This window comes from Colletotrichum acutatum, assembly GCF_030867785.1.
Source record: "Colletotrichum acutatum strain CBS 112980 chromosome Unknown BDZ83scaffold_22, whole genome shotgun sequence".
Taxonomy (NCBI): domain Eukaryota; kingdom Fungi; phylum Ascomycota; class Sordariomycetes; order Glomerellales; family Glomerellaceae; genus Colletotrichum; species Colletotrichum acutatum.
The window spans coordinates 1-441,138 of NW_026849016.1; the positions used below are offsets into that span (position 1 = coordinate 1).

The following is a 441,138-nucleotide window of genomic DNA, read 5'->3' on the forward strand; positions in this document are numbered from 1 at the left end:
TGCGGGCGGCTTCCAATCTGGTCTGTCCCTCCCTCGTCAGGCCCAGCGCCCTTTCGATAACGGCTTGGGCTCCTCTGCCCTGTTTCCTTCCGACCGTCTTGGTTACAATCCCAGAGCCATGGATCAAATGTCTGCGAATGGAATGCCCGGGGGATATATGCTGGACAACAGCCAGGCCTGGAACTACAATGCAGGTGGTGTCGCGACCGTGAACGGTGCCATGAACGGCGCCAATAGACAGAGGAGCGTCAATCGCCGAGCCGCTCTCCCCACTGTAAGTTTTTTTTTTCCCCCTCTCTTTTCTTTCCCTCATCTTTTCGCTCTTTGTAAAGTATTCGTGATCTGACCGCCCCGAAGAACTGGACCGATCAAGGTCTCGGCATGCACGGCTCATATGGCTCCGGCCTCAACGGTGGAATGTCGAATGGCCTCCGCTATGATGGACAGAGTGATATGCGTCCCAGCTCGCAGACGGAAGAGCAGCTGATCCCTACCGCCATTGTCATCAAGAACATTCCCTTTGCCGTGCGAAAGGAGACGCTTGCCGCCGTCATGTTGGAAATGCACCTCCCCCAGCCCTACGCCTTCAACTACCACTTCGACAACGGCGTTTTCCGTGGTTTGGCCTTCGCCAACTTCCAGTCCCCCGAAGATACCAAGATCGTCATTGATGCCATGAACGGAATGGAGGTTCACGGCCGAAAGTTGAGGGTCGAGTACAAGAAGATGCTGCCAGAGGCCGAGCGAGAGCGTATCGAGCGCGAGAAGAGGGAACGACGTGGTCAACTCGAAGAACAGCACCGCGCCCCGATGCTGCACCAACAGCCGTCTCTGCAGACCCTGAACAGCGTCTCCAGCAACCCTCCTCGTGCTCCCCTCGGTACGTTATGACGAAGCCACGAGATGATTCTGGACACCCGATGACTGACCGTGCGTAGAGGGAGACATTGATCTCAACGACCCCGAGACGCTGGAGTTCTACACTGAGCTTACTCTTTTCAAGCGTGACACCAACCGTGAAATTCTCATCTTCCCCAACTCGGTCGCCCCCGAGCAGCGCCGTCGCATCCACATCCTCGCTCATCATATGGGTCTCGAGCATAACTCCGTGGGAGAGGCCGAGTCGCGCCAGATTCACGTTGTCAAGCGCCAGCTTCCTTCACCCACAGCCCAGATCCACTCTCCCGCTGTCGGCTTGGACTACCACAAGAAGGGCCTCAGCAGGGCAGCCACCTTCGACTTCGCCGCTGATAGGGAGGCCCGGAGCGCTAGCACCAACTACTCCCATGCCATGGGCCGCCAAGGTCCGACTCTGGAGCTTCCTGGAAGCCCTGACGGAAATGGCCTTGCCAACCTCCGCGCTGCCAAGAGCTTCGCCGACCTGCGATCCTTCAGCCCTAGCCCGTCCGCATCCTCTTCGAGCTACTTGACGGCCATGAACGGCATCGGGAACATTCCCCAGTCTGGCAATACGGGTGCTCGCTTCGGCGACTACAACGGAGGTGTTAACCAGTCCACCGCACTTGCCACTCCCAACCTGACGCCTACTTCCGGTACGGTCGGCACTCCCGGCACCGACAGCAGCCTTCTCAGCTCGCTTGGTGGACTTAACCTTGGTTCCTACGAGTCGACCGCCCATTCTCAGGCGCGAAGCACTCCTGGTGCCATTGGTAGCCAGCGCCCCGGTGCCAACAGCGGCAACCGCAACGCACCCGAGAGGCAGCCCAGAGGCCCCGAGTGGGAAACTTCGGCCGGCTTCAGCGGCCGCAACCGCTCCAACGGCCACATGCACCGTGGAAGCGGTAAGTATTCTACTTTCGTCTACGTAGACTGGGATATTGAGTCAAAGAAACTAACCCTGTGGCAGACTCTTCCGACAACGCACCTCGTGCTGGAAGTGCCGGCGCATCTCGATTCCACTAGACAAGAACAATAATTTACCTCGCCGAGACTGCCACGACAACCATTACAATGAAGAAACGATTCATGACTCGCGACGCATAGAGACTACAAACGACATTCGACGAGTTCACCGCAGCTCACCGCAGCTCGGTAATCGACCCCCCCCCCCCTGTGTTATACCTACCATTGCTTTTCATGATGGACACTCTCCCCCCACAACCACACCCATATTGCTTATAATGATGATTTGTTGGACACGAGCCTTTGGCAGCGTCATGATCTTTCGCTTGGCCGTCTCGGATTTGGTGGATAGAAGAATTCCCAGTGTCGCGGCGGCATCCAACTTTGGATTCACGGCACCCGCCCGGCAAGGAAACCTTGGCTCATGGCTGTTTCAACGACCAGAGAAGGATGAACGGAAAAGAAACTTGGATACAAGAAAATACCTGATATGGGCAACCATTTCGACATGGCAAAAAAAGGCCCATGGGCGGTCCCCCTATACCCTCCTGTTTCCCCGCCATACCTCCTTTCATGGCGCGCGGGAGCATATGAACCACCCTTGACGATGAATACGCTGTTACGACCTCTTTATGTCTAGATAGCTGTACCAGCATGCTCGACAAAAGCCGCTTCTTTTTGGATGACGAGACCATGCCCTTCGGCGACCATGACTATACCCACCTAATTACCACGGTTCGGCAAGTTTTGATCAAGACACGACCCAAGACTGATGTTGCCCTCGGACTCTCTTTGACGGCCAAGATTGGTTGTTTGTCGGCTTCAGAAAACAATGCCAGCTCTTTATTGGGCTTACCGACGAAAAAAAAAGTTTGATTTGATTTTGGGCGTACCCTACGCGCCGGCATTTCCTGATTTTTTTTCGTTTTGGTCTTCGTGTACCGCCCCCCCCCCGGGCCCTCAACCCTGCAAACTGCTGTCTGTGTCAATTTGCAGAGAGTCGCCCATAGAACGAACGCTCCTGTTCCATGGATGGGTGGTCTTCGGGGACGACTTTGGCGGGGACATTGGCGTTGAGGCTGCATTGGGGGCCGATTGGTCGTGTTTTCTGGTCTTCGACCTGCTAGAGTTTTCCCTGTTTTCATTTTCGTTGGATTTACATGCATTTGCGAGCATCTGAGGCGGGATGACAGGACGAGAGATCAGTGGACGATCCATTTGTCGATATTTTCCAGGAGTGAACAACACACGAGAGAGATGAGATGGCAGATGGGAGGGCTGGCCAAACTATTTGCGTGTAATGTGCGATGGGGCACAAAGATAATTTTCGATGAAGAGAGGATGATGATGTACCGAGAGAGAGCCGCACACACTGGGCAGCTATGCTATTTTGCGCCTTGTCAAATATACTGCGTTTGATTGATACCGATGCTCTTGCCAAGGTGCTTACCTACTGTGAGGACGACACGAATGGGACCACAAGCGAACAGGAGTCGAGGACTCTTTTTAAGCGTCTAGTTGTTCAGTTCTACCGCCCGTTCTTGCGAAGAGAAGCTCGGTATAAATCACATGAGTTGGGGAATCCTAGGTCAAGAATCTCTTACAAAGCCAGGCACAGTTCATGTTCTGTTTCACAACATCTCATGACATTTCAGTGGGTGGGTGAGCGGGCGGTAAACGTGTTTCTTTGTCGCATGAAACGGGTTGTGATGTGCATGACAGATAGCGGGTAAAGGTTGTAGGCAAGTACAACCAGGAGGACTCTGAAGACTGATTTCTTTATATATATAAAAAAAGAAAAAAAAAAGGTTGAGATCATTATTGATGATGGGGCACGGTCAGACGTCTACACCCGTTAACGTTTACCATCACACCGAGATATTGTTTCTTTATTCACAATGTGGCTGATTCTCCCGCTCGTAATCGTAAGAACCCCGGATATCATAGGTAGAGGTATACGCACACTTACCTGCACGCTTTCAACTCTAGATCAATTTTGCTGTGTGGTTTGCACATTCTCGAACTTGGATTAGCAACGAGGCCGGTCAGCCGGAATCAAAATCGGCAGACGTTCCGGGGGAGTCGAAGGGGGATGGGGCGTAGAATGGCCGACCATCTCCAAGACAATGAGTCTGACGATCTTGGGCCATCATTGATGACACCCCCCGATTCACCACTACCGCCACCACCAGAGCCAGACGCGACCATAGTGCAAATCAATACAACGTCTTCTACACCTACCTCATCACCGCCTCCATCTCCATCGTCTTCATCCAAATTGTTCCGGCCCTCGTCACCCTCTTCCTCCTCCTCCTCCTCAGAAACACCAACACCAGTAACAACACCACCACCGACACTGACACCAACATCATCATCAACACCACTCCCCAACCGCACCATCCCTCTCCCAAAATGGCGATGGCGCACCCACTGCGGCACCCGATACCTCATCTCCTGCACAAACCGCTGCGTCCACTGCGGCCGCTTCTTCTCCAACAAACCGGCCCCCAAAACCGGCCCACTCTCCATCTCGCGCTTGTACATGAGAGATAAAGCCTTGCTCAGCTTGCGTCCCGAAGACGCCGAGTTCGGCTACTTCGTGACAGAACATATGAAGCGGAGGAGGAATTGTGGTGGGCCCAGGGCGGCGACGGCGAGGGCGAGAGCAGAGCGGTCGGCAATGTTCATGGCGAGGGCCATGTTGGAGGATTCGGTGATGGCTTCGCCGCCGTGGCTCATGCTGTGGCCTTTTAAGTGGGAGTATGTCAAACAGTGGCAGATGGGAACGTACCCAGCACGAGGAACACAGGTCAAGCCAGCGTCTGGACGACGCGTACGCTTCAGCACTCCATTCATCAAATAATCAGGTCATCGTATATGTAAGCTGAATCAGAGATATATCATAAATGAAGGGCATTGCATCAGTATACGGAAATCAAATGTTGTACCCCCATTACAGTTTTATTCATCTACCTAAGCCCATCAGCTAGTGCCTAATCCGCGCGTGCCTTCTTGGGAACCGAAACAGGAACCTCGAAATGTTGTACATTGTGAGTGAGTGCCAGACTCGAGGCGAATCTGCGCGGGCTTTTGAGAGTGCGGGCACCCAGGTTGAGTACCCAGCAATCATCAAGATCAAGGCGCTCATGGCTCATGCGCCATTTTGGTTTCAGCACCGTACCCGTGAACGTCAAAGACGGAATTGCGTGCAACTCTGAACCGTTGCATGCTTCTTCCTTCCGTTGTTTCCAGATGTTGTGAAAAGATTATTCAACCTCTGGCACACCTGCATCATCGTCGTTTCTGACCAGTGTTGTAAGGAAAGCCGAAAAAAGCATCCCTTGTGACCGAACCACTCCCAAATAACCGTCCAGAGAAAAAAGCCAACCGGGAATATCAACGTTGTTGTCGTTGTTGTGCAAAACGCGGGATTTATGCCTCGAGCGCCTTGGCCTTCTTCTTCTGCTCGACCTTGAGGAGGAGCGCGCGGTTGATGTGTGGCAGAACACCACCAAAGGCGATGGTGGCACGAATCAGGGTGTCAAGTTCCTCGTCACCACGAATGGCAAGCTGGAGATGGCGGGGCGTGATACGCTTGACCTTGAGGTCCTTGGCGGCATTCTACGAGGCGCGCGTCAGCAAAAGATTTAGGCAGAGACCTCGATGAGTCAATGGAGTGCGCCGGGAGGGATGCAACTTACGCCTGCAAGCTCAAGGACTTCAGCAGTAAGGTACTCGAGAACGGCGGTGACATAGACGGCAGCCTTGGCACCGACGCGCATCTTGTTCTGGGTGTTGGCCTTGAGGAAACGCTTGACACGACCGCAGGGGAACTGGAAAGTCCGTGTTAGAAAGCTGCGACCACTAGCTTGAGAAATTTTCATTGCTGCGTGCGTTGCGGGAGTTGCGCCATCATTTTCGAGCCCAACTACATCGTGCACGCGACCGCATCCCGTCCATCATCCGGTGCTGCCTCGGCGGCGGAAAAGTGATCGCGCAGATCCACCGTTGCAGGTGGAAGATGCTGCGCGACACGAGATGATGGTTGGAGGGCGATTCTGACTTGTGTTGCGGTCGAACGCGTCGGAATCGGGTGGTCGTCGGCCGATGCTCGATATTGGGGCCCAAAAATCGACGTGCAAACCCGGCGCATCATCAGCAGAGCGCAACTTACCTGCAGACCAGCGCGAGCGGAGTGGCTCTGCTGCTTCTTGGGGACTTCGGCCGTAGCCTTGCCTCCGGACGTCTTTCCGCCAGACTTTCCCTTGCCGCCGGCCATTGTTGATGTTGATGCGAGGGCGCGAAAAAAAGGTTTAATAGATTCGAAAGTCGAGTTTGGGATCCGATGATTCGATCAAAGTGGGGATGCGCGTCTGTCGAGTAAAAGGTTTGGAAAAAAGGACTGGTATCGAAGAAGACTGTTTCGGTGTTGGGTTGAAGTTGGAGGGGTTGTCGAGGGAAGCTTTGGTGGAGGTGGATGGAGATGGCAGAAATTTAGTTCGAAGGCTGACAGTGATTGTTGTTGTTCGTCGGTGACGGCAGGAGAAGAGGACAGGGGGGCGAATGGGAGCGAGGGAGCTTCGGTGCGAGCAAGAAAATCGCGGTCGGTGTGGTGTGGGAGGTGCGAGGAGGGGGGGGGGGGGCCGTCGATGGGTGTGCCGGGTGCTGCTGCGTGCTGCGTGCTGGTGCTGCTTGTCTTTGCGGTGCTTTTCGTTTCTGAGCAAGTCCACGGCGCGGCCTGTGTCTGCGTGTCTGCGTGTCTGCTTCTGCTGCTGCTGCTGCTCTCAATATGACCACCTGCGCACCTCTGCTGCTCTGCTCTGTGCTGCACCTCTGTGCTGCCACGGCCCACGCTCCCTCCTTGCTCAGAGTTTTGCTGGTGAGCTGTGGTCCGTTCCTATTCGTCGGTTGGAGCTCTATTGTGGATGGCTGTGTTATGGCGCTAGCGTCGAGTGCCCAGAAATTGTTGACAAAATGTTATTGCCGGAATGTTGCGCCTGGAGAGCTTGCATACGGCTGCCGAAGATTACCCGAGCCGCATCGAAGGAGCCAGGAACCTTGAGGTGCTTGCTTGGCCCGGGCGGGCTGTGAGTGAGTCTGATGAGCGAGGCAAGAGAGCCTGCCGCCCAGGACGTAAGTACATGGCACTCGCCATGGTAGAACCGTCAAAATGCCAGAAAGAAGGCAGGAGTAAGGAGAAGGACCTGCTCAACTCGAGCAAATCACCTGGAACCCAGGAGACGCCGTGGCGGCAAAGAAGCACATACCTTGAGCTTACCTCCAAGTGAGGCTCTGCGACGGATGCCAGCAGCAGGCTTTGGCCAAGCTCGCTGTACTGCAGCGGGGTGGCCAAGTAAAGCTCAGAGAAGAATGAGAAGTGGCCTTCAGATCAGACTGGGCCCAAATGCAGCCTGTCTTGAGCCGTGGAGGTGAGTGTTGTCATCTTGACATGATCGTTGCTGATGTTGGCCTTTGATGTCGACGCAAAACGCAGACCGAGAAAGCGTCCCGCACGAGGCTAGTGACAACCTGTGGCGTTCTTGTTCACGTGATGTGGCTGGTGCTGCGTACGGCTTTGGAGTCTCACGTGCGAGCGACGGTTGGCTTTTTGAGCACCAGGCCTTGCCCTGCCTGGACTCGATCGGATGACCGGCCCCATAAAACACCGGGAAGATCTGACACTGGAGCTCGGGTCTTATCCGGTATCCACACCACCCTGTTCTCGTCTCTCGACTCTGGAGGAGTGAGCTCTCACCCCAGCCGGTACCAGCTGTTCAGGTAATCTCACAACATGGCACTGTTCTAAGATACTTGGGTAATTTCCATCATGATCTTCTCATACTTTCTACTCAAATCGTCAATAAATACATGATAGAGAGCGATGTCCTACTCACTGACGACCACACTATTAAAGAAACTTCTTGTTTGCTATCTCGGGCCCTGCCTCTTCGTACTCGGCCCTCGTGACACACATCCTTTCAAACGTCGAAAGTTCGCTCAACATGGAGCCCCCAACCCAAGCGGAATACGCCCTATTGGGAGGAGAGATGACGTTGATAGTAGTATCCTCTCTGAACAAACGGTCCAGTTCATACTTCAACCTTGCGCCGAACCCAGGGGACAAGGTGTTTCCACCAGCCTACACGGTCGTCAACAACACGACTCAGCGACAGCAAAACAGAGACAAGTACTCACCAGCAGGATGTTTTGGCAGAGTTCTTTCCGAAGACCTTGATCGCACTTCACGATAACGTTAAAGGCATCATGCTGCAGCCCACCAACATCAAGGCCCAACATGGAAGGGTTGAACGACACCTCACCCGCACGCAAACCCAACGGGGTGTCAAGCTTGACTTTTATCCCGTCAGGCAGATCCCAGCTCTCTTCTTCCCCTCCGTCAACCACCATATTCCTCCACCGCATCACACCCTCCTCAAAGTCCTTTGCGACGCGGCACCGTTCGGTCTTGGCCAACCACAGAACGTCATCCCAAGCCCCGTTTGACGGAAGCTCCAGACCGACTTCATTCGTGAGAGCTTGCTGCAACCAGTCGTCTATCGCTTGTCCCGCAACGTCGTGCCGACGGGCATGGATCCGGATAGGCGCGTGGTCGTATACTGGTAGAGTAGAAGTCCCCGCGTAGCCCGAGTCGATGACGAGAGCGATGGGTAGGTTGGCCGCGTAAGTTGACAGCAGAGCCGGCGAGGCTGTGTAGTACGCCGGCGCGGAGAGATACTCGAAGACGTGGGATACCATGGTCATTCTAGTTCATCGACAATTAGGCTTTTCGTAGCCCCGGAAAGACGTCTGGGACGTACCGCTGGCTTGGAGAGAGGTGAAGTGGTTCTGTCATAATGATCGGGTGACAGGAGAGCGGTATGGACGCTCCCAGCTCTGCCAACGCATAGTTCCAGATCCTGTCTGCGTCTTTCCAGTTCGTGACCACGCCACCTGATCTGATCGGGTATAGAGGTCGGTTGAGGCCTTCATAATTCGGGTTGACGGCATGACCGACGTTGTAAGTGGTCTGGAATATGGTTAATAAGACTTGCCCCTCGAAGAGCTTGTATGGGTCACGGAAATTTTATGCCGACTGACCATCCAAGTATCAGTATTTCTGTTCTCGTTTGTGCTAGTAGGATATTGGATTGCAGTTGCTAAATTAAAGTCAGACGGCTGAGAACAGTTGCAGTTGGGGTCTTTGTCTCTAGTCACGGAATACTCTGAGAGGCAGCCCGTCACCGCCGAATCCAGCCTTGGTGAACCCGGACCTGGTAAACGATCAGAGCCTGAATCACTCATCCAGAATTACGCCTTCATTGGCCAAGCAGCACTTACCCGCTATCAATGACAATGGCTCGCGGTGACATATTGGCACTGGGCGACATGATAGATCGAACGCCAGGTATCTCACATCATGAGACGTTTAGAGCAAGCTTATGAAAGAGCTCGGCTGTGAGTATTTGACGCTCAGGCATCTTGGGCTGTATACCATTGCTTTTCGAGGCTGATGTGAGCTGGTGCCGATCTGCATATGCAGGCAATACTCATTCAGGTAAGGTAAGCATGCATGCATGTTTGAGAATGCCGCTTATTGCTCGTTTTCATTCCACTTTCATGATTGAATGATTGGAAACGTGACGGCCCACATCACGGAAGTTCATTTGCCATGAATCGCGAGGTTGTTGTAGAGAAGGGTTCTTCCATCTGACTACTGCTCAAGCACCTCTCTCCTCTCTCCTCACGAATTCTTTCAAACATCTTCCAGGTTCAACTTGGTAAGCATCAAAACTGATTGCCATGATCATTCCCAGCGCCATGTCGTACTGTGAGACCCAACAGGCTTCTGGGCAGGTATTGCCTGCAATCATACACTCTGCACGCCATGGTATTCGCCGTGGCAAATCTGCCATAAATAAAAAGACCATGTGATCCCAGTCCACGCCAGTCGCATCCATTACGCTTTCAATCAATAAAACAGTCATCGCTTTCCACGGATCCTCATTCATTACCAAACTCCAGGTTTGCGGGTCGTTGCTTGACGCCTTTTGCGTCATACGTGTTTGTTGTTCTTGACGACGTTTAATACATCATCGTCATAATTTGCTGCTGCTGTTGTCGTTGCCGCTGTGCGTTTCTCTCAGCGAGGATTCTCTTGACCCGTCGTCGGCCGGTGTTGATGAAGTGATATTGCGGCGGATACTCCTGTTCCACGGCTTGAGGGTATGTCCAGTACACGAGCCCGGCGAGAATCATGTTGAAGAACCGGGCTGCGGGTGTGAGTCGGGGTTTCTTGCGGGCGAAATGTCGCCATTCCAGTGTTAAAACAATGTTCCCCAAAACATTGAGGAGGCGGAAGAACCTTTGCGACGGGTTAGCTCTTCAGAAAGTGATGGAGTTGTTATCCAAACTTACATGTTCAATACGATAAAGACCAAGGTTACCGTAACCCGTCTGTCAAACAATCCAGCTATGCCGTCTTCCACATCCTTGACGAGGACGTAAATCGGCAGACACCAAAGGCCTAGTATCGCCGTCTCGAGGATCAACGAAAAGTGATATGTGCGCTTGTGTTCGCCTCTGACAACGAGGAGAGCCAAACACCACCACAGCAGGACGAAAGCGACCTAATCAGGTTAGAAATCCCGCTCCCGAGAAAGACAACAGTGATTTCCATGAACTTACAATAGACGGCACCAAGACGAGAATCTCGTCTCTAAAATATCTCCAGCAAAGCGCACCAGCGACGATACCGAGACTCAGCTGGATCCAGCCCAAGACGAAGTACACCAGCAGGACATTATTGTAATGATTATAGCAGCCCTGGTGGAACTCGGGCTGATTGGGCGCCGAAGCAGTGGCGACGGGATACCCGCACCATCGACAGATCCATACACTCGCGTAATTACCCAGCGCCACCTTCTTGCCTACCGCCAGCTCATTCTTCTGGTACGCGCAGTCGACGCATTTACTGGCGAGAGGGTACCGCGGGTGGTTATAGTCCGCCCAGAGCAAGCTGCCACGTGTGGGATCGTACTTCAGGCAGATGTAGCAATGCGCCAGCAAGGCGAGGCGGAACTGCTCGCCAAAAAGGTCGCGAATGGTCTCCTTTGTGAGAAAGTTACGGTAAAAGCGGCACGTGCGGCGCAGGTTCTCAAGCTCGCCGAACTCGAGGTAGTCGATAATCATGAGATGCAGCTCGGGCGGGAGATCCATAAGACTATTACCTGTCTTGGGACCTAGAATACGGGAGCGTCGTCGGGGATCGAGCGATGCGACCTTTTCAATGACTGAGTCCCGGCGTGAGCGGGATGTGCGAGGCCGGGCGCTTCGGGCGCTGGTAGGTCGTATTGAGCCGCCATCTTTACAGGATAGCTGCTGCTCGAGTTCAAGAGGTAGAGGTGACTCGAGAGGTGAGGGCAGATACTGAGCTGGTGAGGCTGCGGCAGAGAGGTTGAGAGGTTGGGGCGCCGGTGAGTTTGGGTGGACCTGAGGTGCGAAGGATATAGCTGACGGAGTAAATATGGGGGAAGCCAAAGGTGCGCTGGGTGAGTGGACTATGGCGGGCGGAGGCGACAATGGCGATACGGGTTGAGACTGCGGGCCTGGAACGGTGAGTGTCTGAGTTGTGATGTTGTTCGTCAAGGTCTGGGCATTCGAGGACTCGGCGGGGTGAGCGCCTGTGAGAGCCTGGAGGGTTGCGTCATCCTGAGTGGGGGGTTGGGCTGATGGGCCCAGTGTCAGGGTCGGAAGCGTATGAGTGTGATGTTCATGAGCGGAGTGAGGGGGGGACGGTGAGTCCGACTCCGGTGAATTGATAGTCGGTGTGAAAGGCGGCAGTGGTGATGTGAGCGGCAGGGCCGTGTAGTGAGATTGAGAGGCCGTGTGAGCCGGAAGTTGAGCTTCAAGATCGGGTTCAATGGTCGGTGCGGGAACGTGAGCGGGTACGGCAGTGTCCTCGGCGCTGGTGGACGAAGCGGTTAAGGATGGGGCCGATGAAGCCGCGGATGACTGAGACGGTTGCTGATCATCTTGGGAACCTTGAACCTTTTTGCGGACGCCGCGGGCAGCGCGGGAGATGCCCCTCCCGAATGAGCTGACAACATTATCCATAGTGAGCCCAGGGCGGGAAATGGTCGAACGATGTTGTCGGTGGTCTTTTGGTGCACCGTCGACGGGATATGTGCCCGCTGTACAGCAGTGAGGAGTGTGTAAAAGAGACTGGCGGCGGGTCGGCTGGGCGACCGGGGATCCCCTCGTCACGGTGGGTTGAAACTGCTTGGAACCCGGGGTGCTACAGAGAGGCCGATGTGAAACGGGTCTGGAAGCCGCGCCGGGAATCCTGGGCGAATGTTGGGGGCGATGCCGAGGGACTGGGCGACCTGAGGTGACAAGAGTGTAAAGTGTGTGTGAGCGCCAGCGAGCGGTGTGATCGAATGAGAGCGGGGGCGTAAGTGAGTGAGAGCGTTCGCGTTGAAGTGAGATGTTGGCTCAAGTAAATCTTAGCCAACGTCTGCGATAGTAGCCTCGGTGGCCGTGAACCGGTAGGACATTGTTTTGGTTCAGGATGTGAGGGAGGGGGGAAAACTTGGTAAAATAAGAGAAGAAAGAGAGGGAGGAAGAGACGGGTGCGAGTGGAGGAGGTCGAGGTGGTGATGAGTGATTGATGATCGATCTGTGATGTGGTAGTCTGCCCGCTCGTGGGTTCGTTTCTTTTCTTCTTCGTTTGTTGTGTCCCTCCTCGTGGCCCTTGTGACCAACGGACCTGATTCGAGCTGGTCTGATGCAGGGTTACTTTCTAGACTCCTTGAATCCTTGAATCTGGGGTTCCGTTCGAGTTGGGATGCAGCAGGCCAGGCGCAAAGTTTACCAAGGCGTGCCAGGCAGAGAAAGGCAGAGAGTGGACGACAGGAGTCAGAGTCAGTCGGTCCTCTGCGCAAGACTGCGACTCTCAGTCTCACCTTTTTAGAGCGAGCTGCAACGAACGGGCTGGAATGGGCGACCGCCACGCGGCGATCGCAAGGGGGAGGGGGGGCGGTGGTTGGGTTGTCCGGTGCTTGTGCTTGTGCCTTTGCAGACTGCCCGCAGGCGGGTGCGCCAAACCGGCGTGGACGCGGTGGGAATAGTGCGCCCTGGGGCCAAAGAGAGGGGAAAAGAGAAGACGCCGGCCCCTCGACTTTCGACTTGATGGGTACACAAAGGTGGTGCTGTCGTCGGGTGACCAACAAAGTACCTCGGTTGTCAAGTGTCCCCCGGGAGTTGGCGGTGGGGTTCCGGTCTATGAGCACCCGTCGAATGTGTTCAGGCGTCAATAATCAGCTGTGGTAAGGGCGTTTGCTGGTCAAGCCAAGGGATAAGATATAGCGTAGTTCGTCTCTCCTGGTGGGAATAACAACAAGTATGAACAGTAAGGTGGACGAAGTATGTTGGCCAAGAGAGAATAGGTAGACAAGAGAGAATAGGTAGACAAGAAGCAAGACGGTGGCCCAAAAAGCTTGAAACCAAGGAAGCCAGCCAAGCGAAGAAGAAGAAGAAGATGAATCCCGAGACCTTGTCCTGGTGGCGCTGTTCATCCGCAAACCATGGAGGACTCTCCTTGTATTAAACCCGTCCGTGATGACTACGGATACACATAGATGATGGTTGACTTGTCCACGTACGAAGACAATAAGGAGGCAACGCCAAGCCAGGAGGCCTGCCTGCCCGGCACACCACCCTCGGCCGCTCAGATCAGCCTCAAGCTTCGTCAAAACGTGGCCAAGAAGTCCCCATATCCATCTTTAGCAACGCTCCGGGCTTGATGGTGTGTTGGGCTTTGGGTGTGTCGCATGTTTCGAATCCTAGGGGTTTTCGCGCCGCCCTAGCTTCCTAGCATACAGTAGCTCTTAGCAAGGCACGCATGCTTACCAGCATGATTTCTAGCATACCGCGCATAGCTTGCTTCCAGGATGTCTTTTCCTCAGTTCCTAGCTCCCGATGCAACTTTGAGAGTTGCTGGACCGGCAGCTAGGTCGGGCACGACTAGCGATTTCGTTCACTCTAAGATAGTTTAATTCTCGTCAGTTTAGATTCTTCAAGCATATTGCTACTTTATTTTGTGACGAGGGCGGTGACGATGTTGAGGCCGACAATACCTACTGGTCCACGAGGAGGAAAAGCCCAAGGGCATGGACGCACTTTATCAGTCACCTCATCAAGACATCAACTGACAACAGCACGGCTTCACACTCATGTGATAATCAGGGACGCTCCCAGTCAATTTGATTCAAATCCTCCGTGCTTGACCAGCCGATCTGAAGCGACAGGCGACACGGCATGCCTTCGCTGTCCAGTGTTCAACCAGCAACCCACATTCGTCTCCGGAACTGATCCGTACAGTCGCTTCAACCCTGCAAAACCCACGGCATCTTTGCTGGCTTGTTTCTTATGTGGACAACGCCTAGACCTTTTCCGCAGCCTTACGGACCTCCACTTGCTCATACGTAGCATCGCCGTCCATTCCCGCCTCCTTGGAAACTTTGGCATCCTTGCCGTCGAATAGGACGGCGATTTCCTCAAGAGTAGGTCCCTTGGTCTCCACAAAGAGGAACCAGATGCAGACCACCTCAATGACCAAGATGACGATGTAGACAAAGTAGAACTTCCAAGCCAGCGACGAGAGCCCGATGGGGTTGACGTATTGGTTCAAGACGCCAGAGAGCGCTGTCACTCCCAGGCAGATTGCCAGTCCCTTGGCTCGGATGCTGAAAGGGAGAATCTCGGAGCAGTAGGCGACTGTCAAGCCAGGCCATGCGAAACCAGCGACGCCGTAGAAGAGGAAGATCATCGCCAGAACCGCGGACCCGGCGTCTTTGTTTCCTGTTTGGGCATACACTGCAGAACATCTGAGAAGGTCAGCATAGGTCAAGCAACTGCTTGGACATTGCGGGGTTCATACCCAGTCCAGACGCTGAAAACAACGAGCATCCCGACAGCAGCGATGAGGAAGAGAATTCTTCGACCGAGTTTCTCGATAAAATAGACCGAGAAACAGATTGCAACGAGGAACGACCAGATTTGGAGACCACCATTGAACAGAGATTGAGAGTTAGGCTCGTCGATGCCAACGGAACTCAGAATGTCATGAAGGTAGTACGAGACCAAGCCGTTTCCTAACAGAGTCATGTGTCAGTCAAGTCGAGGCTTTCTGGGGGTATGACCATACCTGAACATTGGGAGAAGAACGATGTGAGCACAATGAGCAACAGCCTCTTGCGGTTTCCCGGTGTCTGGAAAAACACCATCCAACCCGTCTCCGCCGCGAGCTTCTCAAGCCTAATGGTCTCTTGGATCTCGGCGAACTCAGCTCGTACGAAGGGGTCATCGCGGTTTCCGCTAGCGTGATACTGCGCGACATTAAGCGTCAGCCTTCAACATATACCACTTGTACTGAACCTGTACGCTCGCTCACCTTGACCAAGATCTCAAAGGCTTCGTTAGATCGGTCCTTTGAACACAACCAACGTGGACTCTCAGGCAACGTAAATATGCCTATAAGCTGAAGCACCGGCATAAGGCATTGCAGAGCAACGGGAACCCGCCACGAGACCTGACCCGTGTACTTGATCGTTCCGTAGACGGTCCAGGCGGCGACGATACTTCCGACGTACCACAGGCTGTTATACATCACAGTGAGTCTGCCTCGATGCTGAGGATAAGCGAGTTCCATGATCAGCAGCGGACCGGCTCCGATGGAGATGTTGGATCTAAGATGATCAGTGATCAGTAGTCAGATCGGCAATTCTAGGCTTGAATGCCTGCTTACCCGAATCCCACGAGAAAACGACCACCGATAAACATGCCTTCGTTTACGCTTGGAACAGCTGCTCGACATTAGATTCGATCCTATTCATGCAGAGACAAAAGGAGCCTGGGTGCCTACATTGGATGATGACACCCACGACCAGGATGATGATGCCGATCGCAGTCGCGATGCGACGACCATAGAAGTCGGCAATGTACGGAGCTGTCGTCAATATGTTAGCATGGGCAATGGTCTTGCTGAACTGGCATCCACAACTGACAGAAGAATAGTGCACTGAAACCACCGATGTTGACAATAGCAGTGAACAGTCCAAGGGTAGAGCCGGAGGGATGGTTGAAGTCTGGAGATCTAGAAGTCAGTAGACTTTTCAACGAAGCAGTGTCGGATGATGTGGCATGTACAAGCTCGCCAGTTCTCAATAGTCTGAAGACCGTTCAAGAGACTTCCATCATAACCGTTGATGGTAGCGCAAAGCATCAGGATTGGCATCCTGATGTAGAGGCTCCGCAAGCCGGCGTGCTTATACCAAGTTACTCGTGGGACCTCGAGGTGTGGAGGCTCCTCAACATAATCCGGATGTTCCTTGGTTGAAGTCATTGTGCTTCTAGATGTACGGCGATAGAAAAAAGCCGAAGACAGGCTCCTCGAGTTCTTGGCGTTAGATCGCTGTGGTCCAGGGTCGCTATGTTGTGAACGATGATGGGATTCAGGGAACTGGAAACTCATAAGATCTACCCATGCCTTTTAAATAAAGACGAGGCAACATGAGAAAGATATTGACAACAAAAAGAGCCTGCGAGTACATACTGACATGTCCAAAAGTAGTTAGACATGATCACCATCTACCGTATTCCTGGGAGGAGACCCCAGGTTCGTGGGGTGATTCGGGAAGAACAGACTGGGGTAAACCAACCAGGCACATGTCTTTCACTTATTGCGAGCGAACTTGCGGCCTCTGGGCCAATCATTTGGCCGTTTTCCCGACATCCAGCAGAATGGAATTGTCGCTCGTCTAGGGATGCGGGATGAGTGCGCGCATGAGCTTGGCGGTGCATTCACCAACCTCTGCGATGAGGGTAACGGCATCCAGGCTAAGCAGGAGCTAGGTCTGGTACGATGTTAGCGCTTGTTTCGATGGGAAACAGGCACTGAAAACGACAAACCCGATCGATCGGAGAATGAGGAACATGATTGGCTTTTCCCCCGAAGCCTGTGAAAGTTTGCCCGCTCCAAAAAGAAGCCTTACTAAACTGCACATAGTATGGCTTTCTGCGTGAGCTCCGAACTTTGAAGGCGCTCTTAGTTCAGAATATCATCTGTGATTTCATATAGGTAGTGAAGCAATTTCGAGACTTATGTTAAGTAGCTTTGTATTGGCGTAGATATGTTTTCTGTCATGCTACATCTTACTATGCCAACTATCTTTCCCACTCGTGACGACATGTGTCCAAGGGCAGCATACAGATTCCAACACAGACGGGATTCTCCCCATTATTCAGGCTACAGGACTATTGATGACAACTAAATTAGGTAGTCGAACTCATGAAGCTGTAAGCTATAGGCATCAGAGGTATCAGTCTGAAACGAAGTATACCTCCCTTGCTGTGTGAGTGCTTGAGTTCGAGCTGAAAAGCTGTCAATGTCGTAGTCCATGCCCGATCTCACGTGTTGAATATCCTTTTCTTCCAGAGGCAGTGAGTATTCGGTCAGAAAGCGCACCATCCAGTCATCGAAATCATGCGTTCTGGAGTCGCATGACAGCAGGCAGAAGTTTTGAAAAGTAGCAAGGCGTTCGATCTGTCATCAAATTAGTTTTTGTATGCATGGGAGTCAGCCACGTGGGTGGGAACAAACCATTGGCGCAGTGTTTGGCCAGTACTGTCGCAGTTCGACAATGGCTGCAAAATTCGCATTCAAGGCATCTCTGGCGCTCTTCAGATCTGCTTCTTCACCGAATAAGAGTGTATGGAGGAGGACCGATGACGATACTACCGCCATGTGCCCGACAGTAGGATAGACGACTTCGCATCCCTGCCTACCACGGGCGAGTTTGACAAGATTGCTGTAAGCCGAGGCGTGGGCCTTGCACCTACTATGATACATGCTAGACGCGGGAGATCTTGGCTCTTGAGAGCTGAGAAACCTGAAGTAGAGCAGAACGGAGTAGTGATGATACCCAAGATGAAGGGCGACATATGGCCCTCCGGTTCCTCTGTTAATATGCCAGTCCAGCATTTCCTCTTTCCATTTGATGTTGTCGGGCAGGGACTCTTCCCAAGTCTCCAGCTGCTGAGACAAAGAGAGAATGCTGCTCTCGATGTCCTCCGCAGTCATACTTCTGTTGACACTATGACGATTGAGCTGCTGTATTGGGCCAAACAACTGTACCAGAGAGATCTTGAAAGCCCATATTCCTGGTTGCCACGGCTTCTCTAATTGCGTCGCTGTAGGATCTAGGGACTCAAATATGGCTTCGTCCATGGGCAGATCAACAGCAAGCTCTGTATCTCGAATCTGTGGCAACAAGCGCAGGCTTGAAGACGACCATCGATCTGCCATGAAGAGTGACCACCATATTCTCCTGTGAATCTCGAGATCAACTAGCCGGGACCCTACAGTGGAGGTGCCAAGCTGCATAATGTGAGAGAGACTGATGCCGGTGCCTTGTCCATTGTGAGCAAATAGATACAGAATAAAACACGATCCCGCTAATCCATTTATTCAAGTCCAATAACGGTCACTTACGGAAGAACAAAGCTTCTGAAGAAGGGTTCAGGTGAGCCGCGCAGAGGTTCGCGATGAGGATACACGCCTGAATGTTTTCGACGCACACGTTTTCCAAATTCGCCAGCAACGTCCGCTTGGATTCCTCCATCAACCCGGCCTCGAGAGCCCGCGTCTCTTCGTCAAGAGCGAATCTCGAGCCCATGCTGCAAATGGCCAACAAGAGAATCCTGCTGATAGACCCATCCTGAACCTCCTGCCGAAGCTTGGCTGGGTGAAACAGACTATGCGGTCGATTATGTAGCTTGTCCAGATAATAGTCGACAAGGAGGACAGCCGTGTGAAGCGGCAAGTCTGTGCCTTCGGTCTTTGACGAAGTAGGCGTGGAGGTGTTTGACAATGAAGGCGTCGGTTCAGGCCTTGGGAGCAACGGCAGCGGCGATGGAGGAACGCGCGAGAGGGAGCTTGCACACGGCAAGCTTCTAACTCGACAAGTATCGCAGGGCTCACCTACCGCGAGACTACGACGAAGGCATTTCCGTTTGCTCTCCCGACACTGTCGGCATGCTTTGGGGGGCTTCATCCGATTGCGGATCAGATGAACGTACGAGCGTATAGATGCCATTCACACTCTCCATAGTTAATGATAATGATGGCGGCAGGAGGACGCCCTCTATTTAGTTTCTCGGAAATGCACACCTTTCACTGGGCGTTGACCCGAAAACCCCACAAACCAACATGTGGAGGACGCTGCTATGCAGGAGGAGTCGACGCCACTGAGGGGAAGCAAGACAGGCATGTTAGCGGCAGTCTTTGCTCGTCAATCGACGCTTTGCTGTCCGGTGTGCCGGCATATTCCCCTCACTCCTCGCGTGTTTCGCAGATCCTTGGGAGCTAAGAACGAATGATCGGGATATGAGCCAATCATCTTTCACAGATTCCGACGTGTGTTCAGCGCCGCAGATCCATCCTCCTCCTCTTGAGTTGCTCTGCTGTCACTCCAAGTCCTGAAATAGCAACCAGCAACACTTTTGTTCTTTTCTCTACATTTCCTCTTTTCTCGTCCGATTCCTCTTCCACGCTTCTTGTCTCTAATCACAGTCGAAGTACTCATCGAAGAAGACCGAACCGAGACCCCGATACGATGACGTTTCTCGACGCAACGCCCCAAGCCGCCGCAAAGATGGCTAACGTTAGTGTGAATATCCCACATCTCGTCCAAACGGATGGGTCGAAACAACTTGTGGTGAAGGGCGAGCCTTTTCTCATGAGAGCTGGTGAACTTCAGAATTCTTCATTATCGTCTCCCGAATACATGGAGACTGTATGGAAGAAAATGGCCGACACCAACATCAACACCTTACTCGGCAGTGTGTCCTGGGAAATGATTGAGCCTGAAGAGGACAAGTTCGACTTCTCGGTGCTCGACCAAATCATTAACGACGCACGGAAACATTCCATGCACTTGGTTTTGCTTTGGTTTGGGTCATTCAAGAATGGTATGCTGTCCTGCTTCTCCCCTGTCCTCAAGTGACAGATTGGAAGGACGACTGAGACTAAGAAATACAGGGCTGTCTTCATATACACCGGCTTGGGTGAAGACAGATGACAAGAGGTTCCCGCGTGTCAAACTTCGCAAGGCCGGAGGTCGTCTCGAGACGGGCGACGTGCTGTCGATCTTCGGCGTCGAGAGTCGCAAAGCAGACGCCAAGGCCTTTGGCCAACTAATGGAGCACTTGAGAGAGGTGGACGAGTCACATTCTACTGTTCTGATGGTCCAAGTCGAGAACGAGTGCGGTGTGCTGGGAGATTCTCGGGACGGTTCAGAGTTCGCGGATAAAGCCTTCCGCGAACCCGTCCCAAGGGACCTTGTCCACTTCCTGTCCGTCGAGTGGGATCAGCTACACCAAGATGTTCGAGAACAGAACCTCACACTATTTGATCATCAAAATCCACAAATTGATGAAAACGGCGACTGGGAATCTGTATTTGGAAGCAGTCCTCGGACTGATGAGTTATTCATGGCATACAACTACGCCCTCTACCTTAATCAAGTTGCCGCGGCCGGGAAAGCGGCGTATCCTATCCCGCTCTACACCAACGTATGGATGAACTACGTCGGCGAAGACTCTGACAACGACTTTCCCGTGGTGGTAGGCGGCGGCGGCATGCCGGGAGACTATCCCTCTGGAGGACCCGTGAGCAATGTCTTGGACGTATGGATGCGCTTCGCGCCGAAGCTGGATTTTATCGGTCCCGATGTCTATCTCAACGACTACGCCAGCTCTTGCGCCAAGTACAGGCACCGGAACCAACCTCTCTTCATTCCGGAGCAACGACGAGACGATTACGGAGCGCGCCGCATCTGGATTGCGTACGGCACTTACGGTGCTATGGGGGTTGCCCCTTTCGGCGTGGATACTATCGAGCCAGAAGACAGTTCTTTCACCAAGCACTATGGTCTGTTGAAGTCTGTTTCGCCCATCGTCCTTGAAGCACAGCGACACCCGGACACGTCAGTGGGCTTCTGCTTCGACGAGTTGCCGGCGGATAGCACCGGAAAGGACCCAAGCCCTGTCATCCGTCGTACCTGGGGAGACTTTGAGATCACCATAGAACGGTGCTTCGTGTTTGGAAAGCCAGGGACAGGGGCTGGAATGGTGATACATCGAGGTGGAGGTAAATTCTTGCTCATCGGCTGGGGTTTCCAAGTCAAGGCAAAGGCATTGGGCCAGAATCGGAGCTTCACCGGCATACTGAAGTTTGAGGAGAAGATTGTAGAGGACGAAGGGTCCGGCCGCTTGAAAACGAGCAGGGTTTTGAACGGAGACGAAACGAGGAGCGGCAAGTTCGCGATGATGCCTAACGAGGACCCAGATTACGGCGGCTTTCCGATCTCCGTTACGATCCCGGCCAGGACAATGATTGCAGAAGTTACGTTTTACTCTTTGTCTTAACTAGATCTGGGTGATCCTATGGTACTGAGCCGAAGCCCATAGAGAGGAGATCACAGCAAAATTCTGAAGACTAGCATTTACCACTCAAGACCGATCCAATTCTCACGTACTTTGATATCACCATCGAAATGAAAGCTGCGAGCATGAACCCCCCCGCAAAGATCCAGGTACCCTGAAACTCCCTCTGCACATCTGCCGCTGTGTTTCCTTGCGGACGCTGCGCAGCACCTCCGATAGGATTCCCGATCAACGCGCCAAAGCTGGCGATGGTGTATCCCATGCCCATTCTCGTTCCATACTCTGATAAATCGTCCGTCAAATTCGCAATAGTAGCCGGAGGTAAAGACACCATACCGCCCGAGACGAAGCCGTACAAGATTGATATTGCGATCAAACCCGGCAGGTCGGTCGCAAAGCGGAAGAAGAAGAGGACGATAGCCGAGCAGAGGCAGCAAGGAAGCATGACGGTCATACCGCCGTACTTGTCAGCAAGCCAGTTGGGGGCTAGACGGCCGAGAAGACTTGCAGCGTTCATGGCGCTGAGGATGTAAAAGGACGTGTCTTGATCGACGCCCAAACGAATGGCGTAGGCATCCACGTAGAAGAAGGGGATGTAGACCGAGCCGATCATCAGGGCGAAGGCTGATTGTGTGTTAACTACTGCAGTGGATTGAAGACCTATTGAACAGAAGACTGACCGATGCAAAATGACACATAGGGGACATCGCGAAAGTGCTTCAGGCGGAAGAGAGCACCACGCCGCTTGAGATTGGGCCTAAGACGCATCATTGCAATGCAGATCAGGAGGCTGCCGGTGACGATGAATGCGAACACCCGAACAGCCCAAGGAAAGCCAATAGATGCAATCAGGCGTCTCTCCATGATGGGATACACGATCCCCGCTTGTGAATACATCAGTACCCGTGCTTGCGTACATCTTCATCTCGGAGTCTGTTCGGAGCTCACCTAGACTGCTTCCCGTAGCAGCAATGCCAGTCGCTATCATCCTCCTCCTGCGGAAGTAGAGAGGAATCACGGCCACACAAGTCAACCCCAGCAACCCACTGCCCATTCCGACACAGAGTGCCTGCGCGAGGAGAATCTGCCAGTACTTCGTGCACAAGCTCAGCATGAATAGACCGAGAGACGTCATGGTAGTGCCGCAAATGAGGATGAAGCGAAGATACCCCGCGTCGAGAAGCCAACCAGCGCAGACGCCGATGAGCATCATCAGAAAGATCTGGATGGAGCCGATCCAAGAGATAGCCGAAGGGTTCACGTCTGGTAAAAGGTTGTTGGAATAGTAAGCTTGGAAGACTCCGAATGAGTTTGTCAAACCCCTTGAAATATGTCAAATTCAGAACTGCGGTTTTTGTCTGGGCCGGCACAAACTAGTATGGGGTCATCGTACCAGGTATTGGCAAACAGAATCCAGCTTCCAAGAACTTGAAGCCATGCGAAAAGTCCTTGGTCCATCACTAGCTCTTCCTCGTCAACTCGTGCTGTCTCATCGTCGCTTGTCGGCGATGACGGGAAGTGATTTTTCTCCTCGTCATACGCCATCACGATCTGTGAGACTGTTTTGGAGGGAGTACTCTGAGTTTCAGTCATTGTCATTTTGGGTCACCAGAGGCAATGGTAAAGTCGGCCTGGGGAGATTGCTTGATACATTTTGCCAAAGATCGAGGTCGCGAAGCGCTGGACCGTTCTTAAAGCGAACGACAAGTAAGCGATTCCAGCCGTCCAGGTGGGTATTCTTAAGCCGCTCCGAGCATCTGTGTCGCATTCCGTCAGACAAGTGTCGGCTTGCAAAGTAAATTGGAGCAGCACCTTGGTGGATCAAACGGAAAACGGTCATAGGTGTCCATATTGTGTGAGCTTCCCTTCTACCTTGAGCCTCAGACCAATCAATAACGCCGGGATCTCGAATCCTCGAATCCAGTTGGAAGATACTTACGGCGCTCCTCGAAGCGACCATGCCGGGATAGTGTGTGGGTTGGGCCGAAGATGACGGAAACAGGGTATAAGATTCCTTTACTCCAACAGCTTCTCACTTTTGAGCCGAGACATCCTAGTCAATGAAAGCGAGTGCACCGTATGCTTATTCTACCTGATGGAGTAATACAGAAACGTTCGTCAAGTGTCTGTGGGTGCCCTGGGCACTCGCATGTTTTATGCTTGTTCGTTGAGGGGCCTTCGGCTTGACTTGACCTACTTCGGCTTCGGCTCCGGCTTCACCACAGCTCGGAGAAGACAGGCGAATGGTGGTGGCTGCAAGTAAACTTTCACTCAAGGAAGTACCTTGGACAAATGGTGGGTGCCAAAATAAGATTATGGCTTGCCACTTGGTTTCGAGCATCATCGTTGAGAGTCTAAAACTCCAGCGGTGCAAAAGCAAAAGATGAAAAACCCGAAGAATGGCTTTGCCAATCGCGGTGAGGATTTGAGCCTCACGCGGGGGTCGAACCCGCAACCTTGAGATTAAGAGTCTCACGCTCTACCGATTGAGCTAGCAAGGCGGGTCTTATTTGATGACTTTTCCAGTGGGTTTGAGCTCCTTGTTCTCTTACACGCGGACAGTGTTTCTCTTTTTTCCTCTCTTCTCGTGTGAAGCTGATTTCGACCCTTCTTTTTCCTTTTCTCTTCTCTCGCTCGGGCCGAAACAATTTTTCACTTGGGTGTTCGAGTCGCCAGTGTTCTGCGCATTTTCATTCCTCGAGGATGTCTCTAATCACCTCGCGCAGAGTCTCGCTTCCTCTCTGAAGCAAATGTCCCTCCCGCATATCCCCGGCTACAATCCCTCCAGGCAGGAGACTCCTCGTCATCTCTACCAAAAGCTCAGCCATCGGTGGCCGATATAAATGTGCGAAGAAGTCCTCCAGTTGACCATCTTCTACCAGAGTGACCTTAGTCTTGTTGTACTTGGATGTCAGATCTTCCACCGCTCTATGCACGTCTTTGGTTGAGTATGATTTTGGCCCGTATAAGTTGAAGATGTAGGGATTATGTCGCATCGGTGAACTTTTTGCGAGAGCTTCCCTTGCGCATGTCCGGCCAACATCTTTGACCGAGACCTTGATTACAGATTTTAGAAAGGTGTACCCTTGACTTAGAGTAAACTGTCTGGTAAAACGTACCATGGGTATTGCGTAGTCTATAGGACACAACACAGAAGAAAAATGTGGTGGATCTTCATGCGCTGTCTTGAGTACTGGTGCCCAATTCTCCATGAAGTAGGCGCATCGAATAAAGACTACCTCGGGGGCGGAACCGATAAGTGCTTGTTCTGCCTCGTAGTTCGTTTTAATCTCGCCCTACAGTATTCCCCTCAGCCATCTGTGTCCCATGAAGATTCTCTCTTCTCAACTTATCGTCCCATGCTCCAAATGAGCCCCTATGCTAGACACATATACCAAACGCTTCGCCGAGCACTTGACCCTACCAATAGCAAATTTGACATTCGCTGCCATCTCCCGTGCTCTAGTGATTGGCTTGGACTCGGAGTATTGCGGAGGCGTAATGGATACGATGGCGTCGGCATCGGCGAAGTTGAGACTGGAAACATCGGCAACGTCGCCCTTGATAGCCCTAAATCGAGGATGCTCCCTGAATTTAGCCGGTACCCTTCCCAAATCTCGATATACACCAGTTACGTGTGGTTGTGAAGGGTGATCAAGGAGGGACCGAACCGTCGCCTGCCCAGTCTTGGGGGACGCCGGAACGACAAAGACGTTCATTGTTGCTGGTGATGAAGAGAGAGGGAGAGCTAGAGCACATCGAACACGACTTCCGTCGGCCAAAACTGACTGTGGCCGGACTTGTAGCTCCGGGGAGTTCTTGATTACTATGTAAAGGCTCGCTGTTGTGTGACATCACACCACAACGGTCTAGACTTGGGTCCATCGGTCGCCTGCATCTCCTGCATCCCGCCATCACAGTCCTCCCGATGTGTCAGTGGCTGCAATGTTTCACAGCCGAAAGCTTCCAGAGAACACCATGAGTTTGACATGTCAGCTGGGCCTAGGACATGGAGTTTTCGGCCCTTCCAGACCACCCCGCCCTCGCAAAATGTCCTGACGCTTGAGCCAGGCGATGTCAGGTTGGATGGTTGGCTATCTGCCTTCAGCCATGCCAAAGGGTCATCCGAACTTGTTGGCCTATCACCTTAGAAACCTTGACGGCAACGGTCCAAGCTCCGATCCTGGCTACCCCTCGAGCTAGCTGGGACCATCCTCGGCTCTTCCCGGAGCGAGCTTCAGCGAGCTTGGTCGTATCAGCCAAACTATCCCGTAATTGGAGTCTGAGGGGAACATAGACGGCTCTCAGTCTGACTTACCGCATCGCAATATCCCTGCGGTAGAATATGCCTTCGAGATGAACACTGTCAACCCCCTTGTAAGCAGCCGATACTGCTTCCTCGAGGGTTTTGCCCGTCGCGGCAACGGACAGGACGCGACCGCCTGCTGTGACAAGTTTATCGTTGACCACTTCGGTCCGGCGTGGAAAACATGCACACCTAGGAATGTATGTTGTCAGCGATGGGCCATGGCACAATTCTGCCACGACTCACCTCCAGGGGTAGATCCCAAGCGGATGAGATCCCCCTTCCTGTATGATTCTGGATAGCCCTCTGCCGCAACAGTGATATTACAGGCAAACCCTGCAAGTGTAACCAGCTTAATGTCACCAAGCCTATCTTCTACGCAAGCTAGAATGATTTCAGGCAAGGCCTCGTCTGGAAGGAGAAGCACCATGCTCTGCGTCTCCGGGTCCCCGAAGCGCGCGTTATACTCGAGCACTTTGGGACATGAAGAGTCTTAAATTCTCGCGACCGCGACTTAATGGAACTCAAATGTCACCCGCGGAGGACCACCACGATTAAATCTCACTTTCTCTGTCACCTTTCCCCACATCAGCTCTTCGTCAACCAAGTAGCAGCTCCCAATCAGCAGTCGGTGGTCACCTCTCTGCCGTGCAATGAAAGGCATCCGGCCCCCGAAAAGAACAACGACCTCGTCTCCAGGCTGCATCATCTTGGGTCCGATGCCCACACGCCCATCACGGGTCGCAAACACCTTTCGGTTGTTCAAGTAGGTACGCGCCCCTGCTCCAAAGACCTGCAGCTTGTCCTCTCGATTCGGATTCCCGAATTCCATCGTCGTTGGCGGGAGTCCGAACTCGGCCATCTGGGCGAGGAACGTCTCCGCCAAGTCTTGAGCCTCTCGGTCGAGCTCTGCGTGAGGTTTATGGGTTCGATCGTCGAACAGCGGGTTCAATCCTCCTTGGTTCCTAGTAAGGAGATGACTATATCCAATGATGGAACCCAGAGCACCAGCCAAAACGGCTTTACAGAATGCCACGTCCAGTAGGATATTATCGCGATACTTCTTCCCGCATCTGGGGGCGATCGATGAGTCGAAAAGCTGCTCCCAAGCCTGCACGATAGCTTCCGCAGTAGCTCGAGCCCCAAATCCAAACGCAACTGTTTCACTCGTTTTCGATACCACATCAACGTGATATCCATCCAGAGAAAGAACCTTTGGTCGCACGGGATCGTTACGGACCGGTACATCGTGAAGCTCGGCAAAATAACGGAAATGCCCATCGCAAAACCCAGCGAGATAGGCTCCCTTGAAGACGATGCATGTCCTTGGATCAAACCACTTTGGAACCCAGGACGGATAGTCACCAATGCCTGGGTCCTCGTTGTGCTGTACGTGGTCAAGGATGTCCAGAATCCGAGGCTGTTTGCGCAAGAGGAACCTCGTAAGATCGCAATACACCAGCACGGTCTCCCTTTTGTAATCCGGACGCAGAGCTCTCGGCCGACCGAAGTTGAGATCCGGAGCAAGACCATTGACGAAGCTGTTGACTCGTGTCAAGCCTCGACGAATTAACCGAATGCGCCAACTGTCATTATTGTCCAAGACCTGCGTCAACGCCAGCACGGGGTTCAGCCCCTCGTCGCAGATACCAAGGAGGGAGAACACCTTGTCACGATCATCCGTCGCTTGCAACGTTCGCGTCAGCTCCAGAAGTGCGAGAAACGAGCCAATCGAGCCCTCGACCTCGGGCTGACCGAGGATACTGTTGGGTTGCCGTCGCATGAGGATCAAATTCCATAACTGGTAGGGTCGGTCGATGAGGATCTCGCTTTTCCAACCCGCGAGCACAATCAATGAGGCGATCAAGTCGAAAAAGGACATTTCCAGGTCCTCAATCTTGGCAATCGCCCTTGAAGATACCACCACCTCCTGCACGCACCAGCAACGGCAGAAGTACTGGCGTTCAAAGACTTCGTCCAGGTGGATCATGCATGTCTCCGGTAGGTCTTCAAGCATGCTGCTCATCAGGCCCTGGACTGTGCTGGGGTCGACTTGCCCGCCGTTAGGTCCAGTAGCCGCCGGATGAGTGAATTCTCTGATTCTTGCGAGCCGTTCTGCGGCCTGGAACGCTTCAGGAGTCCCGGAAGTCTTGAGACCGAGCCATACGATAACGCGGGCAGCGTGCTTGTAGACCAGCCTCATGTACTGGACCTGCCGAGCACGCTCGTCCAGGTCAGACTGATCGATGCAGAGCGCATCGACCCACAGCTTTCGCACCTGGTTCGGCAAGCGTAGAGAGCGCAGAGCGTCTTCTAGATTTGGCTTGATAAGCATAGGACAGCCTTGCATCCAGATGTAGTCTCTCGGCTGTTCCGTCGGGTTTCCCCACGTGTAAGACAAAGCCTCGTAGGGAGGCGCATGCTCGATGTCGACAACTTCTAGATGCGCTTCAAAGGGGTCCTCTCCCGAGCCTGGGTACAGGAAGAGGAGTCGGGTGAAGGACGGTGTGCGACCCTCTTCCGCAATCGGTGGCAGAGCTTGATATCGATACGTGCTGTTCCGTTGCATTGTGCTCTTCTCTTTAGGAACGGATGATGCCTCTGGCTCTCGGATTTGAGCATCAGCTCGCAATATCCTGCCACATTGTTAGCCAAGTTGTAGATGTCTTTCGAACCATGTCAAGTGTCATCACGTGCGGAATATCGTTTCGAAAGCCTTATTACCAGAATCGGATACAATTCGTCCGGTTCAGCAGGGGTCACGATGGAAATTGCCAATCAACTGAGGGCCAGACCTCAGCCGCTCGCGCTAGCTAGACGCATGACAGGCAGCCGTGGCTGCCAAGAAGACACGGAATGGTGTGAAGCTGGTTGCTAAATATGCGGTGGTACCTCAGTAGGGTTGTCAATACAGTATGCCATCCTTTCATGGCCGCGCGAATGCTGGGAAGTCTACCAGAATGGCCCTTTTGTTGGGCGTAACGTGCATCAAACTCCTAGCTCCGTGAGGGCCTTCTCCGCATCCGACTTTTGGGTATCATTACAGCAAAAAAAATAGTTGCAGTGTCATATGCAGCCCATGAACACGTTAACGCCCTCGCCCTATGAGTGGCACGCACAGCTTAGCTGCTCGAGGCTGGGGGTCACTCGAGTATCGAAATCGTGGGTTAAGAAGCAGATTCTACACCTGACTCATCGAATTTCAGGTTCCTTCATGAAGTCTGGAACGGACAAGCCAGCCTCGAGAACGGCGAGATCCCAGGGGTCTACAGGTTCCTCGTCTGGTTCCTCACTCACAGCTCGCTTTGGGTCTTTGTCAGTCACATACTTGTCGCATGTTTTAGAGGATCAACTCACCCGGTTCGACATGTCCGCGTCGATGCTGGGGGTGTCCGTGTCCGCGGCGTAGATCTTGATAGAACGAAGGTGCGTATCCTTGCCGTTCTGATGATTCTCAAGTATCTGCATTTGGAACACGTAGGAAACCAGCGTATTGCCGTCGGGGCCGCCGCCAGCGCCGTCGACTGGAACGATCTGCCAACCAGAGGGTGTCGAGAGCTCCATTGTGGCAAACTGAATGAGATTGTTCTCGCTGGTACCGGACTTGAAGATGATCTTGGTTGGTGTATAAGATTCGTCTTCATTGTAGTCTACGTAGAAGCGAATGTCCCTGATGCCGACTCGCTTGATGAAGTAGACTGTAAGCTTGTGCGGCTGAGGGCCATCGGATCTGTCTTATTGTCAGCAAAGGCGTGCATTTATTCTTGGAATGGGTCGTGGGATAAACCCACTGCCAATAGGTTTTCAAGCTATCGTCGCGAAGCTGGTCGACACCGTTCCCCTGCTTGTGGCTGCTGACGGTGAATTTCCCCAGATTTGAAATCTCCTTCAGACCGACAGCGAGGGGGTCGAACTCAGGCTCATCTTGTTGGTCCCCGACTTGGTCGCCGTTTTCTCCATCCTCAACACTAGTGTCGGTGCCAGATATCTCGCCAAGGTCATCGAGTGGCATGCTGATACCCTCCTCGTCAGAATACTCCGGGATGGGCTGGCTTCGTATATACTCCTCCATGTTGGCGCCAGCTCTCATGGCCTCCCAGTCAACGCGTTGCGGTGGGAATGCCTCGCCGTCATCAGAGTCCTCTTCGTCTTGATGTGAGCCGCCTAAGGGGTAAATGAGTCAGCAATGTTGTGATAATAAGCTAGAAGTGAAACGGTCGAGGTTCATGGCTGGGTTGCAACTTGTCAACCGTCCGAAGTCGATGGCCGGGGCCAGAACATGGACCAGGCGGATGTCATGCGGCCCCCTGGTCCAATCTCCCGCACTGGGCGTCTAATCGACTTCGAAAGACATAAAAGACTAATTTTTTCCGCATTCTATTAATACCTTTGTGCAAGAAGTGCAAAAAAGGGAGAAATTTGGAAGCCAGATAAAGCTTGCGCGAAAAGCTGCAATGAGGAGCTATCGATTCTCATCAATCAGTAGTCGAAATGATGCCCCTCCACAGAGAGACCACCACCCCTGTCGGACGCATGCAACCCGAGGCGACATCGAACTAATCACCATCACCTCTGAACTTGCAGGGCTGAATGATTGAACATTACAAGAGCGATGTCCCTCGCTTCGGCTTTGAGTGCGTTGACGCGCTGCTGGTGGTGGATTGTACACTGCGCAGCAGCCACAGAGGCGAAAAGCAGTAGGCGGCACTTGGGGAGATGACCACCAGGAATTGGGAGTTGGGCATTTAGATATGAGAGAATGAAAGAGCGACTTACCATTGGGACCGAGAGCTCGTGTCGCTCGGCGGTCGTAATAATCGCCCGACCACTGGCTTCTGGGTTCGGCATCGAGGTCGAACCCGTTCTGGGTGAGCTGCTCGGGGCTCCGCAGGTCAGACCGTGGGCGGCCGCCATGGATGTTGCCCCGCCGTCGGTCATCCATGTCAATTCACCAGCTCAGGAGCAACATTGGTGTCTGAGATTGGCGGCCACGGCGCTTTCGTCAGTGAGCATGCGTGGTGATGCTACTGCTGCGTTCACGGTTGAGAATCACGTGGATCCACCGAGATCTGTCACGTGTTCGCTTGTCGGTGTAGCTTTCTTCACCGGCTCACCGGCTCACCATCTTCACAAACGGTTGACTGGCGAATGGTTTTACAGAAATAGGATACATAGACATGGAAAATAATCCGCAATTTCTCTGAGAATAGTTTCCCTCATGGTTCCATGGTGGCTTGAAACACATGCAGAGTATGTTTGTTGGTGGTCAGAACCCCAGAGCTATGTGGCGACTCTATCCCGGATTGCAACATACTTGCCAAAGACGACTGTCTAAGTAGTTTCGTGAGGGGTTTCCAAGCCAGAAATGTAGTTATTTCATGGAAAAGTCCCAAGCGATTGGTTGCGGTTGTCTCGGTCCTGGATCTTGCATTTCAGCTGAACACCTCGTTTGCTTTTTGCATGGTCTAGACTCAACGTTACCCCGACTCCGTGTAAGCAATCTACTTGACAACCTCCTCGAGCAGTAAACCCTCCTTCCACATTGGAACTAAAGTATTGAAGAGACTAATGCATCGAAAAGCCTCATTGTGTCTTCGTCATGTTGTCCTATGTAAGCGCCCGTGGAACGACCTACTCGACTATTCTCGTCCCTCTCGGAGTTGTCGCCCAAATGACTAGCTACGGACTGGACCGACCAATGGTGAGGTTGTCGTCTCACTTGAGAAACATAGATGGAAGTCTGCACTGGCCCAGACTTCTGCGATGTAGCCATTTGATCCTGATTGCTGCAGTGGCAAGGCGCATGTTCCAAAAGACGGCCGGTGAGGAGGGGATCGTCTAACGCGGTGTTCCTAGCAAGCTACGGGGACTTTCACGTCCAAGGCTGGCGTTCAAGACCCCGATCAGTCCTCGCAGACCAGAAGATCAGATACCACAGTGGCTAATTATAATATCTCACATCGAGTTACCAGCCTTAAATCTGGTGTATAAAAGGCCAGAAGTATCCTGCCAGGAGGTGTATGTTGGATTCGAAGCAAGCAGCACAAGTTCAATCTCATCTTCTCATCGTTTTTATATCTCAACCCCCGAATAACAGCAACTATGAAGACTTCGGCCCTCATCTCAGCTCTGTTCGCTTCCAGTGCTCTGGCAGCCATCGGAAGCTATTGCCATGACAGCAAGGTCTATTTCATCCTCAAGAACACGTCGATGGCATCCACTAACGTCTATTCATTCTTTACAGGGAAACTACGGAACCTGCCAGAAGACCTCCAAGTGCAGCTCTCTCAATGGCTACACCAAGACCAACCTCTGCCCCAATGACCCGGCCGATGTGAAGTGTTGCTTCTACCCGGACTGCAACAGCAACGGATACTGCCAGAAGGATTCTCTTTCCTGCAGCGGCACATACTCCACGTAAGATTCATAATTCAACTCTTTATCTAACCGATATCGGAATGCATAGCTAAGTTTTCACAATGTAGTGGCGATTGCCCTGGTCCCTCTGGCTACCGTGTAAGTATTCATCTTCCTGTCGCTCGAGTTGATGCTGAGTTTGAACAGTGCTGCAACGTCAGAAAGCCGCCCATCTGCAGCAGAGGTGACAGGACCAAGCGTTGCATTCCCCTTTGAGTGTGAATTGGATTGGACCGGACTACGTATATACGTTAGTTAAAACGAATCGCATACGTGCTTTACCGTGGACGGTGACTTGCTTGAACGCAAGTGATAAATGCTTACTACCTGCGCTGGGTTTCTTCAATATCATCCGTGTTGTCATTTGAGAAGTATCGCTCTGTGAGGAGCAAAGTATAGATTGTCGAGGCACTGGATATATGGCAGATCACGTTCGACGGCGGAAGAGCAGTAGTCAAACTCAACAAGCAATTACATTGCACTTTTCCTGCCAGTAGTAAAAGAGAAACTATGCCCATCCAATGATCAGACCATGAAAACCCCCCAGGTCCATCCCAAAACGCCGGCCAGAGAGATCGAGGTATCATACAGCGCATTGAACACAATATGTTTATGCACATGAGGCCCAAGTGCCGTCTATGAATAAGAAATGCGACGCCGCTTGGCTTCCTAAGCAAGGGAGCTGCGCTTCTTCTTCAGCTTCTTCTCCTTCTTGGGCGTCTCATCATCTTCGTGCTTGCGCTTCTTCTTGGTGCTGTCGGTAGCCTTGACAGGCGTCTCTTCGACCTCGTCCTCGTCCTCGGCCTTCTTGAGCTTCTTCAACTCTTTCTTGCTGAAGACGACGGGCGTGCCGTCCTCGCCGAGCTGGACGTCACCACGCTCGAACTTGCGCTTGAACTTGGACACGCTGATGCCAGCGGCCTCGGCGAAACGCTCGTAGTCCTTTTCGCTCAGCTTTGCCGGTGTGCCCTTGACAGCCTTGCTCTCCTTGACGGGAGTCTCAACCGCGGCGATGGAGACGCGCTTCTTCTCCTTCTTTTCCTTCTTCTTGTCCTTTTTGCTCTTCTTCTCTTCTTCGCTAGCATCGTTCATCTCGGCGTCCTCGTCTTCGCTCTCAGCGTCCTTCATCTCCTCGTCAACGACCTGGATGAGCTTCTTGGACTTGCCGTTGACCTCGGTCTCAACACCATCGGCATCGGCGTTGTACTTGCGAGACTCCTTCAAGCTGAAGCCACCGGGTGCGGTAAGCTGGCCGTCAGGGCCGACACCAACACCCTTGGGAAGGAGAGGCTTGCCCTCCAACTTGCGGAGGAGGTTCTCAAGCTTGATGCGGCTGGTAAGACCGAGGATGCTGCGCTCCTCCTCATCGTCCTGGTTCTCGGTGTCGCCGAGAGCGTCAACACGCAGACCAAGCGCAGTCTTGGCGGCAAGGGAACGGGCGATCTTGCCCTTGTTCTTGCCAGTGGCCTGGCCAACGAGGGAGGAGTGGTAGATGATACCGTACTTGGGTGTGTCGTGCTTGGTCTTGAGAGCACGGAAGAGCGCCTTCTCGGCACCGTAGATCTGGATGGTGGAGGAGGGAGCCTTGGCGAGAGAAATGAGGGAGCCAGCGTGGGCGATCAAACGGGCACCGACGAGGTAGCCAACGAGAGCAGTCAAGTTGGGGGCGAGAGCGCGCATGCGGGTCTCGAGGTAAGTGGAGAGGGAAGTGCGGTACTCAGAGTAGGTGATGACTTGCTGGGCCAACAGTTGAATGTTCTCCAAATCTTCGGGGGTCATCTCAGTTCCCATGGAAATCTCGGCGGCAGTCTTGACGGGGCCCTCAAGCTCCTCGGGAAGGATGTCGGAGAGGTCGGTCTCGGCGAAGTCCTGGCGCATGCCAACGGCAACAACGAGACGGGCGTAGACCAGGTTGTCGTTGAGGATCTTGGCAAGCTCGGGAAAGTGCCAGCCGTACCATTCCTTGGTGCGCATGGCGTAGACGTTCAGCTCCTTGTCGAGATCGTCCACCAACTTGATGGCCTGGACAACCATGGCGTCGACCTTGTCGGCGGAGAACTTGAGCTTGTGTCGCGAGATGGAGTGCGACAGACCAAGGGCCATGCGGTCCATGGTCTCGGTGCTAAGACCAGGAATGAGGGAAGAGAGGTTCTCGCGGACAGCACGGAACAGGTCCTGGGAGGCGGCATCGGAGACGGCCTTGATATCCAAGTCGGGGAGCTTGCCAATGGCAGTACCGAGCTTCAGGTCGGCAACGGCAAGGGTAGCCTTCTTCTCGTCTTTGATCTCCTTGAGCAGGTTGGCGAGCATTGGCGGGACACGACCCTCCTTGAGACCGGCGGCTTCCTCGACGGCGACGGCGGAGCTATCGAACTTGACGAAAGACTTCAACTTGAGCCTTTGCAACAGTCAGTCTCAATTGTATTTTGGACACAGCGATCTAGTCACAGCCGAGAAAACGGGTTTGCTTGCACGCGTGTGCGCTGCTGCGTGACGCTCTTGAAGACTGGCTGCAATTGTCGATTGTGGGAGCGCGACTTACATCTCGTTGATCTGCTCCGAAGAGGTCGGTCCAGTGGTGAGCTCATCGCGCTTGAGAAGCTTCTTGTCGGCAGCCTTGAACAGACCGTAGCTATTTCTCGTGTTAGCTTTCCAATTGCTGCCACTTTTTTTTCCTCTTGTTCTTTTTTAAATGGAAAACTTACCCTGCCGGCGTTTCGGCGAGAACGAAGAGAGACATTGTGAAAACTGTCGATGCTCTTCAAACCTGGCCAAATTGGTCCCTCGGGTAAAATCCTCCGCGCGTGGGTGTAAATGTTGTTGTCGGCGGAGGCAGGTTTCCAGCGAGCGGATTGATGGTTTGGAAATATTTTTTTCTGAACCAAACCAAGCTCCACCAATTTTTTTTCGATGGCTGCAGAGCCTTTGGGCGGGTCCCACCCCACACACCAATTGGCAAGTGGGATGGCCCGGAGCGCGTAAAATCTGTTTCGCCGAGAAAAGCCGCCTCCGGTGGCCTGTGCGCTGCTGCAACTCGTAATGCCTAAGGAAGGTGGACTTGGTCGGCCTTGCTGGGACCTTGGAGCTGCCGTGCAGTGATTTGGTTTGGCAGAGAGTGAGAGCGAGCGTTCTAAAGTCAACGACTACAGCTGTCTCCGTTTGCGCCTCCACCAGACCGGCGTCACCACTCCCAGTCGCCTTCGATCCAAACAATCCACAACACAGACAAGATGGAGGGTCTTTTCTTCAACGTCAACAGCGGGTGAGTGTTGGGTTTATGATGGGTGACATAACACATGGGCTGTGGCTAACATGGTGCAGCTACATTGAGGGCATTGTTCGTGGATACAGGAACGGCCTTCTTACCGGCTCCAACTATGCCAACCTGACGCAGTGCGAGACCATCGATGGTGAGTGGTTTCAAGTGCTCCTATGCGGTACACCTCTAATAAGGTTCCAGATCTCAAGTTGCAACTCGGCCCTGCGTATGGCGACTTCCTCGGCAACCTCCCTCCCAACCCCTCGACGTCAGCTCTCGCCGCGAAGACGACCGACAAACTTGTCTCCGAGTTCCGCTATGTTCGCGCCAATGCCGTCGGCTCTCTTGCCCAGTTCATGGACTACCTCACCTACGGTTACATGATCGACAACGTTGCCCTGCTGATTACCGGCACCCTTCACGAACGAGACACCCGCGAGCTTCTTGAGAGATGCCATCCCCTCGGCTGGTTCGAGACGATGCCAGTCCTGTGCGTTGCGACGAATATCGAGGAGCTTTACAACAGTGTCTTGATCGAGACTCCGCTTGCCGCCTACTTCAAGGGCAGTCTTAGCCACCAGGATCTCGATGAGCTCAACATCGAGATTGTCCGAAACACGCTGTACAAGAACTACTTGGAGGACTTCCACAACTTTGTCAACACCCACCCCGACATGGCAGGCTCGCCGACAGCTGAGGTCATGTCAGAGATCCTGGAGTTCGAGGCCGACCGCCGTGCGATCAATATCACGCTCAACTCCTTCGGCACCGAGCTTAACAAGAATGACCGCAAGAAGTTGTACCCCAGCTTTGGTAAGCTATACCCGGAGGGTACCCTCATGCTCTCTAGAGCGGAAGACTTTGAGGGCGTCCGTCTTGCGGTTGACGGTGTTGGTGACTACAAGAGCTTCTTCGAGGCAGCTGGTCTCGGCGGTGGCCCGTCTGGCCCGGGTAACCAGGGCGGCGGCTCAAGCTCCGACGGCAAGAGCCTGGAGGATATGTTTTACCAAAAGGAGATGGAGATCTCCAAGAGCGCATTCACTCAGCAGTTCACTTTCGCGATTGTGTACGCGTGGGTGAGACTCCGTGAGCAGGTAAGAACCACCAGACCCCTGAGCATGAGCTGGACGAAGCTAATGACAAGCAGGAAATCCGTAACATCACCTGGATTGCAGAGTGCATAGCCCAGAACCAGAAAGACCGGATTGGCAACTACATCAGCGTGTTCTGAGTTTAATATTTGGCAGTCCTGTTCTGTTAGTTTTGTAGAATACCAGTTTCATCGTTTAATGGCAGGTCACAACGGCGCAAGGAGGGAGCTCAGGTTCATGACGTGGAGATCAGCATCTTTACCGATCGCTATAGTGTACATAGAGGACAATTACAAGTCTGAGTTTTACACGTGTCTACCGTTTCCCGCTACTAGCTCGCCCTAGAAGCTGATCTGCTCCTTGTAGGTCGCCGGTGACAGACCCAGCTTCTCGAGCAGATGCGTCCACCGCCCGCTACCCCTCTCACTGCGCTCCATGTACTTGAGAAGCTTTTGCCGCCTATGGCAAAGGACTCTCAAGTTCCTCTTGTTGTGCTTGTCCTTGTAACCACGGTTCTGTGACAGCTCGTGCGAGAGCTTCCTGATCTTGGCGGTCAGGATGGCAACCTGCACCTCCGAGCTGCCAGTGTCGGGGCCGCCCCGAATTGGCGGCTTGGGAGCCTTGGGATCCACGAGAGCAGACTTGGGCTTCTTCGTCAGAAGCTTGTCGGTGTTGTGCCGGCCAAACTCCTCGACACATCTCTTGATGTTGGTGTGGAGAAGGATCTTCGAGTTGGCATTGTCCATAGACAGGATACGCTTCAGAGCCTCTACTGCCTTGGCGTGAACCAGCTCATGCTTCTTGTCCGCCAGTGCCTCCATAGCAGGGTCTGCCAGCTCCCTGATTTCCGACTTTACAGGTTTCGTCAAAATGTAGGCCTTGTCTATCACTGCTTGGAGCTCCTTCTCGTCGACGAGGTGGTTGAGAAGCCCCGGCGAAGTTGGCAGAGGGCGAGGATCGGAGATGATGTTTCCATTATCGTCCTTGACGGGCTTCGTTGTGGGCGCCTGGCCGGCCGAGTCGAATGACTCCACGAAAGGAGTCGGAATGCCATGGATCGGGTCGCCCCAGCTCGCATCCTTTTCCGCCTGGATTTCGCTCTGTCTCTTCTGGTTGGCAGCCTTGCGTTGTAGCGCCTGTTGGTGCTTGTACGGGTCCTGCTTCGCTTTGCGCTTCTTCTCGCGCTGGGAAAGGTTCGCGGTCTGAATGACGGGGAGGAAGCTCGGGGTCGGTCTAATAGCTGGGCGTAGGCACACTATGACAGTCAATTAGTTTTCCAATTGCTTCTTTCATCCTTAAGGATAAGTCTGAAGCTTACAGCTAGCGGTGCCTAGCCGTTGCAGGCTCTGTAATCTGGGTGGCATGGCGGCAGCAGTTTCCCTTCAACGCGATCATCGACAATGGGAACCATAAAATTTCCTAGACTCTGGTCCCATATCTGGAGTGCAGCACTCCAATGGCGCCCGGCCCGTTCGTCCTCCGCTGCACATCTCCTTGGAGTGGAGACACCGCCCAAGGAAGACTAGCGGCATTTGATCCCATCACGTGAGCTTCGAGTCTCCCCAGGTACGTACTCTGGCGGGACCTCGAAGACGCTTGGACCACAAGGGCCTAGCGAGGGCTTTGCTAGAGGCAGGAGCTGCCCACTCACCCACGAATTCGAGACGCACAACTGGGCGAACTTTTTTTTGAGGATCGCGAAATCTTGACTTTCTTCCCTTTCCGCACCACCACCGTTCGACACCGTCTCCCCGTGGAAGAAAGACCGAAATCGCCCAAGATGGCTCCCGCTAACCTCCCCTCGATCTTCAATGCCACTTCCCAGGACATTGAGATGCTGCTCGCAGCTCAAGCCCACCTGGGAAGCAAGAACCTCCAGGTTCACATGGAGCCCTACCTGTGGAAGACCCGTGCCGACGGTGTCAACGTGATCAACGTTGGCAAGACCTGGTAAGCAAAGAAAGCGACGCGTTGTAGAGGTTTTTCTCTCGAAGAATTTCAAGAACAAGAAATCACCAAGGAAACCTCTGTTGCGCTCCTCAATTTGCGCCAGCGCAAAAATCGCTGACTTTTTGCGCCTCCAGGGAGAAGATTGTCCTCGCCGCCCGCATCATCGCCGCCGTCGACAACCCAGCTGACATTTGCGTCATCTCTGCCCGTCCCTACGGCCAGCGTGCCGTCCTCAAGTTCGCCGCCCACACCGGCGCCGTCGCCATTGCCGGTCGCTTCACCCCCGGTTCCTTCACCAACTACATCACCCGCTCTTTCAAGGAGCCCCGCCTCATCATCGTCACCGACCCCCGTACCGATGCCCAGGCCATCAAGGAGGCTTCCTACGTCAACATCCCCGTGATCGCCCTCTGCGATACCGACTCCCCCACTGAGTACGTCGACGTTGCCATTCCCACCAACAACAAGGGTCGTCACTCCATCGGTCTCGTCTGGTGGATGCTCGCCCGTGAGGTCCTCCGCCTCCGCGGCACCATCTACAACCGCGAGACCCCCTGGGACACCATGGTCGATCTGTACTTCTGTATGTGGAATCCCCCCCTCTCGGCAAAGCTCTAGAAGAGAGATGTGGAACAAGTGAGAACTAATACGCGCAACAGACCGCGACCCCGAGGCTGAGGCCGAGGAGAAGGTCGAGGAGGAGAAGCTCCCCGGCGTTGAGGAGGAGGGTGTTGCCGCCATTGAGTCCGGCTTCCCCGCCACCGGCGACTGGGACGCCCAGGCTCCCGGCTTCACCGGTGCCCAGGCTGGTGCCAACTGGGACGGTGCTGGTGACGAGTGGGCTGCCGCCGGCGCCGCTCCCACCGGTGACTGGGCTGCTGCCGGCGACGCTGCCGCTGCTGCCCCCAAGGAGTCTTCCTGGTAAACTCCCTTCCGTCATTCAGGTGTCGGCATGACACACAAAAACGAGAGGATTCCCCCCAACACAAACAACCTACAAACGCACCGGTCATCGAAGCACGGTGTGTGAAGATATCCACAAAACGGCGGAACAGCAAATGGTCATGGAATGGTAGACAAAAGACTCTGGTGGAGTTTTTTTTCTTTTTATGATCGCTGGTAGCAATCTTGGGGGCAAAAAAAGGAAAGGGTCAACTTGGTCTGCACTAATGAGGGAAAGATACTCGAACCAAAAAACATTGTGAAATAGTCGGCAAACCACCAATTGTTTGTGATGTCGTTTTGGGGAGAGGGAAAGCCCTGTGTGGCCAAAAGGGGTGGACTTAATCGTTATCCCGCCCTTCTTTTTTCTGCTTTCCATGGAAAGCTTCTGGTCGAAAAAATCATGAAATGTTTGAGGACTTGAAATACCACAACCCCGTTGGTCCCTCAACGTTTGATTCACCTTGCATCTTCGTGACTTGGCCCTACTCCTTGCCACCCCTATCTTCCCAACTCAGTGACATGCCGTAGCTATCGCCTATGCGATCTTCAGGGATTTTAGTCCTCCAAGAGTCTTACGCCTCTGCTGTCTTCCGCCATACCTAACTAGGGCATATGTCGTCGTAGCCTTCGTTGATATTTCCGATATTGCGGCCGTTCTCATTGTATTCGCTGGCCAAGATCCCTTCATCGTTCGGCCAGAGAAACAAGAACCTGAAGCAAGCATATCTACTGATCATATGTCGTTCAGATCCTTCGTAATCATGGATGATTGGCCAGTGTCCGTCTCTTCATGACTGAAGAATGTCCAAACCAAAAGTAAAAGGAAAGAGTGAGCAATACAACCCGCAACTGATTCCAAACAGCTGATCCACAAAAGCTGATGAGGTACAGAAAACTGCATCGCGGATGCCAGCCCATCAACGAATATCGTCCAAACAGTTGGTCTCTTGGGCAGGGAGAAACATAACGAGTATGCTTTCAGTATAAGTAATCTATTCATTTCACAGGCAGAAGCGCAGAGAAGGAGCCAGAGAAAGGAGAGAAGTATCGTACCGGGTTCTCACCTACTCACCTTGGACCTGGACTTTGGCAATCTAGCAAAGACTACCGCCCATGATGCTCGGCGTTACTTGACCACACAACTTTACTATAAAATTTCTAGATCCCGAACACCACTTGTTGGGAAGCCTCCTAAGTGCAAACGAAAGATCTCTAATCGCCTAGGTCAAGATGTCAGCCCAGACCCTAGTGCACCACCCTTCTGAAGCACTCAGGAGATGGGATAGTACTCAACCTACCGCGGCCGATCCCGCCGTAAAACTCGGGATATGTGCTGTACCCTATAGCACCCTATCAAACCTAGCAACTAGACACTTAGGCCGAAATCTCATTGATGGGCTCACTCATTTTCTTAACCAGTTCCTTCAAAGGGCAGATTGAGATGAACCAAGGAAAGATGCTAACAAGCAAACACCAAGAGGGCAGCGAAACTATCTCATCAAGATAGAAATGGGAGCAAGTGATGAGTGCCTGTCCAACCGGCCTCCCCCATTACCGGAGGTACATCACATGTCCACAGTACCTAGCTTGCAAAGCCTGCCTATCTTATCTGAGGCAAGGTTTCCAGAAGTGTTGTATCGGTCATGACAGTCACTAGAGTAATACCTTTCCAAGCCAGACAGGAAGTGCTCGGCATACTTCACGCTAACGGCTCCGTTCTCACGCATACATGCACAGTTATCATATCAGAGTCAAGGTCGGGTGCACAAAGTTTTGAAGAATCTCAATGTTTGTTTGATCGACTCGCCTCCTTGAGCCGAATTCCAACATGCAAAAGGGGTATTGAACGTTGCCCGAGAAAACCTCGAGCCCGAGACACCCAAAATGTCCTTTCCCTTCCGGTTTAAAAGATCCCCTTGTTCCTTCCCCTCAACTCCTTGTCCTAGTTGATATGGTCGCTCGCTCGCTCGCTTAAATGACGCAAAGGAAGGGGTATAGACCACCGCTATCTATGTGCAATGCTCGGCCATCCCTGGCCTATTCTTCTTTCCTCCCCCTCCCCCCCTCCAGTTGTTGAGCCTTGAATAAGGTTCTAGTGATATCATATTGTAATTATCAGTACAGGGTATATGGCCACTGCTTTGGAATCAAGGCAGGGCGACGTTCGAAATGACGATGGCTAAAATGAGCATCGAACGAGCGATTTGGTCTGCATACGCGTTCGTCGCATATGATGATGTAAGAGAAAGGAGACGTGGACGTGAGCGAAGGTCGCGTGTAGGCGCACGTACAATGCAGGGGTGTTTTCCGAATGTCCAAACCCACAGCGGTTGTACTGGCTTTCGTCGGGTTTGGTTGTTTGTAATCATGCATCTTGAGGGAAGCCGATAACTGGCCTACTCCAGACGATGAGAGTGCTTGCGAATCTCTTCGTCGCTTAGAGCGCTCATCCAGAGACACCTCTCTGTGATACCCTCAACCGGTTGGAATTCGTAGAGTGTGCTAGCCTCGAGCAGCCTCAACAGTGTCTTGACAATGGTCGCGGCGTACCTACACCTCTCAAAGTTGACCAGAGGTGCAGTGGTTGGGGAGCTAGCAATCTCCGAGGGTCGCTGAGCGTTGAAGAGAAGATCGTGGGTATAGATGCCTACGAATGGAATGCAGCCTGTGTCGGAGCCAACTTCCATCTCGGCACGCAAGTTGTAAAAGTTGCGGGTAGGGGAGATGAGAGTTTCCAAGTCCCGCAGAGTCTGCATATCGTAAGGCGGTACCATGGCCCAAGTGTTTGTGAGCCGAGATATCTCCATCGAAGTTAGGGCGATGGCGATCTGACTCATGGTCGCAAAGTTGCGGTATCGGCGGCAGTGAGCAGCAATGTGGATATACTTGATGATGCATCGTGCTCTTTCCTCAATATTTTGAGTCAGCACGATCTCGCTGCATGCCCACTTCACCATAATGTTGAAGCGCGCAATGACGACCTCAACACCATGAGCATCGGTGTTGCGAAGGAAATCAACCCAAGACCGAGAGTCGTTGTTGGTAGCATTCTTCCAGCCCATGTCGATGAGTTCCTTCCAGTCAATCTCATTGAGAGCATCCTTTTCGATCAGCGTGAACTGTTGAGCCAGAATCTCCGAGTCAAACGCAAGCGTGAACGGTAGGTGAACAGAGAATCTCAAGGACGATTCTCTTTCGCGTTCAGAGTACTTTGGTTGCCCGCGCAGTGCTTCTCTGGTGCCGGTGGGATCAAGTGGCGAGTTGGGCAGGTTCGCCCCCGGAGTGGTGTCGGGAGTCGGTGGTAGGGGCTTTTGCTGATACAATTGATGTTCGTGAAGCTCGGGAACCAGGACTGCCTCGGGTGACATCTGGAGAGCTTGGACAAGCGTCATTGGTGGCGACGGAGGTTCTCGGCTGTCTGAAGGGCCCATGGCCGACTCTCTCAAGGGACGAGGATCGAACTCCAAGATGGATGCACTGCGGTGCGCATTGCGGTCCGGAAGAGGCTGTGTTTGGTTCATGGCAAACTCTTCGGGCTCGACAATCTCGGCTGACAGCTCGGATGAAAGGTCGGAACCAAAGTCTTCTCCATCGCTGTCGTCGTCCAGAAATGACTGCTCGCTAGGCGGCGAATCGCCCAACTTGATCTTTTCCAGGCTTTCCGTCTTTCGGATGAACTCGTACGAAGATGTGTGAGATGATCCCTCGAGCGTTGGGCGAGGAGTCACAGCTGGTGATGTTTCTTCCTCGGGGTCTTGAAGAACAGACATGTTGGTCCATTCCCGCGCGGATGCTTTACTCTGGCCATCGTCTGCCAGGCCGCGTTCAAGAAGAGGAATGGAGCAATACGAGGCTGCCGAGTTATCTGACAGGAACGAACTCGCATCAGTTCGGGGTCCATTGGGAACGTCGAGAAAGCTGGAACGGGGTTCTGATCCCTCTTCTTGTTCGGCCAGGGCGGCGGCGTCCACAGGAAGAACATGCAAGTGACGATGTCCTCTCTTTTCTTGCTTTTGAGCCTCAGCGGGTTCACCTTCAAGATCCGTCGCGGAACCGACACCTTGGAGAGGAGCATTTGTGGGCTCCATGGACAATTTGAAAGATTTCTTCTCATACTTGCCTTCCAACTTGGCCAAGGCTGATTCTACACCACCATCGTCTTCATCGTCGGGAATTTGTGCGAGCTTCTGCGCCTCAGCTTCAAATGAAGGACGCATGATGGGCTTGGATGAGTGGGTACTGAAGAGCGAGAGTTGTCTTTTTGCCGATGGCTCGGCCATTGCGCCCAAGGAGAAGTTATCCGCGTCTCCTCGGTGGGAGAACTCGCTCGACACGACGTCAACGAACGCACTGGAATCATGCTTGGGGCTCTGCAAATAGGAACTCCGCATGGATTCAGAGTACGTTGTGAGGGAGCCAGCCGACCGCGACCTACGCAAGGGTAAGGCATCTCCGTCACCCCCGTTGTTGAATGCGCGCAAGTCTCCGCCCGGTCGTCTTCTCAAAATCCGAAGAGGCTGAGGTACGGGGCTCGGCTCATCCTCGTCGGCGACGGAGCCTTCAGTGTATGTGGTCGCGTCGAAACTCTTGACTGTTGAGCGCGGGTTGAAGGTACTTCCAAACGAGGTAGTGCGCCGATGGACGACGGCCGAGTCAAGGGATCTATTTGTTCTGCTTGACTTTTGCCGGATATGCTTCTTCGTTGACCTGATCAAAGTAGGACGGCTGGAACTAGGCCCGATGAACTCCGACAAAGGACGATCGGTATCTATAGACGGGCGAGTGCTTTGGTCATTGCCAAGAGTCGTCAAGTCAGGCACAAAGGGAGGCAGTGGGTCTACCGAGATGGACGGTCTGACAACATGTTGGTTAAGCAAGTAAGACGACCGTCGAGGTGTGCCCATGGCATGGCCTGGGGGTGTGTTTGGCGGCGTTGGGTCCGCACCGCCTGGCAGAAAGGTATCGGCAAAAGCCTCCACGGACTCAGTTGCGGGCAACGCTCCATGCATTGCTGGCAGAGAAAATTGGATCGTGTCATCTACAATGACGATAGACTTGCTGCCGGTAGTGATAGCCATGTCGCTGACCGGCCTCAGTACGTCATCCTCCGGAATGCTTCCGAAAGATGAAACTTTGGGAGCCGCCGAATAGTCGAAATCTTGTTCGGATACTGCCCGGTGTAAAGCGGCAGCGGTGGGATCCAGATGTCCGCGTCTTGCAGCCTCGTCCGCAGCCTCGCCGGCTGCGTCTTCTCGGACAGCCTTCTTGAAGTCCTCCACGACCTCCGCGCCCAGGAGGTCTATACGCACAGGAGGCCGAATTCCGTTCTGTTGCCGCCTAGCCTGGGGGACTATGGCGGTCCCGGGCAACCGGTTGGTCGTAGCCCCGCGCGGGCCTATGGGAGAGATGTTGATGAAGTTGCCCTGGGTGGGAGAAACGCCTTGTCCTCGGGTGCTCAGCGCGCGTCGGACACTGCCGATCAATTTCTTCATGCCTTGGCCAGACATGGCTGATGCGCTCCGCTGCTCTCCTGGCACCTGAAAGACCGTGGTGTGGCGCTGGAAATCACCGGCAAGGCTAGGCGACATAACTTCAACGTACGGCTGGCCTGGAGGCATCAGGTTTCCTCGAACCAGGCTGCCAGCGAAAGGCAGTGACATGAGGAAGTCGGTGTCCGGTAAACCCGACTTTTCGGTGCTATGCTCTCGTTCTCTGAGCGAGTCCGTCAGGCTGCCGTTTCTCTTATGCCCGTGCCCTGCCCGAACACGCTTTCCGACAAGTGCTCTTGGAGTCGTTGCCACTGGTCCTGCGCTGGAATAGACCGAGCTGGCGGGTGCCACTGGGTGAGCACCCAATGTGTAGTTGTTGCCATGTTGAGCCCCTTTCGAGTTCTTACCCGGGAACGAGCAGGAGATGATGTCCATGCTGGCGATGCTGGTAGGTGAAGCCGCCAGCCGTCTGTCGATCTCATGAACATGGCGGCCCTCTGGCGTAGCAGGTCTGTCGATGATGGGTTGAGAGTCGGCAATATGGCCGGCTCGGGAAACATCGGCGTAGAAGCTTGTCTGCTCCTTGTCCTCGGGAATGGGCGCAAATAAACCATCCAGCTGCGGGACAGCATCCGCTCTCTCCCAGAAGGAAGGATCTAGACCGGCGTTTCTGTGACCTGCGATTCCGCCTGGAGCTATCGGCACGTTGGCGCCAAGAGAAGGATCGAATTCCGGTCCGTCCCAAAATTGAGCACACACTCGCCGCCAACATTTCTTTAGTTCAGCCAAGATTTTGAGTTGAACCTTGCGACCACGGGGATCTGTTGATAGCTCGTCTACGATGTCGTTTAAGAGGTTGCAAAACGATACGCGAAGGCCGTATTCGATGACGAAGTCGTCCATGAAGTAGTTGAGGATCCAATGACGCATGGCGACGAAAGTTCGCACTCGTACCACCATTCCAATCTCATCATTCCGGCCCAGGGCCCATCGCAGGCGCGCCATTACCATCTTCAGCAAATCACCCGCCTCCAGGAAGGATCGATACGTGAGGAAGAAGTCGGAGATGAGTTCATAGTCAAGAAAGCTTGGAGAGGTGAACTCGGCCACGAGACGAGGCGGGGTAGCAGCTGTCACTGCACCCGTAGCCGGAGAGTATCGTACTATCGATCTGTCGTCGCATGTCGGTTTGAAGGTGAGGGCATCGAACATGGCTGGTTCGATGACCAGATGGGTCGACATGTAGGTTGAGCGGATTGCAGGCAGCCGAGGTGTTGTCATGGGAGCGGGACTGAGGGGGCCATTGTGTCTCGCTGGTTCCATGGGCGGCAGGCATATTTGAGGAATTGAGATGGGACTAGGCTTCTTAGACGCTATTGACGCAGGTATTCTTGGAGTGAGTTCGCCGGTCTGAGACCGATGGAGGAAAGAAACGTTACTGGAACGGGGAAACTCTTCTGTCGGGGCGTAACTCGATCCTCTGAAAAACGCAGTGCCTCTGGCGGTGAATCGTGGATTGCCTAATTTCCAGTTTGGAATTTCAATGTCTAGGAGGGGGATGTGAGGCGCATCCAGATCCTCCATAGTTTTGGCCCGTCGTTCATCGCCCGGTTTGGAGATGACAATTTTGAAGCCTTCAGCTTCGGAGTCCCTGCTCGTAGTAGCCCCGTCATGAGCGGTCGAGTCGGAGTGAGCACGCCTGTGTTGAGAGGGTCTCGGGGCGTGGCCAGCAAAATAGCGACTGTTTCTCGCCGTTGGGGGAGTGGCAGCCGTTGCAGGCGTTGCAGGAGTTGGTGGCGTGGCGGTCCATTGGCTCAAGTGAAGGTCGCTTGCGTCTTTTTGCCTCTGTTTTTCGGTCAAGGCATCCAGACCGGCCGTCCCAGGAGGCGTTATGGGAAAGACAAAGTTTGGCTGAGGGTATCTCTGGTTGGCAGGACGAACCGTCGGTCTGTTTATTGTCAGCACGTTTCCGGAAACCCGAGTAAGATTGTGGTGAGGTCTCAGCATTCCCGCCCATGTGGGAGGCCCTAATAACACAACAACACCGCATGCAGTCATGACAGTAACCTACCTCAGGTATATCCGACCGTTATTGCCCACGTTGGCAACGGTGAATTGACGTCCTTCACGTCCAGCAGAGCCTCCATCGGGGGCGATTTCGAACTTGTCGTCGGCAGAGCTGTCGGCTCTCATGCGGCGTATCGGGACCTGATTCCTTTCCTCCTCAGATATTCTTTCTGTGGCCGGCAGTAGTGGTTTTGTTGAGGGTCCTGGCTGGCGCATCTTGTTTATCCATTTCCCTCCTGGTCCAGCAGTAACGGCACTCTGAGGTTCCTTTCCTCCGATTGCGAGTTTCGGCGGCCTTCCTGACCTCGAGTCACGGGGGGCGACTGGGCTTCTGGGACTCAGCGGACTGCGCGGAGTCTGGTCGCGTTGCGGAGAGCGCACACTGAAGGCGAGTCCATCGTGCGAGGACCGCGATTCGGTGGCCTCCATGGCCGGTATCGCGCGTATTCGATTACAGCTGCGGGCAGCGGGTGTTGCTCGCTGGGGTGACTGGTCGCGAAGGCATTCGGTCAGCTTTCTGGCGAGACACAACAAGATGCAGTCGGGCTAAGATTGGTGTGCGACCCAGTGGAGGAAGGAGTGAGGCTCGGAGCGGGAAGTAGGGCGGTAGTAAAAGAGACAAGAGACGGGCTAAGAAGCGGCGCGTTTGTTTGTGTGTGTCAGAGCCCCGAGGTGAGGTAGGCAAAGTAGGTAGGCACCAAACTTGGGACGAGGTCATGGACACTCGAGTGGTGCTATACTGGATTCCGTAAAGGGCCCTCGCGGGTCCGTGAGATCCAGGGACCAACCAACTCAGCTCGCAGGGTGGCACGATGGGTCGGGTCTGACGCTCGGAGGAAAAAAAGGCAAAAAAGATGAGCTCAGGGTGCATGTGGGAGTGGAACGTACGTTTTGACGCCATAAAGAAGCAATGGCAAGCGGCGGCGGTGGTGGTGAGGGCGGCAGTGTTTTGCAACCAGACACCTCTCACAGGGTTCGTTCAATAGAGGCAGAGACGCAGAGGCAAGCACAAGCGTCCAACGGGCATAGTCCAAGACCAGGACCACAGATACCGAAAGTTGAGACCTTGTGCGAGAGTAGTAAAGTCGAATAGTAAAGTCGAAGGCAGGTCGCTGGCTACCTTGGAGAGACTCGAGGAAGAGAGGGTGGAATGCGAATGCGCTTCGACGCACAAACAGAAACAAAGAGCCGAGTTGGTGATTCGTGAATCGCAGGAGGCCGGAGACTCGGAGGATGCGCTCGTTCTCGTGCAGCGGCCGCTGGTTCGTGGTGGTACGATTGTTTGTTGCCTTGAGGTGTCGAACTATTCGTACAAAGTGAATTATTCGAGGTCTCGTGAACGGAAAGGAGGAATGAGGAATTTGAGATAGTATTTCCGTACTCCGTGGCCGTCTCGTAGGTAATTACACGCCAACAAGTGGTGGAGAGAAGGAGGAACGGACAACGATGACAATAGAGGAAGGAAAGACGAGAGAGAGTACCTCAGAGTGTATGTACCTTACACAATGGCCCAAGGTAGAGGAAGGAACGGTACAGATACGTAGGTAGGCACGTAGGGAAGGATACAAACACAAAAGAAAGCAAGGCGGAAGGAGACTTGGGAGAGAGGCCAGACCAGGCCCAGACCAGCAACCACCAGCAACCAGGAAGCGACCAGAGAAACGACGACAAGCCGCAAAAGACCAGGATGGTAGGCCGCAGGATCATGGATGGGGGAGCGAGGAACACAACCGGGAAATGGGCACTGGGCAGACAGTCACTCAACTCAGTCAGTCAAAGTGAGTTGGTGGCCCGTGAGACGGGAGTTGATTGAGTGCAGGTGAACCGCGAAGCAAGGTACCGGTACGTGCTCCCCTGTTCATGTTCCTTCCGTCTGTCTCTCTGTCAGGTGGAAGATCAGGGACAGGGGACGCCAGGAATAAGGACAGGGAACCCGGCTGGGCATGGTTGGTCAATTGCACCTTACCTTACCTCACCTCACCTCAGTCTATCTTAGTGACTATTTGTACAGAGAGACGTTTGCCAACTTGGTATTTTTCTGCTATTCTAGGCCTATCAATGGGTTGTAAGAGTATTACCTTCATACAGCAAGATGCCTGTACAGGTAGCGAGGATGAACTTGAGATAGGTATTGTGCGAGGTATCCGTACTGGAGAGGACAATGTTGGATGGACAATGCTGACTGACCACAACCTGGAAGATGCAGGAGTAGGTGGTGCGCGTGGTTGCTTGGGTGGCCCAGTGCGCTAATCTCCCTTAGCAGCTGCTAAGATACCTACCTACCTACGAGAGGTACGTATCCTATTGGGCTGATGTGTTTTTGGCAAGAACCATCCATTGTCACCCCACTTTATCCATTTTCCAGCGTTGTGGCTGGTCCGGCCCAGCCATCCAGCACTACCTAGGTACCTAAGCCAGTATCTGTACTGAGCTGATGGTACGTATCCAGGAGAGTACCTAGGTACACCACGGATGCTCAGAAGGTACCCGTAGGTAAACCAAGCAGGGGTCAATAACGAGGGCAACGGGGAGGGGCCAGCCACTGGAGACTGCCCGCCCGTTGCTGTGATTTTTTTTTTTCTCTCTTTCGCTTGCGACCTGGACGTACCGCGCGCACGGTTAGAGCCCCGTAGTTCCAGTCTTGTGTTTGCAAGGGGGGCCACCACAGTAGATACGTACCTCGGTGTACATCCTCGTTGTACCCGGCCGAGTGTCATGGAACTGCGAAAGTCCAGGTGCGCCGCCTTTGCCCTCTGGGGGTTACCTCGATGAACCTGCCGACTGAGGTGTTGCTGCTTGTTACTTTCTACTGGCTGTCTCGCCTTCCAATTGGCATTCACGATGGCCGATTTGTGCGCTCCAGTATCGATGCCCGTCTTGTTGCTTTAACCTTGATTTCTGTCATATTCTCCCATCGCGGGCTGCTTTCTATCGCGGGTCTTTTTGATCCCGGATCCGAATTACAGACAGCCGCTGCACGGCGGAGACGTGACTAGATTGACTTGAAATGAGACCAAGCCGACCCAATGACCAGCCGCGAGAGCCTCGTAGAGTTACCACAGACTCACCACAACCGCACCATGTGACGAAATATGAGTCGCCCTACTTTGGCTTCATAGCTTGCCTGCACCCTTCGGCCGCGGCCAACGCAGCATGACGAGACAAACAGAAACGGGACGATAGCTTTCACAGCCTACGCGCATCATTGCCTTCTCTTCCCTTGCCCCCAGCGTCCATGCAGGGAGCGTTTCCCCTCGACGTGAGCCTCGAGCTCCAGCCTCCAGAGTCCAACCTCGCAGTGTCCGGCCCCGAGGCCTGGTGCACCAAGCTTCTTGTCGGAATCCCGATGCCCTCTTTGCCGTCATCGCCATGTCACCGCTTTGCCTTGCTCAGCATGCGGTTCGCCCCGTTTGCCGTCCGTACTCCGTACTGCGTCCCCGACTCTGTGCTGAGTATCGACGCAATGGCCAACGGCCCATACTTCGGAATCTTCGTCCCCCGGTTGATGTCATTTCCTGCAACCAACCTCCTGGATCCCGCCCGATATCAGTCCCAGAAGCGAAAAGAGGCGACTTCACAAGCGAGGCGGCGACAGACAAGGCCAGGACGCCAAACCCTAGCACCATTTCCAACCCCAGCCGGCATACGGAGTACGGAGTCCTGGGATTCCACAACCCATCACTGATCTGAGACTCAGAGTTGCCTGCTTTGCACTCCATCTTCCCGCTTGTGCCCATTTATTCTCTCCTCTCTCACCGTTCGCCTAGCTTCAAAGGCTCAGCACCGCGGCAAAGGCACCGGGTATCTCCCTGGCCCCTCCTCGCTCGTCTCCGGTGCTTGCCGCGGGCCGTCAAGTTGACGTTCTGGGATTATGGGATTGAACCGGACTGAAATTGAAACGACGCATCCGAGCATCAAGGACCTTATCCCTCGAACAACGTGACCCGTTGCACGTCCGAGTCCCAATCAATTCTCTACATGGCACGGATGCCTCAGAAATCCAGAATTGCTTCTCTACCCCACGACAACGTGCTTGCACCTCTACGGAGTAAGGATGCAGCTTCGCAACTTGGCCCATCCCTTTGGCCAGGGCGTTCACAGCATCGTCAAAGACACAGATGGCTCCAACCGATAGGTTCTCCGTCCCGCGATGGCTCTCAGATCAGTCCAATACGCTCGTTGCTCTCGGTCTCAATCTCGTAGAGGAGGGTAACGGGACAGATACAGAAACGGAAGCCACCCGATCAGATTGCACAGGAGACTGGCGTACTGCGTACGTCTGACGGATACGCTGTAGTCGCAAGCCACCCATTGTTGCTCTGCACCTGCATCTGCACTTGTTTCTCTGCAGACTGCATCACCCGTCGTGAATCCATTCGGCCCAATCACCGCCTTGCCTGGCCCCTGTCAGTCATGGAAACCCGCTTTACCAGCTGCGATTGGCAGGTCACTTCTGGTTCCTGAGACCGAAGCCTTAGAAGAAGACTGCCAGAACACACCGATTGTCCTCTTTTGGGTTGTGTGCACATGGAAAACCAAGCCCTGCTTGAGGACAGAACATGGGAAGGTTGGCCCGCATCTCGCGTCTGCAAGAGATGCTCATAGATCACACCGTTGAGCTTGCTCTTCGTTGGACTCTGTCTGTTATCCTCTCAACAACCGAGGCAAGGACCAGAGTGGAGGATGCGACATATCTGAATAACCTAGGCATCGTGTCGTGACGTCTCAAGTTCTCAACAGTCCGATAACTAGGGCAAAAAGGGACGTTAATTACCCCTCCATACCCTGGACGGCTGGCTGGAGTTCAGAACACAGCACGAACCCTCGTCGGCCATCTAAAATACTCGTGGCACCCATCACGAAGGAAAGGCCGAAAGAAGGGACGGAAATACCCCGCAGACGCACAGCAACGGGGTCACTTAGCAAACCTTTTCCCTGGTTTTCGGTCAATGACAAGTGCAGTTCAGTTGGCAACTTGACGCACTTTTGCAGCAAAGTCCACACCTCCCAAAGGTTACCTCCTATTCCAACTGCATCTGAAGGAATAGTTCGTTCAAAATTACCAAGGCCATGACGAAAGACGAGTCTCAAATGTGGTCTGCTTTGTTTGCCAAAGTTACAAATCACTGCTGGCGGCACTAGCTGGATGTCTTCCATCTTCGCCAACACGCCTGACACTAGACAGACAGTTGCAGGGATGACCGACGACGGTGGGAGGTTAGCCACGACGCGCTTCAACGAAGACGCCTGGAAGGTTGATCCATGATGCTGGACAACCATCACGAAAGAAAAAAAAATGGTGTTCTCGAACCCAGGCAGAAGATTCCAAGTCAACAAGCAAACACGCGTTGCGGTCGCAGACTCGCAGTTCAAGGAGATGACACTGTCGCGACAATCAAAGACGCGGCGTCCCCGCCCGCCGGGGTTCCTTCAATATCACACTGTTAAATGACCAGCGACCAGGATCGGAAATTGGTGCAGGGGCCAACGGCGACAGCCACAGAGTCCCCGCCAGGGCATTTTGGCAACGTCTCTGTTGTGTACTCTATATCTGGCTGCAAAATGAAAGTCCCTCTTCTCTCCTTCTTCTGCGTAATAGTCCTGGCCGATAGAGGCTTGGGTCTGGCCCAGATCAAGTAAAGAAGACAGCTGCGAAACGCCATCAATGATTGAGCATCGAGCCAGTAGGATGAGACATGGGAGATAAAGTTGACTTTTCGCAAACGCCCGCCGCAAGGCACCAAAGGGGCGAAGGCAGCACGCCACTCGATGCTGGAAAGCATACGGATACGTCCGCCATCAACACCTACCTGACGACCGACAGTGTACTCATCGGGACTACCTACCCAGCGGACAGGCTTCAAACTTGTCGGCCCCGATGCGTCTTCCATGGCTTATTTTAGCAGTCTCCATAAGCCGTTTCGTGGCTCAGTCTAGACGTGCAAATTGAAGGGAGCTAACGGCGCCGCTCGCGGCACCAGAGGCTTGTGCCCTAGCAACAACAACGAGAAAACGAGGACGAAAAAGACAGCGGCCGTATTCTCAAGCGCGCTTTCGACTTCAGGGACGAGGCCAAGATGGGCCTTGTAGTCTACAACCCCTCATAGACCTCCATTTAGGAAATGTTCCGTTGCAAGCAAGTATCAGAACTCAATGGCATGATCGGATGCCGTGTTACAGTATCTTTCCGGTGTCAAACCCATTGGGCCTATCCCTCATCTCCAACAGGAGTGAGGAGAACAAGCAAACAACACCAAGATAGTCACCAAAAGTCAAACCAACGAGGCGATCCAACGAGAAGGCGGCTGGTCAGCTGATCACGCCGTCATGCTGAACATGTTACACCCGGTTTCCGGTGGATCGTAAAATGCAGTCTTCAGCTCTGTTTTTCTTCTTCTTCTTCTTCTTCTTCTTCTTCTTCTTCTTCTTCTTCTTCTTCTTCCTCCAGCTTCTGGTCTCGAGGGGAGGCTCGGACAAGCCGTGCTAGATCGTTTGTTAGTGACTCGCGGTAGAGCAGCTTTGTACTGCTGATCTCAATGCCCAACGCCCAACTTTGGGAACGAAACACTACGCCAGTGCGACTCCACGGGTTCGAAAAACGGAGTCCAGGCAATCGCACACGGCTATGCCTGTATGATCCTGAGTAGTGAGGATCTGTACTGATACATACCGGTATTCTACAGCATGCGGGCCCAGAGCGTTGGAACCCGCATTTCTAGTGATCCTATTTAGGTACTGTGGCTCCCGGGTTACTGGTCCGGATGTCTTCCAGCTGCGATTTTACGAGTCAAGCATCGACAGGCTACATACAGCACCGATGGAGAACAGTGACTTCTAGTTCGGCTGATCTTTGGGCTGCGTCTTTTCGGCAGTCATCTTTGCTCGGCCGAATCAGTTCACCACGCGTATCTGGCCCAGGTAGGCCTGATCCGGCAGTATTCAGACATGAAGATACGAGTTCATCGCCATGTCTGCGAAAAAAAAAGAATGGACCATTTGGCAAACTGTCTGTGATCTGCAACGGAGAAAGGCAGATAACCTCACTAATAACCTTAGTGACCCTCCCATCGCTCATACCATCTCTTGGCCGTCACATCTCAAGTGTGTCCTGGCCGCCGTGCCCGGCTTGCAGATCCGGAGTTCCGCGGCTTCCAACGCCATGCCTACTGCGTAGATGTCGTTGCCAGGCCAGAAAGAATCATGACTAACACCATTCACAAGCCACACTGTCCACGCCATGGGGAAGCAATGCATAGACAGTTCGGCACTCTCTCGCGTTTGCTTTCTCAACCCGCGTGGCCTGGATGAGGATGAAGGGTTCGGGCACCACCAGGACATGCCTTGGAGGCCTGTGAAAAGGCATAATCCATCATAATCAACCACCTTGTTACTTTGAGAACCGGCTGGTCTTCGAGGATGAACCCCCACTCCAGGGTCTCGGCATTGACCAATGACTCTCTTCCGGGGGCCTGACACCATCATGCCGTCCGCCCTCTGGATTTTTAGCATCACCATCATCGTACTATGCCGCCGCAAACCCCTTCAGTCATACAACTGGCACATATTGGCCCCCTTTCACCCTAGGAAATCGGGCCAAGGACCTGTTCGATTATCTGCACGTTGCAAACGAGTGTCACCCCATCTCGATTCTCCCGGCAAGCAATCGTCCGAGAGCAAATCATCCGGTCCTCGCCCTCCACGGTGGGAAACGTAACAAACCCTCTCCGAGGCCACCGAGTGCGCGATGCTTGTCATTGCTTGCTTGTCCAAAAATCAGCTATGACCAGCTTTAACCACCGGCACCGGGCGACCCTGTCAAGCCTCTTCGGATCTCGACGAGCTCGAGACTCCGCCAACCCAGCTTCTTGGGTTGGCCCCTGGTCTTTCCTGTGAACAGTGCCTCTCTCCATCAGCAATGCCAAAAACCTTTTCCAGGTCGGTGCCACACATGCTCCGTAGTAGTAGCAAAGAAATTGTTTTGCTCCACTGAACGCTATCAACAATTGCAGCACGCACCATCGCAGGTGCACAGCGTTGTGTCGGCGCGTCGGCGTGGCGACGCTGCGACCAGACCACAAACGATATCCTCACCGCGTTTGTCACCACTTCAGTTGTTCTCGAACACGAGTTATCCGTACAGACGTACCTCGGCCAGTGTCCGGTTCAACAAGCGCGGCAATATATTCTTCCAGTATCCTTTGGGCTTCAGCGACGTTGCTTGCGATGGCATATCAAGGACATATAGGACATATAGGGCCCCCCGCGAGTATCCCGCTGAGTGGTTGCAGTAGACGCAACACCCGCCCTCTCGTTCGCCATGGTTCTGGGGGGGTTTACCAAGTGTCAACGGGCCGCGGGGTAATAGCAGGTGTATGCGACGGTGCAACCTCGCCCGTCACACCGTCTTTCGTTATCTCGTCACTTTGTCAAACAGACGACGCGATTAAGCATTGTCAAGATCTTATTGAACATGTGCTGATAGACCTCATCGTACCTTGGAGGTTCGAGATCCACCAGCACGGCGAGTGTTGCAACCCATGGGCAGAAAAGTGGCGTGCAGTTCGCCCAGTTCTCCCTCTCCTCCCCTCCCCTGCCTGGGCTGGCTGGTCCTGGGGTTGCAGTGGCAGTGGACTGGCACACCAAGAATTGCCAAGACAAGGAAGTGAATAGAGGCCCAGCCGACCACGCGAGCTGAGGCATGGGGGATGCGTCAATCTGCCGCCGTGGGATTGATTGAGGGTATATGCTAATGCCCATGGCCCGCGGCTTTTTTTTCCCTGCCTTGCTGCCCATGAGTTAATAAGCTGGCTGGTTCTATACTATAGACCCGCCTCCATGAACTCAAAACAAGAATAACGGTCAAATAGCGGGCGACTGGTGATGCGAGAGACTGGAGTGGATGCGCTTTGAAGTTATGTTCGGCAGATCGTCCTATTAAGGCCATGGGCATCTACAGCCTGGCGAGTCTCCTTCGTAATACGCGAGAGACCAGGCCGCAAGCGATGTGATGTGATGGCGGGAGGTCACCAGTCTCAATCCACCCGCTTTCCCTCCCGCTTTGACAGCGGCCCTCTCTGTTCCCACCGTCCGTCCGCCTTGACTTGTCTCAACCGCCTGCTCATTGCAGGTATTTACCGGCATCACATATGCAAAGTAGATATTGCAGGCGTGTTCGACGGTGACCTGGAACCCGCCAGAGGCCCCACTAAGCACTATAATTACTTACCTTACTTTTGTCCTGGATTACATGCAAGTCTTTTCGAAAAGAGACAAGATGGATTGCTGGATGGAGACGTGCCAGAGAAAGAGGAGTTTTTAAAGAGGGTGAAAAAAATAAGAGGGGCGCGCTTCTGCAAACTGCACGAGTGGAATTAAGGTTGAGTCTATTGCGAAGAGGTATTAGGCGCGCCTCGCGGGCAGCCCCGTTGTCTTTCTGTCTTGCAGCTTCACCGCCATTGTCTCAGAGTCACGTTGGACAGAACCGATACAGTAGTGTAGCAAAGGAGGAAACATACTCCATCATCCCACTGCGGAGCTGTTTCCTTCCTCTCTTTTGTCATTCGCTGCGTCGTCTGAGCAAGTTTAAACGTCACAGGTATTACACAGCTCTTCTGCAGATCCCGATTGGGAAGGCCAGAGAGACAGCTTCCCCAAGGCGGAGTCACTACTATGTAGAGGTAAGTTGCAGACTGCATCTGGTCTGGATTGAGATGTGATCGGCGAGGAGATGCAGGTTAGGCCAGTCAAAGGTTTTGGTTCTACCTGGATAGTTAGAGCGAGTATTGATCACCTTGCCTTAGTTTATGGATGCGTGATGTGCAGAATTACTGTTTTGGGGGGGAAGGTTGTGGGGTTTAACTGCCGAAGTATTGGCGGGAGCCTCCGATGGGGAGCGGGATGTTGTCCGTGAGGTGGTTGAGTGAGGTCTAGACTTTTGAGGTGCGTTGGGTTTTGACGTCGCGGTGGTTGACATGTGTGTGAGTTGTCGAGATCGTCTGGTTGGTTTCCTCTTGTGAAGTGCGTGTTCCTGTCGTGTAGTTGATCGTCGGGATGTGTGCTCCGGTCTCGAGGCGGCTGTTCTTCAGAATGTTGTCGTCAACTTGTCGTGTCCAATGGCTATTAAACAGCTTCGTTGATATGCCTGGATCGCTCACAGCTAGGATGCATCTCTTCAGCGACCGATAGTTGGTCTCGACTGTAACATCTCTCCTATCCTAAATTTGCGTTATCGTTTTGGGACGTTCATGAGGTGAGGCTTGGTCCTCAGTCCTTCTCGAGCTGGCCTTCCATGGAGGTTCCGGTTCTTTTAAACTCGTAGTTACATGCTGTCTCGCACTTATCGTAATCCGTCAGGAAGGAAGTGATCTTCCAACGACTGCAGTAACAACACTTATGATGATAGATGTTAGGCTCGTCACCATTCTTGGAAGTTTGGCGAGGTCAGCCAGGACTGGAGGCTAACAGTACGGATGGGCTTCTTTATGGTAGTGACTTAAGTAAGTGTGTTCAGCACGAAAAAGGCACCGAAAAGCTCTTGATTGTCTTCAGGCAGGCCCCTGTGGAGATGCTGTTTCCTTAGATTACGAGTGAGTGTTAAGATGCTGCTCTTCAATGAATTCCAATTAAATCCTAATCAATAAGAAGCACATCAAATCAAAGGACTATTTTACACTTGACACCAACGCACCAAAACCAAGTCTCGAGCCTTGTAGTCCACTCCAGAGGATGGATCGTGACTGACCACTCTTCGCCAGTAACACTGCCCGTCTATCCCATCCGTAGACTCTGTTTCCGGATCCCTTGTTATAGCGTCTTCCAGGCTCGAACCACCCCTATAATGTTCCCGATGCCTTTAGTCTATCCTCAACTTCCAATTGTTCACCATAACCGAAGAAAAAGTCTTCCAGCTTTTCTTCCCAATTTCTCGGAAAGCCTTTCAACTTCATCCACAGGTCATCGTCAGCAGTCGTCCAGTCCCGATAGTCTCTCAGCATGTTCGACGCAACCACATGCCCTTCCTGCTCCGCAAATCTGATTGCCCGCATGTATTGTAAACGGCCTCTCCCGCCCGTGTCAGCTCCCTCACTCAAGAGTAGCTGAACCATATCTAACCTCCCATGTTCGGCCGCACCTTCTAAAGCGGTTCCACCGCCCTTTTCTGCACGTGGTGCGTTGACGTCGGCCCCCCTTTCGATTAACATCTTTGCAGTCCCGACCCTTCCTTTGATGGCTGCTAGCTGTAGAGCTGTTGCACCGCATTTCCTCGCTGCTGGTGCGTTGATCTCGGCGCCTGCTCTGAGGAGCAAATCGATCATGCTGAGGTTTTGGCTTTCTACAGCTTGCTGCAGGAAGCTTTTCCCAAACCATTCGCCTACATAAATTGAACTGTTGACGTCTATCCCTGCATCCAGAAGAGCCTTCACTACTTCCAAATTCCCCTCCCGCATGGCAATACGCAAAGATTTCAACGAATCATGTTGTTTTGCGGAAAGTCGAAGTTGAAGAATATCCTCGCTTTTGAGATTGATGGAGAGAGTTATTGCATCAGTTTGACCACAGTGTCCGATTGCCTGAAGTTCTGACTCCCATCTTGATGACTGAAGTATGACCGAGAGCGGTTGAGTGACCAAACAGTGATCGTCGTGCCAAAAAGGCAGTTCTCGCTCTCTGCTCTTCCACATACTCAAATATTTGTCTATCGAAGTGCGGTAGTATGATGAGTTGTCATTTCTCGTCAGGGGGAAAAGGGCTCCAAGTTCTGCTTTGAATTCACCGCAAACAACTCTCAGCACGTGCTTTTCGGCGCTCCAAGTAGCAAGATATACGGCCGTTCTCTCCAAATTCGACATACTTTCAGATTGATGACGATTTTTTAGAAGTCTCTGAAGCCATGTCGTGCTGTTGTGCTCTAGTGCGAAGATAATAGCGGCACAAAGGGCGCCGCCACTGTATGCTTCTGGATTGCTCTTGAACACGTACTGCACCATATTTTCAGATCCTGAGAGAAATGCCATTTCCAGTGGTGACATGGCGCCTTTCCACTGGAAGATGTCATGAGATCCAATTCGAAGAATTTCTTCGACAAGGCTCCAGTCGCCTAGTAGCATCGCCAATTGGACCTCGCCCCCCATCAGAATAGCACCAGCGCTCAAGAGTTCGAATGCCAAAGACACACGTCTGGGTTTGTAGTCGTCTGTATGCCCGCGCATAAAATGACTCTTGTAAGATAATGATAGCACGGCATGCAGCGTTGTCTTGTTGTCACAACTGAGCCAGTTGACGTTGGCCTTGTCTTTCAACACAACCTTGATAAGGTCTAAAGTGCTGTCGCTGAGTGCGCCGTAATATGCAGCCCATTCGGGCAATCTGGCCCCATTTTGAGCAAGGTATCTATATTCTGCGTTATTCCAGTCGTCTCTTAGGATCGCAGCCCCTGCAGGGTTTATAGAAAAATCTCCCAAATACTCAAGATACCTATAGAAAAGACCAAATTGCGAGTGCCCGCACTTCCGAGAGTTGCAATTGACATCGAAGGTCCTGTTGAGATCAGCCCCATGTCGATGTAGCAGCTTGACGATATCCACGTGGCCACGGGATGCTGCAACAATCATAGGAGACGGACACTCGTTCAATAGGTCTGGCCCGTCGACCAATGAGCCATGATTGAGAAGCCATCTGCAGACACTGTGAATCCCAGAAGCTGCTGCCATATGCAGTGCAGTAATTCCTTTGCTCTCAGCAACAACCACATTGTAGCCAATTTTGTAGAGAAAATAGAGAACCGCAAGGTGACCATTTGACGCAGCATTTAGGACCACATCAATCTCGATGAAGTCTGCCAGCGGCACGTGCGGGTATGCTGACTGCGCACGCTTGAGTAGATAGTCAATGATTACCAGTGCCTTTTTCTCTTCGTTGATGGTGGCTGCGAAACCGAGTACGCTGACTTTCCTGAAGAAACCAGTGGCATCAGGTGAAGTGTACAGAACATTGGCCCCACGTTGAATAAGTATGTCAACCAGACACACAGTACCATGACTCACGACTTCCATCAAAGCGGAAGGCCCAACGTCGTCCTTTTCCTCGTTCAGGGAAAGACCGGAAGCTACAAGGCGCTTGAAAACTTCAATCATCTTAGGGTCGAGGTTATCTTTGTCGTCGAGTAAGAAAAAATGCTCGAAGTCGCTTAGAACGTCTCTAAGTCCAAAGTACGGGATTTTTGGGTCGGCACCAGCATCAAGTATCTCAAGAGCGAGTTCCGAGTCACCCATATTCACTGCCAGCTCCAGTGGTGTGTATGTTCCGTCGCTCTCCCGGATTGGCGTATTTGGAGATTGGCCCAAGGACAACAGCCACGATATGACCTTCTTGGCTTTTGCCAGTTCGGAACTGTATTCAAAATCGTTGTAAATGCGATACATTGTCGCGAGTGTATTCTGGAAAACTTTCTCGACAAATGCGTTAATTGTTGGACATGATGTCTTCCCACTCGTCAGTTTCCAATTCATCATGTTGGAATTATTGAGCACATCCAGAATCCAAGACAATTGGGTAAGCTGGAAATCATTCCAGAAACCTTCCATATTGTTCGAGATCCGATAAATAAGGAGTTTACAGTATTCGGGTATTGTCGTTTGACTCTGGGCTTTGAGTAGAGAGTGTGCGAGACTCTCATTCTCCCGCTCTTTTGCCTCAGGCATTATCGAATCGAGTTGTTTGGCAAGGAGAGAGACGTTCGGATTGTCACTCAATTGCTGCAATTCCAGGATTCGCCACATGTGGAAATTTGTCTGAATATTCGATAGACTGGTGCCAGTCCCAGGTTTCAAGCACGCCTCGAAAGCTTGAAACATTATGAGAAGTCTTAGCGAGATGACCATAAAACATTTCTCATGTGACTTCTTACATTCTGGAAAGTCGGCCCGAAATCGTAGCCAAGGAAGGCTTTTCGGCCATGAGGACTGGACATGAAGTGGTGCTGGTGTACAGACCGAGATGTTGAACTCTTGAGGTGTTCGGGGACTCGCAGGCCCTACAAGTACAAGTAATGAGTAGGTATATGAGCAGCAAGTGGCACAAATTGTTACCTTGCTGATATTTCACCAGAGAAGTTGTCTGATATCGGCGTCTCTCCTTTCTGACCTTGGCTGGCGCAATGACTTTGCCATCATAGATGACCTCACTGAGTTTACCCTGCTTCTCCCGCTTTGAAAGGCGGCCATCGACGAATTGCCACAATATTTCGGTCTTATTCTTTGGAATTCTCCTACGGAGACCCCACATCTTCAGCTTGTACTCAAGCTGCGATTTCCTAAGACGTGCAATTAATGTGAGAAGCTGAAGATGGAGAGACCACTGTGTTGACTTACGTTACGGGGAAATCGTCTTCTTCGAGTTTTCGCATAATCTCGCTGAATGAAGCCGACTCGTCCAGGAACATGCGCTGGATTGTAGCTCGATGCTGGAGCCACTCTTCGTCCGAATGACGCTTCCGAGAGGATGCCATTATGGTAACAAGCTGAGATTTGTTGCTTAATTTGATATCGGCAAATACTGGTCTCTTGACTGTCAGTAAGTTCTGTTGGAAATCTCATCGCGGATGGAGCAGGTGATTTAAGGAAGGGAAGTAAGGCGTGGGAGACGGAGTCTTGTCATGCAGCTTGGGATGACTGCGCCATGGGGGTCTCATCATAATTGGTGGAAGCCGATATCTGAAAAGCGCTTGAAGCTGGCAGCCTCAACAGGGTGTCATTGGCCAGAGCCGAAGTCTGAAAGCCCATCATTGGTGTGTGTTCACCAACCGGTCCGCATTGTGCATATGCATCCGACGTGGACGTGGCCCCCGTAACAAGAATCTGAAGCAATTGGCTGGAGCCAATGTCTGAACACGGTCCCGCAGCTTCATGTTACACATGGAATAAATCGTGGCAGTGGAAAGCCTTACGTCTATTAAAGAGGATATCATTCAGATTAACTCATTGGCCCAAACCAAAGTCTGAAAACATGGTGCTTGTAGTTGGATACGCCTGGTATGCACAAGCTCTCCGACGACATACGAAAGTCTCAAAACTCCAAAGAACTATGGTATTCTATTCGTCGGCACCAGAGTCTGAAAGTCTAGCTCAGTCAAAGTGCCAGGGCTGCATTCTACCTTAAATGTAGATCAAGGAACGAAGATATCATGACCCATGATTTCGAACATAAGAAGACGCCGTAGGGAGAGCTCAACGACGTCCTTCACATACTGTCTGAGACTATTCTACCTCTATACATTTCGTACCCAGCCATTGATCTGGCACAAGCTTTTCTGTTACCTTGATCCGCACATTCTGAGACCAGAACTTTTTTACCACCATTTAAGCTATGCAGATGACCCTCGAAGCCATTGTTGGTATTGTAGCCCTGTTTGTAGGGCTACCACCTACATGTTTTATCCTCTGGAAAAATTGCATTCGCAAGGGACAAAAGCCGAGGCAGGGTAAGGACAGCAGGAACCCAATGCCCTGACTAGATTCATGCTAATATGAGACGAACCAGCTATAATCCCGTTACACCGACGACAAACGACCACTCCAAATCATTCTCCTCATTACGAGCAACCTCAATGGCCAGCACCTGGCTCCATCTGGAGATCTCGGACGATAATTGCCTTCGAAACGGAAATGAACAGGTCTCCCAGTGACGTGCCTCCCTCTCAACAGAGCTGGCCGACTGGAACCTATACCACATACCACTTGGGAGGCCATCATGCTTGAATTATGGGAAGCAAGGTGCAATATTCCTTTAGAGACGTGGAACATCTCCTCCGTAAGGTCCAGATGTGAAAGGCGCGGCCCACGTTCGTTCGCCGTTGTACTATTGCATGTGAACCATATACAAGCGGCGGTTCGATAGACCGCGCCGAAGATAGACGATAGTGGCAAAAGAGAAATATGTACATGTACCTGGAACAGAAGGAGTTCAAGACCTCGAAGAAGCAAAACTTGTGATAGCACAACCTGGTTTCGATCCAGGGACCTCTGGGTTATGAGCCCAGCGCTCTACCCCTGAGCTATTGTGCTTGTATTAGTGCTTGTTGATGACGGTATCCTCACTGTTTCCGTTCAAGAAGGGCCAGTGTGGAGAGTGAGTCATTCTTGAGTGAATTCTATTTGGCCTCGTCTCCGCTGTGGAAACGTGAAACCCAAAGCCGAAATGGTTGGCGACGAGGACGGAGGCGGGATGGGGCGGACGGGAGAGAGGGTCTCGTGATATTGCATCGTGTGAGGCCAAAAAAGCGTTTGCGGGGGGGTGTCGCCTCCACTTCCTCCACCCTTTAAGCCGCGAGCCGGAAATCCCCCGGACAGGAATTCAACGACATGGATAGATAGTATTACAACAGGCGCTTCTTAATCATCGAACCCCTCAAACTCATCGTCCTTCCCGCCAGCCGCCGCCTTGGCCTGGTTCTTTTTCCTAATCTCCGCAATCATCTCATTCAGCTCCATCGCCTTGATCTTCTCCTCCTCCGTCATGGTCGACATCCGCTCGGCCTCCCTCTTACGTCTCCTCTTGTCGCGACGCTCCACCCGCACGTCGTCCCTCTCCGTCTGCTTGCTCCACGCCTCGTTGGTCTTGCGCTTGCGCTTCACCTCATCCGCGGCAGCCGCCTTCTCGCCGTTGCGCTCTGCTTCCGCCGCTGCTAATCTCGCTGCCTCCCTCGTCTTGTCCTTGTACGTGAAGTTCTCCCAGTCAAAGTCCTCGTTGCCGAGCCACTTGTCTCCCTCCCAATTCTTCGTCTCAGGCATGCGCGGCAAGCGCAGCAGACCCCATGCCTTTCCGAGGTCGGCCCAGTCGAGGTCCTTGACGCGGAAGATGGAGGTTGTCAGGTGAGCGTTGTAGCTGCGTACCCAGCTCACGAAAGCCCTTTGCGCCTTGTCGTGGTAGGCGCGGTCGCTACGGAGGACGTCGCGGAACTTTCCTGACACCTCGTTTGCTTCCTCTTCGGTGATAGTGATCTCGGGTTTCGTCAGGGGGAAGATGGGTGTTTTGCGGACTTCGAGGAAGGGAATGTAGTCCTCCTCGTGGCCGGGCTGCAGGAAAACAACCGAGAGGCCCTTTCTGCCAGCTCTTCCGGCACGTCCACTTCTGTGGATGAAAACCTTGGGATCTGAAGGAGGATCAACCTGGCAGACAAAGTCTACCTGCGGGATGTCGAGACCTCTTGCTGCAATATCTGTGCACAGCAACACGGATGGTGATACCGAGTTGACAAACTTGTTGAAGCTCTTTTCTCTTGCCTTGGGAGGGAGCTTTCCGTGCAGGGGCACGAGTGTGAAGCCTTCCGGCATGATGGTGGGCAGAACGTGCTGGAAATAGTCGACGGCAGCGCAAGACGACAAGAAGACGATGCTGCGCTGTGGCCGTGGGTTGAGTTTCTCGAGGATCTTGCTCAATGCCGGAAGCTTCTGGCTTGCTGGCGTGACGAGGTAGGACATTTGCAGACTGATTGGCGTTTTCCGATCTTCAATGATTCCTCCATCCCTTAAGCTCTTCACGCGCACGGCAATCTTGACCGGGTTTCTCAGACCTACGGTGATAATCTGTGAAACTGCCTCCGAAACCGAAGCACTGAACAAGCCTGTTCTCCTCTGCTTCGGCAAGTATCCCAGAATCCTCTGAATGTCCTGCTTGAAACCCATATCCAGCAGACGGTCCGCCTCGTCGAGAACCAGCATTTCAAAGGTGGAAGATGTGCAGTGGACATGCGGGGACGCGAGAAGCTCAACAAGTCTACCCGGCGTCGAGACCAAGATGTTGGGCGCATGCCTGACGAAGTAGCTGAGGTCTTGCTGTGTGGTGGTCACTCCGCCGACGAGCAGCTGAGGGACGATGACCGGCACCGTCGTGTCGGGGCGCTTTTCGTCTTCTTTGAGATGGGGCAGGATCTCGGCGGACGGGGGATGGAAGCCGGCGAGGGACTGGAGGACGGTATGAATCTGAATGGCGAGTTCGCGGGTTGGGGAAACGATGATGGAGAAGACATGGCCGCGCTTCGTCGGTTCGGAGAGGCGCATGATCTTTTGGACGATCGGGAGGAGGAAGGCTAGCGTTTTACCACTGCCGGTGACAGCCTGGGATAGTCAGTATTCGCTTCTGCTGAAATCAATGGTGTCGTCTTTACCTCTACTACAACATCCTTGTTTCCAAGGAATTGCGGCAGACATGCTGCTTGTACGGGCGTCATGCGCTGGAAGCCTTGGCTGGACACGAAGTCGAGGATCCATCTGGGCGAATGTTAGTTGGATGCGCAAGCAGAGGCAGAATGTGAGGGGATCGTACTCAGCCAAGGGAGGCGTGAGGCCTCTCCAGGCCCTAGGGTCCTTCTTCTTCTCTTCGGGCGCCATGGTTCAATTGGTCTGGGACAAATATCAAAAGGATGTCAGGCACACCGAGGATTTGCGCCGCATGCGACTTCAATGAGGCCGTCCGAGCTGGAGGGGCTTGATTTCCAGAAACTTTTTTCGTTATCGTTATCTTTATCGATATGACATGTAGATTATCTTATCTTATCGGCTACCTACCTTAGGTAGACGGGCTGGGTGGGTGTGCTCACGTGGGGCAGTGACAGCATTCGAGGCCTCCTTGGCGCCATGTCTCTGTCCGACCGCCCACGGACAAAGACAGTGTGATATCATTCCGATTGACCCCCAACCGTCCTCAGCCACTCGCCTTGACATCCCGCCCAAAACTTTCAGCCCGTTTTCGCAGTTGAGTGGTCTGGAAAAATCAAGGAAGAAGCACACAGTCGCATGTCTCTTGTCACTTTGTGCACGTACCGAGTACAGGCTGCCTACATGAGGCAGCTCGGCAGCGGAGAGACGGGATGAAGTGCATCCACCGGTCGAACCCACCCGGGGCGCGCAGAGAAGAGGAGCCACGCCTGAGAAGGACATGGAACCGGCGGGACGGCCGGAGATGGCTTCACATGCTTGCAGCAGTAAATGGCGTAGCGCAACCCACTGAGGAGGGAACCAGAGAAAAAAAAATCACCGCAGATTGAATCGTGCCCTTGAGAAAACCCCCCCCTGCCAAATGGACTTGGAGTGCAGCGGTGCGCCCGACAGGCCGGCCATTCCTGGGTAGTCGCGTGCACCGGACATTTTGGAGTGGGATTCGGGGCGTTGGCCATTCGGCCCTCGGCACACTGTGCTGCGGTTTGTTCAGACTGTGGTTCACCCTGAGAGTTGTCTTTGGATGATCCTTGACTTTTGCTTGTGCTACTATTTCATGAGAACCGCAAAGGTTGATTGTTTAATTTCCATGTTGAAAATGGGTGAATGAGAAACGGGAATCACATTTCAACATCCCCAAGGGTACCTAGAAGATGTACTAAGGTACATACCTTGAGGATCTCAGGTATGGCAAGTACCTACCTACCTTAAGTGTAAGGTAACCTTGAGAGGCTCCTCCATACTAAGGTTCTTCGGTCCTTCCAAAGGTGCAAAGATAAGACGGCTTACCAAAGCAACAGTGCGGCCGGTTCCCAAACACCGTTTGGATACGTCGCTGCAAGTACTCGGTACCTTGGCCCGCGAAAAATCCTCTCTCCCAGTCCCCAGGAATCGGCAGACTCGCAGCACAACAAGACACCGACGATCCGGCCCAAACACCTCGTCCTTAAACACATGTCACGCTGTTTGCTGACCGACCGCATGTCTCCGTGGTCTTCTTCCCCCCCGTACCAACCCGGCTCAACATGCGGCGGAGTTGCTCTCTGCTGCATTCTCAAACATCACCCTGGATCCAATAGCCCAACCAGCCTCCAACCTCGAACCCCAGGCCCAGCAGCATAGCCATCAAAGGAATACCGGTAATCGCTGTTCACCGGCAGCACCCTTCGCCATCTACGACACCCACGCCCGCGCCGACTCCTCCTACGCCTCTCCCGCTTTGGACCCCCACGACTCCCGTTTATCTAGAAGAGACAGGCATCTCCACTCCTCACTCTGGCCGCTGAGACGACTCTTGTTCCCCTTCCAACGCCTCTTCACGGGAGCTGTCGTTTGTCCTGCCCTCCCGCCCTTCCCTTACAATATGTCGTCCGTCCGCGCCATACCCTCCACCCCGCGGGTTATCTCCCCGAGCCCAACACCTTCAGAGATTGATGCAGCGTCACAAGATAACTACTTTGGCCCGGTGACGAGGTCTGCGGCGAAGAAGAGGCGAACAACGCCTCAGCCGCTGGAGGAACGGGCAGAGGAGGATGACTACGAGCCATCGACAATGCGCAGATCGCGCACGAGAAGCCGGTCGCCCATCGAGTCCCGCCGAATCACGCCCATGACCACGGTCAAGTCGCAGAGCAAGAGAGGCAAATCGCCCATCATCCCGAGCGAACCGATCACGGAAGAGGTCACCGCCAACGGCGAAGCGAACGGCAAAGCCAAAGCTACGACGGCCAACGGCCACCTGGCTCCTCCCTCTGCCGCTCCTACAGGATGGAGCTGGCGCGATTTCAGTCGAAGCCCGAGTCCGCTGGGCTTGATACCAATTCACAGGAAGTGGCGGACCTTTGTACACAAGCACGAGGTGCCCAGGAAGATCTTGCACGTCTCGATCGGGTTCTTCACGCTGTGGCTGTACGTTTCGGGTATTCAGACAAGCTCAGTCGCGCCGTGGCTCTTTGCTGCACTGATGCCCATCACCACCGCCGACTACCTTCGTCACAACTACGCCTCCTTCAACCGATTCTACGTCTCAGTCCTCGGCGCGCTGATGCGTGAGAGCGAATACGCCGGATGGAACGGAGTCATCTTCTACCTGCTCGGCGCGTGGATCTCGATGCGCTTCATGCCCAAGGACGTCGGTGTGATGGCCATCCTCCTGCTCAGCTGGTGCGATACCGCCGCCAGCACCTTTGGACGCATGTACGGCGCTTACACCCCGCGGATCCGCCGCGGCAAGTCGCTCGCAGGCTCCACAGCCGCCTTCCTCGTCGGCATCGCCTCTTCATACTTCTTCTGGGGATGGCTCGCACCGAGAACGGGACCTTTCCCCGGCGACGAGAATTATCCCTTCATGTTCACGGGAGCGCTGCATCTACCCCGCACCATCGCAAGCGCCGTGGGGCTTTCGGACGCTCAGGCTACCATCACCGGACCGCTAGCGCTCGGAGTCATGGGTCTGTGGTCTGGATTTGTGGCGGCCGCCAGTGAGGTGGTGGACATTTTTGGCTGGGACGATAACTTGACGATCCCGGTCCTCAGCGGGGCTGGTATTTGGGGATTCCTCAAAATCTTTGGCTAGAAGGCGGAACTCATGGGCCGGCGGGGGAATCTAGACGGGCGGGAAAGAATTTTGACTAACTCACCGACGGCTGCTAGTACACCAAACGGCAATCAGGATCAAGAAGTGAGAGAGGGGAGTCGGTGGTTGGGGAAAAACGGCGCGTCCTCTGCCTCGTATAAACGGCTGGCAATGGCGTTCTACTTTGCATGATTAATCGGCGTTCATATCGTGTCCACTGGGATAAGAGGTAGGGGATGGGGGCGGGGCAAGGCATGGGATGGTATGGCAATGGCAATGGCATGCGAGGACGGCCGGAACGAGGAAACATACCATCATCACGACAACGACGGGGTATCTCGTCCACCAAGTTTGTACACTTTATTTCTTTTATTGTTTGATGCGAATACAGGAACGGAAACACCAGGTACGGAATCAAAGGAAACGTACAGAGAGGACCTGACGTCCCAAAGCCACGGGTATATCATAGTTAGCTGATATTGCAAGATAACGATAAAAAACATCAGAACTTTCCCCCTTCTTACACTGATTTTGGCCCTACTTTTGCTTTGCGCCCCCCTCCCTCTCGTCGTCTCCGTCTCCGTTCGACCCCTCACTTTTTCACCCATCTGACATGCATCTTTTCTCGCGCGATGACACCGAGTACAAGGACAAGGCCCCGAAGAAGGAGGTTTCTTGTCAAAAAGGATTGGGGAACCATCAGAGCGGTCAAACATCGTCACTGCCTTAGCGTCGTGGTAGGGAATGGCAGAGAAAAGGATCGACCTTCTTGGTGCAACTTGTGAGTTTGAGCTTTGCGTCTTGGCCTGCCGATTTGAAGTCGCAGAAGCCGTGAGTGAATGGTGGGTGGGCGTCTGTGTGCGTGAGATTAGCCCTATCTATGAAAGATGAGTATGATATGTGATTTTCTACGATCATCGTCACATCGCGCTTTCGTCACACTGCGGGCACAATTATCATCAGCAAAAGAGCAGATACATCATCATCATCGCCTTCGTCCCAGAGTGTTCCATTCCGGAATTGGGGCTGAGTGGAAACTGGGCTGACGGTCTGGCTTGTTTGATGCGGGCAGCTGCGTTGGCTGGGCGATGTCGTGCAGCTTTCGGATCTTTCGTTCAAGGGCTGCTTGTGCTTATGTTTTTGCCTTGCCTTGTCATCCTCACCGAGTGGCATCGTAGGTTCGGCCATTGGTATATTTTCCGAGGTAGGATGAGCACAGCATATAGGTAGCGTGGCCTTTGAAGTTTTACAAGAAGGAACATATACGAGGCGGGATTGACGGGCGACACGACACGAGAGCGAGCTCAGGCGTGTGTGAGAGGGAGATGCGTGAGACGTTGGGGATTGCGCGGATACAAGCGGCTTGGGAGGAAACATAAAACACATCACACACCAGACTTTTTTGAACCGTCGGCCTGATTATAGATTTGACCTTACACGACGGTCGATCCGTGCAGGATACAGAACACCATGCGGTACTGCAGTGCCGGCGCTGCGCTGTGCTTCCCCTTCTTCTCATCCTCGTTCTCATGCTACATGACACGACTTTACTTACATACAGAAGGCGTTTACGTGGCTGTAATTGGCATTCTCACACTTACGTTGTGCATTTGAGGCTCGAACACATTTTATGGCGCAGAAGAAATCTTGGCCTGGGCTGAGAATGAATGATTTGATTAGAGAATTCTGTTCACGACTGACAGGTGAGAAACGCGTGAGAGTTGGGAGATGCAGAGGGGCATGCGAGTGTATCTGCAGGATGGGCGATGGCTCTCGGATGGCGTCGATGGGAGGCGAGTGAGTAGTGACATGGGGCATTGGGGGATTGGGGAGATACAAACGACAATGTAACGTCGACTGGTCTCCAAAGAAATACGTGAAGGGCGATCGAGGAAAGGTGTTGATTGGGAGTTGACAGCTCGCCCTTTTCTCTTTCAAGTCATGGACCAACGGCTCGTTATCCAGTAAGGTGGTGCCCCATCATCAAGCAGCCCTGTTTGACTGCATCTGCATCTCCGCTCCTCACGTTTCCCGGTTCATGCCATGGCATGTTACCGCGCAGCATGAGAAGAAGGGCAGCAGGGCGCAAAAAAAAAAAGCCAGCGATGGTCTCGGGTAGGTGAGAGGCGGATGTGCGATGTTGCGTATGGCCTGTCCCTTCCACCACCACACCCCTCGTGTGTCTGTCTCTTTGAGATACGCCTTGTGCCCATGTGGCCGCCGCCCGACCCCCTGGAAGACATGACATATCCATACCTTGCCCCATTGGTGTAGGAGGGGAACAAAGGGGCACTGGCGATTGCGGTGTTGGTTCGGAGTCCCGTGTTCAACTTTTCGAATTTACAATGTCACCCCATTTTCCTTCGCAACTCGGGAGTTTGATAAGTCTCAAAAAAGTCCGAAGAAAAAGAATCTAGAAGCGCAATGGTTTAAGAAGAGTGAAAAAAAAAGAAGGTTTGGTGGGCACGTTTTCCGTGGCACAGACCGTTTTCTCGTTTCACCCGTCAGATCAGCGGTCGTCATCGCTCAGTCTCATCTCATGTAGCCTCTTAGTGAGATTCTGTCTCCTTCAGTCTCACATCAACTTCAACACTCCACGCCCGTTACCACCAAGCGCCCAACCCCGAACGGAAGCTCGGAATCGGTGACGGGCGAACACAGGAAATTCACCTCTCGGTGGTCAGTGCCTGCGGTCCCTCTTCCGATTCACTCACAAACCTTTTTGGTGGCGTACGCCGGATGGAGGATGGAGGGGGTTCGAGCCTCACAACCGAAGCATTGGCTCTCTTACACTCACTCTACCACTTACCCAGTCGTCCCCCATGCAAACCCCAAGGCCCCCGTGTCCATCACCAGATGAGATCTCGACCTATGGGCGATACCTCACATTTCCTGACCCTTGCTGGGACTGGGGTAGGTACACTACCTAGCCTGGCCTGGATAGCTCATACATCACCTTAACCTTTGGCGACTACCGCCCCAACGTGACTATTGGCGCCATGACTGTCATTCAAAGTCCCTACTGCAACACTAGCCGGCTAGTCGAGTTCGAGAATGGTCGTCTGCGAGGACGTGCCGGCTTCTCAAAGTCTCTAGGTATTTTGGCGAGCAAACTGTCCAAGGTGTGCCTGTCTGGATGGGACTCATGGGAGTGCCGTTGGAGTGAGTGTCTGCGTACAGATAGAGAGAGACGAGCCATTCATTGCCCCTCCCCCTCCTTTTCCCCCCATTGACACATTCCGCACCAAGAAAAATCCTGGACCTCCTGGACCGGCTCCGGCTCGAGACCCGGGCAAGCCATGGGCCTCCCTTCGTCCCTCTAGACCCGAAAATTTTCTGCTCGCGCGCCAGTATGCTACGATTTTCTTTCTATTTTTCTTCTTCTTCCTGCCATGCGGTAAGTTCAACCGTCAGATGGCTCCCGGGGTAATCCCCGGCAAAAGGGGGCATCTCTCTCATGCAAGCCCGTATCCCCCTCCATTCACAAACCACCGCTCGGGGTGTTCCAGAACGCCGTTCGTCATCCGGGGGACACCTTGCGTGAGGCATCTCGGGTCCTTGCCGGTGTCGAGGAGGGACGAAGAGGCAGCCCAGCGAACCGTGGGTTATAAAGATGAGGAGGGGGAGGGAAACAGTTGGCCATGCCATGGATCACGGCAGCCCGTTTGCGTTGAGCAGATTTATGGACCGGAACTGAATTGATCACTCAGTGAGCAGTGGCCGTTTTTGCCTGTCACGCCCGCATCAATCCCCATGCAGCACGCCGTATGGCATTGCATGTCTTCAACCTGACGATCCTACTCACACGGGAGACGAGTGAGAGCCGACTTTACGTTGGAGAGCTTGGATACTTGATACTTTGGAGACCAGTCGGTTGAAAACAGGTATCCTATGTATCATGTAGCCAGGTAAACAGGAATGCCTTGTTGGCTGCCTTGCCATGCTCATCATCATTGTTGCATTTGAGGTTCCACCCCCGGTACATGGAACCCAGTTTGCCGATTCCTAACAACTACCCGAAGAGTAAATCAACCGAAAAAAAAAAAAAGTCAATGTTCAGGTGCCCATCTAAGTTTACGGCGTATCGTATCGTAGCACACGGCGCACGGAATTTGCAGATCCACACGGGCAGCAGAAAAAAGAAGAGGAAGAGATGCCCACAGCAGCAGACGCATGCCTAGGCAATGGGGTGACGCGAAGCCAATGCGCCGCTAGATCAGATCGGAAAAGGGCACGCCGTCATTTGATTGTACTCTTTTCCCTTCTGCAACTCATGACATTAGGCAGACAGAAGTGCAGGTAGGCTTTTGTGAGGTCGTTGGGTTGATGATGATGATGATGAAGCGTCCCTTTCGATTGGGCTGTTTCGGGGTCTCTTTGGGTACCTTTGCGTATAAGGTCGACTTTGGGCTGCCTCTCAACTCACTCTCACTTCTCGGTGCTAGTCCGGATACTCTCTCGGCTCACTCAACTCTGCGGGTGCAAATTGGAACCAACTTTGTCAACCGTTACCGGCTGACGATGACGACGGAAAACTTGGGAGGGGGAGGGGGATCGGAGGCCACTCACTTACACCGCCGCTCTTGGAACTGCGGATGTAAGATCTGCCCAGGTTGCCCGCGTTCTTACACTTCCCAACGCAACGCGCAAGCAACGCAGAGCAACGCAAAGCAAAGCACAACATACATTTTCTCAAAAGAGCATGCCTGGTATTCTCAAGAACCGCAATTTCGTTTCCAGAGATCACATGCGATGCATCTCGTAGAGGAAGCTCCGCCTTTGCGCATACATACATGCCTCACATACATGCTGTTGCTCCTGCGTATGATGGGGGCCTCTCGTAGATGCACTCACACCCCCACCCTTGAGGGGCCTTGAGGAGAGGAAGACACGCAAAGAAACAGAGACAAAACCAGATAGATGGGAGAAGGGAAGAGGGAATCCTCGCATCGGTGATGGAAGTTCGGCGGGGGCGAATTTGCACTTGAGTCGGCGCCGCTTTTCAACATTCATCGCCAATGGAACATTGTGAAAATATGTCGATTTAAGCCGACCAGTTGCTGCCCGTCACACCCCCCCGTCAAAAACGTCTCTAGACTCTGCATCTTTGAGTGCATCTTGGACGGAGCCAGGCGTGCCAGGGTCATAGGGTGGGATTACAGGGGTTGATGATGAGCCCTGCCGGAGCCCTGGGGAGGTATCCAGTTCAGGTAGATTCTGGAAGTCGTCCGTCCTTTTGCACCAATCAAAACTCTGAAAAATGATAATGATTCGAGTCAATCAGAAGCGGCAAAAGTAGACGGTGTGAGAGAGAATGGGAGGGGAAGACTCGGGAGAGGGAGCAAAAGGACTCTGAGAAACCCAATGGGGGCGACGAGAAGTCCCGACCAATGATAAAAAGCCGGAATAAACTAAGTTGAAGTCGAAAAGGGGAAAAGGTACTTGCAGGGGAGCGAGGTAGGTACAACAAAATAAAATAAATAAAAATAACACTTAAATGGAATAAACCAAAAAAATATATTATATTCTGGGGGCTCCCATCTTGACAACGCATCACCACATAAAATGCCCGAATCTACTGCACTTCTGCCTGACCTGACGCCAGGGTTAAATCACAGAACGAATACCTTTCATTACTCTCCAGTCGCATTCGCACATTAGTAAACGGCAACATGACCGTTTCAAGAGGCTATAGTACCTACAGATACTTCTAACTGGGGGAACTCTTTTCCTGCCCAAGAAACGATCAACAGTTGGGGGGCACTTCTTTATCCCGCAGTCCACACCCGTCCCCGGTTCTATCAAGAAGGTGGCTCCCTCAGTCCAACGAGGCGACGACACGAGCTGCGTGGGAATGGACAATCCCACGCTGCTTTTGATTCAAAGTCTGTGAGGAGTTGCTTGGCTTGCATGCTCGGTACATGTATCGCATTGTCCATATCTTGTATTGTACCGTCGTGCCTGAGCATTGCCTCGTGGTGTCGTTGAAGACGTCCACATCAAAGACGATATACCTCGGGTTGGAAGATACCTCGAGGAACGCCAGGTTCGTTCGCAATTGCGAACGAACAGCAAAGGAAGAGGAGAAGTGTCCCCTCTTCCTGGCCCCCGGCCGGTCTTTGCCCCGTTACATTCCCATTCCATTCTGGTCTTGTTCTCCCAATCTCTTGCTGGCCTGTTCTCCATCCCGCCCTGCCCTGCCCTATCCAAACTTCTTAGCTCTCGATATTCACCCTATCCTGTCCTATCCCCTTTCATCCCAACCCATCCTCACCCTCGTTAGCCCGGCACGCTCGTTGGATCAGAGTTTCGATCAACGGCGGGCCCCGTCTCGTTTCCCCGTAGTCCCGGCTTTCCCTAATCGTCCTGACGTCTGCCCATCGTTCAACTTGCCCCAAGTTGCCTTCGTCTCCATCTCTGGCGTGTATCCGTTTGACCGCCCTCCTCTTCCTCTTCCTCCTCCTTCCCCTCGACACCGCATCCGTCACGAATCAGGACCATACTATGGCCCCTCTCCGGACGCTTGAAAGGCCGGTTCGGCTTGCGTCTGACTGGATCGATAGAACACATACGACCCGCATGGCCCTCCGTCATACGTCCTCTTTTACCTCCCATCTACGGCCATGGCGTGTGTGTCCTGTCCGCCAGAAGAAGACGTCGTCGTTGGATTCCCGGGGGGAGGGGTGTGTGACTGCCATCGACCAAATGAACGTACTGTTTGCCTTCCGGACTCTTCTGCGTACACTTCTAGATTCTACACACACCTCTTACACCCACACCTTCTTTCACACGCCTCGGCCCCTTTTGGAGCTAAAGCACCTTCTATCCTTCTTGACACCGCACGGGCGTGGACGGAAGGGAGGGAGGGATGGAGGAGGAGGAGGAGGGTGGGCCACCCCAAGCAACCACAAACCATACGGGCCAAGGTTGATGAAGGAACCCTCCACGCCATGGACGTGGACTGAAGGCGTCCGTCCCTGCCCACAGAGCCCCATGCCCCTGGCTTGCAGGTTGCAGCCATTCCATCCTTGCCTCTAATCGGTAAAAATGAGTAAGGTAGTGCGGAAATACTTTCGAGGTTGTACCTCCCTTGTCATCAGGTGGGTGGTTCGGCAATGTCTGGAACTGCATGTCTCTTGGTTCGCCGTTTTACACGACATGCATCATTTTTTTTTCCTTCTTCTGCCTTTGCTTGAACCCACATACCTACATTCTTCTCCGTGTGTCTGGTCTTGTCTTTGTCTCTTTTGCCCTCCCATCCCACTCTTTTGCAGCTTGCCAACCTGCGTCGGCCAAGTCCGTGCCCCCTTGAGTTTACTGTTCTCTCCTCTCGTTTCTCTGTCAGTATCGACCCTGGCTACCAAAGTATTTGGCATATTTCGTCTGGATATCCCGCAGACTCTCAGAGATATTAGATCCTTTACCCGTTCCGGTCTGCCCACCCCCATCCACCCCATCGTGGACTATCTCCACCAATCCCACTTGTGATAGTCGCCTCCCTCGGCATATGCAGACACCTCTTGCTCCCTTGCTCTCTCTCTCCGTCCACTTCTTTGCCTTTGATACTTGCCGCGTTTTTTCCATCATTTTTACTTTCCTCTTGAGAAATAGGAAACGCGGCATGCAGACATAGTAGCAATCTGCTTTCCCTCCTTCTCCTTGGTTGGCCAATGGCTCTGTCCATCACCCGCCCACCACCGTCCGGCTGCCACCCCTTCCAATGCCCACACCCTCAACATCCAAACGCCTCATCGTCGTTGGATCTCTCTCTCTCTTTTTCACTTTTGTCTCCTCTCTTTCTCCACGGCCCATATATCCACATCAACAAGCGTTGCGGGTGAAGACAGGGTTTAGTCTATGCCACTTCCCTGACACTAACGCACAGGCTAGACCAGGCCCAGACAGGTCGACCGGCTGCCGCTCATCATGGTCCTTGTCAATGTCAATGTCCATGGCCATGTCCATGGTGGACGTTGTTGTCTGCGACCCTTTTGGCCGCGCTCTCTCTCTCATCATCCCATCACATCATGCCCTTGGACCATTCCGTCTGTTCCCCCTTCCGCGGAAGGAGACCCGGTTAACGATGAAGCCACGGCTTGTCATCGGACGAATCGAGGCTTGATGTCTTATCCCCCTTCCAAACAGACGAAGAATATGGAGTCCGAGGAGGGTTTCGGAAAAGTATAAAAGGGCACAACTTGAGCGGCTTGATTTTATTCACTTCTTCTTCCTTTCTCATCATCAGATTCCTGGACTATCTTCAAGCTTCCCTATAGCTCTCTCCAAGTTCTCTTCTTTGCCCAACAAGCAACTTCCTTGCACACTTGACTCTGTCTCACAGAGTGCCGCCATCCCCAGTCAACACTTGGACTTAGTCATCCCTTGTTTGCTTCAAATAGGTTCCCACATCGTACACACAAAGTACACGTCACGCCTCTATCGTCAACTGCCGGCCTCCACCTCTTCCTCCGCCCATCATGTCTTCCCACTACAACTCCCACTACACCCTCCCTTTGCCCGTCCCCTCCCACAAGGGCCAACACTACCCAAGCTACAGCAGCACCTACTCTGTATCGCCTCCAGAGACAGATGAGTCCGTCAGCTCTGGCACCGGTCCATCATACAGCAACAGCGGCTACTCTGGCGGCTACTCGGTGGCCAACTCCAGCTACGCCGGAAGCAACAGCGGCGACTACGAGAGCACCCACCACTCGGCCAGCGGTGTCGACTTCAACGACTACATGCAGGACCGCTTCGCCCAGACCTTTGACCCCATTCCTCTCGACCGCAACATTGCGGTCCAGGCGCAAACGTAAGTTGATCCCTTCATGCGGCGGCGGCGGCGAAACAGAACAAAGAGGCTAACGAGAGGCAACGCAAAAAATAGATCCGGAAAGCTCAACGCAAAGCACCGTGAGCTGCTGGAGCTGCAAAAGAAGGCGCAAGCTCGTCTCGCAAAGACGCGCGAGCGCTTCAACGAGGGTTACCGCGACGCTCAGGACGTGCGCGCGGACCTCGAGTGGACGCAGAAGAAAGTCTCGTAAGTCGCACCCTTTTTTCACTCTCCATTGCCTCTTCCGGGACTCCGAAAAGTTGCAAGGGGAGAGACAAATCTGCGGTCCTGCAGTATGCAATCCCAGAAGATTTCCCCGCGAACCAGTGGGGAAATATCTGAACCGGATTGCTGGTCCCCGATTGAATTGCGCGACTACAACATTGGCGTCGGAAAAGGAAATCTTTCGGGGGGGGAAATCTGCGAGATCTGAGACATTGCGGCTAACACGCGGACCTCTTTTTGTGCAGATCACTCAAGAGCAAGACTTCTCGCAAGCACACCAAGGAGTACAGCAAGGCCCGCGCTCGCTACCCGTCGCCCGAGTATTAGAGAATTTCCTCTGGTTTTCTGGGTGTTTGCTGCGGATTTGAATTGCGAAAGCTTCTCAGCCGCGCGATACCGACGACGTTGAAAGCAAGCAGCGAGCTTCTCCTTTTTCAGCCTTGTGTTTTTTTTTTTTCCAGCGTGCCATTTTCAACTGCGACCAAAAGAAAAAAGTTCCAGCCTGCCGTCACCACCACCACCATTGCTACTACCACTACCACCACACCACACAAAAACGCACGACATACATACATCCCTGCCGACAAAACTGCAGGAACGAAGATACCAGATTCCCGGAGATTTACTTTGCATTTGATTTTCTTTGGATGAGCGCACGCCTCCCTCCATCTCCGCTTGTTTACTTACTACCATTTTTTTCTTGGGTACATATTGGGCTGGCAAGCAAGGGAGGGGAAGAGAGGAGACAGGGGCCCTAGGCGAACCTGACAGCCGGGACGGCTTGACGCGCAGCGGCACGGCGCGGGGCGAGCATGGGGGGGCCCGCCTAGCCGCCCATCTCACGCTGCTTTTGCGACGGGCAGGGCGGCGGACCTGCGAGCTGCGAGCTGGAGCAGGGTCGAGTGAGAGTGGGTTGGATGGGGAAACATCATTCCCAAGCGCCCGGTAAACCTCTCCACACACACGTACATGCCCTGGGCAGTTTTCCCCAGATTTGGCAGACGTAGGGCTGCTGTGGGGTTCCGACCGACCTTCTTTTGAGCTTTTGCCTTGAGAGTGAGAGGGGGATGTTTTTGTTGCACGAGACGATTATGAGACATGATTGGATGAATGGAAAAATGATTTGGGGCGGCTATGTTGTTAAAAGTACGCCTCACCCCCTCCTTCCGAGGACGACGGGGCCAAGGCCAAGTAGCCCGGGGGCTGCAGTAGTCGTTGGAAGGGTCTGTAGGCCGGTAGAACGGCTCGGTGGAGACAGACGGGGAGGGAGGGGACGGGAGACAGGGAGACCAGGCCCAAAGTGAGGGTACAAAATTGTTGGCAATCTGTTTGGAGGCGCTTGTCCTCTTCGGGGCGGTGGGATATTGCTCTTTCGGGAAGGATAGCGACGGGGAGCTGGACGTGGGTCATGTTCCTCTGACCCCTCGGTGGTTCTGTAGCGACGACAGGGTGTTTCTCCGTCTCGGGATCCATAGTCATATCATAATCTCTTCTTGTTCGGTCGTGGTGGCCCTTTGCCGGGCTGCTGGTCCACGATATGTCCACCGTAACAGTACCGTCGTGATCCCGGGGCCTCCGTAATGCCACCGTAACGATCCCCCAGGCCTTGGCCCAGCTGGGGGGGTTCCATATATCCAGTGATATATCAGGTGATGAATGGACCATGATGTTTCCCCCCCTAGCATGTGCTCAGCCAGCCAGTGATATCACGTGACGTGGTCGGTGAGGTCGTCGGTGTGTGGCATGTCGATATGCCAAGTCGCATGGTTGAGAAGGCATCCAGTCGGAGGTGAGGTAAGCATGTCGATATATGTTGACCTCACACTCGATGCCATGCTCCACGCGCCTCTCAGGTGTCAACCCATCCAATATCGAACATCGGTAGTCCCGTCGACGTTTTATCAAGCCGTCTGAGCTTGGGTACCCCTCGCTACCCAAGTCCCCTTGGACAGAACCCCAGCCTTCTTCTCAAGCTTTTCCCATGGGTTCTCATTGGACGCGGGGTCGTAGTAACCCTCCCACCAAGGCTTGCCATCATTCCTCTGTTGCTGCTGGTACCCCGCGCGACCACCACGCTGGTGTTGGTGCTGGTGCTGGTGCTGGTGCTGCTCGGGGCGTTCTCTCGTCGGCATCGTCGTCGGAGCGGATCCCATCTCCTTACCCCACGAGGCGTCAGGCCGCTGGGGCAGAGCCGATGGTGTTGGGAGGGAAGAGGAAGTCGTGCTCTGTGCTTGCGGCGCCGAGGTTCCGTCTTCTGGTGCCGCACCCCGGCTGGCGAGTTGGTCTATCAGACTCTGCGCGTGGGCGAGCGCGGGTGCGACGGTTGGGTCCGAGTAGAGACTTGCGCCGCCTTCCTCTGCGTCCAAGTCTTCTCCGGCGGCAGCACCAGCGGCGACCGCAGCAACGGTTCCGTCGTCTTCGTCGTCATGGTCGAGGGCTATCTCATCGGCGTTGGCGGCGGGCGCGGCAGCAATCTCGGTCGTCGTCGTCGTTGTCGTTGATGGAGCGGGGCGCGGAGCGCGAGGGGCGAGTGCAGTCTGGTTTGCGCCTGTCGCGGAGGAGACGGCGTCGGTGCGGTGGTTGTATTTGCGCTTCTTGGCGGCGGGCTGGGTCCCGAAGGAGGCGAAACCCATGAAGGCTGCCATTTCGGGGTCGATTGCGAGGGAGTCGTCTTCGTCCATTGTAGCGGTGAGGAGGTAGCCTTGGGGTCGGTTGGCAGCGTCGTTGCAAAAGGGTGCTCGCTGCGGGAGAAGTATGGGCGATGACGTTGAAAAAGAGATGTTGGTATGGATAAAGTAGGCCGACTTCCTGCAGGAAAGAAACAGCTCCGGGCGATGTGGGGAAGGGGAAAAGCAGTCAGGCCAAAGAGGAAGAGAAAAGGAGCTTTGGGCGCGGGAAGAGCCGTGGACTTTTCTCAGAGAAAGGGGAGAGAAAAAGAGAAAGAAAAAAAGGTCGAATTAAGAAGACCCTTGTCCGGCACTGGCCCGCTTAATTACAGCCTCGTGGGACCGGGGCCTACCTTTCTATGGGAAATAACTTGGGGGCTTCTAGATTTCCAGGGTCTTGAATGGCATGTCGTCGATAAAAGAATGACGGACGACATGTTCGGGTATCTGCGGCTGTAGGTACGGGCGAATGAGAGGCAATAAAATTATTCGTTTGCGAATCAAAAGCATTGTGAGAGGAAATCAATACCAGTACTCCCTCAGGTACCTACGGATTTCGAGAGCAAGGGGAAAATGCTCGAGTCTCAACCGTCGGGCCTCTGAGTCGCTGACATCATTTGAAACGCGACGTACTCCGTACCCCTGGCGCGGATCCCGGAGCTTGGGGCCATGGTTTGTGCTTGTCTTCAACTTCATTCCAATATTTAGACAACGACAGCCTCTTCCCTGGTAGAGACCCCGAATACAGCGGCACCACTTCGAACCACAGTCGCACGTAAATACCCGAGCTCTAAGACGCGAAATCGTACCGGAAACCTCCTCCTGATAGTGCTATCAACAGCGACACTCCCACGAAGCTCCACACAAGCTCCGAAGCACATCTTCAACCTACACGATATCCACCATATCATTATCTTCACAACATCAAAACACGCGTAGAGCATCATGGCGTCCCCACCAACAGCAGTCACTCTCCGCTCCCCCTCAAAATACACAACCGCTCCCTCTGCATCACCATCAACCTTCTCGGCCCCGCCCCTCGAATGGCTACTCCGCACCTGGTCCGTAACCCACTCCACCCTCGCAATGTGGCGTGACGCCCGCAACGTCCGCATCTCCTACGCCTCCATGGCCCCCAAACCAGACGGCACTGCCCGCATAGACGACCTTGTCGAGTACGAGTCCAACAAGACGCCCCACCCCTCCGCGGCCGTCAAATCCGTAAAGGGCGTCGACACCGCCTGCGCCGTCGGGGATACCTCCGTCTGGGACTGGCGGGGTAAGGGGTGGTTGTTCTTCGTGGGCAGTCACTGGGAGGTTCTCGGGTGGGGGGAGAGGCGGATTGAAGGCAGCGGGGAGGTGGAGAGGTGGGCTGTTACATGGTTTGCGCCGACGGTGTTTACCAAGGAGGGGATTGATATCTACTGCGACCGGAAGGAGGGATTGAGTGCTGCTGGGTATGATGAGGTTATGGGTGCACTGAAGGGGCTGGGGGCCAAGGAGTTGGTTGGCATGGTGGAGAAGGATATGTTGCCTGTTGAGATTGCGTTGCCCTGGAAGGAGGCGTGAGCAATGTTTGTTTGGATACTGCGTTGCCGAGTTCAGGTATGTCTTCGAATCGAGTTTTCTAGTAGTGATATAATACCTAGGCTGAGCATCTATTCTTTCATATAGAACCCATCACAACAGCAAACGAACAAGCTCGCAGCTGTCTAGTAGCGCAGCCTTGGATGTCTTGGTTCAAGACTCTTCGAGCACTTATCAATCTTTGTGTAAAAGTCTCTGGAAGTGAGTCTGACAAAGTTCTGATAGGTAACGACGGTTGTTCATTATCTCCCAAGGTCATCGTCCAAAGCAGATTGCCACCCATCTGTGACGAAAAGGCAAGACATGTCAACGTACTTCGATAACTTAGTCCAAGACTATCCAAGCAGTCGATCAGCATTTTCTCTTGGTTACTGGCCATTATATTACTCTGCCTTATTATTGAGAAACTCTTTAGGCTTTTCCTACTCAAGTTGCTGCCCCCCAGACCCCATTAGTGATAAAAGAAGAAAAGGTATATAAAAAGAATGCCGACGGCTTGTTCCGAGACTGCTTCAGCGTGCGTCTAGCATCTTGTAGAGGATGCTGCGAGAGGGGGTGAGGAGATGTGGATGTCCTCCTTATTGGTGTGTTGAATTCTGCAGAGTGAGTGGCTCTTACGTTCACGGATGCTATTCATAGCAAGCTACTAGCCTACCCATAACCGTTCCTCATCTCTCGTCACGCCGCCCCTCGCTCACGTTCGCCCACGAATACCCCGTCACCTCCCAGGTTCATCCCATCCACGTCACCTCGCCCCTTCCCATTCTCATAACTATCCCATCCCACTCCACCAGATCAATCCTCCAACTCAGTCCCTTCAGCCCGGTTCTATTTCACTCAAAATCACTCCCATTTCCCTCATCAGTCAAACCAAGTAGCCAGACAGCTCGAGGTTCGTGGTCCAACCCACTTTCGTTCTCCAAGCATCCGAAAAGACTCTGGATTCGATTCCACACTGGTGAGGATTGAGCGATTACTCCAGGTGGCAAAAGTTTCCTTTACCACCATTGTTGGCTGGTCCTGCTCAAGTGGTTGGATCAGCTAGCAATAACAGTCGTCCGAAACCTGATGGGCGGTGACTATCTATTATTGGGAACAATCTGTTGAATCTATAATAAACAGAGATCACAGGTGTATGTAGTCCCCTGATCTTGGTGATACTCACCCATGGCTGAGTGGGAGGCGAGGACGATTATCATCACTTCGTAAGTCGGGCGGCGTCAGACCACAATTTCTTTTGCCTAATATCGATGCCGACACGTTAGAAGGGCCTAGTCGTGTTCGCGCTCGCTTGGACCCGGCAAGGTAGTATGAAGCTGATGTTACGGGGGTCCATACATGCAATAGGATGGACAAGGAGACACTTTCAATAAACACAGTAAAGTAGATCAAGGTGGAAATTCGTATTCAATTTCAGTACCATTAGCATTATGTCATCCTCCGAGTCGAATTCCAAGCGAATGAAATGGGTATACTGCAAAGCCCGTCCAATGTGATCATGCCGATTTGAGGTATCATCTCCCGAGCAGGCTTCTGTCCTTCCTCACCCCACATCTCTCCCGCGTGCTACAAGTACATGTTTTTGATGTTTTTACTATTTCGTTGTATGAAATTATTCGTCGCAAAAGGGTATTTGAAAAATCATTCGTGTCGGAGTATCGTAAAGCGCAAGGGGGTATTGACGTCGCAGCAAGAGAATCAAAGCGTGATTGGTGACAGCCGTAAAGGGGTCGGCTTTAGTGTGACCAAGCTATTCCCCCACACGAGACCTCAAGTCAGCACTCGGTGCGAACTCAAATGTTTTCGATGACACGAGAGTTAATGGCTTGTTGGAAGCCGGAATCCTGACCTCCAAAATCGTTGAAGTCGCCAGTGCCGTGGTTGGCACCGCTCGACTCGCCCGTTTGGTTGTTGCCGCTGAGCGACTGCTGGATGTTGGGCATGGTCTGGCCAGGGCCAGGCAGGAAGATGACCTTGCTGTTAGAAGACTTGGCCATCGCCTGCATGGCTTCGAGGTAGCGGATCTGCATGGCAGGGGCAGACGACAGAATGTCGGCAGCCTGGCGCATGAGCTTGGCAGATTCGACCTGGGTCGTGTTAGTTATGAAATGCAATTATGTGATATTTAGAATGCGTACCTCAGCCTTGGCGGCAATGATCTTGCTCTCACCAATACGCTTGCTCTGGGCAGCCATGGATAGCGACTCCTGCAACTCTTGGCTGAAGATGATGTCCTTGATAAGCATGCTCTCGACCTGGACACCCCATCCGGCAGCAACATCCTCGATGATCTCGCCAATGGACTGGGCAATCTCCTCACGACGCTCGATAACGTCCTGGAGAATACGGGCACCGACGACATGGCGGAGAGTGGTCTGGGTTCGCTCCATCAGGGCCTGGCGGACGTTGGAAATACCGAAGGCGGCTCTGTGAGGTGCGACAATGTGATAGTAGATGACAGAGGTGAGGTGCAGGGTGACGTTGTCCTTGGTCATGCAAGTCTGCTGGGGAACCTCTGCCATCTGAATCTTGACGTCGACCTGGATAAGCTTCTCGCTGAGAGGGTTGACCTTGACAAGACCAGGGTCGACGGCCTTGTAGAATTTGCCAAACTTGGTGACCAGACCGACATTACCCTGATTCACGTTCTTGTAAGGGTTCGGGCAGACGATACAGCAGGGAATGGCACCGAGAGTACCAATGCAGGCACCAAAGGTGTTGACTGGTGATGTGGTGTTAGTGATTTGCGATTGGCTTGAAAGGAGAGGGAGTTGCAGGTATAAGACATACTCATGGTTCCGTACCAGCCCTTGGGGTTGGCATCTTCGGCAACAACTCTGGCGTAGCTGCGCTGGAGATCCTCCTTGGTGGGAGGCTGGACCGTCATCTCATTGTGAGGCTTGAAGCCGCCCTGTCCGAGACCGAGACCGCCACCGTTGGCCGTGGTCTCGCTACGCTCCTCATAGTCGGGGGCGCGGGCCTTGCCCGTGGAAGTGCTCTCGTGTTGCGGGGCGCTCATCGTGGGCGAATGCGATCGGGACGAGTTGGCTTGGAGAAGGTGTCGTGCAGATGTGTTGGAAGAAGAAGCTTGTCGAGTGCGGGTCTCTAGATGATCAGAAGCTTCGTTGGTGGATTCTGAGTGATGAACCATGTGTGCTGGCTACGGTATGAATCGAGATGGATGGGGGCACGAGGTTCTTAAGTAGACGACGTCTGGGGTAGGTAGGTACGAAATGGAGATGTGTCGAGGGGAGAATGAAGACCGGGGAGTGCACTAAGAGTTCTAAGACCAAGGGATCATAGACACCCGACGGATCTAAGAGCAAGGGTCGAATCATTTCGTGGGACAGGGTGGGCTGTGTTTGTGCCCAGGAGCTCTTTCCTTGGGGTCATCTTCTTGGGGCCTTCTTTCTGAGGTGGTGGTGGTGGCACTGAGCTATCGGCAAGCGCGATGATAGGCGGGAGAGGAGAGGAGGCAGTCGCAAACCGCGAAAAGGAAGCTACAGGAGCCGAAGGGTGGAGCAGGGGTCTCGCAGCACCTCCCCCAAGAGTTACCATTGTCACCTTCGTGCCTTCAACATCAACTACGAATATGCAAAAGTGCAGGAGCGACCTTAGGTGGAGCTAGAGGTACCTCCCCCATGTTCCAGTTGGTTGCCCCGTCTGTGTCCGTGGGCTGTTGAACGGGGTAGGGATGCGAGCACCAGGGAAGGAACGCTGGAGCCATGCGGGGCAGAAGTGCCCGACGGTGGAGAGCACTGCCCGCGAAACTCCAACATGCGGTGGCCCATGCTCAATTTGAGCTTCCTTCCCTTCATGGTCACGACGTTCTTTCTGCCTGCACTAAGGTAATCAATTATCTTGCTGACTGTTCTTCTCGGCACACATTCCGCATCATCACTTGCCCAGATACATACACCAGGGCATTCAACATGTTAAAAAGATCTCGTGGTCATGGACGGCCTCAAAAAAGCCGCAATGCTAGCAGAATCAACACCGATGCGACGGCTTGACTTTCCATATCGTACCCAATCGCGAAGCTGCCGGTCAGCCGTCTTACCTTCAAGGTCCTTACACCCCAACCAGAGTGGCATGGTTGTTTCTTCTCTTTTGCCCGGATAGACAGCGCGACTTTCACCCTCAACTGCGTGCGTCGACCAAGTGTGATCGCCCAACTGCTTCCAAACTTTACCATGAGGGCAATGTCGCTGCTCCGCCCTCTCCATTCTTCGCTGCCTAGGCAACAAGAAAAACCTCAAGATCCGATCCCAACGGTCCGTCCTTGGTGGCAGAGCGGTGGCGGAACCCAATCCGTCCTTCAATCAGCCTTGTCTACAGCCAAGACACGCCGCGCACGGGGTTGATTGCTGACTGCTGACCGCTCAGGACGGGCGGTCGGTCGTGGCACCTTTGCCCTTCTCCAACCTCTCCGAGAAAAATTGCACACCATCCCATTCAAACGCGCCGTCTGATCTTGACAAGCTCCGGGCGGCTGTCTGTCTGCCAGGGGCAATTGAATTGCTGCCACTATCGACTAAATGTCACACGCCAACGGAGAACGTTTCACACATCATTCATCTCTGTGTCATGATATTCGGGGCCCTGCCACCCCAACATGCTCAACAGCCAATCAACGCCCTCGCGCGTGCCGACTTCCGCCAAGGGAGGGCATGGCAGAGTGGCATGATATCATGGAACCCCAGCGCCGAGATTTGGAGAATCCTACACTACGAATACTATACCCTCAAGTCAGACATCGTGATTGTTCGCCGACTGCTTTCAGTTAACAATTGCATGGCATATCGAGTGGCTTACTCTACCTACCTAAGGTAAGGTATCTTTCCGTTACCTAACGGCTCCTGCGGCCAGTAAATCATCCACCAACGGATCCTTCATCGCAGAGCCTCTCTCAAAGTCCGAGGAATTTGGAGACCAAGGAATGACTTCATTGACTCCGCTCTTGGGAATGCGCCTCCAACCGCTCGTGCATATCCTTACAATGTACTCCGTAAGGTAAAGTGGTGTCTTCTCCACTCAATCTACCGTCGCCGCCCAGCTTCTGGGCAGAAAGCCATTCACAACTCTCAGCCTCCGGATCGGCCAATCCACGCCGGCCGCATGTCTCCACCTTTCCGAAAGTGGCCCTAGCGTCTCTCCGGCACGCGTGACCCGGCACTGCCCCGCCAATATTTGTCGCCCGGCGAACTTGAGCGACAGCTTACAATTTCTGCCTTTCCGCCCATCAAATATCTTTGCGTCTTTGAAAAAACTTGACATCATCCTCCGGATTGGCCAGAACTTCGGCCGATCCTCCGCCTTCGTCCCGACAACCCAACACCAATTTCCGGTGGCGACCCGCGGGCGGCTGCGATCTCTGCCCGACTCTCACCGAATCCAGCACCCGGCGAGACCGTCTCCACGTTGAACCCATAACCTTCGTCACATGCTTCCGCAGGGCGAATGCAGACCCCACAAGGCTTGAATGGTTGACTGATTTCATTCTACACTATCCTTGTCGTCTTACTGCGTGGTCTCGCTTGCTGTGCAAATGTGGGAAGCAGCTGAGTTCTCTTCGACAGAAATTGTAGATCTTACTGCTCCAAATATTCCCTGATAAGCTCAGCCACCGACGAATGCCCCGCCGGCGAATCCTTCCAGAAGCCTTCCTTTTCCGCCACCCCTGCGCCGTGGTGCATCCCTCGACCACGATCTTGCAATTCCATCGTCAATCCCATCTTGTACGAGGTTGACTACTTAGTACATAGTCACTAAGCTGACAATGCGCGGTGCCTAATCATCCGTGCCACTATGGTTTGGTAGATCACTGCCACGATCCCGTATAAGTCAATGTGGCAATGGCTGTGTTGTGGTCACGATACCTAGCCTAGATGTGGAGGAACTGTACAAGTTAGGCACGGCAAAATAACACATATGAAATAAGCTATCGAATTCTTCTAGAAGGTCCATCCTGCGGGGATCAATCACAGGATGATGACGGTCAAGATGAAGGTCTGGTTCCTGGTTCAAGCATGAGCCACACTAATCCCATGTCTACCGCAACGCCTTGCAAGACACATCCAAGTACGAAAAAGAAAACAGCTAGAGGTGCTGACAACTATTACGACCTCATTCCAACAAGATAAAATTAACTCATCACTATCCTCTAGTCCCCTTCATCCCCTCAAAATCCTCCACAATAGCAGCATGATCCATCTTCCACCCAGGGCTCATGGACACCATCCAATCCCCCTCCAACAACTTCTCATCCTCAATACTCCTCCTCGTATCCGCATACGACGCAGCCCATATACTCCTATAGATCCCCTGCGCCGGATAACTCACCAACCCAAACGTCGCAGCAGTACTCTTCGTCACAAGACTAACAACCCCCTTCCCAAGCCCCTTGGCCGCCCCCAGCGCGCCCTGCTCCTTTTTGCCCGTATATGTGTGAACAAAAATGTCCGTCAGCCCGCCCTTCATGTCCTGACAGAACGTCTTGCCCGCCACCGACACGCCGCTGCGGAACCCCTCGACGGCGTCGTGTTTGCGGACGGGCTCGCCGTAGAGGTTCGGCACCGCGCGGAGACCCTCCGTCACGGCGAGGGGTATGTCGACGAGTAGACCTTTCGTCGCGTTGCCCGCGAGTTTGCCTACGCCGTTGGCCGCTGCGGCTGCCATGGCGCCTGGTTTTGCGCCGTTGGAGGATGAGTCTTGGCTACCCCTGGATGGCGGCGGCTGGGCCGAGGAAGTTTTCTCGCCTACTGGTGATGCTGCCGCCACTGCCCCGTCCGGAACACCGACGCCGGGGAGGGGCAGCATGGCGAACGCGGGTGCTTGACTGTGTCGTTGCGTGTTCTCGGGTTGCTGCTCTTCGAGATTCTCGCCGGACTCACTGGTGCGCTTGTACTGTTCAAAGGGCTTTACAATGATGTCGGCTGTGGCACCTGCCATTTTGACGATTGTCGAGAGGGAGGCTGCTGATACTGCCGTCAGGGGATCCCATCTTTGGTTCTCAATGTTTGTCGGTTTCGATCGGTATCTGCAACAGAACAGTGTCAGTAACAAGCGGCATGGAGAAGGTCTTTGAATCGAGTGTATGAGTTAACCACGCACGACTTGAGCTGCTTCCGCTGCAATTTCCCATTCTTGACCAAGATGGACGCGACGGGCCTACACATCTTGACTTGCTTCTTGCCCCTGCCGTAGACCAGCGCCGCGGGCTGGTCGGAGAAGAAGTCGCAGCCCATTTTCGATTGCGGTAGGTTGGCGTGGAAGGCGTCGACGGCGGCCTGGACGCCGTTCTCCCTCTGCATCGCGTCGGCGAGCTTTCTGGCCGAGTGGACGGCGTCCGGGGAGAGGCAGAGCTGGATGGCCTGGATCAACTTTTGAGATGTGAGGGAGCGGTAGGGGATGGGGTCTGGTCCTGCGCCGGCTTCTGCTACGACGGCGCCCCAGAACGGTTGGCTATGGGGCAAGTGTCAGTAACAATGTGACCCAGGTGATGTGATGTTTCTACTCACTCTCCAAAGAAGGGAACAATGGTCGTAGGCTTTCCGTATCTCAGTCCGCAGGCTGTAGTACCGGCACCGCCGTGGTGGATGACGGCGGCGACTTGCTGGAATAGCCACTCGTGCGGGCAATCGCCCACGTAAAACACGTTGTCCGACTCCTCGCCGTTCAAGTTGCTCCAGCCTCTTGAAATAATAGCTCTGACTCCTGTCGCCTTGATTGCGCTGAGGACCATGGTCATGAGGCCCTCGATTCCGCCAACCACGATGCTCCCGAATCCGACGTATATGGGTGGTGGTCCGGCCTTGAGGAAGGCTTCGAGGTCGTGAGGTGGCGTATACGGTGCCGGATCGCGGAAGAAGAAGCCGCTGATATCTGTTGTTGATGCTTAGCTTGACTCTTCGTCAAGGAGATCTTGCGGTGAAAACTTACCGATGTGCGGACCCCAGTCGCTGGGCTTGGGCACGAGAGAGGGTGACCAACAGTATGTAAAAGGGACTTGCAGACTTTCCAGTATGCGATGTCCCTCCGTAGACGGAACTGGTTCTAAGCCAAGTGACTGGACTCTCCACGCATTGACTAGATCTCCCAAGCTATTTCGCCGTCAGCAACGCAGTCACTCGCATGTGAAGAGAAACAACTTCACCCCTGCCACGTCAAAAACTCAACAGCAGCATACGAAGCATGATTCGTACTCTTCTTATCCGCCTTTGAAAATCCAATATTCGCCAATGGGTGCGGGAACGCCTTGGTACTGCTCCACGGCATCGTAAACATGAGATGCACCGGGATCCCCAGCGCCTGGGCACAGTGCACGTGGGCGAAGCTCGGCGGATTGGCAATAATGGCGTCGGCGACAAATGGCACGTTGGAAAGGGGGTCCGGGTGGACGCAGGACCGCCAGAAGCCGTCGAGCATCTCGACGTACATGTCGCGCTTCCGCTGGATGATGCCTGCGCGGATCTGGGACATTTTGGGGATCAGGGAGGGGGACTCCACCATGTAGGCCATCAGATCGGCCGGGTCGCCGCCGACGGGGAAGAACTCGATTTTGTTTGGGGAGTTCGGGACGGAGTTGTTGGATTCGAGGACAAAGGAGGAGAACTGCGGGTGCGTTGCGATGCGGACGCGGTGGCCTGCTTTCTGGAGGGCGGAGGCGAGGGCGAGGAAGGGCTGGACGTCGCCTCGAGAGCCGACGACTTGGACTACGATGTTGAGAGGCATTGGCCATTGGCGTTGAGGCGTGTATTGGGGGGTGTACTCGGGCGGCGTTTGGTCTTCGGCTTGCGTTGAGCTGGATGGCTCGTCTTATGTTGAAGAGCGTGTTAAGTTGGTGCTTAAGGGCTACTACGTAGTCTTTGGGCTGCTTTACCTTCAAGGTAGAGATCCTCGAGCCCCAAGACCGAAGCCTTCGACTCTCTAGACGATCCAAACGTCTCTCTCTTTTCGCCTTCCATGTTTGTGTGCTTCACGTGCTGAATTGCTGTGTGGTGTTGGAAGTGGACAGTAAAAGAGGACGTGGGACTGAAGTAGGAGACAGGGAGGGGCAGGGTCAAGTACATATAAAGAGACTTAAGCATACCTTGATCTACCTTGTACCTTGCCGCATAGCCTCCTGGGTAGGGCCGCGTCAGGAAGTCGGCTACTCCCAGGTTAGCCAGTGGATCTACTTTTTACTATCAGCTAGGCATCCAACGCCATGAATACGAAATGAGCAGCCCGAAACTCAACTGGTCTCGCTGCTTCGGGGTGACCGTAGAGCGGAGGGAGGTGTTCCCTGCTGCTTAGAAAAGTCTGATTGTGGTCTCTGTCGTTTTTCTTGTAGTCACTTGAGCGATCTTGTTACTATTCTACGAGACTTTTCTGTCCAAAGATGCCGGATATTGCCAGAATTAAAATGTGCTTTGCTCAGTCTCACGAGCTGTCTTGCTTCCAAAACTCGATAAATCTCTATATGCCTTCCAGTGATCACCCGTTTTTCGCCAACAAATCCAACGCCGTGCCTGTGTGTGTTGCATATTAGTCCGAACCCCTCAGTCCATCTAAACGTTCTCTTCCCGACTATTCGGAAGACCCTCTAATTCAAGCTTATCCCCTTCCGCCTCCTGCTTCTTCACCGTCCTTTTCATCTTCCTCGACGCGCAACAGAATGCGCACCCGTGAACAGAGCTCAGTAGCCACAGCAACATACTAATTCCCGCGATCCAAGCACCCGCAGCAAGCCTGGACTTGACATCGCCCGTGACGTTGATACTCTTCTCGCCGCCCACAACAATGGCAGAAGACAGGCCGCACAGCGCGGCCCAGAGGACGGCCAGCCCAAAGTCCCATACGGACCAGGCGGCGTGTGTGACTGTCGCGAAGACGTGGTAGGCGCACGTCAGCGCCGAGAGGACGGCTGGGACGAGCGCGTAGATCCAGTTTGTCCTACTGAGGTTTTCTGTCGGGAGGGTATTCCAGGAGGCGAGAGTGGCGGCGTAGAGGCCTATCGTGACGATGGCGAAGACGAACTGGAGGATTCGGATGCAGGCGCGGACCCAGAGGCCGAAGGCGCCTGAGAGTTGCCAGTAGTCCGTGTTCATGGCTCGGCTTGTGGTATGTGGTTCGTGTTTACAAGCTGCAAGTACTTGTAGAGGATGGAAGTCCAAGTTTATCGATATGTTGGCTGGATGAGAAAAAAAGACGTTTGCATTCAGGGGAGAGAACAATTGGAGACTGATGAATGGTAGGGATTTGAGAGTAGAATGGAGAGGAGGGGGAGGAAGAGGAACGAATTTCGGTACTCCTTCCCGGGGGACAAAAAGTCAATGGATCTTTATCCTTGCTACGACTGGTTGAGACATCTGGGAATGAAGAGACGCAAATTTTCTACAGGCCGCTGCTCAATGTCATCTTGGTTGCTTTGGTCCTTTCGTGCGTGTAAGTCGTCAGCGGGGATGGCGATGAGCCAATCAAAACATTTCCGTATTTTTTGCGAAAATTCGCTCGTTTTGGATACGATTATTTTGGGGGTTACGATGTCCGGCCCCTGTTTTAGTATCCAGCCTTAATTCTTAGTTTTACCCAATCCATCCCTCCCTTGTCCTAGGATAACGACTGGGTGACGAGTCACAGTACACGTTATGACTGGGATTTAGATTCTATTTCTTCTGCACTAGTGTACAGGGCCACCGGCAAGTGGCCGATCGCAGGGAGCTATTCGGACTTGGCACCGCGTACGGCGGTCCTCACTTAGTCTGGGAGGTGGCTCCAGAGGCATATCGTCATTACAAACACCGAACCGCATGTGGATTTTTTCTCGATACTCCGTTTTCCCCAACCTTGTCACACTGGCAACGGCATGTTGTACGCGTCTCGGAGGCTCGACAATCAGGGGAGATACCCTCATGCCCTCCGCGCTGTTGACATAGCCTTGTGGAACCTTTCCGTCTGATGTAACTTGGACCGGTACAACTAGTATCGTGACGAAATGGCACTGAGAATCTGTAGCGATGGCAAATGAGGCGAAATTGAAATGTCGTTCAACGATACGAAAATGAGGAGATGGTGGAGTTCTCCATTCTGATACAAAAATGGCAATCGAGACTGCACCATGGCCTTTTTCCATTGGGAGTATCTCATAGGCACGCATACAAGCCCATCAACTTCTCTCGTTACCACAATGGCAGCCAAAACCGCCATCTCGTTCCTTGTCGCCATCTGCGCTCTAGGCGCTTCTGCGCAGCAGACGTGCAAAATCACCCCTGACGACGCCGCATGGCCGTCCGATGAGGACTGGTCGGCACTGAACGCAACAATCAACGGTGTTCTCATCAAGACTCGGCCCGCGGCATCCTCCTGCTACGCCGGAAACCCTTTCGGCTCCTCGCAGTCGTGTGAGGACGTTGAGAAGGGATGGGGGTACTCCGCCTACCACGCATCCCTTCCCGAGTCCATCGACTCCTCCATCTACGCCAATAACTCGTGTCTCCCTCCGAGCGAGTCTGCGGCCAAGGGCTGCGAGATTGGCGGCGCGCCGCAGTACGTTGTGAACGCCACGACGGAGGAGCAGGTTGCCACTGCCATGGGCTGGGCCAGCGCGCGGAACATTCGTATCGTTATCAAAGGAACTGGACACGACCTCAACGGCCGGTAAGATAAACTTCATTGTATCCCCAGAGCTTACAGTTTGCTAAGCCCGACTTTAGCTCTTCCGGCGCCTACTCGCTGTCCATCTGGACTCACAACTTCAAGCAATTCGAGTACCACCCCGAGTGGAGATCTCCCAGCGATAACAGAACCGAGGCGGCACTCACCTTGGGAAGCGGCCACAACTGGGGCTCCGCCTCTCGAGGAGCAGCCAAGTTCAACAAGGTCGTCGTCGGGGGCGTCGACGAGACAGTCGGAGTCGGCGGACATATGCAGGGAGGCGGCCACGGCCCTCTCTCAAGCACATACGGCCTCGCAGCAGACCAGATTTTGCAAGTGCGCGTCGTGACGACCGACGGCCACATCCTCGTCGCCAACGAGGCGCAGAACCAGGACCTTCTCTGGGCCGTCCGCGGTGGAGGCGCCGGCCAGTACGGCCTCGTCTCCGAGTACGTCATCAAGGCGAACCCCCCGCCGGGCAACGTGGTCTCCAGCGGCATCCAAGTGTCCGCCGTCGGTAACGACACCGTCTCCAGAGAGGCCGCTTGGAGAGGTGCCGCGGCCCTGCTCGCCAGTGTGCCTGACCTGATGGACGCGACCCTCACGGGGACCGGCATGGTCAGCGCGGGAGCTCTGCCGGCCAACTCGACCGAGACTGTCCGCAAGGTCACCGCCTCCATCGGCTTCTTCGCGTACAACACGACAGCAGAGAAGATGATCTCGCTCCTCGAGCCCGTTCGAGCACGCATCCTTGCCGAGGTGGGCAACAACTCCGTTACAGTCACCCTGAGCGAGCCGTCGTCGCAGCCTGACTTTATGAGCTTCTTTGAAAGCCTGAACACATCGCCCAGCGTAGCCGGGGCCGGGATGATGACCAGTCGCCTCCTCGGACGCAAGGAACTCGTGGAGACACCGATTTCGGCCGTGTCTGCATACCTCCAGCGTCTCAATGTGCCGCAGAACCCCACAGGTAGCGCTCTCATGGTCATCGGTCTTCAGGGCGGGCTGGGACCTCGCAACGTCCCCGAAGTAATGCGGGGTGCCCTCAACCCGATGTGGCGCTCAACCTACATCCACCTGATGAGCTACGGCGCATCGGCGGATCCCAACGCAGCGCCCCAGGAGGCTCTCGATGGTGTAGCGCAATGGCTGGAAGAGACCAAGGAGCCCGTCTGGCGCGAGTGGGCACCGGATGCTGGCTCGTACATGAACGAGGGCAACGCTTTTGACTCCATGTTCAAGGAAGACTTTTACGGTACTTCTTACGACCGTTTGGTGGAAATCAAGAGCAAGTATGACCCTACTGAGAGTTTGTTCGTCCTGTCGGGTGTCGGAAGCGATGCTTGGAACTACAACCTCAATAGTGGCAAATTGTGCAAGTCAGCCTAGTTTGCTAGGACTTATGGTGGTGTTTCGATGACCGCCCGTAATTGGCTTGGCTTTGGTATCATGAACAGCTATTTTCTGCCCTTCTCTCGTAGATAGATATACCATCCTCACTGCTGTAACTAAAACTCGCTTGATTTTCGAAGTTCTCCAGGCCGCCGGTGGTCATTTCGTTGTCGTGAATCAGAATCTCGTTTACTTCGTTCCTGCTCCGTCTCACCTCTTCTGTCGTGGCGGCTCTTTTCATCTCTTCTGGATCGCCTATCGCTTTCATCCCTTCTTTCATGTCTGTGGCTTCTCTTTTCATGATGACGGTCCCTGCTCCGGGGACGCTCCTCGTCTCGACTGGACCGAGGTTGGCGTTCACTGTCCCTTCTCGAACGGGTTCTGGCTTCACCATCATCCTTTTCACGAGACCTATCTCGAGGGTGGCGTTCTCCATCCCTCCGTTGCTCTCGTTTCCCCCGCTCGTGTCTCTCCTTGCGTCTCTCCTCCTTGCGCAGCTGCTCCAGCTCTCTCTGTCGCTCGGCTTCAAATCTTTGGCGCTCCTTCTTCACCTCTCTTACTCTCGATGCTCCCATCTTCATCATTGCAAGAGGATCGTTTGCAACTATCCTCTGTTCGTCTCTTTTCTTCCTCCCTGGGTCTTCGTTGCCGAATGCGTCTTTGCCGGCGGGCTCGAGCTCTGCTAGTTCAGCTCTTGATCCAGATGCTGCGTACCAAGGGCCAACCATGCCGTCCTTGCCGGCGGCATTTGATAATCGCATTGTGTACTGGTCCTCGATTTCCTTTTTCTTTTTTGCAGCCTCCTTCTCCGCCTCTTCATTCTTGAGGTGACGCCCTTGTTTTCGTTCTTCGCCAAAGAGGTCAATGTGCCCAGCTGCATCTACGATCGGCGCAGAACTGGTTGCCTTGCGCAAGGTCTCGTTGGCTGTTTGCACGACGCCTGAACGCTCTCTTGCGACACGTAACTCGAAGTCAGTGTCGTCCTCGCCAGCGCGCTTGCGCTTCTTCCTCTCCCTGCCGTATGAACCGGCATCTCGGACCCGGCGTCTTGGCTCATCGTCAGGGGTTTCCTCAGTTGGCAGCAGTGGTGGTGGCTCCTCGCCCCGTAGAATAGCTAGTCGACGCTCGGCATCAACCTCTTGCATGCGCTGCTCCTCGGCCTCCTCCTTGGCCTTTGCGGCAGCCTCATCGCGACGGACACGGGCGATGTTGTCCGCATTGTAGACGTTCCAGGATTTCTTGCCCAGCAGGTGTCTGTAGATCCTTTAGTCTCTGCCTCAACCGTAACAATTGAGATATGAACTCACAGCGGCATTCTGGTTATATGGGCTTTGAACCCAAAGAACTTACATCAAGGAAGCTAGCTATTGATGAGTTATGTGGTGAGGAGGATTGCCCGCCGTGAGAGCAAGCAGTTCCAGTGAAGAGTCCTAAAAGGGACTAGACTCCATCTCGAGCCAATCGACGTCATTAGTCAGGCGGCAGCTGGAGACCTGAAGTGGGTCAGGCCCGGCGACGGCAGCTGCGTGCCCCACATCACTTTGGCCTGCTTCCCGCCGTCAGTCACTGTAACTGCTGCACATGTCACATAGATACCTTATTGCTGAACAACTTCCCTTGTCAAACTTTGTTACCTACCTGAAGGTACAATAGGACTATACCGTAGTACTTCACGACGCAAATTCGACATCTGAAGATGATTGGACATCCTCTCGCACTAAAGTTGCACAGGCGGCAACGCTTCTGCAAAGAAGGCAAATATCTGGAGCATCCTCAAACTGGCCAGAGTTGAAACAGATTGAACACGGTTACAAACCACTGCTGAGATCCACATAAGCAGCAGCGCATCTTCCATGCCATTCGCTGCGGCAAGGGTAAGGTAAGGGTCCCCTCGATACGTACCTGCTTCGCCTTGTATCCATTTGGCCCAAACAAGGTTTAGCGCTCCCCGGGCCCAGGGGACTTGAAGCGAAGACGAAGCCGCGCAGCCCCTCCAACAATCACCATTCCACCTACCACCATTAGTGTACATAACCTCCCCTCGCCATCCTCACCGTCTTCCTCAACACATCTCCAGAGCAAGCCAGCTGTACGAATATATAACTGATCTCACAACTAAGCGACCCTTTTCTTTCTGCCACACCGACCGAGCGCCTCAGACATGAGCTTCCCCGAGAAGCCGCTCCCCCGCGGCCAGCCGCAGTCGCCGAGACAGCCCGGTGTGCGGCTGAGGATCGAGAAAGTCAGGGACAAGGCCCTGCAGACCCAGCTCATTTATGCCAACGTGTAAGCATCTCTCGGGAACGCAGTACCTCTTCTCTTCCGCTGCTAACACTTTTCCTCCCAGCGCTGGCGTCAGCTACCGAGACTTCGCCCCGAGCCGCGACGGCCAGGATATCAACGTCCTGATTCGAGCCAGAGACCCTGTCCGAGGAACAGTACGAGAGAATGTCGTCAGGGCGCGACCAACACCTGAACTTCCCGAGGGTACCATCAGTCTGTCCGACCCGCAGCGATCATGGCTCAAGATCGGAATGACCGACACCTTCGAGGGTGAGGTATACGATGCGAATAGACAAGGCGCCACTCACCTCGAGGCCATGGACCTAGAGTTGTCCTGGGCCTCGATGAAGAGAGATCCCAACTACGAGTTCAAGCACGAATACTTGGCCAAGGTCTTTGAGCGTTTCTTCCAGATGCACTTCTTCGCCCCCGGTCAGCGCACCCTGTTGGACATCGAAGGTCTGAAGATCTTCGCTACCGTCAAGACTATCACATTTGCGGGAGGCAAAGGCCCCGACGCTGTCGTCACATCATCAGATCCCTCTGCCCGAGGATTCTTCAGCACGAACACGCTCCTGTCCTTCTTCAAGGGTGCCGAGTCGGATATGAAGCTTCAAGTCGGTGAGCACCAGGGTAACGCCAACCCCATTATCTCGCCAGACTTCAAGTTTGAGGATATGGGCATCGGTGGTCTCCAGGACGAATTCGCCACCATTTTCCGCAGAGCCTTTGCTTCTCGTGTCTTCCCTCCCCAGCTGGTAGCAAAGCTGGGTATTCAGCACGTCAAGGGCATCCTGCTCTTCGGCCCCCCTGGAACCGGAAAGACGCTTATCGCCAGACAAATCGGAAAGATGCTTAACGCTCGTGAGCCCAAGATCATCAACGGTCCTGAGGTGCTCAACAAATTTGTCGGTCAATCTGAAGAGAACATTCGAAAGATGTTTGCGGATGCTGAGAAGGAGTACAAGGAGAAGGGCGACCAGAGTGGTCTTCACATTATCATCTTCGATGAGCTGGATGCCGTCTGCAAGCAAAGAGGCTCCGGTGCCGGTGGCGGCACTGGTGTCGGTGACAGTGTTGTCAACCAGCTTCTCACCAAGCTCGACGGTGTTGACCAGCTCAACAACATCCTGCTCATCGGTATGACCAACCGTAAGGACATGATCGATGAGGCGCTTCTGCGTCCCGGTCGTTTGGAGGTTCAGTTGGAGATTAGCTTGCCCAACGAAGAGGGACGCAAGGAAATCTTCATGATCCACACTGCCAAGATGCGAGACAACAACATTATGGACTCCAAGGTTGACCTCGCCTCACTGGCAGCTCGCACCAAGAACTACTCTGGTGCCGAGATCTCTGGTGTCGTCAAGGCTGCGACTTCATTCGCCTTCAACCGTCACACTGAGGTTGGCAACAGCGCCAAGATGAAGAACGATGTGTCCGCGATGAAGATCACCATGGATGATTTCGACAACGCACTGACTGAGGTTAAGCCTGCTTATGGTGTTTCTGAAGACGAGCTCGCGTTTGCACTTGGTATGGGCATCCTTCAGTTCAACAACAACATCCCCGCCATTATCCGCACGATGCAGGGCTACATCGACACAGTCAAGGAGTCAGATGTTCTCAACAGGATACCAGTCCTTCTTCACGGCCCCCCTGAGTCAGGCAAGACTGCTCTGGCCGCTCACACCGCCTCCCTCTCAGATTTCCCCTTTGTCAAGCTTATCTCGCCTCAGCACTTGACTGCTTTCCGAGATGAGTTTGGAAAGAAGGATTACCTCACCAAGGTTTTCACCGACGCTTATAAGTCGGAGCGTAGCATCGTGATTTTGGATAACTTTGAGCAACTGATTGAGTGGAATCCCATTGGACCACGCTTCTCCAACACGGTGCTCGACAGACTTATTTCCCTCATCCAGACCCAACCGCCAAAGGTCAGTATCAGTTGCTCTTGTTTCTTTATATTTTGACGACATTACTAACTCCATCTAGGGCCGTCGTATTCTCATCATGGTCACCACCTCAGAACGCTTCGTTCTCAGCAACTTGGGTGTTCTCAAGCACTTCCGCAGACAGATTCCAGTGCCCGCCATTTCCGATGTACGCGAACTCGCTCAAGTCCTGGACCAGTCAGGAATGTTTGGCGGCAACGACATTCAGACCGTCATCCAGTCCGTACGCAATGATACTCGGTCGGACAAGATCGGTCTTGGCATCAAGACGATTCTTGAGTCAATCGAGGAATCAAAGATTGAGGCATCATCACAAGGCACCGACATGCTGGAAAGTCTGTCAAACAGGCTTGTAACGGCTATTTCCTCCAATGCCCTAGACGAGTAAAGGGACTAGGTGGTTGCATTACAAACTATAGAATAGACTCTGAATAAAAGAAGTCGAAGTTCCCCAGTCATGAGCTTTCTCCCAATAGTGATATGGAGAAAGCAACATATATCAATTGTATTAATTTTCTCAACGATAATGGTGAAGCCTCGAGGAGGAATGCCTCTGGCTTACATAATCCTGTCATTGCCGCCGGGTGACCATGACCCGCACCGCGCCTGGTGGGGCCAGCGGTGAGGTCACAGTGCACGGCAGCAAGCTGAGCTCCCACTGCAGTTTCGCAGGCTCCATCTCCTACCATCAACCATCCACCAACCCACCTCGAGATGGCCGACAGAGCACGATCAAGATCGCGCTCGCCTCGGCGCGATCGAGACAGAGATAGACCACGGAAACAAGGTGGTTTCAGATGGAAAGACAAGAGTCGCAGAGACGACCGTGACGACGGTAACGAACGAAGAGGCCTCGAGCGAGGCTACCGCAACCGTTCCCGCTCCCCTCGTCGCGACTCGGACAGAGATCGCCGCAACGACCGCCGCGTCGGCGGCGACGATAACTACAGACCCCGCGACTCGGGCAGAGATCGAGACAGAGACAGAGACAACAAGCCCACCGCCAGCGCCTCGAGCTCAAAAGATGCGCCGACGAAGCCCAAAAAGGAAAAGTCTGCGCCCGCGCCGGCTGCAGGCGGTGGCGAGGAGATGATTATCGTGCACGTCAACGACCGTCTCGGTACCAAGGCCGCGATCCCTTGTCTGGCGTCGGACCCGGTCAAGATGTTCAAGATTATGGTGGCGCAACGCGTCGGACGGGAGCCGCACGAGATCTTGTTGAAGCGCCAGGGCGAACGGCCGTTCAAGGATAATCTTACCCTGGAGGATTATGGTGTCAGCAACGGTGTGCAGCTCGATCTTGAGGTTGACACTGGGGATTAAGAGGCCTGGGTTATGGATTCGGGGGGCTGTTGGATGGTCTCTTGCTTCGGAGGAGTCGTTGAAGCTTGCGGTCGTGTTACCGCAATGGCAGCATTGTCACGTCTGGGTACCTTATTCTGGCGTTATGGGGGAAAAGAGTACACTATGGAATCAGGTCTAGGAAGTCTAGATGTCACCGATACCCGTATAAATATGATGGTATGCAAAATCCACATAAGATCATTGCTGGAGAGCCCAATGTATCGCTCCCCACAACTCCACGAATACGCACCTAAATCTTCATCTGATCACCAGGAGAGTCTTTATATACCCCTCCAAGTCCATTCCTGTCACCAGCCAGGAGGCGCCCGTCTAGGTCGACGGGTCAGGTCAAACTGGCTGGGTGGTGGAATGGTTTATGGTGAATCAACAGTCAAATTCTACACCAACCAGCCTACTCGACGACAGGCTTAGCGCATACGAGTACCGAGTTCGAATCCCAGCATGAGCACTAAGAGATGTAGCCCCCAATTCAGCACCGGGGGGGTGAACTCTTTTTTGTGCTGTCACTTATACCTTTTGGTATTTCTATACTACCCCAAAATAAGTCACGTTGGACTTGAGAGTTCCTCTAAGTGTAAAGAATGAAGAAAAGCCCGCTACGAATATATGTTGTCTTACCTCACCTTTGGTTGTCTGACGTCCAATGTTGAAGTGGTGCTTCACCCTTGGTTAAGTGTCCAGTCACATGACCCCGCGAATTCGCGTCAAATGTCCCCGCTTGGACCGTCGCGCTTGTGACGCGCCCTTGTCTTGACATTTGACCCAACCTTCGCCGTTGACTCAGAAAGCCATTTTCACACGCGCCTTATTGCCTCGATTTCTCCCGTTTCTTACTTCGCGATAACATTTCTTTTCACTCAGTAATACTAGTCTACAAACCAAACAAATCTTAAAACCCCACGACGCCCTTCAGCAACACCCTCTCACTCATCTCACACTTATACCATCGCCATGACAACCACCACCACAACCACCTCCACCAAGAAGATGCCCGCGACGCGCGACATCATCTCAATATCCATTCCCGAAGGCGAAGGCATGAAGACACAACTAGACCGCATCGCCCGCTCAAATCGCACCGCGTACGAGAAGCGGGTATGGACCGCGCTGTGCCAGGTACCAAAGGGCCAGATCACGACGTACGGCATCCTGGCGGCGCATCTCAAGTCGTCGCCGAGGGCCGTCGGCAACGCGCTGCGTCGAAATCCCTTTGCGCCGCAGGTGCCGTGTCACCGAGTCGTTGCTACGGGCGGTGCGTTGGGCGGATTCAAGGGCAAGTGGCCGAAGAACGGGGAAGGGATTACGCTTGATGAGAAGAGGATGCTTTTGAGAAAGGAAGGCGTAAAGATTGATTCGAGTGGTCGTGTTCTTGGGTCGCCTTTTGTGGCTTTTACTTGAAGCCGTTAGTGAAGCCAATTTGGTAAACAAGCATGCAAGTCAAAATGTTTCTCTGTAACCTTTTATTCCACGGCGGTCTTTGATGAGTTGCTTCTTGCAGGAAAGACCATCAATATTCGGGTCCACGTCTCTACGTCTGCGGGCTCGAGCAGATGCAACGGCAGTTCAGTGGCATGGGAGCAAGTCTTTCCTAGATCGTTGGGAGCATCCAGTGTAGGACTGTGGCAAAGAGACTTGGCAATGAGCGGCACGGCACGCAAGCTGCACAAACACGTACCCGAATAGAAGCCCCTTGCACTCACAGGCAAGCGATCGGAAGGCATTCTCGGAAGCATCAAGTCTTCATGTCGATCTAAATCCGGGCGGGAAGGATCGGGAGGTACAGTAATGGATAGCCTGAGAAGGAGGAGTGAGGTACTGGGGTCAGTTCTCTTGCTCTCCTGTCACCAGAGGATCTAGAGGCATGTAGCTGAGGATTATTTGAAAGGAGTCGTATACTAATTCTAATAAGCCCTCGAGTCTCGCTCAACCTGACCTCACTTGAGCATCCATTAATGATTTCCCCCCTTTCATCGTGGAAGAATCTGAAGGAGCTACTTGGGACTACGAGAGCGGGGAATGCTGAGCGTTCAATGAGATGCGTTCAACCCCGCAAATGGCAAAGATGAGGTAGCGTTGCAGAGGCATCCGCCGCCAAGCGTGTCACGATCTTCAGAGTCCCTTTACCTTGCCTTGGGTAGCAATGGCCGTGCCGAGCACGACTGTGCCAAGCGAGTGCTACATGCAGCTAGCTCATGAAGTGATGAGTGACATTCAGCTCCTGATGAGCATCTGCCACATTACCTAGATACTTTATGCAACAGTGGAAGTTCAATTGGAAATATTGACTGGATTAAAGAGGCAAAAACAACAGGAGCCGACCGAGGTCTGAACACCGGAGCCCAGAAATAGGCCGGAGCATCACGGACTAGTCAAGACTTCACGACATTCACCCCTCGGTCACCAGGCCCGATACTTGTTGTTAGAATGCGATGGCCATAGACTCCTTATAAGATCTGCGGAGGCGGGCCGTTGGGTATTCAGTGAATCAGGCAACGAGTGCGTATTCACCACCAGTATTCCTCGTGCATTAGGAGGACCCCGACTACTTATCGTCCACTGTATCAAGTCGCAATGAATCAGAAGAAAAGAAAAGTATAAAACACGGCATATATAGACTCACTCAAACTCAGGCAGTACATGGGAATCACTGTATTTTCAATAGAACTCACGCCAAGTCTATCCCCAACCCCCAAACCACTCTGCGCCTCCTTTGTAGAAGTTTAATGCCGCAAGAAAACATAGAGACTGAGTCCAGAATTTGGCATACCGTTTCCATTCGGACATGGCAATTCACCGATGGCGAAGACGTACCTGAGACGTTCTCAGGGTTCATCCACCGGCAACCACATCTGAATTGGGGTCTCGTCGCCGAGGACAAAGTCCCTGCTGGCGGCCGACCCTGCCCAACTCGACAATGACAGCTGACAACCGGCAGCGGTATCGTGATAAGCCTCAGCCGTTATGTATCTCTCCGAGTCGGTGGCGAGCTAGCCTACTCGGTCGTGGACCGCGTATTTCTCAAAGTAGCATTCACTGAACACGACCTCGGAATCTGGAGATTCGTCCACGTGAGGATGATTGCCACCACCAGGCCTCTCCGAGATCTGTGGATTGTCCTGCAGTGTAACGCAGTCTAGAGACTTGGCAAACACCGATAGACCCGGGCCATGGCGACGGACAATAGCTGCAAGATACGGATTGAGGAGGACGACAATGGGCAGAGCCGCATATCTTCCTTCCCGAAGGAGACAGAAGAATAGGCAAAAGGAGGATAGGACGTATCCGTCGATAAAAACGGCCCCCACCATCGGAATATAGACACCTGTACGGATAGACATGGGAGGAAGTTGCGTCAGCCTCCTAGGCTCTCCTCGTACTAGTCTATACTAGTTCTCTCTTGTGTCTCAAAGACTCCATCAAACTAACGTTGAGCACGAGCTTCGAAAGAAGACTTGATCCCCGAGATGATCCCGGCGCAGACATCCCCATCCGAATCCACCGGTTCGCCTCCCGGCCCCTCATCCCGTTGGCACCAGCACGTGTTGGCGCCAAAAGGAAACCGCAGAACGTGTTGGCGCGATGGTAAGCAAGGTATTGGTATTCCGTAAGCAAACACAAACGCCAGAGAGAAAAAGAAGAGGAGAAGAGAAGGAGTAAAACTGGGCTCTGCTGGCATGCTGGCCGTTGCTCTTCTGCAACGCTTGGAGGCGCAGCGGGAAGATGCCAGGTTCGGCACTCTTCCGAAGCTAAGAGATTCGCTGCTTCGCATAGGGTTGCGGTTGGATCCCCCCCAACCGTCCCCTCTCTCAGAGTCTTTGCGGGGCTGTTGGATGTTGGACGTTGGACTCGACGGCCCACTCAACTTCACAGATCTTTTTGAATATATCGCCGAAGTTATATGGGCGCATGGTTCGATGTCGCCACATGCGACGTTGGCACAACGTGCCAGGCTGCCAAAATAGCCCCCTTACCTTTGCGTCTCTTCCGTCCTTTGCCTCCGAGGTTAGTGAGTGACATCGTGGGCCCCCTTGGAACGTTGGAACGGTCTAGCTAAAAAAATCTAAACTTTGGTCTTCGCGGGAGAGGACCGTTGAGAAGCTTGAACGGGCCACAAACGCCGCACCTAAATCCTGATGGGAAACACAACGGCGGCGCTAGTGGCTGATGCTATTGAGCGGACACCACGGAGAAACCGCGTTTAAGACAAAAAAGAATGGCTGCCGTAACGCCGTTTCTGTGTTTGCTACCTCATGCGGTTGCGTGGCGTGGTTCCTTACGGGAGAGGCGGCAAACTATTGTTTTCTGCTCCGGCAGATTCGATCTTGTTTAGTTTGTCGGAACTCGGTTGTTGTTGATTCTCGCAGAATGGTGTGTCTGCCTTTGCCCAAAGAGGGAACAAGTCCATCCAACCATTGGAAAAAGAAGAAAAGACGACAAGAGATTTACCTGATCGATGAATGCCGTCAGTCCCCCACACTGGCACACTCGGGGCGCGTGCTATGTATGCATGTCTTAGCTGACGCTTTGTTCTTTCAACTCAAAATAGACGGCGTTCTCAACCTAGCGAGTCAAGTCAACACAGACACCACCAGATTTTCATTCGTGTTACTGTTTATACGACTCAGCGGGCGTTCATCCGTACTTAATCAGCGTAGGGCAGAGAATAACAGGTCCCATTAGCCCTTCCCGTTGATCCCAACTTCCGCCCAACGTCAAGGTGTCAAGGACACGCGACGGCCCCCATCGTCCAGTTGTCCGCCAGTGATGTAGCAACGGAACCAGCATCAGGGCCTGTGCTGCAGGAACAGAGAGAGCGAGCACGCGCAAAAGGGAATGGAGACCCGGATTGCAGGCGCGAAGGATCCAGATCAAGGGGAAATACAGGGGCTTCTTGGGTTCTCCATCGGACCTCAACTGGTCCAGTAGGGGAACATTGATCATCGGGGCCGAGGCAAACTCCACGAGTTCACAGCAGCTAGCGCCAACAGGGGGGGGGGCCAGAGTCCATACGGATACGTTGACCCGTTGATTAGGTTCCTCGCACTTGCTCGCGTTCACTTCGCTTTCACATTGAGTTTCTATGTATGTAGAGTTGAGAAGTGCAGAGTAAGCGGTTTGTGGCTGTCATCCTGTTTGTTCATCCCATTCCAGCCGCTTTGACCAGCACCCCCGGTAGTTTGCGAGATTCGAATTTCATGCAAAAGTCAATACTTCGTCAACTTTCTTCCACATCCCCTTCCAGAAGCCTGCCGCAATCGAACGACAGGTTACGCACGTCTCATTTCCCTCTTCTGACATCTAAGCCCCCCGTCTCCTTCCTTCGGCTTCGGAGGGCTCCTGGACGGTTGCCAATTCTTCTTGTCCTACGCAACAGAACCTCGTGTCGATCTCCGTAGTCAAAGCAGAAGAGCGGATGAGAAGTAAGTGCAAGGTGTGGATGGCACACAACTGCCCTGGTCCATGCCTCGCTTCAAGCCCCATGGAATCAAGGAGAGTGTGTGTGAGAGAGAGACTCTGCGAGAGAGAGAGAGAGAGAGAGAGAGAGAGAGAGAGAGAGCAAAGGCTGAAGGGGGGCTCCGCATCTACCCCGTAGCCACCACACTATCCCGGAGCATGCTGCCCAAAGGGGGATAATCCCAGCAACGAGCCCTAGGCTTGTCGTGGGAGGAGAACTCTCGACTCTCGACACACTCACGCTGCTCCTCACACACAACCCAGTCGAGAAGGGAGATTGACATCCATTATCCGCCCCCATGCCTCAAGCACCATGTTCAAGCACCAGCAACACAGCCCGCCTAGCAGGGCCAGCAAAGCTCGCCGTCGCACCGCAAACAGATCCCTGGTCGTTCATGAACTGTCTCTCGATTCTCTAATGCAGTCTGCTTCTTCCTCAATATAAAGACTCTGCATCATGGCCCTCCCACTTGATGAACTCGTCAGGAGTCTACCCTGCAGCCTAGTCGTTCTTTAATATCCCCCCTCGGGTCGGTCATCCCCTCCCGTCCTCTTCCTCAAGGCTCCAAGACTTTCCTCCGTTCCGCTCCTTTCTCTCTTCAGCCCTGTCAAGATGAAGTCCTCCGCCGTCATCGCTACGGCGACCCTGGCCGCCGCGCCCTTCGCGACCGCGGGTCTCCTCCCCAAGCGCGTCGACAATGCTACGTGCCGCTCCCTCCCCGGCGATGCCAGCTGGCCCGCCACGACGGCTTGGGATACCCTCAACACCACCGTCAGCGGCAAGCTCATCGCCACCGTGCCCATTGGCTCCGTGTGCCATGACCCCAACTACGATGAGGCTGCCTGCACGGCGTTGCAGAACTCGTGGACTCTTCCCGAGACTCAGTAAGCTCATGCTTGATCTCTCAAGTAATGCGGAATATCGTCTAACAACCCGCCCAGTTTCCCCTCCTCCTCTTCCGTGATGCAGAGCTACTTCGCCAACCAGTCCTGCGACCCCTTCACGGACCGCACGCTTCCGTGTCTGCTTGGAAACTATGTCAACTACGCTGTTGAGGTGACATCTGCCCAAGATGTTGTCGAGACCATCAACTTTGCGCGAGAGAACAACATCCGATTCCTCGTCCGCAATACCGGTCACGAGTAAGTCTGCACCATTTGCTCTTCCTACTTGGAGGACCTTTCCGCGCCATAAAGCATTCCCGCTAACGAACGGCTCAGCCATCTTGGCCGCTCAACTGGTGCCGGAGCCCTCGCGGCATGGACCCACAAGCTCAAGGAGATCACCGTGACCACTTGGTCCGACGACCTCTGGTCCGGCCCCGCAATCAAGATGGGCGCCGGCGTTCTCGGCTACGAGCTCACCGAGGCCGGCAAGACCGCCGGCCTCGTCGTCGTCGGTGGTGAATGTCCCACCGTCGGTCCCGCCGGAGGCTACATCCAGGGTGGTGGCCACTCGGCCCTCACCACAAACTTCGGTATGGCCGCCGACCAGGCGCTCGAGTTCGAGGTCGTCACCGCCGACGGCAAGATCGTCACCGCCTCCCGCACGGAGAATGCCGACCTCTTCTGGGCCCTGAGCGGCGGCGGCCCCGGAACCTTCGGCGTCGTCACCGCCGTCACCGTCCGCGCATACCCCGACGCCACCATCGGCGGCGTTGGCCTCCAGACGGCGGCCTCGTACACCACCCAGGAAAAGTGGTGGCAGATGCTCGACGCCTTCCACTCCCTCCTCCCCGGCATGACTGACCAGGGCGCCATGGTCGTCTTCCTCTACAGCAGCAGCGTCTTCGCCATCAACCCGCTCACGGCCTACAACAAGACGGCCGAGGAGGCAAAGACCATTCTCCAGCCCTTCCTCGACGTCCTCGCCAACCTCTCCATCCCCTACTCCTCCGCCGCCACAAACTACTCGAGCTACCGCGACCACTACGACAAGTGGATGGGCCCTCTCCCCTACGGCCACGTCGAGGTCGAGTCCTACAACTTTGGCTCCCGCCTCGTGCCCCGCTCCGTCCTCACCGACACCGCCGCCCGCGCGACCTACGTCTCGGCCATCCGCTACGGCGCAGACAACCACGGCGTCCTCTCCGCCGGCGTGGCCCTCAACGCCACGGCGCCCGCGGGCGTCGACAACGCCGTGAACCCGCACTTCCGCAAGGCCGCCATCCACGTGCAGTACTCGACGGCCTGGAGCAACGACCCGGCCGACTGGGAGCAGATGAAGGCGGACCAGAAGACCATGACGGAAGAAATTATCCCGCCCATCGAGGCCGCGACGCCCGGGTCCGGAAACTACGTCAACGAGGCCGACTTCAACATCCCCGACTGGAAGGAGAAGTTCTTTGGCGGCAACTATGACAAGTTGCTCACCATCAAGACCAAGTGGGATCCCTCGGGCGTATTTTACGCGCTCAAGACGGTCGGTAGCGACAAGTGGAATGTTGCTGCTGATGGCCGCATGTGCCGTGCATGATTGTCTTTTTGATGATGAGGTTTTTTTTGGAAATCAAGCGTCTAGGAGTTTTGTGAGGGTTAATGAGTACATACATATCTAATACAGACAGGGGCACCGTATAAGTGACCTCTTTTTCTGGTTCAATACCGTCTGGCTTGAGTTACGTCCATGGTGATGCGTAATTAGTGATGCGTTGAAAAGTTGAGACTCAAGATGTTCACAATCTGATCTCAATATGGGGCTATCGCAGTCTTGAGCTCAGTCTCACTCACAGCACCGAGTCTCAACGTCCACTTCGCTTACCACGAATGCCCAAACTCTAGCCTCCACTCAAGCTTCCATTCATCATCGTTATTGAGGCTGATTCTTCCCACTTTGTGATTACGTGAGGGTCGCTCATCCCCTCCCCTGTCCCCCCGCCTGTCTCTGTCAGACCCGAGATGCATAAGCACCCCCCACAACGAATCCAATAAACCACTCTTCACCTTTAGTCCGCCTTGCAAGGTGTCAGTAAGATGCGTCTCGCAGGTCGGAATGGATGGGTACGACAAGGCAACGGACACTCCACCCCTCTCCATTTCTGCCTGGCGCCAGGTGAGAAAGTCGGTATGCTTAACAGTATCGCGGCCTCCACTCCGACCTCTCCAAACTCTCGGCACCGGCAGCCTTACCAGGCGTCGTGGGGAAAGTTGAGTTTTGCTGACATGGCGATCACAGACCACAGTTGGGTATGTATCATCGGCTGGAGCGGCTCTTCACAAGACATCACCATGCAAAGTTCGTTCCCAAAGGGATTCGAGAAGGAAATAAAAGAAGCCCGGGAATCCTTCCATAGTTTTCCTCCAATCTCGAGGATTGTTACCAGCGCACTGTATCTCGGCGAAGCAACAATATATGCATGTTAACACTATATGCACATCAAAATGAACTGCAACTCATCCGCCTCTCACAATTCAAACCTGTCTTCGTCTCTCACCCGACGCCTATGTACCCGCTGTCTCGAGCCGTACGAGTCCCAGCACGTCTGTCACCAGTCTCAGAAACCCCCTGTGCCGGGAACGGCTTGATGTACGGCCAGTGATGAAGTCGGACTGAAAGGTACGATGCCGACAAATTCCTTATCGTGGTCAAGGTTGGCTAACATGTGACTAGCTGCGAACTCCGATACGATGGGGGGGGGGGGTGGAGTCGATGGGAGCGTATTTGAGGTCATTCGACAGCTAAGGAGTTCTTACTATTTTCGAGTGCAATGCTATTGCTGGACAGGCATCCCGACTGTTTAGTGTCTTGTAATAGAGATATCGTCAAGGTCTCGAGTTTTTATTATTACTCAATTTTTCTTCCTTGCTCTTTCAACTGAGCAAGGCTCAGAGTTGGATTGAGCAATGTTGAACTTGGTTTCAGGCTTCAGAGAGGGGAAGTACGTCAAGGCGCTCAAGTCGTGAAAGCTCCCCCAAAGCGTGCAAGTACCCAGGGCCGCCTTCTCATCACTCTCCGTGATTTCACGTAGCTTCAAATAGTGAGCTGTCGGTTGAGGGAGACTTTGGATTGATACTGTAAAACTCTTGGCTTCACTGGCCGGCCGTGGTATATCAAGCCTCAATAGCAAACCAAAAAGGGCCTCGGAGATCTTTGAGCAGCTGCGCAGTTTTGAAACATTGCGTTTTGGTTCAGCAGGGCTACACTCCAACATCGGAGTCGTCAATGATGTCTGTTAGGCACTCATAGGGTCTCATCATTTGGGTATTAATGTCTCATTCCGTATGTTTTTTTGTATACCGGCCCCGAAAGTCATGCTGTGTATTGTACAAGCGTAAGCCACGCAACCCAACACCGCCAGCCATGCCAACCGCCCAGAAACCAGAATAGGGGAACCGAATGCCTTGATCGTTCATTAAACAACATCCCTTACCCATCCATTCCTTTACCAGCCTTGACACCTATCAAAGCCATTGCAGTAAATCACGTTGCGAAGGGCGTCGCCATGCCCCAGTCGTAATGCGCCGTCGCGTAACGCGCGACGGCGCGTAGGAATTGAGCCTACCCAATGACCGCTGAGAGGCCAGAGAACGCCGCTGGACAGAGCGTCTCTATGACTCTTCAGTCCGACGGGGTCCACGCTGAGAGATGGAGCCGCCGCGAGGGCCGCCACGTCCTCCTCGGCCACGGCCATCGCCACGGTGTCCACGACCGCCGCGCCACTCACCACGGCCACGTCCGCGGTAGCCTCCCTCGCGATCGCCACGGCCGCGGTTGCGGCCCTGGACCTGGTGGAAGCCGTCGTTAGGGTCGGCAGCAGCGGGAGCAGGGGTCTAAGTACAGTCAGTCTCTCATTCATTCATCACAGCTCACTCAGACGTACCTCGGGCTGGACCTCGTGGTGCTCAGGCTGGTCATCGGCCCAAGACTGGGTGTTGGAAACGGCAGCGGGGGTAGCCTCGACGCCAGTCTCGGTCTCTGTAGGATCGCGGGGAACAGAAACCCATTCCTGAGAAAGCGACATGCTGTTATCGGCCGACTGGTCCCACTTCTCACCGGCAGCGTTACCGGCGCCACTACCGATGTTGGCGTTAGTGGGGGTCTCGGTGGCCGCTTCCTCGGCCTGACCGTTGGTGATGGCAACATCGCCAGCCTCGATCTCGTTCACGGTAGCGTTGGCAATGGTCGGATCGGTAACGGCTTCGGTTGCAGCGGTCTCGGTCTCGACGGGGGCAAGCTCGTCGTAAGGAGACTTGTAGGCCTTGGCAGCTGCCTTGACTTGGCCGACTAGGTACAAAAGGTCAGTATGGGGTGTCATATCAAGGTGTGAGGAGAAAGCTCACAGGTCGTCTCGAGCAGCTCGCCATTGACGCTGTACGTCTGCTCTTCGGCGCCGTCAATCAGCTTGAGCATGGTGGCGACAGCACTGTCGTCACCCGTGTAGATGGCGAGAAGTACACCCTCCAGAGCCTTGTTCTCCTCGTTGCCTTGGTCGGCATCCTCGGAGCGGCGGGCGGCAGCGAGACGAAGGAATTGTGACAGGGTGAGGAGCTTGCTGTTGATACTCTTGCTAGAATCACCCTCCTGCTGGGCCTGCTGAGCCTTCACCTCGGCGACGGCAGCGGCCTTCTCCTTCTCCAGCTTCTCGGCAAAGGACTTTTCCAGCTCTGCCTTCTCAGCAGTAGCACGAGTGCGATACTCCTGGTCGATCTTCTTGTACTGGGCCATCTGCTCCTCGTACTGTGAGATCTGGGCCTGCAGGGCAGGTTTCTTGAGGTACTGCGCCTTCTGGTCGGCATTGATAATGCGAGCAGCGACGAGGTCGTCGAGGGACTTGCCAGCGTTCTCGGCAATCAGGTTGTCGATCTTTGAGGCATTGGTCTGGTGGGCGGGAAGTTAGCTGATGAACCTTGCCACAGAGAGGGGTAAAAAGTAAAGGTATGAGGTAGGCACGGACAAGCTTCTTGGTGGTGTTGCGAATGTTCCTACGGAGCGCGATTAGCATTCGAACAATGAGGGAAGCTCCAATCGTTGATTTCCACCCACTTCTGGATCTCGCGAATGTAGGCAGTCTCGCCGGACTCATCGGAGGCGTCAGCCTTCTCGGGGGCAGGAGAGGCAGTAGGAGCAGGGGACTCAGTGCGCTCGGCGGCCTTGGCCTTCTTCTTCTTGGCTGACTTGGATTCGGCTGAGACCGCGGGGTTCTGAACGGGAGAGGCGGCCATGTTGAAGCTTGTGAGAGGAGCGCAGTCAACAGGGTCGAGGTCGCGTGTGCGTGGGTGGGAATTTTCTAGAGGTGGTGGTGGCCAGCTACGGGCAGAGAGCGCGCAGGTGAGAGGCAAGTAAACAAACTTGTGTAAAGCGAGGTAAGGTGGGATGTACAATCGTAGGAGGAAGGTCCTAGGATCGAAGAAAGATACTCAGAGGAGAGGGCTTGTGATGGGAAAAGGTGAAGTTATTGTGAAGAGGTGGATGTGCAGGTTTTGGACGGGATCAAATTTGGAGGTTCACGGAAGATGACACTCCAGCTCGTAGACGGCAGGCACGTAGCTCGGGGCCAGAGTGCAGCTCACCTCAGTGGAGGGGACACTGTCGGCCGGGAGAAGCTGAGGTCCCGGGTCCAGTACCTTTTCGGTGGGGGGTTTTCAGGCGTTCAGGCGGTGATCCAACCTGGGAGTGGGCTCCCAGGAGCTGAGGAGCCGGAACGATCCCTGCCGCCAGGCTGCTTTTCCCCTTAGGTTCTCCTTACCTTCCCCTAAACACCCCTGCCTCCACTCCTCCCCGCCGCCGCCGGGGTTCTAGAACTGGTCAGAAGAAAAGGTACATTCACTTGTACTGAGATGGGTACGGTAGGCCCACGGAACATTTAGGTTGGAGGCGCCTCAGGTCTTCAAGACTACATGTTTCGGTTCCAATGGTTGGCATGTTTTATCTGTCATGTTTCTCGCCTACATACTGTCCTGGCAACCACAGTATAGCTAAGTACTCTGAGGCTTTGTTACAAAAGTAACCAATTCATCGTACTACACCGCGCGGCACCATCTTCTTCGGTGCTTTACTACTGGCCTTCCCTGTTCGGATGACGTATCAGACAGGGCATATCAGCCTTGTCTAGGACTAGCCGGCGCTCTTTCACGGGAATTACCGATGGATATAAGGTAATCTGTACGGAGTACTCATGCGCAAGACTCCCGTAGTGAGTAGGTCGCGAGCATCATCACCCGCACCCATCAATGGCAGGAATTCATCCATGGAAACACGCCACGTCGCCATTGATCAGGGTGTCGTGGTCATCCAAACGTTGACGAGGCTCAGCCCGATGCTGTTCAGATGAAGGAGCCACTGAACACCCGCGACCTGCTCCTCCAGCCATTGCGTGCCGACCCGATATTTGAGACGGTGGCTAGCATGAGGCGAGCCTCTGTTCTGTCGCAGACCAACGCCCAAGCCTCGGGCTCGATTCCATCTTTTGCATAGCCCTTCTACACCGGGTATGATATGTTGTTGCTGGTTGCCATGTAACAACATTGGGGTCGCGTTGAGGTGTATCCGACCATGATGATGGCATCGACGGCCTCGGGTCGCGAGGTAGCGTGTATTGTGTAAGTCTAGAATGATTTCTCGAGTTTCGATATCGATGAATCGGAACATCAACCTCGGAACTTGGTGAGAGTGTCCTGCAAAATCTACTGTTAGCCTCCCCATGCAATCAGAGTTGCTGTTAGTATGGTTGCGCGACGTACCGAGGTCACCTTCTTGACACTTCGGGCTGTGATGCCTCTTTCGCCAGACTTCTTCGACTCAATAGCGGCCTCTTTGACTAGTCTAGTAAGAAGTCAGTATCTAGATGTGCCAATGTTCGAGTCAACAACCTACGTCTGCATGAACAGGACGTAGTCGAGGTAGATCTGAAAACTAGTCAGCAGGGCGTGCAAAGCCGCGTCGGTAAGCGACTCACCATAACGTCCACATTCTTGCTCAAGTTGCAGTTCGAGTGCGCTTTGATGATTTTTTTGACAGTGCCGCGGGGGTATGCCTTCTGACCGGGTGCCATCGCGAATTGTTGTAGAATGTGTACCGCGGCGAGAACCAAATGTAGTTGAGATTGAAGTCGACGGAAGGATTGAGGTGTCGCGTGCAAGCTGTCGGGGCTCGGTGTGGTGTTCCGGTGTGGGGGAGCCTAGAGCTTTTGTTTTGTTTGGCACGACCTTGAATGAACGTCCCCGAGAGTCGAGAGTGGGGCAGTGCATGACCCCTCCGCACTGTGGCGCGTCACTGTGACCCTCCTTCTGAGCTTTTTGGGAGCTGCGGCGTTGAAGCTGTCACCGACACCATCGTCAAGCACCACACCACGTAACACGTTGCACCACACACCTCCACAATGTTGTCACGGCGCATGGTATGATGAACGCTGTATTGTATGGCTCACTGTCCGTACTAACGCCATATCTGCAGCTCACCAAGGCGGACGAGGAGTCCGTCGGCGACGAGGTCGAAGTTAGGAGAGAGGACCAAGACAAGATCAACAAGTTCAGTCGTCTGCACCAGCGCGAACTCATAATCGAGGAAGAACTCAAGAATAAGAGCGTTAGTTGCACCTTCATACAACCGCCTACGAGCAACACCATCTAATGCCTGCTTGTTGTTGCAGAAAGAAAAGGAAGAGCTCGAGGATCTCAGCACAGAATTGGAGCTTGCCGACGAAGACGAAACAGTACCGTACGCACCCACGAAGGACCCTCGATGATGCACCGAAAGACCATACTAACAATCGGCTACAGATACAAGATTGGCGACGCTTACTTCCACGTATCGCAGCCTCAAGCAATAGAGATGCTCGAGCAGGCGTCGACCAAGATCGAGGAGGATGTCGAGGGGCTAGAATCGAAGCTGGAAACGATCAAGGAGGATATGAACCAACTGAAGGTCGAGCTGTACGCCAGATTCGGAAAGAGTATCAACCTCGAGACATGAAGAAATACAATCGAGCACAAAATACAACATTCGTCACAAATCGCATCGCCGTTTCGGGTCGCGTACCCTGATAGGAACTCCGGTCAATACCTTAAGGTATCAAATCGTAGCCAATGGATTCTGAGGGGGAACGTTGTTCCGTCGTTGCGGAAGTTGGTGCGACTCGAAGGGATCTGATAAGAGTACCTCCCTTACCTAGACGCTTTCGGCCGACTCAAAGTCCCTCCCGCGGTGGGTGTGCACCTCAGTCTTTGGACAACGCACACCTAGGTCCATCCTGAGACGCAGCGGCGCATTCCACTAGCGGTGGCGTCTTTTACCGGTGACGGCATCGTTGTCGCTACCTGATGAGTCGTGACGAAGCGCGGCAGTCGATGGCGCTATCGCAAACTCAAATGACCTCTGTGGAGGGGGGGCAACAAGGGCAGCACCGGGGATGCGGCGGGAAAGCACATCGCCGCGCCGCGGCCGGTTAAGCGGCGTTCAAAAACCAAGTGGGTCTTGCGGTTCGGCTCCGATGAGTCCATGACAAACCAATGGCGAGACACGCCTTTTCTCTTCGTCTACCGGTACCTACCTAGGTAGCTTGCTGTTTCCCCCCTCCCCTCATCAGCCGTGAACGGGGATAAGGCCTCGTCTCTTGTCTCTTACACCCGGCCACTCAGGAATGCTTCTCGGTTGCTAAATTATGAAAAAAGATGGTGGGAACGACGACTAGACCGGCTCGGTCCACAAGGGTGATCGGCCACATGCAGCATGCAGTCACCGATTTTCGGGCATCTGTGGTTTTGGGGCCATTATTCTTTGGCCCATTATTCATCCATTTCCGTATTTGACGGCCACCCTCACCCACACCTCCCACACTTTGCTCTCTCCTCGTGTCTTCTGAGATGGAACCCAACGCAGAAACATAATAAGTGTGTGTGCTAGTACGCTGCTCACGGTTCGCCATGCCCGCCCACAGCGAATCCGCAGAAGATGCTACAGATAATCTGCCATATTTGCAGCGTGAGCATCCCCATGAACCATACGTTTTGTGACCAAAGTGTAACACTTCATAGGCAATCGATCCTCTCTATCAGAGACGGTGAGGCGGATCGATGAAGATGAGGCACGCCAAAGGTATGAAGCTCGTGCCGAAGAGCAGGGTCTGGACGAAAAGAAGATGGCCAGCCCCAACTCATCAAGCGACGAAGATGAGCCCACGATAATATCTTGGGATGACGGTGACCCAGAGAACCCGTACAACTGGTCACACGTATGTTGTTCCAACCTCATATCTACAAAACCGGTCACTAACCAGCTGTAGACCAAAAAGTTCTTGATCCTCTGCTTAACCATGATGCAAGTCATCAACAGCACAATGGGCTCGGCCCTCCCGTCCAACGCCATCCCCTTCATCACCGCCGAATGGGGCATTACAAACGAGCAACAACAGGTCTTGCCCATCTCCGTGTTTCTCATCGGCTACGTTTTTGGACCCGTAGTCTGGGCACCTCTCAGCGAGCATCTCGGTCGAAGGATGTTGACAATAATCACCTTTGTCATGTTCACCATCTGGACCATGGCTTGCGCCCTCGCACCCAACTGGCCTTCATTTCTATTCTTCCGCTTGTTCACTGGCGTCTTTGCCAGCTCACCTATCGCTATCGTGGCCGGTATCCTCGCAGATATATACGGTGACACCGAGACCCGCGGCCGTGCCATGACAGCCTTCATGGTCGTGAGTCCATCCAGACACATTTCCGGATTTTCGCTCCCTTGATGTGTTGCTAAAACCTCCTAGACAACCACCTTTGGCCCCCTCTTCGCCCCCATCGTTTCTGGTTTCTGCTCCACGACAATAGGTTGGCGCTGGTCCTTCTGGGTGGCCCTCATCTACGCCGGCATAACCCTCATCCCGATCCTCCTCCTCCCCGAGACCTACGCGCCCGTCCTGCTCCTTCGACGAGCACGAAAGATCCGCAAACTAGACCCCTCCGCCGCCGTCATCGCGCCCCGCGAGATGGAGAGCACAGACTTCAAGCACATCGCAACCGTCGTCCTCACCCGCCCCGTACGCATGATCATCTTCGAACCCATCGTCAGCTGCACGTGCGCCTATCTGGCCCTAGTCTATACAATCTTCTACATGTCCTTTCAGGCCTTCCCCATCATCTTCCAGAAGCTCTACGGTCTCTCACCGGGTGTGGCTGGCCTGGCCTATCTCCCTATAGGCGCCGGCGCCCTGCTGGTGGTGCCCATCTTCATCGGCTGGGAGCAAGGCCATCTCCGCGCGCAACGCAATGGTTACGCATGGGCCAAGCGCGAAGAGTTCCGCCGTCTCCCTTTCGCCTGCGTCGGTGGACCGCTGTTCTTCATCTCCTTGTTCTGGCTGGGCTGGTCTTCCAGAGAAGGCGTCAGCTTCGTCGCGCCCATGTTGGCGGGGATCCCGTTCGGGATGGGCTTCATGCTCATCTTCATCGCCCTGCTTAACTATCTCACCGACGCCTACGAGATTTTTGCTGCCAGCGCCAACGCGGCTGCCTCGACTAGTCGGTCTCTGCTCGCTGTCGTGCTGCCGCTGGCGACGACGCGCATGTTTAATAAGCTCGGCATTGCTGGTGCTTGTAGCTTGCTTGGCGGGTTCGGTGCTATTATGTGCATCATCCCCTTCATCTTTATCTGGAAGGGTGAGCAGATTCGGGCGGGATCGCGGTTTTGTATTGCGCTTAGGGAGAGGAAGGCGGAGATGCAGAGAAAGGTTGAGGAGCAGAAGCAAAGGGAAGAGGCGAGGAGGGTCAGGTTGAGGGATAGTCCTGGGGCCCGGAAAGAGGAGGTTTAAGTGGTGTTACGAATGAATGCCCGAGGACTGTCGATTCAGCGAATCCAGAGACCAATCATCTACCGAAAGAGAGACGGAAATGATGGCAATAACGAGTGGCTACAAGAGGAATGTCGATGGCATCGACTGAGTAGCAAAGAGGTACAACCTCTGGGCAAGAAGTTGAGTACGGCCATGTGATTACGAAGTCACCTGTTCTCAGAGCATAGATACGTATATCTTGCTTCTATGGTGTATAGGGAGAAAAGGCATGCCTGACGGAGCATAGGCACAACACGACCTGACCCTTTCCTGGGACAGGAGGCAAGTTGAACATAGCATTAATGCAGATCAACTAAAAGTATAATCTATAACACATAATACAAATTGCGTCATACCCTGAAGACGCCGCCTCTCGTTAGCTTTCTGCGGTGATCGGGAATTAGATGTTATATCCTGTGGAACACAAGATTACATCTTATGGAGGCATTTACCTCCTACCGACGGAGCTTCTCCGAGACTCAATGTTGTCTTCGTCATTGCCTTCCGATGTCCTTTTTTCTAGGGTTATCTCACTGAGATGCAGCGTGATGGCTGAACCTACGGGCTTTTATCCCATATATTGTACCAACTACAGAGCGTCACACAGCAAAATCGGTCTCTTTTCGGTGTTGCAAAATATTCCAGGGCGACCTTCTTGTATTAAAAATCAAATGGTCGATGCATTGACACCTCTCGATGGTGGATGAGTTCAGCGCACTCTACATAGGGGCTTCAAAACTGGACATGTTCAGAGGTCCCAGCCATAAGTCGCGGATGTGCAAATTTCGCAACAACTCTCTCTTCGGCTGATTCAAAAGTCTTGTAAGTACAGAGGCGGGCTTCGCATTTGGCCATGCCATTGACATCCGCTACCAGCGAGGAGTTTTCCTCTGTATCAAGAATCGGGCCCTTTCGGCCAAGTGCCATATACTTTGGGTAAGAGCTATAGGATTGCGCCTAACAACCCTTGAGGGGAAGATCTCCCACAAGATCACACTGCGACGATTTGCATGTATTGATCAACATAAAACTTCAATATTTGGCTGATTAGGTTACCATCAACAGGATTTGGCTCGCCATTTCATTGGGAACCATTGATCTGTCCGCCGGGAAGCTATAGAGAATAGGAGACACCTATGCAGACCGGGTAGACGCGCTTACAGCCCTCGTAACGATCAATGGGGACCCTCCAGCTGGGGCACCGGCTTATGAAAAGACCACCTCAGCAAATTAGTTCATCTTGCGGTTTGTGGCTTGGTTGAATAGGGACTCGTGTGCCCAGTGACGAGCCCCAGGGCTGTTTTCGCGCTACTAAAAAAGCCTTTATAAAGCGCCCCGGTCAACCCAATTATCTGTCTTCTGGTCAACGAAAGCGTGGGTGGAAGGCTGAGTGGTAGCTCGGATCGAAGCTAGATACTTGAGTCTGGCCAAAATCCGTGAACAGATGGGCATATGGCCATGTTGTACGTGGAAGGAAATGCAGAGAAGCTCGAAGCTGCCCTTCAGTCAAGTCAGCTACCATAGGGGCTGTCAGTAGATCCCAGCTATCCATATTGACATATTCTCAAGCGTATAAACGTCTGAGAGGGGGAAAGGCTGTGACTCAAAAGCGAGCATGTCAAATTAAGAGGTCACGTTTAGGGGAGCTCGGAAAACATGCCAACAGACGTCACCGAGCTGCTCTGTCACCCGATGAGAACAGGGGCCTTGGGAAGACTACCAGCGACCGCCTGACATTCTTCGCTCATTACACTGATGAATGTTTTTATCTAGTCTCTAATCAAGTCAGGGAATCATTTTGGCAACTCAACAGCAGGCAGAATGCCACTCCGCGAAGGGGAGGCACGCACTTGGGAGGCGTCCTTCGTCACATCAGCGCTTAGGACGTGCGCCTATTCGGGCCAGCCTTGACACTGTCAATAATGACCTAGCCAAGTGGTGATTATAGACTATCCAAATTGGAATGGAAGCTTAGAACCTGCTTCAGGGTCTCTCTTTACACTTATCGAGGTTGTGCTGCTGGTAAGAAAGTTGGTCTGCTAGGTCGCTTTCAAACATTCGACTTCTTCTCGCTAACAGGACTATAGGCTTAGCACTCTGTATAAAAACAGCTTTTCCTTTCTATCTCAGAGTGATTTACCAGTTGTGGTATACGGTGAGAAATTCCCCTGTTCCACTCCGAATTAGACGTTGCGCAGTCCACCAGAACAGCCATTATCATGGCGGATGGAGGTAAGCTTAGTAGCCCGGGGCCAGTCAACCGCTTCCAACTCTCACAGCACAGCTGTCCTAACCCCACCTCACCATCACCGGATGATTCCTCAGCAGTAATCGGCCGACGTGGCTGAAGTTTGCTTACCGACGCGCCGGTAGGATAGGAAATTGTCTTGAGAAGGGTATAGGGTAAGTAGAATTTCCGTGGCGAGAACTTCAGCGACAAGTATTTAATTTGGCGGCCGCGATCGAAACAAGACTGAATACGACAACAAATCATGTTGAAAGTCATCAATTGTATAACCGCTACAGCGAATCAAAAAGTCTGGCAAAGGGGTTGTTCCCAAACCCGACGACGAAGGATTCGTTTCAATATCATGAATAGCAGATCTTCCAAAGGAGACAATTCAGCCGTCCGTCCGGCACCGCGAACTCCCTCTCGGCGAATTCATCGACCGTATCATATGGAGACTTGATGTGACGGTCGCGAATACTGCAATCCTCGCCCCGCGAGCCACATTGTGCAGTCCATGTCGAAGCATACTACGCATCATAACCCAAGGAAGGAGACAGTCGTGGCATCGGCAGGTTTCCCGGAAGCGGATTCAGTCTTTGGTAGTATGCGCAGCTCAGGTCTTCGTCTCCGGAATCTTTAGACAGGACGTGTGACCAGTGGGTTTCACCTCTACGATACATCACCATCGGCCGTTGCCATGTGTCTGTTCCGCCGTAAGATAGAGAGCCACAGAAATCTGCGCCATGTTTAGAGCGAGACGTCGTATGGGCCGTTCTTGTCTCGTCTTGAAGAGCTTGGTACGCGGAGGTGAGTGGGCAAGAAATTTACCAAGACTCATAAATTACCAAGAGCTCTCTTAGGCATCAGAAACGCTTCACAACACTTAACCACGGCCCAGGATGCCAATAGGATGAAAAGAGCGATAGGAGGGCCCCTGAACAACTTGTTCCTTGAAATGATTGCTTACTCGGTGACGTTTATAGCTGATGTGCCATCTCAAAATCTCAATTGGCAAACTTGTGAGAGGAGGAGGAGGAGCTTGCTGCACAAGCCAGGTCTGGAAACGATTTAACGAAGTTGTGGAGAGCGGAGCGCCACGAGCGATGCAGTCCAAGTGCATAAACATCAAGGACACGGAATTTACAAGTCATCGAACAGCAATAAAGTCTCACAAACTCAAGTCGCACCCTACGTTCATCTCAAGTTTCACTCGAAGTCGAAAGAAAGTTGAGATAAACTTCCCGTCTCGTTTCAGCAGGCCGCAGCATAGGATGGCACAAGGAGTGGGTAAACGAAAACCGTCTCATCATTTTTCAGACCAGGGGGTAAGTGTGTGTCAGAGACCAAACAAAGTCGCACCAAACCTCATCCCCATTTGACTGTTCTCGTCGAGTATATATGTACAAAGTAGAAGTGAAGCGTTTTCTGGATTTTTCTTTGAGAAACAATAGAAAATAATCTTTGTTTGGTCCCCAACGACCCGCTACGCGAATGCAATGATGCCCGTGTTGATCTTTCCCATAAAAAAACATACAGAAATGCTTTGGACCACCAGACAAGCAAAAAGACAACCCTTCCCATGGACTCGCCATACTAAAAGGTTGTCCGCCCTTTTTCTTCCCCATCTAGACAAAAAGAACACCACACCAAAAAAGCAGGCAGGACCGAAGAATAAAGTGCGAGTTGTTTGTATTTTCCCACCCCGGCTTTGTGTTGTTTTGTACAAAAACTTCGCTTTATTTTCACCCCAAGAAGTGTATACAAGACAAAAAAGTGTAAGAAGGATAAGAATGTGTTTGTTCATGAATCATAGATTCTTCTCATAACCAAATATAGCTTGACATGCGGGGGGGAAATCAAATCTACATCAAACACTTAGAAGAGCTTGTTGGAGCGCTTGTAGTAGCCGGTAGGCTTAGCGGCGCCGGAGGCGGTGCCGTTGGTGGGGTAGGGGGCAACAGTGACGGTGGTGGAAAGGGTGACAACGTCCTCATCGGCGGGGCAGTCATCCTCCTCGTCGTCCTCGCCGTCAGCACCGACATCACCGGTGGTGACGGGGGCCTCGGCGGAAGCGGTCTTGCTGGCGCTGGCGGAGGGGGTGGCAGCGGGGGCAGAGCCACCGATGGTAACGTAGACGGTGGAGGCGGGGATGGTGACGGTCACAGCGGAGGGGCAAGCGCACTGGCCGTCAGCACCGAGGGTACCGCTGGGAGAAGCAGACTCGGCGGTCTGGCCGGGGCGCTTGATGGTAACGGTGCGGGTGCCGGTGGAGGTGGCAGTGGTGGTGGTAGTGGGCTCCTCGCCGGCGCCGGTAGCAGAGCCAGTGGGCTTGGTAACGACGATGGTGGACTCAATGGTGGTGGGGATGGCGGTGGTGACGACGGAAGCGGTGGAGCCCTTGCCGACGGTCATGGTAAGGGTCTTGGTAGAGATGATCTCGGTGACGGTGGTCTCGACATCGCCATCCTCAGCGGGGCAGTCATCATCCTCCTCCTCATCGTCGCCGCCAGCTGTAGGGGGGCTGGTGACGGTAGGGTCCTGAGCAGAGTTGGTGACACCAGCGGTGGACAGGGGGATGGAGGGAGCGGCGGTAGGGGTGGTGATGACGGGAGCGGTGCGGGTAGAGCCCTGGAGACCGCCGGTAGAGTGCTGCTGAACCAGAGACTTGGAAAGGCTGGCAGCCTCGGTGACGGGGCAGACAACCTCGGTCAAGACAACGGTGTTGGTGACAACGTAGGTAGAGAGGTCAGAGGCGGAGAGGGTAGCGCTGCGGGCAGGGCAGTTGGTGATGGTAGGGGCGCAAGAGGTGACGGTGGCAACCTCGGTGACCTCGACGGTGAGAGTGGTGTAGCCGGCGGGAGCGGTGGTGTTGTCGCGGCGCCAGTGGAAGTGGCGGGGCTGGTAAGCGGAAGCGCTGGCGAGGGAGGCCATGAGGCCAACGGCGGCGATGGAGGACTTCATTTTGATAGTTGTGTATGGATTGTTTCCAACGACTCTTTAGATATCTCCACGAGGGTAGACGGTTTTGCTTGTTCGGATCGGGGATCGTAAAAGGGGCGAAAGATCAATTTCGCGGGGATGTTTCTCAAAGGTGTTGGCTGCAAGACACAGTTTGCGCAAATGAACGAATGGTATACTCGATAGAGAGCGTGGGTGAGGCTGAATGAATGGAATGTGTCCGAAGACTGACAACGAAAGACTGTGCGGTGGAGAGAGAAAGGTAGGAAGAGTAGGTGGAAGAGAGGAAGGGCGAGATGATATTTAGAAGGGGAGAGGGAGGTCAGAGTCCTTTTAGGCCGTGGAGCCCATGGTGGATGTACATGGGCATGGGAGCATGGGGGGTGGAAGGGGAGGGGAGCCTGGAGGGAAGTGGACTTGTGGATGGGATCGAAATCCTCAAGGCTCGAGGAGGAGGGTGGACTTTGATGGAGGGGGGTGGCCCCGGGTGGGAGCCACATTAGAGCGTGGGCCCTTCATCTTGGAGGGTGATGGTCCATCATCCATGGAGTATGAGAGAGTCTAGTCTCTACTCCTTGGGTAGACCGTAGAGATGCCATGGACATTTGGGATTGCAGGTCCTGGGCCCGGCCGAGACCCGTTGCGCTTGCAAGGCAGGCCCAGGTTGCCAGCACAGCGAGGGAACTTTCCCACTTACACTACAAAGTACTCCATACACAGAGCAGAGACGAGAGAGTGAGAGAGCGAAAGAGGCAGCAAGGAACTTTGTCGCGGTTCGACGGCGTAGGCGCATCGCACCGCATTAGGGGTGGACCGACTGGGGCCAAACGCTTCCTTGGCCCGCATAGGATGACATGGATGCCAAGGAAGTGTACCTGACATGGTGAACCGTCTGTGAGGGTGAGAAGGAGATGGCAGGACGCGCGAGACTAGTCCGGCACCAAGCAAGAGAAGGGCACTCCGTAGAGTAAGGGTGAGAGAGACAAGATGGTGGGAGGCTGGTACCTCGGGCTGCTGTGAGTGAGTGAGTAAGGAAGCGCAAAGTGAGTGAGTGGGCGAGTAAAGGTGAGAGTCAGAGTGAGTGAGGGTGTGTGTGAGTGTGTGTCGTTGGGAGGAGGCACGGAGTGGAGTGGAGAACCACGGATGTGGTGGGAAAAAAAAAAAAAAAAGGATGACGGTGCCGGGGTGTTCCTCAAGGACCCTTGCTCGATGATCCAGGGGGTAAGAAGAACCGCTTCCCACCTTAGGAAGCTGGGCTAAGGCAGAGGCGAACCAGCGGCCACCGCACCGCTTGCCGCACAGCCCTCGACTTTTGCATGGGGGCAAGAGATGAAGTCGCCTTTATTTTTCGTCTTCCATCTCGAGGAGTCAAGCGTCAAACCCACAGACGGAGTCCTCTTCATTAAAAGACAGGAGTGAGATGACCCCACCTGCGCCGGTGACGACGGCAGTCCAGGTGGCATTCGACGACGACGACGGCGGCAATCATGGATATGTGAGGGAATATGAGCGGTAGCAGTGATGGATGACCTGGGTATTGAGTTGTAGTCGAGAAAGTCAGTGTTGAACAGTACAATGACGGGAACAGTAGTGATGCTCGACTGAAGTGTAAGTGAGGAAGTGTAAAAGTAAGGTGAGGTGAGGTAGGTAGAGAAGACAGACCGTTGATGTTGACTCCTTTTTCGACCTTGTTTTTTCAAAGAGGCTTGAGAGATACGTACCGCTGGACGTTGTGTTTCCCCTTTGCCCAAACAGGAAAAGTCCTGAAGTGGTGCCTCCTACCCTACCACCTGTCAGCGCGTCGTTGCTATGCTCTCGCCGTGCGCGCCTGCCTATTGTCTTGGAATTGCCAGTTGTCAGCGCACTTCTTGGTTAGCTTACCCCTGTCGGACCAACCCCTGCCATCCCGCTCCTCATATGCAGGTACCGCCAAACATGAGACACAAGCGTGGCCAATCGTTGGGATCCACACCATCCACATCAGCCAGAATCCCAGTCAAGATCGCGGCCACAGGCGCCCCGTCATCCCTGACTCCTTCCATGAGTCCCTGTCCAGGATGCGAGGGTCCCTGCGATAAGCTGCCTTGCTGATCAATTTAATGAAAGATGTGATTGTGGACTGTATGGTCCCATACCTACGGAGCTGGATCTGTCGGCTGTATGTATGGACAATTGGATATTACTCTGTATGCTGTGCTCCGTATTCCTACGTACCTATCAGCTGAGAAGAAGCATCAGGGAGCATACATTTACTCCCACTTGTTTGCTGCCCGGAGCTGTACTGAAGCTTCTGCCATTGCCATCTGTACAGCTTCTTTGCAGATGCCAGCAGACTACGGCAGTCTTCCGTACAAAAGTGGTCCAGCCCTCTCACCACTGTCACCAGTAACCAACTTCTAGATCTCTTGCGGACCCAGTCGATGGAGAGCGTACCCGTAGAGAGATTGATTGCTTCTTGATCATCGATCCCGCGCGCGGGCTGCTCCTTCTTCTTAACTTCTTGCATCATGCCGGCCCCCATTCTCAGACCTCAACGTCTATCCGTACACAGTATCCCGGAGGGCTAAATTTGCTTTTTATTGAGAGACCATAAAAACGGTGGAGATGGCCTGTTGGCTGTTGCCGCTGTCCCGTCCGTGGTGCCCAACCACAGACATTGTGCCCTCCTGCGCTACACAAGAACAACTCTTCATGCCATTTTTCGGGTACATCAATTGGCAATAAGGTCATGGACCACCGTATGCCGTACGACATTCAGACATACGAGTATCCGTCCGTATGCACGGCCGAGTCGTCCCTCCTATGCGTCCAACCCAATCTGTGCGCATATGCAAAGCTTCGGTCGACGGTGACAGGTGCAACAGACCGCTAGCAGACTGACCGACAGTTGGCTCAAGCCCGTATCTGTACGGCGTACCTACTACGTGTGTGGTCAAAAACACCATAATAAGGCATGTGTCGTATTTTTGGCCTTGCAGACACGGCGATGCAAGTCTCAAAAATATCTACCTTCCTCAGAGGCTCAGCCAGCCGACCGTTGCATCAATCTGTTAGATTCTGTTTCCAAATATTCGTAGCTTACCGTTCTTTCCCCTCACTTCAAACCCCAGCCATTTCTCACCCTCTGTCCACTCACCGTTCAGCTTTCATTGTGATCCAGTCTAGCGCCAACAGTCAGCCAACGGGTCTTTGACAAATGCAGCGGTTAAGTCTGGTCCGGCGGCGCCAAACCTGAGTGAGCCACAAAAGGGCTAAAAATGAAAACGCCATGAGAGACTGCCGCTTAGCCGGGGGGTCCGTCTGCTTGACGTATGGTTTCCTCTCTCTCTCTTCTCCCCGTAGGCCCGTAGCGTCCTGATCCGCTGCGAAACTAACCAACCTACCTCGATGGAGGCGTTTTAGCGACCGACCTTAAACTCACTTAACCTTAGGCTGACCGTTTTGACCCTGCCCATCTTGATGTGACGTGAAGAGACGTGAGACGAACTATCCATAGACGCGCTGAAAGAGAGAGAGTCGTGTTGCGGTGCTAAATACGTGATGAATGGCGAGCGCGCCGCACGCGCGCGTGCTGTGGCTGACTTTACACTGCCGCCGACCGGAAATATCTGCGACGAAGCGGTAGCCAGTCGATCCCTTTTGCGCCCCTATTCGCATGTGTTCTACACTCCGGCACGATTGCAACCTGGCGCCGGCCTGCCTCTCACGGCAGATTCTTATCGGGAGCACTGCCCTACGAAAAATCATAAGTATTGTTTGTTTGCAGTGAGTGACGTAACATAAGACTGCACATCTCGATATGCACCGCTTCCGTTGCAGTGCACGAGCATTAACCAACCCTCGTACAACCTGACCCCTTTTCTCCGCGGGATATATCATACTGCGTATGGAGTCTTCGTATGGTAGCTATAGATATGTCGGGAATAGTCCGATAAAGCCTGTCAATAGTGACATCTTTCAGTCGTGCTCAATCTTGTGTCAGGCTCCGTGGCTAGGGAATCGGGACGGAAACTTGGAAGCGGAGGAGAAAGTAATGAGTCGGAGCGGCAGTATGTCGGTCGGCTCAGTGGCCTCATCCCCCTCAATTCTTTCCCTATCATTATTAGGCGCTTTTAATCGCTTGGTCGACTCGGGTACCTTGCCTTAGACCAGATTTTAGCCAGGAACATGTCGAGGCACCGACCAACAGGGAGTCTGCGCTCAGCCCCTTGGTCCCCCCTTTGGTGGATGACCTAGATTTGCTGACAGCCTCTCTCCAGTCTCTGGTCTCTGTTGTGCATCCGCACTGCGGTAATCTGTACTCCGGAGAGCCAAATATCAGGGGGATCGGATCAATGTGGCGTCTCTTCGGGGGGAGAATGGGATCGACGCAGTAGCCCTGAAATGGTCCATTGTGTGCGACGTTGTCGCGCCATGCAGTTCCGGAGTTGTTGGAAGTTTTGGAAGTTGGTACTTGGTAGTCTGGCCCCCAAAGTGTCACTGACCGACTGCCTCTGCCGCCGTGCCATTTCCCAGTCCACATCGTCACGTTGTCTCGATGCAACTCTAGACGGGAGACAGAGGGCCACGATCCATCAACCATCTCCCATCTGCCGCTGTGGCCAGCTGTGCCAAGACATGCGGTACGTGTGCGCCGACGTGGAGCAGGAGAAAATTTCCGCCTTCTCCATGATCGTCCATCAGAATCGAAGATGGAGTTGGCAACGCCGGGTCCAAGCTTTGTGAGTTGTCGTCCCGGTTCGTGGCCCGTGGTTTGTTCTTCACTACTGCGGAATGTTCTCGTCTCAGATGCCACGAGGATTTCATCGTTCTGCATCCTCCGGGGCTTGTTGGAATGTAGAACAGAGACTCGGGTTTCCAAAGCTCAGCTCTCGGCCGCAGCTGGCTTCAGCTGGTGCAACACAAAGCTCAATGTCTCTGGTGCTTTCGTGTGACCGACGAGAAGGCGTGGATGACCCTGCCATAAGCACCAGGCCAGCCAACCCGGCCAGAAACATGAGATCGAAACGACGGGATGATCTGATGGAAATGAGCATCATCAGACGGAGCAAAGGTCAGACTCATCCAGGTACCATTGCCCATGACCAGCCGCCACCACAGTGAATGAAAGCCCAGTCCACTGCCTGAGTACAGTTGCAATCCTCGCCATTTGGCTCGTGGCCAAGCATTGAACCCCCGAAGAGAAAGGTTTCAGACCCCCGAGGCGATCCCCTCGGCCCTCTTCCCTCTGGCGCTCAAGTATTGCCGCTCGCGGTTGCATTTCGCACCGCACTGCTGGTCTGCCAATCCTCGTCAGTTCTCTTCCCCCCGATATTGGCGGCGGAGACCTTCATCTGGGAAAACCTGCGGGAAAACTGCGCAAAGTTGCACACAAGACTCCAGAAGTCCAGCCTCCAAGTCGTCAATCCACGGTGCCACGGACCATGGCCCCTCGCCCCCTCCTCGGCAGGGGTGGAAACAACCAAATCTCCCCCCTCAGGGTTCGCCCCGGAAGTCCCTGTCACAGACTGATTGTGTCGAGATTATGTCGAAATGTACTGTCTCCAGCGCAACCGACACTTCTGTATGTACGCAATATGCAGGCAGCGAGGTGGTGTTCTTTTTCCTTCCTTTCAGCTCTGCGGTAATAATAACCGTCAGATGAGCCGGCGAGTCGTTACCCGGCAGTTCCCAACTTTTCGGGGCGCCTGGACTGGCCGGGTCTGGGTTCTGGGTCTGGCCTGACCTTGACCAACGGCAATCTGCATATGATTGCGTAGCTTTGCGATGGCAGCGATCCTGCTGGGCCGTTGACTTGATTAATCTTGCAGAAAATTCGCGCTGGAAATTGCACACCTGGAGCTTACATTATCTTCACCTGAAGACCCTGGACAATGATGATGAATCTGGTCACTTCTGATGAGGCTTCGAGCCATTCGTACGCTGCCGCGTGCATCCTGCCGGTGGTTTCGGCACGGATGGTGGACTCTGCCACTCTGGAGTTTTGAGCCTGAAGCCTTTGTCAGAAGTGACTGGCCGATTGATAGTTTGATGGATTGTTCCAGCTTCAAGGTTGTCAAATTGCTTGTCGAGGGAAGTTGTTAACGTCAGCCTGCACTGGACATAAGGCCAGCCGCTGACGACGGCAACACGGCTCCCGCCCGGTCTAACTCCTGGGGCAAGGCGGGAAGGTGGTTCCGACCCGGTGATTTCAGCTCCTTCGGTTCCTATCGCCGTCCGGTGCCTTCCTCCTCCTCCTCCGCCCTTTCCTACCTTGCCTATGTTCCTCCCCGGGACGGGCCCTCATCGTGGACTTGATGCCTGGATCAGGCAATAAGGTACTCAGAATAAGGTACTGAGGTATTCATACCTACCTCGATAGGTAGGATGTCACGATATTATACCTAAGGTACGGATACTCAATGTCCCTCAGAGACTCAAAGATTCAGACAAATCGGCGTCGGCCCATTCCATTGCATTTCGCCCCGCCATTTTGTCTTACACTCATCCTAGAAACCAACACGGGATTGTCTTCTCCTTCACCTCACATTCTCAACGCCTGGGTGATCACTGACCTTGGACCAAGACACATCGACGCCACCCCGCTTTGCCTCCCGTTGTTGCTTCTTTCAACTTCCACCTGCTTCACACCATCGCATCGCCTTCCTTGATTTGCCTCATGTTGGTCGCAACCGCGCCGTGATTGCCTTTCCCATTCCCTGATACGAAGACTTGATGCTCTGTCAAATCCTGCTAATCAAAAAGGACCGACCAGGCGAACCAAGTCGGAACACTCGTCAGAAAACGTCAAACACGGTAGTTCCCTCCCTGGCTGGCTGGCACTGCCTCCTGGAGAGCTGGGACTCTTGGGAGGGGTTCCTCCTGTCTGACACCCACGTCCCTGTTTTGAGTTTGGTCGCTTGCAATTGTTTGCACAGCATCGGTCGCTCACCCGAATACCAACCCTGTCGCCAAGTATCATGCGGCAGCTCCGTCCCCATAATCAACCGGGTCGGGTCATCCTTTCAACTACAGATTAGATTGTTGCACGCTGAAGTCAGCGAAAGCCATTCTCGAGTCTGAGCAATTTTGACGAGTCTAGAACCTCGAGCAACAAGTCGGCATATTGAACGGATACTAGCTTCATCACTTCCATGTCTTGTGTGGGAAATTCCCACAAGCCAAGAAAGCCTGCTGCGCCACCCGTTCGTACTTGCGGCCTCATAGGGCACAACAGCGGATGTCTCATTGAACGGGCCGCTTTCGACCGGCTTCGACTGACCCACGTGTCCGGAGCCTCCATGGCCGACCCCGCGGCATCATCAGTCTTAACCGTCTTAAATCGATAAATCGATGGTTCGGTGCCAAAGACGCGTGATCAACGGGACAAGCTACCATATGACTAGGTTGTCAAGAGCTGGGTAGTCAGAGATTCAAGACAGAGTCCTCTTGAAAAGACCCATTTTGATTCCTTTTACACGAATGCTTGTAGATCTGGAATCGACTTGGTAATTCAGCAACCCACGTTCGCAGTTGCACATTCAAGCGGACGATTCGAGATGCAGTCACAAACGATGCCCAGAATGACGTCCCAAAACGATACTCCAAGACTTCGTTCCAACATGGTGCTTCGAGCGATGCTCAACGGCATACTCGAAAGTTTCAGATAGGGGCTCGGAAAGGCCAACCCTATTCAACATGTACAACTTAAACGGCTCATGTGGTAGAGTCTGGTTGAACAAGACCAAATCGAAGCATAGTGTCAATTTCAACAACCAACGTTTGAAAACACTCTAATATGTGCAATTACTTCAACAAAAGCCATGTCAGATGGGTTGAAGATGGGCGGCGGGTATCTGGAGATCTCGAAGCAAGTGCTCGCCCTCAGCTTCAAACACACGCAGTTCACACGTGCGGCGTTGCCTTTGTCGCATGCTCTCACGATCCGCATGCCATTGTCGAGGGAGGCAGCTGCTGGTCATCAAAGACCACTGCTTGACTTGATTGCCCGCGTTGCTTGATGATGTAGTCCCGGGTGACTGCCACCAGTGAAAGCAACAGACCCTCGAGAAGGAACCCTCAGGGGCACCCGCTATTTTCACTCAGCAGAAAGATGACATCGTCAGGTCAACCTCCCACAACTTGACTGGGCCTTCTGCTTTCCTTGTCTGCCCTCTACCCTCCACTAGAGAAGCTACTTGCCAAATTCTCCATCTTCTTCAACCTCTCTTTTTGGCCTTGGCCTGTTGCAAGACAACCTCGCTCATCAGACTTTCATTTGCATCATTCTCCTCTTGGGCAGGTCGAGCAGTTTCTTGGATTGGTACCGAGTATTTTTCGCCAGCCATCCGACTATCACCACCTCTTCGCTCGTTTGGAGACCAAAGCAAACACAGAGAAAATCGAGCATCCACAGTGAAAACCCATCAAGATGGTGCGCGTCTGCTGCATCGGCATCCCTTCCAAGAAAAAGGGGGAGGATGAAGACGCCAAGGCAAAAGAGGCGGACCCTCCCGAAGACACGCAGTCGAAGGGCACGAAATTGAAGAACACGAAGTCGAACGATGCGAAATCCAAGAACACGACCTCGAAGGAGAAAATTCCGGCCCAGGTTCCGAAGCAGCCCCTTGTCGAATTGATCAAGCTGCCTCCTCCGGCCAAGCTGCCCGGAAGCAACTACAATTTGGAGCTCATGCTCAGTGGAACCAACAAAGGAGGCTCCATTGCGTCCTCTCGCCGCTCATACATGCGCTCTCCTGAACTGGATTTCATTCCTGATCCCACCGAGGTCGAATATGTGTCGGACCACGAGGATCAAATCGAAGCACCCAGAAGAAATGGTCCCTGGAGCAGACTCAGCCGACGCCGCTCTAACAACAGCAGCAAGCGGTCTGACAGTCCCGACAGTGACAAGCGGGTATCGATTATCAGCATTCAGAGGCCCTCTTGCAATCCCGCTGCTACGGAGATAGATGGGTCCCCGCAGTACGACCAGGCTGCTTATACTTACTCTGTGAGGCAGAACAACATGAGACGCATTCAAGCCGACCTCGAGAGCGAGCACAGTTCGCGATCTGTCACGCCTGGAAGTAAGAGATTCCGTGGGTTGGAGACAGTAGTGGAGGTTTCTGGTGATCACCAAAGCGAGCGTCAGAGCGGACCGCGACCGCGGAGCGGAATAGAGGTGGAGATTCCCACCGATGTTTCTGTGGTTGATATCACGTCTTTGCCGCACCCGCCGCCGGCTGCCAAGCTTTCGAACGAAGGTGTTAAGGTTCATCCTATCGATATCACCACTGGAGACCGCCGGCGCAGCAGCTGCCCAAAGCCTGATACCTCCACGAAGGTCACGGCAACAAATCTTGTTCTTCGAGAGCGAGGGTCACTCCCTGAAATGCCTCCCCCCGCCCCAGTTCTCCCTGCTCGCCAGAGTCGCGCCGATCAGGATGACGAGTCTTTCAGAACTTGGAGACTTTCCCAGTGTATCCCCCAAGGCGAAAGTCAAACGGCCCCCTCTCTTCAACCTCAGGATATCCCCCTCCCACTGGACGACGAGAGCACAGCTGCCTTTGACGACAAGGAGGCTTCTGAGGCCCAGTCTCAAGATGATTCTTCCAGCAACAGCGCAACTCTTTGCAACACGGAGAAGCCCGACGGCAAGCTCGCAGCCGAGTCCGTCGGCACATCCCAGCTTCCCCGCACCTCGGAATCTGCACAGTTCCAGGATGGTAGTGGCTGGGAGACCTGGCTGCTCGCCGAGAAGCTCACGTCTCAGGAGGATTCCGTCACAGCTCAGGATTTGAATGGCAAGGAGAAATCTGCAACTACAGTGCTTATTCGCAGCTCTGCTACCGAAGCTGGCGATGAGAAAGGAACAAACCGTCAGCTCTCGAGCCTCATCGGCTTTCCCCTCCAACAGGTTTCTGGTCACAAGTCGTACGCTGACTTGCCTTTGAAAGACAACTTGGAGGTAAACACTACTTTGATTGGTAGAACGCCCTTGCTAGTGAATGAGCCATCGCACTATCCGTCATCTTCTGTATACTCGTCTATGCAGAACACACGCAACGCCTCGCCATCAGGCTTCAAGGATGTCAGTGGTGACGACGATCGCAACAGCCTTGCCGAGAGTCTTATTGATCTCGACCTCGCCAACTTTGACTGTAGGTTTACACCGATCGCGGAAGCCAGTGTCTCAACTAATCAAGCAACAGTGTACAACCTCAAGGAGCAGCGTTCTGATAAGAGTTATCGTACCGCCCTAGACAAGAACCCCGACTCTGACACGGCTGTACCTTCTATCATCCTATCAGGCCAGGAAGGATCTGGCGCAGATGAAATTCGATTCCAGACTGAGAACCATCACAACTACGGCACCATGCAGAACGTCTCTGCCCCGAAGAGCGAGAAGCCTGGTTCACTTGGTGGTATTGAAGGCATGTCTGGTGAATCCCAGATCGACATGCCTAGCGACGGCAATGCACCGTCGCGGAAGTCTTCATTCCTTCAATTTCTGGGCATTCGTAGAAGCTCGAGTACCAAGGATCGACAGCAGTTGCATAGTCAGTCTTCCACGGAGCCCGCACAGTTGAGCTCCTCGTCGGTAGCGAACCAGATGTTCAAGCCACGGGAGAACACTGAACGGCTTTCGAGTCACAGCATCACTTCTTCGACCCAGAATGTCCTGAGCGATGCCGCATTCACTGCACCCAAACTCACTGAAAGCGCCACCGTGGTCTGGCAGCGAGCTTTCAAAGTTGAGCACGCCCAACGCGAGACCAAGTCCACTACAGATTCCAAGAAGTCTGCCATGGATAAGGCCAGCATGGGAACGATCTCAGTCGATGCCAACCAACTCTCTCACCATACAGAGCGAGACGCAGCTGGATTCTGTTACGAAGAAGTCAAAGCGCAGGATTTCATCACAACACGAAACGCCAGCCAGTCAAGCACTTCTCAGCAGTCTTGCTCTGGCACCATTATTCCCAAGAAGTCGGAGAACAACGAAGACGTCACAGGCACCAAATAGAATTTGGGCTTCCAAAAGATTGCTACCCCTCCCTCTTCTTGGGCCAAGTGGCCCTCCCACGATAGAGCCAAGAGAACTAGTACTGCGGGCCCTGATGACGATATGACGCCGAAGGATTTTGCGGCAGTCCCCGGCACGGAGACAGCGCAGTATGTTGAGATCGCCGGCAAGACTTCCATGCCGAACGTCGTCGAGATCAAGAAGACTTCTCAGTCCATGTCGAAGAAGCTTGGGAAGGCCATGAAGATCAGCTTGGGGAAGATGATGCCGTCCAAGCCTGGTGTCAAGTCGAGTGCTCAACTCGATTACCCCGAGCTCGAAATTCTGCCCACCAAGGAAGGATACAAAGACCTAGAAGCGCTCCAAAAGAGCATTGAAACCTTGAAGGGCAGTGAGCATGCCAAGATGGCCACCAATCCAGTTCTTGCTATTGCTGAGTTGGAGGACCAGCCAGCGTCCTCCCTGGACACTCTGCCTGCGCGGCTCCACGAAGCCGAGCATGCGAGACACGAATCTGCCAATGATACCGCCAATATCGTCCATGATGATGTTGTTCTGGAGAGCAAGAACGCTCACATGGGTGGTACTGAAGCTCCGACTATCCGGCCCGTTACACCGGCCAACATGATCATGCTTCCTGCGGGAGATTCCACCACCGCCACGACTGAGCAATGGGCTACCCCGGCCAGTCGTCTGTCTTTCACCACAGCTCTTGATGAGAATGACACAGGTGAGCTTTTTGATCTTATATTCCACAGCCGTGGAGTCTTGACGCCTCACAAGTTGAGACTGCCTTGGTGTATGATTTGACCTTGGAGCTAACTCTGACTCTCAGGTGATGATCAGCGGATCAATACTTAATTCTCGCAACACGGTCGTTACCGTTGCTGAAGTAGAGAGGTCCGGTCATCGACAGTAGTACGGTATAATTCCGTGGCGAAGAAGGATGGAGTACGGCACCTCAACAGAATTTGGCACACTATGATGACGCTCAGGAAGGGCAAGGGATGTTATGAATAAAGGCGGTTTTTTGTGGCTTGGAGAGTCTCGGCAAGAACATTCAGATAGGCTACGAGACCAGCTTTTTGTATGGTATAGAAAGGGGACGAGGTTTGAATTTCCCCAAGTGTATAGTTCTTCCTAGGCAGAAGGTTTCAAGGCAATATCTTCAAGATGACCCGAACGCTGCGGTGACACTAGTTCTGGTGAGGGGCTGATGACTCCATGTCCACTTTGTGCCAAAGCTGTTCAACGAGCTGGTGAGACTTCAATGAAAACCACATGGCAATGTTACAATATGTAGCATATCACGATTATCTTTTTGATTGTTTCAATGGTTGTCACTGAAGGTCATGAATCATCAATTCCGTGGTATCCCCTAGACAGCCAGCCAACGCCTCCGTAGTCAATGTACAGTATCAATATCCCGCGATGTAAACACCAGCCCAACACCAAGTCCGTCCACAACTCCCCATGGCTTTCCCAAGCTCCCTCAATTCCCCTGAATTACACAACGCGGAATTCGCAATGTGTCTGCATGTCTTTCATCCAAACAAGACATTCTCAAAACTCTGCTGATCCAAGTGCTCAAACAGCACGTCCTGCAGCGCGGCCCTGGTCTTGACGATCTGCGGCACGACGCCATCAATTTGCTGCAGGTTGGCCCGCATGCTCTCCATGTGGCTGCCGACCTGTCCCGCCAGACCGCGCAATTCGTCGTCCTCGAGGTCTTTGAAGAGCGGCGTGCCGCTTGCGACGCCCTCTTCGGAAACGATGAAGTTGAAGTCTGGCTCGTCACGCTTGACGACGTTCTCGGAAGCAGCAGCGGCGGCGGAGGCGGAAGCTGTGCCAGGCTTCCTGGCCTCCGGTACGAGGACGTGCGTCTTGCGGAGACTATCTTTGAAGTTGCGTGCCTCGGAGCGCGCGTTCGCTTCGAGGGTGCGGAGGGTTTCGTAGTCCTCCTCCAGCGCCCTCTCCTCGCGCTCCTTTTCGGTCTTGAGGAGGTCTACTGCGTGCAGGAGGGGGTCGAGCTGCCTCTCGAGCGCCGCGACGCCCTCGATGACGCGCTCGAAATTGAGCTCTTCGACGCGCCCGCCGTCCGTGTCGAGCAGCTTCCTGCTACTGTTCTTGCCCCCCGTAGGTGGCGCCGAGGCCGGCGGGAAGGGCAGGCCGCGGGAGAGCTTCTTGACGAGGCGGTTCGTGATGAGGTGGAGGGCGGAGGCGGCCTGGTCGCGGCGCTTCTCGCTGCCTGGGATGCGCTGGAGGACGGGTCTCTCGGCGAGGCGGAGGAGTTCGGAGACGATGGAGAGGGAGGGGTTCGTGAGCGGGGACCATTTCTCTTCTATTACGGAGCGGGGGACTTGGCGGACGCGGGCGGCGATGTGGCGGTGTTTGGCGACCCGTCGGACCGTTTTTGGAGCTTCGTTTTGTGGTTGCTGCTGTTGCTGCTTCTGTTGCTGTTTCTCTTGTTGGATTTCATCAGACGTGCGACGACGGCGTTTTTTCGCGGGCGCTGATGCTTCTGCTACGTCGTCCTCCGTTGGACGTTTCTTGGATTTTCGCACTTGCGAGCCTTGGTCCTGCGGGGATGCTGTATCTGAGGTTCGAGGACGGCCGGGCCGGCGACGTTGGGTGTCTGGTGACGCTTCCTCCTCCTCCTCCTCCTCCTCCTCCTCCTCCTCGCCTTTCTTCCGCCGCTTCTTGGTCAGCTTTTCGGCAGTAATCTCCTCCGCCGGTTGGGGCTGTTTCCCCTTCCACCTCCGGCCTTCTTTCGGTTCTGATTGTGACGCCCCCTGCGCCTCTGGCTCGGCTTGCGCTGCAGGGCGACCGCGTCGCTTTTTTACGGCCGCCGATTCCTCTTCAGCTGGTGGTTCCTCCACCTCCTCTACTGTGATGTTTGCCTTACGTCCGCGTCTCTTCTTGGGAGCGGCCTCAGCCTCCGCTTCCTCCTCAGGTGCAGGCTCTTCGACCTCTGTAGCCTTTTTCTTGGGCTTTCTTCCCCGTTTCTTGGGCGCGACGTCCTCCTCGGTAGCTTGTGATGGTTCTTCGGCCGCTGGTTTCTTGTCTAGAGACGGTCGCCCGCGCTTTTTCTTGGGTGCCGGTTCTGGAGATACAGCCTCCTCGACCTCCTCCTCTTCCGTAGGCTTTGCTGGTTGCCGCCCACGCTTCTTCTTGACCGCATTGCTTGTGCCGGCCTCTTCTTCGTCCTGGGCCTCCTCGTTTGCCTCCTTTCTTGGCTTTCGGCCTGGTTTACCTTGTGGGGCGGCTTTCTCTCCTCGACTTGTTGGCCTATTTTCGTCTGCCGCTTCCTCGCTATCTTTCGAATTGCTCTTGTTGGTCTTTTTCGATTTCGCTTTCGCTTGCGCTGGTTCGGATTCCTCTTCATTCACCTCTTCCACTTCTGCTTCTACTGCTGCTTCGCGGGGTGGTCTGCCCCTCTTTTTGGTTTTCGGTTCCTCGGCGGGAGGTGACACTTCAACATCCTTTCGTTTGCTTGGGCGACCGCGTTTTCCTGGTGCCGGTGCTTCTTGCGTTTCTACAGCTTCGAGAGAATCTGGCGACGCGTCGGCTGATCTGGACGCGTTTGAGGGGCGCCCTCGTTTTCGCTTCTGGTCTGTGGCTTTGGGGGGCTACTATCGTGTCAGCTAGAATCCGACATAATCACGATTGACAGTCTTACCATTGTGATATTCTGCGCCCACAATGTTATGTCGCAAGGGTGAATGTCGTCTCCAAGCGCATGCGAGCTTCCACTCAGTAAGGTGCCTTTCAGCATGTGAGCTCTTGACGCGTCCAGGTCCCCTCCACTTGGTCAGTACGTATCGACCGCTCCAGCCTCATGTGGCTGATGAATACGAGACATCCAATCGTGGCTGCTGCAAGTACCCCGGACCGCCGTTCCACCTGGGCGACCCGAAATGACGCTGACCAGCAGCAAGCGCCAATCTCATTACGGTTAGGCTGTGTGGAGGAAGAACCTCTCTCTCGTTCTATGGTGCGTGCTTCCGAGCTTCTGGCAGCGGGCGGGTTTCAGTGCTCTTCTGGATCCCCCAGGCGACCAAAGCTCCTTTGTTCCAGCCGGATCACCAACGGGACAAGGTTCAGGAGAAGCCACACGCTCTCCCCGAGTCCCCAAAGGGTCCCTCTCCAAACTGCCTGATTTCGCACCCGTGTCAACATCCGTACTTGGGCTCCTCTTCCACTTTTTTTTCCTCACATCCAAACTCTGTGTCCTTTTTTTCGTGTGTCCAAACTTCGCGCCGGAATCAGGTTGCCTGTATACTTTATCCTCGCCAACCCGTACTTATCGTCCCTCCTTGGTCCCTTGTTGTAGCTGTCGGCATTTCCTCCCTACTTGCCCTGCTCGTTGTAATTACGCTTCCCCTCACCCACCATCTCTTGGCCGCTTGATCACGACATCCAAGCTACCACCTCCTTTCTCTCTACGCGAAGCGACTTTCCCATCTCACACACATACACAGCCATCATCAACATGCGCGTGTCCGCCACCACCCTTCTTGCGCTCCCGCTGCTTGCGACAGCGGCCGAGTCGCCGTTTGAGCAGTACAAGGCGCAGTTCCAGAACTTCCTGAGCTCCTTTGGCGCCTCCGCGCCCAGCGCTGAGAAGGCGGCCACCCCCGAGGCCGCCGTGCCTGATGCGACAGCCGTCGATAAGAAGATCTCTGTCTTGACCGTCGACAACTGGAAAGATGTTCTCTACGAGCCCGTCAAGGCTGATGCCACTACCCCTGAGGAGTGGTGGGTTCTGATCACTGGTCGTAATAAGACCTGTTTCGGTACGCTCCGCAAACCGCGCCTCACATTGCTCCATGTACGAAGAGATGCTAATCCCTATCTACAGGCCACTGCGATAAGATCGAGACTGCCTTTAACGAGTCTACCATCAAGTTCGCCAAGCTTCCCGAATCCCCTCACCTGGGTCTCCTTGACTGCGACGACCAGCCCGTCCTCTGCAACGCGTGGTCTGCCGGCACCGCCTCCATCTGGTCCATCGGCCTGTTGCCCCCTGGAGCCGACGTCGATGTCTACAGGAAGCGCCTGAACATCACCACCACCACCTCGGACGACATTGTCGACCTGTGGAAGGCCCAGTCCAAGGAGGAGTGGATCCTGACGGACAACATTTTCCACCCCTTCAACAGCTGGATCGCCAAGAACAACCTGTCTGTCCCCGTTGGCTACGTCTTCTGGGCCTTCAACCTGGTCCCCAACTGGCTCTTCATGATCCTCGTCTCCTTTGGCAGCCGTACCCTGATGAACCGCCGCATGGGTAACACCTTTGACAACCGCGCCGCTGCCGCTGCCGGTGGTGCTCCTCCCGCTGCTGCCGCCCCTGCTGGTGGTGTGGCGCGGTAAATGGGGTGAGCGGCTTTTGGATAGGCAGTTGAAGAGAAGCTGGAGGGCACAATGGGATGGTTTTGAATATCCAGGCAAACCCGGGCAGTTGCGAGGATGCAACTGAGATCCCTGGTCATTTGGATTATATAGGGCCAAATTAGTAATCTTTAGTTGATCAACTTTTTCCGTCGCATGCATCTTGCACACTCTTGAGACCTTGAATGACGTCCTCTCCGAGCTTGGGGTTGGCGAGGCGTCCGTAGCGTAGATCGCTCATGCTGCCGACTGTCTGTTTGACCGACTCCATAAGTTTTGCTTCCTGAGCCTCTAGCTCCTGAATTTCTGCTTCGAGATCCGCTATCGCCGTGTCCATCTCTGGGACGATGGAGTTAATTGTATGGTTGGGATCTTGCGCCCCAGCCACGCCAAATAGCTTTAACCTTCATATTAGAGACTCTGGTCTACAATGATAATATGCAGCACAATCACAAGAACGTACCGCTCTCTCAATCTCAAGCTCCTGATCGGCATCCTCAGCTTTCGCACGTTTCTGGGCACGCGCAATTTCGCGCTTGATGACCCGCCCGTTCATCTCCTCATTCTCAATGTTTTCCGTGACCGTGTCAACGAGCGCCCTCCTTTGGTGTTGCAGATCACGGTACAAGGAGCGAATTTGCGGGTTTGCGCGGTGCGGTTTAGGGAAAAGCTCGGTGAACTCTTCGAGAGTGATTGCTGAGGGCAGCTGCGCCGGGACAGTCAAGTAGTTGTGCAGGATGGCGGCTTCGGTGGGCGCCATGATGGGTTGCGCTTGTGAGATGAGCTGCTTGGAAGCCAATGAGTCTAGCAAGTGGCCGTTGAAGTGGCAACCACCCTCGATGATAAGATATTTTACAGAAGGTTACCGTGATCTCTATCAAAAAGCAGGGGAGGGGATAGGCATGGATGGAGAGTCAGATATGTGAGCCCGTGAGGTAAGGTAGTTGGGTAGACAGTAAGGTAAGTAGACATAGCAGGCGGGATAGGTGGCGCTTGGCTTGGGGCAGGCATGGGAAGACGCGGTAGTTCTTGCGGGACGCGTTAATGAGCCGCAGCGCGTTTCACTCCGTAGGAAGAATCGACACACCTTGCCATCTTCACCTCATCCATCACAGTTGCACCTCGCGAAGACCGTTCTACCCACGACAAAACCGACGTTGAGGTAGTTGCCGTTGGTTTGCAATACGAATTGCAGTAAGACTTCAATTCACATCCTTTCATACTCGCTGTCAATCTTGGCTAGAAACTAACCAGTCCTCCAGCGTAATACCGTGTTAGCGACTTGATCAACACTGTCATCCGGATTGAGCGAGGTGCCACGACTGCTCACGATTCGTACTGTGCCAGCAGCCTCGAACCTGCGCCAACTCGCCTTGAAAGTGACTGTGTCTCAATCTTCAGCGCACTGTCCGAGAATTTAACCTCACTGCCCCTTTGGCCCATCAATCCATCAACGACATCCAGGTCATCGTCAGGACCTTGCTGTCGATATCCTTTGCTGGAGCCTATCGAGTAGATTCGCCAACCTTCAGCCGCCTTATCCAATCATGGCGCCCGCACGCCAACCGCCCCAGCCCTTCTCCAAGGATGAGAAGGTTCTCTGCTTCCATGGTGAGATGCTATATGAGGCCAAGATTCTCGACATTCAGCCTGCCGAGAGTGGCGAAGGCTTTCAGTATCGCATTCACTACAAGGGCTGGAAGAACACTTGGGACGACTGGGTTTCTATCGATCGCATCCGCAAGTTCACAGAGGAAAATAAGGAGCTTGCCAGCCAGCTGCACGCCCAGATGAAGGACCTACGCCAGAAGAGCAGCGCCAAACCTCCCAAGAAGGGTAATCTTCGTGTCAATGGAACTGATTCAGCTCGCGGTAGTGAGGAGCGAACTGCAGGCGTCGCTGCCACTGGCCGTGGCCCTCGTCGGGCGAGAGATTTCGACCTCGAGCAGGTGAGTGCCAAAACCGAGTTTCTTTATGTCTTGCTTTTTGTTCTACGGCTGTTTCAATTTTTGGTTTCTTTCAATGTGCCATTGTGTTGGTCTTCAAGTAGAGGCTCATTATGGAGTGAGCTTGAAACAAAGTCGGAAAGACGGGAAGGAGGAAGGAAACGATAGGGGGGTGAATGCCCTCATCTATGTGGGGCCATCAGCAAAGCTGGTCACCGAATACTTCCCGGCCTCTTCACTGCCGGGCGGCTGGTATTTATCTGATTGAAGGAAGGAGCGTTGTGTGAATTGGCGTCCATCGGGGCACCTGCCGAAAAGCAACTTTCACCTTCCTGTCCCGAAAAGTCTTCGCTGGTCAAACTCTTCTTCAAAAGCACACCTTCCACCGATTCCTCACATTCCTCCCACATCCCACTCTTCTCCTCGAAAATCGCCGTTTTAACTCTCTATTCTTTCCCGAAACCACCCCCTTCTCGCATTCATTGCATTCATAACGACACAACGTTTCCTGTCTTGCCTCGAAAATTTCAGGATACACGATCACAAACTTCATCAACTATCATCACTACCCTACCCAAGCTACAAGATGAGCTCCCCGGCTTGGGATAGTTTTGCTCGGGTGTACAACTGGGTTCTGTCGCAGCAGGCTGCGCAGTACTCTGGTGTTCAACCCGATTACGCCTCTCCCCCCCAACGCGGATTCATGTCTCGACTAGACTACGCCCGTCAACTTGCCCATTACCGTCACGATAACCCTGTTGGTCGAGCAGAAGATGCCAACGAACACGAATATCGACAAGATGTGGAAGCATATCAAGGCGAAGTCATCGAGGTCAAGAGCGATTACGCCAGTGACTTCGACTATGACAATTACGAAAGACCGGCTCCGGCCTCAGACGACTATCTGTATGGCAACGCCGACGTGATCAATCATCGCCCAAATCAGCACCACCAGCAACGCGAAAGACGTCAACCGGAGCCAGACTACGATGAGGAAGACGAGGCTTTCGAACAGCATCACAAAAGGCGTCGGATGTATTCGGACGAGGACGAGGACGGGGATGATGACTCTTATATGCCCCGATACTACTCTAGAGAGGAGTATGACGAGTATGACGAAGAGGATGCGGGCATGAACCAGAACGGATTCCACTATGGAGAGGAGGACGACGAAGAGGAGATGGGCGTGAACCGATTCGACTTTGAGGAAGATGAAGGTTTGAGGGACTGCGACGACACTCTGAGCGAGAGGCAGTATCGGAACAACCTGTTCCGACAGCGACTCGAATCTGGCGAAGAAGATGACACTTCCCTACCCAACACACGTCGGAGATACATGTCTAACGATGATGACTTCGATGGCTACGACGAGACATCTTTTCGCCCACGCAAGAAGGTTCGCTGGGCTTCACCCGTGTACGAGGAAAATGACGACGGGTTCTACCAAGCCGACGACGAAGATGAGGAAGACGAAGATCAGACAGTCGGGCGAGCCTCAGAGTCCGACGGCGACGTGGACCCTGCCGGCATCATCGACCTAATCAGCATTTCTAGCGAAGAGAGCGTTGGCAGCGACGACGACGACGGGACCAGCATAACCAGCGACTCCAGTATAGAATTCCTTGGGGAGCGTCCCGCGAATGCCAATATTGAGAACCATCATGATCTGCGAAGCTTCCAAGATGGCGAGTCGGAAGATGCCAAGGATGTCGTCGAAGAGGTTTCGCAGAGGCCCTGCGGCAGAAACAAGAGAAAGCGTGAGAGCAGTGTGGAAGAACTCTTCGGGTTCCGCCGTAATGTTCTACGCAGGCTGCAGTAGGCCGCCGTTGGCCCAACACACCAGCATCAGGAACATCGTGCTGCTGGTTCCGCCTATCTGGCAGGAGCGATCCCAGGCTGCTCCTTCCCGCAGCAAAACAAAGAGGTCTCCGATCTTCTATCACCGGATTCCCGCCCTGTCTTTCTCGAACGATACATAAACTCCGGCTTCTCTTTCTCATCTTTCTTGCTCGCAAAAAACTGCAGTCTACTCGTCAAATGCTACCCTGACTCTTTACACACTCTTCTCATTCATCATGGCTTTCGCGTCTCGCAAATCTCGGCCGGCCGAATTATTGCGTCGGCGACCTCATCACGATCAAGCGGCGACTTGGAAGGAGCCGCGCTTGCTGAGGGCGGATAACCTGGTCCTCTCGCCTGCTCCCCGCGCCAGACCCTATGTCACAAAGGACGGCAAGCCCAACTATGACAATCGCTACGATACGAGCGTCACAACTCTCAAGCGAGAACAGCCTGCCCGGACGAAGTCGTCATCTGCTCGCTCTCCGGAATTGAGCGAGGAAGACCCTCCGACTGTGAGTTTACACAAACGCAATGCTTGCCCCAGTGGGAAGCTTCCGCATGCGCGGATTGAGGAGGTCTACCATCGAGAGAAACCATTATCAGTTCGACAGCCCAGCGGCCTTGAGGCTTTTTTTTTAATTCTTTTTTTCCTTTCTTTGTTGCGCCATGCCTACTAGTCGACATAAATACTAATATCACACACCAGGAGGATGGATTTCATGCACGCCCGTCCATCAAGCTTCCCATCCCTGATCACATCAAGGCGATGCTGGTTGACGACTGGGAGAACATCACCAAGAACAATCAGCTGGTCCCGCTTCCTCACCCTCACCCCGTTGACGACATTTTGAGCGACTACCTCAACTACGAGCGCCCGAACAGGGAAGATGGTTCTGCAAACATGGACATTCTTGAAGAAGTCGTTGCAGGGCTTCGCGAGTACTTTGAGAAGTCTTTGAGCCGTATCTTACTGTACCGGTAAGTTTTTTTCTCATTGGACTTGGTTTCTCGAACTTTACTGATCTCTCCATAGCTTTGAGCGCCCGCAGTACCATGAGATTCGCAAGGTGTGGGAGAAGGCTGGCGAGGAAGACAAGCACAAATCTGTCTGCGATACCTATGGACCTGAACACTTGTGCCGTCTGATGGGTAAGTCATGTCCATTCGAGACGTCTAGTCTGGCTTAGTACTGATTCAAGACAGTGTCTCTTCCCGAGCTCGTCGCTCAGACAAACATGGACCAGCAATCCGTGGCGCGTCTGCGTGAGGAACTCTCCAAGCTCACCGTCTGGCTCGGCAAGAACGCAAAGAACTACTTTGTCAGCGAATATGAGACCCCTTCTCAGGAGTATATCGACAAGGCTCGGAGCTTCTAGGCGGCCAGACCTCATCTTGCATCCTGAGTCAAATGGTTAGCCGACTGAACGGCAGACAGTTTGACGTTTCATCTTGACTTTTTCTTTGCATTATTGGAATCCCAGCACCTGGTCATGCAGGCTCGGTGAGAGGTTTAGTTGGAGGTGTGGAAAATGGACATCCAACATCTTTGTGTCGCCTGCTAGTATCAGGCATACTCAACCGGTATGAGAGTTGAGACAGATAGTAATCATTGTTTTCCATTCGCAAAACCATCCTTTCCTAGAACCTTTGTGTCTTGTGAGGCAATTATAAGAATTTGGTCCATGCTGTGCCTTGTTTGGCTCTTTGCTATGTTCAGCACCCGGGCAGGTCGTTGTCAGCGTGACAAGCTCTTCATGTGCCAATGAAATAGACATGCTCGAATTGAGTGAACTTTTGTTTGATTCCAAGTAACTTGATGCAGACATCCTTGTCTACGTATGTTTGTTGTACAGTCCGCCATAATTTTGTACAGTTTTCTCCGTAGTGATGATACACGATTTTGGCATCTGCCGCGCCCGAGCTGTTGCTGTCCAGCCTGATCATGCTCGAGGAACCTATCTCCTCTGGCAACCCCGAACACCTATCCTCTCTTCGCCCTCTCCGTCCCTTTGTTCTTTTCGTGGATTCCTTCAGAACCTCGACCCATCTCTCACTTCATCCCCTTCCTACAGTCCCTTTACCGCGCAACAGCCTTCTCGACATAGAAACCCGGATCCGGCCTCCGCAGGTCGCGCATCTCGGGCTGGGTCATGGCGCGGTCAACCTCCTGGACCTTGACGAGCTCCTTGACCTTCATGATCATACCGGCGAACTGGGGGCTGACGGGGTGGAAGACGGTCTGGGAGCGGCGGCGGAGGCCGAGGGCCTCGAGGACGCCGCGGGTGCTCTTTGGCAGGCCGATGGCGGAGCGGTGGAGGGTGATGCGGAAGAAGGTCATTGTGGCGGCGGGGGTTGTTTTGATTCAGGTAAAGTAGTGGACGAGTCGTGGGTATGGATTTGGCTTCGTCGTCGAGAGAAGAGTGCTTGCGACGTGGGTTGTCGTGTGCTCGTTGCTCGTTCGATTAGGGATGGGTGATGGCTTGCTTCTATCGAGGGATTGATGTTAGCGTCTATTCGTACAGCTCTTGAAATATACGTTAGAAGCTGAGGATCTACCGTACGATTGATCTTCTACTAAAGCAATCTTTCCGTCGCGACGTCGTGGGATTTCAGGGAACCGACCCGGTGCTCAATAGCCTGCCTGGCGATGCGATCGAGGGATCCAAAAATCATTAAGCTGGCGTTGGAATTTCGATGGTCCGTGCGTCAGTCACGGGCGGAAGTTGCCGGGGCGCGGTCGACTTGAGGTGGCCGTCAGTCCCACTTTTTGGGTTGTCTATCCCCTCAGAAGGAGTGAAGCCGCTCGATTGGTATGTCCCGCGCGAATGAATTATTGGCCAATTCGCAAGGCTACGGAATACAGACGTGTGACATCAACAAGGCCCAGCCGGCATCTGGACTGGCCGTGTTAGTTTGCTGCGGATTGTCCGAGACAAGGAGTCGTAGAACCTGTACAATCCTTCAATCATGCGTACGGCGTAAACAAGAGGGGAACTCTCTCACGAAATATCCTTCATGTCAAGTTTATGTCTTCAACGAGCTCGTTGTCTCTTGCAAGACCAAATGCTTTAGTAGCTATTCATAATTGAACTCGTGATGCTATTCTATGGTCGTTTCGACTGGGTAAATGCCATCCCATGCCGGGGGGGGGGGGCAATGGCCATGATCATTATACTCGCTAGCGTGGTCATTTTCTCCCAAGCTATTTGATCTTAACAAGTCGGACTTGTTATCTACAATTCAATTCAATCATAAGGTGTGAGAGGCAGGCCACAAAGTCCTTTCTCCCCCCAAGGCTTGTATAGGAACCCCTCTCTCGCAATGGACTACCCAAGTATGTATCTCATGAGAGCAAACTGAAGCGCTCTTGGTCTAAAGCGCCACCTGAGAAGATTTGGGTCAACTCTGACGACACAGAACTAGATAGTCTAGTACCGTCAAGCCCTCACTGTTCCTTCAGCAATTCGTACATCAAATCAAGAGATTGATAGAAGAACACTAGATTCTCCTAAGATGACACAAGTTAAGTCAAAGGTTGCCGACGAAAGCTGCCGGTTCTCACGCATCCCGAAAATTGCGTAATAAGTCCAAGCCAACACCTTTCCGGGCCGGGTCACCATTGCGGTCCGAACGGCCCAACCAGTTCGACATGTTCAATTTAAGCTTATCCAGAGCTCCATCCGAACGCTGGTATCGGCCCGCCATCCGATCCCTGAAGTGACTGCCACTGCCGCCGCGGGGGCACAAGCGCGCCTTTAGTGTCTCGGAAGTACCCGATGTCGCGGTCGACAAGGCTGGCAAGTAGTCACTATTCATGTCACGTCAAAGGCAATGCTTCAAAAGGTAATCGGGCAAAACCATTAGTATATCCCGGGGGACTGCGCAGCACTACACGTATATAGCTTGTCGTACAAGACGCCATTTAGCACACCATCATCCCTCGCATGACGTTAAAATCATAGACTCCATTTCTATAGCCACATCCCGTGGCAAACCGTAACCTTCCGCCGCTAATCGTTAAACCCTTACATCTGCACCTCCACTCTGCCCTCGGCGCCTGGTGCGCCGCCGCCGCCGAGCTGAGGAAGGATGTAGGTAATGTCGTCCCACGGGTGACGGTACAGACCAGTGCGGAGTCTCTTCTGGTCGAGGTAGTGGGCAATAAGACCGATGGAACGGCCGAGAACGAAGAGACCGTTGAGGACACCCATCTTGAGATAGTCCTCGGCCTCTTCGGAGGAGAAGGCACCGCAGTTGCGCATCAGGTCAACGAAGCAGACAGCAATGCAGCCATCGACGTTGAGAATGAGGTTGTCCTTCTTGGAGGTGGTGACGGTCTCGACAGCCAGGGCGTAGTCGAGAAGCTTGTGGGTGGGGAACTTGGCCTTGACGTACTCCTTAACAAGCTCGACACGGAGATCGGGGTTGTTGCGGGACTTGACACGGTGACCAATACCGGGGATGAGCTTGTTCGCCTTGCGCATGTTGTCGACGAACTCACGGGGGCTCAGGCCCTTGTCAAAGGCCTTGGTGAACTCCTCAGCGGCACCGTCAAGGGCACCACCGAAGCGGGAACCGATGGTCAGGAGACCAGCGACAAGGGAGGAGATAAGGTCCTTGCCGGCACGGGTGGTGATAATGGTGTTCATGGCACCGGACACGGCAGGGCCGTGGTCGGCAGTAAGCATGAGAACCATCTCGAGGAACTTGGAGGCGTAGGGGGGAAGGCGGCGACGGAACCACAGAAGGGACATGACACCACCAATGCCAATCTCTTCCTTGAAAACGTCGGAGATGGGCATGCCAGCGTACAGGAGCTCCTGACCACGGTCGTCGGAAATGGTGGAGATGAAGGCAGCGGGCTTACGGATGAGACCGAGCTCCTGGGCCCAGGAGTAGTCGATGGGGATCTTGGGAACGACGGGCTCAGGCTGGGGCTTGATGGTGCCGTTCTTGACAAGGGAGTCGTAGAGAGCCTTGAGGACCTGGGGCATCTCCTCGAAGGTCTCGGGGACGTAGAAGCCAGCCTCCTTCATCTTCTCGTTCTTGGTCTTGGCCGTTTCCAGGGTGGAGTTGGCGAAGGCACCGGCGTGACCGAACTGAACCTCAGTCTTGAACATGCTGGCGCAGGTACCAATGGCCCAGGCAACGATGGGCTTGGTAATGACACCGTCCTCAACGGCCTTGATGACCTTGTACTCCTCAACACCACCGACCTCACCGAGCAGGACGAGAATCTTGCAGTCTGGGTCGGCCTGGTATCTGAGCAAGTGGTCGATGAAGGTGGTTCCGGGGTATCTGTCACCACCAATGGCCACACCCTCGTAGACACCGTCGGTGTTGTTGGCGATAATGTTGTTGAGCTCGTTGGACATACCTCCAGACTTGGAGACGTAACCAACGGAACCCTTGCGGTACAGCTTGGAGGCAACAATGTTGTCCATCATGCCACCAGTGTTACCGATCTTGAAGCAGCCAGGCTTGATACCACCAACAGTGGCGGGGCCAATGATGGTGATGCCCTTCTGCTGAGCCTTGTGGGCGATCTCACGAGCGCGCTGATTGCTTGTTAGCGGGGTTCGAACCCAGAGGAGAAGAGGAGGGACTTACGCGCTCGGGGACACCCTCAGCAATGATGGCAATAGTCTTGATCTGGGGGAACTCCATCAACTCCATGGTGGAGGTGTAGACACTTCGGGAGGAGGCGAAGTTGACGACAACGTCAACGTCGGGATGCTTGGCAATGGCCTTGGGGACCTCCTGGTAGACGGGCAGGAGAGTCTCGCTGGTTCCCCAGTACATCTTGGAAACGAACTGACCACCGAAAGTGTAGATGATACCGGCGACGGAGGGGGTCTTGCGCTTGCAGATGAAGTCGAAGTCGAGCATACCCTGAACGGCGCGGGGCTGCAGACCGTAGACGAAGCATCTGGTCTTGTCGTTGAACAGAGCGTGTTCGGGGAGAGGGCTCAGAGGACGGCTGGGAGCCGAGAAGCGTGTGATGTTGTCGTTGGCAGACAGGCCGCTGGCTGCCTTGGCGCCATTGGCACCGTTAGCGGGGGTGGTGGCCGAAGGCATTGTGAAGAAAGTCGAGCTTCGTCGGGGAGGATGAGAGTCTCAACAAGGGAAGAAGAAAAAAGATTCTGGCGAGGGGTAACAAGGTCAGCAAGCTTGTTCGAAACAGACAATGGGCGCCAGAAACAAGTCTATGGATGTCTGCCCGCGAGAGAGATGAAGGAGAAAGATGTCCAAAGTAAGGATTGGAAAGGTTGAAGGTGGTGGAGGAGGAGGATGAGTAGTAAGAGGAAGTTTGGTGGAAAACAAACGAGTCGGAATTATGGTGGGGAGAAGGTGAGATTTCAGGAGGGACTCGGAGAGACGACAGTTCGCTCAGGGAAGCTGAAATCGTTGGATCTGCGAGGCTACATGCTCATCGGCAGCTGGGGACACCACCAGACATTAAGTGGACCTTTGTAGCTGGCGTAGCCCCAGCTCCTTGGTGGGAGAGACTTTTTTTTTTTGGTCCTGGTCGTGTCTGATGCGATGTGCGGCGGCGAGCGGGTGTGGAAGTGACATGAGGTGTGTGTGAAGCGTTCGGAGGTGGGAAAGAGGCGTCGGAGGGGCAGGATTGACATGACCGGGGTGGGTAGGATTCGGGGAGCGGTAACTGACCTGGCGGTGATGCTGTTGACTGTCTAACCTGGTATGGGTAGGTACTGATGGATCAAGCAGCGGCGCACAACGGCAAAGTCCAGCTTCTTTTTTTGTCGAGCTGACGGAGGAGAGATCCTTTGATGAGAAAAGGGATTGGCGTGGGGGTTAGAGAGAGAGAGAAAAGGAAGCTTCTCAAGAGCAGCAAGAGGGTGAGAAGAAGGAGGGAAGGAGAGGAAAAGCGAGAGAGAGTCGAGTGAGAGTGAGCGAGGGTCGGAGGAGAAGAAGGACGGAGGTCGGGTATCGTAAGTAGTTGAGGAGCACGGAGACGGGCCACCAGCAGGGTGTGTGAGTTTTTGGTGAGGTGGAATTAGTATTTTTTTTTCAAGTATTTTTTCCATAGACCATGGTTCTCTCTGTTCCTTCTTTTGCTTGTTGCTAGTGTACGTCGGATTCTCTCCAGCGGGAATCGGCAAGGGAGTGGGAGGAAGGAACGAACGGTGTGCTGTGCGTATGTAGTGCGCGGTGCGTGGTGCGTGGTGCGGACGAGGTACATGGCGGTGCGTGGGTGCGTCTTGCGTTTGTGTGAGGTGATGGTGAGCAGGGATTGTTTTGGCGGGCTTGCGTCCCAAGTATCCGAGGGAGCAACGCAATGAGCAACAAGAGGAAGGGGACAGGTCCGCGTTCGAGTCAAAGTCAGCCTTTGGAAAGAGGTACCTCTGATACTTGGCACTTGCCCAAGCACACACGACCACGTTGAGTACCTTACCTTCCATTACCCAAGGTGAGGTGAGGGAGGTATCCGTATCTGTCTGTACACGTCCTTATCGAGACGAGACCAGATTAGGTACCTTACCTTGGCTCTAGATCAGAAAGGAAAAGGTCGAATCCCAATCCCAATAATGGCTGGTCACCAACAATGCCAAACAATGCTTTGCAGCGGCAGGAACAGAACGGGCGGGCAGAAAGTGGTGAACCAGCAGCAACGGACGGGATGAAATGGTGGTGGTTGTGGACTCCCATTGTGGTGAAGGCTAAGGTACGGAGTAAGGCAAGGTACTTTGCGGAGGGGTCCTCGACACCGGCAAGTGCCTAGGGAAGGTACGGGCGATCAGTATGGCCGGCACTGCGTCGGGTCAGGTACAGGGCCCGGTGGATTTTTTGGGGACGGCTTGACGGCGCAGTGACACATAACTCTGCCAAAGTCGGGCCATTGGGACGCTGAGAGAGAGAGAGAGAAGCCTGAGACTTTTCTTCTTGGGTTTGTGTGGTGCGTGGTGCGCGGTGGTGCGTGGTGGTGCGTGGAATGGAGGGGTGATGGGGAATGGGAATTGAGAAAATGGAGACTTCCGTCATGCGACGGCCGAAAGAGTTGGGGAAGTTCCCGACCAATCCCCCTACATGATTGGTCCGTGGATTGTTGAAGTGTTGAATTGGCCAGCGGGCAGGGAAGGGAAAAGGCGAAAAAAGGGAGATGCGATGGGACCGCCCAAAGGCACATAGCTCACGCACCAACCAGGCAAACGGGCAAGGACCCTTGGCCCCCGCTTGTTTCTGGCGGACCCCACACAACATCACCTCACTGGGTAGGTACCTTACCTTACCTCACGGACTACGTATCGCAAGGTCCCAGAAAAAAGGTCCCGGTAGAAAACCTGAGCTAAGGTACTTGCACCTCATGGACAGGGCAAGAAAAATAACTTACACAGGGCAACAAGGCCGTACCTGGGGGACGCTAGACTGCTAGTGGCCAAGCTCCTTGCCAAAATTGGAGCTCACCTCACCTCACCTAAATGCTCTCTCTCTCTGCCCCAAGGAAGCTGCCCTGTCCCACGACTGCCTGACACTCACTTGCTGCCCCAGGCTGGACCTGACTGAGCTTGAGCCCAGACGGACGACGCTGCAACTGCGGATAGACCAGGTACCGGTACCAGCTCCATCCGCGGACGGGCTGACCTGCGTACCTGCACAAGCCCTGACTCTCACAGTCTTTTTTTTTTCGGCGCCCTTTCCTGCTAACATAGTTTCCAGGTTGGTGCAACTCGCACCTCTCAGAAACATTGGGCAGAAACAGATGGAACAGACTGAACAGACGCTACAACGATAAGATCTAGATCCGTCATCCGACAGACAGACACTCGACCTCAAAGGGAACTCAACCAGTGAGACGGGCGGTGTCCGCCCGCCGGTCACCGCAATGTCAGTGTTACTATCGAATGGCGGTTGTGTCTCTCTCTCTTGTCCCAATTGGAGGTTCCAACTTCCGGGAGCTCCCCCCCGCCCCGACCAGTCCAAGTTGAGACCAAGTCGGCTCGGCTGGCTTTGGCGCTTGACCGCCAACAATACCTCTTGTCGGGAGGCGCCCATAGCTCTCTCTCTCTCTCTCTTATCGTACCTTGACGCACAAGGGCTTTCGGGAATGCAGCAGCCTGCACTTTGGTTTGACCGCATCTCGAGTCTCGCCCAATGGCCTCGGACTGGATTGTCAGGGAGGATCGACATTCGCCAACTTGGCCGCCGGGATGGCTTCTGGGATTGTATGTAATCAATCTGAAGACGACTGGGTTACACGCACACGCCTATCCAGACACCGTTGATGCTATGCAACCACTGTACCAGCAACAGGGCTTACACCGTCAGGTAGAAAGAGGCGCTGGGAGGCTCGCCTGTCTGAGTGGGGGCGAGGCGGTCACTAAAACAGCCTCGCCTCCTTGCCCGTATTCCTTCCATCGCTGCATGCGACTGGAGGGTGGTTGTTGCTGCCAGCCAAAGGAATCGAGGTATTATTCCCAAGCCTGTGTGGGATTCTGTGTGCGTGAGAATGTGTGTACGCACTCAGAGAAACGGGGAAGAGACGATGTTGTGCATCCATCCAGATCCAGGTTTGTACGGGTACAAGGCCACTTGGGATGATGCACTACCTTACTCTATTCGACCAAAGAGGGAAGAGAAGCAGCAGCAAGATACCCGCTTGAGAGAAAATTCAGATTTCAAAAATCAAGGACACTGCAGATGCCAGACGGAACAATGCGGCGATAGTCGTAATTGCGAAGCGCCGCGAAGAAACCACGGCCGAAACAGACCGGCGACGGCGACGGAGATGAAAAAAAGAGAAGAAAAAAAAGCACTCAAAAGACTCGCGACTAGGACAAGCAGAGAAAGACTGAGAAAAAAAGACCCAAACGGGCATTTCAGTACCCATGCTCGCATTCCCCGAAACCCGGCATGCCGCATCCACCTCCGCCGGTTTTCGGTCCTCCCCATCATCACTCCGCCGACCACCGGGCATTGCGCACCTTCATCCTGAAGATACCCGAGTGTGTGTACGGATGCGCGAGTAATAGGAGCTGTTCTGTTTTATTCCCACTCACACTCGTACGGGAACACGAACGGTCATCGCCAATGGCTCCTTGTCGTGGCTTGGGGATCTGGTTTTCGAACATGACAGAGCCAGACAGGTCATGCTGAGCGAAGCTAACCCAAGCAATGGGAGCGAAGAACGAGTAGGGGTCGATGTGCCGTCTGACCAGGCAGTCCAACGTCTCACTCGAGGTTGATTTGATGACTGTGCTTGGTCGTCGTCCCAGGTGCCAATCCCAGCGCCATGGCTAATTACGGCGCCAATGCCCGGTTCCTGGACCAATTTGTGTATCCGTACTTTGACTGACACCGAATTTGGGGGGATCTGACCTGACATCCGGGCCACCGTCCGTTGTTCCACGCACGAGATGAGAAACGTCCGAAATCAAAAGTCATCCCGCGGCGCTCGAGTGCGCCCGAATCGGTAGCACTGGAAACGCAGCTCTCAGTCTCCCGCTGGCTACCGGTGGATAAGCAACGGCTTTTTTTTCTCCTTTCCTTCTCTCGGTTCGTTTTTGGCAAGGGCCTGATCCTGATCCTGATCTCGATCGGATACGGGGGACGGACAAGAACAGAAACAGACCACCCCCAATTTCCCAAGGTAAGGTAAAGTCCGGATAGGTAACCCCAACCCACGAGAATGGAGAATCGTCTGGAAGCATTGGAAGACCACAGCCGGTGTAAGCGACGAAGCGACGAGGATGATGCGCCGTACCGCTCCGCACCGGCAACGTCCTCAAGCTCCATATGATCCAGGAGCCAGCAGTCTGTCTTCTGCCCTTTCCCGTTCGGCTGTGGTGCACCTGCAGCATGTTGATGGACCATGTTGGAATCAGTGATGGTAAGGTTGCTGAGCACAACAATGCAGCACCTAGGTGTATGTACAAATGGCGGTCCCTGCGATTTTCGGCGGACATTCTGGCGCTGGGGTTGCATCGATCCATCATCCGGGAAAGGGCGGCAGAGGTGGTGGTCCAACGCTTGCTGTGTACTGCCATGATTGTGTACTGCGTGTAGCTGTAAAAATGCCGGCCTTGCGCCCCTGGGTGGGAGGGAAAATAGGTCGATCATTGTTGCCGTCCATTTCGTTAGGTTTCTTTTACCCATCTCCCGTCCTCCCCTAGAGATTCTCACTCGATCTTCCTTGGTCTTTAGAGCCTGCAATATTGTCAGTGAGTGAGCACCTCAGAGTGACTTTCGAAAAGGTACGAGACGAGATCCACTTAAACCTCTCAACAACCACTGCCTCTCTCTTTTTTTTCATCCACCTTTCCCAAATTCCCCCTCCCCAGACTTTTTTTTTCGTCAGGTTCCATCTTGGTCGAATTCCCCTGCCCTGCCAGCATTTTCCTTCTCAACCCCTCCATCCCTTTATTGCATACCTTGTTGCAATTCAACCTGCAAGGTTGTCGACAATTTCAAGGTGAGTCCCAAAAGAAGGGGAAGAATTGAAAAGGGTATGGCAGGTAGGACAGGTACAGAGACAGGTACAGGTTACAGGTACTTGCCTGTCTTGCCTGTCTTGCCCGTTGCCCCTTCCCTCCCATTACACTTGCACTTTCCCACCCGTTTTTCCTCGCAGTCGTTCTTGCTTTTTGCGGATATGTCGAGTGTGCCCCTGTAAGGTGTCGTGTGTTCTGCCACCGCCATCGAGGGGTAGCGTGCATGGACAGCTGGGCTGGAGCTTCCCACATTCCCACCCCCCTCCGAGAAATACACCCGGTCCCCAAAAATACTTTCCCCTCCCCCCAGTTTTCTTTTCCCTCTCCCGGAGCTTGCGAGAGATTCTCACAGGTCTCTGGGTTTCAATGCACCTCACTGCACCGCACAACCACAACACACGCACCACCCCAAAACTTTTTGGCGTGGTCCCTTAGCTCCCTCAAGGTGCAAGGTGAAAATCCACCGATTTTCGAAGCCACCAAAACACACGATCCCGGTCGGTACCTGGGCGCGCTTCGTTGCCCCAAGATGTACCTCCCGTCCCTCTCCCGTCACTTTCTCACCCCTCCCCCTCCCACCACACCACCGTCACACACACACACACACACCCACCCCCTCCTCCTTCGTCCGCTCTTCCTGCTCTTCCTCTCCCCGAAGTCCCAGCAACAAATAATCCCTGAGAGCTTCGACAGAATCCAAAATTTTGAAAGGCTGACGATCTTCTCCCTCTCTCTCTCTCCACGCACCAGCACAGCTTCTCTCCTTCCACTCCATTCCTCCCACTCCCCAATCCATACTTCTCCTTCAACCTCGCCGCTTCTTTCTTCCCTCACACACCGCTCTGCTTGACTCGACTCGACTTCGATTCGACCTCCGATTCCTGACATTCACTTGATTTCAGGTCTTCACCACAACTTCGTCCCCAGACTTCGACTCCGTCGCCTGGTTGCACTTGCTCTCTCTCTCTCTCTCTCTCGGTATGTCCTTGCCTCAGTCAAACCCCTCCAAAGCTCAATCTTGTCGTCTCGTCTTTCCCCATTCCAGCCGAGTCTCCAGTTGGGTCGTGAATGCCCCTCTTCCAGAGCTCGGCGCGAGCATCTTGAGTCTTGCGCTTGCTTGCCGTGGTGACACTTGCCGCCCAACGAAGCTCCTGCCAGAAGCTCAGCCAGCTGAAAGAAAGTCTACGCCTGGCTGACGGGCAGTGGAACTCCAGCGCCAACTCCGAACCACACAAATACACTTCGTTTTCCAAAAGCAATTGCTGACCAGTCCGCTCCCAATTCAGGCCAAATAAAGCAGGGAAAAGAACTCTCAAGAAAACTCACCTCTTTCTCACCTCACAACCGCCAGAATGTCCGCCAAGTCTATCCTCGAGGCCGACGGCAAGGCCATCCTCAACTACCACCTCACCCGCGCTCCCGTCATCAAGGCCTCTCCTCTTCCCGTCCCCACCAAGCACAACCCTCCCCCCAGGTTGTGCTCTCTGCACTTCCCCGAGGACGCCAACGTCGAGGATGTCCTCAACCAGGCCGAGGTCACCTACCCCTGGGTTCTCCAGCCCGGTGTCAAGTTCGTCGCCAAGCCCGATCAATTGATCAAGCGCCGTGGCAAGAGCGGTCTCCTGGCCCTCAACAAGACCTGGCCCGAGGCTCGCGCCTGGATCGCCGAGCGTGCTGGTAAGGAGCAGAAGGTCGAGACCGTCACTGGTGTCCTGCGCCAATTCCTCGTCGAGCCCTTCGTTCCCCACCCTCAAGACACCGAGTACTACATCAACATCATGTCCGTCAGAGATGTAAGTTTGTCGCCGATTTCCTCCCCTTTCGAGCTGGCGGATGCTTTGTGGCAGCAGCGGCAGCGGCAGATGATTCCTGGCGAGGCGTGGCGTGGCGGGCCGTCTTCTCCAATTCGTTGGCGGGGCCGGAGTGGGCAGTCCATCCATCAATGAGTCGCGCGGGTGTGAAAACACCAACGCATCGTCACACTGCAAAAGTGAAACTCATCGACGGTTGAAAGTGAGAATAACTGGAAGAAAACTTTGTTTGGCAACCATGGAAAGAAATTTGCATGCTTTATGGCATTTCCCATCCATGGGTCAAATAAGTGGATTCCGGCCGCTGGACTGCCCTTTCCGGTAATTTTTCTCCCGAACCGGACGAACGGATGCCACGAGACGAGGCCTGTGGCCCGTCCACCCCGTTCACCCATGCCTCTTGCAGAAGCTGCCATATGCACACGGCGGCCCTTATGCCTCATCTGTCAAAACCCTCACTTCAAATCTTCGATGCTAACCATGGACTCTTCGATAGGGCGACTGGATTCTCTTCACCCACGAGGGTGGCGTTGATGTCGGTGATGTTGACGCCAAGGCTGAGAAGCTCTTGATCCCCGTCGACCTTTCACAATACCCTTCCAACGACGAGATCGCCGCGTCTCTGTTGAAGAAGGTCCCCAAGGGTGTTCACAACGTGCTGGTCGACTTCATCACCCGGTTGTACGCCGTCTACGTCGAGTGCCAGTTCACCTACCTCGAGATCAACCCCCTCGTTGTCATCCCTAACGAGGATGCCACCTCCGCCTCTGTGCACTTCCTCGATCTTGCTGCCAAGCTCGACCAGACTGCCGACTTCGAGTGCGGTGTCAAGTGGGCTATTGCCCGCTCCCCTGCCGCTCTCGGTCTGACCAACGTCGCCGCCGCCAACGGCGAGAAGGTCAACATCGATGCCGGCCCGCCAATGGAGTTCCCCGCTCCCTTCGGTCGTGAGCTGACCAAGGAGGAGGCCTACATTGCCGACCTTGATGCCAAGACCGGTGCCTCCCTCAAGCTTACCGTCCTCAACCCCAACGGACGTATCTGGACTCTGGTCGCTGGTGGTGGTGCTTCCGTCGTCTACGCCGATGCCATTGCCTCTTCTGGTTTCGCCGACGAGCTCGCCAACTACGGTGAGTACTCTGGTGCTCCCACCGAGTCTCAGACCTACCACTACGCCCGCACCGTCCTCGACCTCATGCTCCGCGCTCCCCTGACCGACGAGGGCAAGGTCCTCTTCATTGGTGGTGGTATTGCCAACTTCACCAACGTCGCCAGCACATTCAAGGGTGTCATCCGCGCCCTTCGCGACTACGCCAAGCAGCTCAACGAGCACAAGGTCCAGATCTGGGTCCGTCGTGCCGGCCCCAACTACCAGGAGGGTCTCAAGAACATGAAGGCTGCCACCCAAGAACTTGGCCTGAACGCCAAGATCTTTGGCCCCGAGATGCACGTCTCCGGTATCGTGCCCCTGGCCCTCGTCCCCGGCAGATGGGAGGCCAGTGGCGCTGAGGAGTTCAGAGGTTAAACGGTATAAATGAAATGAAATATGTGTGTTTGGGGGGGTGGACTTGGAGAGCCATAGTTCTGGTATCACGGGTTTAGACGAAAGGAAAGTTTTTGCCTGGTATTTGGAATGGTATCTTGCCCACTTTCTTGTACGCTTGCAAGTTTACGGTGTTTATGACGGCTGGTGCAACAAATGCTCTTGACGGGAAGGTCGAGGGCCGGGTCCTTGTATCGTATGTATGGAGGGCATGGTCGACGATCAGATGAGCAAATAATTAGACGCTCTGTAATGTGATCTTGGCTGAAGGTTCAATGCTTGTTTCTCGTTTCAATGTTGTTGTGACTCAAGTGATTAAAGTGATGTTCATGTGTGTGTGTGTTCGGTTATCAACCTGAGATGTATAGACGAGTGTTGGATGTTTTTCCTCTCGTTGAGCTGGTCAAGTGATCATACCTATCAGATAAAGGGGGAGGGAGTCTAGTTTTGTCCCATGTATATCAGTAGAAGGACAGGAAACACGTTCTGAAGCTCTCCTAACAAAGTGACGTAGCATGTACGGTCTTCTGCATCTCAAGCTTTTTTTATTGCGTTTGTAGAATGGCTGGCGGTGGTGGTTTCTTTCAAGCACCCAGCTTATGCAGTCCTCTTCACAGACGTATGTGTATGGTCCTTGACGTACTCTATATGCCACGCGCGCTCTGTCCCTCACGTTTGTTTTCTAACTCGCTTTAAGTAAGGCAGTAAGGTATTCAGCTTTTGCACAATATCGAAGAATTCCCAGCTACATAACGGACATGATTAGTTCGGCTAAGACGACCATGAGCTGGTGAAGTTTGAGTACGTTCATGGTCGAGAACGACGTGGAGGAAAACTTTGGAACACGAAAAGAAAGGGGGAAACGTTGGGGTTTACGGTTCAGACATGAGATCACCACTTTTTAGCGCAACGATGGTGCTGGATAAGTTGGTTAATCATCGGCCCTCGTCACGTTAGAGAACCACGGCCGAGCTAAGGCCGTCTTGGTCTGGATTAAGTCCATGGCCAAGGAGGCAAGTGCTGTTTGGAGGCCATCTGTGTCTGCAGAGTCTCGTCGCTGCGAAGTGGTTCGATTCTTTGCTGTTACTTCTTTGGACGTTCAGCCTCAACCCATCCACTTGCTTTAGACGAACTTGTACACACTCTTTGAATGGCTGGGAACCGCACTCCGCCCTTGACTTTTCGTTATCCGCTTGTACATACGTTCCAGTGAAGCGTAATTAGGGACGACGGGGAAGAACTTAAATAGAGAAGTAGGGCAGAGGAGACGCAGGTGTCAAAAGGGCCCTCGTAAATAAACGGATTTCCTTTCTGCTCTCGAGCTTTAGGCTATCAAATTGCGAAGGCAAATTTAAAGACTTCTCTCTCGTATATCAAAGCAAAGTTCCAGAGCACTACAACTCACAAGTCAACATCTCGATACATGTTACTTGATCGTCGTGGAAGTTTGCGAACGTGAGAAACGTCCTGGTCTAGAATAGATGAACGTTATGTACTTGGAGCTTTATACGACCCCCGATAAAACAGAGAGGATCAGCAGCGACCCTTCTGGCAGAACAGGGTTAAGGGGCTCTATTATCCTAGAGCTACGGTAGGATATAAAAATGATACGCTCTCTGGTTTTTTATTGCATATTTAGCTTTTGTTCCTCTCACTTGGGGAGATTATTGTTATCGACAAGTCTCAGTATAGTCAGGCTGGGAGGAGGCTGCTTATTTGATATTATCCTAGAGCTATGGTAGACTACAAAAGTGAGATACGTTTTGACTAGTGGGGGGGCTTTCGTCACTCTTTCCAGGATGACTGAGAATGACACCTTTCAGTTGAACAAAGTCGAGATGATCTTCCCTTGGGGCGAAGGCCGTATATATAGCTAAACCGTTCCAGCGTAATGGAAGCTTTCGTCGTTCTTACTCAGTCAGCTTAACAACGGCACGGGCAGGTATCTTACAATAGAATCAATCGGGTCTTAATCCTGCACGCTATCTACCAGTTGCACCAAAGGTTAGTTAAAGTTCTCTCCACATCTTAAGGGAAGTGAGTCCCGCGTTCCCTCCTTCATGCCACCCGTCTTCTCGCTCCTTCTACTACCAACCCCTCATCATCTCGCTCACGTCCTACATTCACGAATATGTTGGGGGCCGACAGAACGTAAAAGAACGGAACGCAGCTCAGTGGTACCGATCTACATTTCCTTCTTTTTCTTAGAACTATCCTAGGTGAGCAGACAATAGATCGGTGTCGGTCACTTGGCTTTTCGGGCAGAATCAGCAAGCCTACATCTTGGTGCCGCCTCCGGCCAATAGTTTCCCGTGGGCATCTCATTTATTTAAGGTATGTCGATATAGGACGGCCGTCTAAGACGTGAGTTCCTTCATCAAGATTCCTAAAGATGTCTCACGAACCATCGTGATCTGTACGGTCGCGAACCATCGCCAATCTCAAATTACACCAATTGGAAGGGTTTACCTTGCACAATATTTGAGCACTCATCACCTGTGACATAGCTCAAGTCTTAATAAGTATCAATTGAGGTTTATAAACAAACCGCGGGGAATCTATGATGCCAGAAAGAAACCAAGTCATTACCTCCAAACCTTCCTAATGAGCCACATACAACATCCAGCGTACGCTTCCGGAGCTTTTACAAGAACAAAAGAGCAAGCAGAGGTGCAGCAAGAGCGGCAACCTCGGGGCGCATTGCGATGCCGGCATTGGGGGTGGTGCTCGACGAAGGGGTGGAAGTGCCGGTAGGGGTGGAGGTGCCGGTGGCAGCAGGAATAGTGGTACCGCCAGTGTTAGTGCCGGGGGTGTTGGAGTCGGAGTCGGCAAGGGGAGAGACGGCGAGGCCAGTGATCTCCGTCTTTCCATCAACATCGTAGACCTTGTGCTTGACGGTCCAGTCGGAGATGGAGATGATCTTGCCAGAGGGCTTGTTCTTGATACCGTTGTCGATGAGGTCCTGGCCACCCGGGGGAACGTCGGGCAGAGTGAAGTTGTTGTTAAATCCCTTCTCCTTGATCAAAGACGAGGCGCACTTGGGAGGGTCGGGGGAGGAGGCAGGAGCCTTGGTGGCCTGCAGAGTCTTGAAGTCGACCTTCTTGTACTGGGTGGCAAGGTTCTGGTAGTCAATGAGCAGCTTGACGGACTTATCGTCGTTGACCTTGACGAGGCCATAGTTGTTGTCCTCCTGGCTGTACTCGTAGACGAGACCTCCGGAGAAGACAGAGTTCATGTCGGAGCCGTAGATGGAGCCAATCTCGGTGAAGGGGCGAGGGGTGACCTGGTTGCAGCCAAACTCGGAGAAGAAGACGGGCACAGAGGTGTCCTTCAGACTTGAGACGAGCTGGTCGTAGGTGGAGGTCTTGAAGCTGGAATCACCGCACCACGAGTAAGAGTTGAGGCCGAAGAGGTCGATGCGGCTGGGGTCCTTGGCGTCTCCATTCTCAGCACACTGCAGGTAGTTCCAGGAGTCGACGAGGATCTCGCGCACGTCGGCAGCGGAGTAACCGACGGGGATGGCGCGGTCGGAGTGCTTGGCGATGTAGTTCTTCAAGTCGCGAGTGACGGCGCGGAGGTACTGGGGAACGAACTCGGCAGTCTGAACGTTATTCATGACCTCATTGCCGGAGAAGAAAGCGAGGGTGTTGGGGTAGCTCTTGAAAGCCTCGACGATGGCGAAGGTGCGGTTGAGGTAGGCAGCGTAGTAGCTGGTCCAGGGCTCGAAGCTCGTAATACTCTCGCCGACGAGGGGAGAGTTGACGTCGAGAATCATGTACATGCCAGCTGCGTTAAAGACGGAAGCGCAAGCATCATGGTTCAGGTTGGGGTCGAGGTTGTAGACGCGGATGGCGTTGGCGCCCAGGCGCTGAAGAAGGGCAGCATCGCGCAAGCAAATGTCACCATCGCTGAGGGGGTCGCGACCGTGGGAAGGGTCGTAGCCGGCGCTGCCGCCAATCTGGTAGTCGACACCAACGATCTGGAACTTTTCGCCGCCCTCAGTGACGAAGGCATTGCCCTTGACGGTGAGAGGCTTGACAGCGGCAGCCAGAGTCGCACTCAATGCGACGAGAGCAGTTTGGACCTGCAGGTTGGCGCCAAATTAGATTAAAGTTGCACGGTGATGTCGGTGTTGCAGCATGTCTAGGAGAAGGAAGAGAGCAGGAACATGAGGGGGAGGGAGATCGACAGAATGTGGCGTCGCCAATGTGCAGGAATTTGACGATGGCCCGTGGGGATGTCTCTCCACATGAACCAACAGCAAAGGAACTTGGCTTGTTTTCTTGCGCCCTGATCGACGCCGTGCGATGGATTGCTGCATCGGTTGGACCGGTCGGCTGGGCCAAACGATCCAATGGAAGCGCCGTGGAGGAGGGATAGAAGAATAAAAAGGGCTACAACTTACAAGCATGGCTGCGAATAGGTATTAGCAGGATTATCTCGAGGTAGTAGTGTTGGGTTGGTAGGCGTTGGGTATTAGACGTGTAGTCGTAGAAGTATTTGGTGAAGTCGTTATTCTTCGGTTGGTCGTGCCTTTTAGTCTAAAAGGTGGGACGGAATCCAAGAGAGTGTCGAGAAGATGAATGTGGGTATTTGTGGTGAGCCAAGGCAAGGCAAGAAAAAAGAGAATTGAGACACTAAAAAAGGTCCAAAAAGGAAACAATTCTTCTGTGGATTTGTGGATGTGGTTTGAGAGAGTGACGAGAAACGAAGAGAGGAACGAGGTTTGAAGTGGTCGGAGGAGGGTGTGGTGTGCGAGTGTACGGGCAGACGAACAATACAGGCGCGACTCTGTCGAGCGAGTGTTGCAGACTGCAAACGGTAAGAGGTCTCCAGTCAGTCGGATTCGTAGAGAGAGAGAAAAGAGAACCGAGACCAGGTGCGACAGACAGGCTCTGGGCTAATAAGAGGAGGCAAGTAATAGTAATAAGAAGGAGGAGCAACGGCGAAACTTGACACAGCGAGGGAACTTAGGGAAGTCGTGACATGTAAATTAAAAATGGAAAAGGCACCTTGGCTCCCGCCTGCTGGATACGATGCTCACTGCTTTTGTCTCATCTCGGCCTAGCGTCACACAATTTCTCCCACCTCACTTTCGCACCTTCTTCTCTCCCACCCTCGACCTCGATGTACCTTTTTTACTCCGTACCTCCACCGTGATACTTTGCAGTTGACCTTGCGGTAAGCACGGTAAGAACGGTAAACAAGTGTACTCCGTCAGGTACCGCCACAAGCAAAGGAAGAGAAAAGAACAACAAGGACAAGACGATGATGATGTCCCTCCGTCCCATCTCGAGTCCGCCGGCACTTCCCTCCACTGCGGCGACTTTTTCCCTCCAAGTCTCTCAGACCTTGAGGCTTGCTCTCACATCACCGTCTCATCTCTGCTCACCTGCCCAGCCCATTCATTGGCTCCTTTGCCTCTGCGCCCCCCCTGTTGCGAGTCAAAAACAAGTCGAATTGGTTTCCGTCTCGCAGGCGGCCTTAGCCCCCGTCGCCGACTTTTCCAGACCAACGGTCCTATCTTTCCAACCACACTTTTTCGACAGATCGCCGTCATTAGCTCGCGACCTTGCCTAGAGTCTGCTTTACTAATTGCCTTTCTTTCCGTTTGTTGTTGTCCAGCCACACCCGCCATATAAACTCTCTACTCGAGAGGTCACACACACACACACACAGCCTCTCGGCATCGCAGTTCCTGAAGCAAGGCCCTTCTCTCACACACCTACCTACTGGGCTGGGAAGCGTCAGAGACGGCCCCTCTCTCCACAGTCAAAAGTCCCAAACGCGAGAGAAGCGAAAGAAAGAAAAGAACATGGGATGGCCCGGACAACTCGCTGATCCGGGCGTAGACTGAACAGACATGGGCAATTCGCAACGACGCAACGAACAAATCAGTGGACGAGAGCGAGGGGCGCTGACTAGTCGCCCACTTTCTCTCCTCCGCATGTGCTAAAGCTTGGCTTCTCATTACTTTCCCAGCCTAAACTAATCTCCTTGTTGGTCCTCGGGCTCGTTTATCTGCAGGGCCGCTGGGGTCCATTCCCATGCTGCAGGGCCCCATCTCTTGGGCCTTCCTCTTACGAACAGACGACATGCGACCGAGAGGCACCGTCTTTCAATAACATCTGCTGGTCATGTAAGCTGATGTTGTTTTCAGTGACAGGTCCGAGTCTGCTTTCAACGTCACCACTCAGAAAGACATCTCCCGGAAGAGACAGTCCCCTTCGAAACCATGTGAGACATACTTGTTCAAGCTTTCCTAGGACAATGCGTCCCGACTAGCCAACAGGAGACTCTGAGACACGGGGAACGGGCGGAGTGGATTGATTGACAGAACGAACCACGGCCAATTCTGAACTTTCGCATTCTTCTCCCCTTCCAAGGACCACCACTGAACATATCCGATGTTTTCACCTCAGCATGGTGTCATCTCGACGCTACTTTTCCAGGGTCCGCCTGGTACATCTGCCTTTGTTGCGAGCCAAAACCGCCTCAACGCTCGGGCAAACCGCTGTCTCTGTAACTTTCTTCCCCAAAGAAGGCACTCGGGAACCCAGAGGCGGTTGTTTTGAGACGATTTTGCCTTTGGTCAGCACCCAACTTGGTTCTTTGTTCCACGCACTACCAACCACGTGAACCCGACAACCTCCCGATCTGGCTGGCCTAGATGGCGACTGGTCCAACCGCCAATTGGAGCCTTGGGCTTAGGTTTCTTGCGGCTGACTTTCTAGGCTGTGTTGGTGGAGATGACGAAGCCTTGTCGATGCGCAGAATGGTTTCTCAGCGCTGGTATTTCACAAGCCACCGTACCTTAGCAGTTGTTCTGCGCCGAAAGTTCGTGCTACCATACGAGATCTAGGAACACAAATCACGCAGTTCGTTTGCCCCCATCGACTAGTGTCATTAGTAGCGCCCTACCAGCTGCAAGGCACGAGACTACCTTACGGCGGCTGCGGGCGGTGCATCGCATGTCACGGCATGGCATGGAAAACGCGGGTGTCCCGCGTGCCGTGGAGCCGCTGGGCCCGTTGAACACGAAAGGAAATCCTCTCGCAAGTGGTACTCCGTCAGGGGTCGACCACTTTTGATGCCCCATCACTGTCGTCCCCGTGACTGGCTCTTTACGATGGGGTTCAAAAAGATTGCACTTGCCAGTGGCCCAGCACATCGTATTTCGGCCGGGTGAATGGGTCCTGTCCAGCACAAGTGCTTGATTGTGATAGACTCGCATCCCCCTGCTGGGCCCCCACACGCAAATTATTACCTCACTCACCAAACGGCCCCCATCTTATTTGACTCTTGGCGGGGGGGGGGGGACAACAGACCGGTAGACACGGCCCCGCCCGGCACCTTGCTTCCGTGCCGTGATCGGCTCCGACGGCCGACCTTCCCGACCCACATTCTTGCCCGCGCTATCCGGCATCTCCAACCGAGCCTTTTGCATTCCAATGCAAGCTACATGGCGTCGACCCCGGATTTGGTGGCCGGGCAGATAGCGTAGGGTACTCCAGAATGCCGTGGGCCGGCAATCAAAGCCTTACCGTTGGCTAAGCCTGGCTATCATCTTGATCTATGTTTCTATTTTAAGCACCATCTCACCAATGATGTTGCATTCTCAAGTTCATTGAAGCTCTTCAGAGGTTTCGCCATCACCAGATATGCAAGTCTTAGGGCTCCAGGCCAGTGCCGTATCCTCAAACTCGACATTCTTGCCATCTCGCCGGCAACATCAACACCAACCACCACAACTGTGCGGCACTTCCGAACACTGAGAGATCGACGAAGAAACAAGTGAACGGTATTTGGCCCCTCTATCATACGGATGGGTCGGACGTGATCGTTGCCGTGCTCACAGGGGCTGCGCCACGCTCTGAATGCCCTCGATTGCTAGTTCGTACGCTTTCAGGTTGATTGTAATTTGCTGCCAAGAAATGGGACACTTTTGGGTTACGTGGTTTATCGTGCCGAATGAAGTTTGAATCTTCAGCTATATTGACTGTTTCCTACTTGTGGCTGGCAGATACTTGCTGTGTGTATACGGAGTATGCCAATTGGCTATCTCGGAAGATGGAAGGATGTAGGCGACGATCTCGTTGCCGTTTCCCGAGCCGGTTCCGTTCATCGAACAGAGACACAAACAGGGGATTTCATCATAGATTGACCAGACAATAGGTGGCATGTATCAGAGATGAGGGCTAGGGAGCCGACGCAAAACATTGCTGTTTTTTCGCTCTCAAGAATCATCTTCGTACTTGAGGAATTCAATCACTTATCAAGGCCCGAACGACTTTTTGCGATAGGTAGCAAGATCCAGAACAGTGTGGTAGTTTGTATATATCCTGTATAGACCGTAGTCTATTTCAAGGGGAATCTTCAGCCTACCTGTTCGACGGCGTGTAGTCCTCTGACTCCTTTTCATATTCCGACCTTTTCATTCTGAGATCTACACAAACAAATGATCTGTTTTCTGTGTGGTATCATACCTCTGAGCTATGTATGACTTTTCAAATCATGATCCAAGGGTGACGATGGCGCCGATCGCGTCTTCTCAGAAGGTAGACATGTTGGAGTTTGTGAGGAGGCGACAGCACAGTGAGACTTCTCCTCGGATGGATCATGTGCTCCACGAAATATTGATTTGGAGTTCAATGCAGGTCCGTCTGTAAACAATTTCGCGGGCGTCGAAATTGCCTTTTCATTGAGATACGTTATGAAGCAGCAATGTGGCGACGACCGATAGAGGCCGACAGGCTCCTGCGTGAGTGGCGTTGACAATGATATTCCTTTTACGACCAGCAGCAAGCTAAAAGAATCCTTGAATAGTTAACACACGGTATTCTGACCTAGTTCACATCGTCTTGTGGTCTCAGAAGGCGGCAGATCGAAAAGACAGTGTCCTGGTAGGTAGTTTCTCGTCTTCCCCCTTCGAGAAGGGAGTGCGACGATAGAGGGTTTCAACGCTTACTGCATCTCCCCGGATTTTCCAGGCTAGGTCTGGATGAACTCTTTGAAGGGGTTCACATAGTGTGTAAGAGTTTAGATTTGACCTACTTCCAATACACATGGGCATTTGGGTCCGGTGAATTAGGCTACTATGCGTGGACGATACTGGAAGAGCATCATGAGATGGTAACCACACCCAGTAGAATTAGCAACTTGACTGATTGTATTCTTGCTTGAACATCAATAATAAATGCTGCGTCAGTCAACTTTAGGATACATGAAACACATGCCCTCTTCGAGATTCCTACCACCGTCGACAGCTTGATGTTGTACTTGCTGGTCAAAAGTTGTGGAAACTCGTGTTCTCATTGAGTCCAGGTATTTATTTCGCCTTTTCCTTTAACGTTGTAAGCTGAGTCTGTATTTACGACCTTGCTACCACGGTTTCTATGAGTTGAGTCCGAATCCGGGTATCCTGCCCGTAACATGGAAGATGCCAAGCACAGCATGGATCGAGATGAACTATCAATGACTTTGCGAGAGTTGTCTGAATGAACAATGCAGGGAAAATATGATCTCACTGATGATATACAGCCATGCTTAGAAGTTGAAGGGAAATCACACAAAGTAGTCAAAACTACCTTACACTGAATCCAATGTCAACTTAGCGCTGACAGTCCATTGAAAGCATGGATAGTAATCATGGAAGCTGCTCAGCTTATGCAATTCATTCAAGGTAAGGCTCGAGCTTCTGAAAAGCAGTGTTGACTGTTCAAATAGTTATTATACCGCTACTTCGTCAGGGCAAAAGCAACAGCCAAATGCAAGGGAGCAAATCAGAGACAAAGTGAACCCTGTCGCCATGCCCCCAACGGGCACCAATACACCGCCCCGCTGACTCATGGGGCGCCCAACGTTGACTCTTCAGCGGCATATGCTACCCCCAATTCTGCCGGCAGGAGCTTCCCCCCACCACCATTGGATACCTTACCCTGCCGCGCAGTCACCACTGCACCAGTGCATCCGTACAGCGACCTGAGTGTCACCGCGTCCCCCAACTCCCCGCCGTGCCTGCCTGTGTCCCGTCCACCCCCTTCCTCCACGTTTCCCGACCCTGAGGCTTGTGACTGTCCAGACCGCCCGTCCCAACCCGCTCTCATCCAGTCTGCCCCTCCTCTGGCCCCCCTCCTCCCCTCCTCCGACCGCCGCCGCCGTGCCCGTAGACCTCTGAAACTTTCGAGGCTAGCGAGTTCTTGCTCCCTTGAAGCCTTGACCGATACTCCATCTAATGTTGCCCCGCCTCCGACCCTTTACCCACGCCTTCTCACGACAACCTCCATTGACAAGATTCATACCCAAAAGTCAACCGTTTCGTTTTGCAAGCACAATGGCGCCAGGTAAGCTTCACCGCTGTCCTCTCATACATCGTCACTTCCTCGCCCAAAGCTCCGAATCACGGCCCAATTTCACCTCTGCCCCTCCAACCTCTCTCTCTCTCCCTCTGCCAAACCGGCCCAAGAACATTCCCTTCCCAGAAGAACAAGAAAGGGAACCGCAAAATCACAAAAAAGACTAATTCCTCCAAAATGACAGTCCTCCCCTCCGACCGCAGACCAATCGTCGTCTCCGGCCCCTCGGGCGTCGGTAAGGGCACACTCTACAAGCTCCTCTTCGAGCGCCACCCAGACTCTTTCGCCCTCTCCGTCTCCCACACCACCCGCGGCCCGCGACCCGGCGAGGCGGACGGCGTCGACTACCACTTTGTCACAAAGGACGCCTTTGACGACCTCGTCGCAAAGGACGGCTTCGTCGAGCACGCGACCTTTGGCAGCAACTCGTACGGCACCTCAAAGGCCACCATCGAGGAGCAGTCCGCCAAGGGCAAGCTCGTCGTTCTCGACATCGAGATGGAGGCACGTTTGCTATACACCCTCCTTTCTGGCGGCAAATCCACCCGCAATGCTGACACGAACCACAAATCTAGGGAGTCAAGCAGATCAAGACGTCAAACTTCCCCGCCCGCTACGTCTTCATCGCGCCCCCCTCAGAAGAAGAGCTCGAGAAGCGACTCCGCGGTCGCGGCACCGAAAAGGAAGAGAGCATCCAGAAGCGCCTCGCGCAAGCCAAGCTCGAGCTGGCCTACTCCAAGACCCCCGGCGTCCACGACCTGATTATCGTCAACGACGACCTGGAGAAGGCGTACAAGACTCTCGAGGACTTTGTCTACAACCCTTCTCAGTAGAGAGGAGTCGTCGTCGTCGTCGACCATAATGAGGAGCGCGCAAAAGAGAAAGAGAGCGAGAGAGGGAGGTTGGAGTGGATGACACGGTGGACGGGGCGTTGGAAACTGAATATCCTTTAAGAGTTCACAAAAGGGCTGTGGATCTTTTTCATAGCACGGGCGGTCATTGTGAGCATATATACACACATGAGAGCGTATAAAAGCAACCCATAGAGCCACACACACATGTGGCAGAAACCTCTGGCTACCATTCTTACTTAGGACAGAGGAATACACATCACAAGAAACGTCAAAGCCCGCAAGTCATAAGCCATGTCGGTTGTATTCCACGAGGTATCGAAACGAACTCTCTATCAGAGTACGAATGGATTAAAGTGTAAGAAGAAAATGGGGGTACAAGTGAAGCCGAGCTTGAAATGCTGCTTTAAAAAAAAAGCGGAAATAAGAAAACAGTAGAAGTGCGTCCAGCTGATGAGGCGGAAAGGGGGAATATTGGACTATTTTCGCCAGCACGAGTACTTAAACAACGACCATCAAGTCTAGAGAAGGGGGTATGGGCCTATATCCGTGCGCCACGCAAGCATGTTCGAGCCTCCCATGCGAAATCACTTCCGCCAAGCTTTCCCATGGACGTAGCAGCTGCTACCTCCCCTCTGCATTACTGATCGATGCAGCATCCGCATGCTGTCGAGGCCGTACCGTGCCTGTTCTTTTGTTGGTCTGCGCATAACACCATGAGATTGAAAGTCGTCAGAAACCCAGCTGCCCAAGAGTATCATGGCCGTCAGGCGCCTCGAGTAGGTGGGGGTGGGATGTCCGTAAACTAGTATCCGTTCAAGGTCATTCGTTGAGAGTTCCGGCTGAGCTCACGGTCAGCAGCAGGGCTGATGGGTCTGCTACCGCCACCGTGCGCGCTGCTCTCCTTGAGCGCAAGCAATTGCTTGGCACGGAAAGTCTCGTAGTGGATCTGCGAGGTAGTCTCGATGAGATCCTGGAGGTGGGTGCGGAGAAGGAAGTTTCTCAGGTAGACGAATTCGCAGTGGTTCTCATCCTCAACATTGATGACACCCCACCGGTTCTGGCGACCGCGAACCTGCTTGCCGTTGACAATGATGGACTTTTCGGAGCCGACGACGGCAAAGGGAACGAGATCCTGCAAGGTATGTTAGCAATTGGAATGTGCGCGGGCCACAGATGGCATGACTGACCTTGATCTGGGTGTTCAAGCTGCGCTCCTCGTCATCAAACTCGTCGTTGTCGTACGGGTACATCTTGAGGTTGTGGAAAGCGAACTCCTCCTTGATACGCTCCTTGAACTCTTGACGCTCCTCGAGAGTCAGGGTATCGGACTTGGCGATAACGGGAACGACGTTGACGACATCGGACAGCTTCTTCAGGACGACAATGTCGATGGGCTTCAGGGAGTGGCCCGAGGGCTGGATGAAGAAGAGGCAGGCGTGGATGCGAGTGTCTTGAATGTAACGCTCTCGCTGAGCGGTGAGCTCCTTTCGCAAGTAAGCGGAGTGTTGGTCCTTGATGTACTTGACGATGGGATCCCAGCAGCGGTCGTTATTGACCAGGTCGCCGTATCCAGGGGTGTCGACGATGTTGAGGCGCAGACGGACGCCATTCTCCTCGATCATGTGGGAGACGGCCTGGATCTCGGTGGTGGAGCGGACGGGCTCATCGGGCATCAAACGACCCTTGGAGTCGATGAGGTGGGAGGCGAAGATGGTGTTGATCAGGGTGGACTTGCCCAGACCAGTCTGGCCTATATCGTGGAAACACGAGATACAATCAGTCGACTGCCGACGCGACCTTGGGAGACAATCCAGCTTGCTAGGCCAGTGATTGTGATCTGGGATTGCGGGGGGAATAACTTACCGACACAGATGACGTTGAACTGGAAGCCTCTCTTCAGGAGCTTCTTCTCAATCTGGGACGTGATGCTGTCGAAACCGACATGGGTCTGGGGGAAGATGGTTTGAGGCTGCGCCATTGTGACAGCTTTTCCGCAAGGGAGCGAGAGTGAACGGTGCGCGTGAGTGTGTGCTGTTAAGGAGTGAAGTTGAGATACGTTTCTGTATTCCAAGAAAGGTATCTGTTACTCGAACTTCGAATTGCGGCCTCGTCAAGGGGGGGGAGGAGAGACGGAGTTGGAGAAGGCGATGGGCAGGGAGAGAGGAAAAAGAGGATCACGAGGTTGGCGGATGTTTCTGGAGGACAGAAGCCGGTGAATGAGAATGAGCCCAGGTGGGAAAGTCAACCAAATGATTTGGCCCAACCAAGGGTAATTTCCTCTCTTGCTGGCACTTGCTTGCTACCCGTCCCCGTCCACCCCCCAGTGCCCCCCGTGTCCTGTCTGCCAGGCACTGGCTGTCGCCGTTGGCTGCAGCTAATAGGTTGCTCCTTCCACTCCAGCAAACAAATAATTTCCCTGCAGGGAGGTAGGTGCAGGGGGGGGTGGGAGGGAAAGGGGAAAAGGGGTCTCCATCGCCTTGATTGGCTGATGGCGGTCTGTGCACTACCGAAGCTGTGATTGGCTGGTAGATCTCAATTGACAGCTCCCCGGTCGCAAGCCGTTTTTTTTTTCCGGCTCGGAATGGAACAAGCTTGAGCCTCGCGATGTGCACGACAGTGGTGTAGTAGCAGCTTCAACGTGGATACACAATTTTGCGACAGAGCAGCCACGCAGCCACGAACCCTCGATACCTGGCGGCAAAACAACTTTCGGTCCGACTCGATACCGTCGTCAACCAAGAACCCGGTTCTCCTTTCGGCAGTCCCTGACTCCTCGACGACCCCTCCATCAGAGCTCGAATCGACCGATCACCATCCAAGAAAAATGGCAGCCATCGCCATGGGCGCGCAGCCTTTGCGCATGACCTCCCTCTTCCCCCGCATCTCCGCACCAGCCTTCGCTCAGTCACCAAGAATCCTCTCTCTCTACACACGCCAAGTCACCAACTCGTTCCTCCCGGCGCTCTCCTTCGCGCTTCCGGCTTTCAACCTTAACATCCCCGCCTGGCTCGGCGGCATCTGGGAGTCCATTCTGCGGGCCGTACCCAAGAAGAAGACCTCTCACTCGAAGAAGAGACACAGGCAGATGGCAGGCAAGGCGTTGCAGGATGTCAAGTCCCTGTGCAAGTGCCCAGGCTGCGGCCAGATCAAGAGGCAGCACGTGGTATGCCCACACTGCCTGAGCAGTACGTCTCCCTTGCAAGAGCCACCCTCTGTACACGTCGAACTGACAATCATTGTGCAGAGATCAAGGACATGTGGAATGAGGAGAACCCCTCAGGAAAGTTCGTTTAAATCGCCCAATGGCCGTGTAACATTTCGAGACGTGTATATTCAAGTGTACAATTGGTTAGCATACTTTGGCGTTTGGGACAATCCATCACCTTCTTCCAATGTGCCTAGCTGTCACCAAACTGGCGTCCTCTGGTCATGAATTGAGTGAAGTGGAATCGAATTGCTTTGAAGCGGCATTGGCCTACACCTCTGTCCCAATCGGCGTCAACCATAGGCTGATCATCAAGGGCCTATGAAGCTCCTCGATATCATGTGGAGATTGCGAAGTTGCTCATCATACCTGAGATTCGTCCTCACTGAGGAGGCTCAAGGCTGTAAGCGACGAGATGACGAGAGAATGCAGCTCTAATATGAATCTCAACGCGATAAGCTCAGGTTCATCTGCTTGCCGCTGGGAACGTGGAAACATGTTGGCAAAACAACACGACCATGAACGCATATTCTGTCTGTAGCCCGAAGTCAACGTACGAGGACATTCTAGGCCGGTACGGCTTCTTTTGAGTTCCAGTATCAGAGCTCAATTACAGCTCGGGAGGACTCCATGCATGCAATTCTAATGGCCGGGCCGCTGAGATGGAGCCATCAAGATTGACCTCAGTGATAGACAGAGGCAATTCTACGTTCCATCGTCTGCTGCACTCATTTGATGATGCTCCTTGGTCTTCTCAAGTTTGGCGCCTACAGAGGCTTACGTCCTAAGCGAATTCTTACATTTGTTCTGCCACGACTTCGATGTAATGACCTAGGTCTTGCTGGTGGACCTTTTCTTCGTTCTAGGCTACCGTCCTTGATGACTTGGCCTCAAGAACAGACCACAGGGTACTGATTCGATAGATAGGATCAACAAAGGCATGCTCAACGGGAGCAGAGGCCGTGACCTCAGACAAAGATGGCGACTCAGTTTAATGGTGTTGGCAAGTCCTTCATTGTTCTCTGTGAAAAACAAATGGTATTTGAGACAACAAGAACCAACAACAAAGCGACAACCAAGCCTTGCAATCTGATAAATCATAATCAAACACGGTGATCAGAGATATGTTCATAGACCTTTTGTGAGAAGTCAATCTGCAGGCAAGCCATCGAACTATCTGCGCATCGAGATATCAGACTGTATAAGACAATGACTGTCTCTTCCAAAACCAACCACCACTCACAAGTAAACACAAACACGCGCATCTGATATAACAAACAAGCATCGCATAGACGTAAGTAGATTCGCAAATTCATCTAGTAAGTACGATTCTGGGACTGAGCCAAATTACCGAAATGACACCATCTCAGCCCCCTCGAGACAACTCCAAGACCACCGGTCTGGCAGGCATTCCTATTCCAACCGAGCTCGTCCTGCAGATCGTGAAAGCCATTGGCCCGCGACCGAAGCCAAAGCCGGCAAAGCATCTGAGACTTCCCGGTGCTCTCGAGGCCGAGGCTGACTCCGATTCAGATGACTTAGAGATAGTAGACAACTACTTTTACGAAGATCCCAATAAGCCGACACAAACGGACGTTCTCGACGGCATTACCGACCTCAAGAACCTGACTGTCTCTTGTAGAGCACTGTACCAAGTCCTGAGAGGTGAGCTTTACAGACGAAGTGGGCAAGAGGACGACTGGTATGCTCTTCGATGGGCCAGCTTTCACGGCAATCTCTGTGCGCTGGAAGCAGCCGTCGAGGCCGGCGCAACAGTCAACTACGCCTTCTCAAAGGCGGGAACTCCAATAGACACGATGAAATACGGACGCGTAGATAGCACCTTTGAAAGCAACTTCCCCAGACTGCCGAGGTCAATGACGTACAACTTTGGCACGCCCTTGCTCGCGGCGGCGTATGGCGACGTCACCCGGCGACATCAGGCAATCAAGTGGTTGCTCTCCCACGGCGCAAATCCAAACGTCACAGACGCCAACGGCATCACTCCGCTGCATATCGTATGTAGATGGGGCGTGCGAGCGAGCGTGACCGTCGAGCTCCTCTTAAAGAAAGGCGCAGACGCCAATTCCCTCGGCCCTCGAGGGTGGACGCCTCTGCACATGACGTGCTATACGCGCAGATGGCATCCTGACCCGGAGGACCCTCGGCGTCTGTCTCAGCAGAAGCAAGATCTCGCCATGATACCTACTGCAAAGGAGCTGATCAAAGCAGGGGCTGACTTGCGGGCCAGGACGACGTTGGGCGGGGCTAAGGAGTCTGGCGAGCCCTACATCGGTGGCCTGACGCCGTATGAGTTGGCTCTTTACTGTCAGAACGTTACGATGGTCGAGTTCTTCCGCGAGCAGGAAGCGATTGCTTCGGTTAGGTGAGTTGAGATCATAGAGTAACCCGGCAAGTTTGAGGGCTAGAGATTATTGTTTGAAATGGCGTTGCGAGATAGCTCTGTAGTGCGAATAAAGAATTCGAGGTCGTTTGGACTTATACAAAGGGTTATCAAAGTCTAGAAATAGAGTCATATAAGTGAGTAGTATTGTTTCTTGAAGGCAAATTGATCTTCTGGCCATCACATATTCTCATTGAAGACAGGCCAGGATTTTTCCGAAATAAGTGTTTCTCGCTATACAGAATTAAAAGATGAAAGAAAGAGTGAGGTTGAATCAAGTCGGGGCGCTGAGGTAAACTGAGCAAGGGTACTTGCTGGTGCCCCTCCATTGCCCCTCCTGCCGTGCCCCAGCTGCTCTTTGCAGGGGTCTTTTCTCGCAAATGTGTGATGTCAGCCCCCACCTTCTCGACCACTTCGCGTCCATTACCTTCCCGGTCCTACTCACAACCGCGCATCAGCCACAGCGGTACGAGCTTCGCATGGGCTTGGAATCATGGTACGACCTCAGTTGTCTGTTTGTATACGAAAGGGAAGCTAACTCAGCCAGTCGAAACAATATTTGACCACACACACTGTGGATAATGGTGAGCTACCTACCAGCTAGAGCTTGAGAACCTCCGAACCATCGTCTCCAGAGCTTCATCTTGCTAACATGGCGCAAAATTAGCCCACATAACCGACATTTTCAGTCTGGCCACTACCTCAAGGGCTGTGTTGTCTGCGAGCGGCTCATCGACCCTCCACATCCACGACACCGCCGACCCCACGATCTCCATCACGCAGTCCATCAGCGGTGCACACAAGCTGGGCTGCCATCACATCTGCACATCCCGCAATGGTCTAGTCGCCGCGAGTGCAGGCTTCGCCGGCGAGGTGAAGATCTGGGTCATCAACAAGGACACGAGCGAGTGGAAACTCCACTCGGAGATCACGAACAAGGCGGCCAAGGCGGGCGAGGTCTGGGCCATTGCGCTCAGCGAGGATGGAAAATTCCTGGCGGGCACGACCTACGACGGCCGGGTCAATGTGTGGGACGTTGGCGAAGAGGGCACGCCCAAGATCAGAGAGTACGAGACGGGAAGTCCTGGCCAGGGGAGCTTTGGGATGTCGGTCGACTTGAGCCGTGATGGGCGGTACACTGCCAGTGGCCACCAGAACGGTGCTGTCTACGTCTTCAACAACGACAACGGAAAGTTGCTGTTCTCACTGCCAGGTAACAAACCCATATATTTTACCCGCAACGATCGTTTGCTAAAGGAGTGTCTCCAGGCCTGGTGAAGTCTGTCCGCTCTGTCGCATTCTCGCCTGGAAACACCAGACTCGCTGCTGCTGGCGACTCATCCGTGATTGCCCTTTACGATATCAAGAACGGCGAGCAAGTCAGCAACATGACTGGCCACTCCTCATGGATCACATCTGTCGACTGGAACGACACGGGCGAGTACTTGCTTAGCGGAGCAATGGACGGAAAGGTCAAGGTCTGGTCAGTGGAGCGTAGCGCCTGTGTCGCGACGCATAGCGAGACAGACAAGGCCTTGTGGGCTGTTAAGTGGCTCCCGAAGACTGGAAAGAACGAGTCTTTCTGCACGGCGGGCGCCAACAGGAGCATTTCATTCTATAGAGAGGCAACTGGTGCATAAAGGAGTAAGGAAAACCAAAAAGTCAAGGAAGAGTCGGCGTGCATCTACAATACCCTGGAATATGAAACTTCCTGCGGCAGATCCAAAGACAGACGATAGAGACACGTCGAAATGAATAATCACGATGATGATGAGGACAGTGTCAGCTACTGTGCGTATTGCTCAACGAACACAGTATCTTTGAGACGATCACGTGCTTTGGCTCCAACCTCGCGTTGCCCCGCCAAATTAAAGCCCCTGCCACCTTCCTACCTCTTTCGTCATTCATTACACCCCCAGCGCTGGTTCACGGATGACATTGCGACAACACCCATTGGCGACACTATCTGAAGCATTCACCTTCGGTCAGTGATATATCAGATTCATCAGATTGACGTTATCACTACTTCGATTTTTCGTAACTCAATCACTCAAACTTGGCGTTCTCATAGCCACCCATTTAGACCCCTGCCAGTCTACGCACTTGCGACAATTCACACAATGCCAACCACTAGGAGATCAACAGGAGGAGGTCGCGCCAGGCCTGGCCCGGCACGAGGCCAATCGACCATCAGCTTCTCTAACAGAGTGTCGAAACCCGTACCCAAGGACACCAAGAAAACAGTGGCTCTTTCCGCGGCCATTGACCGATCGGACGTAGCAAAACCAAGCAACAAGGAGCACAAGGATGTCGTCGACGAGATCCAGATCGAGGAGCCCGTGACGCCCGAGGTTGAGAATGTTGAAGCCAAGGAAGAAGTCCCCGAAAAGTCAGAGGCCGAAGTGAGGGCCGAGAAGATCAGCGACGCGCAGATCAACAAGTATTGGAAGTCGATCGAGGCTCAGCGCATTGCGCCTAGGGTGCACCAGGGTGATGTGAGTCTGGCTGAGAGGGTTTTGCGATACTTTGATGTTAGCTCTCAATACGGTGTAAGTTATTCTGACCATAACTTTTCGCTGGCCGGAGATACTGATATGACTTGCAGCCCTGCATCGGCCTCCAGCGCATGAAGCGGTGGCAGCGCGCAGAGAGGCTAGGTCTCAACCCGCCTATCGAGGTCCTTGCGGTACTCCTAAAGGAGGAGAAAAAGGGCAACGCTTCGGGGCGGGCTCACTTAGACGAGCTTATGAACTCGACAGCGGTCGGAGCCTCATAATTGTGGAGGATCTCAGCAAGCGTCTACAAAGGTGAAAAAGGTCAAAAGAGTTCACCCCCCCGGTGCTGAACTGGGGGCTACATCTCTTGGTGCTCATGCTGGGAAATTTTTGGGTGCTCATGCTGGGATTCGAACTCGGTACTCGTATGCGCTGAGCCTGTCGTCGAGTAGGCTGGTTGGCGATTTGATTGTTGACCATGAACCATTCCACCACCCACGCCACAGTTTGACCTGACCCCCGACCTAGGGGGCGCCTGCTGTGCTGGTGAGAGGAATGGGACTGAGGGGGTATATGAAGGCTCTGATCGTGGCGGGATGGCACCGGATGAGAGTTTGGTCGTGTATTCGTGGACCCTTTGGGGGGTGGCTGACCGGGTGATCGTCGAGGTGCCTCCTCCCCGCGGGAACCATGTGTGAATAAGCAGACGGAGTTTGGAGTTTCTAGCGGTTCGATGGCTTTTGACGAATCGGTTCTCTGAGGAAGAAAATACGATGCATGCGACACGAGGGTTTTGCTGTAAATTACTACGCGAGATGTTCTATGCTGGACACCAGCGAACATAAATTATACCCCTTATCAGAGGTGATAAAGGTCTCTCGTCTCCCCATCTTGGCCATATCTTGATCAAGCTGCTCTCTACCTTAGTACCAAATACTCCGCGTTCTGTGATGTCCTATCGTCTCCGTGCCAGCGGCCTCCAGCTCCTTCATGGTATCATACAAAAAGAAATCGATCAAAATGGCGTTGACGCTCGTTCCGGGGTGGTCCCTCTGGATCTCCCGTTTGATGAGCTCAACGCACCAAATACTGCACGCTGTTTCCGTAGTTAGCAAGACACATGGAGAAGTGACATGGTCGCAAAGGCTCACCTCTCAATTGCAACTCCAACCTCGATCCGCTCTCAATAACCCGCTTATCAGTGATAGCCGTCGCCAGCGAAGGGCTATAATACAGACAACCCATGGTGCTGAGAATCTGCGGGACCCGGTAGTCGGCGAACATGGTAATCTTGTCAATATCCTTGAAGGCACCGATGCCCTCACCGCCAAAGCATGCCCAGATGTCGGCCACGAGAATCTGCGCCCTCTTGAGGATTCTCACCGGCTTCCGACGGCCGTCGAACTTGTGCTCATCGCGGAAACAGACGAAATCGCGAGCGAGCAAGTTCACAAGCCTTGCGGCCGACCCGTTTGCGGCCTCGATGAGTTTCGTCACGCTGCAACTGTACCTCTCATACAAGACGGTACCAGCTTCCCGCAAGCACGCCAAGCGTTCCTCGAGAAGGGGCATCTCCTCCTCCGTCTTGGAGCGGAAGACGTGCCTGAGGACCTCCAAGTTGCACTCGTCCTCGCTCTGCCAAAAGTCGGAGCTGGTGATGGGGATGCCCTCCTCGAGGGCGCGCTGCAGCGAGGCGACCATGCTCCAGTAGCCCGTCCAGGTCTTGCCGCGATACTCGACGGCGTACCTCTCGTCCTCGGGCTTCTCCGACCAGAAGCAGAAGTTGAGCAGGTCCATGGTGAAGATAAAGTTGGCGGTGCTCTCGTCCTTTGTCTTTGGGTGCAGCTCGTGCTCTGCCCAGGTGGAGGTTGAGTACTTCTTCTGCTCCATCTGGGCATAAATGGTGGCGGCGGCCCTCTTTGTGGCCCTCATGTCGATGGCGACGTCGATGGAGTTGTCGTAGACGAACTCGGCGCCGTCGAGGACGCCCGTCTCGGGTTCATCGTCAATGTTGAGCTTCCCCTGGAACCGCTGGCGGAGGAGGGCCAGGAGTTCGAGGTCGGGCTCGTCGTCGGACATGATTTGGCGAGTATTCCAGTGCCCCGCGATTTATCGATATGCTTGCAGGCGGTACCTGCTGAAAGAGAGAGCCGCAGGAATCCGACTTTATGTAAAACTTGGCTGCACCTTTCAGATGCTTCTAGCCGGCGGCAATGCAGTAGATCTTTCACAGAGTTTGGACGACGATGAGGGCAAGAATCGCAGGACCAGAACTTTGGACTAGGCGGTAAAGAAGAGACCCATATTGCACTGACCCGTTTGTTTTTTGTTGGATCAAAAGGCGGGATCACAAGCGGCGATTATCCCAGAGGACCCCTCCGAGTGAGTGACCTGCGATCTCGTCACTTCAAGGATATCTGTAAACCCCGTTTCTGAGGTGAGCTTCCAACCGGTTGCTTTCCACGTGAAAGGGGGATAAGAAGCGGCCCTACGATGGATAGTGAGGACTTGAGGAACCGGTGGAGGCCCAACGAACCTTCGCTGGGCAAGCGAGGTCGGCCTGGGGGTGTTTGGTGAGGTACGTAACTAAGGTAGGTAGGTACGTAGTAAGGTGCCTTACCTAGGGGAGATACTTTCCAAGGTTCTAAAGGTAAACTGGGCTAGAGGCACGGTACTTTACCTTAGGTATCTTCCTGATAGCGAGCAGGCGTCCAGTGTTTCACGGTGGCTGTAGGTGCATTAGACCGCTGAGGTTACAACGTGCTCCAGCGAGCTTCCACTGGCAGGCGAGAGGTACCCGCCTTTATCTGCCAATCAGAACTCGAGCGCGGAAGTTCCCCAGGAACCAACAGCTCCAATCCCTGCTGGGATCTCGTCACCGGCTGCCGGTATTGGCTGGAACCTTGTGCTAGGCGATCGCTCCTTCCGCTGACCTCAGGGAAAACCTCAACCTTGGAACCTTCCTCTTCGCAGCCTCGCTCCCGTGCTGAAACCACCCGCCGCCGTCGTTCCATCCCACCTGGCGCGGCTTATTTCCACCCTCAACTTCCTCTTCCCAAAACCACGCGATCGCACCAATATTTCCCCTTCTCAACCCATTGACACGTCGACGCATATAGAACCGACACCTCAACAACACTGCGATCGACTGAAAGCCGATGGATTCCACCGCGGAAGCAGGAGCTGCACCTGCAGCAACCGCGGCAGAGGCGACAGCGCCCGCCGCCGCGACGGCGCCTACACCGGCATCAGCACCACAGCAACAGCAGCAACCAGCACAAACGGAAGCAATTCCCGCAGCTCCACCACCCGCGCAAACGACGCAGCAGCAACAGCAACAAAAGCCGCAGCAACAAAAGCCGCAGCAGCAGCAGCAGCGACCTCCCGCCGTGCAGACGCGTGATCGATTCTTCCAGCAATCGCTCGGCGGCTCCTTGAACGCCAATGTGAAGAAGGTACGTCGCAACCCTCGTCAGAGCCCCGGCGCATCAGACCACGCGACCTACCCAGCATCGCGGCTTTCATCCAACGGCGTCCCCTTTGCCTGTTCCAGAAGCACAATTTTTTCTCCGATGATGGGTTTCGATGCAATTGAAGAGTCAATGGAGCTGACTTACAACACGCAGGCGCGCGTTCTTATGGTTGGAGCTGGCGGTATCGGATGCGAATTACTCAAGAACATCGTGCTTACGGGTTTTGGTGAAATTCACGTCGTCGACCTCGACACAATCGATTTGAGCAACCTCAACCGACAATTCCTCTTCCGACACGAGCACATCAAGAAGTCCAAGGCATTGGTATGGTACCAGAAGCAGTGATATAGATGTGGAGAGTATTGCAATACTGACTTACAAAAAGGTGGCCAAGGATGCTGCGCAGCCCTTCAACCCCAAGGTCAAGATCGTCGCGCATCATGCCAACATCAAGGACGCCCAATTCAACGTCAAGTGGTTCCGCGACTTCAACATTGTCTTCAACGCGCTGGATAACCTTGAGGCTAGACGGCACGTCAACAGGATGTGCTTGGCCGCGGACGTACCTCTCATCGAGAGCGGCACGACGGGATTCAACGGCAACGTCCAGGTCATTAAGAAGGGTGTTACCGCATGTTATGACTGCACGCCCAAGGAGACGCCCAAGTCTTATCCAGTCTGCACCATCCGAAGCACCCCTAGCCAGCCCATTCACTGCATCGTGTGGGGCAAGAGCTATCTTCTCAACGAAATTTTTGGCGCGAGCGAAGACGAGTCCGCTTTCGACAACTCGGCCGATGCCGACAATGCCAAGGAAATTGAAGAGTTGAAGAAGGAAGCCGCGGCTCTGAGAACGATTCGCGAATCCTTGGGCACCGATGCGTTCCCGCAGCTGCTCTTCGATAAGGTCTTCAACGCCGACATCATGCGACTTGCGTCCATGGAAGATATGTGGAAGTCCAGACGGAAACCCGAGGCTCTCGACTACAAGACCCTGTCAGAGCAGTCAGCCGCAGCCCTCGCCTCGAAAGAGAGTATTCTGCAGGGAGGACAGCAAGTATGGGCGTTGGAGGAGAATTTTGCAGTCTTCGTCGACAGCCTGGATCGTCTGAGCAAACGGATGCAGGAGCTGAAAAAGGCGCACAAAGAGGACGCATCTGGACCTGAGCCCCTGATCACCTTCGACAAGGACGACGAGGACACGTTGGACTTTGTGACCTCGAGCGCAAATATTCGATCATCCATCTTCGGCATTGAGAGAAAGTCGCGCTTCGATATCAAGCAGATGGCCGGTAACATTATCCCTGCCATTGCGACAACCAATGCCATTGTCGCCGGCCTGTGTGTTTTGCAGTCGTTCAAGGTGCTGAGAGGCGATTTTACTCAAACCAAGGAGGTAAGGTCGAAACCTTTTGCGTCTTTGGCCCAAATTCGGTTTTCTAATGTCTCTATCTAGGTGTTCATCTCTCCTCACAATCCTGCCCGTCTGCTTAACTCGAGCAAGTACCGCGCCCCTAACCCAGATTGTCCGGTATGCAGCGTATATCAGACGAGCGTCACTGTCGACATGTCCCGAGCGACGCTCAAGGACTTTGTGGAAGACTTTGTGCGCCTGGAGCTTGGCTACGGTGACAAGGAGTTCGCCCTGAATAATGACGTCGGGCCGCTCTACGACCCGGATGAGACGGAGAACCTCTCCAAGAAGCTCAGCGAGCTTGGGATCAAGGAGGACTCTTTCCTCACCATTATTGACGAGGACGATGAAGAGCCCTATGTCAACGTCGTCATCAGCATTCAGGAATCGTACGTTCATCTGCTCAAGAGCTAGTATTAAACCAAAAGCTAACAACCAAACAGCAAGGAGCCCCTGACTGACAAGCCCATCCAGGGCTTGGTCGCGGACAAGAAGCCCGAGATCCCTCGCAAGCCCAAGAAGGAGGCATCTGCCGAATCCAACGGCACGAGTGAGCCAAATGGCAAGCCCGCTGGTGAGGCATCGGAGGGGACACCTAATCTCAAGCGGCCCCGGCCGGATGACGGAGACGAGCCGATCGAAGCTAAGAAGGCCAAGGTTGTCGCGACCACGAGCGGCAGCGACGACGTGGTTATTGTGGACGATTCTACCGGCGGAGCCATTGTCATTGACGACGACTGATTGCGCATGGATCCACTTTCTTCCAAGTCAAGGGTGTTCCTTCTACGTAAAAATGGGAGCTGCACGCCAGCTCAGACGGCACTGAGCCCGCCATCCAAGTTGAGGATGCAGTTGTTGGCGTAGGTGTTTTGAGCAAGAAAGACGGCAGCATCGGCGACCTCGTCAGGCCGCCCCAAGCGGCCGAGTGGTATCCTCTTCTCGAGAGGTTCCCGCGACATTGCTGTGATAATTTGTATATTAGCTGTTGGCCTACCTAGCCAAGGAATCTTGGTGTATGAGGTCCTCTGAGGTCGGGCCCGCGAATGAGAGACAAACAGAGGATCTCTTACCGGCAAGCATGTTTGTTTCTATGTAGCCAGGAACGATGGCGTTGGTCCTGATGCGCAGTGGCCCTAACTCGACGGAGAGGGCGTGGGTGAGGCCTTCAGTAGGGCGGCACGGAGGTGTTAGACTTGCTTCACTAAATCGGGGGAATGGGCTAGAAAGGATACAGCCACGGCGACCCCGCGATGTATGAGAGACGAAGCAGAGACCAATAAAAAGAAGAACCTACCAATGATACCGGCCTTTGATGCAGCGTAGACACTTGTGCCAGGGCTGCCCTTTTCGGCCAGTAAGCTAGCAACGTTGATAATGCAGGCTGAATAGAGTGGATCGCGTGGTTAGCGGGGCTGTTGATGCAGTGCGTGCGCGTAAGTGATGTGTGCAGCACATCGTTGGCATGAGGCTGGCGGATCTGTGCGGTGCGGGTGGGTGTTGCGATCGGATCGATCGTGTGTGTGTGTGTGTGGCAACAACGGGTTGTGTGGGAAAAGCGAATATGCATGGTTTGTAGCGATGTGCCATGACTTACCATCCCTGTCTGCGCGTCTGCGCTTCATGCGTTGAGCCATGTACCTAGACATGAAAATTGTGCCCATGAGGTTTGTGTCGATGAGCTCTCTTGCGGCCTGTGGGGAGGTGTTTTGCAACAGCTGGAATTGCGCAATACCCGCGGCGTTGACAAGGACGTCTATCTGGCCCGTTCGTTTCTGAGCAGAGGAACGGGGAAGTCCCTGTCAGTTAATGTGTCTACCTATTCATGGTGCGATAGCTAGGTAGCCTCGTTTCTCTCAATGCAGTATTTTGATGTGTTGTTGATGGCAGGTGGAGGTACGAAAGATGGGTGGGGGATGAAGACAAACCCAGATATCATCGAGAACAGCCTCATCACGAGCGTCGGCGGACACGTCCATGACGGCGTAGGAATGGGCTGGTTTAGCCTCTGAGGGCGACGACGAGGTGGAGGCAGAGGCAGAGGAGGTCAGAGGGGCGAGGCGGTGATCCCGGAAGGGCGGGAGCTGGGCGCAGAGGTCACGTAGCTTGTCTTCCTTGCGGCCGAGGAGGGTCACCAGGGCGCCCTCGGCGGCGAAGCGGGAGGCAATTGCGGCGCCGATGCCTCCGTAGGCGCCGGTGACGAGGCAGTGTCGGGCTCGGAGGGGAAGAAGGGCGCCGGACATTGTGATTGGGTTGAGTGTCCTGACGTAAGGTAGCTGTTCTAGAACCCGTGTTTGCTGGTGAGAGTCTCTTTACTCAGTACGACGTGTGTTTGAGTACGATGGTGCTCGTCGATGAGGATCGGGCGGTTTAGCTTAATGGTTGGGTGAGGTGAGGTATGTGGAAGGGGAGCTCTGGAGCTTCGAAGCTTTGGACTTGTGGACGCCGTAGAATGTCTAAGATGCTAGATGCCTGAGTCTAGAATTCTGGTGGGGGTGTCGTTGTATTCTGCATGGCATCTTCCGTGTAACCTTTCTAGAGCAGGCACCCCATTGCCCGCCCTTGCCCGCCTATTTTACACTACCTTACTCAGTTTGGTAGGTACTCGGAGTAACCTGAGGCACCACAGGGCACCTACAGGTCATTATTCTGGTAGTGACGAGAAGAAAGCGACAGGAGTGACGACAAACAATGACCAGTGAGGTCAGAGTGTCGTGTTCTCGAAAGGCAGAAAGAAGGGGCCCTCGGACTAGTTCAATGCAAATGCGGAATGGTCTTGGGCATCTGAAATCCCCCTCTCTGGCGAAAGACGGTAGTTAGTGCATAGAGAATTAGACCAAGACAGGATGAGACGAGAGCGAGAGCTGCTGATTCTGGGGAGATGCTTGTTCGAGGAGAGGTTAGCTTGGGCGGCCGTTGATGTCTGTGTGCGCGTAACAATGGCATTATTCGGGGTGGTCCTGGTGGATTTTTCTTGTCTGCCACTTGGGCTGCTGGATGACTTTGCTTGGAAGGAGGGGGGAGGAGAGAAGGAGGAATCTGATCCCGAGGCTTGATGGATACTTCGTTCGCTGCCGCCCCATTTGCTCTATTCATACATCTTTTCGTCATCTCATATTCAAGCTCTTTGATGGTGAGACAGATGTCTGTCCGTTGAAGACGTGAGCCACCAGTGGACCCCACTCCTTCTGGTGCATGAAGAGAAGAAGAGAAAGACCGAGTCGAGGTCCATGATCTCGTGCCCTTGTGCCCGTGTCAATCTCGAGGTCTTTGCGAGGCACTGTATGTCGAGTTGGGTGTTGAAAGAGGAATGCATCCATCATACTGAAGGTACTTACTTATGCAATCCATGTGAGTTAAGGTAGGTAATGGAAGTAGTAGTGGTACAAGGTCGGGACTGGGGAATCTCGACGGCGGTCCACATGATAAGTACATTCCATAAGTACCCGAAGCCTGTGAAAGTGAAAGCTTGAGGTAGGCACCTTATTGGCGACTTCGAAGCTGGGAAGAGCTAAGGCGAGCGCCCCCGCCGTTGTCGATTCAAAGGTTGAGCAGTCTCGGTTGCAAGTCCAAGGTGCTAGGGGTGGTGGGTGGGCGCAGTGGTCACTGTACTGCTGTCAGGTACCGATCCATCTGAGATGCTTCCATCTTTCCATGAGGTGTTCGTAACGCCTGACACAACGTAGCGCTACCTTAGCGCGGGACCCTTCCGTGCCAGATTCATTGTCTCTTTTTTCCTTCCTTCTTTCTTCAGTCTACCCGTTGTGCCGTTCAAGAGGACCTCTATGCTCCTTTCCTGTCGTCTCACAAGGTAGCCAAGTATTGAAGAATATACTTTAGCTTACCTCAAGTGCCTCTGCCGGCGTCCCAAGAGTAACCCCTCAAGAGAAAGGTACATCGTCTGAGGACTAAGGTACCACAGAGTAAGTTAAGTAAATGTACCTTGCCCAACACAGCACACCACTCCAGCAGTTCCAGTTCGAGTTCCAGTTACAGGTTCCCACGCCCGTTTGTGGCGCGAACGCAACATCGCAATCCCACTACCATCCATTTGCTGCACCTGCGAATTTCCCCTGCTCTGTCATCGTTTCCCTCCCACAACCTTGACGCCAAACCTCGCTTCCTGCGACATGCTCACAATCTTCTAGTCGTTGGCGATTCCTCCTCTCTCCCAGCAAGCGCATCGCTCGCTCCTCGGCCTCCTAACGAAGTAACCGCCCCCCGATGCCCAGTCGCTCGCCAACTCTTCGAGCAATTGCATCCGCATCTGCTTCCCCTCCACCTTAAACGCCTTACACCAAACACTTCCCTCACCCCCTCCGAGCCTGCGACTCTACCGCGACGCAGACCGAACACAACTCGAAGAGAAACAAACCACACTACGAGAATACGAATGGCCGTATGCCTCACGATCACGACATCAGACACCGCCCGATGACTAGCCATACCAATGGCGCCGCATCTGCGCCGAATCCCCTGCCGGACGCTACCCTTGCGAATCCAAAGCTTGCCGACCCAGCTGCTATCGCCGAGGCCCCCGCCCCGCCTCTGATCGTAGTCAAGAGCCCCAGCGACGCCCCCGATGCGGGCCTGAGAAGTCTCGATCATTGTACGCTGCTACACTCTCCCAGCACTGCCTTTCGTGCCGTCACTCTTGTCTTGAGCCTGGCGCATCGACAAGAACCCCATATACCTTGCCCGCACGCAAGCCTCCAAGCCTTGAGCTGACCATGCCTGTCCACAGACAAGAGAGCGCTGCCCCCATGGCGATATCGACTGCGGCAGTCGCTGCTGCCACTGATCCGATGGGAGACACCCTACCTGGCTTATCTGCAGGAAACGATGCGCACCCCGTGGCTCGATAGTTACTTTGCGATCACGGCCAACCTCGGTACTCATACATTCTTCATGATCGGTCTACCCATGCTCTTCTGGTGTGGGTACGCCTCCTTTGGCAAAGGGTAAGCAGGAGTCGCCGTGCAGAATTCTATAGAAACTATCTGACAATCTGCCATCTCACAGTGTCATCCATATCCTGGCCGAGGGCGTCTTCTTTACCGGCTTTATCAAGGACTTCTTCTCCCTACCCAGACCGCTGTCCCCGCCACTGCATCGGATCACCATGTCTGGATCTGCTGCGTTGGAATATGGCTTCCCTTCAACACATAGCGCCAACGCCGTGTCAGTGGCTGTGTACGCAGTATTGCTTCTCCGGAGCCCTGAGAACGCCATGCCAGAGACGACCAAGACAGTCCTCGAGGGCCTGTCGTACTTCTATGCCATTTCTATCATTCTCGGTCGACTGTACTGTGGTATGCATGGCTTCATCGACGTCATCGTGGGCTCGGTCTTGGGTGCTGCAATCTCTCTTGTCGAGTTCCACTACGGCCCGCCGCTGGACGCGTACATGCACAGCAGCTCATGGTGGGCGCCCGTTATCGCTGCTCTTGTCGTCATTGTTCTCGTGAGGATACACCCTGAGCCAGCGGACGACTGCCCTTGCTTCGACGACAGTGTAGCCTTTGCTGGAGTCGTGATTGGCCTGGAAATCGGAACATGGATGTATGGGCGGACTTCAATCGATTCGTTCGGAGGATCTGCCCATACCGTCGAATCCATTGATCTCAACGCGCTGGGCTGGCACATTGTGTTAGCTCGTGTTGTGTTCGGCGTAGTTGTCATCCTTCTATGGCGAGAGGTTATGAAACCCACCATGCTCAGCGTTCTGCCTCACCTTTTCCGTCTCCTGGAGAAGGTCGAGTGGAATCTTCCCAGACGTTTCTTTACACCAGCGTCCATGTACAAGTCTATTGACCCGGGCTCGAGGATGGATACGCTTATTCCCAACGTCAGAGACTTGCCCCGCGTAGTTCAGTCCATTCGTCACCCGACAACGCGTGGTCGCTCGGTATCGATCGGACCACAGAGTGCCGCCGATGCGTACGAAACACTCGCTTACCGCGAGCGACGACGTAGGGAAAGTATCGGCAGCAATGGCAGCATCAAAAGCAAGGGCAGTATGCACGAGCTTCGAGAGAAGAGCAGCGACTGGGAAGGGAAGGGAGCAACATCTGGTGTCCAAGGCCACCACGGCAACTCCCTAAACGACTTTGAGCGCATGATGGGTACGGGCAGCGTGCTGGCGAGCCCGAGCGAGGAGAAGGGCGAGGTGGAGCTGAGGGTCGGCCAGCAAGATGAGATGAGTGAGAAGGAAATGTTTCTTCGCCTCATCCGCCCACGTGTGCGTTACGACGTTGAGGTGGTGACCAAGCTGGTTGTTTATACAGGTAAAGCTCAATCCCTCTTCCGCAAGATCCGATCTTGCTCCACATTTGCTGACAGATGCCGACAGGTATTGCTTGGCTGGGCGTCGGCCTCATCCCAATCATGTTCGAGTTGATCGGCCTTGGATCGAACCATCTCCGCACTGCGTGAACCAATTTCACATTTTGGATGGGATTCATTCTCCATGACCGCCCAGAGGGGTACCCTCAATTCACATATGTCTCTTCTATAAACAATTAACTTCTTGCATGGCGTATCGGCAACGTTGTACAGGAGACCTGCCGACGGGGGAATCGAGGGGTTTGGGAAGAGAAAGAGACGCATAGAACCTTTATCTTTTATTTTATTTTTACGAAGCACGATCATATTGTACATTCTTCTGGCAGTTGCATTGAGCCAGAGGCGGGGGTTTTTTTTTTTTTTCTTTGAATATTTACTCTTATGACGGTATATCATAAACGTCATTTTCTTCCACCCCGTAACGAAAAGGGCTATGAATTTGTTGGCGTCAAAAGGTGGACAGAAGAGTTTATCTACCTTACTTCCTGGTGGTACTATTGTGTGATTTGTTTGCCGAGGTAGAGACATCAGAGCTGGATGAGAGAAGCTTTGTTGGCGCGTTACATCAGTCAAGGATTATCTGCTGTCTTTGCCTCTGCTGTGAGACGTGCGCGTTACTATGGGCCACTTACTGCTCCAGTGTGACTGACGAGTAGCGCCTGAGATAAGGGCACCTCACCTCATCTCAGGCAAGGTGATGGGGAGGTATGATGCCTCTGGGGGTTGGCAGGCATGGAGTGAGACCCACGACAGCCACGCCAGCATACCTACCTAGGTGGTACTTTGTGCATTGTCTTCCTCAGACATGCTTTGTATCCCTCACGTTTTACTGCTGAACCAACTTCAACTCTGCCACTATCATCATTTGATGTGATGGCAGACCCTTTGCAACTGGAGCCTCCATCACCCTTAGTGATGTCTTCTCAGATCTAGATGATGAGAACCTTGATGGCTCATGATGAGCAATTGATATCTCGAGCTGCGTGCCCACACTGCGCAATAGCCAGGCTTCCGAACAGCGCCGACGGTGGTTTTGGTCGGTATTCTGAAAGGGGGCCCGAAAGAGGGCTTTCGAAGGCAATGGAGCAGTCCAGCGTCAGTATCCACGGGTGGTGCTTAGTCTGGAATCTCGAGGCAAGAGATGGCTCCCATCACAAGAAAACGATATTGACGAGCATCGCAGGAAACCTAGTCACCTTCAATGTTCAGTCGGCGGCGTCTGATTATGACTGGGCAGATGTTGGATCAAAGACCTCGTTCGAGGAGGCCCAAGTCCCCGTTCCTCCAGGAGTCAAGTCAAACCCCTCCCCCATGGTCGGGGACGTATGTGGGGGGTTCTGCAACTCTGATCTTTGCGGCTTCAGCTCTCTCACCCCTCACGCACCGCGGAGCGTGCGGAGTCGACTGATGCTGGACTCTACCTTAGGCAGGCGCATTCCGATAAGGGGCTCTCACACGATAATACCCATGGAAACAGATACTTGGGGACTTGGTTACGATCATCATCCTCGACAAGACTCAATGCCATTACCAACATGAGCAGACCGTCAACCGATCAAGGTCACCGTGAAGCCTTTGGTAGAAGTCGAGCTATCGCGGGCAGTGATGCGGAGAGGAGTCGGCCATTCCGCCCGGCAGCCCTTCTCCCCTACCTTACCTCAGGTCGCTTCCTCCGCCGTGCAGCCAGGCCAGGGTACTCGGTAGATTGGATCATCGGACGATCCGCTGCCGGCCGGCGGATGCCCTCGACCGGTAGGGCTGGATGGGTCACACCACCCCGCGGAGACTCTGGAACTCCAGGTGCCATGCGAGGTTATCAGATCTTGATGCTTCTCTCCATTGGTCGAAACTTTCGAGGAGGGGAAACGGTTCACGATTGCGTTCCTGGCGCGATGTTCCCCTGACACCGTTCGCTACAACGCCCGACCGGGAGCGACGGCATCTTCAGACATCAAATACCAGTCCATGGCAGGTTTCCGCAACGTTCTGTGCGGATTTCCAACATTTACAACGGTAAATATCAGGGAGAAGAAGAAAGTCACGCCGAGACACCAAAGGGCGACAGCTTGCACTACGAAGTAACCCAGCTCCACAGGATCCGAGACCATTGATTGTTTTAATGAGTTGCGCATTTTTGGATGAAGCCATCGAAATATCGACTCTGACAGTGCACTTATAGCTGATGAACCGCTCATATGATGGTAATTCTGAGCCAAGTTGCGCGCATAACTCGCAATCAAATGGCGTCGGCTAGAACAATTTCGCTGTGGTAACAAACTCGACCTGCCCTCACGTGGCGACGTCATTTCCCTGCACTTGCACTCCGGTGCCGGATTCTGCATTTGCCTCGCGTGCCTAAGGCACAGGGGAACCTCCCCAGTCGGGACTAGTGCAGATCTAATCAGTGTGGACCTCGGAAGCGAGGAACTGGAAGTCAAGGGGAAGAGACGGAACTTGGAAGGCACGAAGGCAAAAGAGGGAAGGGGGTCGCCAGCACTGCCCACTTGCCTGCCCCGTCGGATGCTGAAAATTGGAAGGTGAGGTGCCCGCGCACTTTCCGTACCTGAACCACCCGTTCTCTCCCCCCACAGCAAGCAGCAAGCGCAAGTAACAGCAACCACAGCCGCCGCATCTGCCCGATGGTGCAGCTCTTTCTCAACCCGACACCTCTGGTTTTTGGTTCTTTGCAACCAACCTAGAAGAAAAAAAGGCAAAAGGAGCAGAGGCCACGACCCTTTCGAGTATCCTTCAATACCTTGAATGTTTTCATCAGCCGACGAATACCTTATTTCTTACCTTGATGTAAAAAGCCCTCGTCTTTAGTAGGCTGATTTGTTTTGTCAGGTGCGGTGCACGACTGCCGACCGTACCTGCCTTCCCTTCCTTACCTAAGAGTAACCGTCAACCTTGGGAGGTGCAACTTCCGCCCTGCCTGCGCCAGCCCTGGTTCATCAGCCCAGATCCGCCAAAAATCGGCCCATTTAGCGAGCCAGCCCAGCCAGACGCAGTTTCCTCAGTCCTGCCGCTCCCTCTGCGAATACTCTACAGTGGCCAACCCCCCGCAGGATCTGATAACCAAAAGAACCGAACGAATCTGTTCTCCGCACTCAACTAGACGTCTGCACCTCATATTTTCGGCGACTTGAATACACCAAGCCTGCGCACCCTCCTGACACAACCATCTTGACGACGTGCGAGGCAGAAATTCCCAGCGCATCAACGGTCGCATGTAGTCCCCTCCACGATGTCGACCGACGCTGTCAGCGCTCCAGTCTCGGAGCCTGCACCTGTGCCGGCGCAATCCACGACTGGTGACCAGGACGAGGAACCAACCCTTGGCCAGATTGAATGTGCAAAGCCCGCCTTCCTCCACTCGCCCCCCGACAGCAACAATGCGCCCAAGTCGGACGCCAGCGACTCTGAGCTCAGCGATCTCGACGACGATGCCGTCGATCCATCTGCTGCTCCTGCGACCCAAGATGAGGTGCCGCCGCCCGAGGATGACATTGGCGAAGTCCTCCCCGACCACTGGTCCGGGACTGTCCCTGTCTTCAGGCCCACGATGCATCAGTTCAAGGACTTCAAGCTATTCGTACGCCCATGCCACTCCCACTTGTGCCCTATGTCCCCGTGTCTTTTCATCGGCTGACTGTGACCGTGCCTGTAGATGACCAAAGTCGATCATTATGGAATGAAGTCCGGCATCGTCAAGATTATCCCTCCCCCCGAGTGGAAAGAAAACCTGCCCCGACTCGATGACCTAGTGAAGCAGATTCGAGTTCGAGAACCAATCAAGCAAGATATCATGGGATCCAATGGAACCTATCGTCAAGTCAATATTCTTCATCAAAGATCCTACAACCTCCCGCAGTGGCGACAACTTTGCGACCAGAGCGAACATCAGCCGCCAGCGCGGCGAGGCGAGCGCCGAGCCAACGTCGAAAAGCCGAAACCCCGATCCGCCCCCAAACCTCGTACAGAAGCGAAATCGACTCCGGCCGGGTCAAGAAAGCGGGGCCGAGGTCGACCGCGCCGGGGCAAGGCCAAGAGCAAGAACCAGGATGACGATGAGGACGCCGAAGAAGAACAGGAGGAAGAGAAGCGACCGATGACGCCCGTCTCCCCTAAGCCGGCTGCGGATGCGGATGCCAAGGTCAAGGTCAAGAAAGAGGAAGTCGTTGACTCTGTAGAAGATCCGGGAATGGATGTCGACGAAGATGAACCACCAACCGTTGGCAGAATGGGTCGGATGGGTGGCGCGAGACAAGCGAAGCCAAAGACCCAGACTGTTTCGGCCCGTCGGAAGTACAGCAAGAGAGAAGGCTCCGCCATGATTGACGAAAAGGCATTCCAAGACTTTGACTACCAGATGGATGTCTCTGACTATACCCCTGAGCGCTGCGAGGAACTTGAGAGGATATACTGGAAAACTCTCACGTACGCCCCGCCGCTGTACGGTGCAGATCTCATGGGGACTCTCTTCGACGAGTCGACAGAAATGTGGAACTTGAACAAGCTCCCCAATCTGCTGGATGTTCTCGGGACAAAGGTTCCCGGTGTTAACACGGCCTACCTCTACTTGGGCATGTGGAAGGCCACTTTCGCATGGCATTTGGAGGACGTCGATCTTTACAGCATCAACTATCTCCACTTTGGCGCCCCTAAACAATGGTACAGCATTTCACAAGCTGACGCCCGCCGTTTCGAGGCTGCCATGAAGAACATTTGGCCCACGGATGCCAAGGCTTGCGACCAGTTCCTTCGCCACAAGGGATTCTTGATTTCCCCATCGCACCTCAAGCAGCACTACAATATCACTGTCAATAAGTGCGTCTCGTATCCGGGTGAATTCGTCGTTACCTATCCTTACGGATATCACTCTGGATATAATTTGGGTTACAACTGCGCCGAGGCTGTCAACTTTGCGCTCGACTCTTGGCTTCCCATGGGCAAGATCGCCAAACGTTGCGAGTGTGCACAGGCACAAGACAGTGTGTGGGTTGACGTATACGATATCGAACGGAAACTCCGTGGCGAGCCGACTCCTGAGTACGAGGAAACTGACGAAGAAGACGAAGAGGATGATGAAGATGAGGATGAAGACGACGCTACTGGCCTTCCGTCTCCTCCTGGTAGCAACGGCATCGTCAAGTCGGCTCGCAAACGAAAGCGCGCTGCTGGAGACAAAGAAGGCAAGGCAAAGACCAAGCGAATCCGTCTCAAAGTCAAGACACGCGCAGAGCCGACGTGCTGCCTTTGCCCCAGCGATATCCCTGGCGCAGAAGTTTTGCCAACAGACGATGGCCGCAAAGCCCATCGCATGTGCGCGCTATACCTGCCCGAGACCTATATCGATACCGTCGACGACAAGGAGGTCATTGCGAATGTTGCCAACATCAACAAGGAACGCCTGGATCTCAAGTGTCTCTATTGTCGGTCCAAGAAGGGTGCCTGCTTCCAGTGCTCACAGAAGAAGTGTGCCCGGGCCTACCACGCCACTTGCGCGGCTGCAGCGGGTGTCTTTGTCGAAGAAGCCGAAGTGCCAGTCTTTGGCGAAGATGGAACCGAGTACAAGGAGCAAGCCTTCGAGTTCAGCTGTCGCTTTCATCGTACCAAGCGTGATAGGAAACACACTGGTGACTCCTTGGAGGACGACGTGCGGATTCGCGAGGCTGCGACAGCACTCACCAAGGGCGACATTTGCCAGTTGCAGTACTTCAAGGGCGATATCTTTGCCGGTGTCGTGGTTGAGAATCGCGCCGATGAGCAGATGTTCCTCCTTGATATCGTTCCTAATGGGTATGTCTCTGTCGAAAACTTCATTGAACAAAGTCTGACGTGTTGTAGTGATCGTCTCGAAGTCGAGTGGAAGTGGCTTCTATTGCCTGACCCATCTGACTACCACCTTCCGAAGGCGTCTTCCAAGGCTATCCCGATGCCGTCGTCACAGAAAGCAAAGGAACGACTCAATGCGAAGCGCCCTGCTGACGAGATCCCGCGGAAAGATGCTCCCTTTGTTGAAGGCTACACATGGGCAGAGTTCCATCCATGCAACGAGTGTACTAATCCAAACCAGACCAAGGTTGATCTGTCGAAGGATAGCCAGGTCTGGCACTATCTTGGCAAGACGTCCACGGAGGCGAAGGCACAGTACTCCGATGATCCCGGCAAGCAGCTGCACAATTCCAAGAGCAACTTTCTTGATACCATTCCCAAGCCTCCCAAGCCTGTTTCCGCAAGCACATCGCATCGCAGGGTGTCAATCGTTCCACCGCAGCCAGCCCCATTGCCAATGTTTACGCCTGGAGTCGCTGTTCAGAATGGGCCCAAGTCGGAGAAACCGTACGTATATAAGCCCAGGAAACCTGTCGAAACCAACTACGCTGGTACCGGATCTTTCACCACGCAGAAGTTCACACCCAAGGCTACTGCGCCCCCGACTCCCGGAGGACAGCAGCTCCATTTCGGAGCTGATCCTCGATACCCGATCCCCGGGACCCAGTTTGTTCAACAGAAGTTTGCTCCTGACGTACATCAACAATATGTGCCTAGTTCCGCTCCATCTGGACAGGGTTACTACGCGGCTCCGAACTCGATACAACGGCCAAGCCCCTATAGCACCCCGGGGCCGCAACCTGCAGTCAGCGCGCGACCCACGCAACAAACATGGTCGACGCCATCGCAGAACTCCAGACCTCCTTTACCACACAGTGCTTCGCAAAGCTCAACTCAGCAGAATCATCGGAGATACTCGGCCGCCCCAACGCCTTCTGTCGCTACGAAATATGCATTCTTCCAGGTTCACCACAACAGGTCAGATTTTTCCAACCCCAGCAACTTTGTGAATGATACTCACACACTCCATAGAGACTCGAAGACGTACCGAACTCCTTATGCTCCATGGGGAGGGTTCACCAACGGATATGAAGGTAACCTGCGAGCTCACCTCATGAGGACGTCTCCAGAAGCCTTCTTCAAGAACCGGCAAGGCTCCATTCAGGGAGACACAGCGACACCTGCTCCGAATACGGGCCCGCAGGGACCTGCTTACGGTGGCCCATACCACAACACACTGACGAATGTGATGCCTCAAGGCTCTATTGGCATGTATGGTGTCAAAACAGCGGCCCCTTATTCTTCACCAGCACCGCAGATCCCTCAGAATCACACCAGGGCGCCGTCTTACTCATCGATATCTCCATCTCCAGCACCAGGCAGCTCTCGACCCAGCTCGCATGGTCAAAGTCAGGGTTGGCATGCGCAGCAGCCACAATCGGCGCCGCTACACCCAGCGATCCGGCCGCAGTACGGAGGCTGGGCGAATCATCAGCAACAGCAGCATTCTCAGCATCAACCCTCGCAACTGCCTGTCCCTCAGCAGACTCCGCAACAGTCTCCTGCCAGCCAGCCTCAACCTACCCAGACAAAATCTCAGCCTGCAGCAAAGCCCGCTGCGCCGAAGGTGCAGTACAAGGTATAACCACCTAGTCCATGACATTTCCTCAAGTGGGACAAGCCCAAGCTGATCCAATGATAGATCCCCGAGAAGCAGACCCCGGTTCCCCTCCCAGCCAAGTACCTTGCGGCCATGGGCATGATGCCTTCGGCTGCTACTCCATCCAAGGCCAGTTCGAAATCAACCGGAGCGTCTGTGCAAGACACGAACCCACCCCCGGCTTCTCGCCCGGGGAAGGATGTAATACAGAACACATCGACGGCAGCCGTCAATGGCCTTTCCACGCAAACGGCTTCTCAAGTGTCAAGATTAGCTGGCCCAACGACAGAGGCGGCGCCTCGCGTAGCTCAAGCTCCCGTGCCGGTACCGCACACGCCAGTGCCGGCTCCAGCCTCTCGAATGCCGTTTACAAATCAATCGATGACTACAGCGTTCCCTCGACAGCCTACGCAGTCTCAACCACAGGCTTACAATACGCCGTCGGCCCAGCCGTTCCCTCCCACGAGCCGACCACGGACTGAGCATCTCAACCCAGCGGAGCTCTTGGCCCAATTTGCCCTCACTCCGCGCGTGAATCCGCCGACGCCTACAGCCCCTCCCCATCAGTCCATACCGTCGCCGATTCCGCCGCAGACAGCTGCTATGCCAGGCTACCAGAGTCATGGTTCCAATTGGGGACCGACGCAGCAGCAGCAGCAGCAGACACAGCATCCCCAAGCTTGGGCGCCCCCGCCGGGACAGTGGCAGCCTCCACATCATCAGCAGTACCAGCATCCTCCGGCACAGCAATACCAACAGCATTATCAACAGCAGAATCAGCAGCAGCCGCCACCACCGCCGCAACAACAACATCAAATGCGAGCGCAGCCGTCGTTACCCCCGCCCCATCAAACTCCTGAGGACGAGGTTCCTCTGCCCGATGTGCCGACGGACTCAACAGCCATCGTCGAGAGGATGATGCAGAATCTCCGCCGCGCTGCGTTCCAAGGTTGATGCGAAATCTACCTGACCTGCACGATACGTGCACATGTTTGACTAGTCTATGATTCGAAAACCAGACACCAAATCTCTTCCAGTGAAATACAGTCGCCAGTTTGACTGAAGACGACCAAACGAGAAAGAAGGCGGGCGGTGGATGTGTATGGAATGAAGAAATATGCATGATTTTGTAGGGGTCTCGGCGTTGAAACGGGGTGTTGGTCGGGCTAATCTAATTCCTCTCTCATGGAAGTTTCGCTTTCGGGAAGGAGGCTCATGATGGATGGATGGGCTTTTTGTGTTTGTCTTTCACAGTTTTTGAGGTTTTCTTTGCAAAAGCGTACATTAGGTTTCAAGGAGCAAGACGCGAGGAAAGCAGGCTAGCTAGCTAGCTGTAGGCATCACTTGCTTTCCCTGGGCGTCTTGGGTGTATAGATAATGAAACGTGCGATATTGCCCAAATTACGTTTTTGCTCCCTCGTATGGCTCTCTATGTTGATTTAGAAGTCGAGCAAGTCTGAAGATGGTCATTAGCCATCGTGATTTGGTTGGGATTTACCACAGATGTGTAGTCACCACTGCAATCTTGACTATCATCAAACGCAAGGCTGATGGGATTAAGACATTGTCACTACGTCACTTAAAAATGTATCAATAGACAGACGGAACGCGAAGTCACAGACGCAACAACGTAAATAATGATTGATTTTTTTTTTTTTTTGCTTTTCGACAAAAGCTAGCATTCCGTAACTAGCTGACTACAACTTGGCCGGAATATTCTCTTTCTGTACTCCTCTAGTCGCGGTCATTTCATTCCCATCGATTCACGCATACTTGTTGGCGACGAGCCACTCCTTCAGCTTAGCAGCGTCACGCTCGCGGTAGGCGGCGCGGCCGCGGACCTTGTCCTTGACGGTCTCAAGGGTACGGGCAAACGCGCTCGTGTCCTTGTCGGCGAAGAAGGCCTCAATGTCCTTGACGGACTCAAAGTCGGTGAACTTGCCCAGGGAGACCTGGATGAAGCGGTCGACGACAATGGGGTTGCCGAGCTTGGCGAGGCAGGCCTCCCAGTTGTTCTTGACGTAGTCCCACTGGATCTGGCGGGCGACCGAGTTTCCGGCGAGGGCAGAGCCAAGAGAGTGCATGTCGGCGGACGGGACGGAGTCCGAAGCTGGGGCGGGCGGGGACTTGTTGAAGAGGAAGGGGAGCAGGTTGTTCTTGATGATGTCCTCATCGCGGACGAAACCAAGGTTGGAGAGGCAGATCTCCTTGCCGTCGATGGCGGGGGTGGTGAACCACTCCTTCTTCAAGGCCTCGACGGCGCGGGCCGTGTCGTTCTTGATGGCGACGCGGAAGACAGGCGTGCGGAGGGCGGGGTGCAGGGGGTTAGACTCGGGTGACTCGACCCAGGCGTTGAAGCGCTTGGTGGCCTCCTCGGTGACACTGCGGTTGTTAGTACTTATACCGATTGTATCAATGGTGGATTAGGCTTACCCGGCATGGCCGTTGACACCAGCAGTCAAGAGGACTCTCTTGCGGAGAAGTCCGTCGAGGTAGCTCTCGCCCTCGGGGAATTCCCAGCCCATCTTGGCCACGACGTCGTTGATTAGCTTCAAAGTGAAGGTCTCTAGACCCTTCTTGATGGTCTCGTCATCGCTAAAGATGGACTTGACAAGTGCGATAGAGTCAAGGACCTGGCTCCACACCAGGTAGTTGTCCTCCTTGGCGAAGCCTTGGACGAAGGACAGAAGAGCTGCGGTGGTGCCGTAGCCAGAGAAGGCAAGGTCGGCGGAGGAGCCGATGATAGCAATCTTGTCCTCGGTGGTGAGGCGATCGAGCTGCTGTCCAAGCTTCAGAAGACGCTCAGGGGGGTAGTTGACACGGTAGAAACCGGAAGATCCAGAGTTGAGCTTGTAAAAGTCTGTGTCGATATCACGGATCGTGTCCTCCTTCTTCTCAAGGGACAGGGACGTGACGCCCTTGGTGCCGACCTTGCCCTCAATCTCAAGGGGAATCCACCAGGTGGTCTCGTCGTCCTCGGGTTTGACGTCGCCAGTGGAAAGGAAACGAGACTGCTTGACAGAGATCTGGCCGGGCTCCTCGGCGACGGTCAGAACGGGGTGGCCAATCTTGGAAATCCAGGGGCCCATGAGCTTGTTCACGTCCTTGCCGGACGCCTCAGTGAGAGCATCCCACAACGCCTTGGTCTTGGCGTTGCCGTACTGGTGGGCCTTCAGGTAGTTGGAGACACCCTTGAGGAAGGTCTCGACACCGAGGTGGTTGGCGAGCATGCGAATGGCCGAGCAACCCTTGAGGTAGCTGATGTGGTCGAAAATCTGGTTGACGTCAAGGGCGTCCTTGACAGGCACGTGGATGGCGTGACTGGCTCTGATGCCATCAAGCTTGAAGGCCATCTCCATACCCTCGTTGACAAACTGAGACCAAACCTGCCACTCGGGGTGCAGGTAGTCAGTCGCGTGCCATCCAACCCAGGTGGCGAAACCCTCGTTCAGCCACAGCTCATCCCACCAGTCCATAGTAACCAGGTTGCCGAACCATTGGTGAGCCAGCTCGTGAGCGACGACGTAGGCAACACGGTTACGGTATCTGGCCTCGGATGTCTTCTCGTCGAAGAGCACGGCAGTCGTACGGTAGGTGACGAGACCCCAGTTCTCCATGGCTCCGTGGGTGAACTCGTGGACGGCCAACAAGTCGGCCTTGGGCAGGGGGTACTCAATGCCAAAGATGTCGGAGAAGAAATCGATGATGCGAGGCGCGTGCCACAGAGCATAACGACCCTGCTCCTTCAGGCCACGGGTGGTGTAGACACGGACGGGCAGCTGCTTGCCATTGTAGCGGCGCTCGGTGAACTCCTCAACGTACTCAAAGTCACCGACAGCCCAGGCGAGGAGGTATGTGGACATCTTAGGGCTGGTCTCGAACGAAACCAGCTGCCAGCCCTCCTTGGTCTTCTTGGTGTCCTTGACGGGCATGTTGCTGAGGGCAACCTGGTCCTCGGGGATCTCAATCTCAAAGTCAAAGGTAGCCTTGAGGTTAGGCTCGTCGAAACAGGGGAAGGCCCGACGGGCGTCGCAAGACTCGAACTGTGTGCTGAACATGTAGTGCCACTCGTCATCGCGGGGTACAGACTTGGCGGGCTCGGCGGCGGGCTTGTACTTGCTGCGGTAGAAACCAGCCATCTCGTTGTTGATGATGCCCTCAAACTCAATGGTCAGAACAGCCTTTTGCGCCTGGGGGATCTCCTCGTCAAATGTGACGGTAGCGCGCTGCTGCTTCTCGCCATAGCTGAAGTTGGTGGACTCCCATGATTGCGTCGACTTGGTGTGGCCGACAGCGATCTTTGCGCTGAGAAGCTTGATCTCGAGGGCGTTGAGGACGATTTCCTTGGTAGGCTTGACAACCTCGGCATCGATGCTGTAGGGCACAAGCAAGAGGTCAGCATCTTGGGCACATCTTTGCTGTGCTTATTGGACCTCGTGCTGAAGTTGAAGCTGAAGCTGAAGCTCGAAGCTCGGGCGGGGTGAGGGGTAGGGTGTGTCCTTACGTCACGGTTCCCTTGTAAGTCCAGTCCTTGAAGTTGAGGTCACGGAGGGACAGGACGTAGTGGGAGGGCCGAATCGACTCGGGGAGAACTTCGCGATCAGCCATGTTGCCGACTCTGCTGGCGTACAGTGCCTTGTCGGATGTGGTGATTGTCGAGCAGTAGTTGCGGTGGGAAACGGGTGCGGGGAAGGAAGAAGGTCGGCGGTAGCTATTTGTCCGCGAGGCGAGCTTTATGTCAGTTTCGTACCCTTGGGGTGGTTCAAGGTAGGCTACAAAGAGGAGTAGTAAGACAAGGGGATAATAGGGAATGAGAGGACGGAAGAAGAGGAAAGAAAAGTAAGGTGGTAGTAGTAGTAGTAGTAGGAGGAGGGAGGCGGAAGAAAAAAAAGAAGAGTAGTGTAACGGATTCGATCGGAGTAGAAGCTGTAGCAGCTCCACAACAGAGTGCCTTCCTACTTGGGATTATGGGCAAAGCGGCAAGCGGCAAATGGGACGACTGGCGCGTGGTAGTCTGTAGACTCTCAGGTACTGTGGTGGATGGTTGTGGGTTTGATCAAGGTGACAAGGTGAAGGAGAGAGTTCCGGGGTGGATCAATGGTGATGCTCCGAGGTGAGGGGCAACGAGGGGCACACAAAAGGTCCCTGCATGGGTCAAGCTGGTAGCTCTCCTGCGTTCTGCGGCTGTCCACTCCCGTCCACTCATTGAGTGAGGTAAGCGTGGAGTATGTGCTGCCCACCATAGAAGGCGCCGCTACGCTCGACTTGGTCCACGGGTGCGCGCAGGCCACTAATACCTTCCGGTAGAGGCAGCCCAGGAATTGCCCGTTTCTTTCATCGTTGCTGTTCCATTACCAAAGACTAAGGTAAAGTATGGCAAGGCAAGGCACCTAAGGTCTACTAGACCTTTGCTATCCGAGATGAGGGTCTCCGGGAAGATAGAAAAGCCCCAATAGATGGATGGCCATCCGACAAAAGGGGAACCTTGAAAACAAAAGGAAAGCAGACCAGACAGACTTACCTCGCAACGAAGGCATCGCGAGCAATCCGTCCAACTGTGGGAGCCGACGACCAGAAAGCATTAGACGTGGACGTGGTGGAAACTGCTGCCCTGAAGACAGACGAATTCGAAAAGTGGCGTCTGAAGCCAATGTTGTACAAGGATGATGAAGAAAGAGAAGCCGGCGCAGTTGAGCCAAAAGATGACGATGATGGTGGTGTTACAAGAAGTGATGGCAGTGGTGGTACAGATACACAGCAGCCGCGGACCAGACCGCGCGCCGCAGGACCAAACGTCCGTCCGGCCAGCTGCCCGATCGGGTTCATCCTGTTTGATCGGTCCGCCCAGGGCAGACTGAACGCAGAATGAAAGGACTATAGAGCTGAGGATGAGGTTGAGGCAGGTCGTAGACAATCGCCTCAGTGCATCGTCGCTACCGATTCCTTCTTCACGCTGGTTGGAATACTTTGTAGATAAATCTCTGTACGAGGACAAACGGGACAGACTCAGGAGGCCACAGCCTGTCAACTCGGACGGTTCGGCGCGGGAATTAGCCTGTTTAGGCAGAAAACGGGGCTGGCTTCTCCCAGTACGAGGCTGCGGTGGCTTGTGCTCAAGCATAAGTTCCCTCGAAAAAAAAGTTGAAATGGTCAACGCCGACGACAAGCGAGATGACCTCGGTACGGCTGCCCCCATATAAGGTAGGTAGGTAGGTAAGCGTTGAGGCATTGACGAGTTATATTTATACAGTTCGATTAATAACATATCGCAGTCTCAAGTGAAGTAAGAGCGAATTGAAAAGTTATATAGCTGTAATGTGAATCATTGTTGCTCTTCTTCTACCACGCTCAATGTATAAAGTCCTCACTCGCTATTGCATCCCAGACCCTCTAATGTTCGCTTGGTATACCGCATCGTCGCACACGATCGATGCCTACCTATAGTGCTCCCCTTCCCATGCCTCCTCCAGACAAATTCCATCCCGACACTGAGCGCGCTAATTAACAAGATACCCAATGCGTCCAACCATGCCATGAAAAACGGTCTCGAAAGCAGCAAATTCCACACCGTAACGCCTGCCCCCATTCGATCCCGAACAAGTACATCATTACGTCGTCAAGAGGAGAAAGTCCTCAAGAATGCCTCCCCTTCTACTCGTATATCGTACCATGCATACACACGTGCTCTTCGTCTTGCAATCTTATGCCGAACTGCCGGCGCCGGCGCTGAGGCCCGGCGCCCCTCCCTCCGCCGACACCTTGGCCGCGACTTCGTTCCACCACGATCCGTGAGCCGCTCTGTCGACGGCTCCGACCTTGGATATCTCGTCCAGCATCTCCCGAACCTGCACCGCGAACTCCGCCAGGCCAAGACCCGCCAGCTTCTCATGCGCAGTCGTAGCCGCGTTAAGCTTCTCCTTTGCTGATCCAGCAGTCAACCTGGCGTTCATGTGGCCCCTGAGCCTGGCCAGGAGAAGCCGCAGCACTGGCTCTGTCGGTTCGATGCTCTTCTTCATCGAGTCTAAGCTAGCCTTCAGCACCTTAGTAACGAGGGCTTTCAAGTGCGTCTTGGTTGCTGCTGGCATAGATCGACCAGCTTCGAGAGCCGCCATGACACCCTGTACTGTCGACTCGACATTGTCGTGATCTGCCTCTAGCACCGCTGTGATCCGTGTCGCCTCCGTCTTCCACGGCGTGCGGACGTCTCGCTTGAGGAGGTTCTTACATTGCAGTAAAATGGCCCCAGTGGTGACAATCCGCTGTGAGGCCAGGGACAACCGCACCATGCGCTTGTAGTCCAAGCCCAGCATCTCGGGTACTTTGTCAACGGCGATTGGAGCCGGCTGCGTGAAACTGTCGACGAGCAGCTGTGCGTATATTTTGTCGTCCGTTGGCCGATTCTTGGGGTGATTGATGCCCTCCGGGTCTCTCTTTCGAGCCTCCGCCAGAACCTTGGAGCGTGCAGAACGCCACGCCGTCTCGGCCGCGCTCAAATCGTGTGCGCCGCTCTCAAGTGCCCCAGCAAATCTCTTCTTCTCGTATTCTGGTGCAGACTCAATCAATTGAGGAGCTGCAGTGGAGAACATGTAGTTGACGTAGTCGCATAACATGAAATCGACAAATTCTGTCAATGCTTCTACGCGATCAACCAAGCTCCCGTTTTGAAGTTTGTTTTCCACCAAATCCTTGGCCTCGTCGTCACGGAATGGTGCGCACAACTTGGGCAAGAGGTTTGCCATGGAAGTAAAAAACTTCTCATATGAGAAGCCCCCCATCTGGAACTGTCGCTCGGCCACCTCAATATCCAGTATCTCACTAATCGTTGTGTGCATGTAGGCGCCGGGCTTGACGAGCCGCTGCAGGTTGTCCTTGAGATACCTCATCATGATGACAAAATATGCAAAGCTAGCGTCCATATTGTCTTCTTCCATGCTTGCTCTCATTCCCGCAAAAAGGGGTATCTGAACGGCAGCGTGGTGTTCCCGGTATTCGCTTGAAGGGATGCGGTATTCTCGGTTAATGGCAAGCTCGTGGACGACAATCCTATTATCGGGCAATAGGCCGCTGAACCCAGGCTTGATCTCTATGGGCTGTGGTTTGGTATGACCCTTGGCCGGCGTTGGCGGCGGTGTCAAGGTCTGCGAATCCGGCGACACGAGGCTTTCGGCAGTAGCGGAAGCCTCTCCGGGCACGGTTTCGGCGACACGGGGCTTCATATCGCCAGTGGGCTTCTTCGCGGCTCGTGCCTTGCGTGCCTTGCGAACGGCATCGCCAATCATCTTCTTGCCCTTTTCCTGGCCCGCAAGCTTCTTGATCCGCACAATGAGCTGAACTTGGTTGCTCTTGATGCTCTCTCGGTACTGCTCTGCGGCCGCGTCTTCGGTGCTTTCCTGGACCGTCTGCAAAATCATGTCCAGCTCAACAAACTGCAAGAGCATCAGCTGAACAAGAGACTCCGAGTCCCGAGACTTCCACGCAAGGAACGCGTTGTAGAAAGTAGCGTAAATCTCGGGAAGTGCACTACGCAGAGTCGGCGGGGGGGTATAGTTGTTGGCTGCAGTCAAACGCGACATGATGTTCTCGAAAGAAATTAGGAGATCTCGGGCTTTCGTCACGAGGTCCTGCAGCTGTGGATTAGCAAGGTCATTACGGGGCATTGGTTGAGGCTGTGACAATCCAACCTGTTCCCTATCCCCTGTGCCGTCCTTGTTACTCAGAACCTGCGTGGGGTGGCCCAGAATGAGAAAAGCGCTGAGAAATGTGCGAACGGCGGCCATCTCCTCAACGGACCCCGTCTCGCCCTCCTGCAAGCCGCATATCCTGAGGATACGGGCAGTCTGTACGAGGACCTCTTCTTGCGCCAACAGCTCGAGTACTTGGTCAAAGGACGTGTCCCGCACGCCGTCAATGGTGATGCCTAACCCGGAGAACTCTGCGACAGCCTTTCTTCTCATGAGGCTCTTCCACCACCATTGCAGTTTTTCGGCCGCTTCAGGCTCACTCAACACCCGAGCACGCTTCTCGTCAGAGGGATTCGAAGAGGCCTCGGTGGGCTTGCGCGACATGAGACTCTGGCCTCGCGCCCTCTTGGTGGCATTACGGCCCTTCAACTCTTCTCTCCGCCGCTCGGCCTCGGCTAAGCGTTCTTCCATCTGAACGCGGAGCTTGACCAGTTCCTGTTCTCTCTTGCCCTTCATGGTTTCTGCAACGGCCTTGGCCCTCTTGACCTCCTCGGCACAGGAAGCCACGATCTCGGCCAGGTTGCGCTCCCGGGCTTGTTGGGCAGCGATTGCTCGTTCTTCGGATAAAGAGGTGTCGCGGTGGCTGGCCTTGGCCATGGCGGCTCTCAGACGGACCTTTTCGGCGTGGGCAGCTCGGTCGGCGAGGCGTGCTTTTCGGTCTTCGAGAAAGGACGTGCGCCGGAGGTGCTGTGCAATGTGCTTGCTCTGGTCAGAGTCTCCATGGCGGGTAAAGGTCTGGGTCGAGGAACAGCGAGAATGAGCAGAGGAGATGGAGTTGCGGCGGGAAGAAGCTGCTGAGTCCTTGCGACGGGTCTGGGAGGGCCGGTAGAAGCGGGCGGCGATGTGCGGAGGCGGGGTGAAGATGCGGCCGTCAGTGTCGTCCATCTCCTCGTCGGAGGTCGGGGGCATGGATAGATCAACGTCGGCTCCTTCCATGGCTGACGATGGTGAGCCAACAGACTCCTCTAGATTACGCGAAGGGTCGGTGAGGTCTGCCGAAGGGCGACGCATGTTGTTTGGCGTGCCTCCTGGCTTCGATGTTTCGGAGATTCGAGAGGTTGTGGTTTCGCAATAACGGATGCAATGAAAGACGATATTTGGCGAGCGGGAGGGCGGCAGATGTGGTGATGATGTAGTTAGGTCGAAGGTTCTCGAGAAGGAGTAGGTTTCCAAGTGACACAGGAGTTACCAGGGGTTTGTGTGTCGTGTTGTAATCGCAGTCGCGGTCGTCGAGGGGAAACCGGTCGGGTCGCCCAAACAAGGTGGATCGGGCTGAAGCCTGGTTTAAGCCAAGGTACTAGTAGCAGGCAGGCAAGCGAATGGATTTCGGCTGTCGATTTTGGGGGGAAAACAACAACAACAAAAAAGTGTTGCAAGGGGAGGGTTGGTCCTTTAATTTTCTGATCCCGAGAAACGAAAAACGACTGGGTATAAGACAGAACCGAAAAGTTCAGAAGAAGGCGTCTGGCGTGTGAGGGACGAAGGAAGTAGTATGTGAAGTTGAAAAGTCAAGAGGTTCGCATTGCAACTTTGGGGGAAAGTCAAGGAAAGCCCGAGGAAATCATGGCTGGCTGCTGGGCTGCGGGAGGTGCTGGCGTTAGGTTGGTGGTGGATGGTGAGTGGTGGTGGTGGTGGTGGTGGTGGTGCTTGGTGCGTGCCGGGTGGTGTAACAAGTGCGAATGGATGGCTGGGCTTGTGTGTTTGTGTGTGTGTGTGAGTGTGTGGGCTGTGGACCGACTTGCTGGGAATGGAACGACGGAAGCTTCCAGTTTCCCATGCCTTAGCACTACTTGTGAAATTCACCATCCGCCGTCCGCTCTTGCCCTGCTGACCGAGCATTGGGGCCATTGGCGCAATTGCTCAGGATCTGCAGGTATGACAAACAGTGCGCTATCCACCGATATGCACTAGCGTCCTTCCATCTTTAGCGAAGCTAGCGTGCTTCCGACTCTTTCCAGCTTAGATCCCACCACACTCCAGCCCCCCCATGGTGATACTTATCCGAACTCTAGACGGAAGACCCGGAGCCGATGATACTCTGTCTTACACTCAGTCCGGATAACGCACTTTCATGTGATACATTTTGCGTTGATCTGTTGGCTTGACCGATTACTTTCTCTTCAACATCTTTGGCTGCCTTGTTGTCGTTCCTCGTCGAAACGGTACATGTCCCGTGTCGAGGCAAGCGAGAGAACTTCCAGGTTCTGGTGCAGAATCGCGGGTCCATGCCGGATTAGGCAAGACGTTGGCGTCATAATCCAGCCAAGATGCTCATGATGCGACTCTAGTCACGTGGGAATGTCCGGCCCCGTGGACCACCGACGACCTAACCCACCTCACCACCGGCCGCCACGGACACTCCAAACGGTTGTGGCGCCGTCCCGGACCTATTTTACGAATATTGTAACCCCCTCGGCCACCCCAGCATCTTACAGACTCCCGCTGTTGTATTCGTAGCTCGCACCGTCCAGATTAGCTCGCGATTCGTGTTCCAGCGGTTGGGCGCTTCTAGTGACCCGGCCGAACCCACGATGTGCCTTAGACCCGGGGCTTGCTGTTGGACCGCGCACTAACACAGCTAGTCGGTGATCGACCTTCGAGAACAACTTCCGTTCGTTCACGTCGTTTCAAAACACTTGCCATGTGGCTCTCGATCCCATCGCGTCTATCGTCTCACGGCTGGCGTAAGTTGTAGAAACTTGATCACCCTGACTTACGCATGCTTTCTTTTCGATACCGAATGGTACCTGGGTCTTAAAGGTCTTGACTTGGGTACCCCTAGGTGTTTTAGTTACCCATAAATTTAGTTCTCAAGCTATTATCCTGAGCTCGAATCCCATAATTATCTTGAATCATTGTGGCTTAGCCTGGATACTCATAGCTTTCAAGTGCGCATACGTAATCGTGATTTCGGATCCCTATGCGTGTTTCCGATTTTGGTAGGAGGCAGCTGAAATAAAAACTAATCTGCCGCCCAATACATCCTGAGTTTTGAATCTCATACATCACTACCGCTACAACTGACTACCTTCACTAGTTGCTTTAATATATTTCCTTTTACCTTAGTGTACTACATGGAACTTCATATAACCATGATGACGACAATAAGAGTGGCAGCGATGTCAGAAGCAACTAATTATATGGGCCGGCCGACTCTTTCATCACTTGCTTGGCCATTCCAGCCCATGGGTGGTTTGGGTCCCCATGGGTTATTTGGATCCTCATTGGATTGGCTCCCTATGCGTATCTTGGAGACCATAAGTCTTGGGCAGCGGCATCTATAAGCCAAGTCCAAAGACCACATTGTCGTACTACCAGAGTATCTTAGGGACAAGGACTACGTACTCAGACGAATCCTTTTGTTCCGATTCGAGTTTTTCACTCAATCTTATGCCGTTTACTACAAGGAAACATCCGATAATCAAGTAACTTGCTCTAAGCACGAAATCAGCAAACGTAGGCCACTGTCACGCAACCTGCTCAAGTCCATATTCCTCGGGACAGCTGAATTCCAGGCCTCATACAACTTTTACACATTCCAAAAGTTTCAAACCATTACAGCATCTTAGCCTCACAGCGAAGAGTCACCATTTCTCATTGACTTGTGAAGAACATGGATCTCAGGTAAGTAGTTCCCTTGGCGTGGTATGCCTTGACTATGCTGTTGTCATCGGTATGTTTCCGGTCTTCAAGACATTCCCGTTGCCATTGAATGCTATAATTTTTTATTCAAAGGCCATTGATGCTTCGTGGTTCTTCGGGGTCAAAAGTCATCAGATATCAACCCCAAGTTTCGACGGTCGTGCCCAGGCTGAGGTAGAGAACTTGACGTCGCCCGCGGTGAATTCATTCAGTGAGCCACGTAGTAGAAGATATATACCAATAGAGTGTAAGTTGTGTCTATCGCAGTCTACATGTCTACGTGAGGATGAAGTCTCTATCACCCACTCAAGTCAACAAGCGAGGTGCTTTGGACGTATTTTTGGCGTTGAAGCTACGTAATTGTCCCAGTTTAAACCTTTCTAATGGACGCCCAACATCATTGTAAACCTCTAGACGAGACAGTCATAAATCACGACGTAAATAAGACGTCACGACGTACAGAAGACGGGCTCAAGCCGACTCTGGCGGCTTTGGCCGATGAGCGTCCACAAGGAGCAATGCCGATGTTCTGTAGATGAAGAAGAATTCTACCCGAGAACAAAGAGATGAAGAGCTGGCTTTATACGTTCACCACAATCCCCGGGGATATCTCCCTCATGGAGTTAGTTCGAAAGCCGCGCCCACAGCCACCTTTGGCCGTAAGAATTGGACAGGTTCGTCGACCACCACATCACCTCGAGAGAACTGCTTCAGACCTACAAAGGGCCTTTTCTTCGCTTGGAAAACATTTGGAAGAAGACATAAGCGCGCCCAAGTTCACGATTGTGGCCACGGGAAATACACTAAGCTTCCTTTCAGATCATGAGTCAATCGGCAAATAAGGCTAGGACAGCATTTTTGGGCTTCCACGGATTTCATATCTGAAGTATGACTGAGAAGCCTGTCAATGGCACCCATCACCATCACGAAAAGCAGAAACTCAAATTTCCCCTTGGACAATCAGTCGGATCTGTTGTGGAGTAGACTGGGAATCTGAAAGGAGGATATCCGTAGAAGCCAAACGACGACATACGTGCTTCTCAGGTAGCATTGAAGAGTTGAGCTCAGTATGCCAATCAACCGATAGGCGAATACCACAAGATCAGCTCTAACAAAGACTCTAATTCATCACCTTTGAATTGGAATTTTCAAGTAGCAAAGTTCAATGTTTTCAGCAAAAAGAGATGTTGGAAATAAGGCTGCACGTAGCTGAAAATTCGGGGGGGTCGTAATATCAGTATAAGCCTTCCCCCGTCTAACAGTAGCAGCAACGAAAAATGGCAGCCAAGATGAAAAACCACTTTGCCAGTCCGTCAAAGGCCCTCTATTAGGGTTTGCGTCGGGTGCGTACTCACTCACCTCCCAATCGTCCACCAGCATCCGTCCCCTTCCTCCATTCCGAGCTCGCCACGGCGCACTTGGTTGATGACCAGCCCTTCACCAGATTAGGCCTGTTGAATTCTCGGAGCCACTCAACCAGGATTATTCTTTGGGAGTTATTTTCGTCTGTGTATATCACTTCATAAACTCTGCAGAGCAGAGGCAACCGTACGCCCTAGATATACCCAAACCCAGGATAAGCTACCGGAATTGGGATGAGCTGCTCGTCATACGCATCCTAGCTTTCATCTCCTAGTTCTCAATTTTAGAACAAGAAAAATATATTTATGGAAACAAGCTCACTTTCACCGCCTCTACACCCCCACTCGACCATAAAGGAAGTCAAAGGAGGGAGTGGTGAGGGCTTAGGGAAAAGTACCGAGACGGCGAAACAGGCACAGAGAAACGAACTCGAGAAGAGATAAAAACAAGGCACACTGATTCGATTCGTGTGTAGATGATCTAGTGCTGGTGCGCTTATACGCACAGAGTATTCCCCCCTCCCCTTCCCGCATGTCTACTTAATAGTACATACTTTCGAGACACTACAAGGTTGATTGGCCTCGTCTATCCCCGATTCCATAGTTTCACCTCCCGCATATGCTTGACAGTACGCTGGTATTGCTCAGCTGAGCAAGCGAGAGGTCATACGATACGAGTCAAGATACTGTAAGAACAAGTATGAGTCCCAATGCTGTGAGAATACTTGGTGAGCTATGAAAGGCCATTCGGGGAGTCTGACGAACATGCTGATATGTCCACTCCCAAGCAATCAAGCAACGTAGTAGCAGCCGAAATATTAACGAAGCGGGCCTAGAGCTTTTGAAAGAAATCTCAGTCAAGGATATGAGAGATGAGGAGATATCATTCAAGATGTGCAAGGTCCAACTTTGCCCCTTCACCGCCCAAGGCAGGGCCTTTCTACGAGGGCTTTTTTTTTTTTTTTTTTTTTTAAACTTCACAACGGCACTTGTTGTTGTTCGAAATTGACGATACAGGTATTGGACCTCGTAGATGGTGCCAGAGAGGCTGATTTACTTCGATAAGTAGCACAGTCACGGACTGTCCGAAGGCATACAAAAGGATCATGGACCATGACCGGACATTCTTTCGCCATGATCATCGCCACCACCACGACGTCTTACACAAGACTCTCTCTTCCACCAGAAAAGCAGGTTCCACTCAACTTCAAACACCTCAAGAACGAAAGTCCCCTATCTTTCCGTAGCTACCCAAAGCCGTCATCATTATAATCATCATCATCAAGAATAGTTGGATACGTCGCGCGGCGAAACACGGCGAACATCGGCGAAGTTGGCAAAGCTGCAACATCCCAACAACCCAAGAACTTGGAAAAAAAAAACAAACGGAACAAACTCCGTTCAAGCATGCTGCCAACATTGACGTCCCGAACGTTACATGTGATTGGTGACATTGAGGACTGGATTTCCCCCTCAACTAGAACTAGGAACCACGCACACGCTGCAAACGATTGAGCGACGGGCACAACCAACACGACGTAAAGACAAAACAAAACCACATCCCTCATCTAAATGACCAAGGTCCCCCGCAGCCCTCTACCCACGACACGGGAGTTGAGAAAAGGCCTCTGACATCATAACTGCTACGGCAGAATGTACGCAGCTATTTTCAGTATTTCCCGGGGGTGGAGTTCTTTGTCCATGTTACTTTTTCTCTTCAACGGGTTCGCCGAACTCTCAGCGTGTCATGAGCAAACCCGACGTCGCCTTGAAGAACAAGCCAAAAAAGACGACCCCCTGTTTCTCGTCCGATGTAGCACTCATCCACTTTCTCGGTGGGTTTCTGCCGCACCGGCTGTGACTTGCATCAGTAGCTAGGTAGGTAGGTAATAGGTAGCTTGTCCAACTTGAAAGGGAAGTGACCTAGAGAACTAATGTAAAAGTAAGGCTGGAGTGAGATTACCTAGTAACTTGGCCGGCGAGGACTGGTTCCGATTGCCATCGATCGGGAACCGATTATTTTGTTGTGACAAGGGACGCTCCCGCGGTTTCTGCGTTGTCTACTTTTTCACACGGAAATCCAAGTCGGTTTTCAGTGAGGCTTTCTAAAGATGCGATGGCTGCCCCACAGCCCTTCATTTGCAAGTTGCAACAGACGGAACCCCAGGACAGGGCATCAGTCAACCAACACCAGTTGGCATTTCTCTGTCAATGAGAAATCCGACAGATATCAAAGCCCAAGATCGCTTGATCCAAGACAGAGCAAGAAAGCAAATATGAGGGCAAAACATGCAGCGAGACACTTGATTGACTCGGTTCGAGTCTCACGGGAGGACACCCGCTATCCCGGGTAGTACACAGCCAGCACAGGCTCAGGCTCGGATCGGAGCAAAAAATGATGGGCAACAACGTTGAACGAACACCACTGTCCACTGCAGAGGGACAGCGCAGTCAGTGATCCCAGAGACAAGGCCCCGGCCTGTCTGGCGTCCTCGACAGGGCCTAAGATTAGCGGGCAGAAAAAGTATAGAGGTCCAGGACCTTGCTGCGAGGGTGCTACTGGTGGAGAAGGTGGATACGTAGAAGTGTTCTAGATCGCAATAGACGCCAGCAATGCAAGTTTCGGTGTGTGATATGGAACGGTTTTCCCTGGAGAGATGTGGGTGGAGACGTTGTACCTGATCCCGCGCCAGTGCCCGTGACTCTCTGTCTCTCTCCAAGGGGCTATGATAGTCGCCCTGGTGAGACGACCGGTGCGGGGGACAGGAGAAGGGGTCCAGTCCGCGTTGGCTACGGCGGCCGGTTGGGCTGCCGGGTGACTCGCCCATTTTCCGCTCTGACACAGCGCCGGACTTGCGGTCGGATTGTGAAGTTGATGGCTTCTGTTCAGTAAGAAACAAGATCGACATTTTCTTGTGCGTCAAGTACGCGTTGAACCAGCGGATGAGAAGTACTCCGTAGCCGTGTCCGCTAGGCACAGCAGGGATAGCCAAACGTGGCGCGGCGGCATGAGCAGCCATGCAGTCCAAACTTGACGGCGCGGGGTCCGTCTTGTTCGAGACAAAGACAGACCTGTAGATTTGGACGAATGGCCGCCTTTCCCGTCCGTCAGATACACGACGCGCCTCCTGCGGATGAAGACTGCCAAGACTCCAAGGTTCAAACATGATTATCTTTCCTGTCGAGATTTGGCCCTCAAAGGCGCGCGGCGGTGCTGAAAGTGATGACGTTTCGATTACGGGTCCCGCACCGAGCAGATGGAAACCTTGGGTAGTGGTGGTACCAAAATTGCGCTGAAGAAAAGGGGGGTTCGCAGGGCTCAAGGTTGACGGCGCCGACTGCATGACGAAAGAATAAGGCCATTTGGACGGATCGCGGATAGGTATCCGTAGTTGCAGTACGAATGGACTACAAAGTATACGGATAGAAGGTGAGAGAAATCAGGGTCCATAGTTGTCTGAGAGAAAACTGCGGGAGCCAATTCCCGCTGCAAAACCGCTGCCCTGGCCTGAAAGTACAACAAGCGTTTGAAGGTTTCAAGCGGACGAACAGCAGTTGTCCATTTGGTGACAACAGGCATCAGTGCTCTATGGTTTCAAGCCAGTAGAAAGGCGTAAAGGCGTGTGAGTGGACACGAGGACTTGTCTCGAGTTGGGAGTTGCCGAATACTTCTTGGCTTCTGTCTGCATCGTTGATTCTGCCCAGTGAACCTGTAGTGCTACTGTCTTCGTGATTGTGTAGCATCCGTCCTTGGCAGCTTGATGAGCCGTTGGGGTCTGCCGCCTGCGAACCGAGAACCCTGCAGATGGCACAGAGTTACTTTGGCCTGGCGCTATGCAGCCTCAGAGATAGCGCAGCCTGTACCTAGCAAATGAGAAGAGCCGTCGCTGATGAGCCGGCATCGAGTGACCGCGCAGCAAAGGACCGAGGCGAGTCGGGAATGTTGGCACTATCCCAGATCCCTAGCAACTTACGACTCGAGGTAGAGGAGTCGCGGTTGGATTGCTCCGATCAAACAAAGACTAGCAGAGTAGTGGGTGGGCAGTTTTGCGAGTAAGGTACCGTTGGCGGTGCTTCAAGTTCTTGCACGTGAGCAGTGATCTAGTGGGCCGGAAAATGTAGAGATCATTGATCATGATTACGATGGGGCCAGAAACGAACAGAACGTCTTTGGTAGGCTGACGGAGTAGCTGAATTTGCTGAAAAGCCTCAAGGGTTCAAGGGAATGAGTGCCATGGCCGAAGTAGTGCGGCATACCTGGGAGCTAATTCACCATCCAATTGTCACTGAGCTGTTGAGAATGAGACAACCGGGGGGCGTTGGTGTGATGACTTGTTGAAACTTGAAGGCGCCGTCTGCCGTCTGCCGTTATCGCCCAGTGGGAGCCCCAGGTCCCTGAGCTTCTGCTGCGATGGAAAGTGAACAGGTCGTTAAGGAGCTTGGCGTGTTGACCTTGTACTGTGCGGTAGATAGCGGTGCTGCTGGTGCTGGTGTTGGTGTCGGTGCTACTGCAACAGAAGACAGCCAGACTGGAAGGGAGCGAGCTGTGCAAGATGGAGCTGTGCAAGATGGAGCTGTGCAAGATGGGACGGAGCTACGTCCGGTGCGGGTGTCCGTGTGACAGGCGTGTCCCCTGTTTCTTCAATGTGCCGTCCTACCTAGTGCCAACTGCCCAGAAGGTTGCAAGAAGCGATGGTACTCGAACGGTCAGCGAGCGGGACGCTTGGGATGCTGGGCGCGCGAGCTAAGATGGAGTGGGGATTAGTACTTTGCTGAATCCTGATAAAAGCTGGTCAACTGTTCGTGTCGGTGAGGGGAAAAAACAGGGCGGCATGTCAATGCCAGTCTGCCAGATGGATGGGACGGAGTGGGAGGAACCATGGATGCGATGGATGGGTGCGATGGATGCAGAGTGAGACCCAATGGCTCGAGGGCACGCCGCACCCGGGGGGGGGGGGGGTTACGACTGCGCTTTGCGGAAGGAATCCACCGGCCGAAAATGGATGCCCGGGCAGAAGTCCGACAATCAACGGGGGGAGACGGGTGAACGGGGGACGGGAAGACGGGATGTGAAAGATGATGACGGGGGGTTTGGAGAGCGGAAGGACACGGGGGTGAAGGGGCTCAAGGGGGGATGGGATGGCGAAAGGATGGGGGAAAGACGGGAGAAATGTAAAAGATGAGGAATGCCAGTATGGAATTTGTGGGCAATTTCCCATGGGCAAATCCATTGGCATCGGGTTCCTCGCTTTCTGCATTGGGGTCCCGGGCAAGGAAGGTAGATAGTCAAGTCTCAGGCATCTAGACGAATACAGTAAAACAAGAGACATGAGGGCAAGAAAGGGGAGGGTCAAGAATGGAAAACTTGGAGAAAGACAGGCACGGGATTCGAGAAGGGAACATGGGATAGTGGGGGGGACAGCAACGATACCTAGGAAGGTAGGTAGGTACACAGCAGGTGGCCGCGGGGGCGTATGGGACTCATGGGAGTGGAGGCAATTTGCCATAAACTTGGAAATGGCAAAGAAAATGGGAAAACCCTCATAAAACAAAGTGAGGGCTGAGTCGGAGCTGAAGCACAAGATGGGGAAACGGTGCCACGGTGGAGGTTTTCCGTTCCAGCTGTCGCCCTTCTCCAACTTTTGATTTGGCAACGTTTGGGAACTTGCAAGTAGACGTACCTACCTACCTTACCTTACACATACCCCCACGAGACCTCACCTCACGTGCTGAGGCAATCTGCCATGGCAGCCAGGGATATCTCCGACCCGAACTTGTTCTTTCCCTGGGACCGCATTTGTTGTCAACATGGAAGGTACGAAAAATTGACACACGCATCCATGCCTTCCGCGCGTGTATCTAGGCACTCACCCTTGGGCAAGAGGAAGGTACTCGTAGAACCTGCCGGATTCCTCTCAAAAGTAACAACAGTGTCTTAGTAAACCACCTCAGCTAAGGTATGGATACCTTAGTAGGTATACGTATACCATCCAGCATGCCATCCGACGGCCTGCCAATCCTGCAAAGTTGGAATGGGATTGGCGCTTCACCTGAAGGGACATGTTTATCGACATTTCAGCGTTACCGGTGCAAATGGCCGCGTCCCCCGTTTCAAGTGTGCCTGGTTGTATGGAATTGAGTATCACTCTTGTTGTTGACCGTTGAAGCCTGAGGACTTTCAAATATCAGGTACGAAATACTGCACTCCGTACAGACAAAGGGGCGTTGCTCTATTGACCATGTCAACGTGCAAAAGCTTGCGCTGTTGTCTTCGGCGACTTTCCGGCTTGATGCCCTGCCATGCTTCCATTCTGAAATTCTCGTCGAAATCCAGAAACAATTGTTGACGGCATCGCTGAGAAACTGACTGGGAATCGGCAGGTTTGAGGTCCAACCGTTGGATAGTCGGCGGCTCATCATCACTAAGGTACTGCACCAGGTACACGAGTCGAACAGAGTTGATGGAATAGTTCTAGGCCCTCGGGACGATGAACAGAGTTTGAGTGAATTGGGCAGACAAAGTTGCAAAGCTGATAAACTTTGCTGTGTCACGCAGCTGTAGCTACCTGAACCTCAAGGCTCAAGGCTCAAGGCTCAAGGCTTCACGGGTGGTATTGCGAATGTTCGTCGAATGGAAAGAGAGGGGCCCCATGCCGAAGTGGCAGCTGAAATGGACGACGGGTACCTGGCCGTTCGTAATGCTCGCCTACGTCATTCCCCAAGAAAGGTCCGTTAGCAAGGGGGCGGTTCGCAGAAAAGCCAATTTGGCGAGGAGTCATGCCAAACTCCCGCCTCCTGGACGAAATGGCCTGATGATTCTATTCATCTGATTGAACCAGGAGCCATCTGCTGAAAATAGGCAACGAGGCAGTTTTTGATAGCTTCGTAATTCGTACTCCGCAAGGTAGAAGATGGCCCCGTCTTACGCAGAAGGACTGGAACACTGATGGCTGCAAAAAACGGTTCTCTCAGTGCAGGTACTCCGTACCTTACTGTGGTTTTGGTTGGAGAGAAGGTACGTATCCGATGCTCCCACACCAGTTGAGCGCAGAGAGGCGCGATTGGCTGGCTGGCGGTGTCGAAAAGGGGTCCAGACTCTTCGAGACTTGGGATGATGATGCTAGATTGCTCATCTACATGGGCCCTATGACGTCTGCACCATGCGGACCCCACTTCCCAAATAAAGAGTGAGATCTCGAGTCTGGGCAACTTTGGAAGGCGTAAGGTACAGGGAAGGTATCGGTACCTTTCATCTCTGAATACCTAAGAACGAATTCTCCCATGGTAATTGGCTGTGATGCATCTCAACTGCGACGTCCTGTTGTGATGGTCTTGCGATGGCCGCAACAGCGCTATCATACACAGTAAAGCGCCTGCTTGCGTCCTAGGATGACCAAGGACGAGCATGCCCTCGGGATACCAGTATATCCAGTTTTACGCCGTTGTGTCTTGGACGGTGTGTGCTGTTTGTGAGGTGGGTGTCGCGGTCTCCGCCCTGCTACTGCGCGGCTAAGGTAATGGGGGCTTGCCCTGTCAATATTTCCTCCACTGGCTTTTGGTCAGCTCGCAGAAGATACGAGGAGCACAGCTGAGCCTGGTTTTTGCAAGTCGACTGACGTCTGGATTTATTAGCCGGCGCTTGCGCTTGTTGTGTCGTGTGTTTCGGACATGGTACTGTTGACTTGTTCTTCGTTGCTTTTTCTGGCCTTGGGATCTTGCGGCATCAAACCGTTCTCTTCAAGGCCCTGCTTCCTTGTCTCCTTGCGTGGTTGTGGGATCCAGAGCAGTGGTTCCAAGGCAGGTGGGAAAAAACGGTACGTGTTCGGTACTTTGCCTAGGTAGCCTCAGGTACCTAGTGTACGGATAGAAAGAAAGCAAGAAAGAACGAATGCTATCCGTGGGAAGGTTGCGCTCTCTGCCTCTGTGCCAAAGCTCATCTCTTGAGGGACGCACAGCCGAGAGCCTGCCCAATGAGAGACGACGACAGGACCCCGTCAAAGGAGCGCCCCCATTCTATGACGCGGTGGACGAGGCATCAGCCCTGTGGGAATGGGAGCTGAGTCTCCTACCGTGCGAATACCTCTCTCTCACCATCCTTGCCTGAGCAGCGCATCCCAACACAGTGTTCGTATGTGCTGTATGTGAACCAGCATCCTCACGTGATGGGTTGTGTCTCACACAGGGCTGATGTCAGGGACTCCGCCGAGCTAACCTCACCGCGCCGATCCCTCCCGTTCTGGACGACACACGACCTCATCAGACATGACACCCTCTTTTGTGTCCTTTCTCTCCCCCACTGCGCGCCATGCCCTCGTGCTGCCCTTTCCTCCTGGTTCGCACTCCCACTGCCTCTGTCCATCTCTCAGCACCCGTGTCTTGTGAATTGTTTGGTCATTGGGACTCAAGAAGCGCCTCTACGGATCCCCGTCTCGTGCTTACCTTACCTTAGGTACACCGTCAGGTCCGTTTTGGCCCAGGGACAGCGGGTACTATTGTGCCTGCTGGCAATGCCATATCCTGTACTCCGTACTCCGTACTCCGTATCGCCGCTAGAGAATGCGGTTCCGCACATGTGCTTTGAACACTTCAAATTGCAGAGAGGGCTGAGAACACGCTGCCTTGCCTTGCCGTGCTTGCCTTGCCTTGCCTTGCATAGCTCTAGCCATATTGGTTTTTGCGAGCCGTTGCCCAGATAGACCACCATCCCATCATGAAGAAGACGACTTGAATGTAGATTTGGTGCCCCTGACAGAAACCCAAACTCTCACAAGCAAAGTCAAGCTCAGCCTAACAGCTTCAGAGTCCGAAATGAAACCAAAAAAAGTATACCTGGGAAAAGCGCACCAGAAAAGAGAGGAAGAGAAAGAGAATAGCTGCCGCGAGACACATACACACCACACCTGTTTCTTGCTCCCACACCCAAGTCGGTATCCCTTCCCTGCCCGCAAGCCCAGGGGTGGCCCCCCTTCTTCTTTCTACTTTCTCGTGCGCGTTCCCATTCCATTCCCTCCTCTCCCAAGCAAGACCTGGCTGGACCCTTTTTTTTTACTCTCTCTCTCTCTCTCCCCCCCCTCTCTCTCTCTCTTTCCCGTCTTCCCCCCCCCCTTCCCTTTTCCTACTGGGAATTGTTGTTCCCGATGCTCGCCTTGTCTTCCACACACCCCCAGACCTAGCAAAGTCAGGTCCTCCTTTTTTCCTTTTCGTGTTCAGTGCGCCTTTGATTTAGCTACCTCCCCCTGCTGGCCCATTTGCCCAGTTGCTCGCCTCAGTGCCTGTTTCCTTGGACCTTGCTTGGTCACCCACTTCGTCTTCCGCCGTCGTGTCGTGTCGTCCCGCTGCCTGAGCTCCATTGCGCTGCGCTCAACCCGAGGCGTCTTCGCTCTATTGTATCCCATACTACGCATACCCAACGATTCAGAGTGTTTTCCCTGGTCCGTACGGTACCTTACTAGAGCACACATAGCAGTCACACTGTCACAGTCCTCGCTATCTCAATCTCTCTCTACTGGTCCTCGGGACGCCGAACGCCACCACCTTGTCCGGCTCCCGTCAGCTCAGCCCAGCCCATTCTCGACCACACCGTCCTGTCTTCTTGACAATCGAGAGTAGCTTCAAAGTCAGAGTCAGAGTAATAACCATCAGGTGTTTCCCCCCCTTCTCTCTCTCTTTCTCTCTCTGTCTCTGCTCTCTCATCCTTCGCCCAGGGCATCCATCACCGCTCCAGAAAGTCACAACTCAACCAAGCAAATAGCCAAGCAACCACACCCCCCAGGTCCATACCGGGTTCAGATCGCCACTTGTGCCGTCACGTCAGAACCCCCCCCGCAACCTTCTTTTCTCTCTAAAAGACCCCCCACTGCCTGTCCCTTTCCCTTTCAAAGAGCCTCTTCCGCACACCCTCCCTCCCTTCCCATTCCCTCCGATCTATCTGAACCCTATCCGACCTTGCCTCCTTAACCGTCCCGCCCAAAAAACGCCGCCATACCGGAATGGCGCTTTAATTGTTGACCAAGGCCTCGCAACACTTGGCCAGCCGTCCGGAACAATATCCTCCAGAAACATCCGTGGCTCACACACACTGGACATCCCATCCTCTCTACAACTACCTACACCTACACCTTCACACTAACCATGCTCGACAAAAGGAGCAACGACGGCGCAACATCCGTCCACTACACCATGAAGACTCCTCACTCAGCTCCCAGGCCCTCGCCTGCACCGCGATCTTCCCATAGCCACTCCCACTCACAGTCCAAACTCGCCGTTCCGCCCGCAAAGACTCCTAACCCTTCTACTCCCGTGGCATCTCCAAGAATGCCTTACTCCGTGGGCCAGTCCATGCCTCCAGGGAACCTCACCCCGGCAAGACAGGCAGAGGCGAGAGCCGCGAGTCCAAACTACTTTGGACTCGTCGTCGAGCAGTCTGTCGATCCAAGAGAATCTGCCTCCATGCCACGAGACAACTGGAGCTCACCGACTTCGTCCGTCCGCTCGTTCGGCGCCGCGCTGCCCAAGCAAGTTCCCATCGATGCTAATCCCGACTATGAGGCCTTCAAACGGCAAGCCGACCTCAATCGCGGCGTGAGCTTCAGCCTCTCTTCCTCGCACTTTCCGCAAGCTCCCCCGAACCCGACCACTCTTCGCCCTCGACCGCCACGGTGGAATACGCATGCCAGCGACCACGCCTCGGACTTTTCGATACCTCGAATTCCCACGGAGCGAAAGCAGAGCAAGGAAGTTGACCAGCAAAGCTTGAACGACTCCGCATACGCCTCGTTGGATTCCAAGCGAAACTCCGAGGCGTCGATACAACCCCCACAGATCTTAAATTTGAACATGCCAAGATTCGAATCGCCGATGCAATCTGAGTCGCCTTTTGAACGTAGAACAACACTGTCGAAAGTAGAGGACCGTCACCCCAGGTTATCCATTTCACAGAACAAACCCGATGCGCCAGCGCCCAGTGCTGCTCGAGCAAACCATCCACGCGCCGAGACCCTACCGCCGACTATGGAGAGCGGGCCCTCGTTGATAGCGCCGTCGCAATTGAAGGACCTGATCGAGGCTGATGGTTCAGAAAGTGATCTGTTGCTTCTGGACCTGAGAGTGTCACAGCAATATGCCCAAGCTCGGATCGAAGGCGCGCTCAATCTCTGCATTCCGACGACGCTGTTGAAGCGAGCTACCTTCAACTTGACGAAACTTCAGCAGACCTTTCAAAGCCCGGATATGCAGGGGCGCTTTTCACAGTGGAAGTCGACGAAGCACCTCGTTGTCTATGATGCTTATTCTGCTGAGAAGCGTGACGCCGTTACGTGTATGAACATGGTGAAGAAGTTTACGAACGAGAGGTACTCCGGCAACATGTACATCCTGCGGGGTGGCTTCAACGCTTTCGCTGACGCCTATCCCGACCTTGTGGATGAGGGATTCGGTCCTCCAGCGAGCGGCTCCGGTCCGGCAGCATCGGGTGACGGTAATCGGCCCGGCATCGCCCCTGTCATTGGAGGTGTCATGCTACCAATGACACAGAACAACGCCAATCCGTTCTTCTCAAATATTCGTCAGAACATGGATCTCGCCGATGGAGTTGGTCAGCTGGACATTGCTCGACCGTCGGGGCTGGAGTCACCTACGCTACCTAGATGGCTCCGTGATGCCTCTAAGCCGAGCGATCATGGCAAGCAGGTATCAGACAAGTTCCTCAACATTGAAAAGGCTGAGCAGTCACGGATGAAGGCGGCCTACTCCATGTTTAGTGGGAGTGAGAAGGACAAGACTGTTCCGCAGCTTTGTGGTATCGAGAAGGGCGGCAAAAATCGCTACAAAGACATTTTGCCGTTCGAGCACGCTCGGGTCAAACTGCAAGGCCGTTCCGAGGGGGCTTGCGACTACGTCAATGCCAGTCACGTCAAGGCGTCTCGGAGCAATAAGAGGTACATCGCTACCCAGGGTCCGCTCCCCGCCACATTTGAGGTAAGCTATCGGCAAGATTTCCGCGATAGGTATATCGGACACTAATTCAAGGCAGGATTTCTGGTCTGTTGTTTGGGAACAAGATATCCGTGTCGTCGTCATGTTGACCGCGGAGTCGGAAGGAGGCCAGCTCAAATGCCACCCGTACTGGCAAGGCAGAGATTTTGGCTCGATCAAGCTCAAGCCGCTATCGGAGAAGAAAGTCTCGTTGGACATTGACAAGCACCGTACCAACCAGGGATCAAGTGCTCCTTCTGCAGCAGCTGCAGCGGAAGCTGGACGCCGGCGCGCGCAAACGACGACTACACTGGAGGCATCAAACGCAACTGTCTCGCCATCTCCGCCACAAGGCGAGACGCCGCATGTTATCATTCGGAAGTTTGCGTTGTCTCACGGCTCACACCCCTTTGCGCCCATTCGTGAGATTACTCACTTGCACTATCCTTCCTGGCCCGACTTTGGAGCGCCTGCGCAGCCGTCACATCTGCTGGCCCTCGTGGACCTAGCCAACGTGATGCAACGTTCAGCTTTGCCGGTCGATACGTCCTCCGTGAGCAGTGCTCGTGCGTCTCCGGAATCAGGCCCTATTGCTTGGTATGACGAGCCGGAGATGGACCAGAGGGCCAGGCCAATGCTGGTGCATTGTTCTGCGGGATGTGGTCGAACCGGTACCTTCTGCACTGTAGACAGCGTTATCGATATGCTGAAGCGGCAACGACTGAACAAGACGACCACGAAGCCCGTGAGGAAGCGGGATTCGGACGGTGATATAAAGATGAGCGGATCAGAGGAGGCTTCGCCCCGGGAGAAGACCTTTGATTTCACTCCGAGCAGCCGTCGCACTAGCGCCGACGTGCGACGGGGCTCTCCAGACAAAACCCCTTTAGACACGGCGTGGTTGGCGGACGACAGCGACACTATGGATCTCATCCAGAAGACGGTTGAGGACTTCCGCAGCCAACGACTCAGCATGGTGCAAAGCCTACGTCAATACGTCTTGTGTTACGAGACGATTGTTGAATACGTATGGCGATGGCACGAGAGGAGCTCAGGTTCTCCCAAGGGAGGAAGAGCACGAAGTGGAAGCTTGCAGCTTAGAGGGGACAACTAATTACGCGGCGCGGCTTACATAGGGAGATGGACGGAAAACCGGAAACGGAACTCGTGGAGAATCGTAATTCGATACCCCTGTTGGACAGCAGAAGATGCTAGCATCAGCGAGTGATGGGGAAGAAAGCATTGTGCATTTTTCTTCGATGGCAAATAAGGCACTACGGAAAGAGACACACACACCGGGCCAGGGCCAGGTCAGGCATGAGGCTAAAGGCGTTTGGGCATTTCAGAGCATATATTACGATGCATGGCGTTTGGTACTCGACTATTCTGTCTGACGGCCCCAGCATGTTTGGGATCTCGACTGCGGTCAGTCCCTTGGAATTGTACATTAGAGAGGCGTTTGAACGAACGGGAGAAAGAAAGAGAGAGTAGAGGAGCTGCCATCTGGCATACTCCCTCCCCCTTTGACCTCAATCTGGGCTCAATTATTCTCGAGTGAAGTGGAAGTGGATGCCGTGTGTAAATCAATGACGTGGGGAGACACCAACGAGTTGACTGATTTACCCATCTGCCAAACTTCGTTAACCCCCAAGTCAACTCAGATATCTTCTCGGTGTCACTTATTTCAGGACAGTAGTCCACTTCCTCAGCCATCTGCCATCCATCTAGCACATGCATTTCCCTCAATGATGATGATGAACTACCCTAGGAAGGTAGGACGAGGGGTAAACCGTTCAAAAACAGCCATGATTTACATCATTTCGGTGGGGTACACCAAGGGCCCCTCCCTTCCTCTTCTCGGATTTGCGAGGTATCAATATGCAGGCGTGCGTTGGTCAAGGCGAGGTGAAGTCACTTTGTCGGAGAACATGGCATCAACGCCTACCAGTACCGCCAATATGGGAGAGGGCAGAAAGAAATGTGATGAACGGTGTAATGTCATGGTGGCTGATTCCATGATTCTATGTAGTCGTACATAATTAGCCGTACAAGCGCCACATGCGCGCGCAAATGGGCGCAGACGCTGTTTCCACCGCCGCCTCTCCTGAAGTCTTCCGCCCTCCCTGCCTGCCTGCCGACTTCCGCCAGCCGAGTAAACATGTCGTCGTCGATCGTTTGCTGCTCTTTTTCTCTCTCCCTCCCTCTCGTTGCATACCCCACAAGCTGGGCGCATGCACTTACTTCCAGAGCTTGCCGAGTGACACCTCCTTGTCGTCGTGCTTGTTGAGGATCTTGGCAGTGGCGAGCTCAAAGTCCTCTTGGGTGACGTGAACTCTGCGCTCACGAAGGGCGTACATGCCGGCCTCTGTGCAGACACCCTTGAGCTCGGCTCCGGAGCAGCCGTTCATCTTCTCGGCAATCTTTGTGAGGTTGATGCCTCTTGTCAAGTTCATCTTGCGGCTGTGGATGCGGAGAATGTCGGCACGGGCCTCGACGCTCGGCGGGGGGAACTCAATCTTTCGGTCGATACGTCCGGGACGCAGCAGGGCGGGGTCGAGGATATCGAGACGGTTGGTGGCCATGATGACCTTGATGTTCTTGGTGGGCTCGAAACCGTCAAGCTGGTTGAGGAGCTCCAGCATGGTGCGCTGGACTTCGGAGTCGCCGCCGGATGAGCCCTCGACACGGGAGGAACCGATGGAGTCGATCTCGTCCATGAAGATGATGGAGGGGGCGTGCTCGCGGGCCATGACGAAGAGCTCACGAACCATGCGACTACCCTCACCAATATACTTTTGCACCAATTCGGATCCGGACACCCTGATGAACTTGCAGTCGGTGTGATGTGCGACGGCACGGGCGAGCAGCGTCTTTCCCGTACCGGGAGGGCCGTAGAGAAGAACACCCTTTGGTTGTGCGATACCGAGCGACTCGAACAGCTCGGGGTGCTTGAGGCCGAGCTCGATGACCTCCTTGATTTCCTTGATCTGCTGATCCAGACCACCAATCATATCGTACGTGCTGTCGGGAACCTTCTCGACCATCATGAGGGAGACGAGGGGGTCGACGGATGAGGGGAGCATCTTCTCGAGCTTGTAGCTGTCAGAAAGCAGGGTTACCCGCTTGCCAACGGTGAGCTTTGTGATGTCGACATTGTCGGAGATGTCGACGACTACGCGGGGTTAGTTTGTTCTGATGTCGACATGATTGAGGCTGACGAAGTCGAGGTGGGAGGAATGCAAACAAGAAGCTGCATGGGATGTATGACTGGCGGGTTTGTGACATACCGTATTTGCCTTCGGGATGCACCTTGACCAGGACCTTCTTCGTGCTCATGACCTTGACAACCTCACCAACGTAGGAACCAGGTTGCTGCAACAGACCCAGCTCTTCCCTCAGTAGCCTCACACGGGAGTTGTAGTCGTTTCTTTGGGCTTCAAGGCGGCGGAGAACTGCTTGACCCTTGAGGATCTCGAGCTTCATCGCCTCGATCTTGTTTTGATAGTAGCTGTCGAGCGCCATCGTGATGGATGCCCCGAGGGTTGAGGAGGAAGGCGGGTGGTGGCGGTGATGTTGCTTTTGTGATTAACTATCGTCGGTATGTATGTAATCGGGGACCAGTGAAGGGAAGTCAATTGTCGTCGGAGGCGGGGTCGTGATGGGTTGAATGATTGAGGTTGCCAGGGTCGGTGGTGATGGTGGGTTGTGTCGTGATGATGGGAGCTTGTCGATGTGGAAGCTCACAGATGGATTGGGAGTGACAGGGCTGGACGTCTGGCTGGGCTGGCTGGCTGGCTCCGTCGGTCGGTCAGTCAGCCGCAAGCCGCAGCAGGCAAACGACTGTCGACGCGTTCGACAGTACCGGGCATCACGTGATGGACATCTTTCCGGAAAAGCTGCGATCCACTTTTCCCATTTCAAGCTTGAGCTCGGACGGAATCTGAGAGCAGCCTGAGAGCGGCCAAATCTTAGGTAAGTCATCTGCCGGAAGAGCAGATTTGCCGTCTCCCGAGTCTTAGGTAATCATGGATCAAGAACGTGAGAAGAGACATGGTCCGTGTGCAATTTTGCTCAAGGTTGTTGCTGCAAGAGAAGGTGCAATGGAACGCTAAATGCGCCTGCAAGTACGGAGTATGGTGACGTTTGCTCTATCCCAGTTGGGCAAGTGGAGCACAGCACGGGATCAGAGCACATGTTGAGCAACTGCTGGACGATGTCGAATCACCATGACAGGATAGATGGTATACGGCGTGGGATGCATATTCCAAGAGGCCAAGAGGCGGTGATAACCGTGGAAGCCCGGAACCTATGGGAATGCTGAGGTGAGGTTGAGTGAGAATCGGAGGCGAGGATGAGATGGGAAACGACGGACCCCGATGGAAGCCTTGGAAGGGGCATGGCACGGGGATGGGGAGGGAAGGGACTGGGACTCGAGGATTCGAGGTTCGCCAGTCGCGGCTGATGGGAGGTTGCACCCTGCGCCAGCGGCGACTCTGAAGCACGCGGGCGCTAGTCTGCTTCGGGACAGGTCCATGATCCATGCTCCCGTTCCACCGTCCGCTTTCTCGCCGGCTCCAAAGTCCACGCTGAATTCGAGTGTTTATCCCCCCCTCCGGAACCCCAAGTGCCCCCTTTGCAAAGTATGTACCAGTGATCTCCACTCGGGAACCTAAGGTAATCCTCCCCCAAATTGCGTGCCGCTGCACAATGTGCATGTACTTTTTTGCCTTGGCCCTACCTATCAACCGTCTGCCATAAGTAAGAAAAGAAGGCCAAGGGTTGCGTGTGCGTGTGCGTGTGCGTGTGTCTGCGTGTGTCTGCGTGTGTCTGCGCAAGTCGCAAGTCTAAACACCAACCAAAGGCTACTTACTACATACAAAACCAGCTATGCCTGTTGGCAACACTGACAAACGAGGGATCTCCTGTCCATCTTCCCCAGTCTTCCCGGCCCCGATGACAAGCACATTGCGGAGGAGAAACAGCCTCGCGGTGGTCCTCGCTCCTCTCGCGGGGCCAATAAAAGCATCTTCCATGCTCTTCTGCGAGCAGAGAGTCGCCATATGAGGCCGTCCAGATCGTACACATGACCGCCAATTGGAGACTTGGGGTTGCGGCTTGATCAACAGTGGGCAGCGCCTGACTCAGACATTCCATCCCACCTCCACTGCCCAGTGCCCAGTGCCTCGTGCCTCTGAGCAGCAGCAGCAGCAGCAGCAAGTTCCTCACCTTAAGATGTGTTGCTTCATAAAATATGTGTGAATCTGGGGGAGGAGAGACCCAAGCATTCCGCTCATCTCCTCTACACACACACTGTTGTGCAGAGACTACCTAAGGTGGGCAGAGAGTAAGTAAAGTAGGCACTTGAGTAGATCCTGGTGGAACACAATAGGTACCTTAGCTTCCCTAGCACCCACCGTTAGCCGGCAAGTAGCTCCTATGGTACGAACTGCTCCACCACCACCTCCCCAACCAGCGGCCACCACCACAAATTGCAGCATCGGTGATTCGGGTCATCCATCGATACTTTGTGCTTCGTACTTGTTACTCGACATCCTTCTACCTACCGTCTACTGCGTACGCACGACAGATAGAAGGATCCCGTTGTCTGTGTGTCCGTCCGTACATTTTGCCCAGGAAACAGTTTCCGCCGCACGGGAATGGAATAAGACTGCGCTTTTCTTCTCGAACCCGATATAGCCTAATCATCCCATCATCATTTTCATTCTTGTTCCCCCCGGTCGTCCTTTTTCTTTCCATCGTGTGTTTGTGTGTTTTGGTCCCCTTCTACGGATACTTGGCTTGTTTACACCACACCACCACGGTCACCTACCTTACCTACCTACTACGGTCTGTGGTCTACCTCACCACATTTCCCTGGTTCGCTTGTTCGACCCTTTCTCCGGTTTCCTCCCTCTCCATTGTTTATAAGCAATAAACCTTGGGCTACCAGACTGAGACCCGTCAGGTATCCAGCCTGGGGGAGCCTCGACACCGTCACCGTCACCGACTCCTCGACCCATAATCGGGCTCTCCGAGTAATCCTCACATTGCTCTCACTGAGCCCGAACCTGAACCTGAACCTGGACCTGGACCTACTACCTAAACCCAACCGCACCTCGTACACCACCTTCCCTGGCACAGACACTCACAACAATACACCTTTTTTTCTTCCCTTTCCAAGTTTCTTCTCCTCATATCGCTTAATCACCAGCTCGCAGTTCCAAGACAGCAAAACATCGAGAGAATTCCAAGCTCCAACCAAGCAATCCACCCGACGCTCTCTTCTCCCACCCCCGGGTTGCCGTCTCGTCCCGCGCCTGCGTCTGCACTGATAACCCACATCTCCGGCACCTTGCCAATCTCCTCCACCCATCTTGCTCCATCGTCTCCAAACAGCTGCGCGCTCTTTCGTCGCCCTATTCGTTGTCGCCCACCATGGATCCCTCAACAGGGCCGGGCACACCGTCCCATCCATCTCATCAGTCCCACGATAGCTCGACCACCGCATCGCCCACTGATACTCGTCATCAACCCTCAAGGTTCGACTCTTATGTCGCCTCCCGCGACGAAGGTCTGTCCGAAAGTTTTCAGTCCTTCCAGTCTACCGACACGGTACGGAGGCGCCCAGAAGGTGGTGGCTACGGTACGTACGACCCACTGCTGTGTTGTTGCATGCCCAGAAACCAAACGAGTCTTGGTCGTCCGAGTTACCCAGTCGCCCAACGCGAAAACCCCCTGGCTGATATCATACCCCCGTGCGCTTGCAGGTTCTATACATACCCAAGGCTCCGGCTCTCAATACCTCGCCGACCCGTCCGCCCACGATCGATCGCATTCTCGTTCGACAACAACTGCTGGTGCTAGATCGCCCATGATGGGCCCCGAACGCCCCAAAGCTGCGAAGCCGCGAAAGCCTCCCATGCCCCGTCGTTTGTCGACCAACCCATCAGCACCACATCGCGGTGAAGTCTTCTCCGTTGACGACGACATCAATGAAGTCGAGGCGGATGCCGCTGGCCGCCATCAAAGCCGTCAGGGCAGCACCGCTTTTGGCACCCGCCGCCGGCCTCAACTGGCGACCACGCTATCGCGCCTCCAATCTTCACGCAGCGATACTGGAATCGAGGACGATGACGATAATGATGAAGTCGAGGACGGTCCACGGACACCCAGAGCTGACGAGGATGCTCCCGAAGAAACCGAGCGCGTTCCTTCGATACACCCCAACGAAGATGACATTGATGCAGAGTCAGATGGCGATGTGAGCGACGCCGAGAGCTTTACGCTCAAGGATCGTCAGCAGGCCATCAACCAGACCCATCCGTTCGGTATCAGGTTGTGGAAGCCTGCTTTGTACAAGAAAGATCGTTCAGTGCAGAAGAATGCCGAGGGCGATATCCACTCGTCACCTGGCGGAAGAGTTCACACTTGGCTTGTATTCTTCAACCTTCTCTGGACCTTGTTGTTCGGCTGGTGGATGGCAGCTTTCTCAGCTCTCGGTGCCCTGGTCTGCTTCTTATTCGCCGCAACCCCTAGCGGCAGGGAATACGGCAGAGTCCTTTGGGGCTTGGCTGGCTACCTCTTCTATCCATTCGGCAAATATGTGCGCCTGGAGCAGGATGACGCCTACCTGGACGAGGACCAAGGCGAGGGACGAAGCATTTCCGAGTACGAGCAGTGGCAGAGTGGTGACTTGGAATACGGCCGCCTCTTTTTCGGTCCGGAGGGCTCTGAACGCAGCCGATCCATTGTTGGACGCTCGCGCAGGAGCATCGACTCTGAGCCGAGCGAGACCGACAGCCTCCTGGGCCGTTCTCGACGCGGAGAGCGAAGCCAGACACCACCCCAGACCAAGCGCCGTTTGTTCGGAAGAGGCCAGTGGAACATAGGCCGCGTGATCTTCTTCTTGTTCTTTTACCTCTTGCTCTCCCCCTCGCTGATTTTGGTATCCTTGATCTGCTGGTTCCTCGTCTTCTCGATTCCCATGGGCAAGGTCACCATGCTGCTCTTCGACCAATTGCGCCGCCACCCCCTGGCACTCTCGTTCGAGTCCGACATCGTTCTCGCCCGGACAGCTGATACGCCGCACTCGTCAATCTTGCTCTGCACTTACCGTGCTGTCGGTATCAAGTACTGGAAATACACCATTGACGGCACAAACGTATTCTTGATCAACCTCATGGGAGTTGTCTTCTTCGTCATCTTTGACTATCTTGTTCTCGACCAAGTCCTCGATTTGAAGCTCTTCATCACGTCACCCGCTTTCCTCTTCATTGCCGGCTTATTCTCCATCGTACCGCTTGCCTACTTCATCGGCCAAGCCGTCGCCTCCATCTCGGCACAATCTTCGATGGGTGTCGGTGCTGCCATCAACGCTTTCTTTTCCACCATAGTCGAGGTATTCCTCTACTGCGTTGCCCTGAGCCAAGGCAAAGGGCAACTTGTGGAAGGCAGTATCGTGGGAAGTATCTTTGCGGGTATTCTTTTCCTGCCGGGTCTTTCCATGTGTTTTGGTGCCATCAAGCGCAAGACGCAGCGTTTCAATGCCAGGTCTGCCGGTGTCACTTCGACAATGTTGCTTTTCGCCGTCCTAGGCGCGTTTGGACCCACGCTCTTCTACCAAATCTACGGCACTCACGAGCTCAATTGTTTGGACTGTGTCAACCACGGCGGCATTGGGGGAGGCCTGTCTCCTGTCGGGGACGGACGCGACTGCAAGCGATGCTTCTTCTCCCAGACTCCGGCGCTGAATGATCGCTTCTATCTCGAGGCTGTCCGTCCGTTCTGTTACTTCTGCGCCACGTTATTGTTCCTCTCCTACATTGTGGGACTGTGGTTCACGCTGCGAACACACGCTGCAGTCATTTGGAACTCCGAGATCGACGAGAAGAAGCACGAAGAGGCACACGCCCACGCTCACGCACATGCTCACGCTAGACAGTCGGGTCCTCACTCATTTGCTGAAACCACCGGCACTTCAGTCGACGTCCGTGACTCTCACCTCTACAAACGCATCCTCGGCCAGTCCCTCAAGCAGGTTGGCCTTGCAAACAAGAAAGACGACAGCTCCCGCCAGGGGTCCGTCACTGGATTGGGCTTGAGTGCAGGCAATGGCAGCGTAAGTATCCCGCACGTCGTGCCCCCGAAGTCCAGCGGCAGCGACACAGTCCGCTCCACTGTTCACATCCCTGGATTCTCAGAGGCGGAGAACAACGCATTGGTCCGAGAGGTGGCAGAGATGGCGGCCACTGCGGCCACGATTGCTGCACGGGAGCGGATGCCTCGCAGGACCTCGGCTCTTCCCCCAGGTTCGACTACGGCTACCTCGCGTCCACCGGCCCTCCGTACCGCCACCGTTGCCGACAACGAAGATCTCGCAGCAGCTAGCACGGCCCAAGTACCCCACGGTGGACATGACGCTCCCAACTGGAGCCGAGGCAAGAGTGCTTTCATCCTCATGGGTGCTACTGTACTCTATGCCATCATTGCCGAGATTCTTGTCGACACTGTAGACGTCGTTCTCGAGGGCTTTGCCATTGATGAGAAGTTCTTGGGTATTACTCTTTTCGCGCTGGTCCCCAACACGACCGAGTTTTTGGTAAGTTTGGCCTGCACACCTGTATTATGGTATTGACTAACGATTGGTAGAACGCCATTTCATTCGCTATGAACGGCAACATTGCGCTCTCCATGGAGATTGGTTCTGCCTATGCGCTTCAAGTCTGTTTGCTTCAAGTTCCGGCTCTTGTCCTGTTCTCTGCAGTTTACGTCACCTCGGATCGTTTCGAAGACGTCACTGCGCACACCTTCTCACTCCTGTTCCCCCAGTGGGACATGGTCACTGTCATCATTTGCGTGTTCCTGCTTAGCTACATGTACGGTGAAGGAAAGAGCAACTACTTCAAGGGCAGCATTCTGCTGCTCAGCTACCTTGTAGTCATTGTAGGCTACTACTTTTCAGGGTACACCGAAGACGCCATGAGCTTGAGTCGTTTTGATGTCATGGGCGCCAACGGACAGTACTCGACCATCAAGACTGTTGGCCGGAGAGTGAGCGGCGCTGTTCTGCAGTGATGGAGCCTTGACAGAAAGGATGGGAATAGAGGAGAGGCGGTACCCGAAGAGGGGGGGAAACATCAATAAAGGGCGGTAGAAGGTCAGAGGTTCATGAAATTCCAGTTTCAACTTGGGGCTTCTGTCAGTTTTTCGTCCGACAGGACATTGCATTATTTTTGTTTTCGCAGGCGGCTATGATGGGACGCTGACGGCGTTACGGAGAGGAACACATTACCTAGATTACCCTATCGTTTCATCGCGGATCGCTCGGAATATACATCCCTAATGTTCAAACCCCGAAGTCATGATTCTCGGTTTCTATGAGTCCTTGTCAATGCCTGCCTGGTCGGCTTTCTCATCGTTTTGAGTCCAGTGCCAGATGTCGCCGACTTTTGACCGAGTCTAGCGATAGCGTTCCAAACGGCAAATGCTTGTTTTGACATACGACAGGGGGGAAGCCGGACGATCAACGTCATGACTAAGTGGAGTACTCCGTACCACAACCAACGGCGACGGTTACAAATCTTGGCTTTCTTTTTGGTTAGACTCTACTGCCAACGACTGCAACCGAGATTCCCGATCTGAAGTCATTGCTATCTCGCGAAAGTGGAGGGGAGCCAGGTTACAGGTAACATGGCTCCTGCGACGCTGACATACCTGCAATGCGGGTTTGTTAGCGCTGGGCCGCGGCAAAGCTTCCGGACGAGAGAAGACGGTTGTTTGATGTCTTCATGACGGCATCGGATTCTAAATGAGAGGCTGTCTATTGGCTGGGGGTGTATATGAAGAACAATTTCGGGCTTGCTGGGAGAAGGATGTCATGGTTTTTGGTGCGATTCTGCCGGTGTGCGAGATTGACTTCTGGCGTATCATTGGACGCTGTATGAGTGGCTATGTATCTTATTAACAACGTCTTCCCATCTTTTGTGGTCTCGATTGAGAGACTTGTGTAGTAGAGGTCGGCTTTCTGAATTCGTCTTCCTGTTTGTCATATCCACCATGGCTCCTGCTGAACCTCACGCGATCCCCTTCAAGGCGAAGGGCAAGACGCCTCACTTCAAGGAAGAGAGAGATGGCTGGAAGGGCTACATTGAATGGGAGAAGTACCCCGAGAAGAAGAAGCAGGTTGAGGAACTCATGAGGCAATATGACTTTCCGGAGGTGAGTGAATATGTCAAAGCCTCGAGCGTCGATATGTTGGGGGATCTTCAGCTGACTGACCTTTCTGTTACCACGAACTAGCCGCCTCAGTATCAACTGGGACCGCTGCCCGATACGAATCCGATTCTTACGGGGGAGCGATGGAAGCAGTATCACTATGCGTGTGGGCTGGGTCATATCCCCGAGATCAGCTGGGATATCGTCAAGAAGGAAAAGGCGGAGGATATGATTCACGTGCTTCAGTTTCCGTACAACGGCGAACCCCCTCGTGTAAGTCATATTGAGATCTCGCGCCAAGATTCCCTCCGCTCGACGCACACATACCACAAATTGACATGCGAGAAACCTGCAGAAACGCCTGGTAGAAACGGAAATCACTTCCAATAAGGACCACTTTGTCCGCAACCACGGCGGCATCCCAGAAATCGACGAAGATAGATACACCCTCGACATCTCCGGGCTCGTCAACAATCCGCAAACCCTTACCTTGCACGACCTCAAGACCAAATTCAAACACCAAACCAACGTCGTCTCGATCCAGTGCTCCGGTACGCGGCGCATCGAGCAGATCGCGCAGTACCCAGGTGACGGCGACGAGCTCATCAACGCCCCCTGGGGCGAAGGCGCCATCGGCACCGCACGATGGACGGGCGTGTCCCTCAAAAAAGTCATAAAGTACTGCGGCGGGCTGAAAGACGGCGCGGCGCATCTAGAGTTCTACGGCGCGGATACGTACTTCAAAAAGGGGAAGGTGTATAACTACGTCGTGAGCGTGCCGTGGCGGAAGGTGAAGGCGAACGAGGTGCTACTGGCGTGGGAGATGAACGGGCAGTCGCTGCCCAAGATCCACGGATTCCCGTTGCGGACGGTGGTGTTTGGGTATATCGGGGCGCGGAGCACAAAGTGGTTGACGCAAATCAAGGCGATCGCGAGCGAGAGTAGTGCGCCCGTGCAGAGGAGGGAGTATATCTACTACACGCCGCAGGTGGGGAAGCAGAATGTAAAGTATAGTAACGGGTTCTCGATCCAGGAGATGCCTGTGAGTTCTGCGATTATGACGCCGCGGGACATGGAGCAGGTTGTTCACGAGGGGAGGGTGAGGTTGAGGGGGTGGGCGTATTCGGGGGGCGGGCATTGGCCTGTGAGGGTCGAGGTGAGTGGTGATGGGGGCGGGGTATGGTATGAGGTCCCGTGGGAGAAGATGAGCGGCAAGTATTTCCATGCGTGGCGGTTGTGGGAGATTGAGTTGCCTGTTGACGCCGAGGGGTGGTTGGAGTTTTGTGTGAGGACGTGGGATAATGCGTGTAATACGCAGCCTACTTTTGTGAGGTCTGCTTGGTATGTCTTTCACTCCCACTTTTTCTGTCCTTCATCTTCACACTTCTTCGGAGACGACTTTCATGTCATTCAGCTTTGTGGCAGAGGGAGGGTACAAGATGATGATCTAGAGACTGATGAGGAGACTACACAGGAACTGGGACTTGCACGTCACGTCGTCGGCGCACCGCATCAAGGTGTACAGCATCAACAAGTCAAGACCCGCGACGGCGGCGAGGCTGAAGAAGCTGGAGGAAAATGGGATTCCCATTGTGCCCATTACGCTGCCTGCCGAGATCGACTTTGAGTCGGATGAGGAGTATGAGAGAAACATGGCGGCGCAGGGTGGGCGGGATCCCACGGAGTGAGGGGGGTTTTGGGTAAGTCGAGAGTGTCAGACGGCTGGCTGGAGAGAAGTAATATTGAGCGAGGCAATCAAACAGTTTATTGTGTTTTCTTTTTGTGGCGATGATGACCCTTTGGTTTTGTTATTGTAGTTCTCGGTCCAGACGCTCGTATTGTAGAGTACTGACTCTCCTCGTTTGAGGTTGTCTTGTGTTTACAATAAACTCAAGGCCAGCCTGAAGATGTTTTTGCATTAGTATGCGAACAATTGCTGCCGCCGCTCGACGATTCTACTACGATATCAAGTTTGAAATTGCAAGCGACAAGAGCGTTGAGACCTATTCAGGCAGAACCGCAAAGCCAAGAAAAGCAGTAAGAACGGAACATGAAACACGGATCAAAACGGGGAGAAGCCTGCTCATGTAAAAAAATGGATAGCTTTGTATAAAAACCTGCAGAGTGACTTTCTCGGATGCTGAACTTGGCATCGGGCAGACTCCTGCACAGAAGGTTGCCCATGAGGCCACATCTGAGGGGTCAGTGTGGTAGTCAGACCACTTTCATTGCTTATACACCGCCTCTTGTTGAATGGTGACGCTTCTCTCCTTCTTATTTTCATAAGAGAAAGACGCAAGGAATCTCATATCAAGCTACTAAAGATCAATTTCCCACTTCTTCCTGGCCTGATGCTTTATATCAAGCAATGTTCATCAACTGCAGACACGCAGTTATATACCATGTCTTTGATTCAAAACGCAGTCGACTTTTTCTTCGTCTTTCCCTGAAATAAACACATCCTCACTAATTGGTGATACCAAAAGGCAAAAGAGTTCACCCCCCCGGTGGCGAATAGGGGCTACATCTCTGGCGCACATGCTGGGACTCGAACACGGGACCTCTTCGCCTTCACCGATTAGGCTGTTCGTGGACTTCAACCACTCCACCACCCAGCCAGTCTTGACCTGACCCCCAAGGGGGCGCCTGCTGGCTGGTGACAGGATTGGACTTGAGGGGGATATATACCCTTCTCGTATATTCAGTTGGGAAGGTAGGGGGTCACGTGTGGAAGCCACGGCCAACGTCAAGGCATCTTCACATCCAAGTTGGTGAGATGCTTGGGATAAACAAAGACACGCAAACTCCAGATATCGCCGGCCGTGAATCAGGCAATGTCTCAATCGACTGGTTCCTTCTTTCTTTTTCGAATTCTCCTCCAAACCTGAACTCAAAGACCCATCCAGTTCCCGTTTACACTTCCGCCCATACCTTCGAAGCCCGGCACGTATCCGTTCCCGAACATGGCCGAAAACTCGTCGAGCGCAGGCGGCATAGGCGACAGACTCCCATCGAGTCCGAAGAACGGCATCGCCGGCGGCAACGACGCCGTACCCTGCCTGCCCGCGCCGGGAGGAACATGTCCTCCTCCGCCCCCAGAGTGCCCGTGTCCTCCACCCCGCCATATGCCCGCAGGATGCGGCGGAATCGGCAGCCCCGCGCCATCAAGACCGTCCCTCTCGCTCCTCGCATCACCACCCTGCCCCTGCCCCTGCGCAGGCGTATCCGTCTTCCACAACATCTCCCACTTTTTGAACCTCGCGTAATCAGACTCCTTCACCCCGGACGCGCCACCGCTACCGCCAGCCCCGCCACCGTTACTCTCGTCTGCCATATCTAGCCTCGAAATCGCGCGCTCAAAGGCCTCGATGAGGGACATTTCCGATTTCGCGGATTCCCCGCCGGCCGACATCTCCCTCAGCATGGCCATGCCCTCCCGCAGGGCGTCGCGGAGGCGGTCCGTCTTCTTTTGGAGGCACTGCGTGATGATGACGAGCAGCGCGGCGCGGCACGAGGAGAATTCCGTGTACGAGGCGCGGGCGAGGCCGACTGTGTTGCGGAGGAGGCGGCAGGTTTCCACGACGAGGAGGGCGGCGTCGACGCAGTCTGCTACGAGGACGGCGCGCGGGTGTGTTGTTTTGCTGCTTGAGCTGCTTGTTGTGGCGCGGCCGGCGCCGGCACCACCGGAGGAAGGGCCTCCTGCGACTACTGTAACGGCGACGGAGTCTGCGGGGGATCCGGAGGAGCTTGCTGTGCTGCCGCGGTGGGCCGATTCGCGGGGGAAGATGAAGGGGCGGCCGGCGAACATGCGGACGAGACAGTATTCTAGCCTCAGGTGCATTGTCGGGCGGAAGACGGCGGGGCCCGTGGTCGGGTCCTTGATGAAGGTTGGTTCCGGGAGGCTGTTCCACCAGTTGTGGAGTTGAGCCTTCATCTCGACGAGCTTGGCCATGCCTTCTGGGATTTCGTTCTTTTCGAAAGTTTTGAAGAGGGATCTTATGGGTTGGATGTCAGTGTAAGGAGATAGGGGGGGTTCGGTGTAGGGGATGACGTACATTTGGTGAGCTATTCTGCTGAGGGCGTTGTTGAGCTGGAGGGTTGCTAGCATGTGTGCCGTGTTTGGCGGTGCTGAGCCGGGCCAAATCTCTGGTCTGTCGACTGGGAGCTCGGCGTCGACATCACTTGCTGCAATGGATACTGGTCGGCCGTGGAATATGCCAATACGCCTGGGAGATGAAGTCAGCATGTGAGCAGTAAGAGACCCTGACGAATTCGCTCACTTTTCCGTTGTGTAGGCCGTCCACCAGACACGGTTCCTCGTCTCACGGATGACAGGATCGATGGCAGCCCCGGGGTGCTTCCGATGCATGCCATTCTGTATCGCGAGCTTGACCGCCAGGTTCAAGTACACGTACGACAGCCCCGAGGCGTCGAGTGGTAACGTATACAGACCGATGAGCAGACAGGCCTGAACGCTCTCCAGCGACGAAATAGTAATCACGTCGGGGACAAGCCGGCACGCCTGCTGGTAAAACATGATGCCAATGGTGTCCTCGGAAAAGGGGCTCGAGTCGGCGGCTGCGCTGGGAGGGCCGCCCCTCTCGTTCCGGGAGTCGAGATAGGCGTACTGCGTGCCGATGGCGAAGATGATGAGGATCATGCAGACGGTGCCGACGTCGCGGCGCGTCAGGGAGGCCGAGTTCTCGTAGACGAGGTCGAGCCTGTCCATGAGCCAGTGGCGCTCGACGTAAAAGTAGCTCGTCTCGGCATGGTTGAAGAAGGCCTGGACGAGGAAGTCTGCTACATAGCGGGGCGGGAGGGAGGAGAGGGAGGCTACTGTGTTGGAGGGGGACTGGAGCTCTTCGGGGCGGTAATATTCTTTGAATTGTGTCTTTGGACCATCCGGGGCGTCCTATGATACCCGGGGGGTGTTTGTTCAGCGATGCTGGCTTGGTTGAGGTGAAAGGAGGGGGCATGCTTACGTTTACACATTGTTCAATCCATTGCTTTATCCGCATGGAGAAGTTCCAGTGTGAGAACTCGCCGGAGTAATCTGCTCGGAGGTCAACATGGCGGTCTTCGGGGAGAGGTCCTTCTGGATGCTAAAGCCGAGCCTCTCGAGGGTCCGGGGAAGCGGTCCCAGGGAAGGGGGAGGCGTAGAGAGGGGGGGAAGGGGAAGAAGGAAGAGACAGGGGGCCCGCCTTACGTGTGATGTTATTCTCCAGAGGCTGAACCGTTATCTCGTCAACCTTGAAAGAGTCGGAGCTCTGCGATTGCACCTCTACCTCGGCGCCGACGTCCGGCTCCATGGTGACATCCGCTTCACCACCAGCACCAGCGCCAGCACCAGCACCAGCACCAGCGCCGGCCCCGGTCACCGCGCCCTCCGGGCCGGTGCGCGGTCGTCCACCAGGCGACTTCATCTTCTCCACGGACTCGGCCAAGGTCTTTAGAGTCTCGGCGTCGAGGGTGCTCTTGCCGGTGTAGTGCGCCAGGAGCCGCTCCATGTAGGACATTCTCTGGCTCAGCTGGGCGTCTTCATGATGTTGCGAGTGGCGGGGTCTATTATTATCGAACCCGCCAATATGGCCCTTTTGTCAGCCCAGATGTTTTATATTGGCGCAAAAAAGCAATGGGAAAGAAAAGTAAGAGATATATCCGCAGTGAAGGATCTTATAAGAGTGCTACATTTGAAGAAGGACATTGAAATGAGATGAGAGGTCTATGGATCTCACCTTGTTGAATTTTCCGATCCGGGCTCATCTCTCGTCGTGGGCGTGAGGAACTCGCACTGCCGGCGCAGACGGGTGCACCGGCGGCAAGGGACTCCTCCGTCGCATTTTTCCTTGAGTCGCCGACATCCGTCACAGCTTGGTCGCGTCAGCATGAGGTAGGTTCTCTCACATCAATTGGACCGAGCAACTAGTAATGAAAAGGAGACTGGACAGGAGCGTGGGAGGGAAAAACAAAACAAAAGAAATGGGCTTCATCGTACGCTCGAACTGCCCTCTTCCGTTCCTTATCCGCTACGCGACGCTGCTTGTGTCGTTGCAGGCGCAAGCCGTCCTCGGGATCCATTTACAACTTGTTCTTGGAGTCGCAATAGCCGATAAGGAGACCGTAGTAGATAGTGAGAGAGGGCGGCAGCAGCGGACAGTGCCGATCAACAGGGCCAGGTGAGGACCCGGGCCGGTGGTGGAGGACTCTCTCTGCGTGTGTCTGTTTCTATGTCTTTCTGACTTGGTCTTCTTTGTGTGTAGGGACGTTCGTTTAGACTCTCCGCGGAAAGTGTTTCCTAAGTGACCCCGCTGTACCGAAGGATGTCCGTGTTCAGAAAGGAAGGTCTGGTCCTGTCTTGGGTCTCTCTCAATGCCCTTGCAAATTCCTCGGGAGTGAGAGTGGGCAAGGTATGCGAGTGGATAAAGGAATGAGTGAGTGAGTGAATGAGAGTGGTTGTTCCAAGTTTGCGTGTGAGGGGAGCTAAGATTGGCCTGTTGGTGCTGACTCTCTGGCTGAGTCTACTACCTGAGTCCTTCGCGCCCGCCCATTTCCCAGAAGGGGAGGGGGTCGGAGTGGCAGAATTTCGGCGAAACCTCCAGCGCCGCGGTCGGCGGGGGGTCGGAGGGGAGCGGACCCGCTGTTTTTTCGCGACCAAGACGCGGGGAAGCCGGCTATATCCCGGTCGGAGCCGAAATGTTGCATGAAAGCACAAACCCAGGAACCCAGATTCTGGAGTCGGCCTGACTCGTGGCGCGGCATCTGACTGTGTTCTAGACTCTTTCAGTTCTGGATACTTGAATTCTGGATACTATGTAGACAGTCGATGTTGAGTGATGCATTTGATCACAGATGAAAGCTCTTACGAGGGAGAAAAGCAAAGACAAAGAGTGTTCTCGAGGATTCGAGGTTGTATTATTGTACAGAGTGGAACAGTCTCTTGTCGAGTTGTCATCATATTAGTTAGAATCGTGGCCTATATCCCCTTCAAAGCTTCGCCTTCACGTCGTCCTCCCACAAAGACTTGAGTTCGTCCTCAAGCGGACTATCTTTCCTCTCGATCCTCGCCCTCGACGTCTCCATGATCCTCGGCAGCTCTGTACTCTCAAACGAAGCCCCATCGCGAATCATGGCCGCCACGCCTTTACTGGAAAGCAAAATTTCTGGCATGCCATGACCAGAAAATCCAGCAATGATGTACTGCCCCAGCTTCCCAGGCACACCACCCAAATGCGGCATGAAATCGGAGCTGTACCCCATGATACCCGTCCATACCCTCTCCGTCGTTGCGCCGCTCTCCTCCCACCCGCGGAAGTGCCTCTGCATGTACCCGTCAAAGTACGGCGACGCGCCCTTCACCAACTCGTCGTCCCGGATATTGTCGAACCACTCACCGCGCTTGTGCCAAAACACCTGCCGCGCGCCGCCGACGACGATGCTCCCGTCCGCGCGGGGAATGAGGTAGTCGTTGTTGCGCGCGTCGAAGCGGATGCCGTACGTGTTGACCAGGTGCGGGCCGTTGGGCCCGCCCGGGGTGGTGATGCGGCTGCAGAGGCCGCGGACGGGGACGATGCGGTCTTCGTACTGCGGGAGAACTTGCGCCGTGTAGCCGTTTGTGGCTACGACGACCTTGCTGGCGCTGATGGCGCCGCGCGGGGTCTGGATTGTCCAGCGGCCGGCGGCGTCGGGCGTCGATGAGATTGATGTTACTGGCGTGTTGGCTTGTAGGTTCAGCCCCTTTTTGAGGAGACGGTCTAGGAGCTGGTGGACCATTTTGGCCGGCCATAGATGTGCTGCCGTAAAGGAGAAGGCGCACTGCGCGCCCTTGACTCCTGAGACCTGTGATCAAACGATAAGTCTAGATCTATCATAATCGGTGTAAAGGGGCATATGGACCTACCCTTTCGGCGTCCTTCTTTGGGGTGAAGGCAACATCCTTCATATTCACAACTCCCGCCTTCACTAGTTCCCGATACGCAGCCTCAGTCTCCTTGGCATGCTCCGGATCAAGATACACATCAACCGCCCGCGTCAGATGAAAATCGCAATCCAAGCCTTCGCTCTCCACGAGCTCCTTGACGGCATACACATTCGAGGCCTCAAACGCAGCCAACGCGGCCGCCTGCTCGGAGCCAAAGAGCTTGGTGTACTTGGGCACCTGGAAATACGTGTCGGGCTTGACGTGTCCGCCGTTGCGACCCGAGGCGCCGGAACACACCTTCCTGGCCTCGAGGATGGTGATGGACGGCGGGGACGGGTTGTCCTTGAGGATGTGGTAGGCCGTGGCGACGCCCGCGAAGCCGGCGCCGACGATGACGATGTCGCTCGCGGCGGGGAGGTCCGGGGTCGTACGGTGGTCGTCAAGGGGCCGGGGGGCGGCGTTCCAGAAGGAGGTTACCGGGTTGGGGACCGGGGACCGGGTTGTCGGCTTTGGTGCGGGCATGGTCTTTTGGGTGTGACTGGATGGGAGGTGGGCTTGGCAGGCCTCTTTCGGGCTTCTTTCCTTCACAAAGGAGGGCAAAAGGATTCCTGGGCAGGCTAGAAGTAAGGCTTGAGCTGATAAGCAATATGTGTGGACTTTCTATATACCAAAGTTGGGGAAGACAAGCGCTTCTTTGGGCTGGCACTACTATCAAAACGAACCGGCACGTTTCGATCAGCCATCGTGCCGTTGAAGCTCAATCGAGACTGATAAGAAGCATTGGAGGCCGGAAAACTGAGATAAGATGTATCGAACATGGGACCCATACCCACCGATATCTTTGTGGTTCTAGCTCCGGATCACGGGTGGATGTTGGTGCTTGTTGGGGGGCTTTGTGACGGAAAACACGGCGAGTGTCCGAGACCGGAGGCCGAACCGGCGGCGGGGAGTACGGGACCGGCAAATTGCCGGTCCCTCTCTTTTTCCTCTCGAGGTGTGATAAGCAAATGACAGGCGCCCAGTGACATGCAAGATATCCACAACGAATCAGCTTCAACCAACAATCCGAGAACGATATCTTCTTCAGAGCAGAAAACAATGCATGAAGATTGGTCATTTTATTCATTATTACGGGGATTTGTCGATTAGAGTGCGAGACCGAGGACTACCTTAAACACCCCGTAACCTTTCCCCATCAAACGGGTAAGGATCCAGCCTCCCATCACGCCGTTTACGCCGCGGCCGCCCCCTCCGACGCGGCTATAATCTTCCGCGCCATCTCCGGCAACTCGGTCGCCATGACATCCATCTCCCCAAACAAATCCGTACACGGCTCCCCCTCATACACGGCGCACCACGCCCCCTTGAACCCGCACCCCTTGGCCGCCGACGCATCCCACATGTGCGCCGCCGCGAACCACGCCTCCTCCCCGCCAAAGCTCTCCAGCACAGGCTTGTACGCCCTGGGGTCCGGCTTGCCGATGCCGTCCGCGTCGCAGCTCTTGAGGTTCTCCGCGGGCATGTCGATGCCCGCCTTGGCAAAGTACCCGCCCACGCGCTTCGCGTCGCCCGCCGTAAAGGCCCAGACTGTGAAGCCGGCTTCGCGGAGTAGAGTGAAGCACTCCTTTGTGCCGGGCCGGGCCTCGAGCTCGAGGAAGCGATCCATGATGTAGGCTACGTCGTCGTCGGTGGCGAGTTTCCGCGGTTCCGGGACGCCGGCTTGGAAGAGCATGCGGTAGAAGAGGCTGCGGAAGATGTCGTAGAAGCGGCGGTAGCGACCTTGGATGGAGAGGTAGGTGTATTCGCGCTCGGCGGCCTCGATCCAGGCGAAGCTGAGGAGGGCGGGCTTGATGTTGTGTTCTGCGAGTTTGGGGCCGAGACGGGTTTCGATGGCGCGGGGGATGGCGTCGTAGGACATGCAGGTGCCTACGATGTCGAAGACGACGTGTTTCCTTGGTGATGACATGTTTGTGTGTGTGTGTGTGTGTGTGTGTGTGTGAAGGAGTGTTCACAAAGTAATTTGATCAAGTGTGTGAAGAACTTCTTTTTGGGTAGAATGAGTTTGTGTGAATGCGAACCCGGTCTTGAAGGTTTATATGAGACCGTCACGAACTTTCCAGCCGTTGAAAATAGATCATCATCAAGCAAAAAAGGCTATAGATAGCCTCATCACCGGTGCGCATCATCGCCCTATCTCGGCGTCTGGGCCCGCGGGGATGAGCGGGGTACGGTGTACCACCGTAGTGCCATGCCGCGACGATCCCTGTTACCCCAGCCGGCTGCTCTGGCGGATCCGACGAACCGGTTGCGTATCACTCGACGGGGCGACCAGTCCCGAGAGGGGTGTGCCCCGAAAATAGAGACCACAGGCAATTCCCGGCTGTTGCATGATAAGCTACCGGCCGCCGGCCGCGCTACCCGTTGGTTCCGCCCGGTGGTCAGTATTCCCCTCCGACTCAGACTATACGTTACGGTGGTTGGTTTAACCGAACGGCCGTCTGTCGGACAAAGATGTTGGAAATGGGAATCCCGAATGGGTACACTGAAAATGAGTGGTTTACTCGTCGTTGAGGATTGATACTCAATGGTTGTTGGTAGTTGTCAATTGCATGATCGTGCGAGAACATAATGTTACCCGAGTCAGCTATCTGTGCCATGACGAAAATCGAAACTAGTGGTGATGACTTTGACTTGGCGACTAATTGTCAATAGAAAATCATGTGCCGACCATTCAGCATTCAGGTTTTGCGCATTTCAATATAGTTCACTGAGAAGCGTATCGAGAGAGTGTGAAGTTTTCAAGGCCATCAGCGGCTCTGTCATTATGGTATCAAAAAGAAAAAAGAGCTTTCAAAACTGTGATCCCCACCTTGGGTCTACCGTCGGAGCTGTAAATCCATGCTATGCTAAATCCGCCAATTTTTTGTTTTTCCCCATCCATGCCATGCTTTCGTGAAAATGTTGTTTACAATGAAGAGAAGGTCTTCTCAAATGCAGAGATCAAAATGGGAACTATAGAGATATATGTCAGACTCCTGGTCGTACAAGATAAGGTGGGCTTTTCTTCAAAAGACTTACCGTGTGCCTCCTCAAAGATGAGCATGGGGCGGAGACGGATGGTCTCCTTGCCGCAAGCGCCAATGTTGACGCCGAGGCGCTTCATCGAGCCCGTGACAGCTGCCGCGCTCTGAGTGTCGAAAGCGACGTAGGTGCCCTGGCCCTTGCCGCGGAGGTTCATGACGTGGTCGGGGTACTTTTGGGCGAGCTTCTCCATCTCGGCGTAGAGGACTTCACCAACGCGAGCCTGTAACGCGTGTGAGGTTGTAAGTCATGATGCGTCTGGAATGATTCACTTACGGTCTGCTCCACGAGCTTCTTCTCGCGGATCTCGTCAATGACTGCCTTGCAGACGATGACGCGGGCGGCATCACCCATCCAGCTATAGGTTCGTCAGCGATGATTGAAGAGACGGAAGGGCATTTGGAGGAACATACGTGTTGAACTGGCGGTAGGCCTTGTCGGGGACCAGCATGCGGTCGCCAAAGTAGTAGCCGGCAGTCTGGGCCTTCTTGGAGAAGGTAACGATATCGGGAGGGGAGGTCAGGTTCCAGTGAGCGTGGCCCCAGAACTTGCCAGTGGCGCCGAAGCCTAATCGTTATATTAGTACGACTGCATAAACTTTTCATGTCAAAGAGAGTTACTCACCAGTCTGGACCTCATCGACAATCATGACAACAGCATGCTTCTGCGTAATATCACGCAGACCCTGGAAGAAGGCCGGGGAAGCGTGGTTATCACCGCCCTCGGACTGGATAGGCTCAACGATAACAGCTGCAACAGGGCAGTGCCAGCTCTGAATCAGCTCCTCCACCTCCTTCAAGCAGCGCTTCTCCTCGGCCTCGTTCTCGGCCGCGTACTTGTCCAGGGGGTACTTGAGCGCCGGGAACGAAGCCTGGGGCCAGTTGAACGAGGGAATATCGAGCTTGTGCACGGCCTTGCTGCGCGTGGTGGACAGACTACCGAAACCGCGGCCGTGGAACGAGTTCTTGAAGCTCATGATGGCCAGCTCGGGGGAGCCGGGTGTGGTGTTGTGCAGGCACGAGTGGATCTCCTCGTGGGACCACTCGGCCTCGCCGCGCTCGCGGCGGCGGTAGAGCATGAAGGCGGCCTTGTAGGCCAGCTCGTTGGCCTCGGAGCCGGACTGGGCTGTGAAGATGTGGTTGAGTCCCTCCGGGGCGGCCTTCATGAGGCCGTTCTGGAGGAGGTCGTGCCAGGCGCCCGAGGGGAAGTTGCCGATGGCGGGTCTGTTGACGAGGGCGGAGATCATCTCGGGGGACTTGGCGGCCTCGATGAGGGTGGGGTTGTTGTAGCCTACCGGGATGGAGGCGATCTGGGAGTAGCTATTTTGAGAAAGGGGGAAGAGATTAGCGAGATGCGGGTTGATTGGTAGGTGTGCCCGGCGAGTTGATCGGCGGCTGCGGCTCCGTGGAGTGAACTTACACATCGAGGTACTTGTTGCCGTCAACGTCGACGATGCTGTAGAGGAGGAATGTAAGTTTGATTTTCTGACAAAACAGCCTGTGTGGTTATTGCGTACTAGTTTCCGGAGCTCTTGTCGTAGTCGACGACGAAGTGAACAGCGCGAGCGTCGAAGAAGGTGTCGAGCTTCTTTGCGCTGGCCTTGGAGATAGGTCCAGGGACTTCCGTGGTGACCGAGTGCTCAATGACGGCGGGCATCTTGAAGGTCGGGTCTTTATTGGAGCAACTCAGTTGTGGTGATCTTGTAAATGAGTCGGAGAAGATGCGATATTGTATAAGATACTTATGTATATCGTTGTTCTTAGAGACTCTAGAAGCTTGCTTGATACAAAAACTCAACGTCAAGTGTTGGGAGATCGGGTATTTATCGTCCGTGGTGACGCCCGAAAGCTTCCGTTCGTCCCTTCAATGTGTGAGAGCCGGGCAACAGCCGGCCGGTCCCGAACCGGCGCCCCATCCGGGCCCAGGTCAAGACGTAGGAGAAAACCCCGCCAAATCTCCATTGAATCTAGCATGGCCCATCCTTAAATTCCCGATTGCGGCTCATGCCAAACACATTATGCATTGAGGCGTTTTGGGGCGAAAGTTTTAGTGTACAGAATTGGCCTAATTTCTTGCCATTTTCAGCGGGTTCAAATCACAAGATGTGTCAAACCCCCCTCCGAGTGCCCCACCCCGGGCCCCGGGCCGGTCCCACTCAAAACCACAATTGTAGTTCCCACACCGGTATCAGACAGGCACAACGATATCGCAGTGCCGCCAACTTTGACGCCATCGTGAAGGGGTTCATATAAACAGGCGACCGCATGAGGCTGTCCGGCTTACCGCGGTAGTTCTGTAGACATCAGACCACTTTTCTGCAGGAACCAAGATCGAGGTGCATTACTTTTACTTCACAATGGCATCAGCACACCAAGTAAGTGGGTCCTGCCGTTGAAGGATATGAGCCTTTCAGTGAATGTCATTCGTTTGCTAAACTGTTGTGATGTTACAGTTGAAAGATGCTTCCCTGCTGAAGACATCATGCTACGTCAACGGGCAATGGGTTGGCGCCAAATCTGAAAAGGTCTTCTCAGTCGAGAGTGAGTAGTTCACCACCACATAACCTCGGGATGAGCAGCCAAGCTGACATTCTCATGAGACCCTTCAACCCTCACCGAGGTAGCAAAATGCCCTGAGTTCGATGAAGCCGACACCGAAGCATCCATCCTCGCCGCTCACGATGCCTTCAAGTCCTTCCGCAAGACTCCGGCGCGCGCTAGAGCGCGTCTCCTCCGGAAATGGTACGACCTCATGATGGAAAACGCCGACGACCTCGCCAAGATCATCACCCTGGAGAACGGCAAGCCTTTGGCCGACGCGAAGACGGAAGTCGGCTACGCGGCCTCCTTCTTCGAGTGGTTCTCCGAGGAAGCGCCCCGGATCTACGGCGACACCATCCAGGCGAGCAACCCGAGCTGCCGCCTCGTGACGCTCAAGGAGCCCGTCGGCGTCTGCGGTCTCATCGCGCCGTGGAACTTCCCCGCGGCCATGATCACGCGCAAGGTCGGCCCCGCGCTGGCGGCTGGGTGTACCGTCGTCGTCAAGGCCCCTGCCGAGGCCCCCCTGACGGCGCTGGCTCTCGCCGAGCTCGCTCATCGCGCGGGAATCCCCGCGGGCGTGGTGAACATCATCACGGCCCTGGATAACACCGTCTCCGTAGGGAAAGTGCTGACGACGCACCCGGTCATCAAGAAGGTCTCCTTCACCGGCTCGACGGGCGTCGGAAAGCTGCTAATGAACCAATGCTCCTCGACGCTCAAGAAGTTGTCCTTTGAGCTCGGCGGCAACGCCCCCTTTATCGTCTTCGAGGACGCCGATCTGAACGCGGCGCTCAAGGGTCTCATCGCGTCCAAATTCAGAATCTCGGGCCAGACGTGCGTGTGCGCCAACCGGATCCTGGTCCACAGCAGCGTGTACGACAAGTTCTCGCAGATGGTCGTGGACGCCATCAAGACCTTTACCGTCGGCGACGGATTCGCCGAGACGACGACGCATGGCCCGCTCATCCACAACCGCGCCGTCGCCAAGGTCGACGAGCACGTCAAGGATGCCGTCTCCAAGGGGGCGCGGGTGCTTCTCGGCGGCAAGCCCCTGACCGAGCTGGGGTCCAACTACTTTGACCTCACCGTGCTGGCGGACATGAAGCCCGGCATGAAGATTTGCTCCGAGGAGACGTTTGGGCCCGTGGCGGCGTTGTTTGCGTTTGATACCGAGGAGCAGGCCGTCGAGCTTGCTAATGATGCGGACGTTGGTCTTGCGGGGTACTTTTTCAGCAAGGACGTGTCGCGATGCTGGCGTGTGGCGGAGGCGCTCGAGGTTGGCATGGTTGGCGTAAACATTGGTAAGTTACTCATTCCTTGGCGAGGATCCGAAGAAAGGCGTATGCTAACGAGCTAAATCTAGGAGCCATCAGTGATCCCGCCGCGCCCTTTGGTGGCGTGAAGCAGAGCGGATTTGGCCGCGAAGGAAGCAAGTACGGTATTGACGAGTTTTTGGTCACCAAGATGGTTATGACTGGTATTGAGTAATGCTGCTTCTTCTGTTAAGATTTCATTTCTTTCCTAGACTATACCCTACCAAGTATCTTAGATGATAGAATAGAATACCGGGCCACGCAAAAGTGTTCCTTTACTCATGACCAGTACCATTAGTATCCCCTGGCCACGTCTCTTGGGGCATAGTTTTTATAGAGGAGTGTATAAAGAGCGAAATCTATTGAGTGACGGAGATTGTCAACAGGACAGCGGGAGTAGGAGTGACAGAGATAGAAGCAAGATATTGAGAGGAACTAGTTTGTCACCCACCTATCTACCTTCTTTTCTAGGCAGTCAAGTGTAGCTTACTCCCAATGCTGCTGGTGTCATTATTTGAAAGGAATCGTTGTTTAAAGTCATCACTTTTGAAAGCCAATAGGCTATCAGGGTTGGAATGCTCAGCAAGATGAGAAAGGGAAATGCTATTCCAGACCACAAACCTTGCCATAAGTGTACCCCACTAGGCCATTAAGGTGTGATTCACCCTTCCATGTGAAGAACACGCTTCTTTTTGGCTCTGGGAATAGAATACATGAAGGTGATGGGGATTCAGATTCTGAGTAGGCTCCCATCCACTCCCTTAAGGTTGTGCATTGCAGGTTTACACTGACTTCCATCAGGCATCAAAAAGTGCTCCCTCCTCTTTGAGATTCGCCCAGTCAAGTCACCAGAGGATCTTGGTCTTTCTATCATTTTAGTCTAGTAGTCCGACGATGGGCACCTGCTGGACGATCAAGGGGCATGAAGGAGATTTTCCTGCAGGTGAGTCCCTATTATCCTGAGAGAACACAAAAGAAAAGGTGTGTCATTCATTGTACAGTTGGGTACTTGCTGCTTGGATGTGTGCCTTTTTGGCAAAACCCTCATCGAGCCACCTGTCACCATCCCTTTGTGCCGACCTGGAGCCTGAGGCGGGAGACAATCTGAAATGTCTTCACTGTAAAGAGGTCATTTTATCCGTCTCAAAGTGGAGTCAGGTGACCTCTAGGCAGGACGGGAGGCAAAGTAAAGGACTGAAAGCCTTTCACGTTCCCGTCCATTCGAAAACCTTCTTCTAGCACCTTGTAGGCCGTAGGCAGATCTTCTTTCTCCCTTCAAAAAACCATCTTTCCTATTAATACTCGACCGGAACACCTCTTCTTTGGGTCCGAATTGCGCCACGCGAATTATACTTCTTCTCAAATCGCGCTCCTCTTTCGGAAGATCACGCACAATTCGGTCTACTATCACTTGACTCAACGGTCTCATCGCATGCGTGGTATCTTCATACAACCCATTCAAGATGCCGCCAAAGGCTTCCATCCAGCAACCTGAAGTCTCTGACGGTGATTCCGGTGCAGATACCATCGGAACTATCGAAATATCACCGACAATCTGGGCGCAGTCGACGGGATCTCAACACAACCAGCCCCAACCTGGAACCCAGAACGCCTCATCCCAACCCATTCCCATTCGCTTGACCAATCCAGTGAAATACTCGTCCGAGTACTCTACCTCTCCGGACTCAGCAACCCCATTCATTCAGTCCATGACCTCCTCATACGAAGCACAACCTCCTTGGCCGCCGCGCGAGCATACCCCGCCGTCTGGGTCTGAGGATGGTCCGCCCAAAGGCACGCAGCTACCATCAACGGCTGGGCAGCCCCTCAAGGAGCAAGATCAGCCCTTGGACGAGCAACCTCAACCTCAACTGCAACCGGAACCGCAACCGCAATTAAGCGATCAACTTCCTACCGACACGGAGCCTGCACCCCCATCACAAAGTGTGCCTTTCATCGACGATGACAACTTGTCCAAGGACTTCGAACAATACGAGAAGGGAAGCAAGCTGGTGCTCACCTACCAAGCTCCGCGCCGACCTTACGGTCGTTCCGAGTATCCCAATCCTCCAGGCATCGACAGCGATGACAAAGTTCTGTCCGAAGCCGAGAGGCGCCTCTCTCGCACTGGCTTGGTCTATCACGACCGACAAATCAGCAATCCTATTGCCGACCAATACAAGGCCACTGTCCACCTCACCGTCATGAAAATCATATCCGGCGGGCCTGTTGCTGGCACCCAGGTCATTCTGTGCAAAGTTGACGAAGCCAGTTACGATGACGGGATGTCTAAGAAACAAAAAGGGACCTTGCTTCGAGGTGTTTCACTCTTGAGAACGAAAAGCACACGGGTGAAGAAGCGATTCGCCAGGTCCTCGATAGCGAACTTGTTCGGCCAGGAGAATGCGGGTGGTTTCTCTCTATCTCAAGGGACCGGGAGTAAGAAAGAACCAGACGTCGCCGGCAACGCCCCAGTTGTGGTACCTTTCGACGGTGAACGCTTGGCCGTAGGTCAGCTTGCAGTCCTCAAGGTGTACGATGCCATGTTCTACCCCTTCCAGTACGGAATGTATCAAGGGCCCTGGAAGGTGACATCTAGAGCCGATCAGGAGCACAGTCGTGAGGCCGGTGCTTATAAGCATCTCTGGACTCACAAGAAGACTGGATATCCACACCTTACACCTCAATACTACGGATCCTGGGCCATCGAGCTGACGACTACAAATTCAGGTGTGAAGGACAAGCAACGATTCGCCAGAGCCATCATCATGGAGTACATTGAAGGCACCAGCATTGAGGAGCTTTGTTTCCGGACCGCCAAAGAATATCTTCTAGTTCCTCGCAACATGATGAAGCCTAAGATGGCCGATGGCACCACTTGGTATTTTGATAGGAAGGTTCGCTTGGAAGTTTTCGAGGAGCTCCTGATAGGCTACGTGAATATGCTTCATCACGGTGTCAACATGCGTCTCGACCCCCAGAACATTCTTCTCACGGGTAAACGCGGAGATGAGGTTCTCAAAACCACCCACCTTCGAGTTGTGGCAATTGACTATGTCGATGCCATGATCGACGATGAGAGGAAGGAGCCTCTCAGGATCTACCAAATTTGGGACAAGCCGCCTCATCCCTGGGGCGAGACGTCTTTGCCAAAGATGCAATACTTTCACGGCTGGTTTCCCCATCATTGGACACCTGCACATTTCGACAGCTGGCTGATTCGGACTTTCGGACAACTTGACAACCCGAAGTACATGGATCCCAATATATCGAAGGACCCTAATCTGTCGAAGACTCAGGCATCGAAGCAATCTGAACTGGACAAAGACTCTCAACCTTCGCATTCTTGAGCATACGCAACGCGAGTGGTAAAGGGTTTTCGGTCATGGCACAACGGAGACGATGCATTGGTACTGATCACCGGCCAGGAGACACTGAGTGTGGCGGACTGAAAGTTTGGAGTCGGGGTATGATCAAAGTTGATTCTGATGGATATCTTAGTTAGGGTCGGTCTTCTCTCAGCAGGAAGCTCATTGCTGTCAGTAAGTAGCTCAACATGAAATCTCTTTGATGAAGCCCACCTGACTTGGTGCTTTGAGTTATTTGGATGGGAAGAGACTTCCTGCTGGTGAAGATGAGGCATTTTATTCAAGGTGCAAAAACATGCTATGCTGGTGCGCCAAGTAGTGAAAGTGGCGCAAATAGAAACTGAGATTGTATTGAGCCGCAAGCTAAGCATTCAGTCTACTGCGTGCCTTGACGCACTTACATCTGTTTCCATCGCTGCTCTTTTCCCTGCTACAACTATGCTTTCAATCTAATATGTACTACTCTTGATGTGTTCCTTGAAGAATGTGCTTCAAGAAGTGTGATGAGGCAGTGGTCATGAGAAAAGTGGCTTCTCTGTTCAAACCAATGCTGCTATGATATCGTGACTTTTCGCTATACTTGGATACATGAAATCAATTACTCATCATGCCTAGCCGCCCTTTTCATCAAATGGTACTCTTCGCATCCTGTGCACGCAGCGGAGTCTTCTCATCATGCCCCCCCTCCGCATTCCCCAACGAAGTAGTCTTTCTCATGAGCTCGTGAACCATCGCGTCGTCTTGCTTGCGCTGCTCCTCGCGCTTCTTCTCAGCCTCCTGCATCCTCTCGCGTTCCTCAAAATCCCGAATTCTCCGAGCTGCTCCAACCCTGCGTTCTCGTTCCTCACGCCGAGCGTCCTCCTCGGGGTCGTTAGTGGAGCGACGGAGCGACGTGGTATGCCACACTGCGACGATGACGATCATCTGGAAGACCACGGCAGATATGGCAAGCATAATGAGGCCGGGGTCGGGCATGATGAGGTTTCTTGCCTGCTTAAGTATGTCAGAGATGTTGCGATCGGTTTTTCACATGCAGAGGGACTTACTGCGTAGAATAGAAGTTGTTATGATAATTTCAATTCTTGCTTCGGTGAGCGCGTTCAAGTCTGACGCAGTGTGATATATCTTTGCGGGTACTTCTTGGTGGATGAGTATGAACAGTTTGATAATTATTGTAGATGAGGAGAAAGAGGAGAAAGATTTTCCCGAAGGAGGATGCCGGAAAAGTCGGCTTTATCATCTAGGACAAAAGGTTTCCTCCGCCCGTGGTATTGTGACACCTTTTCGGCGGTGTACCTCTGTGAATACGGGGGACACGGAAGCCAGCCAAATTCCTAGGGCCTCGGGTCCGAGTGGGGCACATCGGGGGCTTAGGTTCCGTGTGTGCAGGTGGTGAAGGGCCGGGCGCCCCGGCCCTCCGGGTGCCACCCCGCCCTCCGTAACCGAGATCCACAATTTCTTCTCAAGATGACGGCTGCCGACGAGAAGTGTGTGCCATGAAAACCTAACGTCAGGTAACAAGTGAGTAGGCTGGTAGACTACTGAATGCCTACTTGGCTGCTGGAGTTTCTTTAAAGATGGAGTAAAGGATACCGGTTGGCTGAAGGGCATCGAGATAACTTCAACCACAGTCTATAGTTTCCTCGAGGAACGTACCGCTAGTTTGGCCGCTTGCGTACGTACCTAAGGTATTCCATGACTTTATACCGGGGTGCTGATCCATCGGTGAACACCTCACTCACTGGGATTGAACCGACAGGCGTTAAGAGATGGATAATACCTTCCCATTCTAACAACAGATACCGGGTCTGGTGGCCGAGGGGTGAGCGTCAAGAAGTCTTGACTAGTCCGTGATGCTCCGGTATTATTTCTGGGCTCCGGCGTTCGAACCTCGGTCCAGTCGGCTCCTGTTGTTTTTTGTTCTTGTTTGTATCCCTCTATACTTCAAGTCATTTACTGTCATGTAGAGCAGTCTTTTCTTTCCTACTCCGGTTATATGTAAATATTTGAGAAAAAGGAGCCAGAAAAATCCAATGTATAGTTTCAACGCTCTTGCATGTTATATCTGTCTTTTCTAGGTTGATCATCAGCAAATAGTGATAGCTAAGTAAGCTGAGGTTGACTCTCCATTTGAGTAGGAACGTACAGGAGGATTTGTGATGTAAACATCCAACATTCTCTGTCCTGCAAAACGTCATGAAAGTCACGGAAACCGTATTTTGTAAAGCCTCGTTGCTTGACGAAACTGAAACGGTATTCTTCACATGGAGTTCTGGGTCTTGATGTCTTGCGTAATATGTGCAATATGTGATGCATCAAGCATAATATTTACGTCCTCGACGGTAAAGTAGTAAGATATGTACATGAATCTGTCGTTGGTCTCTTTGCGTGTACCCGACTCAACACCTCCCCCAATTACAACCACTGAAAAACTCCAACAGGAGAGATAAAAAGGGAGCAAGCAATCCAAGCAAAAGTGCTTAGAGCTTGCCGAAGCCGGCGCTGGTGGCAACAGCCTTGGCGTCGTTGGCGGTGCCGGCAGAAGCGACGTTCTTGCCGGCAAAGTTGGCGAGGATGGAGGTGTCGGAGCCGGCCAGGGAGCCGCTGGAACCGTAGGCGTTGAGCTGGCAGACGTGGCCGAGGTTGGTGGAGCACTTTGCGTTGGTGGTGGAGTCGGGGGAGGCGAAGACCTGGCCAGCGAGACCAGTCTGGTAGGCGGCGACGACGTTCTGGAAGATGTTGCCCTCGGCGACGATCTTGGCACCGGCGTCGGCCTCGAACGCGTGGCCGGAGTTGTCGTACCAGTAGTTGTTGACGGCGTGGAGGAGACTGTGATGGAGTTTTGTTAGTCGGAAAGTTCGCTAGCACCAAATTGCCTGAAACTGGCAGCAATTGTACGTACGTGTTACCGGCGACCTTGGGGGCTCTGCCAGAGGTGTGGTGAACGTAGTTCTTCTTGAAGGTGACCATGTCGTTGCTGCCGGTGAAGTAGAGTCCCCAGTAGTGGTGACCGTCGCAGGTGGCGGACCAGGAGGAAGAGCCGTCAATCTCGTTGTTGGAGATGGTGACACGGTTGGAGGCGCCGTTGCCGAGGACGATGTGCTGGCGGCCGATCAGGGAGGTCTTGACGTGGTCGATCCAGACAAGGTCGGAGCCGTCGAGAGTGATGGCATCACCACCCCAGACGTACTTAGGGTTCAGGTTGGTGATGTGGATGTTCTAGCACCGGTAGTTAGCCCCTGGCCGGCATGATAGTGACTAGTCCAGTGGAACAAGTCTTCATACCTGGATGATGATGTTCTTGGCGCCGCCGGTGATGCGGAGACCCTTGCCAATGATGACACCCTTGCTGCCTTGTCCGATGATGGACTTGTTGGAGCCAACCTTGATGGGGTTCAGGCCAGCGTTGTCGTAGCTATGAAGTAAGTTAGTATTATGAAAATCACCGTATATCCACAATATGTAAGTGATTCTCTACGTACGTCGTGGAGACCTTGGGAGCGTTGGGCTGGTAGTTGGTGCACCAGTTGTCCTTGTTGATGGCAGTCTGGCAAGCAGAGCCGGTACCCCAAGGAGCGCAGCCAGTGGCAGTGGTGGTACCCTCAGTGTTGCGGAAGTCAAAGGTCTTGGTCAAGACGATGACGCGGGCGGAGGAGTCGGTAAGGTAGGAGACGAGCTCGGAGGTGGTGGAAGGGTAGACGGGAGTGGCGCTACCACCACCGGTGGTTCCCTTGGCGAAGCCCTCAGCGGCGCCAGAGACGGCGTCGGCTGCGAGAGCCAAGGGGGCGAAGGCAGCCAGTGCCACGGAGAGAAGAGCAGATCTCATATTTAGAAGGCTTTCGAACAAGAAGAATAAAAAGGTAGATACAAAAGAACGAATGGTGTTTGGTCGGATGTGAAAGAGAGACAAGAGGACGAAAGCCGCTGGAGTAAGAAGGAGTTTCCAAGTCAAAGAGCGCGGCTCAAGGTCGATCATATATGTTTGTTTGGAAGCTGTGCCGCTCCTCGACGCCGCTCCTTCGACGAACCCCCTTCCTCCATGTCTTCCTTCTCCTTTCCCAGGCAACCCACGTAGTACGGATAGAGTAGCCCCCCTAACCACCAAGCCTTCAAAGAGAACCCCCCACCAGCAGGGCCAGACGAAGGCCTCATCTCACCTCACGGCTCCTCATCCTTCTAGGCCTTCGAAAGAAAAGCACGCCCCCAATTGCACAGTCGGCCGAGGAACATTGCTTAATCCACCCACACTACTTTCCGAAGAATCATGGCGTTGGGTGCCGGAGCCGACTTGTTCGAGGGATAGAGTGGTGGGTAATCCCCACTGATTCGTGGGGATTTGCTGCGCTCTGTAACCCCTTCATCTACCACGTCACCCCCGTCCGACCCGGGGTTGCGGTGATAGCTTCGGCGGCACAATCCGAATCGAGCTCGTCGACGAAGACGTTCGGCTTAGCTCGCGGGCCCTCGCACGGCCTCGCATTCGTCTGTGGCGTCACTTCCATCAATGAAAAGACGAACAGAAATCTCCGCTGGTAGGGCCGCGTTAAGGGGGGGAGGGGCGGGAGTTGGGAAGTGTGGCTGCCCCCTCCCGGAGACTAGAGACTGCCAGCGATGGAGCACGGAAAGAACCTGCTGCAGTGAGATGTCACGGGGTCACGGGGTGTCCAAACCAGTCAGTACTCATGTCCACGAGCGGCATTTCGCGCTTCTAGGGTACCATTCGTTTTTGAGAGGAGAGACTACTCCGTCTGCAAGGTGCCAAACATGGGTTCAGAGAAATTTCCGCCACTAAGGAAGGACACATGGGATCCGAGAAAAAGGAGCTCCAAAATGCAGAGCACCACGCTCTACTCCGTAAGCTCTCCATAACTCGTTCCGATGAAACGGTTGGAAATTTCCCGGTTGATGGCGTCTTACTAGGTATCCGTACTTTCTGGTATTTGTTAGCATTAGCAAACTTGGGCACGCCACAAACGCCGCCCTGCGGCACAGACATGGAAGAGCAATACGCGCGTGGACATTTCATACTCTAACTCACAGAAACCGAGAGACCCAGTAATACATCAGAACAAATCAGGGGTTGTGAGAAAATAAACTAACAAGCTTCTAGCCTCGGCCTGTCTCCGACTCTACGTGTAACAATGTCACATACCGCAGTAATATGTCGTCCTGAGAAGGGATAAGATCTGTTAAGCATAAACCGCGGTAGGCGCATCAGGCTCCAGTTATTTGGCCCAAGCTCCTTCGTGGACTTTAATTTTTACTTTTCTGTCACACGTGTATTGTGAGTCGTGACGGCAGTCAGTCTTCCCCCCGTTCTGCAAAAAGAAACCTTTTTTCTAAGGACGTGGTCTGCGGAGGGAGAGAAAGTCAATCGGGAGCAGAAAAAACACACACGCCATTTCTGCTTGGTGCGGGTTGTCTCTCCTTAGTGTTTCGAGTCAGGATGGCGTGGGCAGCCGGATGCCTCGAACGGGGTTAGTTTGGACGGGCTGATTATGAGAAATAGGCGGCTAATGCCTTTGGCTGACATTTCTTCTCCTTCGCAATCCGTGCCCATTCAGGGGTGGGATCCAATCCCGGGCAGAACTGGTACACCAAAAGTTGTCTGGGTCCCAGAGACCAGGATATGCATGCCAAGAGATAGATTGAGCCTCAAGCCCAGCCCACGAGGAACTCGAAAAAGCCCCATATTGAGGAGCCACAGCCCACAGGGAGCCACATCTTGAAGGATCTCCGTTATCAAGCCACAAGGATGACGAGGATGAATTGTGGTTCCCGTCACTTCTTCAAAGGATCGACTTTTCCGGTGTGATGGAAACTCTTGTGGGAACTCTGGGAACAGCACCACAACACCCAGTATTCCCGACCTGTTCCCTTACATCCCTTTGGCCATCAAAATTGGATCTCGGCTCTGTTTGCCGGGACGCACAGCAGCAGCGGTCAGACCGTCAGAATGGCGGATAGAAGCGAACCAGAACCTCCAAAGCCTCCAATCATCATGGCTTACCTGAACCTGTGTTTACTGTGATCGGCAACTCTCTTTCCTGGAAGGGAGCGCTGTTCCATAAAATATGGCTTTGTGAATTGTCCAGGTGCCATTCAAAGTTGCAGTTCATATACTTATATTAACTCCTCGGTACGAAACCCCCTCCCCTCCTTGTCTTACCAATGCTGATGGAGGCGAATTGAATTCGATCTCCCATCCCCCCCCCACCGTCCCGACCCGGGCGTCGCTTTCCCTTTGCCCATATTGCCAGTTCGCAGCTCATACGACTTTAAACTTCACCAGGGGCTCTGGTGTTCTCAACAAACTCTCTCTCGCGTGCCAAGATCTCCTTCTCAGCCTTGGTGTTACCCTCCTTGGGCAGGTAGGAGAAGATGACAGGAATCAGCGCCGCCAAAATGGTTCCGAAGCCTGTGAAGGCACCCGTGACCGCGAACCCCTTTACGAACCGGGGCCCGTCCGACGAGGGCCAGAGCCTACTGCCGTAGACCGCCGAGAGATTTCCGACAGAGTTGACCAGGGCCACCACCACGGCGCGCTTTTCCGCAGGGAGTGAAATAACCTCGGACGTCCAATTAAGCATGAGCGGGAGCGCCGTGTACAGGCCGGCAATGTAGAAGCACAGCATGGCGTACACGACTTTGGGGTTCGACACGGTCACGCAGACGAGCGTGCAGATGAAGCTGAGACACATGCACCCCGTGATGTGCCACCTACGGTCCCTCGTCTTGTCGGCCGTGTACGAGAGCACGAGCAGGAAGACGGCGCCGACCATCCAGATGGGGATGGTCATGTACTGCGCCATGACCGACGTGTAGCCCATCTGCTTGACGATCGTGGGGATGAAGTAGGAGATTGTGCAAGAGCCCAGGTCCATCGTGAAGAGCACCACAAAGATGTACGTCCGCGGGTCGGCCAGCGCGGCCTTGAGAGATTGCCAATGAGTGAGGCGCTGGCCGTGTCGCGCCGCCGTCGTCTGCCGATCGTGGATCATGCGGACCACGGCGAGTTGCCGTTCCTCCAATGAGAAGCGCTTCGTTGTCTCGGGGAAGTCGAGCAGAACGAACTTGAAAATCATGGCGAACCCGACCGTGCAGACGCCCTCAATCAGATAGAGCCATCGCCACCCTCGCATGCCTCGGACGCCTTCCATATTACCGGTGATTGCGCCAGCGAGGAGACCACTCACGGCGCCGGAGCACACAGAAGCGGTGTAAAAGATCGAGAATCTCTTGCCTGTAAAACGCAATTTCACCTTAGTACGAGCTGACGTAGACCAGTTGTGGGGCTTTGGCATCTATCTATACTTGAGCTACTTTTACAGATGAAAAGTAGATTAAAGTACGGAACTCGCGGGTGATGCCGTGAACGTAGGTGACAAGGGAGGCAAGTACTTACCGATTTCTGCCTTTTTGTACCAGCAAGTCATCACGTACAAGACACCAGGGAAGAATCCAGCCTCGATGCAGCCGAGAAAGAACCGAAGAGCCAGCATTCCTTCGTAGTTCTTGACGACCGACATCACGGAACATACAGTGCCCCAGACAATCATGATACCGGGCAGGTAGTATGACGGGCGAGATCGAGTGAGCAGCATGTTCGAAGGAACTTCGCAGACGAGATAGCCAATGAAGAAGATCGAAAGCAACATGGCATATTCTGCATCATACATCATCTTGTCAATACCGAATTCTTTGGCTACTTTCGCCTTGAACTTGTGCAGGGGCGCTTACGGTCGTCTGTGAGTTTGAGGTCTGCCTCCATACCAGCAACTTTGGCATTGCCCTTTGTGACAAGTCAGTTCAGACACCCCTGCGTGTAATCTGCCGCGATAGACTCACGATATTCTGCCTGTCGATGTACGCTAAAATGTACATGAACCACAATGTCGGCCCCTGCCATGGGCGTTAGCATCGCGCCATTGCTGACTCGGATTTCGACTACTGTTCAGCCCAGCAGATGAGCTAGGGGGGGAGAAGGGGTGTAAAAAAAAAAGTCTAACCATGTATAAGTCGAGCTTCCGCACGAGGGCCTTCTCTTCAGGAGAGTCTGGAACATAGTTTGCCAACGCTTGTTCCAATTCCAAGTCGTGCTCGGATAGCGTGACTTTCTCAGTGTACGCCTCGGCCGTGTCCGCAGTGTCGGAAACCTCTGGTTGAGGCTTTTCTGTCTTGATGTCGGCCATGGTGAATGAGACTATTTTGGGTTGACCTGGACTCAGTCACTCGTCAAGCAATGCGTCGATCACGGAGACATCATCAAGGATATAATTTGAGGGAAGGAGACTAATGCTCTTATAAAAGTCTTATCTACCATTGGTGCTGACGATCAACCAGAAGCGCATCACGCGTAGTGTGTGTACTGAGTCGGAAAACCGTGTCTTTCCTTGATACGGGACAGATAGAGTTGGGCGTAGCTAAACCCCGCATTGTTATCGGTAGTTCAAGTATACTTCGGATAGGTAGGTACTTGGACAGTTTGATAGACCGAAACCAGGATGACCGAAGCAACTTGTTATCTCCATTGCGACGGCGACCGTATCTTCGCACGTTTCACCCCAGCCGCTATCACTGTCCCCCGCGTTTCCACATCGAAGATACTTGTGCAGCATGGCAAACGAGTGAACAGTTGAAGTGAAAGCACTTGGGTGGGGTTCTGTCATTCCGGCTGCAAATGATAGATGACGAACGGTGCGTTAGACTGCCTGGGCAGCTATTGGCAGTACCTTTCACCATCATCCCGGATATCGACAACCACTGGAGAGTGGGTCCGGTTCCGGGACCGGTTGGTCTGTGTGACCCGGCCCGGTGCACTTCCTGACGGGCGAGGACGGGAACATCTCTCTGTCAATGCGGCCGGCATTGCGATGTGCATGCCGTTGAACACGAACCACGGATACGGATATTGGAGGTAAGAAGACGAATATCCGCACTTACTAACGCTACCAGATAATCGGGTCAAGTTGATATCGCATCCGGCCGCCGATACCACATGGCCGCGATATCCAAGCGCTTAGCGACCAGAGCGTTTCTTTATAGTTCTCCCGCGGCCAAAGGCTTTGCCGCAGGCAACGAAATGCGGAAAAAGGAGACAATGCCGTTCTCACAAACGCAAGTCTTAGCTCTCAATCAACCGTATCGCATCGTCTCGGGGCAGACGGAGGGATAGCGGCGAAGTTGGACTTTTGAAATGTCCAAGAGGTGTTACCTGGAGCTGAGACTACTCATGTCAGATGGGATCACCGTGTTATTTGGCGGGCACAGAAGATGATGGCGGGGCGACTTCTTGGATGATTCACGATCTGCAGTAGTAGTGGCGGCGGAAGATGGTTCGTACTGCGTTCCGGGATTGGGGTCGCGGAGGAGGTCCCCTGGGGGAACACCTCCCCGTTCCTGTGATGTTTGGCTTTGGATCAATTCCCTGAGGTGTAAGGTCTGGCCGGGTCTTGAGCAGCCCGTATCATCGTGACATGGCTCATGAGCGAACTACCTGTGCGGTGTGGCCATCGTCTTTACCGAACTATATCAACACACATGTAGGCACTGTAGATGCTCATCATGAGCTGAAAGACCTCGAGCGCCCCGCATTGTTGTTCTGATAGATCCCTATTCTTCTGCCTACAAGCTCTGAATTGTTTTGCATCCGCAGGAGCGCTGTCTTCAAGCTGTGTGTAACCAGGATGGCCTGGCCGTTGCAGATGACGGTGGTAGCGGGCCTATCGTCAGCTTTCTAGACGCTCGCTGAGTCTCGGGCGTATGGGAGGGCGTGGCACGGGACCGAGTCATTTAGACTCACTATTCGGAGAGAGTAGCTGAGATTGTGTAAGTTCCGGCTGTCTTTGGCTTCGATTGCAATGAGTCTGATATCGTAGACGCTCACGAGGTAATGCGGGGTAGATTGAAGACGGGACATGTGTATGAGAATTCCGCTCACTTTTCAAATCGCGATTGACATCCATTTCATGCCTTTAAAGATGTATATTAGCTCCTCAGAGGTCTGAACTTCTTAGATCGTACTCATCACTAACCTAATGCTCACACATCTGAAACTCATGTCACCAAGGCAGATGCCGAGGCGGACATGGTGAATTGAGGGGTTTGCTGTAGTCTAGTAATGCCGCCAGAGTTTGGACCAGATCGAGCCAGACCAGGAATTTGCTCAGCCTCAAAAAGCTTCCGTCGCATCTATTTGAGCTTGGCGCCCACGTTGAGTTCCAGCTGGAGGAATCTTCGGTACATCTTCCATCTTGCATCCGACTTGGACCTGCTGAGTTGCATACCTACCGTCCTCAAGATTGATACATCCTAAAACAAGAAGTTCATTGTTAAAGGAAAAGGCTAGAGCATCGTCCCCGCACTTTGCGCCGCAACCAAAATGACCGCCCCAACGTCTGGCCCCGTCTGCCGGTTCAAATTCACAATCCTGCCCGAGTACTTTGTGGACTACTACAAGGTTGCCGATGCCAGTCCAAATGGGAAAGCAACGACGCAGCCAGGCCTCGGACTCCTCGACATGCGCTTTGGAGATGCAGCGGCTGATGACGACGTAGTAGCCGAGGATGAAGCCAGGCCCTGGGAGCGATTCGCCTCTTACGTGAGGAAACTCAACGCTGAGAGCCCCGACGGCGTGAACTTCAAGGTCTTGTACTTGACTAGGCACGGGCTCGGGTATCATAATGTTCAAGCAGCCAAGGTCGGGACGGCTGAGTGGGATGTAAGTTTTTCTTAAACCTTCTCATTGTGATGAGTATCGCAGCACTGACGAAATCGGGCAGAGATACTGGTCCCATCTCGACGGCGACGGCGCCGTAACATGGCTCGACGCGGCGCTCGTCGACACAGGCATCCAGCAGGCAAAAGACCTGAGCACCTTCTGGGCGCGCGCAACCTCCACCACTGCCGAGGGTGAGGGCGTCCCCTTCCCGGAATCCTTCTACACCAGCCCCCTCCGCCGATGTCTCGAGACGAGCAACCTCGCCTTTGGGCCCCTCGTCGAACCCAAGGGCCAGTACTTCCGACCTCTTGTCAAGGAAGGGCTGAGGGAGCGCATGACGGACCACACGTGCGACAAGAGGAGCTCGCGGAGCTGGATCGAGAGTGCGTATCCGCGGTATCATATAGAGCCTGGCTTCACGGAGGAGGACCGGCTTTGGAAGGCGGATCGGTTTGAGACGACGGAGGAGCACGTCGCGAGGAAGCAGCTTGTGCTAGAGGAGATTTTCTCGACGGACGCGGCGCAGTTTGTGTCGTTGACGGTGCACTCGTATGCTATCTCGGCTATATTGATGGTTGGTGGGCAGGAGGAGTTTAGGGTCAGGGAAGGGTCCTCGATTGCTCTGCTGGTTCGCGGAGAGAAAGTAGGAAATAGATAGGTTGTCTCAGCAGAAATACAAACCATATCAAGCTTCAACGCCGGCATCTTCAGCACTATGGAAGACTGAATCATCACCAACTTCTGCAGCAGCCTCTCAGAGGCATCAAACCGGCGGTGCTCAGTAATTCGCAATCTGTAGCCTTGACGCACCGCCAGTCTAGCACCTTAGACAGTAGTGCGCCATATCAAGTGATGCCAGTAGTGGCACGTAACAATACCTCTAGAAACTCTCATTCTCTGCAAATTTCCGGCTCCTTTGAATCCCTTGGGCTACGGTGTCGGTGTAAAGAAGGTGCGTTGGGGAAAAGGCGCGAGGGAAAGAAGAGGTGGAAGACCATTTCCAGATGCTTTTATGTTCAGATGGCGAGGGATAAATCAGGCCTGGAACCTTCTGGAGTGAAAAGGTGGGATCGCTTGTGGATTGATTAGGTGAGGTACCTCAGGTATCAGGTGAGGTATTGTACTTGGCAGATGATTCACGATTCTTTGTACCTTGTTTACGCCTCACCCTAAAACACATCACACCTGCCTTAATTCTTGAGATCATGTTCATTTACTCAACCCATACTATCCTACCCCTACCCCTACCTTTATGGATACTACCCCTACTGGTTTCCCTTTGAGTCTCTTTCTTTGAGTATATATTCGTAGAAGACTATACGCAAAGTTTTTAAGTATAATAGTGACAAGGAAAACCGAGATGAGTATAGGTGATGGTAATGACACGATGAAGGAAGGGATCTGCCTTTAGGTCGATCGGCGGATCATGTTGTCATTATCTTCCTTCCTCTCCACCAAGTCCTAGTCATCCCACCCTCACTCAAACAGCCTCTTCTAAGACACACCTCCGGAGCCTTACTACCATCTCATGATACACAAAGCGAACAAAGCCTCTCACTTACCGCCTATAAGGCAACTAGGCAACCGTCCTTGCATATGCGCTGGCTCATACGTGACACTTCCAGGAAATCGAAGACTATGATACTGCATTCTCCCACGGCATTGTAAATGAGGCTCTTTGAGACGTCTAGGAGCCTCATCAGATTAGGCTTAGAGTGATGTAGACGATAGCTGGGTCTGCGACATACTGCGCCTGAGGCCGGTCTACGACGACGAGGTCACCATGGCATTCGTGCGCGTTGCTGCCGCTGTTCAGATCTTGGAGGATACGAACAACTTGTACCTGATATACTGCGTCGATTTGGGTGAGTCCCATTATGCTGCGCTTCTACGTCTACTCGGGCGCGATCGTTCCGGATGTTGATGAAGAACCTAGTGGGGAAGAACTCCCGCGTGGATGGGGGAAGCGTTGGAGGCGGTCTGGCGTTCCGCAGGAACTGACACCGGAGACAATACGTCACAGTGTCCGATAGATGAGAGGTACAAGCGAGCCAGCCCTTCACGCAGTGGCTTCCAGAGAGCTCGATGCGATGCCTAAGGGCTTCGGAACGCGGAGCGTATTCTCATCTAGGTATTCACGTCCACTCAGTTTCGCCAGTTGAGCAGATCGATGCCGCAAGGCCTGCGCGCTCTTTTGGACTCCACTCCTTATTGAAAAATTGCAAGATTTTGACCTAATTGCAAAGAACATCTGAATGGAAGCTTAACCTTACGTGAAGTTTCAACAGCCTTAAGCGATGGGCAGACTTTACAGTTCCATACCTAAACACGATGACGTGGAGAAAGACGAAGGCCCTCATCCAGAACAGATAGAGGAATTGCGTTGTAAGGGCGGCTTGTGACTGAGGGTTTCCTCACTTATCAATAAACTCGCTTGGGGTATCTTAGTTCTCAAATGACCATGTATAAACAGCGCCAGGTATCGCGGGACCACCTTCACTTTAATAAGCCCGAGTCCCTTAGACAGCTCCCAAAACTGTCCAGAGGCGTCTCCTTCTTCACACCCAAGCTTCTCATATCCACCAATGGCACCATGGATGGTCGTCCGTGTGCGCACTGAAACGGGAACGAGCACCGACTGAGCCTGCGAACAAGAACTTCGCATTCGTCCCTGGATAGGATATCATTGAACATGATTGCACCTACTCGAGTTAGTATCATGACTTCTCACAAAGCCGGAAATTGAATCCTACTTCGGCAGGATCTCGAATTAAGCAAGTCGAGGATCCCTTGGGGACATCCGTGAAAGTTTGATACCCAGTCGATTTCTTGACTGCTACTTCCGGCAGCAAAACTGAAGGGCCTGGAAGCTGGGCTGCCGTCTTCCTCGGCTCTCCATATTTCGTGCCGAAGAAGGTCTGCGACCAATTTCGGCTCTGATCTGCACCGCTCGAGAATGCTTGGTGGCAGGCTGAACACGTCCACCTTGGGAAGCTGCCTACTTCTGTGCCGCCAGTCTGTCGGCTCCGATTCGTCAATGTTGAAGGAAATTCCCCATCGACGTAGATGGTGGGCGTATTTGCGCAGCAGTCGGCATTCCTTGGACGAGAACTCGAATTGTAAGGGCTTTTCGAGAGCCTCCGTCTGTGCAAGCACCTCTTTCGGACGATTCGCGACGTAAAAATAGTCCCGCATCAGTGACTCGAGTCGGCATCTCTCGTCTGCGGCATGTTGATCGATCAAGACTAGTACAGAATTCGCTTGGGTGTCTGGCAGGTTTCCGCCAGAAATCAGATCTCGTCCGAGTTTCACCAGAATGAACTTATTGTCAACCTGGGAGACAACTTCGGCTTCCATCAAGGCAGCCTTGGAGACTCGGCCAGAGAGCTTGATACTCGACGTGTGAACCCCTTCTGAACATCCAGTGGTGTCAAGGTCTAGGGACTGAATCAGACCTTGGTTTGGTCCTCCCTGTGTACCATCCAGTTGAGGTACAGGGGGATCGACGGGCTGAAAAACGGGATTCTCCCATTTCGAAAGAATACCCCTGAGCCTATCGCTCGGCGGTTGAGGTTTTAGGCCATCCCTTGGCTTGAAGAACTGGGAAGAAGAAGGCAGCAAGTTGATGTGGCCTCGTACTCCGTCATTGTCGTCGGGCTTTGCTGAAGACGATATCGAATGACCTTCCTCTACCCCAACCGATGGCCGCGTGCAAAATTGATATTGTTCAGCAGCTTCACTCGTAGCGTTAGAACGGTTGCCAGGTTCGACCTCCTTTGGCGACGACTTCGGCATCAAGTTATCAAAGGGCTTCCGCAAAACATTCCCGGACTCGTCAAGGTACCGCAAACTAGGCTGAGCTTTCGTGATGTCCTCGTCCGGATCTTGTTCCGCAGTGCGCCTGATCGTGAGTCCTAAAGCGACCTCCGAGGACAGAGGAGTTGATGCTCCCGATTTCGAGGTGCCTCCGGATGTCCGCCCTATCTTGACTCGTTGCCAGAGATCGAAAGGAGACTCTGGCCTCGATAGCGGGGTAGCCGAATTTGATCGACTGGCCGTTGACGAGACTGTCCGCGACCGGCTGCTGCCTTTGCGTCTCCCTTCCCGAGAATCGTCTTCTCGCTGCTTGCCACTAGAAGTACCCTGGAGCGAGGTAGTTACTTTGTGAGGATGGAAATGATGCTTCTTCAAGAACTCGTAACAAACAAGTTTGAGCAGGTCAATCATGTTGGCGAGGGTGTGGTTCCGCTCCTCGAGAAGGTCTTCGAGAGATGAAGCTACGAGAGGACGTGCACGCGACGAAGAGCTGATTCGAAAATAGAACATTGGCCACCGATCCAAGCCTCGCCTCGGCTTGGGGATTTTTGTTGAAGTTCCCTGCGGATGCGGGAGAACGACACCGGTCGAATCGCTTCGGACATCCGCATCCTCCTCTATAGCAAAGCCGGAATTAAGAAATACACGATTGACCTCGTTGTACAGGATGTTGGTCCCGTGCTCATTAGACACGGGATGGACACCAAAGCTGATAAACTGAGCTCGACGTGTGGCCATAGGCTTCAGCGCTATGCATCCTGCGATGGTCAACTTCCCAACAGATGCGCCGATCGAAGTCCAGACTATTTGGTCCAAGCCGTCCACAAGGCCTGATTGTGTCAGAGTGCGTGATGAACGAGCTACCAAGTCCGACTTGGGTGTTGTGTTGGGCCTGAAGCGTGTCTCGTTGTTGTTGACACTGTCTCGGACGAAGAGAGCAACACTCGAAGGCCAGGCTAGCAACAGAGCGGTGAGTTCATGAAGCAATCGGCCCCATTCCTTGTCCACTGCGACTTTTTCCGAAGCTGCAGCTCTCTGCTTAACTCTGACAGCCATGGTGCCGAACAAGTCTCTAACGGTGACGCGGGTTCCATGGCTGAAGGTCACTAGGCGTTGCTCCGGTAGGGCAGGGATGTTGCGTGCCAAGACCTTTGAGTTGTGGATGGTGACTGAGTTTTGCGAGTTGTAGAGATGGTGGTGGGAGGTGATGGAGAGCAGAGACAGAGTGGCAGCAGAGGCTAGGAAATTGCCGTTGACACCGTGGCAGTCTGTCTCGGGCGAGAGCCTTGATGTGTCTGAAGATGTTTTAGCAAGTGCGCGCTAAGATGAGTTCATGTAGCTCACGATGCTGTTTGACCAGTCCTCCATTCTCTCGGAATTCAACAGGTAGAATGCCTAGCCCGTCGTCCTCAACCGTGCAATTGCCACGAGAGTAGTCGATAATAACATTGACCCTTGTGGCCTCGGCATCGAGAGAATTCTTGACGAGAGCGCATGCGACGCCATTGAGAGACGTAACTGTGGCTGAGGACCTGATGCGGCGGGTGACGTCCTCTGGCAAGGGCTTAATGGACATGATGGCGGTTGGGAAATCAAGGCGCCATGTCGAGACGCGTCAGGATGAGCCACCGGAGATGGCTGCGTATGTGCATGGATGTCGGCAGTTGCTGATTTACACGGCTATAGCAATTGCCTGCCAATGTGTTGGGGATTCAATCAACGATGACAACTTCCGCTGGTCAAAGGCCAGAGCTCGTGCAGTAACGAAAGACGACGTCAGGAACGGCGATGAGCGATAACGCACGATAAGGTAAGATAAGAGATTGTGGGTTGATTAGATAAGATACCTACCTCTAGTACATAGGTAGGGGAGGCGGTCATTTCCGTCGCCGACAACCTGACGCCCTCAGGTGTGGCTGCCCCTGCTTCCAACCACACCAAGAAGGCGCCATGTGAGCCTTTTGAGTTTCAGTTTGAGCGCTAGATTTGGCAAGCGTCTGACAAGTGAGCTGAGAGCCGTGGCCATAGCCTGGGAAGTTGCGAACGGGTATTGAGGGTGGTTGAGAATGGGACTCAGGATGAATTCGAGGTAAGGTATGTATAGTACTCGATGGCGATTGCTAGCTTGGATATCCGTATGGTGCCGCGAGATTCTAAACATGATTGCAAAGGGCTTCTCTCTGATGATTGAGGTGTGCATCACACTCGAGGTATTGGCATTGAATGGTTGGGACAGATCAAGGAACCACGAAAGTACGGTGATCCAGAATCAATCCGGAGTACGAAAGCTCAAGCTGCCGTCTAATGTTGAGGAGCAAAGTGGCTGATGGTTATTGTGTAATATTGATTGTCTTACATGTGATCCCTGTCTTCCTTGTTCCCAACGTCGAAAGGGTAGCCACGAGGATGGGATGCCTACTGGAGATACGAACACACCAATTGTGTCTCAAGTTGGTGGGATCCTTTGAGCTTTGTATCGCGTCTCGAAAAAGGTGCTGAGAAAGTCTACCATCCAGCGGCGCATACGAGTTAAGGTAGACTCGGAGCAGTGTGCGAAAATAACTAAGGTAGAGAGTGACATCACACATCAGAGCTGTTGTGCGTGGCTGGTGAATGCCCACCGCAGTGACCGCACAGATGATGACATAATGTGACCAGATGGATTGATTTGCAGCAATCAGCAGCAAGTATAAGTATGCGTAAGCAATTAATGAAGCCCGCACCAATTGGCAGTGTTTACGATGGGGTTTAAGGGTCCACGCTTCCGGGGGACCTTGCAGTGATCCCAGTCGAGCTCTTTGAAAGACATTGATGATCGGAAGACTGGAGTCCTGGGAAAGGCGAGAGTCTCCGCTTGGGTCGGGACGGACTGCACCAAGTGGTCCAATTTCGTCAATTCCAGGGCTAGGTTAACGTTGTACCTTGGCTTGGTCGCGTTGCGCTTGTTTGGATAATACCGTCCTCCACCATCAAACTGACAAAGGCCGAGCTGCTTCTACCTTGGCCCAGATGGCGCCTCATAACCTATTTTGAAAAAAGAGTAGCAAAAGTAACTAGTGCCAGTTTCAAAGGCTCGTTGGGTGCTTCCGACCTAGCGGGCAGTTGGCAGACGCAGACTACCTCGGGCAGTGGAGATGGGCGAGGGCGACCCCCAAGGTCTCAGAGTCTCCGAGATGGCTTCGGCCGTGGACCACTGATATGTTGCTGATCGACCGTAGGGCGGCGCAGGCGGGACGTGGACCTTGCCGTGAGTGCGTGGGTGCGTGGTTGCGTAAGGTGAGGTGGGCTGGATGTTGGGTGCCACCCTCCCCAGTTCTGGTATTGTCGTGTGGTCGTATTCAACAGTGGAAGAAAGGGTATTCCGTGTACCGTCCGAGCACTGGTAGGACGGATAGAGACGGACGAGTATCTCGAGGGCGACTTGGAGTATTGTGCTTACCTTAGTTAGAGACTTTACTTAAGGTAGGTGAAAGAAGAGAAACTGAAAGAGGCCATACACCGTACGACATGTTGCAAGAAAAGATACGCCGGGCTGGGCAGCGACGATGGGCAGCGCCTAGGGCGTCTGGGCTGGGGCTTTGCGGTTGCGGCCCACTCAGTTCCACGCCTTGGTCCCCCATGATTCAAATCCGTTCTCGTCCTTTCGCAATACCTAAAGTACCTACTAAGGTATGTAAGATAGTAAGATACTTTTGTAGTAGGCAGGTACCTTGGGTTCCCTCTTTTCCCTGAGGTGGGCTTTGAATGGAACCTAAGAGACTTGCCCGATGACTTGGGCCAGGCCGCCAGCCCAGCTCCAGCAACGTCGAATCAACCTACCTTAGGTAGGTAAGGTACCTAAGCTGCCACTGCTAGGTACATACTGCCGCTGCCACTACCGCTGCCACTGCCATTTGGATTCATTGCCTGGGACTCTTTCCCATCCCACTTTCAGTATTCCGTTTCCAGTCCCATTTCTATTTCCATTTCCATTCTCAATCTCATTCTTTGCTCTCGCTCCTCCCATTCTCGACTTCGACCTGACCACCACTCTCACCTCGACACACCGCACACCGCACACCTTCCTCCCATCTCGATCTCATACCACCGCATTTTGCTCACATTCCTTCAACCTTCCCGACTCATCCATTCCATTCCCGAAAACCCGACTCTCCCATCGACTGACGCTTCTCTTTACCTCCCTCCTGCACGCTCATTTGAACGCCCACTCGTTTCTCCAACTCAAGTCCTACACCCCGACTTCCATCTACCGCCTCATTTTCGCCGTATTTCACCACTCGACTTCTTCCACTGATACCCCTTTTGCAACCACTTCCGGCAGATAATCTCCTGCGACAAAACCAGCCCTGCAAGACGACCGAATGGCTACAACCGAGGCCGCGCTGCAGCCGCACGGTAATTATAACCTACCTTTCTGTCCGCATCTGCTTCATCGCTGCGGCTGCCGTCTGCCCAAGGCGCAATCCTTCGGCAGCTCCAGCTCATGCTGTGTGGTTAGTCGCCTCAACCGCACAATAAACTGACAACATGGTAGATCGTCCCGATCGTGCTGGCCGCCGCCGTCCCTTCTCCACATGGGTCAAGAAGCTCACCAACTTCAAAAGCTCATCCTCTAGCGATGGAGGCGGCGTTCGCCTTCCCAGCTCCAAGCGCCAACAGGCCAAACTCCACGCGAAGATGCGAGCCTCCAAGAACAATAACCCCTATCCTCAATCAGGCCGAGTAGGCTCCGCTAGTCATGCCGATGTCGACGTCGAAACCAGTTCCTATTCATTCTCGACCGCTCTGAGCGGGAGCGCAACCTCGATTGAACGATCCTCTCGCATGTCTTCTCGAATGTCCTCCGACGATGGTCGCGCCCCGCCCACCGCCGGCGCAAGATCCATGGCCCCCACGATTTCGACTGATCACGATGGCGCTCATTCTCTAGTCGCCCCTTCCCACGGCGCTCCATCCGTAGCAGGGACGAGTCGGACCATTGGAGGCGTCGAGTCTCGTAGAGGGGGAGACAGCACATTTTCATCCCCAGCACCGTCAGTGCGGTCATTGACGACCACCTTGACCACAATCCAGTCCATGACGCCAAATAACGGCGGCACCCATGTGCCAACGAACCCGACCAACAACGGCAATCACACATCGCACCAAGGTCACACCCAATCCATCCATTTCAACCAACCATTCCCAACAGCACCGCCCGCATCTGCCATCCCCGCCCATCTTGCACCTGCGGGGTCGGCCTCTGGCAACCCCCAAACATATACAACGGCTACGGCCAACAACCTGCTAACCGACAACGCATCCATCATCACCCTAGCGTCCTCGTCGCAACGTCGTCGCCGTCGCTCACTCGATACCGATGCCTCTGTCCGTGCCCTGGCCCCTTCCTCCCTCTGGGGCGGTAGCCGGGAGAGCCTTCCTCTGAGCGTCCTAAGCGCCAACATCGAACAGGGTGCGGGAATGCCGACAACTCCGGGGCTTCACCAAAGCAGCTCGCGTATAGCCAACGCCGAACGCACTAGTATATACTCGGCTACTGGTGTCGCTCCCGCCATACCTGGCGACCGAAACAGCTTTTATGCGAAGCAGAGCGGCACTGGAGATGGAGCGAGCGTTCGGAGCGGCCTGCTAGGCCACGGCCGGTCTGACAGTATCAGCGGGAGCATCGGTGGTGTGACCAGTCCATTGACTAGTCCAAAAGAGACCTCGGAAAAGAGCGAAACGGAAGACAGGAGCGACGGTACGAATCGGGCCAAGGACGACGAGCAGCGCTAACTACACTATTCCACCACTATTCACGACCATTTTCTCGCATTAATGAGTCTGGGGCTTGGGTTTTTGGCTGGCATCATGGGAGGGGGACTGGGATGGTTCGGTACTTGGGATTTGGGTGGTTTCATGGATATTACCCTCACGGGGCTCATACGCAGCCAGCTAGCCGTGAGTTAAGCATTGACGGAAATACATGCATTACGAACGAGGTCTGATTTTCGTACTTTTTTTTTGTCTTTGCCATTGATTACCCAATTATCAAGCTTGGTGATTACTTACATGCCAGTCTTGACAAGCCCTTTAGTCCATTGGTAGCAGTGCTTGCCCACACGACAGCACTTGGTTTAATACGGCAGGGGATCCAGGTCCAACCCCTCGACGGAAAACTTGAAGGAGTCGTTGCGCGAGTAGCTTCCCCCGACGTCAATGTCCAAGCGTCCGCGAATGCAGTCTTCAAAGTCGACGTCGGCGTAGATGATGCCCTCGTCGTCCTCCCACTGCGGTCCGGCGAGGACGTCGCCAAAGGGGCCGACGATGGAGGAGCCGCCGCGGGAGACCCAGTCTTTTGATTCGAGGGCCGGTTTCGACGAGGTCGTGACCTTTGTTGTCTTGTTCGTGCCGTTGCTGGTGCCGGGAGGGGCGATTTCGTTGCCGTCTTCTGTGAGGCATGAGTTGCGGCGGGCGCGAGTGGGATAGATTTGGGCGTCTGGGGCGTCTTCGATGCCGCTGTCGTTGTCTACTGCTGCTGCCGTTGTTGTTGCTGCTGACGAGGACGCGACGGTAAGGGGCCTGGCGGCCATGTTGGACGAGACGACGAAGCAGCGGCCCTCGCAGGCGACGGTGCGCATGAGGGGCAGCCAAGTGTCGCGGCCGTCTGCGGTAGGGGCGAGGTAGAGGTTGATGTTTTGGGCGTAGAGGGATTGGCGGAGGAGGGGCATGTAGCTCTCCCAGCAGATTGCGGCAGCGAGGTTGATGCGGACGCCTTTGATTGTTGTTGAGACGGCGCGGAGGGTTGAGGGGGAGCCTTGCGCCCAGATGAGGCGTTCTGTTGCGGTCTTTTTTTGTGATGGTGTTAGTAACGATGGTACTGTATTGAAGAGACAGATAGATGGCGCGAAAGGGGGAAACGTACGGGCATCACTTTGCGTCTCTTCCCAATCATACCCAGCTTAGGGCACACGTAGACGACGGAGCAGTATAAGCTCCCGCCGGCGCGCTCAATGCACCCGACGACCAAGAAGACGCCCGTTTGCGCGGCAATCTTTTCCAGCTCCTCTCTCGAGCCGTCGCCTCTTTCGACTTTGGCGCCGGCATGCTGCGCGGGGAGCTGTTTCTTCACCCACTTGTCGCCGCCGCCGGCGCCCGCGTCGCCGACGGTGTCGCCGAGGTCGACGGCGGCGTTGAAGTAGGCGAGGAACTCGTCGCGGCCCTCGGGGGCGCGGGAGCCGATTTTGGAGCCGAAGGAGGCGCCGCGGGGGTAACCTGCTCCGAGGTAGGCTTCGGGCAGGAGGAGGAGGTCTGCGCCGGAGGTGGAGGCGCGGGAGGCGAGGGTGGAGATGTCGGAGAGGGTTTGGGATGTTGTTGCTGCTGTTGCGGGGGATGCTGTTGCGAGGCGGATTGGAGGCATTTTGGCGGTTTGGTGAGTGTTACGGATGGTAGTGGGTGAAGCTGGTGATTATGATGGTGATGGTTGTAAGTGGTGAGATGTGACTGCGGGATACTCGGTTTAGAGTCCTTAATGAATTAGATCCAGGGAGGTTGCTTATAGCGACGATATCCGAGCTGTATGGATACAATGTGAGTCAGTTTAGCTGAAGCGGTGTAAAGAGGTTTTGAGATAACAATGCAGTTTCCCGCGGGATTTGAAAAGGCGGCCGGGCCGATGAAGAAGAGAAAAGAATTGGGCTGAAGGCTCCAGTTTAGGAATGAGGTGATTCAAACGCCGAACGAGGGACGCTATTGCTTCTCTGCATGTTGAAAAAGGACCCACGATGCGGACGCCAGCGGAGGGGACGGAAGGAGGGGGAAATGTTCCAACGGGAAGCTTTGCCTTTACTGGGGACGTCATTGTCACATTGTGTTTAGCTACCCCGCAGCAGGGTGGGCGGACCCCGAAAGCTGAGGTGAACAACTACACAATGGAACCTAACACCCCCCGGGAGGAGGAGCTCCACGGTTCGGCAACGTCGCGTGAGCTTCCAGGTTTAGGCGGTCGGAAGTGGGCCTTTGGGACCCTTGCCCCTGGATGGATGCTTGTACACATGCGAATACCTATCACAAAGTTGCGGATGCTGTCGATCAGGGAGGTGGCATCATGGACATATCTTACAGAACCGTAATATGTTCTTCTAGAACAGCGAGGTGGATAAGATCTATTCTCTACCCACTCGAAGGTCGAACCTCCCCATGAACGGTCACAGACCTCAAAAGGAGAGCGTGGCACCTACGACCGCCCGAAGTAGAATGGAGGTGGGCGGGTTCGTCTGGTTTATATAGGCTGGAGCGACGGCGAACTTGGCACATGATCACCCTCATAACGCGAACTACTTGGACAATCCTCAAGATGCAAGACATGATCTCTCACATAGAGTGTGTGTCCCCTTCCGTACCTAACTACCCACATAGTCAACCAAACTTTCTCATTGGGTGGACCATGGTGACCCTTGCCCCTCCACTGGCTTTGTACGAGTTTGACCTTAATGCTTGTACCTGTTGCTAGTGTTGTCGATCGTGAGTTTGGATAGGCTTAAACCACTGAGATCTTGACTCTTGGTCATCTTGTCACAGATCACAGATCAGAGAAGCCAGGGGTTCCTTTTCCGCTCACCGTGGCTAAAGAAACATCTTGATTGAAGATGTGGAAGACAACAATAATGAAAGCGGCTGCATAAGAATGGTACATCATCACCCGATCTCCATCACCTCAGCCTTGAGTGTCAACTGGGCCAGAGCATCGTCTACACCTTCCCTGACGACCCCCACAACCCCGTCACCTCTCAAAAAGTCAGACTTTCGGGCAATGCTAAAGGGGTATTAATATTTGTGCTGTCATACTAATAGTGACTCAACGTTTGCCAACTCATAACAGTAAAAGTCGACCAAAGCAGAAGTTGTGACTCAAGTTCGAGCACGTGGAACCAAGTGACCTTGGTACGACGTGAGGTGTTGACTCCATCAGTCTCTAGTGTCGGCGGACATTGTTTAGCATCGTTTATTGGTGGCATCAGTGGCATCCCGTTCGCCCTGAATATTCTGTAGAGGACCACGAACCACCCGAAGCACTTCCCATCGAGTCCCCTTTAACAGTGAAAGAGTTTGCTTTGTCATTTCTTGACGAATCATTGCCGTTGTTTCTCGGGGAGCCACACTCAACACAACGAGTGATTTCGCGCCTCTTTGGTTGCGTTAAGGGCGCTGTTTCGGCTATAGCATTGTCCGACTTTTTCCTTTGGACAAACGCGGCAGAGATCTGTAATCGAGTGAGTAGAAGTCGGGAAGGGGCTTTTACGCATACAGATTCAAAGGTTCAGATGGTCTCACCTGTTTAGAACGTTGAACGCCACTCCTGCTGACTATAGGGTTCGCGTACAACAGCTGCAACAGTATGAGAAAAGTTCGGAAGTAATGATGAGTCGCTCTTTACTTCTCCTTGTACATTGGTTCGACTCATCCCTACCAGGCTTTGCGCATGAAAATCACAAATTAGACGACTAGATGGGGTCTCGAGAATTTTCCGTTATCACGAGAACTTTCAAGCAGAGATTGTCGTATTTGTACGATAGTCGGCCAGGACCGAGCGATGGTGAGGGGAAGGCCGCAAGTTTATGAGGTTGGGACTTTGCAGGATCGGTCCTGTCTGGCAGCCGCCTGCGTCATCAGGACATGTCGCTTATTTACATGCATACACTTGAGGCTGTGAAGTCTCACTCTGATCTAAAAAGCAGCCAATCGCTTGTGTTTCATCCACATGCGTTCTTGCATTTAGCGAATGACGGATTACAGGCCAGCCGAGGCTGGAAGCCCCCAGACTGCCTTACGAGACTAATGCAATATGTCTCTGCCTGTTGCCTATCCTCGTATATTTGACACATTTTCCCGCCCTTTCGGAAGTTGCTCCGACGATATACAATTACCTAGCATCGTCTTCTACAATGCAACCGTCGATGCACCAAGACACTCTGGGGTCTGATTCCTTATCTCAACACCCGCGTGTTCAACATGAAGCAATCATAAAATCAGAAGAACCCGGTGAGAAAGACATACAACAGAAGCCGTGGAAGTATATTGGCTATAAAGGGTATACCTCTTTCATCACATCGGAAGATGACTTCTTCATACTTCGCAGGTTCGACACGCTCAATGTGCGCGTTGCATTGGCGCTTCAGGATGAGCTGTCGGGACTTGAGGAGGAGTTGGAGGCTCTGGACAATGAGTTCAGCGAGAGAGCCGCAGGTGACTACAACAACGGTACGCTGAGACGAAATCGAGATGTGCCAGAACGTTTTGATATTGTCAGAACGATTTCGGAAAAGCTAGGGAGATATAGTACGATGTTATCTGCCAACGATTCTGACAGAAACAAAAATTGACTGACGGTAATGACGTAGATGAATTCCTGATCCAGCAGCATACACTCCGAAAGCTTCCGGTAGCACCACGACGAGACGTGAAGAGTCTCCGTAATTGGCATCACAATCACGACTATAGAGCTATTGAAAAAGAAGAGCAGAAGTACCTGGATCATGAGGAGGACCTTGTAGCCATGGCCCAGAAAGAGAAGACCCCATTACGACAAGTCATCGATGGGTCTCTTCGCCTACGAACGCTTTCTCTGTGGAGACACAGAGAAGAATCAGTCGCGACTTACGACAAGAAAGAAGTGACGTACTACTCCGACAAACGGATGAACAACTTTGCTTCAGCAGTCATCATCGCCATCGGAGTTCTGATACTCATCACGCCCATATGGATCCTCCAGGCGTTGACGGATCTGAAGGCTAAACTCGCAGTCATCACGGTCTTCATCTTCGTTTTCCTCCTCGTTCTTTCCCTAGCTATGGTGGCGAAACCTTTTGAGGCACTGGGCGCAACAGCTGCGTATGATTCCCTCTGCCGCCAAATACAAGTCTCATGGCTAACACGAGTATAGATACGCGGCAGTACTGATGGTTTTTCTTCAAATACAGTCAGAAGGTCCTTGACCTCAGAGTATTGGGTGAGCTCAGGAACTTGGTACAATAGCCAATCTGAAGAAAGAGCCTTTACCACAAAGTTGGGAGTGAATTTTCCGGGTAGTTTGAGACGACCCGACGACTAGATACCTTTTCTATAGGATGTCAAGGTAACATAAGTTTGAAGTTAAGTGCTACTGGCAGACACCACCCAAAACAACGAAAAACCCACCAAGGTTGCTTCCAGCCTTCAGCTCGTACCCTCTATAACTAAGCAAAGTTGAAGTGTCTGTCGGGGTTGGCGAGCCACTACACTCTGGCCAAGTGGTCTAGCGTGTGACGTCTTCGTCCATAGATCGCAAACTGAAATCTATCTAAGCCCTCTGCACCCAGCATCTTGCAGAGGCACTATAGTCTGCCATTTTGCCAGTTTGAATCTCCCTTTTGTCGCTTTTTTTGTGGACCATAGTGGCCTTTCTAGTATTCGATAGGATAGAACAAGCATTGAGATTGAGATCGGCCGTATTCTCTAGCGGAATTATCAGTCATTAGTATACGTCACATTATATCTCGTCCACCAGATTACTCATATCAGCCTTCCTCAACCTCGCCTCCGTAAGCAACAGCTCCTTGGGAAACCACTCCGCCAACCTGCCACCAGGGAACCCAACCCCTTTCTCAAGCACAACATCCTCCTTGCCTGCAATCATAACCCCCAACGCCGTCCCACAAAGCCAAGCCCAGACCATGCCATCACCACAATACCCAGCACTAACCCACTGTCCAGCCTCAGCCCCCATCCACGGGTGTTCCTCCTCCAGCTCATCGACCGTCTTCCCAACCTTCTTCACCTTGACACTCTCCCTCCCCTTCTTCAATCCAAACCAAGAAGACGAAGAAGAAGCAAATGAACCAATCTTCCCCTTAAACCCCGCGACACTCGCAGGAACCCGCCCAACAAAAGGCGCCATATCCCCCGTAACACCCAAAACACCACTCCAAACCCTCACCACATCCCCCCTCCACCTTGCCCCAAACACGGCGCTCATGACCCCAGACACATGCGCAATCGTCATCCCGTCCGTCCCGGAATCGTCGTACACGCCAACCATGTCCACTCCCTCGCCCGCGCTCCGCGCGAACCCGCCGCCGAGCATTACGTCCCCATTGGGCCGCTGCGTGACGTAGTCAAAGGCGCCGTTGCCGTAGATGATGCTCCATGATTTGCTTCCGGTGCGGCTGTTGTCCGGCCACTGGAAGCCTGCTCCTCCTTCTTCTTGCTGAGTCGTTTGCCCGGAGGGCGTCGTCGTCGGGGGTCGCTGGGCAGTCATATGAGCCTTCACACCCGCCATCTTCCCCCTCAACCCAGGCAAAAACTGTCCCGCATGCGCATTCGTAGCATGAACAACATGCCTCGCCTTGATCGACCCCCTCGCCGTCCTCACAACATATGGCCTCCCACCCCCGTCACCATCAACCACAACCTCCTCAACAGGCGTATTCATCTCCAAGCTCAACCTACCCCCAAACTCAACAACCAGCTCTTTCCAAATCTTCGCAACAAGCCGGTAAGGCCACATCGCGCCAGCAGAATACACCAACCCACCCGCAACATGCGCCCTCTCAACCCCAAACTTCGCCTTCGTCTCCTCCCTCCCAAGCACCGCAATCTCAACCTCGGGCACCCACCCCCTCAACTCTTCGACCTCCTTCTTCCCCGCCTCGAATCCCTCATCATCGAGGAAGAAATCCACCGTCTCGACGCGCCTACACTCGGCCACTTCCCTGCCCGCCTCCCCACCAACCTCCAACACGGCCTCGGCGGTCCTTAACGCAAACTGAGTCAACCTCGCCGCGCCCTCTTTGCCGAAATACTTTGCCAGCTTCGTAAAGAGCTCATGTGGACTCGCCTTGACGTGTCCTCCATTCCGCCCCGTCGCACCGGCACACAAACTCCTCGCCTCGAGAACTACCACCCTAGGCCCCTTCTTCCCCCCTTCTTCTCCATCCGATGCATCCCTTGCGGCGGTGTACAGACTCCTCGCCACCGCAGCCCCCGTAATCCCGCTCCCGATGATAACAACATCCGCCTCCGCCGGCAGCTTCTCGGACCGCGCGTCCACCAGCTCCGGAAACGGCGGGTCGTCGAGCCAGTACGGGCTCGAAGGGTTCGCGTGCGGCAGGCCCGGCGGGGCGTTGACGCGGGCCAGGAGGGCTTGGTAAGTCTTGTTCAGGTCCAGGAGGAGCTTTGCTACGGCGCCGACGGTTTTTGTTGCGCCGCGAAGGGCGGAGAGGACGGATCCCATTTTTGTCTTGTGCCTTTTTCTCGCTTGAAGGCTTGGAAGGGGGGTTATGGATGATGCTCTCTTATTCGCGATGGAAGCGAGTCGAGTATGCGACCATATATTCCTATCTCCTCGGGTGCTCACCTCTTGTGGTACAGCCCGACGATTAAATCCTACTGGGATTCGAGCAAACTTTTAGGGATGAGAGAGAGCACTGATCAAGTTCGTCATGAGATAGGATGAAACCAGCACAGCCATGTATCGAAGTGTGCCGACGAAAAGCATCCCTTCCAGTATTATACTTTGATCGACGTCGGAAGCTTACATAAGACACCCGGACCTCGAGCGGCCGGCAACCCGGCAACTCGGAAACAGGACGCAAAGGGCATGAGAGAGGACCGTGGCCGTGGCGTTCACTAACTTTCCCCGTCATTACTTACTTGTAATGGATTTTCCCTTCATTGGAACACAAAAAGCCATTCGTTCAATAGGGAATTCAGGCGCGAGATTCTACCCATTTTTGTCTACCTTGACGTCTAAACCTAATCCACAAAGCACACAAGAGACGCAACGCTTTCATAGTCCCCCCCTCACCGATACTTCGCATCACAGCTTTCCTCATCAGCAACACTCGTCGGTCACGTCAGACACGGCACAAGTCTGTAGCAGCCACCACTCAAGCTCATGACAGACAGAGAAAGAAGAGTGAAAAGTACAAAACATCTCAGTTGCCTTGAAATCTGTATTTGTGACGCCGAACCGATGCCGGGTATGTTGTCAAATGCCGTCCCTGACTCCGCCGAACCCCAAGTCCCATCCCATTCCATAAAAGCCACACACTCACCCAATCCAGAATAATAAAAATAATTTCCCAAATTATCAACATGAAGAAAGAGACACCTCCTCCTAGCTCTCCCTTTTCCTCCAGTTCATTCGCTGACAGACCCCTCCTCATCCGAGACGTGGTCGATATCAATTTCATCAACATCCATACTATGACCTCGTCCGTGACAATCCGGCCCCATCTCAGCACGGATATCCTTCTGGATCTTGAGGAAATATTTCCTCAACGTTCGAAGACCTCGTAGGAAGCCACGGTCCGGCTCGTTGGGATGCCGCGGCGGACATGGCTTTCCCTCTGCGAGGTCGCCCTTGGTCAGGCTGTTTGCAAAGTCGGCAATCTTGAAGTCGATGCCGCGCTTCTTCTTCTGCTTCTTCTTCTCGCGCAAAGCCGACGTCTCCTCCGTGTCGGTTGCAAAGTCAGTCGTGGAATCGTCAACGACTGTATCGTATTCATTACCCTCGTTGGTCGTGTCGCCATCGTAAAACATGAGGAGACTGGCGGCGTAAAATCGGTAGCCGTCCAGTCCTCGGACGATCGACTCGAGGTGGTCCAGCTTTTGCAGGATAGTCGGAATGTGTCGCAGAATGCTTGAGTAGTCGACGCCATCGTACAAGAATCGCGTCAAAGCGTCCTGGAACTCCTGGCCGGCTTTGAGATCACGCCCAAAGTACTTGTCCTTGAAGACGTAGCTCTGGCTCTTGACATCCCAGACTTGGAGTCCGCATACACGCACGCCAAGCTCACGCGAGGTTGTCCTGGCACACTTGCCCTGCTGCGACTTTTGTTTCTTGGGCGTGGCCTCTACGCCGTACTGTCTGGTGCCCATCTTTAGGTCCATGATACAGGGTCGCTTCATGCCTGCCGTGAGATCTTCCAACAGGAGGAAGTACTCGACGCGGGAGTCTCTTTGCGTTTGCGCTTCCTTCGGATTCACAGGTCGCGGGATTCTGCGGAACTCTTGGGTAGGGCTAGGCACCTCGGACGGAACAGTTGACGCATACGTAGAGTGCTCAGCTTCGGTCGGGACGTCGGCTTGAGATGCATCAGCAGCAGGCACTGGGAGACTAAGTTCTTTCGCGGCACCTTCACTGGCATTTGTGCCATTCGTGCTTGGCGCTTCGATCATGGGCGAGTTCACTTGGGACGTGATGAGGGACTGCCCGCCTTCGTCTTCACCTCTATAACCAGCGTCATCCGCCTCTTCCCAGTACTTGAGATGTCCTCTAGACTCCGTCACTGTTCGTGGCTTCCGTCGGAGGCCTGTTCCAGAGTAACGTCTCTTTTTCTTCTGAGCAATAATCTTGTCTGCAAGAGTTTCCGGCTCCGGTGCACTGGTACCAGTCACGTCCTTGACATCGCTATCTTCGGCTTCTGCCTCGGCAGCCTCGAGATGGCTCGGGCGCTCCATGGCAATGCTCTCTGTAGGAGGGGGCGAGGAGCTGCTTGGCCGAAGCGGGCTAGGCTTTTCAGGTGCGTGACCTTCTACGGCAGACGGATCCTGTCTGCGCACCAAGTCGGGTACGGAGCTAGCTGGCCTCAATGTCGGCTGCTTACGAAAAGCCATTGACTTTTGGTGTGGGCGGCGGTGCTTGTGGATCGGAATTGGCTGCTTCAAGAAGACGTCGTTGAACACCTCATTGCGCAGCCGCTTATTGACGGTAGTTGCACCCCAGCTATTCGCGTGCCTGTCATCCAGGCTAGGCCTTGTTGGAGATGCCATTTTGCTCTGCTCAGGGTTGTCCGGAAGACCTGCAGATGATGTGCTTCGACCCCGAGTCGGCATGACTACTGGAGGAGGCGTCGGTTGCAGCAGATTCCGGGGCAGGATATGCCAGTTATCGTCAAAGGTCACCGTCGGGATTGGCTCGGGGGCGGAAGAAAGTGACTGGCTGATGATGCGACGGTGCTCCTGGCTCGGCTGAGACGCGCCGTTGGATCCGTTCGACTTGGTCGCGTCCACTGACGCCGTGGCACCAATCTCTCCGGTCGGCTTCCGCTCCAGCAAAGGAGCATCATCACGCCTGTGGGTCGACTTGCGCCGGGGTTGCTTGTGAAAAGTCACATTCAGGACACCAATGTACCGTGGGAGAAATGAGAGCAAATCAGGATGATCCTGTTCCACATTTTCGTAAAACTCATTCTCCCGATTGTTGAGCTGTTTGCAGACAGCTCTCTTGGAAAAGCGCCAAAGTGTGGTGTGACCGCCAACCTGGTGCTTGTAGGGGATGAGTTCGATGGCCTCGAGAGGCTCTTTCTGCTCCACTTGATGATGGTGCGCGTGGTCATCAATGTGTGCAGGGATGTGCTTCGGCGTCGGTGGCTCCGGCTCTTCTTCAGCCGTCACGTCCTCAATAGTGCCCGGTTGAACCTCACGTAGAGTAATGTTGGGCTCGCCGGGCAGACGCTTCGGCTTCGACTTGGAAGGGGTTTCGGGAGGCTGGTCAGGAGAGAGCAGCTCCTCCTCGGGCTCGGGCTCATCAGCCTTCACCAGCCACGGGTGAAAGTCCTCGGCTCTGGCTTTCGATATGGTGCGACCGGGCGTCTGTCTCGGTTTCGCGACGTCTCTCTCGCGTTCTGCAGCCTCCTCCAAGCCGGGGTGCGGTACAAACACAGCTGAAGAAATCTTTTCCTCGGAAGACTCGTCTCCCTCCTCGTGGCTTTCTCCAGGGTCGCTGCTGTCGGCTGACAGACGTCGGGTCTCAACCGCTCCGGATTCATCAATCGAGGGTAGCGAGGCGTCGCTCTCTTTCTCTCCATTCGCAGGAACGGACGTGTTGCTGGCCGGTCTAGCGCCATCGGTATCCACCTTGTGGAAAATGTCGCCATTGACCTTCCTTAACCCAAAGTAATCTTGAGTCGGCGAGTCGGTCAGGATGGGGGTCTCACCAGCCTGGGGCGACTGAAGGGGGAAAGTCTTGACTCTTTCCAGTTGCTTTGGCACCCAGTCCTTCTTGTCGAGAATCCTAGGCGAAGGTTGTGCACTGGCAGCTTTGGCGAAATCTTCAATGGCAATGTCTGACGAAAGCGGCTCCTGTGAATCTGAGCTCAGAGAGGGCTTCTCCTTGGGGCGCTGGTCCTTTCTGCGTCCCGGCGTCTTCTCCTCTTTGGGCAATCCCTCTCGGAAGAATCGTAGACTGTAGCTAGCCTTTCGGCTGCGAGCGTTGGGCTCGGCGCCAATCATGGCTTCGTGAACGGACTTCTCCACTTGGCCATCTTCTTGTCCGTCGATGGCCTCGCTCGACCCAATCGACCATATCTTCTCGGGTCCAACGGAGAATCGATGCTCCAATTTCTTCGGTCGGCCTTCAGGCACGGTAGTGATATCCTGGTGTAGTTTCTGATCCATTTGTGCGACTGAACTGAGAGATCCCTCTGGGCTGGTGGAGTGAGAATGAGCTCTGCTTTTTCGGAGCCCTCCCTGTGCTCGCGTCTCCGGATCAACCCGCTCCAAGGAGGAACCCCTGCCACGAGGCGAGCGCGCACTCTTGAGAAAGTCGCGATGATCTAGCAGCATAGCTCGAATACCCTGAAAACTGGCCATATCGTAGGTGGGCGATGTCATTATCTCCATGTCGGCGTCGGGGGTATGTACAGCAGCGGTTTGGGTGGTGATGTCGGAAGGGGGTACAGTGCCGGGTTGAGGAGCGCTTCGGGGAGTTACTGAGGCGCCATGGCCAGGGAGGGAGGGAACATTGCGGAGGTCGTCGACGGCGAGAGGATCCAGGCCAGCAGTAGCAGAGGATGGGTTGGAGTTTGAGTTTGCGTTGGAAGAGACGAAGTCGGCGGTAGGCGAAGGCAGCGAGCGGGTGGACAGCTGGCTGGAAGGTTGTGATGTTTGGTCTTGGTGGGAATGTGTTCTCGAAGGGATGCCGCGAGCTGAGGCGAGGGCTTGGGTTAGCAAGGACGGACCGGACTGCCTCGGGAGGGCAGCAGGGCCTCGGGGCTTTTTAATATTCGGGTCGGCATGGCTCGAGACATCCTGCTGGTGCTGGGTGACAGCGGCCGTGGCAGGGGGTGGATCTGCAGCTTGGGCTAGGGGGGTGTCTAGAACTTGAAGTGATTGCGGAGGGGCTTGAGGCAGAGTTTGGTGTTGGGGAGCGGCAGCGGCAGTAGGAGCAGGAGCAGCGACCGGGGCAGCAGCAAGACCAGCATCAGTAGCAGACTCGGTACCAGGTTCGTCGAGACCAGTCGGGTTGGCAGCTGGATCTCTCGGACTGGGACTTTGACTGGACTTGGGACTGGAGATGATGGGGGCGGAAGCGGAGGCGGAACTGGGAGTGGACGACGACGACGACGACGACAAATGCGCGGGGCTCACCAGGGTCGCGGGTGCGGCATTTTCGGCGTTACGAGGCGGGCTGGACATGAGGGAAACATCTGGCGTGAGTCTGGACGATATGGGAGGATTTGGTCGCCGATTGTTTCTGGGGCGGCAGAAGGGATAGAGAGCGGCGTGGTTGCGTCTCCTGCGTGGTGTGGTTGAGTGAGTGAGTGAGTGAGTGACGGAAGTGTGTGTGTGTGGGAGGTTCGGTAAGGTGTAAGAATGGGGGAAATGGAAAGGAACGTCACGACATGCGGCGGTAGGCGAGAGGAAAGAGTAAAGTGGGCGGGCTGGGAAAAAGGTGTGGGCGCAGGATTGGGCAGGACAGTGGCAAGGAGGGAGTGAGCGAGTGACCAGAGAGCCCAGCGCCCAGCGCTCAGCGTCCAGCGCCCAGAGGGGGAACGGGACAGGACAGGGCAGGCCAGGGGCCCGGGGTCGGGACGAGAGGCCGGGGGGAGGGTACAAGTTACAAGGTGCCTGAGTTAAGGTTAGGTACCTTCCATTGGTTCTTTGGTGCTTCCCTTACCTTACGGATACCGTACGGATAGGTAGGTTAGGTAGGCTCGGTTCAAGGAAACTGAAGGAGTCCGTCCGAGTGAGTGAGCACTTGAGCAAGTGAGTGAGTGGTGAGTAGTGACTGGCGACGATAGTGATGTGATAGCTCGAGCCAGTGAGATACTGAGCGAATGCCAGGGCCAATGCGATGTGATGCACTGCGATGCGTCTGTGAGCGGTGGAGGTGAGTGGGTTTTGCTGCTGCCCTGTGGGCTGAGTACCGCAAGGTGTGTGGATGCTCAAATCTCATGAGTTCTGGGTCTCGATCTCATGAGACTGGGCAGAAAGATCCATCCCCGATTACTCGGACCTAGAAGAGTATCTGGCACCAGTACGGAGTACTGCCCAGTCGAGTGCATAGTCAGTCAAGTTGAGGCATCTCCTCACGTTGGGGTTGATAAGTGAGGGGATGAGAATGTGTGTGAGAGAGTGTGTGTGTGTTGGAGGGGCAAACACACAATGACCATCACGTTCAAGGCAGCTCGACCTGTAGGTAACCTCCCAGCCAAATTATGAGCGACTATACTTCCAGATGCGCTCTAGGGCAGTCTCTTATCCTGAGCTACTCACTTGATATCGTCATTGTCGAAAGCGGGAGGTCCCAAAAGAGAGAGCATGTTGGGGTTTGGGGTTTGGGGTTCGCACCTTTTTTGCTGATAACAGCGGGGGCCAAAGTTCTAGCAAAAAGACGGCGCGACGCCTCGGGGCGGAGGAGTGGACGTAACGAGCAGGGATGTCCAGGGCCCTGGCGCTGCCGATAGGGAGGCCAAGACAATTTGTACGTAGTACTTCTGAATGAGGGGCTCACCAGGCGGTAAACAAAGTACCGAGGATAAGGACGCAACCTCTCGAAATGGCATCCATGTATACTTTCCCAGCAAATGCACGTGAAAAGTACTTCTGCCACTCCCACGTGTGGAAAGTAGTGGCACCTGGGGGAGGAAACATTTACGACGAGAAAGAGCCACTCTCATCTTTCCACTCTTCTAGGTACCGGTATTCCCATGGAAAGTTGCAAATAGAAGCTGTATCCGTACGTACATCTGATAAAGTAGCCACGTAGTGTACTCCGCACTTGCCTTGAATCGGGTCAGCTCAAGCATCGAGATAATCCCTTGGGATCAGCTCCCGTCGGCGCGGCAGCGGATGTCAACCCAATTTCTGACATCAACACCACCTTGAATCAACCCTCGCTCACCCTCCCTTTCCCAGATGTGACACCACACATCCAAGTCGACGACGGCCTGGTCGTGGAACTGTGGCCTTTATGGACAACTTAGTTACCTACTCAAAGAATGTGATTCTCTTATCTATGCACCATGATTGACACCACCAGCAAGCAGGCAAACAAGTACCCCAAGCACCGGCTATGCCGCACTTGATCTTCTCTACTATTCCACGGCGCATCGCATCGCAACACAACAAGAATAACACCGTCGCCTCTACCAAGTACGGGTACCCAAGCTGTCACCTGGCTTTGCGCATGCCGCTAAGTCAATCGAAACATGGCCATCCCCCCGTCGCTCGCGTTCCCACGGCTGCGGGCGCCCCTGCGTGACCCTAGTCGCTTCCAGTATCAACCCAGCAGCCCTTCGTCTAAACCCCGCTTGTACGGTGTGACGCCGTCCACGGGATTGCTAACTTGGCTCCCGGAGCCCTCCCACTGGCTCGTCTTGGACACATCCAGCTACTCCGTATACGCCTATGTAGGAAAACAAACCTCAAAACTCACCAGCGCCAGGGGCATTGCTAGCCAGCCCGGAATCGTTCCTAGGTTTTTACGTCTTCACTGGCCCAATCCAATCCTGACCACCAAGAGTCAAGACCACCAAGCATCACACACTACTTGACCGCATAGAGTCTGCAGAGGGCTTGGGTCTTGGGCCTAAACGCCAAACGGTTGGAGAAGCCCTAGCTAGCATCAGCCAGCAACAAGTATCCCTTCTCCCACGGGCCACAAAGAAGGAGGAGCCGAACCTTCGTCCCTTCAGCCATTGGGATCATCAACCGGCTGACCTCCGTCTGCCTGCATCTTGCCTGTAGCATACCTTGCGACTCTTGAACAACAGCCTCACCCAACGTCTTGAAGAGCCTTTGTCTTCAGGTACCTAGGTCTTGGTCACGGGAACCACTATTACTCAAGGGTAATTGACGAACTGTACCGCAAAACGACTAGGGCTGCCGCCATGATGTAAGCAGTGTCACTGCGTACTACAGGTATCTGGACACGACAGTATCTCGGGTCCGTTCCCCGGCTTAGCAATATCTCAGACCGCAGTGTACACCGCGCCATGCCGGCACAGCTGGGGGTTTTCGAAATTCTACCTTCTCCCTTTCACCGACACGACAAAATTTGCCCAGCCGCTGATCCCGAAACTTCCAGAGAGCACGTTGTCGTTTCCCTCGATTCTACAGGCCCGTCTTAAGGGCCACACAGTCCTCGGTGTCTCGCCTACCGGAATTTGATGTATCAGACGAGTGCTTGGTCGCTTGGTCGCTTGGTCGCGCAAAGGATGGCGGCACAATTGAAAGCATTGGCATGCCACTGAGATGGCGGGATACTCAGTATTTGGCGTACGCGGACTATCAGTTCCATCCAAGCAGAAGCAGATGCCAGAAGCAGAGCCGAACCAGAACCACCTAGCGTCTGTTAGCACCCTTGATAATCCTTTTTACCGGACCCCCTGATGTTTCCCCAGGATGCCACACATCGCCGGTGCGGGCCAACCCTTCGACCACTAGCTAGCGTCCCTGTCCCAGGGCTGCTGGCTGGTCTTCTCCTCGCTTGTTTTGTCCGGTGTCCGGGTTGCTGACCGGGCCTGAACATGGTTCCATCCGTCATCCGCCAAGAGCAAATGAATGGAAGCCTTCTTCCAGTGGGTGTGGTTACACTGCGGCACGTCTTGAAGAGCACGCCCTGAGGGCATTGAAAAGAAGACGTCGCCCATTTCTCCGACGAGACAGACGGGCGACCAACTCATCGGCACGTCCCTAAATCGTTAGCCATCCAGGTGTCATTTAGATAGTGGACGGTTGGATCCGCTTTCGCAGCACCACTATCGCAAATGTTCCACAGCATCATCGCATTAGTCAATCGAGTACACCACCAACCCATTACCAAAGACAGACCACGTTGAAAATGAGGCCGCAATCGGTTCCATCGGACCATTGGCAATCTCTCTCAGTGTAGCGTCGACCCTGTGTATCTGCAAGGTTCATAGACCCGGCCCCGGCCACTCGCCTCGATTTCAACATCATTCCTCCTTGTTTCGTCGGTCTGCGGAATAGTTTCCCCGCCAAAGGCAGTCGAGACGGGACGGAGCGTTTATCTGCGGTCTACGCCAAACGCACCTCGCTTTTCTGACACGTCTCAAAATGCCCTTTGCAGATGCCAATGTTTTTGGGGTTCTGAACAGCTCGAGGGGTTCCATTCCCCTTCCCCGAAAGTCTGGAGGAACAAGCTTGCGCCAAGCCCAATCCGCAACTTATCTGCCAGAACTCCAATGGACCCTTCGTCGCCAATCATCCAACAACGTGCTCGTCAGACCGCCTCGCAACGGCCCAACCAAGACATCAACCCAAGTTACCCAGTACGTCGCCCACCCCTTGACTTGCTTTGGCTCTCGACCTCAACAGACAACGGCCCAAAGTTGTTCAAGTCTATGCACTGAACTCTCCTGCCTTGGTTATGAGCAAGACGTGGCCGGGCCGTGTGTGCACTTACATGGCAAATAGGGAAGGCCTGGGAGACCCGCGCGGTACTCTGGTATGATCGACCGGGTACAGAATGGGCTGCATGATAGCCGCGCCAAAGATGGTACTCTTTTCAGACGGATTTATCTTGTCTGACCTCGTGGCAATCGAGGTGTGTTTCCCACGATCATACAATATGGCGTGCTTCTGGCGTCTTGGTTGTGCACTCGTCGCAGAGGGGCGTGATACTAACGGTTCGGCTTGACTTGCCCCAAGACATAGTTGGGTCCTATTCTTCATCCGTAGGTACAAAGGCCAAATTCTGGACTTGCTTTGCTGTTACTGGGCATTTAGAGATTAGATTTCAGTCGTATAATCCTGACATGGGCTGGCCCGCTTGAAGTCAAGCTTCGAGGCTACCTGAGCCTTGAATCCTATCAACCCACCCACGTGATAAAAGCATAGCCTGTGAGAGACAGCAATCTCGTCTTATTGTAGCTTCGCACTTTCCCCCTGAGGCTCTGCCGGAAACCATGTCCCCTTCCCCGGATTGCCAGGGAGGCGCAGCCTGCTTCATCTTCGCCACCGGGCCTGTGGCCCTGAAAATGTTCCTGTCGATCCCTCTGAGACCCAATTCAGGGGCATCGCTCATCTCTTACACTATTCATACGCCGGGTAAGGTCCCAAAAGTGTAGGTAGGATAAGATTGTATGGAAAGACTCAAAGTCGAACATTGCGCTGGTGAAAGTACAGATGACCCTCTCTCGTAGAGCTTTATGTTCCAATGATACGGGCCACATGGGGCCCGGTAACCGAAGGTGCTGTATGTAGTATACACGCGCCCCCCGGTCCTCTCTCTTGGTCCGGACATGGGATGATGGTGTTTCTTTTTGGGACAGTCCGGGCGCGGCCAGCGCACTGGGGCTGGCATTGACCTTCACAGCTGCCTTTCCTCAAACTCTTTGCCTTTTGATTGTATTTTCTTGTCCAAAGAAATATCGGGGAGCAACCATGTGGTCTGTCAATCGGAAACCCACATCCTGCTTGGGTCGGATTCGGCCTTATGAGCTAGCCCAGCAAACTCGCTCACCGCGAGTGTTGAGATCCTTGAACCTTGGAGACGGTGAGTCGGTGAGTCGGTGAGCCCGTGGGAGGCTTTAGCTACTGCCGCTAGATGGTCACGGCTAAGTCTTTCGGACCCAGGGGATAAGAGCCCGGAAAGAGACACCGAGGGGAGGAGACTTGTGATAGGGGGTAATTAGTCATGTTGTCTCACTGACAAGCTGTCTCTCAGTGGAGAGTAGCTTTCTGGTATATGTCTTTCACGTAGGGCCCTTTTGATGGAAATCGGGATCTATCCAGTCGGATGGCTACCTGAGCTACACGTTTAGATAGAATCTTGCTTGTGGTGATTGTGTGTTCTAGAACACGTGGGTCGTGGATTGAAGGTCATTGTGTTGGGGAGGGGGGGGATGATTGGGCATAGGAATGAGCTCGTTCTTTTGTTAATTGCTGCCGGAAAGGTACTGCCTCCGATGTCCCTGTGTCATATGATGGCAGATTTGGTAAGCGGATATCAAGTGTCTTGAAGGAGATAGCAGAGCATAACAGGGGCGTGTCGAGAGACTGAGGTAGAAGCTGCGGCGTTCACTCTTTTCTTACGAAATCCAAGTTGTTTCTCGGTTTCGAGAAAGTCATTTCCTCGGGAACGCGCTCTTTATCTCGGTCTCCCGCTCTTGCTTTCATCTTACTCACACCTCAATCACATTGGTAGAGACTCTCGATCAGGTGGCAAGAAAGGGATTGTCGGTAGAGCATTGAACATAGGCTACGACTGATGGTAGCAAGACGCGACTTTGATCATGTAGATTATTCAGAGATTGACCAGTAGTCTGAGATACAAGATCGTAAACCGTCCCCAGACCTTTGATATCTTTGACGCAAAGTTGGGTTTAGTCTCTAGTGAAAGAGAGATGTGAGCCGGGTTTTCCGTCTTCAAGTATCATCCAAAGGGCATTATAATCGTGATATTCTGGCAGCATTACGCTCTTTCGAAGTTGAATTGTGAAAGTAGAGCCTTCCTCTTCAATTGTGAATAATCGTTATCAGGCAGGCAGATGAGTAGGCTGGTAATGGGATCACTGAGACTTTTTTTGCTTCGACGCATGCTTACGTTTGATTAGATACGCCGGCTGAATACCTCACTCGAGGTTCGTCCCCGCTCAGTGATGATCGTGAAGCCCCAGCAGCTTGCGATCTCCAGTCAAAGGGGTATGTGTTGTTCGGATTCCCTATATGTTAAGATTCTCTCCAACCACAGACAAACTCGCTGTCGTTAAGCACTAAATATCTCACCTATATGAGGAGCAAATTGAGTTGGATCTCGAAACTGTAGGCATGATGACAACAGTTAGAGATTGGTGGTGTAACATCTTGCGTGAGTTGCTATGCCTTTGACACGGCGTCTTGCAAGAGGTTCACAAGCACATATCAGGCTTTCAAATCGTCGTTGAGTATGAAATGTCACTGAAAGAGACGCGCGATAGCCAGGACTCGATGGCGGGTGCTATGATGGGTGTGTAGCTCGCCCAACATACTATGGGCTTTGAAGACTGTCGCCGATAGAGTTCTTTCAGAGGGTTGAGTTGAGATTGAGACAACCTTGTCCGTGTTGGACTTCGTGTTCAAGGTAGCGAACGCCTGGGAGGTGGCACTGAGTTGGTAAGAAGCATATGGCTTCTCGACGGCGAGATCAGCATAGCAGCATAGAATGCTCGGCGAAACTGTACCTGAATTAGGGGTTGTCAGATTGTGAGCCATCAGGGAAGTTGAGTATGCTTGGGGCTTTACCATCCATTCTGAACCTAGGAGAGAGAAAGGAGTCTGACCTCAAGATATGACTTGATGTTGTCGATTGGTTGAGCTTTACTCAATCTTTGTTAGATGAAAGTGGTTGTTGGTGTATTGTCTTTAGCGGGGAGTGGATAACTTCAATCACTGGGTTGGGCTTTTCGAACAGACTGCGACCTGGGTCCAAGACATATTTGGAGACGGGGTTGTGGGTGAGTAATAGACCGAGGGTTTGATTCCTTGGCTATTAGTTGTTATTGAAGCTCGCGCATGCCTCGGTTTCTGTCTCATGGATTTGGCGAATCAAGACTACGGTCTTGATAAACGTCTTCCATAAGTCGATGGTAGCTCTCTCGACCGGGCAAGGGAACTCCGTCTTGATAAATATTCAGCCACCCTTTTGGATTGACGGGCATCGACGTCTATATTGAGTTTATAAAGAGCCGACAGAGTGCTCCAGAGCGGAAATACATCTTTTACTAATACAAGTGTTCTTGAACACAATAAGGTTTGACTTGCAGGTGAAACCTTAGATAAACGCGTAAGTATGATCAGAGCTCTAGGATTGATGTTGGAAATGGGCATTGCTTGCGTCGCACGTTGGGTCCTTCCCGAGGTATCGTCGCAGAAGGAACATTTGACAGCTGTCTGCTCAAAGATCGAAAACACCAGTGATTTAAACCATATCGGACTGAAGGAGACCGTGTTTAAAGGTCGCAGCTACCTGGCATCAAAACGGCAAGTGTGTCGAAAGTTAGGGCAGTAACTCTGCGGTCGTGCCATTTAGTCTTCCCAGAATTTAGCCGCGCCGTGTACGGACACGAAACCAGGCAAAGAAAAAGAGCTAGATCTTCCAGTCTCAAGTGAGCAAACTTATTTTGGGCCGAATCCCCTGCGAAGGGTGCCGACGCGATGTGCCGCCGGTAGCACGCGGCGTCAACCGCACCCGTCCGTACGAAATTTAGGTTCATCTCTTTTCGTCTCGACAGTGAGGCTCCGAGATAAAGCCTCTTGAAGGTTCATGTCAAACCCGCTAGTTGTAGGCCTTCCGAGACCGATATCCTCCTCAAACTGCTCGCTCTGGAACACCCCGCCCCCACTGTTCCGTAGTTCTCTGAGGTCTGTATGCCAAAGGTAGAAGAAGCCTGCTGTTCCACGGACCCGGCGATCTGTTTGGAAGCTGATAAACGGCAGCGGCTAGGAGACTGAAGAAAACGGCCCGGCGGCCCGTTGATAGCAATAGCCGAGCTTGAGAAAGGCATCTCTCCAGCCGTCGACAGACCTGAAGACTCATGTATGGCCCATACGCTCCAAATGCCAACCCCCCTTTCTGGGAGCAGACGTCAACGTCAACTCAAACACAGACGAACCATAGGATTTGCCTGAAAGCTACTGGCAACAACTACACATGAGGCTCCGAGAGACAGTCGAATTCCGGCGTCTTGGATCAGCCAGAGTTCATTGCTAACGGGTATGGGTTCCTCGGGTACACTTAACGTGTTTGACAGCACCTTGAAGTCGCCGTCCAACCTGCCCTATTTCGAGCTGAGCTGGTCGCCGCTGAGCACCGTCGGAGCGCTCAACGTACTCCTTGGATTCCTCGTCATTGGCATCACCTCCTTCTCCAAGGTTGCCATCGTTCCCATCGTCTCCTCGGCGGCCGGGGCTATCGCGAACGGGCTGTGCTATTATGCCTACTACGACGAGACGTACTACCCTCTCGAAAGGAAAGCAGTCGTTGCGGCTTTTGGCGACTTTTTCTGGATGGTAAGAAGGGATGCCGAGAGAGACCCTGACTGAAGTTGCTGAGATACTTAAAATGCCAATGACTTACACGAGTAACAACCAGGTCCAAGAAGCCGGCCTCCCCTTCTACAGCTACATCATCCTCCGCAACATCCTACGCGGCACACGCCGCAAAATATTCACCACAGTCTTCTGGCTAGCACTCTTCGCCATCCTCGTCGTTCGCGTCCTCATCATCGTCTTCCGCGTTGAGCACATCCTCCGAGCCGACGGCGGCCTGCAGAGCCTCATCAACGGCCTGCACATTGGCTACTTTTGCCCGCTCGCCATGACCGAGTGCGTGAGCGCCTACTTCCTCCTCGGCGCGTTCGCGGAAACGCGAGCGGCGTCGGCGCAGGCGGGTCTCCGGATCGGGTTCGTGCGGTATCTGGTGCGGAGCACCGAGGTCCGGCTCGCGACGCTGGCTGTGACGGGGGTCATGAGGACCGTCACGCACTCGTTGAATATATCGCAGAGTAATCCCGTGACGAGTTACGCGGATCGGGTTGCGTATACGCTGGAGTGCTTTTTCCCGGTCATCATGTAGTGAGTTCGCCCTCTCTCCTTCTAAAGCGTTTCGGCGGTAGCTCTTGGGTAATGGAGGACTGATTGCCTGGACAGTGTTGATTTGCTAGCATCGAGACTACAGTACTCAGTACAGACACGTGGACTATCATTCGCAAGCGATCAGGCTCTCCGTTGTTTGGATTCAAGGGGGAAGATAGAGGACTAGTAGCGGTAGAGTACTTCGCGTCTACAAATTTCAGACAGGGCCCTCTGCATTGGGAGTCTAGTGCGTGTACCGATGGAAGTCTGCGGGCATTCCGAGAGACATCGTGAAATATAGCCAGCTTCAATCGCATGGCCTATCTTGCAAACAGCCAAGTGATCATTCACACCAGCAGTTGCACGAGGATCAAGTTACTGACTAAATGATGTTTGACAAAGGTTCGGTCTTTGCTAAAGACGGAACAGCTAACTATAGTAAATGGACTAAGTAGCAACTACTTATTCGTCGTAGAGTAAGTAAAGCAAAGCAGTTGCTCCGCCCATGATGTGGTATTTTGTCATTGACCCCAAACACCTCGCTAGTATATAATAATTCGCATGATGACGCCGCCTGCGCAGGTACTCCTTGCTTGCATCCGAAAACATTCATATATGATGCATCGTCCGTAACATCTCCTTTGATCAGAGACTCTCTCAATCCCAAACTCCTGCGTCCATCATCCCGTCGAAAGTGAAGCCCCCTGTGAAGCTTTTGCTTACAGGCTGGCTTGTTCGCTGCTGTTGTTGTTTATCAATCTGCTTCTGCTCTTCTTCCTTGGCTCTCGCGAGATCAGCTTCAACATCGACCATTTCAATGAACTCGTTAAGGTTACGAAGGATGTCGTCAACATCATCCACGGCGGACTCCTGCGTTTCGGCATTGTCTTGTACCAGTGGGGCATCGTCGACATGCATGGTGGCCACCGAAGCTGGAGGTGCTCGGAACGAGTCAGCCGAGACAAAAGCCTCAGCCATGGCCATCGGGCCCGGACTTTGCAAGACTTGCTGAGATGCTGAAGGTAAGAGATGGTGATGGAGCTTTTTTCGAAGGGAAACAGCTTGGAAGTGCTTTTTATACTGATCGTCTTCACCGGTTGGCAAATCAGCTACTGCGGTCTCTGGCGGCGGCGAAGCAGCTCTTTGCATCGTAGGCGTGTGAGGATCCTGGCCCTCTGCATATTCTTCGCCTTCGGCTTCGTTGGGCAGTAAAGCCCATCTGACCCTCTTGGCTGACTTTTTAACGCTTTCCCATGGATTATTGGTTGTAGCGGCGACCAGATTCTGCGTACTAGGCAGGTGACCGCCACTAAGGCGAGCCTTATTGAGACGCCGACGTGGCTTTTCGGGCGATGGGGACAGAAAGTTCGCAAAGGACTTGATAGAGAAGATAGGCTCAGGCGAAACTGGCTCTGAGGTGTCGGCAGTGTTGGGCTGTTCAGTAGTGACTGACGGACCTACAGGAATCATATTGACGGTGGGGGCAAGCGGTGAAGGCGAAGCTGGTTCGGCAACGTTGAAGAACTTTGACATAAGAGCTTCTTGAGCAGCTTGACGCATTTTGGTCGGGCTCGCAGTCCAAGGACTTTGGCAGCTTGGGTCGATGATACTTGCTGCATCACTGTCCCTCGGCTGTTGTTGTTGCTGAGGCGGAGCAATGACTGGCACGTCCATATTCCACGGACTTTGTTGTGAAGCTGGTACGGCGGGGCTGTTGTGAAGACTGGCTGCGTCCACTAATCTGTCAGTCGTGCGTGCTGAAGGTCGCTCAACTATTCGTTCAGGTGTTCCAGCAACAGATACAACAGATACAACTGTTTCTACAGCCGATGCAATCAATGGTATTGCCGGTGTCTGTGAAGCGCTGGAGCCCTCGACAGTGGACGAGTTGGCACCAGTCATTTGGTGGTTCTGATCAGTGTTGCTAGGCGGACGAGGAGTACGCGGGATGAGAAATTGGCTCAGCTTCGACCAGGGACTCTGAGGGAAGAGGTTTGGTAGTATGCCCGCGAACGAGCTGGAGGTTTGGCTTGCTGGTTCCTTTGGTGAAGTGGCTCTGATTTCTGGCGTCGGCGGTTGCGGCACTGGGCTGGCTTCCTTCAATGGCAAATTGTCTGCTTGTTCTTGTGATGCAGCAATTGCAACAATCGTCGGTTCTTGGCTCGATGCTAGATCCGCGATTCCTGCTGTTGCGGCCGTCTCAGCTGGTAGATGCTCAACAAGGTTCTCAGCCATTTCTAAGACTTCGCCATCCGTCGTTTTCGTAGGGCACACGTCGGTTTCCATCGCATTGAGGGCTATGTCACTGCGCCGGGGCTCGGATATAAAGTCGCCGCTCTCCCGTCCTTGCGCTGCGTCTTTCTCTGGGGAATGATGGTCTCCATCTTCCTCGCTGGATCCTGGGGAGGTAGCCTTGGTGTCGTCTGCCATGCAAGTATCACCCTCCAAATCTTGGACATCGCCTTGGGAGTCGCTCTCGCTCGAAAAAGTGGAAGCGGCGGAAGAAACTTGGCCGAAGGACATTCTCTTCAAGGGACTTGAGTTCAAGGGATTGAGGGCATGATTTCTTGGCCTTGCACGGAATAAGAAACTTTCGTCCTGTTGCGTCTCGAATTCACTCCGTTCCTCTTCCTTGACCACAGTGACAACACTGCTGGGGGGAGCATCATTTCCAGTATTCACCACTGCCTTCCTATTGGACTGGGGAGTCTGGATCGGAGTGCTCAGCGGCGCTGGTATCTCGTCTTGTGCAGTACTGGCGTGTTTATTGGATATTTGTGAGAGTTGTTGCTGGTGCGGGCGACTGGCACTTGAGTTCAAGGCCTTGCGCGGGGTTTGTGGGTTTATTTGAGAGCTCTCCAAGCTTGCAGTCTCAGCCTCCATGGTAGCGTCCACTTGTTTCTGCATAACGTTTTGGCTCAGTCGTGCGCCATCCCGCTGGGTAGCAGCCGAGTCCTCCCAGGCAATATTTGTATCATCTGCCTTTCGTCGTTTGGTGTCTTGCCGCTTAAGCCATTCTGACCCTGTTGACCGTCGCTTACGCTGTGTCTGTGATTGAGGCTGCGAAAAAGAGGCTTCTAGTGACCAAGCAAACTCCTGTGTGTCACTAACAGATTCCGTGGTATTTCGCCATGCTTTGACTCGTTCTAGTTCGTGTGTTTCCATGAAAGGGTGCTGGCTTAAGTTGGGTTGATCCAGGCTTCGCGGGCTCGGTAGATGGCAAGACACTGCATCCTCAACATCCACTTCTTCTACAATGGTTTCCTCGACTTCCGTGATTGTTTTGACGACAGCAGCCGGAGGTGGTGGTGGTGGGGTGGCAGCTAACGTTGGTTTCCGTCTTGACTGCCATGGATTCACCCAACCTTTTGCGTCTGGTCCTTCGAAAGGGCCTCTTAGAACTGTAGATAGCAGCCTTGGTGTATGTCCCTGCAAAAATCGAGTCGCAGCCTCTTCATATCGACGTCTCCTCTCTTTGAGGCTCTCGAGGTCTTCGTGGTCAGAACTGGCGCACAAGATATCCGATTCGTCGTGGGGAGCCTCGCAGTACATCGGTTCGTCGTTCAGTTGCCGGACTCTCCAGCCATCCTTCATATCCATCGTGTTGGTATGGAGAGACCTTTGTTGTCAAAAGTCATGAGCCTTAGGAACGGAATGGGGACGAGGGAGGGGAGAAGTCGGAAGCGCTACGGTCGCATTGGCGCCGGGCGGTGGTCCGGATTGCGGTCGTCGGTCGTTGAAAGGCGAAAGTCCCCAGGCCCAGCGCACTGCACAAACATGAACAGACAAAGAGGTCCCATATTGGGCGGGTCGGTGACCGTGCACGTTCACCAGACGACGCGACCCAGCACGCACGATCGCGTCTAGGGCGGGTCCACACGTGATATCGTGTTTAATTGATTTGGATCTCACGGTTGCAGTGGCTGGAGCACCTGCTGTGGCGCAGATGGTCAGCAAGGATCCTACTCCATGTCGAATAACAGGTAAATGCAACAAAAAGAGGTAGCCCCCACGATTCGATATAACGATTAGCGCCATCGGACGATCGGGGAATTTTGGGTCACGGCCATGGCCCGGCCTGGTTCCATCCAAAAATTGGTCTGTGGCGGTTGACACAGCAACCCGCGGCCTGCCAATCAAGCATAACATTGAATTAGTTATGTTTATTCGGGGAAATTCAACACTGAGGGTGGGCTTTTGAGATTGACATAACGCCGGCCCCAAACGCGATCGCTCGACCGCGTTCCCCACGAAACAATACCAACACCTCTTTTTTCCCACATCACGACCAAACGTCACCGCAGGTAGCGGACGCAGCAGAGGCGATTTCGCCAGCAGTCTTTTCGCCATTTTCTTCGGCTTACCATTCTGCATTTTATTCATTTGCATTTTCTCCCGCGCGACTTCTGCATTGCAATTGCCCGCGTAAACAGACTTCAATCGCATCCAAGCCACCAAACTTAGCACCCCGCAAACCGCGACATCAACTCACGACGACGATCTGCCACCCCCCTCGATGGACTGCTTATAGTCTCAGAAGTCCCTCAACCCCGATCGCATACGCCAACCCACCATGGCTCATGCTTGGCTCGACTCCCTCTCCGAGGATTGGCCCTCGCAAGCTGGATCTGAGACTTCTCCAGCTCAGTTGCCGCCTCTGAAGCCGATAGATAGCAGCAACACACCAAGCGGGAAAGGATCCGGTAGTCGCATACCTCTCCCCGTCAGTAGGATACGACCTTCGAGTGCTGGAAACAGCGACAAGAGCACCGGTGTGCTGAGCGAACGAAGCACCAATGACATTAATCTTCCACTATCCCAAAGGGGCCCCTCGAAGCTTTCCCGCGAGATCAAGCCCAACGACCAATCACGTCAAACAAGTCGCGCATTCTCAGCCTCAACAAATGGCTCTGTCATACATAATACTGTACATCATAAATCCATCAGGTCGTCTCCGCTGCGAGGAGCCGGCGACACTCCGGAATGGAAGCGCAGGCTAGTATACGGCGACGTCGCATACGGAGAACAGCGAGATCTCTTCTGTTCCGCAGCCACAGGTCTCGAAAACATGTTCAAGCCGCCTTCTCCCCCCCAGGATAATTCCATCGCCGATCAAAGCGTGCGACAAAACACAACAATGCCCTCTAGCCCGCCCTTTTTCCACCGCCAGCACGAGGATCACCAAGATGACGAGGAAGAATCAGATGGCAGGAGCCACATGGACCCAAGCCCGAGCCCGAGCCCTAGACCACGCGCGCCGCACATTACCTACAAGATGAACGACGACTCCCCTGATCAAAGCCATCAAAGTCAACTAAGCCCGCAGCAAGACAATACTTTTGCTCAGGAATCCAGTCTGGCAGCTTCTGTTTCAGGGCTTGCACCACCAAATGACGCTTCTCGGAAGACCAGCGGACAGAGTGTCATCCGAAACGAGGATTTCAGTCCGATCGTCCTCACGCTGATGCGCCAGAAGCAGGATGAAGCAAAACAGACTTCCGCCCCCACCGAACTCCCCGTCGACCAGCTTCAGAATCGCCTAGAGAAACTGCGCATAGATCAGATGCTTTTGGACTCACAGGGGGAGCTCAACTTCGATATGGACGGCAGTATAGAAGAAGTGGACAGCGACAGAGCAGAGACGACCGAGGACTATGCGCGAAAGGGAGGCTTCCTCAACACTCGGCGCGGTGGCCGGTCTGGTGATGGATCCTTCAGGTACAGAGGTCTCAGTCCTGGCATGGGCGTTGACACATCTGAGATGCTCCCTGAAGAGTCTCTCCAGGCTAGCACACCCAAGCAGTTCCCAAGTGTAAGAACGTACTCCCCCGGCTACACTTCGATTCGGTTCGGGTCCCAGAGCCCACCACCTCCGCGCGTGCCAAATCCGAGTCCGGAGAAACCTGGCACGTCGGGAACGAATAGCACGAGTCCTTTGAAGTTGTTTGGCCCGTACGATACATTCACAAACCAGACGCTGCTCCGTCGCATCAGTCAATTCGAGGATCAAACATCTGGATCATCGCGGCAATCTTTCAGCGGTGAATTTGCCCCAGCTGCTAGGAACCGAAGACCGCACACTGCTCCTGGCGACTACCTATCCGTGCCAAAACAAGAAACAGCCACGAGCTCCCGATCTGTGAGTCAGTTTGGTGCGGGTGACCTCGAAGGTTACCAATTCAACCAAGACTTGTCTATCCGGCTTGAGGAGGAATCCCAATTTTTCGAGGACGACGAGGGTTCCGAACATGAACCGGAAGATGAAGAGTCTGTCCTTCGATTCGAGCATGTCGCGGGGTCGCCGGTGCCAGATGAGGCCTCGATGTTTGTTCCCAGGAAGCGAGCAAAGTCTGGCACTACGACTGCCTCATCTTCCAAGCACACACCATCAGCCAGCGAAGGAAGCGTTCAAAGAGGCAACGTCCAGTTCGCGGGGGCTGAGGCATTCATGCTAGGTACCCCGCAAAGACGCGATGCATCAGAAGGGAAGCGACCACGTACCTCTCCATCGAAGGACCCGACACCGAAGCGGAGGAGGACGCTGCACAAGTCAGACATTGCGTATGGGAGGGAAGAGCGGTATGCACTTCTGGACACCGTCCAGGAAACCCATGCTTTGATGCAGAGCATGATGGGCAAGAAGCGCAAAGACGCTCGCCCAGGAAGTTTGCAACAAAGAGCACACCCCAGCGTGCTGGCCACCCGCCATATCCTACGCCCACGAACTCCGACCCCCAGCTCGAGGTCTTCTTTGCAAGCTGGCGAGTTCCCCTTCCAGGATAACTTGCTCGAGGACTATGCCGAAGACGAAGACGAAGAGGAAGAGCGGCCCTTACGACGCACCCCTCACCGTGGGTCCCAATTCACATCCAGTGGCAATGATCGCAGTGCGACACTCGACACAGACCGTAAGCCTTCTATCAGAACTCAGGACTTCTTGGATGAGGCTGGCAAGATCATGGCCATGATCCGAAATGGCGTGAAGGCCCCTAGCGGCCTGACTAGCGTAGAGGAATCCGATGCGGAATACGGCGAGCCTAGTCCTGCTTTTGACGACTCGTACGAGTCGACCAGGGAACCACTGTCTCGACCTCCGAGTCGCGAAGGAAAGCCAGTGCAAAGAGCACCGCAACGCCAGGAGAACCCAGAGATTCTTGACTACCTCAAGAAGTACCAGGAGCTGAGCGACATGGGAGACGTCATCACATCTTCGCTTAGATCTATGGATCAAGCTCAAGATGCCATCCGAGCTGCGCAGGAGGTTGAGCGACAGATCGAAGAGAACAGCCGCTCGAGAAACAATGTCGATGACCTCCAATATCTTGGAGGAGACGAAACCATCAGCGACCCCCCCAACATTCGTATCTCCGCGAACCCGAACAGACAGCGAGATGGCTCTAACGAGTATGACGATTTCGGTACTCACTCGTCAGGGGCATCTACCAACCGGACCATGCACACAGGCTCCTCTCGAGGCTCCGAGTCAAGGAAAACGATTGCGCCGCAGAGTGTGTCGCATCTGATTCCGGATCAGGTCGGGAGCATGTATCTTGATCGTCAGCAAAACATTTGGATCAAACGGAGGGGCGAGAGCATCCGACCTAAAAGTTCGCATATTGTCATCCCGTCCGAGGATAGTGAAGACGACCCTTTTGCGAGTATTCCTGACTTGTCCGTCGACATTACGAAAGAGATGCTGCACTTGAGGTTGGTGACGGCACAAAAGGAGGCTGAAGAGCGGGAAGCCAACATGACACAATCACCCAAGGGCTCCATGGACACTCCTCGGAGCTCGTCGGGCAGAGGCTTTGTGACGCTGTCGCCCGATGCGGCACTGCCCCGCGATATCGCGCTGCAGGCAAGAACCGAGTTCCACAAGCTTGAAAGCAAGGCAGGAGACGGAGACGTTGAGCATGAGATCCAGCTGGACGAGGATCGCATCGTTGATTCCTCCCCGTCCCGGAGACGAATGACGATATCATTTTCTTCGCCTATTGCCTCTATCATACAGGACGTTGCCGCTGAGGACATCGATAGCCTTGAGGATGACGAGGGCAGTTTCGTGGATGCGGACTCGATGATTGAGGAGTCTAAACGAGGCAAATACCAAAGCTTGACGAAGACTGCACGACGGACTCTGCTGCAACCACGCCCGCGTACAGCCCCGGCTCGTGGCCCATCACGACAATTTTCGCTCCGTGGCCAGTCATTTGTCCCTAGGCCCGTCTCCCGAATCGACGAAAGGGAAGAAGACAGTGTCATCGGCGATAATGCTGACGAGCGTCAAGTTAGTATTCTGGGCGAGAACAGTGCTCTGAGCTACGTCTCTCCCAAGAACCAAGAGAAGAGTCTGAGCTTCATCATCAAGACTCCCGGCAAGACAAGAATGGGCGGCCTCTACCCGGACGCAAGCGCCATCATCAGCCATAACGTTGGCAACTTGTCCCTGAGCCCTATGTCAGAGTTTACTTTGAACCATCACGAAAAGTCATTCGGCTTTGAAGTCAGCTACATTGTGGAGGACCAGCGTCTTGTCACTGGCGACGGCTCTAAGAAGGTTTTGTCTTTGACTGTTCGTGAGCTTGTTGATCGTCTGACGGAGATTGAGCCATTTGAGCCATACTGGGAGGATTTCACGGAACTTGACATGAGCGAGAAGCGTTTGTCGAGCCTCCATATGCTGGACGAGTTTTGTGGTCGTTTGGTGAGCTTGGACGCGTCCAACAACAGCATCGGTCATCTCGACGGAGTGCCAACTTCAATTCGACAACTCAAGATGACGCACAACATGTTGACTGAGCTAACATCGTGGGATCATCTCGCCAACTTGCAATACGTCGACATCTCTAACAACGACCTGTCCAGTCTGTCAGCGCTGAAGAACCTCGTTCATCTCCGGAGCCTGCGGGCCGACAACAACAAGCTTACCTCTTTGGATGGCTTGAACCAGCATGATGGACTTCTCTCGCTCCGGGCACGCAACAATCAGATCGAGATGGCCGATTTCGATGGCACCAAGCTGCACCGATTGACCGAGCTTGACCTGACTGGCAACAAAGTTTCGGAGCTTCGCGAACTCGGACAGCTTTCTTCACTGCAGACTCTCAAGCTCTCGAAAAACTGCCTCGAAGCCTTTACTGCGGCAGATGCCCAAGGTCTAGAGGGTCTGCGGTACCTTGACCTGAGCGACAACGACATCCTGGAGCTTGACATTAGTCGCCTGCCAGCTGTCCGCCTGCTTCATGCGGACAGGAACCGCATCAGCAAAATTACTGGTTTTACCAAGGCCAGACACCTGGATAGCCTGTCCCTCAGAGAGCAACGTGGTGATGTTCAGTTGGATCTTTCCTTCCTTTCTTCGGCTTACGAAGTCCGCAAACTCTTCCTTTCGGGCAACTACATTGGCACTTTTGAGCCCAAGGTAGATTTCCTCAACCTGCAGCTGCTTGAACTAGCCAACTGCGGGCTCCGTTGCCTGCCGGAAGGGCTCGGCCAGCTGATGCCGAACCTGCGCTCGTTGAACCTTAACTTCAACGCCGTCGCAGACATGTCACCCATTCGATTTATTCCCCGGCTCAAGAAGCTTCTTGTTGCCGGCAATCGCCTGGCAGACTCGACCACAGTCACGGAACTCTTGACGGACTTCCCGCACCTGACGCAATTGGATTTGCGGGACAATCCAATCACGCAGGGCTTCTACCCACCGGTCCACGTAACCGTGTCGGCGGACCGAGGTCACGTCGCGGACCCGTTCACGCTCCCCGAGGCCGATCCGGAGAGGGATGCCATGTTTGCCCGGCGCCTCGACGAGACGACGCGTCTCCGGCGACGACTGTACCAGGTTGTTTTTGTGGGATGCTGCAAGAAGCTGAAGCTGTTGGACGGGTTGCCCGTCAAGCGGCAGCATATGCTTGCTCGCGACCCTTCATTTCAGGCGTTGGTGAAGGAAGGTCTGCTTCCTAGCGATGTCGCCCAAGTTCCGATTGTTGCTTCTCCGGCAGTCGGAGTTCAAGCTCCAAGTGAGGCGCCGGCGCCGGCCCAGAGGCAAACACCGGCGCGGGCTCCGGTCTCCGTCAAGGCTGACGACAGCAGCCGTTGGAACGCAGAGGACAGCTTTGCCTGAGGTGCAGAGAGGAAGGATGTACAACAACAGGAGCAGGTGGGCCCAAAAGAATTAGGCGTTTTGAGTACAGCATGGGCGATTGTCTTTTTTTCTTCTTCTCTCTATTATCTTTTTTCATCCATATGGAAGATTTTTTTTGGGGTTCGAAAACAAGAAAGGCGTCTGGGTAATTATCGAAAAGGGAGCCAGGGGACTACCACTATTATTAATGACTGAAACGAGAGGAGTATTGTACGAGTACAGCACGGTAGAAAGCATTGCTTCAGGAACATGAAAGAGAGAATACAGGCTCTGTATATGCATTACTTTGGTTTCGATGCTGGTTCAAGATGGTGATGCTGATGCCTTTGGGTAAGGTAACTTACATCACCTTATTCAACGATGCTTATTCCACGTTTGTGCCTTTGCCGCAGCGTGAGTGCCAGTACCGCGGGGAATGTTCGCCGTACCTTGATGGGCAAGGTGTAGCACCGTGTAGCCGGGTCCCCCCACTCCGTCGTCGTCATGATTGCCGAGCCGGCGCCTCCGGGTGGGTGATAGGATCGTGATTCAGTGATCCACTTCCAGAGTACGAGGTAGACATGTGAAGTGCTACGGCGTACAGACACAGGCTAGGTAGTATCAGATACCAACTGCAGTAGTATCTGAAATCAACGGGCAGGCGGTGGGTGCCCTCGTATTAAGCCAGGTGTTTTTCACTTGGACGATGGCCAAGGCGGCACATGATTTGATGAATTTGATGGCCAACGCAATGCACAAGTTGCGTGTGAAAACGTTCCTGAGTCGGGTCATGGTCCTCGGGAAAATTATATATATATATGTGTGTGTAGAGTCTTGGGGTTTCAAGGGGAAATTGGTCGCTGAACGAATCGAGCAGGTAAGGTACATAATCACGTATTCCAGAGTTATCGTCCGAACTTCAGGCAGGAAAAGTTTCCCCCGTCACCGCAAACTACTGCGTAGCACCCACTCACACCTTTTTAACCAGTTTCCCGGTTTGGGAAGGGGAACGACTAACGATCCGAGTTGGGCAGCAGGGAAATTTGGACCATGGCCGCACCGCGTGGGTGGTTAAAATAAGCAACCCCCTGAGGTAATCTTAGGGAAAGGGCACTGTCACGCATACGGATAGTTTGTGAGTTTGTGAGTGTGAGTGGTGCTCAATAATGAGATTTGATACTTGGCCTTCTTCGGAGCCCAATGAACGAACGCTAATGCCAGGGCGACGACGGCGTCGTCGTCGTCCAGTGTGAAATGCACAAAATCCGGATGATGCGCCCGACGAGACGAGATGCAACACGGAAAGGTAAGGTAAGGTAAGGTATCCACAGTCCACACACGCAAAGGAGATCACCCTTTTTTTTTTTTGGACCCCTACATCGTTAGTCCCCTTTCCGAATTCCCCCCCTTGGAACCTTTCCAGAAAGCAACCCCTTGAACCCCTTCTACGTGTACGCGCAAGGACGGAACGGAAAGTTGGGATGACTGGCGCACGCGAGGTGCGCGCGTGGTAAGGAGTTCAGCGTTCAGATAGGCGCGCTCGAGGGAGGGGTTTGCCTGTCTAGTTGTGTAGAACTTGGTGTTGGAGGCCGCCAAGACAGGGAAGCGAGTGTTGCGTGGGAGTCTGGGACGGGATGAGCTTTTTTGTGTGGATGGAGTCAGGTACTGTGTTTTGGTGTGTAGGGCTCGATAGTGAGGCTGTATTATTAGGAGAGGAGAGCGAGCGCCCAGGAAGATTCCTCTATCCTCCGCCGTTCCAAACCCAGGGCAGTCTTCTCTCAGGTTTCCAAGGATCCACGGTGGAGCTTGGCACGGGAGAATTGGAGGAGGAAAGTCAGGGACTCCCTTGGAGACAGAGGATGGCATGGGTATGGCAGGGCTAACTTGGCAAGACTAAAAAAGAAGTCTTGGTTTGGAACGAGGACGAGGCCACGGGAACGGGGAGGGCGAGTGGAGGGAGAGAGCCGGTCGGGCGTGGCACGTAAGAGTATTAGTTGTCATAGTTGACGGGATGGTGTTACGGTGCTTTGCTGTCCCCGTATGCGACAGGTGGCCTAGGCTTGGTGTGTTTCTGGATGTCCCTTGCGTGTTGCATCTCGTGGGAACCCGGCGCTGTCTTTATCTTGTCCACTTCCTGAGTAGGTAAGTAGGCATTAGGTTTTGTGCGATGTGGCCCTTTTCTCGTGCTTGTTTTTCTTCGGACGTGTCAATGTTGACATTCAGGTGGCAAGGCATGGGGGGTCAAGGAAGAGATCAACAAACGAGGCGCTGCCGTCAAGGTTCAAGGCAAAAAAAAAAAAAAAAAAAAAAAAAAAAAAGGATTTGAATATCGCGACCTGATGCCCCGAGATGTGCATGTATCCGTATGGATGTACTACGTAAGGCATTGATGGGTTAGGAGGATGTTCTCCTTCCGCGACAAGGGCTCATTTTGTGGATTTGCAGCGGGCTGCAGGTGAAGAGGCCTGCGGTGAGGTAATCGCGGCCGACGCACCTCAGAGGCATGTCATCGGGTCGGGTAGTAGGTACGTGGCAGGAGGTATCGTCGCCACGCTAAGACGGGTGAAATTGGTGGTAATTTGAGCCGGAGCTTGTACTCGTACCTGAGGCGGATGGAATCTTGATGGAAGCTGCGGACCCAAGTCCCCTTATTATCCACTGTAAGGTAGCCACTAGCCACTAGCTGCTCGCAGTGCTCGCCTAGGTATGTATGTACCTACAAAGACAGGCTACGACGGATACAGGGCAGAGTCACAGCGAAGCACCCCAGACATGCTGGGTGATCATCCCCCCCCCGGTTCGCCTTCCACCCCTGGTCCACGTCAGGCAAAGCCGCAAATGTGCTGCATTGCTGGGCTTGGGAGAGGAGAGGAGCGTCGGATTGCATAATGATATCGTCCCGCCCACACACACACACACACAACACACATTGACTACACTTCCCCATTTCTGACCTCGACAGTACCGCTATTCTTTGGCTCTCCGCTCTAGCGTCTGCGCTACAATCCACCAAACATTTCCTACCTACTCACCTAGGTCGCGCACCTCACCCTTTTCTCTATCCTCCCTTCCTACTTCCCACGAAGCTCGCGATACACCCCGATAGAACACTCAACCCGTCAGTCCTCTCGCCAGGACGCAGGCTTACAGCAGTAGCGGGCGCATCCTGCAACATCCTGCTGCCGTTTGCTTTTTTGAAACCATGACGTTTGGCGACATCATCGCCCGCCAACCAACATGGACCCCGAGCCTACTCTCCCTCTCGAGCGCTCCGTCTCGCAGCATAGCGCAACGTCCATGAGAAGCGGACGCTCACATACCGTACGAGCCAAACGATCAAAACTCAACTCCCAGCCTTCGAGCTCCGCAAGCTCCATTGCCGCCTCCGAAGACAAGTCGCTGACGAGCTTCCCCTCCTTCTCGCCCGACTCACCAAGGGGCGAACACGCCTTTCCTCCTCCGCCACTGACCCCGGAACCCGAAGCGCCTCCTACCGTACGCAAGATCTCCGATACCAGGCCCGGTCCCATCTCTCTGCTGGGCAATCTGACTGGTTCTTCCGCCGAGCAAGCAGCTCGTGATGCCCTGTTCGAGGACTCGCCTATTTCAACCCACAAGATACCAGGTGCCCTTCACCACTCCGACGACGAGCACATTGGCCGTCTAATTGCCAGACATGGAGCCGTTGCGCTCGTCAGGCAGGTCGCGACCGACCTGGCACAGCGCGATGCCCAAATCGCCCAGCTGAGGAGGAAGGCCGACGAAAGGGAGAGGGCTTTGCGCAAGATTATACTGGAATGCGGCTTATCTAACCTAGATCTCGAAAAGAGACTAAGAACTATCGAAATCGAGGTCAAGACCGAACGCCCTGGCAATCGCCGCAACGAGAGCGGGCTTTCTGACCTCATGAGCGATGCCATGCAGGATACCGTCAACGTAAACGTCTTTGGACAGACTGATGGCAACGACGCCACGATCCGCGCCAGCAACCTAGGTATGCCCTCCGTTCCCGACGGAAGAGGGACCGCGAGAGGGTGGAAGGATTATCTTTGGGGCGGAACCAGCAGAAAGGGCAGCATGCCCAGCAGCGTCAACGGCGACGACATCGCGAGACCTTCAACTGTTGTGAGGGCGCAGTCCACCGCTGATAGGCGGCCTGGTCTTCAAGACGATCTCTTCAGCCCACCCAGCGAGGGTGTGCCGCCTGAGAGTGTGCCGCCAAGAACCCCCAGTCGAGCGTCTAGCATCCAGTCTGGACCCCCGGGTTCGCGCAAAGCCTCAACATCCGTCGCAGCTAGCCTCATGAGACTGGTGGCCGGAGGCGCAATCAACACGCGCGAGGGTGGTCCCAATCGCGGAAGGTCTAATAGTGCTACCCAACCGCAGTCGCAGTCGACCCCGCGAGCATCTTCAACCTCCAGCGCCAAAACCACACAGTCCAGCCGAGCGGTCTCGACGGCAGGCGGACCCAAGGCTCTCATGGCTATGCGCAGAACCACGGGCACCGCGAATGCTCCTCCGGTCAATACCAGCGCTAGGACTCAGCCGCAAGAAAGATGGGACACCATGGTGAACAGCCCGACGAATATGACCTCGAACCGCCAGGAAAGTTACGGCCCCGTCGAGATGGATGCAATCCTCCCACCCGAGACCCAGCCGCCAACCTTGACGCACATCTACAACAACTATATCGGAAGCGAGTATCTTACTGATCGCTTCGGCTTCATTTACGACCAACGAAGGAAGAAGAGGCAACGCGAATCTGCGCAGATGGCTCGTCACTTTAAGCAAGGCGGGCGTGCCGAGATGCTGTCAAACGGCCGGTCAGACTTGACCTCGCCAATGATCGAGGAGGAAGAGGAAGTGCTCGCAAGCCCCGGCAGCGACGAAAGACCTGGCAGCCCGTCGTCCACGGAGGAACGCGCGGGTGAGGGGAAGCCCAAAAAGTGGCAAGATTACCTCAAGCTGGCCACATTCCCAACGGAGCTTTTGTCTCATACCCCCTCACTCGGCGCGCCATCTCTCGAGGTATTGGAGGGTGGAGAATTGGGCCTCAAGTCACCTGGACTCATTGCGGCTGACGAGCGAGGATTTGTCCCGATTGCGAGCACAACAACATCTGTCATTGACAGCGAGGCGACTCCCCCGGTTGAGACTGATGCCGCTGCAGGAACGGTTGTCAGGGACGACACAGAACCTGTGAAGCTCCTTCTCCAGCACATGGGCGAGTTGCACGACTCTCTGCAGAGAGACAAGGCGGCGCGTTGGAACGAGTTCCTGCGCAAAGTCAGGGCGGAGAGGAAGCGAGATGGCGAGGCTGCGGCCGCAGCAGCAGCTGCACTTGCCGAAGCCCGCTTCGAGCGACCGGCAATGACCATCCCCGAAGCTGCCATAGCCGATGGCGAGCTGATTGGAATCACTGGCCTCGGAAACAAAGGCAAGGTTGGGCGCGCCAAGAGGTCGGAGTTGCGGAATTTGGTTCTCGGTGGCATCCCAGTCAACTTGCGCGCAAAAGTCTGGTCAGAGTGCTCTGGCGCCACCACGCTTCGTGTTCCCGGATATTATCAAGATATAATCGCTCGACCGGACGAAGATGATGATCCGCTGGCAGTGTCCCAGATCGATATGGACATCAACCGTACTCTGACCGACAACATCTTTTTCCGCAAGGGGCCGGGCGTGTCGAAGCTTAAGGAGGTGCTGAAAGCCTACGCCCGCCGAAACCCAGAGGTCGGCTACTGCCAGGGCATGAATCTCATCGCGGCGAATCTGTTGTTGATAATGCCATCAGCAGAGGACGCGTTTTGGATCCTGACCAGCATCATCGAAAACATCCTGCCGTCCGGATACTACGACCACAGTCTCCTCTCGTCTCGCGCAGACCAGCAGGTGCTGCGCCAGTATGTCGTGGACGTGCTCCCCAAACTGTCGCAACACCTGGACGATCTCAGCATCGAACTCGAAGCGCTCACCTTCCAGTGGTTCCTCAGCGTCTTTACCGACTGCCTTTGCGCCGAGGCTTTGTTCCGGGTCTGGGATGTGGTGCTTTGCATGAACGACGGAAGCACTTTTCTGTTCCAGGTGGCGTTGGCGCTGCTCAAGCTGAACGAGACGCAGCTTCTGCAGTGCGACACGCCGGCAAGCGTGTACACTTACATTAACCGCCAGATGACCAACCACGCCATCAGTATCGATAACATGATCAAGGCATCTGATGCTCTGAGGAAGCTGGTGAAGCGCGAGGACGTGGAGGCGCGTCGCGACAAGGCGATCCAGGCGGAGAAAGATGCTGTAAGGCTGAGAAACGAGATGAACGCGGCTAAGAAGGCGAACAAGGCGAACGGGAATGGGAACGGCGTCGGCGCTGGACAAGAGGAGAATGAGGCAGCTGAGCCGGATTTGGATGTCCGTGAGCCCATGCCGATTGAGCAAGACGTGCAGACATGAGAGATGGAGAGCAGCGGTGATGCATTTCAGGTGTTTGAATGGACGTCCATGATACCCCCTCTGTCCGATTGGGAAGACACACAAAAATAGCGTCTTTTTTTTTTTTTTTGACCACACAATACACGATCTCTTGAGCAATGCAGGCTGGATATTAGTGATATACAGTGATGTATGCGTTTCATTTTCATGCAGTATTCGTGACTATTGTACTCGCCTTCTACAACTACTCGTCTCCTACAACTTGGCCTTACCAGCCTTCCACTCCTGCACAAACCTCTTCCCCTCCGCAACCCTCGCCTTCTCCAACTCCTCCCTCTGATCCCAAATCTTCTCCTCGCTCTCATAATTCTCTTTGCTGAGCACGTACGCGCTCTCCTTCCACATCTCCATCTTGAGCACGGCGTACACCCCGCTCTTGCCCCTCTCCGTCAACTTCCTCTCCGCGATCAACTTCAGCGCCTCGTCGAGCCCGCCCAGCGCGTCGACGAGACCCGCCTCGAGGGCCGCGGGGCCGGGGAACCGTTTTGCTTCGAGGACGATGTCCTGGTAGATCTTGGGGGAAGCGCATTTGATCCGGAAGATGGCGGACATGGGCGGCTTCAGCGGTGCCCCGAACTCGAGCTCGTTCATGCAGAGGAAACCCTTTTGCGGGTTCATGACGCGGTAGTCGTGGTGCATCGCCGTCATGAAGCCGCCCGCGAAGGCGTGGCCTGGGATCAGGGCGACGGTGGGCATCGGGTAGGTTAGCAGGCGTTTGAAGAGGGCATACAAGGTGTCTGGGAAGAAGCGCGGGGTTGCGAAGGCGTGTTCGAGGTCGAGACCGTTGGAGTAGAATTTGGGTATGGCGGAGGTCGTGACGAGGACGCCGGGCGGGTGGGCGAATTCGATTATGTCGAGGGCGGCGAGGAGGGCTTTGCAGAAGGGGGTTGTGAGGCGGTTGTCGGGGGGCGAGGACCAGGTTAGGAGGTAGACTAGGGGTGCTGGGGTTGTGCAGACTATGGTACCGCCTTCGTGGGAGTCGAGTTTGGGGATGGGGATTGTGAAGAGGGGGGTTTGGGAGGTCATGATTGTGAGGGTTGTGATGGTGATGTTGAGAGTTGTTGATGATATGAGACGAGGTTGAGGTTCGGTGACGGGGGGTTATGTTGTTTCGATACGAGGGAGCTTGAGGACAGATCGGGCAGGCGATGACCGAAAAGACTTTCAAACTTGTATGAGAATTATATGCAAGTATTGTAGTCTTGATGATCAAGCTATAATATGAGAATGGATGAGAGAGTAGCGATGGCTCAAGGTTACAAAGGCTTGAAGTTGAAGGGATCGACGGATAGTCTAAGTAAGCGCTGCTGACCTCGGTTCGGCAAATGGCACTAAGGAAGAGCATGCCTCAGATTGCAGACATGATTAGAAAATCCAACGTGCGGCGCGCAGTTCGGCTGACACCCTTCCCCGAATCCCCAAATCTACAACCTTGACCCAAAGTACCTACCTCATGGCAAGCTGGCTATTATTCCGATGCACCAGTAGCGGTCATCCAATCACATAGCTTGTCATCTTGTCTCTTTCCCTGCATTTGAGATGGATGGAATTTTTTTTCCGAGTTCCCTTATGTTCATGGGGAAATTTATGAGGCTACGTACCTTGGAAAGGTTAATGGGCTTTCACATGTGAAGTAAGAGCGGCCCCAAAAGGAAGACCGCCAAGCTCCTGCGGCTTCTGATGCACCCCAGAAATCGTCCTGGCCATCCACAACTCGCTTACCTTAGCCAAGTGGATCTTTTGATACCCCTGCAAGACTACTCCTTACGTAAGGCCGCATCCCACTTTACAACACCCAATCAACACCCGCCATTGACAGAGCTACCCCAATTCCAACTGCCCTGCTGGCCGCTGTCGCGTCGTAACTCCCACTGAGTGGTCCCCGCTGGCTCCAGTGTCAGGTCAGGTCGTCCACGTCTCACAAGTCGCACTTCTGTCCTCTTGCAGGAAAGAAAGCCAGAGACAACAAAAAAGATTGGGAATTTCTCCCCTTATTCACACCCCCGAATACCTGCCAAAGACGATTTACGGCCATGGCGGAGAAAGACGACGATCAGAGGACCGTCGTCTTCTTTCACCCGGACCTTGGCATCGGTGGTGCTGAGCGTCTCGTTGTCGATGCCGCTGTCGGCTTGCAGAATCGAGGCCACAAGGTGGTCATCTTTACCAGCCATTGCGACAAGAGCCACTGCTTTGAAGAAGCTCGAGATGGTACGCCTGCAGTCCTTTTTCTCCTTTGATACATGACCTCGTATTGGAATGAGCATACCCTAACTTGTCTCTCTACCAGGAACCCTCGACGTCCGCGTCCGCGGCAACTGGATCGTCCCTCCCTCCATCCTCGGGCGCCTCACGATCCTCTGCGCCATCCTGCGCCAGCTCCACCTCCTCGTCCAGATCTACGCCACTCGCGAACTCCAGTCCCTGAACCCAGACACCTTCTTCGTCGACCAGCTCAGCGCGGGCCTGCCGCTGCTGCAGTACCTCGCCCCCAAGGCGCCCATCCTCTTCTACTGCCACTTCCCCGACATGTACCTCGCCCTCGGCCGCGAAAAGTGGTGGAAGCGCCTCTACCGCGTGCCCTTTGACTGGGTCGAGGAGTGGAGCATGGGCTTCGCCGACGAGATCGCCGTCAACTCGGGCTTCACAAAGGGCATGGCCACGGGCGCGTGGCCGAAGCTCGCCAAGCGCAAGAACTTCAAGGTCGTGTACCCCTGCGTCGACATTGCGCCCAAAAAGGAGAGCGAGAAGAAGGCGATAGGAAACGGCAACAACGAGGAAGAGGCCATTTGGACGGACAGGAACATCATACTGAGCATCAACCGCTTCGAGAGGAAGAAGGACATTGCGCTCGCCGTCAAGGCTTTCGCCGCGCTGCCTGCGGACAAGAGAAAGGGCGTCCGGCTGGTCCTCGCTGGCGGATACGACCCGCGTAGCATCGAGAATTGCCAGTACCACAAGGAGCTTGAGAAGCTCGCCGCGTCGCTCGAGTTGGAGACGTTCACGGCCAAGAACATCATCACCGCGCTGTCTGCGCCCGAGCACATCCCGGTGCTGTTCCTCCTCTCCATTCCGTCGAGCCTCAAAGACTCGCTCCTCCGATCGGCCAAGCTCCTCGTTTATACGCCCTCCAACGAGCATTTCGGTATCGTGCCCCTCGAGGCCATGTTGGCGGGCGTGCCCGTCCTCGCGGCAAACACGGGTGGGCCCAAGGAGACGGTCATGGACGGTGTGACGGGTTGGCTGCGGGCGCCGGACGAGGTGCTGGAGTGGACCGTGGTCATGGATAAGGTGCTCAACAGCCTCAGCCGGGGCGATTTGGAAAAGATGGGCAAGGCGGGCGTGCAGAGGGTGCGCACTGGGTTCGGGCAGGAGAAGATGGCGGAGCGGATCGAGAGGCTGCAGGACGAGATGTTGGCGGAGCCCAAGATGCCGCCCCTGCTGAACGCCGTGCTCAACTTTTTGGGCATTGTCGTGTTTTTCGGCTTGGGACTGGTCACGTCGCAGATGTTTGTCAATGCGAAGCAGAGGAGAGCTTGAGGGTAACGAGTGATCACGACGAGCTATGGCTGTTGTTTTTGTTATGAAAGGGACCTTGGCTGTACGATACTCGAGTTGTCGAATACTGATAGATTTTGTTCTCCTGGCAAAAACAATACCCCTTCGAATCTGGCTCCATGTTTCCATCTATTCGTGCTACATCTATCTACTCGCGCTACTGTGCAGACCTGAGTACTTCATCTTCCCCACATGGTGCATGGTGCGAGTGAGTTTGGAATGTGATGCTAGACACTCGAATTGACCCCCACGTAGCGGGGTAAACACTGATGGCACCTAGCGGAGCGTAAGGTAACTTCCTCTCCGAGACTGGAATCGGATGTCTTACCTCACCTTGATTCACTTCATACTAGCTACAAATACACCAGCACACTTCCACACCCTCGCAAATGTCACTCGACACGGATTCGGCGCCAGAACTAGACGCGGCCATGACGGGCCGAAAAGCCCTCGTTGACTTCTTTTGCCGGAGCCTGACGGCGTTCCAATCTTCAAAGGATGCGTTTCGCGTTATTTGCACGCTTCCTCACCGAAAAACCCCCCAGGACGCCAGCGGAGAGGTTAGCATAACGACACTGGCGCCGGCGCCGCGGAGGCCGGATTTCAACGCGAAGAAGACAAGGCCGCCGGTGAAGAGTCTTGTCGTGCTGGATTCCTCGTTTAACCCGCCTACGCTTGCGCATTTACGGATGGCGGCGTCTGCGGCGAGAGACTTGCAGAAGAGGAAGGCTACGGCGACGAGGGGCGATGGAGCTGGAGAATCGTCATCAGGTGCGGTTGGGGGTTCGGGTCAGGGAGGAGCGGTGAGGTTGTTGCTTCTCTTGGCTGTGAATAACGCAGACAAGAAGCCTAAGCCTGCGGCGTTCGAGGTGAGGTTGGGGATGATGTATGCGTTTGCCGAGGATTTGAGAGACGAGGTGCGGCGCAGGGGGGTAGATGAGGCCGAGGAGGAGGAGGAGGAGGATGTTGAGGTCGACTTGGGACTGACGACGATGCCATATTTTCACGATAAGAGCCAGGCTATCTCGGACACGGGGTTTTATGCGCAAGGGGACGGAGGAGGGGAGCCGGAGCAGGTGTATTTGGCGGGATATGATACGCTCATCCGGATCTTTAACCCAAAGTACTATAATGCTTCTTCTTCTTCTTCGTCATCGGGAGAAACAGCAGCGGCGGAGGCAGAGGCGCCGATTCGAAGGGCACTGGATCCGTTCTTGAACAGGTCTAGGTTGCGCATTACGATGAGAACAGACGATGAATGGGGTGGTGAGGGGGAGCAGGTTGCCTACCTCGAGAGTTTGAGGGACGGAGGGCTGGAGGATGTTGGAGGGCGAGGGACGTGGGCGGAGAGGGTTGAGATGGTTAGGGGTAGGTATGAGGGGGATGAGGTTGTTAGTAGTACCAAGGTGCGGGAGGCTGCTTCTAAGAAAGATGAGGAGATTTTGGGGCGGTTGCTTAGTAGGAGGGTGAAGGAGTGGGTGCTTGGCGAGGGGTTGTATCGTGAGTGAGTGCGATGGTGAAGTTTGATATCAGGGGGATGTTGAGTTTCTGAGATCAGGAATCGGGTGGTGAGGGCTTCGTTTGCTGCTTGATATATACAGGCTTCTAAGGAAGAGATTGTTGGCCTCTGACAAAATCGAGGATATGCGGCAAGTTCGCTGAGACGTCGTTTTGACCGGCGAATGGGTATACAGGCTCAACAAGATCCTCATAGAAATCAAGGGACCGAAGAACCTCATCAGCTTTCAAACGTCAGAAGGCAGTCTAGGAGCGCAGCTTCTCGGGATGGCTGTTATGACTGCCATTGAATGCCTCGACCAAACTATGCAAGCTTTACTTCTCAACTTGATAGCTGGGAGTGTTTGCCTCCTTCATCCCAGATGAGTGGCCGATCGCGATACATCTTGACACTCTGCCTCAGAGGTATATCCAGATTTTCACAATATGGTTTATCCGGGAGCTTTTGACGCAAAAAAGGGCATCTCCTACCCCAAAGCTGCCCTCATTGAGCCCTTTCCCCCCTCGCATTTGGCGCTACCCTCAACCGCCAGACAGCTTCTCGCTACATCAAATCGGTATGTGAAGAAGAGAAGTTTTCCAACGCCTTGATGCCTGATCCACCAATATCTTTCCAGGCATCTTTTGCTCTTTCGAACCCGCTCTTTCCATCTTCACGATGCAGATTTTTACATTTCCAGCCTCGGTACGTACTCGCCCATGTCCATTTTTCTCCAGCCCGAATTTTCATTGGCCGGCCCCTTACTGATTTGTCCCCCACCAAAGACCCACTATTGGGCCTCTCCAACATCTATAAAACGTCGCCTCCCGACCGCAGCTCTTAGGATTTTCTCTCCTCCTTTTTTCTTCATGTCGACAATACTTCAGAGAATCATTTCTATAGTATTCGACCTACTCTTGGTTCCCTAAAGGAGCTACAGATCCCACCCTGGTTGATGATTGATATCCTCGACGCCCTAGAGTGAAGAACTCTGGTTGCCCTCGCACTTTCCGCAAGGAAAGCGGCACTTATCCTTTTGGATGGCGCTGTATAGAGGGCGGTGATGATCTCGTCCCCTTTCGCGGTCTTGCCTTCGGGCGCGTGGAAGGGGTGGGTGTCGATGGACGTCTGACAGGCTCTGACTCTTTTTTCGTTGCGCGCTGGAGCTCGTTTCTCTGGGCGCGAGGAAGAAAACGCTTCATAGAATGGCAGTGATGCACACCTTGACTACACTCCGAGATACACCAATGCTCTCCCATGGTCTTTCTCTATTTTGGTTCAAGGAAGATTGATTTTTTTAGTCCAATACTCACCGCGGCATCCATTACACCGTGGACGTCGAGGTCCACAAACGTGGCTAACATTTTTCTGCCAAATGTGATTTTTCCTCTACAATTGTATCCGAGTTTGCCTTTTCCATTTCTTCCATCGTTGCAGATTATGAGCCGTTGGACTTCAATGCGTTGAAGCTCGGCTAACCAATGGTTAGCCACACAGCTTCAAGTTGACTCTACGACGACCTGGGGAAAAATGTCTTGGGCGAGTTTTGATTGGTCAATTCGATCTTCAGTCGATGCTGTAACTGGGCACTTGGAACTGGGAGCATTCTTGTAATGTCGTGGAATACGGACATGGAATGCCTGGGACCGTGTACCAGTGATGTGCTATTTTTATCTATCAGATCTAAAGCTTGAATATCACTTCACATCTGCTCTTTTATGACGATCCTAGAGCTACGTGAGTCCTGTTTAATACGACCTGCCAGATGCATAATTCTGAGGCCGAGCAGACTCGTAATACCCATACGCCAAATCTCCGGCATCGTGCTCCTCCCTTCGGGGACCGGGAGCATATGCCTCAAACGATCGCGGCGTCCGCGGCATCTCGGCGTACGTCTCTGGCGTCGGGGGCCCAGTGATCCCCTCGCCCGCGTACCATCCATTCCCGCTCGGGTACGGCGGTGCGCCGCCGCCGAGGTTCCCCTCGCTGGCGGACCTGAGCTGGCCCTCGCTCGCAGATCTAAGCTGTGCCACGTTTGCCCCCTCCCTCGAGACCAGGCCCCAGCCCGCGGGTGCCGCAGGTGGTCTCAGGAACCCTTGGGCTGGCACGGGTGAAGGTGCTGAAGCAGCAGCAGCAGCAGCAGCAGCTCCCGTCGGTCGACCACCACCGCCTGCCGCTGATACGTCAAAGCAAGCGGCGTGCACGAGGACGAGACCGGCGACCTTGACGAGGGTGAAGACGACGCCGAACAGCGAGGAAAAGGCCCAGAGGCCGACAATGGCGGCCAGGGCGGCGAAGCCGGACATGATGCTCTGGGTGGAGGCGTACTTCCTCACGCCGAGGTCGCGGGCGAGGTCGCGGCCGTTGTAGGACTGGATGAAGAAGCCGAATTTGACGACGCCGAAGAGGGCGGCGAGCACGAGCCAGTGGGTCGCCAGGAGGGTGCCGACGAGGAGGATGAGGTAGACGTTACTGTGGCGGGGCAGATTCGTGGCGAGGCGGTCGTGGAGGACGGCCTGGGAGGGGGGCGGGTGGAGGTTCTTTGGGTTGATGAGGTTCGTCACGGGGGTGTCGGGGAGGGGGCCTAGTTCAAAGGTTGACGTGGAGAGGTTCGGGATGGATTGGAAGGCGTGGAAGGCGTTTTGGAGGTTGCTGAACATGGCTGCTGGTGTGAAGGAGGCCGCGTTGCTGTTTGAGCTCACGACGGCGCCTTTGGTAGTTGGCGGGGGTTCGTTTGACGATGAGGAGCTGCCGCTTCCGCTTCCGCCGCCGCTGCGGCGCTTCTTGCGGTGCTTTGTGTCGCGGGGAGGTCTGGTGTCACGGGAGCGGGATCGTGAGCGCTGTCTGGCGGAGGAGGAAGAGTCGTGACCTCTGGCGGTCGGTCTGAGAGAATACTCAGCGACGTCCCATCTCGAGTCCCGGGCGGATGAGGTTGGGTAGCCATAGGGCTCGCGATATCCAGAGTCCCTTGTGGGAGCATCTGAGTAGGAGGATCTCGCCATGGTCAGGAGGCAAAACTGAGTGAGAAGCTTGTGGGTTGAGGCGTAAGTAAGGCGTGGAGGGCTGAGGAATGAAGGCAGGGTCTGAGAAATGAAGAACTGCCGGACGATCAAATTCCAACGCAAAAATACAGGTTGCGGACAGGAACTCACTCGGTCGAGTATGAACGAGGGAAGAAAAAGCTGGGAGAGACAAAGACGGTGTTCAGTCGGTCAGCGAATTCCTGTGTCTTTTTTGCCCGTCGGATGGATGCAGCTGCAGTTGTACCCGACCCTGGCGGCGATTGGCGGGGGATGTTGCGGTGGAGCCGCTTCCGGATAGCCGCTCCCAAGAACCAAAGACTTGGCGATCTACAACTTCAACTTGTCACCTTTTTACCGGTACTACTAATATCTGGAATTGCAGTTGCAAGAGCAGAGATTTCCCTTGGGGACCTCGGCGCTGCGTCGAAAACCCCTCAAGCTTCAGCTCTCGTGTCAAACCTGGGACGGCCCGTTAGCTCCAAGGGGGCAAGAGGGGCAGCTCCTCCAGGTGCGTCATCACGGTCTCCCCAGCCACTTTTGGAAGAATTCCAGAAACATTCCAAAACATACGAAACTTTGCTCCTAGAACCATGGGGGCCATTCCAACAACGTCCAATTAATTGATGTGTATTCCATGCTGGCAGCGGCCAGCCATGCTCCGGTACGGAGCCCTCTGAGGGAGTATCGGATTCTAACCTTCAACGGCTATGGACAGGGACGCCCCGTTTATCACCCTCGGCCCTGGTCAACTCGCCCTACTTGAGCTTTAGGGATAAACACCTTTGCCTGGCTCGTTCTGGAAAAATGAAGGCGACAAAGCAAACGATGGCTCGACCTTTTGCATCTGTTGGACGCTATCCCTGATGATGTCGTACCCAAAGTTATACGCAAAGAACTCTTCCGGGTTTTCTGCAACATGTTCTGTCAGCGGCTCCTCCACATAAGCACCCTTACTACTAAAAGATTTCACGGAGCTTGCACTTACTGGGCACCTTGTCCGCGGGAATGAACTTGGCAGCCTCTTCTCGGATCAACTCGGGCTCTTCCTGGCCAGCGTTGCTGAAAATCTGCATTACGCTGGCACGGTTCCTCCGAATGCTCTCGTACACTCGCAGACGAGTCTCGACGTCTTTGACCTCGGCGCCAGCCAGCGCGATGCCGAGAGCCACGCCGTCTTCGATACCCTGCGCACCGCCTTGGCCTTGGTCTAATATGGTTTATCTATCAGCAATTGGCAGACTAGCAAGAGGGTTTGACCGGATGTGCTGTTGTTGGAACTCACGGGGTAACATGGGATGCGCGGCATCACCAGCCAGCGTCAACTTCCCCTTGGTCCAGGTAGGGATTGGGGCTCTGTAGAGGAGTGCCCATTGCTTCACCTCGGTAGCCTTGCTATGGGCGGTGTGAGTCTTGGTCGTGTTCCCACAGAGTGAGGGCACTTACTCGAGAATGGCCAAGACGCTTGGGTGGAAGTCGGAGTATCTTTCAAGCAGCTTCTCTTTGCTTACTGAGGCGTGCCAGTCCTCCTTCTTGGTACTCTCAATGTCGTCGTTGTTGAAGATGGCCACAAAGTTGTGGATCTCATTGCTGCTTGAGTTAGCACACAGGCGCGCAACATATGCTTGCTACTCATGTCACAACTGTTATAGAGATTGCACTTACTTTCGACAAGGATACGAGACTAGACGCTTCTTGTCTCCAACCAGGAACTTCATCCGCCCGTCGTCGCCTTCGTTCCAGAAGCGCGTGACCGGATCCGCCTCAACATCGGCAGCCGGTATGAGGAAACGGAAGCAAAAATTGTAGTGTCCTTGAGGCACCGCCGGGTTGGAGCGGCCGAGAATCGCTTTGACTCCTATGGTGTGGACGCCATCTGCCGCAATCACCACGTCGCCTGTGACTTTTTCGCCCGAAGCCAATGTTATTGAAGCCTCCTCGGGATCCTAAAGATGTGTTAGCCAAACTCTATGAAGGCAATGTGGACAGTTGACACTCACATATGCCACAATCTCGCTCTTCAAATGGACAGTAGCAGGCCGACCTAATCCAGTCCTCGAATTTTCATGTCCATTGACACCATTCGTCTCGGTCCCATTAGACTCCTCAACGCCGTTGCCATTAGCATGACCATTCACACCACCCTCAGGTTCCGTCGCCAACCTCTTGAGCTCCTCATGCAAATCGACGCGGTGCGCAAAGTACCACGGCGCGCCGTACCGCTCCTCAATGTAATCCTCCGTGCCGACGTGGAACTTCTCCAGCGTGTCACCCTTTGCGCGGAAGCTGCACTTGACGAGGACGAACTTGGCCTTGACGGGGTCGAGGCCCCAGGCGAGCAGAGCGCGCGCGGCGTTGGGACACACGTGGATCGCGGCGCCGATCTCGTTGTTGAGCGCGGACCGCTCGTAGACGTGGACCTCGTGGCCGGCGCGGCGGAGACCTACGGCTGCGGAGAGGCCTGCGATGCCGCCGCCTGCGATGAGGATCTTGAGGGGTGCCATTGGCGTGAGAGGGAAAGCAACTTTTGGAGCACTCTGTGGCTGGTTTCCGAGTAAGCAGGAACACTGGGTTACCGCTCACCGGGTAAGAGATGGTCACACAGACGTTTGGTGACTTAGCAAAGATTGTCTCTAGATGATGGGTGAATGTAAAACGAAACGGTTCGTCCGAGCAGGAGAGGGGAGTGAGTTGCCTACGGCGCGTCTACGTCTCGACCGCAGGCGAGAAATGCTGAGGTTGGATAATGGACCTTGGCTTTGGCCCCTTGGGTCCACGCACTAGATGATGCGGGCCGGAGTTAGCTTCGCAGAGAACATGACCCTACGGATACTCGGTTCTGATTCTCCAGAGTCCGAAGTGTCTGTTGTGGTAGTTTGGACTCCGTTCGGATCACGTTTCCATTTACAGATGACGATGCATCTCTTGACGGGGGCAGCGGTCCAACGTACCCATTCTCTCCCAACGGAGCTCGGTCAAAAACACCAGATCCATGGTCCAGAGACGTCTCGATCGTGCCAGATGAAGGGTAACCCATGAAGTTCTTGACTGGGAATTTGGGAATAGGTCGGACGATGGGCCAGGGCAAAGGGACCGGTCGAACAGGCCCCAGTGAACAAGCAGCTGGTCCGAGTCTGTGCCGCAATCGGCGGGGCAAGAGTTACATTAGCAATGGAACGTCGACACGTACGCTCCTGGCATGGTACATATGGACTTGGGAAATGGTGGGTGGGTGATATTCTCAATGGTCATATGCGTACATAGAACAGTATCTTTGGAGCCATTGACTGCGTAGAAACTAGTGTGGAGCGGTACTTTTGGCACAGTTGGTTGGAAGTCTCGCAGACAAGGAGGTTGTCTCCCAGGGGTCTTAATCGACAGGGAATGATCCGGGAACAGGGACCATCTGCTCCGCTGAAGAGGGCGGCCAGGGTTCATGGGTTACAGCACCGGGTATCGTTTTGGTAGCTTCCGGGTTTTGTGAGAACTGAAACCCTTGCGATTTATAGCTGGGTTGGAGGACGGTGTCATTGGGTCCCCTGTTCTGGGCTACCGCATGAGCTCTAACCTCCGATGTAGAGCAAAATGTAACAACGGACGAGATGAGAGAAGACTTGAAGATTTCGCCAGTCATCGTACGGGGTCGAGAAACCCTTGTTCTTCGAAGACTCTAGTTGGTCAAGGGTGTTGAGGATGGACGGGACGTGGGAGAGGAATGTCTTTGATAATGAAGGACACTCACGGAGAGTACATCCTGTGTCTTTTGGGAAGACTTTCCGCTTTGATATTCGCGTTCTTCCGCAGCTTCTTTTCTGTTTCCAGCCATCCATTCATTCATGAGTGTGTAAGTCGCTGCCAGCATCATAGCCCGCCACGATGTCAATCGCGAAGGATGTCATCTCGGACAATGTCCAGGAAACCGGATCGATGAGCGAAGCAAAGGGCCTGGCAGCTCCTCCGAGCAGTCGTGATGAACCCAAAGAGAGTATCGAAGGCCCCGATGAGCCGGTCCCTCACTTGCACGCAAAGACGTTCCTCACAGTCTTTGCCGTTTGCTTCATCTATTTTGCTCAACTCATCAACGTTGTCGGCGCCGGAGCTGTAAGTAGTCCACCATGATTCTGCCAAGGCTACCTACTAGAGTCGACTGTGTCTAACCCGCAGTCTTTCAATTAGCAAACCCAAAACATCGCAGCCGTGCTGGGGGAGAGCGACAAGAGCGTCTGGCTAACCTCCACAATCGCCATCATGACAGTCGTTCTATCCCCCATCGTCTCCCAAGCCGCAGATTACTGGGGCCGCCGCTGGTTCCTCATCGGCCTCACGGGCTGCGGCGTCGTGGGCTCTATCGTTGTCGCTCGGGCCTCCACGATGGGCATGGCCATCGCCGGCTTCACCATCACGGGCTGCTCCTACGGCGCCCAGCCTCTCCTTCACGCCGTCGCCTCCGAGGTCCTGCCCCGACGCTACCGCCCTTGGGCGCAGGCGGCCGATAACCTCTCAGCCGCGATGGGAGGCCTGGTGGCGCTCCTGGCCGGCGGCGCGCTCACGCGCAACGGCAACGCCGCGGGCGTGAGGAATTACTGGTACATGGCGACGGCCATCTACTTTGTCGCCACGGCCCTCGTTCTGGCGCTGTATAACCCGCCAAAGACGACGAACGAGACGCGCTTCAGTGTCTCTGAGAAGCTCGCGAAGCTCGACTGGGTTGGATACGCCCTCCTGTCCTCGGGCCTGGTGCTCTTCTGCATGGGCCTGTCGTGGTCTCAGAACCCTTATCCCTGGACCGACGCCCACACTGTCGCGCCGTTCGTTGTCGGTTGCGCTCTCTGCATCGCGTTGGCTGTGTACGAGATGCGCTTCAAGAAGGACGGCATGCTCCACCATGGACTCTTCAGGAACGGACGCAACTTCCCCATCGCGCTGGTCTGCGTCTTTGTTGAGGGTCTCGTCTTCTTCGCGGCAAACAACTACTTTGCTTTCCAGGTCGGCGTGCTCTACGAGACGGACTCGTTGCGCACAGGACTCCGTTATGGTGTTACTATGATCGTCTACGGCGTCTCAGCTGTCTTGGCTGGGTTGTGGTGCTCGACGACTCGCAACGTCCGCTGGCCTACCGTCGTGGCGTTTGTGTCCATGATTATCTTCTTCGTATGCATGGCTACCACGACACCGAGCACCTCTGACCCTGTCTGGGGCTATCCTGTATTCTTGGGTATTGGGTTGGGTATCTGTTTGTGCACACTTGTCACAATTGCACAGTTGTCCACTCCTCCGGAACTCATTGCCATCACCAGTGGTCTGATGATTGGCGTGAGATCTTTGGGCGGATCCATCGGTCTCGCAATCTGTAAGTTCCAGACCTCCTGAACTGGAGCAAATACGATGCAAAGTACTTGCTAACAAGAGCCTTAATAGACAACGCTATCATCACCGATCAGCTCTCGAGGATGCCCACCAACATTGCTGCGGCTGTTCTGCCCCTCGGGCTTCCTCAAACCTCTCTTGGCCAATTCATTGGCCTCCTGGTTGCTCACGATAACGCTGCATTGAGTCAAGTTGAGGGAGTCACGCTGGACGTCATCCAGGCAGGTGCTGGTGCACTTCTGCAGACGTACAGCCTTGGCTTCCGTTATGTTTGGATTGCTGCTGGCTCTATTACCGTTGCTGCTGCCATTGGTGAGTTTCTTTTTACTTACACGCCTTGTTTCTCTCTAGCTAACCAATGGCTGTAGGTGCTTTCTTCCTCGTTGAGCTTGAAAATGAGTTCAACATGCACATCGACGCCCCGGCCGAGAAGGAGGATGATTTGTATTCGAAGTAAACCCAGCATGCTAATATTCAAGCTGATGGCCTGCTCTCAATCCGCATAAAATGAAACTCAAACTTAGCCAGCAACTAGTACCTAGAGAAAATTGTAATAAGAAACTTGCTCTATGAACATAATTAATTCACGTTTGCTGTCGAACATGCTGCCTCAAGAGGTGCGGAGCAAACTCCGGACATTCAGTCACACACCATGTTGAATCAGACTCGAGGAAGCAACTAATAAAATGGTGCATGAGTCTTATGGCGTGCTTCCCGTAAGGGAAGGTACTCCGTTGAGCTATATTGGTGTATGGCCTACGCCATCTCTCGTGCAATATCGGTTACGACTTTCCATAATACCTTGTCGATATCCTGCATCAAATTCTGCAGCGTATTGTTGAAGAGTTGTATTTCCCAGTTCCAACAGCTCAACTCCTGCAAATATCGTACGAGGTCGCATATCCAATGTCAGAGATGTGGATCATACTTGTTTTTCCTGTTGGTAGCAGTTTGAAAACACAGGGACCAGGGCTTCGTTGGTCGTAAACGGACTTTACATCGGGAAGTGGCCCCTCATAGCCGTAGCATTGTGGCTCCTTGTTCACTTCTTGGTGCAAGGGTGGCATGAATCATTGACACAGCCCTTTACGACTACGGATACCTATTCGTACCCAAGCCTCAAGGGGCCAGGCTGTTGGGGTCGTCCGAACAGACATTACCACACAGACGTGAGATCTTGGACTTGCCGACTGATTGGAAATCACATCTGGGTTCGATCACACGGCCGGTGCTCTCAGAGACAAGCGATCAGTGGACGGGCAAGCCCGGGCCAAGTGATGCCGAAGGCAGGGGTTCCTCGCTAGTTGATTTCTAATTTCTGGGGAAGCCCAGAGCTTAAACTCTTGTTTTTCTGCCCAGGCTTGGCCGATCAATAAAGCTGCTTCGACTTCAAGTCTTCAAGTGATGACTATCGCACGTTGGATATCCGTCGAATCATGACTTTGAAGCAAAATCATGTTTGACGGGTACGAAAATGTGTATGTAGAAGGTGTGGCATTCGTGATTCGGGAAATGAATCTCTTTCTGGCCAAAGAAGTAGGTGGAGGGCGCTGCAGATTCAGACTGGGGTTACATTCCAGCCAGTGGGTATTTTGGTCGACCCTGGTTGGGATCTTATGAAGTTCGCGAAGACACCAACCGAGTTGCGAAATTCACCCCCTGCTTCTCTTGACCGTGCTCACACTCGCTTGTACAACCTGTCATGAACAACAAACGCTCAAATTAGTACAATAGGTGTACTCCGTATACAGTATATTCTGAAGGGATCGTTAAGCCAACCAGCCCCAGGACGAGAAACTTTTTGGACTCATCAGCGTTATCTGTGTTGACTTCTGCGGTCTGGAGCATTGATCTAAACACCGACACAACAAATCTCAATCGGACTTATACCAGGATTCCACATATGATATGGCAAGTAAAGGTCGCACTCACAGAACACGCATGGTTCCATCATGTGTCAGGGTGGCTTCGAGGGATTTTAATTGCTCACTAGAACGGAATCAGCTCCGACACGATATGTAAAGTAGCCTCCACAATGGACGATATGCCCTGAGGGAATTTGAAGGTGAGCCCAACTACTGCCGCCACATGGAGCACTGTGGCGTATCGTCAATATCGACGCCTGGAGGATGCAGTTGATAGGTAAAGTTGGACCTCCATAAAAAGAGTACAAACTCCCTGGATTGAAAGGACGATATATACTAAGGTGTACAAGCTTCTGGGGAACATGAATCCTCTAATTCACATTAAATGGCTCTCTTGGAACAACTTTTTCGTTAAATCTCGGGATGCATGCGCTGAGGTTGGAGGCTCTGAAGGGAAATCAAGTCACTTTACATGGTACTTCCGCCGAAATGTGGCCACTTTCGGCGCCCTCGGGCGACGGTAGATCCGAAGATGCGAGCCCCGGCTGAAGACACCCTCAATAATGGTCGAATGCAAGCATCTACGGATACGCGCAGTTCATAAGGATGGCGGAACTACCACATCAAGATCGAGATGTTCCTGATAGGGTCCGTGTAATACGACTGGCAAGAGTCGGAGGGCAAACCTCGACTGAGAAATTCTTATACACAGGGATGAAGCCGTGAAAGTTGAATAGGGACTGCTGGCACGAAATTCCGATTTCCCAGTATGAGATCGGTAAGTCGGCGGTTACAAGATTTACATCTGGCGGAGGCTGCTAGAGCTTATACAGCGGCATTATAGCCCCTGAATGGTCCAGTTCTGATACTCCAGGTCTCCAATGCCTTCCAGAAGTCCCAGATATCCGGATTTAGAAACCTGATTTTCCTCCTTCCTTCACAAGCTGTCGCACCATCAAAGTCTCTGCTGGTGCCGAACCTATGTATTGGGAAACGGCTGGCCAACTTCCTGGATGCCAAGGTAGGATACGCAGCGGGGGTTTAGGAGTACACCGTGGCTGTACCATCGTTGTACTGCATATACACAGTAGCCATAAGAAGGAATGCTATCCCTTGAGGACCTCGGCACGACTTGTCCTTGATGTAGCATGGGGCAGGCTCATCCTGGCTTCAACCGGAGGACGATCCGGGCCCACATCCCGAACGACTTTCCTCAGGAACGAGACCCCCTTCGAGTGTTGGAATGCCCCCGTTCATGCAGACATCTCAGCCTGGAACAGGACAAGGTAATGGTAATATGACCGTACTGTAATTGCGCAAATAATCGCGTAAAGATGGCTGTATTCAATATGATATCCTTCCCGAATGTCCTTCGCCGGGCGGGCCACCGAAAACTCACAGATTCTTCATACTTCACATCCAAAGTTTCCTTTTTCTCATGTTTCTAACTTTTTACGATCTCTCTGGTATTAATCTATTGCTCCTCTTGGCGCCGTGCGCGTAAGTTCACAACATGGTTGCGGGACCCAATGTCTCTGTCTTCGTCACAAGCATAATTTTCACAACTCTTTCTTTTGTTCTTGTTGGGCTGCGGTTATACACGCGCATCGTGGTGGTGCAGAATGTTGGCATCGATGACTGGTTAATGCCTGCCGCACTGGTAAGCTGAGTGAACCCACTATCAGATGGGAAAAGGAATAAGAAAGCTGAGATCTTTGACTAGGCGGCCTCAATCGGCTTTTGCGTCGTTGTCATGCATCGTGAGTATATTACCCAGATGCATGTTAACGTCGAAGAAATTTTGCTCAAATTAGCGCAGAAATCAAGTATGGCTTGGGCATGCCAATGTCTACCATCGCAGAAGATGACCTGGTCCGATTCTTCCAGGTAAGTTGCGAATGACAGATGAATGTCCTTGGAGAACGACTCTAATCTTCCACATCGGCAGTGTCTCTGGGCGACGATTCCGACCTACAATTTAGCGTTGTTGCTTTGCAAGCTGTCGATTGTCTTTTCATACTTGCGCGTATTCAAGATTCCGACGACACAAAAGATTTGCAAGACTATGCTGGCTGTGCTTGCGGTATACGGTGCCTGGACTGTCTTCGGCTCGATTTTCATGTGCGTTCCCGTGCAAGCCTTCTGGGGCGACGGCACGGGCAAGTGCATGAATCGCTTGGCCTTCTGGTTTTCCAATGCAGCTTTAAACATTCTCTCGGACATTATAATTTGTTGTATTCCCATACCACTCATCAAATCTCTTCAAATATCGAAGAAGCAGAAGATTGCGCTCATCATGGTGTTCGCTGTAGGAGGGTTGTAAGTGTTTTCCCCATCGCAGATTGTCTTGGTCCAAACTAGCATGTGACTGACGAAATTCACATCAGTGTTTGTGTTACTTCTATGATCCGGCTTTACTCTCTTTACGAGATCTCCGTATCTACCGATACATCACGTAAGGCTTCACCTGGAGACGAATCTACAAGTGACAAATAGCAAAGTGGCCTATACTAACAGAACAAAAATAGGAGATGGTGTACATATTGCGACCTGGTCAGGCATAGAGATCAATGTCGCCATAGCCTGCGCCTCTGTTCCTGCTCTGAAGCCTCTCATCGTGAAGGCCTTCCCAAAACTATTGGCGAGTACCCAGCGCAGCGGGTATCGATCTGGCAATGCCTATAGTGGGATGAATGCCGGGGACTCGCATCACATGCAATCAATGCGGAGTCGGAAGGCTACCAAGGCAAATACAGACATCGCCATTGAGACCAAAATCGAGATAGTCAGCCGCAATGGTAGCCAGGCTGACTTGGTACGGCAAGGAGGTGGAAACGGCACCATGGTGGCTGAGTGTTACTCAACAGAAGAGAGACCGCCAGCTCAGGGTCGCGATATGGTTTGACGGGAGTGAATCTGTAGGAACATGTCATCTTAGCGTTAGAGAAAAGCAATGTTGTAGGAGATGCGACGGGACACTGTGGTCATGATGCTAGTGTGAGTTCGAGAGTAGATCCGGCCCCTAACGAGTTGCTATGGATGATGTAACGGAGTAGCAGTCAATTTTCAACGTCTCATGCAATCATCACAGGGTCTGGAAAGTGTGGAATACTTGGAGCGCAACTCGATCTTATGTGGTAGGCCCGATAATAGGGACTTCCCGGAACAAGACTATAAGTAATTTAGCTTCAACTTGACATGCTTACAATATCGACCAGATTGCTTTGATTTTCGGTAACGTCAACAACTTTTCCTCAGAATAAGAATCTCTCCCAATGCCTTTGACAATCTTTCTTGAACAATCTTTCTTAGAAAGTCTCCTGTGCCGGCCTCATATCCAACTCGTGCGTCCAGAGAGAGCTCGGCTGTTGTGACAACCAGAGATACAACTCTCCAACATCTTCCGCGCGCATCCGCTTACCAGTTTTGGTATTTTCATTCTCTTCATCAATAATTCCACCATTGGCGATTGCATGGACCACATGCACACCAAACTTGCTGTGTTCCTTCGCAATAGCCTGCGCCACCATCCTCGCTGCTGCTCTAGAAGCGCCATAAGCGGCGTACTGCTGATTCGTGCGCATGGCTCCCAAGGTTCCCGTGAAGATGATGGTGCCCTTTTTCGCACCCTCGGTGTCGGAGAGTAGAGTCTGCCCTCCGTTCTGTGTGTACATGAGCTTCAACGCTTCTTGCGCAAAGACGACGCCTCCGGTTGCGAAGGTGCTCATGCTGTCGTTGAAATCCTCTGGCGTCTCTTCGAGGAACGGCTTCCTGCTAGAGTTCTTGACGTGGTATATGGCGAGCTTTAGTTTAAGGTCTTTGAAGTCTGCATGATCTGCGATCTGCTGGAAGGTCCGTCGGAGGTTTCCAGGCTCAGTGTCTGTAGGAAAAGGATGGAGAATGCCATTGGAAGACTTGCGTAGATCGGCCGCAAGATTCTGGAGGTTGTCGGGGTTTCTGGCGAGTAGAGCAACTGCCAGGTTGCCATGTTGAGGGCTGGCTAGAATGCGAGCGATCCCTGCACCGGAAGTTGGCCCTGCACCGATAATGATTGCGAGTCCTTTGGGCGCCATCTTGTAGTGAGTCTCAACTTTGTGATGGTGTTTTGAAGTACAGGTTAATGTTCTAATATCTGATTGTGTTCACATGATTATGATTTAGAGCCTCAGTGTGCCTCCCATATATATACTTACATGCACATCTCTTTAGATTGATTCTCGTGGTGTTAGCTGGGCATCCCATGGCAATGGACGTCATTGATCGTCCGATCCGTGCCCCGGCCGTGCCCCGCGCCGACTTACAGTGGAAGGAAAGGACAGAAATTCGGGGATAAGACGTCACGATTTGCTCAAGGAGCCTATGTCCGATTTAGTGGCTGCAAGCTGCTGACCATGCTGACGGAGCATCTCTGGCTGACTAAGTCATGTTTGATGTCTAACATTACCTTAGCTAACAGCCAACTGAATAAGCTGGGTGTGGATTTCTCTATATGTCGATGGCAGGCGATCCAGCCTGGTGGATGCCACTTCGCTACTTTGACCATGAACATACATGTTCTTGTCACTGCAACGTGATGCTAATATGTTTGCGATCTTTAGTTGTTTTTCTGGCGGGCCCTACTCTATCAATACATCTTGAAGATTCAAAAAGCTACAGTGAATATCACTGGTGAGAGCCAACAAAAGAATTACGGCCAGGGGAATCTAGGTATAAGCTAGCTGGAGTATCTTGCAAACTCGAACTTGCATCGCCTCGACCGGAAGACTTACTGAGACGATTTCTGACATTGGCGACGTGAGACTGAGCGCCTTTGGAGGTCAGGTAAGTACTCTGAGGGAAATAGAGTCTTGAAAGAGGCATGAAGCTGTGAGACCAAGTCCGGTTAATTTGCTCGAATTAAGGCGGCCATTCACATCTTTAAGCAGCCGTTGAACGTGGGACAGTCCCCGCGGCGTTGTCGAAGACCTCAAAGTTCGTCATCCAGCCGGGCAATGGCGTCATCTTCACCAATGTAATCGAGAATTGGAGATTTGACGTGATTACGTTCTTTCTCCCATGATTGGGTGTTTTCTTTAGAAAATCGGTACGCAGAATTCCTTCCAGCTCATACATCCCCATACATCTTTGCAATCAAGGCTACGCTCAAGCAAGGTTCACGGAGCTCGGGTGATCTGAACCTCTCTTGGCGCATGTAGCAGCACACGGAGCCAATCAAAAAACTCTTGATCAAGCCTCACGGCATGGGTGCAGAAGACCTCTGAGATTTGAATATTGCGACATCGCGGGGTCGATGATTGATGTTTGTTTGTTGTAGACTAGAGAAGGGTCCTCAGGTGTCGTCCTTTAAATGACTTTGATAGCTTACATTCGTTCACCTCAAATCTGAAACAAAGCTCATATTTTGCATGATTCCCTACGTTAGATGTTGGAACATTCAAGCACAATGACCGCAACAAACCCTTTCTCCCAATTAAATTCCGCAATGCTTTTAGGACAAGCTATAAGTCTATCTGTTTTTATTCTTGCGGGCTATTTACTACAAAACGAAATAAAGAGGTATCGAGGTAGAATCAAACATCTTCCTGGTCCTGTTGGCTGGCCTGTGGTCGGCAACCTTTTCCAGGTAACTGAGCATTTGTATACTACGAGTGTTCGTTGTTGGAGAAAGCGACTAATACGACCCAGAACCAAGACCAAGTACCAGCCGAAACATACCGAGTCTGGGCAAAGGAGTATGGGCCTGCGTTCCAGATACAGCTAGGAAATACAACGGTTGTCGTCGTCAACACTGTAGAGTCTGCCAAACAGCTATTCCTCGGACAACGCCATGCGATGAACTCTCGACCAACATTCTATGTCTTCCATGGAAAGGTCAGCAAAGCCGTTCCAAGTATCGGCACCAGCCCATGGGACGACTCCTGTAAACGTCGCCGCAAGCTCGCAGCTGGGGCATTGAATCGTCCGCGCGTAGAAAGCTACGCATCAATTTTAAACTTGGAGGCACGAGAGTTCCTCAAAGACCTGTACGAAGAATGCCGTGGAGGCCTAGTGGATCTCGACTTCCGTCTAGCTGTCAGGCGCTTCTCCCTCAATCTTAGTCTGACGCTCAACTATGGGACAAGAGCCTCCAATGTCAAGTCTCTAGAGGACGATCCCCTATTTTCTGAGATCATTTATGTCGAATCAGAAATTTCGAAACTTCGCGACACAGGAAAGAACTACACCAACTACATACCCTTGCTGCGATACTGGGAGCCGATTGCGAGTGTGTTAGGTTTGCAGTCCACGCCGAAGAATCACGCAAGGGACATTGGTCGTCGAAGACTGGAATATAACGATGTTCTCCTCAGCCGGCTCAAGGACGAGATTTCTCGGGGCAAAGACAAGCCCTGCATTCAAGGTGCTGTTCTGAAAGACCCCGAGTCGGCCACTCTTACACGAGAGGAGCTGATCAGTGTCAGCCTCAGCATGATGGCAGTAATTTCACCCTATAATGCAACAAGAAACTTATACTGGACTACTACTAACATGTGCCAGGGTGCCGACTCAAACCAGCCTACGTTGGCTTGGGCTATTCTCTTACTTGCACACCGCCCTGATATTCAAGACAAGGCATATGGCGCCATCCAAGATGCTGGCGTTCTACAGCAACCATCCAATACATATGCTTCTACGAAGATTGATTACATAGATGCACTGACAAAAGAGATCTCGAGGTACTTTGTCGTCCTGAAGCTCGCTCTACCAAAGGCAACATACACCGATGTCACTTGGGGATCCGCCACGATTCCGGCCAACACTCTGGTCTTCCTGAATAGCTGGTCCTGCAATAGAGGTGACTTAGTACCGCAACTCAGAGGAAGCGCCAAATTTGACTGACCGCCAAGCCAGATCCTGATCTCTTCAAAGACCCCGAAGTATTCGCCCCTGAGCGTTGGCTTCCAGATGCAACGGACCAATACGCGCATCAATTTGCCTTCGGTATTGGTGGCAGGATGTGTGTAGCGTCTCACCTCGCACACAGCGCCTTGTACACAGCCTTTTTGCACTTGATCGCTCAATTCAAGATCTTGCCTGCAGATGGCAAGGATTCTGTGGAGATTGATCCGATCAAAGGACTTGATGGCCTCTCGTTTGTCGCCAAACCGAAAGGTTTTCAGGCGAAGTTTGTGCCAAGAGATGGAGAACGATTAGACGGTTGGTTGAAGAGCCCCGACGAGTGCTTGTAAAAGTCTCGATGAACTCTTCATTATTGCAAAGAAATAGATCTGGTCAGGGGCGAGGTTGTTTGTGTCCAACCAATTAATACTGCGAGGATATGTTGATTCGCTTTGGGCTTGGAGACTTCAAGTAAATCGTGAGTGGAGGTATCACTTACGGACGTCCGTGTTCCATGAAGTGAAGTAGAATCATAGAGATCAGCGCTGTAGAGGTGGTCTGAAGCAGTTTGTGCGACTTGCCAGCGTGTACTGCCATCCATTCTATCGGCGGGACGCCTGTATACCTGCCTTAACATCTTGTAAAACCAGCGTGAATGGTCCGATGCCTTGAGATGAATAAGGTGTGCCGGGGAATGCACCAAAAAGGACTAGAAGCAAAGCTTGCCGTTTTCCCGACATGCAAAAGCCTAATGTAAGCCCAGCGAGTAGCTGTCCACTAATCAGGGCCGCGCAACATCCGAACATCGGGGATCAGACTGCATGCAGTCAGCAGCCACTCGCAACTGATCTTTATGAAGGATAACGGACTTGATGCAGTATGTCGCCATAGGTCGTGCGGGTCATTCCACCGAACCCCGCCGGACATTACTTAAACCACCGGGATACACTATTCAGATCTTCATGGTCTTCAACCACACAACTCCATGCCTAGTCGCTAACTCACATCAATTCAACGGGAAACGTCTGCCTATCTTTGTTTCTCAAGATGGCTTCTCCAAACCTCAACGCTGCCGACCTTTTCGGTGTCAAGGGCCTCATCGTCGTAGTCACGGGTGGGGGAACTGGTACGTCATTAATCAATCATAGCAGCAACCCTCAACACTCGCTCAAGATTCAAACTAGGCATCGGCCTCATGATTTCACAGGGCCTCGAGGCGAATGGGGCTATCGTGTACATCATCGGTCGACGGAAAGAGGCCTTGGACCAGGCGGCAAAGACAGCTGTGAGTTTCTATGAGAGCGTTGAGCCTAGCTATCATAGGTTCTTGGAGCGCCCAGCCAAAGCTATCACTCAAGCCCAGTTGTGTACGGCATCCACCTTCAAGAATTATCAAGACTGATGTTGGCGCCCCAAATGTGAATAGAAAAACGGCAACATTCGCACCATCCAAGGTGACATCACTTCAAAGAGCGACCTTGAGCGAGCGGTCGCAGAGATCAAAGAGGCCCACGGGTACGTCAACGTCGTCATCGCCAATTCAGGAATCGGCGGACCAGCTCTCAAAGGCTTGCCTCCCAACCCGACGATTGCTCAGTATCGCGACTTCGTCTTCGGCTGGGAACAGAAGGACTTCACGGAGACCTTTGCTGTGAATGCCACCGGCGTGTTCTTCACGGTCGCAGCATTCCTGGAACTTCTCGACGAGGGTAACAAGCGCAACAACTTCAAGCAAAGGAGCCAAGTCATTGCGACTAGTAGCATTGGCGCGTACAACCGTAACCCGATGGGCTTCGCCTACGGAGCCTCGAAGGCAGCTGTGGTCCATATGTTCAAGCAACTGTAGGCAGTTACGAACGAGTTTTAAGAGCCAGCGTCTTTACTAACATCTACCCAGGAGCACCACACTGGTTCCATTCAACATCCGTGCCAACGTCATTGCGCCTGGATGTAAGTTTACTTCCTTTCGAGAACACTCAGAATTTTCATTTTGGATTCAAATTTCCTGAGTTAAGCTCTCAAAATATCTAATGATTTCAACCTCTAGTCTACCCGAGTGAGATGACAACAGCAACAGTCGAGGCGCACAAGGAGGGTTGGCCCAAGACTACCATTCCGGAAGAGAGGGCGGGAGATGTAGAAGATATGGCGGGCGCAGTATTGTTCTTGGTCAGCAGGGCAGGCGCATACACAAACGGCAATGTGCTCGTCACAGATGGTGGAAGGCTTGGAATCGTGCCGTCTAGCTACTGAGCAACTTCAAGTCATAGGTATGAATAATCGAGAGATGGTAATCAAGAGTTATAACCTGACCTCGACTCTTCATCATTTCGGCGAGACACCTGAGGTCGAAACTTGTATTGTATAAACCAGATTGAAGCTTGTTGACGATTAAGTTGTGGTACTATTGCCTCGGCAGTGGATAAGCGGTAGCAGAGCTTTAGGAAAACTTCAAAAACACATATACTTCGAGCTCAGGGATGCGGGAAAGTTTATTCTATCGTCCGTGAGACAGGTCTACGCTATGAAGGGACACTCATCACTCTATCTTCTCTGCTCTTCAAGATACCATGGACGACAGGGATCGTGAATCATTGAAAAAGAAGTCTTGGATGTAACAGTTGACCAGCCTAATAAGTCTCATGTTTTCGACGGTTCGTATTCGTGACACTCGGAAAAGCTTTCACAAGCGAAACCCAGAGAAAACGGCACTGAGAAATGCGGAGATCATAGCGGGCTCCCCCACTACTCCTGTACATCTGAACCGGGGTGATGTCACCCTAAAGTGCCGCAAACACATGGGTACAAGGGATGTAGCCAACCAGAACTGAGTAGTTTTGCGATCAACGCCTCCAAGTACCGGGAAGGAGCAATTATCCATCCGGCATCTTCCCGCTATTCTAGGTTCTGACTGGAGTTCTTGGCTTCGGCTGGACAACCTTCCCACAATGTGCCAATCTACGCGAGCCACTAAGACATGAGATTGGCTACATTCTTCACCCATTTGGGGCGGACAACCTCGAACTCACAGTGACAAACCAATGAAAGACCAACAAAGAAGTAGGCATCATGAGGGAGCTGAACATCGGTTGTGGACCACCTCTCCCCAATGTTTGTGTCTTACCCTAGCCAAGTACGTGCTGGAGGCAAGCGAGCAAACGAATCGGCGCGCTCCTACAGGCTACTGGTAAGTCGAGGCATCATAGCGCTGGTCGCGCTGGCGGCCACTGGGTTCCAGACTGAAAGGGTGGACTGCTCATCCATGCTCCTGCTGAAACGGAATCTACACATCCGATGCAGGCTGGTATGAGAACCACCGCCCTTTATATCCATGACCACACCCAGTTGCCAATTTTCAGCCGCCTCTGGGGGTCTGCATCCGAACTTACTTTGACTTTCTGGCACAGATTCGCTTGGGAATAGAGAGTGATATCTCATCATGTTAAGTCCTTTGTCTGTGGCGCTTTTGGCGCTACCGGCGCTTCTCTTGTACCTATACTATGCACTCAGCTATCGCCGGCTGAAGCAGTACGCTCACTTCCCTCAGCTGAAGCCTTCGGTGGTATGGGGTCATCTCAAGGCCATAAACGAACATCATGTGAAGCGCAACGAGAAGGACTCTCAACTCGGTACGATTTAGCGAGGGCGACACGTGGTGTTGTGTAGGCTGATCTAGGTTTTGCAGATCCCACCATGGGAGATATGCTCGAGGAAATCGGTAATCCTCCCATCATGCTTCTCGACCTTCGTCCAGTCAGCCGGCCTCTGCTGGTCATCCGAAGCCATGAGATCGCGGAGCAGGTATCAAGACAATCAAAGATGTGGCCCTACAGCGCACCGAAGTCCGACACCATGATGTATCTCACACCGCTGCTAGGTGAGAAGTCAATCGTAATGTCTCAGGTAAGGGATTTCTTTGCATTTTCCCAATCTGTTACCTTTTCGCAGATTGTGGATGCGAAAACAGTTCGTTAGAACGTGGCTTTAACGTGTAAACTTCCTGCAGGGCTCCGGATGGAAAGACATGAGAAAACACTTCAACCCTGGCTTCGCTCCCCAGCACCTCATGAGTCTCATGCCAGTGATCTTAGAAAAGACACAGACTTTCCTCGCAAAACTTGACGAACTGGTTGTTACGGGTGAGGAGTTTGAGCTGGAGCCGTTGTGCACTAATCTTACGTTCGATATCATTGGTAAGTCTCATCAAGTTCCTGTTTTTACAGCAACCTCATCAAGAACTGACCAACAGGCGCCGTGACGATGGATGTTGATCTCAATGCACAACTTCCAGAAGATCAACAGGGAGACTTCATTAAGGGGTACAAGGAGTTCTTGACCTCGTATAGGGAGGGCAGTGGTATACTCAAGTGGTGGGAGAATCCGCAGCTGGGCAGGAAACGAAGGCGACTTGCCAAGTCTTGCAATGTCTTCCTCGAGGATGTCATTCGTCGCAAATTCAATGATGTGAAGCAGGACAAGCGGTCATCTAGCCGCAGTATTCTAGCTCTCAGCTTGAAAGACACGCAAGTCTTGACACAGGATATCATCGACGGGACAAAGGATCAACTGAAGACTTTCATGTTCGCAGGGCATGATACCACCAGCATCCTCTTGCAATGGGCCTTTTACGAGTTATCGCGGACGCCCCGAGCAAGGAAGAGCCTTCGAGCCGAACTAGAGAGCCTCTTTGGTCAGGACTTGAGCCCCGAAGTTGTCCGAGAAGCTCTACTCGCTAGGGGCGAGGAGATCACACAGAAGATGATCTACACCTCGGCAGTCATCAAGGAGATTCTGCGCCTGTACCCACCAGCCGGAACTGCGCGCCTCTGTCCGCCGGGCGCAAACTTCCACCTGCAGTTGCCAGACAACAGCAGCCTCTGCGTCGATGGGATGGTCCTGTACAACTGCGCCACTCTCATCCAGCGAGACCCTGACGTTTACGGAAGTACCAAAGATGATTTTGTACCCGAGCGATGGCTCGGAAACACGGACACGTCGATGGCGACGAACGACGATGAGAAGATGGGCATCGGTAAAGCTGGCGAGAACGAAATTCCTGCCGCGGCATGGAGACCCTTTGAGAGGGGTCCTAGGAACTGCATCGGACAGGAACTTGCCAACATCGAGGCCAGAGTGATTTTGGCTAGTGTCGTTGGCAAATATGTGTTTGAAAAGGTCGGTCTAGGAGAGGCTACGCTGGACGAGAAGAACCGCCCCATCATCAATGAAAAGGGGCAATACAGGTCCAATACACAGCTTTACAACGTAAGTCTTCCGTTTGGAGAATTGTCCAACGGTACGCCTCACTAATACCTTACAGACGAGACAAATTACGGCCCGACCGGTTGACAACATGAGGGTCCGAGTGAAGCATCAGGACCCAACGAGAGCCTGAGATGTTACGGAATCGTTGACGAGGTCTAGAAACAGCTAGTCTGCCGTGTAAGCAGATACTGAACTATCGAGGCGTCAGCTTGGTGTTAGTCTGGTGTTTTGACAATGCCAGAAATTATATACATACATGAGTTCAAGTTTGTTTGGTTAGAGATATGTTCATAAACTGTATCACGATTCCTCGACTTATGATTTCAGCGTCTAGGCGCCAGGAACTTCATCTCGTTTTACAGAGCGTTGAATGGTGAACTCTACTATTGGACATTTGACATTGAATTTGGAATACAAACTGGCCCTGGATCTCACTCATAACGTAACATGAACTTAGGTGTAAATTGTACTTGAGAGATAAACTGAACTGAACGCTCTAAGCTTGGATATATGATTTGAAATCTCACTCAAAATATCCAACATGCTTCATTGACACGAGCAAGACCTGATTGGTGGAAGGGTCAGAAGTGTGGCTGGTACATGCAAGAACGGCTCATTTTCTGTGGCGCATGGCATAGGTTGGTCCTGCAGGTTGACCTAGGTTGCCACAGGGCAGGTGGGTCACGCTTGGAGACCAGCGGCAGCGACAGCGACAGCTACCAAAGCTCCCCACAGCAGCGTCATTGGAGCGCGAGGCACCGACGTAAATCAACAACCACCGTTGCGCTCACGCTTGCCGACCTTGCCTTTCTCACAATTTGCTGTCGCTAGGAAATGTAGCCATGGCCTTTCAGGTTTGTTTGCAAGCCCCCATCAAGCTGCTCTCTGCGAGCCGACGTACACTAACGATCTCTGCTGAAGTGGAAGGCATTCGACTTCTTCGACGTCAGCCAGGTCCGGCTCGCCGATGAGGAGACCCGAGTCTTCTTCGAGAGCAACGAGATCGCTAGTGTCTGCTCCGGTTCCGACAGCCTATTTCTCGGTAGCTACGATGGATACGTTCGAATTGTCGGGTCGAGTTGGAAGGTGGTGAAGAGCTTCCAGGCTCACGAGCTCGGGACGATCACACACATGCGCCAGATCGAGGGAACAAGCCTGCTTGTTACAGTTGCCGTAGGTGGACGCAGCAATCGCGAGATATCGAAAATACGAACTGACACAAGAGCAGGAGGACCTCAGTAGCGAGCCGGTGTTGAAGATCTGGGCTCTGGACAAGCTGGTGAAGAAGACCAACATGCCGACTTGTTTAAGCACTTTGCAGATCAACAATGGCAGGAAGCAATTCCCGGTAAGGGACGACTCGAGCGCATATCCACAAAGCAATCACTAACCACTTGTTATCCAGATCTCGGCTATCGACGTGCTCGACAACCTTACCCAAGTAGCAGTCGGCTTCGCGAATGGCACGGTGACCCTGATCCGAGGCGATTTGATCAACGATCTGGGGGCGAAACAAAGGACGGTACACGACTCAGAAGAACCTATCACAGGCGTGGAGCTTATGACGGATTCCCAAGATGTCACAACTCTGTTTATCTCTACAACAGCCCGAATTCTGAAGCTTGGAATCTCGAGGAGGGGTCACAGCTCTCCGCCCAAGACTGTTGAAGATATGGGGTGTCACGTTGACTGTATGACGGTTGACAAGAAGACAGGAGACGTGGTAGTTGCCCGAGAGGATGCCATCTACACCTACACCTTGGAAGGTAGGGGAGCGCCGCGTGCGTACGAATCGCCGAAAAGACTAGTTTCGATCTACCAGGATTACGTTGCCCTGGTATGCCCACCATCGGCCTCCACTACCGACAAAGGCAACGACACTATGCGCCGCCGCTTTGGAGGAGGTGGTGGAGCAGCGGATGCGCTCTTCAACGCATCGACGTTCGTTCTCCTAGAGCCAGACCTCAGAGTGCTCGGCCACACGCAGTCTCTGATCTCGCCATTCAAAGCCATCTTTCAAATCTGGGGCGATCTGTTTGTTCTCACACAAGACGGCAAGGTCAACCGATACCACGAAAAGTCACTGCAACAGCGCCTAGAAATGCTGTACCAGCGCAACATGTACCCCTTGGCCATTGAACTCGCACAGAAGTCACGGCTGGATGCGACACAGCAGAGCGGCATCTTCCGACGCTTTGGCGATCATCTCTATCAAAAAGCTGATTACGACGGTGCCATGGTCCAATACATCAAAGCGATCGATACTACCGAGCCATCGCAGGTCATCAGAAAGGTAGGCTTCCGCACCCGGAAGGAATGAAGCGCAGGAAGACTAAGAATCGCAGTTTCTCGATACCCAAAGGATACACAACCTGATCCAGTACCTCGAGCAATTACACGAGCATCGCAAGGCAACGTCCGATCATACTACACTACTCTTGAACTGTTATGCCAAGCTCAAGGATATCGATAAGCTGGAGGCATTCATCAAGTCACCCGGTGATTTGAAGTTTGACCTCGAGACTGCTATCACCATGTGTAGGCAAGGAGGCTACTACGAACAAGCTGCATACCTGGCCAAGAAGCACGGCGAAATCGAACTGGTCGTGGACATCCTGATAGAAGACTCCAAGCTGTATAACGAGGCTCTTGATTTCATATGGCATCAAGACCCAGAAGTGGTGAGTGCCATGCTTCTCCACCATTTTGACTGATTCTGACAATGAAATAGGCATTTCCTTGCCTCAAGAAGTACGCCAGAGTTCTGATAGAGAACTGTCCAAAAGATGCGACCACAGTTTTCGTGGACTACTACACTGGCAAGTATCGTCCGAGGCTACACTTTGTGCCGATTGAAGACAATGGAGAGGCTGTTGTATCCGGCGGCATGGTGGCCGGTGCAGCAAGTGCCGTCCAAAATCTTTCCAACTTTTTACCTCTGCCATACATGAACACATCTTCCCTCCAAAGCCCATCCACACCGGGCAATGGAACAGCCATCAACGGCGATGCTCAAATCATATTGAACCCTGACGACATTCCTGCGCCGAAATATACTCCACCACCTCCAAGGACGGCTTTCTCATCCTTCATCGACCACCCAGACGAGTTCATTGTCTTCCTGGAGGCATGCCTGGAAGACACAGGTATCAAAGAAAGCGATAGGACAGACCTGTACACCACACTTTTTGAGATGTACCTACACAAGTCAAATGAGAAGAAGGGGGAGCAGCATCGGGAAGAGTGGGAGGGCAAGGCGAAGAAGCTCATTGAAGGGGAAGACATTCCGATGGAGAGTTCCAACGTCCTGCTGCTTTCGCACCTTTCTGATTTCAAAGACGGCACAACCCTAGTCAAGGAGCAATCCGGCTTACTCTTTGACATTTTCCGGTCGTACACCTCAGCCAAAGATACCCGCGGAGCCATCAAAGCCCTTCGAAAGTATGGACCCGAAGAACCGCAACTGTACCCGGCAGCCCTGGCATATCTGACTTCCGACCCCCGAATTCTCCGGGAAGCCGGGTCAGAAGAGCTCTCTGCTGTCCTTAACAAGATTGACAAGGATGGTCTCATGGCGCCGTTGCAGGTCGTCCAGACCCTAGTCGGCCAGTCCGGTTCCTCAGGCGGCGTCGCGACAATGGGCATGATCAAGCCTTACCTCCACGAGACGATTGAGCGCGAGCGCAAGGAGATTGCGGCCAACCGGCGCCGCATATCGGCCTTCCGCAGCGAGACGGAACAGAAGCGGGCCGAGCTTGCCGACCTCGGCTCCAAGCCGGCCGTGTTCCAGTCGACGCGCTGCGCCGTCTGCACGGCGCCCCTCGACCTGCCCGCGGTACACTTCCTTTGCAAGCACAGCTTCCACCAGCGGTGCCTCCGCACCGAGGGCGAATGTCCACAGTGCGCTAACGATAACGCGACGATCCGCGCGCTGCGCAAGACGCAGATTGAGACGGCGGGGAAGCATGAGCTGTTCAAGGCCGAGCTGGAGCGCAGCGAGGATCGGTTCGCGACGGTGGCTGAGTGGTTTGGTCGCGGCGTCATGGGAGCGCCTAATGCCGACACTGCGTAGGTGGCCGTTTCCTTCCTAAGGGTTGGGTCGCCGCGAAAGGAGAGTTACTCGGGGTTTGGAGCGTAGGCGTGTTTCTAAATGTGGACTTTGAAGGACTGACTACTCGCGGTTCGTCTCAAGTTTGATGTCTTGGAAGTTAGCCTTGGGCTGTAGTGGCTATGATTGTGGTGGTGAGGTGTTGATGGAGAGGGATCGATGAACACATTGAGGGGAAAAAGATCGAGCTACTCTGTTTGTATCGCGTAATTACTGCCATCATCATAAGGTCATGCCCTTTTCTCTTCATGGGGTAGACTCGCTAGACAAATATCAGATTCCCCATTAGTATGAAGGATTTTGGGGCGGGTTGTTCGTTTAGTGACGTGGATTGCAGTAGCATGCGTGGCGACTAGGAAGCTACGGTAAGGTAGTCTCTGGTGGAGGATTTTGATGGTCAGTTTTTTCTGGCCACCATAACAAGACTTTTTTTCATGCTGGTTTGATTTGATTTTTGTTTGATTCCCGAACTGTCTTGTATCCCGGCACAATAAACTGATCTAAATGGACTGCTTCAACCAATGATGATGTTATAACGCAGTCAGTTATGAACAAGACTACCAAGGTACGACAAACGCAGCGCAGACATAACAGATCACAAGTACAACATCAATAACAAAGCACTCATCTTTCATGATGTTAAGAAGTTTGTTCATCGCTTCTATTCATTCACAGACGAATCTTCCCGTCACCTCTCTTTCGCTATCTGTGGTTGTATTTGGGGTGTGTACATGCAAGATTTCCTCCACAAAAAGGGCGCCAAGAAACAATAAGCGCCGTCCCGTCTGGGCGATAGTCCCAGATGATCAACCTCCCCCCTCTGGTATTACAAACACAACCCCCTCCCGAAACCTCGCTGCCGATGCTAGATATAAAAAAAATGTCTTCAAGCTTCTTGGGGTGTGGAAATGATGAACAGGCATGACTATAGACCCCTGTTCAAGTCTGACTTGCCCCGCTGCCCTCACCTCCCGCTGCAGACAAATGAAAAAGCATAGAGGAAGAGTCTAATCGTCGATGCATCCTCCTCTGTCCCATAACCCCAAAAGTCTCCCCTATTGGCTGATTGCCCCCATCCTATCTCCCTCCCGTAGTCCCCTCCGTCATTTCTCCTGCATTCATAGCCACGTGTCGTCGTCGTCCCAGTCTGCTCTGATGATTCATCCGCCAACCACAGTGGCAAGTGAAAGAGAGAGAAGCGTCAAAGCGAAAGACTGCCACCATTGCAGTTCTTCTCTATATGTAAAGGAAGCGCGCTCGAATCGAAACTGACAGCACAAACGTGCTAGCAGGAAATGTGCAATCTGATTGCATGCTGTTCTTGGGATATGCTTTAAGCAAGAAAATGGATGGTGTTCAAGCATTTAACCCGCAGGCGGAAAGCTCAAAAAGTCCACCGACTGTGTATGAATATTGTACCAGAAATGCCATCCCAAAATCCAGTGTACAGGTTGGAAAATGTGTGAGTCGAGTTGGGTGTTTGTAGTAATGTACCGCGACCTGGGCAGGTTGTCGCATGCTGAGCATACTGAAGTCAGTCGGCGCAGGTGATGACCTCTTCGCCAATGGCGACTTTCTTGGCTGTCTCTGTACTGGCAATGCTCGCGTTTGTGTCACGTCGCCTTGCACCGAAAGGGATCCGCTCGACGTGAGTGTTGGTTGAAGGTTTCTTCTTCGTCTTCGCCATCAAAAGACCTTCATCACTATCACTGTCGTCATCATCGTCCTCTTGTGGACGCATGTCGGGACTGTGGTGAATAGGCGGCGGGCTTCTGTAGACTGGGCTGCGCGTGATGCGAAGCGGGATCGGCCCGGCATTGAATGACGCATTGTGCGTCTCAAATCGTCCTTGTTGCTCGAATTGTTCCAACGGAAATCCAGCGATGGGCTCCTTAAGGTATGCTGGAGGTGTCAGGGAATCTGTTGTTTCGAGCAAACCAGGCTTGGTGACAACAGCAGGCTCCACGGGCTCAGCGTCGGAAACCGAGCTGGCACCGCTGAGAAGGGCGGGAAGCGAAGGATCAGATTGGAAGGCGAGCATCTCTTCTTTCGTGTGGTGGTTGACAGACGAGACGGGACTGGCTACTTCGCTGGGATTCGTAATAGGAGAAGCCAGGCCACCAATGGATGTCGAGCGTGAGGACTTTTCGGTATCCATGGTACCCTCACGAGAACAAGGTGGTGGCGTGCCAAACCGCTCGTCGTCGGGCGACAGAGGGCAAGGTACTTCGGTTGGATCGATCACGGCAATATCTGACCTAACGTCGTCCGGAGCTTGTTGAATAAGACTTTCTGCGATTTGCTTGCGCTGCATCTCGCTTTTTGCGCGGGCGAACGACTCAGGAGTTGACGTGTTGTATGTGCGCGGTGGCGGCGTCCTTGCCTCTGGTATATCCCGCACATTTTCGATCCTGTGTGCTGTCTGTGGTCTCTCCTCTAGATCGGCCGTGAGGCGCTGGTTCTCGTAGATGTTTGAGTCTGACTGTGGCTGGCCGTGCTGGTAGCCAGTAACAGACCGCGGCGAGAAGAACAATGGTGAAGCGAGGGCGCTGGTAGCCTGCTTCGCCTTACCCAAGTCCACCGATCGCATAGCTCGGGGCTTGCCAGGAAGACTAGGCATCCTATGAAGGGTACCGGGTACACTCGCCGTAGTGACGCTCACTTGTGCTGGAGCGCGCTTATCTTGGTCTCTGAACACGCCACGCTCGGCTGAGCGTGCACGGAGAGCTTCCTCTGTCAAGGCATCATATCCACGTGTTTGCCGCATTTCTTTAGACGGATCGTCCAGTGTGGAATCGCCGGTAAAAGGTGTAGGCGGTTGTGTCCTGAACTCGGGTAGTCCAGCTGTCAGCGTCAAAAAGCTATTGCCATTCGATGGGCTTTGCGAGTATCTCTGGAAAGGCTTGTAAAATGATGCAGTTCCAGGAATTGTTGACTGATCTGAAGGCGATGCCGTGCCACTGTTCGTCCTAGAGTCGCTGTAGCTGTTCTGGATGGCGTGTAAAAGGGCAGCCCCTTGGCCCTTGACGGGTTGAGCGATAGCCGTAGCGAGAGGGTCGTAGGGAGACTCATAGGGAGAAACAGTCTCGCTGTGGACAAGCGGATGATCGGAGCCGCCAAAAGCAAAGTCTTTGACGTTGGAGAAATAGTCTTCGCTCTTGAGACTCTTTCTACGTGCTTCTCTCGAGTGTGGCGTAGGCGGAACGTTAAACATGCTGTCTCCAGCCGAGCTTGCAGCACTGCTGGCAGCCCTCCGCCTTGACCGGCTATCGCTTCGATCCCCTAAAGGGTGCATCAGCTTTCCAACTGCCTTTTTCACAGTAGATCGTGCGCGCTCCAGGAAGGCAATAGGCACGACAGCGCGGGCTGCTTCCTTGTCGTTGACCTGGACTCGCCTGCCCGAGTTCTTGGCTGGGTCAGTTTCAGCCAACCACGCTTCCACATCTGGAATCCCTTTCGCAACCCAGGCATGGGTCTTGATATCCTTCAGACGAATTCGCTTGTCCGGGTTTTTAGTAAACATGTTTCGCAAAAGGTCCTGCAAAATGGGGTCGATGTTTTCGTAGGCAAGTTCGTTGTCGTCTCTGTAAGGAGGCCCATTATGCCGCTTGAAGAGAGATTCAGAGTTGGGAGGGGTAGAAGGATCCACTGCCCTGAGGCGTTTTTGGGGGATGAAGACATCTTCAGTAGCAATTTTCCGAAACATCTGCCATTCATCTTCGGCCTGGAAAGGAATACGTCCGTAGATGAGGCAGTAGAGAGTTACGCCCAGTGACCAAATATCGATCATTTCGGAGATTTTCGGTTGTTCCATGCGGTCCGCGTCAGTGTAGCACAGTTCAGGTGCGAAAAATGCCGGGGTGCCAACTGTCTTGGCCAACTCAAGATCATCGTCAAAATCTTGCGCTTCGGATTCTGAGACCGTCTCATCGTCAGCCTCGCCTTCTCGGATGGGACGGCCAAAGTACGAAACACCAAAGTCAGAGATCTTGACGCGGTGATCTTTGGTCCACAGCAGATTGGCAGGCTTGATATCCCGGTGTACGACACCTTGGTAATGCAGGTACTCCAAGCCTAAGACAGTGTCTCGGAAAGTTGTCCTTGCCTGGTCGATGGTAAAGCAAGGCACGTAAGAAAAGTCTTCAGCGAAAGGGTCGTGCATCCTAGTGTTCCAGTCGACCGAGGACATGTGCGAAATGATGGAGTCAGCCATGCTAGGTGAACGACCTCGAAAGGCCGCGTCTTCCATGTAGGCGCCATACATGGTGCCATCAAGTGCGGTAGCTGAGCCTGGGTTGCTTGTCTGTAGCGGGCCTGGCGTCTCAATGTCCTCGGTGTCGTCGATGGCTTCCTGGTCAAAAACGGCGTCGCGAATTGACTTGACAGACTGAGATCGCGATGGCGCTCGGGATGTAGCCCGGGATGCCTGCAGCGAATTGGGTTGTGATCCTTCGCCTCCGAAAAAGTCCAAGGCTCCTAGGTCGTCCTTCGAGGGGACGCGGGATTGCGATCCACAACTCGCGTCGTCAGAAAGACCGTGCTCGAAGCTCCAGTGTTCATGTGTGTTCATGTTGGCTCGAGACATCTTTTCCCGCTTTTGCTCCCGGATCTTGTATCTCTCCTCCATTATCCTTTCATAATGCTCCTCCTCTGGGGTCAGCGGCTGGCCTCTGGATTCTCTCTCAATGCGACGACGCTCGTGGTGGCAGATGTGTGGTAATCCCTTCTTTCTCCAGACAACCTCGCCTAGCTCCACGTGTTCGAGAATCAGGTAGATCTTTTTCAATTCCGGGTCGTCAATAATCTCCAGCAGCGAGACGACGTTGGGATGCCTCATCTTCTTGAGGATGGCGATCTCTCTCATCGTCTTTTCCTGCGGGGACATGGCCATGACTTTGCCGAGTCGGCGTCTCTTAGAGTACCGCGGAATGATCTTGATAGCCACATTTTCGCCCGTCTCGAGATTTCGGGCAAGCTTGACCTTTCCGTGCACACCTCTGCCAATTTCTTCGATGACTTCATACTGGTTGATAAGCTTGCGGCCGGTAATGCTGTCGGAGTCAATCAAGGCTTTGTGTGTCCTAGTCACCGACATGGTTAGCTTATCAGATAGTCATCCCCTTGTCGCGGGGCCCGCGGCTGGCCCCCGCTGTCAATTACGTAGTCACGATACCGCCTCGAGTGGTAGAGAGTCGTCGATTCACGCAAAGGCTCTGTCCAAGGAAAGGCGCGACCACAAAAGAGCATAGCGAATGGAAAAAGAGGTGCACTTACTCTCTGACTTTGTGGTTCTGGAGAGGGTGAAGGTAGGGGCTGCTTGTCTCGACGTTCGGAGTGTTTGAATCGGACGATGCATGGATCGGAAAGTTCATCTTCGGACGTGGGTTCGAGGGACTGAAAAGTCCCGGAGAGGTCATTGGCGTGCTAGCGGAAGACCTCAAAGGTAGGGTATTGGAAGTGGGCGGCACAAGGGCCAGCAGATGAGGGTTGTGAGAATTCCTCTGGTGAGGAAGAGACTGTTGTGGGTCCATAATATGTGTGGAAGCGCTCAGGTTCGACTGGTCGTGAAAGTCTCAATCGGCGAATCGACATAATGAGGGGCGTGTGAGAACGAAGAACGAGGCTCGCACGGCGGCCGAGGAAGAAATCGCAACGACAAATTCGGGCTTTAGATTGCCATCATGGTAGAAGCGGTTCGATTGTGTAGTGTAGGCGTAGATTTGGGTTGGGTGAGTGGGAAAGAGGTCGAGGAAGGATGTCTGGATCGTGATGAGCCCGCAGTGACAGAGCGAAGGTTTGGACGAGCAGTCGAGTCGTTGTGGTGCGAGGGAGAAAGTTGGTTCGCAGATTTCGTTGTCGGGAAGTCGAAATAGTCGTCGGAAGAGTCGCTGGCAGAAAGGCAAAGTGCTGGGGCAAGACGCAGGCGGGACGCAAGATGAAGTATTGTGAGGCGATGTGAAGTCAAAAAGGGTTGGATGGACAGACGGTCGAGAGACAAGACCGGAGAAGTTCGAAAGGTTGGCAAGGTCAGGTACTTCCGGGGGGTGGACGGGACTAAAAGACGAGGGGAGGAACAAGACGAGGGATCTCAGTCTTTTTTTGGTGTGGTGGGTGTGGGTGGGTGTGGATTTGAAAAGCCAAGCAAGGCAAAGCCAGGCAAGGTTGGGAGTGAGGGGAGGCAATAGTGCACAGTACGAGAGTACCTAGCGCGCGAGCCAGAAAACCCGCGGAGTGTGAGGTCGGGATGTGTGAGTGTGTAAGGTAGTGTACGTAGTACGTAGGTATGTGTGATTTGGTGGGTGTGTGGTGTGTGAGAGTGAGGGAAAAGTGAGAGGGTGAGAGAGAGTGAGAGAGGGGGAGGAGTCCGGGGTCGGGATCGGGAGTCTGACTGTGTGAGACTCGAGAGTAAGTGTTCCCGCTGCCGGTGCTTGCTCGTTGGTGTTGCGTTGGTGACTGAATGGGGTTATTGGTGATAATGATGGTGTGTGGGTGAGCGAATTGGGAAATGGATGGGGACCAAGAAGTTTGGTTTCTCTCTGTTCTTCCCTTATTTTGCGTCTATTTTTTATTGGGGAGAGGGAAGGAAGTGGTGGTGGGCGCCGCAAAGAGTGGGACATTCACACACCTCACGTTCAGCGGCGCCTTTGGTTTCGGGTCGCAGTGGATGGTGGAGAGCAGATGGAAGGCACGACTGATTCCCAGACAAATTGACACTGGCCGACACTTTCTGCTGTTGCTGCCGCTGCTGCTGCTGCCGCCGTCGCTCCTGCTCTTTCTCAATCTATGTTCTACCCCGTGTGTATCTGCCAGAGTTACCCTGTGTGGGTGTGTGCGTTTTTGATAGAGACGATTGGAAGGGGGGGGGGGCGGAACCTGGAAAGGTCGGGAAGATGAAATAGCGACGGGACACAACCCGAGGAAAAGAAAAGACAGGCCGCAGGCCATGCTGCGCAGGCGCGGCGCCCGCAGTGGAGTCCATTCTATGTTGGACTACGGATGGAGCTGGGAATTATTCTCCTACGAGACTCGAGTAACGAAAGTGAGTAGAGAATGAGTCCGAGGCGCTCCGGCTGCTCAGACCGGGCTCGCTCTTAACTCCCGTCTGCCTTCTTCCCTTCCAGGTTCTTTCCTCCCTTCTGTCTTCTTCCTGACGTGCCCTCGCTCTCACGCCTTTGCGATTCGAGAGATCCGTCCTCGTTCGCTATTAGCCTCGCGCTTTTGCACAGGCCATCGTGCAGCATTAAGACGGGATGGCGGGAGGAAGAGGGATGCTGCGAAAAAGAAGAGGGCCGGGAAGGAGGGGCGCCTACACCTTGCGAGTTGCGACCAAGGTACCGTGCACTGAGGGCCAAAAGACACGGTATGCGCGTCTGTGCTTTTGGGCGCGGCCAACATCCTCCTGATTGGCCCCGATTGCAGAGAAGGACCTTATCTTGAGTGGGTCTTCTACATTGGGACTGGCGTTGCGTTGGGGTGATGCTGGTGGATATCCGCACAGGTCACCGCCTGGAATTCCCCTTCTTTTTGCACAGATTGCTGCAGAGATAAGGAGCATCCGCACCTGGTCGTACAACGAGGCGCAAGCACGGCCCAAGGTACGTTCGAAGCCATGATCCTGCGGTGCCTTCCTGACTTTACCCAGTACGTACCTACCTTACTCCATGGTAGGTATTCCCCTCAGGTACGTCCTCACTGCCGCACATTTGACGTCCAGATATCCTCAACACTTACAGAGTATCGCTGCTCATATTACGCATGTTGCGTATCAATTCCAGTGCAAAGTCCATTCGTCCGACTCTTCAAGGCAACATCGTACTCAAACGGGCTATCTGAGCACTGTGGCACGACATGGTCGGAGAGCCTATGAACAGCACGCGCAGCTCACTTTTGCGTCCCAGTAATTAACACCTCACAGTGACCCAACAGAGCAAACTCACCCTGCAGGCGCCACCTCATGCAGCAAAGGCCAAAGGCTACGATGGATACGCATCACACAAGGCTTGGCTCTCTCTCATCTCGTCCCATCATCACGAGCAACCAAACGTCGTTAGCAGCTTGTATCATCTCACAGACCTGTGGCTTCTCGTCTAGGCCCTCCCAGGTGCGGCCTGGCCGTCGTCGTAGCTGAGTAGTGTACGCCTCTCCCATCTATCGGAAGTTCAGCTACGATGACATGCCATTATCTCCAAAGTCTAGGGAAGTCGGCCGAAGACTGACAGGTCGAGGCATGTAAGCTAGCTCAGCTCAACTGGGACGTGCAATGCAGAGCCAGCAAAGGGTGTGGCAGCCGCCTACGATTGACACAAACCCATCCACAGCCCGTGTTTCGACTCGTCCAACTTTTCTAGCTACCTCGCCGGACGTAGCATGGCGTCCACTAGAAAGTATGGGCAGCTCTTGGGTTGGGTTCCCAGCATCTATCCATCTGCGACGTTATGCTGCACTCTACTTGCCGACATCGAGCTCCGTCGAATCCGCCCTAGGAGCGTTTCGATTCTATTCTCTGTCACCTTCCTCCACCATGCCCGTTTCTTGCAGTTCCTTGCCTCACCCTCACAGGAGCAATCAGTGTCAGTGACATCCCATCCTCGAATCTCGATGACGGATCATTCTTCAGAGAATCAAGAAAATCCCATACAGTCCAAGACTCCAGTCAGGTACGAATGGATCATCATACGACCCGATAGCCGCACATGCCTCGCACCACGTCGCTTGCTCCATCTAATTGACCTTCTGCATGCTTGCATAGTTATGGATACCGTGCCCCAGTTCGGAGCGGTGTTCCTTGCAAGAAAGAGACAACTCGCACACCTGAGAAGTGAGAACAGGTTGTGTGCTGTCTTGGCCAAGCCAGGAGAGGCAGCGAGCTGTGGGCGATGGGCATTGGCAAAACCGCAAAAGCCAAAAGGCCTGGCGAGCACAGGGGTCCAAGACGGATGGATGTGCGTGCATTGGCAAGGATGGCCGATGTTTGGCCCGTGCTGCGGCAGCGAGTTCAAGATTCGAAAAAAGATAGTGTCAGACAAAATTTTGGTGGCAGTCCAAGGCTTGGCTGCTTGGGGGCCTGCAAAGACAGGATCGCGATAAAAAAAAAGATTTTAAAAAAAAAAAAACCCCCTCGAAAAAAAGAGAAGCGAGCGGTCCAAATCCTCACCATCCCGACAAAGATACGTACCGCTCCAGTTTCTGAGGGCCAAAGCGGGGACAACGGGACCGCGACCGGGGCCGGGGCAGGGGCAGATGGAAGCAAGACTGCAAGACTGCAGGAGCAAGGGCAAGGGCAGCAGCTACGGAGAAAGGGAACGAGGGACTTCCGACCAGGTACCTTGCCTTATCGCGCCATGATCTGCATCTCGTCATTGGTCCGCTGGAGCCTCTCACCTTTTTTCGCGAAATGCGCCGACGACAAGGCACGTACCGTTTTCTCCCCGCCGTTGACCTGGACAGTGGAAGGTACGAAGCACGGCAATGTAATCTCTACCTAAGGTAGGTACGCAGTAAGCTCTTGCCGTTTGCTACGAATACAGATACGTACTGCGATACACCACCGGCACCACAACCCTGAGCATCCGGGAGAAAGACGACGACAACCAAAAAAGAAAGAAGCCAACAACTCCTTATCCTCACCTCACTAGTCCATAAGGTGTGTTGGAAGACTGCACAAGCCATTCCCAACTCCAAAATCCTTCGGCATCAAAAGGTTGGGACACACTCCAACGACGCCTTTGGCTAAAGTGCCTCGCGAGGAATGCACCCATGCAAGACATGTTCCGCTACGCAGTGACACACACGCGTGATGCGGATGTCATTGACGAGAAGAGTCAACTCAGTCGAGTCTCCGACCTGCGGCAAAGTCTGCAAGACAAGCACGAAGATGGCCGAGACTGCACGACACCAAGACATTCAAATGCCAGCACTGGCAGTGCCGCAGTGACAGCGCCAATTCGAACAAAGGAACCGCCATTCGACCTACGCTACGCCTCCTCGCGTGCTGTGCGTGTCTCGCGCCTCTTCTTCCGCTTGTCTTTCCCCGAATCTTAACGAATACCTTAATACACTATCTAGTTGCCTAGGTACTTTACCGATACCGATGCCTTTCTTTTCATCCGACTCTCCAACCCGGCGGTTAGCATGTCTATGACTAACACGGCACACATTGGGGGACGAATTTCACCTCTCCGGTCCCAATCATTCAACAATTTTCAGGTGGCCGATACAAACACAAAGGACCAGCGGCCCAACCCGAACGGAGCCTGATCCGTCTTCAGGCAGTTGGCATGTCTTCGTCATTGCCCGTTGCCGTTGTTAGTGTCACTGTTCGGTGGCAACGGCATGGACTCCGATCCAGACTCTAGCTACCTTACAGGCTTCCCTGACGTTAGGCCTTTCCCTGGTCCGATGTCTCCCTAGCTCCCGGGGCTGTCGCCAATTTTCACGGCGGTCCTCGATCCTCGTTCACTGAGCCCAACTCCCGCCGTGCCGCCCTATCAACAAACATGCGTTTCCACAACCGACCGATCTTCTCCACCTGCATCAATGATCATGGTGCTACACACAATTACACAGTACCCTTTCGGTCATCCATTGCGTGTGTTGGACAATCTATACAGTACGGAGTACGGGCAGATATTTTAGCGGTGGCCGGCGCCGGCAGCGGCGACTACCTACTTATTCGCGGCGTAGCGACCGAGGAGCCAGCTGCGTAGTTATGACGAGACACGCTACAGCCTACAGCCACAAACAAACTGCTGGTCATGGAGAGCATGGCTTAGTCTTGTTAGAGTTGGCGTGGAGAGATCATCGACCATCCGGCAGATGAGAATCTAGATTTCTTGACGTCTTCCTTCCAGGGCTGTTGCGCCCGCAAACCTGACGTTTCCTCAGATCACCCTGCTGCACACAAAGAACGCGCGCATGGAGGTGGCTCATCCCGTCTGTCTTTGACAAGGTCCGACACCGACGGGCGGAAACAAAACCTTGATAATACCACGAACAGACGACTATGAGCAGCGAACTTAGGTCCTCTTTTTCGGCATTGAATGAAATTCAGCATCTGGAACTGGCTTCTCCAGTCACCTCTGAATGACTGCAGAGTCAGCTCCACAACCAGAAGTCATGCACACGCAAGTGTCCTTCTCCTGGCTCACTGTGCGACATGGTCATTGGATGCCGGACGCCCTATGTCGCGCTCATTTGTCGCCTGGTTTCGGAGCAGCATCTCTCCTGCCTCTGCATGCTTCCTTCTTGGACGCCACGAACGAGACCCTAATGCGACAACCGCATCATCCTGGAATTGACTTGGACGACAGAGAAAGCCATTACCCGGCAGTCAATCTAGTCGTAATAGCAGTCTGATCTTGTACTCAATGTACATATCGAACTTTTCTTGGCGGAGATGTCGGGCCATCAAGGAGCATTCGGTGGCAGCAACTACAGCGACGGGGACGTCGCACCACATCCCCAACTGTACTAAATCATCAACATGACTGTCCAAGACGCAGTCGAGGCTTGGCATTGGCTTGACAAGACACTGATGCCGTGCAATGGCCTGATGTCCTGTAATTTCTGCTCCCAAGCTCGTGAGCCACGTTTCATTGGACACATAAACTTCACTGGGCACGTTGGCATTTGGTCGTTGGCTTCGACCGTGGAATGAGCAATATGAGGCACAGACGTTGTCAGTCGAAGGGATACTCACCTCAGCAAGCATCCTTCGCCATTGGTGCTTTAAACTGTTCAGCCCTTTAACGCCGGCGAGCATCGCTCGATAGTCCCGGGTCAACAACTGATAACTCGCAACATGGCGTCTGGCGATCAGGACAATGAGTACGATTTCCTCCGTTGGCATGGATGAGGGGACTAGCTCACTTCGCACACCAGATGAGCCAGCCACTCAGAGTCGAGGAAACTACCAATCGATCGATCAGGGGCGGCCGCTCGCACCAAGCCAAAATGAAGCAGGATAGACCCTGGCTCAGCCATCGACGAACGACTCGACTTTTGCTTCGTCGCCGGTATTGCCGCTGTCGTTGATTTCATTGAGTTTGCTCGACTTCGTTGCCTTTAATCCTTGGAAGAAGTGCTCCTCTATTGCAACCCGACTTGCAAGGACTCCCGGACCCAGCCCTCGGAAGACTCCAGATCAAGCACGATCGTCAACTCGGCGGCCTTGGAACTACCCTCATCCATGCAGCAAGCGATTCTAGCATCACGGTTCCATCGCCAAAGTTGGAGCGGGAGATGTGTGGAGTCGCTGATGGAGCCTCCATCACCGTCAACTGTCTCGGGTGGAGACGCGGCGCGGACGATGATTCCCAACCATCCAAGTTCCTTCACTTGTCCTAGGCCACGGCTATTCTGCTGGTTTCGTCGAGGCTTACTGGTCTCCACCTACCGCGCAGCTTGCATCATTGTCTTCATCCGCAATTTCAAGGACGAAACCAACTGTGCACAATGCTTTAAGAGTGAACGTGGAGGCGGGGCCAGAAGCTGGATGAATCTTGAACACTCAAAGACGAACCGCGGAATATGACGAGTTCACAGCAAGTCACCAGGTTCTCCTTAGCTCCCCTTCAGAGTCGGAAAAGCGCAATATCACCCACTCGTCTGTGATGCCACTACTGGAAGATCTCTCAATGCCAGAGATTCTACGAGGGCGTTATTTGTCACAACCATCGCATTTGAACGGCCGACTAAGTCACACGACAAAATCACTCCTCCTTTCAAATTGTGACGGTCCAGTTGCCCACCATCCAGACAATGGCCTGAATAACAGAGGTGATGAGAGTGCAGGAACCGCAAGCCTGGGTCGTCGACGGCATTAGCTTGATCAATAATACCACTGGAGTTGCCGTGCGATTGGACAATGCGTTGGCAATCAACAAAAGCCGCCGAGCCAGCTCTGCTTCTTACGAGAAGCGATCGGACTTGAGGTCAACTCGTTCCGTGAGGTTACCCGATCCGGATTAGTACCGCTAGCCGGCTGGCAATGTCAGTCTCGGGAAGAGACGGCACCAAGGAAAGCCACATACGGCTGGCATAGTGGTACGTTGACTTCTCGTCTGTGGTCTGCGCATTGTCTTTCCGGAACCAACGCTCGTAGAGATCGAAGATGCCACGGCGCACCGGACCATGATCCCCCACAACCAGCCCGATGCCCATCAATCTCACTTGTGCACTTGTGAGCCGGTCGTTGTCGAGACTCGAGACCGGATCGGCCTTATTCAATGCAAACCTCCGTCCATCGCATGCTCACAGTCAAGTGTGAATTTCTCCGAGACCTCTTGCTCTCCCTGTCTAGTGCCTCTGGGATTTGTACTTCTGCTCGAATGTATCGACGATCACGGACTATCCCTGGTCAACTCGGACACAGCGCCGCAGTAGTGAGGCCCACTACGCCGAGAAAGATTTCCACGAGTTGACGGCGTTGGATTCACGAATGATGCTTGAAATGCAAAACGTGGAACAATTATCAATCAACTTGCACCACCAAGTTGCCGTATGGTTTTTTGTGCCTCTAGCCCGGCACTTTGGGCAGATATTCGCAGTGAAGTCGGAGCATACACTGTCCAACTCTTATTTTCAATATCAGCCATTGAGGCACGCGGATCTCGTCTCTGACTGAGATTTCCACGATCCCAGGCCAGAGAATCGTTCCACGACATTCGCGCGTTGCTGACAGGCCAGATGTTCTAGGCTCAAGTGCCCTGCTCGTCTTACCCCAACCTAACAAAACAACGGTAACCACGCCGCTGGGTGGGTGTACGAATACTCTGTACTCGGAGAACTGGATCATGTATGAAAATCACCACTCGTCAAGCCCAGCCATGGGTTAGCCTCCAATAGATGACTCCACTGCCGGTCGGTGAAAGAAGCATTGGCTCAGTTCAGCAATATGTGAGGTAAGGAATGGATGCATCGTGGGCCTCGAAGAATCTGGGCCGTCACGAACTCGGAACCACTGACCGAAAAAGGACATAAGGGTCCAAGTTCCAGAACGGTCCGCGATGTGGTTCTTCCTCTCTGCCAGGCAGAGCCTGTCAGAGTGGAATGAGATGGTACCTTCGGTGCTGTGTCTCCATAGAAGGTTCGCGAGACCCACTGAAACAAGTGAAGCTCACGATACTTCTACTTCCGCACGCCTCCAGGGACGGCTGGGTGGTCTCACCGGTGAGCCTGCCCTCCCTGCAACGAACCCAAAAGAAACGCCGACGTGGCAGGAGAGCAGGGGCTTGGGACCAATCATCAAACAAGTCTGAGGGGCCGAAAAATCTCACGATGGCTTCGCTTTGGCGTTTCCTTCCGATGCCCGGGGACAACCCCTCCTTGGCCACGGGGTGCAAACCTACTCCAAATAGCCCGGTCCAGACTAGGGCGGCCAGCCGCGAACTGCGGAGAAGAGGCCCAGAGGGAGGCAAGGCCGCAAGGGCATGGGCTGCGATTGTCGGCGGCTTGTCCGTCAAGAAACCCCCCAATCGCTGGGCTGGTCCAGCTTTGCACAGGGTCCCTGACTCCGTTGACAAACGCGGGCATCTGCTGCTTGCGGCGTAGCTTGCAGCGAGACGAACTACGGATACATGTCGCAGGCCCAAAGTGCATCTGCATCACCATCCATTTAATTACCCGACTGCTCATCAGGTTGCAGATAAGAGCTACGGACAACAACAACAAGTCCCAAAGAAGAGAGGCTGGGGAAAGACGGGATTGGTGTACTGTTGTGTTGTTCGACTAGGTATGAAGCAGCTGCGCAATCAGCTGCCCAAGCACGAGTCCGTCGTCGTCAACCTCACCCGAGCAGCCCGAGTCTGAGTCGTGGCTTGTCTGTCTCGCACACAGACCAATGTCGGTCTCTGCTGTCCAGGGTAATTTGGTATTGGGGGTTTTTATTTTATTTTATTTTCTTCGTCCCGCCCTAAGCGACAGTGCCATTGATGCGCGGCCACCAGAATGGAACGCGCGCACGTCGAGGAGCAACACCATGCATCATTCTATCTGCAAGTCGACGGGAGCTAAGAAATCCAGACCAACACAAGTCGTCGTCCACGATCCATCCCAGCACGCCCAGCTCGCGTTCACACGCGACTAGAAGCGAGTATGGTGGACATGCCTTCTTGGTTCCCCTTCTCTTGATAGAACTCGTCCCATGGAACGTCAATCGCATAGGATCCAAGGACGGCCGTTGGTGGGTTGTGTCGATCACCTCGATGCATGCTCATCAGGTAGCCTCCCCAAACGGCATGACGTTTCGGCGACAACGCTCACTTCTCTGTTAGTAATTCGACTCCCTTCACGAGTTTTGGATGATTGGCATGACGCCACGAAATAGTCATTCTGTGAGCTAAATAGAAATCCTTCTGTGTCGCATTCCCTGACCACTCGGTTACCCCAACTATACCGGTTGTCCTTCATCCCAACAGGGCACCTAGCAGAATATGACTGCTCATATCCGAAGGCTCTCTTGACCTCCGCCGTTTCAAAGAACACCGGCTGGCATCTCTCTGCGTGCGGCGTTGCAGTCAATGGCACTATTTTCCGTTCCCTTTCTTCTTTTTGGACTTGGGTTTCTTGCTCATCGCCCCCTGCTCGCTGCTCGCAGCCATCACACCTCGAGCGTGGTGGAACCTGGGGTTTAGCATGGTCCTCGTCATATCTCTAAATGCCTCCCCCTCCCCCCCCCCCGTACCCCGTACCGTCCGCCATTGTGCTTGCTGCCAGGCTGGCTCCCTTCTCGCCACTAGAGCCAGCGGCATACGCGCCTCCCGTCCGCACACTCTACGAACTGTGTGCACTGGCTTGCTTGGAGAAAAAGTGTCAAAATATCAGACGTCTGGGGAAAAGTGTGGTAGGCCGGAAGCCGCTCGACTAAAGTAGCGGCGGCAGCTGTGGGATCTTCCTCTTCCCCAGACAGCTGAACAGGGAAATACCTCTATTACCCGATCTCTTTTCTCGTTATGGCATCATTATTGCTCGCTGGCTGACGGGCTAGCTTTACCACATGGCGAAAGGCATCCCACCATGTCTAGACCATCAAACACGTACTGTCCAGCAATACCAGCTGTTCCCACCTTCCTCACCCTCGACAAACAAGAGGACCGATCTCTTCCTTCGGACCAAGGCTCCGTTGGCAGGGACTTGACTCGGTATTACGATCGCGCCGAAGGCAGAGGTCGCTGGCAGTTCTTTGGGGAGGGAAAGTCCATGAAGGATTGATGCCAGACACATGAGGTTGTTGTCGTCCGTCGTGCACAGCTCCAGCACCATCCCCGCTGCCCTGCCTGCCCCCGGGTGCCCAGCAAAAAAGCAACATGTGAATCTGGGGTACGGAAAGGGGGTGGTGGTGGTGGCGGGAGGAGTCGCTGTCTGAGGACCAAAAATGCGGGATGTGCGGAGGGCCGTACGGTCGCGATTATTCGTCGAGACGGCATTCCGGACAAGTGCGAGGGAATCACACCGATTTGGCGCTGACCTAAGATGTGATTGAATTTCCCTCCCAACCGACTCCATCTTTGCTCATTCTCGGTGTTAATTTTCTATCGGCATTCAAGATCTGGGCAAGGGGACAAGTTGATTGGCTTTTCACACCGGGCGACCACTTTTTTCATCACCCACCAGGGCCACCCTCCCGGGCCGGTGTGCAATCTTGGTGCTCGTCGACAGTTCGACAGTCAACCACATGCGGTGACTTACATGATGGGCTACGGATACATACCTCGAGGCGAGAGGCCTAGCCCCGTGCAAGCCGTGCTAGCATACGGCTCCCTAATCCTCCGCAGTCTGGCCTGCCTTTGCCTGCCCACACATCCATTCGTTGGACCCGATGCAACCCGCATCTCCGGGTTCTCCAAATTGTCTCGGTTTCGCAGGTTTGGATTGGTTTGTCTAGCACATCACTTATCGCAGGTGGCCAGGACGAGAACAGGAATACTGCAATACCGGTGCGTAAAGGAAAACAAGAAGGCAACGGCGTCGACGGTGATCGGCGGAAATCAGGGTCATGGTTTCTCGTTAGGGTGACGTGCGCTGGGGGGGAAAGGCCCGGTTTGCTAAACTGATGTGCAGTGCACATCAGTATTGGGATGAGGGGAAGAGGGTCGTGATCTCTGGACAGAAGGTTAGATCCAACGCCTAGCTCGCAGCCGATCCAACTCCTTTTCACCCTCGCATCGCATGCGCGGTCGCGGCGTAGCAACATACCTAGATGCTAGGCATTTTTCTGCTCTGCTTTTTTCCAAGTTTTCTGTGACAATTCGGTGAATCCCTTCCCAAGGAGATTTGATCAAATGGCTGCGTAGGTTGGATGGGTGGTTGCGTGGTTTACAGGCTCAGAGCCGCCCGGTGGATGGGTGGGTGTGGGCGACGGCGGTTCTCCATGCTTTTTGCTGCACGTCATCCCATTTTCGCCGATGGTCTGGTCTGGTCTGGGGTTCTTGGGGTTCTGGTTGAACTGCCTGGACCAAAGAGGTGGGTGCAGTGCTGATCTGGATTGAATGGCAGACAATTTTTGACATCGATCTGATCGACAGAGAGAGGTACGTTTTGTCCTCTTTTCATGTTTCTAACGGACTAGATGGCCGAGACATGGAGATTACTTCAGCTGGTGTGCATCAAACGATGGAGATGACTTTTTCTCCTTGGTCCTGTGTGTTCTTAGACCCTGCATGTCCTTCCTCCCTTTCGGAGCGGATTTAATCGTGGTGGATCATGGTTGAGAAGATGGAGGGGATGATGGAATGTTCAGATTGTCACTGCAGAAATTCCAGAGCTGGTGTGGTTGTGTCCTACCCGTCCCCCATTCCTACTTCCCCTCTGCCCTCTAGTCCAAGTTACACAAGAAAGGGAAGTAGGACGAGCGAAACTGATTTCTGAAAAACAAAGTGATGAAAAGGAGAATATGACGATGATGAAAAGGGACGAGACGAGGCTGGAGCCTGGAGGAGGAAACATGTGTATACACAGAGTATAGGTATACATGTGATGGTGTGACGGACACGGGAGCCACCTTCACCATTTCGGTCACACAGTGAGACCGCGAGCGACCGAGACATCCGCAGCGACAAGCACTGTTCAGTCATTCTTTTGGCCGGAGGATGGAGAGAGACACAGTCACATGTCGAAACAAACACCCGCCCCATATTCGCTTCTTTTCCTTATCTCTGTACTGCGTACTAGCTGACTGATGCCCATTTGACGTACTTGCGCAACAAACGTCTACGCAGCCATGGCAGTGCCACAAAAGATGGGCGATAACGAAAGAGAGCCCGAGTGAGTGGTTGACGTACGCCGACCCCGAGTCTAGTCGTCGCAGTCCTGCAGCCACACCTTTTTTTTTCTTGTTCCATCTACGCTACGTTTGCTCAACCTCATGCCACAAGACGTACCGTAGATTGGTCTTCCCCGCCATGTCAAGTTGATCTTGCCAGACCTTTTTGGGGTCGCATGAAGTTGGTGGCTCACTAGGTAAGGTAGATAGGTAGGTAGGTACGTTCCAATCTCTAATCTGTCTCTCTTTCGTTTGTTTCCTTTGTGTGTTTTCGGTGGCCTCTGAAGGCCGGGCCGCCGGGTTGGTGGTGACACTTACATCAGCGTGTGACGAAACGTTCCCTCACCCTTTTGATTCATGGTGCGTGTGTGCTACCTTGGGGTAGCTAGATCCGGATCGGAGGGGGGGCGTCACACAAGGAATTCCAGGTTTTGGAGAGGATGGATACATGTGAGGGAGGTGGCTTATTTCAGGGTCTTGTTCTTCAGTCATGACAGATAACGTAGGGTATGTCATCGCGTGTGGCTGGTCGTCCTCTTGGAGAACGAACACGAAAACCTTTTCCTACTTTGCTCTATGTGACTGTGAGCTTTAGGTGTGGCGAATGAGACCTATGTGTACGGAACCCTGAAGTTTTTGGACTGCCAACCCTCTTTTTGGGGTGGGAGGCGTGACTTGATTGGAGATGTCTCATTCACCAGCCCCCTCTTCCCCCCCTGACTTCCCGCCTCGTGAGCCCCTTCTTGTCGCCGGTTTATAAACTCGTGATGCTTGATAAGGACCCTGGGAGGAAAGTGTAGTGAATATCGGGAATGGGGGTGGGTGTTGATGAGGGTTGGGATTGTGGCACTGTGGTACTATGGCACACCCACTGAGTCGTTGCGTTTTCCCTTCTTTCTTCAAGTTGTTTTTGTAACACCGTCGGAAACCGCTTCGGTAGTGAGGCGGGAAGAACGTGAATAAGGTGATGCTGATGTCTCACTTGAAGGCTACTTCGTGTATGGTTTCTGGTTATCTTTGTCTCATTGGGGGTCTACATTCGAGAAGTGGAGGGTCTTTTTTGGGATGTGAACTCTTGAAGTCTTTAAGATTTGAGACCCGCCTCTGACTTTATTGGCCGTTGACGAGTATCTGGAAAAGGAGAAGAGTTGGGGGTGAGAATCTTGATTGTTGTCTCATTACTTTGCTGTCGATCACATTTGATATTGATGCGGTAACAGAGGATGAGAGCTGATGTCGTAAGTAGTGGGATTATTGATGAGACGTTGCAGATGGGAGAGGTGCTGAATACAGAATCAACGGTCCATGATTGGAATGTTTGATGTGTCTCATGGTTGGCTTAAAGTTATTGGGGGACGTCGTCGATGTGATTCTTCGCAATGTATCGATGATATGCGGAAGGGAAAATAGGTGCTTCGTCTCTTCCCTCTCCCTCCTCTCAGTCTTGTTTACAGGCTCTCATCTTGGGCCCAAGGTTGACGATATCACCACAAGCTCTATCGAACATTCATTCAATTAACTCTTGTTACTTCGTAAATAGCCCAAACATAGTGTCATCCATAAGCGAGGTATTGTCAGCCATCAACTCCTGCCAAACGTCGGGCCACCCAGTGGTATCAGCCACTTCAAGTGTCTCAAAATCGTATGTCGAGTCAGTCAAATCTACTGGAAACTTTAAGTCACCTATCTCGAGCAGTAATAACTTGCTAGGTAGAATAGACCAACTCACCCGTAGGCTGTTGATCGTTGGAGTTGCTCGACTCATCCAGACCGATATGTCGGGATGCCTCCTTCATCTGCTGCATCAAAGACTTGAGCACCTTGAAAGGCTTTCGCAATCCTCGGCCAAACTTTCTTTGATACTCGGACAGAATCATCCAGAAAAACTTGATGCAGCTAATGTAGTGTTCTTGATCTTGATGAGCATGCTGAAGTATGACCAACACAGCGCTATACGCAGCATAAAGCAGCCCGTAATGCGCATGCCTGAGCGTGAAGCACGTGTTGTAGGATTCCAACAGACGCCAAATCTTGAATGCGGCGTCGATGCACCTCCGACGTCCATCATCTCTAGAGACAGGCTCGATGGAAAAGTTGAAGTGACCTCGGTTCAAGAACGCCTGCTCAAGCAAGATGACCAAGGTCCAGTATGAAACTCTGGCATTGTTTTGTTAATCAAATTTGAGCAACATCAAGAAGGAGAGGGTTCAACTGACTGCAGTGAAACCAGATTGGGCGGAGGAGTGTCATCTTTGCCTGGCTCGAATAGGAGGTGAGTTGGTAGACTTTCCATCCATTGACTGAGGCTCTCCCTCATATGAGACCGAAAGCGTAGTAGATCCGGCATCGGCGTCTGAGAACTTCTGACGGAATAAAAGTGTTGTATAATCTCTTCTGCTATTGTAGCAAGCTGCAGCATGCCTTGGAAGCAGCTGATTGCATAGGCCGGACGTCCCTTGTAGCTCACTGTCGGGCTGATACTCGCACTGCCAGGATTCCACTGCTCCATTTCCTCGTACGAGTCAAGAAGCTCTTTGGAAATGTTGGCGTCCTTTAAGAGAAGGCCCGGAGGACGGCCTGAGTAGAGTGACTGGAATTTGTCGCTTAGGTAGGCGCCCCAGTAGATTCTCCGTCTCGTCTCCATCTCTGTGACGGACACTCCATTCTTTGAGTCAGAGTCAATACCGCTCGGAATGTCTAGATGGGAGCCTAGATCAACCATCATTCTGTACGCCATGCCACAGTACACCCACCTGGCGCTCTATTTGCCGTACGGAACTAGACAAACCCCACATACGACGAGTGCCACCACAGTAGGCATAGTCGGATTGTCGATATGTTGAGGGAGCAGCTCCTTGAAGCGATCGTAGAAGCCCATACCGGTTGTCGAAGGATCTTCGGGACATGTGCGTACAATGCTGAGGTCAGTGAATAGACTACTCTGTAGAAAGATCGCGTTCAGCAGTGGTTTGTTGACATAGGGTCCGTTGTTGAAAATGCTATCCATGATTGCGGGACGATATGTCCAGAGATATGTGTAGTGTAGTCGGTTCCAGTGCGGTTCCAGCAGATGCATCGCAATATCCGCAGAGGCACCGTCAAAGTCCGCGTTAGCTAAGACGCTCGGCGTGGAGTAGAAGACGGCTTCTCTTTGATACGACGTGGCAGCCTGTGCTATGAGTCGATCCTGCGCGACTCTCTTCAAGAAGACATTGATCTCGTTTTTGCTTGACGTTGGACTCTTCCAGAAATGACCGCTGGCATCATCATGAAGAAGACTGGTGGCACCATACACGGTCGTGTTGCCCTCAAGGGAAGGGCACTCGTGTAGCTGAGGCAAGGGAAAATCGGCGTTTGTCGGATGCCGGCTAGACGGAGATCTCGAAGAACGTACATCCCCGAGCTGTGCAGGAACAGAAGAAGTGGACGAGTTTGGAGACACGAATCTCACGGGTCTGTCAGGAGCAAAAATGCAATTGTTTCCTAAGAACTCACCGATACCAGTTGAAGGACTACCCACGTCAGTCGGATTTTGGACGATGAAGGAAACCATGTATCTAACCTTCTCTCGGAAACTTGCGGCTTCAGCTGTTCAATCTGGCTTTGTAGTGATTGAATTTCTGACTCCTTTGACCGGACGGCGGCCTTTCGACCATCTTCTGGATACTCGCACCGATGACTTCTCATACGGCAGCCACTGCATTCAGGGCGTTGGCCATCACATTTTACCTACAAAATTGTGATTGTTTGGTTGCAAGAAGGATTCACCGCCCGCCTGTTACGATATTTCCAACGTACTTTTCTTGATCGGCAGACTTTGCAAGTCCTACAGATGACAAGCTGCTGAGCAATCTTCGCCGGCATCGTTGTGAACCGTCAATGCGAGCCATTGAAGAATGAAAATCCGGACTATTTAGTCATTGATCGGGTCAGGGTCTGGGCGTGGCCAAGTGCCATTTAATATACGTAAGTACAAGCGTGTTAATCCAAGCCACATGTGGCGCCCGCGCAAATTGGAGGCTTCTTGTCGTGTCCAACTTCACTCATTGCAACCATCTCACCAGGGTATATTCAAAACACACCTGCTCTGCCATCGAATTTCAAGTCATCCTGGTACTTCGATTCTTCTGAGAGACATCTCACTCCTGATGGCATCTTTGAACCACGAATCTCAAGATCACAAGCCGACCAGTTCTCGTCCCAGCAAATAGAAACCATACTGGAGGCAATAACCTTTATTTAGGTAGTCTAGAGAGGTAGCGGAACGTGCAAGAGGGGTTTCACATCCAACCTGACTGATGATACGGTATTCAAGGTTCTCCCACCAGGCAGTGGCTGAGAGTGGCGAGCCTAGATCAGTGGATGTTAATGTCTGGGACGACGCTTGACTGAAGTTTTCATAAGGAGTTTAGTGATCAAGTAGGCGTGCTGTTGAGGTGATGAATTTGGAGAAAAATGCGTGACAAGACCGATTGCTCACTCCGTTTGAATATGATATCGTCAGCGTTTGTGCCTCCATGGCGGCACCTGAGGATGCTGAACTCGGAGCAACACAGCTCCGTATGGGATGAATCGACGGTTCACTCGCTGTTTATAAGTTCATTTCATTGCATGAAATCCCGCACTCAATTCGGCCTTTGCCTTGTCTGTCTGATACCTCGAGTCGAGACTCTTCGGACATCTCACATACGAATGTCCGTGTTCATTAATAGTGAAATTGGACTAGCGCTACCCATGGCCCACTTTCGGACATCAATGTCCGAAGCGCCACCGGGTATCCCAAGAGACTTTGCTCCATGGTACCCAGTGGACTTTGAGGTGACAGAGTGGCATTGGTATAGATAAGGGAAACTCACTCTTTTCACTGATTTACGTTGGGTAATCGTACATGTACAATGTGCTCCGATGCTTGCAGTGCTGCCGATTGTAAAACTACTGTAAGTCTTACGTCTGAATGCTTCTCTATGTCTAAGGTAATTGTGGAATCCTGTTTCGTCTCTTCGACTTCAAGGCTTGCGTAACTTGAAAGAGAAGGATACCTTTCCAGTAATGACTCCGGCTGTGTTTACGCGTTCAATGTGGTGAAACGCCTCCATGCCGGCACGGCTTTCCGCAGAACCGATGCCAAGTTGTTCCAAAATCTCCATCACTACTGCGTACAAAATCTCCTCGTTTCCATTTTCACCCTTGACGGAGATTCCCAGACCCGAGTTAGCCCCCAGATGCCGCGTCTCTTCGGAGTCTCGGATGGCAACACCATAGCATCCATTGGCACCCAGCTTTCCAACGAGATTACCACCGTGCTTGAGCATCAATTCAGTGCAGAATCTAGCATCCCCAGCAACCATTCCAGGGAATCGCCACATGGAATGGTAAATCCTAGCCAAGTGCCTCGTTCTGAGGTCCGTTGTAGGACCCTGAGCCTCAGCGTCTGCAGCGTGGGCGAGGAGAGCATAAAGGTAACTAATGTCACGGAGAGGAGGGCGGGAGCTGGCAGATTGCACCCGTCTATGCCCCATTTGATCTCGTCGGCCCCCAGGCCGGTCAACTCCTCAAAGGCATGTCTGACACGAATTTGGACTTGGTGATCCGGCAAGTGATACTCTTCATCTTGTCCAAGTGCTTTGGCCCCCGCGAGCATGCCCATATGCTTCGCAGAGCAATTGTTGCAGAGAGCACCAGGCGTAAAACCTCTCCTGATCCATTCGTTGTTGACGCTCTCGGACATTGATGGGTGGCCTCCACACCGCAAGTCTTGCTCTTTGGCCGCAATCTTGGCCAGCATCGTGACCCCTGACTGGACGTGACGCTCCTCGCTACTATGTGAAGAGCACATGAGAGCAATTTCCATGTCGTCGAAAGCAAATTGCTCAAATCCTTCTATCTCGAGAAGGGCGAGAATCTGAGCTGGGTTGGCCGCTGATCGGGCGAGTGTCAGGCGTGATGGGTCGCCAACGGCGTACAAGAGACTGCCACAAGCATCTGTGACTGCAGCGTGAATTCGATGGACATTCTCGATGATACCTCCACGATCGGAGAAAACACAATCCTCTAGAACTGCAAATTGAGACATCTTTATTGGATGTCAGAGCTACCAGGGGCAGAACGTTGGCGAGAATGAAATAAGAGGGCAGATGAGAAGTTGGTGTTTTGATTTGTTCTGCTCGTTATTGGCAGGAGAACAATTCCGGAACGCCACGCGGCCGGCAAGCTTCATATCATCACTTCCAGGACCAAAATGGTTCAGTCTTGTAAAGATTGAAATCTTCACTTGCACGTGAATCTTGCAGAGCCATCCATCATGAATGGAAGCCGTGGCGGGGTGACTCACGTTTATCGTCGGACATAATGTCCGAACCGGAGAGGGGCACTAGATGCACGCTTCGACATTTTGGCCAGCTCGAGTAATCCATTTAATTACGTTATGTCACTATAACCCAGTAAAATACTACTGAAAGGGCGTGAAACATTCGCCTATTCCGTGGCAAATCTTTGAGGGCGATCGTGTCGTAGGTAGCGGCAGATGCTGGCCCAAGCCAAGTGATATCAGTTTCTCCGCGGAGAGCTTTCGATGGAATGACCAGATCTGAACAACACATCCAATGGGATGACGGGCATTACGTTTTGGTCAAGTCAAACTTGAGGATCTGGCCGATATCAGGGTGGAACCTTCCTCGGCGACCCTCGGATTCTACAATCCAGGTGGCATCAAAGAAACTCTATGCAAATTCACGCCGGAGAAAAAGTGTGACTACTCAACTTTCACTTGAAAACGAACCACGCGTTTCATTTTGAGGCCGCCCATTTTCATAGAGAGTATTTAATGATTGAGGGAGCGCTTACGATCTCTTAAGCACCTTGACTGGGATGACACACTTTCAACACCTTTAAGAAGCACTCGTATTATCCTATATCATGTTTATCCCAGCACCACACGCGGAAACTCGTATCAGCGCCTTGCGCCAACTGATCCGAGACTACCCCCTCGGTGTTCTCACTACTGCCATTCCATCAGGTGCCCACCCTCTCATCCTTGCTAGCCACATCCCCTTTGTCTTGGATGTTGATGACGAAACGAGTGATGAGGAACTCGGCCGATTGAGGGGCCACCTAGCCCGCCAAAATCCACAGAGCAAGGCAATGATCGAGGCTGTTCAATCTACCGGTACTGAATCAACAACACTCGACCAGGAGGTTCTCGTGCTGTTCACGGCCGCACCTCACCATTACGTTACACCCAAGTTCTACACGGAGACGAAGCCTACGACTGCCAAGGTTGTTCCCACTTGGAACTATGCCGCTGTCCAGGCTTACGGTCGAGCAACTATTTACTTCGATAGCAAGTCAAAATCTGCATCTGACTTCCTGTCGAAGCAGATTGATGACTTATCCAGGCACACTGAGACGTCTATCATGGATTACACCGGGAAGGGAGACAGACCTGGCCCTTGGAAGGTTGCGGACGCCCCTGAGCGCTACATTGAATTGATGAAAAAGAACATCATCGGTATCGAGATCAGCATCGACCGTTTGGAGGGGAAGTTCAAGATGAGTCAGGAAATGCGAAAGGGTGACAGAGAAGGGGTGATTCGTGGCTTCCAGAGCCTGGGCTCTGACGGCGGTCAAACCATTGCTGCCTTGGTCCAGGAACGAAGCGACATGAAGGAGTTGGCAAAGACAACGTGAGCGCTTTACAAGGAAACAAAATGGGAAGACTGGTAAAAAATTGTTTTGTTGCAGAAGTTTTTTTGTTAGGCCGTGGTCCGAACTTGCCAGAACCTCGGAGATAGAAGCCAGATGTGCACATCTAGAGAACCAGCAAAAAGGTCTGAACATGACTTAAGGGTTTCTGTAGAGTGCCTTGATAGAGGAGGTGTCTCGCACGAGACCTTTGCAATGATCTAGAGATGAATAAAAGTGATGAGAGATGCTGTTAATTACGGCTTGCTAGGCACGATAAGTTGCTGCAGGCTCGTCGTCTTAGATGTAGTATCATACACTGTTCTGCCTACCCTGCTTCACAACTTTTTTATCATACAGGAATGTGTTTTGTTACGGATCCATACTTGCGATTGGTTTACTTTCCATTTGCCAGCACAGAGTTCAACCACTCTCCCACGGTCGACGCTTTGCTGTTGTCTAAGCCCTCCGCGCGGAGACGCTCTTCCCAGTCTGCGACCTCCCAGATCTGGGTGTTGATCATGGAGTCCGAGAGCTTGGTCAATCCTTGACTAGAGGACGGCCCGGACAGAGAGAAGCTTTGGATGAGGCCGTGGCGGGCTTCAAATGTGAGGTTGAACTAAACGGGGTCAGCTGGCTGTGCTGGGTAGATTGGCTACATGTCTGAGCATTGAAGGGGTCAAGGGGAGTTGAATGGAACGAAACAGCGAAAGACTACAAAAATGAAGATGTTGACTCACGTTGCCTGGAAGCTGAGGACGTTCCCGCGTGTCTTCTTCAGAGGGGTGTGTAGAGAAGGTGAATAGAGGGGTCTGGCCGTACGTCCATTCCCGAGACTGTTTTTTGCCCGTTAGTTTCTGACCATCACTATCGCCAAACGAGGAGAAAAGAAATGCCAGCTTACCCGTAATTCCCTGAGTCCCTTCTTAACCTTATCCTCTCCGAGCGCATCCTTCTCGCCCAGTTCTGCCCGGACAGTGAAGTCACCGTACATCTTTCCAAATTCACCAATCACCGCATCCTCGAACGTCGATGTGTCGGTGATGCCCACGTTGCGGATGCGTGAGCGCACGCTCTCGACGCCGCGAGCCTTGATGAAGGGCTCCGCGGGAGACCGCAGGAAGCTGCCGATGCGCGGCAGGTTCGGGGACGAGAGTAGACACGTTCCGTGGTGCAGGGAGCGGAGACGGGTGAGCTTGTACGCCGAGCCGGAGATCTTGAACGTGTTTTCCGCGTTCACCTTTGGCTTGCTGCATGATGCCGCTTCTGCGGAGGCGGTGGTATCCGGTGCTTTGTCGGAGGTTCCTGAAGAGGAAGGCGGAGGGGGAAGAGTCATGACAATGTCGTGGCGGCAGTTGACGGCGGCGCCCTCGACACCGAGGGAGCGGAGGGCGCGGACAACCATCTCTGCATGGGTGTCGCGGTCAAAGTTTGCGGGCGGGCAGATGACGGAGTAGTTCACATTGCCCTCATCGTGGAAAACCGTTCCGCCTCCGCTACGGCGGCGGACGAGGTCGATGGCATCAGACTGGGGTAGGGACTTGAGGAGGGGAAGGTTGACCTCAAGCCACGGGTTCTGGTTGCGGCCGATGACGATGCTGGGGCGGTTTGTGTATAGAAAGAGGACAGTCGAGTCAGACGGGGTCGTTTGGAGGAGGTGATGCTCGATGGAGAGGTTCACGTAGGGGTCGCGCGAGTTTGAGGTGTAGACTTGGGTCTTTGAGGTTGGTGAGGCAGCGAGGGCGGAGAAGAGGCGGTTGTGGCGGTGAGTCTGGTGTATTGAGGGTCTGATGCGGAACAGAGTTCCCGGAATGCTGCGTAGTGGCAGCATTGTGATGTTTTGCGATGTATACTGAATGAGACGGGTTCCGATGCTACTTTCAGGTTGACATTTTCACAAGCCCCTGTGAAAAGTCCTGTGAGTTTAGACTGTGATCCGAACGATAAGAGGGTGTTTAGTGATGACTCGAGAACAATTAAATGAATATGAGTCAATTCAATGAGTTTATGAGTAAGAGACGTTACGTTAAGGATGCATATACTGCCGTCTAATGGCGGAATGACTGAGTGAGCAACGCGTTGAGATGAGGTTCTCAGTAAATTGCATCTAACAGAGTCCACTTTCTGATTAGGCCACCCACCCCTGTATGAACAAGACCCACCCGATTAACGGGGCAATTCAACTACATCATAGAAAACCCCTCCACCCCGCAGACGGCCGATTTCTTTCTGTGGTTGACTCACCGAACATCGGCCCAGATAATTTTCCAAACTTACATACCGCCCTCCCCTCCTCTCGTTTTCCACACTGCAACTTTACCCCCTTATAGCGGTAGCAAAAATGTCAACGTTCGGCAATTACTTCAAGGTCACGACGTGCGTCGCCTCTTCCGACCCAATTCCTTCTGTTCGTCTCTCGTGGCCAATTGTGGACTAACATAAGATGCCCCTCTGCGCAGCTACGGCGAGTCCCACGGCAAGTCCGTCGGCGTCATTGTCGATGGCGTCCCGCCCGGCATGGCTCTGACAGAGTCCGATATCCAGCCTCAGCTGAACCGCCGTCGCCCCGGCCAGAGCTCAATTACGACGCCTAGAAACGAGAAGGACCGCGTCGTCATCCAGAGCGGTACCGAGTTCGGTGTCACCCTCGGCACCCCGATTGGCATGCTCGTCCAGAACGAGGACCAACGTCCCAAGGACTACGGCAACTCTACGATGGACATGTTCCCCCGCCCGTCCCACGCCGATTGGACCTACCTCGAGAAATACGGCGTTAAGGCCTCCTCCGGTGGTGGCCGCTCCTCAGCCCGCGAGACAATTGCCCGCGTCGCCGCCGGCGCCCTTGCCGAGAAGTACCTCCGCGAAGCCTATGGTACCGAGATCACCGCCTTCACCACGAGTGTCGGCAACTGCCACCTCTTCCCCCCGACCCCCGAGCACCCGAGCCCCTCGACGAACCCTGCCTTCCTCTCGCTCCTGAACACCGTCGACCGCAAGACCGTCGATCAGTTCCTCCCCGTCCGCTGCCCGCACGAGGAGACCAACGAGAAGATGATTGACCTCATCAGCGATTACAAGGCGCGCGACGACAGCATTGGCGGAACCGTCACCTGCGTCATCCGCAACCCGCCCTCGGCGCTCGGCGAGCCCTGCTTCGACAAGCTCGAGGCCTCGCTTGCACACGCTATGCTCAGCATCCCCGCCACAAAGGGCTTTGAGATCGGCTCCGGCTTTGGCGGCTGCGAGATCCCGGGCTCCCAGCACAATGACGCCTTCATCAAGGCGCCCGAGTCGGAGCTCCAGGCCGACGCCCAGCGCATGGGTATCCCCCGGTCTAAGTTGACCACCAAGACCAACTACTCTGGCGGTATCCAGGGTGGTATCTCCAACGGCGCGCCCATCTACTTCCGCATCGCCTTCAAGCCCCCCGCGACCATTGGCGTAGACCAGACGACGGCGACCTACGACGGTTCAGAGGAAGGCGTGCTGGCCGCCAAGGGCCGTCACGACCCTTGCGTCGTCCCCCGTGCCATCCCTATCGTTGAGGGTATGGCGGCGATCGTCCTCCTGGACGCGCTCATGGCGCAGCACGCAAGACAGATGACGAAGAGCCTGCTGCCTCCCATTAAGAGGGAGAATGGTAAGGCGTAAGCTGGTTGGAAACTGGGATGTGTTGTAAATAACGGGCATTAAAAGCAAATTCATGATGAGATTCCCCTTTTTCGGTTTGTCAGCGAACAGTCTTCTTTTTCTGTGCATTTATTTTACGAAGTGAAGTGAATAAGTGACTCATCTCACAACTCTTCCGACGCCTGTTGCTGCTTGGCCGCCCTCACCAGGTGGAACTCTTCCTGTCGGCCGTAGACCCATTGCCATCCCTCTTCCTCGCCAGCCCAGTACACATCCTCCTCCAGGGCAAACCAGAGGGTCGTGTTTCTTGAAGGTACATAATGCTCAACGAGGAGTTCCACGCTGAACCACATGCTGCGGATAGCAGCCAGCTCGCCAGCCGCCGAAACGTACTCTTGCATGTTGGTCATTCCTATGCAAAGTCAGCATCGTACCAGATCAATGGTTTTGCAATGGAAGCGTCTCGTCTTCTTACCGATAAGAGGACCAGCAGAATGCCCCCAGTCCCCGATAGGGTGCGAGTAGACCCGTCCCTCGATACCCTCGGCGTGCATCTCTCCTAGCGACGCCTTAAGCATCTCATTGCCCGTCTTGCCAACAGCAATGTTCCGCCTCACGATATCCTGAAGCTTGTTACCCTTCTTCAAGCCGTCCCTCAGATCTTGAGGCACATCGGTCTCGTCAGGGCGAAGCACGTATCCGAGATGCTGTGTATCCGTGTTCAGCCCCATGGCAGTCAACCCAAAATCAACATGAAGCATGTCCCCATACTGAATGATCCTCCCTCCCGCACCCTCGTCAATAGTCGTCTCCAGCCTCATAGTCCAAGGCAGCGCCTCATCGACAACGCTCACGCTCGGCTGAAACCACGTCGAGAAGTTGTGCGCCAGAATCTCCTCCCGGAACCACCACTCCAGATCCCCCGTCGTCGTCTTCCCCGGCACGACGACCGCCTCGCTGAAACCCTTGGCAATCATTGCCCACGCCGTCTCCATGATCTCCCTGTACCGCGGCATCTTGGAAGCGGGCTGGGCCGAGATGAACTCGACGGCGATCTCGGGCTTGACGACCATGCGCGAGGTCCACTCGCCGCCGAGCCCGGAGGCCATGGCCTGGTACTCGCCCGCGTGCAGGCCGCTGGCGAAGGCGATTTCCGGGTGCGCGTTGACGGCGATGGTGGCTGGGCCCGCGGCCTCGAGCTGGGATTTGAGCGTAGCCCAAACGTCTGCGGTCCAGCCTATGATGCACCCGGGTTGCTGTGGTAGGATGGTGCTATCAGAGGAGTTGGTGGAGGCGGGGGGTTCGGCGAGGAAGAGGCACGTTGTGCGGCGGCGGGCGGAGAAGGTTGATGCCGGTTTGAGAGACCAGAAGACTGTCTCTTCGGCGTACTCGCGTTGGCTTATCTGTAGCTTGTGTCATTTTCGTTGTCTTGCGGTATGGAGTATGAGTGGGCGAGGGCGAACCAGCCAGGCGTCGACGCCGTGTTTCTTGAGGAGAGCGGGGATGCCCGCCTTGCGCTCGTCGGTCCAGGCATCCTGGGTGCGGGCTTGCTCGCGGAGAGGCGGGAGAGGATTATATTTTGGCATTGGATCGCTGGCCGCCTGTTGCCAGAAGATTGCGGCGGCCGGGAGTAGTGGTATGAGCCAATGCATTGCGGATCTGCGGATTTGTTGATCTCATAAAAAAGGGTGAGTTGAGGATGAGTGAGGTTGAAGGGAGGAGTGATGAGGTCAAAGATAGGATGGAGGATGTGAGATCGGATGACGTTCCGGCTACCCCGTTTCAAGAATGCAAGCTCTGAAGTTGAATTACTTCAGCGCAATGCGTTACGTCGTCTAGTCCCGGAAAGGCAGCTCGATAATCGCAACCTTGGATCTCACGCTGCATGGATGCTGATCCCCGCCCTCGGTGAGTGTGTTCACCGAGATCGGGCACTACATCGCGCGAGTGAAGGTAGAGGTTACCGTAACCGAACCCCCAAATTAATTCCATCCGTCCTGGGATTTGAGCACAATATTTCATTTTATTGCCAAACGTGAACAGCATAGTAGAAGCGCAAAATCGTGCGTTTTGATAGGGGTTTGCTCCAGGGCTCTCGTGAAAGCCCGGAAAGCCCGTGAAGCCCGTGAAGCCCGTGGGAATTGAGATGTGTTCTATCTAGTTCTATATAGAGGGGTATTGTTATTGTACATGAAGTTTGCCAGAGTAAAATCATAAGGCTTCATAACGCTGTTGTACCTAAATTCGTACATTAAAATTGTGGATGCGGCAAAGTATGCCTATCGAAGTAAACAAGAACTGGAGAAGTGAAGATTCGACGCCAAACTCAGACGCTCTAGTGAAACACGTGTCAGCCGTTTACATGATGAACGAAGGCTGAGAAGGCTACACTTACAACGATATGCCCATGTTTGAGATTAGGTAAGTTTGATGCCTCATTATGCCTCAAAGCTTCGATTGAGCTTAAGGAGATGCCCTGCAGTCGTAGTCGCAGTCTCTTTGCGAGATAGAGATGATCGGATACTGGCGCGATTGTGTGTGTCCCAACGTTTCGCGGTCTCTGACCTGTTCACACTGCGCCAGCAATAGCCAAGCTGGCGAGAGTGAAGACAATGTAAACCAAACCGTTCTGGGAGAGGTTGGATGCCCCAGAGTCATTGTCACTGGCTGTGGACTGGGGGCCACCTCCAGTCTGTGTGGGTGACGGGCTCGGGTCGTCGACATGGAGAGCATTCGTGCTGCCTGTCCACGCATTCCAGTTGGTCAAGCCGCTGGGGCATTCGTTTGCAATCTTGCGCCCATCGATCTTGGCGATCTCGGTCCCGTACTTGGTCATGGTGATGACCACGTCGCCGGTGCCCAGAAAGGGGATGCTTCCATGGTACACGCCCTTGCCGCTGTCAGGGGTCGAGGTCCAGTTGCCCTTCTGCGCCTTGCCTCCAACGGAGACGGTTACCTCTGCCGCGGATGTGAGGAGGGCCGAGTAGAAGATCTTGTCACGGACAACCTGGGCTGCTGTCAAAGTCTTTTGGTCATGTGCGACGGCGTTGGCTGTGGTGCCGCCGTCCTTGCAGGAGAGGGCAGGTGAGCCGCGGTACCATGTCATGAGGGCTTCGTCCTTGATCGAAGGGGCCACGGCGGCTTTGTAGCTGTCAATGAGGTAGGGGAGGAAGTGGCGCCAGCCGTCGTGAGGATGGTCAAGGGCGTAGTTGAATGGGGCTCCACCAACTTCGAAAGCCTCCATGGCGTTGGTGCGGACCGGACCGATGTGGTGTGATTCGCCGTAATCGTTCCAGGAGATGATTTGAACGAAGCTGTCAACTGTCAGTCACTTAAGCGGCAAGAAAGGAGAACAGTGTCCCTGAAAGGTTGACTTACGCAGGCATCACATCCATCACTTGGTTCCAGCGATCGTACCAGAGATCATCGCCGCGCCACACCCAGTTCTTGTTGTAGCCAGGCAGGTTGGTATAAAACCAAGGGGAGACGGGCATCATGTAGGGCTTGCCCTTCAAGGCCCAAGCATACGCAGCGTCACTCTTGTCAGTCATGTCCTTATCACCAACCGGCCAAGCGTTCCAGCTGAACAGTCCATCAGCAACGCCGTCTCCTAGCGCCAGTGCGTCCTCGGGGGATACGGAGGACCAGTCGGGGATGAAGAAGGCGCCTGTATTGTTCTTGATCTCGATCCAATCCTCGGCGTTCTCTGTGCCCTCAAAGGTCGAGGCGAGGGGCTTGTCAGCATACTTGAAGTACTCGTCGAGCTTGAAGTACTTTTCTGCCATGTACAGAATAGTCTCTTTGGGCCAGGGCTTGCCCCCATGGTAGCCGCCGTTGTAGTCAAAGGAGAAGAAGAGCTGGAATCCAACATTCTTGGCGGCGACGAAGGCAGTCTCGAGGGACGAGTTGGTATTGGGGTCCGTCAGGCCCATGTTGAGGGCAAAGGCGTCAATGTGGGCGTCCTTGGCGATCTTAAAGTCATCTTCGAATTCGCTGAGAGTGTAGTTCTTGGTGTTGATGAGCTGGCGAAGTGATGTTAGCAGCTGAGACATGGGAGGATGGAGTCAAAGACCTGGCAGGGATGACAGGATCAGAGGCGAACATACCATGAAGTGAGCAAAGACGGACGCCGCTTGTACTTGTGTGGCCGCGGCCAGGAGGCCGGCGAGACAGGTGGTGAACTTCATCTTCAAAGCGAGCAAGAGCTTCCTCGACACGTAGATCAAGTCGTCGATATCAGTTTTGATCGACACGGAAATCAGAGTTTACAGGTCTTGCAGCAGAGCCACAATACCACATGGGAGAGACCAAAGGCCACGGCCACTGCATTATGTATCGTGGCCTCCTTCACTTAAAAAGGGGGCCATGTCAAGTATGGCTCGCATATCTACCCATCATGTCGGTTTCTGCCTTGCGAACCGACCAGGGCGACCACGGTACCGCCCCTCTGGCGCTGTACGCCATTGTCCATGATGACCCCCTGGCATGGCGACAACCTGACTCCATCGCGAGATAGGCAGGTAGGCCAACGGTAGGCGGTACATGCGGCTGGAACTACACGGCCTCAAACTCCCACCGTCAAACAGACAAGCAAGGGGGCCTGTTCGTCTCGGACAGGGTTACGAAGGGCGCTTGCCTGATAGGGCTACATGAAAAGAGCAGGGGGTGAGTGCTTTGTGAGACGCCGTTGGATGTGTCTTTGAACAAATGGGCTGTGTGGATATTGGTCTCCAATGTCTAGAGTGGTTTCTCTATCTGCTGTGCCATTTTGTGCCTCTTGTGCCTGCTGTGCCGCTGGACAACGGCGCGAAAAGATGCAGCGGGCCAAGCCTGATGATTTGGATGAGGCCGCTTTTGCCGTGGGAAATTGCCTCGCCCGGCTCTGCTTACTCTGCATCAAGAGTGCGATGAGTCCGAAGCGTTCTTGCTGGCGGTGAGGGAAATAGCTTTCACGCGGCGTTTGATGCGAGGACGTGAGTAAGAAGGTGGCTGTAAGAGCTCGTGTACGTTCGTGAACTTGGCGCGATATGTCATCCAAAGTGAAGCCCATCTTCTATTCCTTGCGTTAATCGGATACGAACTCGGGAGGGATCGACGGCAAAACACGACCTGGGAAACATTTCTGGAGACTTGGTGTAGTAGATCTGCTCAGCGGTACGGTGTTTCGGGACCCTCTGGGCCTCTTGTCCTCCTCTTCCGAACACCCATCTTTCCAACTTGGCTTTTTCCCTGAACCCTGTCAGGTTGCTCGCCCGATATCTTAAGCTTGTTGAGCCCGCCTAGGACCCTTTAAGACCAATCATCCGGAGAGTGCCGCGCAGCCGGACGTCATGCCGGATCCTACACTAGCGGCTTTCCGCTCACCCATCGAGACTCTCACGATCCCTGTCGTCTGACGGCCTACACGTGCGGAATCGGCCGAGCGGCCCCTGTCCGTCACATCAAACCTGCTCGCCGACTGAGTGAGTAGACATCCTAGCAACGGTCTGCCTAACCCAACCTGCAGCTGTGCCTCTAGATTTAAGCTCAAATAAGCAAATGCTACGGTTGTTTAGAGGAAAGGTTCCGCTATTGCCCAGGTGATTCTAAAGAACCGTGCATCGTCGGATATCTGACGTTCAGGGCAAGGGTCCATATCGGCAGCAAGGGTTCCGTGATGGATACACGTATCTGCCCACTATTCCCAGGCAGCACCGGGCAATATTGAGGTCTGTGAGTCTTTAAAACCCATGTTGTAGAGAGGGCCGCTGTTGCTTAGCCATCTGTTGCAAAGCTTGGCTCTAGTCCACCTTCGTGTCGTCCGTGGCGCCTCGTAGTCGCAGCCAACCACACCGTTGAGAACCGATCGAAACATCTAAAGAGTAAGGGACGTGCATACTCGAGAGGGAACCAGCCTTGTGGGGGGCTTCCTTCGACGTTGAAAACGAGAAGATGTACGGATACCGGAGCCGGCAACGTCATCGGCAGTGGGTTAGTCGACAGTAAGTGTATCGGAATCCCGCCAAATCGCATACACGGAGGGCTGTTCAGTGGCTCTCATGGCAGCTGTCAGGCTATTTCAGATCAGCAAAGACGGATAACCGGCGGCTTGGATACGGTTTGCACTGGGCTGACGAGACTAAAACCCCATCTGGGCGTCGCGCTGGTCTCAGACAACGTGCGCTGTCGCCGGCCAATCGTCCGGACTCCCTCCGAGCTGCTTGTGACAGGGGTTTCGTGCTGAGCATGTCGCACTTCGCACTTTGAACCAACCACACCAACAGACAGAGGGGGGCAGAAAATCATACCAACACTGGCATGAATGGATTCTCATGACGCAGGGCTATCAGCAAGATATCCGACCGCCTCGGTTATTCATTACCCCGGAGGCAATCACAGACGCCAAGGGAGGAAAAGGACAAGCGACTGCATGGGTCTATGGGTACCACAAGAGACGATTAAGTGAAGAAAAAAGAGGCCAAAAGAGCAAAGCAAAGAGGGGAAAAAAAAGACCATGTTCCAACAGCATGATCGAGAACCTTAAGCCACCCTGGTCCCTGTCCCCTGTCCGAATCCACTGTTCTAGACCCTTTGAGGTCGAGTTGCAGCGAGTTGCAGCGAGGTGCAGTGACTTCAGAGCCACCGATTCGGCCCGCTCTCTTACGTCTCTAACCAGAAAGCGAAAGTCATTCACCAGTCAATTCCCAGCCGCTCCTGTTGGTGCCTGTTGGAGCAAACGCGCAAAAAGGCGGAGTATCGGCTTGCAGATCCGGGTATCCTCACGTTATCACTGCAACGGACATAGTTTTATCCATGGTGCGCCTCAGTCCTTACAACAGACGACTTGTAGAGCCGTGATTTCTGCGCCCTTGGCCTCACTCTGGAAGCATCTCGGAAAGTATGTCATTAAGTGGATCGATTGGATTGTTGATGTTCCAACTGCATTGAGTATTTCCATCACTGACTTAGCTAGTACGACATCGTGATATGATTGTAGTTCCTAGCTATGATCTTTCAGCTCGACAATAGAAAACGTCGGCAACTCATCAAAATCTTGTTCCTTCATATTCCAGTCGTATTTTCTGAATTGACGCCCTAGACTATCTGGTCTTTGGATTAGAAGTTGGTACCATTATAACCAGTTCCATCGCCACGGCCACTTCCCGCACGGTTAGTGGTGACATCTGGTTGGGGGATCACCTCATCGGCGTATCGTGGAAGGTCCGACGGGTTGCTGGGAATGGTCACTTCGTTCGTAACGACACTAACCAAGAGATTGTTGAGGTTGCTCCTGGCCTGAAGATCACCATTGGCCAATGTAACACGCCAATGGAGGTGCTTCTGCAAGTAGGGGGTGACATGCTGCGGCGTAAGACTATCGATTAGGCCAGCAACATAACGCTCGACGAGAGCGAGAGTGAGAGGGACTTGGCCGGTGATTCTCTGTCCTGAAGCACGGCCCTGTTGACAGTTTTTGCACGAGGTAGTCTCGTCTTGGCCGAACGTAGCAAAGGCACCGACGTGAGAGTGGTTGGTCACATACAACAAGGGAACCGTGTCGTCGGGGTTGCCCAGGAACACGTGGACGACGTAGTTGCCTCCGAGTTCGGCCTTTTCGGCCTTGATGTTGACAAGCCATTCAAGGTACTTGTTGTCGGTACCAATCAAGCTCTTCAGGTCGCGATCCTCTGGAAGACTCAAATCCCCGGGCTCATTGGTCTCTCGGAGTGGCTTTTGCTCATCTTGTTCCGTAGCCAGCGAGAAGGTTGAGGCCGAGACTGGAGAGTTTTCGGCCTTCAGATGTGCCTTGGCACGACTCTTGATCTCCTCGGTAGAGGTTTTGAAATCTTCCTCGCCACTCCTCAAGATATTGGCAAAAGAGGCAGTCTTCCCATACACCCGGTCCAGCTCGTTGAGGATGGACTCCTTGGTAGGAAATTTCCAGGACTGAGTCTCCGGGTAGACGTATCCAAACTCAGTGGTGTATCTGACACCCTCGGACGTCCAGAAGACTTGATTGTCCTTCGTACCGGACTGCGCAAATGGCGCCAGCGGGGTTTTGATAGTCTCCGGGTCACCGGCTTTAACGATGAAGTTACCCCAGCTCTCGCCCGCACGTTGGTCAGTCACATAGGTCGATGGGTCGTTAGGGTTGTCGTGGCAAGCTTGCCAGATAGCAAAGAGCCGGTCGACGTTGGTGTGATGGAGCCAGAAGATAGGGTCAAACGCGGCAATTGCTGGGTTTCCCATGTGCCCACTGCCTCCAGAGTAGGTGTGGATAGCATTATGAATATCTTCAATACTACCCCATTCGGCAAAGTTAGGCTGACCCGGTTGCTTCGGAGGGTTGAACCGGTTGTGGGACGCAGACCCAAAGTCACGATACGACTGAAGGATAAAGATGACACGCTCCGTCAGATTCTTGCCTCTTGAAGCCTGTTGAGGGTCAGTTCCAGAAAAGAACTGTGTCAGTCTCTGAATCATCCTGTTGTTGGGCTGGTCAGGGTAGCGAATGGTGCCTCCGACCCTCGGGAACTAAGAGCGCCGATCAGCATTACGCAGACATAAAGATGGGCTAAAGATAAAAGTACCTGATTGATGCTCGTATTCGTGCGCGACTCTCGGAATTTGTAGGTTGCCAGTGGGTTTGGATCGATACGAGAATCCTTCTGGTTATTATGGGGACGCTTGACTTGGACCCTAGCTTGGGATGTAGCCTCTGCTGGAAAGACTCCAAGGTCAGGTCGAGCCCAGTCCCAGTATGGCATTCTGAAGTCTTTGGCCGCCTTCACATAGTCGTTTCGACGTTCATTCTCGTCAAAGTCGTTGGCGACAGCGTTGACATGCTTGTACAGCTCGGCCTGAGCCATGTCAGAAAAATGTCGATCTGACGTTAGGTAGAGCTTACCTCGAAGAGAGCAAGATATGGGCGGTGCCAGGTGAGAAAGAGAATCGAGCTATGGGTACAAAATCCCCCGAAATCATTGTCGACTCTAATCATCTTGTTGTTCCAGGCCCTGTCTGGCCACTTCTTGTACGGGAGTCCATGGATACCTGCTGGTGTCAGAACCTTACAATCCTCTTCTCATACATTATAGTTCCCAGTGCGTTAATCTAATCGAACAGCAACGTCGCAAAATGATAAAAAGCGACACGATGATCAGTAAGAGAGGAATGCTATAGCTGATTTTGCCAAAAAAAAGAGATAACTCCCCGACGGGGTCAAGGAATACTTCTCCAGTGACAGGCGGATATCCTCACCATTAGACTATCGGGGGTAGATAGATATTGACACGATTAAAAAAAATTGTACTTGCCAGCAATCTCAAAGAAGGAGAGAGGCGAGTCTTCCTTCACCGAGTTTTGGAACCTCTCCAAGCCTAAGAGATACAAATTCCACTGATCAGGGTGATCCTTGATCATGTCGCGCACTTCCATGCGCACAGGAGGTTTGGCTTCCAGGCGTGAGCTATGTATTGTAAAGGGGGACTTTGCCAGTTGACAGGAAAACACACCTGGATTGTCTGCCTTGATGCCGCGGACAAGCACGGGTCCCTGAGTTCCATCTGAAGACATGTTGAGAGTGAGTGAATCTGACGATTGGTGCTTTTAGGTATGAGAATATAAAGCAACCCCGGAGTTAATGGCTAGCAGATACTTAGAATATGGCTTATATATGTTTGCCGGCAAGTCCTACATGCTTCTATGTACACAAGATTGCGACACCTTTGCCAAGTTTCAGGCAGAACTGCTGCCTGTAAAATTTTCTTCGAATTCGTAATCGTGGCGCATATCACCATAAGATATCTCTTGTTCGGGAAAGAAGTCGGAATGACAGAGTAAGCACGGGGCGCTCAGCCAGCCATGGCGTCTCAGCTGCTTTCAGTCTTGCGGCAAAGAGCCAATGACAGATTCCCTGGATTACTCACCGAGATGACGGGCAGATACGATAGGCTACTTTCTAAAACATCCAGCCACCGTAGTTCCTGGGCAACAGCTTACCTCGGGCTCACTTTAGGTGATGAATTGTTTGTCAGGTTGTTCCTACTGATGTCTAGGCCAAGACTGAGTGGGTGTAAGCGAAGGCTGCATGTATATTAGAGAACAAGCAAGAGGTCATCGTCTGTGGCTTGAAACTTGTGAACGACAGCAATCACAACATGACTTGGATGATATCCAAGTTTATCTTCAAGCCCATTTTCGTCCCTTTTTCTTCGTCACGTCAAGATTTTGAGGAACCCTGTCATGCGGAAGTGGGTGTGCGAATAAGTATGAAATATGCTCAAAGCTATTCTGGAAGTTAAATTTTCTACTCGCATGGTTTGTACCGTTGTGTTGCGAAGTCATAACTTAGGACTTAGTCGGCTCAGATGACCCTATAGTACTAAATAGATAGGAAGTTTCTGATATCCGCATATCAGGCGAATGAAACAAGAGAAAGATAATACAGGCGCGGGATCAAGAAAAAGAGAGAGAGAGAGAGAGAGACAGAGAGAGACAGAGAGAGAGAGCGAGTTGGTCCACCTAATTACTTCCCCATGCAGCTGCCAGCATTGGGGTCGGAACTATAAGACACTTGTCAGCGAGAATCCTTCTTGGATTACTGTGAAGACAGGGGGCCGAGGACAAACTTACGCGTATTCCCAATTCCAATAGGATGTCTTGCCTCCTCTATAACAATTATAGGCCTCCTTCGACAGCCCAGACATGCATTCGGCTTGTCCTAGAACTCGTTTGCCGCTGTTCAAGTTCTATCAATATATGTTAGAACACCTCCCTTGGAATGATGAGTAGAAAGCGAGATCTAGACTGCAAGACATCGCTGTGTAACCTACCTTGATGGAAAAGTCCCACTTCAAGCCATCCGCCTCCTGCATGCAGAATGTTCGGCTCTCCTCGCCAACAAAAGCCTCTTTAGCTACACCGGCTATTGCCATGCAGGCAAGAGAAAGGCGGTCCGCACCCACGGCTGTAACCTTCTGCTTGAGCCAGCTGCCATAGTGGCCGATCATGCCATTGGGGAAACAATCGGCATTGACCTCGGATCCGGCAATCGCCATAACGGCAAGGAAAGCAGTGGGCTTCATATTGTTGAGAGTGAAGTTATTGGGTCAAAAATGAGGGGCTTTTCTCGATGAGATGAGTGGATGAGAGACACATTGACAAAGAGAGGTGGGAAATGACATAGGATAAGGACTTATATAGATACGTGTACTCGGACTGATTCGAGATAAGACGGTCCAGGGATAGTACTTTTCCAGCTATTCTTGGTTTCTGTGGGATGACTCCGCCATCCGAGAGCGACTATCCCCAAACATCAGAGAAACTAGAAGATGCAGATGAGTTTGCCGCCTCGATCTCGTGGTGCGTGCGGAATTGGCCAAGGCCGATGTCTGTGTTGCCGTACCCAAAGCGGGATATACTTTTGCTGTCTGATAGTCAATCAACTGTGAAGTAAAACCAACGAAACAAATTTGACGCTGAACATCTCCTGGCTCCAAGGGTCTTTGCTATGATGATTGTCGATCTGGTGATAAGCTGGACTGGCAAACATATAATTACGAAGCCCACAGCAAACTATCCTCACCTAATTGAAGACATAGTCTTGACTAAAGCAAACAACAAAGTATTGAATTTTCTTTGTTCACATGTTTCATGGCTTACACGCATGAGCCTGTCGTTCTGCCAGTACTGGTTACGAGTTTTCTTCTCAACTTTTTGCCTCGGCTGCTCGACAGATTGCATTCCATATTGTTTATAATGATGTTGAGTAAAGTCGCATTTGCTCCTCGCTACCTGCGACTCATCTCGGCACACGTATCGCGAGGTTATTGTCCAATCTGCACGCTGAAGCCAGTACGTGGCTCAAGAAGTCGATGGTTACTTCTTCGACTGCAAACTGGTTAAAGTAACCCTACCCGCCGTGCCACAAACTATTCCGGGATGCAGCTTTTCGCTGCATTCCTTTCACTTGGAGCTTCACTGGAAGATAAAGTTTGTGTCACTACATGTGTAACATGACAATCTCAGTGAGGCAAAGACATCGGATGAACAGATCAACACCGGAATTTGCCTGATGCTTTCAACCTAAGACGACATGATGCATATACGCGCAAACAAAGCTGTTTGGGTGTTGACTTCATATCTCACGGCCCTAATTTGTCGTCTGGAAATGCAGTTTTCGGGTGTGTCAACTCCTCGAACGGGAAGAGAATCCGATTCTCAAGGTCAAAAGAACTAGACATTCAAGGACAGGCGTGCGATGGCGCAAATCTGGGGACTGAACACACAGATTGGGAGCTTGAGGAGCCGGTGTCGGTTCGGTCATACCTCGGAAGCTTACCGACTGAAGCATCTCTACATGGGGTGAGGTTATCGAAGCTACGACATCAGCCGTGAAACCTCAACTATATAATAAACCCTAGTTCCCACGAACCTTGAGGTAGTGGCACAACAGAACTACACCATCATCTACCTCATTTCCAACATTGCCTGTATCACCCGACTTCTTCGAGAGAGTACGAGATGCAGTTCTTCAAGATCTTCATTTGCAATGTCTTATGCCTCTACCTGGCACTAGCGGGCGTCATCGACGACGGTAGTACCCGGAGTATCACCAGTGATACCGAGGACCGGGAACTGAAGAGAACCGTTCCTGAACCAGCCGTTACCAAACCAAACAGCGACGAAATGCTGCTGCTCGACTCAATTAACGCCGGAAGGGCCACTTTCGAAAAACTGCTTGTCGAAAGCGGCGAAAGGCAAGAAAGCATCTCAAATTCGCCACGCGATGTTGAATCACAGTAAGTACATCAAGTGACTAAGATAGGCTATTAAGAACTCCAGTCGAACCTTGTTTTCTTAGTACAAATTACTGACTCGCTCTTTTCCTTGGGCTCACTAGAACTACGGACGTCGAGATCCGTGAAGCCACCCTCAACCTCACCGGAAGGGCAAATCTTGCAGCCATGAGTGACTCATTCGCGTACTGCGTGAGTAACTCCATTCTCTTGAAGTGTCAAAAGCACCACATCAGCTATAGCACTTTTCATTGTAATCTGCTCGCCTCTGTCCTCGAGAGAAGTTTTCCATGCATCATGACATGATGTTTCCTCTGACTGACACCACAATTCACAGGTCGCCTGCGTGTGGGCGTGGAAAGCCGCCACCGACAGCATGAATCTAGGCCAAGCAAAACAGTTCCACAAGTAAGCCAAGTTCAACATATATCTACCTTGGACTACATATGGCAATATAGAGCTGACGCAGTTTCAGATGTTTCTGGTTGGAATGTTTTGCTGGATCACATGCCTGTGCGTCGCATCTGATGGAATGGGCTCGAATAATTGGTGGCGGGCCGGATGACTTCCCAACCGACGCGCAGTTCACACAGGCTTGGCAACAGCTTTGGCGTCCAATGTACGAGCCCCTCAATCAGAAGGTGATCGAAGAAGAATAGTAATTCGTACCAGTCACATTCTCAACAGGGCGTCTGTTTGGCTAAGTGAGATCTGTAATGTCACGATGCAGAGAACTGTTGAAGTAGCTCTTGCGATACTTGATGGAAGTTGACGACCCGGTGCGATATGTGATAGGATTGGGAGACACGGAGATCCTTAGCCTTTGAATTTTTCGTTCATACAAGGTTCAGAGCCATGATAGTTCGGTTCCTTGGGAAGAGTAGTAGCAATTGATCCCCGTCCCAATTTGGCATATCTACCGGCCTCGAGGGCCATGATGGCAGTTGCTTCACCTTGGATGTTAGATGATAGGTAACATACCTTACCTTACTGTAGAGATGACCCCATAAGGATACTAAGCTATATCACTACAGTATTCGAAGATGCAGGACCTAGAGTAATGGTAAGGTACGGGCGCTCGAATTGAGATTCAAGACGGACTGAATGAATTTATTTCGAGACTTTTGAAGCCGTCTAAGGCTGCAAAAGAAACGGGACTTTTATTGCTATTTATTCCTTTTCTTGTTCATCTACTATATAAATAGTAAGCCCGTATAAGTACCTTATGTCTATGCAGAGTGGGTGCAGTTACTTAACCGAGGTACCGACGGTGATACAATCCATATTGGAAAACACGAACGCTGTGGAGGCGAAATATACGGGTTGTCACGCTGTAAGATCAGAGAGAAGAGGTCTTCAACATAACCACATATTGTCCCAGCGGGTCTGAACTTCCAATAAGTTCTTTTACCCCAGCCCAATGTTCAGTTTATTCGCTGGATTGGAGGACATTGCCAGAACAACTCAAAGTTGCGCCTTGGATGCGGACCTAACGAGGTGGTCTCAAACAGGATGTGAGGGTTGGCTGTCAGATCTCCAGGTGAGGAGCGATGGTAGTCATCTGTTAGAAGTACGCCGTAGACAAGGGACTGATGCTCCTGAGATTGTCGACGTGCTCAGATCCGCGCCCCGCTCGTCGATGTCGTCAGCTGCCGCCGGGAGCGGACCGGCGGGCGGCGGGCGGCATGTGCGAGTCGCTAGCTGAGACTTTTGATGACGACGCTCGTCTTCTTTGCCACAAGAGGAGAGAGACGTTGTGCTGACCTTTGGAATACTCACTACTTACTCCACGGGACATCGTGGTTGAGTCGACGTTGTCAAGAAATGGTGTAAGCCTATCATCAAGGCTAATTCATTATGCCGACGCACTGATAAGCATGACTTCGGAAGGGGGCGTTTGTAGGCTCATGGGAATGTAGCTTACCGCTTAGGAGCGAAAAAAAGGGCGTCGATCGGGAAGAATATTGCTTGCAGGGCGAGAGGACACTAATGAAGGGGACCAAGGGAGACATCGGTAGGTAGACAGCAAGTGGCGTCGAGGGCGGGACTGAAGAAAGTGAGGGAGATGTCTCGGGTTTTGCAAAGCATGGCGATGGACCACATGCGCGAGTCTGCCGTGCGACGCGCACTTATAACGGGTTGTGGGCGGTAATCGTGAGAAACACTAGTTGGGTGACGAAGCCTTGTTCAGTTGACCCTTGTCGTTGCGTAATCACAGACATTGGGTATGGATTCTGTGAAGTTCATTGCTCTGGGCTCAGGAATCGTAACGCTTGCATCCGACGCGAGGGATGATCTGGACACGGTGGACTCCGACTAATACTATCACCACCATTACCCGGGACCCCTGACGGAAGCCACGCGAGAAAAAGAACCGCAGTTGTGTGGGGTTTACCCGCTGCGGTGGGATATACGTGTTTCGAAACATTTTCTGGGGAATGCTGGGAACGTGTGTGGGTAACCTCGAAACAGAGTTCGGATGGAAAGAAAAGATCGACATTGACAGTGACCCATTCGCGCGGCGTCATGGGATAACTTGCCCCGTCCGGCGAGGGTCATCCGAGGGGGACGGGTATCACGCAATCTGCGGCTCGATTAACATTTGGGGAGTCAAGACTTGCGGCTTAAAGTCACACAAAATCATCACAGATCCATTTAACATGAGAACTGAACCAACAGAAATCGATGAAGAAATGAAGTCATGAGCAAGCCTAGGGATAAGCAATAAATGCTCAGTTGCCCTCTCTTTCCAAGACTCAAGTGTGTAAAACATGGCTTACGAATAAGTAAGTGAGGCTGGAACGAGACATATCTTCCGGGACGGACGAATACCTCTTGTCATTACGGCTGTCTTGTATCATTCAATGAGTGCACCGTCTCAAGCACTGACAGCTGTCGAATTCGACAACACCTCAGCGCTGATCCATCAGTAATTGTTTGTTAAGACATCAGGTAGTCTTTGCGAAGTAAGGACGAATTAGTCTTAATTATTACACATGAATGTGAATATCATAACAGTGACAGACTGATACCAGTCAGAGCTGGTCGTCATGTCTCCCATCAAACCGGTCATAAACATTTTTCCTTCGTAATAAATCACTCCAAACCACTAGCTCCTTGAAGTGTCGTCCGCTTCCTAAGATTCATACGTATCGGAACGGGCAAAAGGGCGATGAAGGCTACAAGCAGGGTCCCGAAGAGATTGAACGAATGAGTGATCAAGTCCATTGAATTCGTAATCGAGGGGATCTCTGCGAGATCCGAAGGAGACGGCGGCGGTGACCGTGCGTTCCTATACAAGCTCGACTGGGGCCCCCTCCCACAGCCTCATGCCTTTTCCCCTCCTCAACATTGAGCCTCGAGAACTAGACGAATGGCCTTTCTCATCCCCTCGGCCTTTCTCATCTCCTCAGCCTTTCCATCTCCACGTCGAACGAGACGTTTACAAGTCTGTCACGAGTTAGCATCTTTTTTGATCCTTTTATTAGTTAGGTTGTGTGGCAAGAACTCACCCTCGCAGTAGTCGACAGTGGTGGTGACAGTGACGGTGGGCTTGGGCGCAGTGGTGGTGACAGCGGTGATACCCCAGCAAGAGCAGGCGGAAGAGTAGGCAGCAGAGTCACCGCATGAGGAGGCGTAGGCGGGAATGAGGGTAGGAAGAGCGGTGACCTGGCGGTTGGCGATCTCGCCGTTGCGGCGGAGACGGGCGGGAGCGGCAGTGACGGTAACGGTGACGGTGCTGGATAAATAGAGTTAGTCTATAACATATCACCAAGCAAGTGTATTGATGGAGAGGTGTCGACATACGTAGGGGAAGGGGTGACGGTGGCCTGCATGAAGGAAGAGCAGTCGGCCTGGCGGGAGGTGATGGGCAGGAGGCCGTCACGGGTACCGGTGACCTGACGGTTGCAGTTGTTGCCGGCGCAGGCGCGCTTCTCGACGACGGAGCCGAGAGCCAAGCTGACGAGGGAGAAGATGACGGCAGCCTTCATTTTGACGGTTGGAGGAGACGATCGACTGAGGTCCTAAGAGATGGATGGGAGTTGATTGGATGGATCTGGTAGGAAGTCGGTGGATGAGGAAAGGGAAAAGGAGGGAGGCAAAGGAAACGGTTACATGGAGACGAAGGCACCGTGATATATATCCGTGAGATGCGGGATGGGACCTCGATTGTGTTGGTGGTGGACGGGTTCGAGTTGGACTGGGGGAACCGGGTCCCATGCTCCTCGCAGACAGGGGACTAACAGAACTGGGACGCAGATGCGAGCAAGTTTGGTACAGCAAACAGCCAGCCAGCCAGCCGGCCGGTTCAATACGAACCGCAGCAGCAGCCACAAGAGTAGCGGAGTTCACCCGCCCATTCTGAGCAGCGCCCAGAAGAGGCGGCGATAGGAAGGGCGGGTCATCGACCGGGACCTGGGATGAACCGACAGGGGTAGGAGGTTGGTTATTCCAAGAGCCACGGGCAGCAAGCATCGTGGGTTTACCAAAGAGACATATTGGGTAGCTAGGCTCCCCCGGTACAGTGACACCCTGTTCCTGAGCACTAGACAGGACCAGGGGTCGAAAGAGGGGGAGCCTGTAGGAAAACATGGAAAAGCGAGGAAGAAGCGAACCGCAGTAGCTCCAGCCCGTTCAGCCCATCTCCTGGCGAAGGTTGCAATTCCCACCTATCAGCAGGCTGGACATCCGCATGAGGCAGGTTGAGAATAAGTGTGGGCAGGCGGCGAACAGCAGGAACATGAAAAGATGCGCATCGTAGGCGTAGCGTGCAAAGTAGCGCAGCGTATCCGCAGCAAAGGTTGGCCCAGGAGGATGGGGCCGAGACTGTAAGAAAAGGTACCTCTTAGCTGACAAGCAAGGTCGAGAGTGACATTTGACCTCAAGGGCTAGTGTTGCGATGAGAAACAAAACGCGTGTGTTCTTCTTCCGCCCTCGTGGGAACCTCGAGATTGATTTTCCACGCCCCCTTGCCCACGCTATCACAGCGGGGGAAGCTGGTCTGATTCGGCCTAGCCCTAGTATTGACGTCGGGAATTCCTGGAGAGCCTATGAAAGATGCCCTGGGACGACGCCGGTTGCTTCGCCGAGAGACAAAGGGCGAGGATCACATTCTAGTTTGACTTCGCGGCCGGATAACAAGGGATGTTACCTGGGGAGGCATGTTGGGCAAACGGCTCGAATCTCGTCGACGCTATCGAAATCTGCACAACGCGCGGCTTAGCTGGTGGGCATCTATGGCCGATTTGCTATTGGTAGTAATGACACAGCGAGAGTTAGCTTGTGGCTGTTGTCTCTGCTATTCTGGTGTCGAAGAAGAATTCATGGCGTCCTCAGCTGTGTCCTGGATTTGAGGCGGTAGCGGGCGACGGAAGCACCAGGTGCGGAGGCGATTGGCAGAGAGACGCCGAGGTGTGACGGTACGAATAGATCATCCGTTCAGGCGCGAGCTTGACTTTGCTGTACGGCTACAAGGTACCATGACTGCAGGCAAACAAAGAGGAAGCCAGTCGGTGGTCGAAGCTGTTTCTCTCTTCGAGCTTCTTGGTCTGCCAGGGGAGCTGACCAGACTCCTGGGATTGCAGAAGCGATGCGCTGTTGGAGGCGGTCTTAATTACCCGTCAATATCTTACCCTAGTATCGTTTTGATAAGTGAACTGTTGGATGGCGCGGCCGGAGACGAAGCATAGATCTGGACGGCTGTGCCTCAGTTCAAGGCCGTCTCGGAACTGGCTGGAGTCTGAACAGGAAGAGTATCCGTAGAGTTTGAACGGCTGTCGGCAGGGTGCAGCATCACGACCCTCAGTAGGGTGCCAGGGTGTGTATCCGTACAGCGCGGGGAAATCCGATATGCAGAAGGGAAATGAGGAGAAGCGAAGCAAAGCAAAGCGAAGGTAAGTCTAGGTATGCAGGCAAGGTCATGGGAGTTACATGGGCTCTATACTCCGTAAGTCCAACGTCAATGACGGGACGGGGAGCGAAAGCAAAGTCAAGAGCGAAGAAAAGTCCAGCGAGAAAGAAAAAAAAGAAAAGAAAAGAAAAGGAAGAGCCCAAGTTTGGATAGGAATCGTTAGTGGGAGGGAACCCGCCAATTGGAACGCGTCGCTAAAGGGCCGCGCCGCCGACCTGCATTGGCGATGATGTTGTCGGTGATGATCCGATGCGACCCTCGGCCACCACCTCGCTCTTTCTCTCTCTTCAAACTGTACATCGGCCTCCATGGGGAACAATGTAAGCTGTGAATAAATCCATTGGCACAAAAACCTCATAACCTGCACTCTTTTAGAAGTCTTTAGACTCTTCAAGGCCTCTTGGCCTCAATCGGTAGTTGATGAAGATGGACTAAGCAACCCGAGGAACGAATGATTTAACCTCACCCGCGCGGTACAAGCTCTTCAGCTCGGAAGATTCGTTCTCGTGTACAAAGTATAATTAGGCGATTACCTAGACCTGTCAACCGCCCTGCCCATCAGCCCACGGAGTGGAGGGGGGATGTTCCCCTTCCGATAGCCGGAGATGGTCATGCAATGGGGGAAGATTGGAAAGGGCACTCCATGAAGCTTTTATGCTTATGAGCTGTGCTTGCGCACAACCCACCTCAGGGGCCCACCGCCCGCTGTCCTGTGGTCCACCGTCCAGTCGGCACAGGACAGAGCTATCGAAAGCATCAGCGTCGCAAGCCGAAACCCATGACAGCAAACACACTGTACCACCCCCGTCCGCCATGCGACGGTTGTCAAGCGTTCACCTGGGAAGAACGCCTGGCAAAGACCCAGAATAGAGGTTGGTAGCACCGTAGCTTTGCCTTGCGCTGTAACCTTGACCCCGTCTCTGTTGGCAGCCTCTGCTGACCGACCAACAGCGCAAATTACAATGTCGCCGTCAGCGTCCGCTGTTGTTGGTTATTCAACGAAACTGGCTCTGGCCTTCAGCTTATCGAAAGACACTACTCGTACGGAGACGATTGACCACAATGTCTGTGCCTAAACACACCAAGAGTGCCCGTCAACCAGGTCGGCGCCATTCCCGAGCCGGAGGCTGGTTATCAGTAACGGATACAGCATAGTCTCCCACTCTTCCCAACGGCCAAAACGGCGCCAGGAACGCGCCGCTCGATCTCATCGGCGCTGGCCGTTGGGTCAAGGTAAATTCAACTTCCCTCTCTGCCTACTATCACCGCCCAATCCTCCTCTATCATCAACAGATAGTCAGATACCAAGCTGGCACACCTCGAGTCATCGGCTGGACCCTTTCAACGATAACAACTCCGTACTCGTAGAAAGCGAGAAGCGGCGAGAGTCAAAAAAGCTAATCAACAGGGGGAATCCCCCCATACGAGCAGCCCGCTTCACCGAAAGAGGCAGCTGGAGCAACTGGGGGGCGTGCCCAGCGAGGTGGGTGGAGGTTGGCTCGTTGGTCCCGCGCCGGCTGGGGCCTTTTGCTCGACTAAGCTTCCCAATTTCCACCGTTCCCGAACTTTTCTTCCTTCTTTACTCTCTTGAGCTTTTAAGCATCATTATCTTTCCATACTTTGCAAGGAAGGCCGTTGATGTTGTTTTGATTTACCTTCCTTCTGGAGTGGCACGTGGCAACGGTGAGGAAGTCTCGTTTAGGAACTTAGCCCTTCATTTACACTCGCTTGGCCGATTACTTGAGTTCGAGTAGTTCAGGGTCGAGTATTTAGTTTCTCGTCCTCCTCTCCAGTCGCCACTCGATCTTCTCTATCCCCTGGCTCAACTCCATCAATAAGGCTAGTCCCCATCGGCGCATCATTCCCGTTTACAGCCTAAGGTCGAGCAAGAAGCCCACCCGCCCCAGCTCCGGCCCGCCGAGCTGCAAAAAAAAAAAAATCGATCATCAAAGAGAAGGAGACAAAGAGGTGGAAAAGCTAAAGCCAACTTTTCGTTCAGGGCACATGTTTACCTCCCAGTCGCAGAGCCAGGCTCTAGCAGCACGTGTAGACCATGGTAATTAACTTCCGCCAGCCCAGGAAGCGAGGTGGGCTCCTCTCGGTGAATGGAATAGTCCAGCACCTTGGCGGACAGAGGCACGTTGTTGGTATTGCGAAGCTCACTGCTCTGTTCACCGTTGGCTGTCATTACCCCTGCCTCTCCCATCCTCCAGGTTTAAATCCTCTGAAAGATACGCGTGCGTCTTGGGAGATTGCTTCAGACACCCACTCACATAGCAGGTCTCGGTTGCCTTATGCTCTCGCTTGCGCTCTTCCAGGCGTCAAGACTCTGAAGAATATTTACTTCTCAGGACGGTTTATACAGACCTTGAGACTTCTCTGCTCTCGAGCCGAGTCATGAAAATGCCTGGGGCAGCCTCGAGGTTTTAGCAGCGCCACGGTCAAGTTGCGATACTTTTCTTTCACTTGAGGTCCTAGGTCATCAACGCCCAGATACCGGTTCCAAGAGACCTGACTTTCGCTCCTGTAGTGCCATAATGTCCGCGTCTAGGTAGCTCATCCATCAACACCGACACCGGCCTCGAGTTCATCTGCCTAGCGCCAGCACATCGTTCCTTCTGGTAAACAAGCTTGCTTTACCCGGCCGTGATAGTTCTTCCAAGTTCTCCTTTTCCCCTCACCAGCTTCCCCAGGATATTTCTTCGGACATCAAATCTCCGCGAAGCAAAATCGTGCCCTCTCTTGCCATCCCCAGCTTCCTTTCCCCGCCCATCACCGCTGTTCCCCAGCCCTCGAACCACAAAGCATGCACCTCCCCCGCACCGCCTCTCCCCATTGACATGTATCTAACCGTCGTGCTATCCCCGGTGCGGACTAACGCCCCGTCTAAGCAACGTGCGTCCTTCTTCCAAGGGGGTTGATCAAGGCCGTATCTGATTGACGGAGGAGTCTGTCCCGAGGTCTAGTCTCCTTGTCGGCCTCTTGCTTCGACTCCAAATCCACAGTCCGCGGAAGAAATCATGTATATTCTCTTGTTTAACAGGGTACTGGTTGACTGGGCTCTGTTCGAGATCCCGAGGAGCCGATATGTTGTTACCCACGGGAGAGCCGCCTCCCCACAAGCCAGACTCAGAAGCGACTCTCAAGCGAGTGCGTTATTGTCCCGACGAGCAGGATGATGGGGCACCATCTCATCCGATATGATCGACAGTATGTATAGTGGGAGGGAACCATGTATCGTCAGCCAAGCCTCGCGTTCGCCTGATCCCGAGCTGTCTACTCTCTGGAACATCCCTCTCCTCTTCCGACGAACCTCCGGTCTCGCGATGATGCTACCCCGAGGGGAGAAGAAGAAAAGCTTGAGAAACTTGGACATCGGTTTTGATGACTATTTACCGTCACACTTCCTCGTACCCCGCAGATAAAGTCGGAGCCGCGGGTCGTACATATCAGTCTGGTATGGCGACTTTGTTCACTTTCTTTGGCATTGGCGCTATCAAGGTACTAGAGGCACTGGGGGCTCGCATTGACGATAGCGTAGCCCGCGGCTAACACGTCTGGGTCTTTTCGTACTCTTTGGAATTCTATCAAAAGCAAGACTGGCGACAGAGTCCATCGTTGAAGTCGAAGGAAACCAAATTCCTATTACTCGCATCGACATCGCAGATTCGTTTACTCGACACTCATCGAAGGACAGCCTTCCGTACGCGTTGAGCGGAGAGAACGTGTGAAGAGCGAGGTACCCAGAAGATTCAGTGCGGGTTCGGAAAGCAAGAAAAAAGGTATCATGTATTGTTGACTAGGCATAAACAAAACCAAATACTTTGCGCCAGAGAAAGCCTGACCTTACCGCAATTTTCCGCGGTGAGGTGCTCACCAGTCGGCACCAAGATTTCTTGCCGTAGAAACGCCATCCGCTCTCTATATCGTATTTCCTAATCCTGAGCGGTCACCAACCATCCTCCATTTCCCTCGTGCCGCGCCCACCGGGCGGACTCCCTAGATCCGACCGTCTTTGATTGAAAACCAACCACTTCTATCCCCAAGAAGTATGAGGCTCCGCCTTTGCTGGTGATTAAGATGCCTCTTTGGCAGTGCCATGGAGGTCCATTAAGTCAGCCAGAACATCACATCTCCAAAACGATCATCCCAGACCCTCTGGCTGAAAGATAAAGGGGTCAAAGAAGAGATACAAGCGCCCGCAGCCTATCAGCGTCAGAAAGCTTCGTCTGCTGCCTGGTATTCAACTCCAAATCTTGCGTTAACTCGAAAGGCATGCCGTGGCTTTCTCCGTAGCACCGGCTTTTCCAACTCCTGCGACGGCATATGATCGAGGCGAGATATAGTCACAGGAAAGTTACACACTGCGGGTACCTTTACTTTCCATTTGATGTCTGACCATTTGCTCGATCCGTCGGGCCATAATGACCAATGAGCTCTGAAGCCTCGTTCACGACACTCAGCCCAGCTGGAGCAGAGCTGTCACTCCTCGTTCTACCGTGGCCTCCCTCGCTGCTCCTACGCCGCTGGTGGACTGCAGGTGGCCGGCTCATGCCCGATAATCCGCTCCCTGACCGTCGACGCGTATCTGCCACGGCGTCCGGGACTGGTGAGGCGGCCAACTCCGGCACATATGGCGTCGAGTCGAGCTCCTGAAGCGGCGTTCGAGTACCTGCGCTGCCGTGATCACTGCTTGCTTCGCTGGCATTGCTCCAGTGGCGAAGATGCGCATAGGTTCCTTGGGAATCCGTACTTCCGCGATGTAGTCCGATCCACGCGCTCGACCCCTGGCTTGCGCGCTGACTCCTGTCTGGCGCTACATCGAAGTAGCCTCCTGTGTATGCCGAGTCGTAGCTGGCGTGTCGATCGGATCCTGAGCCTTGTGGCACTGCCTGATAGTCACCAACGGAGCCCGGAGTTCCACGATACGAGGGTGTCAAGTCGGCGGTCGTATCAGAATCATGTCTGCGGTGTGAAGGCCGAGGGGACATCATGAGCGGGTCTATGCTCAAATCATCGACCTCTGATGGTGTTGGCTTAAACTCATACATCGAGGGACGTGACTTAGCCCCTGAAGATGTTCCCTTGTTGCTCGTCTCGACTGCCTGGACAACCTTGTTGAGGTGTCGAATGATGATCCACGCAGCCACCAGCACAATGATGAGCAGGCCAACTCCTCCAGCCACGATACCCGCAATTTGTCCCGAAGTCAGTCCATCGCTGTTGCCATCGCCGCTTGAGATAGGTCGCTCTTTCGGAACAGTGCTCGGATAGTACTTAAATACAACTTGGTCCGGATCGGTCGCCCCTGTTGCTACTATCGGCGCTGTGGTAGGTCTTGAGGGTGTCAGAACAGCGGTTGCGGTTACAGTTGTGGTTATCGCCTGCGCGGCGTCGTTCGTCGTCGTGATCGTCGTTGTCTCCGTGACAGTTGAGGGTTCTGTCGAGTAGCAAGCGCTTATGGCGCAGCCCAATCCGTCTCGACAGCAGCCGTAGCTCAGACTAGCTGGGCATAAGTAGTAACTCGCCGGACATGACTGAGAGTATATGACTCCAGACGCCGGAACGCAATTTGAGCCTCTTTGACACTGGTAGCCTTCTGGGCAACAACCGCCTGGACAGCTTGCGTCAGCTCACGATACTAAGACAGGGGCCGGGAACTGAATCAACTCACCACCCAAGACTGTGTTGCATTGGTAATATCCTGGTTTTCCTGCGCAAGTTTGCGCTGCACTTGTGGTCGCGTAGCAAGAATCCGTCGCGCACGCATAGCCTGAAGCGCAACACCCTCCATCCAAGCTTGCCGCGCATGCAGAGTATCCGGTCGCACAAGTCGTTGTGCCCCTTCGATTGAGGTCGTGAAAGACCGTGACGTGTGCCTTTTCCAGGCGGTGCACCCCATCTCGTCTCTTGAATTCCGCCCCTTCGACTGCTCCGCCCAACAAGTCAACCCCCAGGTACAGCACGCAAAGCGAGCAAGCAATCGCCCTCATGGTGGCGGTGATCGAGCGGATAAGCACAAGCGTGGAGTAGAACAATTGAATTACGGAATCCGCCGATCATCTATGATTTTCCGGATCAGCGAGCGTTTTATCGACAGTCTCGAGTGTAGGTAATCGAACGAGCGACAGCGTAAGGTTCTGGAGAGATCGGCGGCGGTGTAAGGAGCGTTTGGATGATCTTTCGACTCGAGTGATTTGAAGAGCCGGTCAGGTTGGTTGTGAAGAGGGAAAGTTATGCTGGTGCCTTGAGGCGCGAGGAGGATCGAGATGACCCAACGGCAGGTGTGTCTCCGGGGGGCTGAGCGGGTGTACAGCACAGCACCGCAGAACCACAAGCAGTCACACCCCACGATATAATAATCGGCGATCGGGGGCACAGCAATAGGGCTGAAGGACGACGAAGATGGGGAAGTTGTTGAACAAAGCGCTTGTTTTCCACTTGGAAACTCTTCGGTCGTATAGCTCGCGCTGGCAGCGTCAAGTTGAACTCGATACCGCGCGTGCGTGTCTGTCTTCTTCTCGTCAGGTATGATCGACCCGACAGCGGGTGGATGCAGATGAAGATGGAAGAGAAGAGGGCGATCATGTACTGTTCGGGAGGGGAATGGACGGATCCCTAGATTGCGGGCATGTGTGACGGGAGGGCCGTGGCTCATAGCTGGCTCCACGGGTGCATCTTTGGGATGATGGGATTTCTAAAGTGGCTTTTCTGTCAGAGTGTCAGCACTCTGGATAACGGACTTACCCATAATGGGAGAAACGAGGGGTGATGTTCTTCCAATGGGAAGTGAGTAAAGTGTAGTCCCAGCCTCTGGTAAGCCACGATAGCACCATGGAGGAAGACCAAGGTGGAGGGGTATTTGAGAAATGGCACTTTCTCTGGTTGCTCTCGATCACCGCCATTGCTGCGAGTATGCTGGGCGCGACTGGTCTCAGACTCGAAGAGCGAATAGAAACGAAGCAGCTGACAACCTGGTCGGACGTTGTATGCGGTGATGCGGCACGACAATGCCTGTCTTACCGTCCAGAGTGGGCATCGTGTGGTGAGAACGTCGAAGGCCACCAATAAGACGAAGGCGTGAGCTGCAAGTCAACGACAAGCAGCCAACGGGAGCGGCAGCTCAATAGACAACGGGCTGGGAAGCAAGCATGCAGAGCAGCGGCTTGTCGCTGGAGGAGCCCGGGACGTAGATGCGAGTGGGCAGCTTGTTGGCGATGCGCATATTTGGGATTGCTGTCTGCAATGTGTTCCGTCCTTGGTCGTCTTTGGGGGCTGTATCCGAGTAAATGCGACACTGAGCCAACACCAGCGCTTCCATAGCTAACGACCAACAGCATCGGACGAGATTTGTTACGTCCGCAGTGACGAGCCTGCGGCCCAGACTTCTCGAGGAAGCATATGCAGATATCCCACAATATCTATTTGTGAAGATAAGATGTCCAACGAGGCTCATCATCACTTGATGAAACCACCTGTCGTCGAAGCCTTGGCTAGACATGGCCTCGAACTGGCCTCCAAGAGCGGACCAGTACCTTTGAAGAAGCTAGTCAATATCCGAGCCACAAGGATGGCTGCATATTCCAGAAAACAGAAGCAAGACATCGATTTGGTGCCCCATGTTGATGCTTGCAGATTTCCCGTGTCTCACGAATCAACGGCACCCTATACGCCAAACGGCTCTGCGAAGCAAGGCCAAGGCTTTGAACGAAGCTAATATCGAGATGACTGCAACAAGTCTGGTGAAGAAGAGATTCCATTACAAACTTGCAATAAAGTCGAGATTTCTTGATACACGTTTGTCTCAACTTGTGAAGGCCGAGTTGTGATGGCACAGTGGTGGATGAAGTCGACTTCGTTCGGCACGGACCTTGCGTTTGGATGACGCAGGGTATGGGATGAAAAAAGAAAGTTGCAAATGAGCGAACCATCCACTCGGATCTAGTTTGGCCATCAGATGAAAACTTGGGAATTTGGAGGTGTGCTGTTACTCGATCAGAAGCCTACCGAGTGTTCAAAAAGGCACCGAGGCAAATTCGCCCAATGCCTAACGGCATGACAAGAAGTGGCAGGAAGACTATTTGTATCTGCGTCGAGGAAACACTAAGAAACTAATACGACGGATCAAAGCCTGATGCTCGATGAGCGTCTCTGAGCCATCGATGAAATCGAGAGACACTGAAGTTCGGAATGGTGTCTTGTTTGCTTCTCGCAACAACGAAGATGCAAAAGGCAAGTTGCTTGGCTTGAGTTCTCTCCGAGAAGGCACGCACCCGACGGCAGAGTCCCGTCGGTGCCGGATGGGGTACGTATTTGTGGACTATTTATAAATCATCTCAGGCACAACGGCATGGCAGCGGCAGCGGTGGAGAATGGAAGGAAAGAGGGAAAGCCTATGATTGCCCATCCCATGGGCTACGGAGTATTGACAGTGGCCCAAGTCCCAACGAAAGGAACATTACCTGCGTAGCTGCCTGCACTGGAGGTAGAAGGGGGAGAAGATCGGCGTGATCACCGATGGAAACGGGCGAGGAAGGCGTGGACAAGGCGTGGGCGCGGCAGGCACACAGCAAAAGTTACAACTTAGCCGATAGCACCTGCCTCGATCTGGATATTCATTTGCCTGAGGCACTTGGAGTGAGGTACAAAATACTGATGAATGACACCCCAAGAGCGGAAAGAGCAGGGACGCCGCACGAATGCAGGTGCGGACTTCCCTTCCACGTGTGCTTCCCGTTTTCTGTGTGCCTGCCCGTAGGTATCTCAGGAATTACTCGCACTTTCCTCAATGTTTGATCTTCATACACCTGCAGTGTCTATTGGTTCGTTGGTATGGTGGTGAGAGGCAGCAAGAGAAGGAGCAAGTGCGGGCAACCATGCCGTGCTTGCCTCCCGTCACCAGTCTTCACGGTTTACCAGACTTCTACGCAGCCTCAGGCACGTCGTATTTAGATAATTGTAGAATCGGACAGGTAAACAGTCAACTCTTGCCAAAACAAATCTAGGAATAACACTCCTCCTCCCCTTACCTAACAAGGACCAAATTCCAGCCCTTGGCGAGGAACGACGACTCCACAGCAATATCGACGGAATAATGGCGAAAAAAGAGGGCAGAACTTTGGCTCTTTGCTCACTCCTAGGCCCCCAATGCGATTGGACAGCGCGAGGGAAACACCGTCGGCGGAAACCTCACCTTGTCAGTGGGCTCGTGGAGTCGAATCGTCCGCCTGAGGTGGGCTCTGGTCCCTTGGAGTTTCTTTACGACCCGCCGCCCAGCCCTCGTCTCCATTCACGCTGGACGCTCCCGCTGGTTGCCCGCAGCCCGACACTTCCTTCAAGAGTCCCCAGAATATCGACAGGACGCTCCGCTGATCAACTGCTACAAGTTCTGCTTTGGGAGACCTTCCCCGGATTCGTCTCATCTTTTGTCTTCGCTTCTGTCTTTCGCCAAAAAGACAAGCCAAACTCTGCCCTGTGCTTCGTGTGTACTGTTGTGCCGTCAATACCTGGTAGGGCACGGGCAACGGCAACTGTGAACGAATACAAGGGGGTCTCCAAGAATGCCATGCTTTAGGTGCCAGGGTTTACCATTCGCAGCCACCCGAGCAGCTCAAAGTACATACTACTGTCGTCCCTCTTGAGACTTACCTTGCAACCAACAAAATACATCTTTGTACAGCTCAAGTACGAGCCTCGACTTGGTGGTCTGTCCAGCTGAGGCAGACAAAACATTCAGAAAGATCGCCTTGACCGCTCAAGTCGCTCCCCTCACCGTCAACCTCCTCATCCTGCCACTCGCAAGCGTCGCAACCCGCACCCAGGATCCCGTCAGCCCGTCTCTCCTCCGTCACCTACCACCTGGCACCAATCTCGTCCTGCGCCATGTGGTAGCATCGGAGACACGAGGCCCGTCTAGGACTCTGGGTCTTACCCAGCTGGAAAGGGGCTGGAAGCCATCGAGAACATCGTCATAACCATCCAGTCTGTGTCATCTCCAGACTCCAGGCACGCTACCCCATGGCTTGGACGGATCAACGGCGGTTGAGGGCTCGGAGAATGCGGGGAAGAAAACCTTCTTCATCACTTGGCGGCCTGCCTCTAGGATCATGGGTGTGTGTGTGGTTGTGTCTGCGTCTCAACCACAGCTAACATCCCGAGCTAACGTAGCGCTCGAGTCGTGTCGTCACAAGCGTGTGCCTCGTCAAATGCTTGCATTCAATGAAAAAAAAGGCAAAAAGGAGCAGGATCATGGAGGATACATGCAGGGCTTGGCACCCACACACCCACGCACCCTACATCGTCCACCTGCATTCAGACCAACTGCCTTCGCTGATTGCCGTCATGCGCTCGATATCCTAATCAATGGCAATACTCGACAATGTCACAGTTCAAGTCCGATTTATAGGCTGCCAGTCAGTTCACGGCCCCTTGCTACACAACAATTACGGCCCATGGGAAATGAATTGAGCAGTGGCCATCTCGGGTCCGCTGGTAGACTGAAAGACGACACCGCGCGGCTCGATTGGTGGATAGACTAGCATAGTCAAGTGACTTGATTCATTCTTCTACAGCCCAATTAATCAACGCAACCGCAGCCCTGGCGACCCTACGGAGACAACCAGTTGTGCCAATCTCCAATTACAGCACTGCTCTTGGCGGAGCTCAAGCCTGGCTGCCTGGCAGAATCAGAGTTCCGAGCCGTCTGAACGACTACGCCATTTAAACTTTGCCGGTTGCTGCAGGGTCCAGAACACAGGTACCGATGGTATTCGTCCACTGACCATCGAGCTCTGGGAGACCTGCAAGGGAGAGGTGAACATCATCAGGCCTCAGGCAATAGTGGCAACGCAGATGGGCGTCCATTTCACATCAAGAAGGAGGCATGACGTTTCTGGCTCGCTACCGAAAGGAATGCGGCAGAAGCCTACAAAGCCATTCACGAGCCGGAACAGTTGTGACAGGTTCAGTGACTAGCCGGGGATTAGAAGCAGCAGAAGCGTCGTCTTAGCTTCGTTTCTAGCTGGGATGACCGTATACGAACTTTGCGAAGAACGCTACTCCACGCCACCTTCTCATTCTGTTCTATTTCTGCCCTATTCGGCTTCCGGTGGTTGGCAAAGGACGCGCTTTTGGCAGCTGGCATCGGACAATAGTAACAATGGCAGTCAAGTCCCGGGCGCGCGGCGTGGCAGCCAGGTATGGCAGATGCCTTGCAGCAACAGGCCAGTCACCTTTGACCAAATACTGGACGAGAGATTCAATGGGCTGTGTCGATTCTCAGAGGTGACAAGGCCATGGACGAACGGTGGTGTATTCGACGAGGGAAATTGGCAGCATTAGGGTCGAATCGTCACAGTGCAAGATTGTACCTCGCCGTGATTCAGCTAGAGTTCGAAAGAGTGCACATGGACACTACGAGACAGCACCTGTCGAAGGCTCCCCCGGTTCGTATGCCATCCCCTCAAGAACACATTAACAAATTATTACCAACCAGCATCTACCCTGTCATTTGGCCGCCCCCCTCTACTCCAACATCCAGACAAGTCTCCGTACCTACAAACGACAGTGCTGTACGAAGTCTCCTGTAGCTCTTCAGGCGTTGCTCTGGCTCACACCTCGCAAGGAAAGCCTTCCTCACGGCTACCAGTGACCACGCACACACAGACGGGAAGAAAATCACCTTCGCATCTCCCGCCAACAGAGAACAGGCACAGACACCAGTGCACCGCCATCGAGACCGGACTGGAGCCAACGGGCTGCAGACATGTCGACCGAGATTGTGACACCCATCTCCGCACCAAGAATCGCCGCTGTAACCCCGCAAATTTCTCCACCTTTCTGCTTCTAGCACATCTTAGTCTTCCAGGATCTCTTGGTCACGATGTGCGTGATGGCACCAGTCTTGTCAGCATTGGGAAGGACGCCGCCGTCGCCGGCTCTTGGGCGGCGGGCCTTGGGTACTCGCTCGGTACGCCAGCGCGACTTGGGATTCGACCTTGACCTTGGTCCATTTTGGTTGTTTTTGGGGGTGGGCGGGCTTTGTTGGAGAAAAATCGTCAAAACGCCTGGCTGAGCGAGCCCCTTTGCCCATTTGCCTCTTGAAGCCTGAAGGTTCTCGCCGTCTCGGACTCTGCCTCCTTTCTTTCAATGGTATTTGAGCCGGCTCTTACCCGACGTCTTACTTGACTCGCACGAGTGCTCTTTCGACTCTTCTTCTTCTTCTTCTCCCCATTCTCCGCCCTCTCCAAATTCCCCATATCTCGCCGTTCTGCTCCAGTCTCCAGAGGCACCACCTCCATTCCCCATCCCCCACGCCCTAGGAGAACGGACCAACAATACGCATTCGTCTTCACCTCAGCGCATCGGCCCCGGCCCCTGGTCTCCCAAGCTTGCGGCCCCGTCGAAAAAGGGCGAGAACAAGAACCCCAGAAAGAGAGAAAAGCTTTGCTCGTTAAAGCCCGTTTACCCTCGGCACCAGACCGACAAATCGATTCTTAAGCAGAAGGCAAGCAGTATTACGCTGGAACAGAGTCAAGGGGGGAAAAGAGAGACGAGGGAAATACCCACTACACAGACTTGGTCGACTCCCTCCAGTCTCCACGAGCTTCTCGATTCTACCTATTTCACCCCTCCATCCCATAAGGCACCACCAGCAAAACCAGCACCACCTTGCGCCCGCTGGCCCCGACCGTCACCTATTACTGCGGGACCCTACCCGACATCGTGAAAGCCCGTCTTCGCTCGTCTTCTAGGCCAAGTAGCCTCGGTCCACACACTCTCACCGCAGGCCTTCTCCCTTCTCTCCGTGCGTGATGTAGGTGTAGGGCAACTTCGTCCATATACCACATCTTTGAGAGAAACACAACTCCAGCAATCTTGAGAACCGCCATGCCTGTGCGCGCCGCAGGTTCCAGCTCTTGAGCATCATGTTGCTGTATACTAAACTCGCGCCGCCAAAGGCTCCCAAGAGACGATCCAGATCAGGTGAGTCGATACCCAAACGCTCTGCCCTCTGCCTCCGCTTTGTTCCCTCCCGCCCCCAGCCAAGTGTTTCTTGTTTGGGCCAATTCACTGCGCGATCGCGCTTCGCTATTGCCGCTCGAATGGCTTCGTGATGCTGCCCCAGATCTCGCACCCTTTGATCCCGTCATGACACACTTGCCTTTACTGGTCATAATTTGAGCCGATCTCTGACATGAACTCATTCGCTTCATGCAGGATGTACTTATTGGTGAGTCAACCCCAACCAACCCCTCTTCACTGTAATGACCCAAGCTCTTTACTGACTTCGTTGAACAGCAAAGAAAAGGTACGAGCCTCCCAATTCGGAGAACCAACTGTTCTCGAATCGCGGCAGCGAATCCTCCAAATCACATGCCAAACGGTTCTAACTGTGATTCTCCTGCCTGCAGAAAAAGAAATGCGACGAATCCCGCCCGCAGTGCTCTCGATGCGCCGAGCGCGGTCAGGAATGCTCCTACGAACCAGTCAAGCCTCGACAACGCAAGAAGCGTGATTCGATTGCCGGTTTCGGTTCCGACACAGCATCTCTCACGAGCGGAAGCGCCCTCATTCGACGATATTCAGCACCCGATGCTACCATTAGACGCTGGAAAGAGGAGGCGCTGGACGACGAAGACGATGGAGCGGCGGAGGAAGCCATTCTAGAGGAACCGGAAGACAGTGCCGACCCGCTGGCCTACGACTTCAAGAAGATGTTTGGTCTGCATCAGGACAAGGACGACGCTCCGTTGATCTCTCCGGTGGATTCTGTCGCTTTCAATCTTTCGCTGGATGATGCAGACGAGGAAATTGTTAGCCGTCGCTCTGTGCAACAGGATGCAATTCAAAATCTCGCAGTCACACGGGCTCAGCGCCACCCGGACCTGGCCATGATAGCGCCTGTCCCGGTGGCCTCGCCGCGTCTCGAGTTTTTGTTCCCGACGTTCTCCGAGTTCTCGGAACGGCCAAACCGTCGGGCGTTGGTTGACCACTTTACCAACGTCATGTCACACCTCATAGTGCTACGAGAGACAGAAGCCGGGAACCCGTTCCAGCAACTTGTGCTGCCGCTGTGCCACAGGAGCAAGACCGTCACAAACGCTATCTATGCGCTCGCGAGTGCACATTTGGAAAACAGAGGCTGCGGTCACACAGAAGAAAAGGCGGTCTATTTCCACAACCAGGCCATCCAAGGCCTGGCTCGGCTGATTGAACTAGGCGGGGAAGCAAACAAAAATGAGCTTTTGGCCACGATCATGTTGCTCGTCTATTACGAAGTAGTAAGTTTTCTTGTTTCCAACGTCTTCAACGCACTCTCAACTAACCGATCGATAGCTTGTGCAACAAGGCCGGTCCAATATCGTTGATGGCCATCTGAAAGGTGCCATTGCAATTATGAGCGGCAGCAGTGACAATACGGACCCGACCACCGCTTTTCTCGAACGCGTAAGTTTCGTCTATCCCGGCCTGTGTAAGTACCATTTGGCTGACCATTACGTCAGGCATTCCGTTTCTACGACGTTATTGCTGCTCTTTCTTTTGGCACAGCTCCCCTTTCCACCGCACCAGCGACAGGTTGCCTCATCCCCTTTCCACCGGTTGACTCTCCTACCACATCACCTCTCAACTCTGTCGATACACTACTTGGCTTCTCTACAACCCTCTGGCCCATCATTCACCGCCTTTCGAACCTCCTCGCTCTCAAGACTGAGCTCCAGACAGCCATCACCAACGGTCAGCTCACAAAGGTCGCTGTCCTGCGCTCCGAATTCGAGACCACTTCGGACGCAATTGAGCACGCACTCAAGCAATGGCAGCCCAGCTTTCCGCCAGGTTTCTCACCAGACACAATGGACGATCTGAGCTCAGATGAGCCTGATGCTGTTTCTGAGCGCGCACGCCTGCACTCGATTCTCAATAATGCCCTCGCTTACCGCCACTCTGCGTTTGTCTATCTTTACCGCAGCATTTACGGATACCCGAGGCGGCACCATCTTGTGCAACATCATACACATGCGGCACTAAGCCATTGCGCCGCAACAGTCAATCACGCCGGACCCATGGCGGCTCTTTTGTGGCCGCTGTTTGTGGCAGCATGCGAAGCCATAAGCCCGAGCGACCGACAACTAGCCCGACAGGCTTTTGTGGCCGTTGAACGCAGGCAGGGCATGACGAACATTCAGCGCGCGTGGACGATCGCACAAGAGGTTTGGAGGCGAGCAGACATGATTGACGATCATGCCGCGTACGAAGATCATGCCATTGGAATGTCCACACCTGGCCAACGGCTCGGCAAAGGAGCTGACTTGTGGAGACGAGTCAGCGAGGACATGGGCGTCACGATTGTATTTGGGTGAAGGGACACGAATCGTCGTCTCTTTGGATGCGTGCTTGTGCATCACCGCCCACCGTATATAGTAAGGAGTCATCGATGAGATTGAACGTAATGAGCAAAGACAGGCATACCAGGGAGGTGTGGTTTACATAAAAAAAAATTCTACGGGGGCGGGGGGTCAACGGTAACATGACGGTGGTTTCGGCGCTACCGGGTCTTTTGAAGTTGTACATGAGGAAGCAGTATTCCAAAGGGTGCCAACCGGAGCGGCATGTGTGTTTGCGGGATGAGGAGTTTATCTGAGTTTTACGATATCATCAACTTGTGGTAGGCGTTAGTTACTTCAAGTTTCTCTTCATCGTCTGACCTATCTTGCATGAGGCAACTTTTGACCGTGAATAGCATGGCTTTCTGTCCTAGATTAAGGGCAGCTGAGGGCCTAAGTGAAGGGTTTACCGCCCAGTCTCCGATCCCCAATAGGTAGTGCCGTCACTGGTGGCACCAGCCGGCGCGGGCTTCCCGTGGTTCCCGAGGGCGCAAGTGGGCTGACGCGTGCCTCGGGGATCTGGGGTAAAGCGGGTCATTTTTGATATGCCCTTGTGGGCAAGGAGGGTAGGGGAGGAGAGGGGAGGGGAAACCGGCATGATTCTGAGTAAGCCTGGCTGGATATTTCATGGAGGTGAGACAAATCGCCCGGAATTTCACTTTCTTATGCATGGTCAGGTGAGAATACTACACCAAGGGTTCTTGATGTTTGTTGAAAGGGGTTGGATGGATGAGCGAGGCTGGTGAGGTTTTGAGAGGGTACAGTATGGCAGGTGGGTGATGAGCAACATGGCTCTGTGAGCGCGTTTGGGTACCGGTAGCATGGGCTTGGCGAGAGAAGAGGTCGTGAGGGAGTTCTTCAAACATGAGGAGAGGATTCTGAGATGTGATTTAAGCAAGTGCCGACGCATTGGATACTTTCAGGGTGAGGGGGGGGGGGGGGGGGAAGTCTCCAAACTCGCGGTGGAAGTAACTGCCTGAAGCGATACGTTCCGACATGAAGTCTCTCTCTCTCTCTCTCGGCTCTTGCTCCTAGTAGTCACGAATCAATCTCCTCACCGATACCTATGCCCGGCTTGTGCAAGCGGTGAGACTCGGTGGACGGCAGTTTGAGAGAGGACAGAGTTTGGATGATGGCACGTGTATGTGTGTGGGTGGCCATTTTGGTCAGTTATCAGCTTTAGTATTGAAGCCTGAGTTGGTAATCTTTCGGACCAAATCGCACGAGGCTATGCTCAAGGTACACGAGATTCCCTGAATGAATTTCGAGTGATGGGTGTTCACTGGACTTGGTCCGTGTCTTGTCGAGATTGCTCGGCCCATGGCAATGTGCTCACTTATACCTTTTCTGCCCAGTAGCCGCGCTTCTTCGGAGGTAGCAACCCCCTCGCCTTTTACCAAGCAAGAATGCAAGATGCATTACAGACTAAATGGATGCAAAACGGACCCGAAGACGCGGAGACTGGTTGAGGTGATTGATGATCATCTCATGCGGATGCCGACTTGACGGATGACGGACCCAGTTTTTCGTGCTTTCCATTGCTTCGGAACTGCTGTGTGCGGGAAGGTGCAGTTGTCTGGGGTCACAATACAATGTGATGAGGCAGGAACCTTCCATTTTCATTCTTGGAGAGCTCTTTCCTCCTGGATTGAATACTTAGTAACTTAGTACAATAAGTTAGGAAGGAGCATAGGTAGATACCTTAGAATGGGATGAGATGGAATTCTCCCATGATCAAGTGCCTTATTAACTACCTACAATATGCATCAGATGGAAGCATTAATTGAATCGTTTCCCTCCGCTTTTCTCCCCCGACCCGACAGGACCCTGGTCCAGACTGCATCCTGCGTCTCCCACCATCCATCCATCTCACCTTGCCCCCGATCCCTTTTCCCCGTCTTCCCCGAACACCAACAGTCCATCGTCCAGTCGTCCGCCAGTCCAGTCCACCGCACGATCGCTCTCCCGACATCCCGTCCAAAGAACGACGAACCATAACCACACAACCTGTCCTGCGCCGCCCTCCGATGCCAATCTAAGACAAGACGAGACAAGTTCCAACGACGCCGAGCGTCCATGCCTACGCCTACCTACCTTACGCCATACTCCCACTTCGAACTCCGTACGCATCAACATCATCGTCGCCTGCGCCTCTCCCGACCGCCTTCATCCCCTAGTGCCCCCAGCATCCCCCCTCCCCTCATTCTTCCTCGCTCGTCTTCGTCACCCCCTTCCTCGGTTGCCTTCGCTCCTCATCTGCCGCATTGCCCAGTCACCATTTACCACCACTCACCAAGCCAGCCCGTCCAAGGTTGCTGATCTTTTTCTGCCCATCTACTTTCTTTCCCCCTCCCATCCCATCCTATCCCATCATCTCATCCCCCCTTTGTTGGTGGTGTAATTAGTGCAGGTAACCCGTCCGTTGCCACCTCTCACTACTTTCTTTTTATCCCCCTCCTCGGGACGGGATGAAACGGCCATGTTTCTACGTTGCACGACTACAGCCCTCAAGACATCTCCATTTCTTCCATGAGACTTCCCGCCGCCATGTCCCACCTCCATCCAACACACATTTGACTTCCGTCGCCCGATCCCTCAGCTGAAGCTTGAGCCCTACCCGCCTGGATCTGGAGCTACAGCACCGCGTCTCCACCAGAACCCCTTTACATCCTGCACAACCCAAGCTTCCCCCAAGGCACGCCGCACCTATCGAATACCTAGCACTCTGCCCCGGAAGCTACACCCCGGTTTAAGCAACCCGCTACAACTCTCGTCGCCCCTCAGAGCCGGGAGATACCTGCCATCTCCACCCAGGCCTGACCTGACTTGGAGGCCCAACGTGGATCACTCTCCGCTGTTCTGCTGCTGCTGCTGCGCCCGCTGCTGTTCTGTCGCTACGCAGTAAAGTCTTCTATCGCTGGTCTGGTCCCCTCTGACCCTTTCAGTCACTCTCCGCCCACTGCAGCGCAGCATCATGCTGCGTCGCTATTGAGAGGTTCCTTCACCTTGCGCGCCATGACCTCCATCGTCAACGGAGCGACCCCCGCGCCCAAGCAGATCCGCTTCGTCACAAACCAAGGCCATCCGCCATCCAAAAGACGCAGGATCAACGCCGCGTGAGTTTTCTGCTTTGCTGCCTTTCTGCTGGTCGTTGCTGTAGTGCTGCTGCTTTGCTACACAGCTGCTGCATGTCCGCCCATGAACCGATTCTTGCATGCAGGAGCTAACGTGACTCGGCCCTCGACAGATGCCTGACCTGTCGCAAACGAAAGACGAGATGCGCCGGCGAGCGCCCCAGCTGCTCAACTTGCGCCAAGAACGGACACACTTGCTTGGGTTATAATGAAGTGATTGAGAAGAAATCTTCAAGTGGCGCCATCGCCACCCGAGATCCCCACCATGACGAGGACGACGACGTAGAGGAAGACGAGGACGAAGACGAACACATCCGGGAAGAAGAAGGAGGAGGAGGAGGGAATCCCGACAAGAGGAAATACGGAAAGAACACAGCTACTGGCCGACGCCTCTCTGGACTCAAATCAGAAGGCGAACAACCGCCCAAGACCGTTGTCGAAACCAATGCTGGCCACTCGCCGACCTTTTTGCGGCGTTCGTCAGAACATAGCTCTCGTGACCAAGACCAGAGCTCTGGACCTCGACGACCCTCACATCCTCGCGCAACATCCTTCTCCGACGATGCACGCAGTACGCAGAGTCGCTCTCCCGTGTCGCACCATACAGATCGCCACAGGGTGCCCTACTTTCGCTACTTTGGCCCGACGGCCATCGTTCCCGGCTACAAGCAGATGGTGGTGTCTGTACGGGACCGCAGGCGAAGCACTGGCGGGTCTGCTGGTGCTACATCTCCAAGCTCCGGTTCAAGTGTGGTCCAGTCCATGGGAATGGCTCTGTCAGGCATACCTCAGCATGAAGAGGTCGCTGTTGCCGACGAGGACCTACCAGTCTACGACCCCAACGATCCTGCGCCAGTCCATCCCCTGGTCCTGCATCTAGTCAAAACATTCTTCTTGCATTTGGGCTGCAACTATCCCTTCTTGAAGGAGGATAACTTCATCCGTATGGTCAAGGAGAAGCGCGTCGAGCCAATTCTTGTCGATGCTGTTTGTGCGTTGGCCGCACGTTTTTCCGACTCGCCACAGCTCGGGCATAGTAAAGACGAAGAGGCGTCTCATGCTGAGCAAGGCCAGTTCTACGCCCACAGAGCAAAGGCTGCCACCGTTGACACTTTCCCCTGTCCGTCTGTAGGCGCTGTTCAGGCGCTTTTGATGATGGCGTACGAAGGTTTTGGGGCAGACCAAGACAGTGCTTTGTGGATGTATTTGGGTCTGGCCATTCGCATGGCCGTTGACCTGGGCCTGCAGAAGATGGTCGGCGTGATATATCAAGGTGAAAGAGACCCTTGGTACACTCGCCACGGAGACCAAGCGAGCAGTGATGCGGGAGCAACCGACGGTCCACAAGAGGACGACAACGGTCTCACCCGCGAAGAGCAGCTCGAGGTTGAGCAAGAACGTACCGATACGTTCTGGGCTGTCTTTGTTCTTGACAGAGTAATATCTTCTGGAACAGGCAGGCCTGTGACAATTCGTGATGACGACTTCGAATTGGCTCTGCCGGTATCAACTCTCGACCCGGCATCGGGCTGGCCGGCCCCCTTTCCCGTCTTCATCCAGATCATCCATCTTTACGGCCGTGTATCCGACGTTCTAAATAACATTCGCAACGCAAATGACCTGACATCAGAGAAGTGGGCAAAGCTTTCGCGGATGGAGCATGAGTTAACGAAGCTCTACCAAAAGCAAGATCCCCGGCTACACTTCAGCGTCTCTAACTTCAAGACGTACTTGAAGTTGGGGCAGGGCACGAACTTCATCCTTCTTCACTTCTGGTTTCATGCGCTCATCATTATATTGCACCAACCTACTCTACTCACCCCTTTTGGCTCGTTGAGGAGCACACATCAGCTTCTACCTAATAGTCGCGAGCTTTCCATGTCTAGCGCCAAGACGATTGCCGATATTCTCGCCTTTGCAGAACTCATCGACCCCAAGAGCTTCATAGGAAACCCGTTCACATCCCAGCCCATGTACATTGCTGCATGCGCTTTCCTAATGGAGTCTATTGCGAACGCGTCGAACCCCACGTCGAGAGAAACATCTCCGCCAAACGAGCCCAAGATGGAGGGTCAGAGACAAAAGTCATCCTCGCATGAGCAAAGAATGTCTACCAAGCACTCTCTCCTAGCGTCGGCTGCCAACCAGAATTACTCTCGTTGCTACAAGAGCCTCCAGCAATTGCATAAGTATTGGGGCGGAGTCAAATACATCCTGACAGCGCTCGACCAGAAGTCCAAGGGCATATGGGACTGTGAGACGTACACCAACGAGGAGTACGAGAGCGCCCGACTGCCTCGCCGAGGCTCAATTGGCGGGCGTTTCCCACATCCATCGACGCCCAATATGCCGCCAATCGCCTGGTCCCTTACGGGCACGACAAACTCGCCAAACTCGAGCCTTACGCTCATGTACCAGAACATGCATGCTAGTCAGTCTGGCCATCACGGCACCATGCAACCTCAACAATCCAACATTCCCACATCTGCGCCTACACCCCCTGGGAACATGATATATGACCCAATCCGTCAGAGCTTGCCCGAGGCGGCTCCCCAATCCATCTTTGCTACTGCATATCCTCAACCACTTATTTCTGCCATGCGACAAACGTCACGTTCTCACCATACGCAGCGCTTGTCGACATCATCTATGAGCCCAACTAATCAAGGAAGAGGCCATTTGCAGTTTGAGGGCATCCATGAAGAGCAAACTTCACCTCCAGCACGCCACGCCGGGCCAATGTTGGCTGCCACTTCACACCCTCAGCAACCGACGTCTTTCACACCTTCGTCACACAACTCTGCAGGATATGACCACTCCATGATGCCATCGGTCTCGCCATCTGGCAATATGCACGATGCGGTATCGCAACAGCATCATAACGGGCAGCATATTGCTTTCGATCCTACATACGCCAACGCGACATACTCCTATCTCGGGCAAGGCATGGGTCCCATCACAGATGTCATCACCTTTGAGAACCCGATTGATATCGGAGCGTTGGGGTTGCCAAACGAGATGATGCCACCATGGTTGGAATATCTGCCTGGGGATGTGTTGGGTCTATTTGAAAACAACAATATGGATCCAGGCTCATAAGTTACTCACTATCTTGTCGATATAACCGGAATCACCATCATCTGCGATCATGTTGCGCCTTATTGTCGTTCCACAGAACTGGACTGTCATTTTACATATATATACCCTCAGAAGTACGATCAATCGGCATACTACGAGCCGGGGCTTGCTTGGGCAACGAAAATCTAGGGGTTGGAATGGAAACGAAAAAGATTATGGGCGGACTGTGTTTTGCGCTATGGCAAATTATTTGATGATAACGGTCTGAGATTTGGTGCAGCCTTTTGGCCGCGTAGTGTTCAGCGTTGTTGATATGCATTATTTGGCGCTGTATTATTTATTCCCAGTTTGTATTCTTAATGAAGGCGGAAATTTTCAGCGCTTGTTTCTTCCCAACATCGTGGTTGGAACACAGTTGGGATTGGGAAATCAACATTCATCATATCAATAAAGGGAATTGTCTACAATGTAGCTCAATTGCCTTGATGTACGTCTTGAGCTGACTTCCATTCTAGTTCAGGAAGCCTCACGTTTGTCGGTAGTCGGTAGTTCACCCGGGGGCATCGGAGCAGCGGAGTCGGAAGATGCTTGGCGGCTGGGTGTAGCCGGAGAGCTTCCCGAGCTTACCTCATCCGCTGAAAGAGCGGGCGGGAAGATGGCGAATTTGAGTCATGATGGAGGGCGACTCTGACGCAGGTGTCGAATCTACACCACGGCGGGCATCGCAACGATGTTTCAGGGACGTAAGATGTACGGAACAGAACTTGGGCTCTGGTGGCCTCGATGTGCGCCGCGAAGAGAGCCGTGGATGGAATTGCTAATGCCCAGGAACACCAAGGTTAAGGATTAGGTAATTATCACAGATTCCAACGGCGATAGCTACGCAGTCGTGGCAGTCAGGCAGCGGGAGGTATCCGTATCTCTAGATGGCCATCCCGGACAGCTCTGACGACACTGACGGGCAAACACATGGGTCAATGGAGGGCGCTAAGTGGACGGGTGGATCCCTTTTGGTTTTTTGCGTGCTGCGTTGGAAGGAAACGAAAGAGAAAAAAACTTGAACTGCGACGATGGAATGCATAGCAAGGCGTGCCAGGACTGGATGTTGCGGGAGGACCGCCCCGGCTAAACCTTGGCCGACCAGCGATTGTCCACGCAAAGATTTTTCCGAGAGACCGAGCAAGAGCTCACCCCGGTCGGGTCCAGTCTGATAGCAGATACGTACCGCTCGAGCAGTGCGCAATCGCGGGTACCCGAGTAATCCCGAGCCAATCTTTTCCGCTGCAAAGGACAAGTTCCCAATTGCGCCTGTCTCGGTCCTAGGTCGCTCCTTCCCCCAGCCGCGGCGCCGCTAAAAAAAGGCCTCACAATTTTTCCCCGGCCACCCTACCTACCTTACTTCCCGTCCCTCGACAACAACAAAAAAGTTTCTCCCTTTTTAACCATCCATCCTCCATCCCCTTGAACTTCACGATCCCTTTGCGCGGCTCTTCGTGACAAGTCCCTCCCCACTCAGCCTTTTGTATTTTTTCTCCGGTTCGATTCACACATCACATCCACAATGGCCTCTTCTGTTCCCTCCACCGGCTCGGCCAAGGTCGACGCCGTCGTCGAGAAGGCTGCTGCCGCCGCCCCTGGCCAGCTCTCCGGCCTTGCCCTCTACTCCAGATTCGCCCTTGCCGGTGCCGTCTGCTGCTCCGTCACACACGGTGCCCTCACTCCCGTCGATGTGTAGGTGCTTTCCCTCTGCCGAATTCCTGAGTTAGGAAGAATCTTTTCCCTGGCCGGTGCGCGCGTGTCCTTTCACAAGCCAAATGGCGGACAGTGGAAGAGAAAAGCCGCAATTCACCAGCGAAGCTCTCTGCTCAATCGCGGCGGACGACAACGACATACCGTAATGGTATCGATCCCATTGGCACAATTGGCTAACATGGCATAAACAGCGTCAAGACCAGAATCCAGCTTGACCCCGCCACCTACAACCGCGGCATGATTGGCGGCTTCAAGCAGGTCATCCAGAACGAGGGTGCCGGCGCTCTTCTCACTGGCTTCGGACCTACCGCTGCCGGGTACTTCCTCCAGGGCTCCCTGAAGTTCGGTGGATACGAGTTCTTCAAGCAGCAGTCCATCAACTTGATCGGCTACGAGAACGCCGTCAACAACCGCACTGCTGTCTACCTCGCCTCCTCCGCTGCCGCCGAGTTCTTCGCCGACATTGCCCTGTGCCCCCTTGAGGCCACCCGTATCCGTCTCGTCTCCGAGCCCACCTACGCCAACGGTCTCATCGGTGGCTTCAGCAAGATGCTCAAGAACGAGGGTGTCGGTGCCTTCTACGCCGGTTTCGGACCCATTCTGTTCAAGCAGTAAGTGCAATATCTTTGCGTCAATATATCATTGGCGCGCGCGATGCGGCGTGACACGTAATCAAGGAGAACAACACAAGCTGACACTACCTTTTCAGGATCCCCTACACCATGTCCAAGTTCGTTGTCTTCGAGAAGGTCTCCGAGGCCATCTTCCGCCAGTACCCCAAGAACACCCTCTCCGACGGTGCCCAGACCGCCGTCAACCTCGGCTCCGGTCTCATGGCTGGTTTCGCCGCCGCCATCGTCTCCCAGCCCGCCGACACCATGCTCTCCAAGATCAACAAGACCAAGGGTCTCCCCGGTGAAGGCACCACCTCCCGCCTCATCAAGATCGCCAAGGAGCTCGGCATCCGCGGCTCCTACACCGGTATCGGTGCCCGTCTCTTCATGGTCGGTACCCTTACTGCCGGTCAGTTCGCCATCTACGGCGACCTCAAGAAGGCCCTCGGTGCCACCGGCGGTGTTGAGATCTCCAAATAAACAACGACTTGACGAACCGGGAAGACGAGGCGAGAAGATGATTGGCGAAGAAGACGAAGAAGCATGGTGTTGGTTTCTGGATGAGGACAGAGATGTCTCCTCCGTCCCCTCTTCATCACCCTGGATCCAGGATTGTATAACTCCAGGAATGAACCTAAACGGCGGGGAACCACATTTTTATGATATCCTCTCACAGCAGCAAGCAGCATTGCTGGCCCCCCTCCTCCACTAGATGGGGGCTGCATTTCTTCTCTGCATTAGAAATTTTTTCTTTAACGAACATCGGCCTGGGTAAACTTCTTGTTTCATCTGTTCAGCAAGACTCCTTGGAGGGCATGGGGACTTGGGTAATCTTTTCAGGAAAACTGCCTATCATAGAAGCATAGAGCATGATAGACGAAAAGATGGCTGGCCTGCCGGAGGGTTGTATAATAGTCGCTTTGTAGTTTGCAATCATAGACCGGGAGTTTGGACCTCTCAGTTGCTTCCAACTGTCGTGAAAGCGAATGTTTATGTGTGATTTGTTTATGGGTGTTGTCTGTATACTGGGAGGATAAGCTGCTCAGCAATGTGCCTGACAATAAACGCAAGCCACTGACGAAATCACAACATGACATTTCTCATCAGCAAAGCGGGATCGAGCCTAAGTTGTCACGATCATCAGAGCACTTCATTTCTAAAAATTCACTAGTTTGTCCGTAGAGAGAGGACGGCACGACGGATAGTTGGATTGACTTTTGTGCCCGTCAAAGCGGCCCGGCAACTGGGCCATGCCGCCATGCCACCACAAATGGGATGGGCACTTGGACTGTAGGCTGTAGTACGGAGTCAAGTGGACCACGGATAGGATGGGAAGACCGGATGGGATCATCCGGGTGGCTAAGACGGTACCCAGACCGGTCACCGACATTTTGACCCCCTGGAGACAGGAGCTATCAAAATGGAGAGGGAGGAGGGTCTTGGATTCCTGTTGATGGTGCAACTATCTCTTTATCGGCTTCACTAGATGACGTCAAATCAGCTGTGCGAGAGGGCAGGTATATGTTTTTTTGCGTATATGTTTCGGAGTCGAGTGGAAGGGAACTTTACGTGGGCAAGAGAGCGTGTAAACCCTTTTATTTCAGGCTCCTTGACAATAGCAACACAGATGGATTATGAAAGTACAGATTACATCCTGCACAGAAAGGTCATGACACTGCAGATTCGTACTCCGCACATGAGTATCCTCCCCCAACCATCCGGATTCAAGACTGAACATGGAGGCAAAGAACTCAATTGGGCGAAAAGAAGGGCATCAAAAAAATGGCATGGTTGGGCGCAGGAAAAGATTTGCGGGTCACATTTCCACCCCCACTCCGTCACCAGTGACCGTCCACCACCCACCAGACACCCCCCGTGTTTCGACCCGGCAACCAAAGTAAACAAAACAGATGAGCAGCAGCACAGCTCACGCAACCCCAGTCGATGCGCCAGCCACTCCCGTCACTTGTCAATGCAAAGGCAAATGCAGGATGCATCCTGGGGCCTATCCCGACCCTTTAGACTGAACGCGCCTCGCCTCACTCTCACCGCAGCTCTTTTTTTTCGTGAATGCCCAACCGGCGCCAAAAGACGAGAGGAAGAAAACCCACTTGCCATAGTTTGACCAACCACCGGGAGACAACGAAGCATCACATATTAGCCGAACACCTCTCTCTACCTCTGTCTATCTGTCTGTGTTTCTGTCTGATTGTCCAGAACAAGTTCAAAGTCAACATTGGAAAGTCTCTCTCCAAACCAAGGTCCCACCTTGATTTTACGCAGTACCTGTTCGAACAGAGCACCACATTTCCACCAAACCATCCCAAACGAACCACCTTCAAAACCGGTTGCTCCCTCGACCCGTCCCGGACCGGGGGTCATAAACAGACTGGAATTATAGGGTACCACCCCCACACGCAGCTTCCTCACGTTTCTCGAGACGACTTGTGTCTCTCTTTCTCGTCTCTAAAGAGAAAGGAGGATTATCCCAACCCGCATTCACCGCATTCCTCAAGCCCGCTTTTTTATCCAGCTTACTACTGCTTCCCGTCCCGTTCTACCTTAACGACTGGAACGAACTGGGGATCTCACAAGTTGTCTGTCTGTCTGTCTGTCGACTACTGACAGATGCTACGATCCGGGCCGAAACCCGAGGATCTCGACTTTGAGATCCATGTTGATCAGTCTTGCTTGAACACACCCGCGCACGAAGCTGCCGAGTCCGAAGTTATGGACGACGACGTCCCCGCTGCTGTCAAGGCCGAGGAGGTGAAGACGGTGGAGGATACGCTGGAAGATACACCAGAGGATGTCAGGGACGAGACTCCCGAAGTCGTCGAGGAGTCAAAGACTGAGTCGGAAGATGTGAAGGAAGACGACAAGGAAGAAGACACAACGACAGCTGAGGCAACTGCAACAGACGCTGTTGTGGAGGCTGATACTGAGGACACTCCTGAGAAGGAAGCCGAGACGACAGTTGAGGAGACGAAGTCTGCTGCAGACGAGGTCTCTGAAGAACCCGAAGCCAACGTGGAAGACACAGAACCTGCCTCGGAAGAAACACATACCACTGAAGAGGATAAGCCGGAAGCAACGACCGCGGAAGAAGGCGAAAACACGCCAGCAGATGAGGATTCGCCTGCGAATACCGAAACCAAAGATACACCTGAGGAAGAGCCTTCAAGTATAGAGGCTGAAGATAAGAAGGAAACCTCAGAAGATACTCCCCAACCAGCGGCTGAGGAGCAGACTGAGCTTGAGGAGTTGGTGGCTGAAGTAGAGGCGGAGCTTGAGGCCGAGCCTGAAGCTGCCGTTGAGACTGAGGAAGCTGCTGAAGAAACAACACCTCCGGCAGAACCTGAGCTCCAGCCCGAGGAAGACAGCAAGGAAGATACGGCCCCAACAGAGCCCGAGCTAGAGGCTACCGAGCCAGAAGCTAAGCCAGAGGTTCAGCTAGAGCCCGAACCCGAAGTAGAGGTCGAAGTCGAGGCCGAGAAAGAATCTACACCCGCCCTAGAGACAGAGCCTGAAGACGAAGAAGTCGAGAGGGGAAGGTCACTCGGCCCTGCGGCTGAAATCACAACTAGTCAACTGGCAGAGCAGGTCGCAGACTCACTCAACATGGCCCAGACAGACTCTGACGAGACCCCAACAACCGCCCCTACCATCGAAGTCGCCGACGAGGACCACGATGAGCCCGCCGCTGTCCAAGAAGCCAGCCGCTCCTCTTCGTCCCTCCGCCGTGTCTCCGGTCGTACCGATGCTCTCATTCAGGCTGCCGCCAAGGAGGTCCTCGAGCGACTCGAGGCTCAAACCATGGAGACTATTAGGAACAGGTCACATGCACGCCACGACTCCACAGGATCTACAAATAACGGCACAGAGCTACACTACGATGTGAGCACTCGCCGCGAATCCTACAACACCGACTCGCGTGCTAGCCGCCGTGAGTCGTACAACACGGAATCGCGGGCAAGTCGTCGTGAGTCTTACAATACACACTCACGAACCAGCCGCCGGGAAAGCGACGCCCACCGCCGACCCACGCATAACGAGGACGGCGGCGACAGTTCCTCCCAGCACGGCGACTCGGACGTCTTCAGCGACCGCAGCCCGCGTAGCTCACTCGGCTCTTTTGATGGCAACATCGACCACCACAAGGACACCAGCAACCGCTCCTCCAAGAGATTCTCCCACATGTCCGATGACGTCTCCGTGTCCGAGATGTCCTACTACGACAAGGAAGATTTCGTTCCAACCATTCGCGGCGCGCCGAGGATGCCCTTCCGTTCCCCCTCCGACGTTCGGGCTCTGCAATATTCATCCCCCGCGCCCTCCGTGACCGGGGGCTCCTACTCGCCGCGCTCTGGCAAACGCTCCCAGGTGCCGACCATCTCCCGCCTCGGCAGCCCCAACGTGTCCGCCCAATACTCTGCCAAGGGCCGCAAGACGCCTACCCGCTTCAACCCCAAGAAGGAGCCCGCCCCGCTCGTCCTCTTACACGTCACTCTCCTGCCACTCCGCTGGCAGTGGGCTGAGATTCTGGAGCAGACGTCCTCCGAGACCCTGTCCCCGGAAGCGAAGACGCTCCGCGAGGCGTGGCACCACCTCCACGACCGCGTCGCCGACACCGTCTGCGAGCGCGGCATTCTGCTCTCCCACCCGCAAGACGAATACGAGATCCTCGAAGAGCGGCTGTTGGAAGCCCTCGACCTGCCCCTCCGCCGACGGGCCCGCGTTCTCGAGTGCGGGCACTACCTCGGCCCGTCCAACGAGATGACGCTCGGCGAGGACATGGACAGCGACGAGGACGAGTACGACGAAGAGTCGAGGCGCAAGAGCGCGCTGCCCAAGATGCACTGGTGCCAGACGTGTCGCCACGAGATCCGCTACGAGTCCCTCGGCCCCGGCAAGATCTTCCGCATCAAGGTGTACGCTAGCAACGGCCTTATGAGGACCGGTGCGTGGGCTGCGTGCTGGAAGGAGATGGAGCGCGTTGATGTTGAAATTGAGCCCATTGTCGAGTCGGCTGTCCTGGATGAGCTGGAGCGTCTTGTTGTTGCGCAGTCGCAGCAGATGTCGCTTGTCAAGCACGATCCTACGATTCTTGAGTCTACTGAGGGGAGAGATATGCCTGAGGACCGCGGCATGTCGGACTTTGACCGCGATATGCCCTCCATGGAGGAACCTCTGCATGAGACGTCGCATATTGAGGAGACTCATCTCTTGGAGCCGAAGTACATTGAGAGCGAGGCTCATATTCCGGTTTCATCACCTCCCCCTGCTGCGGCAGAGGATACCCGGCCCCCATCTCCGGAGCCGATGCCCCGCTACGATCAAAGCGAGGAACGCCGTCTCCGCGACGAGGCGCGTATGCGTGAGATCTACGGACACCCTCCGGCTCCTGAATCAGAGCACCACGAGCCAGCTCCCGAATCTCGGCCGGCATCGTCGCACCACGACGCCTACTCGGCTCGCTCCCCTCCTCCACCTCAACAGCAACCTGAGCCTGAACCTCAACAACCTCATTACCACGAGCAACACCAGCACCACCAGTCCCCGCCCCCACCGGAGGAATCCTACGCCCAGCACCACCAGCGCCAACAAGCGTTCCAAAACGCCGGGCTCGCGGAGCTGCTCCTCGAGGCGGCACGGGTGTTTATGCAGGATAAGAAGAACCTCGCCATCGTGGTCATGAGTTTGCTTGTGCTCTTCATGGCCATTCGTCCTGCGCCGAGGGAGGTGAAGGATTGGGATGGGCAGTTTGTCGATCATGCTGCCGCGCCTGTGGTTGAGGTTCCTGCTTCGCAAGCGCAGGCTCCGGTGATGGAGAGCATTGAGGCTGTTGTGGAGTCTGTGACGGCGTCAGAGGCTTCGGTGGCGCTTGAGGTTATTCAGCCTACGCCTGAAGTTGAAGTTGCTGAGCCTAGTGTGGAGGTGTTCGTGTCTGAGTCTGTTGCGAGCGTTGAAGAGGTTGAGACTACGTCGACGTTGGCTACGGAGCAGACTTCTGTGACTGCTTCTCCTTCTTCTGAGGAGGAGGTGAGCGCTCCTTCGCCTACACCTGTTCATGAGACTATCACTACCAGAGAGTTGGTGCGTATCATTGAGACAGTGACGGAGACGGTCAAGGCTGTTGTTACGGAGACGGAGGTTGTCAGGGTTCAGCCTACGGCTAGTGTTGCGCCTGAGGTCGATGGGGTTGAGGCAAATGCGGACGTGGTCGAAGAAGTTCTGGCTGATGCTCTTCTGCCTCTGGATGACGCTTCTGAGACTCTGGTCTCCGAGGACGCCTCTGAGACGGAAGAGGCATCAGCTTTTGAGACTGTGTCGCCCGTCGAAGAGTTCACAGGAGATGCTGAGGTTGAGGAAGAAGCGCCGGCCACTGAGTCGACGTTGCCCGTCGCAGAGGACGCAGAACAAGACGTCACGGATGAGCAAGCAGAGGATGTGAATGACGAGACTGAGCAGATGGAGGAAACGGATGAGAATGAACGGGACGAGCTGTGAAAGAGATGAATGAGTTGGTATATGCAAGAAGAGACAAAGAGGAAATGTGAAACGAACGAGGTTAGGAAGGAGAGAAGATTCAAGAAGGAATGAAGCAAAGTGTTACGATATCACACCCACGTCTTTGTTTACGCCACGCACATACATGCATTGAATGAGCCTTCATACCGCCTAGCAAGCAAGCCAGCCAGTCTTTTAGCAGGGTATTCTGCGTTTAGTCTTTTCCAGAAGAGGAAGGGGTGGTATAGACGTGGGGTTTGGATGAGGCTGGATGTGGGGAGATTGTACATAGAGATGTAGTGAGAGTGAGGAGGCCAGCTTGTTAGAGCTGGTGATGAGAATTGGAGTTTGTCAATGTTTGCCAATCACTTCCTAAGTGCGAACTACCTTACTTATCCGTGGTGTGAATATCCAAATCATAGTAAAAAAAAGTCTCTTGTAACCCTCTTTTGCTTCATTTCCCACCAGAAATTCAGAGGTCGAAAATCATTCCCGGAGATGGCAAAGCGATAGCCAAGTCATTACTCTCTCCGTATGCCAGCCCCATGTCAAGCAGCGCCGAGATCTCGTCGTGCTCCTGAAGAACCTTTGCGACCCCCAAATGGGTCTCTGCTTTTGCGAGTTCAATTGCTCTGGAGAAGCCAGTCTCCGGATTCCCTTTGGCACCATTCTCGAGCAGAAGTTGAACCATGTCCAGGCGGCCGTGTTCAGCAGCTCCTTCGATCGCCGTCCTCCCATCCTCGGCTGCAGCAGGGGCGTTGATATCCGCTCCTCTCTCGAGCAGCATCTTGACAGTGCCGATATCACCGCTGATTGCTGCTCCCTGTAGTGCAGTGATGCCGCCTACTCTTGCAGGGGGCGCATTGATATCTGGGTCGAAGGAAAGCAGAAGCTGCAGCATGGCATGCCCACACTGTTCTTTGAAGTTACACGTCGCTGCCTGTAATGCAGTTCTGCCGTGTTCATCACCAGGGTTAGCGTTGATATCTGCCCTATGCTCTAGCAACAAGCGAGCAGCGTCAACTTCGTCCAAGTACGCAGCAAGTTGAAGCGGAGTCTTTGCGCCCTTTGAAGTTTCATGCTCAAGCTCATCATCAAACTTATCAATGTGCCTATCCACGTGCCACCTGGCTTCTGTTCGTGCGCCTAGTTCCAGTGCTGACTGCAGGCATTCGTAATGTAAGTTATATACCAAGTGGTGCAGTAAGCTACCGTCATCACCGTTTGGCCGGTTAACGGGCACCCCCATGGCCACCCAATTTCGGAAACGACTTAGTTTTGAAACTTGATCTCTTTGGTACTGCGGTGGCATGTGCAAAGCTCTGGCTGCGAATCTCGGGTAGAATCGACTCTTGCTAGACTTTGCGAAAGCTTCTAGCACGGTGACTCCATTCCTCTTCGCCGGAGGAGCCTTGATGTCTGCTCCGACACTGAGGAGACAATCTACAACTGAAGCTGCATCATGTTCAACAGCGCTCTGCAGCGCCGTACGTCCTCCTTTCTCATGAGCAGCAAAATTTACATCCGCGCCACTTTCGAGAAGAAAGCGTGTCAGAATCAAGTTTCCTTCACGCGCCGCATGTTGTAAGCAGCTCATTCTGTGGACTCCATAGTAGTTAAGGGGAGCCTTGAGATCAAGGAGACGGTTGCATAAGATCAAGCTCCCTTGATTGACTGCGCTTGCCAAGGCGGTAGCTCCAATGAGTGGCACCGCTGATAATCTTGATGCCAAAAGGGAGTATAATGGTAGTATACCATCGTAGATCGGTAACATGCCTGGACGATCCACCCTCCGTCGAAAAATGTCGATAAGAATGTGATCGGGCACGTGTGAACCAGCCAGCAATAGTAAATACGTGATTTCTCTCCCTCCGATACCAGTAGTGTTGACCAAAAGAATTGGTGACTCTTTCACTAATTCCTCATCAATACCTAGAAACTTCGAGCATTCAATCTGACATGGCGGCGGGTTTGGATTCACGCCACGTTGGAGTAGCGTTTGCACAGCGAGAGTGTCTGACGCTTTGATGGCTCGACGCAAGGCACATTCCAAAGCCATCTCCTGAAGTATGTTGTGTTCTAGAAGAACTTTGGAGAGCTCGCTTTTACCGATGCTCGCAGCTTGAACGATTAGATCAACGAGTGGCAGGCGATGACGGATCCATTGCCGAAGAAGCGGATACTTTCCATCATTAAATATGTGCTCCAACTCGAGTTGGAGGGGCCGCAAATTGACTTTGATCGATGGAGGTATCTGAGCTCCCTTCCTAACGAGAAGCTCTGCAACGTATGGGTCGGGTCTGGAGATGCAGATACTAAGAGCGTTGCAGGACAATTTGGGAGAATTCGTCTGATAGCAGCGGTTTATTTCAGCTCCTTTCTCGATGAGAAACTCCGCCATGTCAGGGTTGTCGGAATAGATGGCTTGAAATAGTGGAGGCCCAATGGGAGGAGGGAGCTGTTGAAAGAGTCTACCATCAGGTTCAAATCTGATGGGTGCAGTAAAATTGATATCGGCTCCATGAGAAAGTAATGCCCTTGCAGCTGATGCGGTCGAAATTCCGGCAATGGCGTGAAGCAGACGTGAAGACAGTTCGGGGGGGACTCCCAGCCCTTGTTTGTCGAAGAAGTCGACTAGCTGCTCCCACCACGAGTATTTGTCGGAATCAGGAGACGACAGGTGTATTTCTCCATATAGAGCTAGTCTGAGCCGACGTACAGCCGCTTCCAAAAGGGCTCCAGCATCTTTGGGGTTCATCTTCAAATACATCGCAAGTCGGTCCAGTACATCCATTTCTGTCACCCATTGCAGGAACGAGGGAATTGCATGAACACCTGCGATGTTGTTGCAGATGAGATGCAGAACAATGGAGAAAAATAAGTTCAGCAATCGCTGATCCCGGCACAGGGTAATTTGGCAATCCTTTGCATCCGCGGTATCGTGATCGTCCAAGTCATCGATGTCTCGCCGAAGAACATTCTCGGCAATGAAGTAAATCGGCTTCAATAAATTTAGAGAAGGATCGCCGCTTGCCAGGGCTATCCAGCCGGAACCCGAATCCGAATCCAGTTCCTGCCACCATAATGGCCACCGGACTTGGTCGACCTTGGAGGCAAAAGTATTGATATCCCTTTCAAGGGCTTTCATGAAGTGATTGACTTCTACGGCTGTTATCAGCGATGTCTCTACAAATTCTTTTGGGCATTTTGGCTATTGCGTACGAGAGATATTCAATGCCATTCCATTTAGCATCCTCAAGAAGCGAGCTGATATCTTGGAGCGAGACTTCAACGCCGTGCTTGAATCAGAAAGGCCGCTGTCAGGAATCAAATATTCTGGCGTTGGACACCGTCGCTGGGAAATCGCTGATGTCGTACCCTCGCTATTCCCGTCGGGACTTTCTCGACCACTTCGTGGATGAGGGATACTTTGCACGTGTAGCGTGTCCTGGGGACCTTTCTGGAACAGAGGCTCAGTGAAGCAAGGAGTGCTCATGCTGATATTACTGCAATCGAAATCGAAGGAGTACACCTCTGCAGAGCAAGGGTTGAAGTTCATTAAATTTGGGCCACAAGGGTCTGCGACACGAGTGACATCCGCTCTAGAGGGAAGTTGTACAATGCTCGACCCGGTGTCTGACAGAATATCGCCCCGGGGGGGGATCTTTGTGCGCACTTCTAGCCGGTGCAGGCCTGTGGTATCGATGCCAATGTCTAACTTGTTTTAGAGATCTGGTGCTCAACAACTACTTTAGTTAAGGGTCCTCGATCACTCACCGATTGGGACACCACCATCTTCCGCATCTCGTCCGCGAAGGCCGCTATATCGACGCATTTCTCTGGCAACCCGCTCAGGGCCAAGCTGGCGCCCGTTGAGAAAGATCAGACAATCTTTGCCTGCGTCCTTTTGCTTTTGCATCTCTCGTTTGATGGCTCTCCATTCGTTGGCGCGCACCTTTTTGAGGCCTGAGTAGCGCTTCTTGAACTGTTTGATACTTCTCCAGTGTAAGAGTCTTGGAATGTAAGTTTCGAGGGGTAGACAAAGGTTCAGACGTACGTTATCCTCAGTTTGTGCCTTTGATTGAGAGTCTTGATTGTTTCTTCCGCAGATCTGTCTTCGGTGACGTAGAGTTGAGTGATCTCATCATTCCAACTCTTCCACTTGATAGCAGACATGGCGGTGGTCAGTCGGACGGTGCCGCGATATCTACGACTATGCAAAAGAGATGTCGGTAGCTTCTCAACTAAGCGAAGAAGATGTGCCGGGTGCAAGATTCAAAGAATCACGCCAGATTACAAATGAGAATGGTGAATGCTATTAAATGGTTGTGCGATTTACATGTCAGCTTGCAATGAATGAGTGATTGAGAAATGGACCATTGATGAGAACAACACCAAGCAAATTACAGCCTGATGAGCTGACGGGGACTTCTGCTACATGACAAAAGACGAGTGACAGTGCATTGGTCGCCTGGTGTTTGCCAAGGCTTATCAAAAGGTGCTAGAGCTGCGAGAATCGAGCAGAAGACCAGTGCTAGAGCGAGCCGTGAGGGAGCTGTGTAACACCAAGAGTTGATAGGCTTGTAGGTGTCTCTGTGTCTTGCCCGCACACACCAGCCTGCATGGGCCTTTTGCTCAAGGTGCGTGTGATGCCCAACAGAAGCCCCTAGGCAGCAAAAGTTCCGGTTGCCTGAAGAAGTGTCGTGGCGAACTACTCGACCAAATAAGGCGGTCTATGACATTTTAGAGCACTCTGATACGCCCCCAGCCATCAAATTACGACACTTCACAAAGACGCTATGAAACAAGTGACTAGAGAAGGAGCATTGGGGTACATTCTGCCCCAAGGGCTGTGCCTCTTAGCTCTGCTGGGACTCTGTTGATGCGACTTCGAAAGTAATTGCATTTGCTGCCTGTATACCAAGTACTCATCAAATTCTCTAGACCAGAAAGTGTTAGAAATCATGTTCGCGAATTGGCTGCAAAATTCACTCCACTAATTTACAATCAACACGTGTTCGCATTATTGAAGCTTGACTTGCAGAAGTTCCCGCAGCTCTGATTATCTTCCACCTGAGAGAAGCTCTGGCACGATGATCCGAGCTGACAAGAGCATCTCTGTGACAAACCACCGTTAGAACATTTTGGAGACAATGAAGTACAGCGTAGAAAGCCCTCGAATTTCAAGTCATAATGAAGGGGTGACGACGTCATATTTACTTACATGCAGGGCGCACGCGTTTCCTGCAAAGAGGGAAAAGGCAACGGCGACGATGGAGAATTTCATTGTTGACTAGGGGGTAATCGGATGAAGAAACATAAATGACACGTTTTTTTGTGAACTAGTTGATGATCCGATGAACTGATAGTGTTGATCCAAGCTATGAGTTAATGGGAATTTGTTTGGCATTTATAATCCTCCATGGGAAGGGTGGCAGATGCCTCTCCTGCCCTTTCAAAAAGCGGATGCTTACGACAACTTCCAGGAATGAAGCCGCCGGACCGGCGACATTAGGAAGTTTATGGGGTTTCGAGGGCTTTTCATTGTTTTAGGAAGCATTTCTGGGACACACCATCATGCCACACCCCCGCCGCCTCTGGTTTCAAACACTCTCGCCAACGTACTTTAGAAAATGACAGCTACTTTTGCAGTACGTATGACATGGACATAAATTAGCCCGCACCAGATGTACTTATTCTTATCCATATGGCGCTTCGTGGAGGCGATGAAGAGTCATGCTCTACTTTGGTCGACCAGGGATCTTCCTACAGGCCAAATGCGCTTCAAATTCTTGCCACTTGACTTAGCATCATGGGTTCAAGAAATCCCTGCAGTGACCAGCGCGCAGTACGGGCAAAACGCTGAGGTGAGCATCTTGTGGTGCGAGATGTTGATGTTAGAGGATCTCCCTGCGACCTCTACTATCACCACCATCACCATTCATACTGTTGATTCAGATTCAACCGAAACGTTTCCCACAATGCTGACATTCTTGATGAGTACATGCAACTTTCTCATAAGTAGTCTTTGATCGTGGGGACCATCTTGCGATGCCTCAAAGAGGAAGGGACAGAGGTGCCCACTTACCCGTCTCCCATTGGTGGAGTTCGTCGAATGAGCCCACCAAAACCGGCTGCTTGAGCCGATAAGCCAATTGCCTGTGATAAGATAGCGATAAGCAAAAAAAGTTGCCGACCGTCGAGATTTTTGATGGTCAGGTCCCCCGCCGTCGCTCAGACACCGATCAATTCGTCGACTCCAATCGCGAAAATAGCAACCATGGGAAAGCGCAAGGTCACCGCGCTCGAGAAGGTCGATGTCGACTTGTAAGTGACCCGCGATGTAGCCGATACGTCCATCGCTAACAAGCACAGCGCCGGCTTGCAGTACAAGATCCGCCGCGACCCCAAGTCGTACGAAGAGAACTTCCTCCAGCAATGGGGCCAGTACGAGAGTCAGCGCGAGGTCTTCCTCGTCTCGCCGACGACAGCGACGAGAGAGTACACAGAGTCCTTCCATAACCTCGTAGATCTCCTCGCCCATACCGTCGACCTATACCCGAAGCACGCCGTCGCGTTCCCCGACGACCTGAAGGCGATCCTATTGCAGCACCACGAGGTTCTGCACCCCGAGCTGCGCGAGAAGATTGTCGGAGCTCTGGCGCTCCTCCGTAAGAAGGACGTCATCGACTCGACGTACTACCTCACGACACTGTTTCCCATTCTCGTTTCGTCACCCAGCAAGTCGCTGCGAACGCTTCTGTTCGGCAAGATCCTTACCGAGATGCGCAATGCGAACTCCAAGGCGACGAACCACCCCCTCAACCGCACGATCCAGACCGTCCTCTACAACCTCATTACGGCCGATCGCACATCGCCGAAAGCCGTTTGGGCTGTCAAGCTGACCCGCGAGCTGTGGAAGCGACAAATCTGGACCGACGCCAAGACGGTCGACGTTATGAAGGAAGCGGCTCTCTCCGACAACGAAAAGGTTGTCGTTGGTTCCGTGCGGTTCTTCCTCGGTGGCGACAAGGAGCGTGAGGAGCTGGAAGACGACAGCAGTGACGAGGAGCAGATTGATTTGCAAAAGATGAAGCATCAGATCGGCATCAACAAGAAGTCAAAGAAGCAGGCGAATGCGTACAAGAAGGCCGTTGCCAAGATTCACAAGCAGGAGCGCGGTAAGGGCAAGCCTCACCCGCTCAATTTTTCCGCCTTCCACCTCCTGCACGATCCTCAAGGCTTCGCCGAGACCGTGTTCCAGAAGCACCTGCAAAACACCAAGACAAAGTTCTCCCACGAGAACAAGCTCCTCGTTCTGCAGCTGGTTACGAGACTGGTTGGTCTTCACAAGTTGACCATCATCAGCCTATACTCCTGGTTCATCAAATTCCTCACGCCCCGCCAAGAGTCGGTCACTTCTTATTTGGCCTCTCTGGCTCAGGGAACGCATAGCTTGGTTCCTCCTGACGCGGTTGAGCCCCTCATCCAGAAAATTGCCAACGAATTCGTCTCAGAAGCCGCCGCAGCCGAAGTCGCTGCAGCTGGTCTGAATGCTATCCGTGAAATTTGCGTCAGACAACCCCTGGCCATGTCGGACACACTGTTGCAAGATCTTGTTCAGTACAGGAAGAGCAAAGACAAGGGAACAATGATGGCGGCCAAGGGTCTTCTGTCTCTATACAGAGAGGTTGGCGCTGATCTGCTGCAGAAGAAGGACCGAGGCAAGGACGCGTCCATGGGTCTCAGAAGCGGAGAGATCAAGACGAAGAGATTCGGCGAGGAGGAAGTTGGTGGCATCGAGGGCATCGAACTATTGGCAAGATACAAGGAGGAGCAGCGCAAGCTCAAGCGAGCCGCCAAGGGCTTGCCAGAAGACGGCGCAGACAAGGACGAGGACGAGGACGAGGAGGGCTACAAGTCAGAGGACTGGGAAGTGGACTCCGATGATAGCGACGACTCGGGCGGCTGGATCAACGTTGATCACTCGGATGACGAGGACGAGCCTGCGCCGAAGAAGCGCAGGACAGCAGAGGACGGCTCGGATGAGGAGGAGGAGGACGAGGAGGAGGACGCAGATGAGCTCGAGCGGATACAAAAACTCGCCACGACCACCATTCTCACACCCGCCGACCTCGCGAAGCTCCAAGAGCTGCGTATGGAGGCTAGTCTCAACAAGACACTGGGCAAGACTTCGAAGCGATCAAAGGAGGCTGAGAAGGCTCTGGCCCGTCATGCAGACGACGGCCTTACGGCGGAGCAGATTGAGGCTCCCGCCAAGCTGCGCAAGACGACCAAGGAGGAGAGAGTCGCGTTGGCACAAGAGGGCAAGCCGGGCCGCGAGGAGCACAAGTCGACACAGGCGATCCGCCGGTCCAAGAAGGAGGCCGAGGGCAAGAGTTCGACGAACAAGGAGAAGGCGCGCCAGAAGAACTTCATGATGACGCTGAACAAGGCCAAGTACAAGAACAAGAGGAGTTTGGTACAGACGAAGAAGGTGCTGCAGGGTCACATTGAGAGGAGTAAACGCGGCGGAAGACGTGCCAACGGTACATAGACTGGGCGAGGCTGTTGCAGGGTCTCTCTGTTCGACACCTTGGCTCTTAGTTTGGGGATGATGGCGTATGTAATCAAAAGCTCTGGGTTTCAGCATGCAAACAAGTCAAGTTCTCACAATCAAGTGCTCGGTCAGATTCACGACAACTCCTCGCAAAGCTAACTCTATCTATTGGGTTGTCCAACCACGGTTCCAGCCTTTGGAATGCTTTATCTTGAGGTATCTCGTGCTACCTTGCCTTAAGCTCGCGTTCCCTCTCAAACCCACCTACCACTCCTTAAATAACACTCCGACTGGCTTGAACGAAGCATTCTTTTCTCCATTGAACACAGCTGTACTGGACTCAGTAGTGAGGGCCACCAACTCTTTCTATACCTCACTTGAGGCTTGCACACACCCGGCTCAATGCTTCTTGTTCGTGCGATCGGGTCTTGGCCAATGTGCCTTCTTCCACGCAGTCCATCCTCTCCATCCGACCATATGTTTGGCAGCCAGGCAATCCGCACACACTTTTTTGCCTAGTCGCGCAAAGTTCTTCTGGCAACCGCACTTCGTCCTCATCAAGATACCCGTGGAGGACACAGTCTCCGCAGGTTTGTCGTCGATATCCATCGCCTCGCCCTGTGACTGATTCCCGCTGCCGCCCGGCATGTTATCCCGACATTCGCGGCAGTAACCCTCGGGAGTCCTGTGGACCTGGTGGCCGCAACCCGTACACTGCATGATATCGGCCGCGGGCAGGCTCTGGAGAGCCTGTAGGGGTTCGGCGCTGGTTGTTCCCTCGAAGAGGCACTTTCTGCAGTGGGACTTACCTTGCACTACGTGGTTACGCTCACATATGACGCAGATTCCCTGTGCGGTGAAGAAGGCTGTCAGCGGTGTGTTTGGGGTGTCTGGGGCAATGCAATTCTCGCAGCGCTTCGTGCCTGGGGGCACGTTCTTAACGTGGCAGACGTCGCAGAGGATTGGCAGCCTAGTAAGGTTTTGTGATGAGAGAGGGACATTTCTGAACGGGTTGGGTTGACTATTACCTTCTCGAGGACCCGAACCATCGTCTGGTCCAAAGGCAACGAGGATGCAGATGCACTCTGCGCATCGTCGTCGTCCGGGAGCACATGGCACTCCTGGCCTCTTACAGCGGACGCAGAGGAGCGGCCTATGGGGCTGGAACTGTTGATACTCTTGGGATAGCCTGTGGCTGTCATCTTGCTTTGGAGGGCTTACGGGGGCCACTGACGCTTCACCTGTGCTGTCGCGGATTGGGACGACGCCGGTGTCGAGTAGGAGAAGGGCTTCGGCGGCGATATTGCGGAGGACCTGCTCCCTGACGTTGCTCTGCCTGCAGTTCTCGCATACGGTGGAGACGGGTTGTCCGTTGGTACCGATGGGTTCCGGGCCTAGAAGGGTCTCGGAGCATTGAGGGCATGTCCGACAAGCTTGGTTATCAGCATACTGAGGATTGTTGGCGATGATGGATCTGAGAGGAGGGAGGGTAACTGGCAGACTGATTGAAGGCCGGTTCGATTGGATGGGGTTGAGTTGAAGGAAATCGGGGGCTGGCTGGATCTGAGACCCAGTTGCTCCCTGAGGAACGTATGGGCCTCGGCGGTAGATCGACAAGATGTCTGTTGCTGGGCTAAGGGGGATAGGGCAGGTTGCTGAACGTGTGTTTGGTCCGTTACGCGATGTGTTGATATTGAGACGAGGCCTCTTTGGTGAACGATCTATGTTTGATGACTCTACCCATCTCTTATCAGGGTGTCCGGGAGTACCACAAGGCATCTTGCTCTCCACTGAGAAGGCTATCAGTTGTGTGAGTGTTTAGTTGACTTACGAGATTGCTGCTGTAAATGTTTGGGTGGTTAAGTACGACTGTTGATGGCGGAGGCCTAAGAGAAGCTGAGATGATCAAGATGCTCCGAGAAGACACTTTGTTTTCTAAATTCCTGTTATCTTAAATACATCATGACTGAAATAATCATGTCTTGAATTGTCAATGTTTCGCGGCTTTAAAGGGCCACTTCATTGTTCATCGACTCAGCTCGAATGATAATTAAAACAAAGTTCTTGACCTTTATTATCTCGGCAAGAATGGAAAAATCTCTTTTATCGAGGACAAAGCATGTCTATTTACTCGAAGCAAAGAACACGGTCTTGTTCGAGCGACATGAACGACTTTACCGCAGCAAGCCCTTCTTACATTTCTTCTGAGACGCGGGTCTTCATGTCTGTTTTACTCCAATCATGACGCAGCTCATTAGTTTGTTTCTAGGACAAATACGGGGAAAGGGAACTGCTAGAGGGAGAGAAAGCGGTTTTCGGAAAACAAATTCGTGCATACTAGACTTGAGCTATGTAGAGGTTTCCAATTGTAAACGCAGCTTCAGGCCGTGAGGTAGCTCAATGAATGTGCGACCGCTAGATCCTCCACAATTGTCTCCAGTAATTGAAATTGACTCAACAGTTACTGTATGGTCTTAAAACAGCAAAGTTTCACTTTTGAGAAGGTATCCGGCATCTTTCTGGACAATATTGGTGGCCGAATTGCTGTCCTGCCCTACTGTGATGATTAATAATTTTGCTTCTGAGTCGGCCGGTCAAGCAAGGGTCACAGCCCTAGTACCCGTAGCCCAGATCGTCTAGTTGGTTAGGATGATACGTTGTGGTTCTTCTATACAGCGATCCGTGTTGACGGCGGTTCGAATCCGCCTCTGGGCACGAAACCTTTTTGTTTCCTCTTTTGCTGTTCGTGGAGCAAAGATTGTGGCTTCAGTCGACTCTTTGTCTTGCTTTGTGTGAGTGAGGTACGGAGGGAGTACTTTAGGTTTTGAAGATCCTACAACACCGGATGATGGAGCGGGACGCGGAAGCTTAGACGAAAGTGGGGTACTTGCGCCGACGTCTTCGCGGCGCTGGGGACTTTGTTACGTACATGTGCCCTGCCTCTTTGGCTTTGTTTGCTTTCGGTGAGGTAGAAAGAAATAGACATTGTGACTGACCTTAAATTTCAAATTCAAGAAGTGGACTTGAGGTCGTAAAGTCAATATTGTATTTAAACCATGATTGCGTCCGATTTGGCTCGGATCAGTTGGGGTCTAAGAATTCCTTTGTATTCTACCTTGTATCATCCATGTTCCTCCAACTGGTAATCCTGTCCTCCTGACCCCCTAAGAAGGACGAGATTAGGCAAACTTGACATAAACCAATAGAGGCGAGGCGAGGACGACAAGAGGATATCGTTGGTTTTCGAATTCATTGGCTTTTGATTAAATCCCACCATAGAGCAATTCGCGACTGCAGGTAACCCTCAGCAACTCACACGACGAGTATTCGTATTGCCGTTGGAACTCAGTCCAACTCTGCCCCCGCCAAGGCTTTTCAGCCGCCCGACATGGGACGATCAGCGAGATTGGAATAGCACAAATACAACCTGGCGGCTCCTACAATTCGTTGAAGTCGGAGAGGGCCAACAAATACCTGGCTGCAGCTCACTGCATGGATTCCTGCCGGCACAGCGGTCCAACCAAGGTGGGCACGCGGTCGGAAGCCGGGGGTTGCGGCCGCTAAGGAAGGGCAATCTTACCACAACCGGCTCTACGAGGCTCCTTCCGTGGCCCTATCGACACGTCAAAGTTCGAGAGGATGGATGGACGCTTTACCAGTAGATTGGATTGCGGGGCTGACGTGAGCCTGTCGACTTCACTTGAGGCTTAATTGGTGTTGGCATGTTGGGCTCTTCGCGACAACCAAATCAGGCTGTACGACGAATTATGGCTCCTGCGATTTCCGATCTTTGACTTGAGCATTGTTGACCGCTTATCTCGATCGAAGAAGAGTGTTTGCCTGTGGGTGAATTGTTGCGTTGTTGGTTGCAAAACAAAGTGTGGCACAGCACCGGGATAAAGAGAGCACGTCAAATTTTTCTTCGTTGGTTCCAACTCTGTTGCCGCCGTTTGTGATCCGGACGTACAGCCATATTTGGTTTGTTTGTTCGATCTCATCACACGGCTTTTTGGGTCCACCCCCGGTAACTCAACCTAAATAGAACTTCACTGCAACTTCGATGCTGGAAAACAATGCGTTGGGCGTTGCAACTCGGTTGCCATTGGGGGCCCTTCCCGGGGGCGGGCTGAAGCAAACTGCATGCCGCAGCGGCGCAGAGCAGGACACGGGCGGGCGGTAAGGATTGAATGGGTGTGGCGCGCCGCGATTCCCGTCCGAAGCAAAGCAGAGTAACGGCACGTCCTTGCCTTGCCCAGGCAGATGCCAATTCTCCGACAAGAGAGTGCGTGGTTTATATGCAGAAGACTGTGCCCCGTTGTCTTTCGATCTTCTCTCTTCTCTTCAGACACTGCAGCAACTTTTTTTTTACCGTCTCACAGTCTACTTCTGCGGCTTGGCTTTGGCCCTCTCACACGAAGCTCAGAAGACCATACCCACCTACATCACACAAGGTTGCCTGGAAGCTATGGAGACAGACACAAAGCCCGCAGCCGGGAGTGATGTTGAGCGAGGGAGCTCATACACAGGCAGCGTTCTTCCAGAGACCAAGGAAGTCATCGATGGAGCGTCGCCAAACAAACATCCCAGAGATGGCATGGCGGCCTGGCGTTGGCCATGCATACAGTCTGCTTTCTTCCTTGGAGGCATGCTGCTTGGTGAGGCCACCCGTTTCTTTCAATCTTACACAACCTGTAGACACTAGCTAACTTCTACTGTCAACATTTAGGATACGATGTTAGTAACATTGCGAACATCCAACCACCGATCTACGAGGCCTTTGGCCAGGTCCATCTCCTCCCATGGGTTGCGACGGGTTACACGGCAACCCAAGTCTGCATGGTTCCCCTCGTCCGCAAGCTGGCGCTTTTGGGCCATGTAAAGCTGCAGATAGTCGCCTACACCTTGATATTTCTCATTGGTGCAGCCGTGTCTGGTTCCGCCACCAGCATGAACTCCGTCATCATCGGTCGCGCGGTTTCAGGAGTTGGAGGTGCTGGAATCTATCAGCTGTAAGTAACGTGCAGGTTATCTTGTTTACTACATCCTCATTGGCTGACAATGTGATGTAGCTGCATCTTGGTCAACGTCCTTCTCACGACTCCATCAGAGCTTCCTCGTGTCCAAGGTGTCATGGCTGTCTCGTGGGCCATTGGACTGACATTAGGCCCCGTTATCGGAGGAGCCTTCGCTGAGAACCAAAGTGCTACTTGGAGATGGGCTATGTACCTCAATCTTCCCATCTTGGCTGTCATCGCTGTCCTCAACTTCGTAGCTCTGCCTCCCATCGAGGTTGGCGTCAATATGCCCCTTGTCGGCGGTCTCCTTGCCATCGATTGGCTCGGTATCGCCCTTCATATGACCGGGTTCATCCTTTTGTGCTCCGCTCTCATCTTCAGTGGTTCCACTTGGGAGTGGCCGTCTCACTCAGCGATCGTGGCCTGGGTTTTCGTGGGTGTAATCTACGCCATCTATATTGCGCAGCAATACTTTTGTCTTTTCACTAGCAAGGAAAACCGAGCGATCCCAGCAGACCTCCTCAAGAGCCGAACCGTCGCTCTCGTCGGCCTTGGAACAATGGCTGCCGGCAGCTGTTACGGAATCGCCTTGTACTACACACCATTATTCTTTGCCTTCACAAAGGGAGTCGAGCCAGTCGATGCCGCGGTCCGCATACTTCCCTTCATCTTAACCTTCATCATCTTCACAATCGTCATGGCCGGTATGATACCAGTCATAGGCCGATACGCCCCCTTCTACGTGGCAGGTGGTGCACTGGCAATGATCGGCGCCGGTCTTCAAACTCAAATCACACCTCAGACCTCTGAGGCCCGAGTGATGGGAGTCAGCACCCTCATCGGTGCGGGGACCGGATGCATGTGGCAGACCGGAGTCGCCATCATGACACAGGCCGTACCCGCAAACCGTCGTCTCGACGTCACCGCTCTCTTCATCATGGTTCAGCTTGGCGGTATCTCAGTCACACTTGCCCTAGCTGGTTGCGTCTTTTCGAACCTCGGCTTCAACCGTCTTCATGCGTCGCTGTCAGGGCTCGGATACAACGATCACGATATTCGGGAAGCATTGGCTGGTCTCGACTCCAAGATTTGGACGGCTGCGGATCGTCGGGTGGTTGCGATTGCCGTTCAGGATGTGGCGAGTGTGATTGCTGATATGCAATTTGTAATTGTGGCGGCGGGAGCTGTGGCTTTTCTGAGTGGCTGTTTTATGAAGTGGGAGAAGCTGGACTTTGGGAGGGCGAAGGCGTCTAAGTAAGGTTGTGAGAGGAGGCGCTTGCCCTTGAGGCTTGACAAGACAAATCTGTTGGAGAGCAGCTGTCCAGTTCACGGCGCTACCAAGATGGCGTGCCTGTCCTGGTCTCACTTGTCCTTGATTGTCTTCAGCTTTGAAGTCCGACAGTGGTATAACGATGGTTCAAATGAAACAGACGGGCTGCGGAAGAATTGAATACCTAGTCTACAATCTAGTCTGTGTCAGACACGTCCCAAACAGAATCAGGATTAAACAATTCATCCACCATTGCGCTGCCAAGAGGTATGGCAAGTCTAGATGAGAAACAAAAAAACTTGATTCTACTTAGGGAATCGAACAGAAGATTAAGCGTTGGTTTCACGCATCTCGAGTAAGAATGGATTCCACTGGCGCCTCCTGAACCCCTCGACCACGCTCCCCAAATCACTTGGTGAAAGGGGAAGGAGAAGATAATCAAGTACCCACCCTCACCCATTTACCTGACGTATACTCCCACGTGATCATTTGTATTCGTCAGGTGCTACTGCTACGCTGACACCGCCCTTAGCCCTTAGAGCATCCGCCGGTTTCTACTCTGTAGAAGATCTTTCCCAAAGCGTTCAATATCTAGATTCAACTCCCCCTAAAAGGGCGAACCTCGAAGAATAGGCCACAACTTACTTGAGAACCAGTGCATCTATCTCACTTTACTTTACGTATATGAATTTAAATCCTCATTGTCCTGAAAGTACGGGGAAGGACCGAGATTTTCATTCATTATTGACTTCGAGGACTTGCTCTTGTACTCAGGACTAGGTCAGGGTAGCAGATATCTCTCATATTCTATTCAAGTTCGTTTCTCATGGGGTGCTGGGGTGATATACCCTTGGTTTCTAGGTAGAATCACGGAGCATGATTTTTACTCATCATACCATATCCCTAAACTGCAAGAACCGAAGTTGGATCATACCTTACCCTGTGTAAGGGTCGTATTTTAGATGGTCAAACTTTTGACGATCCGGGACGAACACCGAGCTGCCTACTCAGAATAAAGCGCATTCCTCAAGGATGCACATGAGAGATTGAGTATACCTTTTGGATGTAAGTAGCATCTCTTTACGTTTCATGAGGTCCAATGTGTCGTGGCTCTGCGGGACTAGAATAAGCCATAAAGCAATAGTCGGGTATTGATCATAGTTGAGACCTGACAGACAAGGAGATCAAGTGCAAATCTCTGCGGTCCGATGACGTGACTTCATCGCCTTTTCACAGCATCACTTGTCGACATCCACGAGATAACGAAAGGGAACCATCCTGGCATCCGCAGCCTCACCATGTAGCAACGGTACGACCTCCAACTCGACGATCCCCCCCTTATTTCCCAACTTCCTCACTGAGAGTTTGACGCGTGGTTGCGATTCTTCAGGCCTGGATCAGTGCCGGGGTAAAACTCGCCATCATCGGAAAACGTATGCGCTGGCGGAGTGGGGTCAGCTTGGCCGGGTCTGCTGTGCCGGTTGGGCGGGGTGGTAGGGTTGAAGGGACCGGCCGAGAGACCGGCCGAACCTGGCGTAGAAGAAGGTCCGGGAGGGGTGTGTTGGAAGTATTGAGCGTACGAGTTGTAGTTCGAATAGCCAGCAGCAGCAGCTGCTGGATCGACTGGAGAAGAGCGATGATCGTCAGGGCCGTAGCCGGGAGGCCGAGAGCCTAGATTGCTGTCAGGACGGAAGTTGAGACCGGGATGAGAAGGAGGGATTGGAGCTGCATGACCCGCATGAGGCGCGCCGTAATGGGAAGGACGGTAGAATGGGTGAGGCGGGTATGGAGGCTGAAGAGGGTGGGTAGGATCGTAGCCAGGATAAGGCATACCTTGAGCTGCCGCCATGTTTGCAGCCTCAACGGCTTTGGCCTGGTGGTAAGCAAGATCGCCTGCGATTTGGGGTTAGCGTTATGTTGCGATGAAGATGGTGGGATGGCACCATGTCCATGTGAAGATCCGGGTTGCTGATCGACGTGGTCAAACGGTGGGGGTGGGGCTGGCACGTGAAATCGCGGGGAATGAAGCCTCTCATGTGAGAAGGAGGATGATTGAGATGTCCGTGTTTGGCTAAAATGTGCATATACATACCGTGACCAACTGGAGTACTGGCAGGAGAACTATCGACGCGCGTGGGGGTGAAGAGCTGAGCGGACGGGTTGAGGTTGGCCGTAAAACCCGAGGAAGCGCTGACCTTGCCGGAGCTGGAACGAGACATGCTGATGCTAGGGGTGCTATCTCGAGATGCTATCGCGAGAATGTGACTTTCCTGTTTTGGGAATATTCTGGATCGAGTGTAGCGACGGTGCTTCTTTTTCGGAACTCGGATGCGGCGTTTGATGAGATGGGGCTGTCTGTAACGATGCAATACGGAAGGAGCGAGAGTTGCAGTGGGGACTGTACCGTCCATGTTTATACCATCGCGTCTGTTTGGTGGTTTGTTGAAGATATTCTCACTTTTTGCGTTTGCTTGTGGGACACAATGAAATCCGTTGACTTGTTCTAGAAGAAGTGTGCAGGTGGACAAGAAGCCTGATTCCTGCCTAGGTAGGCGGCCCCATTTTCATCCGGACTGTACTGCCTGATTTGCATCGTCTATTGGGCTTCCGTTTGCTGCCTGGGAAAGACCGCCTTAAATCTTGGGATGCCTTTGTATAAGTCTTCCCTATGTTAGTAGTCTTTGAGCCAGAAATCGATGTCAATCTACATTGCTGCCCACGATATTCTCCTCATACTGCATCGAGAATAAACAGGCGATTTAGACACTTGTAAACGCCAGTAGAAACCACTTTGCGACTTATCAAAAGTTCCTCGGACATAGTAGGAGCTTCTGGACTTGGAAGTTTGCATGTTGACTACCTTACCTACTTTACATGCATTGGTGACTTCGAAGTTTGCGGCATCATGACAAATTATTGTTGCCTCGCCACGCCGACCGCACAGTTTGTGAGAGTTCCTGCCTACTTTAGTAGCATGTGCTGCCGCAGAAGGCCCTTTTTAGATATCGCAGCTGTCTATCTGAAGGCGTATTCGGTATAGAATATGACACAAATTCTGAGTCTTGATAAGGCATGGGTTTCCGTACAATCTCAAGCTATGCGTGTATGATTGAATACCGCTAAGCGTGATTAACGATCTGCCGCCACACCCCTTTAGTTAGGTGTACACATATGTCAGGCACCGTTACCCTGTTCTGGAAGATCTGCAAAAGGCCCTCGGACTTTATTTCAAGCTCCAGGTTCTCCATGTTCAAGTACCGTGAAGGAAAAGATGGATGCTCCATGATTTGCCACATGTTCCGCGCCGTATGCAAGCAATGTCAAGTTTGTTCTGTAGCACTGCGGATAGCTCCGAGGCTTATGCACGACACAAACAAACAGCTGCTAGATTCGGCAGGAGGGTATGACAAGATCAGTTCTTCATACTGCACACATGCCGCAAATGACGTTAATTGATGCGAATTCGACAAGCGCGCGATCTTCAAGTCCTTTTGCGTGCCAAGTGGGCCAAAAGTTTGGTCTCCCCAAGCACTAGGCAAAACACCAAGTCGATGCTATCTCATACAGCACGTGAAGATCATGGGAGGTCCAAACAAGGTGTGCGTGGGCAGCTTAGAGTTGCCAATTCTAATTGAGATCTGATCGCTGACCGATTAACTTCGAGCGGATCCTGCTCCGAAGTCCGACACGACCTCTGGCATGCCAAGGAACCCTACGCTGACCGGTCCTGCTCCGTCTGATACTCGGACAATGTCGCCGACTTGGCGAACTGAGGCCTTTGCTACAGTTGCAGGCCATACAACCCTTTGACGCGTTATAGGGGAGCAACAGAAACATCCCAGCCACCCTGAGTGAGAAAATGTCCGACATCGGTTGTGGTCGAGACGGGGGGAGCTGACCAAGCGACGTCACAACTTATCCGCGCGTTCGAAAATGACTCGGAGTAAACGTCACAGGGCTTCCAAAGGTCAAGATCGCAATGAATTTCCGCGGGAAACGGCCCTTGAAGATGCTGACGAAAACTTGACAAAGTGCAGGACAACGTTGTAGGCCAATGACCGAAGCCCTGCGATGTCTCCCGATCTTCCACGCGCGCGCGTTTGAAGTTCTTCAAAAGTTCAAAACACCAGCAACTTTGAGGAATCCATTCCTGGTCGCCCCGGCCCACCCCCAGCTCCGTGACCCCACTACGGTCGGGCTTCCGATGCAGACGGCGGCAGCGGCTCGGAGGAGATAGCTCGTTGCGGCAACTGCAATGTGATCATCCGCTCTGCGCTCTTTTTGCCTGGTCCAATGTTACCTCTTTCCGCGCAATATGGAAGAAGAAAGCGTCCGAAGAAGGTCGACAAAAACCGGTTAGGAGCGATACCTGTACGGTTTTACATCAGCATCTGTCATCCACAAGCAGCTTCCCGAAAAGCTGCCAAGTTCTGTTTTTGAACAACTGTGCCTCGCTCACATGTGACATGGAACTCTAGATTTAGGCGCGAAGAAGGGGAACCGCGTCTTTAGGTGGTTGTATGATGTGCTTCCCGCGTCTTGGCCACCTCTTGGGCCCTCTCGATAGGTCGTTTGGTTGCGTTCGGTTGAGTGACGTGAGGTTGCATCGGCACATAGAGCTTCTCAACAAGGGATAGTTCCGGAACGTCGCAGTGCAAACGGAATCGCCCTGTCCGCGTCTAAATCGTCCCCCACGGTTGCCCGGCCTCATAGGTTGCACCGGGGCCCGGCTCGAAGAGAGAGAGAGCCCAGCCAGCAACAACACCAACTTTCAAGGCTTGGCCCAGTTGCTGCCCACGGATCGCGGGGGCAGAAAATCACACCACTTGAATCCACTCGTAGAGATTGATTAGATTGCGTCGCAGCCATCCTGGAGCCATCTCGATCTGGACCTTCTGGGGGCCGGATCCTCACTCCACTCACTGATGAAGCCTAGCCCGTCGCCAGAGCCTTTTGCGCAAAGATTGGATCTGGGGGAGGGGAGAACAACAGCTTTGTCGGTCACAAGGCCTGAGCTGGAGAAAGCCTGGAGCCGTTTCTTGTGGTTTGATTTTCCAAGGACATGATCCTTGAAGCCTCGACGATCCTCCGAGTCGATCCCGAGCTCCCCGCTGCGCCGCAGAAGACAATCAGGCCTCAAAACTCATTGCTCGCGACTGAGTGGACGATCAGTGATCATTGATCAGTGATTAGTGCCTTTATGTCGGTAGCCAGCAGGCGATGAAACGCTGCGTTGCTTTCGTTTGCGGTCTCGTATTCCGGCGGCCAGGTGTTCCTAAGCTCGGCCGAGAAGGTAGTTAATCGTGACAACCAAGTTCCACCCCGCCCACCGGCAGTCGAGGGCCCACTCCGCAGGCCGGGCCGTGGGCGTTGGACCGATGTCATTTGTGGACTTGGACCTGGTAGTAAAGATTAACGCGGCAACTTGCAACTAGGTTGAAAGTGCTTGCATGAAGCATTACACCTAGAGGCTAGGCCCCGCGAGTTGTGAGGTGGGGCCTTGCAGCGCGTTGCAGGACTCTGCCAACTTGATTGATACACCTTGATGAGGATGTTATCGATGCTTGTATGTGATGTGATGGGGGATGGATGGATGGATGGATGAATGGATGTATGCGCGCACGTCGGCCCCGACAACTTTCCTGTTTGAGACCCAGCGGTCAAGTTCACCCGCAATCCTGACAAGGACATGGTTTCTTTCTTGAGATGGCTGCGAGGTCTTCTCAACGCGGAAGGAGAATTTTGATGTGTCAGTCCGAACCTCTCGATGTAGCTCGGGTGGAGTTCGAAGATGTCTGCTGGCCATCAGTGGGAGGATTCACGCAACAACCCCGGTGGATGACCTTGGGTGTGATGCAACTCAACACGGATGTACGTGATGGTGAGAGATTTTCCCTCTTGCGTCCGGTCCAGGAAGGAGGATGAGGACTTGCGTTGTCAGGGTATTGGGGGTCGAGGTTGTCGAGGGGGCTCAAAGGAGGCTGGCGAAGATATTTAAAGTCCCGAGCGCTCGCCAACATGGTGACGAGTCGACAAGCAACAGGAGCATTTACTCCTTCAGATCTATTAGGATTTGGAATAGTCTGGTCTTTATTTGGCTCTCATTTGGAATTTATCCTTGCCAGTTCCCTCCTCCAGTCTATTTTAGTCCCGCAGCCATGCAGAACACTATCGTTCAAGACTCGGCGTCAACTCCGGTTGGGCCAGCCCCTCTATCCTTCACCCAAGGCGAACGAATCAAGTCCACCTATCCCACTGTTACGGCCGCATTCTATCATCATGCAGAGACTCATCCTGATGTCACCGCAGGGCGTGACTTGTCGTCGCAGCAGATT

At 53.5% G+C, this 441,138-nt stretch overlaps 138 protein-coding genes and 3 non-coding genes across 141 annotated transcripts; 69 read left to right on the top strand and 72 right to left on the bottom strand.

Moving 5' to 3' along the window:
* On the top strand, positions 1–1,923 carry BDZ83DRAFT_572064 (R3H domain-containing protein; the record flags this gene model as incomplete). Its single annotated transcript, XM_060504465.1, has 4 exons — positions 1–274; positions 358–880; positions 939–1,802; positions 1,868–1,923. Coding segments are annotated over 4 exons (1,717 nt in total), but the record flags the coding sequence as incomplete, so codon positions are not given.
* Positions 1,924–3,671: 1,748 nt separating this feature from the next.
* On the top strand, positions 3,672–4,772 carry BDZ83DRAFT_611592 (uncharacterized protein). Its single transcript, XM_060507666.1, has one exon. The coding sequence runs from the start codon at positions 3,956–3,958 to the stop codon at positions 4,724–4,726; it is 771 nt and encodes a 256-aa protein (XP_060367712.1). The 5' UTR covers positions 3,672–3,955; the 3' UTR covers positions 4,727–4,772.
* Positions 4,773–5,295: 523 nt separating this feature from the next.
* On the bottom strand, positions 5,296–6,142 carry BDZ83DRAFT_572058 (histone H2A.Z; the record flags this gene model as incomplete). The annotated part of the gene is made up of 3 exons (XM_060504464.1): positions 5,296–5,484; positions 5,565–5,696; positions 6,038–6,142. The coding sequence occupies 3 exons, from the start codon at positions 6,140–6,142 to the stop codon at positions 5,296–5,298; spliced, it is 426 nt and encodes a 141-aa protein (XP_060367713.1).
* A 1,629-nt stretch (positions 6,143–7,771) lies between these two features.
* BDZ83DRAFT_749724 (actin family) lies at positions 7,772–9,233 on the bottom strand (the record flags this gene model as incomplete). The annotated part of the gene is made up of 6 exons (XM_060513804.1): positions 7,772–8,002; positions 8,059–8,626; positions 8,682–8,890; positions 8,962–9,020; positions 9,079–9,134; positions 9,202–9,233. The coding sequence occupies 6 exons, from the start codon at positions 9,231–9,233 to the stop codon at positions 7,772–7,774; spliced, it is 1,155 nt and encodes a 384-aa protein (XP_060367714.1).
* Positions 9,234–9,945: 712 nt separating this feature from the next.
* Positions 9,946–11,976, bottom strand: BDZ83DRAFT_749725 (uncharacterized protein; the record flags this gene model as incomplete). Its single annotated transcript, XM_060513805.1, has 3 exons — positions 9,946–10,225; positions 10,279–10,490; positions 10,549–11,976. 3 exons carry the CDS (start codon positions 11,974–11,976, stop codon positions 9,946–9,948), a joined length of 1,920 nt encoding a protein of 639 aa, XP_060367715.1.
* A 1,870-nt stretch (positions 11,977–13,846) lies between these two features.
* Positions 13,847–15,607, bottom strand: BDZ83DRAFT_611612 (general substrate transporter). The gene is made up of 4 exons (XM_060507667.1): positions 15,314–15,607; positions 15,068–15,248; positions 14,801–15,014; positions 13,847–14,747 (listed from the first exon to the last, which is right to left on the bottom strand). Exons 1-4 carry the CDS (start codon positions 15,569–15,571, stop codon positions 14,303–14,305), a joined length of 1,098 nt encoding a protein of 365 aa, XP_060367716.1. The 5' UTR covers positions 15,572–15,607; the 3' UTR covers positions 13,847–14,302.
* Positions 15,608–15,667: 60 nt separating this feature from the next.
* BDZ83DRAFT_790209 (uncharacterized protein) lies at positions 15,668–16,769 on the bottom strand (the record flags this gene model as incomplete). The annotated part of the gene is made up of 4 exons (XM_060515707.1): positions 16,069–16,769; positions 15,927–16,007; positions 15,785–15,868; positions 15,668–15,725 (listed from the first exon to the last, which is right to left on the bottom strand). Coding segments are annotated over exons 1-4 (546 nt in total), but the record flags the coding sequence as incomplete, so codon positions are not given.
* A 419-nt stretch (positions 16,770–17,188) lies between these two features.
* On the bottom strand, positions 17,189–18,974 carry BDZ83DRAFT_571947 (fungal-specific transcription factor domain-containing protein; the record flags this gene model as incomplete). The annotated part of the gene is made up of 3 exons (XM_060504452.1): positions 17,189–17,464; positions 17,522–18,330; positions 18,413–18,974. The coding sequence occupies 3 exons, from the start codon at positions 18,972–18,974 to the stop codon at positions 17,189–17,191; spliced, it is 1,647 nt and encodes a 548-aa protein (XP_060367718.1).
* Positions 18,975–19,574: 600 nt separating this feature from the next.
* Positions 19,575–21,348, top strand: BDZ83DRAFT_571956 (glycoside hydrolase superfamily; the record flags this gene model as incomplete). The annotated part of the gene is made up of 2 exons (XM_060504453.1): positions 19,575–19,890; positions 19,961–21,348. 2 exons carry the CDS (start codon positions 19,575–19,577, stop codon positions 21,346–21,348), a joined length of 1,704 nt encoding a protein of 567 aa, XP_060367719.1.
* BDZ83DRAFT_611623 (major facilitator superfamily transporter) lies at positions 20,935–23,540 on the bottom strand. The gene is made up of 7 exons (XM_060507668.1): positions 23,306–23,540; positions 23,179–23,226; positions 23,018–23,123; positions 22,760–22,944; positions 22,315–22,688; positions 22,047–22,250; positions 20,935–21,990 (listed from the first exon to the last, which is right to left on the bottom strand). Exons 2-7 carry the CDS (start codon positions 23,214–23,216, stop codon positions 21,419–21,421), a joined length of 1,479 nt encoding a protein of 492 aa, XP_060367720.1. The 5' UTR covers positions 23,217–23,226; positions 23,306–23,540; the 3' UTR covers positions 20,935–21,418.
* Positions 23,541–23,794: 254 nt separating this feature from the next.
* Positions 23,795–23,867, bottom strand: BDZ83DRAFT_t87. The gene has a single exon. It is a non-coding gene; the product is annotated as a tRNA-Lys (tRNA).
* Positions 23,868–26,186: 2,319 nt separating this feature from the next.
* BDZ83DRAFT_571876 (HET domain-containing protein) lies at positions 26,187–28,241 on the bottom strand (the record flags this gene model as incomplete). Its single annotated transcript, XM_060504447.1, has 1 exon — positions 26,187–28,241. The coding sequence occupies one exon, from the start codon at positions 28,239–28,241 to the stop codon at positions 26,187–26,189; it is 2,055 nt and encodes a 684-aa protein (XP_060367721.1).
* A 623-nt stretch (positions 28,242–28,864) lies between these two features.
* On the bottom strand, positions 28,865–30,614 carry BDZ83DRAFT_717542 (anaphase-promoting complex subunit 10; the record flags this gene model as incomplete). The annotated part of the gene is made up of 4 exons (XM_060511958.1): positions 28,865–28,975; positions 29,030–29,402; positions 29,464–29,836; positions 30,449–30,614. The coding sequence occupies 4 exons, from the start codon at positions 30,612–30,614 to the stop codon at positions 28,865–28,867; spliced, it is 1,023 nt and encodes a 340-aa protein (XP_060367722.1).
* A 1,160-nt stretch (positions 30,615–31,774) lies between these two features.
* On the top strand, positions 31,775–32,305 carry BDZ83DRAFT_749731 (uncharacterized protein; the record flags this gene model as incomplete). The annotated part of the gene is made up of 4 exons (XM_060513806.1): positions 31,775–31,855; positions 31,917–32,089; positions 32,158–32,188; positions 32,237–32,305. The coding sequence occupies 4 exons, from the start codon at positions 31,775–31,777 to the stop codon at positions 32,303–32,305; spliced, it is 354 nt and encodes a 117-aa protein (XP_060367723.1).
* Positions 32,306–32,758: 453 nt separating this feature from the next.
* On the bottom strand, positions 32,759–34,829 carry BDZ83DRAFT_572017 (NOSIC domain-containing protein; the record flags this gene model as incomplete). The annotated part of the gene is made up of 3 exons (XM_060504461.1): positions 32,759–34,487; positions 34,632–34,721; positions 34,795–34,829. 3 exons carry the CDS (start codon positions 34,827–34,829, stop codon positions 32,759–32,761), a joined length of 1,854 nt encoding a protein of 617 aa, XP_060367724.1.
* A 350-nt stretch (positions 34,830–35,179) lies between these two features.
* BDZ83DRAFT_611662 (vacuolar ATP synthase subunit D1) lies at positions 35,180–36,734 on the top strand. Its single transcript, XM_060507669.1, has 4 exons — positions 35,180–35,351; positions 35,411–35,499; positions 35,550–36,442; positions 36,496–36,734. Exons 1-4 carry the CDS (start codon positions 35,320–35,322, stop codon positions 36,577–36,579), a joined length of 1,098 nt encoding a protein of 365 aa, XP_060367725.1. The 5' UTR covers positions 35,180–35,319; the 3' UTR covers positions 36,580–36,734.
* BDZ83DRAFT_611663 (ribosomal protein S15) lies at positions 36,735–37,873 on the bottom strand. The gene is made up of 2 exons (XM_060507670.1): positions 37,758–37,873; positions 36,735–37,694 (listed from the first exon to the last, which is right to left on the bottom strand). The coding sequence occupies exons 1-2, from the start codon at positions 37,801–37,803 to the stop codon at positions 36,781–36,783; spliced, it is 960 nt and encodes a 319-aa protein (XP_060367726.1). The 5' UTR covers positions 37,804–37,873; the 3' UTR covers positions 36,735–36,780.
* A 204-nt stretch (positions 37,874–38,077) lies between these two features.
* On the top strand, positions 38,078–39,793 carry BDZ83DRAFT_611666 (40S ribosomal protein S0). Its single transcript, XM_060507671.1, has 3 exons — positions 38,078–38,389; positions 38,524–38,972; positions 39,049–39,793. The coding sequence occupies exons 1-3, from the start codon at positions 38,220–38,222 to the stop codon at positions 39,312–39,314; spliced, it is 885 nt and encodes a 294-aa protein (XP_060367727.1). The 5' UTR covers positions 38,078–38,219; the 3' UTR covers positions 39,315–39,793.
* Positions 39,794–41,730: 1,937 nt separating this feature from the next.
* Positions 41,731–47,319, bottom strand: BDZ83DRAFT_749736 (RasGEF domain-containing protein; the record flags this gene model as incomplete). Its single annotated transcript, XM_060513807.1, has 2 exons — positions 41,731–46,771; positions 46,895–47,319. 2 exons carry the CDS (start codon positions 47,317–47,319, stop codon positions 41,731–41,733), a joined length of 5,466 nt encoding a protein of 1,821 aa, XP_060367728.1.
* A 10,170-nt stretch (positions 47,320–57,489) lies between these two features.
* On the bottom strand, positions 57,490–61,513 carry BDZ83DRAFT_611679 (uncharacterized protein). The gene is made up of 4 exons (XM_060507672.1): positions 61,260–61,513; positions 60,978–61,201; positions 60,797–60,922; positions 57,490–60,733 (listed from the first exon to the last, which is right to left on the bottom strand). The coding sequence occupies exons 1-4, from the start codon at positions 61,394–61,396 to the stop codon at positions 57,723–57,725; spliced, it is 3,498 nt and encodes a 1,165-aa protein (XP_060367729.1). The 5' UTR covers positions 61,397–61,513; the 3' UTR covers positions 57,490–57,722.
* Positions 61,514–62,879: 1,366 nt separating this feature from the next.
* Positions 62,880–62,951, bottom strand: BDZ83DRAFT_t86. The gene has a single exon. It is a non-coding gene; the product is annotated as a tRNA-Met (tRNA).
* A 33-nt stretch (positions 62,952–62,984) lies between these two features.
* Positions 62,985–65,357, bottom strand: BDZ83DRAFT_185869 (DEAD/DEAH box helicase). The gene is made up of 3 exons (XM_060501550.1): positions 65,212–65,357; positions 65,054–65,156; positions 62,985–65,003 (listed from the first exon to the last, which is right to left on the bottom strand). Exons 1-3 carry the CDS (start codon positions 65,274–65,276, stop codon positions 63,279–63,281), a joined length of 1,893 nt encoding a protein of 630 aa, XP_060367730.1. The 5' UTR covers positions 65,277–65,357; the 3' UTR covers positions 62,985–63,278.
* A 1,609-nt stretch (positions 65,358–66,966) lies between these two features.
* Positions 66,967–68,178, top strand: BDZ83DRAFT_571980 (cytidylyltransferase; the record flags this gene model as incomplete). Its single annotated transcript, XM_060504457.1, has 1 exon — positions 66,967–68,178. One exon carries the CDS (start codon positions 66,967–66,969, stop codon positions 68,176–68,178), a length of 1,212 nt encoding a protein of 403 aa, XP_060367731.1.
* A 5,527-nt stretch (positions 68,179–73,705) lies between these two features.
* Positions 73,706–75,038, top strand: BDZ83DRAFT_611687 (uncharacterized protein). The gene has a single exon (XM_060507673.1). It carries the CDS (start codon positions 74,100–74,102, stop codon positions 74,703–74,705), a length of 606 nt encoding a protein of 201 aa, XP_060367732.1. The 5' UTR covers positions 73,706–74,099; the 3' UTR covers positions 74,706–75,038.
* Positions 75,039–76,478: 1,440 nt separating this feature from the next.
* Positions 76,479–77,819, top strand: BDZ83DRAFT_185937 (uncharacterized protein). The gene is made up of 3 exons (XM_060501551.1): positions 76,479–76,990; positions 77,066–77,218; positions 77,482–77,819. Exons 1-3 carry the CDS (start codon positions 76,656–76,658, stop codon positions 77,561–77,563), a joined length of 570 nt encoding a protein of 189 aa, XP_060367733.1. The 5' UTR covers positions 76,479–76,655; the 3' UTR covers positions 77,564–77,819.
* Positions 77,820–79,137: 1,318 nt separating this feature from the next.
* Positions 79,138–79,917, bottom strand: BDZ83DRAFT_749741 (uncharacterized protein; the record flags this gene model as incomplete). Its single annotated transcript, XM_060513808.1, has 1 exon — positions 79,138–79,917. One exon carries the CDS (start codon positions 79,915–79,917, stop codon positions 79,138–79,140), a length of 780 nt encoding a protein of 259 aa, XP_060367734.1.
* An 824-nt stretch (positions 79,918–80,741) lies between these two features.
* On the top strand, positions 80,742–81,577 carry BDZ83DRAFT_185941 (uncharacterized protein). Its single transcript, XM_060501553.1, has 2 exons — positions 80,742–81,507; position 81,577. The coding sequence occupies exon 1, from the start codon at positions 80,848–80,850 to the stop codon at positions 81,469–81,471; it is 624 nt and encodes a 207-aa protein (XP_060367735.1). The 5' UTR covers positions 80,742–80,847; the 3' UTR covers positions 81,472–81,507; position 81,577.
* Positions 81,578–82,865: 1,288 nt separating this feature from the next.
* Positions 82,866–85,069, bottom strand: BDZ83DRAFT_611695 (SPFH domain/Band 7 family protein). The gene is made up of 3 exons (XM_060507674.1): positions 84,280–85,069; positions 83,628–84,211; positions 82,866–83,576 (listed from the first exon to the last, which is right to left on the bottom strand). Exons 1-3 carry the CDS (start codon positions 84,638–84,640, stop codon positions 83,283–83,285), a joined length of 1,239 nt encoding a protein of 412 aa, XP_060367736.1. The 5' UTR covers positions 84,641–85,069; the 3' UTR covers positions 82,866–83,282.
* Positions 85,070–87,317: 2,248 nt separating this feature from the next.
* On the bottom strand, positions 87,318–90,455 carry BDZ83DRAFT_769805 (UDP-glucose,sterol transferase; the record flags this gene model as incomplete). Its single annotated transcript, XM_060515331.1, has 6 exons — positions 87,318–88,528; positions 88,603–88,953; positions 89,010–89,373; positions 89,431–89,591; positions 89,645–90,305; positions 90,371–90,455. 6 exons carry the CDS (start codon positions 90,453–90,455, stop codon positions 87,646–87,648), a joined length of 2,505 nt encoding a protein of 834 aa, XP_060367737.1. The 3' UTR covers positions 87,318–87,645.
* Positions 90,456–90,874: 419 nt separating this feature from the next.
* Positions 90,875–91,826, bottom strand: BDZ83DRAFT_186314 (uncharacterized protein). The gene has a single exon (XM_060501554.1). It carries the CDS (start codon positions 91,578–91,580, stop codon positions 91,041–91,043), a length of 540 nt encoding a protein of 179 aa, XP_060367738.1. The 5' UTR covers positions 91,581–91,826; the 3' UTR covers positions 90,875–91,040.
* An 833-nt stretch (positions 91,827–92,659) lies between these two features.
* BDZ83DRAFT_717553 (FAD binding domain protein) lies at positions 92,660–94,515 on the top strand (the record flags this gene model as incomplete). The annotated part of the gene is made up of 2 exons (XM_060511959.1): positions 92,660–93,129; positions 93,186–94,515. The coding sequence occupies 2 exons, from the start codon at positions 92,660–92,662 to the stop codon at positions 94,513–94,515; spliced, it is 1,800 nt and encodes a 599-aa protein (XP_060367739.1).
* Positions 94,516–94,574: 59 nt separating this feature from the next.
* Positions 94,575–96,237, bottom strand: BDZ83DRAFT_186340 (uncharacterized protein). Its single transcript, XM_060501555.1, has 3 exons — positions 96,157–96,237; positions 95,826–96,064; positions 94,575–95,772 (listed from the first exon to the last, which is right to left on the bottom strand). The coding sequence occupies exons 2-3, from the start codon at positions 95,831–95,833 to the stop codon at positions 94,635–94,637; spliced, it is 1,146 nt and encodes a 381-aa protein (XP_060367740.1). The 5' UTR covers positions 95,834–96,064; positions 96,157–96,237; the 3' UTR covers positions 94,575–94,634.
* A 289-nt stretch (positions 96,238–96,526) lies between these two features.
* On the top strand, positions 96,527–99,211 carry BDZ83DRAFT_611712 (ATPase). Its single transcript, XM_060507675.1, has 3 exons — positions 96,527–96,804; positions 96,866–98,735; positions 98,794–99,211. The coding sequence occupies exons 1-3, from the start codon at positions 96,680–96,682 to the stop codon at positions 99,139–99,141; spliced, it is 2,343 nt and encodes a 780-aa protein (XP_060367741.1). The 5' UTR covers positions 96,527–96,679; the 3' UTR covers positions 99,142–99,211.
* BDZ83DRAFT_611714 (ubiquitin-related domain-containing protein) lies at positions 99,143–100,482 on the top strand. The gene has a single exon (XM_060507676.1). It carries the CDS (start codon positions 99,468–99,470, stop codon positions 100,074–100,076), a length of 609 nt encoding a protein of 202 aa, XP_060367742.1. The 5' UTR covers positions 99,143–99,467; the 3' UTR covers positions 100,077–100,482.
* Positions 100,483–101,105: 623 nt separating this feature from the next.
* BDZ83DRAFT_571875 (6-O-methylguanine DNA methyltransferase) lies at positions 101,106–101,516 on the top strand (the record flags this gene model as incomplete). The annotated part of the gene is made up of 1 exon (XM_060504446.1): positions 101,106–101,516. One exon carries the CDS (start codon positions 101,106–101,108, stop codon positions 101,514–101,516), a length of 411 nt encoding a protein of 136 aa, XP_060367743.1.
* A 2,008-nt stretch (positions 101,517–103,524) lies between these two features.
* Positions 103,525–103,842, bottom strand: BDZ83DRAFT_611717 (uncharacterized protein). Its single transcript, XM_060507677.1, has one exon. The coding sequence runs from the start codon at positions 103,792–103,794 to the stop codon at positions 103,540–103,542; it is 255 nt and encodes an 84-aa protein (XP_060367744.1). The 5' UTR covers positions 103,795–103,842; the 3' UTR covers positions 103,525–103,539.
* A 2,343-nt stretch (positions 103,843–106,185) lies between these two features.
* BDZ83DRAFT_749750 (FAD binding domain-containing protein) lies at positions 106,186–108,048 on the top strand (the record flags this gene model as incomplete). Its single annotated transcript, XM_060513809.1, has 3 exons — positions 106,186–106,457; positions 106,515–106,715; positions 106,794–108,048. 3 exons carry the CDS (start codon positions 106,186–106,188, stop codon positions 108,046–108,048), a joined length of 1,728 nt encoding a protein of 575 aa, XP_060367745.1.
* A 1,731-nt stretch (positions 108,049–109,779) lies between these two features.
* BDZ83DRAFT_611735 (uncharacterized protein) lies at positions 109,780–112,078 on the bottom strand. The gene is made up of 5 exons (XM_060507678.1): positions 111,556–112,078; positions 111,467–111,494; positions 110,853–111,390; positions 110,393–110,796; positions 109,780–110,342 (listed from the first exon to the last, which is right to left on the bottom strand). Exons 1-5 carry the CDS (start codon positions 111,732–111,734, stop codon positions 110,121–110,123), a joined length of 1,371 nt encoding a protein of 456 aa, XP_060367746.1. The 5' UTR covers positions 111,735–112,078; the 3' UTR covers positions 109,780–110,120.
* Positions 112,079–113,159: 1,081 nt separating this feature from the next.
* BDZ83DRAFT_749752 (uncharacterized protein) lies at positions 113,160–113,563 on the bottom strand (the record flags this gene model as incomplete). The annotated part of the gene is made up of 4 exons (XM_060513810.1): positions 113,160–113,186; positions 113,253–113,334; positions 113,386–113,417; positions 113,468–113,563. The coding sequence occupies 4 exons, from the start codon at positions 113,561–113,563 to the stop codon at positions 113,160–113,162; spliced, it is 237 nt and encodes a 78-aa protein (XP_060367747.1).
* A 327-nt stretch (positions 113,564–113,890) lies between these two features.
* On the top strand, positions 113,891–114,483 carry BDZ83DRAFT_749753 (Prefoldin subunit-domain-containing protein; the record flags this gene model as incomplete). The annotated part of the gene is made up of 4 exons (XM_060513811.1): positions 113,891–113,908; positions 113,965–114,096; positions 114,161–114,228; positions 114,291–114,483. The coding sequence occupies 4 exons, from the start codon at positions 113,891–113,893 to the stop codon at positions 114,481–114,483; spliced, it is 411 nt and encodes a 136-aa protein (XP_060367748.1).
* A 475-nt stretch (positions 114,484–114,958) lies between these two features.
* Positions 114,959–117,472, top strand: BDZ83DRAFT_186482 (major facilitator superfamily transporter). Its single transcript, XM_060501556.1, has 4 exons — positions 114,959–115,491; positions 115,545–115,741; positions 115,793–116,206; positions 116,270–117,472. The coding sequence occupies exons 1-4, from the start codon at positions 115,434–115,436 to the stop codon at positions 117,305–117,307; spliced, it is 1,707 nt and encodes a 568-aa protein (XP_060367749.1). The 5' UTR covers positions 114,959–115,433; the 3' UTR covers positions 117,308–117,472.
* A 3,819-nt stretch (positions 117,473–121,291) lies between these two features.
* Positions 121,292–122,861, top strand: BDZ83DRAFT_186535 (uncharacterized protein). Its single transcript, XM_060501557.1, has one exon. The coding sequence runs from the start codon at positions 121,401–121,403 to the stop codon at positions 122,607–122,609; it is 1,209 nt and encodes a 402-aa protein (XP_060367750.1). The 5' UTR covers positions 121,292–121,400; the 3' UTR covers positions 122,610–122,861.
* A 3,552-nt stretch (positions 122,862–126,413) lies between these two features.
* Positions 126,414–127,662, bottom strand: BDZ83DRAFT_186593 (uncharacterized protein). Its single transcript, XM_060501558.1, has 3 exons — positions 127,589–127,662; positions 126,654–127,535; positions 126,414–126,603 (listed from the first exon to the last, which is right to left on the bottom strand). The coding sequence occupies exons 2-3, from the start codon at positions 127,330–127,332 to the stop codon at positions 126,458–126,460; spliced, it is 825 nt and encodes a 274-aa protein (XP_060367751.1). The 5' UTR covers positions 127,333–127,535; positions 127,589–127,662; the 3' UTR covers positions 126,414–126,457.
* A 3,450-nt stretch (positions 127,663–131,112) lies between these two features.
* On the top strand, positions 131,113–133,440 carry BDZ83DRAFT_665993 (uncharacterized protein; the record flags this gene model as incomplete). The annotated part of the gene is made up of 2 exons (XM_060511092.1): positions 131,113–132,658; positions 132,710–133,440. Coding segments are annotated over exons 1-2 (2,202 nt in total), but the record flags the coding sequence as incomplete, so codon positions are not given.
* Positions 133,428–134,685, top strand: BDZ83DRAFT_611772 (uncharacterized protein). The gene is made up of 2 exons (XM_060507679.1): positions 133,428–134,254; positions 134,360–134,685. The coding sequence occupies exons 1-2, from the start codon at positions 133,627–133,629 to the stop codon at positions 134,383–134,385; spliced, it is 654 nt and encodes a 217-aa protein (XP_060367753.1). The 5' UTR covers positions 133,428–133,626; the 3' UTR covers positions 134,386–134,685.
* Positions 134,686–134,872: 187 nt separating this feature from the next.
* On the bottom strand, positions 134,873–137,298 carry BDZ83DRAFT_694161 (CENP-Q, a CENPA-CAD centromere complex subunit-domain-containing protein). Its single transcript, XM_060511344.1, has 2 exons — positions 137,204–137,298; positions 134,873–137,153 (listed from the first exon to the last, which is right to left on the bottom strand). The coding sequence occupies exons 1-2, from the start codon at positions 137,204–137,206 to the stop codon at positions 135,069–135,071; spliced, it is 2,088 nt and encodes a 695-aa protein (XP_060367754.1). The 5' UTR covers positions 137,207–137,298; the 3' UTR covers positions 134,873–135,068.
* Positions 137,299–138,016: 718 nt separating this feature from the next.
* On the top strand, positions 138,017–138,900 carry BDZ83DRAFT_649313 (uncharacterized protein; the record flags this gene model as incomplete). The annotated part of the gene is made up of 2 exons (XM_060510260.1): positions 138,017–138,320; positions 138,386–138,900. 2 exons carry the CDS (start codon positions 138,017–138,019, stop codon positions 138,898–138,900), a joined length of 819 nt encoding a protein of 272 aa, XP_060367755.1.
* Positions 138,901–139,057: 157 nt separating this feature from the next.
* BDZ83DRAFT_571815 (Cnl2/NKP2 family protein) lies at positions 139,058–139,678 on the bottom strand (the record flags this gene model as incomplete). The annotated part of the gene is made up of 2 exons (XM_060504445.1): positions 139,058–139,315; positions 139,382–139,678. 2 exons carry the CDS (start codon positions 139,676–139,678, stop codon positions 139,058–139,060), a joined length of 555 nt encoding a protein of 184 aa, XP_060367756.1.
* A 787-nt stretch (positions 139,679–140,465) lies between these two features.
* BDZ83DRAFT_572045 (chromo domain-like protein) lies at positions 140,466–141,032 on the top strand (the record flags this gene model as incomplete). Its single annotated transcript, XM_060504462.1, has 1 exon — positions 140,466–141,032. One exon carries the CDS (start codon positions 140,466–140,468, stop codon positions 141,030–141,032), a length of 567 nt encoding a protein of 188 aa, XP_060367757.1.
* Positions 141,033–141,241: 209 nt separating this feature from the next.
* Positions 141,242–142,811, top strand: BDZ83DRAFT_186634 (uncharacterized protein). Its single transcript, XM_060501560.1, has one exon. The coding sequence runs from the start codon at positions 141,451–141,453 to the stop codon at positions 142,681–142,683; it is 1,233 nt and encodes a 410-aa protein (XP_060367758.1). The 5' UTR covers positions 141,242–141,450; the 3' UTR covers positions 142,684–142,811.
* Positions 142,812–143,472: 661 nt separating this feature from the next.
* Positions 143,473–144,082, top strand: BDZ83DRAFT_572006 (histone acetylase complex subunit; the record flags this gene model as incomplete). Its single annotated transcript, XM_060504458.1, has 3 exons — positions 143,473–143,684; positions 143,740–143,855; positions 143,910–144,082. The coding sequence occupies 3 exons, from the start codon at positions 143,473–143,475 to the stop codon at positions 144,080–144,082; spliced, it is 501 nt and encodes a 166-aa protein (XP_060367759.1).
* A 478-nt stretch (positions 144,083–144,560) lies between these two features.
* On the bottom strand, positions 144,561–145,268 carry BDZ83DRAFT_186630 (ribosomal protein L30). The gene is made up of 2 exons (XM_060501559.1): position 145,268; positions 144,561–145,192 (listed from the first exon to the last, which is right to left on the bottom strand). The coding sequence occupies exon 2, from the start codon at positions 145,042–145,044 to the stop codon at positions 144,784–144,786; it is 261 nt and encodes an 86-aa protein (XP_060367760.1). The 5' UTR covers positions 145,045–145,192; position 145,268; the 3' UTR covers positions 144,561–144,783.
* A 1,463-nt stretch (positions 145,269–146,731) lies between these two features.
* BDZ83DRAFT_749764 (ATP-citrate synthase subunit 1) lies at positions 146,732–148,784 on the bottom strand (the record flags this gene model as incomplete). The annotated part of the gene is made up of 2 exons (XM_060513812.1): positions 146,732–148,264; positions 148,317–148,784. The coding sequence occupies 2 exons, from the start codon at positions 148,782–148,784 to the stop codon at positions 146,732–146,734; spliced, it is 2,001 nt and encodes a 666-aa protein (XP_060367761.1).
* A 584-nt stretch (positions 148,785–149,368) lies between these two features.
* Positions 149,369–150,353, bottom strand: BDZ83DRAFT_186933 (uncharacterized protein). The gene has a single exon (XM_060501562.1). It carries the CDS (start codon positions 150,131–150,133, stop codon positions 149,402–149,404), a length of 732 nt encoding a protein of 243 aa, XP_060367762.1. The 5' UTR covers positions 150,134–150,353; the 3' UTR covers positions 149,369–149,401.
* A 96-nt stretch (positions 150,354–150,449) lies between these two features.
* BDZ83DRAFT_649318 (uncharacterized protein) lies at positions 150,450–152,820 on the bottom strand (the record flags this gene model as incomplete). The annotated part of the gene is made up of 3 exons (XM_060510261.1): positions 150,450–150,754; positions 151,753–151,907; positions 152,729–152,820. 3 exons carry the CDS (start codon positions 152,818–152,820, stop codon positions 150,450–150,452), a joined length of 552 nt encoding a protein of 183 aa, XP_060367763.1.
* BDZ83DRAFT_186910 (uncharacterized protein) lies at positions 152,817–154,129 on the bottom strand. Its single transcript, XM_060501561.1, has 2 exons — positions 154,100–154,129; positions 152,817–153,875 (listed from the first exon to the last, which is right to left on the bottom strand). The coding sequence occupies exon 2, from the start codon at positions 153,822–153,824 to the stop codon at positions 152,970–152,972; it is 855 nt and encodes a 284-aa protein (XP_060367764.1). The 5' UTR covers positions 153,825–153,875; positions 154,100–154,129; the 3' UTR covers positions 152,817–152,969.
* A 1,382-nt stretch (positions 154,130–155,511) lies between these two features.
* On the top strand, positions 155,512–157,495 carry BDZ83DRAFT_649319 (uncharacterized protein; the record flags this gene model as incomplete). Its single annotated transcript, XM_060510262.1, has 2 exons — positions 155,512–155,952; positions 156,467–157,495. The coding sequence occupies 2 exons, from the start codon at positions 155,512–155,514 to the stop codon at positions 157,493–157,495; spliced, it is 1,470 nt and encodes a 489-aa protein (XP_060367765.1).
* A 2,662-nt stretch (positions 157,496–160,157) lies between these two features.
* BDZ83DRAFT_717566 (glycolipid anchored surface protein) lies at positions 160,158–163,203 on the bottom strand (the record flags this gene model as incomplete). The annotated part of the gene is made up of 2 exons (XM_060511960.1): positions 160,158–161,546; positions 163,183–163,203. The coding sequence occupies 2 exons, from the start codon at positions 163,201–163,203 to the stop codon at positions 160,158–160,160; spliced, it is 1,410 nt and encodes a 469-aa protein (XP_060367766.1).
* A 4,285-nt stretch (positions 163,204–167,488) lies between these two features.
* On the top strand, positions 167,489–169,007 carry BDZ83DRAFT_611793 (guanylate kinase). The gene is made up of 3 exons (XM_060507680.1): positions 167,489–167,856; positions 168,053–168,372; positions 168,444–169,007. The coding sequence occupies exons 1-3, from the start codon at positions 167,748–167,750 to the stop codon at positions 168,699–168,701; spliced, it is 687 nt and encodes a 228-aa protein (XP_060367767.1). The 5' UTR covers positions 167,489–167,747; the 3' UTR covers positions 168,702–169,007.
* A 517-nt stretch (positions 169,008–169,524) lies between these two features.
* BDZ83DRAFT_749768 (septin) lies at positions 169,525–170,700 on the bottom strand (the record flags this gene model as incomplete). The annotated part of the gene is made up of 3 exons (XM_060513813.1): positions 169,525–169,854; positions 169,910–170,472; positions 170,586–170,700. 3 exons carry the CDS (start codon positions 170,698–170,700, stop codon positions 169,525–169,527), a joined length of 1,008 nt encoding a protein of 335 aa, XP_060367768.1.
* Positions 170,701–171,546: 846 nt separating this feature from the next.
* Positions 171,547–172,016, top strand: BDZ83DRAFT_749769 (ribosomal L32p family protein; the record flags this gene model as incomplete). The annotated part of the gene is made up of 2 exons (XM_060513814.1): positions 171,547–171,907; positions 171,967–172,016. 2 exons carry the CDS (start codon positions 171,547–171,549, stop codon positions 172,014–172,016), a joined length of 411 nt encoding a protein of 136 aa, XP_060367769.1.
* A 1,139-nt stretch (positions 172,017–173,155) lies between these two features.
* Positions 173,156–174,379, top strand: BDZ83DRAFT_187054 (ankyrin repeat-containing domain protein). Its single transcript, XM_060501564.1, has one exon. It carries the CDS (start codon positions 173,283–173,285, stop codon positions 174,315–174,317), a length of 1,035 nt encoding a protein of 344 aa, XP_060367770.1. The 5' UTR covers positions 173,156–173,282; the 3' UTR covers positions 174,318–174,379.
* Positions 174,380–174,691: 312 nt separating this feature from the next.
* BDZ83DRAFT_611800 (WD repeat domain-containing protein) lies at positions 174,692–176,197 on the top strand. The gene is made up of 4 exons (XM_060507681.1): positions 174,692–174,827; positions 174,879–174,915; positions 174,999–175,544; positions 175,601–176,197. The coding sequence occupies exons 1-4, from the start codon at positions 174,825–174,827 to the stop codon at positions 175,969–175,971; spliced, it is 957 nt and encodes a 318-aa protein (XP_060367771.1). The 5' UTR covers positions 174,692–174,824; the 3' UTR covers positions 175,972–176,197.
* Positions 176,198–177,272, top strand: BDZ83DRAFT_611803 (DNA polymerase delta). Its single transcript, XM_060507682.1, has 2 exons — positions 176,198–176,880; positions 176,937–177,272. The coding sequence occupies exons 1-2, from the start codon at positions 176,452–176,454 to the stop codon at positions 177,105–177,107; spliced, it is 600 nt and encodes a 199-aa protein (XP_060367772.1). The 5' UTR covers positions 176,198–176,451; the 3' UTR covers positions 177,108–177,272.
* Positions 177,266–177,697, bottom strand: BDZ83DRAFT_611805 (uncharacterized protein). The gene has a single exon (XM_060507683.1). It carries the CDS (start codon positions 177,516–177,518, stop codon positions 177,351–177,353), a length of 168 nt encoding a protein of 55 aa, XP_060367773.1. The 5' UTR covers positions 177,519–177,697; the 3' UTR covers positions 177,266–177,350.
* Positions 177,698–177,749: 52 nt separating this feature from the next.
* BDZ83DRAFT_717570 (uncharacterized protein) lies at positions 177,750–178,905 on the bottom strand (the record flags this gene model as incomplete). The annotated part of the gene is made up of 2 exons (XM_060511961.1): positions 177,750–177,922; positions 177,978–178,905. The coding sequence occupies 2 exons, from the start codon at positions 178,903–178,905 to the stop codon at positions 177,750–177,752; spliced, it is 1,101 nt and encodes a 366-aa protein (XP_060367774.1).
* Positions 178,906–179,984: 1,079 nt separating this feature from the next.
* BDZ83DRAFT_649326 (uncharacterized protein) lies at positions 179,985–182,454 on the top strand (the record flags this gene model as incomplete). Its single annotated transcript, XM_060510263.1, has 4 exons — positions 179,985–180,623; positions 180,685–181,695; positions 181,756–182,102; positions 182,157–182,454. 4 exons carry the CDS (start codon positions 179,985–179,987, stop codon positions 182,452–182,454), a joined length of 2,295 nt encoding a protein of 764 aa, XP_060367775.1.
* A 71-nt stretch (positions 182,455–182,525) lies between these two features.
* BDZ83DRAFT_749774 (short-chain dehydrogenase) lies at positions 182,526–183,953 on the bottom strand (the record flags this gene model as incomplete). The annotated part of the gene is made up of 5 exons (XM_060513815.1): positions 182,526–182,674; positions 182,784–182,876; positions 183,008–183,094; positions 183,308–183,509; positions 183,639–183,953. The coding sequence occupies 5 exons, from the start codon at positions 183,951–183,953 to the stop codon at positions 182,526–182,528; spliced, it is 846 nt and encodes a 281-aa protein (XP_060367776.1).
* Positions 183,954–186,144: 2,191 nt separating this feature from the next.
* On the top strand, positions 186,145–188,145 carry BDZ83DRAFT_717573 (PAP2 superfamily protein; the record flags this gene model as incomplete). Its single annotated transcript, XM_060511962.1, has 4 exons — positions 186,145–186,319; positions 186,455–186,671; positions 186,733–187,997; positions 188,063–188,145. The coding sequence occupies 4 exons, from the start codon at positions 186,145–186,147 to the stop codon at positions 188,143–188,145; spliced, it is 1,740 nt and encodes a 579-aa protein (XP_060367777.1).
* A 3,154-nt stretch (positions 188,146–191,299) lies between these two features.
* Positions 191,300–196,504, top strand: BDZ83DRAFT_649329 (uncharacterized protein; the record flags this gene model as incomplete). The annotated part of the gene is made up of 4 exons (XM_060510264.1): positions 191,300–191,647; positions 191,723–194,868; positions 194,923–195,529; positions 195,593–196,504. The coding sequence occupies 4 exons, from the start codon at positions 191,300–191,302 to the stop codon at positions 196,502–196,504; spliced, it is 5,013 nt and encodes a 1,670-aa protein (XP_060367778.1).
* Positions 196,505–197,152: 648 nt separating this feature from the next.
* BDZ83DRAFT_611838 (peptidase family M1) lies at positions 197,153–201,737 on the bottom strand. The gene is made up of 4 exons (XM_060507684.1): positions 201,072–201,737; positions 200,055–200,261; positions 197,984–199,924; positions 197,153–197,932 (listed from the first exon to the last, which is right to left on the bottom strand). Exons 1-4 carry the CDS (start codon positions 201,374–201,376, stop codon positions 197,314–197,316), a joined length of 3,072 nt encoding a protein of 1,023 aa, XP_060367779.1. The 5' UTR covers positions 201,377–201,737; the 3' UTR covers positions 197,153–197,313.
* A 514-nt stretch (positions 201,738–202,251) lies between these two features.
* BDZ83DRAFT_571932 (IQ calmodulin-binding domain-containing family protein) lies at positions 202,252–205,227 on the bottom strand (the record flags this gene model as incomplete). Its single annotated transcript, XM_060504451.1, has 1 exon — positions 202,252–205,227. The coding sequence occupies one exon, from the start codon at positions 205,225–205,227 to the stop codon at positions 202,252–202,254; it is 2,976 nt and encodes a 991-aa protein (XP_060367780.1).
* A 10,092-nt stretch (positions 205,228–215,319) lies between these two features.
* Positions 215,320–215,814, bottom strand: BDZ83DRAFT_187362 (uncharacterized protein). Its single transcript, XM_060501566.1, has one exon. The coding sequence runs from the start codon at positions 215,712–215,714 to the stop codon at positions 215,406–215,408; it is 309 nt and encodes a 102-aa protein (XP_060367781.1). The 5' UTR covers positions 215,715–215,814; the 3' UTR covers positions 215,320–215,405.
* A 1,872-nt stretch (positions 215,815–217,686) lies between these two features.
* On the top strand, positions 217,687–219,164 carry BDZ83DRAFT_187388 (uncharacterized protein). Its single transcript, XM_060501567.1, has one exon. The coding sequence runs from the start codon at positions 218,103–218,105 to the stop codon at positions 218,901–218,903; it is 801 nt and encodes a 266-aa protein (XP_060367782.1). The 5' UTR covers positions 217,687–218,102; the 3' UTR covers positions 218,904–219,164.
* A 261-nt stretch (positions 219,165–219,425) lies between these two features.
* Positions 219,426–222,381, top strand: BDZ83DRAFT_749780 (protein-tyrosine phosphatase; the record flags this gene model as incomplete). Its single annotated transcript, XM_060513816.1, has 2 exons — positions 219,426–221,270; positions 221,326–222,381. The coding sequence occupies 2 exons, from the start codon at positions 219,426–219,428 to the stop codon at positions 222,379–222,381; spliced, it is 2,901 nt and encodes a 966-aa protein (XP_060367783.1).
* Positions 222,382–223,504: 1,123 nt separating this feature from the next.
* Positions 223,505–224,789, bottom strand: BDZ83DRAFT_749781 (26S proteasome subunit P45 family protein; the record flags this gene model as incomplete). The annotated part of the gene is made up of 2 exons (XM_060513817.1): positions 223,505–224,439; positions 224,555–224,789. The coding sequence occupies 2 exons, from the start codon at positions 224,787–224,789 to the stop codon at positions 223,505–223,507; spliced, it is 1,170 nt and encodes a 389-aa protein (XP_060367784.1).
* Positions 224,790–227,702: 2,913 nt separating this feature from the next.
* Positions 227,703–231,341, top strand: BDZ83DRAFT_749782 (sodium/calcium exchanger protein; the record flags this gene model as incomplete). The annotated part of the gene is made up of 3 exons (XM_060513818.1): positions 227,703–227,910; positions 228,035–230,865; positions 230,916–231,341. 3 exons carry the CDS (start codon positions 227,703–227,705, stop codon positions 231,339–231,341), a joined length of 3,465 nt encoding a protein of 1,154 aa, XP_060367785.1.
* A 981-nt stretch (positions 231,342–232,322) lies between these two features.
* Positions 232,323–234,543, top strand: BDZ83DRAFT_694214 (oxidoreductase molybdopterin binding domain-containing protein; the record flags this gene model as incomplete). The annotated part of the gene is made up of 4 exons (XM_060511345.1): positions 232,323–232,484; positions 232,566–232,754; positions 232,837–233,822; positions 233,956–234,543. The coding sequence occupies 4 exons, from the start codon at positions 232,323–232,325 to the stop codon at positions 234,167–234,169; spliced, it is 1,551 nt and encodes a 516-aa protein (XP_060367786.1). The 3' UTR covers positions 234,170–234,543.
* An 828-nt stretch (positions 234,544–235,371) lies between these two features.
* BDZ83DRAFT_769897 (fungal-specific transcription factor domain-containing protein) lies at positions 235,372–237,997 on the bottom strand (the record flags this gene model as incomplete). The annotated part of the gene is made up of 4 exons (XM_060515332.1): positions 235,372–236,707; positions 236,762–237,393; positions 237,464–237,576; positions 237,688–237,997. 4 exons carry the CDS (start codon positions 237,995–237,997, stop codon positions 235,372–235,374), a joined length of 2,391 nt encoding a protein of 796 aa, XP_060367787.1.
* A 1,374-nt stretch (positions 237,998–239,371) lies between these two features.
* Positions 239,372–241,396, bottom strand: BDZ83DRAFT_611869 (FAD dependent oxidoreductase). The gene is made up of 2 exons (XM_060507685.1): positions 240,379–241,396; positions 239,372–240,317 (listed from the first exon to the last, which is right to left on the bottom strand). The coding sequence occupies exons 1-2, from the start codon at positions 240,919–240,921 to the stop codon at positions 239,466–239,468; spliced, it is 1,395 nt and encodes a 464-aa protein (XP_060367788.1). The 5' UTR covers positions 240,922–241,396; the 3' UTR covers positions 239,372–239,465.
* Positions 241,397–241,439: 43 nt separating this feature from the next.
* On the bottom strand, positions 241,440–242,443 carry BDZ83DRAFT_611871 (HAD-like domain-containing protein). Its single transcript, XM_060507686.1, has one exon. The coding sequence runs from the start codon at positions 242,363–242,365 to the stop codon at positions 241,631–241,633; it is 735 nt and encodes a 244-aa protein (XP_060367789.1). The 5' UTR covers positions 242,366–242,443; the 3' UTR covers positions 241,440–241,630.
* Positions 242,444–243,189: 746 nt separating this feature from the next.
* On the bottom strand, positions 243,190–245,278 carry BDZ83DRAFT_611884 (4-aminobutyrate aminotransferase). The gene is made up of 7 exons (XM_060507687.1): positions 244,997–245,278; positions 244,900–244,935; positions 244,105–244,799; positions 243,894–244,047; positions 243,757–243,838; positions 243,478–243,703; positions 243,190–243,411 (listed from the first exon to the last, which is right to left on the bottom strand). The coding sequence occupies exons 1-7, from the start codon at positions 245,134–245,136 to the stop codon at positions 243,365–243,367; spliced, it is 1,380 nt and encodes a 459-aa protein (XP_060367790.1). The 5' UTR covers positions 245,137–245,278; the 3' UTR covers positions 243,190–243,364.
* Positions 245,279–245,523: 245 nt separating this feature from the next.
* On the top strand, positions 245,524–247,829 carry BDZ83DRAFT_611886 (succinate-semialdehyde dehydrogenase). Its single transcript, XM_060507688.1, has 4 exons — positions 245,524–245,854; positions 245,933–246,020; positions 246,080–247,321; positions 247,384–247,829. The coding sequence occupies exons 1-4, from the start codon at positions 245,837–245,839 to the stop codon at positions 247,506–247,508; spliced, it is 1,473 nt and encodes a 490-aa protein (XP_060367791.1). The 5' UTR covers positions 245,524–245,836; the 3' UTR covers positions 247,509–247,829.
* An 840-nt stretch (positions 247,830–248,669) lies between these two features.
* On the top strand, positions 248,670–251,030 carry BDZ83DRAFT_187625 (uncharacterized protein). Its single transcript, XM_060501569.1, has 2 exons — positions 248,670–248,772; positions 248,855–251,030. Exons 1-2 carry the CDS (start codon positions 248,766–248,768, stop codon positions 250,681–250,683), a joined length of 1,836 nt encoding a protein of 611 aa, XP_060367792.1. The 5' UTR covers positions 248,670–248,765; the 3' UTR covers positions 250,684–251,030.
* BDZ83DRAFT_187620 (uncharacterized protein) lies at positions 251,028–251,765 on the top strand. The gene has a single exon (XM_060501568.1). It carries the CDS (start codon positions 251,377–251,379, stop codon positions 251,752–251,754), a length of 378 nt encoding a protein of 125 aa, XP_060367793.1. The 5' UTR covers positions 251,028–251,376; the 3' UTR covers positions 251,755–251,765.
* A 1,416-nt stretch (positions 251,766–253,181) lies between these two features.
* On the bottom strand, positions 253,182–254,527 carry BDZ83DRAFT_717586 (pectin lyase; the record flags this gene model as incomplete). The annotated part of the gene is made up of 4 exons (XM_060511963.1): positions 253,182–253,530; positions 253,604–253,920; positions 253,987–254,116; positions 254,184–254,527. The coding sequence occupies 4 exons, from the start codon at positions 254,525–254,527 to the stop codon at positions 253,182–253,184; spliced, it is 1,140 nt and encodes a 379-aa protein (XP_060367794.1).
* Positions 254,528–256,892: 2,365 nt separating this feature from the next.
* BDZ83DRAFT_187731 (allantoate permease) lies at positions 256,893–258,972 on the bottom strand. The gene is made up of 5 exons (XM_060501570.1): positions 258,711–258,972; positions 258,550–258,603; positions 258,442–258,493; positions 258,107–258,367; positions 256,893–257,944 (listed from the first exon to the last, which is right to left on the bottom strand). Exons 1-5 carry the CDS (start codon positions 258,891–258,893, stop codon positions 256,980–256,982), a joined length of 1,515 nt encoding a protein of 504 aa, XP_060367795.1. The 5' UTR covers positions 258,894–258,972; the 3' UTR covers positions 256,893–256,979.
* Positions 258,973–261,082: 2,110 nt separating this feature from the next.
* On the top strand, positions 261,083–262,079 carry BDZ83DRAFT_572013 (phosphoglycerate mutase; the record flags this gene model as incomplete). The annotated part of the gene is made up of 2 exons (XM_060504460.1): positions 261,083–261,421; positions 261,483–262,079. 2 exons carry the CDS (start codon positions 261,083–261,085, stop codon positions 262,077–262,079), a joined length of 936 nt encoding a protein of 311 aa, XP_060367796.1.
* A 1,838-nt stretch (positions 262,080–263,917) lies between these two features.
* Positions 263,918–266,813, bottom strand: BDZ83DRAFT_572055 (uncharacterized protein; the record flags this gene model as incomplete). Its single annotated transcript, XM_060504463.1, has 3 exons — positions 263,918–264,123; positions 264,175–266,532; positions 266,582–266,813. The coding sequence occupies 3 exons, from the start codon at positions 266,811–266,813 to the stop codon at positions 263,918–263,920; spliced, it is 2,796 nt and encodes a 931-aa protein (XP_060367797.1).
* Positions 266,814–269,598: 2,785 nt separating this feature from the next.
* Positions 269,599–271,012, top strand: BDZ83DRAFT_571888 (uncharacterized protein; the record flags this gene model as incomplete). The annotated part of the gene is made up of 2 exons (XM_060504448.1): positions 269,599–269,632; positions 269,772–271,012. The coding sequence occupies 2 exons, from the start codon at positions 269,599–269,601 to the stop codon at positions 271,010–271,012; spliced, it is 1,275 nt and encodes a 424-aa protein (XP_060367798.1).
* Positions 271,013–271,353: 341 nt separating this feature from the next.
* BDZ83DRAFT_717591 (carbon-nitrogen hydrolase) lies at positions 271,354–272,636 on the bottom strand (the record flags this gene model as incomplete). Its single annotated transcript, XM_060511964.1, has 2 exons — positions 271,354–272,064; positions 272,142–272,636. 2 exons carry the CDS (start codon positions 272,634–272,636, stop codon positions 271,354–271,356), a joined length of 1,206 nt encoding a protein of 401 aa, XP_060367799.1.
* A 2,524-nt stretch (positions 272,637–275,160) lies between these two features.
* On the top strand, positions 275,161–276,210 carry BDZ83DRAFT_749797 (uncharacterized protein; the record flags this gene model as incomplete). The annotated part of the gene is made up of 3 exons (XM_060513819.1): positions 275,161–275,476; positions 275,617–276,106; positions 276,159–276,210. The coding sequence occupies 3 exons, from the start codon at positions 275,161–275,163 to the stop codon at positions 276,208–276,210; spliced, it is 858 nt and encodes a 285-aa protein (XP_060367800.1).
* A 533-nt stretch (positions 276,211–276,743) lies between these two features.
* Positions 276,744–278,486, bottom strand: BDZ83DRAFT_571958 (FAD dependent oxidoreductase; the record flags this gene model as incomplete). Its single annotated transcript, XM_060504454.1, has 2 exons — positions 276,744–277,022; positions 277,119–278,486. The coding sequence occupies 2 exons, from the start codon at positions 278,484–278,486 to the stop codon at positions 276,744–276,746; spliced, it is 1,647 nt and encodes a 548-aa protein (XP_060367801.1).
* A 908-nt stretch (positions 278,487–279,394) lies between these two features.
* On the bottom strand, positions 279,395–283,675 carry BDZ83DRAFT_649354 (inositol polyphosphate kinase; the record flags this gene model as incomplete). Its single annotated transcript, XM_060510265.1, has 1 exon — positions 279,395–283,675. The coding sequence occupies one exon, from the start codon at positions 283,673–283,675 to the stop codon at positions 279,395–279,397; it is 4,281 nt and encodes a 1,426-aa protein (XP_060367802.1).
* Positions 283,676–292,201: 8,526 nt separating this feature from the next.
* On the top strand, positions 292,202–293,088 carry BDZ83DRAFT_790279 (uncharacterized protein; the record flags this gene model as incomplete). The annotated part of the gene is made up of 2 exons (XM_060515708.1): positions 292,202–292,495; positions 292,578–293,088. The coding sequence occupies 2 exons, from the start codon at positions 292,202–292,204 to the stop codon at positions 293,058–293,060; spliced, it is 777 nt and encodes a 258-aa protein (XP_060367803.1). The 3' UTR covers positions 293,061–293,088.
* Positions 293,089–293,413: 325 nt separating this feature from the next.
* On the bottom strand, positions 293,414–296,837 carry BDZ83DRAFT_611939 (uncharacterized protein). Its single transcript, XM_060507689.1, has one exon. It carries the CDS (start codon positions 296,657–296,659, stop codon positions 293,717–293,719), a length of 2,943 nt encoding a protein of 980 aa, XP_060367804.1. The 5' UTR covers positions 296,660–296,837; the 3' UTR covers positions 293,414–293,716.
* A 795-nt stretch (positions 296,838–297,632) lies between these two features.
* Positions 297,633–303,182, top strand: BDZ83DRAFT_749802 (WD repeat domain-containing protein; the record flags this gene model as incomplete). Its single annotated transcript, XM_060513820.1, has 1 exon — positions 297,633–303,182. One exon carries the CDS (start codon positions 297,633–297,635, stop codon positions 303,180–303,182), a length of 5,550 nt encoding a protein of 1,849 aa, XP_060367805.1.
* A 2,903-nt stretch (positions 303,183–306,085) lies between these two features.
* Positions 306,086–309,769, top strand: BDZ83DRAFT_611953 (TBC domain-containing protein). Its single transcript, XM_060507690.1, has one exon. It carries the CDS (start codon positions 306,420–306,422, stop codon positions 309,627–309,629), a length of 3,210 nt encoding a protein of 1,069 aa, XP_060367806.1. The 5' UTR covers positions 306,086–306,419; the 3' UTR covers positions 309,630–309,769.
* Positions 309,770–309,863: 94 nt separating this feature from the next.
* Positions 309,864–310,694, bottom strand: BDZ83DRAFT_717596 (enoyl-CoA hydratase/isomerase; the record flags this gene model as incomplete). The annotated part of the gene is made up of 1 exon (XM_060511965.1): positions 309,864–310,694. One exon carries the CDS (start codon positions 310,692–310,694, stop codon positions 309,864–309,866), a length of 831 nt encoding a protein of 276 aa, XP_060367807.1.
* A 790-nt stretch (positions 310,695–311,484) lies between these two features.
* On the top strand, positions 311,485–313,343 carry BDZ83DRAFT_739291 (family 1 glycosyltransferase). The gene is made up of 2 exons (XM_060513040.1): positions 311,485–311,879; positions 311,959–313,343. Exons 1-2 carry the CDS (start codon positions 311,702–311,704, stop codon positions 313,206–313,208), a joined length of 1,428 nt encoding a protein of 475 aa, XP_060367808.1. The 5' UTR covers positions 311,485–311,701; the 3' UTR covers positions 313,209–313,343.
* Positions 313,344–313,615: 272 nt separating this feature from the next.
* Positions 313,616–314,734, top strand: BDZ83DRAFT_572008 (uncharacterized protein; the record flags this gene model as incomplete). Its single annotated transcript, XM_060504459.1, has 2 exons — positions 313,616–313,997; positions 314,028–314,734. 2 exons carry the CDS (start codon positions 313,616–313,618, stop codon positions 314,732–314,734), a joined length of 1,089 nt encoding a protein of 362 aa, XP_060367809.1.
* A 1,596-nt stretch (positions 314,735–316,330) lies between these two features.
* BDZ83DRAFT_611958 (uncharacterized protein) lies at positions 316,331–318,122 on the bottom strand. Its single transcript, XM_060507691.1, has one exon. The coding sequence runs from the start codon at positions 317,724–317,726 to the stop codon at positions 316,473–316,475; it is 1,254 nt and encodes a 417-aa protein (XP_060367810.1). The 5' UTR covers positions 317,727–318,122; the 3' UTR covers positions 316,331–316,472.
* Positions 318,123–318,276: 154 nt separating this feature from the next.
* BDZ83DRAFT_790287 (salicylate hydroxylase) lies at positions 318,277–320,426 on the bottom strand. The gene is made up of 6 exons (XM_060515709.1): positions 319,745–320,426; positions 319,410–319,690; positions 319,191–319,334; positions 319,030–319,139; positions 318,733–318,954; positions 318,277–318,656 (listed from the first exon to the last, which is right to left on the bottom strand). The coding sequence occupies exons 1-6, from the start codon at positions 320,246–320,248 to the stop codon at positions 318,514–318,516; spliced, it is 1,404 nt and encodes a 467-aa protein (XP_060367811.1). The 5' UTR covers positions 320,249–320,426; the 3' UTR covers positions 318,277–318,513.
* Positions 320,427–320,816: 390 nt separating this feature from the next.
* On the top strand, positions 320,817–321,171 carry BDZ83DRAFT_611962 (uncharacterized protein; the record flags this gene model as incomplete). Its single annotated transcript, XM_060507692.1, has 1 exon — positions 320,817–321,171. A coding segment is annotated over one exon (164 nt), but the record flags the coding sequence as incomplete, so codon positions are not given.
* A 500-nt stretch (positions 321,172–321,671) lies between these two features.
* Positions 321,672–323,568, top strand: BDZ83DRAFT_571803 (major facilitator superfamily domain-containing protein; the record flags this gene model as incomplete). Its single annotated transcript, XM_060504443.1, has 4 exons — positions 321,672–321,845; positions 321,921–323,094; positions 323,163–323,423; positions 323,480–323,568. The coding sequence occupies 4 exons, from the start codon at positions 321,672–321,674 to the stop codon at positions 323,566–323,568; spliced, it is 1,698 nt and encodes a 565-aa protein (XP_060367813.1).
* A 2,921-nt stretch (positions 323,569–326,489) lies between these two features.
* On the top strand, positions 326,490–327,299 carry BDZ83DRAFT_717618 (uncharacterized protein; the record flags this gene model as incomplete). The annotated part of the gene is made up of 2 exons (XM_060511966.1): positions 326,490–326,636; positions 326,925–327,299. The coding sequence occupies 2 exons, from the start codon at positions 326,490–326,492 to the stop codon at positions 327,297–327,299; spliced, it is 522 nt and encodes a 173-aa protein (XP_060367814.1).
* Positions 327,300–328,228: 929 nt separating this feature from the next.
* On the bottom strand, positions 328,229–329,481 carry BDZ83DRAFT_188437 (short-chain dehydrogenase/reductase SDR). The gene is made up of 2 exons (XM_060501573.1): positions 329,421–329,481; positions 328,229–329,333 (listed from the first exon to the last, which is right to left on the bottom strand). Exon 2 carries the CDS (start codon positions 329,047–329,049, stop codon positions 328,285–328,287), a length of 765 nt encoding a protein of 254 aa, XP_060367815.1. The 5' UTR covers positions 329,050–329,333; positions 329,421–329,481; the 3' UTR covers positions 328,229–328,284.
* A 353-nt stretch (positions 329,482–329,834) lies between these two features.
* On the top strand, positions 329,835–332,539 carry BDZ83DRAFT_769946 (cytochrome P450; the record flags this gene model as incomplete). Its single annotated transcript, XM_060515333.1, has 5 exons — positions 329,835–329,842; positions 330,416–330,599; positions 330,662–331,453; positions 331,514–331,811; positions 331,868–332,539. The coding sequence occupies 5 exons, from the start codon at positions 329,835–329,837 to the stop codon at positions 332,203–332,205; spliced, it is 1,620 nt and encodes a 539-aa protein (XP_060367816.1). The 3' UTR covers positions 332,206–332,539.
* A 114-nt stretch (positions 332,540–332,653) lies between these two features.
* On the top strand, positions 332,654–334,469 carry BDZ83DRAFT_611976 (short-chain dehydrogenase/reductase). Its single transcript, XM_060507693.1, has 5 exons — positions 332,654–332,981; positions 333,040–333,140; positions 333,282–333,697; positions 333,753–333,805; positions 333,903–334,469. Exons 1-5 carry the CDS (start codon positions 332,903–332,905, stop codon positions 334,106–334,108), a joined length of 855 nt encoding a protein of 284 aa, XP_060367817.1. The 5' UTR covers positions 332,654–332,902; the 3' UTR covers positions 334,109–334,469.
* Positions 334,470–335,069: 600 nt separating this feature from the next.
* On the top strand, positions 335,070–337,597 carry BDZ83DRAFT_790293 (cytochrome P450 52A11). The gene is made up of 5 exons (XM_060515710.1): positions 335,070–335,484; positions 335,541–335,758; positions 335,862–336,048; positions 336,105–337,120; positions 337,176–337,597. The coding sequence occupies exons 1-5, from the start codon at positions 335,295–335,297 to the stop codon at positions 337,248–337,250; spliced, it is 1,686 nt and encodes a 561-aa protein (XP_060367818.1). The 5' UTR covers positions 335,070–335,294; the 3' UTR covers positions 337,251–337,597.
* Positions 337,598–337,849: 252 nt separating this feature from the next.
* BDZ83DRAFT_188518 (vacuolar membrane protein) lies at positions 337,850–341,527 on the top strand. Its single transcript, XM_060501575.1, has 6 exons — positions 337,850–337,974; positions 338,042–338,293; positions 338,349–338,468; positions 338,526–339,413; positions 339,466–339,801; positions 339,852–341,527. Exons 1-6 carry the CDS (start codon positions 337,963–337,965, stop codon positions 341,190–341,192), a joined length of 2,949 nt encoding a protein of 982 aa, XP_060367819.1. The 5' UTR covers positions 337,850–337,962; the 3' UTR covers positions 341,193–341,527.
* A 1,235-nt stretch (positions 341,528–342,762) lies between these two features.
* On the bottom strand, positions 342,763–346,759 carry BDZ83DRAFT_571965 (uncharacterized protein; the record flags this gene model as incomplete). Its single annotated transcript, XM_060504455.1, has 2 exons — positions 342,763–346,309; positions 346,503–346,759. The coding sequence occupies 2 exons, from the start codon at positions 346,757–346,759 to the stop codon at positions 342,763–342,765; spliced, it is 3,804 nt and encodes a 1,267-aa protein (XP_060367820.1).
* A 2,642-nt stretch (positions 346,760–349,401) lies between these two features.
* Positions 349,402–350,050, top strand: BDZ83DRAFT_649371 (uncharacterized protein; the record flags this gene model as incomplete). The annotated part of the gene is made up of 3 exons (XM_060510266.1): positions 349,402–349,457; positions 349,547–349,885; positions 349,978–350,050. The coding sequence occupies 3 exons, from the start codon at positions 349,402–349,404 to the stop codon at positions 350,048–350,050; spliced, it is 468 nt and encodes a 155-aa protein (XP_060367821.1).
* A 627-nt stretch (positions 350,051–350,677) lies between these two features.
* On the top strand, positions 350,678–351,934 carry BDZ83DRAFT_728649 (uncharacterized protein; the record flags this gene model as incomplete). The annotated part of the gene is made up of 2 exons (XM_060512806.1): positions 350,678–351,221; positions 351,611–351,934. The coding sequence occupies exons 1-2, from the start codon at positions 350,985–350,987 to the stop codon at positions 351,932–351,934; spliced, it is 561 nt and encodes a 186-aa protein (XP_060367822.1). The 5' UTR covers positions 350,678–350,984.
* A 3,216-nt stretch (positions 351,935–355,150) lies between these two features.
* BDZ83DRAFT_188609 (uncharacterized protein) lies at positions 355,151–355,968 on the top strand. The gene has a single exon (XM_060501576.1). It carries the CDS (start codon positions 355,278–355,280, stop codon positions 355,776–355,778), a length of 501 nt encoding a protein of 166 aa, XP_060367823.1. The 5' UTR covers positions 355,151–355,277; the 3' UTR covers positions 355,779–355,968.
* Positions 355,969–361,099: 5,131 nt separating this feature from the next.
* On the bottom strand, positions 361,100–362,456 carry BDZ83DRAFT_188680 (uncharacterized protein). Its single transcript, XM_060501577.1, has 2 exons — positions 361,704–362,456; positions 361,100–361,644 (listed from the first exon to the last, which is right to left on the bottom strand). The coding sequence occupies exons 1-2, from the start codon at positions 362,222–362,224 to the stop codon at positions 361,194–361,196; spliced, it is 972 nt and encodes a 323-aa protein (XP_060367824.1). The 5' UTR covers positions 362,225–362,456; the 3' UTR covers positions 361,100–361,193.
* Positions 362,457–363,442, bottom strand: BDZ83DRAFT_188735 (uncharacterized protein). Its single transcript, XM_060501578.1, has 4 exons — positions 363,286–363,442; positions 363,050–363,216; positions 362,983–362,999; positions 362,457–362,933 (listed from the first exon to the last, which is right to left on the bottom strand). The coding sequence occupies exons 1-4, from the start codon at positions 363,349–363,351 to the stop codon at positions 362,689–362,691; spliced, it is 495 nt and encodes a 164-aa protein (XP_060367825.1). The 5' UTR covers positions 363,352–363,442; the 3' UTR covers positions 362,457–362,688.
* Positions 363,443–364,384: 942 nt separating this feature from the next.
* BDZ83DRAFT_739303 (L-asparaginase II) lies at positions 364,385–365,560 on the bottom strand (the record flags this gene model as incomplete). Its single annotated transcript, XM_060513041.1, is given in 2 exon segments — positions 364,385–364,977; positions 364,992–365,560. The coding sequence occupies 2 exon segments, from the start codon at positions 365,558–365,560 to the stop codon at positions 364,494–364,496; spliced, it is 1,053 nt and encodes a 350-aa protein (XP_060367826.1). The 3' UTR covers positions 364,385–364,493.
* Positions 365,561–366,402: 842 nt separating this feature from the next.
* BDZ83DRAFT_749819 (transcriptional regulator PAI 2-type) lies at positions 366,403–367,173 on the top strand (the record flags this gene model as incomplete). Its single annotated transcript, XM_060513821.1, has 1 exon — positions 366,403–367,173. The coding sequence occupies one exon, from the start codon at positions 366,403–366,405 to the stop codon at positions 367,171–367,173; it is 771 nt and encodes a 256-aa protein (XP_060367827.1).
* Positions 367,174–368,017: 844 nt separating this feature from the next.
* Positions 368,018–368,998, bottom strand: BDZ83DRAFT_571899 (lipoyltransferase; the record flags this gene model as incomplete). The annotated part of the gene is made up of 1 exon (XM_060504449.1): positions 368,018–368,998. The coding sequence occupies one exon, from the start codon at positions 368,996–368,998 to the stop codon at positions 368,018–368,020; it is 981 nt and encodes a 326-aa protein (XP_060367828.1).
* Positions 368,999–369,508: 510 nt separating this feature from the next.
* On the top strand, positions 369,509–370,818 carry BDZ83DRAFT_749821 (chorismate synthase; the record flags this gene model as incomplete). The annotated part of the gene is made up of 2 exons (XM_060513822.1): positions 369,509–369,543; positions 369,627–370,818. 2 exons carry the CDS (start codon positions 369,509–369,511, stop codon positions 370,816–370,818), a joined length of 1,227 nt encoding a protein of 408 aa, XP_060367829.1.
* Positions 370,819–370,961: 143 nt separating this feature from the next.
* Positions 370,962–372,449, bottom strand: BDZ83DRAFT_571910 (xaa-Pro aminopeptidase family enzyme; the record flags this gene model as incomplete). Its single annotated transcript, XM_060504450.1, has 3 exons — positions 370,962–371,209; positions 371,273–372,200; positions 372,261–372,449. The coding sequence occupies 3 exons, from the start codon at positions 372,447–372,449 to the stop codon at positions 370,962–370,964; spliced, it is 1,365 nt and encodes a 454-aa protein (XP_060367830.1).
* Positions 372,450–373,366: 917 nt separating this feature from the next.
* Positions 373,367–374,984, bottom strand: BDZ83DRAFT_571976 (family 71 glycosyl hydrolase; the record flags this gene model as incomplete). The annotated part of the gene is made up of 3 exons (XM_060504456.1): positions 373,367–374,111; positions 374,176–374,819; positions 374,904–374,984. The coding sequence occupies 3 exons, from the start codon at positions 374,982–374,984 to the stop codon at positions 373,367–373,369; spliced, it is 1,470 nt and encodes a 489-aa protein (XP_060367831.1).
* Positions 374,985–376,958: 1,974 nt separating this feature from the next.
* On the top strand, positions 376,959–377,827 carry BDZ83DRAFT_188744 (uncharacterized protein). The gene has a single exon (XM_060501579.1). It carries the CDS (start codon positions 377,109–377,111, stop codon positions 377,760–377,762), a length of 654 nt encoding a protein of 217 aa, XP_060367832.1. The 5' UTR covers positions 376,959–377,108; the 3' UTR covers positions 377,763–377,827.
* BDZ83DRAFT_188793 (common central domain of tyrosinase-domain-containing protein) lies at positions 377,828–379,859 on the bottom strand. Its single transcript, XM_060501580.1, has 2 exons — positions 379,368–379,859; positions 377,828–379,311 (listed from the first exon to the last, which is right to left on the bottom strand). The coding sequence occupies exons 1-2, from the start codon at positions 379,644–379,646 to the stop codon at positions 377,893–377,895; spliced, it is 1,698 nt and encodes a 565-aa protein (XP_060367833.1). The 5' UTR covers positions 379,647–379,859; the 3' UTR covers positions 377,828–377,892.
* Positions 379,860–380,073: 214 nt separating this feature from the next.
* BDZ83DRAFT_749825 (uncharacterized protein) lies at positions 380,074–380,352 on the bottom strand (the record flags this gene model as incomplete). The annotated part of the gene is made up of 2 exons (XM_060513823.1): positions 380,074–380,231; positions 380,292–380,352. The coding sequence occupies 2 exons, from the start codon at positions 380,350–380,352 to the stop codon at positions 380,074–380,076; spliced, it is 219 nt and encodes a 72-aa protein (XP_060367834.1).
* Positions 380,353–381,199: 847 nt separating this feature from the next.
* On the bottom strand, positions 381,200–381,930 carry BDZ83DRAFT_612035 (uncharacterized protein). The gene is made up of 3 exons (XM_060507694.1): positions 381,612–381,930; positions 381,412–381,527; positions 381,200–381,341 (listed from the first exon to the last, which is right to left on the bottom strand). The coding sequence occupies exons 1-3, from the start codon at positions 381,861–381,863 to the stop codon at positions 381,305–381,307; spliced, it is 405 nt and encodes a 134-aa protein (XP_060367835.1). The 5' UTR covers positions 381,864–381,930; the 3' UTR covers positions 381,200–381,304.
* Positions 381,931–383,194: 1,264 nt separating this feature from the next.
* Positions 383,195–384,735, top strand: BDZ83DRAFT_612041 (uncharacterized protein). The gene is made up of 6 exons (XM_060507695.1): positions 383,195–383,579; positions 383,681–383,768; positions 383,914–383,984; positions 384,052–384,195; positions 384,249–384,548; positions 384,611–384,735. Exons 1-5 carry the CDS (start codon positions 383,302–383,304, stop codon positions 384,346–384,348), a joined length of 681 nt encoding a protein of 226 aa, XP_060367836.1. The 5' UTR covers positions 383,195–383,301; the 3' UTR covers positions 384,349–384,548; positions 384,611–384,735.
* A 2,186-nt stretch (positions 384,736–386,921) lies between these two features.
* Positions 386,922–387,568, bottom strand: BDZ83DRAFT_749828 (uncharacterized protein; the record flags this gene model as incomplete). Its single annotated transcript, XM_060513824.1, has 3 exons — positions 386,922–386,998; positions 387,089–387,315; positions 387,384–387,568. The coding sequence occupies 3 exons, from the start codon at positions 387,566–387,568 to the stop codon at positions 386,922–386,924; spliced, it is 489 nt and encodes a 162-aa protein (XP_060367837.1).
* Positions 387,569–393,363: 5,795 nt separating this feature from the next.
* On the bottom strand, positions 393,364–395,600 carry BDZ83DRAFT_189064 (uncharacterized protein). The gene is made up of 2 exons (XM_060501581.1): positions 395,162–395,600; positions 393,364–395,101 (listed from the first exon to the last, which is right to left on the bottom strand). Exons 1-2 carry the CDS (start codon positions 395,478–395,480, stop codon positions 393,864–393,866), a joined length of 1,557 nt encoding a protein of 518 aa, XP_060367838.1. The 5' UTR covers positions 395,481–395,600; the 3' UTR covers positions 393,364–393,863.
* A 1,332-nt stretch (positions 395,601–396,932) lies between these two features.
* BDZ83DRAFT_189080 (uncharacterized protein) lies at positions 396,933–397,489 on the bottom strand. The gene has a single exon (XM_060501582.1). The coding sequence runs from the start codon at positions 397,416–397,418 to the stop codon at positions 397,038–397,040; it is 381 nt and encodes a 126-aa protein (XP_060367839.1). The 5' UTR covers positions 397,419–397,489; the 3' UTR covers positions 396,933–397,037.
* Positions 397,490–402,706: 5,217 nt separating this feature from the next.
* BDZ83DRAFT_717621 (fungal-specific transcription factor domain-containing protein) lies at positions 402,707–404,846 on the top strand (the record flags this gene model as incomplete). The annotated part of the gene is made up of 4 exons (XM_060511967.1): positions 402,707–402,718; positions 402,900–403,769; positions 403,825–403,935; positions 403,992–404,846. 4 exons carry the CDS (start codon positions 402,707–402,709, stop codon positions 404,844–404,846), a joined length of 1,848 nt encoding a protein of 615 aa, XP_060367840.1.
* A 3,039-nt stretch (positions 404,847–407,885) lies between these two features.
* On the top strand, positions 407,886–411,103 carry BDZ83DRAFT_749831 (fungal-specific transcription factor domain-containing protein; the record flags this gene model as incomplete). Its single annotated transcript, XM_060513825.1, has 2 exons — positions 407,886–407,986; positions 408,118–411,103. The coding sequence occupies 2 exons, from the start codon at positions 407,886–407,888 to the stop codon at positions 411,101–411,103; spliced, it is 3,087 nt and encodes a 1,028-aa protein (XP_060367841.1).
* Positions 411,104–412,373: 1,270 nt separating this feature from the next.
* On the top strand, positions 412,374–414,414 carry BDZ83DRAFT_612067 (mitochondrial carrier domain-containing protein). Its single transcript, XM_060507696.1, has 3 exons — positions 412,374–412,813; positions 413,026–413,445; positions 413,544–414,414. The coding sequence occupies exons 1-3, from the start codon at positions 412,644–412,646 to the stop codon at positions 413,926–413,928; spliced, it is 975 nt and encodes a 324-aa protein (XP_060367842.1). The 5' UTR covers positions 412,374–412,643; the 3' UTR covers positions 413,929–414,414.
* Positions 414,415–416,178: 1,764 nt separating this feature from the next.
* BDZ83DRAFT_571807 (uncharacterized protein) lies at positions 416,179–419,958 on the top strand (the record flags this gene model as incomplete). The annotated part of the gene is made up of 3 exons (XM_060504444.1): positions 416,179–417,034; positions 417,122–419,649; positions 419,749–419,958. The coding sequence occupies 3 exons, from the start codon at positions 416,179–416,181 to the stop codon at positions 419,956–419,958; spliced, it is 3,594 nt and encodes a 1,197-aa protein (XP_060367843.1).
* Positions 419,959–420,302: 344 nt separating this feature from the next.
* On the bottom strand, positions 420,303–423,203 carry BDZ83DRAFT_612073 (ankyrin repeat-containing domain protein). Its single transcript, XM_060507697.1, has one exon. The coding sequence runs from the start codon at positions 423,104–423,106 to the stop codon at positions 420,431–420,433; it is 2,676 nt and encodes an 891-aa protein (XP_060367844.1). The 5' UTR covers positions 423,107–423,203; the 3' UTR covers positions 420,303–420,430.
* Positions 423,204–426,177: 2,974 nt separating this feature from the next.
* Positions 426,178–428,634, top strand: BDZ83DRAFT_612079 (SDA1-domain-containing protein). Its single transcript, XM_060507698.1, has 2 exons — positions 426,178–426,285; positions 426,334–428,634. The coding sequence occupies exons 1-2, from the start codon at positions 426,239–426,241 to the stop codon at positions 428,513–428,515; spliced, it is 2,229 nt and encodes a 742-aa protein (XP_060367845.1). The 5' UTR covers positions 426,178–426,238; the 3' UTR covers positions 428,516–428,634.
* Positions 428,616–430,529, bottom strand: BDZ83DRAFT_612081 (uncharacterized protein). Its single transcript, XM_060507699.1, has one exon. It carries the CDS (start codon positions 430,295–430,297, stop codon positions 428,918–428,920), a length of 1,380 nt encoding a protein of 459 aa, XP_060367846.1. The 5' UTR covers positions 430,298–430,529; the 3' UTR covers positions 428,616–428,917.
* A 614-nt stretch (positions 430,530–431,143) lies between these two features.
* Positions 431,144–431,233, top strand: BDZ83DRAFT_t85. The gene has a single exon. It is a non-coding gene; the product is annotated as a tRNA-His (tRNA).
* A 1,750-nt stretch (positions 431,234–432,983) lies between these two features.
* On the top strand, positions 432,984–435,034 carry BDZ83DRAFT_790314 (major facilitator superfamily transporter; the record flags this gene model as incomplete). The annotated part of the gene is made up of 3 exons (XM_060515711.1): positions 432,984–433,173; positions 433,245–433,527; positions 433,588–435,034. The coding sequence occupies 3 exons, from the start codon at positions 432,984–432,986 to the stop codon at positions 434,789–434,791; spliced, it is 1,677 nt and encodes a 558-aa protein (XP_060367847.1). The 3' UTR covers positions 434,792–435,034.
* Positions 435,035–436,157: 1,123 nt separating this feature from the next.
* BDZ83DRAFT_749838 (uncharacterized protein) lies at positions 436,158–437,022 on the bottom strand (the record flags this gene model as incomplete). Its single annotated transcript, XM_060513826.1, has 2 exons — positions 436,158–436,696; positions 436,896–437,022. 2 exons carry the CDS (start codon positions 437,020–437,022, stop codon positions 436,158–436,160), a joined length of 666 nt encoding a protein of 221 aa, XP_060367848.1.
* Positions 437,023–441,138: the final 4,116 nt, after the last annotated feature.

Coding starts and splice junctions, on each gene's coding strand:
- BDZ83DRAFT_611592 (XM_060507666.1), top strand. CDS start 3,956: ATGGGGCGTAGAATGGCCGACCATCTCCAAGACAATGAGTCTGACGAT.
- BDZ83DRAFT_611612 (XM_060507667.1), bottom strand. CDS start 15,571: ATGGAACTCGCTTATCCTCAGCATCGAGGCAGACTCACTGTGATGTAT. Junction 15,249..15,313: donor CCTTTGAGATCTTGGTCAAG/GTGAGCGAGCGT, acceptor AATGTCGCGCAG/TATCACGCTAGCGGAAACCG. Junction 15,015..15,067: donor GTTCTTCTCCCAATGTTCAG/GTATGGTCATAC, acceptor TGACTCTGTTAG/GAAACGGCTTGGTCTCGTAC.
- BDZ83DRAFT_611623 (XM_060507668.1), bottom strand. CDS start 23,216: ATGGACACCTATGACCGTTTTCCGTTTGATCCACCAAG. Junction 22,945..23,017: donor ACCTCGATCTTTGGCAAAAT/GTATCAAGCAAT, acceptor ACTGAAACTCAG/AGTACTCCCTCCAAAACAGT. Junction 21,991..22,046: donor CTATGTGTCATTTTGCATCG/GTCAGTCTTCTG, acceptor ACACACAATCAG/CCTTCGCCCTGATGATCGGC.
- BDZ83DRAFT_611662 (XM_060507669.1), top strand. CDS start 35,320: ATGGAGGGTCTTTTCTTCAACGTCAACAGCGG. Junction 35,352..35,410: donor TTCTTCAACGTCAACAGCGG/GTGAGTGTTGGG, acceptor AACATGGTGCAG/CTACATTGAGGGCATTGTTC. Junction 35,500..35,549: donor GCAGTGCGAGACCATCGATG/GTGAGTGGTTTC, acceptor ATAAGGTTCCAG/ATCTCAAGTTGCAACTCGGC.
- BDZ83DRAFT_611663 (XM_060507670.1), bottom strand. CDS start 37,803: ATGCCACCCAGATTACAGAGCCTGCAACGGCTAGGCACCGCTAGCT. Junction 37,695..37,757: donor ACGGCTAGGCACCGCTAGCT/GTAAGCTTCAGA, acceptor TGACTGTCATAG/TGTGCCTACGCCCAGCTATT.
- BDZ83DRAFT_611666 (XM_060507671.1), top strand. CDS start 38,220: ATGGCTCCCGCTAACCTCCCCTCGATCTTCAATGCCACTTCCCAGGAC. Junction 38,390..38,523: donor ATCAACGTTGGCAAGACCTG/GTAAGCAAAGAA, acceptor TTGCGCCTCCAG/GGAGAAGATTGTCCTCGCCG. Junction 38,973..39,048: donor CATGGTCGATCTGTACTTCT/GTATGTGGAATC, acceptor TACGCGCAACAG/ACCGCGACCCCGAGGCTGAG.
- BDZ83DRAFT_611679 (XM_060507672.1), bottom strand. CDS start 61,396: ATGGCATCCTCTCGGAAGCGTCATTCGGACGAAGAGTGGCTCCAGCAT. Junction 60,923..60,977: donor TCTGGTGAAATATCAGCAAG/GTAACAATTTGT, acceptor TTGTACTTGTAG/GGCCTGCGAGTCCCCGAACA. Junction 60,734..60,796: donor TCGGGCCGACTTTCCAGAAT/GTAAGAAGTCAC, acceptor TAATGTTTCAAG/CTTTCGAGGCGTGCTTGAAA.
- BDZ83DRAFT_185869 (XM_060501550.1), bottom strand. CDS start 65,276: ATGGCGCCCGAAGAGAAGAAGAAGGACCCTAGGGCCTGGAGAGGCCTC. Junction 65,157..65,211: donor CTCACGCCTCCCTTGGCTGA/GTACGATCCCCT, acceptor ACATTCGCCCAG/ATGGATCCTCGACTTCGTGT. Junction 65,004..65,053: donor ACAAGGATGTTGTAGTAGAG/GTAAAGACGACA, acceptor TGACTATCCCAG/GCTGTCACCGGCAGTGGTAA.
- BDZ83DRAFT_611687 (XM_060507673.1), top strand. CDS start 74,100: ATGTATCGCATTGTCCATATCTTGTATTGTACCGTCGTGCCTGAGCAT.
- BDZ83DRAFT_185937 (XM_060501551.1), top strand. CDS start 76,656: ATGTCTTCCCACTACAACTCCCACTACACCCTCCCTTTGCCCGTCCCC. Junction 76,991..77,065: donor ATTGCGGTCCAGGCGCAAAC/GTAAGTTGATCC, acceptor CGCAAAAAATAG/ATCCGGAAAGCTCAACGCAA. Junction 77,219..77,481: donor TGGACGCAGAAGAAAGTCTC/GTAAGTCGCACC, acceptor CTTTTTGTGCAG/ATCACTCAAGAGCAAGACTT.
- BDZ83DRAFT_185941 (XM_060501553.1), top strand. CDS start 80,848: ATGGCGTCCCCACCAACAGCAGTCACTCTCCGCTCCCCCTCAAAATAC.
- BDZ83DRAFT_611695 (XM_060507674.1), bottom strand. CDS start 84,640: ATGGTTCATCACTCAGAATCCACCAACGAAGCTTCTGATCATCTAGAG. Junction 84,212..84,279: donor GGGCTGGTACGGAACCATGA/GTATGTCTTATA, acceptor CCACATCACCAG/TCAACACCTTTGGTGCCTGC. Junction 83,577..83,627: donor TCATTGCCGCCAAGGCTGAG/GTACGCATTCTA, acceptor AACACGACCCAG/GTCGAATCTGCCAAGCTCAT.
- BDZ83DRAFT_186314 (XM_060501554.1), bottom strand. CDS start 91,580: ATGAACACGGACTACTGGCAACTCTCAGGCGCCTTCGGCCTCTGGGTC.
- BDZ83DRAFT_611712 (XM_060507675.1), top strand. CDS start 96,680: ATGAGCTTCCCCGAGAAGCCGCTCCCCCGCGGCCAGCCGCAGTCGCCG. Junction 96,805..96,865: donor CAGCTCATTTATGCCAACGT/GTAAGCATCTCT, acceptor TTTTCCTCCCAG/CGCTGGCGTCAGCTACCGAG. Junction 98,736..98,793: donor TCCAGACCCAACCGCCAAAG/GTCAGTATCAGT, acceptor AACTCCATCTAG/GGCCGTCGTATTCTCATCAT.
- BDZ83DRAFT_611714 (XM_060507676.1), top strand. CDS start 99,468: ATGGCCGACAGAGCACGATCAAGATCGCGCTCGCCTCGGCGCGATCGA.
- BDZ83DRAFT_611717 (XM_060507677.1), bottom strand. CDS start 103,794: ATGCCAGCAGAGCCCAGTTTTACTCCTTCTCTTCTCCTCTTCTTTTTC.
- BDZ83DRAFT_611735 (XM_060507678.1), bottom strand. CDS start 111,734: ATGGCCGCCTCTCCCGTTCAGAACCCCGCGGTCTCAGCCGAATCCAAG. Junction 111,495..111,555: donor TACATTCGCGAGATCCAGAA/GTGGGTGGAAAT, acceptor CGCGCTCCGTAG/GAACATTCGCAACACCACCA. Junction 111,391..111,466: donor GCAACACCACCAAGAAGCTT/GTCCGTGCCTAC, acceptor CCCGCCCACCAG/ACCAATGCCTCAAAGATCGA.
- BDZ83DRAFT_186482 (XM_060501556.1), top strand. CDS start 115,434: ATGCCCGCCCACAGCGAATCCGCAGAAGATGCTACAGATAATCTGCCA. Junction 115,492..115,544: donor TAATCTGCCATATTTGCAGC/GTGAGCATCCCC, acceptor AACACTTCATAG/GCAATCGATCCTCTCTATCA. Junction 115,742..115,792: donor ACCCGTACAACTGGTCACAC/GTATGTTGTTCC, acceptor AACCAGCTGTAG/ACCAAAAAGTTCTTGATCCT.
- BDZ83DRAFT_186535 (XM_060501557.1), top strand. CDS start 121,401: ATGCGGGGGGGAAATCAAATCTACATCAAACACTTAGAAGAGCTTGTT.
- BDZ83DRAFT_186593 (XM_060501558.1), bottom strand. CDS start 127,332: ATGCAGAACGATGAAATCCTCGTGGCATCTGAGACGAGAACATTCCGC. Junction 126,604..126,653: donor AAAATCTGGTCTAAGGCAAG/GTACCCGAGTCG, acceptor TGATAGGGAAAG/AATTGAGGGGGATGAGGCCA.
- BDZ83DRAFT_611772 (XM_060507679.1), top strand. CDS start 133,627: ATGACGCCGAAGGATTTTGCGGCAGTCCCCGGCACGGAGACAGCGCAG. Junction 134,255..134,359: donor TCTTGATGAGAATGACACAG/GTGAGCTTTTTG, acceptor TCTGACTCTCAG/GTGATGATCAGCGGATCAAT.
- BDZ83DRAFT_186634 (XM_060501560.1), top strand. CDS start 141,451: ATGAGCTCCCCGGCTTGGGATAGTTTTGCTCGGGTGTACAACTGGGTT.
- BDZ83DRAFT_186630 (XM_060501559.1), bottom strand. CDS start 145,044: ATGACCTTCTTCCGCATCACCCTCCACCGCTCCGCCATCGGCCTGCCA.
- BDZ83DRAFT_186933 (XM_060501562.1), bottom strand. CDS start 150,133: ATGGAAGGTAAGGTACTCAACGTGGTCGTGTGTGCTTGGGCAAGTGCC.
- BDZ83DRAFT_186910 (XM_060501561.1), bottom strand. CDS start 153,824: ATGGGTAAAAGAAACCTAACGAAATGGACGGCAACAATGATCGACCTA.
- BDZ83DRAFT_611793 (XM_060507680.1), top strand. CDS start 167,748: ATGTTGCCCCGCCTCCGACCCTTTACCCACGCCTTCTCACGACAACCT. Junction 167,857..168,052: donor TGCAAGCACAATGGCGCCAG/GTAAGCTTCACC, acceptor CCAAAATGACAG/TCCTCCCCTCCGACCGCAGA. Junction 168,373..168,443: donor TTCTCGACATCGAGATGGAG/GCACGTTTGCTA, acceptor CCACAAATCTAG/GGAGTCAAGCAGATCAAGAC.
- BDZ83DRAFT_187054 (XM_060501564.1), top strand. CDS start 173,283: ATGACACCATCTCAGCCCCCTCGAGACAACTCCAAGACCACCGGTCTG.
- BDZ83DRAFT_611800 (XM_060507681.1), top strand. Junction 174,916..174,998: donor CACACACACTGTGGATAATG/GTGAGCTACCTA, acceptor GCGCAAAATTAG/CCCACATAACCGACATTTTC. Junction 175,545..175,600: donor GTTGCTGTTCTCACTGCCAG/GTAACAAACCCA, acceptor GAGTGTCTCCAG/GCCTGGTGAAGTCTGTCCGC.
- BDZ83DRAFT_611803 (XM_060507682.1), top strand. CDS start 176,452: ATGCCAACCACTAGGAGATCAACAGGAGGAGGTCGCGCCAGGCCTGGC. Junction 176,881..176,936: donor ATGTTAGCTCTCAATACGGT/GTAAGTTATTCT, acceptor TATGACTTGCAG/CCCTGCATCGGCCTCCAGCG.
- BDZ83DRAFT_611805 (XM_060507683.1), bottom strand. CDS start 177,518: ATGGTTCCCGCGGGGAGGAGGCACCTCGACGATCACCCGGTCAGCCAC.
- BDZ83DRAFT_611838 (XM_060507684.1), bottom strand. CDS start 201,376: ATGAACCCGATCGGGCAGCTGGCCGGACGGACGTTTGGTCCTGCGGCG. Junction 200,262..201,071: donor CGCGATGCCTTCGTTGCGAG/GTAAGTCTGTCT, acceptor GCGGACAAATAG/CTACCGCCGACCTTCTTCCT. Junction 197,933..197,983: donor GGTGTCAACGGCCATGCCGG/GTAAGCCTAATC, acceptor TAACAACCGCAG/TGTCACCGAGGAGGCCACCA.
- BDZ83DRAFT_187362 (XM_060501566.1), bottom strand. CDS start 215,714: ATGATGAGCCGCCGACTATCCAACGGTTGGACCTCAAACCTGCCGATT.
- BDZ83DRAFT_187388 (XM_060501567.1), top strand. CDS start 218,103: ATGAAACCAAAAAAAGTATACCTGGGAAAAGCGCACCAGAAAAGAGAG.
- BDZ83DRAFT_611869 (XM_060507685.1), bottom strand. CDS start 240,921: ATGCCCGCACCAAAGCCGACAACCCGGTCCCCGGTCCCCAACCCGGTA. Junction 240,318..240,378: donor CAAAGAAGGACGCCGAAAGG/GTAGGTCCATAT, acceptor GTTTGATCACAG/GTCTCAGGAGTCAAGGGCGC.
- BDZ83DRAFT_611871 (XM_060507686.1), bottom strand. CDS start 242,365: ATGTCATCACCAAGGAAACACGTCGTCTTCGACATCGTAGGCACCTGC.
- BDZ83DRAFT_611884 (XM_060507687.1), bottom strand. CDS start 245,136: ATGCCCGCCGTCATTGAGCACTCGGTCACCACGGAAGTCCCTGGACCT. Junction 244,800..244,899: donor GGCAACAAGTACCTCGATGT/GTAAGTTCACTC, acceptor TTCTCAAAATAG/CTACTCCCAGATCGCCTCCA. Junction 243,704..243,756: donor AGAAGCTCGTGGAGCAGACC/GTAAGTGAATCA, acceptor CACGCGTTACAG/GCTCGCGTTGGTGAAGTCCT.
- BDZ83DRAFT_611886 (XM_060507688.1), top strand. Junction 246,021..246,079: donor AAAGGTCTTCTCAGTCGAGA/GTGAGTAGTTCA, acceptor CATTCTCATGAG/ACCCTTCAACCCTCACCGAG. Junction 247,322..247,383: donor CATGGTTGGCGTAAACATTG/GTAAGTTACTCA, acceptor AGCTAAATCTAG/GAGCCATCAGTGATCCCGCC.
- BDZ83DRAFT_187620 (XM_060501568.1), top strand. CDS start 251,377: ATGCCCCCCCTCCGCATTCCCCAACGAAGTAGTCTTTCTCATGAGCTC.
- BDZ83DRAFT_187731 (XM_060501570.1), bottom strand. CDS start 258,893: ATGGCCGACATCAAGACAGAAAAGCCTCAACCAGAGGTTTCCGACACT. Junction 258,604..258,710: donor GGAAGCTCGACTTATACATG/GTTAGACTTTTT, acceptor CGCCCATGGCAG/GGGCCGACATTGTGGTTCAT. Junction 258,368..258,441: donor CCTCAAACTCACAGACGACC/GTAAGCGCCCCT, acceptor TGTATGATGCAG/AATATGCCATGTTGCTTTCG.
- BDZ83DRAFT_611939 (XM_060507689.1), bottom strand. CDS start 296,659: ATGGATATGAAGGATGGCTGGAGAGTCCGGCAACTGAACGACGAACCG.
- BDZ83DRAFT_611953 (XM_060507690.1), top strand. CDS start 306,420: ATGGACCCCGAGCCTACTCTCCCTCTCGAGCGCTCCGTCTCGCAGCAT.
- BDZ83DRAFT_739291 (XM_060513040.1), top strand. CDS start 311,702: ATGGCGGAGAAAGACGACGATCAGAGGACCGTCGTCTTCTTTCACCCG. Junction 311,880..311,958: donor CTTTGAAGAAGCTCGAGATG/GTACGCCTGCAG, acceptor TCTCTCTACCAG/GAACCCTCGACGTCCGCGTC.
- BDZ83DRAFT_611958 (XM_060507691.1), bottom strand. CDS start 317,726: ATGGCGAGATCCTCCTACTCAGATGCTCCCACAAGGGACTCTGGATAT.
- BDZ83DRAFT_790287 (XM_060515709.1), bottom strand. CDS start 320,248: ATGGCACCCCTCAAGATCCTCATCGCAGGCGGCGGCATCGCAGGCCTC. Junction 319,691..319,744: donor AGAGCGAGATTGTGGCATAT/GTGAGTGTCAAC, acceptor ACACATCTTTAG/GATCCCGAGGAGGCTTCAAT. Junction 319,140..319,190: donor AGCGTCTTGGCCATTCTCGA/GTAAGTGCCCTC, acceptor CACCGCCCATAG/CAAGGCTACCGAGGTGAAGC.
- BDZ83DRAFT_188437 (XM_060501573.1), bottom strand. CDS start 329,049: ATGGCGCCCAAAGGACTCGCAATCATTATCGGTGCAGGGCCAACTTCC.
- BDZ83DRAFT_611976 (XM_060507693.1), top strand. CDS start 332,903: ATGGCTTCTCCAAACCTCAACGCTGCCGACCTTTTCGGTGTCAAGGGC. Junction 333,698..333,752: donor GTCCATATGTTCAAGCAACT/GTAGGCAGTTAC, acceptor ACATCTACCCAG/GAGCACCACACTGGTTCCAT. Junction 333,806..333,902: donor CAACGTCATTGCGCCTGGAT/GTAAGTTTACTT, acceptor TTCAACCTCTAG/TCTACCCGAGTGAGATGACA.
- BDZ83DRAFT_790293 (XM_060515710.1), top strand. CDS start 335,295: ATGTTAAGTCCTTTGTCTGTGGCGCTTTTGGCGCTACCGGCGCTTCTC. Junction 335,485..335,540: donor CGAGAAGGACTCTCAACTCG/GTACGATTTAGC, acceptor TAGGTTTTGCAG/ATCCCACCATGGGAGATATG. Junction 337,121..337,175: donor CCAATACACAGCTTTACAAC/GTAAGTCTTCCG, acceptor AATACCTTACAG/ACGAGACAAATTACGGCCCG.
- BDZ83DRAFT_188518 (XM_060501575.1), top strand. Junction 338,469..338,525: donor ATGGCAGGAAGCAATTCCCG/GTAAGGGACGAC, acceptor CTTGTTATCCAG/ATCTCGGCTATCGACGTGCT. Junction 339,414..339,465: donor CATCGCAGGTCATCAGAAAG/GTAGGCTTCCGC, acceptor TAAGAATCGCAG/TTTCTCGATACCCAAAGGAT.
- BDZ83DRAFT_188609 (XM_060501576.1), top strand. CDS start 355,278: ATGAGATGGTACCTTCGGTGCTGTGTCTCCATAGAAGGTTCGCGAGAC.
- BDZ83DRAFT_188680 (XM_060501577.1), bottom strand. CDS start 362,224: ATGGCGTACAGAATGATGGTTGATCTAGGCTCCCATCTAGACATTCCG. Junction 361,645..361,703: donor CCCAATCTGGTTTCACTGCA/GTCAGTTGAACC, acceptor AAACAATGCCAG/AGTTTCATACTGGACCTTGG.
- BDZ83DRAFT_188735 (XM_060501578.1), bottom strand. CDS start 363,351: ATGCCGGCGAAGATTGCTCAGCAGCTTGTCATCTGTAGGACTTGCAAA. Junction 363,217..363,285: donor AAGTCTGCCGATCAAGAAAA/GTACGTTGGAAA, acceptor ACAATTTTGTAG/GTAAAATGTGATGGCCAACG.
- BDZ83DRAFT_188744 (XM_060501579.1), top strand. CDS start 377,109: ATGACGCAGGGCTATCAGCAAGATATCCGACCGCCTCGGTTATTCATT.
- BDZ83DRAFT_188793 (XM_060501580.1), bottom strand. CDS start 379,646: ATGGCTCAGGCCGAGCTGTACAAGCATGTCAACGCTGTCGCCAACGAC. Junction 379,312..379,367: donor CGAATACGAGCATCAATCAG/GTACTTTTATCT, acceptor CGGCGCTCTTAG/TTCCCGAGGGTCGGAGGCAC.
- BDZ83DRAFT_612035 (XM_060507694.1), bottom strand. CDS start 381,863: ATGAAGCCCACTGCTTTCCTTGCCGTTATGGCGATTGCCGGATCCGAG. Junction 381,528..381,611: donor AGTGGGACTTTTCCATCAAG/GTAGGTTACACA, acceptor ATATATTGATAG/AACTTGAACAGCGGCAAACG. Junction 381,342..381,411: donor TATTGGAATTGGGAATACGC/GTAAGTTTGTCC, acceptor AGTGTCTTATAG/TTCCGACCCCAATGCTGGCA.
- BDZ83DRAFT_612041 (XM_060507695.1), top strand. CDS start 383,302: ATGCAGTTCTTCAAGATCTTCATTTGCAATGTCTTATGCCTCTACCTG. Junction 383,769..383,913: donor GTGACTCATTCGCGTACTGC/GTGAGTAACTCC, acceptor CACAATTCACAG/GTCGCCTGCGTGTGGGCGTG. Junction 384,196..384,248: donor CAACAGCTTTGGCGTCCAAT/GTACGAGCCCCT, acceptor AATTCGTACCAG/TCACATTCTCAACAGGGCGT.
- BDZ83DRAFT_189064 (XM_060501581.1), bottom strand. CDS start 395,480: ATGAGGGCGATTGCTTGCTCGCTTTGCGTGCTGTACCTGGGGGTTGAC. Junction 395,102..395,161: donor ATGCAACACAGTCTTGGGTG/GTGAGTTGATTC, acceptor CAAGCTGTCCAG/GCGGTTGTTGCCCAGAAGGC.
- BDZ83DRAFT_189080 (XM_060501582.1), bottom strand. CDS start 397,418: ATGGTTCGCTCATTTGCAACTTTCTTTTTTCATCCCATACCCTGCGTC.
- BDZ83DRAFT_612067 (XM_060507696.1), top strand. CDS start 412,644: ATGGCCTCTTCTGTTCCCTCCACCGGCTCGGCCAAGGTCGACGCCGTC. Junction 412,814..413,025: donor GCCCTCACTCCCGTCGATGT/GTAGGTGCTTTC, acceptor TGGCATAAACAG/CGTCAAGACCAGAATCCAGC. Junction 413,446..413,543: donor GGACCCATTCTGTTCAAGCA/GTAAGTGCAATA, acceptor CTACCTTTTCAG/GATCCCCTACACCATGTCCA.
- BDZ83DRAFT_612073 (XM_060507697.1), bottom strand. CDS start 423,106: ATGAAAGCCCTTGAAAGGGATATCAATACTTTTGCCTCCAAGGTCGAC.
- BDZ83DRAFT_612079 (XM_060507698.1), top strand. CDS start 426,239: ATGGGAAAGCGCAAGGTCACCGCGCTCGAGAAGGTCGATGTCGACTT. Junction 426,286..426,333: donor GAGAAGGTCGATGTCGACTT/GTAAGTGACCCG, acceptor TAACAAGCACAG/CGCCGGCTTGCAGTACAAGA.
- BDZ83DRAFT_612081 (XM_060507699.1), bottom strand. CDS start 430,297: ATGCCTTGTGGTACTCCCGGACACCCTGATAAGAGATGGGTAGAGTCA.